A 576,716-nucleotide genomic window follows, 5' to 3' on the forward strand; every position below is an offset into this window, starting at 1 on the left:
CTGATTATTTATCTCTGAGGATGGTTAGCCATTTGACATTTTCATTACCATTGTGTTCTATGATATTAAGACCAAAACATGACCTTAGGGGGCTACAAATCAAGTCAGATTTATCTGTATAGCACATGTCAGCAACAAGGCAGTTCAAAGTGCTTTACGTGATACGGACATATCACAACAAACAACAGAGAAACATTACAATAAAGAGAAGTAATGAAAAGCTGCTATTCAGATGAAAATGGATGTATTTTCACTCAAAGGAAACTCTAATCAAATAGGGTTTTTTTTTAGCATAGATTAAAAGGAATTCAGGTGTTTCAACAGTTGCAGTTTTCTGGAAGTTTGTTCCAGATTAGAGGGGCATAAATATTTAATCCTGCTGCTCCATGCTTGGTTCTCACTTGGGGTGTAAAGTAGATTTGAACCAAAAGACCTGATTGGTCTGGAAGTTTGATGCAATGACAAAAGATATTTAATGTTTCTTGGTGCCAGTGAATAACTGAATATAGACTAACACAAGTATTTTAAAGTCTATCCTCTGCGATTAAGAACTGGGCTAAAGGTTTCCTAGTTTTAGAGCCTAGTAAGTAGACGTATTGCTGCCATCTAGTGGACAACTACTGCAAATGGAAAAGGGTTCAGCAGTGCAAAGGAGAACTGCATAAAATGCATACGTAAAACTGAGATTTTTTATTCTTCCAGGAGCAGAAGACAAATATATATTTACACAGTAAAAATATGAATTAAAATGCAAATATTAATAAAATATACAATATATAGATCATATTTAAGTTGATAAAAAAAGGGGGTTAATGAATAGAGCAAACATGAGAATTTTATTTAGTTTTAATAATCATTAAATTTGTCACTTTCTTCAAATGGGGACGTACGCTAGGTAATTTTATATATATTTTTTCTACCAATGAGTACAGTAAATTAAATGAATTGCATAATTAAAGTATGTTTTCACGACTAAACAAATTGCCGCTTTCTGCACGTCACTATTTACCAATCTGTCTGGACGGGAAATACTGCTGTCGCATTTTATTATTTTTTTTCCAGCAATGCTCAGCGACGCGTGGGAGACGTGTGACGTCGTTGTTATGGTTACGACAACACACCATTTGGGTAAAGAAGAATCAGTGCAGACGAACTTTTTTTTTTTTTTCCAACTCTGCTACGCTTAACAATAGAATAGCAACAATATTTTGCTCCCGGAAAATCAACCATGGAAGACGAACCTGATTCATGTTTCCGGGTTCTGGATGAGGTAAAAGTTCGGTGGTTACGTGTTCATAGACCTTCCATTCGGTGTCAAGAGTAGAACGGAACATAATTTCCATTTTATTTCTAGAAAAAGGGAATCAGGACGTAATCCTTCATCTTTACCACAGCAGATTTCATGTTATTAAGACATATTATAAAAGAAATAGACCAAATGGAGAAGCTACGTGTGAAAAATTAAGTATACCTTCCTATGCGTCTGTCAGACTGATGATAATCAGCCAATCAGGCGGCTGATTGGAAACCAGGTGTCGCTAATTAGCTGCACGGCCAATGTGCCCTCCCTAAACGCAGGATTCTTCACTTTACGCAACATCAAATGGGAAACAAAGCAAATGGTAAGAACAATTTCTAAGCTCTAACTTATTTCTACAGTGAAAATTCTAATTCATGGGTAGAAAGCATTTAGATTGATTGAGTGGATGCCTGCAAATTTGCTCAAAAATAAGACTGTCTAGTACTTGGAAACACACAAGAGCTCCATTTCAGACTGCAGGCTTCAGCTGACATGTTAAATGCTTGCAGGGGTTTCAAACTCCAGCCCGCAAGGGCCGGTGTCCTGCAGATTTTAGATGTGCCACAGCTACAAAACACTGGAATGAAATGGCTTAGTTACCTAATGACCATAACTATTCAGGAACTATTATTCTATTCAGGTTTGGTGCAGCAGAGGCACATCTAAAAGTTGCAGGACAGCGGCCCTGGAGGACTGGAGTTTGACACCTGTGGAATGTGTCTTGTTTTTGCTTTTATACAATTTCTGTTGTGTAAAAGTTATATGAAAGGAAGCACGACTTTATGCTTCAAAAAGTGCTTCTTAATGAACCACATCATTTCTAGAATATTGACATTTGAAAGATGAGCAATAAAACTGACCACAAATTCTGTATATGATAAGGTGCTGTAGAGTCGAGAGGGAGGTTATCTGCTTGAGTGACATTTGGTTTCCAACAGGACAATAATCCCAAATAAAGCAAGAAGTTTGCAACAGAAAGTATAACAAAAGAAATTCAGGTGTTGCAATTGTCTAGTCATTGTCCAGACCCTAGCATGACAGAAATGCTATGATGGGATGTTTTATTAGAGCTGTGCAAAAAGAAACTTCAATGACCTGAACCAATGTTGTAAATAAGACCAGACTAAAAGTCCTTTTATGGCAGGGGAAAAGACTGAGTCATACAGAAAATAACTACTTAAAGTTCTTGCTTGTAATAGTGTTTGCACAAGTCATTGAATTAGGGGCATACTTAGTTTTACACACAATTCCTTTATGTTCATGTTTGTCTAGTAATCGGTGTGGTGTGAATAATAACAGTTAAACATTAGACTTCAATGGAACCCCATACCGATGCATAATGAAATACTTTCAAAACTTGTTTTTTGCCGTGACTGCATTTGATTCCCAGGCATTCTATCAAAATGACAAATATGGCAATGTAGTACACGCAAACCTTTTTTTTTTAATTATTAAAAAATGTAGATTTATTTTTGGCATGACAGATTAATATGACTAAAAAATATCAATGTGGTAGATGCACAAAGGTCCAAATACATGGATTTGCTTAGAACGATCACAAATATGCACAGTCAACAGTGTATAGACTTTGTACTGTATGATCAACCATACATATAATATAAAAGCTCTGTTACATCACAGAGTAAAATAAATACTGTACACATCAAACATGAACACTTCTTTAGTCCATCTTTGCCTTTCAGTGTGTATAAAATTGACTATATGGTGCTATACAGTTTTCTAACACTAGATAGCAGTATTGTACACAAGGTTGATGAGGAGAATCTCCAAAAGTTTAAAATGTGTCAACAATAAGAGCTGTACAGCGCACCAAGAGATAATGACAGGAAAATAATTGAAACTGTTAAGTGTCAAGAGCAATTTGTCAGATAGTCAGTAATCTAAGTTCTACCGCATACAAGTAGAACTATAGGGATACCTCAAAGGCCGCACATCTTCCCTGGCGAATTTCATAATGTTTAGGATAATGATGCATTACCACACTGCCCCAGTGTAATTAAACAGTCCCAGCAGGATGTCTTTTATGAGTAATTTCAGACACAAAACTCTGTCATAAGCTCCCTCACTCGAGTGGTCGTTGTTAATTATGAAATCATTTACAGCAGAGAAAATGATAGCTCATTAGTTTTTACTACTGGTATGTGCTGTGCTGTGCTGTGTCTCAGCAGGGATTATAGCACGATGCAGCAGGATGAAAGTGGGAGAAATGTCAGGGACCGGTGAAAAATTATTCACGTTAACGTCCCGTGGAATATTACAGCACCCTGAAGGAGGCTGGCCTTTACGCTGCTTTTTTTTTTTTTTTAATAGTCTGTCATTTTTCACAGATGATTTTCTTTTATTATTATTATTATTGTCATATTAATCCAACATTTCAAAGGCCACGCTCGCATACAGTAAAATGGGATGGCACAATATGATATTTCACAATGATTTTTGTTGGTACTGCAGTCAAACTTTCTTTACCACTTGTCTTTGTGTGTGTGTGTGTTTATGTAAGCATGTGTGAATGGCTACACAAAAAGGTGTGGGGTTTTGTGTTCTTGAATTTTCTCCTCCTTGTGTGAAGATTTGCCTGTCCTCTTAAGGAACATAGTTTTTGGGCCGTATCATCATCTTGACGGTCTTGAAGGCCTGCCTGTAGTTGGTGGGGTAGTACTCTGTTGTCATGTTGTGCCACGTTCCCCAGAAGATCCCGTTCCTGACGCCCTTGTACCTCTTGTGGTAGTACTTCCCGTTGAGGTTGGCAGACATGCAGGCATCGAACCACCAGCCAGAGCTGTAGTACGCACCGCAGTTTCCAGAGGGGTACATGTCATTGTCACGGTCGGGGGTGGAGAAGAACTTCTGGTCGTGGTTGAAGTGCCTGTTGAAACTGATGGCATTCCCAGCTGTTCCACTGTAAGAGAGGATAGGTGAAGGTATTATTAACTTCCCTTGTTATGAGAATGCTCTATATACAGTATATCACGTATAAAAGAAAATTGACTCTCTAATTCAAAGCCTTGAAATTTGGTCTCTGTCTCTTTAAAAACTCCTGCTATTTCTGAAATTCGACCTTCAGTAAATCATCCTAAGATCACTCCTTTACTACCCCTTTAACAATATTTTTTACCAGCGTTGCACTGAGAAGTAGATCGTATAATGCGCTCAGCAGATGTGCAGTTCCGCCAGGTGTTTGCTAATTGCTGCTGGCTAGTTTGAAGGAGCCGAGTAGGAGAGTCACAGGGGTGAGCTGCTCTGGAAAGTAAAAGCTCAAACGTTTAGAAACTGAAGCTCTGATGGAGCTGGACCTCGAATGCTAGGTTTACCCAGGCATTTCACACAGTTGATTAGTTGCCATGGGAGATTCAAAGATGTCTCAAACATGCATGACAGAATCAACGCAACACTCCAAGTATCTTTTTATGAGGGAACGATAGAACATGTTGCGCTCAAAAACGTTGACTGGATATTTGACCACTCTGCAGCAGAATTGGTTAATAGTACATTTTTCTTTAAGTTAGAAACCTCACCCTTTCTACTTCAGACACACTTCTGAGTATCAAGCATGATGGTGGTTGTGCCACCATATGGGACTGATGCATTACATAAAATGAGTTTTGCAATGAGCTAGGGCTACCTCCAAGTTTTTCCACTTCCCTCAACACAAGAAATTGTTGAAACTTTAATAAAATTGGGTATTCTAACAGGACAAAGAAGCCAAATTTAGATAAAACTGGCCCCTGGAATGGATAAAGTAAGCTACCAGTAACTTCTAAAATAACCACAACCGCTCTCTGGTTTAAACTATTGGACTGTTTAAAATCCAGATCTTGACCAAGGAACCATCTAATTTAAATTACCTCTACCAAGTCTCCCAAGACCAGTGGTCAAATATCCAGCTGCCTTTATACCTGATGCTTATACCTGATAATGACAAGTACATGTTTAAGAGCCCCCAAATTTATTACAATTATGCTTCTGTCGAGTGTAAACAAGCCTTTTGCCTGAAATATGAATCAGCAGTGTGGAGTCAGATGCGGCAGCAAACATACAAACAACAATACTCTTACCTGTACCCGCTGATGGAGAGTCGGTAACGCAAGTACTCATTAGCCACGTAGAATTGGTCATACTTTGCATATTCCCGGACATTCTCAAAGTCCTCCAGCTCAATGCGCAGAATCATGTCTTTGGCCTTTGTCAGCAGGTGAATGTGGTCATTGCCGAGCCAGAACTCGCTTCTGCCAGACAGATTAGCGAGGAACAGGAGAAAGGAAGGAAACCAAGAGTCAGGCATACAATATAAATGAGCTCAAATACTGGCACAGTTAGAAATTGCGTATATTTATTCAAACGAAATTAACTTATCTCCACAAATGAGAGACTGTGGGGATGGGAAGCAAAAGCAGTGAGGGGTGTGACAGATAAATGGATGAAAGAGGTTATTATTTTTTTAGTAGGAGGGAGTGCTGGAGCTGCAGGCATGGTTATCAAGAAGTTACCATGGTTATTTCTTAGAAAAAACAACAGGGAAGATAAAAAAGAATAAAGATATTGATCTGAAAGTTGAATCCAGATAAAGCAGAAGCCTGGTGCGCTTCTCACTATTCTCACTCTTTTCTATCTTTTCTAAACACCAACAGCCTTGTGTGCTAAATAATTGATTTTACTCTGAAAAGTTTGCAGCCTGTGGGGGGAGGGAAAAAAAGAAGAAGCAGATTTTGCGTGGGCAGAATCTTATTTTACATGTGAAAATCAATCGGTGTTAGTGAAAACAGGTGGCAAACAGTCTGCGATATTGAGAACAGGTGGGCTGCGCTATTGTTATGGCTTCGCAGAGCAGGCCGGGCATTTTAAGTTGAGGCTTGAGGGGCAAACTTCTTAACGTACGCACTCCTTTCCTGCAGTGTTGTCTGTAAGTAACCTGCAGATTCTGTGAGTACATCGCTTGCATTTAAATAATAAAGCTAACTCACGATGAAGGTTGTTGGATGTGGCGATGATTGCAAATAGACGTTTAATACAAAATACCCAAGCATTTTGCTATCCTATAAAAAGTAATTTAAAAATTGATTTGATATAGATGGATTGTTTTGCAATATAATTGTATATATACACAGTATATATACATAAAAAAACTAAGCATCCCCTTTTTGCACTTAGTAACTTCATAAATGGTTTGCTTTTAAAATCATTAATGTAAATACACATATACCACATTAACCTGGGCATTGATTGCAGCTGGTAAGTTGTATAGTTATCTTGTTACTAGAACACAGTTTAACTTTCAGGTCATTTGAACACAGCAAGTAGCCACCAGCACTTGTAACTATTTTGCTTTCTGAGTGGGTCCTGACGTCTTTTTTTTAAATTTTCACTTCATCCTATTTCTAGTATGTCTTTTAAAGCAAAGATTAAACATTTTTGGTCAGTTAGCTCTAAGTTACTGCTTACTTCCAACCAAGTTCTGTTGTGCACAAGGCATGTCAAGTTCTACCAGTGGTGCTTTCACAATTGAAAAGCCACTGCTGTAGAATAATCCAGTTAAACTGATCATTGTAAATATGTTTTGATTTGCTGGAATGCAGTCAAGACTCCAGGCATCACACATAGCGCAAGATGTGTGATGCCTCAAATGAGACATCACACAATGCTGATCGACTTTACAGGGTGGACACTGATTCATATTGACAATACACTGACAGTTGAGGTTTTTCTTTTCTTTTTTTTTTTTTTTTGCACTGTCTCCGCCACCTAATGTCACGCACATCAAAATCCATCACTGGCAGTTTCTGATCTTTAGTGCCAGAAGAATAGAAGAGTCAGTTTGCATAGAAAACATTGACTTCCTTGTGTATAATACAGTAAAGTGTTCTACATTGCAAGAAACCCCCATAGAACCAACCTCTTAACTGAATTTTTTTTCTCAATAATGACGCTGTCAGGATGGGATTTTCTGCACTGCCTGCATTCCAATATTAAAAGCGTACTCTAGTTTAGTGCCACAGTCGCCATAAAAGTGGGGAGTCAAGCTTCATAAAGCGCTGCATCCTACAAATCGTATAATGCTTTGCAGTTGCAGATTTTATTATATCCTCCATGCTGTTAAATTCGGAGGTTTATAGTCCAGATCTCTGTCAGGTTAAATTAACCTTGATGTAAATAGGGTTATTTCTCATTCCATACCTACGAGGTGTTTACTACAACACCACAGTCAGCATGCTGAAGAGCTGCACTATAACCTCTTGTGACCCTATTTGAGCTCTATCTTTTCCTGCGTATGAATTTAACAATGTGCCTAGCTGTTCTGTTTTTATGCATCTAAAAAAAACAAAAAAAAACACAACATACCTCAGGTTCCCAAACCCTTTCTTGTACTCAGCCCATGTGCGGTTGAAGCTGACGGATCCGTCCAGGCGCTGCTGTATGACAGTCCAGCCACCACCGAAGGACTCCATTTCACAGAAAACCTCAAATGTTCCATTGCGAGGGTCAGGGGTCACTCTGTAAACACCGTTCTTCCTCACCTCCAGGGCGTTATAGTCCGAGCAGTCCCGAGGGGCTACGATGACTGGTTGAAAAATTGAGAGAAAGCAAGTTTTTTACTGAATAGTAATATTCTCTACTAAAGCAAGGGACTGTAATAATCAGTCAGTGTCAGTCTTGAGTGAGTTACTCTGGGAAACTTCTGAAGCCATTTTCTACACATCTCCCTCTTTAACCTATAAGAACTGTATCATGAAAAACTATCGCTTTTAAATCTTGTTATACCTTGATAGTGGTAATTAGCATGTCTACTACACCACATTAGAGAAAACATGCAGTTGTAATGTTAATGTTGCAATGATTGTATTGATCATGATTGACCTACAGTATTTATTTCTAACTCTTCTTCCTTTTCATTCATTAGAATTTCCCCATCCCTTTCACCAAGTCTTGGCATCTTAGTCCCAATAAATCTAACTCTGTGGGCATCAAGGACAGTGAATCCAGGCAATAAGCCAAAAAAAAAATTGGCTTGAGTAATGTGGCCGTAGGGAACCTAAATAAATAAAACCCTACTAAAAATTGCATCCAAGCCGTTATTTGCGATTGTAATATCGTGCAAACTGATGTAGCCAATAAAGAATGTGATTTGACATATTGTGCAGTTCCAATATTTAAGTAATCTTGTCAATATTTGGATTAAAATGTTGTACCAAAAATCTAATTCTTATCCCCTGTCTCTTTTTTTCCCCCTGCCATTTCTTTTTATTGCTGGGTTTCCTGCTTTTTTTATTCTGCGCTGCACAGCAAGTCAAGAGTCCAACCTAAAAATATGAACTGAAAGGCCTGTGTCAGGCAGCATTTATGGACTGACGGGGACGGACGTGTCAAAAGTCGGGAAAGTGTGAAACTGGATTAGAAAAGCATACTTCCCTCTGAATTCATTCTGACTCTGGGTGAGCAGCATGTGGACCCCACTTGAGTTTCCATTGTTGATGCTGTTGACTCACTGCTGGGGCTGTTCGGCAGGATGGTGAATTAAAACTGACATAAACCTCAGGTAATGGGAGGGGAAGTCTAGACTGAATAATGTGTGTGTTGAGTAGAAGAAACGTGCTGTTTCCAGATGCTCAGAGACACGTCTACTTTATTCTCCTACTGCAATTCAGGAGGCACTTAAGCCGCAAAAGGTCTGCTGCTGGCGAGTCTCACTATGGAGAATGGTTTAAAAGCCAAGTGTGAGGTTAAATTGTACCCTTGTCACAGTAATGGCTCTGTCAGCACTTGGCATTTAAAGTATTGACCTGTAAATTTTTCCTCTGTCCTGTACACTTTGTGTCTAAGTGCAGTTTTTGAACTTCACTACTTCCTCCGGGTTTGTCCCCATCCATTTGACGCGGCAGCCAGTGTCCCTGGATGGACCAGGTAGTCTGGCACTGAGCCTTTAAGTCATTTAATTTTAGTATCAGTCATTTACTGATGTCTGAAAGACTGTCAAGTGTCGCTGATTGTTAAGTTAAATTAGAGGACAGCTGCTCTGAGTCATAGCAATAGGAGATGGCACTAATAATGTCTGCAACAACCAAAAGAAAACCCCAGCGCTCTCTGGTTGCTATGCGGTTTTGCTTCAAATTTGCTATACTTTATAAAAAACGGACCTCAATCTCCAGCTGAAGTCGACCCCTCATGTTAGTTTAAAACGTCAGATGATACCGGCCTGAGATTTAAAAATATAGTTCTGTTGTAAATGGGTTGTTGGTGATTAATTTTTACTTTTAAGCCTAAAAGAAAAGGCAACTTTAAAAACTTTAAAAACTTTTTAAAAAAAAGAAAGAAAAAAACTGTCAGACTTGATCATATGCTTTTGAGCATTACCGACATTAACAAGCTGATTTGTTTGCAGTCTTTGTCTTTCACTGACTTGCTTGGTATGTGAATGTAAGCTGATTTGTCTGACTGACTGACAAACTTATTAAAGACATTTAAACTGCTTAAAAAGCACATTGCCTGTTCAGACAAACTAATTTCTCATCATGAAAAATAAATATAAAAGCAAGACAGTTGGCCTTCTAAAGATGGGGAGGGTGGAAGAGACGTGTTTGTATTATGAAGTGGTGGCTTTTCCCCCCTTGAGGTCATTGTAAGATCAAAAAAAGAGCAAGAGTGTGTTCAGTTTGGATGGACTAAAACTCATCAAAGAGAAAACATCCAGTCATCACATTTGAAGAAAAGCACATTGTTGATTACTGAGTAATTGTGGCTTGACGCTTGAACTGCTATCAGCTTGCCTTGAGCATTACTTCCTTGCAGAAATATGCTTATCGGAATTGGCAGCTGAGATGAAAAGGAATGTTTACAGCACTCTGTCAAAATGCCTTTATTGCTCTTTTAGTATTGTTGGTCTGTGAAAAATTTGCCTAGACTTAAATGGCACTGTTGGTTTATGCAGTGACCATAGTAACTCCTCCATCATGTGTGGTGGATTACACACTCATTCCTGACGTAAGTATTGTTGTCACGTACTGATGTCAAACTGGTCATCTTAGGATGAAAGTTCAATGATCCAAACATAAAGTTTTTGCTGAAATGATCTAATTTGTAATTTTTTTCAATTAATTTGAAATGTTTACTTGCTCAATACTAGACAATTGAAAAGAAAAGAGATCTATTCACACACATTTGCCTTTACGAATGAGCGTTGTACCAAAAAAATGTTAAAAAGAAAAGCAAAAACGTTGTGGTTCATAAAAAAAAAACGGGTCATGTGTGTGAACATGAAAACTGTTGCCAGTATTTTACATTTTAAGATTAGTTTTTACCCATGTGAAAGATATTAGTGTTGCATCTATGCAATATATTTGGTAGCTCTGATCTGCGGTGCTCATACAGAATTTGGCAGGTCCAAATACATCCTTGGCAGCCTGGCTTAGCAGGTGATCAAGCTTTGTGTGATAAAGTATCAAATGCAAGGAAATATATTCATGTGTCAAGTAAATTCAAAGCTAAAGCCCAGTAGAACTTTATAATTGATGTACATGCAACGTTGTTTACTTGATTTAAAATATCTACATAAAACCAGATTTAGAAGTTAAGGTAAACTTCTAAGGTCTGGATTGTTCTCCTAAAACAAGAAAGGATATAAATATCTTAAAAATCTGAGTTCAGACGCAATTAAATATTTACCTAAGGCCGCGTTATGAAACGGCTCTCTCGTCAAAAGATGTTTTCCGATTTCTCTTGTACCAGCTGTTTTATGTCCTCTCTTCTTTTTGGATTGACATGAAGCAACATTAGGCAAACATCCTTAACCTGAGGAAGACTAACTTTCAATTTTTTTCAGCTCGTCGTGATGGATGGGTGTACAAAGACGAGTGTCGCTGGCTTGGCGAGCCATCCATGACTTGTGCAATGTCAGGAGAGCCGCCTCAACGACTGCTTGTGTTATTAGCAAGTCTTTTCTCTTTCTATGCAGCAAAGTGTAAGAACATGACTGCCAAAAGAAGAGAAGCAAGGGCAGAGACATGGTGAGGTGAACTGGAATGAAAATTTAAGAAGGTAGAAGTTTAATAATAAGCAACAGAGACAAAATATGAATTTGGAGCAAAGTTAGGAGATAGAGGCGAGAGAAGGAGACGCGATTCCCTTCACACCACTGTCCCAGCTAATCTTCTTAGAAATAGGCTCACATCTGTTTTCCACATGAAAGCCCCAATACAGTGTCACATCCATTCATGCAGCATCAGGATATTATTCACTTTGTTGTTTGCATTTCTGCTGTGCTCTCATGCAAGGAGTCTTACATCAATGTTACATCAATGCAAAGTGGGATGCATGTGGGGTTTAGCTAGGTTGTAGCTGCTATCAATAGATTTAAGAGAGACTATAATAAGATTTTACATTAAAAGCTTTTTTGAACTCTTTGAAATGTGAAGTCAAGTATGTTTCTCTTTTTTTTTTGGAGTTGCTCCATATGAAGGATAATGGAGGGTCAAAGCACTTGAATTAGTTATGTAAGAGCCAATGAAAATGCAGCTTTTTGTGCCTGGCTGTCATATTGCTTCGCTCTTGTTCATCATGATCAACTTGAAAGAATTTTGCTCGTTTAAAATAAAACCAAGATGGAATGCAGTGATGGATATTTCCAAGTCTAATCCAAAAATATCTCCTGCTAATTGCTTCAGAGAGGGTTTGTATGTCCTGTGGGAAAAATTTGAGTGTTTTCTGAATCTAGATTAGAATGGAAAAAGGTGCCAAATTATAGAAAATATTTGCATTTCCAGACTTTGACCTCTGCCCGTTTGTCTGCAAATTAGCCTTTTGCTAGAGGGCCTGTGGACAATTGTTTCTTTTAAATGTAACATCAAATGCACACACACACACATCTCAGAAGGAGATGAATAGTGGTCAGTCCTTAAACTTATGTGTTATAGTGTTAAAGCCTGACTTGTGTTGAACGGCCTATGAATATTTGAGTCTGAAATAGCATAGCTTGACCACACAAAAATGTGTAGGATCATTATTACCGCCTATTAAAATAGGGATGTTGTATGGGAACTTGTAGTGTAGATGTTTTCACTTCCCATTTCAGTAAAACTGAAGTCCTTGTAAGGTGGCGGCGATAGAGCAGAGTTTGTTTTTTCAAGTGATTGCAGGGTCCACTTTGGAGTGATTGGACTGCCACTGTGCCAGAAAATTCACCTCAACACAACCCAAAACTGCATGAGGAATGTCAGTGCTGAAGTTTACATCTGTGTTGAATTCGTGTAGCAGAAACAAAAAGTGGGGAGAGCTCTTAATCTTTCTCGCATTCGTTGCTAAACATGCATGGGAGGAGAACACAACGATAAGAACCCGTTTAAATGACAAAGACTGCTGCAACTGTTGTGCTGTGAAAAATACATCCATAAGGGTCTTGTGAATGTTATGCTACAAGAATAGCACAAATATTAGAGGATTAAAGGATTTTAATTATTTACATAATCACCCCCCAAGAATCCTGAAAGAAGACTGCTTACACTGGGGGCTGTTCTGTGCTGCGCACTGGGTAGTACAGCTGGAGCTCAGCTTGTTGACCACTCCGGTGATGTTCTCCACCCGTCTGTCCACCATAGCCTGCACGTTGTCAATGTTGAGCAGGTTTAGTCCCTCCAGTCTGCCCTGTAGAGCTGATATCTGGCTCCTGGCGTTGCGCAGGCTGGCCGACATCCTGTTCAATTTCACCTGAGGAAAAAAGGCCGAAAGCGGGAGTAAAGAAAATTGTTCTTGGCACTGACTACAAAGCAGGTGGATTATTATAGGCGCCAGCCAATGTGAATTTCGGAATGGGAATGGTGTCTGCGCGACGATTGGCAGTCTGCCAATGAGGCTGTGAGAATCAACAAGCTTGCCGCTCGGCTCCCAATTTTTGTCGCCGTATTGGCTGTTGTCTAATGCTGATTTCCCATCCATGTTTACAGTAGCAGGAATTTTCCCTGGTGGAATGGTGCCAGTAAAGACATTGCAGGTCTTTAAGCATCTGGTCTGTTTATGTTCCACTTGGGTGCATTTGACTGGGCAGATCTAAGGTGTTCCCAATGTTTTTACAGCTCATCTTTTGTCCATGTAATTTGGTAATTCTGTCTGAGCGTTAAAAACAGGACCAATCTCCTAGGCTTACTGAATGTGATCATATTTATGATGGAAGTACATGAAATGGTGCATTGCTGTCATTGCAGTGCTTGCATTGCCCTTACAAACTACGGGGGTTAGGGTAAACCCAAGCTGTCATATGTTACAAGTCAAATTTGTCACAGTGACATTTTGTATACGTTAAAGTAAAAAGCATACATCAATACATTTTTCATTTTGAAGACGTTTGCCTCTTACCTGCATCTCCTGCATACTGCTTGGGCTTGGAGTGATTTTCCCAAAATTGGAACCTTGCCCCAGTCTGGCACCGTCCAAAATGGCTCCAGGAACCATTCCATCTCCCCTCTCCTCTTGGCTGGACCCCCTCTGAAGATCCAGACCTGCGTCTTCTCCGGCATCCCCTTGAATGGGGATCTGTGTCTGTCCCTGGTCTGCTTGCTGATATCCAAAGACCCTATTGCTCCGTTCCCCATGGCATTCCTGGCACCCGCTTTTCAGCTTGTTCACCACCTCTTTGAGGCTCTGCAACTCCTTCATTGTCTTCTCCAGCAGCCTGAACTGCTTGGGCAGCTGAATAGTGAGCGGAGGCAAGGTGAGTTGGTAGGGGCATTCCTCGCTGTCCTCGCCTCCAGCTCCAGAGCTCCCACAGTGGCCAGAGGGTCGAAGTTTCACGGGGCAAGAGGTGGAGTGACCAGATTCAGATCCAAGACTGTAAGCTCCTCTGGCGTCCCAACGCTGGTGAGAGTTGACGGAGTACTCTGCTGCCAGGGTGGCTTGTGGCACCAAGGTGGCCATGAGCAGGAGAGCGGCACAAATGCAGAGCAATGTTGTCCTCATTTTAACAAGATTTGTAAAAGCAAAACAAGCCTGGAGGTTGACAAGAGTGGATGCAAGTGCCTCAAAAATCAACTTGCAGTTTGACGGAGTTGATTTTAGGTGAGCATTTGCCTGAAGATTCTGAGTAAAAAGCCTACAAGACCGCGCGTCCAGTATCTCACTGGCTTTGGTGCGTTGCTCTGTTTGTATCTTTCCGCGCGTTTGTGTGTGTATGAGTGCAGCCTGCAGGAGGAGGAGAGCGCAGGGGAACTGCTGCTGCCTCAGATAGCTGTGTCATTAATATCAGGACATGGGAGGGAGGGAGAGTTAGAGAGAGGGATGGGAGAGAGCGAGTGCTGAGTTTAGGAGGATGGGAGGGGCAGTACTATTGCGTATTACAAAACACTTTCCACAGCATTGAGAGAAAGTATAGAGATGGGGAAAGATTAGATTGGGGTGTGACATTGGGAAGGAGGGGCAGTAAAGAGGGTACACTGAGGGCATATAGTGAGAAAAGCTGGGTTTTTCACCATCACCCAGGTAATGTTGCCCACTTTCTTCACTGTGAAGGCAGCAACTTTCTCAAAGGAGCAAAACATCTGTGCATATTAATTATCAACTCAGCAGACATTAGGTGATGCTGTCTTCATGCTTTGGGAATTTAACTGTCTCTAAAATTTCAAGACCCTTTCAGTGAGCCTGTTCAGACTCTTGAGCTTATTTGGATGTTTCCCTCATGTCTCAAATTTAGGCTCTGGAGTTCACAATCTTAATTTTCACTGTAAATGTTAGCTTTTAATTTAGCATAAATATGTTTTTTATGTATATTTCAGCTTTTCCTACCAATTCATTCTGAAGAAATGTATCTGAAATATTTTTTTTAAATTCAAATCTGGCTTGTGGTCGCCAAGACTTCATAACAACGATTGGATGTTATCCACTCTGGTTGGATGTAAATGTAAACATCCCTTTTAAAGTGCAAGATTTTCATTTTGTATAAATTGAGGCCATATAAAATCATTTCAAAGCTTTATTACAGCAGCAGAAAACTGTTACATTGCCTATAATGTAATACTTGTGTGCAATTTACCCGAAACCAATCACGGCAGTATAGCAAAATGTCAAGATGCTTAGCTATGACTTATGAATTTTGACTCCAGACGATCCATGTGGGTCTGATAGAAAAAAATTCAATATCTGGGAAAGCCCCTAGCTCACTTTTAAGAATGATACAGGATTTGTGGTGCTGAAGGCATGTTTGTCTTCTAAAGACTCTGGAAATCACTATATATTAACGGCATCTTGGACTATTTAGTACTAGAAAAGATATGATCCAAAACATATGGCAGTATAAACAAAGAAATTGATAAATTTATATAATTTCTGTCTTTGGTTTGTTCATCCTTGCATCAAATTTGAACTTCCTAGTCTTAAGGATATGTTCGGTAAACAAAATACAAAAGATAGTTTTTCAAATGACAATTTGGCAGAGCTTTAGGAGAGCTTACTAATTTGTAGTCTCTTCCTTGTTCTCCAAGGCGCCATTGGCTGATAAGATTGCATGTTTTAATTGCTGTGTTGTCACTAGAGATGGGTTTATGAATTGGTTTGTTTGCTGAAACATAAACAATAAGACAATAAAGCCTTGTTCAGCAATGGACAGCAGACTTGTTTTGTATCTCACAGTAAGATATATAGTAGTCTTCCTCTTTGGAGTGGGGGGTTGTTTGGAATTGCCATAAATGAAAGAACACTTTGATTGGCATGTTCATCAAGTAACCATCTTATAGAAATTAAAAGACAGTATGAACAAATTAATTGTGCAGAGTTGACCACATTTTCTTCATGAAGCAATTCTCTTCATGTTAATCTGCTTTGAGTTGATTTCAGCTTGCAATAAAATTCTCAGCTTGGCACAATTTGTTTTTTTATGTAGACAAAAACTGGGATGGCGTATTAGTTCAGTGGTTTAAAGTCACTGAAGATGCACTGGCGGGTTCTTTTTTTTAACTATTATGGATATTTTAGATGAGTTACAGCCAATTGTTGAACCTTAAATTCAGAAGAAGTGGCTAATGGTAATGGATAATGGAACCTCTTCCTTCTTACTTCAAACTTGTCACCACATGTGTTTTATAGATCAATAAATAAACTGACTATTATTGGGTCATTTTGTGATGGCATAATGTCTTCCAACACCATCTAAAGAAAACACAGACATGTAATTCCTTGACGGAGAAAAAAAAATGGAAGAGTCTGAAAACAATCTCATGAACTCTGAGTAAAGCCACTGATCCTCTGCATTGAAAGGACTGAATTCTCACCAATATTTGGACATTTTTCATCCAGGTTGCTGGAGATGGAAATTTCTGGGGTTTTGTTCTTGGATTTCTTACCTCTTCTTTCTTACTTCAAACCTGGATAAATTGAAGAAGATTGATGGAGGGATGGATGATTTCAGTGACCGAAGTGTCTCAAGACTTTTGTAGAAAAAAAGCAACCTCCAAAAGGATAACACAACAAGGAAACTTCTCATAACAAAAGGATTCTTTCTTGCTCCAGGCTCCCTTTCAATTCAAAAAGCATAAAGGACATGAAGGCATAAAGAGGTTTTGTCTCTCTCCATCACACAGTGGAATGCAGTGCTATGCCTCATGGCCGTCGTCATTTTTTTTCTTCCCCCCCCCTTCGGGTGTAGACTACTGAAGCCGCCAGCTTCTTTTTGATATACATGCCACAAACCTACTGAACTTAAACTCATATTCATTACTGTTTGCATCCCTGCTTTCTGGTGAAGGGAAATATAAACAATCCCTGCATAAATTCCTTTTTAGTGATTGTTTATCCCTCACTTCAAAGGTGTGCTGCCACATGTAAGCCTCGTGCAAGCATTTCAGGAAGCAGCCAATCCCCTTCACTGCAGCAGATCAGTTCTGGCAGCAGAATAAGAGAGGGTTGCAGAAAGCGCCTCGGGCTGCTTCTCACAGATAAATGCTCGGTGTACAGCCAGGATGTTTGTTCATTCACTGATGTCATCTGCGCTGCTAAAACATAAACACTGGCAGCTACCAGGACTCTAAAAATGGTCAGTTTTTCATATACATATATATATCTCTTGTTATTACCAAAGTTCCACTTCCGGAGTTCGTACATTTTGAGACGTAAAGTCATCTTTTGTAGTCTGTTGACCTTCGGTGATTGCACAAAAGCAAACAAATCTGAACAAATCATGTTAACGACCCGCATCAGCCGTCCAATTTATATCTCCGTCCTTTCAGACCTTGGAGCATTGCGAGTGCTTATGACAACAGAGAGGTGAACAATTTATATGGGCTGAATCTAAAGACACGGCCATCCATCCTCGATTCTTAAAGTTGGGGCGAGATACGAGCCCACGAGGGCGTATATACGGTCGGTGCGCCAGCGTGTACGCAACGTTTGGAAAAACTTACTACGCCGTTCCACCGGCGATATCCTCAGTGCTGCAGCTCTGCGATACAGGCGAGGCTATCCCTCATTACTCGCCTCCTCCACCAACCTGGCTCTAAAGATAAGAGAGGAACGCCACCTGTCCTTTGTTTCTATCTCTGTTTCGTACCCTCAAAGCTCCTGTTGCAAGGGAGAAAATTCACAACTCCTGGAGATAATTTCACCTATAATGTTTGCCAGTTGATATTTGTGCTACGCTTTGCTTTTTATCTTTTTTGTCCTAGTTCTTTTTCTTTGTTTTTGCTTTAATCCTTCAATCACTAAGCTATTGTGTTTGTGATCTTGAACAATGTGTCCTAATCATTAGCTATGGCCCATTTTCAATGAAAGCTCTTCAGTTAGATCTGCTCGATTTTCTTCTCTTCTAGTCATTGACTGCAAAATAAGTTTATTTGCCTCCACTTGCTCTAACTCCTTTTTAAAAAGGCCTCTTTTATCTTGTTGTTCGTCTTTTTTTATATATATATCAAACTCATTCTATTAGAGTCCAGACAATAAATGAAAGATTTTTTCTTAAAACAAAAATTCCTATGTGTTGGAGCAAAAACCAAACTTTCTCTTGTTTAAAAAGTTCAAACTTTTATTCAATCTGAAGCCACAAAAAACTAAAGTAGTTCAATTGTTCACTTCTAAAACTTGGTTCTCCCTCAAAATAACATTAGACTTTTGAGCTGTAAGCCGTTTACTTGCATGTGTGTGTGGGTGTGTGTGTGGGTTTAATATATATACAGTATATATATATTCCAAAGACAAGGAATTTCTGTAATGAAAGTTGACTCGACAAACACACTCAGGAGGATTCAAACACAATGACCATAACTTTTTTCTTTTTTTAGTTTGAACCTGTTCCTCAGATTTAATACTCTTCTTCCTTTTTGTGTTTCTCGTTTCTGTTTATGCATGTAGTGCAGATTTGCTATAAATGTTACTTCAGGGCACTTTAGATGTCTGTTCATAATGGGTTTTTTTTATATGTAACCCAATTTGGCCCATATTAAGTTCAGATCTTTGCATTTCATTCCAATCATACTTTTAAATCAGCGTCCATCACATCACAGAAAAGACTGGATTAGATGGTTAATTAGTATTTCTATTTACTAAGTGTAACTCAGACAGATTGATCACTCAGACTGGTGATTTCAACCCTTTTCTTCTGGTAATTGTGATCATTTTTTGCATACAGCTAATATTTAAGATTGAAATATGACATCAAACCATTAAAAAAACACATTTTTATCATGGAAATATGAGCTTAATGACCTTATGATTACACCTTATCGGAACACATTCTAACTTTCTGAATATTAAAGTATATTCTACATTAAAGAAAAACTGCTTTTCAAATTTATGATCACCATTTCTGTTTTTTCAGATGTTGTCCTCGGGCAAAATTAGCCAGGCTACATTCACAAAGGTGAAAGACGGCTTTGAGCTGCTTCAGGATACTTTAAAGAGGTGTGTTGCTATTTCATTTTTGTCTCGTATTGGGTTCAATATTTGTCTGTACAAGTCATTTAAATTGCTTCTAAAGCTTGACGACAGGTTTGTCTTTTGCTCATGTTTTGAGATTAAAATATGATAACATAACTGTAAATTCTAATTGAGACAGTTATGGATGAATTAATCTATTTTTAAAAAGTACATTGCAATATCCTGACTCATTCTGATCCTTTGTAAAAAAAATGTCAAGTTATCTAGTATATGAAAAAATGACACTTCATCCATCCATCCATCCATCTTCTTCCGCTTATCCGAGGTCGGGTCGCGGGGGTAGCAGCTTCAGAAGGGAGGCCCAGACTTCCCTCTCCCCAGCCACTTCTTCTAGCTCCTCCGGGGGAATCCCAAGGCGTTCCCAGGCCAGCCGAGAGACATAGTCCCTCCAGCGTGTCCTGGATCTTCCCCGGGGTCTCCTCCCGGTGGGACGTGCCCGGAACACCTCACCAGGGAGGCGTCCAGGAGGCATCCTGACCAGATGCCCGAGCCACCTCAACTGGCTCCTCTCGATGTGAAGGAGCAGCGGCTCTACTCTGAGTCCCTCCCGGATGACTGAGCTTCTCACCCTATCTCTAAGGGAGAGCCCAGCCACCCTACGGAGAAAACCCATTTCGGCCGCTTGTATCCGCGATCTCGTTCTTTCGGTCATGACCCAAAGCTCATGACCATAGATGAGGGTGGGAACGTAGATCGACCGGTAAATCGAGAGCTTCGCTTTTTGGCTCAGCTCTCTCTTCACCACGACGGACCGGTACAGCGCCCGCTTGACAGCAGACGCTGCGCCAATCCGCCTGTCGATCTCTCGCTCCCTTCCTCCCCCATTCGTGAACAAGATCCCGAGATACTTAAACTCCTCCACTTGGGGCAGGACACCCCCCCTGACCCGGAGAAGGCACTCTACCCTTTTCCGGCTCAAGACCATGGCCTCGGATTTGGAGGCACTGATCCTCATCCCGGCCGCTTCACACTCGGCTGCGAACCGCTCCAGCGAGAGCGGAGCGGCACTTCTTTTATGAATTAAAAACAAGATGTAACTTTGTATATTTAGTTTGCTGTGTTCTCAGCTGCTTTGTGCCAGTTAAGTTTGACTTGAAAACTGAACCGCAATAATTTGCTGTGAAAAGATTTTCCTGTGGCTGGAGGTTTATAGAATGTTGCGTTACATTAAGGTTTAGTTTTAATGAGAGAATTACCAAGTTATTTAATACTTCATTAGTATTTCAGTTGTAATTACTAGAGTATAACTAGGCATGGAAGGCCAATTAACATGCTTTCTTGAAGGAAATTAAAGCAACACTGGGGTAATCATTTTTTTAGAGCAAATGTCTGCAAGAAGTAGTCCATGCTTGTCCTCAGTTTTCTTCCTGTGGAAGAATTAGAACAGAATTATTCGGCTGTATGTGATGTAATGCATTTGTTTCCATTTTTTATTCTGTTCTTCTGCAGTGCGCAAAGTTCCGAGATGCAGCTTTTGGGAGAGGCAAAGAGGCGTCAGGCTGAGCTGGAGCGGCTCCAGGTAGAAGTACGGAGCCCAGAAGAGCAGCGGGGCCCCCCTGAGGAGCCCGACGGTGAGGTCAGCAAACTGAGGCGACAGCTCCTGCAGGCGCACAATGAACTGCGAGCTGCTGAGGACAGAGAGCACGCAGCACGGCACGGAGTGCAGCGGTAAGACGGATGCGTGCGTGCGTGCGTGCGTGCATTTACACACACTTGCAGCCACTGCGCATAAAATGCACACATCGGAAATGGAAACTTGAGTAAATGCAAACTCAAGACATCAGAGAGGAACACAAGGGACGGAACAGAAGACAGAAGTGAAATTAGAGTGCAGGAGGAGGACGTTATGTGTGGTAGGAAAGCTTACGTGCACATTAAGACACACACACACACACAAACTCACACAGCTGTAACTAGGGACCAAACACTGAGGTGAGCTTCATGAGGCAGCATCTTTTTATTGACTTATGATAGAGGTGAAGGTGAACGAGAATTGGACACGCACAAATATTCATAGAAGTGTCCCTTTTTTTTTTGTTTGTTTTTTTCAGATTTTTACACCCTTCCTATTCACTCAAGAAAAACAAGAGAATCAATATTTTCTGAAGATTGTTTTTATTAATCACCTCGTTGGAGATTTCCAGTGAACTTGCTCCAGTTCGTTCCAGTACTAGTCCGAATTCTCAGCCCTACTATTTCCTACTCCAACATTCTTTTACTTTTGTTCTCTAGAGCCCCTTTCCTCATCTCAACCAATTCTCCTCCTTATTGCTGCAGGTTTTTTTTATTTTCTTCCTCCCTCACCTCTTCCAAGAGTCCCTCTGAAAGGTCAAACACACCCAAAGTTATGGAGAAGAACCACTTGCTCCAGTATCTCTGTACACAAACTTCACTTTGTCAAGTGTGAAAGGGAGGTTAGCGGAAAATTACTAGGCAACATGATAACATACCTCGGTCTTTCCAGAATTTTTTCTGCCAAATATTTTGGCTTCTGACCCTTAAACAGTGCAACATGTGCTCGCAATCGCACATTAGGGGTTGTATATGGGAAAATGTTGGGTAATTGTTTGGTTCTGAAGTGGAACGAAAATACGTGGCGCTCCCAGATTTAGTCATAGTAGAAACATGAACGTCCATGTGATTTATTTGGAATTTATACAATGAATAATCTTGACGTGGAGGAGAAAGAATGTACAGCTCGGGACATTGTTTTACTAATAAAAAATGTTAAATATGGTTCGCAGTTATGTAAATCTGTCATAAGCTCTTTTTACAGCGTTTTACAAAAAAAAAATTGCGCTAAAAGTCATTAGTCGATTGTGTTTTATTAATTTTCTTGTCAGACATAAACTTGGGTAAGCATGTGTCGCTCAACCATACAAAATCCAATACATTGAAGTACATATAAATGCTTTTAAAAGTCGGGGCTACTACATTGATCATTGATTTAGGATTATTCTTAAGCTTACGTTTAGCTTTTTTCTGCTAAACTGTGGAGAGGAAGCGAAATTACAAACATAATCAAGAGAAGAAGACGGCAGATGACGTTTGGCTGACGAACACTTATTTAATTATCATTCTCGCTTTACAATTCCCTCTGTGTTGCATCTGCATCGTTAAACCATTCCCTGGGTAGAAGTGTTTGTTTGCTAAAGATGTGATCAGAGGGAGGCTGTGGTTTGTTAGAGCAGGCTCTGGCACAGAGAGTCAGTGGCTCGGCAGTAATTTAAATGTTAAATAAAAACCACTTGCTCTGCGTTCTCTGTAATATCTGCAACAGATATTCAGAGAGCATGTTATTCATGACTTCTTTTTCCACCAGTGAGCTCTCTTGTGTTCTCGCTATCTGCTTCTCCCCTGGTTCCAGCTGAAGCCCTTCTATCTTCCTGACTTCTCCTTGGCTTGTTTTCCTCTTTCGCCTCTTTTCCGCACAGCTATCAGTCGGCACATGACAAGCAGACGCTCGCCATGAAAATGCCCCCCCCCCCCTTTTTTTTTTTTTTTTTAAAGGAGGATCATCATATTTTTTTATCTCTACTCATGCAGACCCACAGGAATTCAGCACTTCTTCTCCTCCCCCCTCGACCGCCCCTCCATCCCCGAGTCCCACATTGCAGCATTCCTGCAGTTTTCTCTGTATCAGTTAATATCCAATATTTCAGCTTGTCAGGAAGATTAATATCATTTGCCTTGTGAAACGTGCAGCTGTACAGTATGTGCTGTTGTAAGGTTTTTCATAATGACAAAGCTGACTTGAAATTATTTCATACAAACTTTAATCGACTGCTCAAAAGGCATCTGCCTCGGGGAGATGAAAAATTCATAGAAATTATGTTCTCATAGGCCCATTCATAGTGTGTGCCCACGATTTATGTGCTTCTCTAAGATCTAGATTGTTGTGTGTACTCTGAGCCATTTGTATGCTACCTGTGTCTTCACCAGTAAAGCCTTAAACTACTTTTCTTCTTATTTGTCTCAGTGGAAGGCTAATTTACAAGAAAATCCATATTAGTCAGATTCTAAAAATTGCTCGCCAGTTCTTGTGCATTCCTCTTTCCGTTGAATCAGGAACTGAAACATGGTTTCTCTCTCTCTCTCTCTTAACTACGTCCCCGCCCTCCTTCCCCCATCGCCTTATCTGGCTTCTCCTCACCACCATGCAGTCTCTGGGAAGAGAAGCAGCATCTGGAGAGAGAAATTCAAACACAACCTGCTGTAAGTTCATCACTGCACCATCCTGGACTTAGTTTCAGAGGCAAGGATTACAGCTGTGATGGCAGTTTTAACAGAGGATAAATATAAGTTTTGCTTTAATCCTCCAGCTGAGACTAATCCTTTGTGAACTTTGTGGATTCTATTTTTTTTTTCTACAAAAAATACATATTCTTCATCCCAAAGTTTATAAAGGTTTATGCTGTGGAAATGTGTAAAAACATCCTGTTTAATTGCAGAACCGTAATTCCAAACCGGCGTCATGTACATGAAACACCACAAGAAGATGTTTTTCAGCAGGACATTAATCCAAAGCGTATCATGAAATTCATTCAGATATGGCGCGCTAGTCTTGCATGTTGAAACTAATGAATAAATGTACAAAAATAGGTTGACTTCTCTCTCCATTTTTTTTAAGTGTGTGATTAGACTGCCTTAATAAAAGATTTATCTGAAGGCTTTTGAAAAATCTTTACCAGGGGTGTCAATTATTGTGGAGGGTACAGTAAATATCTATTATGTATCATTATCTTTGTTTAATTAAGGGGGGAAAAGACATTAACTCATGGGCTCATTGTGCTGCTCTTCAGTATTAGGTGAAAGTTGTGCTTTGTGTAAAGAACTCTAATGGCACAGGGCACATTAAATCCCTATAATTTAGTCTTTTCACTCGTAATGTTGTGCGAATTTGTCAAATCTAGCAAAGCCACCCTACATTAGCAACAACAAAGACATCCATTTTGCTGAATAAAATATGATTGGATTTGCATGACTGGACCAAAGCCCCTTAAGTAACTCTCAAAATGTTGCATCAAAATATATATTTAGCAGATTTTGCTTTTTGAAGAGTAGCATTTGAGCTTTGAACAACTTGGACCGGCAACTGGCCCTGATGTCTTTCGAAGATGCACCGCTGATCCGTTTCTACTGATTTTGCAATTTCAGATTATTCCAAATGTGCTTCTCTGGGTTGTTGCTGTTTCGCTAATGGCAAAAAAATTTATTACAGATTTGGAGTCAAAAAATGGCCATGAAACACATTACCTCCTTGTAGATGAAAGCAATCTCATATCTACCTCGCTCATATGACCCATGATGCTTTATGTGAATTGTGTGCACAACTTTCCAAATAAAATGATGCAATATGAATCAGGCATTTCTCTATGCTTGTTGAGAACATATGGTGTATTTAGCTGTTTTTAAAAGGAAGTTTTTATTTTGTAGTTTGAGGATGGAAGAGGGATGACTTTAATTTTTTAATTATTCCGTGCACCAAAACCATCAGATGTGGGTAAATGAAAACGAATTTGCAAACAAGAGTGAAATATTTCAACAACATTGGGTGGAAAACGTGCCATTGCAAATGCTTGGGTGGCTCAACTAGTTTTTAGTTGAGGGGGGACAGTCATCATTTAAAACACAGATATACTGAGAGTGAATGTTCAACATGCTACAGCTGAAGCTACAAGCTAAACTCTGAATACTGGTGCAGCCATGTATTTCTGGACATTTTAAGGCTTAGCAGGAACATCCCTGTGATTACAGCAGTGGATATAAATGAATAAATCAAACATTAGTTGGTTCTTTATTCTTATTTTTTTACCAAAGGCTAGTGCAGAAGGTCCAAACAGCCTCTTATTGCTCCAGATCCGCAGGTTTCAGACTCATGATTTAGACTAATCCCTTCAGTCACAACCCGCAGTAATGCTAGGTGTGTGTCTGAGCTTATTAACTCAAACTCTACAGGGTGGGCCATAAGTTTCCATACATAGAAAAAATAAACATTTTATATTGGACAACTGTTTTTTATTTTTGTGGGACTCTGTGTAATTGCTGCACGTCTTGGACCACTGCGTGGTTGATCTGCAACATTTCCAGTTTTCTGAAACTTGCAAATAAGTTTCAGAAACGCTCGTTCCACGTTTTCTGTTAAAGTTTCGTGCAACCATGCGACTGCTTCCTGATCCAGCCATCAGTATAATTTCAGTTCTTTGCTCTTTTGTCAAACACATCTTCTTGGGTACCTGAAATATAAAATAAATATACATTTTACATTCTCCTACGTATGGAAACTTATGGCCACCCTGTACAAAGAGAAGCGGTAACAACCTGCTTCTAAAACCTGACTTCTGCTGGATCGTCTCCACTGATCTTGCGTTCATTTTGTCGGTGTTTCCTCCAGGAGCTGGAAAGCAACACAGACATGTTGAAGGACAAACACGATGCTCTGAAGAAAGAAGTGGCCCAGAGACAACTGGATGTCAGGTAATGAGTTCATTATGAAGTCAGAACTTGTGGAGGCTTAGCTTCATAATTCACTTTTATTCTGCTGGAAGAAGTTCAGAGTGTGAATTTGCCAGTGTGCAGACTGGCATTATCTTTTGTGGGTTTTCAGTTTTACTGTATATATATATTTTTTTGCCTGTGTATCCAGATGTGGCACTTTTAACTTGGTTGTAAAAAAAACCCCCAAAAAACCCCAGTGTTAGATTATTTATTTAGGGCCTTGCGGACTTTTTTACACTCTTTTGAACCACAAACTTCCATTTATATAGATTTTTTTTTTCTTTATGTAGTTGAGAATTGTACTATAGGAGTATTTTGGTAAAACAAATCTGAAAAGTTTGCCGTGCATTTATATTCAGCTCTCTAGAGTCGATACTTTCTAGACTCACCATCCTGACTTTAAGTATGCAAGTACTTTGCTGTAAGTAAAGTACATACAGTAAGTATTTTTGCATTATATTTCTACTGCATGTGTAAATCCAGAGATGGTGTTTTTCTCCTATAATTTGTTGCAAAAATAGTTTGTCTGGCTGCATGGAAAAGATCTGGGGATGTGTGTTTATAAGTCTTCCCAAAGTTTCTCAAGCAGATTTAGGTCTGAACTTGAGTTTTTCAACACACTACAAGCACAAATATTCGTCTTGTGAATCTTGTTCCATATCAATTTACCATTTTTGTAAAAATAATGGCTTTCTGTAACAAATGTATCCACCTGAGTTATGGATGTCTGCCACCACTATAGAGTTACTCTGGTTTTCTTAAGTTTGGATGTTTTTTTTTTTCTTTACTTACGTTTTGATTGTGGACAAGATTCTGTGACTTTTCAATTAAGCTTTTATTTTTGCATCTTTGCAAACCCGTCTGCCTATAATCGAGTCCTCTGATGTCAACATGGAGACGTTGATTTACATCAAACTATTGTTTTCAAAATTTTTCCTTGATATCTGCTGTGTTCCTTTGTCTTCATGATTCTTGTTCTTGTTCTCCAAATTTTCCAGCAAGTCTCTGCCGCATTCATTCAACAGATGTACTTACACAGATTAAAGTGGACCACATGTAGGACTTGAGTGACTTCTGAAAATACTGGATTATATTTGTGGTTCTACTCATTTGTGAAGCAATGTGTGATTTTTATTCTGTTTCATCGCTATTCCCCACTTTGGGCTAGTCTATTGCATAAAATCCCAATAGAATACATCAAAGTTTGTAATTGGTATGTAGAAAAAAAACCCCCAGCAAAAGCCGAAGGTGTGAATAGTTTGATAAAGGAAGTGAACATGTTAAGTGTCCTGAGATAAACCAGAGACGGGTTTAACTTTTGCTGCCTTGGGCTTCAAACCTCCAATGAAACAAATGTGTTGAATATGTTATATAACCCGGTTGAAGATGTCCGCTTTTTTTTTTTAAAAAGAAATGCATGTTTTTGTATCCTATCTTCTTAAAGACTCATTATTCTATCTAATAAATTCTGTTAAAGGACAAATATTTCTGATGAGAAATGCATTTGTATATCCCCTTGCTTCTGTTGCATGTGCAGAACTCTGACGGAGGATTTGGAAACCCTTGAAACGCTGCTATTAAAAGAACAAAAAGAGCTGGAAGAAAAGATGGAGATGATCGAAATCAAAGAGGTTTGTGCGTGTGCGTGCGCGTGTATGACTGAGCTCAGCCGGTGGCCTTAAAACCATAAATAAAATACATACAGCTCATCAGATTTCTTCCATCTTTGGTTGCATTTATCTACATTGTTGTTTCAAGGCTGAGAAAGCCCAGCTTGGCTGCACACCTAGCCGGATAATACAGGGAACTGAAAGAAAGCGCTCTTTATGGGAGTAAGTGAATTTAATTCTTTTGCAATTTTTACATAAGTTACTGCCAGTACTCTAAACTAACTGCTCTACATTTTTTGTTCAATTGTCTTACACACTGTCAGACTTTCTTTAAAGTACGGGAAAAAAATTTCCAAATCATGTCACGTCCCAAAGCTCCTCATATCAGCTGTTGTGTTGGCTGTATTTGAAAATATCCTTCGTTGACAACATTGATGTGTGACTTTTTTTTAGGCTAATATAGTTGACAAGCTGCTCCAAAGATTTTAAAATATCAACTATTTTAAAATCTTATTTCATTTAAGTTTTAAAATATCTATTATGCTTCACTAAATCGTGTGAAATGTGTCCGAAAAATGATCCCAAATTAAGATGAATTGGAGTTGACCACAGGGGTGTCAAACAGGGACAGACCTGAGTGCGAGGAAAAAGAAAATGTAAATTCCTCCGTCGAAGAGAACAGAAGATTGCTGGCAAAGAAAGTGGACGGAGTTGGAGCACACAGAATCAGCAGGTCGTTGTGACGCGTTTCATAAAGATACAGAATCAACAAGATTTTACAGCTCACAGTTCCTGCTCCAGAGAAGTTGAGTGAAAAAAAATAAATGTGAACAGACCGATCATACAAGACGATCATACAATTTTAAATCTGTAGAGTCCCATTTGGACCACACTGCCAAACAGAACTACAGAGTAAATACGCGCATGCATGTTTAGTTTGAAACAAGTAATGGACAGCATCCCGTGTCCACAGTTTTACTCTGATGGAGAATTTATAATGCTGAATAAAATCAAGCTCCTATTATGGTCATCTAAGTCCAAACCTTAAGGTCAGATTTACAAAATTTCAACATGAGAGGGACTTAAATGTCTACTAGTTTACAAAAAGAAAGATGAAAATATTTCTAATCAAAAATATCTTTTTTTTTCTTCAGATTTATGTCAAAAATATTCTCGCCAACCACATTTTTAGGTTCACCTTGCTTGTTTTTCTTTAATTAATCCCTGCTTGGATCCAACAAGGTGTTTGTATATTCATCAGATTTGGCTCCATCTTGACATAACAGCATCACTGCCTGAATGTAAGAATCTCTGGTTCCCAGAGGATTCAAATCTGGTGATGCTTTTCCTATTTATTTCCTGTTGGTTGTCCAGAGTTGCACTCTGCTGCAGTAGCCCATCTGCTTCAGGGTTAAACATGGTGGGTGGTCAGTTATTTTATTCAGCTTAACCTGGTTGTAATGAGCTATTATCGACTGGATGTTTTTATTTTTGTAATTTTTATTTATTTCTTTTTAGACAAGTCTGTGTGAAGCCTATCGATGCTTTTGTGAAGCACTTTGAATGTTGCATGGCAGTTTGTGTCTCAGTATTAGAGGGTTTGCTGACGTTATGTTTGTGAGTTTTTGAAACTTTGTAAGAAAATTCTGTTAAAACTGCTGATATTTTTATTATGAAACCGTTTACAACTTGCACAAAATAACCAGGAAAAGCTTCTTTTTTTTCACTCAACAAATAAAATTCAGCAGATTTTTTATTACTTGCAGGTGGCAGCAATAAGCCCACTCTGCATCTGTCTGGGATTCTTTTGTGTTCCAACGGGTCTGTTGATTCTTTTCCAGTCCCTAACTGGATCATTTCCTCTTTCTTTGCTTGACGTCTTCTGACAGCCTGCTAGGGTCGCCTCTTAGTGAGTTTATTGCTTCGAATGCGCCTTATTTTGATTTCGCCTCCGACATGTTTGGTTTTCGGCGGTTGCCATAATCTGAAAGCATCACCTGAGTCATGCGAGATGTCACCAGGCTGAAACTATTTCAACCATGTGTCTCTGGCATTAATTATTTATTTTTCCCCGATTCTAAATTTATATTTGGCTTTCAAGTAAGGCTGGGGACCTGTCTTCGTGAGCATCATAAGCTATGACTTGGAAATTTAAAAGCCGGAGGATTCCCGTGGTTGCGTTTGCACGATGACTTTTACAATACACGCTCTCACAAGTACCTGCCTGAAATTTGTTGTATACGCATTTTCTCATCTCACTAATTAAAACACCAGAGTGGCAATGAAGAAGATGGACTCCCTGAACACAGAGCTTTCAGAAACGAAGCATCAGATGAGGAGTGCGAATGAGGGTAATCAGTCCCTGGAGGTGGTGAAGGAGGAGGTGATGCAGGAGCTGGAGCGGCTCAGGGCTCGGATAGCGGCGCGGCAGAGGGAAAACAGACAGCTACTGAAGAAGCAGGAGATCTGCCAGGAGGAGTCGTCTGAATTAATGGGCAGCAGGTGGAAACTTTTTTCTGTTTCTCTTAAGTTAAAAAAAAAAAGATGAAATATTAACTGTGTTTACCAGAGTGCACTGCTTTATTTTCCATCTTTTTAAATGTTGCAGGATAGTATTGTTCATGTCGGTGTGTGTGTGTGTGTGTGTGTGTGTTTTGTTTTTATTTTTCTATCCAGGGGTATTTTGGAAATGAAGATGCACAACCTCATGACTGATAGGAAGCAGCTCTACGAGAGCCGATCTTTGCAGCTCCGAAAGAAAAATAAGTAGGTATACAGAATCCATCTTTCTTTTTACAACAAAACAAAAAGGAGGAAGAAACTCCTTCTTGTTTCCTTCTGGGTATTTTGCCTTACAGAAGTACACAAGTTCAAGTCAACATGAAAGGAAGTCATTGTCTTCCACAGATCACACAGACTAAAGGTTTTATTTTTTTTTGTGAATCTTGTATTTCTTAAGTTAACGGCATTATCATAGAGCAAAACTGAAAAGTTGCCTTCAATAGTTGCTCTAATCTGAAATAACAAACCTTGTAGCTGTTAGTGTCATGACAGATGGTTCTGGTCCAGACCTAAATATGTCTGACACATTTTAAACTTGTATTTGTTACTATTAAAAAAAAGAGAAGTATTTTCCTTCCACTTTGAATTAATAGACTAGCTTGCAGAAGTTTTACGTGAAATCCTGAAACAATACAATAAAATACGTTCTTGTAATGTGTGAAAATGTTATGAACAGTTTGGTAAGAAACTATTCGCAGCAAACCAGCTTTAAACAGATGGCGGCTAGAACTGAGTTTTAGTGTTTTTTTTTAACTAAATCTAATCTGTTTCCATTTCTCTGTATTGCCTGTGTTGTGACGTTTATATCTGGAAGGAATCCATGAACAATATCAACCAGCGATTTTTATCAACTTAGAATTCTTGTGGAAAGATGTAGAAAGTAGAGCCTGGTGATGGATGGAATAAATATTTCATATGTTGTGTTTTTTCTTCCTTAGGCAGGTGGAGGCCCTCAGACGGATGGAGCATGCCGTATCCATGGCCACTGAGCAGCTAGCGTGCACGCAATCCGCCTACGAGAACATACAATTGCAAGTGGTATGTGAAATATTTTTATGTATAGCAAAAAGAAATAAAAAATCTTGATGTAATTGCTGTGGGTTTGTTTTTCACAAATATAGCGTTTATGGAAGACTGGGAAGAAGAAAATATTTTGTGCTTGCCTTGTAGAGGACACGAAAAATGCATCAAGGGTGTTTTGATCAGAAAAACCATGAAATAAAAATATAATAAATATATATATATTCTTACTAACATGGTAAAGGCAGCATTATTCTGTGGGGAAATATTTTTTTTCAATTGGAACCATGAAGTTTGTCACAGCTAATGAGAAGATGTGTGACAATCAGGACAATCCTGAAATAACCCCCTTTTTTTTTTTTTTTTTTTACACCTAATACATTTTCTATAATGGGATATAATAATTTTTTAACAGAAAATGACAAAAGAGCACGTACAGTACTGAACCGTTCAGTAAATCAGATTATTAATGAAAAGCCCATTTATTCCATCAACACATTATATAGATTAATTACACACAGATGTATGTTTGAAAGCCTCTATTTCCATTTTATATGATAGTTTGCCTCTTACAGGTAATAAAAATGACATTTAAAATTAGAAATGATATCAGACCAATAAAAACTTTTTAAAGAGAAATTTGGGTTTATTGAAACATATGTTTTATACCTGCTATAAGGTTATTAGTTTCAGAATGTCATTTTTATCGTGTCTCACCTGAACACAATTTATTGAATATGTCTGTAGTTTGCAGCCTATGGACAAAAAAGATGTCTATAGGCTGCATTAAAAAGGTACTGTATATTCCTACACAGTTAATGTCATTCTTCATGGAAATGTCATAAATATATTGAAAATGTTTAGAAAAATTGCTACGGCTAGCATTTTTTTTTATTACTTGTACATTTTAAAACATTTAAACATTAATCAGTTCTTTCACATTTTTGGCCAAAGGTTAAGAAGTGAAGAGTTTAAAGAGACACATGCGCATTTGGAGCTGATTGAGACCAAAACATTTTCAATATGCTAAAGTGTCCCAGTCAAAGTTCAATTGAGAATCTGTCACTTTGAAAGTACCTGCTGAACCTCTAACCTTAAAACAAATACCGGTAGCTAAAATTAAAAAAAGAATAGTCTTTTTTTTTTAATAAATGGTTCAGGAAAGATTCCCAGGCTTTGGAACCAAAAAATGCTTACAGTCTTGATTAACGTCGCCATAAGCTGTGAGTAGGCCTGCCAGTATTTCCAATCTACACGTCATTTTACTGTTAAACACAGATTTTTTTAGGATCGGCCTCATTTGGAAATGCATCAGCACATCTCTCATGCTCAAACTAAAAGCAGAGGAAATCGCAGTGACCCACCGGGGAATTCACAGTTCTGCAAAACAGAAAACAACTGCGCTGTAGGGAATGATTCAGTCAGTTTTCCCGTCACTGGCCTTCACGTTTCTGCTAGTATATTGGTTCTTTATGTCTGCTCAGCCGAATCTGTTGGTTTACCACAGAAACGCATCTCGTTCTGAGCTAACCGTTGACAACTAACGGGCTTAATATTTTCAGCGTGCTGTTTTGTTTTAGCATTTACGCAACATCTTTTTCGGACTGTTTCTGTGGCTGAAACAAAATCATATTGTCGGGAAAGAAAACATGCATTTGGCATTAGTATCCCCTTATTTGTGAACGGACTCATCCGTTTGAAGTGTGCTGCTCTACAGCTCATCACTTTAGGATCAAGGTGACGGTACAAATGAAAACACTTCCACCGTATCTCATCATGTAACCAACTGAAGGCAAATTCCGTCTCCCGCTGCTGAGATCCAGGACCAACTTTAGGCAGATGAAAGATCTTGCATCCAGATGAAATTTTAACCAGGCTCTTGATTTCCACTGCGCTCTGCTCTAAATATTCAGCTGGATGCTGTTCCCGAACGAGAGGCCAGCGCTCGGCAAAGGATGGAGCTGGAGAAGGAGATTGATGCACTCGCAGCCGGCTTTGAAAAGCGGGTGGGGATGTGTTCCTGTGACAGCAACAGCCTGAAGCGGTCTCAGCTCTGCCCAGGCTTCCTACACGGCTTGGAAGAGTTTGGAATTTCATTTCTGTGTTTTAGTGGATAAGTATAGAAAAGAAAAAAAAAAAAAAACTACGAGTGCAGAGAAATATTTGTATTTCCAGACATTAGTCTCTATCCTACTGGTTAAAAGTTGTTCTTCATTACGTCTGTTCCTTCCTTGTCTCCTTGCTTACTTTCTAGTAGCAATCCTTAGGGTTCGATTCTTTCTAGTGTCCCTCTCCCTTTTCTCCTTTTCTCCTTTGTCTTTTCTTCTTTTTGTTCTGTCTTTTTTCATTCCTTCCATCCTTTTATCCTTTTGTGTCCTTCCTTTCATTCTGCCATATTCCTCCCATTTCTTGTCCTTTTTCCCTTCTGTCCCTACATCCCTTTTTTCCTCCCTTCTGTCATTTCATTTCTATCTTTTCATTTTGTGTCCTTCATTTTTGCCCTTTCCAGCTTCCTTCCCTGATTGTAATTTTTCCTTCTTCTTATTGTTGTCCCAACATATCTTATGTTTGTTTATTTGTTGGTTCCTTCGTTTCTGCTATCCTCATTCATTCCTTCATTCTTTCATGTGTTCCTTCCTTCCTTTGTTTTTTTTTTTTGCTATAGTTTTATTGGCTGCTTCTATGAGTAAATTCCATTGTGTGCATATTTTAGGTATTCTATGTTCTTAAAAGATGTCATAAAGAAAGCCTTTAGCGATTTATTTGTAAAGAAGATATCTCTTCTCCTTCATTTAATGGGCTTTTCAGACATCTTGTCGTATTAATCTTGCAATTTCACCCAACTGTTCACATGGCTTTTAACTGGAGAAACGCGTTTCCATCCAGGTTTCTATGGCTGAAGAAGAAAAGCAGAAGAAGCGTCAGAACGGGGTGATTCAAGAGCTGCTTAGGGAGTCGAATCACCTCAGAGAAGAACTCCATAACCTGAGATGTCTCAGACAGATCAAAGCGGAGGAGCGGAGCAAGAAGCACCGGGAACGTCTCAAGGCAGAGGTGCTAACTCACACAGGCAAATTTAAATAAATTGAACATCCTTTGCAGTGTTTTTGTGTGTGTTTATATATATATACTGTATATATATATGTATATTAATCTATTCAAAATGTCAGAAAGGGTACTTTTTTTATTTATATTGAAGAATGTGCAGCCAGAAGGAGAAGTGGGGTTTCAGAAAACCATAAATAAAACCCACACAGAAGTGATGATGCTGGAGTTTTACCTTCTTAAATTTACCCACAGCAACTGAGCGAGCGCATCCAGGAGGAGCTTAGAGAGAGAGAGCTGATCATCATGGACCACAACAAGCTCAACGCCGTGCTTCAGCGCAGGTGTTGTTTTCATTTCTATATTCAATATGCAAGTGTGTGTGTGTGTGTCTGCAAGGATGATGCTGCAGAGAAAAGCATGTCCTACTAATTGGTCATACTTCGGCGTATCCAACGCCTACAACGCCCCGCAGCGCAACAACAGGCTTCTCCAATGCATTCATTAAGGTCACGGCACGCAGAATACATACTGATGCCGGTTCGCCCAACGTGGAATAAATTCCTCCCAAAAGCAAAAAGACAGCAGGAGGATAATTTTATTTTATTTTTTGTTTATCCTCTCTTGGTTCTCTCATTTAGCGATCGCACATTCACACGCCGCCGCGTCATACATGAGTTTTAAATTGTAACTGAGTAAAGTGTCATCCTGCGTGAAGATTCTTTATTTATTTTTGTAGAAACAATTTCATGATCCACTGAACATTTGTAATGAATTGGAAATCAACATTACCTCAATGGTACATTGCCTTATTGACAGAGTCCTCAAAAATAGCCACCACTTCTTTATATATGTATATATATATACTGTATATATATATATATATATATATATATATATATATATATATATATATATATATATACACAGGATGCTATAAATACTTTAAAGGGTAAATATAATCATATTTTAGAGCTGGATGACACCGAAATCTTAAGTGTGAAACCTGAGTGATTTAATTAAAAAAGAAACTTTTCTGACACAAAAATCCCAGATGTTTAAATAAGAAGCTCACTGCATTGTGACCAGAAAAAAAGAAGTTTGTTAGGAATGTGCTAGATGGACGGATGTTTGCTTGTTGGCAATGCAGAAAATTCGGGACAAGAAGTTAAAATCATATTGCGTGCTGGTCCTCCATCTATGAAAAGTAGGTGGGATTTGTGTTGCTACAGCAACTGTATTGTCTTTGGTTTTGGCTTTTTCTCTCTCTGGGCCAAATTAATGACAGATTGTAAAACCTAATTTTAATTTCCCTTCCCTCCACCAAATGTGTTCCATTAGTTTTGGAAAACCTTTTTAAGGTTTAAAAAAACCCATCATAAGATTCTTGAGACATTCAGCTGCTTCTATTCACTGCTCCATTGTTGTTGTTTTAAAATGTTTGTTAACGTAGATGCCTTAGTCGTTGAGAAAATATGTATCATTGAGGCTAATCGTCAGATTATCACTGCCTTGTAACTGAATGCAAGCGGACTTTTTGCATTTTTTATCACAATTTTTTCTATAATTTGTCATTCCGCACAGTGGTGGCTTACACACTGAGCTTACAGATGCTTTTCATGTCCTCTGATGGAGTGCTGGTTTGTTGAGTCTTTTAAGCTGCTGCTCTCAGCCGGCACTTTCCCTGAATGATTCCATACAAGTTTCAGCCTTATGGACTTACATTTGTGGCTTCTGAATCACTACCGACTTCTTAGGCAGCCACTCTATAATTCTCTGTCTGACTTTTCGCGTTCTGTGTGCAACAACAAAGATTTTCCTCAGTTTCAGACGAATTCATGGACGTCTTGTTGTTTTAAAAAAACAGATGAAGAGAGCCATAGTTCTAAGCTCAGCTATAAAAGTAATAAAAATGATATATGAATGGTTTTTAGAACCATTTTTAGTTACCACCACTGGCTAAAGAGATGCATCTACAGACATATATAAAATGCACCCTGGAGTTGTTTTTGATGGGAACAGAAGCAATGCGCTAAACCTTATTTTATTTCTTCTGCGTTTCTTTTTTTTTTTTTTTTAATTGCTTCTCAGAATATCACAGTATTCAAAACTGTGTGACAAGTTCCTGGAAGAGAAGAATAACTATGCGAGGCTGAAGCAGATCGCCTCACAGACGATCTCCGAATTGACGGAGCAACTTAACATCCTTGAAAACGAGATGGAAATCCTGCGCTCCGTTGCTGACAGCAAGGACAGGTGTGTTCGTGCGTTTGAGCAGGTGGCTTGCATTGACATCGCTGCAGCACAAACCTCCATAGTAATTTTCATCCAGAGGAATTGGCTCTACATATTGTATATAGGCGACATGCAAAAGATGTCATATCTCTCAAATGTTTTCACATTCAGTTATAAAATTTATTGTTTTTAATGGGGTTTGGTGTGAAATGTTAAAGCATAATTAGTGGATAAATGAACGGTGGAAAGTAATATATATATATATATATATATATATATATATATATATATATATATATATATATATATATATATATATATACCGGTATATACTGTATATATTCATTTTCACATATATAAATCTAAAAAGTATGTGCCTACCTGAGTGAATACTTTTTAACAATTATTTTTGCTGCACTTATAACTGTAAATCTTTACTAGTTTTAGAAATCTTGAACATTTTTACCAATTCTTTCCCTGCTAGCAGATAGTATCCCCATAGCATAATGCTATGGGGATACTATCTGCAGGGTGTGCTTAGAGATGTGCAAAGTGTTTTTGTGCGCACACAACATTTTGCATGTTGGTGCCTTGTTGAGGCAGTTGGTTACATTTAGGATTTTATTTGTTAGAGTTCAAGAACGAAGACCACACCTTCAGGATATTAAATCACAAATAAGTTTATTGGTTTTATTTTGTTTGTCGATCACCAACAGCCTTAATAAAATGTATCAAGGTTTAGCTGTGACTTGACGAAATAAATTACACTGAGCGCACCTGCTGAACTGTTCCATATCTGTCGGTTTCAGATTACTGATAGAGGCTCGCATGAAGGTCTCCAGCAGCTCCAAAATGAGGGAGAAACTGCGTAATGAGATCTCTAAGGTCTGCACTCGAACACTCGAACACAGGAAGAAAAACCCGTCAGAACATCACCTGTCTAAAACTGAAACAGTCAATACCCAACAACGAATATTGAGATTCACAGCAATGAGAGCAGTACTAAACTTCTCCGGGTTTCTCCTGATGTATCAAAGCATTGTTTTTGTGACAACCAACTTTCCAACCCTTATTTTTTTCCTTTTCACTTTGGACAGCTTTATAGAAATCTGTAAACAACTGTAGATCCTGTATTTATTTGTACCTTTTTACGAGGCTTTCGAACGTTTATCACACACAAGGCACTTTATAAAAGTTTATCGACTTCTCTGCGGTCTGCTTAACAATCCCGACCCCTATGGTTTTAAAGTACATTTCTACATCAAGCTGAAACTGCTTTAACAATTTGTTGTCCAGTGTTTGTGAAGTATATAGCAAGGACAAAATGATTACAGGATACGGCTGCTTTCTAACCAGACTGGAACCTTTTTGCTCCTTGCCTCATATAAATGTATATTTAAGGGCGAAAAATGTCATTCTGATTTTAACTCTATTCCAGTTCACATGGAAACGACACCAAATCCATCAGCAGCATGAGGACAACAAACTGGAGTTAGTGAATCTCACCCAAATGATTAAGTTCCACGAGGGGCTTCTTCTGGAAGTAAAGAGAAGTCATGAGAAAGCCATCCAAAGACGCAGTTTTCTGTAAGTTTCTAACTTGCATGTGCAGGTAGAAGCTTTCCCTTCTACAGACTATCGTACTTAATGATCTTATTTCTTTTGCGCACAGGGGGATGCGGCTCTTGGAGCAGGACAAAGTTTTGTCTAACTTTTATGAGCAGGTGAAGGACCTGGAGGCGGCCGTCGCCAAAAGCAACAGAGCGACCGAGACGGTGGAGAAGGACGTGAGAGAACTGCAGATTGAGATCAACGACGAGAAGAGGCAAATAGACCTGAAGAAGAGGAAGGTGTTACTCAAGAGGAAACTGGAGGAGGAGATCATCATGCTGCAAATCGAGGTAGAAAAACTGCAGTGTATAAAACCATCATGTCTGCTGAAGCGATCGAATCAACAAAAACACTTTCAGGATAACAAACCGTCAAAGGACAGTGAAGGGGAACTGTCTCTGATTTTTTTTTTTTTTTTTTGGCTCATGCCTGGATGTCTGGGCCTCCATCTGGTATTTTATTGTAATAAATGAGCATTTTCAATGGGTTGGTACTGTTAAGGCTGTCTGTGCATATAAAGCCTCTAATCAGGGAGGAGTGTGCCAGCAGGATACTGGCATGAGGATGACCATCAGTGTTCCTGGATGCTGTTCAGCTTCATATTTTAGGAACCCTATCAGGGTGCAGTCAGACCTGTCAATTAGTGCTTCCCGTGGTTGTTCAGAAGATGAAGGTTGCTCCGAACCGGATGATTATATATGCAGCGTTTTTCCAGGGGAGCTTCTGGTGATTGACGTCTCTGCGAATGCGTTTTAAGCTCTTCCCGTTGTTTTTTGTTGAATCTTTTCCTGAATTGTTTTTAGAGGTGAGGGGGGGAAAAAACGGTGGGGAGTCAAAATGTAAGATGGGACCTCCTGCAACTGAAAATAGTGTAGAGGAAGAGAGTAAGGGGCGTCTCACAGGAGAGCACCAGGTCCTTCCTTCAACTGCGACATCTCTTCCTCCAGGGAGGAAATCCTTTTGGGGCGCCCGTCTCTAAATCAATGAGGTTTGTATCTTTTTGTCAATTGGACACAAATTGCAAAGTGGAGGGAAATGATTCATCCCACTGCATGACTCACTCAAAGACAGATGTCGTCTGTACAAAATGTTACTGCCCTGATTTGAGATTTACTATCTGAGAGGGAAGGACTTTGTGTCCTGTGTCCAATTAAAATCCTGTTATTTTCACTATGTGACATAAAGAAGCATCCGTCTGTTGGTCCCAGACAGACTGGTGCTTGCAGGACTCCTCTTTTCCCTTAATAAGACCTGACCTTATGTAGAAGACACTGAGCCAAGTCGACCTGAGCCAGCTGTTGCATTATTTTAACTGTATTCATTAATCCTTGCAGGTATTTGCTGGTATATTTAATAGTTGTAAGGTTCTTCAATATGAAACGGCGGAGAACAACGACTTTCTACAGTGTTTCAACTCTTTATTACCTCAAATTTTAACTGCGCCTGGCAGCGACTGCTGTAAAACGAGATGAATCCTGCATCTTTATGACAATCCGTCGGGTTTTGTAAAGCCGGAAAAAAGTTTTCAACTTTCCTTCCAGCATTGCAATCAGAAGATGGTAAATAGTTAATGCCAACAGCCATTGCTTATCTTGTAGAATTGACATTTATCACCTTTGTGCAATTCACATAAACATATTATAATATGTTTTATAATTCATGTCTTTAAATGCAGGCAAACTGTACATGGGCAGAAAAACACTATTTAAATACAAATCTGGGCAACCGAGGGGTTTTTCAGTAAAACTACAAGAACAATTGTTTTGTAACTTTATTTATTTATTTATTTTTTTGCTTTTAGGTTGAAGAATATGTGCAAATATATTCCAATCAACATTAACTGCTCTTTTGAATAGCTTTAGCGTTCAGTCCTCGGCTGCCGATGTTTTGCTTTTTACTCCTGTAGCTTCGAAAAGAAGCGGAAACTTGCTAGCAAAGCTCAGAACGGAGGTGGATGTAAAGCACAAGATTAGAATCTAAGCCAGGAGGGATAAACCCAAACAGTCACAGACTAGGCCACAAGATTCCCACGGGCAAGGCCGAGACACACGTGAATAAATAGATGAGACAGATACACACATACTGATCCACAACTGGCTGTCTTGCTGATGTTCCCATCGAGGGTTTGGTTGTGCTGCAGCGTCACATCGGAGTTTCAAATTTCTCAAATGCAGGTGTTCTCCATCTGCTTTTGGCTTTTGCTGGTGGTTTCATCTATTTTTGTTGCTGAAATATACGTCTACTTTCTTATCCATAGCAATCTCCCTGCTTTTATCGCTTTGCACAATGCTCCTTTCGTCTCTTTGAGGCGTGTATTCAAGTGGAAGTGGCTTCATCTGTGCAAACTTCTTTCACTTTTCATGGCCTGACCTTGTTTATATAACAGAGTTCTCCCATTTTTTTTTCCTTTTTCTTTTCCCCTCTCTCTCTCTCTCTGTGTTCAGATAAACTGGCCCTCAGGCTTTCAATGCCACTTTGTTAATTAATCCACTTCTATGACTCTACCTTAAAGTAAATCTCAGCTCTGTTTTGGCTTTGTTGTCTCAGAAAGAGGAACGCCCTAACTTCAAACTTGAATGCATTTCACTGGGATGTATGGAATGAATCAAATTCAAAGTAGCACATGTGGTTTTAACTTAAAAATAAACACACATTTATTTTATCTGCATATTTTAGTCCAGCCAGTTGCCTTCAGTCATAAACTGTTGGGTGAATTCAATTATGCACTACTTTTTGTTTTGTCCAACAAACGATAAAATCCGTTGACGTTTGTGGCTGTAACCTCGCAGTTCAAGGGGTGTGAATACTTTTCCAGGACTGTGTGATTCACGCGGCGGTTGTTTATCCCTCATCCGTTCGTCCACCCATTCATCAGCAGTTGGCTCCATCCATCAAGCCGTCCAGTCATTTATTTTTCTCTTCTTCTCTTCTGTGTGTAAACAGCAAATCATTTTCTCAATCACACCCTTTCCCTTGTACAGCCTCCCCTGGGTACAAAAAGTGAATCATGGATTTCTTTTTTTTGCCAACCCTATTCAGTCGTCATGTGAATTCAATCTCCATGCGACTGCATTGCCGTCGATTTATCATATATATTGTCTATTTGTATTCATCTGTGACCAGTTTATCTGTTCATTGCAGATGGACCCCCCTCCCTTTGATGGGGAATTTTGACAAAGATAAATTGGGCCATCTGTTATACTATTGAAGTTCAATACACTCTGAGGCTTTCATCACTCCGAGGAATTTTAATTGCTGCAAAATAAACAGAGGTTGTTGTCTGCCTCTGAATTTACTGCCCCGTTTACGAGACGCTGGCAGGTTGACATCCCGTACAGGTATTCGCTCGGAGAGCTTCGCAGCGGCTAAATTTTGCTAAAAAAAAAACGTTGTCTAATGACTAGTTACGCTCCGCTTCTGCTTCGCGGTGCTGCGAGAGTATCAGACGTACACACACGCCTACACACACACAGTCATTAATGGAGTGAGATTTATTCGAAGGTGGGGCTACTGACAAGACTGCAGTGTCCCCATGGTGGTGAGTCATATTGTTTGTTTGTTCCTCTCTTAAATCTTTTTTTTTTTTCTCCAGCCTGTCTGGAAGTTATCGTCATGGGGAATCCCAGTGTGAATTGTGGCTCTGCTGGATGTGAGGGCACTTTTATGTGACAGGTTAAGGGAAGCTAGCAAAAACCAAATGCACAGAAACTGAAGGCCCAAGCAAAACATGTTGTGTAGAACTCGTCTCTACACCCAAGAGCTTCATTGGGCAGCTCACCTTTTTATCTCTGAACTTCCTCTGCCTGCTAACTGTTTTTGCGACGTCGGATTAAAGGACTATCTGGATTTGTCACAAATTAAACTTTTGGATTCCAAGTCAGAATCTATGCTATAATTAATCCCTGCAATTTATCCCGTCTGGATTTTACATTGTACACCTACAAAAGGAAGTGTATACATAAAAAGGGAAAATGATCTGTGTTTTTTGTTTGTTTTTGTTTTGTTTTTCATTTCTATAAAAAATTCTGACAACTGTTGTCTGCCATTCGTTTTATATCCAGTCCCTCCTGAATCAATACTTTGTGGAACAATCTTTTGCTGCAATTTCAGCTCCACGTCTTTTGGGATATGCCCAAAACCGGCTTTTGTGCACAAACCTTCAGAACTCTTTACCTTTTCTTCCTTGCAAAAACATACAATCAGATTGGATCTGTGTATATTGCCAAAGATACTCAAACAAATGGGCTAAGCCATTTGAACATATAAATATTCTTGAATGCAAGTGTACCATTTTAACTCTGGCTGTATGTTTAGGGTAAAGGGTTGGTGTTTTCCTTTAAGAATTTCTAAATCATGCTTTATATTGCTTTGGTCTGTCCCACAAAATCCCAATAAAAAGCATGCAAGTTTGGAGTTTTAACGTGATAAAATGTGAAAAAGCTCGAGGCGTGTCAAAATCACACTTTAATTCCCCACTAGTAGCTGAACAATATAGCAATTTAGACCCTGCTCGGTGTCTCTATTGCTCAAAATCCAAACTGATCAAGGAATTCGGTGAAAAACACAACTTGTGATGTAGCAAATAAATCAAAGCTGAAAGATTCCATCTATTTATTTTTCACTTTTTAAATTTTTTTTTTATGTTTTTCCTTTCCGGTAATTGAATAAGAAAAATAAATAAAAGCTTAAAAAGTGATTAAACCAAATTCATTTCTTTAGACTGAATAGCCTTGATTTGAATTGAACGAACTCTTGGACAAAAAGGAGAGATTAATTGAAACTGCGTTTATGCTGTTCATGGTTGCGTGCCGTCGGAGGGCGCCATCATGAGTCTAACTCAAACCGCTCTCCCTCACACCCAGTCACTCTGACACCTCAGCAGGGATTGCCAGATTAATTAAATATGCGAGCCTTTGGACTGTGGGAGGGAAGAAGTAGCCACCGCAGAAAACAAATGGAAGTACAAGAAGAACATGCAAACTTTCCACAGAGACGCCCCATCTGACCAGGAGCTAGAAAAGCTTAGAAAGTGCTACAAAGTTGGCTGGTATTGCAATGCTGACCTAACTGGATCAGAAAAACATCAACACAAATACAATGCAAGATGTATGGGTCAGTTGGCTCTTTTAGTTTTATTTTTTAGTCTCCTTTCCCCAAGATCCTCAGCTACTTACGTTGATTTCTAGCCCATTTCATTTTTAGAAAGTCAGACTTTCTGTTAAAAACCTTCCGCACATTCATGAATATTGCAGCAACAGTTAAAAGGAGAGGTCCTACTTTCAGTTTTATTAGTGCGCTGACTGCAGGTTTACTGGTGGATCCCAGAGTTTCTAAAAGTAGAACGGGAGGCAAATCTCTTAGCTGTCAGGTTGTGGAAGTAGCTCCCAGTTTTAGTTCGTCGTTCGGACTTCCTGTCAACTTTTAAGACCAAGTTTAAAACTTTCCTATTTTATTAAGCTTTTAGTTGGAGGAGTTTAGGGTGACGGAGGACATACTGACCACATGTCCTCTCACATTTTTTGCCCTACTGCTCTCCAGTTATTTATGATCTGCAGTCATTTCTGCCATTAACCGTTGATGTTCTCTCTCTGTTTTTATCCTGACTTTCTTCATACAAGTTGCATCTTGCCCAGCCTTTCTGCTTAGCCGTGACACCTTCCCAGAGGTGGCCATCAGCTGAGCTATTGCTGTTATAAACTTTGTTCTCTCCACATATGATGCAGCTTAAAGTGTCTCTCTGTGTGTTTCAACCTCCCTCTTGTAGAAATTTGCAATCGACTGTCCACTGGTGATAAATTCTTGTCCAGAGTTTCATTAGATGGAAGGATTTTTACCAGTTGGCATAAAAAAGATGTTTCTGTGTTTGACAGCATTTGTTCTAAATTGGTGCCATATAAATAAACCAAACAGAATTTTTTTTATATGTAGCCGTCAATGGTACAATGGCGCAATATGTGATTTTTATCCCAGCTAAATGCTGTTCAGAGTTCCTGGAACAGATCTGGCTTTTAATTATAATCCACAAAATTTGAGTTGGGTTAAGGTTGGAGTGCTAACCAGGCAAATTTTCCAGAAGATTCCAAACTCGGTTTCTGTAGATTAATTCTCCTAATGAAACAACAAAAGCTAAAAAAAAAAAAAGTAGTTATCTTTTATTTTCCCATCTACTTTGTGCAAGTGCTGTAAAAGCTACTAGCAGCAAATCGGCCACTTATGTTTCAAAATGTTAACTAAATTCAGCCAGACATTGTAACTTGTCTTTTGCACTGTTTACCCTTGTGAGGTAAAGAACGAGTTATCCTTGTATGAAACATGTTGCTGGTGCGATCCTTTCTTCTGTGCCGCCCTGGGCAAGTGCCACTAAGGCTCACATTAAATTGGCACTGCTTCCTAAACGTTTAACTTTGTCTCGTCAGCACTTTGGACAAATCAAATGGTGTTTGAGTTTGTTAGTGTTTGAGCGTATCCACGTCGTAGCGAGGACTTCTTTCTTTTGACTGGACTCTGCCGGTGGCATGTTGCTCCTGAACAGCCTCTCCATTCGAATTTAGGTGACTGCTTTGGGTCAAATGACTGAGACTCGGGCTCAATTTGGTGTTGCAGAAGGATAATGACACGAAGCACTTCTGAAAAGCATAAACTAGGTTACATTAAGCTTCTGGATTGATTTTGTTACATCCCTAAACCGAGTGAACATTTGATGCATAGCATTAAAAGCCCATTTTAAAGCAGGAAACCCATCCGTCCATCCATTATCTTCCACTTATTCCAGGGTTGGGTTGCTGCCACTTGGGCCAGCTCCTCTGAGGGAAACTAGTTTTATTCATCACATCAACCCTGCAAACAATTTCTAGACAGAACAACTGCCCTCTTTGTTGTGGAATAGAAAGTGAGAGTTTTTATTTATCTTGTCTTCTAATTGCATTATCTGGCACATCCATAGCTGAAATTGCACTGTTAAAGCAGAGTTATTATGATAATAACTTCGCGCTGAGATTCAGTGATTGTAAACACAGAGCTTGGGAAGCTGTGAATTGTCTGACCACAAAATGTAATTCTGCTGCGGTTCGAGTGCTGACCAAGCCCACTATTGACAATAATTCCTCCATAGAGACTTTGCATCTATTTATTGTTGGCGGTCTCACTGTACATGTCCATATTTATTAGAATTTATACTTTATTTTGTACATATGTGACCTTTCTGCTTTATTAATCCGTCCCTTTGTCTTGTATTTATTATGAGGGTCTTAATTGCTCGAGCTTGGGACGCGGTTAATAAATAAGGTAATTATTCACGTTTATGGTAACACGTGCGGTGTACCGTCCCATTGTGTGGCTTTCTAAGCCGCCGTGTTAACTACTCGCTGAGCTGAAATTATGCAGATGAAATGCAAATTAGAAAGCGGCGCGGAGGCTGTCATCTCCACAATGTTTTACAGCACTCACAAGCCAAAAGCCCAGCAATGATTTGTAACTGTCGGATGAAGAAAACAAGGAGGCAGGCAACAGACACCGACACAGAGACGGATGGATGGATACAAGGAGACAGACATCAAAAGGACGGATATATATATAAAAAAAAAGGCTACAAGTGATGGAACTGCGGAGAAAAGAAGATTGATGCGTGAGCAAAGAAAAGAGAACGAGGTTGATGGAGACGCTCTGCATTCCATCCATCATGACGCGTTTAAGTGACTGCGGGTGGATTTGGGTGCAGATGGGACACGCATCAATCAGATCTAACCACACGCTTGTCTTATTCTGGCTGCCGACGAACTGAAGACGTTGAGCAGCATTAAAAGCTTCAGAGCAGAGTTAAAGTGGTTGATTAACACGTTCCGCGGTTGTCACAAGCAGTTGAGTTTATTAAAAAAAAAAAATTGCACATTTGAAAAGTTGAAAATCCTTTTTAGCAACTTTTATTTCGATTCATGCAGGTGAGCTGGGAACGCGACACATTAGACGAGATAAAAATTTTATTTCTTAATCTATAGGAGTGAGGTAAAATACATATTGGCCTCTAGAATAAACTGATGATATGTTCAATGACCGTTTCTCAGGTAGCCAGCCCAGGATGATTTCACTAAACATCACAGGGTTTCCCTCAGTGAATCATAAGCCTGGCGGGCCACCAGGCTTCACGTGTGCCCCCACTAGGCTAAGCATTGTTAATTTATTTTTAATGATTTCTTTTTTAAAAAAGACTTTATAGTTGGTGTTTAGGTATTAATCTTCCAGTCTCCCAATAACACACAACTATCGAGTAATATTTTCAAATTTTCTGTCGACTATAAACTTGTTTTACCTCATAAACATGGCGAACAGCTGGATGACCGCCCTGCTGCCCCGAGCACCGGGCTTGGCAAGCTTTCTGGGGGAAAACCCTGCATCGTACATCTGTGACCCGCATGTGCTGCATGAAGAACATGACGCCACAGCGTACCGTAACTTTGCAGTCTCTAGTTTTTCTGAACCGTTTCTTATGATTTCCCCTTCCCAAGTAACGTTTTGATCAAAGTTCACTGTTCTCCTGGAATTTCATTTGAGTGTCGGGGGGGGGGGGGGGAAGAATCATAAGAAGCTTTTACCACCTTTGCTGTATTTTGTCTTTATCAAGTCTGACCAAACGTTCCGATAAATTACAAATTTATTAAAACGCTGTTTAATATCTATGATGTCTTTATTTTGTTTGTAAAGAAAAGGGGGGAAAAAAAACATTAAAAAGGAAAGTTTCAGAAGGGATTTTTTCCGGCGTTGGAAATGAGAAAACCGCGACATAGTCAAACCTCAACAAGCTCAGTATCATATAAAGTATTTTGTCAAAGATTTTCACTACACTTTACACTCTTTTGACAACTTTTTTTTTTTTTTCCTCAGTTTTGAGAAGGGCCTCTTCTTCTGCAAACACACAATCCCACAGCAAGTTCTGCTTACACTTCCTCACGCGTTGTTTGTTTGACGCGAAGCTGCCGCCTCAGTGTGCACTCGGTGGTTCCGGGAGGTGACGGTAATGCTGAACTGAAAGGTTTGGCACAGAGGAGAGAAAATGTAAAAGAGTCATTATTTATTTACGCTGCGGCTCAGAACAAATCCCCGCAGGCTTGTCTCCATCTATTTACGGTCAAACGGCAAAAGTTAGGGGAACAGTGTAAACTAGTAGCTGGAGGTATGTTTTAAATGAGCCGTCATCTTCCTACTTACTGCCCACCCTAATGTATAAGAATGCATTGTGTGGTTAAAGTGCTTCTGATAATGAAAAGTTAGGATTTTTTTTTGAAGGTTTCCACATTTGCACATGTCTTATTGTAGAACTTTAAACATAACTAGTGAGCTGTCAGCTTCAACTAAAACATGCGAGCGAGGCAGATGCTGTAATACAAACAAATGCCTTTTACGTCTGTAATGTCTGGCTGAGCTCTGTGCAACGACTCTGCAGGGAAGTCCTTTTTTTATATCTCCCCCGGAAATGGGAAAAATATGCAAAATATTCAGTTATTTGAATAATAACTATGCATTTCTACAATCTGCATTTGCATGTTCTTTGGAAATGTTTTTTTTTTGTTTTGTTTTTTTGCCTTATTTGTTGCAGAATTTGGACATCACAATGATGAAGGCCAGACAGACTCGGTCCCACTAACAAGCTTTAGTTTAGTTGTCCCAAACTGCATACATGGGCTAGTTTTTCTTCAATTTCGCTCCCTCTCTCTTTTCTTATTTTTTCTTATAAATGTATCTTCATACCATCTTTTCCATTTTTTTTAAAGTCCACCTGCCTCTGTCTGCCTACTCTTTGAGCATATCTTGCTTTTCGGTCTCTCTGCTGTCAGCCTCCTCTGTTCCAGAACTAACGGGCAGCAGAATATTGTGTCCAATATTTTCTCTCTGATCGTTTTTTTTTTTTTCTTGGGTTCTGTTTTCTACCGATGTCCTCTTCATTGTCACCGTCATGGCTCCTTGATCATCTCAAGGCTCATATTCTTTTATATATGGAACACCTTTATTTTGATGGAATGCAGCCTTGTTAATCTGAAATAGCAGTTTGGATGAGATATAAAGCTGCAGGTTAAATTATTCCTTTCCTGCACTTAGGTTACAGGTGGAAACTGAATCGTTTTCCTACTTGTTCTGCAAGAAAATGGACTCATTAGTTGATTTTTTTTTTTTCTTCGCTGGTATGAGGCAACATAGATTTAATGGTCGGGAGAATGGTATTTCAGACTAACACAGATGCGGTATTCTGCAAAATCTATACTTTTTCCAAGTGTGCATTCTTACTTCCAAAACTTTGGGATTGCCTTTAGTTATTCTTGTTTAAACAAAACCGGAGAGGGAAAAAAAAACAAGCTTGTACAAATTTTTATCTCTTAGTTATTTTTTCCTTTTTTGCACATTTTCTTTGTCTGTCATCCCTGTGAGTGGGCGCAACTCTGTAAAGTCTCTAAATCCTCATAACCGGAGTAAAATGTGCTTTGATGACAAACTTCCATTTGAATGTTAATGCTATTCAAGATTTCCCTTCCATCAGTACAGAAAGACTGCAGGCTGTTTGGTATAATGAATCTGTTGCAGATAACATAGCAATGTAAACACTTCGTTGTGATGTCCTTGCATCTATTATGGGTATTTTTTCTTCTTCTTCTACTTTTACACCTCAATTTCCTTCCATTGATGTGAACAGTTAACCTTTCAGTCATGTCAGCACTTTTCACCTCCTCCAACTTCGGTTCTCACTCTCTGACTGACTGCAGCACTTTTGGGATGAGTGTCAGCTGAGGGCCTGAATCTAAAACCTTAACCCTGCCTCTCTCTCTCTCTCCATCTAGCTCCTTTGACTCATCTCACTTCTACTTGCTTCCCTCTTTCATTTCTGCTGTCTTAAGGGATGACACGAAACAAAAAAAAAAAAAAAAAAGCTTAATCCCTTTCAGGGATCTCGAGGCTCTTTTTAAACTTTATTTTCTCTTATCGCTCATTCCCAGAGACTTGTCACCTTGTGGGGAGAAGCTCCCATCCACGCGCTACATTTAGCAAAGAAAGGTGTCGAGTTTTGTTATCTGTTTTTAATCCCAGGGTAGTATATCTTCAGTCTCTGCGAAGGGAAAGCACTCAACAAAGGGAGTAGCTAGAACTTTGCTCACTTTGAGAAAAATACAAGCATACGCATATCAACACCTTGTGTCTTTTTTGCCAATTTTCTGCATCCCTCAGCTCTCGGAAGCAAGAGACGCGACCCTGAAAAGTGTGACTCGTACCCTTGAATATCGGGAGTTAAAGGGCGACGACCCACCGGCTCCAGAACTCGTCAAGAAAATGGAGCAGGTAGCTGCATGCCAACGTTTCCACCCACAACTTATCTCGTGAACTTTAAAAGCCGAGTTGCAAAATGCGCAGCTCATTTTTCTCCCGGTGTCTGCGTGCGCTCGAAGCTGGAGGTGAATTTGGCCGAGTGCGAGCGTCGGCTGCTGGGAAAAGAACTCTTGGTGGAGCGGGTGACCCGGATGTCGAAGCCGCTGGGGGAGCAGGCGGAGAGCTGCAGGGTCCACAGTCTCTCCGTGGCAAAGAAGGTAGCCCGGACGCTCTGGAAGACGCCAAAGGCAGATTTTAATTTTGCACATTTATTCTGCTATAACATTTTGAATTTATAGCATGGTAGAGAGTAGACTGTAGTCACGATTGTGAGACAATTTCTGGGAGAATTTCAGCCTATCTTTTATATCTTTTTGCTGTGTCAGTATTTCTCATCCCTGCCACCGACTCATCAGAAGCAGAGACATAAAAGATGGATGTGGTTCACATGACATCCATTTTTCCCCCCCTACAGTCAAATTTAAGCTCTAGGTTTAAAAATGAAGCTAACATCACTGCAGCCCAGTTATTTGTGTGTGTGTTTTTGTAAGTGGACAGTGAAGTGAGCCAGTTCAACTGACTCACTTCATCAGTAAGCTAATTAGGGAGTTTAATTCAGATGCTAAGGTCACATTCATACTTGTAAAACGTTTTAAGCTATCCTCTCCCTTTTCACAATTATTCACTAATTTGTGCAGATGTATTGCATAAAAGCAACGTTTTAAAAAATGTCAAGGAATATAAATTGTTTACCTTACCTTTTCCCTGCTTGTTTCCAGCTGAATGAGGCACGGGCCAAAATCTTCAACATCAACCTCTGCTTGATGGCCGTTTCTGCAGAACTGTCCATGAAGCGGGCAGTCGCTTTGTCTGAACACCGACAGTTGAAAGAGAGAGAGCAGCAGGTCAGGCTAGGTCCTTGTTTCACTCATTCAGGCCACACTGTGCTTAAAGCTTGCAAATTCACGCTGCACTTTTCCTTCCAGTCTTCGCCGCAGACTCGTTTATGCTGCTCATTTTTAAAAGTAAAACTAATTTAAGAGGTAAAAAAAAAAAAAAATCTTCAGTTGGGTTTTAAAATTTCAACACTGACAGTGGAAAAACAACAGGGCTGGCACAGAGAAACGAGAGGTGGTTGCGTGGAAAGTGAACTCGCTGGGGAATAAACATTAATATTTAGCAACTGCACTGCAGCAAGATGTCAGTTGCATGGCTAAATCTGTGTTTTCATGTGTGAACTGGTCGCGTGGTAACCAGAGCCGGTATAATTTGTTTCATTATCCGTATGTCAGTGCAAGGAATAAAAAAAGGCAGAGGTTAAGAACCGAGGCAGGAGTTCTGTTTTTAGTGACCCCCGTAACCATGACAACTGTAAGAATTCCTTCAACATCTGAAAACCAAGCTAAGCGTTCGCTTGCTTCGTTTCTTCCTGTCCTGGGTCTGCGCAGACTTCAAGCTTTGAGTGATGTGGTGAGGTAAGTTGTATCCTCAGCTTTCTGATTATTTTAGTTGTGTGTTTTTTTCCTCGCCATTTTCTGTAAACCAGAAATATGTTTGTACGTGGAACTCCCAGTGGTTCTGCTGATTCTCAGATACTCAAACACTGCGTTTTTGACTTCCTGGTATCCACTGCTGATTTTTCGTCCCTTCGCTTCCCGTTGTTGATGTAAGCAGTTAACCTTTCGGGCTCTGGTGGGTTCATGTCGCCGCTCTAAACCTCTTCCAATTTCTCGCTCCCCGGCTGCAGCGCTTTTGGGTTAAGTGTGTTGGTTTAGGGTTTGGATTGAAAACGTCCACCTTGCGCCTTTCAAATCTCTCTCTCCGGCTCTCTTGACTCGTCTTCCTAGAGCTTCCTCCAGGGTTCCCACACAGTCTTGAAAGATTTACAGACCGAATGCGCGCTCATTCACAAATTAAAGACTTTACATAATGTTCTCTACATTATTTGATTTCAGTAGATGTTTGAGTCATGGCTTAACACCTCTTATTTTTAGAAAAGTGCTGATCTTCTTCATATGCTAGAAAACAATGAGATGACTTGATGCCAGTTTCAGCATTGTGTTGATTCCTAATTCTTTTCTTCCTCTTTTGTCTTACCAAGTTACAGATGATGTTGCACGACTTAACACTTAAAAGTTATTATTTTGTATGGACCTTCTAAAAAAAACTTTAAAAAAGCAAAATAAAACCGTATTTCAGCCTGGAAAAGTATGGATGTGTAGAAATCATCTTTTCTTTTTTACTCGCTTCACTTCCATATCTGCTGTCTTAAGTGTTTGTGTCTCGACTTCACCTTATATCCCAGAAACTTTTCACCCAGTGGGAAGAAGCTCCCATCAACACACTACATTTACCAAAAGAAAAGTGCAGAGTTTTTATCTATTTATTCCCTGGATAAAGGGCGTCTTTAATTTCTGCAGGGGAAATCACCCGACAGAGGAAGTGGCATTAGATTCGTACTGCATAAAATGTCAATATGTTGCCTTTAACTCCAATTTTCTGCATCCTTCAGCTGTCAGAAGCCAGAGACAAAATGCTGGAAAGCGTCGTTGAGTCCGAGTCGAAGGACGAGGCCTCGCCGCCTTCAGAACTCGACAATAAAGCGGAGCAGGTGCCTGCTAACGTTTTCATTTCTGATTTCACCTCATGAACTTTAAAAGGCGTGTTGTAAATGTGCAGTTAACTCCTTCCTGATTTTTGTGTGCACTTGGGGAAATTGCAGCTAGTCTTTAATGTCATATGTCGACGCAAGAAAAAAAGGGCAGAGGTTAGGAACCAAAGCTAGTGCTTTAGTGACCCCTCTAAGCTGCTGAGTTTTGTTATCTATTTAATCCCTGGATCTTTAATTTCTCCACCTGACAGAGGAAGTAGCATTAGATTTGTTCTGCATAGTTGCCTTTTTGCTACTAACTCCATTTTTCTGCATCCTTCAGCTGTCGGAAGCCAGAGACAAGGTGCTGGAAAGCGCCGTTGAGGCCAACAAGTCAGAGGACGAGGCCTCGCCGCCTTCAGAACTTCACAGAAAAATGGAGGAGGTGCATGCTAATGTTTGATTTAGAATTTTACCTCGTAAACTTTAAAAGGTGTGCCGCAAATGCACAATTAATTTCTCCCTGTTCTTTGTGTGCACTCGAAGCTGCCTGAGCGTGAGAGTCAGCAGCAGCCGGAGGAAGAAGGAGCGGAGCAGGAGGCCGGTCCGTCGAAGCCGCCGGAGGAGCAGGCAGAGACCTCCAGACTCGACGGGTTCAACAACCTCTCCCCATCAGAGAAGGTAGCCTGGACTGAGTGTTATTAAAATCAAATTCTGAATCTTTTAATAACCCAGCAAATGTTTGAAGCTCAAACTGTTATTTGGTCCCAACTCAAAAGTTCTTTCATTTTAATTTGAGTGTCCAAATTAACATTATTCTTACATTTTCAAAAGCAGCTTACGTGCTGCCTCTACTAAAAGGTGGGGAGTGAGTAAGAAAATAAAATGTAGACAAATATCCAAACTTTTAGTACTCACCAAAATAATTGAAAGCCATATTAATTCTCCTGAATCCAAAGACGTTCAAATGCAAGAGCATCCCGGAAGTTCATTCTCAAAACTTGGAGCATAAAAGCAATTGGACGTCAGCAGGGAAAAAAAAACCAAACTGTCCGTGTACAAATATTTGGCCATATGGATTTATGACCGCCTTCCTCTCCCCTGTATAGAACATCTGTTACAAAAGCGCAAATCTGTTCCTCGCTTCTTACATCGGCACAAACCTTGTCTCAAGCTGTTTGGGAGGAAAAATCTCGTACAAACAAACGACTTCCCTGACTGTGTTGAACTATAGAGACATTATCTATGTGAATGAAGCTCCCTCTGGTCCTCCATTGTCTGGATGCAATATTTCAAAGTGCTTTCACTACAAATGCTGCCTTCAGGACGCATCACGCGCTTTATGCTTTGCTCTCATGGCCTTCACTAAAGCAAAGGGGACAACAGCACTGGCTTGTATTTATTTATAAGGCTGCCCTGCTGACGCGCTACCTACCGTCATATTTGTTTTTTGTCTCATATCTCCAGTCAAAAACCTTCATCTCATCAGCTTCTGCTCTGATCCGAACTTGATAGGAAAAAAGAAACGCTTTCTCTTGGTTCTGGAATAATTTGCAAAAGTCACACTAAAACGCTCACAGTTTATTCCCATGGACCGCTTTCAAATAATTTTTTGAAATCTTAATCTTATCCTCTAGTCTTACCGGATTTTTTCCCATTTGACCTTGGGGAAATGTCATGACATTTTAATTGTACATTTTAAATATTTTTGTACACCAGTGTGCCTCTTGGCCAAGTCTCCCTCATTAGAGAATTATCTCAATGAACTTCCTGGTTAAATAATGGTTGAATGAAATAAATAAATAACATTACACTGTTAACATTTTTCAATTTCTAATGTAGGATTCAGTACTTTGCGATTCTGTGTGTGGAGTATTACCAGCCCAGTTTTTTGGAGAATTGCCGCCAGTGTTTTATCTGTCTTTTGCTCTGTCAGTATTTCTCACCCCTGTCACCAACTCATCAAAAGCACAACATAAAAGATGGATGTGGTCCTTTTTTTTTTTTTTTTTTACTTTTTTGACAGCCACTTTGAAGCTCAACATTAAGCTGTCATCATCTGAGAGAACATGAGCAAAGCGACTGCAGCATTGTTCTCCTTTTCTTTTTACATTTATACTAACTTACAAGAATTGGTGGTGGATAAGCTAGTTTTTCTACTCTTTTACTCTAAAAAACATAAAACTCTATGGAGATTTTCAAAAATGTTCAAACCATTTTTGGCACATTAAAGCCAAAAACCCTGCGGTATTTTAGGGGATTTTACATGATTAACTATTCAAACTACTGAGATTTTTGTTTGTAGTTTGACACAAAATGAAATATTTGAAGGCCATGTATCGTTTTGATACTTTCTTTCCAGTAAGATCGGAATAATACAAACTATTTTAACAGAACATGTGGCATCTAGCACTTGCCTAAACCCTGAAAGTATTTTTTCGCTTCATTTCCAGCAGATTTGTCTTCCGGAGGAACATCAGTAACATTAACAATTTTTAAAAAAAATTAAAAAAAATGTTATGGCTGATCTTGTAGAGCTTATCGTAAAGCAGGCGGCCAGTTTGTCCAAACATGAAAAGACTCGAAGAGAGAGGCGGTCGGGTCAGACGAGGTTCCAGTCAGCCACGGCGCTACTATTTGTAAATGTGTAAACTAAGCTTTAATAGAATGAAACCGTCCATGTTAACATCCTGTGCATGTGTTCTCCCGGAGATACTTTCACATAACAGGCACATAGACTAATGTTTTGGCTGGCATTCAATCCGGAGCCCACATTTCTGGTTCTGATGTTCCAAATATCACTAAAAAGTATTCAAACTAACTTTAAACTGCAGAAACTCTGTTATATGTTTGTATGTAAAGAACTATGTTCTGTTTACTTCAAGTAAAAGGGCATCCAAATCACTGCTTTATAAAGAAATTGTGAATTTCAAGCCGTGTTTACTTTTTTTTTTTTTTGCCTCTATAAATATTTCAGCAAGTATTTTTTATTTTATTATTTTTTTTGTGGATTCCCTACATGCGCTGTAAATATTTCAAGAGGTTTGTGTTAATACCCCGTTGAATCGCTGGGGCTGATGCACGCCTGCAGCACGCCACTTGATCCCTGAGGTAAAAGATGGAGAGGTGCAATGTTAGCCGGATCCTGGTACCAAAGCAACCATCTGAATTGAGCCATGTCACTGCAAGCTCAGTGAAATGGATGTTTATTGCCCTGCTCTTGTTTTTATTTATTTATTTATTTTTTTTTTCAGATGACCGAGTGTCAGCTGGAGCCGGTGCCAAAAGCGCCATGGTATTTTGGCGTGGAGGAGGTCTGGAGGAGGGTCGTCCGAGACAGGAGGCTGAGGCAGAGGGAAAAAGAAGAGAAAAAGAGGGTAAGCAATCAACTGCTAGAAATTCACACCACACACTTTAGAGCAAATAGAGTGTCGAAGAAACGGTAGGCAAATTTTATATGTGAAAAGCTGTATCTTTTCAAGGAAACGTGCAGAAAAAAACAAAATATTCAAGCAAGAAGGCTGAAATGTGTATCAAAGCTGTCTCCTGGTCAAAAATAAAACAAAGCTCCTAAAATAACATCAAATAATCTGCAAGCACAAGGCCAAAAAAAATCCAATTAAACAACTCCTACAGAAAAAAGAAGCTACATTGGCTCATTTTTAATTGTTTTAGACCTAAAGCCTTTCTTAGCTGCTTTGTGTGCAAACAGCAATTAAAGCACTTATGTTTTGTGAGATTTAACAGCAGTTTATCTGCCTGCTGTTGTGGGCTGGAAATCGAGAAAAATGACAAAAAGAAATGGACACGGTTGAACTGGACTCTTTTTTTTTTTTTTTTTTCCCCTCCTTCCTTCTTTCCACTCAGCGGGGTCCACCATGGTTAGACATTGATCCATCACCCACATCGGGTTCAAATCAATTGAGCCCACCACTGTCTTTGTTCTGTGGACCAATATCGACTTCATTAGACCCAGAAACAACTTCTCCTGTCTCAGTTAAAATAAACTCAAGCCTATATATATATATATATATATATATATATATATATGCTAGAATGTCAAAGTAAAAATGTCTCTTTAGTAAGATTTTGGATAAATATAAATTAACCTCTGCTAGTCAATATGGATTAAAATCAAACATCGAAACATAATTAGCAAAATGCTATGTTTCAATTGTTTACTGTGTGTGTTCTATGACTTTATGTTTTTATGATGAAAAGCACTTTGAACTGCTTTGTTGCTGAACAAATTTAGTCTTAATTGACTGAATTAAGAAATTACAAATAATTTCATTAAAGCATTTCAGTGACAAAAAAAATTGGATTGGCGATTCTGAATGAGCCAATACGAAGATTTGTTTCGTTGGCCTTTTTAGTGTTTCGTGTCTCTATTTAAACCTCGCCGAACTCCATTATTTTGCTGCATCACTCCAACTTCCGCATTGCTTGGTTGTCTTTCTCTGGTTGGTTTACTGTCCTTTCTCTAGCTTCTTCTCTTGATTTGTAAAAGCAGAACCTAATAATCCCTTGAAATAAAGCTCGTATAATTGCTCAGTTCTGACAATCACGCAGCCACGTTTATCTCGGCGCAGTCCAGAGCTGGCCCTGGTCCAGAGCTACAGACGGTTTTAGGTGCAATGCCAATAAATGGTCACAGCTGCTTCGAATGCCTCCACACCAGTTGTTGACTTGACCAAGGGGGCGACCGGCACAGATTATCTGTTTCTGCTCGTTTGAATTACCAGACAGTTTAGATGGCTTGCACATCCAGTAGAAGCCATTAGTGTTAGTGTTGGCTTGGGGAAGATTGTTGGCCAGCAATCCGCCTGACTTCTTTGGCTCCTTTCCCAATAAACAAAAGACCTTCACTCAACAGAACCGTCACCGTTGCCTCCAACTTTGTCCAGCCTCATTATTTTCAGCTCAAGCACTCAACTGTTTGCTCTTTTCTTCTGGAGTTCCATAAAAAATGTATTGCTTGTTGCGTTTTTTTTTGTTTGTTTTTTTTTTTTTCCATTTCCATGATTAAGATTCAGGAAGGTCTGGATTTAAGTATTTAATTCAAGGTCATGCAGTCTCGCATGAAATATTAAAAGTGCTTCTGGTGTGTGGTTCTCTCTCTGTGCGTGTGTGTGTGTGTGTGTGTGCAGCTTGCTGAGGAAAATAAGTGGAGGCAGCTGCCAAACGGAGTGTACACCACAGCCGAAGCCCGCCCCAACGCGTACATCCCCCTGGACGACCGACTCGGTCTGCCCGTACCCTTCGGACGCTTCCCGCCCGTCAAACCCCGCCCACAGGGGGCCTACATGAGGCATTATCGCAATCAAACAGTGAAACCCTGGAACTTTTAGAAAAAAAAAAAAAAAAGGATCCTGATAGCATTTAAATTTCTCTGTCTTCTTTCAGTTTCATCAGTATTCCTTCGTTCCCATATATTTTCTGGAAGTGCTTGATTTGAAAGCGAAAGTATGACATCGAGTTTAAAGGATCGGGGGGGAGGAGGGGGGATGCATAATGTCCCCCTGTATGATTTCACAATCGCCACACTGCCTAGCAACACATCAGCACCGCTCCCACCTCCTCTCCCTTGAAGATGAGATTAATTTTTTAAACTATTCCCACACATTCTTCGGCTTTGTTGTTGTTGTTTCACCCTTCACGGTCGTAATCTTTAAATAAATTGCAACGGGTCCGTCTGAGCTTCACGAGACGACCAGGCGAGCCTGCGCCGCGCTCGAAAATGATAAATCTGGAGAGGAAGCGGAAGCAATGAAAGAGCATGAAGAATGACAGAGAGAGAGGAGAATTTAAATGAAGGGGACGGGGATGTCGGAGGAGGCGGTAGAGGAGATTCAAAGTTAAAACGGGATGAATCGGAGGGCTGCAAATTGGGTGGAAAGTTCACAGCTTGGGGGGGCGCGTCACACCAAAATATGAAGTTGAGCCTTAAAACAGCTAAAGGTCTGCCATAAATAAATCAAATAAATGTGATATACCCGGAAATTTACCCAAATTAACGAGCGGACGCCTCGGATGGCTGGTGAGAGTTGATGAATGAGGGTGTGAAAAGAAAAGATGTGCAGGAGGGAAAGTCCTGAAACAGCTGGTGTGCACCATGTCAAACCTGAGTGGTGCTGCTCGCAGCTTGAGTCAACTTCCTAAGAAGAAACCAAGGGACAAATGTGTGTGGGTGTGTGTGTGTGTGTGATCATCCATTGCAGATTCACCCTGGAAGCTGTCAGATTAACTTGGCCCCAAACTGTTAGGCTGCTACATAACACAGGCAGCATAACAGAGTGTGAGGGAGACCATTAGATGGAGAAGGACTCATGTGTTTACACCTAGAGAAAGATTCACATGTTGGATTTTAATATGAAATGTCATAGGAGAGTGTCTTTCTGTAAATATGACTTATCTTGTGAAGTCCCTGCTCCTACTTTCTGACTTCAGTGAAAGTCTGCCCAGCCTTTTAAACTATACCAGCTTCAGGTGTGTGTTTATGGAAACTTTTAGCTATTTTTTCTAAAGAGAGCACTTGTGAGGTCAGACACTAATGTTGGACGAGAAGGTCTGGCTCACAGTGTATGCACTAATTCATGCCAATGATGTCCTGTTAGGTAAAACTCACATTTTTTTAGTCCAAAGTTTCTGTGCTAGAATGAGTTGGTTTTTTTGGCTTTATTGAAATTAGTGTATTTCACAAAACTGCAATGGAAGCTTTTTTTTGCATCACACAAGTCGATTACCGAATGGATGATAATACTGGCAGAAAAGACAATAGTCTGTGTTGGTTAGTCTGTGTTAACCTTGTTCGTCCATGTCCTTTTGGACCTTGCTTAAAAAAGATCATAAAAATGAATATTTACATTCCAGTTTTATGAGCATGCATGGTCTTAAAATATGAATCTGATTAAAAGGAGTTAAGGAGCTGGTACGTACTCAAAGCAAAAACACTTTGAAAACTGGGAACATTCAACCAAACATTTACAGCTACTGCTTCCTTCGTGACTTTGCAGGGGTTGATTATTCAAGCCACATGCTACACCTCTCCATTAACTCAGCTCCATCCAATTCAGGCTCAGCCTTGTACAAAAAGTTTGAATCTGTCTCCCCATGTTTACACGCTCTGCTGATAGGCTGCCATACAAATCTGTGTTGAAATCAGACTTAATGCGTGGCAGACCACATCGAGCCTCTCTGTCTCCGAAGCCTTTTGTCGGCGGGTAATCAAGCTGATGGGACGCAGCAGCATTACAGGAAACACACAGGAGGAGGGGTACAGAGCATGTGTGATTTATAAATACTGTTAACGTTCGATGGTCGTAATTGGATGACAAACAAAAAATCTTAGCAGCTCCAAGGTCTTAATTTAGATAAAACATCTTCCTAAAGGTTTTGACCTTTTTGTTTTGTTGATTTGAATATTGTTGAATTTATTTGAATATTAAACTTAGAGCGTCATTCTAATTTATTCTAGTGAATCAAAACAAAAACACTTGCACTCTATATAGTTTCATTGCACACAATGATCAGTTTCAAGCCTTTATTTTGATAACTTTTGATGTCATCAGTTGGAGCACCAGCTGATAACGTGGCTGCATTTACTCCAAAGCCCCTCTGAGACAAGCGGGCATTACTGTGGCTTGTTCAGCGTTTTCTCTTATTCTTTTTTTCTTCCACTCAACTTTCCATTCATGTGCTCAGACACAACCAGCTTCTTTATTGACAACAATGGATATAGAGTGCGTCAGTGGACAACTGTCAAGACGGCAGTCTTCCCAGTGTGTTTGTCGGATTATCCCGCATCATAATCAGAAATCAGACATGCAGAAAGTGCTGCTGCTTTGAAAAAAAGTATTTTATTGTGAAATTTCTTGCGTTTTACATAAACACCCTGTACTCCGGCAGTGTACTGTTAGGATAAACAGTAAGATTTGGGTTTAGACATTTCAGCTGATCCTGAAAAAAAGTTTTTAAGAGTTTTTTAATAAGATTTGGATTTAAAAAATATATTCTCAATAATAAATTTTTTTTTGGATTGCCCTCACTGTAAGTCATAATAAAGTGATTAGAAATAAATAGTTGAATTTTGTGTGTGTGTGTGTGTGTGTGTAATCAGTCTATGTATGATGTTCGCTTTTTAAATGCAACTGAAATAATTTAACTTTACAATTATATTCTGAAGTATTAAGATGCATCTTTGTTGCAGCCCTTTTTTTTGTGAATTGCACTAAGAGTTTCCCTATAATCCCTCTGTTCCCGCAATAACTTTTCATTTAACAGTCCGATCCTGTTCATGACTTCTCCACTCGGCTCTCATTTTCCGACATCAATCCATTTCATGCCTTCAAGGCCCAGTTAGACATTTACTCTTCCTTTAACCGATTTTCCTCCTCATCTATTTTTCTTTCTCTCTGTCTCTCTCTCCATCCGCCTCGCGTCCTTCGTCGCCCTTCCAGCCGCCTCATTTTTCCTCGAAGCCCAGCTGGATCAGCGTCTGCATCAGAGCCGACTCCTCCACAAACCTGGCGTCCACGTTTTCCTTCTCCTCGAAAGGGTTCAGAGCTGTTCGGGAGTTAAGACGCCAGGGGGAAGAAAAAAAAGAAAAAAAAACATCTTTACTTCCTGCTCCTAAAGCTTCTTTAAAGGCCTTTCCTGCAGGATGTAGAGGTATTACTCTACCTTGTGACTCGATATCAGAGAGCATTTTCGCCAGATAGGTTAGAGGAAGAAACTCGGGTCTGGAGCCAGGTTTGTCTCGCCCAGTAAATACAAATCCCTGAGGAGAAAGATTAAAAAATAATAACATAAAGACATTTTTTTTTGTAAGATTCAAATTCAGACTTATCAGCAACAGCAGCACCTGAGAGAAGTCCCCTAAACTCGTCCTGCAGATAAAATTGGCTCCTGATATGTCGCTGGCGTATATTTCGCTATGAGACATTTTACAGAAAATGCATGCAGCATGCATCACTTATTTTTTTCCATGTTACCTTATTCTTGTTGTGTTTCTCCAGCAGCGTCTTGACATAATCTCTGGAGATTGAGGCTGAGCTGACAGGATGATCCCACATATGGTAGATCCTTTGCTCCATAGGCTACATACACACACGCACACAGAAAGCATTTTACGTTTTAGGCATGTAGCTCACGCTTTCTACCAAAACGGAGGGAGAAAGAGAGATTCCCCAAAGGCTCTGAACAGCTGTCCCTTTCTATCCCACCAAATGGAAAGCGGCGGCATTATCGAAGGGTGGACTGCTAATGAGGGGTCTTGGGGAATTTGTACTATTTTTAGGGTTCCAAAAAAAAAAAAAAGGCACAACAGTCATAAATCACACACAAAAAAGGGGAACCACAGTAGGATAATTATTTATTCTTCTTCAGTACACCAGCAAAAACTTTAACAAAAAGTTATTCAATCAACTCAAATGTATTCATTTTCAGCTTTTCCACTTTCAACATTTGATTTTCTCTTCAGGTTATAGAACATTAGTTTGTTACCAGTTTTAATATTAACTATTAGTTAAATATTGCACAACTGCCAAATTTATGTAACCAGCTGCATTGTTTATATTAATAATGTTTGTTGTGTTTTTTTTCTATTAGTTACACAATAGATTTTTCCTCTTTTGGTTAAAACTGTACTGTTCACGATACACGCAAACAAGTGGGCAACATCACAAGAAGGCTACATAAATTTATTTACGTCATTTAGATTTTTAAAGTAACCATTCACCTGTATGTTTGAAGTTAGAACAGGTCTGTTTCTACAGTGCATTGTTTATTATTTTGTGTTTTGTTGTTCTGGTTTACATTAGCCATTCACTCCATTCAGTTTGCCCGAGTGCCTTTCCTGGTCCCCTAACAGCTGCTTCTACTGTTAATCAGTACACCTGCTACTGATTCAATAATCACAGTTCTCTAACGGCATAAAGCTTTTTGAATTTAGGTCTAATTTGGCATCAGTTTGGTTGCCTTTGATCTACTTTGGCTCTTCTTTACCACCATTATATTGACCTTTGTCAGAGCTAGAACCTACCTTGTTGTAAATATCCAAACCCTGTTTCAAAACGAATTCGTTACAGGTTTCTTGATTTCCAGTGATTTTGTTCATTAATTTCTATCATTCAGTTGTGTTTTTTTTTTCTTAGATTTAAAAAAAAATAATGCAACAACATCAATAATTGAACATCAGGTTTCCAGAACAGTCCTTCCCATGTTTTATAAAAGTTCCTCCAAACTAAAGTTTTCTGTTGCGAAGCCCTTTTAGTCTGAGGTAGCAGATAGCTGTCTAACATTTGCTAACCTCTTCTTCTTCACTTCTTACAGTAGCAGAACTTAATGGCTCAGTTAGTTTGACCTTTTTAAAAAAAAAACAACAAAAAAAGAAAAGTTTAACCGTGGTTAAACACATTTGCATTCAACATTGTATTAGCTGGCTGAGTTTCTCACGTGGAAGAAATAAATGCCTCCTACTTTGCCTCAGATGTGTGAGGCTGTGTCTTGAGTTTCTGCTGCCTACCAAACTCACTCCACAAAAGTCTGACGGACAGGAAATGCACCAGAGATGCAAAACCCTCAACATTCCTCTAATCACGATGCGGATGAAAGAAACACACAGGAACACAAGAGCCTGAACACCCAGAGTCACCTCAGTCTCCATAAAGCCTTTCTCAGTCTTAACACCCAGTGGTTACACAAATATTATGAGACATGCTTGAGGAAAATGAGATCTAAAATAACTCCAGACTATTAGTTAATTGGAGTTAGTTTGGGAGAAGGAAACTCTCTCAACTCCCTCCATGTTAAACTGTCACCCATACACTGTTTAGACTCTTTATTCTGAACATAAAGTTATAAGGACTGATGATGAGTTGCTTTCTAAACTAATCAAAAACCTTAATGATTAATTTGGTCACACATCAGTACCTCAGGAAGTCTCTTAAGTACGCCGAACTTCAGTCGCTCATTGGCTTCGCTGTTGTCCAAATCTAAACAAAAAGGAAGAAATTATTAACAAATCTGTTTGGAATCCATGGCCCCGTCGACATGCAACATCACAAACATTGACAAGAAAAAAGCAATTATATAATTACTATAAAGCTGTTTTATAATACCAGCTTCATCAGCTGGTACGCGTCAAAGTTTGGCAAAAGAAAATGGATGAAGACTGACACAGGCCAGTTGGATGGACTCGCAAATCTAATTGAACTCAAGTTAAAGTTCTGGATCAGGTTGGTGAATGATATGCTAAACAAGTGTGCACAAAAAGGATTTAATTTAATGGTAGTTTTTAGTTTTCTTAAATGAAATGTATATCGTACAGTGTGCCTTTTAACAAGACCTGCTTTTGTGGTCGTCTGCTTAGTCGGGTCTCTTGGTTTTCAGGGGAAACTCAGAAAGTAGGATAAGCCAGGTGGCTGTGGTTGACCAAAGCACGCTGACAGGTGTTTAGTGTCAACAAGAGAAAAACCTGTTGATGTGACATTCGTGTCAAATAGAACTCATGAAACGGGCTCAGATTTAAAACGTCAAACCTGGTCTCCTGGACAACAATTCACATCTTTTTGCTAAAATCAAAAAATACCTGCTTGTATTGTCTCATTATATTTGAACAACTAAACACGTGGTCTTCATTCACATAGAGACGGGAAACAATTTTAGTACAAGTTTTCGTAAACTGATAAATTGAGTGAAGCAGAAATATCTCAGCAACACCTGTGAGTTTTCTTGATACGGAGATTAAATGACAATACGACGACCTCTGAAGTCGTGCATCAAAAATGAAGAGACCAGACCGTAGACATTTAAAAACCTGTGAAAATCTGCACGCTGTTAAGCATCCCACCATCATTCTGAAAGAAGAGCTCTTGACTGGACAATGACAATAACATACTCGTCCAAAATGGCTACTGTTGGCTTCTGACGTCAAAGGCAACAACTTGGGGACAATGAAACGATGATTTCAACATGACTATTTGTGCCTAAGGTACCAGTATCGTCACCTGAAGCTCGTTCTAGTTGTTCTGAAGAAAACCTTCGGTGTTGTGACTGTAAAGTAATGCTGTGTCTTCTGCAAGCTGTAGTTGCGAAACCAAAGTCAAGCCCCTGCAATCAATAAACGCTGTCCTGAATTACATACCAAGGCCACAAACCACTAAGTGTGACACCTTCTGCAGAATGAGTTAATGCCCTTCTTAGACGACACGATGCATTCACTCAACCGTAGCCTGACAACAGATACAGCTCTGTAGCTTCTTTCCTTCTTTCTATCTCTTCCACAATGGCCTCTGTCACTGAATCGCCGATTTCCTTCCCAAACGCCAACTGCTCCACCTTTGTAACATCGCTGTTGTCCTGCAGCCATCCGTCGTACGTCGCTGCTGGCGTGATTGCTGTGCTCAGCTGCCTCCTGGGGATCCCGACTAACGTCCTCATGATCGTAAAACTCAGCAGCCATCTGCGAGGCTCCTCCATGACGAAGCGCCTCATCTTCAACCTGGCTCTGTCGGACCTCCTCTCGCTGTTCTGCTTGGTGATCGCCGGGGCCATTTTTGCCACCGGACCCCGTTTGACGCATGGGTTGTGTCAACTTTTCTTTTTCGTCGTCTTATTCTGCATAACCTCCAGCTCCAACATCCTGCTGCTGATAAGCGTTCAACGTTACTACCAGGTACGCAACTCAAAACTTTACCGCTGTAGGAAAACGGGCAACAGGTTGAACATATTTAGCAATACTGATGCGCTGCTACTGCAGAACTGTAAGAAATAATTATTTTCAGTCTGTCATACTTGGAAAAATATAGGTAACCACACTTCTTGTACTTCTGCTTCAGAAATGTTCATTTTTGACAAATATGGGGTATTTTTTGCCAATACTACTTCTGTCTGCTTTAAAATCAGAAACGCGTGGTTTTATTTCATGTTGATCAATCAGGACTAGTCACTAGCAAAACTATGTAAAGTAACTAAGTACTGAAATATAGAGTTATATAAACGGGTAGTAAGGAAGCAATAAGTTCTTGCAATATCTAATGGATAAGTTGGAAAGAAATAAGTAATAACAGAGTAGCTAGAAAGTAAGGAGGATTAAGTAAAATAAATGCACCCTGAATATTGTGTGTAAGTAGATATCTAAAGCTATTTTTCCACTTCCCAGATTCTTCACCGTGCCAAGTGGGAAAAAGTGACCCGAGCATGGCAGCGGGTTTTACTCTCCGGTGTGTGGGTACTCGGGGCCCTGCTGCCTCTCCCGCTTGTGCTTTCTCTGACGGATAAGACGAGCGGAGACGCCGCGTCCGGCAAGACGTCCTGTAGGACCAAAATGATCAAACCGCAAGCCGAGGCGGTCCACGTCGCCATTGTGATGTCGGCTCAGCTTGTGGTGTTGGTGTTTTACGTAAAGCTTGTGAGAGGCGTCAGGAAGGTTCAGATGTCTGACAAGAAAAAGCAAAAGATCAATAGACTGTTCACTCGGATCCTCGCGGTCTCTCTTATAGACTTTCTGCCTTTGTTTGCTCGCGTTGTGGCCGTTGCCGCCCATTTTACGCACTCAAAAACGTTGTACGACGTCAGCAGGAATTTGACGTCCATCGAGTATTTGTACTTTTTAAACCACTGCCTGAACCCCCTGCTGTATTTCTTTGCTTCTCGGCATCAGCTAAGAGACAGAGAGAAGAAAAGAAAGCTCTTTCTCATGGCTCTTAATGACAGTTCTTAACGAGGTCCTTGGATGTCTGTGCTGTGCTATTTGACCTTTACACATTTTTCATTTATAATGAGGTATTAACACGGTTACAAAAACATCCCATGCGAACAACGACTTTGGTGTGGATTTATCGACCACTTCTCTTTCTGTAAAGACACGTTTTGCTATTAAAATGTTTGAAGGCTGGACATGCATTCTGTATTTTCTTTATTTGCTTATTCCGTGTGTTTTCCAAAACCATCAAACCCCAGAAATAGTTAAACATTTGCTTTAAAGTCCCCTTGCCAGCACCCTAATTGAGTTAGCTTCGTTTATAATCCGTTAGGATCAAATTCTGGCTGGGTCATTCTGAAATGTGACTTTCAGTGGAAAAAAAAGAAGTTGGTAAAAATTAAATCTTTAAACCTAAATCTGCTGAATATCCCTTTTAGCCTATTAACCTAAAGGGAAGAGCTGGAATCAAGAGAGTCCCATGTCGCATTGCTTAATATTAGCATTAGCATAAAATGAAAATAAAATAAAGCTAATGTTAAAATGTTAGCATACTTTATCAATTCAGAATGCCTTTATTTGCCAATTGCATAATTTGACCTCATGCTAGTTTCTGCTCTAAAATTTCTACAAAGTTTAAGAATGTTTGTTTGAAATTGGCTCATACTTTACACTGTGCACGTTCTACAATTTTAAAAGTTTTTCTAATATGCCAGAGAAAATCTTGCTGTGAAGACAACAGATTATGCCACTTGCACAGCAGGATGCTACAGGCTTCACTTTAAAGAAAGGAAAGAAAAAAAACTGTTTGGAGATATTCGTTCCCTCAAAACAGGGAAAGTCGTGTTGTAGAAATCGCCTGTCGCTCATATTTAGGAGACGTCTTAAAATCAAAGCTGGCCAAGCACAAAAAGAACTATTTATAATTATTAGCATGTTATACATTCCTCTATAAAACTACAAAACATTTTTAATTAAGCCGGTCTCTCACACAGTCAGAATTTGCTGGAGATTTTTTTCTTGTGCAAAGGGGATCTTTCCACCGTTGCCACATACTTGAACAGCGTAAAAGATTGCTACAAAGTCAGTGACTCAATCAGTTTGGCTTCCATAAAATGGATCATTTTACTAAGCCGTGAACTTGATTGCGTTATGTCATAACTTTGATGGAATTCGGTTGATTTGCTCCTTGTACATTCTGAAGAATCAAATGAGTTGTAAAGAGATGACTAACCGCCTTGGAAGAATTAAATTAAGGTAAATGAAAAGTGTAACTGAACAGTCTGTGTGTCACAAAGATGCAATTTGTTATGCAGCTTAGTCTGACATTGAGTGAATGTATTCGACATTAAAAGAAACACCTTTTGGATAGTATGGAGGACGTTTGCAAACAGAAACCCTTGAAAGAAGCCAACTTCAAAACTGTTCTGAGTACCGTAGGCGATCTACTCCCCATCCCCTTAAAAATGCGTATTTATACACAAACCTGTCATGAGACGAGACACAAAGGTTTCAGTGAGCTGCAGGAAACCGTGGTCAATGTACTGTAGAAAGGTTTGATGAGGTAGGCAACGAACAGCAAACACAGCAAACAGGGTGTGATAGCCTGGAGAAACAAACCGATGAAATGAGAAAACAATGAAGGGTGGGGGGAGACTGAAATATTCACGGAGTAAAGCTGACGTCGCGGAACGCGTTTCATGCAATATGTTGCAGGCCAACATTTGTGAAACGGCTCCTTCGAGACCTCACTTTTAAAATTGAAGTTTTACTCCTGCGTGACAAAAAGCAAGCAAACAAACAAAAAAAAAATGACAGAATTACGTAGCAAACAACTGCAAACCCTGTGAAATTAATTCGAATGAGTGGAAATGCACTCCTGTCCTCCCGGAGCTTCGTCAGCGTTCTGCTGATGCACAATTCTGTCGCGCCTCACTGGGAGACGCGTGTTTTTCTTTGTGACTCGCGCAAGAAATGGGGATTAGAAGAACAAGTAAAACTGTGATCTGGATTGTACCAGGTGGGAGAGGCAGGCAGAGACTCCGGGTGGACTCCAGGATCCGAAGCATGAAGTGAAATACGGCCCACTCGGCCGGGCCGCCTTTCGTCGCCCTGGACACCAAATAGCAAATTTAAAAAAAAAAAAAAGAAGAATTTGAGAGGATTATGCAACTTTCACACATGGAAAGAAGAGACCGTCAACAACTTCCACATGTAAACACAGCAATGCTCCTGGAGTATGTTAAGTTTTCAAAAGAGGAAGTTGGACTACTTACAAGCACAATGCACGAGGGCCAAGTTTGTACTTCAGCCAGGCTGATTCCAGCATGTGTCTGATGAGCTCCAGCTAAATACAAACACACACACACACACACACACATTTTAGTGGTTTGAGAAAGACATGCTCCATTAGATTCCAATAAAATGTTGCCCTCAGACGAAATCAGTCGCCTGGAAACTTTACAGAACGCAATCATTTTGAACGGACGCCTGAAGACACACGACTCTCACGTTTACCTGCTACAACGATTATTGGTTCCTGTAAATTCACAGCGCTGTCAAAACGCACACACAGCCCTTCTTTCCAAAGACTACTTGTTTTTTGGCGGTCTTCTCACAATTACATGTTTCACATAATCCACTGTAACAAAACCGTTACAGTGTGGACGAGGAAAACTTGACTAAACTTAACTGGTTGTCGCACCTTTGGTAGCAACAACTTTGTTTTCAGACGGGCATTATTTGTATAATTTCTTAGTTATTCTGGTCTTGGAAGTGTCAAACTTATGGGTGGCGTTGAACTCAACAGTCCAGAAAATATGGTTGGCCACAGTTAATTTGTTGTTGAATGATGGGTTTAACTCCTTTGCCCATCTGTGTTGGTTTTAACAGCCTTTAGGGTATTTGTATTTACTCGGGTTACTTTTGAAACCGTTGCGCTGAGTAACGCTCACCACGTGAGCTCGTTTCCCCACGCACCAGCGAATGCTCTGCTGTCTCCCGAACAATAACAGGAAGACAGTCTGCCTCATCCGCATCCTGAACACCAGTGGGAAACCTGTTCCTTTTGCCAGCGGCAACATCCTCCTGTGACCTTAGGGTGGAAGTTTCAATTAGCTGCTCTTATGCAACAGATAAGCTCCAAAAAAAAAAAAAAAAAAAGCAAAAAATAAAATACACACACACACGATACGTTTCTCTGGGCCCCTTTTCTCCTTTTCACACCTTTCTCTCCAAGTTTTTCTAAAATAATCACGAGATGTGAACTCGCATGTAGATATTAAGTACTTGAGCAAATTACAAAAGAAAATCGCTATGTATGTTTTAAACTGCAATACTTATTTCTTATTTGGAACGAACAACTTCTTCAATTATTCAGAGTAAAGGTTTGTTTTCCAGCTTTTTTGTGTCTTTGCAGCAGCATTATGCACATGTATTTGACAACCTTGATAAAAGTTAAAGTACTCTGGTAGAAGCTAACCTTTTATCAGAGAGGTTAGCTTTTCCACTGCTTTACTTCATCTTTCCGTCCTGCTGAGTGTACATGGAGGAAAGGTGCAGTTGTGTATACGTCTGTCACAGTTCCACTTGCTGTAAACTTTGATTAGGTGTGATTAGATTTCCACACTATAACGTTGAGTAGCAATACCAGTTTTGTGGCATCAATTAAAACACATGAATTTTATTGCTTTTATTTTTTTATTTCTTTTTTTAAAAGCTATTTTTTCAAACTTTTACTTTGAAACTTTTTGAATATTTTAATACAAGCCGCCAGCCCACACCTAGCTCTGACTTCGATGTTAACTGGCTTAGCACAGATTTTCTTGGCGCTCCTACTTACACAAAAGAAAAAAAAAATTTTCTTGTTTCTTGGCTTTTGCTATATTCCACATTTATAGTTATTTATACTACGTAGATAGAAGAAAAAAATAAGCTAAATGATCACAAATATGTTTTTTTTTTCTTAGAATGACTTTCAGTTCAGTTTATTTTATAATTGTTTTGGCACAAATGGTGATGGATTTCGATTGTTTCCACACAAAAAAAGTGCTGAATTCAAATGTTGTTGTTTTTTTTTTTTTTACATTCAGTTTGAGATTATGCTTCTTCTATAGGAGTTTAATATTATTTGCACATCTTTACCCGAGGCACCAAATAAGTGTGGATGATGCATGCTGGCATTGATCACAGACAAAGTCTCAAACAATAAGGAAAAAACATCCCAAGCAGTCAATGAATAAATCTGATTTGACTCTCGGTAATGAATTGAAATCTATACTAAGCAGTTTGTCTGAAACAGTAAACAGTGGCGACCTCCTGCATCAAAATGCACTAACCTTCGCTACAGAACAAATTCTCATTTGCTGAAGCCGGGACATCGCAGCCAGTTTCTTCTTAATTGTGTTGCTGTGAAATGTGTGTGCAATTTATACTCTGCAATTAGCAGGTTATTCTCTTTCTGAGCTGTTTGTTGCATCTGGGGTGGGGAAATACTAAATATCAGTGACTATAATGCAGAGTGGAGCCGTAATCTATCAGAGCTGAAACTTCTCTGGGTCTTAAAAGCTGTAATCTATTTCCCCCCTGTGTCGATGCAGCCATTAGTCTAAATAAGCACCAGCGAGAAAGGGGGACATGCTCTTTATTTGTAGACGAGTACCTCTGTTTTTTGGAGGATTTTTTTTTTTTTAAAGCGTGACTCAGGCTGACTTGCAGAACAAGGCCCGAAGTTTGTCAACTGTGCTTAAAATAAAGTGACCCCAAAAGGCTGTTTCTCTTTGAATAAGTCTCTCTCCATCTCTCTTCCACTCCACTGGATAAGCCCAGTAATCACCTCGTGTGTCTGAGCCTGAGCGAGGCCAAAAGCGATTACACAGGTACCTATTTTTGTTCCGTTCAGCAGGATGTTAAAGGCGCGGGGTTAAAAATCCATGAGCCCTGTCGCAGCAAAGGGAGGATTTCTTCTTCCTCCTCTCTGTTCCTATTTTGCCTCTGCAAGACTCAAAACCTGGCACATTCTGCTTTCTATTCAATCCGAGCCTTACCCTTGGCCTGATTTATAACGCCGCATTGATATATGCTGTATGTCTACTTTCAGCACCTCAAAACCATGGAGGGATTTACCTCGGTGGAATATTAAAACCTGACTTTACAGAACCAACAGTCCCGGTGAGATGCAGGACAAAGGTTTGGTGTCTCCTTTTCCTTGGTTATGCAAATGAAAACATCTCCCGTGTTCAATCCATAAGAAAACATTTTACAAAAAAACAACCTTAAAGTGAAGTGCATTTTGTGCGGTGTCAAAACCCTTTCATTTATTCATTTGTTTTAAATGTAAACCATTTAAGAGTCTTGAGATAAATCCTCTTAATAGCTGTTTGCGCGGTTACAAATTGCCTTCCATTGAATGTGTGTTGACTCTAAGCTCTCTGATGTTGACTTTAGCAGCTTTGAAGAAACCGCCGCCTCAGAAAATATGCAAATTAAAGCCAAATGTAGAAACCCTGACAGGAAGGTGCCTTGAAAACTCGCAGGTTCTTCCTCCTGCCTTTTTTGAGGCTTCATTTATCAGCTGCAGTTTAGCTAACACCGTGGCATCAAAAGACTGGCAATGTCTGAGATATACTAAGGGACTGACTGGAGGACTATCCCGCAGTTTCCGCATCACTCTGCAAACTAACTGGGTTCACATGGCGGCTCACGAAATCACAACTTAGTCCCGTTTCCTGTGACTATTTCTATTATGTACGATCTGTGTTTCATTTCCATTTTTCTTCTGTCATATTTTAAATTGGCTTCTCTTATTTCGGACATATGCAGTCAGTCAGTGAACGCTCTTGCGTGAACACATTGATCTATCACATGCTCAATAAAACTCGTCTACTTCCTCATCAATTAAGCAAAACAAAATTAATGCTAGCAAAGCATTAAATTTTCTAATACGTCTCAAAATTTTTTTGTAAAAACACTCTGGTGTGTTTTCATAAACTGCACCATTGATACAAATTTTTTGAGATATCCAATGTAGACATTAGAAGCCCACTCCCCATTGCTGAACATACAAATGACAGTACATCATAGGAGACACATAGAACAAGCAACCAGGCACACACACACACACCCACACACCACTAAAAGTTATTTAGAAAGATTATTTTCAAACTGCAGGAAAACATATAAACGCTGTGCAAAAAGTTTGGGATTTGAACCTGGAACTTTAAAAGCTACAATTTAAAAATGCTAACAACTGTTCCACCATGCAGCCCACCTAAATATACCCCTAAAGATAATCTACACATAATGAACATTTATTTAGTTCAACACATCTAAAAAGACTAGCGGTATTTTTGAACCAACGAAAAATGATACTTGAAGAGCTGTAAGCTTAAAAACTAAAGTGTTGTAGTGTAGTAGATGAACGGTGGATGGCTTAACATTCCAGTTATACAACTTTTGTTATTAACTTTAAAGCTTAACTCATTTTTAAGCACACTCTGCATAACTCTGTTTCATGGTCGGGTGAAAGAACTGAGAGGAAAAAGGGGATACAGCAGGCATTTTCCTCAAAAACTTCAAAAACAAAATAACTTTTCAAGATTGCAGGGAAGTCTGTCTTACAGCATGCTGAATGTAAACAAAATTACATTTATGTAAAAAATGCAATGTATTCTATTTGTCAAATGCCATTGTCTGGTAAAGTCTGAGTCCACAGATGCTAGTAGCACTTTGTATTTCATGTCCTAGGAAGCTTATCCTAAAAATAGAACTTAAAGTCCACCTCTATGGTTCTATATACTTAAAAAATCGCCCAGGCTAAGTATGAATCATACAAAATTCATATAGAGTTGCCTAATGTTGCTCTTAAGCTCATGGTTTTCCCATCTCAGTCCCTACCCATTGACCTCTGCCCATGTTTAGACCTTTCTGGCTGTAGGGTATTTGTCAGGCTAAAAGCCCTGGCCACTGGCCACAGGGGAGCCCTGACAAACCAACGTAAGCCCTGAAAAGTGATTCTGGAAGTGCTTTTGCCTCTGTGACACAATTACTTTTGGTCTACTAGAAGTGTGAGCTTGTCATACCTTTCACTGTGACGTATTTCAATACATTTTCACGCAATGAATTGTGGTTAGGCTTAGAAAATGACGGACAAAACATAAGGTAGTTTACAGGGCCTTGTAAAAGTCTTTCCCAACTCGGTCGCGTTAAATCCACGAACTTCAACTACTTTTACATTTCATTATAGTGATTGGAAGGGAAATCGTACGTAGTCCTTTTCTCTTTTCTTTTCATTTTTAAGCAAAATCGCTGAAGCTCAGTGTCTTTGAATGAAGAGCAACTGTGAGCTGTAATTTGCACCGGATTGTCGTCCAGGATCATCCTGCATTTTGCTCCGTTAACCCATTAACTCTGACCAGCTTCCTTGACGCTTCTCTATAAAAGCATCTGTACTGTAAAAAATCTAGCTCAGCAGTTTTTCAAAGTGTTGTTTTTATTATTATTATTATTAGTTTTGCACAACATTTCTGCAAGACGATTAGAATTAAAGTAGCTGCAAACTACCTTTTTGACATTTTCTATAAATATGGATCACTCCATTGAAGAAAGAAAATGTAGATTTTCCCTCATGGTAGTTCTTAAAATAAATGAATTTCCTACAACGAATAGGAAATGAAAATGGAAAACAATGTCATTTTTGAAAGGGTTAGATAACATTTGTGGTTGCAACGAGACAAAACGTAAAGATTCAAGCGTTTAAAGTCCTCAAAAGTACCTTTTTGCTTGCAACGCATTATTTTTGAACATAAACACATCGTCACTCACCAGGTACCAAAAAGAAAAAGGAAAAAAACACACACACTTGTTTTGGAAATCTCAAAGAATCCTCTTATGGCTTCCAGCAAAGAGTCAAACCATTCAGTTTTAAGTGCAAGCCTGCAGATTCTTCTCCACTGAGCGATTTCTGCTTTCACTTAACCTTCCAAGAGTAAGGGGGGAGAAATTTGAAATAAATATAACTTCTAGTTCAAAACCACTTTAGCTTTAGCCATCTCACACTCGCACGCGTACACTAAAAACATGCACAGTGCATCTACCAGCTTGGCTACATAGTTGACCACCAGCGCGTCGATCTTCTTCTTCCCCAGTTGAGGCAGATATCTGTTGAGATGTTCTCGAAGTTTGTCGACTGTCTGCAAATGCAAGACACACACACACACACACACACGCACGCTCTCGTTATTTTCCCAGGACTTGCGGCTTGAACTCAGACATATTTGCATGCTTCATGCAGATATTTGACAGCACTCGGCTGGGGTCAAATAGAGCTCACAATGGAGTTTTCCTTCAATTTCCAAAAGTAAATTCAGTGGGCGAGAGGGGGCAGAACCTGTGGACGTGAAAGGATGAAGAGGCTGAGAGAGTCTAAGATGAGCAAGGGGGCCAAATAAGTTTCAGGGAACAGATTGAAAGGCTGAAGATGATGTAAGTAGGACAAGTAATGGAGGGAATAAATGGAGTGAGATCAGAGGACTGGGTCATCCCAAGAATAGCTTAACTGAACTCTATTAAACTGAAGCTATCTGCTCTTTAAAAAACTATGCTGAGCAGAGGGAAAAGTCAAAGATATGAAATTGTCCATCAAACACAGCACGGTTTAAAAAAAGAAGGGGAAAAAAAAGGCAGGACAAGGACCTTAAGCTGCCTCTTTTGTTAAAGAGTCGACTCATTTGAAGCGTAACAGGAACTTCACTATTACAGATGACTGTAGCGAGGGAAATAACTGGTTGTCAGCATTACACTGTGGATTTCTCAGTGATCTATATATCAACCTGTAAAGGGGGGGATCCACTGGCAGCGGCTGCCACACATTTCTCGTGCCGTCTCCGACACCGGGGAGAAAATTGACACGTTGGGATTCGAATTAACATAAAGAACGTGTGTGTTTAAGAAAAAAGAAAACTGCTGATAAGCGTTCAGGCACTGCTCTTCAATTTTCAGTGACCAAATGGTCGGATTTAATTTTGTAGACTGAAATATCTTAGTACTAGCTAAAGCAAACCAATACCTAATTGAGATATAATCTAAATATTTTTTTAAAAATTCAGAATATTGAAGAATATAGATCTTTTAGCTAAAATGTCGAGTGAAAGAGTTACTTTAAACAATAACATATCCTACAAAGCATTCACAGTGTTTTATCTACATCGCTAGCAACATTGCTTTAGCAGTTCGCACCCTTGTCGTCATATTAAAATTGGTAGTAAATCACTCCCCGCAGTGGCATTATCATGGCGCAATCGCTAACGTTAAACCTTTTGTAAGGTTTAAACTACTGTGCAGCACATTGTCCCTCGTCTTCACATTATATATTTACTCTAATATTTTAAAAGGCAGCTGTTTGCTTCGCCACCTCGTCAATTTTCAGTTGATATCGGAGACAAAAAGAGGAACGGCATTTCTAGAAACACGTCCCTGGTCGCCTGGTTCTGTCTTCAAAACAGGACAAGAACTTCCTGAGATCTGTATCCTGAAATGTGGAAGCATACATTTGCCTAAAATAGCATGGTGGCACAATATTTTACTTTAGCGAGGACTCTTGACGTGTTCTTTGAACATTGCGAGTGCAATCTTGTAGCCCTTGATGGGTTTTCTCACCAGGCCGATGAACGCCCTCTGTTGATGGTCCTCTTCTTGAAAAAGTGGCACCAGCTTTTTATCTGCAGAAGAAGAAGAAAAATACGCAAATATAAAAATGTGTTTTTGAATTAACTTCTGATGACGAAGCTTATTTGATATTATTCTAAGTAATAAGCTGTCAGTAAAAATGGGGAGATGGAAGCAACGCGTTTTGGCCAATTAATGAGACAAAAGAGATGATGACTTATTAATCAGAAGATTCGTTTGGTGTATTTTTAATTATTTACATTTTTTTTTGCTTTAAAGATACATCTCTTAACCTCAGGGATTAGAAGGCAGAAGTCCAACTGTGCAAGTCCTTTCATGTCAGTCTCATGAAAGCAGTTCATGCTTCATCTGCGATACTTTGGACGCTCTTGCATACACAAATACACACCATCTTTGATCATCCACACAGAAAGCAGCCTCTTTGATGTTATACCCTGACATGCTACGGCTATATTTCGCTCCATCATAACCAGGCCAACATGCAGAAGATCCTGTTTAATTTGCAAAATGCATGTCTGCAACAGGTACATCTAAATAAATTGGAATGACATAAAATTCTATATTTTTGTCACTCATTTCAGAAACTGATGCACTACATAGAGTGAAATATTCTGAGCCTTTATTTCCTGTGATTTGCAGTCCTTTAGTGGGATTTATCTGTGTAAGCCAGAAACGTTACGAGAAAGTAATGAATCTACAGAATGAGTTTCACTTCCTGAAAATGTTCAACGTTGAGTCTCACCAACAATATTTATATGATGTTACTCACACTTTGTACACTAGTAAATGTAGATTAACCCCCTCTTTCTATCAGCTCTTAGAAGTTCCCCTTTTCGTGTCAAAGAAAGACATCATGAGAGCATGATTCTGCCACTGCCGTGCTTAACAAATGAGTGGTACATTTATATCTCAAGCTATAAATATCTCAAGTTTATTTATAGCTTGAGATATTATTTTATGGCACTAATTTGGTTTAAACATCTCAGAAACTTTCCCCCTAACCCATCCGGTCTGTCCGTTGGTCTTCATGACGACGTTTGGGACATTCACATTTTATTAACGCTGTTTTCTCCAAGGCGCCCACTCGGTGTTTACAGACATCGAGTGGGCGCAGTGTCGTCACTTAGACAGCTACCCATTAATCTCGTAGATTTGGAGATCAAGACTGGTTTGGCAGGATTAGGAATATCTGTGTGACAGCTCGGCTTAAACGGACGTGGCAAAGAGAGACGCTGGGTGTATTAGGTGGACTACTGCATGATATGGCAGAGAGAAAACCTGGGGAAGAGAGAAGGATGTGCAGATGTCTGGTGCGTCGAAGAAAGATGCAGAGGACAGCCGGAATAGAAGTCTTCATAAACCAATCTCTTGTATTCAATTTATTATCGACCGTTTTGATTGAATTACTCACGATTTAAGAAAGCAATCTGAGGGGAAATGAGCACAGGGCTCCAGTAAGTTAACAGTGGGGACTGAGTGGTTTTTCATGCTAAATATAAATTGGTGTTTGTTAAGCAGCACACCTCTAAAGTCTCAGGCATAAATTCTCAAAATGTGGCGTTCCGCGTAGTTTTTATGTTCTGTTCATTTCAAATATCGGGCATTTCATGTTGCTTGGACTGCAGAGACGGAGACTCGAGTCAAACATCAGTCGCAAAAAAAAAAAAAAATAAGGCTTCAGACTTGACATGGACTCGAGGTCTGGCACTCTGGTTTCATATCCCACATAATCAAGATTGACTTTTACTTTTTGTTTCTGTCGAGTATCTTTCTGACCAAGATTCGTATATCCTGTAAAACGGAGCGTCTATCAACCGGAGAGGTTTGTGGACCATCAGCAATTTTACTTTGTAAAAGCCTTACATTTTGCTGTGGCATTTTCATAATGACCACTGTCACAAGTGACTTCACAGCCATTTCAGAGTGAAATAAATGTAACTTCACTCAAACATTTTAACTGTTGCTCTTAAGCTATTAAGAGAGATCCATCTTGTTCTTTAAAAATAAAAGCAAATCCTTCTTGATTCAATACAAAATTCAACTATGACAAGGTTTCTTTCAATATAATTTTACATTTTAGAAGTGGGATAAATACAACCTTACTTAATTTTCAAAAGTAATTTACTTTTTTTTTTTATGTTGAACTGAATGCTCTGAACTCTCCGCCTCCCCCCCAAAAAATATTAAATGTTCAACCTTTTCTGCTAGATACAGTCTCGTAATATACAAAAAAGGTGAAGATGCTCATGATGCTGTATCATAACTGTAAGGAGAAATCAAAACATAGTAACTTATTTTAAAAATGCAACAAAGAATATTAACAGCCTGTCAATTTATATATTTTTTTTACATTTATTTATGTTTTGTGCTTTTCTGTACACTTTCCAGAGAATCTCCCTGCTTTTGGAAAGGTGCAGTCATGTCTTTCCAAGTGAATCCGGGGTGTCGGACCTTCTGTGGCCTTAACCAAAATTTTTTTTTAAGTTCCACATTAAGGCTTGACGTATCGCAGCTGCATTCGAGCTACGAGAGAGACAGAAAGCTGGAAGAGAGACAGGAGAGGAAAGTACCTTATTCCCCGCTGTTATGTAAGTTTCACATTCTTCCTCATTGTTTCCTGGCTTGTTTCACTTTATTTGTTTCTCTTCTAAGTTCCCTCCTTTTCGACTCTCCCCTCCAAAATAAACCGACTTCAGTGTGAGCTCTCCTCTTGGAACGACGCACAAACGCACTCGTGTAGCGTTTGGCGTTGCATTATGTACGAAAGGGGTTTGTTGCGTCACGCGCCGTGCAAACGTTGCGTTGCCCTTCAGGGGATTTTGTTTGTAAGTGAACGTGAGTGCTCTCTTTGGTTTGACTTACCAAGGCACCAGGTGTCAACCACTGAAAGAACCCTGGAAATAAGAAGAGAGATGCTTGATGAAAAAAACAAGACCTCAAGTTGGAATTTCTTTTATTTTCTTAGAACAGTGAAATATGAAGCTGCACTGCCTCAAAAAAAAGAGCTAAAACTATGGAGGTGTAATCCAGTTCAGACATGAGGGGGGGGAAAAACTAATTATTAATTTTTTTTTATGCTGATTTGCTTAATTTTCAGCAAATCTGACATCAGTTAGTGCAGCACTGAGGTGTTTGTCCACCAAGCTGCTTCATCAACAGGCGAGAGTCTTAAAGTCACCACGGCATATTTGTTGTTTCTAGAATAATATTAGATTGAAGGAGCAAAATACGTGGAAATATTGAAAGATGATCTGTGATTGCCTGCAACAATTAAATTAACATTTAACAGAGTACATTTCAGTTTGGGGTTTTACGTGAAGAATTTTAATAAAAAAGGTCGGGTAGGGATGAACTTCTACAAGGCACAGTATCTTCGTATTACTATCCACAGCCGAGTGCAGCTTGTTTATGAGCCAGCAGACAAGAAGAACAGACTGAGGAGCACTTGAACTACATCAGGGATGCATCATTATCCTCTTGTGCTTTGCTTTTAGTCAGCACTGCATGCATCATGCTGCCTCTTCAAAGACTGTGTGAAGTGCCAAATTGTAAAGGAGTGAGGGAAATGTTCAAGGTTTAAATAATTGGGAGGAAGCAGCAGAGAGTTAGGGGCTGAACTAGGGCTGTGCTCTTAATCTTATTGTACTGCAATGATGATAAATCGAAAAGTCAAAAACACTGCACCCTTAAAAGAAATCCAGCAAAACCACATATACAAAAAATAATAATAATTGTGGTGATAGGAAATAAAAGTGGTGGCTGTATTAAGGTAAAGCCAAGAATTTAGAAGCGTCATTTAGCGGTTTCGAAAACCACGAGACGTTTCTCTCCCTCAATGCCAGACCAGAAAAACAAAAACCCTGCAAAAGATCTTGTGGAAACTAAAGCGACAACACCCATCACTCTAAAAAAAAACCTCCAGCAATTTAAAGCTGCAGCAGCTAGAAACAATCTGGCTAGAGAACTTGACTAATTATACGAAATAACAGCAAATAATGCCATTGTTATACAGTTTTACCATTGCCATTGTTGCTGCCTGCTATTCCAGGAGTTTTACTTTATTGGCTCATAACTACTATGTGATATAATACTGTAATATAAGATAAAATTTGTATGAGTTATTTTTGTCAATAAGTCAATATTTTTTGAATGCCATTTTGTGAAAAAACGCTCTTTTTTTTTAGCTACCATTAAATGTTTTATTCTTTTAATGAGTTTTAAATGCCATTGTCAACTGGAGGTGAAACCTAAAGCTTTTAATTTTTTCATCTATTCTGGCAATTTGTTATCAGACCTATCAGATTTCATCAAAACTAGGACAGGGTTAAAAATTACCACGAGCTTCTAAACATCAACCTGCTGAGGTTTACATTTACTGCCTTTTATTAGTAATATTTCATACAGATAATGTAGAAAAGCAGCGATGCAGTTCCTCCCCCCTGCTTCAGGTCTGCAAGTTCGGAACATATTTCTTAACAGAGCTCCGGTGGGAGGCGGACCTACTTCTTTGTGTTCTCCTCCAAGTGATTCACATGGCTGGAGGCTTTGCTCTCGGACCTCTGAAAGAACACCACCACCACCATCATCATCATCATGGGAGGGATGAAAGTACACTGACAATGCTGGACTATACCCACAGGTATGCTGACAAGGACATCCAGAATAAGACACCTCCACATTAGCTGGCCATTTTTAGAATGGAAATGATGAGTCAAAAGTGATTTACAGTAATTTATATGCATGAAAGGTTTTTGCTTTATACACACACACACACGCGCGCGCACCCACGCACACACACACAAAAGCACAGCCACTCACCAATTTATCCCAGTCGACCCGGATGTGTGAGGTTCTGTATCTTGGGTTGGAAACGGCGTTCAAACATTTCGTCCTCTCTGTGCTCCACTGCAGCTCTGCCCAGAAACCATGGAGCCGCGCGGCCTGCCCAGTGATACGCGGAAACACACAAGGTCCAAGCAAGCAAGGACAAACCGGAGTGAGGATAATTTGCAAATTGGCTGCATGTAAACAGAAACGCAAGCAGATGTCAAATAGGTTTTTTTTATGTCCACCATTGAAAATGCAGCGAATCGGTGTGTTTTTAAGGTTAGCGAAGGACATGGACCGCATGCAGCTCTTGAGTAAAACACCAAGGTTTTTGTCTGCAACGCAAATATGCGACACGACAATGAGTAAACGACAAAATATTCTGCTACTGAGACAATAATATATTGATTTTTAACAGGAATAATTACCTGCAGTATGTATCGTTTGATTATTCTCTGAAGAATTTAAAACAGTGCTTCAGAAGAAACACTCAAATGCTTATTGTTGTCACTACGCTGATGTTAGCTTGCTAAGTAGTAAGGCTATCTGCTCATAGCTAGCCTACAGTCAGTTAGGCAGAGCTGGGCATGCTAACTGCCCAGTTAGCATGCAGTTAGCAAAACAGGCTAACTGCCCAGTGAGGTTTTGAAACATTTTTAGCTTAAGAAATAGCGCTAATTTAAATTTATTTTTAAAAAGTGTGTGTTTTTTTTTTTTATACCTTTCCCTTAAAATCAGGCACAACACGCAGCTCTGTGGTACACAAAACACCAGGGAGCTCCAACAGGCAGGCTGGGACTTCCTGAAACAAAATCCCAAACCACATTAAAAGTAAAGACCATAAATTTCTATGACACAAATTGTCTTTCTATGTAGAGTGGGATAATCTAGTTCATGCTTGACCATTTCAGGTTTTTGATGTAAAGAATTTGAAAGAAAAAAAAAATAGCGACGTCCCTTTAGTTTAACCCTGAGCTTTAGCATATCTACAGCCTCATGTTGCACTGGCACCCTGGGCAGAGAGCCATAACACCTACATCAAACAAAGCAGCCAGTGTTTGCATGTCTATCTGCTAGTGTGCATTTAAGCAATAGTGTGTGTGATACCTTCTTTTCAAACAAACAGGAATAAGGTAGGACTTTATCCAGGCCAAGAGACTTCTTATAGCAGATTCTAAACAAAGATGCTGCATGACAGAAACATACATTAATGTGTAAATATAGAGCACAAACACAAGCTGTCGACAAAAAGCTTTGAGGCACCAGTATGTCTATATTTAGACTTGAATGCAATTAATAAATCTTATTGCCAAATCTTTATCTTAAAGAGCACAAATTTCTAAAATCATATTTAATAGACATCACCGTTCAGTAGGAGTAGTAACATCTTTGTTAATTAAACACAAATGTATTAAAATGTTCTATTTCATTTCCAAAACTTATTTGCTTTCTACAAGAACCTAATCATCTACAGTCTGTTTTGAGCCAGCTGCAAGTCTCCAAGGTCTCAAGAGAGAGAGAAAAAAAATCTATTTTCTAAATGCCCCGATTTGTGTGGGCGGCTTGGCACAGGGTTGCGAGGAGAAATTTAAGAGCCAAACAGAGTTGATGAAAGAATTCAGCTTTGTGTAGACTAGATGTAAGCATTCGAGTTGTCATGGACTGAAAGAGGAGGAGGAAAAGAAACTGGAGGGAGTGCAGCAATAAGACTCTAAAAGGAAGAATTAGCCACACTCAGGAGGCTCACGCTGACTGACCTAAAATGAACTCTTGGGTCTGATCGAAGGATTCAAAGGCGTTCATGTTGTCACACAGCCATTCGACAACCTGGAATGAAAATGAACACAAGATGGTTAACTGCACAGGAAGTAAGTCCATAAAATAGTTCTTAGCTTCTACAACTTTGTAGAAATGGCTGCAGAGGTTATTGTTGTGCATATATTTTATAGCTTGCATTAAAAAAAAAATAGATAACTCATGCATTTGGATTAAAGGGAAGCTGGTGGTAGCAGCTGGCTGAGTTAGTTTATGATAAAAATATGAGCAAAAGTCAGTTTTATGCTGCAGGAAATCATCATTTATAAGTTACATATTTGACATCCTTTATGGCCTTTTTACATTATAAAAACACTACTGCTGTTATTACTTCAATTAGTGTATATGATTTAATATTCTGTACAGTGTCCTGACATAAAGCAACACTTTGTTTCCCTGGTGTTTTGATTCTGGACCGTGCAGCTTGGCAAAGTGGACAAATCTGTCCCAAAATTATTCTTCCATAAATTTGACAGAATGCTAGACGATGACAACAATGTGTTCCCACATTAAATATGACAAGGCTGGTTGTGTTCTTAGATTTTCAGGAAACTCCCCCCATAATTCTTATTTGTAACAACAAAAAAAAAAGGTCTTTATCTTGTCAGATCAACTGTTTTCTGGTAGGGTTTTATTATTTCTTTAGTTTTATAATCTACACCACAAAAACTTGAAATTCTAACAACCTTCAGCGTAGCCTTCCCAATAGTTGAATCTCAGTTATGTGCTTTGAACAAACCGATTGTCAATTTGTCGAATCGCGCAGCGTTTCCTTGAAGCTGCAAACTCATCTGAACAGAGCCAAAAACATGAACATGCAATCACATTTGCTAAAGGTGCTATTGTGCTGAAAGCTGGCCCCCACACAAACAAACAAAGATCCCAAACGTGGTGCGGGGTGTCCCAATTTCTATTGTTAGGTGCCCTAATCAAGCTGGTGAGTCATTTAACCTTTAAAGAAATTATTTATTTCATCTATAAGGGCAGCTGGAACATCCCGTTTTAGATCTAATACCGTACTAATAAAGTCTTAGTCGTACTCAGCACAGTGTCCAAACCAAATATCGAGCCATTAATTTCTGCCGTTGACTCTGCCCACTTGTCTTCTTCTCTCACTGGTTTAATCGCAACTTCAGTTTAATGTTTATGTGCCTCCTACCTTTCTTTCCCCAACTCAAGGTTGACACCTACAGCATTTCCACAGAATTGCACAAACAGAGCAATGAATTGCCCTATGAATTATTCTTATGAAACCAATTTTCCTACAGGTAGATATCCATGAAAGTAACCTAAGTGTATGCATTCTCTATCCTTCTTTCTCCTCTTCTTTGCTTCAAGGAGAGCAGATTGATCTTGTGTTTTTTTCTTTTTCCAAACCCGGCAACAATCAATGGCTTCGCCTTTCTTGATTTTCTTTTTTTTTTTTTTGCGCTCAACAGATAATATCGAAATGCACAGCCAAATGTGAGCGTGAGCTCCGTGCCTTTGGACGCTAAAGGTCAATATCTTTGTCCACACACTTCATTATACTGTCTGCATGTGCACCTTCAGCTCCAGCTTCGGGTCATCTCCCATGAAAACCAGCAGGCAGTGGAGGGCAGCCAGGCGACGGGAGTCGGTCCTACTGCTTGGACACCTTGGGCATAGGTGGAAAAACATGACATGTGCCTTTAATGTGAGCCGATGCAGATGAAGAGACCGACAGTTGACGTTACGGCGGTGTTAGTAGTTAGAGGGCCCTTCGATATGCAAACTCGTAGCAGTAGAAAATCGGTCGTTTTCTTTTTTTTTATCTAAATAGTGTGTGGTGTGAAAATATTTCCTGACATATCCCTAAAAAAGCCATGTGAAAATAATAACCTTTAGAAATCAGGCTTATAGTTGTAAATAGAGACCATACCACTCAATATGGGACCCTGACATACGGTTGCTACAGAAACACTGAAGGAGGTAAGAGGTGATTCTGAGCATGGATGGAGCTAATTACAGGTCAGTCTGTAAAGAAATCCAGTTAAAGGCTTCAAAAGTTGTCTTTTTTTTTTAAAAAAAACTGGAGGATAGTGACTGGCCTAGTCAAAGTCTAGACCCAACTCTAATTGAGAATGTGTGGAAAGACAAAAAAATTCAATGTTTGTCAACACTCTCCAGCCAACTTGAGTTGTAACTTGACAGAATGTGTGAAAGTGTGAATCCCTTTGCTGTATTTCTAAACGGCATTATATTTTTAGTAAGGCAGAAAGCCTAATGAAATCAGAGGACAGAGCAACTTTGAGTCTGACGGCTCTTCCTGGGCTGTCTGCTTCCAAACTTTGTGGTTGAAGTCAAATTTATTTAAAATTCAGGAAGTGTGTACACACGAAAAACAACTCCGACAAATAGAAAATAACCCTCCATTTCCACCCGACTGCTTCTTTTCTAGCAATGTTCCACCGTCCCTATGCTCTCATATCTCTTGTCTATTTATATTTAAATCACCAAAGTCACCATCACTGCACTTCCAGGTGGGGAAAAAGAAAAAAAAAAAAAAAAGTTTTGCATTGCACTCACCGGGGACGCGCATCTGATCTGAGGATCTGCAGCAGATAAGCCGGGCTAAGCTCAGCAGTGTGAATCGACCCACTTGCCAGCTCCAAAAGGCGAACACTGGTTTCATCATCCTTGTGCATCACGGTGAGAGCGTCTGACTGAAGCCGCGCGCCCAAGTTGACATCCTGACCTTTAAAAATTGACAAAGCGGACAAATGCGTTGAAGCGAAAGCAACCTTGAAAGTCTAGTGCGGCCACTGCTGGGCTTTGAATTGTGAGTTACCGGTTAGAAAAAGGGAGTGACACAGCAACTCCTGCTGCCTGGTGTTGATGCAGTGCAGGAAACAACCCCGCAGATAAACCAGCATGTAGTAACCTGCGTGGAAAAGTAGCACAGCATCCCAGTTAGAGAGCATGTTCTGCAAAAGAGACGTTTCTTAGACACCAGAGCAGAGGGGTCAAACTCATTTCCGTTCTGGGCCAAATCAAGAGCATGAATGCTCTTAAAGGGCCGATTGTGCCAGATTAAACCTGTTCACAAACTGTCAAAATATCAATAAATCCTTCAAATGAAATATCATCGAACATCTTTTCAGTTCTTTCTGTGTTTTTTTTTTTCTTTTGCAATAAAAATCAAAATGTTTGTGGTACAAACTTGGAAATATTTGCGATATTTGCACTTATTGATGACTATGAATCAGACGTTTTATTACTCGCTGTATAGATCATGGACTATAATCTGACATTAATTAAGGCTGAAGCAACTGTTCGGTACAATTAAGAAAGTGTTTGATAATTTTAGAGAAAAATCTGCAATAAATCCCCAATTATTAGCACAACTTGTTGTTACCCTTTATAATTTTCAAGTAGCTGATAAAATTTGGCAGTAAACAGATAAAAAATGCATTGATTTGATTGATTACATAATATTTAGGCACTAAATGTTTAGTCTGGAATTTAGGGGGCCACATAAATAGTTATTGCGGGCCAGATTTGGCCCACGGGCCTTGAGTTTGACACACGTGCGCTGGATAGTAGCTCATACGATGAAGTTGAAAATGACACATTCCTCCCATTCCTTCACAGTCAAAGTTACAAATTTAAACATTCTGGTGTTTGCTTATGATACATTTCTGTGTGTGCAGCGACCTATGGGGATGAAGAGCGGATGAAGCTGGTCTGAATTCAGCGCGTCGTTTCCGAGGGACACTCTGAACCTCTTGCTGCAGTCTGCAGGGAGTGAGCGGAACCAAAGGTTCCCACATGATCGGGATGAGATGAGTCCAGAAAGCAGGAATGTGCGGTGAGCCGAGCAGAGAGGTAAAGGGCGTGCTCACCTTTGTGAACTAAAACCATAACGTAGGTCAGTTCCTGTTTGTCCGTTAGCGGCTGGCTGTAGCAAACACACATGCTTCCTGAAAAGACGAGCCGAGAAACGAAGAGGTTTAGGAGTCATGGATTATAAATAGTCTACTTTAATTGTAATTAAATCCCTCTGTATGTGCGCGCGATTAATCAGACGAACTTAAAAGGCCAAGAAGAAGAATGTAAAGTTTCTGATTAGGATTCCAAAAGCAAACACCCGACAGCCCAATGCATAAATCGGATACCCAGGTAATTCTCTTTCATTTTCTTAAAACAATATCACTTTTATGGCAACAACAACGAGGCCTGGACTTTTTTTGTTTTGTTTTTGTAGGTTCGATACTACTCGCTCCTCGTGAACAAATTTGCACAAACGGTGCATGATGATGCCCACCTCTAACATCTGACCAATATAAAAATGTTCTCACTATTTTAAGTGTTTTCCAAGTGCATATACAATAAGCATTGGGAAAATAGGAGTGGCCTAAGGGGATTTTTTTGTTGTTGTTGTTTCATTCATTATCATGTTGTCCATGCATCCATGAAAAATATTTAAGGAATTATCACTTTAGAATCTTCTGCCAAAATTTCATTATGAATGTTTGTATTTTTAGCATAAATGAAGTAAACTAAATATTATAAACTCTGAAATTGCAGTGTAATTCAATAACAATAGTGTTTCCGACTTCTACACTCTGATAGAACGTAATTTTTGTTCCACCTTCTGCCCTTTTTTTGCATTTCAACAGACATCTAAAAATGTCTTCATTTTTGGTGAGTCTATAGCTGTGTTTGTCTTGTAAAATACATGGAGAATATTCCAACATTTTTCGGTGCTATCTTCCTTTAAATTTTTTTAAAACTTTTTTTTTTTTACACATAAGTCTCGGTATTAGATAAACATTGCCTACATTAGACAAATAAGAAAAGACTTTTAATGGAGGCTTATTATGAATATGTCCAAACAAATCAAGGTCATCATATTCTTGTCCTATTGATCTGACATGGTGTTTTTTTATCGCGTTTCACTGGAGCGAAGGCCTCGTCTATTTATCAGAACATTATACGTCTGACGATTTTCTGATCCTCTGTGGTCAAATTTGCCATCTTGTCTAACTTCACACACACACAGCGCCCTGCGAATTGACCCAAACCCGTTGAACTTATTCACGTTTTGTCATAAAAAGCGATCTTCAACTTACGCGATTCTGAAGTCGAAGGAAAAATATATTTTGTGCTTTTAAGAGAAACTATAAACAACAGTGTATTATTGTACTTCATAGAATCACTTCTGACAATCATTAAAGCTGGAAGTCTTTTGGTGTAAATCTCTACCATATTTGCACGTATAGAGACTAAAATCTTTCCCAATGCATCAGATGGGATGGACAGCATCTACACTTCCATGTTGTACTTTAACAGGAACACCTTTAGGAATATGGAAAAACATTTTTTTCTTCCTTCCACTTCACAATCCTGTAGTAATTTATTTAACCTCTCAATTTTTTTTTTTTTTTTTAACAGAGGTTTGTGGTTCCATCATGACAAAACTAGGCAAAGTTCAAGGAGTTTGGTCGGGTGTTGTAATAAAACCCTTCACCATGTGCTCTTATTGAACTACATTAGGGACTTACTTTCTTATTTTCATCGAGAAACATAAAACACAAAAAAACACAAAATGTTATATATGTATATTTTTTTTCTGTCTTTTTTTTTTTTTTTCAAAGAAAGAATATGTATGAACAGACAGGTGTGAAGTGTGAATATGTTACCGTTTTGGTTTGTGAACACCTGCATCCTGACAAGCTCCTGCTCAGGCTTTTCCACATGATAGTGGTCAAAACCTAAACTTACAAATCTGTTGGACACACACACACACACACACACGCACGCACAAACACACGCACGCACACGCATGCAAAGTCAACATTCAAGGTCAAGCTCAATACTGAATACAGATTGGTTTTCCGCAGTGTAAACAACGGTTTACCCACCTGACTGTGTGGAACGCATTAGCAGGCAACTTTAAAACGAGCTCAAACTGTTAAAACAAGTGACTGTTATTGCATGGTGATCAATAATGCAAAATTGTAATCGTTTCTAACACCAAACGATGGCCTACCACAGTGTCGCAGCTTTGGTTTGGGTAAAACTGGATGCATCTCAGCACGAACCTGTCCTACAAATCAAATGTTTATGCACCTCGTGTTATTTACAACCACATTAACGAGAGGGAAGACGGATGTATTTTTGTATGTGCCACCTTGCGCGTGAGACAGTAGAGCCTTTGTGTGTGTCCGTCCCACTGGGCCCAGCAGAAGTCCTCTATGAGCCTCTCCGCCGTCCTGGACAAGCGCTCGGGATTTGAGATCACCTGGTTCACGCAAAACATTCGCGTTCAGCCTCGCAGAATTCTTAATGCGAAATCTCCTCTGGAGGATAACGCACTCGGCACACGCTGGCTCAGGTTTTTTGAAACGGTGCGTTCTTTTGCTCTCAGCCTCTCTAAACGCTTTCCGATGAGCTTCCCTATTAATCACTGAGCGTGTGCCGTCTTGGCTGCACCGAAATCCACGTCATTGATCAGCAGGAACATCCCGAGTGTAAATCTGAACAAACCCTAACCACAAAGTCCTTATATAGAAAAGCAGTAGTGAGGAGGAATCTGTAACTTACCACTCTGTAGCCTTCCTGTTTGCTCAGAAGCACGTGGTACAAATCCACATCTGAAACATCAATCATGCAACGATAACTCAATTAGTTTGTTTCCTCCCCCACCATAACTTTCTATTTGGTTTCATCGTGTGACTTGGAGCTGAGCATTAAATATACACCGCAAACAGAAAACGATGCAAGAACACTGACATCCATCTTCAGCGAACAGCAGCAGATGGCTCTCCAGCGCTGATTTCGCCTCGGTTTCTTGATGGAGGAACTGAAAACAAACACGATGCGGATTAAACGGAGCCAGCGTAGAGCCCACGTTAACACTGATTGAAGACGCACCATTTATATCCAACGACGGAGACTTTAAAAAACAGCTACAATATTCTGACTTAAAATGCCGAATGCTTTTGGTTTTTTGGTGTTTTGTGTAGTAGCTTCATTGAAATGAAAAATGCTTGTTTGACATAGCTAATACCAATTAAATGATACATATCTTTACAGATTTAATGTGCCTAAAATGGCTCCGTTCTGCCTTGTCCAGCAAAAGTACACAGCCTTTAAACAGATTTTAATCATTGCCTTAACTACAGATACAGGTATCTGAAGTTGCAGCCATTTTGTTTTACGCACCTGCTGATTTATGAAGACCAACACATGTATACATGTCTTTCCTCTTTTGAAGACAAACTGATATGTGGGCAATATCATGTTGACTCTATTTTCCAGGGAAACTATCAGTAATTAATTATTAGTTCAATTTTAAATAATTTAAATGTTTATTAAATTGTAATAATATCATTGTTTTAATTTATTAATTTTAAAATATTAAAATAAATATATAATAGGGATATTTTCCCTGAAAAATACATTTTGAAAATGCAAAATTATGAATTAAAAATATATTCGTTAAAATATTTGACCTATTTCTAAAATTAGGTCAAGCATTGATTACAAAAAAGGCAAAGAAGTAATTGATTTTGTTTTCCAAGAACTTTATCCTTACATAGTATTTCTTATTTCTGGGATTACATGCCTTACTTTATCCAAGTATCCCTATGTTGCATAAATTACCTGCAGGCATCAGGTATTTGAGATGGTTTTTTTGTTAAAACAATGAATATTCAAGTTCATTGAATTCATGTTAATTTAAAGACGACTTGATAATTAAGGCTGTAATCCACCTCAAGAACGCATGAAGATTTCTCCTGGATAATCTGCATCCTAAATTAGTTTAGCTTCAAATGATAAGACCTCTCCATGCGAGATCAGTTAAAGGCGTACAGTAGCATGTAAAAGGAAGATGTGATAATTAGATTTAACAAATTCAAATTAAAAAAAAAAAAAAACATGAGATAAATCTGACTTCAGGCTAAGATGCCGTTGAGATAATTGGACAGAATAATACCCTGTGTACCTTTTCCAAACACGATTACCATATTTAAACGAGCAATATCAAAGAATATGTTTTTTTTTTACCATACAACACAGCTAAAATACGGGCACATTGTGATGAAAACGATCCAAAACCAACATTTAAATGCTGGATAAAAACTGAGAAGGCGAAAGACTGCCAACTAGGGGTCGGATGCAGCAATAACGCTTAATTTTGAACAGTTTGGCGTGAGTTTGTAGTCAATCAGTCAGCACTCATCTGGACCAGTTAAAATGTCTCAATTCAAAATATTCTATAAAAGATCTGATGGTATCTGAAGGGTTAATTTCCTGCTGAAGGTGAAACTTTACCTCAGTCTTTTTGGAGCCATTTATATGTTCTTCCCTAAAGTTAGCACCTCCATCTTTAAGTCAGTTCTGATGTGCTTCCATTTCCCTGCTAATAAAAAGTCTCCCCACAGCGCGATACTGCCACGACAACGTTTGACGGTGGGGACTTTGTGCTTTGTGCTTCTTTGATTAAACTAGAATGGCTAGAGTTAGTCCACTTTGACGTATACCTATATCGGCTTCGATAGTCCAACTGGCCTGAAGGATTTTCTCTAGCAGGTGCTTTTGTTCTGTAAATAGGGCCATTACCTTATCAGTACCCTGGTAATGGCCTCAACGCATCTCACAGTTGCACAATAGACTTCGACTTCGACTTCGACTTAGACTGACTTTGTTGTCATTTTCAATGCACAGGGTGTATAAAGAACGAAATTTCGTTGCATACGGCTCAGGACAATGTTTGAGGTTCCAATGTATTAGCTGTTTTCAACAGGCGCTTTTGTTCCGTAAATAAGGCCATTACTGGCGCACCCAAGCACAATGAATTCATTATAACCTCCTGAGACCAAGATCTCTTTTGCTTACACTTTTTCCATGTTTTTTTGAGGTGGATCAACACAATTAATTTGGTAAGTTTATTTCTAAACTGTCATTTTATACCCTCTTAGCTTTATTTCAAAGAGAAACATTACTAATTTCTTTTAGAAAAACCTTTGAACATTTCTTGAAACAGATTGTATGTTTTGCAAACTCTATGTACATTTGGCAAAATGACCTGGATAATGCAGCACAACATCATGGATCAGCTGCAAAAGGTCACATCTCTCCAAAAACACTTCATGTATGCTTCAAAACTAAACTGAAGAGCACTACCTACAGGAGACCTGATCTCCTGCAGGTATCATAGATACCCACCCCCAACATGGACTATTCACATTCCCACCTTCTGGCCCGACGGTCAACGACCACATTTACAATTGAAGAAGGGATGCTAATTTGAGCCATCAGAGTCGTCAGGGTGGACTCCGGCCTTTTGGCCCTGTTGAGCCGATATGGGAAGGACTCGAAAACTGTATCATCCTAGTACCAGAGCAACAATAATTGCTCAAGAAATCGTTTTGTGGTTGTTGCCGTTTGGCCATTTTCTTTGTCCTTTGGCTGCAAACTACTTTTTTTTTTTTTATCATGATATGAAACGCTGCATTTAAAGAAGTATAAATATTTTTGTATGGTTGTAAAGCCTTAATGTTTTTCTCTGTTCTAAAATCTGAAATGGGAAAAAAAAAAACGTGACCTGATTTCAGGTCGTTGCTGTTAAATTTTAGGAGGTAGAAACTGGCTTCTTTAACACTACCTGCACTTTGACTCTGCAGTCCACCGCCTTGAGGACCTTGGTGTTGTTTATGGGGTGAATCTCGATCAGCAGAGTCAGACACTTTGATACTAGACAGGCAGGGGACGATGGAGAAACGTTTCCATCAAACACAAACTCGTTCAGGGTTTAAATTATTTAACGGGCTGAAATAGAAGACAGCATTTCTGGTGGGTTACTTGGTTTGAGGCGCTCCTGTCCACTGGTGTTCTGTGCCAAGCTGACCGCTGAAAGCATATAAAAAAAAAATAAACAAAACGGCCAAAGTCATGCTGCAGAAACAGTCACGCTAAATCTGTATTCATTAACTATCCTTTGGCATGGCTGCAGAGAATATGCAAGAGTTTCTCCCTTGGTTTTAAGCAACACAGTCCCTGCATTATAATAACATAAAGTTATACATCCCTCCAGACGCACACTCTTAAACTATATTTGAGGTCAACAACCGAGTTCAATTGTTCGACTTTTATTTGTACATGACCGAAGCTTACCTAGTAGAGTCTCCTCCTTGTTCAGAGAGCAGCTGCTGACACAAACCTGTTTGTCAAATGTGTAGAGGAGCTGACGGGGCAGAAGGCATAGAGTTGAGTGTGCAGATGTGCAGTCGTGGAATAAAAGTGAAAATAAAGGAGTCGTGTGTGTGTATAGCAACTTAGTACCTTGTTCTGTTTAGTGTTGGGGTCATATTTCCCAATCCTTGTGGTGACTGTTGCTCCCTTTTAGGAACAGAACAGAATTATATTAAAAAGTTGTAATTGTCAAGCACTTGTGGTTAAGAGGAAGTTGTACCCGGTTTAAATTCTAGAAATGACTAATTCCAGCCTTTCTAAAGAATTTTGGGGCTAATAAGTAGCCAGGTGCTGCTGATCAGGAAGTGTAGCTTCCTCTATAAAAGCAGCGAGGGTTGGCAGTTTGCCTTTCTGGAGCACGCAGGTGTTTAGTGCAATGCCAAATGAGGGGGGAAAAAAACAAAACATTAGCAATGATCTGAAATAATTGCTTCCATCAACCTGGGACGAGTGATCGGGTTCTCTCTAAACTAAAAATATGAAAATCAGACATTCTAGGTTACTAATGAGCGGAAAACATTTCTGAGAAATTGTCTCTAAACTAAAAATATGAAAATCAGACATTCTAGGTTACTAATGAAAGGAAAACATTTCTGAGAAATTTCGCTTGCCTCTTTCGGAGAGGACATTTCAGCAAAATTCCCCCTAAAATTGTGATTGTACAACTCGCAGATTGCAAAACAAACAAACAAAAACCAGCTGTAACACTATACTGTCCTCAGTTAGCCTTTTTTCAATTAAAATTCATCAGGATATTCTCAAACTTCCTTCAGCTAAAGCCATTTTTGAATTCGTTAATGCTGCTTTTGTGAAATTTATTTTCAGTTAAATTGCTTTATTTTACGCTCAACCCAAGTAGCCCACCCACCCCCAGCCCCCATTTCCTGTGCTAATATGTGGTTAATACTCTTAATCTGCCTGAAGCAAGTAGCTGTACTTGCCATATAGGACATGAACTGAATGGGATTGAAAGACATTGCTAAAATAACTTCGAATCAGTTTTTTTTTTATATATATATAATAAAAAGCCTGATATAAATACTAAAGTGCAATCACACTAGATGGGGGAGGGGGGTGAAACAATCCCTTTCAACTCGGACCCTTAAAAGACCTGACAGCCATTCACACTCTTCAACCTCCAAGAGCAACACATTCTTCAGGGGGTCCATCATTAAACATTCATACCTTGCAGCAAAAGAGCAGACGTTAGTTTCCAATTCTAGAAACGATTCCAAAAATACCCAAAAGTGTCAAGCTGATTCATAGCAGAATGAAGAGAGAGGGTTTTTCCCGATAGCTCCAACTTGAGGATGGATTGCAGACACATAGGAAAACCTTGAATTTTAATGTTTCACTCATGATGGATTCAACACAGTGTGAAGCAGCCTTAAAGCCATGATCATATAAGAATACTTTTTATGAGAGAGCCTTATTAATAATGCATCAATGTAGAATGATTTCTGATGTGTAATAATAATTATAATTATACACTATTACACTCTTCAAATGACAAATATCTTCAATATTACATGCGTTATGAGAGTTATTACTTTAATGTAATTGGGCACGCGTGTTGCTAAAATACCAGCAATGGAAAGAAAAAGCATTTTAAATGACACCAACATAAAGTTAATCTTATATGACGCTTACCTTCCAAGAGTAAAGTACACTCCCATCTCTTTCGATGTTTAGGATACGAGTGTCCACATCTTCAGAGTATTCTGCAAGTGCAACGTTATCATCAATGCCTTTCAAAAACATTCCTACCACTTTATATATATATATACAGTACAGGCCAAAAGTTTGGACACACCTTTTAATTCAATGAGTTTCCTTTGTTTTCATGACTATTGACATTGTAGATTCACACTGAAGGCATCAAAACTATGAATAACACATGTGGAAATATGCACTAAACAAAAAAGTGTAAAACAACTGAAAATAGCCCTTATATTCTAGTTTCTTCAAAGTAGCAACCTTTTGCTGTGATTACTGCTTTGCACACACTCTGCATTTTCTTGATGAGCTTCAAGAGGTCGTCACCTGAAATGGTTTTCACTTCATACGTGTGTCCTGTCAGGTTAACAAATGGGATTTCTTGCCTTTATAAATAGTCATGAAAATAAAGAAAACCCATTGAATTAGAAAGGTGTGTCCAAACTTTTGGTCTGTACTGTATATACTGTATATATATATATATATATATATATATATATATATATATATATATATATATATATATATATATTTGGAAATTTGGTCAAATTTCCAAGACTTGCTACAGATTCTGAATAGAATTTAGGTCTCAACTTTGACTGGACCATCCTTTGATTTAAAATGTGAAATTTCAATTTTCTTATTTGAAAATATTTCAGAATAAATTTAGAATTTGATTTTTGCGTTTCGCTTCGCAATTATACAATTGCATCTTTATAGATACAAATTTAATGTACCACGTTTCAGTTATTTGATTTTTATTTGTGAGAATAAACTACACACTTATTGTTTTACGGGGCATAAAGCATTTAAATTATTCAACACATTGTAAAATGCTGCATGACAGAGCTCCAAATATCCCCAAGTATTTTCTATCTCATTTTTTTTAATAGCTGTTTACACATGCTTTATTACTATTATGTGCATTTATGTGCATTGTTTTGCAACGTTTCCTTCTTATAACAAGGCAAATAGCGCCACCTGCTGTTCATTACATGCAGTGTTCGTAAACGCAACAAATCACAGCCATTCAGATTTCCTTCCAGCTGACTAAAGTTGGCTTTTAATACATTTGCTGAGCACGCACGTTAAATCTTAAGCATTTTAGCTCATTCGTGAATTTTTAACAAACTTACTCCGCTAACACCTGAACGCCTCACCTTTCACCCTGCACACCGACGCCTCTTTCCTGAGGAGATCAAACACCACGTCTCTCTCCAGATCAAACTGTTCCTTCAGCTTTAGCATGTCTTATAGAGTCCTTTTGTTTTACGGTACCATCCGTCCACAGAAAATAGTGTCCTTGCTCATCATGTGACCGCATGGAGGGCCGGGGGGGGGGGGGGGGAGGGTTTATGCCTACTTTGCGAACAGGCAAAACTAGAAACAGCACTCGTAGGCTTTGTCTAGATCATACTTCCTCTCTACATGTCAGACTTCTTCTTATTGACATGCGGAAACGGCACGCTGCTCCAGAGTTAACCACGCCCTCCGCCGGGATGACAGGAGAGCGGAGTGGATCGCCACCATTGGCCGAGAAAAGCGTCCGTCCAGCGGGATGGAACGTCTCACTGCGCCGGTGCCACTCTGGCCTCCCACCGTGGCAGCACTTCGCGGTTGTGTGTCATAACTTCAACCCAGAAAGAAAAGCTGAAAAATAAAGCAGTTGTCACCCTAGCATTTATGATGACTACTTGGATGATCGACCTTGTATGATCTACCGAAAATATGAGAAGAAAAAACATAAGGTGTGCAGTGCAGCCAACATTCAGTTTTACCAATTATGCACAATAAATTACATGCATACTCTCGTAATTATGTAATATATTGTATGTAAATGTTTATGGGAAGGATTTCCTTTTGAACAGAAAGTGTTTCCGTCCGCAGTATACCGATGTGTTTGCATTTAATTATTGATGAATCCATCCAATCCATGTATCAACTATTTTCTTACAATCATGTATTTATTTATTTACTTCTTATTTTTTTTTATTGTAGCATTTGAACCTTTATGCTCCTTTTTTTTTTTTTTTTTTTTTTTGCCAAAGCTAGTTGTTTCAAAATTACATACTTAAAAATACACCTTTATTATATCCCTGTACCTATTTAAAATATTTAAAAAGTTGGGTAGGAAGGGTAATTCCTTTTCTAAATCTAAAACGCAACATTGTCTCAGAGGCTTGTAGAAGAATTTTTTTTTTTTTTGAGATTTCTTTGTAAATATACACGATCTTTGTTTAAGCCGAGTGACTCCCGAACATAAAACGAGAGTTGCCGGAGATTTTGTGACGTCACAGCGTCCGCCCCTTCCCCCGTCCGCTTGTCCTTCCTCCCCTCGCTTTCTGGTGCCTCTGGCAGTAGGGCGCGCAACACAACACACTGACAGCCGCGACGTACAACCTCGCAGGGGGAAGATGGAGCCGAGAGAAACCGACTTCAACATACTGCTAGCGACCGACTCCTACAAGGTACGGTGTCCAGGGTGGGCTCGGAGGGGGGAGGCCGGGCGGGAGCGAGGTGAGCACGGAATGGAAATTGATCAAGTCAAGGTGGTTTCATCACCAGACCCAAGGCCATCACGCTGCCCTGCGTGGCCGGTGTCTTTTCGGGATAGCGCAGGCATAACGAGCTGGAGGAGGGGAGCGCTGGTACCGCCGGGAGAGAAATCCACACAGGCGGCATTTCTCTGTGAGCTAGCAGACTCCCACCCTGGATGGCTGCTGCTTTTATGGAATCGGTTGGTCATGGTTGTATTGAGCTAGCTGAATTAGCCAGCTAGCTTACAGAGACCGCAAGAGGTTGAAAAAGGGGATTGAGATATATATATTTAAATATATTTTTTTTTTTAAAAAGCTAATGTTGGCCAACAGCTACCAAGTGCTTTGCGAGTCGTCCGGGTGGGCCACACTTGGGCAAAGTCTCACTGTCCAGCGGTGGGTGAAACATTAACATGGAGGGACTTTCGAGAAAGCAAAACTGAAAGTTAAAAGAGAAACGCTCTCGTTTCTCTTTCGTGCCCGCATGGGTTGCCTTGGGTCCAGAGTCGTGCTATTTATTTATTTATCCGCTCGGAAAATTGCTACCCCAGTAATGGAGGCTGTAATGGCAAAATAAAAAAAAAACCGACTCTTAATTACAATGTCCACACAAACATTGTAAATGTGCGTGTGATGACTTTATAGCACGTAGGCAGTGGTTTCCATGGACAAATCATGTGACAACAGGATGCTGATGATGAGTGCAGAATGCCGAGCAAAACTAACTAGCTAACGCCCACAGTTAGGTAAAATTAAGCTGTCATATATATATATTTAATGAGAAATAATTATATTTGTTTAAAAATCCAGTTTAAACTAAAGAGTACAGTCACTGAATAGTGTTGAGCAGGTGTTGTTGCTGTTATTAGAGAGTCAGATTGTGTGAAAGTAGGCAGAAATATCCAAACTATTAATGTCTAAAATGCCAAAGGTGCACCTTTTATAATGAGTTTAGTAAGAACATTGTTGAATGTTGAAGCTCGGCCGAGGAGTAGGTTGTGTGATGGCGCCAGCTTTGGGAAGGAGTAAGAAGCATTTGCTCACAAATTTAATGAAATTGAAATGATAACCTTGTAAAATCTGTGAAACATCTTAAAAAGCAGAAGTATGCGGTAAAGTGTCAGATGCTTTCTGCAGCAAAATCCGGCCCAGTAATCAAATCAGCTTAGCTTGGAAGCGTGAACCTAGATGGCAGAGATTTCATTATTTAATTTCTATGTTGGGATATTCTTCAGAATAAAATGACGTATTAAAAAAAATAAAAAATCTAAGTTAGCAATGACAGGAACCAAAACTATCACAGATTCTGATCATGTTCTTAAGATTGCATGAAGTGTGTGATAAAGTAATTATTTTAAATATATTTTCAAGAAATTAATTACACTGAGGATAGCAAACAGAGAATTAAAACCGCTGAGTCAGTTGTAGCTAAAACGGACAGATATTGTTATAATTTTTAAAAACAAAATATGCTTCAGGCTGGGCAGGTTAGATGTGGACTGGTTTTGCTTTCTGCTTTCTTTAGTTTCAGTTTAGTTTTAAGTATGCTTGTTGGCGTAGCTCAAATTCAAACTATTTTACACGTTACAATGTATTTGACCTTTAATTAGCCTTGGTATCTTGCTTTCATAAATCATAATGAACAGCAGCTAGATAAGATAGTATTTTATTGTACTGAGTGAACCAATAAAGTGTTTGGACAAATAGGTTTTTTTTTAATTAAGAAAAGAATGAATTACATTAATTCAAACATAGTGCGTCTCAGACGAGCCATAAAAATCGACATGATCCAAATTAGTTTCAGGTTCACCTTCATACTGCAAATGCTAGAAGATAAATGGGTCGGCACTTGTGCACACACCCGTAGTTTCATTTATGTGAAAAGGAAACCAAGATGAGTCTAGATGGGCAAACGTGTCGCTGGAAAATTCATGTACGTAGTAAGTAATGACTCATTTTATGATATTAGCACAGCGTAGCATCATAAATGAGCCTGAGCCTACAACGGTTTCTTACTGAATGATGAGTTTAAGGAAAAATATGATGCAATTTACCCAAAAGAGCATCGATATGTAGCATGATAGCATTCAAGTGGCTGATAAAGTGACATCAATGGGTTTTTCAATCACTAAATGTGTATTTAACATAAAAATACTCTTTCCAGGAACTAAAAAGTAGGAAAAATAAACCAAATTATGTTTAGTTTTGGTTAAATTTTTACTTTGAGTTGTCTTTGCGTCTCTGGTTATTACGCTTTTGTGTGTTTTATAATTTCGTCTGGTTGAGAAATACAGGTTTTATTAGATTCTGACAGAACTACAAACCCCATTAAGCAGAGAAGCAATAAACCCTGGTGAGATTTGATCATCCTTAGACATTTGTGCTTTCCTGCAAACCCAAGTAAGTATTTTGCTCCTGAAACAAACATGTTGTGTCTTTTGTTAGTTAAAATCCAAATATTAAAGTTACTCACGGCCAGCTCCTTTTTCAAGAAGAACTGCTGGTGTAAAAGGGATTTCAAGCTTATGATCTACTATAATCTATAGTCATATTTAATAAATTTGACTATTCCAGCGAGGCTTATGTGTCTGTATTATCCTAATCGTAAAATGTTGTGTTATAATTAACAGAAATGAAGGTTTTAAAACACCGATGTGTACATCAATTTATATAAGTCACTGAAATAAATTAACTGTATTCAATACGACTGGGAAATTTCAGATCAAAGCTATAAAATGCATGTTTAAATTGAACAAACTCAAATTATTTCATGTATCAAGTTTGGTACAAGTTATATGTCATAATATAGCGTTTAAATAATGTTACCCGTCGCATTTTTATCCATATGCTTGAGCAAAAGTGTACAGTAAATGTCTAATTTAGTGGGAGGATAATACACTTCTCTGCAGTTTTGTTTAGAGAAAACAAATTCCATTACCCAATAAGACCAGTGGGTGGCGCTTTCTTTTTACTTTCCACGCCATGACCCTCTTTGATTTATGCAATTAAAACTATTTCTAAAGAAATCAAATCATTTTTCTTGTGAGCAAGGCATTAGTGTAAGAGCCTTCTTTCAGCCTGATGACTGACGGTGTGAAGAAACAGGTCGGGGAGGGGCAGTACTGCACTACTTTACAAGCAGCAGGAGAGAACATTATGTCATTAAAAGGACATTTAGCAGCTATTAGAACTTGGTCACATTTCAAGTTATAACAAGAAAGAACATTTTATACCTTCAAGTCAGGGGGAAAAAAATGCTTAAACGGCATAAATAATGCATAATCATAAATGATGTCAGCTGAATTATACTGAAATAAACTCTTAATACTTTGTCCAAGTTTAGTCTTAATAGACAAAAGTGGATGCAAAGGTGCAGGTTTCTCTTTCTTTCTTTTAAAGTTATGTCCCATAAAATAATTGAGCCATGCCAAAGGTAAATAAGGTTAAGCCAAACACTAATTCTCTAAGGCTTATTTGGAATCAGTTTGAGCCTCTTGCACAAAAGAATAAGTGCTGTGCATGTGCTGTTTTGTCAGTAAAAGCAGCTTGTGCTTTTATTGATAAGCCATTAAAGTGTGCCTTTTGTCTGGATACACAAGTCCGGTGTCACGCCGCAGGTGCAGGCGTGCGGTGTTTGTGCAACACCTACGAATGTTGGGGGGAAAATAGTTAGAAGTCACGGAAAAATCTGCTTCACAGCTTGAAAGTTGTCACCATGAGGGTGGTAAATGTCGCATAAAAAAAAAAAAAAAGAAAAACGGGAGGCGTGACAGGTACGCGTGCGCTGGGGTTGACCTGCCAAATGCGCCGTGTTTTGGTGTAATTAAACCAAATCATCTGATTTGTTCTGTTTTCGCCCGCAGCTGTTTTCTTGTTCAACGTTGGCATCGAACAGAAAGGGAATCTTCATACGTGTAGCTTCAGATATGCAAAGCAACACTATCCTCCTGCCATTCTTAGTGTTGTAACAAAACAGAAATATATATATATATTGCAACCTTTAACAGGTTTTCTTCCAGTATTTTCCAGTATTTAGCTCCATCCATCTTACCATCAACTCTGGCGAGCTTCCTTGTTACTCCTGATCAAAATAATCCCCACAGCATGATGCTGCCACCACCGTGAGTCAAACGCAGAACAGTTAAGGGAGAAAAGAAACACCACACATCGTCATTATTCTTATCTTTACGATTACAGGCACACCATGACAACTCCGACCCGTCTTATTCCGATCATGCTGATGTTGCTTCCTTAAATAAATCTGTCGTATGAACTAAATGGAGTCTGATCTGTAATCTAGTTGTCCTCCCCTTTGTCATCTAATTGCTTTTCGTTCTTGTCCTGTTACAGCAGCCAATAAACGGTTAGTACCCTTGGACGATAAACCGGTTTCTAGGTTTTTGAATTTGAAAACGCTGCGTGCCGGTCAACATCAGGGCGCGGGGAGCAGAACATGAGCTCACGCGGTCCCGGCCCAGTGTCGTGTTCAGCGTCTCGGCTCTATTTTGAGTCCTCGAAAGCTCCAAGGAAAGGACACGGTAAGGTCAAAGAAACTCAGTAGTTCGTTGACATTTATCTGCTGCCGGCGTGTCAGCTGGGGCCTGGGAGCCGCTCCTTTACTCCCCTCTGCCTCCCGGTCTTTAAATCTACCTGTCATGTGCAAAATTACGTTCTTTTATTTTATCCCAGGGAGATTGTTGCCAACTGAAGGACAAACGTGCGACTTTGAGTCGAGGGAAATGCCGTCTTCTGCTCTTAATTACTCTTTGACTCATTCCTTCATTCGTAAAACTCTGCCTACCGTTTCTTCTCTGCGGCTACAAATGCAGGGAGTGGATTCTGTGCTGCGGCGCCAAAAGGGTTAAATCATTGAATCCTCCAGTAGGACCCCGAGGACATTTCTGTACTCATTCGAGATTTAATTGATGCCCGTGTGGCACCAGCCATCTGGGAGAGCATGATCCTTTATTTTCAGTTTTTGTTCCAGTTTGTGTCCGAAACACGCCCGGACACGTCTCAGACTGTTTACTTAAGTTACAAGCCGCTGAGTTTGGCCGCTGCTTGTTTGCAGTAGATTAGAGGATCCCGCATGAGGCACGCAAAACTCTCCCCGCCAACAATGGGACGGAGGAGAAGGTTGAAAATCTGACACGTTTTTGTTCCGATTGTGATCGTTTTTTGTAAGAGTTTTTTTTTTTTTGATTTGACACAAGAGCGCGACAGACGAGGGTCCGCTTTTTAAGAATATTTCAATCTGAGGTAATTAGTGCATTTATCATTCCAGAAGAGACATGTTGGTTTTTTTTAGACATTCTGTCATTTTCAAGCAGGTGTACTGCTTGAACATCTGAGTTATTTTTGCTGTTCGTGTTGTGACTCAATATGCCCAACTCAACTAAAAACCACGCAAAATAACACTTTCCTCCTTTCGCATGTCAGTGGTAGAGCTTGTTGCGTAAGTATTTACGCTCTCTGAACTTCTGTACGGGTTACTACATTGCAGTCATAAATTTCAACAGTTTTCATTGGGATTTATAGTATGTGACACTATCTACGCTACATTGCACATAAGCCAGGCTCAAGGGACCAATTCATGGTTATAATGTAATAATATGTCCCAGTTTGTGTTCGTGAGTTGTAGCAGCTTTGAAATCCTGCATTGTGAAGCTTTTCAATGAGCTAACAACTAAGGGAAGGAAGTGTGTGATTAGAGTTCACGAGATGTCTTCCTGTTTTTTCTTTTCTTTGTCTTTTGTTTTCCTCCTGACGGTGTTTAGCGGGCCAGTCTTCAGTAAATCTTAATAAATTGTATTTATGTGTCGACAGGTGACTCATTACAAACAGTACCCCCCCAACACGAGTAAAGTGTACTCCTACTTCGAGTGCCGCGAGAAGAGGACGGATCCCAGCAAAAGCAGAAAAGTCAAATATGACAAAACCGTCTTTTACGGCCTGCAGTACATCCTTCACAAATACTTAAAAGGTACGTTTCTTCTTCTTTTTTTGTGCACTACAAGGTACATTTTCTAATAAACACAATCAAAAACTTCAAGCAACCAAAAAATAAAAAATAATAATGAAAAGCAACCTTGAACTCGGCATAAAAAAGATTATTTGCTCTAATTAACTAAAGTAGGTGAAGTCTGATGCTCCAAAGAGTTCCTGAGAGACATTGAGCGGTGATCAACAGAAAGCTGAAAGAAAGCCTCTGCCTCCTGCTTCTTAAGAGGATTTCACGGTGTGGCGGCAGAGGTGAGGGGGAGAGAGAGAACACAGAGAGGGGGAGACAAAAGCGCAGCTGCCGCCTCCCTGTTTGAGGGAGAAAGACGTGTCGTCTACGCCGAGCGTCTCGCCTCGCTCAGCGACGAGGCCGTGCATCAAAGAACCGTCGGCGAACCCCAGAAAGCCAAGAGTGGGGCGTGAAATTTTTTCTATCATTACCGAGTAAAATCTGAAAAGTGTGGTGGTAAAATGTAAGTTCTACGAACTTTAAAAGTTTGAGTTCTGGGGTTTTTTTTTTTGTTTTTTTTTGGCATGCTCAGTTCTCTCCACGTACCCCAAAAGTGAAACTTTCCTTTTCGCGTTTCACTTTTCTCCTCCCTCTTCTATATTTTAAAAAGCGGTTTAGACTCGGAGTCATACATGTAGGTTTTTGGCGGGTTTGCGTGTGTTGTTGGATAAGAACGCCCTGTCAGGATGCACAGGAAGCCTCTAAACTATTTACAGCAATAAACGACAGATTAGCGTCCTAATGACTTGTTGCCTGTATTCTGTCCTCTTTTATTTTATTTCTCTCTTTCCTCATCCTTTTTTCCCCTTCTTTTCCCTTCTTCCCCCCCCCCCTCCTCTTCAGGAAAGGTAGTGACTCCAGAGAAGATTCAGGAAGCAAAGGAGGTGTACAGGGAACATTTCCAGGATGATGTTTTTAATGAGAAGGGCTGGACTTACATTTTGGAGGTAAGGAACTGCTGTTTATTTGCTCATTTTTGCCTTCCTTGCTTTCTTTTCCTCAATCTTAATTTACCTATTTCCTTCCTTCTCACTCAAATTATAATTATTAAAGTTGTCTGTTTTTTTGTTTAGTAAGGATCGAATATGATCATTCTATTTTTTTTTTCTGCAGTTGTTAACCTAAAAGCGTTCTTGTATTGCAGAATGTTGTGTTTAAGGTGGTCTTCATGACTTCTAAAACGTTTGTAGTTTTTTTGTAAAACCCTCTCTGCAAAGCTGAAGTAATACAGCATAAAAGCTTCCCCAGCATTCTGACAGCGATATTTGCTTTTTGCAGAAATACAACGGCCATCTTCCCATCGAAATCAAGGCAGTGCCGGAAGGAAGCGTCATTCCCAGAGGCAATGTTTTGTTCACAGTGGAGAGCACAGATCCCGAATGCTACTGGCTCACTAACTGGGTGGAGGTAGGTTTGCTTAGTTTCTCTGAAGTTCCATATTCATGTTTATGCCGTCTGATTTTATGTGATGTGATCTATTTCACACGGTCATTCTCTATGAATTTGTCTTTAGTTTTTCCGTACTCGACTGTCGCAGCAGGAGTGTTTCCAATAGTTCCTGCTCTCTTTTGAAAATAATTGTAAATTTCTCCACTCGTTACGTTGCACAACTCAGTGGCAACCTAATTAGAGTTTTGTTTAATAAAGACAAACCCTTGAACAAATTGTTCTTAAGCATCTTTTTTAACTTGGAATGAATTTTTAAGTCAATTTGCTTCCTTCCAAGGATTTTGACGTCTTCATGAAATGGCATCATGTAAAAGCCGCAGGGATCCTGCTTTCTCATAATGAGCAGCGCGGAATCACATCCTCGTAGTTCGGATTTCTAGAAACGTGACCGATGTGTCATTCTCAGCGAACAGGCGCCGCAACAGCGACTTGGCTGAACTGACTTTGAGCAGCATGAGTAATATTTAATCCGTCCCCTCCTCTAACGTCTGTTTCTCTTTTCCTTTTGCAAATAAGTTTTCGCTCGTCGCTCTCAGACGTTTCTCTAACAGATTTCAACATTCAGGAAGGAAAAGCGTACCTTGAAAGCCACACCCACTTTTGGATGCGCACACCGTGACTGTTGTAGTAGGAATTTACATTGTGGCAACACTCAAACACACCCACATACTTATACACATGTACACCTTGTGAGTGTTGTTCCTTGTATAAACACACACTCGAAACAACCCCCCCTCCCACAGCCCTCCTGCCCCTCCTTGGTCGCACACATGGAGACATTATTCATGCCTGGTGTAAAATTAGCCTCGGCGGTCATCTTGATGTCCTTGGGTTGCGTCACTGGGTCAATGCTTCTGGCTCTTTCTGTCCTCTCTTCTTGTTTTCTATTCTCTTTGTAATATCTTTCTGTACCTTCTGGATGTTTCAAAAACTTCCTTATTCCCAACATTTTCTACATTTGTCTCTTTATTCTTTTCCTGGAAATGGCTAAGTTAAGCTGGAATGCCCGAGGGCCATTTTTTTGTCCTTTTTTTTTTTTTTTCTTGAGACTGCGATTGCACGTGAGACTAAAATCAGGTTAAGGATACTAAACGAGGAGACGTGTAATTGATTTTTTTTTTTTTCCGCACAACACAAATTCCACTGCAACTCCGACCGTCACGAGTCCATACGATGTTTTATATTTGAGGAGGCATGTGACCTGCTGAGAGTCAGACGGCGGAAAGGAGCTGCACAATGTGTGCAGGGAAAGTTACATGAAAGATTTGGGAACTTTTTTTTTGTTGTTGTTGTTTGCTATACTTCCTACACGGATTAGTTTTCTTATGCTTTTTCGCTTTGCCTCAGATTAAACGTCTGATCAAAATCTTACATTTTTCCAAGTAGCGTTCAGAACCCGCACTGACGTAAAAATGCAGGCACAACTAGATCATCCAGCTAATTCCTAAAGCTGTCTAGACCGGCATGTGAAATCTCTGCTGTGAAAATCACAAGCCGATGGTTTAGCGACGGCTCCCGTTTCTTTTTACAACATGAAGCATGTGAGAAGGAACCCATTCAGCTAAACTCTGTAGCTCTGACGACTTTTTTCATCTGCTGTGATGTTAAAGGATAAACTCCTCCCCGAGTCCTACATAACCTAAATAACTGTCTTATCAATATTACCATAGGCTCACTTAACAACTCATTAAAGTTATTTGTGGACGGTTTATCTTGCTACCATTTACAGTAACGAGGATGGTAATAATGAAAAAAAAAGACCCACAACTCACTGCTAGAGAACTGCAGATAAGAGTCTTTACACTAAATCATAAGAACAATGAATTTGAACAGCGTTCTTTGGTCCGATCAGATCATGATTGAACAAACGTTTAAGGTAACGGACCCGTGAACCGTCCATGTTCTTCAAACACCCCAGAACTAAATCCTATATAACGCCAGTAAGTTGAGGTAAGAGAAGAAGGTATGTTAAAAAAAAAAAAAAAAAAAAAAAAAAGTCGGTTTCTTTGTCTAACAGCTCGGAAAAATTTGCAACAGGTACTTCAAATAAAATTTTCAGTTGCTAACTGGATCAATTCCAAAAAATGAACACAGAGCTGCCAGGTAGTTTCACACAGCAGGTTCTTTACAGTTTTCAACGTCTCTGATTATTTCTTTGGAAGCTCAATAAATTGCCTTCCAAGAAGCCGCTCTGCTATGTGTGCGTTCTCTCTCCACCCACTTTAAGCAGGTTAACACCTGCAGGTGCGGCGCACTTAAAAACAAAGTGTCGACTATTTTGGTAAATGTCAGAGAGGAATCAACCAGTCACAGAGATTGCAATCGGCAGTGTTCCCACTGAGTCAGGCATGGAAAAATTGTGATTCCTTTTTTGTTAAATGCATCAAATTTCACTTTCGTGCATTTTGATTTGAGCATATTGAAACCAAAACAACAAAGCATGGGATATATTTGTAATTTAAAAATGTGTTTAATCTTCCGCAAAACTTTTTTACGGTGCTTTATGTGATATAGTCCTCAGGATTAGAGACTTGGATTTTTTTTTTTTTTTTTTCCCAAAAGAGACGTCCGCCTGTCAAACTTCTTTAAAAAAAAAAAAAAGAAAAGAAAAGAAAAATCAGTAATTGATAATAAATCTGATCTGTACTATAAATCTGGCAAACAATTTGCATTTATTCTAAAGTACGTGGGCGAAGACCTATACAAAACACGCATGCATTATGGTTATATAACTGTTCATGAAATTTCCCATCCAGGGAATAAGCGACTTGCTTTTACATCCAATCATTGACTCTGCTATCGAAGCATGAAGCATCCAGGAATGTATTTTCCCCACAGTTGGCCTTGTGTGAACAAGCTCTCAGCTTTCATCCCTCTAGTGCCTGTTAGTTTTAGGCTTTAGTTCCAGTGAGTACAGTAAAACCAGGCTGCTGCGTAGTAAGAATTTTTCAGTCCTTGTTAACATAAGTCTGTAAAAACTAATTATTTATTTTCTGCATTCTATCAGACTATTCTTGTTCAGATCTGGTACCCAGTTACAGTGGCAACCAACTCCAGAGAGCAAAAGAAGATCCTTGCCAAGTACCTGATGGAGACCTCTGGGAACCTGGAGGGACTGGAGTATAAACTACATGACTTTGGCTACAGGGGTGTGTCCTCACAAGAGGTATGAAGCCGAGTAAATGATAAGACAGATTTTAATACTTTTAGTTTGAGTAGCCGATTTAAAATCACTTTTTTTGACAGCTTTTGTCTTCAATCTCCAATCAGACACTGTGATTTCAATATAAGAAGATGGAAGAACACTATTCAAAATATTTCTTCCAGCCTTTATGCCATAATTGACATGACGGCGGCTCCACCCCCACGCTGACGTAGAGCAGTCCTCCCCCAATCATTCCAGGGCACTTGTCAGCAACTGGCCAATCAGCGTTCAGTATTTATCATAGAAAACATGCTGCAGTCAGAGAGATTTGGAGGAAAATAGTAGATAATCACGGTCCAAGTTGTCAACGAAGGTAACTGGTAGTAAACATCCCAGTTTTTGTCATAACGATATTGATAGCTCCGTGCTAACGACTCACAACACAGATAAATTAAAGTAACAATCCTAAACATCAAATCATTTCCAGATCAATAAGTGAAGGCAGTTATGCTGAATTTTATGCGTGTAGATTCCTACTGTAGCTCTATGGCAGCATGAAAACAGACTGCTCTACCTGCTATATTGGCATTTAAACACCGTTTCATACTACTGTTTATTTCTAAGCATTGTCCTGAAGGCCGATTTTCACAAGCCGGTATTATTTAATTAATTACTCACCCACTTTGTCCTGCAGCGTTCACACTTGCATCCAATCAGACTTTTTTGTCCCTCGTTTGTCCTCTTGGGCTTTATTGTTGATTTCTTATTTCCCGCTAATAACCTTACAGACCTGACGTAGGACTAGTTACAGAATTTTCTTGCCCGCCGTCTTTGCCTCAGTGTTGGTATATAAGGCAAAAATGACTCAAAAAATGTCTAGGGTAACGCATTGAGGTCCGTTAGTCTGCCTTGATAACAGTGTGGTTGTCAGAGGACTGCTCTACTTCCGCATGGGGCGGAGCCGGCCTCATGTCAATTGCATTAGTTATATTAAGTCCAGGAACAACATTATGCTGTGCTATTTCAAAACAAAGACAAAATGATTAAAGGTGTATTGGAAGCTTTCTTAAGCATTTTACATTTGTGTGGTTAGCTTTACTTGATGCATTTATAGCAATCTCACTGTGTATGCTGTAAATAATACAGATTTTATAAGATTTCCAGAACAGATACTGAAAGTCTTTCTCTCTGTCTCATGCATCCTGAAGGAACTGCTGACATTTCAGAATATATCTAAGGAAATCTAGTTACTTTTACACATAGCTGTACAATGTCTGTGCTTGTTTGGACTTAATTTTTAGCCTCCTTCTCCATAATGATAGATGCCAACTTTCAATTTTCTTCCTTTTGTAATAGCTTCACACCCAAGATAGTTGATGTAAGCATAACTTAAATTGAAGAAAGATGGGATTTATGAATGCATACACTGCATTTAAGACGTGGAGAGAATTTATTTACTGTTCCTACTCTTTATAGTTCATAATGACTTTTTTGCTAAGTAATACATACACCTTAAATAGCCATTGTAATGTGTGCTTAAATGTTGCCCTGATTCATCACAGTTGAATCAAATGAATGGTTCATTAGCAGACTTCTGGAGAACTGGGTGAGATTTTTATTAAGTGTTTCATCCATTTGATTTCAAGCTTAGTCAACCCTTAAGGACTGGAGTTAGTCACCTTTGCCGTAACTGAAAGAGGAAAAATATGATAAATTCACAACTTGGTGTACAGATTCAATACGGGAAAAAATATTCTATCTTCAAATCTCTTCAGAACGTTATTTCACACTCAAATATTCTAAGTCAGACTCCAAAAGCGTAGCCAACTTTGCTGTGTTTTATACCTTTACGTCAAAGCTAAGCTTAAAACCATTATTTCTCTTTTTTTTTATGTACATGAATTAATACTGTGTTACAGAAAATGCTTAAATATTGCTCATCATTCACAGACTGCGGGCATTGGAGCCTCTGCTCATTTGGTGAACTTCAAGGGCACAGACACGGTGGCTGGCATTGGAGTCATTAAGAAGTACTACGGCACCAAGGACCCAGTACCAGGCTTTTCAGTACCTGCAGCTGAGCACAGGTAAACAAACACTCCTCTCAAGGTTTTATAGATTTTAAAGTGAAATATTCCTGAAGAAATTTTGATTGTGACTCCCACTTCATAATAAAGTAGTTTGTCGATACGTTGGGCTCAAAATGCATTAGCTTTGACCTTTATTTGGCTAATGCTAGCATGAAAATTATGCTAGCATCTATTAGACTTAAATGTCTTTGAGTTACGTGTGTCATTTCATAAAGTTGGCTGCTCTGCTCACATTAGCTAAAATGCTAGTATTACCTAACAAGGTACAAATAGCGTGTTGACCAACAGTAACCAACACTGCTTTGCAAACAGTAGCTTGTAAGCTAAAATACCAGCAGTGTTACTAGCATGTTAGTTAACAGCAGTGGAGACTGACTGCCATGCTAACAGTGCTTTTATGCTATCCTTAGCTTAAATTCTACAGTTAGCCAATATGCTTACGTAGCATGTTCTCTTGTATCTATGTTTGCTAAGGATATCCGTGGCTGTAACAAACTGAATTTTCCCCTATTATTTGTAGTGACAGGCACCAATAAGATGATTAGTTACATAGAGCATTTCCTTTCAATAATGACAGGTCTCTTCCCAAGTGCTAAATTCTGCTTTAAATCATTAAATTTTTACTTCTCGAGAATTAGTAAAGGCCACATTTTAGCTTTATATGTTCACACAAGTATAGAGTTGACGCACATCGTCAGTGTCCTATGGAGATACAGTAATTCACATTATTGCCAAAAGCTGTGACTCTTTCAAATTAGTTTTCAAAAGAGAAAAGGTATCCTATTAAATCCTTTTCTGTCAACATTTGTGTCGTAGGAATCTCTCTTGCCAGAAAGAAAATGAACTCGGCATGACTTAAGTTGGTGCTAATTTACTCAGTGTCCCTCACACACTTATTATGCTGTTCTTCAGATTAATTTACGGAGCGTGGCTTTGATTGGCTGGAAGTCAGCTGGAAGCCTTTAGTTTTGCTCCTATGCAAACGTTCCACCAGGACAGTCACTGCTCTCCCAAAGAACCCCCTTTTTTCTGTTGGGCTGTTGTGTTCTGGGACGTTGGCTTGGGTCGTCGTAGCAGTTCCTGTGTAACGGCCATGTTTCATTTCTTCCTCTATGGGAGGAGTCGCTGGAAAATTCCACTTTGATTTGTATGTAAAACTGAAAGTAAGAAAAAAGGACTTTGATTCTATAAAAAAAATACATTACTGATTTAAATAAGTTTCAAATCAGTCAGTTTTATAGCTCTAGAAAACTTGAGCCACACATAAAATAACAATATGTTAGACTTGCACTTCAAATTTCATCGCTTATTGCTTGAACTTGATTATTTTCTTATGCAATCCTCTGACCCCTGGGAGTGTCTAAGGTTTTTTTCTAACCTTTAGCTACAGTGTTTATGCCTGTAATGACCTGAATAAAATCTCAAAGGTTAATTCATGTGTATAACAGATGGTGTACACCTCCCTCTTCTGGAAAGTCTGTAGAAGTGCAATTTTATTAATGTCATGTGATTTTAGCTTGATTTTTTTATTTTTTTAGGGAGTATTTCAATGCACGGTGCCCTGCTTTTAATGTTTGTTGCAGCAGATTGTTTTCGTCTTCTGTGTGTTAAATGAAGGGTTCTGGATAGTAAATGGTCTTTTCTTCTTTTAGTTTTTTCAATTCATTCTAGTGCATCTTAATCCTTCTGGCTTTTTGAGCTGTAGAGTATTAAGCTTTTTGTATTTTGTTGTGATTTTCGCGGGAAATAGCTGTGTTATTTGGGAGTGGAAGGAAAATAATTTGTGGTTTTCAAGTATTTGTACAGATAAAAATCTAAAAAGTGTGACATGCATTTGTAACCAATTTGAATTGAGGCCTGGACTTTGATTAGGCAATTCTTGAATATGCTTTAATCTAAACTATGTCATTTTCCACTGAAACTGTTCCGTATGTAACCTGATCAATCAACTGATCAACTTCTACAATCCTTGTTGGGGTAAAATCTGTCTACATCTTAATGTTTTACTAGATTAGTATGTAGTTGTAATTTTTACAGTAATAATAATTTGCAGGTATTACGATACAACAACTAGGCACTCTTTTCAGTCGGGTTATCTCTTAAAATCCAAGTATAATCCTTCGTAGTTGGAGCTTTAGCTATTTTGCCAGCCACTTTATAAAACTGATTCCTGAATTGGAACAACATCAAAAGCTAAAAACAATCCTCTCTGCAGTACTATAACAGCATGGGGGAAGGACCATGAAAAAGACGCCTTTGAGCACATCATCAAGCAGTTCCCCAACGTGCCTGTGTCCATCGTCAGTGACAGCTACGACATCTACAACGCCTGTGAGAAGATCTGGGGAGAGGACCTGCGGCCGCTGATAGAGACCCGCAGCGCGGATGCCCCGCTGGTCGTCCGACCGGACTCAGGAAACCCGCTGGATACGGTTTTGAAGGTCCACATAACGGAAATCTTAACAAGCCGATAAACATCCCCTCAAACGTGTCGCTAACAGTCTCTTTAACGCCGTCAGGTTCTGGAGATACTGGGTAAGAAGTTTCCGGTGCACGAGAACGGTAAAGGTTTCAAAGTGCTGCCTCCTTACATCAGAGTCATTCAAGGAGATGGAGTCGATATCAACACACTGCAGGAGGTAAGAATTCTTGGTTATATTACGATAGACGTTCAAGGTTTCAGCACTAAGTTTACACGGTGGATGTGTTTCATCAGATAGTAGAAGGCATGAAACAACACATGTGGTCCATCGAGAACATTGCCTTTGGATCCGGAGGGGCTTTGTTGCAAAAACTGACCAGAGATCTGCTCAACTGCTCGTTCAAATGCAGCTATGTGGTGACTAACGGACTCGGGGTGAGTGTTTGCAAACTACTGTGTAAAACATGCGATAACACTCGAAACTCAAAAGACTGTTTTGTTTTGTGTGTGTGTGTGTGTGTGTGCGTGGTTTCTCAGGTGAATGTGTTCAAGGATCCAGTGGCAGACCCCAACAAGAGGTCAAAGAAAGGTCGCCTGTCTTTGCACCGGACGCCGAGCGGAGATTTTGTCACTTTGGAGGAGGGCAAGGGGGATCTGGAGGAGTATGGAGTGGTGAGTTTGGAAGTTTAGCTTTCCTTTCAAAAATAATCATACCCCTTGAGATTTTCTCCATTTTGTCACTTTAAAACCATAAATGGTCGTCCGTTTTATAGGCACAGACCGTAATGAAGTAGAAGTATTTACCTGTTTTGTTTTTTTTCCAGGACCTGTTGCACACAGTGTTTCAGAACGGGAAGGTTGTGAAGAACTACACATTTGATGAAGTCAGAGACAATGCCAAGCTGAAAGACAGCGAGCTTGAGGAGCTGCTGCACTGAATGCGGCCATCCCAGAGCCCCCGACACGTTCTAAAGCCTAAAAGAAGTCGTACTCCCAGATCTTCACCTTTTCACCCTTCAACATCAAAAATGGAGGCATTTGCACCTCAAATTACAAAACAAAAACGTTCCTGAAAACATAAAACCCCCCTGAAAATTATTATTTTTTAAAATCCTAATCCAAATTCCGAAATTCTGAGGAAGTTTTAGGAGGTAAAAATTTGGAAACTAGTTTATAAAGATAAACACAACTCCTCCTAAAGGAAAGCGAGGTAGTACAAGAAGAACACAAACAGTAAAATACTATCCAAGCCAGCCGCATAATTGTGCTGCTGCCTCAAATTGAATTTCAGCTTGTTTCACTGTTAGGCCAGACTATTTCGCAGCTTCCCTGAATGTGTTTAGCCGACTGCTGACGGGGCGGTGTGCCCCAACCCAGGCAGATTGTGACAAAAGAGGGAAAGCGGTAACACTTCTGCGTGTCGTTCTGTACAGAAAAAGAAAGGCACAAATTTGAACCGGCTTCGCTTTGCCCTCTATGTGAAGGAAGAATTGATGACCCTTGTGAACTGCTGTGCACTGAAAACACTGAAATACGTTAAATGTTCATGTTTCGCGTCACCTCGGTAGCAGTTAATCCTAAACCCTTTAACTGTAACTATAGATGGTAATGTCACATTATTTTCCAAAATGTCCTGCTTTTAATTGATCGTCGCAGCCTGAACTGTAGTTGCGTGTGCGCTGCCAACACAGACGCGTCGCCGCAGGTAGAGAAACGGTCGTCTCTCTGTGTCTCATTATGTTTGCCCGTAGTGCATTCTCATCACGAAGATCCGATTTCAAAGCCACAATCTCGGAATGAAAATAAAGTATCCATTCAGAATGTTTGCAGTTTTTGTGTGTATGAATGCTGAATTTCAAAATTTGCTTAGATCTTCATGATGGTTAATGCACAGCCTTTTTGTGTAAGATGATGTAAAAAGATATATATCCATCTCAAAAGCTATCTTCACTGGCATGAAGACGATGATGATGATGATGATGACATTGTGTCCAATGAATGATTCTAATTTCCTGGTTCCTGGCTGAAATCTATGTTAAGTGTCTGTCCTGATACGTGTGTTTGCGAGTATGCGTACAGGTATTTTTCTTCCTTTAAACAACTGTGTCGTATTCCTTTATGCAAATGCAATTGTTGATGGAAGGATTGGAGGACACACAGAGTTTGTCGGCCTTTGAATCTGCGTAGGGGTGGGACGTGGTCTTTTTATAGTTAGTCGAGCAGATCAGCAAACCTCCAGTATCACTGCCTTAAGTCAGTCAACAAAGCTGTCCGTTGAATTGAATGCCCATTTACCCATCGGCTCGGTTCACCATCTGCTCCGAGTCGCCCGATGCTTTCAGGCCTCGATGGGTTTCTATGCTTTGTTGACCTGCTTTCCAGTGTTGGACTTTCACTTTGTGAAGAGCTTGCACTGGGATTTCAGAGGAACTCGGAGTTGGTGACATCACAGGAAGCATGATATTTGAGGGGGGGAGCTTTCCGGACAGAGCAGCTGGTTGTGACGATTAGGTTTATTCCCGTGACGTTTCAAACCTCCTCATTTTACACCAGCTGTATATTAGCAGCTGCAAAAGTCCCTTGATTCTTTTAGTTCCACCAACTCATATTCGTGACTCAGTGTGGTATCGCCTTGTCGGCCACAGTTAGTGGAGATGCACCTATCTCTGGTTTTGTGAAGCTTTGACCTGCCAATATATGATTTTTGCCTATTCAGTACAATGTGTATTAGAAGAGGTGACGTCACACTGTGTGTATGTGTTAGATGAGCCACTGTTAAACAAGGTGTAACTCGTTTTTTAAAATGACACTAAATTTCAAATTGACAGTTTCTTCTGTTACACCTACCTTGGTTAGCATAATCATAATTACTAAAACTGTAATTTTCTTGTGTATTTGCTTGACATTTTTCCCCCAAAAAACAAAAACTGTCATGATTTCCAAATCCAGCATCTTCCTTGACAGGCCAAAATGTAACAGGGTAAAACAAACCAACTTTGTTGTTCTCTGTTTAGCCTTCCTGTTATCTTCTGAGAGCCTTTCTCTCTCTCTGCCAAAAGTGAACCCTAGATGTGTTAGAGAAGGCTATTTCTTTTTAATAACTTCTGACATCGCTCTGCTTCCACTGATTTTGTTCAGTAACAGCATCTACACCAAAGAGTGTTTTAACCTCAGCCTTGTAGCAGTTTGGTATGGTGGATTCACTCGTCAGAAATCGATTGCTTTTACCCGTCAGTTTTGGGTCAGTGGCAGTCAAGCTGAAAATCAGCCATTTTTAGGTGCATCGGTCGTACTTGGTTGAATGCTAATTAGCTAAGTTAGCATTAAACTGAAACTGTGATGTCTCCCGACTCCCATTTCTTGAGTTTGGCTCAGATCAAACTGTTGAAACACATTGAAGATCACAGCTTCTGACCTGCTATTTTTATAATTTTTTTTTTTAAATTTTATTACCCATCTGTTGTTGCTGCTCTTTTATTGCCATAATTTAGTTTTAATGACCATAGTTGTTTTCTTTTCCAAATATGAGGTGCATTTAGTAAAATATTATTTTACTATTTTGATACTATCTCAGTTCTTACCTCAGAAAAATATTATTTTGTATGACTAGGGAGGGGGGGGGGGAAAGAAAAGAGATATCACAGTAAATATCCTCATTTACAAACAGTGCGGCCATACTGCCTTCTCACTTGTACATAAAACAAGGGGGTGCAACTGAAAGGTGAGAGAGGGACGATTAGGTGGAAGACTAGATGTGATTTATTATTTTTGTCAGAACGACCATTTTTGTACCAACAGAAGAATATCCAAAACGGCTCGACGGAACCGGCCGGCGTGACAGTTCCTGGGACCGTCGGGCCTTTTAGTTTCTGCGTGAGCGTAGTCCTGTGTGAATGCCGTGTTGTGTAATGGATGGAACAGGAAAAAAAAAAAAGAGAAAAAAAGAAAAACGGAAAAAAATAAAAGAATAAGTGGTTGTGAATAATTTAGATTTTTCTTTAACGTTGTTTTAATCGTATGTATATGTTGTTCCAAATTATTTTATTTTTTTTTCCCCCCCCAACACAACTGAGATTTTAACTAACATAACTTGCTATATTGTCAACAGTACACTGATTAAAAATGCCACCCTCTTGGTTTGAAATGCTTCCTTCTCTGTCTGCTTCACTGTTCGAGATTAAATCCCAAATTGTCCTCGGGCGGAAGGCGTCGGGATTTTCTCCCAAGTGTCCACTAGCATCTAAAAACAAGCCAGGCGTTGAGCTGAGTCTAGTTTAGTTAAGGATCACTCAAGCATTACAGTAATATCACAATATTCGAGTCCTCACAAAAGGAAACATCACATAAAAACCCAATCAGAAGTACAAGTCAACAGTCGCAACCATTTCAAAGGATGCTAAAAGCAAATAACAGTCTACATTACGCGCATCCATATATATATGTTTTTAAGATCCTTTTATGTTAATTCAAAAGGCAACATGTTTTAATTTAAAATGGTTCAATATGTTTTTTTCCTGAGGGCTTTAGTTCTGGACAGAGGTAGCATAAAAGCAACAGGCTCGTCTTGTATAAAATCCTGTCTGTTACAGCTGGGTAATTACTGTGAGACGAGGCCAGAGAGTTTATGGAAAATCCAGACATTATGTAAAGAGAGAGAAATAAAAAAAAGAGACTACATGCTAGTTAGTCATGAACCTTCATCTGTGACGGGCATCGATGCATAAAGTTATGAGTTCTAAAGTAACAGCTAATCTTGAAGCTTTATTTTGAACTATTCCAGTCTGAATATTTCTTCTTGTATCGGCTTATTCACTTAGTCCAAGCGATCGAGACACACCTACGTACAGTTATGCATGCCTTCTTTAATTAATGGTCAATACTTATTGAAATTGGTTCAGCATTTCAATTCACACCAGTTCAGGTCGGTAGATGTGTCACTTCAGAAAAGTCTCATACAGAGGCCGTATCGCTCGATGTTTTCTTCAAATAGCAATCATAGAACAGCCAATTTATGTTCACATATGTGTGAATAAACACTGGCTCTTTCGACTATTGTGCATATATTATTAAAGCATTCCATATTTGAATTTAGTGACGTATGGCAACTGCATATTAATATTGGTTTACAAGATGTGGGAGATGTCCCTGAAGCCGTAGCGCTTCTACGCCAGACGTACTGCGATCCCTTCTTATTGTAATTGGAAAGTGACTGAATATAAAATGCAACATCACCTCCATATTCATTTGCCAACTCTAAATATTATTACATCCTTGCATAGCTACTGCAGCGTCCTCTGCAGTTTCATCTGAGTGAGTCTCGGTAACGTTCTAAATGTTCTATGTACATTTGACTGGAACGTAATTCACTGACTTTGTTGTCAGCTGCAGATGTTCAAGTGAGCACGTTTGACTCCTTTTATGGGTTTCTTGAACAGCATTCTAAAAGAAGAATGAACAAATAGCGCATAATAACGCGTACACTAATATAAACTGTAATTCAATGAAATAACATCTAGTCTAAACAGAAGCTGCAACTCAACTTGTCCAGCTGCTCAGTGCTTCTTAGACAAAGTTCTGGACCCTGGTTTTACTAAAAAACCTTTGTCTGGATTTTCCTTTGTTTCTTTGTCGGCTTTTCTGGCCAAATCTTTCACCCTTTATTTCCCAGACACTCAAATGGTTCATTTTCAGCCTTTCTCCTCCGCTGACAATTTCCACCGCTCATTACAAACCCGTAGCTGCTGAAGCTACAATGTGTTCAACTGAGTCACCGCCTGATGAAGCTGAAAATTGTTTGATTCTCCTCACCGGCTGATTACGTGGTTTTGTTTTGAATACTTGGTTTAGAGATAATTAGCAAATATTGATGTTCTATCTGAGATGGTTAGCATTGTAAATGTGTTGGGGGGTCTTGACAGTTCCTAGTCATGGAGCACACAAACAGCTAAAATAACTTTACGAAGGAGAAGTCAGATGACGTTGACTGATTCTAGTCATCTGTAGGAATTCTAGTGCAAAACGTTCCTGGATGAGAAGTACGCAGACACCAGACCCCTTGGTGATGCCAGGTGAGGTCTTCACTGCAGAAGCACCCTGCTGTCCGTGTTGCTCCAGTAGCACAATGACCTTCGTCCAGTAATTTCGTTCAATGCTTGTGTTTGCAAAAACACAACGTGGATCACACATCGTTTCCATGAAAAACGCTGAAGTTTTAAATTAAAGGCTCTTATTTAGCATGCTAACCAATGCTATGGTTTTGTATCTTTTTCAACTAATCAAAAAAAACAACAACATGCATTTCCGTCATTACAAATTGAGTCATTACAAAAAAATTTTTTAGCACTAGTAATACACTGAATCATATCCCCTAATCTGAGAGTTATTGACGTAAACATGCAGCCTTTGAGATTTTCACAAGAAATGTAATTTTCCTTAATGAACCTTAACCCAACCCTCAGTCAGCAGAGCTGTTACATTTTGACTCTGCCAGTCGAATTTCTGAGTTACTATGTCGCAATCCTGTATGACTGACAATCCAATGACAGTTGAATGTATAACTGTTTATTAGCACTTCTTACCAGTTTGCATAACTCAATGACATGCACAAGCACTGCACAATCTCTATTTCACAACATGTGGAAACCAATTCAGGAACCTGAATTGGTTTTGGGACAATGGCAAGAGAAATTCACCGTCACTGACTTCTGTCCTAGTTGAAACTCACGAAGCATGTTACTGACCCTACCCAACGGCAGCATGTTTCTCTCACTCTGTCTTCAGTCGTTAAAGAAACATGACCAGAAAAGGTGTGCGACCTTTTAAGTACAATTAGTGTAAAAAAAAAAAAGAGGCAACCAAAAGAGGTGCTAGGGAAAGTCGTGTGGCAGCCATATTGGACACAGAATTCGGGCTGCTCTGATTTGACCTCCAAGTCAGAACTCCGAATTCAGTTGCATTTCCGAAGGAAAGATTTTGAAAATCAAACTTCGGGTTGACCTATAGGTTCGAACATTGCTTCTCTAGAAAAGCATTCCCACAGCATGATGCTGCCACCACAGAGGATTCAAGGAAATATATCCACTGCTGGATTTTTATTTTTTTTTTTTGCCTCACGTGTGGGCCAAGAATCTCACTTAAGGTTTCATCTTACCTCAAACTTTATGGGGGACATTTTATAGCTTCCTTCACACCACTCCACATTTGTAGCGTGCAGCAGATGATTGTTGCGGAGACAGATTTTCAGTGGATCTCAGACGGTGTATGGTGTGGGTCAGATATGGCCCTTTTGATACTTTGTTGGGTTTTTTTTCAATGTCAAGGAACTGTTGCGTGTCCATTTGGATCATATGACCAAAGACTGCAACCTCAGCGAGGAGGAGGTTAAGGGGGGCAGGCTCCATGTATTTCTTACCATCTCCTGAACGGGAACTGGGTGGCTGGTCTTCTCCTACCTCTGCGAACGGAACTGAATCTTCAGTTCGTAGTTTGCATGGGCTTTCTGCGGTAAATGCCCAGCCGCGCTCGAAAGCTGCAGCTGCGGTATATTTTCAGTCACCGATGCGTTTTCTCGTTTTTTTTTTTTTTTTTTTTTTTTACTATTTTGGAGAAGAAAACGAGAAAAAAACAAAAAAAAAAACTTTCACTTTTTTTTTTTTTTTTTGGTTTGTTGTTGTTTTGCATGTGGCGGCGTCGATTTCCTGTAACCAAATCCCACGCACGCAGCGCGTCGAGGGTGAAGTTTGGCACACTTTTACGCGCCGCATCCGCCACATCTTGAGCGCATCGCCCAGCAAGCAGAGCTCGCCCGCTGAAAGAAGTTCGCGCATGAACAAAGGATCGGCTCCAGCAACACGTGTCATTAAAAAAAAAAAAAAAAAAACTCCCAACACGCATCAAGCTGCATTTTAGGTAAGTGGATCCTCGTGTTTCGCATTTTCCTCCCCACTTTTGGGGCAGAAGCTTGATTGAGGGGGGAGGGGGAAAAAAAAAAGTTGCGTTAAATAAACCGAAGCGGTCATTTCTTGCAGCGTCAGGAACACAACCACGTCACTCTGTTCAAGGAACTCCCACTTTTTCCCCTTTCAGCTGGATCATCATCCACCCTACAGTTTAGAGGCAAAAACTAGGTGAAGATTTGGGCGGAAAACGGCTTAATCATGATGACCGGATTTCGACTCAACTTGTCGCCCCTCAAAGAGCCTCTCGGCTTCGTTAAGCTGGTTGAATGGGTAAGTCAGATTGCGCGTTGGTTTCATCTTTTTTTTTTTTTTTTTTTTTTTTTTCCTCATAGAACAGGGAGGTCCAGAGACCCTCCTTGGTGCTCATATGTTCCTTTGAAAACACCTAAATATGCACAGAGATCCAACAGTTTGGCTCATTCCGATCAACTTTGCGAATTTAAATACAAAAAAAAAAAAAAAAAAAAAGAACAACACGCATACTGAAGCCTAATTTGCACCTGAAGGTTGAAGCCAGTTTTTGTCTAGTTAAGCTGTATTTGCTCCTTGCATAAAAGTGCAGGCCTTACAAGAACCCAGTTAGAGATTAATACTCATTTAAGCAATAATTTACCCCCTGAAAAACAGCTCTGAAGTACAAGAAACCTGTCGGCTTTTGTCCAAAGGAGCAGAAGGTCCAGTAATCAGACGAGCATTAAGTGAATCCAGGTATATTTTCTGTTTTCTCATGATATCCACATTTACACACACACACACACACACCGAGGACCACAAAGCAGCAGTCATCTGACTCAGGACAAGGCGGTGTGTGTGTGTGTGTGTGTGTGTGGAAGTGTGTGTTTGCTTTACATAAGCTTCATTTAACACAATGGATTTGCTTATTCATGCTAAGTGTGGAGCAAAAATGATTAATTCAGTCAGTAAATACCCACAAAATGTTTTTCTTTGTTGGTTTTTCCGGGAACTTTCGGAGGCCGGATCAGTGCAACACCTGGTCAGGTTTGAAAAAAAAAAACTAAACATGTCTAAATCTTAATTTAACACTAAATCTTACTGTCCTGTTTCCAGGAAGCAAACTTTGACTGTTTTTCTTTATGTGTTGGTTCGAGAGAAGAAACACCATCGCAAGCAAATCGAAAAGGAATGAGTAGGAACGAGGCTTAATAACATTTGTAAGTGAAGTTTTTGAGTGGCTCTAAAATAATCTGATTAGTGTGTGACTGATGTGGCCTCAACACAGAAACCTCCTCAGATGTTATCATTTGCGAGCTGCAAACAGGAAGCAGTATTTATTTGAAGAAATGTTAGAAGTCTCCACTCTTCATTCCATTTGACAGATGAAAAAACTCTCTATTGATTTTCTGATGTGAGTTGGTCATGTTTTAAAAGGTTTCTAAACAACAACAACAAAATCATACTTTTGTTTGTATTTTATTACATTTACTACAGTTTGTTTACATCTTGTACATATTTGAAATTCTCACCCAGATTAGATGCCAAATTTCTTTGACTTTTTCTTATTGGGGATGTTGACAACAGAACTCATTTGATTTTTCCTGGTTGTTGTAAATTGTGACGGAGTTTCCCCAAGTAAGCAAAGTAGCATGAGTAGACCAAAAAATAATGATAAAAAAAAAACGAAACAGGAAGTGACGGAAAGGGAAAACATCTGGAGTGAAGCATAGCAAGGTGAGAGCATGTAAGCACTTTTAGTGCGCGTGTGTGTGAGCGTGTGTGTGTCGGTTGTGCTGATGAGACAAAAATGAAGAGGTTTTTTTTTTTTTTTTGAAAGAGCTTTCTCGAGGTTACCGTTTCCACATTCTTTTGGTCCTTTTAATGAAAGCCACTTCCTGCCTGATGCAGTGAATGCCTTCCAACAATTTTCTGTAACTTTTAGTTAAACAACAACCTAAACTTTAGGGATAAGTCAGACCTGTGGCCCACGTTGGCTTTCCTCCATTCATTTAATGAGTCCTATGATGTTAAGGAGATGAACATCTATTTTGCAAAAAAAAAAAAGAAAAAGATCTGGCTTACAGGGCAAGCTAAAAGTTAGAACCTGAACCCTGTTTTTCATAACAAAATGCCGGTCGCGCCTTCTGATTTTACTGGATGCTTAACATGAACCCTGGGAGACAAAAGCACGTAGCATGTTGTTGCCTTAATAAGGTCTTCCTCTAGGGTAGAAATCCCAATGTCATCTGTTTCAGCTACGGCCGCTTAAAGGCGGCTTATCTCAATGTAGGTCCAAGTGAACAAAGTATAACATCATCTGCATAGAGGTGAACTTCACCTGTGAACGTGGGTTTTTGGGGGACTCCTTACAAGATTTGGACCTGCCTTAGCGCACTCGCTCAAACCTAAATGTTGTCGTCTATTAAACAGCATCTCCTGATGAGCAGAATCAAATGCTTTACTGAGACGTACACGGTGTTCTACTCGCTGTTCAAATCATTAAAATATGACTTTTAGTTGAGTGTTTATTTCAGTTGTCTTTTTCTCCCCCTCCCCCCAAACCACATCCTACTGGTTTTATTGTAGGAATATCATGGCATTTCCAGGCAACCCTAAAACAAATTCTGGGTTCAGCCCCAGGCATTCCAGTTTTTCCTATATATCTCCCCTGAGATGAGTTGGAAGGGACTCGGATGCCTGGACTCCCTCCAAAGATTTCGATGCAGAGGAGACCGAGTCTGCACTCCCTCATCCTAAACTGCTCGCTGTGTCCCGAAATAACTCCATTTATGACCTCAGTCTTCCAATTTGCTATCTGCGGCTTATGAGCACAGGTTAGGAGTTGGAAAGTAGATCGGCTGATGGATGGACATCTTTACTCGTCCTTTGTCTTTTGGTACAGTTCCACCTTCATCAGCGTCAAACAACAGTTTATTGCTTCTGTCACAGAAGACACAGAGTCCGGCACAAAACACCAAACACCTCTGACTTCAGTGGAAACGGCTCAGTTTTGAGCTTGAAGGCAAAGGTTGTGGATACTTACATATGTGTGATTTCTCAAGGTTACGTTTTGAATAACTTTGCAAAATCTCAAACTTTTTTCCCCACATTGTCACGGAGGTGCATTTGTGTGTAGAATTTTGAAGACGGAGATCAATTTAATGCAACTAGGAGCTAAGGCTGTGACATAAGGAAATGAGGGAAAATTAAATTGCTGTGAACACTTTCCAGATGCACTTGAGATTTAAATACATTTAATGGATGAGTATATGTTGTAGAAGTTCATGTATTAAAATGAAACAATATATTCATGTTGTGGATTATGTTTTGATAGCCATAATAAGAACTCTTTTGCTGACTTTCTTTGTAGCAGTAACTTAGGCAAATTAGATATTGTTGTAATTTTTTTTTTTTCATTATTATTTTACTGCAAAAATATTTTAACATGATTTTCTTCAGGGCCACTAACATTTCCTCTTTTAGCAATTTATATATATAAAAAAACATTAAAACATTTTTTAACTTATACTTTAGTTTTTAAAAATGATCAGAATGTAAAGATGAATAACACTTGGTTTTATTTGTACGGTAACATGCAAAGAAAATTCTGACTTTAATCTCAAGAGTTATTTTCCTTTTCTCACAGTCATAATTGTCTAAACCATCAGGTAAATGGTCTTAAAACTCATATCTGCCAAACTCATTTGGGGCAGACTTATAAATCCTATAATGAGGAAAAAAGACATCATGTCATTATTTTCACATACCAACAACATAACTGACAACTGAACATGTTTAAAGTCAAGATTTTAAGATTAGTCAGAATTTTGAAAATAAAAATCAGATTTTTTATTTTTTCCCTCTCAGCAGCTCTAATCCTCATCCGTAACAAAAAAAAACATATACCTCGCCCTCATGACACATTTTTCCTCACAGTGCGTATAAGATGTCAGTGCGTATAAGATGTCTGACTACCTCCGACATAAAAAGCTACACCAGGCGTAAAAGCTGAGCAACGTTTGTGAAGGAGCATCAGCGAAACGTAGCGACTCGATCGCGTCCCGTTCTGCTCGTTCTGGGCTTGCCTCCACCAACAACGAGCCGCGCTGTTTCAGGCTGACAGACTACGCCAGTCCAGCAGTGCGCTGGCTGGGGACTGACTTTGGCACATTTTCGCCCTGCGTCGTCATCATCACTGGTAGTGGGGTAACATAATACCAGCAGGGCTTCGAATGAGCTTGACTTCTGATGGTGATCGTTTGTGCACTCCGGGAAGGCCTTGGCAGAGTCGCAGTCGCCCTGAAGACAAAAGGATTTAGTCTCTGTTGGTTTTAAGGGGGGAGAATTAGTGTCACATGGTCGGCAAACTGAATCAGATGCTTTTCTGCGCAAAGGAATTTGACGGCTGAAGGGGAGCTCAAGTGAAAACACATTGGCAGAAAATGTTTCAAATATTTGGATTTTCAAATATGTTGTGTTTTTTCTCGGTTTTTTTTAAAACAAAAGCTCTGCGGAACTGTCCAGTGTTATTGGCACCCCTTTTAATATTGTGTAAAAAGCGTAGGGTGAATGTAGCTTTGATTGCAGCAACATAACCAGACATTGTTTTTTTTTTTTTTTTTAAAAACATAAATAATATTCAAAAGATTGATAAGTGGCTCACTGTTAAATAAGATGAAGGATCAGTGATGCTGTGGGCCTGTTTCTCTTCCAGAGGTTCTGAGAAACTTGCCAGAGTGAATTACATCATGAACATATTGGGACATTTTAAATAAAAAAGCCAAGAAAAATATCTGTATATGAAATGAAATTTACAGAAAAAGGTATCAGACAAAAATAGGAACTAACCCAAATAAAAGTTGGAGTAATCGACATTTTTCTGAGTGAAATTGTACGACTGGGGAATAACAAAATAATCAGATTTTATGTTAATGATATTTATGCATCTTCAGCAGGGATGTACATATGGTTTTACTCTTGCAATATGTTAATTTATTCCAGTAGTATCAACAATTTTTTTTGTTTGTTTTTGTTTTTTTTTTTGGTTTAGTCATTATTTAACTGTATTTTCTGATGCTGGCATGAGCAGCGTCCCTAATGTGCGTGTCTGTTTTTCGTCCACACAGCTCACGGCCATATTCGCTTTCGGAAGCTGTGGTGGATTCTCGGGTACGAACGTCGTGTCTCTCTTCTGCGGTGGTGGCATGAATGAAACCCTCAATGCCAGCTTTCACTACCCGTTTAGGTATAAATCTTCGTTACATTGATGCTTCTGCTTTTGAAATCTGCCATAGATGTATTGATTAGAGATTTGTGGCCAAATTCCAATTTCTGTATTTTTTTTTTTGTAACCCTGCTAATATTAATTTGATTCTGATGTCTTTTAATATCTATAAATAACAGAATTCACCTTCTGGTTATCAGTGCTCATTCATTATTTATATTAGGAGCAGAGGTGATGTCACACTGTGTGTGTGTGTGTGTGTGTGTGTGTGAGAAACAGCAGTCAATGGGAAAGCAATGTTTTGCCATTTAAAAACAGACAAAATTAATTAATTCTGACATTAAAAAAAAGCCTCCCTCTATCCCCAGTGTTAAAGTTTTAATTGCTTGAGCAACCAGTCTGTCTATTTTTGAGTTTCTGACCGGTCACTCTCATCACGGATGGTCCCAATCAGACAGTTTTGGTCACTTAGCAGTGCATATGTAAAAAAAAAAAAAAAAAATTCAATCCAAAAGATATTGAATAAACATGTTTTTGTTTCTTTGGCTGTCCTCTATGTCATGGACAGGCTGAGCCAGGTCCTGCTCATCGATGGAAACATCACTATATGTAATCACAATGTCACTACCACGCACCTGATGGGAGACTCGTCGTCCGCCGCGGAGTTCTTCGTCGGCATCGGAGTTGTATGCTTCTTGTACAGCATGGTAGCTCTGCTGGTTTACTTAGGCTACATGCATGTCTACAAAGACTCTGACTTCGGGCCTATTTTTGTGAGTAAATAAACTGAACAAAATTTAAATGGCTGACCACATCTTGCATTGTATTGTGAAAATCTTGTGTCTCTAGGGTTGACTTTTTTGCTTTTTTTTTTTGCTAGGACTTTATCATGACAGCAATCCTGGCCTTCCTGTGGTTGGTCTGTTCATCTGCCTGGGCAAAGGGTCTGCAGAACGTAAAGGACGCCACGGATACTGACGGAGTTAGTGGCACGCTAGCTATTTGTAAGGGAAGGAACATCACGTGTGAAGTCACGGACTTCGCCAACATGCGGACGCTCAACATCTCTGTGGTAAGAAGAAATGCATACCAGCAGCTAGTTTGTACTACTTTCAGTCATCAATAACTGAAGCTGTCGATTAGTTGTAGAGCAAATGATTAGTCAAGTCTGATCATTTCAATCTCTTACCTAGCTTAATATTCTAGATTTATCTACGCATTTTCTTGTTCTGCTTGTGCATTTGCAGGTGTTCGGCTATCTCAACATGTTCATTTGGGCCGGCAATGCCTGGTTTGTTTACAAGGAGACTCGCTGGCACTCCCAGAAATTCTCCTCCCAACCTGGATCTGGAAGACAGCAGGTTCCTGCGCCAATCTAACACCAGTGCCCACTTGTTGTTATGCAAAAGAAGGAAAGGAAAGTCAAATATATATGAAGTATTGAGCTTTTATACATATCTAGAAAATGTTCTTGATAGAGGTGAGATTGTTTGAACCTGTTATAGGTAGGCTTTTTGCGTGTGCTAACGTTGCACAAAGCCGTACTGGCATTTTGCAACCTAAATGACTTGACATCGGTTTACTTCTTGCACAATGACGGTCCTGAAATAATAAAATCCCCATTCTCCATATATTTCTTTGGAAAGTCTTGCAACTTAGAATAAAAGGTCTTTCTTGTATTTAACTTGCATCAAACATTTTTACCTTTTAAGTGGGCTTCACACCATCATGCAAGCTAAATGTACAGTAGAGGAATTAAAGCGACACCCAAATGATTTCCTTTGAATAAATGTATTCAAATCAATGGTTGAATTACAAAATATCTGTAAATAAAACAGTTTTATCTTAAGGCCTTTTTTTCCCACATTTTCTCTAGGGCTCCCAATAAATGGGATGCCCTATTGTTTAGTTATAAATAAATGAATAGAAAAATATAAATTACATTTAGTCATAAAATCTGTGTGAAATATTTACAATTCTGTTGCTGTTTTTACTTGAAGCTCGTTCGCATTTAGCTCAAAACGTGTTTTCTTTCATGTTCTTTGAAATGCTTTACCATTTACCACCACCTAGTGGCAGGCGGTGGTAAGTGCAACTCCTGGTGAAACTAACCAGATCCCTACATTTAGCCACATTCATGGTTTGCTTTCAAGCTTCAGAAATGACTGTGTCAAGTTCTTTGACGCAGTCACTCAAATATCAGGAATCTGGTTACTTCTATGGTGCTTAATATGATTGTGAGTTTTTTAAGTACAAGCCCAAAAACACCAGAGAGGCTGATAAAGATGCTCTGTTGAGTTGGAACCAAGGTACCAATTAAAGAACTAAGAAATCATTTAGAATGTAGTAATAACATCTTTTTCATTATATTCCAATTTTCATCATTTATATTTTGCAAAATACATGACATTCTGCCAAAGTACTATTTGTTAAAGTTAATTTTATTGTTATCTGTTGTCCATTTGCTTAATTCTTGATGTGACACCAAACATGTTTTTGTACTTTACTTTGTCTTGAGTAAAATATGTTTTTGTTTCCCTCATGTATCCGAATGAATAGTTGAAAAGATATCTGCTTTCTTGGATGTGGCCTGCGTCATTTCATTGTATTTGTCAATAAAAGTGAATGGATTTTTTTTTTTAATTGAATTGAATTTGTATCTGATGGCGTGTTTGCTTTTATACATGCACTCTTTCTCCTTCCGTTTTGTTGCACAAGTGTTAAGAACATTTTTAACTTTCGTGACGATGCCAGGTTTTACGTCGACATCTTTTTGACATAAAGACCTCTTCTCAAAAGTAAACAGTAAAACAACCAATTCAATGACATGACACAAAATGAAGTCTTTTGCAGCCTCTAATTGAAACCCCACCATGGCCAGCTTCCCTGATCCTGAAAAACATCGCAGCACGATGCTGCCACTACCATAATGCGTCAATGGAGTGTTCAGTGGTTTAGTTTCCCTCCTATACTCGAAAGCTAACTTATGGTCTCACCTTCTTCAGCTTGTTTCCTCTATGTGACTTATTGCAAGCTGCAAACAACTGTTACTATGACTTTGTGCTGTGCAAACCAGAATGTGTTGCTCTCTTCACAGAATAGGAGCCTTGGAGTCTTGGGTTTTGATACGCCTACAGCCAAAGTGGCTGTGCACAATGGCTGCTTTCTCTAATACAGAAACCTAGATGGTATGAATAACTTTATGATTAGTTGCACCTCCTAGTACAACTAACCACATTACTTAATAATGTGAATCTTATCCTTGAATGACTCATGACCGATCTCTTGACTGGGATCGTTTTCATGTTGAAAAGTATTTTTGGCGTGCTATTTTTGATGGAAAAGACCTTGAAGCCTTTCCAGGAGCTTTGTGTGTGAAATGGCGTCTTCTCATGAAAGCTTAGTGAGAGTTGATGTGAGTTATAACAACACATCATTTCCAGTATTGCGTCCACCACCACTGATCAGTGGATGAAGACGGATTGATTAATTATACAGCCATATCTTTCATCTGCTTCCATTAAAGTTATGCATTAGTTTGCATTCACATGAAACCTAGATGAAGTAAATTAAAATTTGTGTTTGTGGTGTAACAAAAGGTAATAGGGATATGAATACTCTTCTAAGGAACTGTATGACCACTCCAGGTGTTTTTTTCATATTTATTTTATTTACTTTTTGTTTTTATTGTGGTCATCGATAGAAATAGATGGCTGTGTCTGAAGCCCTCGTTGTGCTTCACCACAGCTGGATGTTGCAGAAAATGTGTTTTTAAGTGCAGAAGATAACGTAGCCATCTATAGATATTGCGTCTAATGTGTGGAACTGGCTTTCATAAACTAATTATTGTCATTTCCTGACCCCCGATTAGAACTGTAATTTCCAAGCAATCGTCAGCCTGTCTGTATCGAAATTGATGCTGATAGAAAACAAGGCTTGTATTAATATGTTAAACGTTAAGTAAAAGTTTTTTTGTTTTTTTTGCAACTATTTTACTCGGACTAAAGCAGCCTTTGCACTTGAAGAACAGTTTCTACCCATTGCCACAAGAGGGCAGTGTAGGGTCATCAGCTCCACTTGCTGAACAGTGCTGAAGTTATATATTGCTCTATTTTTTATCCACAGATGTAATGATTTAGCTCCTACTGTTAGATTTTATTGTGTTATGTAATAAACTTAAAGAATTAAACAGAGTTTGGTTTTATTAGCTTTCCTCTATCTTTGCTTCTCCAAATAGATAGGAGTGTTTTATTCATGTATATACTTATATATTTTTTTAGGGTTTGTGTTATTGCTTTCATTGTTCATTTCACCAGTCAGACTGTGCTTTGATGCTATTCCTAACCTTCAGCTTTTATTCATATGTAAGATATAAGTTCTTGTTCTACTATTTAAGAATTGTTCATATTTTTTTTTAGCAATTTTATTAATCCTACACACAAGCTATCATGAACAGTGCTACCCCAAATCATAAGGCTTATGCCATCATACTTTACATTAAATATTGCTTTACTTCTACTTTTCTTTATAGGATATTATTGTATTGTGTTAGAAAGTCACGATGGCCTTATAATTCTTGGTGTTTTCTTTAAACATTAATGGTTTACATTTGTTCTCTATTATTCTGGAGTCGTTTTTAGGGCAGCTATATAGAATTTAAATAAAATTAAATGAAATCTTGTTTGGTTTTTATTGCATATTTTTCTTAATTGTCGAAAATGCCGCAGTTATCTAATAATGCCAAGTATTGTGGATTTAGAGATTCAACTATTCTAAACATTTCAAATCTTTTTTGATATCATGTATAGCCTAAGCAATTCAACAGTAAAGCAAACTAATATCTTAATATCTAACAGATGATTTGTGCAATATTAATTTATTAAATCAAGTCCTTTTCCATACCTTCATTTTTAAAAATGTTTTGTTTTTACTTGATAACTGTTTTTCCCATGTAGTTCCAGCGAACACAGTGAACTTTTGAACTCCCATGTACTGTAGCTCCCCATTTGTCACTCGACCGCTTGATCCGCCGGAAATGACCGACGTTAGCCGAAACCTTCCGACGGCGACGTCACCATATCTCGTTCTTTCGTTTTTCGCCTGCTGCGTGCGAAGAGAGAGAGAGAGAGAGAGAGAGAGAGAGAGGGGGGGGAAAAACGGCTCTCAGCAAAGCAACAAGAAGGAAGAGCAATGGCGACACTGGATCGCCAAATACCAAGTCCGGATACTTTTTTGTGCGAACCTTGGTCTTCCTTCGTCAGTGCGACTAAATTACGTTTTGTTGATAGTAAGTTGGCGCCTCGGTGGTGGTGGTGGTGTTTAGCTGACAAACTCTTCGAGGAGTGCGTGGTCCAGCTGTCTGTGATTGAGTTGAGTGAGCTCCTCCACCATTCAGGGTCTGTCAGAGCCCCAGCAAAGTAACTGTCAGAAATATTACTACAAAATGCAGTATTAATAGCTTGCCTTGACAGCAGTGCACATGCGCGTACGCAAAGCTAAGCGTTTCGGTGCAGAGTTTGTGCCTCTGACGCGCTCAGTCATGACGTGCTGAACTGTCCAGCTGTAAGTTTGTTAGCTTTTGACAGATCTACTCGGTGTGAGGAGGCTCAGCTCCGCTCAGGCTGGCGCTAGCAGGCTAATGCTAACCCGATAGCCGAGCCTCGGGAGCTGCAGGGCTCCCACGCGTGGCTCCTAAAGTTTGTTGCGAACGCTGCCAATGTGTTTGTAAGCGGATGTTTGTGTCCACGCAGACGCAGTCTCGTCTTCGGATAAGGACGACGCCGACTCTCGCTGCCCCGCCGAAGCCGCGAAACTCGGCAGGAACGGTAAGGAACTTGCGCGAGCAGCGCCGTCACGTACCACACGGTGATGGTTTGTTATTGTTTTTACAGCACATGCATGGCGGCGTTTACGGCTCCATTTTTTTTTTTTTAACCACTAATGTGAGAAATTACGCTTATTTGGTTTCTCTGTATATGTGTAAACTGCGTAGATATATATAAAAATGTTCATTGTAGTTTCAACGTTGGCTCCCGTTTTTGCGGAATGCACACCTTTAATTTTGCGTGCCGTGTTTGGTCGTCATTTCTGATTGTTGTGGTATATATTTAATTTAATTGACACAAAACTGGACTTATTAAGTGGTCGTTTTAACGGAGTTTAGTTCAAACATTCCCTAGAGACAGGATTTGTAATTCTTTATTTAATTTTCATACATCATATTATTTTTTTTTCAGATCTTATTTTTTTATTGTATTTTTGCCAAAGCATGACTTTTTTTCCTGGTTGCTTTTTTTTTTTTTTTTTATTAATTATGATCAGTCTATAACAACTTTAACAGTATAGTACCAATAAACATAAAAGAAAATAAATACGTGAGTGCAATAGTGGTTGATGCTGATCATTTTAGGAGGAGGGAGGAATTTCAGCCATATTGTTATTTTTGTGGCGATTTATACATAACCTAAAGGTATTATTAAATTTTGGAGATAAAAAACATATTTAAATGGAAATACCGATGTGAGTGAGACTGCAACCAGGAAGGCCAGCTTGGAACATATTCAGCTGTAATACTTCAAGGTCTGTCCTTCAAGGTTCTACTTTTTAATAACACATTTGGCCCATTAAATTACCTTCACTGTCTGTTATGGCCACAGCAAATATAGATTTTTGTGATCAAGATCATAAAGTTCACGGGGAATGGTGAGGATATTGTGATGATAGAAATCAGGGTAATGGCAAAACTGTGGTTCAATCGATATTATCCCAGTGTTAAACAACAATATTGCCTTGTCATGTTTTCCTAATGTCATGCAGCCCCACGGAGTATGTATCCAAAATAAAATTTAAAAAAACATTTTGAAAAATGGTTTTAAGAAACAGCTTGAAATGTTACGAATTAAGAAAATTCAATTATTATTATTATTATTACTATTATTATTATTCCTGTGATACGTATGAATCAGTTTGATATGTAATGATCCTTTCATGCAGTTAAAAGATGACATAAATTACTTGCAAATAAGCGATGGAACTAAATTAAAATAGTCCGTAGTTAATTAACTGCAATTAATCTCATTTTAATTTTTTTTTTATTTAAACAAAATAAGCAACCTTTCCACTTCAAACACTGAAGTGGAAAGGTCAGCCAATATTTGGCTGACTTAATTGAAATGTATTCATCCCAAAGTAAATCAAACCTGGCTATGTTAGACTAGACAGTTAACGGGAATAAACAAACAAAACGAATTATATTCATTTTAGGAGGAAACGTATAATAATGTCAATAATGTTTACATTAGTTTGCCAATGTGGAATCTCCAAAATTGAACCAGCAAGACCTAACAGACCAAACAAGAACATGTCCTTTGTTTTTTAGGCATAATTTACCGGTCAAGAGATTGATTGAGGTCATTTTGAAGTTTGCAAAAATGTTTAAAAAACTTCATTTGGGGAAAAGTGGCAGATAGCCTGACTACCTCAGCAGAAAGGTCTACTGTTCTGCACAAACAGCACCTAAAAACTACTACAAATTTTAGCTCGTTTGTCCCATAACTTTATAGCAAAGATAACATAATGCTATTGTAATTATAAATAGTTTAACTTAGCACATGTAGGAATATTTGCTTTCTTTCCTGATTTGAATTAAAGCAGTGGGAGGCAATTGCGGACCCATCACATGCATCGTCAGTATTGTTTTCAGTGTGATGGCTCAAACCACTCGTTTTAAGTGTTGGAGGGATGTAGGCTATTTGCACAGACGGTATGGCTCGGGGGAGAAGACAGGGGGGTCGACTTTATACCGTCTCACTCCAACCTCCTGGGGGGACAGACCCAGAGGAGATCCTCCACACCTCACTACACATAAATACCCTGCAGGAACATCATAGGCTTCAGTGTGACACACTTGAGTCGTCCCCCTAAAAGTTTGAGTGTGCCACAGCACATACTCCCCCCCCCTCTGTAGGAGGACGGTGACGCACGCTTGGAGCCGGGGAAACTCTTCTCACTCTTGCTGGTCAGATACCAGCCTCCCCTCTCCTCCTACGCACACTCAACATGTCTCGTCTCTGTCTTCCCTTCTGTCAGAGCAAGACTGGAGCGCTGCTTACAGAATTGCTGATCTGCTGGCAACATGACACCACGGCCTGCTGGGACCGATATGCAGACACAAACAATCGGGGGGGGGGGTGTTTCAAAGGCTTTATGGATAAATCAGTATCCAGCAGAACTGCGACTGATCTGTGATTGAGACGTGGCTTCGACTTTTAGCGCCATTGCCCTGGCAGAATTTAGAGAGATGGCACGAGGGCCAGTTTGGCTGTAATTGATGTGCAGCGCAGGTCATTATCACTATCTACCTCCTTCTCGTATTCACGCATACACACGGCGGAAATGATGGCAACCTACAGAAACTTGGCCTGATTAGACATACAGCCACTGGCATGATCTCATTACAACTAGACGGCGCTCTAATGTGGCCATTTATGGGTTAACGTACCTCTTTAGTTCATGTCATTGAGACCATTACGCTATTATTGTAGTGCTGCAGATGGCACCTCGGTTTACAATGCAGGGAAATGGCCCACGTTTTTGTAGGTCGCGGCTCTGCGCCATTTCCAGTACGAGTGATACTTTGTTGGTCGAAGCAGATGAGAGTGTTTGGAAAGTGGCAGTCTGGGAATTAGTCATGATGTGAATGCTACATGTTCAGTGCTGAAATTCGTCATGCCATCCATGTCAGCCTTAAAGTCCAAAAATAGAGCGACGACATTTGGGGAATTTTGTAAAAATCTCTTATAGTGCCAAACATTTCAGATATGACTTTTAAGTAATTGATATTTGAAGTGGGGGAAAAAAAACCTCAAAAATCATATATTCAGACATATTTATCTAGAATCGGTTTCGATTGTAGTTTCAGTTTTGTTTTTAAAACAATTATTGCTAGTCTCATCAAACTTGGAAATACTCTTACTCTTGCAAACATGCCTTTGTGTGTAAACAAATATGGATTGATTTTTTACAACACATTTGAATGTTTTGATGGCAAACATTTAGTACATGTACAATGTTTCCATGAAAAAGAAAGGATTAAAAAAGCTTTTGTAGATACTAATTAAATTGTCAGATTATAAACCTTGTTTAGTGAAACCTAAAATACAGTTTGTCAAAAAATAAAATAAAATCCAGACTTTTATTTAGCTGTATTAACAGTTTAGGGGGGGGGAAATAAGACTCCCTAAGAGTATCCAGTCCTTGCAAATTAAAAATTCATTTCTGATCATTTTATTTAGGTGTCTCTTTCTTGTGTATCTCTCAATGCGATTCAAATCAGGACTTCATTACTATGGAAAACATATGCTGATCATCAAAGTGCAAAATACTGGGAGGAGGATGTGCAAATGCATTGACTTACCACACCCAATGTGATTTGTTAAACCTAACCCAGGTTGCGGGGCCTGTTTTTGCGTCTATATTCAGCATGTTTGAAAGGCAGCTGCTACAGTATTTGACACAAAGATGTCTGCGGTCACTGTGGCGAGCAGGAGGCATGGACGCAGTGACAGAAAACATTACTTGTAAAATATTTGGAACAATGAAATAATTCAATATGAAAGCAATAAAATGTAGAATAAAAATATCTTCCTGATTCAAGGGCGCAACACTCCTCTACCCCCCTTTATTTCTGTCCAATTGGAGCACTGATCACCACCCGTATGACTTTGTTTATAAATTATATTCTACTTTTTGAAAAAATACACGGAATGGGGTAAAAAAAAAAAAACCAACAGTCTGCTTTTGGTCTGGACCAAGCAAGACTTTCCTGATGTGAATTCACCCATTCCTCTGTTCTTTGAAAAAGTAGCATAAACGTGGCTTCTTGTGATTGTGAGCGTGTCTGTGGAGCATTAGCCAACTGCTACTTCTCTTGTTTACTCTGTCGGACCAATAATTATCTGGTTTGCTTGTTCAAAATACAGCTCTAGTCAGAACTGTAACCTCAGCCTGAGCATTACCCTAACATCTTCAAATAACTATAATATAAAGACTCCCGTAGGTTCGCCATTTTTATGTTCATATACTCAGTAAAACGTTCTTCCATGTTCCTATTACTCAAACCTGAACTGAGAAAAACACATAATTCAGGGGACAGGAAGAAGCACATCGTTTGCATTTGATTTGGCAGATGCAAAGGAAATTGGTCTCTTTTTTTTTTTCCCTCCTCTCCCTGCCCAGGTTCTTTTATACCAGCTCTTCGGAACTAGTATTTTGCAACAAATCTTATGAGAGTTTCTCTCTTTTTTTTTTTCCCTCAAGGCCTCGGTGCTGTCCTTTTGAATATTATTTACTCCGAAAAGGATCACAGAAAAGGCCCAAATCGAAACAACAGTTGGCACTTTTTCTGTTTTTGCCTATTCATAGCAAAGACATAATTAATTCTTGACGCCCAGGTTGCTGCTTTCAGCACCGAGGGATTTTTCAGAGTCACTGTGCGCACTCGACTCCCATGTTTCTATCAATGCCAGCATTAACCAGACCACCTCTGTCGCACACATGAACACTTTGTGCATTAGACGCGGTTCATTGCTGAATTCAGAGTTTGAACTGTAGCTAAATTAGAATTGAGTTGAAATTTGTGGTGATATGGCAAGGTTAAATCGGGATATGGATTGTGGGTTGGCTCTGTGCTTTTAGTTGCGCAAAGGGCACATTACCGTGAGTGTAAACACAAACTAGGAAGCCTGACTGTAAGTTAGGAAGCAATCTCAGACAGAGCTGCAAACGAAAACTTTATTTTATAGTGAGACTGTTGATTGCATTGATGGTATACAGAAAAAAATAAACAATAATTGATGCAAGTCTGGATCTGTATATTCTTGTCAGTGATGAGGTATAAAGTGAGAGATTAAATATTGTATATTTTTTCTTTACTAGCTAATTTGACCAAGAAATGATTTAATTATTGCAATTTATTTTTGCTATAATGCGATCTTAGCGAGTGCTTGTCATTTCTCCTGTTTGCCATTTCATACTTCTATAGTTTTGGTCGTTTCAACTATTTTAGCTGCAAAAGGAAGCTCCTTCTGCCTTTCAGGCTTCCATTTTGTACCAGTAAACAAAACAAAAAAAGAAAACAAAAACACAGTCATGAACAGTTAAAAAAAAAAAAAAAAAAAGCTCAAATATCACACATTCAATTCTATATATATATTTTTAGAATTTGCATTACGTAGGCCAAACTTCATGGGACCTCTTGCTGGTCCCATGCTTATTAAAATCACTCAACCACATTTGACCTGGAACCGAATACAGAATATAAATATAGAAAATTACTTAAGTCCACTGTGTCAAAGCTGGCTTGAAGTGAATTGACGCATCGTCAGAACAAAATGTCCCACGACGGATGGCTCCATTAGCGACCAAAACTAGAAAGGTTCAAAATGGCTAAGGGGTGAAATTTCTCTTCAGAATATGATCATTTGATGTTGGCTATTTTTTCCACAATGCGGCTCCATTAGTAGAAAGCGTCGTCTTGCGGCAGTTGTGTAAAGCTGTATACAAACAGGGCTTTCACATACATATGTTGCCAGCTCGGTAAATGAGTTGGTAATTTTGCTAACAGACGTGTTTCGGTTAGTCATATGACCCCTTCTTCACCAAAATAATTACTCAAGCACAATGTGAGACAATATTGTGGCATTTTCATTAACATTTAATGAGGAAACCTTTTTTTCTGATTATTTTTTTATTATTAAATATACTTATTTAAATTTAGAAATCCTTATAATATGTTGGAAATACATTTGTATGGAAACTGATATGCTTTTGGGAGAAAATGTCCATAGCTGATGCATTTTTCATGGGTTCAGAACCATTTCCTTTTCATACGTTGTCCATACCTTTCTGTTACTTTCCATTAGCAGTCAGCTGGCTGAAAGAAGACTCCCACAGCTTTCACTCCATGATTTAAAAAAAGCACATATTTAACTATTAAAAAGTATTTTTAGTCATAAAAATGTACAATGAATATACAGCTGAGAACGTAGAAAATACAGTCGCTTTCTGGCCAAGCAACAAATTAGCCAATGTTACAATATTTTGGAAAGTATTTATTATCAAAATAGTAATAAATGGATGCTAAACTTATTATCCCTGTAATATTATTTGCTGACAATTAACTTGTTTTTCTATAATCTTGCATAAGTAATAATGTTCAATGAAATTAGACGATGAGCTGGATTTAAGGGATTATCATCACAATTTTCTACAATCCTTAACTAGTATAAAAACGATGGTATTTAGTGAGAGAGTTGAAGGGTACAAATAAAACTAGAGAGCCTAATTTACATTTTTAAGTTGAGTTTATTAACCTAATTGTTTCATATCTTTATGGAACCATCCTCTTTCTAAATCTCGTGTCACAGTTCTAGAGTGTGTTCTTTTTTTCTTCACATTTTCTTGTACTTGTCGCTCAGTTTTCTCGAGTACATTATTCTGTGTCAGCGTATCTTTTTACCAGAGAAAAGACATTGTGTGTGGAGGTGTTCAGATGTGCGAAGGTGTCCAATTGTGAATATCTTGACAGGACTTGCACAGTCTCTGCTATTATACCTGAAGAAACAATGCCCCCCACACACGCACTCACAAGAAGGTGAGGGGAATTTAAGTTTCAGAGGCTTTTATTTTTGCATAATGAGTAAAAAAATTTACATTCACCAACCACGTTGCTTGGTGCACATTGGTACAATTGCTTGTTGACATAAATATCAAATCAGACTATAATATCGTTGCAGGTCAATGCATTTAGGCATCTAGTTGTAGTAAAGATGATTTCCTAAAGTTAAAACCGAGCATCAGATTTATCAGATGATAAATAATTTACGTGTTATTGTTTGCAAGTACCAGATGGACCTGGTCTTAGTTCTTCAGATGTACTTGCAATATTTTGACAAAAATCTCTGAGTGATGTTTAAGCACCTTGTTCAGTCTACGCAATGAATAATTATGGTAGTTCTAAAAGTAAAATTGGATCCAACCCGATACTATCAAGGTATACCTAATAACGTGGTCAATGACTGTATACAGCTTTAAAAAATCAGTTAGGTGAACCATGCTGACAAAGCACATCAGTGTCATAACTCTGCTTCAAATGACATCATAGTTCTCTAAATGATTTATTCGCACCAGCCCTTGAAGTTGCATTAAGATTGCTGCGGTCATGAAATGCGTCCAGCTGACCGGGCCCAGTCGGTTTGTGACCGTCCTGTTGGTGTGAACGTAATGCAGTCCCTTCTGACCTGGTAAACGCGCATTAGCGCTTTCATTCGCACGCTCTTGAAGATTGGCATCACATGCACATTCCATACATACAAGTCAGTAGCATGGTACAGTCCAGCTGTGAGACTCTTTGCCAACAGACACTTAGTATGACTGTGTCTTAGTCCCACAAGTTGACAGCAAACTCGCCAGTAATGCAGGGTCATCACAACACGAACAGTCAGGCACCCACACACACACACACACACACACGTCTCACATACAGTTTTTTTCCCCCCCTCTTCCTTCTCCTCCTTCTTGCATGCTTACTCAAACACGCGCACCACCTCCCTGTGAGTGTGGCTTAAAGCCCGTGCTAGTAAGTACTGTGATTTCTGTCAGCAGCGCTTGTTTAGGTTCAGAAAGATTAGCTTCTGGAAGCTTAGCCAGAAGAGAAAATAGCTGCTTTTAAATGGACATATTTGTGGTTTTTTTTCTTCTGTATTTATTATAAGCTTGTGTTTTTCTTGAGTGGGTGGGAGTGTCTCTTGTAGCTTGAGGGATAATGATGCTGTACTCCATCCAGAACAGTGTACACTTCTAGCCTTCCTTTCGGAGGACAATTTGTCACCCGGCTGTTTCTTCTTGAGATAAGAAGACTGTAATCAATCACTTATCTCTTGTTGACTCTTCTAGGCAGCCAGGAAAAGTAAAAGAATACAAGTTATCAAAACACCATGATGGCCTAGCTGTGTAGTCTTTGGAAAAGAGAGCACGCATGGTCAACGCTAGCAGTAGCAAGGAACACTAATCCAGCTGTACTATCTATAGCAAAGTAAAACAAAGAGTATGCAAAGTTAGTGGCAGCAATGGCTCTTTAAGGAAAGTGACAAAAACACAAGCATTGAGGAGTTTGTTGTACTTTCTATGAGAACACAGGACAAAAAGAGAAACTCACCTAATGCTTCAATTAGCAAGTAGTCAATTGAAAAATGAGTTTAGAGTACTTTCTACGAGGAGAAAAAAGTCCCTAGAGTAAATGTAGATAATGGGAATAATCGCAAGACAGAGTTAAACGCAGAAGCCGTGCACTAGGAGTATGAATAAGGAATTAAAAGCAGTAATGGTTCTGTCAATGTCTTCATCCAGAAAATAAATTAAGGTTAACACTGGATCATTGCGTCAGGCCTAGTTTCTCTGGACAGCAAAAGACAAAGTGTGCAAAGTTAATAACAGCAATAGATCCATGCAGAAAAAGAGAAACTTGTTAAACAGAGAATGAGTCTGAATTACTTTCTTTGTAAAAGAAAAGCTAGTTAATTGGAAAGCAAAACAAAGAGTAAACAGCTAATTATTCAGCTGGTTATCCAAGAGAAAAGAAAAACTGGGAGACAACCAAAATGACTAAATTTGTGTCACTCTTGTTATATTTTTATCAAAGCAGCTGAGGAAATTCAGTAGAAATGTATTTTCATCATTATTGTTGACTGAGTGATCCTTTCTATTCTTATGATCGCACGCAGCTTGTATTTTGGCGATTGGAAATTACAGAAGTGTAAGAAATCAAACTAAATAATACGTTTGTTTTCCAAAGGAGATGGTTTTTGGTTTACAACTAATCGGAACAATAAAGTACGAGGAAGATGAAATCAGGCCAGGTGGGTGGTGCGTTTTACTTTGAAGCGGTGCTCGAAATCTGCTCATGTGCTGCGACGTCAAAACAAAGCAAGGTGGGCGCTTGCTTGTGCTGCTTTCTCCTTTAAACGCGCTGCTCCAGGGGTTCCAGAGTAGCCATCAGCACAGTTTGTTTTATCAGTTTGTTCCCTTGAGTCAGGCTCTGTGATGCTGCTGCCTTGGCAGGTGGCTTCAGAGCAAACTGCGCTGTCATCCGCTGGCTTATTGAACAAATAGAACCTGTTGCTGCTGCTGCTGCTCTTCATGTAATTCCCTCTTGGTTTTGCAGCTCTCGTGTAAAACGGAACGCACAGACACTTCTTTGCCTCCGCCACCTCCTTAAAACCATAGGTATAATATGTTTATGGTGACATTAAATTAGAACATTAAGTTACTTAACAAGGACAAAAGCAAGCAGTAGGAAACAATTCACCTCTAATTTGGAAAGATTTATCATTTAAAGGATCTGGAGCGTACAAAACGTATTTGTTGCAGCATAAACAATACATTTGCAATCCATGCAAATGTATTCAGCTGTCAACTTGTACAATTTCTGTCTTTCTCGTCATTTTGCACAATTTCTTCTTCAGTGATTAACTATAGCAGCAAAGTAGGTTGCTATGGGCTCCTGCTTTCTGCTCTAATTGTGAGCTTCAGTGCAGCTCCTAGTTTTGCACAGATTTGTTTTGTTTCTTTGCTATTTAGTAACAGACAGAGCCGACAGCTGATTACAACTTTCCTTTGTTAATTCTTACCACATTAGAACGGAATGCTGTGTTGTTCGGAACGTCGAATATAAAAACATTGGGGCTGTCCATGTCAAGGAAGTTAATCTTTAAATGGCGTTAGCTTCTGTCATCAAGAAGGTTTTACTACTTGACTTTTAGAGACAAAGTAGCTGATCTTTTTAGGTTGTTCTGAAACTGCTTGTAGCATTTGCTTGTAGCGCTAGCGCAGCCAGCCTGTGTCTTCATTAGGCATTTAGTTTTTCCTGTCCATGTGCCTGAAACAGAAAGTACCTTCAAACAACGGATTTGTTTTCCTTGTCGGCTATTATTGTGACACCTCCAGTTGGTACGCCATGTTTCTTCTTCCTCCCATATCAATATCGCATCTTATTTGTCTGTCTGTTTCAGAGATGCTTGTCTGCACCCATTTCCCTGCTTTGGAGGATTTTTGTCTTGTTGTCTGCCATGTCTGCAGTAAGGTGGTGACTCCTCAGGGCATCCTCACACATTACGGTAAGGCAAAGACCCAGAAGGCCAAACTCATACACTTGTGCTATTTTTATACTTACTCTGCTAGCTTATGTTGTGACTACAGCTCACAGAGAGGTCAAAATACACACACATCCTCACACTTTTGAATAGACTAGAAATAACATTTATTGTCCCTGTGACAGGCAACTGGGAGATTGTACAGTAAGGGAAAATGTTCAGCATAATAAAAAATGTAAAAAAACACTGTGCAGTTATTAAAAATAGCTCCAATTCAAAGAAATGTGCTTTATGGGAAGACAGACATTTAAGGCCATATTCGTACACTACTGAAATATGCTCTACACACTCACACACAGTGTGACAACCAGATCGATACAATAACTGGTGATTATCACTCCAACCTGTCATTTATGTAAGCGCCCAGGCGCCACACGTTTATGCCCTCTAATAATCAGCAGCAGGCAGACGAAAGCTGAGAAGCACTAAATAATTTACAGGTGGAGTTTTGTAAACAAGTGTTTTTGTCTAACAAATAGGTACACCCACTAATGTGTGCCTTCTTTTATGATAGGTCTTTAATAATCACTGTGGTACTTTCTGCTGATTTGCTTAGAACAGTATTCCAGTGCATCAATATGTAAAAACAAATATTATGTGGATGGGAAATGTCTAAACAGGATGTTAGCGGACAGGATCCGCAAACTTCAATGTATTGTCTACCTTAAATAAAAATTCTAGTTATAGAGTATGTCTTTGCAAATTAATCCTGAAATATAGGTGTTGATTGTATTGAGCTCTGGACTTTGACTAGCCCATTCCCTTGTAGCTCTGGCAGTTTCATGGCATTATTTGCCCCAATGGTGTGACTAAGTAAATTTTTCAAAGTTTTATATGTAAAGAATTTGTGAAAACCCTGTTCTTCACTACCATTAAGGATGGTATCCTTAATGGTAGTGAAGGATTATCCTCGACTTTGTTTTGATTCGTCATATATGATTCTGAGCGGGGAAGAGGAGGGGATGGGCACAGGGTCACGCTCGGTGAACCTCAGCATGGACAGCAAGGCGGGCAGAGTTGCACACACATCCTCACTTTCTGTTTCTCAACAGAAGGAGGTCAGCACTATTGTGGGATACACACTCACAAATAAACTCCTGGCAACCGCTGTTGTTCTGTCCATACTCCTGTCCCCTACAGCGACCCCGGACCCACTCCACCCACTTTACTGTTTTTGGCAGAGTTTCTGCTTGGTTGGGTGACAACATGTGTGAAGCACATTCATGCACATCAACGCTCGCCAGTTGAGCAAGGGAAACATCCAACTTTTCCTGTTAAAGTGCAGTGATTCTGGAAATTCTGCAGCAAAAAGACAATCTATCATAATTTCAAACCAAATTCAAACAATTTTATTGCTTTAGCCAGATACTTCTTGGTTTCTTTTAAAAGAATATTATGGCATGTAAAAATGCTCCAGCTGACCTTCCCTTTAAGATCCCTTTAAGAGCTCACCCAGTTTATATAGTTTCATGATACGCGATGTACTTCCTTCTATTGTGGCGTATCCTCACACGCGCCGTCGTTCCCCGCTGGGATTTGACTCTAAACGTTGTGACGTACGTAAGCGTCATATTTTGTCTTTGTGTTTATTCATCGAGGGCTTCGCTGTTGTGCTCGACCTGCACATCAGAGCAGCGCCGAGGTTTTACAGCTACACACTGAAGGGAGGGCCAGGCTGTCTGCCTCAGGGCATCCCTGCCTCCTGGCTCTGCATGCACCATTTGCTGCTCATATCCGCTGCTTTGGAACATGGGAGGGATCTGAGGCCAGTAGATGTGTGCAGATGATGAGGTTGAAGGGAGAAAATGGAGCACGGTGGAATGTTTGTTTTTAGACTTTATTCCCTGTCCCATTGTCTAGAGAACATCCATCTGTCTTCCAGTCACCCATCAATTATTCATCTGTTGGTCATATATCCATATATTGATTGTAGGCCTGTGACGATAACAAATTTTGCTGAGCGATTAATTGTCTCAAAAAATATTGCGATAAACAATAATATTCTTTGAAGACCATTTTAAACTGATGTAATGGTAATGACATAGTAATCCAAGCGATATCCTGCCAAAAATACATACACTTTCTTTTAAAAAAAGAACACTTAACGCTGGAACTGATAAACAAAATAAACAAAACAACCAAAAACAAAACTAAAATTGACTCTCAGTCTCCATTAACAAAGAATGCACTTGTATAAAAACTAAAATCAAAGTGGAAATAAATACTGCGTTCAACCAAAAGAGTGCAGATTATGAAGTCTGTATACTATATTGCCCTTTAACAAACATTAGATTTAGATAGAGAAGATGGGCATATAAAACTATCTGATGCAATAGTTCACTCCTACCTTAAGCCCAGTTCACACTACACGACCAACTAAGATTGTCGCTTACGATAATCGTGACTGATCATCCTGTAGTGTTACGACTGATCGGGTCCGGTCAGTAGAACGTCGTGGGCGCTCCGATCTAAATCAGGCATACGCTTATTCAACATGTTATATTGTCTTGGCCAGTTTATCACTGCAGCCTGTGGGGTTTTCCCCGACTGGGAGTGAGAACGCAGCCTGTTGAATGTGACAGGTAGCCAATCAGAAAGCACGAACAGATTCCCCTTGTGCTTTCTGAGGGGAAAAGTGACATCGGAGAGGATATGTGGAAACATTAATGTTTATTCAACATTTCGTGCAAAGAATGTCCACAGAAATGACAAGGAGAGGAGTTGGAGCGAAATTGCTACGCAGTATACCTGGTAACTTTTCAGCTGTTCATCGTTAACGTTGCTCGTTAATAAGTAGGTTATGATGATATTCATTCAGTCAGGACTTTATGCTGACACTAGCCACATGCATTGCAGGTATATTCTACTAAAATATTGATTAATGCCTGGTTTTAAAATTAGTTAAGTGGACTTGTAGCCATTATTTTTGTGCCCATTGTTCTCAATGTAATTTTAAACATTAAAACGGTAAATACTAATTAACCAATGAAGCTTAAACACACAAATGGTAAAGACGAAAAAACAGAATAACTCACCTCCACATCATAGTGCAGCAAATAAAGCCCCGTCCTCCACTCTTTTATCCAACGCCTTTCCTTTTTGTTACATCTCGTATCGCTTAAAATAATCTGTCGAATATAATCCATCAATCCGTAAATCATCCATCCATCCAATGTTAATCTTCCATTCAGTCATAAATTTTTTGGTCCCTCATCCATCCATCCGTCCGTCCGTCTGTAAATCATCTGTTCATTTATCTGTTTTTCATTCATTCATTCATTCATCTATTGGTCATTCATCCATCCACTATAAAGTTTTGGATTTCAGCTTAAAAAAACTTGGCTAAAAAGCACAGAAAGCAACAGTTGTGTTCACCAGACTGGTTCATTGTTTTGTGGATGTGTTTATTTAGTTTTCCTTAAAGTGAAGCAGGCGTGCATATTCTTAGCATAAATTTCTAAATCTAAATCTGCGGCAGTGTCAGTACCACATTCTGTCTAGAGAGCATTCAGAGAAGAAATGTGGGGGGAAAAAAGCTCAAAAATACTAAAACCTTAAAGCTTATTATTGCCTAATCAGGGTGTAAAAGTCAAATTTTTGCTGTAAGGAAAGAGTAGAATTTATGTTCCCTGTGTAGGAAGCTAGTAAACTATCCGGAACACGAGTTCTATATGGGCATCCCTTATGGTGTGTTTGAAACCGGACTCCTTGTGGGCCCCGATCCCCACCAGAGATGAGAGAATTCACGGGTCAGTGCAGATTTCTGCTTTTGAAGCCATGTGTTTGAATAAATCAAACCTCCGTTTTATCTTTTTGATAATTCAACGCACTTCTTCTCCTCTGCTCCTCTTCCTCTCCTCACTACCTCTTCCTCCTCCTGGTGTGTGTGAGTAAGTTGAACACGCGATGAAAGGGTCATGTTGCTGCTGTTAGTTGGAGCAGTTTTCCACCCCCCCCCCCTCTGTGGCTGTGGGTTTATTGAGCTTCCAGGCACATCAAATCAATTCTAGATATCTTTTCAGCTTCAGCGTACCCCGAACTTGACGAACGTGATGCTTCCGAGTTTGAGTGTGTCGTCATAGAAGTTTGTTGTTCACATCGCTCGCCGTCTGAATGTTGGCGGTGAAATTTGCCTTTAACCACAGAAGCGCTGATGGGTTTCACTTGCCAATGCACAACTTAACGGTTGCTGTTGTGGTTTGGAGGCATATTAGCTCTCAGTTGGGCCTGTAAAAACCGATTCCTTTTATCTCACCGAAAATGTAGGGTGACTTTATTTTTTTTTGTTTGTTCGTCCTCAGGATTATTTTTGCCCTCGTCACCTTTTCATTTGGAGGAAGTAACAGGAAGTATTTTTAGTTCTTCATGCTCATAACTGGTGCAGTTGTTTTTGGTTTACTTTTATTTTCAGTTAACTCAAGTCATGTTTGGGAGAGCAGGTCTGTTCACAGTGACACATCCTGCCTTCGTTTGCTCTTAAAGTAATTTATTTTTTCCCATCAGCAGTACTATGGCAACCAAAGTTTGTTTATTCTTCGGTGTTTTCTGTCTTTAACATGCAAAGTACTCTGGAATGACAAAATGGTTTAGTAGTAAATAAATCAGTAAAACCTTTGGTATGATTTTCAGACAATTGACATAAATCTATTACATATTATAAGTGCGGATATTTAAATGTCAATGATTAGGCATTTAATAAATTTTTTAGACGGGGAAATAAATTAACTATTTAAAATTGTATATTAAAAGTAATAGAAATAATTTTAGACCAATCTACTTTAACTAATCCAGGAATAGCACCATCCATTGACAAGTATAATAACATTCATGATGTGTTGCAGCACAAGATTGTGAAATATCAAACTAAATAAAAAAAATTTCTTTTGTTACAAAAAAATTATTGGCTAAATCAAAAATGTTATTACTAAATTCTAAAAATAATAAACAGTAGGAAGGGTTTGAGGAAGTTTAATTTTCATTACACAGCAAAACAAGAAGCATGAAATTGCGAAGTGAATTATTTTCTCATATTGCTATTTTAGGATATTTTCCATTTCAATTATTTAATTGTATTCTACTTTACCGATGACTTCGGCATGCATAAATATTTTTGTTTTATTTGGATTGTGGCCCTGATGGCCCTTCCTGTTCTGACCTTTTGTCATTGCATATTGGTTTGGTTGAGCTAAAGTTTGTCACTGTAAAAAAGTTTCTAGTACCAGACTCTTTTTAATGTGATTTTTTTTATATATATGTAGTTTAACAAAGCTGTAAAAAAAAAAAAAATAGTTCAAACATTCCATATAACTTTTAAAAAAGCTTAATAAACAGTGATTTAAGCATGTATCAACATCTGCATTCCACTGAGAGAGAAGGACTGGAACGCTGATACTGTTTCTCAAATGATAAATTGTATTCTTTGTAACATTTTGATGACATGTTTTTTTTTTTTTCTAATTTGATCTGAAAGGGTCTGTGCCAATCACTAAAGCTGCAGTTTTTTTAAAGTTACAAATTTTGGTCAAAATAATTATTTCAAAGAACTTGGCTGAATTTCTTAAGTAAAGGTTCTCTGGTTTCTTCTATGTTCTAAAACCAAAGATTAGAATGACACAGTGCTAATGTTAAAGCTCCATGTGAAACCGACAAAAAATGTGTTGTGCATCTACAATTATTATTAGGCCGCTCAGAAGATTGGGTAATTTATGACACAATTGTCCTTGAGATTCTTGCAGAAATTTAAAAAGAAATAGTCTTACTCAATGTTTGGATTTTGGTTCTGTGTGCAATTGAATTCTTATCCTGAAGCAGATTAAAACACAACACTTCCTAAAAACTTGGCAGATTTCTTTATCTTTATCCAAATCGCCAAATGTTACTCAGCTGAATGTGAGCTATACATTTGTTTACAACATTAAGTGAAACGGTAATTTATCTGCAGCTTCTTAAAAATAATTTTCTAGTAACTGTTTTCACAAGGATTTCTCCTGTGTAAACCAGCACCGCCATTGTGTTGCTGGTTTATCCAGAACTTTGTGTTGTTTATAAGAGAGCAGCTGCAGTTGACAAAACACTTAATAGCTGATATTACTGGGGTTCGTCACAGATGTTAGTTCTTATATTCTCATCTTCCTGTCCTTATTGCTTCTTTCTCAACATACTCAACATAACTCAGCTGAGCTCTGAGAGCCTACTTCCTTATCATCTTCTGGCTTTGCCTGTAGGTTGAATCAGAGACCAATCAGCAGCCAGCTGGGCTGTCAGCATGGCCAATGACAGCAGGCAGGCAGGAGAGAGTAGCAGGGATAGCGACCTTGGGGTTGAGTGGCTCGGTGGCCTTGCCAGAGGATTGTTCATTTAAGTGAATCATGGTGTCTAGCTTCCAGGTTGTCCTTAACTTTGAGTGTTTTGGCAAAAATAGGTTCATTAGCTTATATCTTGTTAATGACAAGTACTTTTTGTCATTACATTACCTAGTATTACTTAATTGAAAAGCTACTATACTATATTTATGACTTTTACTTAGCTAATTTTACCTAAGTTGTATCTTTTTGTCCTTTAAACCAAGAGAAAGTTTTTTAAAAATGTGTGTTTTATTAGCTAAAAGTTTAGAAAGTTTTGGGGGTTTTTTTCTACAAAGCTCTGTAGCGTTTGGAATAAAAATGCAAGCATGAATCTTTAGAAGCCAACCACCAAGAGTCATTGCAACAAATGTGTCATCGTTCGCCATCTAATTTTGGAGCGCTGAGACCGTAAAATAACACCCTTCTACAAAATCAACATATAGCATGTGACGTGTAGAGCTGTCCAAATGGTTTCTGCAGACATGCTTCATGATCACACGATCACAGGGTTTCCTTTTTATTTAACAAGCTCACAGTACATGTGACCTGTCAGACTGCATGAAAGAGATGCGATTGCTTTAGTTTATGGCACCCTTTGAAAATAAATGCCATTTCATTTGTTTCAATTTGTCTTTTTGTTTGTCTTAAAACAGATGAAACGTATATATATATATATATATATATATATATATATATATATATAGTTGAAAATTAGCCGAATAATGATACTTCTTCATTACGTCTGTGGGGGTAAGACAGTAGGCAGATGCTTAAATCAGAGCGTCAACTGCTTTGTTGAGTTGTAAAGCTGAGTTGACTAAAACTGTGCAAGTCCAACGTGTGAAACAGCCGAAGAACATGTGAATAAATGTTTGAAATTTGTACTGCATGCCAGTGAATGCGACTCTGGACTTTAGCCCTGCTATTCTGAATACAGCTGCCTCCGCTGGTTGTCTGCCTCCGGCGCTTTATTTACACACCCGTCACACAGAAAAATCACAAGCACAAGAAACTCTTTGGACAAATGAGAAGTCAAAGTGCGTTTGTAGAACTGTAATGCTTAGATGTGGTGCGACTTAAATGTGTTTTCACCAGAATCCACTCGGAGTATATACATTTTAATATAAAATCGTGATATGATGCTGTCCCTGTCGCCCACAGCCCACTTCCACACATTCACTCTGAACAAACACACAGTTCAGGTTAGTCTGAGTTCTGTTATGCTGCCCTGCCACTAAATGATTGTTCAGCTATGCTATGTGCTGCTTGCTGGGTGAATCAATAGATATTATTGTAAAGATGTGGGAAGAGATGCTTTTATAAGCGTGAAAGGAGACAGAACCAGACCTTATTGCCGGATATATTAGTAGAAAAACTTACAATACCACATTTAATCAGTTTTAGTAATATTGAAAAATGAAGTCATCTAGATAATTCAACTTTATTTATATACAACAAATGTTGTTTCAAAGCATTTACCTAAAAATCATTTCAATTCAACCATACATACATTCCAATTGGAGGTGGTTTCAATTTTAAAGTAGTTTGAAATGTTTCTATCTAATGAATTAATAAAAATTAAAGCGAAAACCAAAAAAAATACATTTATCTGGAAAATATAGTGGAAGGAAAACGTGCTATTTTTGAGGATTTCACCTGAGCTGCACATGATTACAACTTTGTTCCTCAGCCTTTGGATTTTTACCCTGCTTAAACTCCAGCCACGTAGTTTGACGTGATCTTGATTGTGAAAGTGAGTCAACACCATGATGAGCTGGTCTGACTCTGATTCAACTTTGGTTGAATAAGAGAAAAGGCAATTTTGTGCCTTTTATGCATCTTTAACAGCGATACCATGTGCGGCTAGTGTCGTATCCATTATGTGTCTCAGAAAACGGTGGTTCTTCTTCCTCTTGTTTCTCTTTATGTGGATGTACTGTGTGTCAGCTCGTGACGGTTTACCTTTACGCCTCAGTAAAGCTTGCTTTGTTCCTGAAACCAGGGAGCACTTTGAGTCTTGCTTGAGGAGATGAAACACTGCTTGTGGGATGTTGTTGATATTCTGGGGGGGGGAAATAAGAATGTGGCTTTTGCAAACAGTTCGATTTGCATGAATGTCCAGGTGTTTGTTTTTGATTACTCATGATTGAGAACACGGCTTTCTGACTGAAGTGTCAGTTCAAAATAACTTGTTTTTTTTAACTGAACACATTTAGTAACTTTTAACCCTTTCTTGTCTGTTAAAGTTACTTTCCTCTCTGTCAGTACGTTTCACAGTTTTGCCGCTTCCTGCACACTTTGATTCTTATCACCAAGCAGGAAATTCAGACTCGCAACATTTTTGTGCACACCGATTTTCTTTTTGTTTATTATTATTTTTTATTTTAACCTAACTTCTCTGTCTTGATCTTCGCTGCCTAAAAGACAATCAGTGTGTGCGTGCGTTGTCTTTTTCCCCTTGCGCTTATTTTCTGAGCGTTTACGACATCTTCACCCCTCTGTTTTCATTCAGGTAGCTGGGATATAGTTTCCCTGTGAGACAGACTCAGAGAGAGACAGTCCTGGACCACACGCCCCCAACCCCCTACCCACCCTGCTCCCACAAAGAACATGCATAGCAAAAACCGTAAGTTAAGCTCCTCTCCTCAGCCACCCCCCACCACCACCACCACCCCGAATCCTTCACCCACACACCAAACAGACTTGTGTGTTTGTTTTTCCCCTACTGTGTCTCTTCGGTCTTTCGCTCAAGCACTCTGATCTGGTCCGGGTCAAAACGGGTTCATTATTGTGGGCTCTAGTCTGATTTACATTAGTAATATGGCGCTCATCAGATGAGTGTACTTCAGGTAGCGCTGGGCATGTTGCTAATTGGAGCAAAGAGCTGGAAGTTGATTTGGGAACATTTGTTCTTGAGGAGAAGTTGAGGCACAGTTTTGCTATGTGCTTTGTTACAAAACAGCCATCTGGTTAGGGAGCAGGAAAGAAGTCAGTAAAAGACTTTCAGTGTTGTATTCTACTTCTGATTGTCAACAAGCAGAAGAAGAAAAAAGAAGCACTCTGAATGTTCCTACTGACAAAATAGTGCACGCTTTTAAAACTGTTTGTTTATAGCTCCCTTTGCGAACATGGAGACTTAGATTGTTGCCCATTCGTCTTAGCAAAACAGCTTAGGCTTAGGCTTAGTCGGCTTGAATACAGAGCATCAATGAACATCAAACCACAGTTTCTCAATTGGACTTTGACTGGGCCATTCTAGTGCACGACCATTCCTGTACCTTAACAAACTTGAACGCAGCCCTGGCTGTATGTTTAGTGTTGTTTTTGTGCTGGAAGGTGAAGCTCCACCATGGTGTAAACCCTTGTAGCCTCAAATAGGTTTTCTTCCAAGATTTTCAAGCACTTAGCTCCACCATCAGCCGCCTTCTCGTCAACTTTGAAGTGTTTCTCTGTCGGTGGTGAAGAATAGTTTTTACTTCCCCTGCATTGATTGTGAATTACATCTGTCATGAATTTTCTTTTTCCTCTTGGCGCTGAAAGAGGTAGAAAGGGGGAAGCGGCTGAACACAAATTCATGCCAAACTTCGAAGAATTTTAATCATAAAAACTATAATTTTTTCTCCAATTTACCAGCAAAGTTTACTCTGCGCTGGACTACTGCATACATGTCAATATAACAGATTGAATTTATAGTTCCAGTGTGAGAAAATTTGGGAAAGTTCTTTTGCATGGCTCTGTATGATGAGTGTTGTTTCTATTTACATTCCTGTTTTCTGTGTGTGTGGGTTAGCTAATCTTTTACCCTTCCTCGTGGTTAAGGTAACCATTACTTTTTCTTCTTCTTCTTCTTCTTCTTGGGGTGTTTTAGAGAAGCGACACAGCTCCCCAAACCCCTCCAGGAGCCCTCTGCTTCCCATGAAGCCCAAAGCGCCTGCGGTGACCTCCGCTGTGGCCCCCAGCCCGGGGGACTCCCTGGCTTTCAGGGTCCCCAAAGACTACCCTCACTCCCGCTTCAGCAAGGCGCCGCTTGCCGTCTACCCACCGAAAGGAGCAAGGAACAAGACATGGTTTGTGCATCTTTCCACTTTTCAAAGATTCCGCTCAGCTTTTGCAGCTTCCAATCCACAAATTTTCGCAACATTTTAACGCTGCGTTACCTTCTCCCTTCCCCTCCCACCAGTGTATCGTTACCGGTCGTGAGCTTGGAGAAGATGTCTTGTCTGAACCGAGCAGACTCGCACGTTCGCCTCAACCCCTCGTCCTCCTCTTCTTCGTCCTCATCCACGCTCTCACCGCTCAAATCTTCCTCCTTCGCCCCGCCGGCCTCCCAGCGCTCTGGCGAAAAACTCACCAATGGCCGTGGCAGCAGCAGCGGCCCCCCCACGCCGCGCTCCATCACGCCTCCCTCTTCCCTGGACAGGCGGCCGAGCCCGGCCCGATCGCCCCTGGACAGACGGGCGCCGTCGACGGCGTCTCCCTCCCCGATGGACAAGAAGCCCACTCTCTCGCCCTCCCACAGGTCCGTCGCTCTCCCGTCGTTGCCGTCGCTTTCGCCTTTGGAGAAGAAGCAACAGAACGGAACCAAGACCCCCGCTAGGCCGCACAAGAGAGCCTCAGGTCAGTATGAGTCCAGAGGAATGGACTTTAAGCTGTTTTAATTACGAGTGGTGAAAGTTTTCTTCTGAGTTCTAAAGCAAGATTTCTTTTAATTCATCATTACTGTGTAAAAATAGGACAGAAATGCAGCTAATGGTGGTATTGTTTATTGTCTTTGATTTACTGCCATAAAAGCTGCTTATCTAAAGTATCCCCCCCTCATCCCCCACCCCCCACCCACCCACGGTATCTCAGCATATTTATCATCTACATATTCTGCACCACCTCCTCCTTGTTTTTCTCTGACATATTAACACTTGGTTGAGTTTTTCCTTCTTCCTCTCTGCTCCTCTCTGCTTGTTTTGCTCTTTATCAGGCTGCTCTGTCTAGCCAGTGTAAATTGAGTGTGTTACTCTGTGTGTGTAAGAGCACGTGAGTTTGTTTATATCTGTGGTGCCTGTTTGCCGCTGCGTAGATTTGACCTGTTGTCCGGTGCAGCAAACGCAGAAAGATTACGAGGATTATAAAGCAGGCCAGGACAAGATTACAGCCTTCTCCCAGCAACAGTTTAAGATAACCTGCCGACTGGAGGTTGCAGTTTGCCTTGCTGTTTTGTGCGGAGAAACTCCCTGTGTTGGGTAGGCAGTCAGAAACATCATTCAGTTAAATTTGGTTTGCTTCCAAGTACGGCAAAACCTGTCCAGAATCGAATCCACATTTTTCCACCGTAGTTCTCCTTTTATATTTGCAACTACAAACTTGTTCCAGTACTCTCTGTTCAGCTGCTTCACAAATTGGCATTACGTTTTAATCAAGTCTAGAGAAAACAAAGCGCAAAGATTAGAAGTAATCTGCATTTTTGTTAGCGGTCCCTGGATTTTATAAACACTGAAAGCTAAGCCAAGAATGATTCTTCTACCCTTTATGTTTAGGTTTTAAGTAAAGTTTTTTATCTTTTCAGCGTCTTACTTGTGGCCGCTTTCTAATGTTAACATTGGGGGATGGATTGGCTGGAGTCCCATCTTGTAACTGTGGAGGGAGCTAAAGTTTAGGGAGATGGTAAAGAGCTCATTCAACATCAACTTGCAGAATGGAAAATGGAAACTTGCAAAAAGCAGGTCAGCAATTATGAAAAGTATCAGAAAGGTTCCACGAATTACTGACCAGGGTGTAAATAATTTTTGGCGTGCATTTTTTTAATTAGAAGGTTATAGTTAAACATTGTTTTGTTATCAAAAGAGGCAGACTTTTTGGTTGAATAAAAAGTATTTTAAATCTAAATCGTCCAGTGTTATGAACAACTTTGCATTTGAGTGCATCTGCCTCAGACTTGTAGTAAATTTTTGTTTATTTTTAAAAGTAGTCCAAAGATGAAATAAGTTTGCAACCCTGCTAATTGCTCTGGAGCCTTAAGAGATATATTTTCTATTTTAGAGTCAGAAAAGAATGAAAAATATGAATAGCATTTCCACTATTTTCAGAGCAAACAAATTAAACACTGAAATATCATGCATTTTTTTGTATTTCAGATCTGGAAATGTTTGTCATTCTGTATATTCATGTTCTTTGTAGCACTCGTCCAATACTTATTGCTAAGTGAACTGTGCTTTTATAAACAAACAGGAGTAATCTTGTAATTCTGCCATTTGTTGGATTCAAAATCTCCACATATTTTATTTCTCCTGTGATCAATGTTTCTTATATTTAAGTTCTGGATTAAAACAGTTTACACAGATGAGTTTGGGTGTGTTATAGTCAGTAGATCAAATCTATCAGGGCATGTTGAGTCTTTTTCTTCTTCTTTTGTCATAAAAAGAAATCACATCTGAACACTTTTGTTGTTTTCTGTCATTCCATCATGATGTCTTTTGTTTTCCACCATAAATGTCAAAGACTGATATTTCTTAGGCATAGGACGGCTGTGTTGTTGTTTTTTTGTCAATTTTTGACCAGATTGTATCTTTGAAGTACCTACATTTCTAATAAGCTGGACTTTTTTCTATCGGCATACCATTTTGGTTTTAGTTAGTTTGTGTTGTGTGTTGGTTTTGAAAATCTTCCGATACAGCTAAGCTGGCTAAGCTAACAGTTAACAGCTAAGCTAAGCTAACAGTTAACAGCTAAGCTAACAGTTAGATCAAATATACTGAAATGTTTGATGCAACTGTTGTCTGAGCTTTGTTACTTACCTGCCAAGATTAAATAGATTTTAGCTAAACAAACAAAGTGAAAACACTTCCCGTGCATTTGCTAAAAGCTAAAGTTTACATTTCCTCTTAAACTCAGTGTTGCCTCCAGACAACATTCATAAACAACAGAGCTAGCAGGGCTGTCAGTCATTGGGGACTCCTGTCAGCCTGCCAATATTTCTTTTCCAGAAGAATTTGTCACAGCATGGATCACTTGTTCATTTGATGTGTTTGATACAGAAAACACAGGCAGCGATCTAACACAGAATCACAGTATCTGACTTCTTTAATTACATCTGAATGATTAAAACTCTCAAGGTTGACGTCAGGAAGAACAAGCTGCTTTCTTAAAGTGTTGAACTAGCTCAGGCAGCACACCGTAGAGCTTCCTCTTCCATCTAATGAATTTGATATATTTTAGTGTAATGTGTGTGTGTGTGTTTGTTTTACAGGGAGAGTCTTTGATCCCGACAAGCATTGCGGCGTGCCCGACCCCGAGACTAAACGCTCCTGCACGCGCTCGCTCACCTGCAAGGTAACGCAATTCGACGTCCCAACTTTGTCCTGCTTACACATCCCCTTCTGAGAAAAAGAACCCTCTAAGATCACCAGTCATCATATCTATAGCTGGGATCTCTCTGCGCTTCCAGTTTCTCCATTAGTACAGGGTAGATCTGCCGAAGCGTTCCAGGGTCCTCGCTCCTCTTGATGAGTTAATTATAGATGTGAGATGAGGCTGCATCATCGTTTAGCTGTAATTACTGCCCTTTAATTACCTCCACCAAGCTTTACTAATCTTTTCAAACACACTGGTTATTAAGTAATTAAAGATCCATCAAGTGACTGCTTGTGTGTACTTTAAGGAAAAGGAGGGAGCATAGAAGATGATGGTCAGAATATTTTGTATTTTTTTTTTGTTTTTTTTCTGGACATGTGGCATGATGTGAAACTTGTACATGGAAAGCGTTCTCTTCTTTACCAGAGGTTGAAATAAATGTCATGGAAAAAAATTCTGGAAGTTTGCATTAGCTTGGCGCTAACGTCCTGCTCGTAATATTATTTAACATTTCAGTTAACTTTTTATTTAACGTGCTCGTAAAGACGGATTTGGTCTGTTCCGAACAGTACTGAGTTTAAAAACGGAGCACCTGCAGAGTAGCGATGGAGTCGGAACACACACTCAGGCAGTTCCCGTCACGAGTTCTACCATTAGGCAGATGCAATTTGCAATTACGTGCAGCATTAAATCTACACCAGCAGCATTAGTCCTGTGCTATAGACAGACAGAGGTAGGTAGGATCAATGGTGCTGTTCCAGTTACACCACACGCTCGTAGCTGCTAAATTCCTTCCGCTGTCAGGACCAATTATGCAGTGATGAAGAGTTGAGAGAAGCAGCATTGCTTCTTCTTTTTTTTTTTTGCATCAGCTGTGTTCTTAACTGCAGCCTGTGAGATGCTGAACATGATGAACAACCTTTGGCTAACAAGACCAGGAAGCCTGGAACCTTTGCCTCTTGTCTAAACATTCGGCGGCCCAATTAGTCATCCTGGATGTCTGGATGCATTTCTCAGCAGCAGCAGCAGCCTGCTTGTGCTCTTCTGCATCTCGTTTTGATTTTTTTTTACGTATGTAAATTAATAGTTCGGCAGCTTCACTTCATTTTGGAAAGCTGGAGGAATTTTAGTACAGGTGACCTCTGTTTTACAGCAGAGGATGAATCCTGCCAGCTAACAGATCTGTTTTGCGTCATCTCAGTAATTGCGATTAAAAAAAAATTTAATCTGCAAACAGCCTTATTTTTAAACATAATCTCTGTGCGCTGTGCAGTTGAGACCACTCTAAATATAGGGCCGGTGTTGGTGTGTTTATATTAATGAAGCTAACTGTGAGTTTTAAGTTTTTCTTATTCATTTAATTGTAGTAAATCTCTTCAGTTAGCAGCACTGTTTGTGCATATTATTGTAATTATAAAATCCCACCCTGCTGCCGTCTCACCTGGTATCGTCAGAGCAACACGTCCTTCTGTCCTGGGTGTCGTCCTTGACCTTGCATCAGACGAACACTAAGACGAAGTGCTCCCTGAAGCTCTCCGTCTATCCTCACTCAAATTGGTCAAGCTGTCACATTCTTATTAGTCTGCAGTCGGGATAGTGGGGAGTGTGATTTACGCACAATTTGAAGATCCTCCCTAACTTTTAGTGTTCTTTTTTTTATATATATATGTATATATAAAAAAATTAAAAATCTTTCTTTTCTTAAATTAAAACAACACTTTACTCGAGATATTTGGAAATCCCTCTTACAGGTCACATTAGCTATAAATTTCTGTTCATTTTGGGTAGAAACGTTTTGTTTTTATTATGGGACAATTATTCCTTCTGCTTTTAGAACCTTTTTTGGCTCCTACTGTTTTACTCTGATTGTGGCAACCATGGCAACAGGGTGGTTTTTGTGTGTGTGTGTGTGTGTGTGTGTGCGTGTGTGTGTGTGCGTGTGTGTGTGTGTGTGTGTGTGTGTGTGTGTGTGGGTGTGTGTGTGTGTTTTCCTTTGCAATCCAGTAGCATCTGATTGGCGTCCCAACAGCTCAATAGTACCATGACGTTCAAAACAAAGGTCATCTGACTGTGGGATGCTGTCGGCTTCTAAAGCCAACGTATGAACATATTTGAACAAGTTTTGCATTTTTCCTTGAAGTGCCGGTTAATGCGACTGGCACGGTAAACTGCCTTGTAAACACACTTCAGAAAATTCTGTTTGTTTGTTAAAACATCTAAAAGGATATACAGCCTGACTGTCCAAAATTTACAAGTATTAAAATCCACCGTGAACAACAGAAAATACATCTACGGTTAACCCTCGTCCTCGTTCCTCGTTCTGCCACAGACTCACTCCCTAACCCAGCGCCGCGCGGTCCCCGGCCGAAGCCGGCTGTTTGACGTGCTGCTGGCCGAGCACAAGGGGCTGGCGAAGGAGAGGGAGGCTCTGAAGGAGAAGGAGAAGGAAGCGGCGCAGAGAGGGAAGGAAGCGTGCGGCCAGAGCGTCGCGCCTCAAGACACGGCGAGTCCCAGCAAGCCCCACTGCCCCGGTGAACGACCGCTGTCCTCGCTGAAGCTGCGGCTTGCAAACGCACACATACCGAGGTAAAGCCGTCACAGGGAAGACCGCCTGGTGCCCACCAGACGATAATTGATCACTGCCACAAGGAGGTTAAGCTACAAAACGCAGCTTCTTCACAGTCGGTATGGATTTATAGATTGATATTTCTTCCTCCGCTGTCTGGAGTTGAAATCTTTAGGGCTCTCTCAAAACATGTTGAATTCATTCACTTTTGATATCCTCCTCTTTGGGTTGAGTACAGCGCTCCTAATGTAATAAACACACCCACACTGGAAGGTTTATTGGCTCTGTCTCTGCTGCTCGTTGCGATGAGCAGATCCCACCCATGTTGCGCGGATTCTCTCTGCGTTCTCTCAGTTCTGAACTGCAATTGAGGAAAAAGACTCTGCGTTTCCATGCTTAACCACCAGGGGGTGCTGCAAAACACCAACTTCTGAATAAGGGAGACACAAATGTGAGAGTACTCACTCGTTTTCTGTGTATCCGATGGATTTTCTCCAGAGTTCCAGGCGGCTCATCCTCCTCATCCTCCTCCTTCTCCGCCTCCAGTCCTCTGCCTCCAGCGGCACCTCCTGCCGTGGCGCCCGTCCCGGAGCCGTCTCCCAGCGGCTGGGCGAATGCAGCGGGGGACAGCGGCCGGCTTTCCAGCGACGAGGGAGACGCGGAGACCCCGGATGACGCCGACAGGCCTCCCCTGCTCTACTCCAGTCATCATCCACGGCCTTCAGGGGTAAATGTCAAGAGATTTAATGGTGCAGAAATCAAGACTTGAGCTTCTGTTTGTGTCCTATTTTTATATGGGTATTTATTTTTAATTATAAAGAAGCAAAATATTTCGAATTGCTTGCAGTGACGATATGTAACGTCTTTGTAAATTCAGCTTTTTGTCCAACATTTGCTTCTTGCGTTTCTCCCGTTTGATCCCTGGCGTCGTTCTCGTATTTCTTTGCCCTTTTTTTTTCCGCCTCTTATTCATCCCTGTCGTAAGCCCTTCGCTCTCAACCAGCTTCTCTTGTGTCTCCCTCCAGTTTTGCGTCTTCAGCAGCCGGCTCGTGGGTCCGGGCTACTACGTGTTCGACAGGCGGTGGGACAGGATGAGGCTGGCGCTGCAGAGCATGGTGGAGAAACACCTCAACGCGCAGATGTGGAGGCGAGTGTACACCAACTTTTACGACCCATCATTAGAACTGGAGTTGGATATTTAAATTGAGGTAATCGGGGGTGTGAAGTGAATCGGAAAAATCTGATGTCCGTTGTCTTCAGGAAAAATGTGGCAGAAAAGTTTTATGCTAGTTGCTCACAAGGAGGCTATAAATTTCAAATGTCATGTTTAATTAGTTCATGGCAACTCTTCTGTACAGCTAAGGTTTTCTTCAAGACCCCCTTTTTATTTTATTTTTATTTATATATAAGAGTTTTGTTTTGCGTTTTCCAGGAAGGTGCCTCTGGCTGCCGAGGGCCTCCCCTCCAACTCCACGTCCGTTGCCGCCTCAGTTACCGCGCACCAGGCTCCTCCCTCTACCATCCTGTCCTCCCCCTCTAACAGCCTCACCTACACCGCCACGTTGCCACAGTCGCCGTCGGCAGCCGGACTGTGCGGCGTCAGAGACTCGCCGGGAAAAGCCCGGAACGGCTCGCACAAAGCTGGCCGCTCGCCCAAAGACCTGGACGTTCCGGCGGCGGGGTCGAAAAAGAGAAAGAACTCTTCGCACCCTTCGTCATCGTTCTCGCCGTCGCCACTTCAGACCGTGGACGTCCACAGACGGAACGGCAGCAGCTTTCATCAGACATTTCAAGGCTTTGGGGTGGCCAGAGCTTCCCCGGCCAAAAACAAGGGACCTCGAGCGGGAAGCGGGGTTCTGAGCAGCTCAGACGACTGGCTGTCCAGAGCAGAGCGAAGCCACAACACACAGAACTGGTAAGAAAAGACACCGTTTGCATTTTCCTGTATTCACCTCCTCTTCCTTGTAGGAGAAAAGATTCAGGCCCAACTAACATCTCCCGAAACCTTGCGAGAGAAAAGTTTGACAGTTGCAAAAGTTGTTTGACAAAAAACAAACAAACAAAACAAAAAAACATGACTGAACGTCACCAATAAAAAACAGTTACAACAATGATGGAAACATCCTGCACACATGCTTGTCTCTCTTCTAAAGATGAATCAGGGTTTAATATTTCAGCATCACAATAAATCCAGGCACGCATCCAAATATGAAAAAAGTTTCAGAAGAAGAAAAATAACATTTCGGTATTCAGAATCCAGTCTGGAAGATTTATGGAGCTGTGTTTTCCAGTGCATAATGAATTTTTGTTTTGTTTTGTCTCCTGTTTTTAGTCGTGAACTTGGCACCAGCAGTCTAACCTACCCGGCCAGGGAACCGTCCTCAGGCCCCCACCAGCCCATGCCTCCGCCTTCAGGACCCTTAGCTTACGGCGGAGGAGCAGAGGGAAGGAAGAGGAGAAGTCCCAGCTCCTACAAAGGGAAATCCAGCAAAGCGAGCCGACCGGGCGGACTGGAGAGCCTCTTTGGGAAGGGAAATGACAGCGCGGGGATCTTGGCGTCGGGGCCTGAGTCGCCCAGACAGGTTCGTGGTCTTCAGACTGCGACGCATCGCAATTGACGTCAGCGCTAAGGCGACGGTCTGAATGATAATTCTGTCCGTCTCTGCAGACCAAGTTGAATCACTGACAGAAAGCCGTTGTGCGGACAGAACGTCGGGCAGCTCTTCAGGCCACCACCATTTGTGACCTTTGACTTCACCACTCTTCCAGCGACGGCTTCAGTGTGACGACACGGTGGGGGGGGGTCCTGTCAGGAGTCTCCCATGCCTCTCTCTTTGATTGTGGTTTTTACAGAACAAGTTGACAAAACAACAACTATTGTTTGTAAAGGGAATTCGCCGACGACTCCGGCGCTGCAGAAGATTCTGGAGAATGATGAGTTTTGTTTCCAGTCTGCTGGGCAAAGAAAGACAACTGTGATTGTTTTTCCAGGACCGCCCGACACAACTACTGTGGGACTTTATCTATGCCACTTTGTTGCTCCCACTGGCCTTTTCTCTCATTCTGGCTCTTTCCGTCTTTTAGTCTGAGAAGGGGAGCGACGACAGCGAGTTTGGCTGGGTTTTAGCCAGTTCTCTCCCCTTTTCTTTGTCTCCCTGCGTACCCAGCAGCTTTGTCCGTTTCCCTCCGTTTCTGTCCCAGCATGCCTGTGTTCCAAGTGCACTTACTGTCCTGAGTTCCTCGGCTGACTTCCCCCGACCCCCGCCTTCTGCGTCGGTACAAGCAGAAGTCCTGCTCGCGCAAAACGGAGGGAAGGAAGTGTTCGTGTTACCAATGATGCCACGTCGGTGCGTTGTATTTCAATACCGGATAAAGTTTGACTTTATTCACTTTGGTTTTTCTTCTTCTTCTTTCTGATTTTGATGGACTAGCATCCAAAATGGAATTATTACAATGGTGTTGGATTGCTTTGGGGGGGTTTTTGTATAATAATTTATCATTCTTAAATAATGTTTGGTATCGAAGTGACCATTAAGGTTTGAGCTACAGAGACTTCTTTTTTTTTTTTTAGTATAATAAAAAATATATATAGAATTTATATGGCATTTTTCAAGAAATGTTGAAAGTATTATAGTTCATATTTGTACATATGTTATTATTTTTGTATTTATTAATAATTCTTCCCTTTTACTAAATGAGGCCAAGAGATATGTTTCCCTTCCTATTTTGGTCTATGTCTAACAGTAATGAAGAGCTTGGCCTGGTGTCTCAAAATTATATATATATATATATATATATATATATATATATATATATATATATGTGCTACTTGCTACTGAAACTCTTTGTTTCAGTAGCAAGTTGATGCCAATAAATGATGCGCACAAAGCCAGGTGTAAACGTTTGGCAACTGCTGCTTTTTATGTTTTATTTTCATCTAGTTGCTTTGCAAGCTGACAACGATAAGTGTTCGGTTTAAGGGAAAGTTAAGTGTTCACTTCTGTTCCATCTATAAGCATGCTCCTCACCCGCCATACTTATTAGCACCCTCGTTACGGCCTTAAAGCAAATTGATAGTCGACTGATTTCTGCATAAATCTCACACTGGAAAATGGAGATGAGAATTCAGTCAGAAGGGGGGAAAAAGCCTTTTGATCATTTTGAAGTTTAGCCCGGAAGTTTAATTTAGTGATTCGCGATTCCGTTTCTTTGGCTAGAAATACGACGCTACTTGTTACCAAGTTTCCGTGGCTGCCGATAATATACAAGCTAGCTGTTCAGGAGGCAGAGCAGGGCAAAACATTTTCTGTCCTACCACTACAAACATAAATAAGTGAAATCTGGCATTAAACAAAGGTTGGCTGTAAAAAAAAAAGCCTCTTCTGGCCACCAGTCAGTACAGTAGAGGGTTTAACATGCTTTGGGCCTGTTCCCATTCCAGGTGCAGAGGATTTTGGAAACCTCTCCAACCTTGTGAAGTGTTGTAAAAAATATATATATATACTAAAAGACTGTCCTGCTTTTTTATTTTTTGTCAATAATGTAGGATTTCATCCCCACTGAATAGTCTTAAATCAAAAAGTGAATTTTTCCAAAATTATTCACTGTGAGAATCTGCTGTTCCACAATAATCTCCATTTATTTTAATAATGTTTCCACGTTATTACCAGGATTATTATTATTATTTTTATTTCCTTTATTTAACCAGGTAAACCCCATTGAGATCTAGATCTCATTTTCAAGAGGGTTCTGGGCAGAAGTCTGCAATACACAGCAACCTGGTTACAAAATAAAATAAATTCTTATGAGTGTGATGGGTGTTTGTTAATGATGCTAAGTTTCAGGTATTGTTTATCATCATGCAAACTAAGCAGTACTACTTACTGTAGATTTCTAAGCATAGTCCGGTCCAACATTCACTCAAACGCCACTTGTACACTTTAGAGCATTCACTAAGTTCTTACTTGGGAGCTTTTCACATGTAAACTTTCCCAAAGTCCAATCCTTTACAAAGGTAATGCACCATTTCATCTATTGAGCTAAAAGGTACTCAGTATATTTAATATTTTTGTTGTGAAGCCTTATTTATTTTCATACCAACAAGCCCACCTACTACTTATTCCCCCTCCCAAAGTTGTAAAGTTTTTTGGGGTTTTTTTAATCTTTCTTTATCTTCTGAGGCCCGTCGGTCTCGTCTCAGTGCGATTATGTGGGTTGTGATACGTCAAGTCAAAACTGGGTCAAAAATGCTCTCGCTTACTTCCGGCGAGGTACAGTTTTCTTTCTGCGGCAGCTGAGCGGGCCACTGCTCTGGAACTGCAGCGGTAGCCATTCCTGTGAGTCGCTTTCCTCTTTAAATATGCATCACATCCCCGTCATCTGGTGGCAAATCTCAACAGCCAAAGAAAATACTGAAGCAGTGAGTTTTAAATGAGTTCTGTCGGATCTTTAGCGGCATCTTTTGTAAATGTGGAGAGAAAACTTATTTGGTAAAAGTTAGAATACTGAAATTGAGCAATATGTCTTTTTTTTTTTTTTTTCAGTACACCGCCCACGGATGTGGACTCCCTGATAATAGAAAAGTAACTGAAAACCTTTGGTTGAACCCCACAGCAGCTTAGCAATCCTCTTAACCTGTGGTACAGCAGCTTCTGTGACGACTCAACTTTGTGTTTAAGCACTAAAAACGAACAAATTGTACATAATCGGTTGTGTCTGATTCATGTTTCTGTTCCCAAGTACTATAAAGTGCTTCCTACCATGACACTTTTATCGATCGGTGTGTGAAAATTTGTTGTTGGCAGTTGTTGGCACCTCTCGTAAAAATGTGTGAAAATCCATAAAATCTTTCTTGCAGTAGCGTAACCTGGCACTGAGAACACAGAGAGTCCCTTTGGAGAAGATATATGGGCCCCACAGCATGACAGATTCTCCATCATGCTTAACAATTAGTGTGAGGTACTTTTTTTTTTTTTTTTTTTTTTAATAAACACATATCCATCACTTTGTATTATGGAGATTTTGTTTCTGAAACGTTTTGCAGTTCCAGATTACCTCTTTCATTAGGACGTATGTACACTGGGCCCATTTCCTTTGGATGCTCTGTAAAATGGAGAAAAAAACAAGAGAACTTGCCAGATTAAGTCAGGTAGATAACCACTTCTCGTCACAATTTGAAATATTTCTGCAAACTTCCTCTCCTAAAATACAGTAGGGGTTGTGTGGGCCTGTTTTTTTTTTTTTTTTGTTGTTGTTGTTTTGTTTTTTAATATCATAAAGGTGTAAATCAAATTCTGTTGGCTTCAACCAGTAACCTGAAACTGACCTTTTTTTTTTTTTTTTTTTTAGAAGGATAGCAATTTAAAACTTATTGCCAAATCAACACAAATAGTTGTCATCAGAAAAGGGTTTTGCATTCACCTTAACTTGTGGTGCCAATAATTTTAGAGTGTGCTGAAACTGCTTGGGCCAGTTGAGTAAACCCATTCAGTCTTGTGCTTGTTTCTGTTTAGAAACTCATGGTTTCTTTAGGTGCTGTTCCACTCTCCCATGCTTGCGAGAACAATGGCTAATTTGCAGGTTAAGAGCTTATTTGTCGTAGCTAAATAGCCTTTTTTTTTCCTTTTTGAAATTACAGAAATGGGAAGCTACCGTTTTCTCGCAGCTAAAATTGAGTAAAAAGCCTATACCCAGGGTAAAATTTTGTCAAATTCTCTTTTGCACTTTCTCAAAGATCTGAAAGTGTTTCTAGGTTTTACAGCAAAAAAAATTATGTTTATCTTTTATCCGTCGCCCAAAATACCCCAAAAACCAGCACACTGTTGTATTCCGATCCACCTGTGGTGAATGTTGAATGTCCAGGGGGAAAAAATGCCTTCTAAGATTTTGTTGGTTTATGAAATCTTGGTGCAGGTTGTTGTTTTTTTTTGACAAACCAATGTAATAAATACTGTAAAAATGTCTTATATTCAAGCTTTTATTAAAAGATTGAAAGAGGGGGTGGTGGTATTTGTAAATTGAATATGCAGCATTGAAATTCTATTGAGCTGCTGCTGAATGTTTTTTATTATTACTATTATTGCATAGCATGCTTGTCAATGCAATGATCTGTTGAATGTTTGAAAGTTTACAGTGAAAATATAAAACTGAAACTCTTCCTACTTCCTTTCAGGACTATTTCTGATGATGTGCTGATGTTTTCTTTTTAATATGAAATCTGAATTAAATTTCTAATATTCTTCTTGTACACATTCTATTAAGCTGCTAGTGATCAAATTTGATAAATATATATAATACACTGTTGCTTGCTAAAAGGTATATTGGCAGCTACATTAGCAAGAACATTGGTTACAGAGGGGTAAAAATAGCGAGCTAGCTCTCTTTTTTTGCATCTGCCATGGTTTAATTAGTTAGCTAGCTAGAAGAACTAACTAACTAGTTCTTCTACCTAAGAACTAGCTAGCTCACTAGCTAGCTAGAAAAGGGTTTTGCATTCACCTTAACTTGTGTTGCCAATAATTTTAGTGTGCTGAAAGTGCTTGGACCACTTTCAGCCACTTTCTTCTAGCTAGCTAGAAGAACTAGCTAGCTAACTACTTAAACTTGCGAGTTTAAGTAGTTAGCTAGCTAGCGCGCTTTTTTTTGTTTGTTTCTGCCATGGTTTAAGTAGCTACCCAGCTAGAGGAACCACCTAGCTAGCTCTTTTTTTTGTTTCTGCCATGGTTTAAGTAGCTACCTAGCTAGAGGAACCACCTAGCTAGCTCTCTTTTTTTGTTTCTGCCATTGTTTAAGTAGCTACCTAGCTAGAGGAACCACCTAGCTAGCTCTCCTTTTTGCATCTGCCATGGTTTAAGTAGTTAGCTAGCTGGAAGAACTAACTAACTAGTTCTTCTAGCTAAGAACTAGCTAGCTAAGTAGCTAGCTAGAGAAGGATTTTGCATTCACCTTAACTTGTGTTGCCAATAATTTTACAGTGTGCTGAAAGTGCTTGGACCACTTTCAGCCACTTTGTTCTAGCTAGCTAGAAGAACTAGCTAGCTAACTACTTAAACTTGCGAGTTTAAGTAGTTAGCTAGCTCTCTCTCTTTTTTTTTTGTTTCTGCCATGGTTTAAGTAGCTACCTAGCTAAGAGAACTATCTAGCTTGCGCTTTTTTTTTCTTTTTTTTTTTACATTTCTGACATGATACAATTTTATTTGCGACAGTTTTAAAAAGTCTTAAAATTGAATTGGTAAAACTTGCAGAAAACCTCATTTAGGGGTGGGTCTGATTAAACGTGGCTAAAAACCTTTACATCACGCACAAAATAAAATCCCAATAAATTACACGCACATTTTGGGTTTTAAAGTGAAACACTGCGGTAAAGGCTCACCAGGAGGTGAGCCTATCCATACTTAGGCTGTTAATCTTTGTTAGCTAATGCAATTGTTTAGTATGAAATGCAGCGCCTAGGGCTTCACCGTTGGTTCTGACCACATCCTCCTCCATTAACAGAGAAGCCGTCTTCTGAAGTTGGAAATAAGATCTCAGGGCCTCGACTCAGAAGCTTCCCCTACTCAGCAGGATGGCTTGCCAGGTCAAGGCCTACTTTAAAGGCAGATAGCACAAAATCACTGCTGTTGTTTCTACCTGAATTCTTTTTTTTTTTTGCTCTTTTGTCTCACTTGACTCTAATGGATCCAGTCAAATCACTAATGGCCATAAGCAAAGTAAACCACAGCAAATGTTGTGCATGTACATAATTACTCCATCCTTTAAGCAAAGTTGCGAAGGCGCACGCTGCGATTTAGTCCACTCTTTACCTAAATTTTTAAAGTACATCTCATGCTTTATTTCCCGCCCTTAAAATAATTAGCTTTTGTCCAAATAAACAACCAACTTGAATTTGTCATTTTGCACTACTTTCCCAACGCATTAAAACAGGAACTCCCTGTTCTCACACTACTCTACACTACTCAGCCAAATTGTTAATGAGCCTTCCAAAAGACATTACTAGAAAATAGCATGTTGTACTTCCTTGGCAAAACTTTAAAAAAAAAAAAAGCACACAAAAAAAAACTTTCAGTACAGTTTGTGTTTATCATTTCTTTATTACAGCAATTCAGGATACAACTTCTGTATATCTCACATATCTCATCACTCCAGTCAGGGTTTCTGCAGTCTAATCACATCTTTATATGCTTGAAGATATTTCAAATTTCATTTAAACATTTCATTTACAGTACATAGTACGTTTGTTAAAAAAAAAAAAAACTATTTCAAACCATATCAGGTTGAATTAGATTCTGTTTTAAATAGCAATAAATTCAAATGTTATGTTTAAACTGAAATATCCTTGTAAAGGTTTTTTTTTTTTAGATATTGTGCTGCCTCTTGTTGGTTTTCAGACAACATTATCGGCTTATTAAGATCCACGGTGTTTTGCTTATACCAGCAGAAATAATGTTTTAACACGTTTTCCCACTTCACTAGAGGTTTTCCTCTGGTGAGTTGGCTGATTTCTGCTGCAGTTTATTTGCCGTCTGATAAGAAAATTGGGCAACATCGTAACCGCTGACTAATAATGGAGCGTTTCTTCTGCTTTCTGTGCCCAAACAGTCGTTGTCCGTCAAGCAATGGATCCCAGTAAACGGTGTGCTGTTGTGTCTGAAAGCAAAACATTAGAAATAGCTCCGTTTTAGTCACGAACATTGTAAAGAAGGGACGCCTCATGGATCAGACTTGTTTTTCCAGAACAACCAACAGCTACTTGATTACATGTAGATTGTGGAATTTAGAGGTAAAGTCGACACTCAAGGTTTTTACGCTCTTAAAGATTTTTCCCAAACTTTTTTTTTTTGTTTGTTTGTTCTTGTATGGCAGGGCACAAAAACAAAACGTGGGATCCAAAGCATCCACCGGCTCCCATAGTGCATCCTGGCACTATGTGCTCCCCCAGGTAAGTAGCATCTGACTACCATAGCCCACGCTACCTTCGTGCATTGCTCTTGTGTTCTTGTGTCCTTACCTGAACCTTGTACTTAAAATAAAATAGACAATTTTTACTCTGTTGACATTTAACTGTTTCAATCTCTTAGAATTAACCAACAAAATGTTGTACACAGCTTCAAGGTACACAGGTACATACAATCTGTTTCCTTGTGCTGTTCTGTATTCTCTTCTAGACAAAAATCAAAAGGTCTAACCGTAAACGGCTTAAACCAATCATTTTTGTATTTAAAAGCTGGACAAAGCCTCCATGACTTGTTGATTCATCCATCTAATCAAGATTTGAGTTTAAGGTTTTTAGCCACTAGGTTTATGGATAAAATCTTAAACCGATGTACAGGTGCTGTGGGTCGCCATGTCTCGGGTGACAGAAGTTGGAACTGAGTCTAAAATGTCCATGCGACTTACAGGATGACAGCAGACCGCCGGTGGCAGCTCTTTATACAGTCGTTTACGCTTGAAGTTTGAAACGGCTGTGTAATTTGATTGTTTTGCGCTCTTCGCGCGCACCGTTTTGTACAAATCAGCCTGACTCGAAACCAAACGCAGCATTTTCTATTCAAATTCAAAACGATTGTTTTATACTGAAGACAACTTGAACGCTGAGAGGGTTGAGACGGTTCGTACAACCGTTCCCCCACAATCCAGCTCTGGTTAAGAGTCTGTGCTTGAAGAAAACAGGCGATAGGCAGACTACCACGCACTCTGTTGGAGGTATATAATATGTAATCATAGTGGTGTGGATGTTTCTCCAATTGCTTGGCCAATCAGCTGAGACAGTCAAACCTCGTCATGGCAGATTTGGCATTGTGCAACAGTTGTTCCATTTTTGGTTTGTGGATTTATGAGCCAAAGGCCTTGAAGGTTCTCATACAACTTCACAAAACGTGAAAATGTGTAGAGCTATAAATCCCTTTATCAAGGCATTAAGCAAACTAATCTGAGAGGATTGCTCCAAGCCATTTTTTTTGTGTTGCTGGGTGTGGCCTTCAGTAAAACACAGGATCACTTGGATGATCATCGATGCACAAAAACTAGAGTTGTTCAAGTCAAGTTCTGATGTATGATTTTTGATTTTCAATCTTTTCTTAACAGCTATAATACATTTTTTTCTACTTTCTAGTTTACATTAATATTCTGTTTCCACATACACGCAGTAAAAAAAACAAGAAGAAGAAGAAGAAGAAAAGAACTAATAAATAAAAGTGGCTCATATTTCTTGAAACAGCCTAGAAAATCATAAATACTGCAAAAAGTTTCCGGATTATTGGGATCAGACAAGCATATCTACAAGATGGATTACAGCTCCTCATTGTTTTTTATTTGATACCTAAAATATGAAAGTGTACAATCAAAAGACTTTCTTTTAAATCTGAAATAAATGTGTCCTACTTATTTTAGCATTGTGAAAAAGAAAGTTTTTTACTGTTAGAAGTGTTGGGTTCATTGATACATCTGTTTACTGCAGCTACACAAGGGTCTTTTTTATTTGATTTATTATTCATTTAGTTCAAGCAGGTTTGAAAACAAACAAACAAACAAAAAGCAATCAATATGACAGAGAAAAACGTGTGCATACACAACCAAGAACAAAAATAATTTCTTTACTACTACTTTTCTGTTTGAAAGGAGTAAGAAGAAGTGAGCACTTTCTATGAAGAACCTCAGTTATTTATATAAGGAGCAGCGGAGACGTCACACTGTGTGTTGGAAATGCGTATTCTGTCTGAGTTTTTTTAAAATTTTTTTAATGATTTTAGCACAAACAACATGGTCGCCTCTGGTGACATTTTAAGCTGTTTAAGATGTCACTTAGCACATTATGTTAGCAATTAGCACATTAGTAATGTAAGCATTGGGAACTGTAAACGGGAGAGCCTGTCACTTTGGCACACACGTGTGTGTTAGTGTTATAATCAGATTTCACAAAAGAAAAACTGTTAGAGGTTGAAAATGATTTGAGACTGAGGCTTAACTTTACTTTTTCGTGAGTGTTTTAGAGAAAAGTGTAGTCAATTTTTATTCTTCTTCTTCTTCTTATTATTATTATTATTATTATTATTATTATCTGGTCGGGTGTGGCAGTAGTACGGCCCGCTGTTGCTGACCGGCGCTCGGGCATTGGTGGCCGGAGAGAGCAAATAAATGCCTCTCGGCTGCCGTGTATTTCCTGGAAGTCACTGGATCCAATTAGATTTGTTTCGAGAGCGACATCCAGCAGCAAGGCTCTCCCACCTGCAGCTCTCCTCTCTATACCCGTCCTCGCATTAATGGGGCCGAGATGTCACAAAGCAAAACGCACCATCTGACAACATTGACACCTTGTGGCCATTTGTTTCCAGCACGACCCCCGGCAGAAAAAAAAAAAAAACCAAAACAAAAAAAAAAACTTCATCATCAGCCACATATCAGATCAGACACGGTCGGGGGTTTTGTCGGTGGGGGAGAACTGTGATGCATAACAAACGAGCCCAAAAGTAAGGAAGTGCTCTTATTAAGTCGTCATTTATTCAGATACTCCTACTGGGACGAATAATTATAGCGCAGGCTGTCCTCTGCATGGTTAACTACAGCAGCCTTCATATAGTTTTCCAAAAACCTCTGAAAGAGGTTCAGATAAAACAAACAACAAAACGTTTTAACAATATAAGAATAAAATTTCACCTGGTTTTCTCTTATTTGATATGGTGATTATATATATAAAAAAGTGTTTTCCCCTTTTTTCTTGTGATTTTTATTTTTTTTATTTTTTATCCCCGTTTAATGCTTCAGGTCATCTGGCAAATTTTTAAATCAAAGATAAACGGATTGAAGGGGTTTGTTTTCAAATGAAAATTGTATTTATTAAGAGAACAAAAGTTATCAAAACCCAAAAATAAAAAAGAAGAAAAGTAATGGCCCCCTCAACCTAAAAACTGCTTGTGCCACCTTTGGCGGCAAAAGCTGAGTTTGAGTTTGAAAAATTCAAACTCAGTCTTTTACAGCTCTGTGGAGGAATTTTGACCCACTTATGTTTGCAGGATTGGTGAATATACGACGTGTGGCCTGTTTAAGGCTAAATCACAGCACTTTAGTGTATGCTTTGATTAGGCCACTCTAAAGCCTATTCCTTTTTTTTTTTTTTATCTTCATCTGGACTTGATCATCCATGTCCTGAAGCATCAAATGAGCTCTGAGTAATCACACCATTTTGTTTTGCTCTTTTACTATTCCAGACACAACGGGACCCACATCTTCCCAAAAAAAAAGAAAAAAAGTTTCAATTTTGTTTTGTGGTTACTCAGAATACATGTAAAGGTCTTGGACATCATCAAGAAGTTTTTCTATCCTTTTATTTTTTCCCTGAAGCACTATTTTTTAATTTTTTTTTTACATTTGGAACTCTTCCAGTCTCTTTGTCGTAGTTTAACAGTGAACTCTGACATTAACAGAAACGAGTGAGCCTTACAGGGAGTTGCATGTTGTTCCGAGTTACTTCCTGACTCTTTTGATGAGTCATTGTTGCGCTCTTAGAGTAATCTTGGTTGGCCGTTGATTCCTGGCTCCATGTTTTCCTTAGTTGTTGATAATTTGTACACACTGTGTCTCACTTGAGTCCCAAAGCCTTTGCAAAGTCGCACATGTAAATTTTTTTGAGTCCAAGCGTGTTGTGTACTGTAGAGAGATCTTTCAGCCAACGTTCACGTTTTCAGAGTTCGGCTATCAAGTGGCAATCTGATAGTAATCATGATTGGGTGCAGCCAGTAAAACTTATTTTCCAACCCTCGAAAATCTAAGTACAACCTGCATTGAAAGAATTTACTACAATCGTACCCGCTTTCTTTGTGTGTGTAGCATCTTGACATGACATGTGTGACATTAAATTGGCAACATGTACCATATGTTTTACTTGAGTTAACAAGTCAGTACCTACTACCTTTTCTCTCATGGAGGCATATTTGGGTTTGCATGGTATGATGTCGGTTGCCATGGAAAACCTTAAAACCATTTTTGTCTTTAGATGTTTTTTTTTTCCCTGTTGCATCTCACTGAGCGTTGTTGCACTTGCGTTTCTTACTGTTACTTACTGCCGCTCGGCTGCTTACATGAATAACGTCGGAGGTTGTTGAGAAAGCAGCTTATTAAGCTGGATGTTGATCATTTCTTTACCAATAAGCAAATTACTATCAGAAACTCCTCCATCAGAGGGCAGACGACAAGTTTAGCATTCCAGAAAACAGCCTTCTGGGTAGCACACAAGTTTGTTAAAGATATTGATTTTTGATACAGTAAATGTATCAAAAACAATTATACAGCTGATATCATAGAGTTAAGGAATAATAATTTATCCATCCTTACCAGTCACTCTCAGCCCATAACTGTAATCAAACTATTTGAATGACAACAATAAATGCACTAAATATATTGCTAAGAGGTGTAAACTCTGCATGTGATCTTGAAGATAAAATGTCTCGGTTCCATCGGCACTTCAGTGAATGCCGAGAAGTTTCTGAGCTTCCCCCCCCCCTCTATTGCAAACAGCATTCTTATGATAATGGAATAATGCTGCTCCTTAGTTAATTGTGTATAGGCGATAGTGGTGGGCACCTATTGTTGCGGGCTCACATGGAGCTAAAGGAAAAAGCTGGAGGGGATTATCTCCTTTATGGAACTTCTCAAATTCCTCCCCGACTCATAACTTATTCAGTGTGTTAAATGTTTGTTTTTATGTGATTTGCAGAACATGTTGACGGGTCTATTGGTTGGATCTATCCGTTTATTAAGAGATTAAGAGATTTTTATGTAAAAGTTGCCTCTCTTGCAGGCAAAACCAAACACGTTTATAAGTGGCTTAAGCGCTTCCAGAACAAAGCCAGAAAATGTACAGCCGGTTTATGACATAATGTCTGTTTAACGTGTCCAAAACAAAAATTTAAATAAGCTGCTAAAGAAAACAGGACACCAACTGGGCATTTGTTGGACGCTTGTTGATTGGAATCAATCTTTAACATGCAGTTAAATTAATTCATGTTTGCTACAGCAGAATGTTTTTTTTCCCCCCACTTACATATGCACAGACACCTTCAGCTTGTAGTCCCTTTTAAAAGATGACAGATAAAATTATAAAATTGAATAACTTTTGTCGTGTTCCCATTTTTTTAAATTTTTTTTTTTAGAAGGACCCTTCACTACACGTAGGCATGTTCAAAAGTGTCAAATCACTTCATTTGGATTGTAGAGAGGGGCAAAAACCTCACTGATTGAATTCAAAAGTTTGACTCATTTTTGGTTAAATAAACAGTTTTGTCAACCAAAAGTTCAATATTGTGCTCCAGGTGAGATATTAATGATATTCTGAGTATGTTTCCTCACCATTGGAAGGAGTTACTTGGACCTGGGAGAAAGGCCACACCAATCCTTACCTCGTTCCAGTTGCAAATTGGAAACCAGCTGAATTTGAGTATTTTTCTAGTAAACAATAAGAATATCTCACCAACTGTTGCATGATGCAAGTGATTAAAATGAACAAAAAGCAACTAACAGCTCACTCTACACTCAGCTTCTTAAATTATTTGATGATGGTTTTTTTATCAGCTCTGAAACATATTATGTGACCCTTTTTTTTTTTTTCCCATGACTAAAAGTGCCCAGACTTTATCACTGGGAATAAAATGAAAAAATAGTGAATTATGTTGTGGGTTTCTTTTTCCTTTACAGTATAACTTGTACCTCCAGTAAGCTGTTCTTGAAGGTGTGGCACACTCACTTGTACATTCTTAAACTTTGTGAATGGAGCTAAAATGGAAGCTGAAAGCAATGTGCATGCTAACGTTGCTTTCTTTTTTTGAACTGGTACGTTTCTGTAGCAGTATTTTTTACTTTCCTTTTCATTGTTTGCAGATGATATACAGAAGTTGGAACTTGGATTTGTGAAAATGATCCTTAACCGATGTGAGTCAGTAAACTGAGTAAGTAGATTTGCGCACTCCACGACCAGGCAAATTTTAAATTGTGAAATTGATTTATTTCTGTTGTTAGCATTTAAGCAACAGAAACGTATGTATTTATTAAGTAGGATAAATAATTAAATGCAAAACTGTAATTTGCAAAACGACCATTTGCAGGGAATGGATAAGCAGAAAATAAACTCAAAAAACAAGATGTGACGCAGAGGTCGATTTCTCTTAGCCTCTTTAAAAAGAAATGGCAAAATAGAGAAAATATTGTTCAAATATTTTTGTTTTGATTGAGGCAGATTTGTTTTGATCTCCAAAAGCGGGCAAATGACTCCATTCAGAGTAACAACTGAAAAGTTTTAAAGAACTGAAACTTTGCTTATCAAGCCTGAACGAGGAACCAAGATTTCAAGCTTCTTTGTTAAATCCAGAATTAATAATGGTTAGTCATAATTTTTGGAGAGCTGACTTAGACTTTACTAGTCACACCCATCCTTCGTTATAACCAGAATCAGAAATGACTCAAACTGAGCCTGTCTGACAATATGAAGTAGGCCAAAAATATCTCAAAAAGTAATATATCATACACAAATCGAACTAAATTCAAGAACAGATGAAATACAAAATCAGAGTTATTCTGGAAAAAGGCTTACAAATCCATCTTTAAGGCTAGGAAACCATAGTCTGATTAATTAGCAAAGAAAACATGAAACAAGGTGAACCTTTCCAGGAATTGCCGGCCTACAAAATCCTTTCAAGATTTTGTAGGCAGCAACTTATAAAACTTCTGAACAAAAGGAATACAAAGCCTGTCTCATATTTGGCAAAAAGAAAAAAAAGAAAAGAGATCCTCACAATCCACTTTAACTACATCAACTTCTCAGGATTTCTACTGAAATTTTTTCATAAAAGAAAAACTCCTGTTACCCATTAGCTACAGCATAACATCCAATATTGGTGGTTAGCCGTTCAGTAATAATAAAGTTATTGCATAAGTCTTTGGGTTAATTCCAATTCAATTGAAATTCAAAAAACGAAATCAAATTCGTTGACGCACTTTTCTTTAAACTGTACGCTGGAGGCTCAACTTCAATCAAAACATGTACTGTCGCTTTAAATTCCAGTTTTTCTATATCGGCTGCTACAGCTGCAGCTAATTATCTCAGCTACGATATTTCTCGTTCTCGTTAGCTGTGAGCTAGCTATGATTGACAATGGCTCCTTTATAGTTCACAGACTAAATAACTTGTTAATAAATTATCTGCTTTTATTTGGCATAATGTAAATTTCAGAGTTCCCTGTTGAAAAGCCTATGTTCTCATCACCATAGCAACGAGTGAAATCCTTATTGCGGTCCACAAATAAGGTAGGAATGTGTTGTGTTTACATAGTCGATTTTTTCACAGTCGTGCTGCCTGTATTTGTAAAATCCAGGCAAGTACGGTAATATAATTTTATTTAAATAAAATGTACATTGGAGTATTAAGACAAAAAAACAACAACAACAACCGAAACGAGCAAAAAAAAAAAAAAAAAGGTCATGCTAACCTAACTGGATTAACTGTAAATAGATCGTAGGAGCTAAGCTAACTAGCTTGGAGACATCAAATTATATTCAGGTTTAAAATATCATATTTAATTAGGCAAAATTTCAAAAATACAAAAAGCTGTATGATTTTTATATATATATGAAAAGCAATGTTATTGTAAGAAGGGGGGCGGGATATATTTAGGTAGCACAACTTTGTTTATCAGTAGACTGACTTAGCTATAAATTATAGCAGAGCTAATAGTAATGGGTTTGTTTGAGTTTTGATCATTTTTGCAAGCTCCAGAGCCAGTTTATTTTGACCATGATGTTTAGTTTTGCTTATAGAACCATCATTTTGTGTTGGTATAGTAATTCATTGATATTTACTGTGCCTGCATCACAATATTACTGATACAATTATTTTTGAACTATTTAGCAGTGCCATTTCAGTAGTGGGGCATCACAGTGGGGCACTTGGTAGCACTGTTGCCTTTCAGCAAGAAGGTCCTGGATTTGAATCCCTGCCTGGGGATTTCTTTTTCTGCCTTGAATGTTCTCTCTGGGTACTCCGGCTTGCTGCCACAGTCCAAAAACATGACTCTTAGCTCAGCTGAATACTCTCAAATGACTCCTACATATGAGTGAGGCATGCATGCATGGTTGTTTGTCCTTGTGTTTCCCTGTGATGGACCGGCGACCAATCCAGGGTGTACCCTGCCTCACACCCAATGGCCACTTGAGAGAGGCTGTGTCCCCAACCCCCGTGTCCCTGCAAGGACAAGCAGGTAAAGACAATGGGTGCATTTCAGTACTTTTTGAGAGAAGTGAAGCACCCTTTTTGTTGCTGGGAAAGTTTTCCTACTCAGTATTTGCGTTTTTGAGAGCAAATGTGTGCAGTTATAGAACTGGCAGCAGAATTACTGTGACTATTCTTTATAAACACTTTAATTCAAAACTTTTTTTCATAAAGTATTCCATTCCTACCTTTTGGGGATCTTATTAAGATATTATACAACAGTCAACAAGTGACTGAGCAGACACATGGGTGACTTACAAAAGACCAAAATCCATATAAGTGTGTTTTTTGTTTTATTTTATTTCGCGTGTGTCGTTTTCTATCCTTTTGTTGCTTTTGTATTTTGTGCAGTCTTTATTTTATTGGGTTGGCTCTTGGTCTTCATAGTTAATTTTCTTATTCATTGCACCTTTTATCTTTCTGTTATGTTTGTGGTTTTAGTTGAACCTTTGTGCTCCGAAGCCGACTATGACGGCACAAAAAACAGTTTTGTGACCACACATGCAGCGATTTACTTCTGTCTGAATGAATCCAGAAACCATCAATACCACATGAACTTCTTTCCCCATTTGAAAAAGAAACTTTAAAGTGTTTTGTTGTGATTTTTTTTTTTTTTTTTTGTAGAACTACACAAGGTAGCACAACAAATTCTATAAAGTGCAAGGAAAGTTATGCCAGGTTTTTCATGGCATTTGTGTTGAATTTTAAATGACGGGTCCATTGAACGCATCTGTCCGTCACCCAAAAAATGTAAAGAATATGAGCTAAACCGTCAGGCCGGGCGGGGAGAACATTAGTGAAGCCGGAGAAGCTGGCATTATCTAGAGCTCAGTTCTGTTGACAAGAAAACTATTACTTTTTCATGCAACAGAGCTTTGTGGAAAGAAGTTATCAGTGCAAAACAAGACAAAACAAAAAGCAAAATAGACATGCTTCCAGTTTGCAAAAAATGCTGCTTGTTTTTTATTTTTTGGCATTATGCTGTGGGAAAGAGGGCTAAATACATTTACATACTAACCGCACTTTTCAGATTTTTGGCCACCATTAATCCTCTTCTTTCTACTTTACCAGCAAACTACTTTTTGGAATTAAATGCATGAAAATTTGAAGTTTTAAAGTGGAAAAATGTGCTTGTTTTTGTTGGGTTTGTTTGTGATTTAATCTTTTTGTGTTTGTTCAATATTTACATGCTGTTCTTTTGTCTGTTTCTGATATTTTTTGTAGTTTGTAGACAATTCTTTTTGTCATAATTTCCCCCCCCCTTGTCATAATTTCCCCCCCCCAGAAATATGATTATATCTTGTTTTGTTTTTAAATTATAAATACACATCAGATAAAACTTCGTGATTTACTGATTTTTTTGTATTAAGCATTTTTATTTGATCGATTAACTTATCTAAGGGTGCAAAACCTCCTGTTTTACTTTGCTTTTGCGTCGTGGACTTTCGTGGAGAGGCGTGGGTCCTCAAAAGGTTGCGCGTTTTGGGCGACAAATCAGCCCCACCAATGTGGAGCGGTTTAAAAACGGGCGATTTCTTCAACTTTTTCCGAATCTAAACAGTTAAAATACTTCCTGTTTTCGAAGCGTCCGTCCGAAATAGCGGACATTTCCTGCTGAAATCGGATGCAGAGAGTGCACCTTTGCGCAGAGGCTGGTTTTATACCGAGTGGCTCCTCTGGGTGCACAAAGACAGCGGCTCGCAGAGGAACTTGTTCAGAGCGAACCGGGGACGCTGGGAGGCGAAATCCTCAACCTCCGGAGTCCGAATCGCAACAACCGCGCTGTTTACCTCCTGAAATCCTCTATTCTGCTTCCCACCTCAACGATACAAGGTAAGGAGTTGTTTTAGAAGCATTTCAGTGGCAACGGAGCGTTGCGGAGCGGGTTAAATCCTCTTCGCTCTGGCTTCCCGAGCGTGGTTGTTTTTGCAGAAAATGGCGTCATCGCCCTCTTGTTTCTGCTTGGCCGCGGCGGGGAGAGGAGTAGTTTCAGCGACTTGTAGCGGCGCACACACGTAGCGCATACTTCCTTAAAGGCAAAAATCGCGTACTGCGACGTCTTTTGTTCAATAATAAGGCGTTGAATTGCGGAATACTTCGCGTTTTGGCTCAGCAGAAGGACGCGCAAAGATGGAAGGGTCACCGGTCCTGTGCGCCAGGCTGCTTCTTGGAAAAGGTGGCACGGAGCCGCTAAACGCAGCGTTTTACGATGGCTCGAGACCCATCCAAATGACCTCGAATGATTTAGCGTTTCCCCCACGACGTTGATAGAGATATTTATGGCAGCTCTGTGCCGTATCTTTGTATATAATTTACTCGGGTTAGCTCGTTTTTACGCCGCACTCCCCTGCCACGCTGCAATCGTTCCGAGGGGCCTCTCTCTCACACGGCTTGAAAAGGTGCATTATACCCTTGGCTTTTCCCTCTGATCAAATGAAGCTGCTCCTTTGTTGCTGGAAATAGCGGCTACAATATAAGCGTGTAAAAGGAGATTTTCGAGAGGGGGGGGAGGGAGGCGTTGGAGGGGGGGCGATGCAAATCGTGCCATGAGAGACGGCGACTTGCCCCTGCGCTCTGGTTTTGCAGCTGAACCAGACGAGGACGTGCTGAATGAGATGGGAATAAAAAAAGTCCCCTGGATGAATCGCAGACTTTTTCTCTAAACTGCACGGGGAAGTCCAGGCGCTGCGCAATGATTGTGTTGCCGCTTTGCGCAGAGAAACGGTGGCAGCTGCTGTAACCGCCGCCGAGCGTTTCACCGCGATATTTTTTTTTTGTCCTTGTTGGCCAGCCTTTTGTAAATAGTTGAGGACTCTAGGATAAAAGAGCACAATAGTATTCAAGCGGGCCCTTTATGGCCTGTGAATGTGGTCCTAAGTCCCCATTCCGACAGCTACGTGTATGCGTCCTCGCTCTGGCCACTACACATCCAGCACAGCGAGGCCACTGGCTCTCGCCTGTATCCGCTCTGCTTGGTTCCTCCTGTGCCACAGAAGTCGATGCCTGGTCGTGCGCTCAGAGCTGCAACGCAGGTCAGCACAAAAATCGAAGCCATCCACGGAACATCCTCGTCATAATCGCTCCGTGCCCGTATTTTTTATTAAGTTTTCAGAGTTATGCAACAGAATTGCCGCTTCACTAACCTGAAATCCATCACCGAGGGTGGATGTGTTCGTGTGAAATATCAGGGAGATCGGAAAGGACCTCGCCGCGATCGCGTTGAATTAAAAAAGATCTGTCATTTGCAAATCACCCAGTGCCATTTGCGTCACAGCCCGCGGCCTCGCACGCCCATGGGGGGCGATGGAGTTGCAAATGGAGACTGTGTGTGTGCTGACGCTGCCCCAGCTGAAAAGGGAACCAATAGACACAGACTCGGGCGGCAACGATCGCCAGCGCGCCGCCACTCTCGGGCAGTGCACCGACTTGGGATTCCGTATCAACGCGGAAGATCGCGCAGTTTTATTCTGGGTTTCGTCGGGCTTTCCATGGCTTTGGCCGCGATGCGTAAGTGGATCTTACACACACGGCTTAAACCTGCTACGGAGGCCAGCCGTTGAGGAGTAGCCTATACGTGTGTCCTGTTCTCTTCCCTCATGGTGATCGCTGCATGTGGCCTCTGAGAACTCGCTCTTTGCCGGATAACTGTCTTTCCACTGGATCGTGATGATATGGCCGTAAAACCTTTATTACCAGCGCAAAGATCGCTCGGATATTTTATGACTCGAGCGCTGGCTCGGTCACTTTTTCTCTGTTTTTGTTAGATTCGCGACGCGCCACAAGTTTTTGCTTTGGAAATGAACGGGGCGTATTTTATCCAGGAAGGTTGCATTTGTTGTCGATGCGCTCTTGGGCACTGCGCATGGTTTCATCCACCGGATCTTAAAAGGAGGCGGAAAATCACGAAATTCTCTAATGCAAGTTAATTAAATGTGAATAAACTTAAGTTACAATTTTCAGTAAGAATGTTTATAAATAGCTATAATACCTCCGAGCGTATTATGTGTGTGTATATGTGTGTGTGTTTTAAATTAGGTTTAACTTATGATTTGAAGAAAAACATTGCATCATGTTCTAAATTTAACTTTTCTTTCCCATTTTGTCACGTTACTGCCCTAATGTATTTTTATTAAATTTTCAACTGAAAGACCCACAAAGTAGCACTAATTATGCATGATTTTAAAAAATAAAATATGAAAAGTGTAAAATGCATCTGTAACCATACCCCGTTACCCTGATTCACTTAAGCAAGGTGCAGTGGAACCATCATCTCTATAGTCTCAGCATTAAGTAGAGTCCACCTGGCTGCAATTTAAATAATCTGTTTAAATACAGGTGTTCTGGTGATACTGGAGAACAAAAGGGATTGTGAATACCAAAACATCAAATAGCACAGTGATAAAGTTGGGGGTAGTTTAAAGCAGGGTACGGGTCTAAAACAAAATCACAAGCTTATGGGAAAAGACTGCCACATCTGCAAACCTACCAAAATATTTAATCTGAAATGCCAGATAATTACAGCATTGATCATGGAATAATAAAAAGACACAGCAAGTGAGTGGAGTGACTTAGTCTGGTCAAAGAAGTGTGAAGTTGAACTTTTTGACCTAGACTTTATTTAGCAGAAATCAAAGACTGGATGTTACCCCTATGGTGAAACATGGTGATGGTAATATCATGCTGTGGGGATATTTTTCTTCAGCAAGGCCAGGGAAGCTGTTATAAGCTGATCAGATGGATGGAGCACAATCCTAGAAGAAAAACTGTTGGGAGGGGGCAGAAAACTGGGTCTGAGGTGGAGGAACACCTGTTAGCATTACAGCAGCCGTAAACATGCAGAGCTACACTGAAATGTTTCATATCCATGTTTTGGAATGGTCCAGACCTAAATCAGTGGGAGAACTTTAGGATCACTGTTCACAAACGCACACATCTGAGTAAACTTGTGCTATTTTGCAAAGAGGAACGCCCAACAACTTTTGCCTTTGGATGTGCAAAACTGCTAGTCAGACGCTTACAGACTTGACACTGCTATTGCAGAAAAACAGGGTTTTCCAAACTATTTACTCAGATAGGCTGAGAAAAGAGAGGCCACATTTTTCCAATTTTTAGTCATAAAAAATGTGAAAACCTTGTATATCCTTTCCTTCACAATTATGTGCCACTTTGTGCTGGTCTACCATATCAAACCCCCCAAATGAACATTGAAGATGTAATGTGATAAAAGTAAGATAAGTTCAAGGTCTGTTGATCAGATTTATGTAAAGACTGTTTCCTAGAACAAATACACAGAAGAGTCATAATTTTAATCACTGTGGAGAGAATCTATGGTGAAATTTAAGAAGGATTCGGATACGTGTTGATGGGACTTAAGGGTCTAATACTTTATATACAGTGTTTTATATTTCCAGTAGGATTAGGACTTTTAATTTCTTTGTCATAAGATTAACTTGACGCAACAGCAGCAGCAAGCACTTCCTGCATTGTCTGAGTTCAAATCTTGCAGCTGTCAGTTTTTGTTTTGCAGCAGTCCACTTATGTCATTGTGTGATTCAGTCAGTTTAATGATGTATTACTGTGTTCAGTCAATGAGTCAGCCTGTCAGACCCATGAGCAAGTGTAGTCATTCAACAAATCTATTAACCTGTCAGCCCCATTACTAGTCTGCGAAGCAAACAGAAGCACATGTGGTGAGGGATCCACTCAGCCAGGCAACTAGAAAATTAGCATCTGGCTCTCAGTTAGTAGGTCAGCTAGTTGTTAAGCATACACATTCACTAAACAGCCCGGTCGAACTGATATGTTGCTGTTTCAATGGTGAAGGGGAACTTTGTTTTGGGCACAACTTAACCTCTCAACAAAGACCTGCCTCTTTTCCTTCCTAGCGATAGAAGGGCCTCTAACTTCTTTGAACTTCTTCTCAAGTCTGCTGTCACAACAGCGTTAGCTCGAGATGGAGTTGCTTTAGGTAATATGAATTATTACTTTCCTCCTTAGGTTTCACAAAATACAGCGCCCATGTTTAAAATTTAGGTGTGATTTTCAGAGCTGTGAATCCACACCTGGCCTGAAAATGCCCATTATGCACATCCCATGGCTATATTTATTTAAATCTGTGTCTGTGCTCCCTTTACACACACTCTGCTGCTGCATCTCTATATGCTGCTCTAATATGCTGGGTCTGTGCATAATTTAAAGTAATACTGGACAATGAACTCCATTTGAAAAGTCTCACTATACATTTAAGTATAGATGTGTTGCTGTGTTTGGTTCCCACTGTTCTGTCTGTGTTCCTTGTCTTAATGTTTAAAAAAAGAGCTGACTTTGGATTTTCTTTTGAGACTATCTCTTTCAGTGCGGTGACCTTTGAACAGACACAAATGGAAAGGTAAAGAAATTTAATGATAAAATAATACTCTTAGTTTGAGTTGTTGTACACCTTTCAGGATGGACTTCAGACATTGATAATAAGGTTCTAGGTGCCTCCTGCTCCCGTGCAATTAGTACATTTTAGTTCATGGCATGGGGCTATAACCAACACGTTTAGTCAGTGTTATGTTAATTTTTTTTAGCACCGATTAAATTTATTCTTCATTTCAACTGGTTGGTTTTGTCTAAAGTTTTTAGGTATATTCCAGATCCAGGCTTTGCATTACCTTAATGTTGGCCAACTTTATCCATTTACAAACAGTTTTGGTTCATATTCGGTCTCCTATTGTGAGTCAATGTGAGAGTTTCGAACTTAAAACATTGTACCAATTTTTAAGCATGGTGGTGGCTGCATTATGGTGAGGACCTGTTTTGGGTGCAGGTAATACCAATAACAGGCAGGGCAACTTAAGATTCCCAAGTTTCTGAAATCACAAGTTAAACAGCTGAAACTTTCTTACAATTTTGTTTTCCAGATTGTGACAATGATCCCAGACACATAAAATCTGCTTCTGGAAATGATCAAGACAAACATTAAGATTTTGGAATGGTCTCAATGCAATCTATGGACTATACTCTAAATTTATCCAAAGAAGACTCAACTGCTTAGTTGAGCAGTTCATGATCCATTTAAAGCTAAATGTTTACCACAAAACAAGAAGTACTTTGGTTCAGAAAGTACTGGATCAGGGTACAATTTGCTTACGGACATTTAATTAAACCCTTTTTGGGTTTATTTACTGTATGAATAGCAGCCTGTATGTATAACTTTGCCCATGAGTAGATTAAAACAAATCCACAATAAATTCAAACAATTCAGTAAAGATGTTAAAAGCATATGTGTCAAAAATAAAAATTATGGCCATGATTCATACATGTAGCATCTGACCGGAACTGTGTTATTTACATTTTGCATCAACACTTTAACATCAGTGTGTTTCAGTTCAGGAAGTCACCTTTCACTTCAAACCAGCATGCAGAGGATGTGATCATGTGTGACGTGTTGCAACTTGGTGAGCACTTTGGGGACTGCTTGTTGATTGGACATGAGAATATATAGAATTTATTCAACGCACACACTGTAAAATCGACAGTGTAGAATGAGTTGTTTACATAACCTTGCTCAAAGTGTCTATATTTATATAAGCCATATTTGCACTTGTAGTGTACATTGGCACTGGTGATGTAAACCCACCATCACATCACACGAACAATGCCCAAACTGCCGGATTCAGTGACTGAGTGCCGAGCGTTTGTGATATCAAGCAATGTGGATGTGTACCAGTTGGCTATGGCGCTGTCTGTACTGTCCTGTGGCCAGCTGGTATCAGTGGCATGTCTGCCAGCTGTCAGCATCATGTCACAGCGTATCTTCCTGTCAGACTGCCTCTGCTCAGCCGCAGGAATTACATATCAGAGGACACTGATTGCTGCCACACATCTCTTGGCTGTAGAACCAAACAAACAGTTCATCTGTTATTGATAAACTGATATGCTGAGGTAAACATAAGCACATAGGTCAAATAAAATATGTTTTTTTTTGGGGGGGGGGACTTATATTCCACAGAGCAAAGAACTAGAGGTTTTCTTTTCACATTGGATAATTTCTTTTGTTGGCTCTCAACATACAACAGATGATTTGCCTTTTAGAATAACAGGTGCTTAAAACTGGTCAACACACCAATACATTATTTTCTGGCTGACACAAACAAAACCCCAGGAGATGGAAGCTGATATTAGGTGTATTTGTGAAATATTGGGTGCTGGTGGAGTAGATTGTTTTGTGGTATACATTTAGCTTTAAATGGATCATAACCGTGGGGTAATGCATACAATGAGATGACTGTAGGCACAGAGTCTTAATGTTGTTCTGCCTGGAGCTGGATACATTGTTGGTTGGTGTATGGGAAAGGTGAAGATAGTCATTTAACTTGCAGTACCTTGCAGAAAGTATTAACTCATTTTGTTGACCAGCTCGATATACAGTAGAGCAGTGGTTCTCAAATTGGGGTACGCGTACCCCTGGGGGTACGTGGAGGTACTGCAGGGGGTACGTGAAGCTTTTCAAAATATCTTTAAAAAATCAGTAGGCTCCTCATAATAAGTCTTGGGAAAAATTATTTTGTAAAAAGTTCAATAAAATATAAATGTGTGTTCATGCACTGAATTTTATATTCAGTATTTACAGGGTATTTACAGCACTGTACCTCTTTTTTATTCCAAAAATGTTTTGCCCGTGTCAGGGGGTACTTGACTAAAAATATATTTTTAAGGGGGTACATCACTGAAAAAAGTTTGAGAACCACTGCAGTAGAGCATCATTGTAAACTGGAAGGAAAGTGATACATGTTTTTCAAAACTTTTTAAAACAATGTACAACAGACGTTTGTGTGTACTCAGTAGAAATACATTTTGCTTCTCCTGCAACTTCAAGTCATTTATAGAATAGGGCATTTTTGCCTTTTTTTTAAAAAATGCATCAAGATCAATCATTGGATGGATAGTATCCATTAACATCAGATATCAAAACCTGCCACAGATTCACACTTGGATTCAGGAGGCTACATAAATATGCTTTTTAATAACGTAAAAGTATTTTCAGAGAGACAGTTAAGCGGTTATGTTATCGTTGACACTGAATTTTAAGTCATTTTCTCTCTGAGCAATTAGCATTAGCCGCCGTGTTACTTCTGTGTTTTTTCTCAGATTATCCAGTATTTTGCTCCATCCGTCTTCCTATCAACTGTTGCTGCGGCTCAGCGGACTTAGTAACTGTCTTGCAATTGCAGATTTGTGGGTTCTTTTCCAGATTCCTCTCCCTGGTCACATGGGCAATTCACTAACACATGAATGGATGTTAGCGTTTTGGGAGACACTCATAAGTACATAATGCTTTTATTCTGACTAGAATAGCACAGTGTCCCGTCAATTAATTTATCATAATGTTGGAGTCAGTGTAACTGCCTAAGGAAAGCATTCTCACAGAATGATGATGCCACCATGACTCACAGTGGTGTCTTCAGGGTACAATATTAATTTTCCTCAAAACTACTTTAGCATACAGGCGAAAAGTGAAATTTTGGTGTAATTTAACCAGAGTAACTCTTTACTGCATGTGTCCCCTACGGGTCATAGCAAAGACTACAAAGATGTTTTAGATTTTCTCTAGCTTTTATTCCATGAAGTTTAGATTAGTGGTTTCCTGATGAACAATTCTCCCACCAGTCCTAAGACTTACTTATTTTGACTTTTATAAAGCTCTTTTAAAACATTATATCTTTTCCTTCCACTTCACAGTAGTGCTAATTTGTGATAGGTTGTAACATGACCAAAGACGAAAAAAGAAAGGGGTGTGAATACCTTTGTGTGGCACTGTAGTAAAGAGGCTTGTGAGTCTAAGAAGTTCAATGATCTCAAGATTTCTTAGGTGTGATTTATCTGGCATTCCAGCCACATCTCACTTAAAGTTTCATCTTTTTCTGCCACATTAGCCATTGTTCCAGTGCTTTACTGATCAGCAGTTGTTCATCAGTCTCTTCAGAGAAATCAGTGATGAAATGTCTCATTCAAACCTCCTGTTTCATTCACCTAATCGTCTACACTTTGATTTGTGTGCAAAAGAATTTTTTTTCCTTCAGTGATTGTGTGAACAGGTCCATTAAAGTTCATTGTAATCGAGATACCCTCCTCTGTTCCACTGGGAGGTCAATCTTATTGATATGAGATTTTTAAGTATTTCTAATTACATTTAAGAAAGCATCAAGGTAAAAACAAAGTGTGGATGCAGAGTTTGGGTCAAAGAGCAAACTCTCGGCATTCCCAGTTCATAAGTTTTAGCCCAGGACACCTTCTCTTTTATTGCCTGAGTTATAACCAGACTCTCTACTTCATAACCATTTCTGTCTGTTGCCATGGAAATGGGAGAGTCCCTTGCGTTATGTGTGTGAGTGTATTATTGGTGAGGGTCTGGCTAAATCCAATTGCTTCCAATCTTTGTAGTACATCTAAGCCCTTAAATAAGTCATTTCTGGCTGTGTTGTACGCTTTGAGATGGTTGACTCTGGAGGGTTTCATTTCCAGCAGCTTGTCAGATTTTTTAATGAAATACCTCTCAGCAAAGTAATTAGCTCCTGGTGGTCTTTGTTTGGCATTTGCAACCTTCTGGATAGCGCTGTACATTTAAATCAGACTCAGGATCCCAAGATAAATCAGTTTGTTTATTACTGGTTGCCTATGCTGTGAATGCGGGTAGTACGGCAAGTTCTGAGTCACTTAAAAAACTCAGCTTTACTAAGATGTTCCCCAATGCACAGAGATTTTCATTGGGCTAAACTCACTCATCTGTAGGCATTTCCTAAAGCAACTTATTCTTGATGAAGAGTGAAGCAGTGTATCACAGGATCCGTCAGGTGAATGCTAAAACCTTCAGCCTGTCATCAGGAGGCACAGAGCTATATTGACCCCAAAGTATTAACATGTATTAATACTTACTAAGCAACAATCAAGCTCGATAAATACATTAAAATCTATCTTTTGTTAAAATGTCCTCCCAATTTATTTAGTTTTTTTCTTCAAGCTTTTATTAAGTGGCAAAACTATTAACTGACAATGGTAGCCTGGTTTTCTGTTTTTTCCTGAATATCTGCCTGACATAAACACTCTTGGACCTGTCATAAGGGCCACATGGCCACATTCCCAAGGGACAGTCAGTAGACATGACCCAGCATAAGATTTTCATATTCTGACTTTTTTTCCTTTAGGGAAGAAAAAGGCCAGTATTTTGAAATAGTGGCTCTTCAATAAGAGTGAGCTGGGAATTTCCGAAACGCGATTGTCCATGTTCCATTGTGACTGGAGATCTTTTCAAAGAGCCAAAATTGTCTTTCTTCAACTGATCAACATGTGAAGCAAGATCAACTTTTAAACTGAGTGAGAATCAGTTTTATTGTACCAATAAAAAGTTGTTAGAAAGGTTGAAAGAGGAGAATATGAGGGACAGATCGCTTCTTTCTGAGATGATAGTGATGAACTTGGTGTATAAAAGGTGACTATTGTGGTGTGACTCTATAGGTTTTGGGTAGCATAGTTGTCTCGGATGAATGTGGCTCCAATGTAAAGTGCTTTGAGTGGTCATTATGACTCGAAAACTGGCATAGAAATTGGCAGAGAAAGTGGCATCTTTTTCTGGCTAATGTGGCAGAAAAAGAAGGTGAGCTCGTTCGCAGCAGTCACATCCCAAAGGTTTTTAGTAACAACCGGAGGACTCAAATAAAAAGGGTTGTCAGGCTCAAGGATCCAGAAGTTGAGGCAGAATAACTTCTGAAGAAAGGAATTATAAAGCTGTCTGCTCACTGAACTTTATTTACTTTATTTAGGTTATTAGCCTATCTACTGTTTGATTTATCGATGTCAGTACATTACAAATGTTCTTTTTCCTCTTCAGAGTCAAGCTTGTTATTATTTTCACCCTTTATCGCCACCTAAACAGCATAGATATGTCTTATCTGTCACACTATTCATGCAGCCATGAGAGGTTTGTTTTCAATTAGTCCACTCAGTAAAAAGAAAGTACACCCTATGTGAAATCAAGCATTTCAAAGTATAAATGACGTTGCCTCTACTAGGTTTAAAAGTTATGTAAATTTCACCTCAAGTGTACAAAAGCATAGAGATACACTGATTAGGACCTACCGATTCTGATTTTGACTGAATAATAGGAATTCATTTGAACAAATTATCCTTGTTTTGATGCATCAAAGCACATTATGCCTTTATCTTGTTCTCATTAAATTAAAGTATATGGAAGTACATGTTGTTTGGTATTTATTGACCATAGGCAAAGAAGTTGAGTTTTTTTTTTTAAATTTTTATATTTGAGCTATTAAATGACAATAAAAGAAAATGGCCCAATAAGTCGGCTAATTTCTAAAGTTGCTCTTAATGTTTTGCCAGATTTCTTCTTTGTCCTTTAGAAAAAGTAATACCAACTAGGTAAATTCTTGTTTTGAACAGAGTTCAGTCGAACTAACGACTTGCTTCATCTGTAGCATCTTTAACATTTTCAAATAGGATTTGTTGTTTATATGCTTCTCTGCTGCCACGGCGTGGTTTTATACACTTCAAAATTTATGATATATGACACCCACAAGCAGCAACCATCATTTGCTGTGTTTTTCTAACTGATACTCCATTTTACCTCCGACAGTCTGACATTTTCTCGTCTGTTCTCCAGTTGTGGCTCCACTCCAGCTATTAAGTCAGAGCTCCATCATTTCAAGTAGCCTCTGCTGTTGAGTTATTGCCTCGTAGTAATCTTGTGTATCAACAGCACTGAATGCAAGGATTCAGAAGTTGCCTGCAGCCTGAGCTCGGAAGAAAACAAATGTCCTCATTTTACCAAAGTCCTGAAAATCTAGTTTAAAAAAAAATCCACTTAAGCTACCAATTATGCAACTAAAGTACCCCTGCTCTGCATTATAGGTAGATTTAATTATTTGTAAACAAAAAAGCTGTTAAATTACAGTGGATCATAGCGCTGTGACAATACCATAATTCACACAGCTGTTACTGTGTAAAATATTAGATTTAATTTCCTGTTGCATACTTCACTGCGGGAAGAGCTTGACCTTTGCTTTTAAATGAGCAGGCAGGTCTTGTTTGCTGTTGTATATTTTGCAGATCATCCACAGTTTTCTGTGTTTTGTTCTCTAGAAACCTCTGGACATTTGGTGTGCATGCTTGATTTAATGTTTACTCATAAGCTGTTGCGGACCATCACTCTGGGTCTGTTACTCTCTATATGATGAGACAAAAGAAAGTTTTGAACCGCTGAAACATTTTACGGGCATGTTTGTCTCCCTCTGCTGGATTTTGTGGGAGACTACAAATACCACGAGGGTCCTGAACTAGGTAGTCAAAGATGTGAAGCTGTTATTTAGTAATTTTCTTACTTTACACTCTGCCGTCAAGTTTCTTTAACTTTACCTAATAGGTTGAATGAATGTTTCTTTCACTTTTGTCATTTTTTAGCACAAATTTGTGTTTTGTTAAAGACATCTAAGTCAGTTTCAAAAATATATTTGTGCATTCGCCCACTGGGGGGGAAACAAACGTAATACAGTATACGACTTCCAGGCCACACTAATCTGCTGTTTTGTGAAGCTCTTTTTGGTTGGTTTTTATTTCTGTTTTTAGACTCAGCTTCACTTACAACATTATTAAATTGCGTACAGTTGTAGAAAAGGATTGTACTTTTTGATTGTACTTTCTACTCCATCTGGAATTCAAATGATTTAATTGTTTGGAGTCATACTTCTCACAGAACAGGTAGTGTGTCACCAGCTCAGTTTATCAGATTTTATCAATAGTTCCCACTAGAGGGCAGCAAGGTAAATTTTTTTTCTTATGCTTTGGTAAAAATAATAATTCTTGTTTTAAATTGGTGATTTGCTCTTACAAATACTTTGCCTTGTCTATTTATTTGTGATATGCTCTTAAAAGTTTGCACTGCTGATTTGGAGTTTAGCTGGTTGAGATTTCTCTTTATAAAGTATTCATCTCTTTGGATGTTTTACCCTTTTATTGCTTTCAAAAAGGATAAAATGGAGTAATTTTGCTGTAATATATTCTGCTTCCTGTTAAATACCGAGAACTATCTCCCTGTGGTGAGCTCATGCTTGATGTCTCTCCATAGTGAATAGTTTTCTTTCAAAATGGTCTTTGCAGCGTTTCTACTTCCTCTAACAAAATTTTTAAGCACCTCATTTTTAGTTTCCTGCTCACCGATCAGGGGCAGTCAAGTGCAAAAATCCTTTGATTGCTGACATCACATCTATAATTTTAAACTCCTCTGTATTCACATTTCTTACATTCTTGTCAGTCTGACAGAGAAATTAAATATGTGGAAGATGATTTACAGAGGCAGCTCATCTTTTGGTTAAGATTTTGTTCCACAGTAACAGTTAAATTAGCTTGTTTTTAAAGAATTGATATGTATGCATTTATGTTAGTAGTGTTCCTGTGTCATGAATTTGCTAAAGATTCCAAATTTGATTAAAAACAAAGATTACAAACCTAGGTTCTCACGTTTTGTTATCCATTTTGCCTCAGCTTAAGTCACCAACAGCCATTTTTAACTTTAGTCACACGCCCAGCTGGAGTGGTGTCTAATTCATTAGCTTTCTGTTGTTGCATGGTTACAGGTAAGCTGGTAGTGAACCTGTGGTACACCAGGCCAGTCTTGGGAGCATGGCGAAGGCCCAGAAATCACCTGGGAGGAAGACTGCTCATTGTCTCCGCAGACAGGTACTGCAAAAAAAACCCAACAAAAAACAATAACACTCACTCCTCTTTTCCCACTTAGATTTTCTTGAATAGTTGTGATAAATGTTTTTTGACGGGTGTTCATAGCTGACTTGGCTGAAATGATGTGTCCTGCCACCTCATGCAAGCACGTGTGTTTGAATGTACGGAGTGACCCAGTGGCCAAGCGGTACACCGTCTTGTGCTGATGTATTGTAATGTGCCTAATGTGAACTCATTTATCCATTTCCAAGGGCAGCAGGGACACACGGTTAGCTAGACAGACACAGACAGAGAAAATGAGAATAAATTGGTTTGTGGGAAAGAAAAAAAAAGATTAAGGAGTGGAAGAGGAGGAAGGTCTGGTTTACAGACACAACAGCACATTAAATCTAAAATCCGGAGTGGAGTCACTTATCAGCTCAAGGGTGGCTGTGTATTCTGAAGATAATGGTCCTTCACAAATAGTCCATCTGTTCAGCTGACTCGATGGCCATACACATGGATGCCATCCACATCCAAGTGTTCTGAGCCCATATTTGTTACCGACAATGTACATTTGTGTACCTGGTGAAGATCCTAGGAGTTTGAAAAAAATTACAAGGCTGGCTTTTAGCATTTTCCAAGCTCGGAAAGACAAGTTGTATATTTAATAATGATACATTCGCTATTGCTTATTCTGTTTTCTAATGGAATAAAAAGTGAAAAGTGTAAGCTTTCTAGAATTTGTGGTAGAACTGATCTTAATGAACCCGGACACCAAAAGAGCAGTCAGCCTTTTATCACACAGCCAAGTCAGAAGCCAATTTCAGACCTGGCTGTACAAGCATCAAAATATTCATTTTTTAAATGGAAAATGTTTAAATGCCTTTATAAGCCTTTGTTCAAATCAAAAGTACTCTTACTGTGCCTTGTTGAAAGTATTCTTACCCGTTGTTTTTGTCTAACTTCTCCCAACATGTTTATGACAGCATAATACTGCTGAGGTACTTTTGAAAGCTGAAAAACTGCTTTCCACCATCGATCTCCATTTAATCTGACTTTGTTTTTGCTATTTTGTGTACCAAAAAGGCCTTCTTTAGATGCGCAAGTCCCTGTTATATTAGATTTCAAGCAATCCCTCACATCCTTTGAATGATAACTTTGATTATAGCGATTTCAGTTGATTTCTTTTTTTGTACATATATATTTTTTTCTTAATTTCTGGTCTGGTTTTTCTCAGGGTGGTGGTCAGACAGAGATGGAGGAACTTAACGTGGACACTCAGCATCCACCACAAGGGCAGTCCAAGGGAGGAGATCAAATCCTTATTCAAAATTCTTCTCCCGCTGGAAGCTTGTCGGAAAACTGCGAGCACAAGGAAGCTCCGTTGGAGTCCCAGGAAAAGAGCGACACCTCTGCCCAGACGCAGGCCAAGTCTCTGTGGAAGCCCATTCCCCCTCTGCTGCCCGAACCCCACAGGAGCACCAGCACAGAGACCAGGGACCAGAGCTGCCAGACCGAGGAGCAGGGTCAGCCTACCACGGCCAATAACGACGGCCATAACACAGGTTCTTCTTTTGATTCTACACGTCTCGCCGCTTTGATTCATTCACCTCCAGGCTAAGACTGTCCGTCAACCCCCTGTGTAGCTTCACTGCCAGGGCACCGAATGTAGCTGCTCAAAATAAAGCTGAATGATTTGTTCTCACTGAGAAATTGACTGCTTTGTAGAGGAGCTGTTTTTGGCTCCGAGTGCCACGACGTGCATGAGAAGTTGGCCCGGGTTATCCAAACATTTAAGACAGTTTTGTTTGCAGTGGAATTCGTCCTGCCAGGGTTTGCACCCTGTTGAATCAAACTCCAGTCATATTTAGAGTTTGAACGGATGCTAGTCGTTTTTTGGTGTAATTCTTTGAGCACTCACTGTAAACAGGACTGATCTTTGACCCCCACCAGGGGGTTATGCGGGTTCAGTGACCAGTGCTGCTGGGATTAAAGCAGTTTAGAAGTAGAGATGAGGGGGGATGGTGGGGAAGACAATGCTCTCTGTCACCCATTTTGTTAAGCTAATCCTTTTCCCACCGTTCTCATTCATGTTTCCAACCTTTCTAGTCGATGCCTTAGGGGACTTGTCACTGCGTCCACAGCTTTTCCTCACCGTCTTTCACTTGTACCTCATCAAATCAGCTGACCCGACTGTGAAATGGATCGAGTCCATGCTGCTTTTCCACTCAGGGCTCATGAATGAACTGCATCCAACTCTGATCAAGTTGATGGCCATGAGGGAGGGGCCGACTGACCCAGGCTGACACAGTTTTAACCTGCGTCACACACCTATTGTTGCATACGTTTGTCTGCAGTCATTCACATGTAAAAGCCGGTGTGACAAGCTTTTAAATATTAACTGCATTACCATTTATCTGCTAACGAGGAGCATCTCCTGGTCAAATCCGTCTGATTTGATCTGCTGATATTGAACTATACTATGAGCAGATATAAAACCAACTTAAAAATGGTATTTTCTAGCCTAACGTTAATTGTCATCAGTTATTTCTGTTGGGTGCATTGGCGACATCATGACACATGTATGAGAGAACAGATACTATAATACACCTTTTTAATGTTATTTGGAAACAAAGGCTTTTTAAGATGTTTTAATATTCCTGATTATTGATTAGGGAGGGTTGAACCACAAACACGAGTCTCACAGACAGGTTGAATGCTCAGAGGGACAAACTGAGCACTATTGCTGAGCTCTTCAACCTCCCTGTTGTCTGCCTTAAGTCTCACTTCCTTTCATTATCATTCAGCATAGATAAAATGCTAGCACTGTCTTGATTCAGTAACAACTTTGACAAGAGTGTTGTTGCAACTGACAACACTAACTTTCCAACTAAGTGCTTGGAAACGGTGCTTTTACTATTCAGAAAAAGATCAGACATTAGAGTTGCCAACCAGCCAGTTGCTAGTCAGGACCGATCAACCTGAACATCCACTGATACTAGTAACCAATTGGTTTCTCAGTGCAACTTTAGCAGGTTGTCGTATGATGTTGGAGTTGCTCTCCTTTATTTTGTATTATATGTTTCAAAACCTCGACAGTGAAAATTAGACTTTTATGTAAAAATAGCATCACAACAATTACCTTTGGTTTCCTTTCAGATTTCAACATTTGAAACAAAGCATGTCAGTAAATAAAAAAAAAAAAAAAAGATTCTTCTTCAGGATTTCTGCGTCCTACTTGACCCTTAACTCTGTTGTGATTCAGGTCACCAGTGAATGAGGACATGTCCTGTGGGATGCGTCTCTGATTTCGTCAGATTAGGTGACAATAAGATGCTCTGGTCTGTGTTGAACCAAAAGGACAGATCAAGTCCTCGCTGTGTTCTTCATTAGCCCAACTCAAAGCCGTTAACTTCATTTTTCTCGTGCATTGCATTTGTTCTTCTGTAAGAATGCAGATTTTACTTTGAAGAAAGATGTCCTCCTTTAACTTTGCCTTTGCCTCTCTTTCCTTTAAGAGCATGTGTGGTGTTAGTGTGATAGAAGGTAATAAGGTCAGAATGAGTCACTGTCCTGTACAGATCTCATTGTGTGGGCTCTTTTCAGCACACAGTAATTTACCTCGTTCATAGCCGCTGCGCAGACCTCTTCTCTTGCGATGCTATAGTTCTCTAAGACGGCCATACTCTTATACAATTAGGAGCTGACTTTGATATAATGCTGTGTCTTTCTCTCTGTCTAGGTTTGTGTGTTGAGCCTGGCGATCCCCCTCTGCTCCAACAGCCTCTGCAGACCTCCAAGTCTGGGATTCAGCAGATAATTGAATGCTTCCGATCCGGTATGCATCTCTGTTTTCTTGTTGTTTCCTCCTCCTTTTCTCTACCTCTCTGCTCTAGCTCCTTATCATTATTTTTAATGTGTGTGTCCTGTTTTTTTCATTGGGTTGTTCAGTGATGCGTTGTGATTAAAACCCTCATTATGAAGAGCTGGATTTAAACAAAAGGAGGACACAGTTAGTGTTCTTTCTGGATTATTTTGTATTCATTCTTTTTAAGCATTTGATTAAATATTAATTCTTAAAAGATTAGAAGTGTATCTAAAATCTATTATTAACTGTATATTTTTTAGAGTTGCACTGTTCTGAAGTTTTAGCCCAATTTAATATATTTGACTTTTGTAATTCTTTGAACAGCATTATTATTTTAGCAGATTCAGACTTTTAATTTTAACTTTTTTCCAGGATTAAACGACCAATATTTCTTTAACCTTCTACTTTATTAGTCTCATCATTTATATTCAAAGCATATAATTTGCCATGTTTATCGTAGCAGTAATACAAAAACAAATATAAAAAATATATTGCGTGTGGTTAGCACAGCGAGCTCTTTAAACAGTGCAGTTTTTTTATGTGTTCTCTATAGAGAATGAACTGAAATGCCAACAGGCTGCCATTAGTTTCACTCCATAACAAACACAGGGTGAAAGTTCCCACTTTAGAAAAGAACACAAGTTTGGGTTTTGGTAACAGCATCAACTCTGAAGACTTCTGTTTAAGCTAAAAATCGTCCGACTCCAGTCACTTGCCAATCTCAGGGTGCAGTTCTTGTTTCTACCGATTACCTGGCTGCACATCTTCAATAGTTGCAATCGTTATTTAACCTCGTCTGTGTTGCCTCTAAACCTGCGTTGTGCAGATGTCACCTAGGCCATTTTACCTCTGTCCCAAATCACATTTAACCTTAACATTTGTGATTGAAAATGGAACCTGAGGAGGTTTACACATGTGTGAACGCCAGCTAGCAGCAGAAAAATCATTTTTTATCAAAATTACAGAACCATGGCTTTAAAAGGACAATAGAAACCAGATAGCCAGTGTTTTATCCTGTGCTGCTGAATTATCCAGACAGGCTGCTACTCGGCAACCTCTGAAGAAGTGAAGTTCAGTTGCTGGTTAAAAGAAACACTGTTTGTCCTTTGGTGTTGCTGTTTTTGATTCGACTATAATTCCTGGATTTGTCTGTGTCTGTGTTTAAACATGTAATTGCACAGCCTGATGGAAATATTCTGCAGAATACAGAATTTGCACTCCTTCTACTGTAAAATGTGCTCTCTAAAACTGCTACGAGAACTCAAGTTCAATCTGAATTGATTACAAACCACTTTAATCAGAAAGCCGATGGCAATGACATAAAAAGTGGAAAGGGGCTCTTTTTATGGAAATTAAACACTTTAAAACAAAAGAAACCAGGGAAAAGAGAAGAAAGATTGATTAGAATCCGGATGGTTTGATTTCTTTTTTTCCTTTGAAAAAAATTCCACAGATGGGACAAAAATACCCCTAATATTTATTACTTGACCAATTAGGTTTAGCAAAGCAAACCAGTCAACAGAAGTTATGAAATCTTTTTTTCATGAAGTAAAAGAAGGGAAAAAAATTAAACCACAATCCAAACAATCACAACCGCTATTTTGTTGCACCCCAATTCTCTTTTGTTAAAGTTCAAATCATCAGTTTGAAAAAAAAAAAAAAAGACTTAATCACTACCAATCTCCTTTCAAAATATGTGAAATGCCAAAAAACGTTATTGCAGACCTTTTTGAACAAAGTTCCAGGCGGACTTGCCATTTTCTCCTGGAACATCGCATTAAAATGGATAATGAGGTACAGAAAGATCCATCTGCTCACTGTTTTTTTTTTTTTTAACTTGCAGGCACCAACCAGCTCAGAAGTATGCTACTGAGGGAGGTAGACACCATCTTTGAGTGTAAACTGTGTCGCAGTCTGTTCAGAGGCCTCCCGAACCTCATCACGCACAAAGAGTACTACTGCTTGTCACGGCTGCCTGAATCTGATGGTGAGTAATGCAACACATACAATACCAAAACCCTGTGAAGTTTTGCGAATTTACAAGAAATCTCGACTGACAAACCAACTCAAAGTAGTGCATAACTGTAACCGCGGATGTCTGTCATTTCATGCCATTATAAATCCATGTTTGTTAGAGAACGCTAGCAAACAGAATCATGGAGACCAAGAGACTCTGCTTACAAATTCCCCACAACTTGATCCCTGATCTTTCTGCAGAGTTAAATCATATTAAAAGTTGGAGATGGAGCTACAAAGGTTTTAATCAAAGCATATTTATGTATTAATTATCGACTACATTTATTATCGATAAATGTGGTCAAGTTGATGGCATATGTAATTTGTAAGGGACTGTAAACATGCAGATATCCACTGAAGCAAAGGGCTCATGCAAATCATTCTTGATCCACTTTCAAAACCCTAAAGTAAAAGCATAAGACGTCAAAAAGCCTAAATGGCCTCTCTTGTTGTGAAAATCAACAGAGAGAACAAGTGATGGTTACATAGATTAATTTGTGCTTGCTAAAGATGAAGTAAACATCTGAACGCATCCCACAGATCAGCTAGATTTGTCTTGATTTCATCTAAGTCATTGTGAACTCTGAAGTTTGTACAAACACTCTCTGCCTTCACAGTCTCCTTGGACTTCTTCACATTTTACTTCAGTATTCTGTCACTCCAAGGATCCCTCACTCGCTTTCATGCCATCTGTCTCCTAATTATGATTCCTGTCCTTGCACTTTCATATAGAAGCATAGGCGCACAGTAGAATCTTCTCTCCTTTGAATGTTTATTACACAAAGGCCAGCCTTCCCTCCATCAGAGAGACTATAATTTGTCAGTGTTTGAGCTTTTTCAAATTCTAATTAGCTGCAGTGTGTTTCTGTGTTTCCACTCTTAACTCCAGGGGATGAAGAAGTCTGTAAAACTCTTGATATCATTTCTGTAGCTCTCCCCTCCTAGAAGGGATAGCAATCCTAACAAAGGAAGTCGATATATTTTGCTCAGTTTTCTCCACCTTACCAATTACAGCTGTATGAACCTTTTCCATCCTAATGCTATCATCATCTGCCTGGGGTTGTAATGATGTTTCCTCTGCACAAGTAGCTTGGTTTTCCTCAATAAAGAGGTTATAGCTTTGGGTTGGATGTGTACTGTATTATTAAATGAACTAATTGCTAATCTTTGATATTCTGAGCATTGATCGTTTCTGGTTGCGGCAAAGTTTTGTTTTCCCGAAACACTCGATTTGTCTTACCTGTCGCATTGCACCCCAACAGTCTGAACAGAGGAGTCTTCTGCCTCTTCGTTTCTAGTTGAGAATTTTTCACACTAATGTTGCTTAATGGCAAAATGATTATATGTGCTATAGAGAAGGAAATCGCTCCATGATTAAAAATATTTACCAAACGGATTGAGCAACAAGGGAACCTGTTTTTTTTTGTTGCTTCTGACAGTCACATTAACAGTATCAATATTTAATGCTTGTTTCTCCCTTTTTACCATAATTTAGTCATTAAACAGAAAGTTGAAGGCAGGACTTACTATGTTGTCTATTTTGAGTTTAAAGCTTTCATCTGATTCCGATGTATGAGCTCAGAGATTTGAAATGAATGGCTGCTGTTTCAGTTTCTTTATTTTTGTCTGTTAAATGGATTCAGTGGTATGCCAAATTATTCATACCCCTTGAATTTTTCAAACGTCACACAGAATTTTATATATTGAAACACAGTGTTATATATGGGAGAAACATGAATATGCATTTATCTTAACCATTCCATAGTAGCTTTGACTGGAGGGTTTCTTTTTAATTATCCTGACTGCGTGTTGCTGTAGGGATGCACAAAAAAAACAACAAAAAAATCCGGTTCAAATCATCATCCTTCTTCCTGTTAACTTTGTGGAGCTTTGCTGCTTCCCTACACCAGGGAAGCCGTAGGGAAGCGGGTGGCATGGTGGCAAAAGCTTGGTTCTTTCACCACTGTATGTCACAGTGGTCATGTGCAGTGTTGGTTTGTTGCCATGCAGCGTTTTGTATGGCATCTAAAAGGTTCAGCATTTGTTTTATCTAACCTGAGGGCATTTTGTCGCTTGTTTACCGTGTTCCCTGCATGGTTATGGATTTCTTTTTGACATTAGCTTTGTTCTTGCCGCTCTTAAGCACGTGTAAAGTTTGTGGAGAGCATGGCCGTCAGTTGTCCTGTTGTAAGATTCACTCACCTCAGAATTCTGATTATTGAAGTTTGCAATCATTGTTGACAAAAGAAATAAAACAAGACAACGGCTGTTGCCCTGTTTTATATGTTGACTTGCGTTTCTAATGTATTGTAAAAAGTTACAGTGAAATTCTAACGCTGTTCTCGTTCAGAGAATTCTCTCAACACCTTACTTCATCTTTTACTGTTCACAGTGGAGTTCTGACCCCAGCTTTCACAATCATACATTAAATAACCACAACTGAAAAACAAATGCCTATTTTAATACACTAGGTTTGTGTGTGTATTTAATGGCATTATGTTGTAACAAACCTACCCCTGAACTCTGTTTGAAGTAATGGATGATGATCTTCTCTGACAGGCTCTTCTGGTGATGACCGACAGAGTGTAGCCATGAAGGATTTACTGGATGCTATATATCCTAGAGCTGACCGGCCCGACTACGTGGTCCGATTAGAGCCCATTCAGACCACCAACAAGGCGGTGTTCCAGTACCTCACCACAGACGAGGAGCTGGCGAGATTTCCATCACACACAACCAGGTACGTTTTATTAAAACAAGGGACAAACACGTATTTATGGTACAAACCCGTTGCATTTAAATTCACAAACAGAATGTATTTTATTGACTTAGGTCACTCATTTGTTTTTGTTGTTCACCACAGTGCCAGAGAGAGTCCTGTTGCTTGGGAAGGAGAGACCATGGAGGGTGTGGAAAACAATCCAGTCAGTCAGCCAAATGCACCTGAGAGCCACGGCAGTCCAGGACCGAAGACATGGGAGGCTGACGATGAGGCGAAAGAGGAACATCCAAAGCCTGAAGACGAGGGCTCCACCAGTGGGGTAGGTTGTAAATTAGTTGTTCAATGACTCTCTTTGTAAGTCTTTTTTTTAAAAAACTTTTTTACAAGGTCTGTCTTGCTTTTGGTACAAAATATGTTTTTACTTTTTCTGACCATCCAGGTTGAAGATGTGACCATTTCCTGTTGTCTCTGTGGCCAAGACTTTAACTCCCGTCGGAGTATCAGGCGTCACTGCCGCAAAATGCACCAAACTAAACTCGAGGAGCTCCGAAAGTTCACGGAGACGCGCACAGTTCCTACAAGCCTGCTCTCCATGGTGAAAGGTAGGGAATTATACAGTGAATAGAAATGAGTTCTGAAACATATCAGTTCAAAGAACTAGCTCATGATATTAGAAAAAAACATATTTTCGTGTCCAGTTTCAGGTCTTTAGCTGAAGAGATACAGTTTCTAGATAAACTGTGGTTTTTGTTTGAAAAAAATAAATGATCAGTCTGAATAGATATGTATCTCTGTGTTGTTGAAGGCCGACCAAGGACTCTCAGTACACCAACTGGAAAGTCCTGCCCAGTGTGCCTGAAAACCTTCGCCACCAAAGCCAACGTGCGGCGGCACTTTGACGAGGTGCACCGGGGTCTACGGAGGGACACCATCACACCAAACATCGCGTCAAGGCCAGGCCAGCCCTTCTCACTGGAAGTCACACCACCCAAGAAGAGCAGCAATTCCTCCCCAACACGTGCCCACAGCTCCAAGACCACTCCTGTGAACTCTAAAACATCCACCTCAAACCAAGCCCAAGGGAAGCCTCAGAGTAAGCAGACGAACTCGGCCTCATGTCGATGCACCCTGTGCAAGAGGAACTACAGCTCCCAGGTTGGTGGATTGGCTCTATCACTGGTTTTCACTGATTATCAAATGTGCTTTGGTTATGAAAGCATTTCCAGTGCCTTCTAATAATATTCACATTCCTTGAACCTTTTTTGTGACATTACAACCACAAATCATGCATGTTATATGAATATTGTGTGGTGTCCCAGTGCAAAGTAGGATATTGAAAGGTGGAATGAAAATGGTCAATGGTTTTCAAAATATATATCAAACTAAAAACATGTGCCATGTAATTGCTTTGAACACACTGTGTCAAAGCGATTGACATGTAGAACCAGAGGTGTCCTAATGCAACTTTTTCACTTCTGATGAGGTACCGATATTGCAGCTTTCACTATTGGCCAACACCAATATTGACCCAATAAGATATCAGCAACAATAGATATGAGATTTATTTATAATTTATTATTAACCAGTAGATCTGTGTGAGATACAAGTACTGCTTAATAGAAATGATAGGGATGGACTAAATTCTGGGTCGGACTAAATACGGGAGTGGAGTGTTTTCATCCGTATGCCTATATCAGAAATTTTAGACCAGCGGTGGGAAATCCTGGTCCTCGAGGGCCGGTGTCCTGCAACTCTTAGACGTCTCCCTGGTCCAACACACTTGAGTCCAACAGCTGAATCACCTCCTAAGTGAAGTCAGGTTCTCCAGAGTCCTGCTAATGGCCTCATTATTTGACTCAGGTGTGTTGAAGTAGAGATGCATCTAAAAGTTGCAGGAGACTGGCCCTCGAAGCCTGGAGTTGCGCACCCCTGTTTTAGATGCAGGCCGGTATAATCCGATACAAATTTTTTGGCTGATTTTGGACCGATATCTGTATCTGCATATCTATAGACTAAGACTTTGAAGATTCTGCTTTTTGAAATACCCCAAGCTCAGTCAGATTGCACGAAAAGCATCATTTTTAAAAGGATTTGACTCTATCGCATGAAAAGGGAAACACGTAACCAGGTTTGTGGTTGTAATGTAAAATGTGTTGGGTGAGATTTTCTGTTGGCGTGTTCTAAAAAACACTTTGTTCTTTTTTTAGCTTATGTTAAAGAGACACATGCGCATCGTGCACAAGATCTACAGTGTTAAAAGTAACAAGTCTGGTGGCACACCATCACCTGCTCCTGCTGTAAACACCCCTAGCACGGGCAGCACTAATGTTAGCCTTAGCAACAATGTAAGAGTGAAGCAGGAAGCAGTGGAGCCATCAGACGAAGATGATGACATTGACAGCAGCCCTGCTCCATCTCTCTCTAACAACAACGGGACATCTAAAGGTGTTCCACAAGCTGTTCTGAAGGTGAAAGAGGAGGAAGCCCCATCCAGTCCGAAGGTACCTTCATCCACATCTTCATCCTCGTCCCGTGGAGGGAACACATGCACAAACATGGCAGCCAAATTAAGCAAGTTGTCAGTCGGCTTTGACTTCAAGCAGCTCTTCTGCAAGCTGTGCAAACGACAGTTCAGCTCACGTCAGAACTTAACGAAGCACATTGAACTGCACACAGACGGCAACGACATCTTCATCAAGTTCTACCGCTGCCCTCTGTGTCGCTACGAGTCACGCCGCAAACGTGACGTCCTGCGCCACGTGACGGTCGTCCACAAGAAGTCGTCGCAATACCTGGCAAAGATCATGCCCAAACTGGAGAGCAGGGCGGTGAAGAGGCTGGCAGAGGTGGTCCTGAACAGTACCAAGAGGACAGGCAGCAGCGTCAAGGAGGAGATGAACGGGCGTCACATTTCGTCATCGTCTTCCTCCTCCTCTTCTTCTCCATCACCCCCAATCACCCGCAAACAAGAAGCCTCCACGTCTGCCTCGACCGCCACTTCAGCCTCCGCCCCGCCTCCCGCCCCCATCACCAGGAAGCAGCAGGAGCTTTCATCTCCGGTCTCGACTCCCTCCCCGCCCGTCACCCGCAAGCAGGAGAGACAGCAGACGGCTCACCAGTCCCGCCCCATCAGCCCCCCTCTGACCCGGCGCAGTGAGAAACACTCGCTCTCTCGCAATGCCCCCTCCTCAACCTCATCCAGTAACCAAGCCCCGCACACCCGGCGACACGACGTCCAATCAGAGAGCAGCCCCGTGACGTCATCCACTGAGGTCAAAGTGACGAAGAATTTCTCTCTTCATGCTTGTGACCAGTGTGGGCGGGCGTTTGCTAAGAAGGTACGGATTTTAATTAGCCAAACGAATTGGTTCTAAAGAGGAAATCTTCTGTTTTCACAAACTTGACTACAGTTTTATTTTTGATTTTTTTCTGCTGAATCTAATTCTAATAAAAATATTAGAGCACAATAGTTTAACAATTTTTTTCATCAAAAAGTGACAAAAGTGACACATTTTTATGTCTTTTGCGATTGCACCTAAATAAAACATTTATCAGTCCCTCCAGGATGTTAATGTTTTTTTGTGACTGTTGCGGCATAAAACTACTAACTTTGTGACACTTCTTTTCAAAATGTTGCCATCAGAGTTGCACTTTTTTTTTTACCGTAGCATGGTCTTACAAAAAGTTGTGATAATTCGTGAAAATGTACATTCGTGCAAAATTTTCAAGCGGTGAGTGAATTTGCATCAATAGTTGCGATCGCAACATTTGCAGCATCCTAGAGGGACTGATTTATTGACTCATTAAATATTTTAAAGAAGAAATTCAAAAGCTAAAAAGAAACTTGTGGAGTACCCAAGAAATTCAAGCAAGTGCCAGGGCTCCCTTCGCACTAAGTGCAACTCTTACTCAGGAATGGCAGCAGGTACAGGCAAGTGTTTCTACGCACAATCGCTGCATCTGGTGTCAGCAAGGGCAGCAAAAAGCCTCAACTCCAATGAAAACCAACTCCTGTCATGCTGGAAGTACCAGCATTTGACTGATAGTATGGAGATAGTATCTCCAAGGACTTTTGCAAAAAGAATTGTGTTGAAGAGAAAAGGCGGACGCTTCGCATGCAGAGGTCCCTCATGTGCTGGAATGACATGAGTTGCTTTGCCTCAATTTGCCTAAAACACTCCCCCAAATAAAGAATGGAGCCAGAAATCCTACCGGGGCCAATTTGCCCAACAAACCAGAAGCAACACTGTGATGAGCAATGTTTTTTTTTTTCAGCATGATGGAACATTATGCCATAAGACATAAGACAGCAGTGATAAACTGCTTTAAGGATCAAAATGTAAAAGTTTTAGCTTTGTGCTTTTTAACCCCATTTAACCGCAACATGTCCTCAGCTCTCAAAAATGTTAGTGGACTGAAAAGGTCCTCCTAAAAAAAAGCAAGAAGGGCTCCTCACCAGTCAGGATTTGGCTCGTATACTGCAAGTCTTAGGAAAAGAAAAGCCAAGATTCAAACTTTGGAAAAAAATGCAACTTATCCATCAGATGTGCCCTAGTCTGCTTTTCTATTGCTTTTATGAATGTGCATTCAATGGGGCTTTTCATCCCTGTGTGTTGAGTAGGTGTCCCCTATCTGCTGCTGAGAATAGAGAGACCAGCTTATTTATTTTGGAGGACAGAACTGCATTGTACCCCATTTTATATAAATTTAATTGGCTGTTTGGCCAGCAGAAGGCGCCATTCATGTAAAAACCGCCACTGGTCTGATTAAAAAAAAAAAAAAAAGAAGAAATGTTAAAACACTGAGGCAGGAAACTTGGTGGAAAAACAAGGTTGCCACCAGTCTTAAAACTTTTGTGCTGACTACAAAATCCCCCAAATTATGTAAACATGGCATTTATTGGTTCCAACAATCTGCCAATGATGGGATAAAAACTGATCTTAACGGTTACATCTCTGTAATGGTGAGCATCAGGCTCGGCTGGTTTACATTCAAAGCCTATGTGGTGGCGCATCGAGGGCCCGTCGTGACGCGCTTCACGCATCTAACGTGGCGCGATTTCGAGCGCTTGACGCTCCAAGAGTGTCCAACGCACCCAACACGTCCGAAAAGTAGGCCAGCGGAAAACAACGGCTAGAGCAACGTAGACGTGTGTGGCGCGCCCTCAACGTGCTTCCACATAGACTTTGAATGAGAGTCGCCTGACGTGCAAAACGCTGTGTAGAGCAAAGTGTCAAGCGTCTGCATTCAAAGTGCACACGTGTCGAACTCGGAAGCGTCGGACGCGTTTGGTGTGAACGCACCATAAGTATAAACTTTATTCTATTTTTGCTTCCTCTTCAATTCTTTTTTTCTCTACCTTTTAAATCTAGCTGTACCTGGAGTCTCACAAGCGGAGCCATCGAAACGCTACGGTGGGAGCAGTGAGCAGGAGGAAAGGAGTCAGCACCCGCTCCAAATCTCTGCTCTGGTGAAACGCGCAGTGTAAGAATACAGCACTCACCTTTATCACACCGACTCTTCTTCATTCCCGTCCCGTCCTCCGGTTTCCTCCTTGTCTTTGTTTTTCCCTCCTCCCCTCACAGTGTGTGTGCAACCAGAAACCACTAAGTAAGGCTGAAATGCTGCGTACCTCAGCACATTCTTAAAAGTCTGCCCTTTTAAGATGTTGCTTACCACGAGTCTTGTGTGTGGCAAAAGTAAGCTTTGGTTCTGTCTGTGCAGAAGACGACTCCTTCTGGTAGAGAGACGAAGCCATTAATCAGCACACTGACCAGCTGTTTCCTCCATTCTTTATTTACCTATTTGTGTATCACACTGCCTCTCTCTGCTCACTAAAAACGGCGACACGTTTCTGTTCAGGCTTTTAAATCTATAGTTTTATAAATAAATAAATTAGAAGTTACTATTTTTATGACATTCAAACTACAATCTTCCTTTTTTTATTGGGATTTTATTAAATAGATCCACACAAAGTAGTGCATGAAAGTGAAGGACTCATTTGGATTCTACTTAATACTGATAAAAGATTAAAGAAAAACAGGTCTTTAAAATAAATACGAGCAACATTGGCTGTGGATGCTGATTATGTCAAAATCCTGGGAAATTAGGGAATTTCTTGTTTAGATCTATGAGTATTCATGTCTTAGACTGACCTAGTCAAAACCCAGAGCTAAATCCAATTAGAAAACCTCAGATTTTCATTTGAACATTTAAGAATCACGATTTACTAAATTACATTGACATTTTTGGTTATATTGCAAAGAAGCATAAAAAGGTTTAAGGGGTGAAGTGCTCTAACTTCGGTTCAACTTTAACTTGTGCTGATGATTTCACTGTTTGTTGTTTTTGTCCTTCTCTCATTTCGACTTGCAGATCGCCACAAACGAAGAGCAGAAAGCCACAAACAATTACACAGCAAATCAAAACATTTAACTGGAGACTACTAGAGGAAGTACAAGGAAGACCTGGAAACATGAAGGAAGAAACTAAGCAGGGCCTTACAGAAGAGAATAGCTGAATATGAACCAAAAAAAAAAAAAAAAAACTGTTGTAAACTGACAATATGTAGTTTCATAACGAAGCCAGACAGCCTGCTGCTATCTACACAAAGACTCCAATCTGCTGTACATATACATATCTGTATTTACTCATGTAAATATGGAGCTATATGCAGACTACAGATATTTACTGCTTTGCTTATATTATCCTGCATTTAGCAAGTTGTGAATGAGTGAGAACGAGGAAATCAGAAACTGGATTTCTGGGCTCAGCCCGGTTACATATGAAAGATATTTTTTGAATTCTTTAAAAATGAAGAATATTATAACTTAATCTTCCTCAGCTGAACTATGCCTCGTTGAAGGGTATTCCACTGGCATCTCAAATCAGTTCCTCGTTTAAAGTCTGAGTTTTTTGGGAAGTGTGAAAGATGTAAATTTCCAACCCTCATTTATCTTCCAAATGAGTTAATCTGCTGTTGTTCTCTGCTGCTTGGCAGCACTAAAACTAGCCAAGGTGAACTTACCTTGAATATGAATTTGTTTTAATTCAGAAATGAGAAAAAAAAAATCAGTCAAATTGTCCCCATTATAAAACAAAACCCAGTCTTTCTTGTTTATGCTAAAACCTAATTGTCTGATCGAGCTTTGGTGCGACTCTGAAGGTTAAATCTATTTCTTCAGATGGTTTGAAACTTTAAATAATGTATGAAAGACAGAGCTACAGTGAGACTGAGGGTAAAAATTTGCAACAGGTTACAGTCTTACTGCTGTAGTTTTTTAAGACATTAACTGGAAGAATTTACTTTCTAACTGCCTTTATATTGACCTTATGTCCTTCCACAGCCCTATTAGACACGCTGTTATGTTACCTTACATCCTCAGTGCCTAAGAGCTGGTCTACAGAAAGCAAAACCATCCCTGACTGAAAGCCCTCCACAAATCTCTACACTGGAGCATTTTTACATGATCTGTCTGATCTTCGTTTTTAATCTTTACCAACGTAATATGTTTATTTTTACTAGTTTGTGCATTGTTTGCTTGTAAAAATGTGTTTCTGTGAGTCCAACCGTTGCGATTGTTAGATGGCGACTGCTGAAGGTCGCAGAGGTAGTCTTTGAGACACTGGGAAGAGTTTGGAGGGAATGAAGAAGACCGAGATCAGAGGAAAGTGAGGAAGACCAAATGTAGATATGTCTTAATGTTCAAACTGTAAGCCATGAAATAGAACAAAAAGCAGAAACAAAGAAAGACCAACCTTTATTTTTGTAACAACAAAGGCTTCTGCAGCAGACATACTGTGTATTAACTCATCCATTTCGGATGGTATAAATAATAGCTATAATAGATAATGTACTTATTTACTAGTTGTTGTTTTTTTGCCCCCCCCAGATGTTTCTAACATGTTTGAGCCGTGGGCGTGTCATTCTACAGCAGGTTTAAGTTGCTCACTTGTCACTTGTTTTGTTTTTATTTCATTTTTTACTGCTTGTTAAAACATGAGAGCACAAAGACATGACTCAGAGGGGTTTGGTTCATGTATGTTTTTATTTTGTGTTTGTTTTTTGTCCTGAAGTTTTGTTCATCATATGTTGTGATATGTTGAGCTTTTTCCTCTAGAGACCACCAGAAGTAGAAAAGCCTTTTCAGATGTGACCAGAATGTTAAAAGCCACTATTTAATAAATAAAAACGTACTACTCAAAAGCCCGCGAGTGGATTTCTATATCGATTTGTGTTTGTTTTGTGTTAGTCGGTTTAATTTTTTTTTAATCATGAATTGTTGAATTTCTTCCACTCATTAGGGCCCCCTACCGGCCTGGGGGAGGAGGGGCACAAAAGAAATGTAAAAGAATTGGCAAATGCACTTCAATGAATTATAACATTAAAACGTTAATTAAAGCTAATAATTCAATTTGAAATATAAATACAATTTAGTGAATGCAGTGAATGACATAGATAATGATATTCCTCAGAAAGGAATATCTTAATGAGGAATATCAAGATATTCCAAAAAAGGAATATCTTTTTTACACTTTGATAAAATCAATAAAGTGCAAAAAGGATTTATTTCTTTAGTTGAATTGAAACTAACATTTACATATTCACAAGACTCATCTGTATGGAAAAAAAGTTATGCAGCCATAAAGATTTTTTTTTTCTCCCTATAATAGCTCAGACTTTCCCATCTTCAAATCTATAGTTTTAGCCAATGTTTAATTTAAAAAAAAAAAAAAAAAAAACCTCCTGAATGTTGAGAATATAATCTGAATTTATTGGATTTCGTCAAATCTGATAAACTCGAATGTATCTGACACTGCGTGTCATTTTTTTGTCGTCATGGTCAAATTAAACCCAACATCACCTTGCAGGCTCTCGGCCTACTTAAAGTAGCTCCACTACCTGGAGACTGAAGCTTCCGGCTGCTGTGACACAATTTCCCCTTGAATTGAAATATACAAGTTCAGAAGGAATATTTAATGTGGCCGGCATCACTTTTTAAATCCGAACAATCAAAAATAAATACACCTTTTGATGATTATTTTATTCATGCAGGTGCACTGGATCTTTGCACTTTGGTCATTTTTGGGCAAGAAAATCACCATCTGGTTTTATCTGACGTTGTAATTACCCCCTCTTGCCACAAGATGGTGCCATTGACCCGCCCCTCTGTGTTTTTCTAACGCGGTAAGATCGACAAATTGAACGTGTTGTTCACATCCCCCCCCCCCCCACCCCCCACCCCAACGCTGTCAGTCAGAGGGAACACCCCAGTCTTGTTCCTATTGCCTCCACACACACAGCTTATCAAATTGTTATTACACAGCAGATGGGACGCGGTTCATTTGTTTAATTCCATTCACCACAAAGAGCCGCGGCGCGCTGGTTTTTACAAGGGAAGCTGCTTTGAAGGAGGGGATAATCAATGGGCTCAGTGGAAAATAAATTGGGGAAGTTCGTTCAATTAACCGTGCTTTTTTTTTTTTTTTTTTTTTTTGGATGACTTATTAATGTGTTCAAATAAGCAAAAGGGGACAGAAATGCATCCAATTGATCAGTAATAAACTTAATTGATTGTGGAGGAGGGAGTCTGCAAGAGGATAGTGGCGCAATTAGGCGTTGATTTGGTGCGTCGTGCACGAGCACTAAGGACTCTGAGCGGGTTGTGTGTGTGGTTGCGCGCGCGCACGCACGAGCAGACACAAGCAGACTTTAACGGAGAAGTGACCACGCGCAAAGTGTGCGTGGGAGCTTACGGATCACCCTAATCAGGTGGGTTTTACCTACAATATTGATCCGTGCCGCGTGTCATAAATTCCTCTGCTCTGTCTCCCCCTCCTCCACCTTTCTCTCTCTCTCTCTCTCTCTCTCTCTCTCTCTCTCTCTCTCTCTCTCTCTCTCTCTCTCCCCATCCTCTCTCTCTCTCTTTCTGTCTCTCTCTGTATCTCAGATTCATTCTTGGTCATCGGCTTCTGCAGACAGCCTCTATCTCCATTGTCTCCTTAAACAAGTGCGGAGTTAATAGTTACAGTTTGCGTCACGACTGCGGCTCCATGCCCTTTTGCGGATCTTTTTTTCATTATTATTATTATTATTATTGTCTTGCGATCAATCTTTTGATTTTTGGAGACATCTTTCTCTCTCTCTCTCTCTCTTCACCAGGACTGAAATATATATGTATATTATTTGAGCTGTGAAACTGCTGAGCTCCGCAAGGAAGTTGCCTAAGGCGGACAGGGACCCCGCGGGATGCTTCCCCTCTTCCACATCGTGGGTGGAACCTGAATTTCTGATTTTCTTACCTTTAATACTCCCTCCGTGGGTGTCTTCACATTCCTTCGGTGATGGGTGTTTAATGCCAGATTGTCTCATGCGCTGCGCAGCAGTTGTTGGGTGAGTATGGATGTCTGAACTTGATGCATACTGTCGTACTGGAGGTATATATGAAATAATGCAAAGTACATTTGTCTCTCTCTGCACTGGTACTAATTAGGCTGCAATCAGAACCCCCGGAATCGAGCCTATTGGGGATGCATAATCAGCGCACACGCCTAGACTTTGATCTCCAACTCTCTCAATATGCATTTTATCTCCGAGACGCGCGACTCTCTCTGTGCGAAATGTTGGCGAAAAAATGCAATTGGACATGAACGTGTGTTTCTAAATGATTGTATATATATTTTTTCATTCATACATCTGTTTGACGCCCTTAAGAGTCCAAAACGCAGGACCTGCTCAGGTAGAGGAATGGAGGTAAAGATCAGCAAGTGGCTCCAGGGAGTAAGAGAAAAGTGCTCCAAAGGGACTCACTGACCAACAACTCTCTGACCATGAGTGAGGAAGAAACGATGGGGGGAAGAGGACAGAAGAGCTATCTCTTTCGGAGAAGAGCAAACCCATTCTCTCTCCAAAACCAGTGATGAAAGGGGGGGGGGGGGGGGGGGGGGGAGAGGGGGCTGCATGCAGCAAGGGATAAGACTGGGAGGAGGGAGAGGAGGAGGCAAACTGTGGCTCGCACAGGATTGCAGATATAAGAATGAAGTCGCCGGAGGTGGAGGGATGAACTCCCAACAACCAGCCGAGGGTGTAAATTAAAAAGAGTGATGAGCTCACTGAAGGCTTTTTAGGGTTCAACCCTCTTCATCTTTGAGCCACTAAACATCACAGCAGGGGAACCCTCATCATCCTCCTACTCCTCCTCTTCCTCCTCCTCCTCCTCCTCTTCCTCAAGGCAGCCACAAGAGAGATTAAATCATCCCCCCCACCCCCTCCGCTCTCCCCCAGCATTTGAGAAGAATCATAAGAGCTATCTTGAGGTTGAAGGAGTAAGAGCCCAAGATGATTAGCATAAGATCAGGTGGGTTGTATGTGAGCGCGAACACACAAATGTCACCTCTTTCACCCTTCAAGGCACTGATAATCTTCAGAGACTGAGTGTAAATGAGGCTGGAGGCCGGTTCCTTCACCCCGATCAGATCTGTTTCTTTTCAGCGTCCCTCTGGAGACATTTGCGTGCAGTTGCAGCTTGAATAAACAGAACAGATTTGAACTTGTTACCTAATGCCTGCAGCTGACGAATGCCTTAAACTTTGTCATATATTGTCGTGTTACAGCTAAAAGCTTGAGTATTTTTGGGGGGGAGAGAGCAGGGGAGGTGGTTGAATTCCATGCGCAAGTTCAACACAAGATGGCGTGTCGTCGTTTAGGTGTTGCCAGAAACTCTTGACTGGACCGTTTGCACAAATGAATATGCTTTGATCAAAACCATTCCACTGCAGCACTGGGCTGTATGTTTATGGTCATTGTTCTGCCTTTGGGCGTCGCGTCATAAAACTTCCCATTAACCCTGATCACTTTGGAATCATCATCACCATGTCATCATAGCGGTTCTCTTCAGCAGAGGACCGGGGGGAGGCAGTGTAGAGTTTTGGGCGAAACGTTCGAACTTGGTCTCATCTGACCAAAGCGCCTTCTCCTGCACGTTTGCTGCGTCCCCCTTATGGCTTCCTCTTTTCCTTCCATTCTTCCTTGAAGGCGAGATTTCTGGAGTGCATTCTAATTCCGATTCTTCCACATGAGCTGTGGATCTTGACGGATCTCTGCGGCTACCCTGGGCCACTTGGCTGCTTCTCTGATTAACGCTCTCCTCGTCTGACCTGTCAGTTAGCGGCGATGCTCTTTCCGCTTGAGGCCTTCAGAAAAAGAGTGGTATTCATACTGTTTAAAAAAAAAAAAATGATGCGGGACATTTGGAGACCGGTTTTATTTAGGGTCGTCGCAGTAAAGGTGGCCGAATTCAAATCGGTCCCACCAATCCCGAACGGCATTTCGTTGACGTTTGTGACAAGGTACGGGAAGCCACGGTGGCTATGAGTAATTGTGCAAAGCGCTGTGAAATAAGACGTTGCGACAGGAACCTCTGCTTCTGAGATGTGCCGGACTTTGATTAGACAGATTCGGAAACAGATGTGAGTTACATATACTGCACATCAGAATTACTGGGGCCACTAAACCTCATTAAGAAACCCTCTGTGACTTCGCCAAGGAGAAAGTGTTTAATAAACAATGATGCAGTAAGTAGACTATAGTGTTTGCAGATGAATCAGAGCTGGCTAGCCTATATAATGCTGGGGGCTTTAACTGTAGCGGGGGCTTGCTTGCTTGGCTTGCTTGGCTTGTAGAAGTGGCTTTGACCTATTTCCATTTTGAGTGGGGAGGAACTGATGAATTAATTGGGACAGGAATGAATTATATTCATCAAGTGTCAAGCCGTGATGCCAACCGAGACTCCCAAGCCTGTTCGTGGGGCTTTGTGTGGACAAAATCAAGGTTGGGGGGCACAGGGGGCGCTAAAGTTTGTTTCTAAAAGCTGAGTACAGGAGAGCCCTTGTGTTACCACAGGGGAGGTTTTTTGGGAGCAAAAGGGCGGGATCTGATCCAGCAGGAACAGATGCAGTGAAAGATTAGGAGCAGGATCTCCTGCAGGGTGGTACAAGCTCGCCTGTCTTAAATAGCAAGAGGTGTGGGGGGGGGGGGGGGAGAAATCCAAGCCAGAAAATGATTTATGGCAGCCCAGTTCTGCAAGATGGAAACTCAAGATGAGGTGCTTACTTAAAAACTCATGATTTTATTTTATTTTATGTTTTGAAAGAGAACAGCATTACAAAAGCCTCTCAAAAAAAAAAAAAAAAAACTTCTCAGGTTTGCCTGGCTGGCTTTATTGTCAAAGAATCAAAAGGGAGGCTTTTATCTTAGTTTTCGTGTCCCTCTGGATCAGCTCTGCCCTCTCGCTCTCTGTCTCCTGTGTATTTTCCCTGTCACTGATCAATCACTAGCTGAGTGATCACAGCTGTGTACATCACTCTCTCAGCAGCACACCCCTACTGTTTTGCTCTGGATTTTGCAGGATGGTTTTCTACCTTCAGCGTGAAACTTTTTCACCCCTTTTCCAAGCTGGACTGCCTGTTGTTTCGTTGGCCATGGGAACGGGATCTCCGTGTACAGTTAGGGAATAGCTGGCACTTGAAATTTGGTTATTTGGAATAATGAACTTGACCCGCAAGGATTGGGCTTCTTCAAGGAAATCAGACATCTGCTTGGCTCAGCAATAATCTCCAGTTTGAAGGGACAATGCCATGGTTGTTTATATTCTGCTTGTCAGATAAAAGGTCACTGTTCCTTCATATTTAGGTGGGTAGTTGTCAAAGGGGGAGTTTAACTCAAGCTGCCTGACTACTAAAGACTGAAAAGCATGAGGATGAACCAAGCCGTGCTCTTCCATGAGGTAATGACCTTTACTTTAACACCAGCACACCTGTGTTTAATGCTATCCGACTTGGTAACCGTGGTTATGTCAACTGGTGTTTGTTTCTCATCTTGCCAAACATTTAAAAATGTGTGTTACCTGGGCCAATATCTGAATTTTGTGAATCAAGACTTGTTGCCTAAATGGATTTGCAATAACATCTGTGTCAGTTCAGACAGAACATCTGCAGAGCTTCCAATGTGACATTATCTGGTGATTATTGCTTGGGTACTCCTTGCGCTGCTATCTGTACATGGTGAATGTTTCGTCTCTCTAATTTATTTTAATCGCTTAATCTGCAGTATTTTTGACTTCCAAAGAAAGCCTGCAGCAGTCTGATTTAAAGATAAAATTGCATATTCTACAGTTTCAGATGAACGTGTAGACCGTGCTGTAAGATTATTTTTCTTAAAATAACCCATTAGAACGCAAAAACGGATAAGTAATAGTGCAACTTATGCACTTAAAGCTTCCTGGTATTGCAGTTGATTGCTTGTTCCACTGATGCCGGGTCTAGTTTGAAGTAAGATGAGACTAACTTTACTTTAGGAGTTTGTCGAGGGGTGTCTTTTGGTTTAATACCTTTCTGCTACAAAAACTCCTTAAGTTTTGGACTTAAAAAAACCATTTGTGGCTTATATCAGCGGTGTCCAGTTTCAGCCCTGCATGGTTTTAGAGGTATCTCTAGTTTTAGTTTTATTAAATGTCTTTTCCAGGACCTTAGTGAATCTAAATCTGTTTCGCTAGATCAAGAGCTGGGACTGGTTGGAGTACTGGCATTTATGCTCTTATTATTATTGAAGTGTAGAGGAAAAGGTGCTGCATATTTAGGGAGCTAATGTAGCAGACGATGTATGGCTGTTTGTGTGAACAAAACACTCCACACTAGGCTGAAGTTATGCGGCTATATTCACACGAACTGGATACTCGTACTTGCCAAAAATGAAAGTGTTAGTGTTAGATTTGTTGCCATGGAGCTCACCGAAAGAAATGAAAGGGAATTTTTTTTTTTTTCCTTTCTCCTTGAATCTGGCTGTCAAGCTAACGATTAATTATCTTTAAATATTTATTTAGGCCCCAGAAATTTGCACAAATTGCCTCTTCACCCTGTCTGCACTCACAAAAGAAGAAGAAGGAGGAAAAAAAAAAAAGAAAATCAAGGGTTTGAGATCAGGGGAGGCAAATGAGAAAATAAATTCCCAGGGGCCTCGGCTAATGAAAGCACATTAGCAGTCACGCCGTGTAGAAATCCGCCAGTTCGTCATAAGCAATTTTCAGTCCCCGACCAACTTATTGCAACAATATGGCTGCTTGCTGCGCAGCTCAGTGGAGGAAGCATGACATTATTACAACCGGGGGTGAAGGTGGAACCTTCCTGCAGTGGGTGAAAGCCGATAAAGCGTTTCAACACTTAATGATGTTGATGTCAAATTAAAAAAAAAAACCCCTTTAACATTCACTTTACCTGTTGAGTTTGAAGCTTACTAGGAGGAGGACACACACTGAATATATGTTTATTTAACTGCAGCAGATGCACAGTCGCTCCGCGGCTCTGTTGTGTCTTTGCGATGCCGTCGCTTGCCTCATGTTTCTGTTGTCTCTCTATTTATTTTTGAACTCCATCTCTCTTTCCTTTCTTCTCCCTCCTTCCTCTCTTCACCCCACCTCCTCCTTCTTCTGCTTCGTCACAACTGCAGCAGGTAGTCATGCGAGTAGCCCGAGGAGCTCCTCAATGAGGTCCTCCGTAAGCCGCTTCTCTCCTTGACCTGCCAGCAGTGAATAAGGGTGTAGAGGCGACAACAAACTGAAACTGCTTGGGATGTTTGTTTTTTTTTTGCTGTCCAATAAGCACAGTCCCAATGGGTTTTTGTAGTAATCTAGTTGCACACCTTTAACAAATATTTTGCACCGAAACCCCTTCTGGTCCATTTACGTATTCAGTTTTCTGGAGTTTACACCTGCCACCACATGAATTAAACCTGAACTGCAGTTTTAATTGGATTTCCTCGACTTCCCTTCGCTTAGTTAAAGCCATCGTTTGGTCACAAAGGATCCAAATGACAGGAATGACAAATGACACTGTAATCGGCAATCGCAGAAAACGTGGGACAAAAGTTCCAGGACAAACTGGACGTTTGTAATGGTGTCTGACATTGACAGGCCGGTTGGGGATTCTGCCAAGAGAGACACTGCAACAAACACGACCAGGTTTCAGTTTAATGGCGGGCAGCAGCCTGATCCACTGCTTTTCTTTCTTTTCTTTTTTTTCCCATTGAACTTTTTGCCTTTCAGCGCAATCATTTTTCATTAGAGAATAAATGTCACATGTGAAATAAGTCTTGAAATTATTCATTGTGGTCTAATTGTTTTATTACATTGGGCATTTTTTTACAGGAGGTTTATGCACTTTTGAGAGCCTCTGTATATCCTTTTATTTTTGTAGCTTCATTCATCTTGGTCAGGGTTTTCCACATGCCATGTGAGATTTGCTACCCTGCAGCAGTTTGACCCTTGCACAGTTAATGGCACCAACATGTCTTGTCTCTCTCTCTTCAACAGGCTCTGCAAAAGATGTGACTTGTGGTTTACACGCTCTGCCCCCGAACCAGATACTCGCAGCTGAAGTGCCACATTTCCTGCTATACCTCCTGCCCGTGCTCCGTCTTCCCTGGATTATGATTTGCTCATGGGTCTCGGCTAACTCCGCACCTGGGGTCCTTTACCCCCACCTCATTAATCAGTAGAAAAGGGCCGACTTTAATAATCTTTAAAGACTCTCGGATCGCGTTCTGTTACCAGCCTCTTTGATCATGGAATCTCAGTGGGGCCCGACTTTTCCCCTCCACTCTCCCTCTGTCATCTTCCTGCTTCTGGCTGCTTCTTACACCTGGCTCTTTCCCGTCACGTCCCCTCAGCGAGTCCCGATAGACCCTCAGGCTGCTCCGGAATACGCTCACTCCATCCGACTGGACGGCGACATCATACTCGGCGGGCTTTTCCCGGTGCATTCGCGGGGAGATCGCGGTACGCCCTGCGGGGAGCTGAAAAAGGAGAAGGGCATCCACCGCCTGGAGGCCATGATGTTTGCCATTGACCTGATCAATAAGGATCCCGAACTGCTGCCCAACATCACGCTGGGGGCCCGGATCTTGGATACCTGCTCCAGGGACACGTACGCTCTGGAGCAGTCCCTGACGTTTGTGCAGGCCCTAATAGAAAGGGACGGCTCCGACGTCCGCTGCGCCAACGGAGACCCTCCAATCTTCACCAAGCCCGACAAAATTGTGGGCGTGATCGGGGCCGCGTCCAGCTCCGTGTCCATCATGGTGGCCAACATCCTGCGTCTGTTCAAGGTAGGATTCGGTTTAATTTTCCCCCTCTGTGACTGTTTCTGTTTCATCTCAACTTTACAGCCACAAACCTAAATGTAGGATGCTTGATTGATCAACTAAAAGAAGTGAATACTTGTGAAGTCAAGGGAAAATTAGAAGTGTGGTGGCGTTTGTATTCATGTTCCAAAGTTTTATATCTGTTGCTGAACTTTCTCTTTCATTCCCTGGACACTTTGAATGTCTTGCTGCAGATTCTTAATTGGATTTAAGCGTAATATAACTATGAGCTACATCGCCTCACTGGCTCTTTGGGGTCATTGTCATGCTGAAGAGTGAACGTTCACTCCAGTTTAAAGATTTTTTTTCAGCCCTTTAACATGTTATTTTCCAGGATAGTCCTGTATTTGCCTCCAACTTTCTCTTTGTTGCCCTGACCAGCCTGTTTGTCCCTTGACGGGGACAAAAAGAAATCCCTGCATCTGCTTCATACTGTCCCTACCATGTCTCAAAGTGGAAAGGTTTGTTGATGATGAATGCAGTGTTGGTTTTCCTAATTCAATTCTAAGTTGTTTTCACATTCCCTTACGTGGCTTTTGACAAACTGCAAGTGGAACCTATTATCGGTTTTCTCGAACAATAACTTTCTCCCTGTCACTCTTCCATAAAGGCTGGATTTAAGCCAACAGACTCTCCCACCTGAGGTGTGGACCTCTGCAAGTCCGTCAGTTAACGTGTGTGTTATGGGCTGCTTCTCTAAACGATGCTTCCCTTGCCCGACCTGTCAGTTTAATAGGGCAGCGATGTCTCGGTAAGTTTGAGTAACTACTTTAAACTTCGTGACAACTTTTCTTCCTGACCCTCCTACTGTCTTCCTTGCTCTTCGTGATCCGGTTTGTTCACTAATGTGCTCTTATGCGCCTCGCAGACCAGCTGGATTTACACCGAGATTAAATCACACAGAGTTGCACTGGATGTTTTGGGGAATTGGAGTATAGGGTGAAAAAACGCCAGCAAATAGACTACCTAATGTAATGCTAGTAATGTTCTACTTTGGGTGATTAAATGGGTGCTAAACATAAATGCACATCACGCTTTTCAGATGTTTGAAAAGTCTTAAACCACGTTTCCTGTGTGCTGATCTGTCACGAAATCCCAGTAAATTACGTTCATAAGGATTAAGGTTGTAAAGTGTGAAAGTTCAAGGGGGTATGAACACTTTTTCCAAGCACTGCACTTGCTGAATCGCCGCCATCCCACGCAGCATCCAGCCCCTTCACCCATATAGGCCAGATAAAGTTCAATGGCGGCAGCCATTTGAAGCCTTATCGGTCTCTGCAGCGGTGACACCTCTTCCTTCACCAGTTGCAGGAGACAGATAGCCTTTGCGTTTCACTCTCGGAGCCCAAAGTGCGATTTCAATCAGACATTCAGATGCGTCTGTGAAGGAGAAACCGATGTGTCGAGCGATGCTTGCAAGTAAGTTTAAGGTTGAGCGAAATAATACAAATAATAATAAAATAAAATAAAAATTGCAGCCAAGTGTGGGTATCTATTACGAGCTCGAAATCTGTCAACAGCCACTTCATTTCCTGCGCCCTACGGTTGTTTATGCACACGTGTGTTGCCTGCGAGGACGCCGCTTTGTGATGCCGTGTTTTCAAGTAGGTGTGTGGGCCTAATTGAGTGTCCTCATCAGGGTGCAACTCTTTTGTGTGTGTTTTTTTAAAAACATCCTTTCCTGAAGCCTTTATGCATTTCAGGTGTGTGTTGGTGTCTTTGAGTGTGCGCCCCATTGTCATCATTAGCTGCGCCGGGCCGACTGATGGCGGTGCGATCGTGAAATAGGAGTCCGGTAATGACGCCCATGGCATTTTTCGCATCCACGTTTATCCCACGCTCTTCCACAGCAGTGTGACCACACATTTCTTTGGCACCGAGGAATCCATATGCTTGTGTTTGGGTGGGGTGGGGGGGTGTGTGGATTTTTTTCCCTGTGTTTCAGGACGCACATGTTAACAACCGGCTTGCGCTTTGAATGGAAGATTTGCATATTAAACAACAACAACAACAACTAAACATGATTTATTCCAGGATCTGTCACAGCAACAGCCCTCGAACAGAGAGCGCCTTTCCTTTCCCTGCCTCTGCGGTGCCTCGCTCTCATTTGCCTAATACGATTTGGAGCCTCGCGCGTGTCTCCGTGTTCGCGCGCGCCGCGTGCCGCCATTGTACGTCCGCTGATAATTTGTGTGTGGGAGTCTTCTGCGGTTTTTTCCCTCCTTTTTCTTTTCTTTTTCGTGTGTGTGTGTGTGTGTGTGTGTGCAGGATCTCTGCGTTATGTCAACCTCATGCCTGTGGCTGTGCTAACAGTTTGTCTCCATGCTTCTTCATAAATAATACCCCCCCTCCTGTTTCTGGAAGTCGTGGGACGCAAACACATGTTTCGCACGAATGTATTTCAAGCAAACATATGTTGTTTTTTTGTTTGTTTGTTGTTGTTTTTTTTTTAAACAGGCTAATCTGGCAGTGTCAGTCACAGCCAGTCGCCCACTCAAGACATGATGGAGATGCTGGGGGGGCCCCCACAGAAGCAGAGCAAGAGAGAAAGTCTGCCTATGTGTCTTTTTAATTCTAGCAGTTGACAAGTGCGATTAAAACAACAGATTGTGTGAAAAAGATATATATAAAAAAACCAACAATTCTCCATGTTTTTATTATTTTTATTTATTTTTTTCCCTGTGCTTTAGCAGCAGAGGGAGCCCCTTGCTGAGAGCCACAGCTGAGAGAAATCAAATCAAACAAGAGCCGCTGATGTTTCTTTTGTTCGCCGGTTCCTCGTTTGAAGATTATCGCTCTGCACTGAGGGATGATTCAGATTGGTGCGAGGCGGGGCTGGAGATAACGGGGACTTTTTGTAAATTAGGGCGACGCGCGCCATCGCCGCAGCTGCATGTTTTGCAGGAGAAAATCTGTCCAAACAAAGTGAGTGGGAAATTTGGGGGATTTATGACAACAACTTGGTTCTGTTTAAATCTGGCTTCTTTCTTTTTTGTTTCCTTTCAGACCCTTACAAAAGTTTAGAACAAGGCATCAACCTGAATATTATATCTTGAAATTCTAACACGGAGCATAATTTTGAATGGGAACGTTAAAGAAAATGCAGGTGCTTTGTCTCCAAAGCATTAAGGTTATTGGAAATCAGCTGCTGCCTGACTGAGATTGTTTGTGGATGACCTTTAGCTTGGCCAGGGTTCCCACATGTGTTGCACTGCAAATTTTGTGTGGCATATAAATAACTCACTATGAATTATTCATATATTTATATTGACGTAGTCTTGAGGTACATCGAAAACGGCGTCGCTCTCAAACTGCATTAAGCTAACTTGTAAAACGTTTTCTGTGCTGTATGAAAAAGTCAAGCTAATCGCATGGATTAAAAAAACAACAACTTTGCAGCCATCTCTTTATGTGTCATAACCAGATGGACATCATTTGTTGTTTACCTCAAAGTCATTTTTTCCCTCTTCTAAATTAATGCAGTTGGATCGTATTACAAATTTTTTGCTTTAAATGTATAAATACTGGAAAGATAGTATTTTCCGGTATTTGAGGTTATGTCATGAGGATATAAAACCAGCCAATGCCAATCTGGGTTATTAGAAATGAGAAGTTGTCTCTCACTGTTTGATTGGCCAGTGTTCTTGTGACTCGTGTGGTGGGAATAGATAAAATGGGGGAAAGTACACCATAAAATCTCGTTTGTCTCATGGAAACCTACACGGTCATGTAGGTTTTCCCTCTTTCCATGCTGCAGGACGTGAATCGAAAGCTCCAGGGCGGCGATGTTTATTAAAGCCACAAATGAATTTGATTTAATTTCCCAGCTTGAACGACTGTAAACCATGAACACGGTCTATTATCAACCTCAATTTCCTAAATTATGTCGCTGCTCTAATTCAAATGTGGCCCAACCTTAAACTAATTACAGCTATTATTTTAGTTGTGATTCAGAGTAGCGCTACAGACAGAGCATAGCTTGTATTTTTTGTAAATTGTATTTCTATATTCTTCATTTTAGCTTCTATTTTATCTTTCAAACCAAACCCTTATATTTTTGGCAGTAAAGTAAGAATGTAATCGAACAGGGAATCTTGTCATAAATACCAAGCCTTCAGTTTGTGCCAAACTCTCATAAAAGGAGGTAATAAAGGTTTATTAGCATTTTTACCTTAAAATAACAAATTTTTAATCCCATCTGGTGAACTTTCTCATTGCAGTACGCAGGGTCTCTTAAGATTTCCTTGGATTTTACTTTCAGGTGCTTCAGTGAATCGGAGATTGATTATTGTGTGTTGCAAAGTTTCTCTCAACTTAATTCATTATTTCACTTCTGTTTGTTGTCGCTGTGCGTGTTCAAAGAAAGAGTATCGGAAGTGGGCACTAAATTTTATTTGTGTAACACATTGCACAGATAAAAATCACAAAGACGCCACATGGTGGAGAAGTATTTTGAAATTAAAGGCACAGCGCACTGAAGAAGAATGCCTTAAGATGCGCTTTGAATGAGCGCAGTCTCTCGCATGTCAAAAATAAAAATAAAATCTTGCAGTTGATGCAACATGCTGTAAATAACGATCCCCTTGAGTTTATCACGTAGTTCTTGGGACTACAAATAGATCTTAAGGGCTTCTGATGGAGTGGCTTTCATAGTTCTGTAATAGAAGAAGAAGTTTAACCATATATAAGCCCTGTTCACTTTGACACGTTGCCTGTCAAAATGAACAGGCAACGAGATAAAAACACAAGCAATGTGAATTCTTACAGTCAAAAACTGTGGACTAACAGAAATAGTTTCAAAAGCCAATTAAAAATTAATGCATCAATCAAAATGTACAGTTAAGTTTTAGAGAGAGAAAATAATTTGGAACAACGGGGGGCCTATCTACAATTGATGCATCTTGACATTGTGCCATTTCAGAGACGGCACAATGTCAAGTTGATCCTCCAGTTGATCAACTGTCATTATTCTAAAACTATTCTATAAGTACTACTGGTGGGACTTTGACTACCTTTAATAGAAACCGGTTACATATTTGGAAGGGACTTTGGAACAGACTGACAACTGCTTGTGGCAGCTCGCTTTGTTCCAGTCATTGCTGAAGTTGGAGCTTGGATCTGGCAGCGGCATCAAATGCATCTAAACAGTGTTTGGCTCCAAGCTGCAGCAGCAGAAGCAGCGCCGTGTTTGAATCAGAGGCCGAGCTGGTGAGATTCTCTGAAGTTCAAATTCTAGGGACCTTTTCTTTTAGTTTCTTTTTTCTTTTTCCAAATTCAAACTGAATGTTAAAATTCTGAGTCAAAACGGCACGCACGATTACCGTGTCCTCCGATCAGTCGTGCAGTAGTAGTGAACTTTTTTTTCTCTTTGTGGAACTAAAAAGGGGGGGGGGGGGGGGGGGAGAAACTATCGGGATCCTCAGTTTTGAAATGTATGTGAAGGTGAGAAGTTCTACTGGTGTTTTATATGCAATCCTCCTCAAAAGTCAGAAAACTGTCTTCTAAAAATTCAAATCAAAGTTGGATCATTGTTACATTGTGATGTCGATGCAACACTGATTCACAGCTTCAGTTTAGGGGCTTGCTTAAATGACTCGGTTGACTTCATTTTAGTCTAAAGTAAAACATTTTAGGACTCTTAGAAAGCCTAAAAACTATCCTGCAGTCAGAGAGTGAGGCTCAGACTCAGCTCTCTTGTGGGATCTAAGCCCATCATGTATTAAAAGAGGCGCTCTTCACTGCACTTTCACTATTGGTGGCTTCCATGTTGTCTCAATAAATGTGTTTTAAATATTTTTCGCATTTCCTCCCCTCTCTCCCTCCCCCACCAAAAGAAAATATTCATGCAAGATTATTGGATGGAGTCACGGCTCCCCAGACGGGTCGCAGATGGCCTGGAAAAAGGTGCGAGATGATTAAAGTGAAAGTTTCTCTTTTCTGCTTTCCAACTTTGAAACCTTACCTCTGTAGAACTCTGTGATATAAAGTTTAAAACCCCCCGAAATCTTTCATCTTTATTTTATCATTAGCTAAATTAAAGTCACAAATTCCCTAAGAGTATGAAGTAATTGGTCTCTTTCATAGGAAGCATGTACTGTACGTATGGCATGAATCTTAAAGCCAGTAGTGAGCCGTATCGGTTCGGGCACTGGCATAAACTTAGTTAAACTTCGCTGCTTTTGACCTTTGCCCTCAAGTCGTCTGGGCAGGTTTAGCCAGATTTTCCTTGAGTCATTTCTGCAGCATGATGTGTATAAGAGGAAAAATATTTAAAATCAGATTTTTTTTTTTTTTCAGACGACATTGATCGCCAGGTGTGGTGGACGGAATAAATGAGGCACTATTGATTTTTAGGATATGGGATTGGTGTTTTAAAGGCGCAGAGGGTGGAGCGTTCCCTCCGCCGCAAAGCTGCACATTTAATGTTTTCTGCACCACCTCTGGGTCTCCAATCAGCACTAAAGGAGTTTTTATTGTGTTTTGCCCAATATATACAAGTATACTCTACACTTTCAAAGTTAGTTTAAAATTCTATATACTGCATAGAGTAATCCCCCTCCATTTGTTGCAGACTGCCAGTCAGCTGGCTGATAGACTACACGTCAGTCAAGATGTAGAACTTCAAATGAGCTAACCCTTGAAGAAAATTGCATTAAAAAAAGGATATTATTCTCCATAATATCCATTATGTTCAGTTTACAATGCGATTAAAGTTCATACATCGAGATCAAAATAATGGATACAAGTTAAAAGTGTTGAATCATATACCAACGTTTGCTCCGGATAATTTAGATGAAAGGGAAAACGAAACAAAAAAACACACAGAAAATGTGTCCGACAAATACTTTTCATGTTGATAAAAGAAAGAATCCTTTGCATCAAAGCGGGGACTGATGCACCGCCCGCGTTCGGCTCTGTCTGCCGTTACCAGGAAATCCCACAATGAAGCGATAGACGCATTTCAGTCGGTGACACTCGCACGCTGCGTGTCAGAAGCTGAAAATGAAATTCAATTCTCAAATTGATAAGTGGTGGCTCTCCCCCGGTGAGAGTAAATGGAATGGCGGAGCCTCGGGGGAGCTTTGGAAACACTGCACCCGCACACAGTCTCGAACCCTGCATTCATTCAAAATCAACTGCAATTGATTCTGCTGGAGGCTTTCAAACTCACACACACACATACACGCCCACACACACACACACACACACTTGGGGCAGTCTTCATTTGAGGAGATGGCTTATTGTCTTTGTCTCCGGCGGAGGTTTTTTTTATGAAGTTGTGTGTTCCAAGGCCAACGCCGAAGTCTTTCCCACGCTCTGCTATCCCGCTTCACAAACGTCCAGCTGAGTTTGTTCTGGTTGGCGTGAGCCAAGGTTTGGCAAACGATGCCTTTTCTTTTGCGTCCAATGATTATTTCTGTTCCTCCATTTTGAGCAGAATTAGCATTTGTTTTGTTCAGCCACCATTAGTTTTGTAACTTTTGCCAAAAGGAGCAGTGCAAGTGGACACCTGCCAAAGCGTCAACCAGGGGGATTCAAAAATCATCTCTGGGAGATGCATCAAATAGGACGTTGCTGCCAGAAGTGGGTTTGTAGTTTTCGTTAAAATCAGATCTACTAAAACTTCACCTTGTGAACAATCTTTTTTTAGGGGTGATGGATCTGTGTTGCTGTGGGTCTGTTTCTCTCGACAACGATAGCAAAGTTTTCTCCCCCAGGATGCTCCCGCTCTGTGTAATGTGATCGAAGTTTTCTCGAATCGATAAGTTTGTTGCTCAGTGTATAATAAGGGGCCTGTGATTTTGCAAAACAGTTTTTAGGGCATGCTTCTTTTCCCCTCCACTGAATAAAAATAGTCTAAGGTGAGAATTCATAATAAAAGTCAAGACTGTGCAATCAAAGAGAGATTCATTTTAAAACGTTGTACACCTGCAAGCGTGATTTAAGCTCTAGCTTGTTAGGCAATTTAATTTTCAAATTTATAGTAACCATTTTCAACTTAAACACTCTTGAAAATCAAAGTTCATATTATTATTATTTTTTAAATGTAATTTGCTTCACTTTCACTTTCGGAAAATACAATTTGACTTTAATTTTTGTTAACGGTTAAACATCTTTAATGTCCTTAACGGCTTGGGTGAAACATCTAGTTCACGACAGCTAGTTATTTACATGGGGTGTGTTGACTCAGTTGCTGGGATTCAATTTACTCCAATAATTTAGAATACCTTTTATAACCACTTTTTATTTATTTTTTTTTAGATTAACTGTTTTCTACGATGAGCTAACGTGCTAAAAGTTTATGAACTTGTACAAAGTTGTAGTGAAGTTCTGACGCTGTTCCTGTTGGAGGAAAGTTAAGTTGCTACATGTTGTGTCTACAAGCGTCGACATGGTTCAAATGCTAATGTGTTAGCTTTACCTCTGCCCTCTGTGCCTAGAAAACTTGCTGGTGCTTTGTTAAATTTCTTTATTCATTTCCTCTTGTGTGGTTGCTTTCTGTGCTGGTACACATTTTCAATCCATATTGTTCATACTGGGCATTTTCAGTCTTTCGTGGGAACCGCAGTACACATACATGAGTGAGCGGTTCTTTTGTCCCTGCATAAGTTATTAAATAATCGCACACGCTTCACAATATGCGAATCAGTGAGAAGAAGAAGAAGGGTTTGCCTTGGCTGTCGGAGCATAAGGCGAGCTCGGGGCCCTTCGCACATTTAAAAAGACATACCGGACCAATTTTCTTTTAGGCAAATCGGCACCTCCTGAATTGCAAATCAATTTGGCATCCTCTCTTCGCGAGGATGATGACGACTGCATCAAAATGCAATTAACGAGGAGCGCTGCGATTCTCATTCAGATGCCAATTTGGACATAATTCCCTACAAAGGTGGCCGTTATTCACGAGGTTATGCCTGCTTTGATCTACAGTGTTGTTCTAATCCCGCTGGCTGCTTTTTAATGAAGTCATGGAGGGACAGGGGGGAACTGAGGGTAGTGGGTGTGAAGGAGACTTGAGAGTGAGGGAGCAGCAGCAGAAGAAGAAGAAGAAGAAGAGAGGACTGAATGAAAAGCAAACAAGTGGAAGTGAATCTTGGACAAAGATGCGCTGGAACGACATCCAGCGCATCTTCCATCTGCCCTGCGGGGGGGGAAGGATGGCGATAAGAGGAGAGCACCGCGTCCTCCAGGGCGTAATGATGTGGTGTTGATGTCCTTCATGAAAGCGTTACGCATTAAGAGGGTGACGATAATGAAGCCACGGAGCACGCCGAGCGGCGAGCGGGAAGACTCATTAGGGCGCGAGCGGGGTCGCCGTTTTGTGGCGGCTCTCGCGCGCGCCAAACGCTTCACCGCGACTCATCTGCGGTGGGTGAAAAGTCACGGGTTGCTGCAACGGGGCAGGACACAATCATCCAACCTTCGCTAACGAAGGCAGACTTAACGAGCAAATGGTTAATGAAGACAGACTTAATTGTCCTTCTGAAATTATTTATTGCCTTCATCTATTGTTGCCTGGAGATGATCCATTAAGAGCCGCCCGATGTTGTAGCGTCTGAACGCGGGCTAAATTGGATTCGTTTTCAGCTGGATGGTGCCAATCCTTTAACCCGGGTTTGAAGCTGGTGAGTGGGGGAACTTCAAATATGCAATTCATTAAGCTGCTCCCTGGACGAGGAAAGGCTAAATGCAAACTGACAAATGATTTGCTTAGCCATCACTGTAAAGGGCAACATATGCAGTCCATTAAGCTGGGTTTTCACATCAGGAAAGGTGGCAATGTGTTTAAAAAAACTCTCATTTGGAAAAACCTACAGGGCAGTAGAAACGTTTATGTCCCTTTGTAGATGTCAGATCATCAACGATATTTTAATGGCAAGCAAAGGTGAACTGAATAAAAAAAGGAATTTATTTTAAGAGGCTCAAAAACCGTTCAAACTAACTTGGTCCTGTGTGAGCAAGTAATGGCCCTGAAGGGCTAGGGACTCCAAAATTCAAAAAATTGCTGTGGAGAACATTTCATTTTAGTCAGGTGGACTTGGTTGTGTGAAGTGGAGCATCGTACTGCTACCCAATGCTTAAGAGTCACAAACTGATGACCGGACATCCTCCAAGATTTTCTTAGACCCTAAGTTGACTTGTTGTAACAAACGGGACCAGAAATTTTGGTCTCTAAGCAGAAACGAAGCCCCTCACCATTACACTGCCACCACTTGTTACTTGAGGTTACACTGGCAAGGCCTTTAACCTTAAGTGACTTTCTGATCTGCATGCTTGAGAGTGCAGCTGGGTGAAAATGGACTTTAAACAAACTTCCTGCAGTTCAGTGCATTTAAAAAAGTACTTCACACAAGTTGAGTTCATTTACCGCTTCTTAGCAAAGACTGACCTTTGTGTTCTTTTGTTCACAAATGGTTTTTTGAAGCTCTCTCATGCTGCAGATGCCAGTTTTGCTTGCCCCGTCTTGCGTTTGTATCATCAATACTGACCTCAGCTGGGTGAACTGTGCCCTGCGGGGCTTTAGTTGTTGCTCTGGGTTCTTATGTGAACTTTTATCTCGATCCCAACGAGAACAAAGCCCAAAAGTTCAACATGTTGGGGCTGATGAGCCGAACAGCGCTTTACATAAATGTGATCCGTTTGTTTTTCAGTGGCGATGTGTATCTCTGAGTTCCAATGTACCATTAGAAAAGTAAACTGAAGCACCAATGTTTCCGTGGGTCTCAGAATCCTTGGCTAGATGACACCAGATGTACAACTGGGATTCAAAAGACTGCAAGGAAAATAAGTGGCACATTTTTTGTTTGAAGAGAATGTTTCATGACATTTCAGTGGCGCAGTCCAAAGACCGGTAGCGCCTAAGTGCATGCGTCCCCGCGATGCCCCAACTACCTCAAGCTTGTCTTATGTGCCGCTTCAGAAGAAACGTGGCCTCGTGTGGCAAACACAACAAGTTAACAGCGCCTGTGTTTTTAGACGAGATAGGAAAGTAATTTAAAGTTTAATTAAGACCCCTGATGAAAAACGAGAGGTCATTAAAAATGTGCTTGATGTTTATGCTTAGGGTTTCTTCCCGCCTGGACCGTGAATGCGTTTCTCTGTGTCGTTCCCACTGAACTGTGTGTACTTTTGACAAAGAGCGGGTCGGAAAAAGGCTCCATCTGTCCCAGTATTGTCACTGAGAGGACCAGTGCGTAGAGCGCATTAAAGTGGAATGAGATTCTATCTCTCGCCCTCCTTTCATCAGCTGAATGGAAGCTTAGATAAGGGATAAGTGAAGCTATTACACACAGCCCCAGATTTCACACATCACAGGTGGACAATACACACACACACTGTTTGATACACTTGAGAGACCTCACTCACGTTTTTGACTCTTCGACTCTTGCGCTCGGCTAAGGCTGTGACCAATGGAGGCTGAGCATGAGTCACTTGAAAATTATGGGAGTGTAATTAATGCTATTAGTTTCACCTGGCAGCTCCGGTGTCTCAAAAAAAAAAGAAGCGAAAAAAGCTCCATCGTGTATTACGTCACCGGTCTTATACATCGTCTAACAGAAAATGAGAAAGCTGGCAATTTGTAGTCGATTGGGGGGCGGGGGGGGAAGTAAAAAAACAAAGTCATGTACATTCTTTGAGGGTGAATGAAGATTCATGTGCCCTGGTGGGATCTGGGTTCAATGTGTTGCTGGTGATAACTGAGTCAACATCCACAGAAACCCCCTCTGCGACCTCTCTGCCGAGGCCCTGCCAGCGTACACAATCTGAGCACCCTGGTGAGCTTTTACGGAACAAAGACATTAGTGCCATTTTTCACACCTCTCTTCAAGAAAACAAAATGTCTTCTGCAGGAAAGAGATATTGATTCCACGAGAAACTGCACAAAAGTGCCGACGGTCACAGAGCAAATGTTTTTGCCTTTTTGTCCGAACATCTATAGCAGCGGGAGCGGTCTCGTTTGTTGCATGTTCCGTTGTTGCCGTTGCGCTAATTAAGCGTCATAAAAGCCCTCGAAAGTTGGACTGGAACTTAACTTTTCAGACCAGCATAAAACTTCTGTTGCTTTGGTTCTTCGGAAATGTTTTCTGCATGCATGGTTGCCCAACTTGCTTCGGAAGACTGTGTTATCTGCAGTGAAATGTTGCCGCAGTAATGAATTCTCTCATTTGGAGTAAATGAACCTACCAGGGAGGGAAAATGAGTTTGAGGGGAAACTAGTTTAATTTCTTTGTTTACTCAGGAAAGGGACGGGCACTATTTCATCCTGTAAACTAGGCACCTGCAGTTTAAAATGCTGAAATGTTGATGCTTTTCAGTTGTTTTTTTTTTAACTGAAAAAAGCAATGGGTGCATTTGTGTTCAGGCCCATTTAAATATCTTTTTGTTGGTCTCTCTCCTCTCTCATACAAACCCACCGACAGAAAATGTAGAAACACTCTGCGCTCCCTCGCATCCTAGTGGTCAGACTTGGCATTGCAGCTTACCATCTCCAGGCAGATCAAGCCTGAAAAGCACAGACCTCTAATGCTGCTGGACTCCTTGGCAACACTTTGAGGCTGATTTACAAAGAATGGTTGTAAATGTGACAGAACATTGCTTTATATTCCAAAGCCAAAGAATGGCTTTTAAAAATGGAGTCGCATACTGTAAATCTTGTAAGTTAATGTGGCCTCCAGATATCACCGCCGTCTGCATACAGATATCCAGGTTGTCTTTCGCACTCGGCTCCATCTGTGTAGACCGAGTTTGTCGTTTAGTTATTGGCACTCTTAAATTATTCAAGGCTTTGGCCACATTTAAAGTGTCTGGGCTGAGAACGAGCACATGCGGAGGCTCTGCTGGTTGTGAGACTTTCAACATCCGCATTTTCCGGATGTGTGTGTGTGCGTCTTTTCATCTCTGTTCAGTTGGGAAATCATTTGGTGGGCAGGAAGTAGCCACTGAAAGTGGGGGCGGGGGGGAAAAACGTAACGATCCTTTCAGTCGGTTCCCCACATACCGACTTTGACTGTTGACCAAATAACTTTGACCGTTGTTAGAGGCTCGTAGAGCAAAGTTTTGCTGAACTTGAATGCACCGAAAGTTTCTTCTCGTTTTGAATTATCTAAACGGTTGCTAGCTGGTCCAACGATAATCAATTTGCGTGGGTTTTGATGGATTCTTATTGCTGTTACGACTGCTACTCTAAGTGGCAAAAAAGCGCACGAGGTGAAAAGTTCAGGGCTGCACCGTCGGCCAGTGTGGGTGGAGACGTTCGTCCTCCCCACAGCACTGGAAACGAGGCAAAGAGAAGATTTTTATGTTTTCCCGTTATCCTCCTTCCCAGTTGGTATTGTTACACAAAAATTGAACAGCTGGATATTTTCAAACGAAGCAAAGGGGTAGAGCCTTAAATTGGGATAATCATGTTAGTGTTTGGATCTGGATCACCCTATATAAAAAAAAAAAAAAAAAAAAGTCTTAAATTCAGTCTTGAGGCAAGATGTGAAATATATTTAAAAAATCAAATCTGAACACGCACCGATCCGTTTGCTGGTGTTTAAATGTGAGCGCTGAAGCACAGCTGGCATCAACAGGATTCAAATCTGAGATTTAACTTCAATCATTGTTAATTATTATGACTTGTCGCTTTCCTTGATCTTGCACTCCAAGTGTTCAAAACTTGGCTTGGACTCTCGGTTCATGACGCGAGTTTCATCATGTCCTTCATGTGTAATTGGGGCTAAAAATGGAGGCTGGCAGCTCCGACACTCGGGCGCATGTTTCCAAGTGAGAGGCTGTGTTTTGATGGGCGAGGAGAAATCCAACCAAATTTCCTGTTTACAGGATCTTTGCAGAGGAAGTGCTCACCATATTCTTTTTCTGAAATGCCAATAAGCAGTTATGAATACATGCAGATGTATTGAAAGAGATGCAGTTAAGGCCGATTGTGATTCATTTTTTGTTTTGAGTTACGAGATTCTTCGGCTTGCTTGCAGTGGTTTTGACCTTTGGCCCTAACATTATGTGCAAAACACGCATCCGAGAAAATCCATTTCAGTTGAATGCGATTTGAAACTTGAGTTTGACTTAGAAGAAGAACAAGGAACCGCCTCTGAGCGGGACGGGAACTGTCCTTAGCATTAGCAAAAATAATCTACCGCGGTTCTGAGATTACCGAGGCGATTTAGAAGTGTAATCCAGCATAAGGAGCTGACAGGAAATGAATGCAACGTTGAAGTAGATTTTTAATTTATAACAACGCTGGTGGTGAAACATCAAATCTGAAGCACGATCTCTAACTGGAGCATCAAAAATAGTTCAAGGATTTCTAAAAAGGCATCAGAAAGTGCAGTATTTTTCAAATGCATATGAGTGAAAGTAGGACAGTTAGAAAAATGAGACTTTGGGGAAGTCACAGGGGGCATTATGACACTTAAATAAGGAAATTGATTCTTCATGCACCAAGTTTTAATAAGTGGCTTCTGGAGAAAAGCTCGAATCAACAGAGAATACTGTACGTTTGATACGCAGCGTTAAATATCCCCGTTTGAAACGTTGGGTGTTCGTTTCCTCTGATTTTCTTTATGTTTTGCTTATTTTTATTCACATTCATTCTTTACCCTTCTTGGTGGCATCACCATTGGCTTTTATGCTCAAATTTCTTTTCCCCCTCCCTCTTTCAAACCGTTCTTTAAAGAGAAGAAACACAGGAAGAAGCTTCACAGTTCAAACAACAGATGCGGAGAAGAAAGTCTGCGAAACGGTAAATGTCAGAGGGAGGGAGCGCAGTTTAAAGAGCATCGAGGGAAACTCTGGGGATAAAGGTGTGCTACAAGAAGTGTTTTTACATCTTGCAGCAGTGTTACATGAGATCACAGCAAACAGGTGGGTGGAAAGATGGGGGGGGGGAAGGATGGGAGGAAAAGAAAGAGGTTAAGTGTTTGTTTCCACTTCCCTGCTTCCTTAGCTCGTGGCGTGCCTCGGTCTGTCTTTGTCTCTGTGGTCTTGTTCTCTTGCATGGCTCCTGACCGTGTTAACACTTTTGTTTTATTTATGTGAGAAAGGCGATAAGACATGGAGGCGAAAGGAAATACATGGAAACGGCATTAGCCAGAATGTTTATGAGCGAGAGAAAAAGAGAGAGAGAGGAAACCTCTCTTAGTGGGCATTATCAAGACGTGTGAATGCGTGTGTGTGTGTTTTAAAATAGATGTCCTCCTTTGGAGATTTATATAGAACATGACAGTCTAGCTATGACACTCTCTTTGCTACAGTTTCTCATGCATTCCACTTGAATTGCTTTTATGTTCAGGCAAATGTAAGGAAATCAATACCAACTCCTGTATGAAGTACAAAAAAAACAACAAAAAAATCTAATTTAAAAACATATTTATTTAAAATGAAGCGATTTATTCATCACCTTTCCTGTCCGTATCCGTAAATATGGAAATGAGCTCTACCTTTTCTCTTTGCTGTTTTCATCTGTCATCGCCCTGCATGCGAGTCAGAAGTCTGAAATTGCACAATTTCAGCAACGTGATTGCTAAAGTTACAGTAAAGTCTTTGACGCAGATGCTTCTGTTTATAACAAATCAAGATATATATAAAAAAAAAGCTACAGAGAGCATCATAACAGAATATTTTATGGTTGAAAGTCAAGAAGGTGGCACACTTGTTGGAAAACTTCTGCTGCATTCAGGAGTAACGGCAAGTTTGCTACGCTAAATTTCAGTTCCTTTCATATTCGAACAAGTAAAAAGCCTTTTCCTATGTGGGTCAAAATGCGCATTTTTGAAAAGCTCTAGCTCTTTAAGATTCTGTGATCTTAAAGAATCTGTGACTCCACTTTTCCTTGAAATTGACCTTTTACTGTCACGTCCAGTCCTTCAGCTCGTTAGCCCAGGTAAGACACGTCTGACTCTCGTTTTGGGGAGCGGCTTCCCAACAGTCACAAATTTTGACTCAGCCTCAGTCCATTCCTCGGGAAACTCTCCCAAATTTTTCAATGGATTCTGCTTGACGATCCTTCCAAAGGTTGTTATCCCCGTTGCTGGTACACTCCCCCCCCCCCTCCCCCCCACCACACAATTTCCTTTCACTCAACTTTTCATTAAAATGCCGGAACCTGTTAGGTTCTGAGACACTGAATTTTGGATTATTGTCATGCGAAGGCAATAGAACTTGAAATTACAAAAACAAAAAAAACATTTTCATATATATTGAAATATTAGACCAATGCGCTGTAGCAGGACTTGGGAATTAAGAGGTAACTGAAGTTCCTTTTGCCAAACCGTAATGGAGCAGAAATGTAGATTGCAACCAGAAAACTTCCAATTTATGAAATTGATAATTTAGGAATCAATGAAAGTTCCTTTTTTTAAAAAAAATAAAAAAGGAAAAAAGGAAGTGATGTGCATAAGACTGACATGACATACTGTAAGTCTTCATGAATATTTACGACTGTTGTCATGAACCAGTGGTTCTCAAACTTTTTTCAGTGATGCACCCCCTTAAAAATATATTTTTAGTCAAGTACCCCCTGACACGGGCAAAACATTTTTGGAATAAAAAAGAGGTACAGTGCTGTAAAATCACTGTCTGATTTATTAAAGCCAAACAACTTATATCAGTGAACCTGACAAATACATCCATATTGCAAACGTTGCATGGTTAAACAAAAAAGAAAAACAGAAGACGGTGACCACCAGGAAGGTATAAAACCAGTCAAAACTGAAATATGCAAAACGCTGCTAATTTATATTGGTCTCTGTAATGGTACAAAATTAAATGTATACATAAATAACTAAAATGTGTTCACAGAAATAAATCTGTAATTTAATTATAAATAAATTATATTTTGTTTACAAAATAAATTAACTTAATAAATAAAGATTTGCTCACAAAAAAAATAAATGTTACCTCTTTTAGGATAAAAAAAAGAATATTGCACTTTAATCACTTTGCATTGAACATTTGATTTGATTTGAACCCAAGACTTATTATGAGGAGCCTGCTGATTTTTTAAAGATATTTTGAAAAGCTTCACGTACCCCCTGCAGTACCTCCACGTACCCCCAGGGGTACGCGTACCCCCATTTGAGAACCACTGTCATGAACCATCATTTGGTAAATAATGACAGTTTTAACACAAAGTTGGCTCTTTTAATTGACTTTTAATCTACATTTTACTGCAACTTTGCATAAAAATGTAATTATTTACCAAATAATGCTAAGTTGACACCTTTAATGCAACTTTTAATGCACATTTACTTTAAAAGTGTCGCTATTTAATGTAAATGGCGACACTTAAATATAGATAAGGTGGAGTCTGACTGCGTCACTTCACGACAACAGTCACAAAGATTCACAAAAACAACTCCATGTTCATAACAGGTGTTATATCATGTTTATGACAGTGTCATCTTATGCACACCGCTTCAAATGGAGTATTACCACAAAAAAAAATGATGACATGATGAAACAATTCCTCAAAAGAATGTGTTTGTTGTGTAGAACCTCAGAAATACAATTCAATTGCATCTCAATTTTCAGAGTCTCCTTTATCGTTATGCCTCAGTCGGAGTTTAACAAATGCGATGTTTGACTTGCTAGAGCCGGTGCAAGGTCGCCACTCCGCCTTATTCCTCATTCTCCTCTTGCTCCTTCTCCACCACCCGACCCCCGCCTGCCTCCTTTCCTTTCTCCAACTAGCCTCTCTGCCCCGACCTGTGGCGGTCCTCCGCCAGGGTAAGGCACCGCTAAACGGGCTCGGAGCAGCATCCCCATGTATTTTTAATGGCCACACCCGTCACGCTGAAAACCCCGCTTGAATTATGCATGGCGGATGAACAGGAGAAAAGAGGGTTCGGAAAGTAGCATAGGGAGGACCCCCGAGTGTAAAACAGAACGAAGGACGAGAATGAAAGACATCAAAGGGTGACCGAGGGATCGTGGCGGACAAAGATGCCAAAAGAGTAAAATGGAGAAGAGCGAAAGGGAAGCACAGAGATGGAAAAAGAGAGGGAGGGAGAGATGTGTATTTGGGAATAATCACGGCTCGGAGAAGAGGAGACTGCGACCTCTTGCCTCCTTTCATCAGGCCTTAATTTTACCTCTCCACCTTGATCTGACTTCACCCTCAAACCTTTTCTGCCTCTCTCGGGTTCCCTTTCGCCTTTGTCCCACTATTTCATCACCTCTATCCCTCTGTCAAAATCTGTTTTGTTTTTTTTCTTCCGCCACCTCCCTCCATCTCCTGCTCCCTATTTTCATCCTTCCGCCTGTCTCTTCCTTCCTTCATCTCCCCGTTGTCCCCGTATCGTCTGTGGGCTTATTTTTAAAATCGACTGATGTGATTTTTTAACGAGACACAGAAATGAGACGTTGCTGCCAGCAGCCGCCGCGATGCGTTCGGATGCCACTCGTCCTCTCCGGAAAGGCTCGTCGGTCTGCAGGTTTGGCCTCACGCTGCCTTCCCGTCTGTGATCTATGAGCGGAGCCCGCAAGTTCGATTTAGTGACATTTTATGAAATTACCTTATGACAAATGGAGCAAATGTTTGAAGAAAATGTATATTTTTTAAAAATGTCTCCGCAGTGCAGTCATCCGTGCTGGCCCCCTACCGTTGAGGTCTTCCTTTCCTGCCATTTCTTTTGACCGTATTTTCTCTTGACCATCAGTCACCCATGCAGATGACTGCAAAGCAATGAACTGTGTCTCTAAGTGAATACAAAATAAGAGGCACAGATTGATTCGGTGATGTCATTCGCTTGTCTCTCATTATTTTAATGGCTTTACTGTATGGAAGGCCTTTTCAGGCACGTGCAGGGGGACAAAGGGGACTTGAGCCCCTGCCCCTTCTATCCTTGATGCCCCTAGTGCCCTCTTTGAGTTTTTTTTTCTTCAAAAAAATATTTTTTCAAAAGAATTCTTTTTAAAATCTGTGCATCAGGAGGCCTGCTTGTGCCCCTCGGCAATAATATTTAGCTAAATGTATTAATTTAGCAAAACAAACTAGTCTGGCTGCCCTCAGTCTAATAATGACTCTCAGTTTCTCTTCCTCCATGTTGTCCATGGTGAGGAGGAGGAGGAGGCGGATCTGTGCCTCCAACTATCAAATTATGGGCAAGAATATTTTTTCATACACTGGTTTGTGAATAAAAACGTAGGTCTGATGTTGACGTTAGAAAAACTGTTTCTATTTCTATTTTCATAATTGTCCTCGCAATAGTGGGGAAAAAGCCCGCCTCGCCCCAAAACACAGAAATGCTTCGGCTGCAGAGAAAACTTCTGACTTTAACTTCATCATTCTGCTAAAGGCCCGGTTCGCTACAGGCAGCTTGAGTCGGTTCCACCGACAAATATAAAGAATATCTATCTTTATATCAGACATCCTGATATAAGACTCGGTACTGCGACTGTCGCCGTGAATCGCAATGCAGCTCAAAGCCCCGGTACCACCTGGTACCACCTGCTCGCTGTTCGCTCTGCTTCTCAACGTTTCTACCAGGCGGGTTAAAGTCGCTGCTGACGGGATCTGGGCTGGAGGTTCGCGGCTGTAAATAGAAGTTATTGCAGAACCTCAGGTGTTAAAGGAAGATTCGGCCCATTTAGAGTTCACAAAATAGACATCAGAGAAAATATTGTAGCAATAATTAGAACCGCAGCAAAAAGCCAAACATGCCACAATGAAATGAATCAAAATGTCCCCAAAGCATCGGGGGACTGACAGGGGCCTCCGGAGGATTCCAGGTAGATTCCAGGTAGATTCCAGGTAGATTCCAGAGATGCGCATCGCAGCGGCTGTTCAAGGTAATATGGGGCCTTAGACAGAACCTCCCCGAAACCCGTCCTACTAAGAACCTCAGCATCACTAACATGTTTAAATATAGATAAGGTGGAGTCTGTGAGAGGGAGACCAGGTTTATTGGCAGAGTTTAAAATCAATCACTGATTATTGGTTATTTGCTGTGATGTATGGTAACACAACAATCAATCTATCAAGATGATTCTTTAAACTTTTAAAAAGTAAACTTCCTAATTAAATCCTAAATGTACTATTTATTTTTCTCAGCTGAATGCATTAAATAAAATGTAATAACATTGTTATTCTCTATAAATGATGCTACAGGTTTAGATCTACGGTCTGTGTTACAATTAAACCATTTCTAGGGACCCTTGAATGTCTGGAGGCCCCTGAATGGCCCCTACCAGCAGCTACTGAGTTTTCTTTGCCTTGATATCTCAGTCTTATAATTCTTGATCTAGAGGCTTAACATCAAACTATTATATAGAGTTAACCCCTTTGAGTTTTTTGATCTATAAATCAGTCTGCAGCCAAGTTGTTCTAGAGGTTAAATAGATATTATTAGGGCTTCATTAGTAAAATGGCAGCAAATTAGCTTATTTCATAACTTCATAACCTTTGACCTTCTCTCCTCTGGTCTGTTTAACAGCTACAGTCTCGGATCAGCTCAGCCCTCCAGGACTGTCAGCAGCAGAAACAGCAACATTATGCCTGTTGGGGAAAATATAGACTACATTTGCTTCGCATTGTCCTCACACGATGGCAATGATATAGTATCCAATTAAAGTCTTGATTAATATGGGTTGTTGCTATGTTGTTGTACAGTGTTTTAAGATTGTGTTCAATGTGCCCCTTTCTAACTTTGAGCCCCCGCCCCTCCAAAGGTCTCTGCACGGCCCTGGGCCTTTTCATTTGTATGTTACGTAACAACACAAAGTGGTGTTGCTGTATTCAGAGAACTCTGTTGTTGTTTTTTTTTGACACAACAAGCATGTGGAAGAATTTGATTTGGTTAGATTATACGAAAAATGACCCCCAAACGCATCATTGTCACAGGAAAACATGGTGACGGAGGCATCATACTGTGGGGACGTGGGATGCTTTCAGCTCCGAGTCGATGGGGCAGAACAAAAGTCTTGAGACCGGACAGATCAAACATGTAGCCAGAGCTGTAATCGGATGAAGGCGTATTCATGCGTTTAGAATTTGGGATGTTAATTTAAATGGTACAAGACTTTAAAAGTTGTAGTTCATCCAGTCGGAGCTTAGCAATAAGAAAAAAAAAAAAAAAATATGTGACTGACGTGCTGCAGCTTTATGTCTCGGAGGCGCCATGTCACACAGAATACACTGCTATTGACGCAGGCGGAAAGGCATAAATATCAACATGAAACGGCTTAGAGACCAGGGGTCTCAAACTCCAGTCCTCAAGGGCCGCAGTCCTGCAACTTGTAGATGTGCCTCTGCTGCACCACACCTGAATAGAATAATTAGGTCATTAGCAAGACTCGGAGAACTGATCTACACAAGGAGGAGGTAATTAAGCCATTTCAATCCAGTGTTTTGTACCTGTGGCACATCTAAAAACTGTAGGACAGCGGCCCTTGAGGCCTGGAGTTTGAGACCCCTGGCTTAGACAGATGGTTCATGGTTTCACGTCGTTGTGTAGCTCGATGTTAGCTGGTCACGTGCGTTTAAAAACAGACCTCGTCTGTGCGGCGTCGCCACGTAACGTTTCCGTGTGAAGGGAGACGGGGTCACGAGTGAAGGAAGCCGAACCCAGTCATTCGATGTTCATGTTTAAAACGCGTGCTGCAAATTAACCTATTTTTGCACGTTTATCCCGAGTTTACTTTTGGTTCTCGTCGTTGTCGGTCTCCAGCGGTTGTTCACGATGAGTCACATCCCCGCAATTTGACTCGCTGTTGACTTCGCTCCAATTCTGACGTCACTCTGAGAGCCCGAGACGAGTTTGAGAGGTTATGAGGAAGCAGGAACCCCGAGGCTTTGGTATTTTGGCTTATTTTTTTGATATTTCATTACAATGCTTGCAATAATTAGGATGACATTTAGAAAAGCTTTGATGTTTTCTTCCTGTGGTCTGTCGAGGCTTATTTATTTTTCAGATTTCTTTTGGTTCTTTGGTGTTTTTGTTGAATTCAAAAGGCCTCTAAGACTCTGCGGTTATGTATTTTCTTTTCTTTTTCTCTTTTAGAGACAAATGAATAAATAAGCAGAACCAAATGTCCTGCTTTTTGATTTTTTTTTTGCTTTAAATGTCTAATGAAAGAAGCAATTTCTGAAATGTGGAAACAATTGCTGCATAAAATCAGGAAGCATAATCCCCAAATATCCTCGCTTTGCATGATAAATGAACCCTGACCCTAATATTTAAAGTTGAGACTTATTCCTAAAGTAGTGGTTCAGATGTGTGGTCGTGTGTTGACGGTGAGAGCAGTCGGTATTTTCGGTTGATTTTATGACGAGCTCCAGTACCCAATTTAAGGCACTCTGATATCTTTTTAGGAACTACACCTGGCTTAATTACATTAAGTGAAGTTGGTATTTTTGCTGAACGGGTTTAGGCAGCTTTATGTTTTACGGCGCCTTCTGCCTCCCAAACAATGCAGTTAAATTTCATCACTCTCTAAGCTGAACATAAATTGTGTCTTTTTGAAAGTGGAGCATTCCACATCACCTACGGAAACACCTCAGCTTTTGTCTTCTCTTGTACAATGATTTAAAAAAAAATTATTTTTTTTAAACAATGCCTCGATTGGGGGCGTGCAGGGGGTTAGCACGCCCAACTTTTGGAGGCCTTAGTCCTCGACGCGGACGTCGCGGGTTCGACTCCCGGTCCCGACGACCTTTGCCGCATGTCTTCCCCCCTCTCATCACCCTCCTTCCTGTCTGCCTACTGTGGAGAAGGTACGAGCCACTAGCGCTGCAAAAACTCTTCGGAGAAAAAAATGAAGAAAACCCCCCCCTCAAAAAACAATGCCTCGATTAAATGTAAAGCAACATTGTTTGTACTATTTATTAATTTTTTTAGCAACGTTTTGCTCAGGGGTCATGTTTGCTTTGCAGTTTTTCTCTTTGTTTCACATGAACCTGAAATGATCACCGAAAGTTGAAACAATTATGCAGTTAAAAAACAATACATTCAGCTGACAGAGCAAATGTATTTCATTATTCTCATTTGCATAGAATGACTCAAAGGAGTGTTTTGTTTTGTCTTTTGCAAAGATTAACTCATAAGGTCCTGAAAGTGATTAAAAATAGCAGATAAAGTGATGCAGCTGCACATTCCTTTTCTTACAAGGACTTGTTGGCTCTTTTCATTGACCTTATTAGTGCTAATTGATGAAATTATTGGAAACCAATGTTGAGTAATAATGACCAATGTCCAGTGACCTCATAGCTCACTACACCTTATGCCATTAGTCCCTTTGGGATGCATGTAAAGTTGGAAAATCCTTGTGGTAACCAAATGTACATAGCTGTAAAAAAGGAAATGAAGACAAATTCACATCCTGTTTAATTCTTATTTAGAGAAAAGGAAATGCGAGTGGCAGAAACAGCAGCAGCATCAACAGGCTGCCAATAACCTTGCAACAAACAGACAACGGTTCCAACAGCGGCACACAATAACTTTGCCCAGAAGCGGAGGAGCGATAATATTGAAAACAGATACGAGTTAAGTTCCCTCTCTGATCCGGCGATTATGTTTTCGTCTTGCTTTCACCTGCGTGCGTTCTCCCATTATACAATCTGTTCCTCTGCACTTAAGGAAGAAAAAAAAACAAATTCCCGCCAGCGAACGCCTCCAGTCAATTTAACGACTTAAAGCGGCGAGATGTTGTGAAAACACGAGCCACGATTATCAGAGCGGATCTGCCTCTGCTGTTTCACTAAGGAAAATGCTTGTCAGACAAGAGGCTGCGATTCAAGGACCAATGCAGCAAATGTTGTGCATTTCACTAAACACATTGTTCAGTAGAACACACCCTGTTTAAGAAGTTTACGTACTAAAGGGGGTAAAACGTGAAAAGTGCGGAACATGATCTCGGATTATTTAAGATGGATTCTCGAACCAAAAAGACTTGAAAGGAGGGAGAAAACCCTTTTTAAGTGGATTGACTGGGATACATTCTGTGTGGCACAAGTTGGTTAACTACATGTAATAAACAGTGTTAATACATTTTTGTTCAACACTTCACAGGGAGGCAAGATTTATGAGCAGCTTTTGTTTGTGTATCTTTTTTTTTTTTTTTAGCTAGCAGACATTAAATAGTTTTTTTTGTTTCATTTGTTGAGGCTCTTTCCTTTTCTTTCTCTTTTTGTTGACTGAAAACAAATTTGATCAATGTTTCTTCTTCTTTCATCTGGAATGGAATCTGCAAAGTTCTCACAACGTCAAGAGCTATACTCATTTTAAGGTTTATTTGGTTTGAAATGCATTACTTTGAATACAGTTGCACATCCAAGTGATGGTTCTCTTCTTCACTTCCGCTTTTCTGTTGCTGTGATTTTTGTGATACCCCTCAGAGTGAACGTAGATCTGTTCTTCTTGGCCTTTTGTTTTTGCCTGTTGTACATCAGACTTCTAATTGCGAGCTTCGAGGTTCCGACTCGGCAAGACATTTTTGACATTTTGGGAGAAGCCGGCCTGACGCCGTCGCTTCCAGCTTTTACTCACGTGACATTTTGATCATAGGCACCCCTCTGTAATCCATGTGTGAGATGTGTTTTCTAGGGGGTGGTTGCAAAAAAAACAAAAACAAAAAACTCCTTTGGTGCTGCAGTTTCTCTTTTTAGACAGCCTTGACCTTCAAAGAGCATCATTCCTATTGACAACTGCCTGCTAGACACTCACTTTTACAGTCAGACCCAAAACACTGGCGCCTCAAACCCAACGAAAAGAGGTTGTTGCACCAAATCAGGCGACGTATCGTATCTATTTTATTTTATTTTATTTTGAAAAAAGCTGCATTTATTTCTCTATTAATTGGAGCAGAGCAGATGGAATAATTAGTTCATGATGAGCGTAAGTGAATGATGCTGATGCAATTTAACTTGGATTAGCATAATTGAGATAAAAAAAAAAAAAAATCTGCATACAGCTTGCTGGGAGAGAAATCGATCTTTTGTCTAATTGACTGTGCGCGGTGTCCAACAAGAGCTATGGTTGTACAATTTTCAATTAGGGCGGCTAATCTTCTGCAAACAGCCAGCGCCGCTTCTGCGCTGACGGGGCCCGTCAATGAATTGAGCCCCGTGCGTCATAATACCTGTCGGGTAGGTGTTTTGGAAAGCCTCCGGGAGCACTTGGCCGCAGCTCGGCTCTATAAAGACCAAAAAAAAACCAAAAAACTGCTTTGCAACAATACATAAAACTCATGGAGCGTGTTTCACTCGGCGTCTCAGAGGGGGATTTAACCACCAAGACAAGACAAGTCTCTCCTTTCTCTCGCTCAGCTCTGTCCAAGTGGAGCTGGACACCTGCCAGAGTCTGAACATGGTGAAGGGAGAAATATTCACACACACACACACGCCCACCAAGCTGTGCATGTGTTTGCAGAGTGGTGCACAATAGGGCATGCTTAATCACACTGTTAAATCGAGATCATCCGGATGGCAGATGGAGAAATGTGAAACATTTCCACCTGCTTCATTCAACTGTAATCCTCTTATTATTATTATTATTTTGTTTGGCTTCAATTTTACAGATTTATCTCCATCAAATGTAACTAATATTTGATTAGCTTTAGGAGTCTGCACGCCTGCTATCCGTCACATCAGATAAACACATCCTGAAGACCGAAGTGGAACTTTGTCCGTTTTGACGCTTTAGCAAAACTCTCAGAGCACACTCAGGTATATTTTCACATCTCCAATCCTTTTTAGAGTTCGTTAAAATGTTGTTGATCGTTTTAGGATCTACACGCTTATCTGTGTTGACAGAGCAAACCAAAGTGAAATTGTTAACACGCGGTCTGTGAAGCCTTTGAGATAACGAAGCTCCAGAATCGAGATCTAACTTTGGTTCGAGGACGTCGAGGTATTGCTCTGTGTCGGCTTGAATCTCTTGTTTTAGGCTGCTTAGGGGAGTGAGGAAGAAATGAAAGCGTTGCTTCAAAAGATATACGCTCGTGCTCTGAACTTTTGTGTTTCCCAGTGGGGCAGCTCTACTGGCTACAGCTGAAGAGGAATCCTTGTTTTATTGCCGCCAAATTACTTAGTGTTTATTGTGTCGGTTCATTCCTGTCGTGTGTTGTGCTCATAAATCAGATGTTCTCATTCATTTAAAAAAAAAAAAGTCTTAGAAACAAAGCGTCAAGTGTAATAGTATGAATAGGTTTCACCAACAGTCTATGGTGGTGGCTACTAGCCAACAAGACTTGATTGAGTCCCAACTTTTCACGCAAAGTTCAACTGATTAAACGTAGCGTTCAGATGGGAAGTTTAGAGAAGAGCCTTTATCTAAATGCTTGTGTTCAAAATACATTGTGATAAACAGTAATATGATAATGGCGTAATGATGCGAGTTTGCTCGCTCAAAGACAAATAAACTCAAATTCAGGATGCTTTAAATGTCCAAAATAAAACGCAACAACCAAAAGCAACAAACACAACGTAAATAAAAACCACTTGCAACTGAAACCATAAAGAAAATGGACTATGAAGTCTTCAAACAGAATTGCCCTTCGAGAAATATTAATCATCAGAATGAAAACCATCGAGTTCATTTTCATTTCTGGCCATTAGGTTTCTTTTTAGCCGAGCATATTTTAAAAATCAAACATGGCATTTCAGTTTCAAATTGCTAATAGAGACTGTTTAGCTGTCTGTTTTGTTTTTTAGAAGAGATTCACCCAGCTGTGGAGGACTGATGCGAAATCTTAAAGAAACGTGGACTAAATGTAGTCGGTGTTAGGAAAACAATGCATATCGCACAGAATATTGTTGCGTTTCGTTTCCTCACAGAGAAACAAAGGTAGTCTGATAAGCTGGTATTAGCTGGTTGACTAATTAGTCGGGTTTTGCCTCCGGTGGAAAGCATTCAGCTGAAATGCCGCTTGTAGCTTGGAAACTGAACTTTAGAAACAGCATTACCTTAAAGAGCCCTCCTTTAGTTTCCATATTCAGACTTCTCCAGGCACGTGGGAGAGAGCCGGGCTTCTCTACGCTCATTAAAATCTTAATGCACCTTGATGCCATAAACCAGCCAGACATTACTCATTTTGGCTGAGATGACCATTACTGCTAGACGTCGCCATCTCTGTTTCCATTAAAATCATGTTTGTCAAATGCTCTTTAAAATCCCATAATGTTCAGGGAAAAAAAATTAAATTGAGGATTGTGGCCTTCATATCTTTCACCAGAATACCCCTCACTGGGCAACATGCATGGTTTCACCATCGAGCCCATAAACACCTTTAGATGTTAATATTTTGTCCGATTTGATCAAAAAGTTTAGCCATTATATCTTCGCTTATGTGTTCTGTACAATTAGCATATATCAGAATCGCCTTCAAAATGAAAATGTTATTAGAAATTAGAAACGAGATCAAATAAAATTATTATTTCATGCCAATTCTTCTTTCTTCTCTTTTTTTTTTTTGCAGAGACATATAATGAGACTGAGACTGTCTCAAACTTAATGGCAGAAGTGATCATACCAGGGGAGCAGTGGAACATTTAAATGAACTTGTTTTTGCGACAGAGCTACATTGCACACAGCGGTTTATAGCAAGTATTCAAACGCGGCTTTGACGTTGATTAAGCTTCAATTTTCAGAGTGAATTTTCCCCCAATTTTGTTTTAGATGTTTCTTGACAATTTAGTTGTCGTTCAGACTTTTTCGAGCAAAAAAAAAAAAAAAAATAGATAAAATAAAATGTTTTGTGTAACACCAAGTATTGTGCCAAGTGTGAAAATTTGAATGTCTTCCCTTCGAATATTGACTGCTTTCATTAACACAAAACTACAGTCAAAGTTCGATTTATTTTTCTTGGAATTGTAAATTGAGATTCCTAGCGGCTTGAATTACGTCTGTGTTTCAGCTGAAACAAGTGAGAAAGAGAAGGAGCCGGCGTTCACAGTAGGAGTTGTAATTCTGCAAATGGGAATTAGATTTATGCTTTTACACCAAGACGAAAATACTCCCTCTGCTTTTGCGCCCCTCATAGACACCTACACATGCAGACACACAGACATTGGCGCACACACACCCCTGGATTCCACTTTCATTTCCTCTCGTGGTGGCAGCGGTGATGCATTCATAACAAAACTCATGACGTATCCTCCCTCTCTGCACAGAGACCCACAAATTCAGTGATATATGCAGAATGATTAAATCTTCAACTTCTTTTTCTTGCCACACAATGAAACAACAAACAGTATTTATTTCTTTTATTTTTCTTTCTCTCCACAGCTCCTCTCCCGCTTCTTTTACTCGTGACCGAGTGTGCGCCGGTTGTTTTTTTGCCTGTCAGATTTTATTTCTCACCTGCTGCCGGTATTTCTCCACGGGGCGCCGTTAGACCTGTTTGACTCCGTGAGTGATGTCTCCGCAATATTGCGAAACACGTGACGTGTGCGTCTCTGGGGCCCGGTCAGGAGGCCGGAGGGGTGCTGATTAATTTAGCAGGCTATTGGTGATAACAGACTGCCTTGAGGTATGACTCTCTGGGACTAATGCAAACACACAAGCTCACACACATGCGCCGGCTGCAAACGGTGCAGCGAAGCTGATTAAATGAGCTCGAGCATGAACATCTATTGCAGGCCGTGGCGACATGCGAGGCCTTACATGGAAATCAGCATGCTGCATACAGGTGCACCAAGTTGTGCTAAGCGACATGTTTCGTTGTGCTCTTACATGCTCTGTCGGTCTTCTCTCTTCCTCAAAAGACCAAATATTTCAAACAAAGTTGGATGTAAAGTAGGGAGCTTTTCCAACTTGTCTCTGGAGGAAAGTAAAGTCTCCAGACCAGATTTTCGGTGGTTTTCCGTTCACATTGGGGAAATGAGGACATCCTCTTTGGTGTTTGTGCTAAACATGGAGGTGCTTTCGGTGTTTCGATTGGTTGCTGTATGTGTCCTGAGCATCTATGGGGTGTGAACTGAATAAAACTCGGTGTGACTTTTTATAGCCTCGCCCTCTGTTCAGGTGTTTCTACATACACATTATCGTGTCTGACGGGGTGCCGTGTTTGATCACTGTGTGGAAGAGCTGAGGTAAATGACTATGTGTAACTGCGACAGAGTGATTCAGTCTGAATACAGATTGTGCTCTTTCTCAACTGGAAAAGGAAAAAAAAGAAAAGGGGGGGAAAAAAACCCCCAGATGTTATTGGATTTGAGCTCCTGCAACATATATAGTCAAGAGCTCTCAGAACTTGTCCTTTCATTCCGAGATGAAAAGAACACACCGGTGTGTTTGGCAAAAACGAAAAACGCCCTGGCAGTCTTAAGAAAACAACTGTGGTGGATGATCACTGGATCCTTTTCATTGTAAAGAGCTTCAGAACACCTCACCAATTCAGAAATGCCCCTCAGGGAACGGATGTGTTGTTATTTAAGAGGAGTCAACAGACTACATAGGGAGAATTTACCAGTTTAAAAAGCAAGAGCAACGTTGGAACGGTTCACAATGCGTGGATAGTGACCAGAAATCGTACAGGAATTTCTGACATTGATCGGTTTTTTTTTTCTCTTTTGGTCGTTTGTGTTTATTCACTTTTATGGTTCTTAACGGGACGAGGTTTTAATCTACTCTAGTGTAAAAAAAACAACAACAAAAAAACTAAATTTTGAAGTCAGGAAGTGGAATACACGTCTTTTTTTAACTAATCATGACATAAATCAAATTTCTGCTGACATCCTCGGATTTTAGACTTTCCCCAGCCCTCGAACACACTTTTAATTATCGTCACTTCCTTTTCTTTCGTCTCCTTTGCTCTTTCTCGATTCGTCTTCTCTTTCCCCTTTCCTCCCGTCTCCTCTCTTCTGCTCTCATTGCTGTCATGTTTAGGGCTCTTAATGAAATGAAATACCTTGGCTGGGTTTAAAAAAAAAAGAAGGATCCTGCTTTCTATTCCGTCCTCTCATTCCTGTCTGGCAGTAATTATGGCTGTCTAATTGGGTCTATGGAGGCTCAGACAGTGTTGGAGAAAGAGAGAGAGGCTCTGCTTGTGTATGTTGAGGAAGTCCTGTACGCCTTCCGCTGAATACAAAGTGAGTCTGCCTCCTGACCACAAAGAGGGGTTGTTGTCTTTTATCAGCATGCATGCTGAGATGAGATCCAGTGTGGATAAGCAGTGGAGTTTACTCGAGCTTTTTGTTCAAATTATCTACTGAAAATTTGCTCAGTGGTTGTTTACGGCAGACCGTCATGTTTGAACAAATGTCAGCTCCGCACTTTTTAAAGAATGTTTCTATTTTTAAGCTTTTCGTCTGTGCTCAGCCCTTCAGCTCACGGTATTTGCGTTCGGTTCCACATTCGAGGTTGAGAAATGTCTGAAAAACCAGCCACGGATGAGAAATACGTGGTTAAAACGTTGCCTGACATGCGACTCTGAAGAACTCTGGCATAAACGCATGACCGATCGAGGCAAAGAGACGTTAAGACCAAATCTGCAGCTGGAATTCAAACATTAATGCCCATGGATGTGAGCGCTTCCATTTATCTGAGCAAATGTTTATATTACGATGATTGTGTAAGTCTCATATTACCATGCACACTCAGCTTAACATAGTTTAACTCATGAATGTGTTAAAATACGTTTGCTGTCATCCCACTAAAAGTCCTTTCAGGAAAAAGACTTTATGCTCACAAACACCTGCATTTCCCCCAGTCATACAGTTGTCTGTATTAGGCATGCCATAAACTGTGTTGTCCTCTTAAGTTGGCTTTAGGTCAGTGGTCCCCAAACTACGGCCCGCGGGCCAGATGCGGCCCGCCTCCACATTTGGTCCGGCCCCCTGAACAATACCAGAGTATTTTCATATATGTGCATTTTTATTTGATAAGTTGGACTTTTGCAATACAATAAATGTTCCTTAGTAATGAACTTTATTTATTATTAACTACTAGTTAGTAACTGTTTTATACATGCATATAATTGACCCTAACCCTTTTTTTTATGTGGAGAACCCAGTGTTATTTGGTTATTATTTATTTCATAAATAGTGTTATTTCCTGACTTTTGTTCTCTGAAGAATCCAGAAAAGGTTATTTGATTGTGCTTTCTGAAAAACAATACATTTTTATGTTTAGCACTCTTACAATCGTCACACTTTTTCTGTTACAAACTGACCCCGGCCCCCCATCAGAGAAGGGACAAGTTATGTGGCCCTCACAGGAGAAAGTTTGGGGACCCCTGCTTTAGGTCCTCTAATTTTAAGTTTAAACTTTTTAGAATCCTGCATGTATTTACTTACATGGACTTCACCTATATCTCGTACCACTTATGTTTCTCAAAGATATTTAGTACATCGTTTTTTGGGTTTTTTTTTTTGTTTTTTGTCACCACACAGCCATTTGGCATATTGCATCAATAAGGCTTTTCTTTTATTTCTCTAAACCTAAAAATATTCAAACATATGTCCTCTATCCCAGATAATAGTATATTTTACCTGTAGGCCTCTATTAAGCCACAGGCCTGGCACTAAAATTACCAGTCCGGGACGAGTCTTGGGAGAAGGTCATTCTCTAAAGACACACTAACACACGCCCATACACTAGATTCATATGTGTGAAGGTCTCCCTGCGCCTTTGGGTTTTTAATTCTCTTCCCCTGTCATGCCTGACTGGCACCGCCAAGGCAAACGCGCAGGAAGAAATGCGCACAAACACCAGCACTTCCGTCTGCTGTGTTCACAAATCAAACACCCCAACTTCTGTTTGTCGGCAATAAATTGGCTGATGGTAATGTCATGTAAGGGACAAGCTCTACTGCAGATATGCAGCTGGCTGATTGTTAAACACATGCAGGGGTAAAACTTGACTTTGGCCTTATTGCTGCTGTCAGATGCAGATTTTCCCGCAAAGCGTCCGCAGTGTCTTTTCAATAATTGTGGCTTTAGTCTTTATTTTGTGTCCTATCCTCGGAAGTCTTAATTTGATGATCTTATTGTCACTGCAGTTAAGTTTTAAAGAGTTATGTAATGTTGATTGAGTGATGAACTTTAACTTCTGGCTTTGTTGTAAACCGTTTGTCGCCTAAGGACCGTTATAACAGAAGAACGAGGGGAAAATGGAGAATATGGTTTGGTATGCTCAGCCTTATGTCGGTCTTATACTCCCCACCTACTGGGTGTAAAAAACCTACTTGGTTACTGCCCACAAAATGGGTAGTAACATTCAATTTTATTTTAACCAGGCATATTTAGAGCCAGAAACCAGACTGACAATCCTATGTCAAGATGAGAGAGAAAAAAAATTGGTTTATAATTTCACATTTTTGATCTTTAACCAAGAAAGTGTTGAATTTCACTACAATATCTGACGTCTTATAAAGTGTGAACATGCGCACTTCAACATATATTCTTAGCAGCTAGTTTGCGCTCAGCTCTCAATCAACACTTCAAAACCCAAATATAGTATGAAACTAATAAAATCAGAGGTTGTCGCGTTGTAATTACGCCTTTGTTATACTGGTTTTCTGTTTGTAAATCATACAAATGTGTGCTGTTGGTGCGCCGAAAGGTCATGGCAGGGTTTACCAGCAACAGTCTCTATAGGGGACCGACAGTTAATTACCCTTTCAGATCAACAAATTAGAGCTGCTTGTTTTTGTCGCTGGGAAAATGTGGAAAATGTTCTAACAGGCAGATTTGTTTTGATGAAATGAGAAAAATTTTGAAGTGAACTCTTTCTAAAACGATGCCATAAAACTGCGGGGGGGGGATAAACATTTACCTTAGTTTTTATCCCTGAAATTTGCTGCCTATTTTTCATAACTTTTGTCACCACCTAGCAGTTGCAATGAAAAACAAGTTTAGGTATTAATCAAATGAGGAAAGTTTTGTTCTTGGACTTTAGCTCATAAGACTGATTAGATGTTACAGGATGTCAGAAGCAAACTCAAAGAGCCAAGACACACAAACTCTTTGGAAGCATAAAGACTCCAGAGACGTTTTTATTTTGGCCCATCATCACCCTACTCGCTAAAGCATTCCTCATTAGCAGTAGCTCGTGGCTTGCCATCAGCAACATCTTCTTATTTTAAGCTGTGAAAATGGCAGTAAGTGCTGTCTAAAAAGAGCAGCTTTTTCCAGGATGATTCGTCTGGAGAATTTATTTTAGTTTTTTTTGGTAATGAGAGCGGGAGAAGAGACTCCGGTCGTAGTTTGGCAAGCTTTCCTAATCCACGGGTAAAAACAGTCAGCTTTGTGATCCGAGCTGAATAAATTTTCACTCTTTTTGCTGCCACGTTTTATGCTTGTTACGGTAAACCTTAAAACGGCAACAAGCAATTCTTTTAATTTGACAGTACAAGGCATGTAATAGCAGATGAAAAACAAGGTTTGGCCTGTATCCCCGTTTTAACTCGCTGTTCAGTACAATAAAAATATCGCCTGATAATCTCAGCAGGTAGAGCATGGGTTCTCATTGACCAATGTTGCTGTTTTATTCAGGTAATCATTGGAATCAGTAGTAAGGCAGAAGTAGCAGCTTTGAGAAAAGTCTAGGGCAGCTTTACTCATTGACTCATAATGGGGAAATTCAGCCCGTAAAATCCTTGCATCATCAGGTTTAGTCTTTATTGAACAAACACCATGTGCAACCATACTGACGACTCATCCATCCATCCTTTATCTTCCACTTATCCGGGGTTGGGCAGCAGCCTAAGCAGAGAGGCCCAGTCTTCCTTCTCCCCAGCCACTTGATCCAGCTCCTGTGGGAAAATCCCAAGGCGATCCCAGGTCAGCAAAAAATCACCGTCCCTCCAGCGTGCCCCAGGTCTTTCTCAGTCCCAGCAGGACGTGTCCGGAGCTGTTGAAGCAGAAAAAGTTGCAGGACACTGGGCCTCAAGAACTGAATTTGAAAACGTCTGGAATAGCCAATGAAAAATCTAGCTTTCCCCCAAACTGAGCACGCCGCTCTTCATCTTGTTGTTTCATGCAGAGGCGTGCATCAACTCGGGTGTTCTGGTGGAGCTGGAAGCAACTGTGATCGTTAAAATGCTCATGTCTTCATTAGAAAATACAGCGATAATTATGTTATTTTGAAGATTTTGACTTACTCCTGCCAACCGTTGCGCAGTTTGGCTTGAATCACTAATGGTCGTATATTGTAAACACCATAAAAACTACTGCAGTGAGTGCAGTCGAGGCAACCTGTGGTGCGGACATGAACAAAATCAAGATGAACACGCTTGATTTAAAACTAATTCACTTTTGTTGTGGCTCGGGAGATTCAACAAGAACTCTTTTTCAGCTTTCTCTGCTTTCCTGCCTTTTTAAAGTGTCATCAACTTAAACATGACCTTTAAAAAATGTCACATTGATGGATTTGATGGATATCCATAAGCTAGGAGTAATAACACCATTCAATATCACTGCAGCGGATCATGATGTATTATCATAACAGCAGGCTTTTTTCTAACCCTCGGTTTGAAATATCAAACCATAATGGGTGCGATGGGCTTCGTGGAAAGACTTGCGTGTTGCGAACACATGAATGGAAACTTGATGTTGTGTGGTAAAGCTTTAGAAACGTTGACTGTCAGGTCGACGGTGTAAAGTGAAAGAAAGCGGACAATTAAAGGGTCTTTTCTCCCGCCTTGTGGAAGTGTGCGAGTGCGTACACGCGGCACCAGCCACGAGGTAAAGCTGTTCGTTTCGCGGGTTTTAGACCTTTTCTTCTTGTAATCACCTGTGGATAACGCGAGAAAGGGAGATCTAAAGAGAGGACCGAAGCCAAAAGGATTAAAAGTTGGACTCGCGAGTGGACGGCAGGTAATGAAACCTGAAGAGGTTGCTGCTGATAAAAGCATGTGTGCAGCTGACTGTTTGTGTGAGCAGGATAGACAGATGGAGGTCAGACGGGATGAAGCACTGCAAGCTGATGAACAGGAGATAGAGTAAGCAATTAAAGACAAGGGAAAGGCGAAGCGGTGAGGAATATTGAATTAAAAAGGTTGCAAAAGAGGGAAAACTGACAGAGATTCGGAGGAATAAACCTTATCTGTCAAGATGTCATCAGAGGAAAGTACAGCCTCCGGGCATCACCACCTCCGACTAGTAAAACGGGATAAATCACAAATTTACACACACACCCTCCTACACACACTGTAAAGTGCGAACCCATAGGAAGTGAAAAGGTTTGTCTTCCAACACATTAAATAGGATTTGCTGGCTTATTGGATTGCTAAAGCTGATTTCTGCTAGCGTGTTCTTTTGTAAATTTGGATGTGTGCTTTATTAGAAGAATAACAGACAAAAAACTGAAGCTTGTTGGAGGCTCTGACTTGAGCAGAGGTTTAAATATCAGTATTTGTATGGAAGCAAATAACTCTCAAAATGGGTTGCTTCCATGCCTGTTTCTTGACCCTACTAGGGAATAAAAATATAAAGGTTAAAGGTATGAATATTTCTTACAATGTACTCCGGTTTGTCAAGAAATGGCCTTATCTGCGTGATGGACAACAATTTTAAATAATTGCCTAAAGCATAGTTTAGTGTTGACCAGAAGAAGAGTGGGGTCACTTTTTAGCAACTTTTAGATGCATCCCCACCACACCTAAATCAAATTAATGGCCAAAGACCAAGCCTTTACAAAAAGTGCTGATATTCCAAGCAAACTGAGCAGCGAGCCTGTTGATTCAGGCTCATTGGAGCAGGGATGCGTCCAAATGTTGCAGGACCGAGGCTTATGCTCAAGTAAAATTCTCAATTTTCTTCCCACCAACTTTTGTGAAGGCCTCCTCATGTGGGCACTGGAATAAATGAACGAATGCTTTACTCTGTTAACTCTGTAGGTTGTGCTTTTCAGACTTAAAGACTTCGTATTTTTCAAAATGTGTATGGGTGCATATTACAACACTTTTATCGTTGTAAGTGGCAGTTCTTTCAGGAATGGCCTCCTGGGCAAGTGTCTCTTTCAGACCTTCACATAATCTGTTAAAATTTCTGTCGGGCACAACAATGGGTTGTCCTCAAACACTCCAGCTTTGCTAAGTGTGACTGACAAAACTCTGATCTCTCTAGTCTCAGCACCTGCCTTATGTCGTCCTTGGCAACAGCCCAGAACAAAAAAACACCACTAACTATAGTTGTTTAAATTGGGGGGGAAAAGCTTTTTGAATTTGACTAAGCACATGAGAACAAATTATACAACTGGTTTAAAGACATTAACTCATTTTTTTTTTTATCAGTTTTTGACTCCAACTTGTATATCTCAAGATGACTCTTGGCTATTAAGTCAGAGTAACGTAAGGTAGTGACTGTGTGGAAAGAAAGTAATCCCTTTCAGAAGCTAATGGTCCAATCAGTCACAATCAGTATCTTTCTGCTAATAGATGGATAGATTTTATGGCTTTTACTTACCAATTAAGGCTGATCTCATGTCCTAATTATACCGATGCAACTCCTTTTACTGCTGTGCCTATCGGCACTCCATGACTGAGAAATGGACAAGCCCTTTATGATTTATGATAATTAAAAATGGTAAAAATGTAGCCATTAATATAGTGGTTGTTACTGTCAATGATAAAATAACATAACACTATGCCAACCTGGATTTTTTTTCTTTCTTTTTTTGACTATTCCGTTATCCTGTATTGATTGCATGCAGATATGTTTAGAAACTTCTTTTCGTCGGTGTAAAGTCTAATCTTCTGGTTTTTGTCGTTCAGCGGTATTACTTTCTCAAGTGTGTGAACGAGCGCATACTGCAGGGAGGGACCAACTGTCCACCATGAGGAAATTACAACTGCTTTCTGCCATTAACACCCCTGATTTAGTTGGATAAAACTGCTTTAGTGTCTTTAAAGACATATTTTTACTTTTTTTTGGTAAATGACAATTTTATCACCCTTGGAAACAAGTTGTCAGATAAAAATAAAATATGCATGCACCCCTAAAAATCTTGTAAATGCACAAACCATGTGGCCAGAGCTAAGGGTGAAACAAATCCACCTTCAGTCTCCCTTTTGCCCAGGATGCCCTTTTGGCTGCCCCTGAAAGCAGCAAGTTACCTGCAGAGAAGAGCAACTTGTCACACACTCAGTCGCCGCTCTAAAGTCCGTGTGTTTGTGTCCCTGCGGCTTGCTTCCTGACACCACTCTGTGCCTAACAAGATTTATCTAACATGGCACCGCCTCAGAGACAGGTGGTCAGCCAGAAAAGGAAATCTTTTCCACTTGGTAACAAACAAAATTGTGATGCATCTGCCCGATCACGCACAGAAGACCAGCATGTGGAGATCAAGGTTTTTTGTTTTCCCCGCAGTCATGTCCTTTGGTTGCTGGAAATGAATGTCTGCTGTTGGTATACTGGCAGCTTTATTCTTTCTGATGTCCCCTTTAATCCTTCTTCTTCTTCCCCCTCCATTTATTGCTCACTTCCATCATTCATTTTGCTGCGAATCTGTCGCCGTGTTCGTTTAATATCTCTTTCATCTTCGCTCCCCTTCCTTTGTCTTTGTGGTGCTGCTCGTATTTATATTGCTGAGTGCCACTTCTGTTGAATTGTCCCAGAGTTTGTTGTATTAAAAGCAAAACAAACCCCCCCCCAAACATCGATATCGTAGAAAAGGTGACGCAGTGACACTTTTCTCTGGAATAAACCATACCGTCAGGGAAGGCTTTGAAGCTATAAATGTCTACTTTGATTCTCTTCACATCTGCTTGCTTTTAATTGGCTTGGCTGTGCCTGTTAGGATGTGTACATCTGTGTGCATAAGTAAAAAAATTTGGAAAAGTTATTTTTGTTCCAATCTATAAATAAAGCGAGGAGATTTAAGCAAGCCTGTCTAAGTGAATTTGGCCCTCAGACGAGATTTAGGTGTGGGTATTTGTGTGCGTGTTAATTTTGCCCCGTTTTGAAGGATTGTTTCTCAGCAAAGACGGTTCCCGTGTTTAAAATCTGCGTGCGCTTTAAAGGGATGCATTCGTCAACTGTCGGGCCTTTGATTCCAGCCGGGGAATTAAAGCGACTTGAGTAATGTTTTCCCTTATAATACAAAATTCGTCATGTCCATCAGTGATGTACTGTCTCCTCTCCTCCTTAAATTATGCAAAGCCTTACCCCTTGCTCATTTTGTTTGCATTTCTCCCAGACACAATCTGCTCCCGGTCTGTGCAGTTGTCAAATTTTCCTCCCAAATTGATATGTATATCTGGCTTTTTCCGAGTGCCGTTCTCGCTCCGCTGGGTTTTAGTGCAATTCAATTTTTTTGCCATTTGTTTTGCTAAAGTTTGCTGCTAAGATTAAATGCATTTTAAGCTTCCTGTTTATACTTTTCATCAATAGAAACGTTGCTTTTGTATAAGCTTTTCTTCTGATGTTTGTTTTCATTGACTTTCCTGCTCACCAACATGTACGGATACTCTGAAACGTCGGCGTGTCTCTGGGAATAAAGCCCAGCGTCTCTCTGATACATGGAAAGTAAATAATCAAATCCACCAAACTCCATTCAGAACAACTGAATGTGACAAAAAGATAAATATAAATGTTTTTCTAATGCAGATTAGTGACTGAACAAGGTAATCAGGTTTCTCTTTGTTTGTGTGACAGATTATTGATTGGATATGACGGATGAATAAAGATTTGTAATGAAACTAGCCACCCAATTTGGCAAATCGTCAAACTGTTGCTCATCCATATTCAACTCCACAGAGCAGGAGTGTGTCATGTTTGGAGAAGTCTGGTGCAGAGTTCCTGCAAGGTCCAAAAGTCGTAAATGATCCGACTTTTGGGCCATCATAAATCCATATTTTGAAACTGCAAACTTCATGGTTGATTTCTCCAACATTTTCTTTGCTCCAAGATAGCTAGTGGCTTTTGTTTGTTCTACGATTTGTAACTCAGCAGCGTTATGCTCAAAACTACCAGACCTCATGATTAGAAATTAGATGAAATTAGAGCTCTGAATTGTTTTGCGATTGGAATTGGTATTGATTATTGCCGTTAAGTAGTGATAGTTTTTCATTAAATGCCTGAAAACTAAGAACTTCCACCGTTTTTGTTCTATAAATGCATCACTCAAGTGCACATATTTTGGTGTACTTTTTTTTATTTAATTCAAATTATAACATATTATAATTTTATAATAATATGCAAATGTCCCTAATCGTATTAGGAATATATGCTTTGATGCATATACGTGTATGATTTTGTAACTGCTTTATTTTCTGTTTCATTCAAGTCTTCCCTCTTTTAAAGAACCTGCAGTACATTGTTTTGCTTTTCTTTTTTATGTGTGTGTTAAAGAAATAAAGGTAGATAAATGCCGGTTTAGCCAAAAAAAAAAAAAGATAAAATAAATAAATAAAAATTACTGAAAGCTCTGCCTCATTTAGTTAGAGAGGCTCAATGGAACCACAAGTGAATCTGTAGTTTCAGACAGCAAATAGAATACAAACTTAATAGAATTTAATTGTGTTCAATTAAGGCTTTAATGAGTTGCACTACAGTTGGGAACTGCAATAGTTGGATTAATGTAATGAATTCACTTGTATTTAATTTAACCTTGACTTAGAGTTGCTTACTTTTCCTGCAAAATGCCCCTAGGTCACTTATTAATTGGTACAATATAAATAAAATTGATACATTTTCATTATGAAAACAGGAGCTGAAAACCTAAATGAAAAACTTTAATCAGTGTCTGATTATGCAACCCAAACCCTGACTAAATTATCTCATGTTTACTTCTGTATTTATGGCAGCATGATCTGTTCGAATTTAGGCACTGTTGGTTATTTATTAATAACTATCACATTTTCTTTAGGTTATTCTGCTTTAATAATTAATAATGTATCATTATTATCATCATTATTATTATTATTATTATTATCTGTAAGGCAACAAATATGATTCTTATTCTTAAACTCATTTCCAAAATGGCTCGCAAGGCAGCGTCACTTCAAAACTACTTTGCATCAAGATATGTTTTAGAGAGGAAATGATGTTCAATTTCTTGGCCAGTGTTTCTTGAAAGTCTTCACGGACTTGGAAATTGACTTCTCAAAATTATGCAAATTTCAAACATACCTGGCAGCAAACGCTGCTGTAGTTTAGAAATATTTTTACTGAGGGTGTGGGAAGTCGGAAAGTTTCCGACTGAGTGCATGGAAACGACTGCGTGTGTGTGTTCCCATCGCTGCATGAATATGGAAAAATGATTTCCATACTAAACATGTCTAAGACGGGCAACTAGTAATCGTGCTTTCAAATCAATAATCATGCTCTTGACAAAAACGACTGGCAACGAGCTTTTGAACCTTGTGAATATTGTTGCCAGTGGACACGAATATTTGTGTCATTGCCTCAATCTTTTAAATTTCTTTAATCTTGGGTTTATTTTGTAGTTGCTATATCTCATCTAAATAGATTATATGGAAACACAGATAAGCTAGTTTTCTTCACTGTCTGACATTAATCGGACTGTGACGAGGTTCTATTATGACTTGGACAAACAAAAATGATGTAGTCTAACCACAGACCTGCCTCCCTGTGGCGCAGAGCCCGGCTTTTATAGCCACATTCTCCGCCCACAAAAAGAAGAAACACGCAAAAACAACTAAACAATTACTTCTAACTCAAGTAAACTCTTAAGGTATACAAAGTAATAATAAATAATACCTAGGGGCCTAAAAAAGAAAAAAAAATAAATAAACTTGTAATCAACAATACAAAACACAATTTAATAGAAAACTTCAAAATCAGAAGTGGTCAAATCTGAAATGTAACAATATGCTTTACTTATTTTACAATTTTTCCGCTGTTTAAACTATTAATAGATTTAAATATATAATCAAATGCAATGTGTTGTGGTCTTCAGTGATAAAACTGCAGTATTCTTGCAGCAGCATTTGCAGTAATTTGTAAGTTTTTCCCTGTTGCTTCTTGTTTTGTAGTCTGCTTGTGTTTTCATAAGGCCAGTATTTGTGTCTGTGGCCCCAAACAATTGTCGATGGGTTTTTAAATACTTACCACTTATGCCTCTAATCTCCTTTTATTTGTAGGAGCTGGTTTGTGTCATCTAGTGAATCTAAATGCAACGTAGAGTATGGAGTGAGCAAACTTAATAGAGTTTGATGACTAAGGAAACCATGAGGTGGAGTCGCAACTTGCCAATAAACATTTATCCAAATATTGGAAGCATTTATGCATGTATAAATCTGAGGCATTTGGTTACATAAATGCAATTATCTAATTTTTTAAGTCCAATATAGTCCATATGTATAATTTTCCTTCGTCTTCATTCTTTCATCCTTCTGCCTGGGGATCAGATTTCATTGTACAGCCGCTGCTAAAGGCTTGTTTTCTGTGAGGAGACGACTTCTCCGACATGGTGCAGCACTAATTGAGAAAATGACCTGAAATCTGTTAAATTAAGTTTCTCACAGCTTGCCCCCTTGACGGTTTAAATAGCCTTTTAACTCTTTATCCACATAGACTTTTTACATTCAATTCATTTCTATAAGATTTTTTTTTTTTTTTTTTCCAGAGTGCAAAACTCCACGCAAACATCTGTAAGACGAGACTTCATTTCTTAATCTCTCCAGGCTCACACTAATTGAATCATGATGGTCGATAGATGTTGCAAACTTGTCCACTAATTGACACACACACACTGCACACACATCCTACACCCTCTACTTTGTAGTAAACAGTAACGCTGCACATATTCTTTCTTTTTACGCATTTATTCAAGCTTTCATGATGCCTTATGTTGGTGCAAATGTAATGATTAATCTGTGTAAACATCATTTTAATAATGAACAGGACCTGCATTTGCAATGTTTTTTGGGGTTTTTTTGTAATATAATTTGGATTAGGACCATAAAACTCCACTGGACGCATTTAAAGTTTAATTAAAAATTTGTTCAAAATACATAAAGAGTCTCTTTGGCATTCAAAGCCCCAATAGCTGCAAATCACTGCTGTAGAAAGCAGAAGAAGTCAGTGATGTATTTTTTTATTTTTATCCCACAGTAGGTCAAACAGGCTGCAGTAAATTCATTTTTAGTTGGCCTTTACATAGAAAAAAAATCCAGTGGTCTGCAGTACTTCAGTTTGAGATTTTTTATTTATTTTTTATTTTAGTGGGCCCTTGAGCTTGGAGTATTTTCAGGCGTTATGTAACAGTCAGTGCCTAATTATGTAAAAGTTACAAAAAATTTTATTTGCCTGTCTTTCCGGGATCTCTTCGAAATCAGCAAGTCTAATCTGTTGAATTGTAATGTTACACTGTTCTTTTATTTTTGCAGAGGAAGATTCCTAATTGGGAGCCAAAGAGTCACAATCTCATGACATCACATTGACTTGTCTACACTTTCCTTCACTCACTGCAAAAGGAAGTATGCTGTGTCAAACTCCAGTCCTCGAGGGTCGCTGTCCTGCAGATTTTAGATGTGCCACAGGTATAAAACGCTGGAATGAAATGGCTTAATTACCTCCTCCTTGTGTAGATCAGTTCTCCAGAACCTTGCTAATGACCTAATTATTCTATTCAGGTGTGGTGCAGCAGAGGCACATCTAAAAGTTGCAGGACACCGGACCTGGAGGACTGGAGTTTGACAACCCTGTTCTAGGGACTTTAAAATAATTTGCTGCAGCTTCGTATTCTCTCCCTGTGCTTTTAGCACTTTCTGATGTGTGTGACATGATGTAATTAAATGCAAGTTTGTATGCATTTCACTTGCAAGACAAAAATGGGGGGGGAAAGCAAAGGGTTGTAATTTTGGTGCGAGTCCAGAGGGATTTGATAAATGAACTCAAAAGCTTTGCCTCTATTTCCTGTAATTTTCCTCTGTGTGGTGCTGACTGTTGGCAATATTCTGATCTACGTATGTTCAGTAACCTGGTTCGCCCTGAGGACACACAGTCATGTGAATCCAGTCAAAAACACGAGCTTCTCTCTGTGTGTGTGGCCGTGGGTGTGTGTGTGTGTGTGTGTGTGTGCGTGTGTGTGTGTGTGTCTCTGTGGTTTTAGAGGTCATTCAGCATTTATCAGACCTGGGACCAGGAGTTCAGGCCTTGAAAGCAGATATCTAGGAACACACCCGTGCACAGACACGCATTGCTTTACTCCCTCAGACGCCCACAGACATCTTCCAGGACCCGCCAGGTGCCGGGCCTCGGCTAATTGAAGTGAGCTCATTGATTGGCTGGTCATCTGAGACAGAAAGTGCTTAGAAATCTAAGCCAGTGGCCACAGGGATATGATAAAGTCTGAGTGTCTGGTACAGAGTCACGTTTGGGACTTTGTGGCCACTGACAGCAGGCTGGGCATGCGTGTTTTTAATTAGTTTACGTTGTCTTGTGGAAATATTTATTACCCTTTGACTTTTTCCACATTTTGGCACTCGACAGCCACGAACCTGATTGCATTTTATTTTCGGGTTTATGTGGTGCGCCAGCACAAAGGGGATGCATGCTTTTGGGTGGGAAGGAAAATGATGCATGTTTCTCAGACTCATTAAAATAAATAAATAAATAAAAATAATGTAACCACCCCTTTTAGTCTGACACCCATGATTAGCATCCATTATAAGCAGCTGCCCTGGAAAGTCAGCAAGTAAGATCTGTATGTAATGGAGAAGTTTCTTATATTAAAGGGCACAACAACAAAAACCATCGTCCCCATGGGGGGACATGGGTAGCGGCTGCATATTAATGGGAAGGTAAATTATGTAGAGTTGATTACAGGATAGAACTAAAAAAAAAAAAAAGGAAATTATGATAGAAAACCTGTTTAACGGTAAAGGATATTACAATGGCTTAATTTTGGTTAAAAGAAATTCATCTGCTTTGAAAGGCCCAGTCAAAGTCCACATCTAAATCCAATTCACTTGTGGCAAGATTGAAAAACCAGATGCCATCCATTCAGACAATTTTTTGCAATTTTGATAAACTTCTATCATTCTTCCTCTGCTTCACAAATATTTTCCCCTTTGTGTTCGTCTGGCACATAAAATGCTTAGAAAATACATCAATGTTTGTGGTTCTAATTGGTATTAAAATGAGGAAAGTCGTATGAACACTTTTTGTGAGGAACTGTACATCAGCTAGTTGGAAGTACCGTCGCAAAACCTGCTTCAGATCTGATGAGCACCTCCGCCGCCCCGAGAAATGATGTGAACGTAAGTGGAAGAACGATGTCACGTTCACATCGTGCGATCTTAATTCCCGACTGTATCCGATGAGGCATATTCCCAATTACATTCCGCCTTAGAACAAGGTGTTAAAGTACTTTTCAGGCCCAATTCATTGGCAAACTTTTCAAATTGAGGCTATTTTATGGTAATGAGGTGGGAGCAGCGTGAATTGTAAGTCCATCTGGTGGAAATGTGAGCGGGAAAATGGATCAGAGGCACACGCTGCCCTCTTAACTGCCTCAAAGCATGCACACATCCAGTCTGAACCCCGCGTTGTCCGACGGGGGGTAATGACTGCGTGCAAGACTCGCCTGTGAATATTCCGAGAGAGCTGCTGAATTTCTTTGAAACGGTGAAGTTGAAGCCACTCGAAACTTGAGGGGTGAAGTTGATTGTGTGACTTGCTCAAGGGTTGGAATCTAAGGTAATCATAATGTCCTCTTTCCAATGTATTAAAACTTTTAGAGTATTTTTAGAGTTTCTTTTTTTTTTTTTATTCCAGTGGGGAGCGAAATTTAGCCTGCTGCCCAAGGGATTTAATCACAATGGAATGCATGTCAAGTCTTGTGGGAAACCATCAGAAGTAGGTCCACGCTCCATTTTGAAATCTTTTTTTTTTGTGCAACTTGTAGCCTTGTCACATTTGCTTTTAACAAACTCCATTGCGTTGCTAATGGAGTCTTGTAGCATTTCTGTTGTTCTGTAGCGGAACAAACAAGCTCAGATTTTTCCACGCAGTCTTCCTCCGTTTTCTCTTGGAGTGAATCGGTGCATGTTGCTGTGGGTTTGTGTGTGTGTGTGTGTGTGTGTGTGTGTTTGAGGAAGGCTTGATTTAAAAGCTGCTGCGGGGGACTTCCTCCTTTCCTGATTGGCGATGCCACAAAAACATTCATGGTAGTGCACACAAACACGGCTGCGCTCTCTTTCGACGCACGAGCTCCGCGACAGATAAAAGAGCATCTCTGTCCAAGTGTGTGGAAATGTGTGTGTCTCTTTTCTGTGTGGGTGGCTAGCTGCGCGAGTGGGGGGAAAAAAAGGGAAGAAAGAAAAAGGGATAGGAAGTGAATGAATTGTGGTGCTGGGGGTGTGATTGAGAGTCATCTCTCTGCAGATTAGAACAGATTGTTTTTCCAATAAAAAGGAACATTCTCTGCTTTCACTCGTTCTCACCGAGTCGGGAACAGACTTTTAGGGGTCAGGTGCTGCAGAGCAGCTACATTGGGTGAATGTTTGAGGCTGTGACATGTAATATGACTGTTTGCTGATATTTAAATTTTGTTTTGAACAACAACCCGTCAGTTCTCAAATCTGGTCGCAGGCATTCATGGTGGGCAGTGTCTATATTCTGATGCCATTTTGCTGCCCTGGAATGATATGGTGGTGTATACTGGAGTACCATCCACATGAAAAAGCTTGTAAAGATTGAGGTTGTATTTCAAGGAAAATATTTTTGACCTACCCAGGGCCACAGAGTCATCTACCAAACTTGTTTCTGGGAAAAACTTGAAATGCATGACAGAGACTGCATTTTAACTTCTAAACAGTAGGCCTTCTTACAAATGGTGCGATGAGAGATTCACTTCAGCAGCATGATCACAAAAATGAGGTGAAACGTCCACAATATTTTTTGTCAAAACTGAGCGTCTCAGCTTTTTGTTTTTCCAGAAATGGATTTCTAAAGAATTTATAAATCAAAAGGATCCGCTATCAGTGTTGAATAATTCAGTCCAATTTTACTTGTTCACATATTAATATTAATGATGGTTTAATTGTTTGGTGGTGTGAATTTCAAAAGGCTTTGCAAAATGTTGGTTTTGTTTCTTTTTAAAACTCTTACATGTTCACGAAAACATGGTATTAAATATAATTTGTTCACAATAGAATTGTCTACTCAGTTTTTTGATGTGTTGTAGTTTGAACTTAAGATGGTCAAATGCAGTTCAGATAAAGTTTAAAAATGTGAAACAGTCCTTTAGATTACCACAAGTTAAGTCTAGCTTTGCTAGCTAGCTAATTGTTAGCAGCCAGCTAACAATTAGCTAGCTAGTAAGGGGCAGTTTTCCAGTCGTGCTTACAATCATTTGTAAAAAATGTTGTGGCTCAATAGTTTTTTAAGCAATATCTAAAATTCTGATAAACGATAATGGAAAAAGTTTTAAAGTGGGTGGGAGTTTCTTCACTTATGACGTTGAATGTTACCAGTCACCAAGGGCGGACATCTTTATCACCTATTAGAGCAATTCAAGAGCTACTTGCTGTTTCACATTATAGAAAGAGTCTCAGACACAGGCTGTCAGCTTTAAAACTTAAACTACAAAGTAACTTATCATATGCAGACAACAAATACGGCAGTGTTTCTTAAGAAAGATGCCACTTTGATGAGAAGTATTGCATGTTTTAACATCTAGAGATCTCATTTCACCCGTAGTCTTTTACAGAAACTTTACGAAATCATGAAATTCAAAGCAACGTTTTAATTGAAACCTCAATGCACTACTAAACTACTTAGAAGATATGTTCCTTTGCTTGCCAACAAAATAACAGAGAACGAATGAATGCACGCGTCGAGCTTCTCCACATGTAGTGACCTGTGTTTTCTCTCCGTGGGTTTGGATTTATCCTTCCCATGCACCACTGTGTGCTACGGGCTCTGAGATACATGACCACAGCTGCCTCCGCCTCATATGGCTCCGATCAATACGGCAATCGATGGGTGTGAGGCAGAAAGTGATCCAAGACACCAACGAACAAATAAATGTTAATGGAACCTCACGATCCACTCGCAAAGACAAAACTCATGCACACAGCGTTACGGTGGTACAGCTGACGGATTACGATCTTTTTGGAGGTTGGGAAGATGTAGCCGTGCATGTGATTGTCGGCGCACAGGACTCTCAGGAAGAGGAAACTCTAAGGGATTATAAAGAATCCATTATCTGCTTTATCACAGTCTCCCCTCATCACCTTTAAAAGCAGCACTTTCCCCTCTGACTTGCTACTACTTTGGCAATGATGCTTCTCCTCAAAGAAAACAAATGTCTTCAAACAGGAAGAACTACAGTTTCCATTATGCTGCCACTGATAAGAGTAGGTAACAAGCACATATCCGGCCCGGGGCATAGGGGAAATTTGTTAAGTAAAACTAGAAAGAAAGACGATTTGAGAGGGTGCAAGTGTAATTTAATCCAAAATCATGAGCTACATAGAAATTAATTGAGACATTATTTGAGAAACTTAGAGGCACATAGTGAGAAGTATATTTTTCTTCTTTTTTAAACAAATTATTTTTGCTTCTTATCTTCAAAGTTGTGAACTCCCATTTTGGTCAGTTTGATCATGCAAACTGGAACTGAGAGCGCAGTAAACAGGCGGACAGTTTTAAGGTTGGAAATGTGTCCGGGTTCCAAATACGCTGAGAAATCCTTTGAACATATTCTTTGTACAGAAGGCCAGGTTGACCTTGTTTTCTCCATCAAGGACAGACTGAGTTTCAACCTTTGCGGAAACAATATCAGTGACATTTAATGGACACAAAGACAGATTTTAGGACATTTTGGTTTGCTATTGTATGTCTTTTGTTGGTGATTCTAAAGTATTTTTGGGAATTGAATAAATGCCAATGGGTTAATGCTCAAAAGGGCAGTTACACCATTTGTTGTGTAAAAGATGCTGCGGCCAGTTCAATACAATTTGTGCGTTGGAACACTTCTGATGGATACTGACCAGTAAAGTAAATAGAAAGTCCAGGCGTTTAACCGTCACAATTGGTCAGACTCTCAAATTCTTGTAGTCATCCTTTTTTTTCCTTTTTGCCACTAATAGAGAACTGCTAACAGCAGTCCCGGTGTCTCCACTTGCTGCCTACTGTATCTCAGCCTCCCAACAGCTGCCTTGATAAATAGATGATCAGTATTATTGATTTTCCAGGCACTGGTCATTATGGTATGTCTGTTTGGGGTAAATAAATACTTTTATGAACTTTACCGGCTGCTGGATGGAAACCCTTGAACTTGTCTCGCATCAAAATTTTTCGTCAGGTTATGTATTTGGGATATAATCCATCTTCCATGTCGGCACCGGATCCGACTGTAATGAGCAGCATTACCCGCTCGTAGTTTTATTGATACTTTTGCTAAATATAAGAAAAGCTGTAGTTGTTGCAAGATAAATGCAAAAGTTTGAAAGGAAATTTGACTCCACAAAATTCGACCACACGCTGCTCGAAGTGCCAGACTTGTTTCTTGTTTCAGACAATTTCTTTGCTTTTTATAAAGCTTTAGCTTACAGATTTTGCACAGGCGATGGTAGTATTCGTACACAAAGGTCTTGGGGAGGGGAAAAAACAGAAAGAAAGAAAAAAATCCGCTGTCCAATCTTTCTTTGGAGTGTTCTCATATCAAGGGCAGCTGTAGTTTGTGGTCCAAAGTAAAGAAAAACCCTCCAGCTTCGGTGTGCATTGGGCAAAGTGCTCAAATATTCATTTGACTTGGCTTGCCAGCCCGCTGAACAAGACCTCCGTTTTTCTGTCAGGTCAAAATGAGGTGATGATGTTTTTCATGTTCCTGCTTCCATCTTTTGAGGACGCTTGCTCACACGTTCTCTCGTTCATATTTTATGGCCGTTCGGTAAACACAAAAGTGCTTCTTTTACACTTTGTAACGTTGGTGTCAAACGTGTTAACCATTCAGCATGTCGTTGACACCAACTTCTCCCTTCGGGGGTTGCAAGAATTTAAACTTTAAAATTCTGCTTTAAGGCAAATACACAATGGGTTGAGTGATGCCCTGACTTCTTGATCCATTGAGAGCAGAGAGATGTTTATAAAGTCAGTAACGTTCCAACAAATTTAATGGGAGTATTAGATTTAGAAAAGTTACATGCACCCATTTAAACCCCAGGGCAGGTTTTCAAGCCATTTCCCCCGCAACAAAAGCTCCCTCTAACTCTGTTTTCTCCATTTATTCAGTTATGTTAGATCTAATAAAGCACATTCACTGTGGACTGGCTCCTGATGCAATGCCTGCTCCATTCGAGCCGTAGCCATTTATTGCAATGTCTTACCACCGTGCCGGTTTTCTGTCTCCTTGCAAATAAAACTTGTCCTTATTTTTGCTTTTGGCCTTAATGAAAAATTCACATTATTCTGTCAGATGATCTAGTAATATTTTCCCCCCTTTCACTCTTTCTTGCATGTTCTGTAGATATATTTTATACGTTTGATACTTCAAGGCTTTTGTGCACATTGCTTGGTTATTGCAGTTCCTTCTGCTTTCAACTCCTTAATCATATCTGTGCTTTTTTTTGTTTGTTTGTTCAAAATCAGTTTTGTATTCATTTTATGCTTTACACCCGGTGTGAAATTGCATGTGTTGAGAATGGGAGTAAGATAAGATCAGGTTATTGGTGTCGAGGTGTGCTAAGGTTTTCAAAAGTTAGCTTCAAAACTAACATTTTCTGTGACGCTACTTCTTGCAGTTTGTTAAAGTCCTTTCAGTGGAGAATATTGGTGATCGCTTTTCTCCAGCGGTTTGGAGTTGCTCACTGTCAGACAGCTGGCTAAAACGCAGCTACACTTTTCCTTTGCTTACAAGAAAGACAAATTCTCCTCAGATGCTTGAATATACCTGTGTATCTTGATGGAAAACCGTGAATATTTAAACCTTTTTTATTATGCGTACTATGACCCAAAAACCTGAGGCACATTAACTAGAAAAAAAATATTTTTTTTTTAAAAAAAAACCTAAGATATACTTGAAACTAAGTGATCAAGTGGCAAGCATTATTTTTTTAAAATCAGATTATTTTTGTAGATTTTTGTACTGAATTGTATCATAAATATGGTACCTTGAAATTATGTTGGTTTTACTCGGTGTGGTGAGAATTTCAGATGTGCTCATGCGAATAGATAGACCAGTTTTCCAAAAACGTATTTTTATTTTTTGCTCCTCATTGGAAATATGACTGACATTTGCAACACTCTTCCCCTCTTTGCGTCTTACCATCCTTGTAAACAGCTTTGGGTTTTTTTTCCCCCTTTATCCGACTTTTTTTCTACCAAAAATATAATTAGAGAGGCTTTTAAACATGCTTTGAGACTCTGCACTGGCAAGAACATAGCCACAATGTGCCAGGCTAATGATGCCAGCCATTTGTCTATGATCTCTCTTTGGGCTCAAGAAAGAATTTGTTGGGCTTACTTTCTTCGCATTTTCCTTGCCAGCAGATTATGTTCAGCTTGCATGTGCCAAAAAAGTGCTTTTGAGTCTTTTAGTTTTCCCTTTGCAATTTCAAAGCTTTAAGAGTTTTTAATTGCCTAATTATTTACACGTGAGATATGTGATGTAGGAAAGGGAGTGTAGCCTACTTGGGAATAAGGCGCACAAATTAAAAAAATAGCAAAGTTGCTGCACTTAGGGGACAAGAGAAGAAGAAGAAATCGCTTCTAAGGTAAAATAAGATCCAAAACGGGTAGTACTTTTTCTTCCCCCAGTGGAGCTTTGAAGTACAGTGAATTGGATGACAAGGTAGAAGTGTCCAAAAGCAAAATGTCAAGCTGAAGAACTTTCGGTTCACTGAATTTAAGAAGTTAAACTGTCCACAAGGCAGAGCCTAACATCCGCATGGCACGGGTGACTGGAGACGGATGTAGCATTTACTGAGACCCTAAAGTGAGCTTTCGTTTTTTTCCCATGTTCCTCTGGGAAACTCAAAAACATTTAAAATCTCTATATTTTGAACTAAATGAGAAAACTAAACAACTGCTCTACTTATTCTCCGGTACCTCCAGCTCTTCCCGTTCGCCACGTGAATCTTCAGTCTGAACTCAAGCGTAGACTTCCTTCTCTCCCCACCCTTCGTATTCATAATCACGTTGTTAATATTCCTCACCTTTTTGACCATCATCCAGACTTCCTATTTTCGCCTCGTAATTGAAGCTCTGCTGCTGAAGCGCAAGTGCTTCACTGTAGACTTGAAACATCCTTTAATCTCAGAACTGGTTGAATTGAAGATCAGCCACATTCCCCGTCCTGATGGCACACTGAAATATTAAACTCAGAATTGAACCAATGGAGATGGTCTAACATGTGGCATACAGTTGAAATAATAATAATGATGATGATAAAATTTATTTTTTAATAGAAATCACCATTAAAGGGTACTCATACTGTAAAATTGACTTTTTTGAGCTTTACATGTTATAATGTTTGATTAAAAACATAAATAATAGAAATGGAAATGTGCTGGAGGCAGTTTGTGGAAAGAGCAGGAGCTTCTTAAAGAGACAGAGCCTTTTATCTCAAGGTTGCAAAGTCAAATGTCATTTAGGTGATGTTTGATATTTACAGCATTCTTACAACAACTGAATCCAACGCAGTCACTTGTGTTATGAAATGGCACTATGTGCCTGGAAAATGCACAACACTGCCCCTTTAAATCATTGAATTTACCACGCAGGCGTGAGGATGTTTCCTTCAGTTGCTTAACCAGCCTTACTGATTTAGGCTTCCTGTATGTCTGTGCATCGCTGAGTGCCAACTGCTCACTCCCTGCGTGGTGTTCCCTTGTGCTTCCTGTGTCGCACACGTGAAGCCGTGAGCCAAGGGAAAATCCAACCTTTGCCAGTTCAGTGACCAGTACATTATATCATCCACTCTGGGGTTCCCCCACTATGTAGGATCCATACCTACACTGACAGATTCTTTGGCTAAATCTACACAAACACCTAGAGTGAAGCTGGTTAAATCTAGTGCTCTCAACTTGACTGAAATAATTCAGTCTGTGTGGGTGTTTATATGGAAGAACCTTTTTTTGTCATATCGCTGTACAGCTGTCGTCATCACAATGTGTTTTGATGCGTGTTCATCCAATATTTGCACTAAAAAATGATTGGCTCTTGGTAAAATATCCATATTTGCTTGTATGTGGACGTATTAAATATGAAAAAAAAAGACCAATATGCATATCTACTTGGATGCCCATCGTCTCAGCTGTCGGAGAAAAGCAAATAAAAATGAAGGCAAAACAAGAGCCAGCACATCCTAATGTCTACCCAGCGTTGGCCAACACACACCCAGACAGACAGGCTCACAAACACACTCGTTCCCTCTTGTCTGTCAGGCTGCCGGCAGAAGTGTTTGTCTGCAGAGGAAATGGAATTTGATGATGAAAGTACCCTTGAAGCGAAGACACGCGCACATAAACACAAACACATGGCTCCTAAATTTCACTGACATGGCAATATGACAGAAAATGTGCTTTTTTCTCTCTCTCTCTGGCGGCATGCATCAGTGGTTGTGCTAGCAGAGATGAGTGATGGAGGGATAGACCGGCTGGCGGAAGAGAGAGATGCTTGCACTGTAGGCCAGATGAAGGAAACGGAGAGCAGAAAGAGGAGTGACGTGTTGAGAGTGGTCTGACAGCTGAAAAGATGGAAATTAAGGAGGTCAAGAGGTTGTCCAAGCAAATGTTTAAACACAGGTGGAATGCTGATCGAAGAGGATATAGCCAAAGGAAAGGTGTAGATTGAAGGATGACTATTCTGAGATAACAAATGTACCTGCACTGCAGGAATTAAAAGATACAAATGAATGGTTTTAGTGCAGTACATGTAGTGCAACACAGAAGATAAATAGCACAACATTGGGCATAAAAGGGACAGTATGTCCATCCAATATTTTTGGCAAGCAAAGTTTGAATGCTTGGTACATCTGACCACATATTGCATTTGAGCCTTTCTTTGTCATTGTGATATTGCAAGTTGCATTTGTGATTTTATTTATTGCATAGCCCTACGTGTAATGAAGCCGGGGCCAGTATGAGATTGTCACGCAATGGCAACCGTGCATTAAAACAAGGTTGGATTCACAACATCAACAAGAATATTTCAGACAAAATTGTTAGAAAATAACACGGTCATTTAAAAATAGAGTTCTGAGAGTTATTCCTGAAGGGTGCTAAGGTGCTGGCTTTCTAAAACTGGTGGGACGATCTGTTTGTGCAACTGGACATTTTTCCTGTTTTTCTTATTAGAAAAATGGGAAACTTCCTATGCAACAACATGTGGGGGGCGATGGCCAGCTGGTGGCTTTATTTTTGGCATCTCATTAAAAGACTCCAAACTAAAGGAATGGTATGACAGTGAGTTTTAGTGGTTTAGAAACCAAAAAGAATGTATAATATTTTTATACATATAGGTTTTTAGGTCTTTAAAGTATTTGGTAAGAGTGTAATGTTACACTTGCATCACTGTTTGCCTTAGTTAACGTAGTGTGTGTGTTAGAAAAGCTAAAACAAATTAGACACCAATGAACTTTTTAATTCTTACAAATACACACATTCTACATTTGTAGTTTTTCAACAAAATTTATTTTCACAAATTCAAGCAGGTAAGAATTCTGCATTTTTAAAATCTAATTTTTGCAAAATAGAATCTTTTGTTTTTCTTTTCCCTCAAGATTATTTCACTGACTTTAGACATCATTAGAGTGATGAGATCAAACTCTAAGGTAGGGCAGAGATCGCAAGTTAAACACAACCGGAAACAGGATTCCTGATGTGTAGCTCAACTTGAAAAGCATCTTCTTACTCATTTAGTGGATCTTCATCCAATTTTAGCTCCCATGCAAATATCCGAAGATGGGACTCACCATTTTTGATCAATAATGCACCGCCGGCTTTTTAGTGTTCATCTGATAAGGTCGAAGCTCTGAAACGGCCTCTTGCAACGCTTATTAAAATTTTACCGAAGGGAGAGAAGATGGGGGCCGGGAGGGAAAGGGTAAGCTAAACTGCTTTGGGCAAGAAAGGACAGAAAGCAAAAGAGAGGAGAAAAGCAGAGGAGCGAGCGAGGAAAGACATTAAGAAAAAGACGGATAATGAATCAAAGCATTGTGCACACAAGCATGGAGGGGACAGGAGGTGTTATTCTGCTCTCCATCATAACTCGTATTGGCCACTGGCTTTGCCCAACTTTTCAGACACATCTGTTTATCTTCTGACTTGGTCTCTCTTATTCCAACATCTTCAAGCATCAAAAAGTTAGGGCACCTTACAAATTTTTTTTTTTTTTTAAAGATATTTTGTCAAATGGATATTTATACCAATTTTTACCATAATGATGAGAAATGTAAACAAAGACCTTTTCTGTAGAGAAAATGGTCTAAAAGTGGAGACTATTCAAAACAATTGTTTTGATCACCCGATGACTGCAAGATGTTAGAAGACGATAAAAAAGTAATTCAAAGTCTTTATGGTACCTACATCGAGCTACTTCTTCTGTTGATATGAAGGTGCATTACTCCTCAATCAGGTTGTATAGTTGAAATTTCAAAGGAAAACTGGAGAAACCTTTCTTTTCTTACAAAAACATGAAGATGAGACAAAAGTTTGCCATAGAGAAAATGGACCAAGATTTCTTAACGTTCATTCGACAGAGGAACGGCAGCTGTATTCCCCCCAAAAAATAACCTCATGTAAGTAGGCATGTGTTAGTCAGCATAAAGATAAAAGAGTGGAAGTTTAGGAATGCTTTACAGTGGCAGGACTTGGCTGGCTTGTCCGCTTCTCTGATTTTATCAGAGGTCGCTGGTGGAGACCAGAAAATCATCTGTAAAAACAAAACGATTAAAAAAAAAAAGCTTCAGTTTTAAAATATGAAAATCCCTCAAAACCCAGACGAAACTTGAAGCATAACCTTTTGAGATTGTCATGGCTTACTTATGAATAACTTTCTTATGCAGAGATGAACCAAAAATGAAAGATTGATCTGTGAACATTTATTTTGAAAGAATCCTATATTTAAATGGGTGTCCTAATTTTTTTCCCCCCCCCATGGCTCTGTTTTTTTTTTCTTTTTACTCCAAGCTCATAAGAATGGAAGAAATAAATGTATCTGCGAGTCCTCTTGAATCATTATCAGCATATGTTCACGGCTACCGGTGAAAATCAATAGCGTTTCCAACACTTGGATTGTGCCAAGTTAGGTGAAATGACCTCTGCATTTAAGCAATGTCTTTTTATAGTAAACATATGATGCCGCTATTGGCATTTTCGTCATTTGATATCAGAAAGCGTGTAGCTCTTGGTCCCCCCAATTAGAGGTGTCGGTTTCAATTTTGAGGGACGACACTCTTATTGATTAGAGTCTGCTGCCCATTTGCATCCCCTTGGGCTCGGCTTAATATTTTTGCCTTGAAACATGATGCATTTTGCACCACTGCATATGTGGCCGCTGTGACGGCAGCGACTAAAACTTCTTTCGTAATAAAAGATAAAATGCTAAAATGGTGACAATAGTTTGTGGTCTATTTTCTTACTCTGTCAAATAAAAAGAAGAAAAATCAATATAATTACTATTCTCCTTCTTTTAAAAGACCCCAGTTGGAGAGGAGACTCCTGTATGGCTGCAAGATTTTGCCCTGTAGTTGCTCATATTGTGCTGACTAACGCATGCCTACTGACAAACTCTCAGATTAAAGGCTGAATCTGAGGGCGTGGACTCAAATATTTAAAATTCACATTTGATTACTAGCAGTGCCTTGTTAAAAAACTGAAATAAACATCATACATTTCATCAATAGTACATCACACCTGTCTAAACCATCACTAATGGGCAATATGTTTTTCTGCAGAGCAACAGATGGTTTACTGACTCCTACAGCTTCTGCCTTCAGTAAACTCACATCTTCATCCTAAGGATTGTTTTTTTTTTTTGCGTAGCAGTTTTCTGAAACACTAAAAATCTGGCTTATTACTACTTAGCTATATTAATGGATTGATTATTTGACTCATATTGTATTTAAAGCGAGTTGATTTCATATTTTAATATTTGAGGCAATACTAAACGACTAAATCAGTCATTTAGTTTGGGACTGAAGTTCCTCGATCACAAGAGAAATTTTATTTTCATTATTTTAGGAGTTTTGGTGCCTGATAGCTGTCAAAACTGAACTTCGGTGCTTTTTAGTATGTAATCTGATTTATTTCTTGAAGCTAAGAAGTTGCTAACTTTGTCATGTCTTATGTGTCTGACTCTAGTCGTATGTTCTGAGTTTGCAACATTCATTTTTCCAGAGCGAGACTCGCTGACACCAACTCTGCTCTCTGATGGATAAGATGTGGTGGGCGTGTCTACTACTGATTCGTCCTCCTGTCTAACATCATCTCTTTGGTTTTATTAGTGAGTTCAAAAAGCCACTTAAGTTGGATTTAAATATTACATGCTGAGGTTGCGGCAGGACAGATCCATGTTGGAGGTTCAGATTTAAACTCTATGGCATCCTAGGAGGACGTCTAGCGCAAATCGGAACATGCACTGAAATGACATTGGTCTCCTGAACTAAACCATGAAGCACTGGCTACAGAGATTAGCTGTTTTTAATGGTGAAATATTTAGAAAATTAAAAAGTTTTGATACCAGAACTGTGCCCAAATATTTTTGCTTAAATGTTTTGATTTTTAAACATGCCTAAGCATTTTGTATTTAAGGACAGATTTTCTCCCCAGCTATGTGAATTGAAGTATGAGACATAAGGTAAGCCTCGGTGACACTTTATTTGAAGGGGTGTGCAAAAGACTGACATGAGACAGCCATAAACATGACATAACACCTGTCATGAACACGAACGACTCTACATAAATGTTTGCAACTGTTGTCATGAAGTGTTTTTTGGTAAATAATGACACTTTCAATGCAAAGTTGCATTAAAAGTTCTTGAAAAGTGTCAACTTTGCCTTATAAGGACACTTTTAATTCAAAGTTCCATGAAAGCTTGCATTGAAGGTAAACTAAAAGTGTCAACTTTGCATTAAAAGTGTCATTATTTACCGAATGACACTTCATGACAACAGTCATAAGCATCCATGAAGACTCCTTTGTATTCAAGACAGGTGTTATGCCATGTTTATGACGGTCAAATAAAGTGTTGGCGTAAGTCTGATTTAGCAAGAAATCTCTAAAATGTGGTTAAATGCTTCAGTATAATGTTTATCTTACCAGTGTTGTAAGTGTCTTGTAGACCAATAACACTTAAATGCACACGCATGCTGCAGATGGTCGCCCCCTCACTCCCCTGCTCCCGCAGAGGTCAGTAGCTCTACAGTCCTTTTTGAGATCAATAGGTCATGCCATTATGCCGCCGTGGAAGTTTGAACTTTGACCCAGTACAACCTCTCAGGACTTTTGCTGCATGCTTAGCACATGCACACAGAAATGAAGCTTCCATCTCGTATCGATTGGAGATGGAGTCTGTTTCTACAGCCAGCTCGGTGTTTGTTTTCACGCACACTTCCACGAAAGCCGTCATTTTTGTCTGTTCCGCTTAATTTTCACCTCATGGGTATTATTATACCTTCTGAGGACTTAAATCAGGAGGCTTCTGGTGATTATTGAGAGGTTGAGGAATGCGTCAGACAGAGATTGCACATTTTTCTAAATGAGAAATGCATGTTCAAACTTGGCAAATTACTGTCAGCTTGAAGCTTCGTTGATTTAACGTGCTTTTCAAGTGGTGAAAGATGAGGAAATGGGAAGAGAGCAGTTAGGCTTGACTGTGGCGCTAAGTGCTAAGGACGGGGGATTTAAATCCCAACATATTCAAAATCACTGACGATATTAGGCCATTTGTCAAAGCCATTTGTACTAAGCCGACACTTTGTGAAGTACCAACCAGTTCGTCACTGTCAACATTTTAAGACAATTTTACCGTCGTAAAATAATCTAAAAGTGGAGACATTAATATATTTGAAAGCAGGCAATAGTGATATGAACACAAGCACATTTTCTGTCTTGAGGGGTAACAGTTTTATGATTTAGGGTAGTTTACTTTGGGAAAACATGACTCTAGTTTACAAGTACTGCTGAGTTTTCCGTGCAGTACTTTAAAGTTGGTCGGATTTATTTTAGAAATGTAGTAGAACAGTTCCATACTGGCTCATCCCCAAGCATTTCAGGTTAATATGCAATACCATTTATGTGTTTTGTTTTATCTGGTGTAGTCAAAGCAACACGATTGACTCTGGTTCTTGTACTCAGAACAAAAGGAGAGGTTTGCGTGTCCCGCAGGACAATAGTCTGATTCCTGAAAAAGTTTTCTGCAGTCTTCATCCTCATTAGTTATCTCCCACTTAAGCTGCACAATCAGAATCATGGTGCATGTTTAAAGCCTATGATATATAATTAAAGTCATCCAAGACCTCGCAAAGGTAATGTGCCACTAGAAATCTTCAAAATCATAATTTATTTGCCGCTTCTACATTTAAAAAAAAGAAAGTTTCACATTTTTTAGTCTGCTTCATTTCCTTTGGGGGTACAGATACATGGACGGATAGCTGCGGCTGAACGAGATATTATTGTCTGCCAAACGTAGATGTGTGTTCAACTAGAACTGCAGAGAAACACAGATCAGATCCAAAAACAGCAGTTTTAATCTTGTGGATGAGTCAGAATAAAAAAAAAAAAAAAAAAAATCATACCCAGAAAAAGCCAATATGACCTGCTGTTTAGTTTTCACAGGCAGCCGGCTTAAAGTGCGAAGTGCACACGCGTTCGTTTTTTAATTATGTCTTGCAGTCACACGTCATAAAATTTCCTCTTAAACATTACCGGCATGCTTGCACTGCCGAGGCTTGAAACGTCAGAAAAATAACCAGGAAGAAATGTAAAAAACGTAATAATTAGCGTAATCATGGAATCTCCTTCAAATGAAGGTTCTATACATTTGATGTTTTGTAATAATTAATTATTGGGTAGACGGCACAGTTCAGGTAGAGGTGAATTTAGGTCTGTAAATAATTTGTACAAGTCAAATAAAATGTTCACATCTGCTGAAGGAGAAAGTTTAGTTAAGGTGCGATAACCTGGTTTTATAAATGTTCAAGCATTTTTATTCCGTTTTCTCTGGTTAATGTCATCTTGAGCTGACATTATTTGCCCACTACCTTAGGAAAATTCTCTAAATCACTCAAAATATGGAAGCATTTTTGAAGTGCTCTGATTTTCTGTCAGTTCATTTTGATTTCTCATTCCAAGCTCTTTCTTCTGATAATCTCATTGTGTTGTTGATTTCGACATAAGCGGACTCGTAAATATTTTTAGCTCTTTAGCTTTAGCATTTTTCTACTTGGTTTCCTTTGTTAGTCACATTTTGCCACCAGTTTGCATCCTGGTCTGGATGTTTGTTCCACAAAAGAAAATGTGGTCTATGAGAATAGATGTTAGAACTAAAGGAAGGAGGGGGAAGGTGTATTTAATAGAAAATATTTTTTAGATTATGCTTTTCCTTCCACTATTATTTGGTTTTTGTTCAATTTTGCCATCCATTCATGTACACAGTGTCACATTCTTATCTCTACCTTTAAGCGATTATGAAATTGACAAAGGGACAACTTTCGACTGCTGATATGGGCCAGTACTGTCATGTCGACACACTTTTTCCTTCCACTGAACTTTCCATCATTATGACTGGATACAGTATTTTGAACAGAATTGATTAGCATTAGTGGGTTTCCATCATTGTGGTTGCAGCCATTGATTGCCTGCTGAACAATGATTGAGTCAACAAACATTAAAATGATTGCGATTGGGCTTAACGTGCATGTAACAGAAAGAACAACATCATCTATAATAGTCAAATGGAAATGAATGTTGACATATATTAAGAGGAATTTCTTGCTTTAAATTGAATAATAAATATTAACCTTATATATTCTAAGGTGTAGACTAGCAGATTTCACAGCTGAAAATCATCTCGGTATGTTTTTATGTTTACCAACACTCCTGCCCTTGAACTAGTTTCTCTTTCTTTTCTTTGTTTTCATCAGAATGTGAATTAGAGGAGCGACTCTTAATGAATCTGTGCTTAACATTAACTATAAGGAAGAATGAGCTAAAACGACAGAGACAGGGAGCAGCAGAGCGCAAGATGGGGTCCCTGTGTGACGTGCCCCTGTGTATTGTGAGCCATCCAAGGATGTTTTGCTTCTTAAAAGGTGTTTCTGCCCCCTCCCTCGAGCAGAGTAAGGTTAGAGGGGGTCTCTGCTGGGGAAATCGCCAGCCAGGCTGAACTAATGGCCGCCGACAGAGAGGAAAGAGCAGTTGAGAGAGCTGGGGGGAGTCGGTGGGTAGGAGAGGGGAAGTGGTTCAGCAGAAAGGGGAAAAAATGTATTGTAAGTGCAAGATGAGTTGGAGGTAGTATAAGTGGAGAGAGGAGAGATGGATAGATGCCTGTTAGGAGTTTGTTTTTTTTTGTTTTTTTTTTTAGCGAGAGACTTTAGTGGTTAAAGTTTGGGCAGCAGAGATGGAGGTAAGAGGATTTATTGCCAGAGACTTTGACAGAAAGTTTCAGTAGTCGAAATGACAAAAAAGAAATAAAAGGATTTTGCATCCGGCGGTTTCAATTCTCATCTTACCCCCCCTCCACCCTCCACCCCGAGCCAGAAACCAGTCCTACCAAACTGTGCTGCTCACTTTATTTGACATCTCACTGTTCCTTTAGTCTGCTTTTAATCTGCCTTTCTCTCCTTGTGTTCGCTTTCAGCTGCAACACCAAAATAAGCACGTTATCAGGGGAGGGCGGCTGAGTCTGAGCAAGTCATCGCTCGCTTTTTCTTTCTTCTGCTTCATGTGGATTTTTCTACATTTGCATTCCTGTTCTCCTAAGCCCCCCCTCTCTGTGTTTTCACCTCACTATCCATGCTCAACGCAGATCTTCTTTCCCTGGTGTTTGACTGCCAGCTCTGATGACACTGCAACCTCTGATCTGTCCCCGGCCCCCTGAAGGGGCGTTGTGCTGGTTTTTTTTTTTTTTTTTTGGTGGTTGCAGATCCCGTCTGTCATCTTTAAACGTGTGCGATTGTGTACGTGGGGCAGTCAAAGACTCTGTTTGTCTTCACATCAATCACTGTATCTTAAGGTCAGCTGAAGCCACCTCACCTCCCCGTTGAGTCACCGCACCCTGGAGCTGCTGGCTGGAATATTTTCAGATTTTTATTTATTTTTTCTTTTTAAGTTGCTTAAAAATCTGCTGGTATTCTTTATCAGCTAATGGCTAAATGTATTACTGGTGCACATCTGAAATCATTATTAAATTGAGAGGTTCATCTATTTATGTGGTAGTGTAGGTCAAAAGATGTGGCTTTTAGTCATAAATACAGTTTTTTTTTCAAGTATATCAAGTCCCTGCTTGCTTTGTGAATTAAATTAATTAAATAAATACATTTGTTTGTGCTGGATTAGCTTCCAGTGCTCCATATACATATCAGTTTACCTCAAAATGTGGCCACTGATAAAATACATTAATCTCTAGAATAATTGCTGAAATATTCCTTCTTTTTTTTTTTTTTTCCTTGGATTCAAGCAACAGTATAATTGGCTTTACTGATGAGGTCATATGGTGGGTGTGTTAAACGGCATTAACTTTTCCCCATGAGCGACCCTCAAGATTTTACACACGTTTTTATGGTTTCAGGATCTGCAGAGAGTCGCCAGGATTGCAGGCAAAGATCTTTGTCATGTTGATGTCTGATCACGTCTGAGTCCATCTTTCCGTTTCTGACATGATTTCTATTTTGTTTTGTCTCGCTGACCTTGTTTTTGATATAAAGCTCAATGTCCCAAGTAGAGGTTTTGATATGAGCCATCCATTGTGTATTTTGAACACTCAGGTATTTTATGCATGTTTGCAGAGCCCAGAGTCACGAACCGAGACGCTCCCTTCGGGGGCAGCGTTGCTATCTGCAGAGCACACAAAGCCTGAAATCTTGGACCATGTTATTGAATAACAGAAGATTCCATCAAGCAATTTAAAAGGGGGAGAAACTAAACCTCTAGATGTATTAAAAAAAAAAAAAAAAAACAGGGTTCATATTCAGCGAAAAAAATAAATCAGATCTAAATATTTTAACCCCTCACAGATGAGGTACACGACTGCATTCTGACGATGATCTCGTTACATTTTTGTACAAGACCTGTCTAATGTGCTTAGCTCTCTGGTTAAAACATAAAAACTCAAAGATTGCACTAAATCAATGGTAACAGTCGTGGGCCTGACAGCTGCATGCAAGAGAGACGTCCTAAAATAAGTTTTTCAGGTTGCTTTTCCTGTTTTTGTTTTTTTTCCTCTGTGTGCTTGGAAGAAAAACCAGCGGTGCAGCAGTTAGTTATCGACACGGATATCTCCTGCCACACTAAATCCCTTTTCAAGCAGCTAATATTGACATATGCAAACGGACCTAAGAGGTGCCAACCCGCTCTCGTAAATCCCAGCAGCTCCAAAAAAAAAAAACACTATGTTTTCCCCTTCAGTGGTGCTAGATGCTCCTGACACTCTTTGATCAAACTATCACTTGTTTTTAGATCTGTAGCTGATCGCCAAGTCTTGGAAGGGCAGGTGTTGCTGAGGATAGAAGTGGTTCCCTTAACTCCTTATGCCCCGTCTGATGCCTCAGTTGAAGGTCAGCAAACAGAATCAAGACGTTTTTGACACAGCAGAGAAGTCATATCAGTTTCAATAAGAATAGTTTTTTTGAGGAAAAAAGTGTTACCCTTAGTGTGAACAGTGAGCATTTACATGGAATTGAGACAACACTGATACAACAAATACAATTCTCACTGCACTTTCTCCTCTTACTTCCAATAAATGTTTAACTTTTTGTGTTCTACTCGGACGTGATTGAGCAATGGTCCAGTCAAAGTCCCATATCCAGTTGAGAATCTGCCATGAAACCTGCCCGAGCTTGAGACGTCTTTCAAAAGAGTGGGCAAAGGTTTCGGCCTTTAGACGTGCAAAACTGGTCGAGACCTGGTTCTACAAAGAACTGACTCAGGGGATTTGGGTGTAAATGCATGCCGCACATTTCAGAATTTTTTATATAGAAAAAAAACCCATCATTTTTCTTTCGCTTTGTTGACCTATCGCATTAAACGCAGTGAGGTGCGTGTTGGTGAGAGAGATGAGGATTCTGGCAGAGTGCCGTTTTCAAGCCAGAAAGTGTAACGCTCTTAAATTAAACTTGGAGAAAAAGAAGCAAGTTGAAGGCTTTGATCCCGACACCTTTCTAAAGTTGTTCCCTTCGATATTCCCGTTTTCTTTTTGCTCACATGCAGGATTAGTAAACAACTTTGGGCCGGCAGTCTCACTTGATCCCGCTTCATCTTGTTTTCACATCGACACCATCTGCCTCTTAGATGTACTTCATACGGTATTCCCCACAGTCTCTGTTCCTTCTTTCCTTGCGAAGGACTCTTGCTTGTACGAAGTATTCGCCATTTGAGGGAAAAAAGCAAAAAAAAAAAAAAGCCCAGCAAGCATGGCTGTTTTTCTAAAAAGAATGAACTAGACATTCTCAGGCGAGTAACACACCTGACGGTGTCAGTGGTGTGTTTGTGTGGCGTCTGGATTCCCTCTGAATCTCGTGCGCTCTGTGGATGTTTATTTGCTTCGTCTACGGATGTGTGTCCAGATTGTTGATGACATTGCTACCAAGACATTTAAATGAGGGAGGACTTTGTTTTGGCCTTCCAGTAACCTTGTATATGGCTTCATTGTCTGCCTTTGGCATTCCTACCATCTGTTGTATATGGCACTGTGTTTCACCCCGCAGAAAGGACATGATGATCAGTAAATAAGGCTGGATCTATTTTTTTTTCTTCACTACATTACTCCAGCTTAATGTCATCAGTGTTTAAAATGCATCCAACTTTTCCTCAAAGACATCCCCACCTGTCATTAGCTATGCGAGACTTTCCACCAATATGCTAAAGTATGATGCTAATTATTTAGCTTTAGCGAGTAATTAGTTTTGTTGGTTCAAGTAAAGCTTTTCTGTGAAGTTAAAAATAAATGCTAAAACTGACAGCAGTGCAACAAATGGTTTGATCTTATTTGCAGTCTGTCATGACGTGAAGAAACTAAGCTAGCTCTTCTGGGCTGCATCCACAATTGGGGAAATCATCATTTGTAGTCAGAGCTGATCTCAAAACAGATCAAAGGCAGAAATGTGTTCAGCTGTAAAATAACTTGAATTAATTTTCCCAGCTGTATTTGCACGAGGAAGGAAAAAACGATAACGATTTGAGTTTTCAGCGCATCCTTCTTTCTCAAGGAAACGTACAAGATTATATAATTACCTTTAAACATAAAAGTATTTCCTGATGTAGACTTTGACACGCTCTCTTAGCTATTAGTTATTTAGCTATTTTTCAATGGTACAACTTTGCAAACTAGCAGCTCCCGCACAGAACAGAAAAAAAGAAATGTTATCTAACTGTGGCTGCCGGAGTATTTCATCTGCTGACTGGACTCTTTGTTAGGAGAAAATATGTCCCAGCATTTGAATGCCAGGTGTAAACACGAGCTATTATTTAGCTCTATATCTGTACAACAGTATACACAGCATTACTAAGAATAGGTTCTGCTGGGGTTCTTTTTGTTTTTTGATGCGGTCATAAATATTGATGGCAGGACTTGCATGCCTACTTCCTTATTTAAAAAAAAAAAAGAAAAGAATTTTAAGCTTGTGAAGCATAAGATTTCCGAGATAAGGATGGCAGGTGGGAGTGCAAACCGCATTTGCTGACTATGCACAATATTATAATTAGCACCTTTAGCTTGACAGTGTATTCTCATAAATATTTATATCCCAGGGCAGGTGTTTTTTTGTTTGTTGTATTTTTTTCTGAGAAGGCGTTGAGAGGTTTTTCAGTGGTAGGTGAGGAAAAGCTGCGTAGCATCCTAACAATAGAATAAAACCAATCTACTGGATGCCGGGGAGATTTACATCAATGTAAAGAGAAGGTCTGAGAGACTGCGTCTTCTGTTTGACTCTTTCTGTGCCGTCTCCGTACCTCTATGCACTCTATTGACCTTTGCAGCTATTAAATGTTTAGTTTTTAGCTTTGACTTTGCAGAAACATGACCCAGCAGTGTCTGTGTGTGTGCTACAATAATGCACCTCAAGCTGCGGTCAAATCAGATGCTTTCTTTTTGGTTCACCACCCAGGATGGTGCAAGGACTTTTAACTTTATTACATGTTCAGTAAACACGGACTGGATGTTGTCTCGGGTTATTTGTTGTTGACATTCATATGGTAGCCAGGTGTCCTGGCGGCCATTTTTGCAAGAAAGGAATAAGAAGTCAGTTTAGAATTTGCAACAGGTCACACAGGGGACAAAGGGAATGTATCGAAAGGCGGTGTTCTCGTTAGATGAGATGAAAACACTTTGAACCACATGCAATGCGTTGTGTGGCAGAAAAGTTCTACACATTACACATGAACACAATGCCTCCACCAAGAGGGATGGAACTTGGTTGTGCAATTGCTTTACTTCAATAGGCAAATGATCTAGAGCTGGTCAGATGCACATTTTTCTTCTCTCCTCAAGTATTACTGGTTGTGGTCTATCACATAGAGCCCCATTTAAATTCATTAAAGCGTGCGGTTTGTGACATGATGATGTGGAAAGTTTCAATATTTACTCAAGTACATGACGCCAAACAGGATGAAATGCACTTGCTCTGAATTGGGTAAAGACTTTTTTAGGGTTTGCGTTTAACTGAAACTCTAATAGAAAATCCTGAGATGTGTCATCAGGGGTCACTGTTGTGTAAACTCATTGCTCCTGCTCTGCTGAGGAAGCTTCTCATTACTAAACATATATATTTTTTAATCAGTTTTCTCCAAAGTTGTCTTAATGAGCACTAAACACTAAACATTCCCATAAAGACCGGGTTGAAGCATACAGTATGTGATCCTTATTGCTAATAAGTCATGTCTCATTTAGCAATAATGACCAGCTTGTTCTGCATTCTCGGTGGCTACATGCTACTAATCAATAGCATGCAATAGGTTCTTTTGAGATGAAACCATTTCTAATAGTCTGCTGGTATGTCCTCCATATGTAGCAAAGGGTTTTGGTGCAAGCTGTAAAATTAATTCCTACTGTTTAAGCTAACTGTGAAATAACAGGTGTGGGGGTGTTGCTGATGAACACTGCAACTACAAAGAATATAATTCATTCATGCATACCTTGCCTTTTGTGTAGTACGTGATAAATCCTTTTAATTAGTTCCCAGTATTTCAAGGACTTTCTTTGCCAGGATTTAGCCTTGGCTGCTCCCGCTGAGTAGCTTTCATTTCAGTAAAAATGTAGAGCAGTTGCAAGAGTTTGTCATCGCACTATACGGACAGATGAAGGCCGGTAATGCTTATAAAAATTCATCTGCTTTAAACAGATAAACCTAATAAATGTTGCATAACAGCTATCCAGAACTACTACTTTCAAGAGTGAACTTTTGCGAAGTTTGTCACTTTATAACCTCAGTGTGTTTCATTGGGAGTTTGTTATAGGGGAACAATTTTGAATCGGAAGGGAAATGATGCATGGTTTTCAGGCGAGGAATAAAGTGATGAAGTTGTGGAGAAGTTTAAAACAGGGTTAGGTTATATCAGAAAATGCCAAACTTTGTCTCGTGGCGTGCTGCTCCATTCATCATTCGCAATTGGAGAGGGAAAGGGCAAATGTGAACCTACAAGACACGGTCATCCACCTGAACTGACAGGTCAGGCAAATAGTGCATGTATCAGAGTAGCAGCTCTAGAGGAGGTACACAATGGAGAATTTGTCAATAGGACAATTATTGGTTGTGCACCTAAAAGATCCGGTCTTAGTTGAACAGTGGCAAGTGGCAGTTTTCCACAAGCTATGTACAGGATCTATCAAACATATGGGAAAATGTACTTTGGTCAGACCATTTCATTCTGTCTTGGCTTCTGCAATCCAAATGGTGGGTTGTTTGGAAATAACCTGAAAAATACCCTAGATCCTGAAAGGATCAAATACAATATGAAATCTGACTATTAAGATCTTAACATTGAGTGTATGAATCTTTGTACACAACGTTTCAGCGAATAGTAAACATTGTCATTGATACACTTTACTGAAACACATTTCCTTTGCTTTCAAGAGGTCATTTGAGTTCTTCTGCCAGAAGATGTTATCATCTGGGGGCGGGGGGTAGAAACGCGCACACCATCACAGATGCATTTGTCTATTTGACATGTGGAATGCAGTAGTCTGGCTGAAATCTTGCCCACCCAAGGGCATCTCTTAGCAGATGTCAAGTTTGTGTGACCTGGTGATGTACTGTGTGTGTACATTTGTTCCACTAAGTGTTTTGTTGTTGTTGTTTTCATATGAGCAACAATGCCTGTCATCTAGATGCTGCAAGAGACTTTTCCAACAATCTGTCCTGCCAAGTGACAAGAGAAGTGATCTAAAATTGCAGCGTGTGAGTTTCGGCTTATTGAGGAGGTCATCTGTATATTCAGATTGATCCGAAACTTTGAGCCCTACTTTAGGATGCGTGTAGTGAATTAATTTTAAGGTCATGCCTCATGTGTCCCGGCTCTACATTTAATGAATCGATTGATGTTGGCCAACATTAGAGATGCTCGAGTCCTCCAACACTTCCTGCACAGCTCTTTCATGATAAGTGTGTCTTGGATTGATTTTTTTTCTTCTTCTTTTTCTTTGTAATGCAATATTAAAAGCCAGACTGAATTAAATATGGCTAATTCAATATTAATTTCAAACAAGGTTTTGGTAGAACATTTGTACTGTTTGCCAGCAGACCCCATATGGGATTGGCTGCTATAAGACATGGAAGATCCTCTCTTTCAGCTATCATTCGCCATTAATTATTTGTGGGTTACTTAAATCTCTGTCTTATTTCATTCTGTAACAGTTACTACGGTTGCTTTGAGTCGATATAATCAAGGTGCCTTCTTTTTCTTTTTTTTTTTCTTCTTCTGGTTTTCTTCAGAATGCTAATTTAGTTTGGGCGAAAGTTTGAAAACTCGACTACAGGAGCTTTCTGAAGTGTGAAGTTTCAAATCAAGAGAAGTTGGATTACACAGCAGCGGATCACACCTGCTTAATGTATGCATGGCTGCCATCCACATCTTGGATCAATGAGACTGAGGTGCATTGATTTATCCTGGATGGCCTGGGGCTGTGGGGTTTCCGCAGTGATGACTGAGGCCTTACCTCCTTCCTGGCAGCTGCGTTTGTAAAAATGCAAGCGGTGTCTTGTATGTGAGAGTATCTTACATGCGTACAGCTAATGCTTGTGGTCATCTGCAATGACTCAAGCTAAAATAGGACAGGTACTGCGTGGCTCAGTTGGTAGAGTGCATGCACCATGTGCAGAGGCTGTAGTTCTCAACGTATTTGTTGTTGGTTCAGCTCCTGCTTTCAGGTTATTTGCTGCATGTCTTCCTCTTTCTCTCACTACCCTATAACTTGTCAATTTATTGTGCAATAAAGGCCAATATTGTAAAAACAAAACAAAAAAAAAGAAGGAAAACTGAGCTAAAGTAGTACAGTACATCTATTTGCTTCAGTCTTTTTTTTCTATTAAAGAATTGTAAAGGGAAATGCTGAGCCTGATGTGCTACATTAACAGTTGTTTTAAATGTCTAAATTCTGGCTCAGACTGTAGATATCATCACATATATTACCTCCCCATACAACACAGACTTGAGAGTAAATTACGAGATGAATAAATAATGAATAGCCTTAAATAATTAATCGCATAACATACACCATTTTCTTATGAAGGGGATAGAAGTCTTTTGGACTGTGAAGCAAATAATTTTCTTAGTACTTGGCTGCTTAAATGCTGATCATGAAGAAAATAGTGCTTGTTCAAAAATGTTTGCAGCTCAATTTTAAAGTCCAGTGTGAGAAATTGTAGGGACAATAAAATAATCTACATTAATACGGGATAATTTGTGTGCAAATGTATAATATCTAATTTGGCATTTGATTGCACATTGATGAAAGTTGATTAGGAAACCAAAATTTTAATCAACCATCTGTGGTAACTCAATACAATAAAATTCTGGAAAGTCGAGTGCAGAATTGGCAAAATTCAACTTATCAAACAAATAAAGGAAGTGGTTGATTTTTCTATTTTTCAATCTAAGAGATGACGTTACTGCGGTGAGACTATTTTCAGGTTTCTCACAGATATTTATCTGTGGTGCCTTTAATTATGCGGCTGTATGTCAGGTGTGTTTGGAAGCTATCGACAGTGTGAAGTTGATCCCCTTCTTCTTTCCTTCTTGGAAAATGCTAGTGGTCTATTTCAATCCCTGACTAAAAAGGACGGCCACAGATGCCACAAACAGACTGGCAATTTACTTTATTGTAGCTGCATCTTTCTAACAGCTGAAGCTCTAAATCACAACTTCCATAAATGCATGAGAACTTTTTTTTTTCTCGTTTTATTGCTTAGATGCACGCTTCCAGAGCAGCATAATGGAGGAGACAAACCATATCACACAATAACTTTGCAGGAATAGCAATTGTCAGGTCTGGCAAGCCAATGCTGAACTGTCAGTGTCACTTATAAATACTTGTACCAGTGCACGTTCTCCATGACCTACACTAATAACCATGTACATACGATCACAGGTCCACTGTAACGCACAATCACGTACCTGAAGAAGCCTGTGAGCATCCACACACACACACACGCACGCAGACACCACTCACACCGAAGCGGTGCCCTGCCACATGCTCCTCAATCGTATTACAGTGGCTCTCAGCCTGTTATGATCTCATTCCAAAAGCATTCAGCACTGCCACAAAGCAATTCCAAACACATTTCCAAAACACATTTTGCTGCGCCACAAAGTGTTACATCCATCACTGGGGGAATAAGGCGTAATAACCGACAGTCACTGTAATAGTTGATTCCCCTGCCAAGGAAATGTGAGTGCGAAGTGTGTGCGAGGCTCTTTGTTGATGCCTTTCGGTGCGACGGTATGCACACATATGGGTGTGTCCTTGTGTGTGAATGCTCAATGGGAACTTGACCGACTACGCTAAAGCCAGGAGCATCTCTCGTCTCTGCCACCCATATTTATGTAATGACGTGCTGAGAGAATAAATTATAAACCTCTATCTCCTTCTTTTTCCATCTTCTTTTAGTTGTTAGAGCTTACCCAGTCTTTTTCTCATGACGTGGGGTTTCGCCAACCCCACGTCTTCATTTGAAACGTCAGTTTGCGATTAAAATGTTCGCACGTGTCTGTCAGACCTCTTTTTCTTTTCTTTTTTCCCCCTTGTACTTACAGAAACGAAGTGAGGAATCACTAGAGATGTTGGCATTGCCGGTAATGGAGAGTTTCTATGTGAAGATGATGGATAACGAAAGGGGGAGAAACATAAAGGAAGAATCAAAGTGAGAATGGAACTAGACAAGATGAAACGGACAAAGCGATCAAAGAGTCCGAGGAGACAGCGATATATAATTAGAATAGAGAAAATAGCACTAAAGTTTGAGGCTTGGAAGAGAAGACAGTGGGAATGCAGTGGAGGTGTGAGGAATAAAAAAAATGTCATGCAAATATTTGTGTGCTATTGATATAAATTTGGCGAGGCAGAAGATGGGAAGGTGAAAACCTCTATTGAAGTACAGTGTGAGGCAGATTTATATTCTCAAAGGGATCAATTAGCTTCTCCAACTAGGGTTCTGTGAAAAGGTTATAAGTATTCACTGAAAATGCTAATTACATGAATGTAAATGTGAAATTAGGTTTATGTAATATTGCATTGTGCATGTGTGTTGTTGTAAAATTCACTTCTATACTTTGTCAGACCATTGTCCTTGCCTTTTGCTATGATACCAAGGCATGTCCCCGAACCCCACCCAATGCTTAATTATCTGAACAATAAAGTCCAGTCCCCTATAAAGTATAAGTGGTCAGAAATATGTTGGGTGGTCCTTCTGTTGAAGGGCATTTAGCATCTAGCATGCTGAAGTGAGTGAATCTTCATGCAGACAGAGCTAATGCATAGCTTAGGAGGAAATTTGGTTCACTGCTGCACCATTTTGAAAATGCTTGCATATATTCTGTTGCAGTTTCACCCGCACATTTGATATTTAGTGCTTTAAAGTTGCAACACTCATGACATGGCATTTTTTGACATGTATGAGAGATGTTAAGTGATTCTAAAGTAGTATTTACATACAGCAGTGTATGTATGTATGTATGTATGAGAATTTTAGCTGCTTTTATAACAAAGCCAGTTGACTTTATATGGAATGCTTTGTAAGATTAATCTTCTGGCACAATAGTCATGGTATGTATTTTTGCATGATGATTGGATTGGAACATAGCTACTGATTTAAATAGCTCTGACTAGTTGTTAGCTAGTCAGAGCATTGCTCCGTTTGGTTTTAGGACCATTTCTCAGCCAAAAAAGTGTTAAAACCAGTTCAGATTGGTAAGGAAGTCAAGCACATAAAGCTTATTGCCACAATAAGCTTTATGTGCTGACCAATATGAAGCACATAAAGCAAACCAATATGAATTTTCTGTAATCTCCAGTGAATCAAAGGCGCAACAACCATCTGATTGCAGATGTTACGTTCATTCACCCTTTAATTTAACCAATGAAAAACTACAAAGATAATCAGTTTCATCAATATGCTCATCAAGAATAGGCTTTAAATTATGCCACCCAAATACACAAAACCTTAAATATTTAAATGTAATCCCATCACACACACACGCACACACACAAAACCCAAATATGTAGACCTCTTGCCCACTTAAGACGAAGTAGGAAATCCCTCACTCTGAACTAAGATGGGAAATGCTGAAAGGGATTAATGTCAGAAAATTAAAAAAAAGTTCCATCAATACGGGGGATTTGGTGAAAGTGTATGTAAACCTTTAACAACCACTGAGCCTTGTGGGTGTATGTGGATTCAGCAGGCTGCAAAGAGAGATCTTCAAAGCCATCAGACTTGCACGCAGACACAAACATGCGGGTGGAAAAAAAAAAAAAGAAAATAAAAAAGCGATGCCTTTTCTTTGATCTATTGATGCATCCGGCAGGAAGAACAGAATACAAAAGAAAAGCCACGCGATTTTTGCAGTCAGGGCAATTTCATCAGCCTCTCTCTAACCACTGCTTGATCATGGAAAAGTGAAATAGAGCACATTAAAGCTTCGGTTATGTTCTATCAAATAACCAATTTTTCCCTTCCATACGTTCTTGCACGGCTTGAGTAACTGCTTCTTTTTTAGCTAAATAGACACTTTGAATAATTAACAAGGTTGGGAGTCAAATGAAACTATAATGAAAGCATCAGATGGGAGGAAAGTGGAGGATTTAAATGCCAATAGGGAACAGCCATTTTCTTCCAGCCTTGTCATTCTGAAAAGGTCACAGTCATGCATGTCTTCTCATCTATTTGGGTGTTTTTATTAACACACCACAGGGAAATTGCTGTGTCACAGGATAAAGTGGGATGTCTCTTTCAATGAGCTGATGGTTTGGACAGTTTTTAGGAGGAAGATATTGGCAGAGGCGGAGAGTTGTTGGTGGAGTGGCAGAATTGACGCGTGGAGATGGATGATATGTAAAATAAATAAATACCTTGTCTCAACATGCAATTGTTTGCTTGTTGGCGAATCAATTTTTTCTCATTTTGCAAATAATTTCACAAACTGGCAGGACGCTCAGACTTGCACTGACGGCATTTTCATTTACTGTGTTATGGCTTCAGAGACAATTCCTTTTGGAGATAAATTGAAAGAGAGCACTTGATAAAGTTTGATAGTACTCGTGTAATAAAGCTACTCATCCATTTAGATGATTGACTGCTTGCGGGGCTTTTGCGGCACATGACCTGCCGCCTTACAACACCTAATCATTGCCAACCTGACCAGTTTATTTCCTGAGGATGCCATTTGGTTGCCTGTGTGCTCAGTTAAGCAGCTGCTTTCTCTAAATTAATACTGCAGATTGGACTGCAGATGATTAAATTATGTGACAAACAATGTTCCAGGGCAGAATTTCTTTTATCTGTCACATGGACTGAAAGCATCTCGATTATCCCCAAATATGATAAGAGAGTTTTTTTTTGTGTCCTAGAATGATCTTGTGTTTCAGTCATACTCGCACCTACAGACAGAGTGGCAGACTAAACTGTCTGTCAGAAAGTACTTTGTTTTATGGCGGAAGTCATATTACCGTCCCCCTTCGAAAAAGTGATTGACAGATGGATTGAGACAGCAAGCCAGAAATAACAGAAAATACAAAGTCATCAGTCCTGTGGCAAGATGAGAACAGAGAAGGGAAAGACAATAGGCCCTTTAATGCATTTTAAGAGCTGAGTATTGTTCTTTCTTTGACTTTCTTGGTGTTGAATGAGATATTGTGGATGACTGAAGAAAAAAAAACATTACAGGCAGTAGTTTCTCCAAGTCACAGGTGTCAAACTCCAGTCCTGGTGGGTCACAGCCCTGCAACTTTTAGATGTGCCACTGCTGCACCACACCTGACTAGAATAATTAGGTCATTAGCAAGGCTCTGGAGAACTGATCTACACAAGGAGGAGGAAATTAAGCCATTTCATTCCAGTGTTTTGTACCTGTGGCTCATCTAAAATCTGCAGCTCAGTGGCCCTTGAGGACTGGAGTTTGACACCCCTGCTCTAAGTATTGGGACGTTATAGATTCTAGATGTGCAGTACATATTGAATATAATTCATTATTTCACTTTTAATCCAAAGTAGGTGTACAGGTAAAATTAGAAATTGTTCAGCCATCCAGTACCAGTTTAGTTTTGACTACAGTCTTGAAATCGTACAATCCCGAACAGACTACATCATGAGAGCATGTGTTCGGAAATCAAACTAAAACTACAGAAAAGAATATGAGAAGATGGCAGTAAATGTTTCTATGGGTGGTGTTGGAGCAATAGTCTACTTGTGCAAAGTTAAAAGAACGGTGGCTAATCTACTGTGCTTGAATATGGTCGACAGATAAAGCTATCAATGGCTGCCATCAGAGTCCTGAAGAGGCAGATATTACGGACGTGCAACAAAAGTTGGTGGCAGCAGCATTTAGGCACAAACTAAATGTGAAGGCTCCATGTCTGATTGCCAGATGAACACCACTTCTCACCCCAAAACACAAGAAGAATCGGCTCCACTTTGCTTGCAGGAAAATACATAAGCCGGAGGTTTAAGGATTCTGCTGTCATAAGTGATTAGTCAAAAGAGGATCTTTTCTGTCAGAGTTATGTCTGGAAGAGGAAAATGAAGCGGACATGGAAAAGAACACCACAGGATGGTTTGATTCCTCTCGTGCTGAAAGTCTGCAGTGTGTGAAGAGCTAGAAGAATTGAATCAAGTGTGGGCAAAAATATGAATATGCGAATATGTCATGCTGTCTGTGAGGAACCTGAAGTTTTGATATAATTTCCTCAAAAGTCCACCAAAGCTTTGTTTGAGAAGAAGTTTTAAAAGACATTTGCGTGGCGATCATAGTCATTTGACTTAAACTCTAATTTCAGAATGATTAAAAAAAAAATAAACATGAATGAACCAGAGTAATTTCCCCATGAGGCGTGATTCCTGCTGGATTCTACTGGAAGCTGTGGATCATGTTTGCAGCCGGTCAAAGCCGCTAAACAGGTATGATGTCAAGAACTAAAGATGCTCATCTGAAGGACTTGAGCCATGAGACTGCAGTAGATATTAGAAGTGGTATTTTGTGTTTAGCTTGGAGAATATTAGAAGCATTTAACTCTTAGATTGTTTTGTTTATGACATGCTTGCTTGTGCATTTTGGTAATGCAGCTAATTTTCACTGAAGGTTGAATGATTTTAGAAGTGGACTTTTACGAAATGGAACAACTAGTTTGGTGACGAACGTAACGTTCTCCAGAATTCTTTGTCTTCTGCGTCTTTGATAAGCCTGTTCATTTGGTCACAAAGACAAGCAGCCTGTGGCCATCCATTAATAACTAATAACTGTGCTGACCTCTCTCATTATGACTGTCAAATATCTGCCCCTCTTTAAGCCCTGTTAGACCTTTAAAGCGTCAGTCAAACTCACCAAGTCAGCAGCATAGCGGGACTCTGCGAGGTCGATACAAAGCATGATGCATATGATCACCGGCATCTTGCACTTCTGCAGTGAAACATATCCGTGATGTATAAAATCTCATCAGTTTTTTCAGTGTTCAAGTACTGAGAGAGCTACTAAAGTCTAGTGATTTGTTCCGTCATTGCACACTTCGAGGCAAGTGGAATGTAAACATCGAGGTCTCGTTCCACCTTGGATGTTTTTTTTTTCTTTTCTTTTTCAGAAAGCATACATGGTGAAAAAGAGGCTTGAAGTGCTTTGTGGAAGGTGTAATATATACAAGCAGTGTTGCAGAACCTTAGGTGGAGAGCGGGCTCGCTCTTTCATACATTGACACTTGCAGTAGAATATCAATAACTTAGCAAATCTGAGATACCTCAGCTGATGGTGGAATGCCTGATGAAGATGCTAAAAATGGTCAGAGGGCATCTCGGTCCCAGCTTGAATTTTTTGGGGTACCTAGTCTCGCAACAAAGCTCAATACCCTCATTAATGAATAAACTTCCGATATTGAACTATATGTAAAATACGCGGAAATGAGGCATTCGGTAGCTGAAATGGTTTGTCGGGAAACCAAGGCTACATATCTTGTGAAGCAAACATGTGAAAGTTATTAATAAACTCTGTTTGAAAATGCTTTGAAGCTTTTACAGTTGTAATCAATCAATGTCAAAAACATTATTCACACGCTGTTGTTTTTAAAATTCAATATGTATTGCCTCAAGAGGCACAACTATTAGTCTTCATCCGCTTAGCTTTTCTCTGCATTAACAACTTGAGGCTTGGACATTGTTTCATCGTTTTCGTCTACAAAAGCCAAAGAGAACTTGTCAATATGTTTGTATTTGGGCCTTCCGACTCATTAGTTTACAGTATTACTCTCTTTTCTAGTTAGGAGCTTATAATCCGCTGATTAGTACTCTGTTTTAATGGAAAGAACGCTTCTTCATTGTCCGAAAGGATTAGACTCATTTGTTGTATCCTTAATTCTCAAGTGATGAATAAAACAGGTGGATAACAACAATTCCTCAGTGTTTTCTCACAATACAAATATTTCTCTTTTTTTAATAGGACTTGTTAGATATCTGAATCTTCTAACATCAACAGTTAAACTCTTTACTCTAAATCCTACCACATAAGTGGAATAGAAGCCCGTTATCATTGGTTTTAAAAGCAATATGCTAAATGCATGTAGGTTGTGACAATCTGCTTCTCCACACAATTACTTCAGCATCAGATGATGTGTCACTTCACGGCAGACTGCTCATCAAGTCTGGTGAGATAAGTGTGAAAGCAGAAGTGTGGTTGACTGAGGAGAGGTACCACCACATTATGCTCTGCTCTCGAGTGAAAAAAAAAGCCCGTTTAACAAAACACAAGCCCACCTAACTTCCTTGGAAAGTCGGGAAATATATGAACGCAGCAGGCATGAAACACAACTTCCTCTGTGGGACCAGAATGTGTGAAGCAGCATGGGGAACGGGTGAGAATTGGTGAGAATAACGCAGAGAAAATGTCTGTTATGGAAATAGATCAGGAGTTTGATGGTGTTTGAGTATCATGCAAAATCCTGAACTTGACTTATTGACTAAGAAGGAATGCAAAAGCATGCCTGCTATTGAAAACGCCTGACGGCAGCTTTTGGGGCTATATGTGACATATATTGCAGATTTGTCAAACTTGAGGCCCAGGGGCCAAATGTGGCTCTCTAGACATCAATGAGTCCCTCCAGTTTTTCCAACAAGTCTGCAAAACTCAAAGTTCACACAAAATTCACACAAAATCTGCAGATTGCAACATTTTTCTCTGATTTTTACTTCAACTTTTTCTAAAGAGCTTTGAGTTTAAGTGTCTGCTTCCTCAGCCTTCCTTGATATCAAACTATAGCCTGTGATCAATACAGTGATTAATAAAAAGCCACGTTTAACATCATACATGAGCACAAATAGCATAAAAATTCCTTACAAATACTTCTAAATCTATGATTTTAATCTAAAAAATAAAATAAAATACAAAAAACAATCACAAAATTTTGGTTGGACTGATCAGTGGGAAAATCTGTCTAATGGGTTTTTCTCAACACATTCTACCGGCCCTTTAAGAACATTCAGATGTTTGATATGGCCCAAATTGAAAATGAGTTGGACATCCCTGATAAATTAGCTGTTTAAGAAGTAATTAGTTTTTCACAAATGGCCAACATGGTTAGGATGGTTTTCTTCTCCTTTAAGGAAAGTATATCAGCAACAATTTGGAATCACTCTGGTTATCATTGTTTTGATATAAAAATGTGTTGGGTGATGTAAAAACATCCAACGGTGACTGATAAGCTAAACATAATAAATATGTAAGGAGGCAAAACACTTTTTTCCCCACACTGCTGTGCGTTTTAGAATTAATAGCTTAGCTTCTAAATACTCTGTCAGTATTTTCCGATGTTTGCACAATTCAGCTGCTTTTTTTTGTTGTTGTTGTTGCTGCAGGACACAGTTTTGTTTGTCCAACTTTTAAAGTCAAGCGATCAAAGGCTGAGGAGCGCGCCCGGGTTTTTTGAGATTTCAGGAGAGACAGAACAGTAAATCAGCAGTGTTTGGCCAGAGGTGTAAATAACTGAAAGCAGGAGAGGAGTTCGGGAAAGACGGCGGGGAGCCAAGGAGATGAAAAGGAGCTCGGTGAGATGACACAGACACGGTGGTTGCTCAAAGCCAGACGGGAGACTTATGTAGAAATGCATATTTTTGAAAGTGCTTTTAATTTGACGCCGAGCCAGCCCGTACCGCTGCTGTCTTCGCTGAAGTTTTCTGAGCAAGGTCCAACTGGGTATTGGCTCGATCGTAGCTGCACGATACCGTATCCATTATTGGCAAAACTGGGATTCATGTAAAGCAAACGAAAATGCCAGTGATGATTAATTGAACACTTGTTGGTTGCAGCACAAACGAGCTGACCTTATGCAGCCTCATGACATTTAGAGGCTGATGAGACAAATGAGAAGGAAGTGTGGGAAGCCGAAAAAAAAACTGAACTGAGTGGAGGAGCAAAAATCTATAAGTGGAAAGAAAATGAGACCAAATTCAATGCAAACGTAAAAAAAAAAAGTAGTAAAAGTTAGGTTTTTTTTGTTTTTTTTTTGTTTGGGTCAATGAGAAACAAAAAACAAGTAAACCGAGGAAGACACTGAGGTGAAATAAAGTTGTAGAGGTAGAAACAACAACTGTGGAGTTGGACTGCTTGAAATATTTCCTAAATGTTTCAGAAGTGGATGTGAAAATGTGTACCGTGGCAAAAAGGCCATTTTTCTTCAAACCCTCGCTGTACTTCCAAATATCCTCAGTTGTCCCTGTTTTTCTGCCACACATATTCCCTCCATTTAATTTTCTATTATGAAGCTGCAGGCAGCCAGCAGTGACCTGCTGCCATCCTGGTAGAGTGTCTGTTTGATGGAGAAAAGAAAATTACCTCAAAAAGTCTTCCCAATGAAAGTGTAGAACTTTTTATTTCTATATTTAAAAATTATTTTTACTCATCTTGTTTGGTATTGAAAAGTTCAGAGAAACTGAATTTTGGGTTTTCATTAACTGTAACACAAGCAACGGATGGAAATGTTCAAAATATCACTTTGTGTAGCAAAGTCGATTTTTATCAGTTAAAGAAATTAACTTTTTGGGGTTTTTTTACCCTACATAGTTTTACCTGCTGGTGTAAGAGAGGCTTATATCTGTAAAATCTCAAAGTTAAGACACAGGGGAAAAAAACAAGTCCTCAAAAAGATGCATTTAAACATTCATTTGCTTACTTATTACTTTAAGTAGCTTTACTTGCTTATGTTATTAAAAATAAGTCTTTTTCGTAGTAACTTTTCCTCACTCGCATAGCTCCTAAGCATGGGATGTGCATACTGAAACTCTTTGGTTTTAATTGTGAAATTCAAGTATATTATGTTTTCTTCTGACATTGCTTTATGAGTGTTTGCTTGATAAATAAAGCGGAGTCGCTCCCCGCACAACTAGTTTTATTTTGGTCCCCAAACTTCTGTTCTTTCATCTGTTATACGATCACAGTCAAATAGTGAAGTTTGGGTTTAAGATTTTAGCATTTTGACAGTCTGTAGTCTCTCTATCTCTCTATCTCTCTGCATCTCCAGTCTTTGCTTTCTTTTTCTAACATAAACAATTCATATTGATCTTTTTGGGGCCTGCCATGCAAAGCAATGGCAGGAACCTATTACTATTGTCGGAGAGAAGCGTCTCTTTAATTGGGGCCTGCCATGCAAAGCAATGGCAGGAACCTATTACTGTTGTCGGAGAGAAGCGTCTCTTTAATATTATTATTATTGGGGCCTGCCATGCAAAGCAATGGCAGGAACCTATTACTCTACACCCAACAAGGTGTCTCTTTAATATTATTATAATTCTTTATTTTTCTTCCGTAACCGTTAATGCGGCTCGTACCGCTGGGTGCACACCTACAAATGAGGTATCAAAACGTGCAGAAAATTCACGCCATTGGAGCTATTACTTGTGGTGGGATTTGGGCTTAACGTGGCGACATAATTCGCAAAAAACTACGAAAAAAACCCCATTATAAGTCAATGGGAAAAATCCTGGAAATACCCTATTTTTGAGGATTTTCTGTGTCGTCACAAATTCACCTAGAAATGCCATTCAAATTTCATTTTGTAGATACGTCTGTGATCTCTTCGAAAGTGAAGACGGCTCGTCGATACCAGTTACGGTTTGTCCACAATTTGCCTCTAAGCGACCCAAAGTTTCTCATTTTTGCTCAAATTACAGTGACAGCCGATCTCGGTTCAGATCTGGGCACAACATTTCTTTCTCTCATCATTGTAAATGCTCTGAGTGAGGTACAGATATGAATCTCGGGACTATCGCAGAAGACACATTGAACTGTCATACGCTTAAAACGCTTTTCGAATATGTATTACGGTTCCCGAACAAGAAGGATTTGTTTCCAAAGCTTTTTGTCAGTAAAACGTGTTTGCTCAAACACACAATTGTGTGTTTGACAGCTCAGAGCTCAGAGCTCACACCTGCTGAGACCATTATTTGCCATAGCAACGGATCTCAAGAGGCTATTGGCTGCTGGTTTGGACTACAAATACGCATCATTGTAGTTCTATCTACAGTGGACCGCTCAGTTGAAACAGATCAGGACTGAACTGGGCTTTATAACTACTTGCTGCTATGGGCTGTATATAACTGATTTAACTCAGTAACTGTTACACATGGGATTAGTTTGGCCCTTTGAAATGAAGCTTAACAAAAATTTCAAAATAAAAGCCTTGAATATTTTTACATCATGTAATTGCTCTTTTTGGCTTTATTTGACTTTTTCATCCAAAGCACTGTTACACATGGGATTAGTTTGGCCCTTTGAAATGAAGCTTAACAAAAATTTCAAAATAAAAGCCTTGAATATTTTTACATGACGTAATTGCTCTTTTTGGCTTTATTTGACTTTTTCATCCAAAGCACTCTTACACGTGGTATTAGTTCAGAACTTTAAAATGAAGCATACTGAAAATTTCAAAATAAAAGCCTTGAATATTTTTACATGACGTAGTTGCTCTTTTTGGCTTTACATGACTTTTTCATCCAAAGCACTGTTACACATGGGATTACTTCGGAACTTTAAAATGGAGCATAATAATAATTTCAAAATAAAAGCCTTGAATATTTTTACATCAGGTAATTGCGCTTTTTGGCTTTATGTGACTTTTTTATCCAAAGCACTGTTACACAATGGAATAGTTTGGCCCTCTGAAATGAATCATACAGAAAATTTCAAAATAAAAGCCTTGAATATTTTTACATCATGTAATTGCTCTTTTTGGCCGTATATGACTTTTTCATCCAAAGCACTGTTACACATGGGATTACTTCGGAACTTTAAAATGGAGCATAATAATAATTTCAAAATAAAAGCCTTGAATATTTTTACATCAGGTAATTGCTCTTTTTGGCCGTATATGACTTTTTCATCCAAAGCACTGTTACACATGGGATTACTTCGGAACTTTAACATGGAGCATAATAATAATTTCAAAATAAAAGCCTTGAATATTTTTACATCAGGTAATTGCTCTTTTTGGCCGTATATGACTTTTTCATCCAAAGCACTGTTACACATGGGATTACTTCGGAACTTTAAAATGGAGCATAATAATAATTTCAAAATAAAAGCCTTGAATATTTTTACATCATGTAGTTGCTCTTTTTGGCTTTATTTGACTTTTTCATCCATAGCACTGTTACACATGATATTAGTTTGGCCCTTTGAAATGAAGCATACTGAAAATTTCAAAATAAAAGCCTTGAATATTTTTACATCAGATAATTGCTCTTTTTGGCTTTATGTGACTTTTTTTATCCAAAGCACTGTTACACATGGGATTAGTGTGGCAAGTTAAAATGAAGCTTCACAAAAATTTCAAAATAAAAGCCTTGAGAAATCTTACATTTGGTAATTGCTCTTTTGAGCAATAAATAACTGATTTAACCCAATGACTATTAGACATGGGATTAGTTTGGACCTTTGAAATTAAGCTTAACAAAAATTTCAAAATAGAAGCCTCAACATGCCCCTGAGGTTAGTGCACCGCCGCAGGCGGTGCAATAATATTATTCTGCATTATCTTTTTCTCTCAGGTTAGGGAACTGCCTTGCGCAGCAAGGCAGTTCATTAGCATTAGCATTTTAGCTTATATAAGCTATTAGCTATTTATTTGACTTATTAGCCATGTTTAGTATACTGAATGGAGTAAGTCCATTATAGAAAACATCCTAGTGATGTCCCACATGCTAGTGACAGCAATCACGCTAACATTAGCATTTTTGCTAATTTTAGCTGATACACTTACTTTATCCTACTGAATGGTGCAAGTCCATGTTAGTAAACATTCTTGTCAATCTCCACATGCTATTGATTACGTTGCAGCTTAACTTTACCTGTAAAAAGTTTGTAGAAATCTTTAACATAAGGTCAATATATATTTTTAAACTGTTATATGTTGTGTGTGTGCGTTGTAATTGCTCTTTTTGGCTTTATGTGACTTTTTTTATCCAAAGCACTGTTACACAATGGAATAGTTTGGCCCTCTGAAATGAAGCATACTGAAAATTTCAAAATAAAAGCCTTGAATATTTTTACATGACGTAATTGCTCTTTTTGGCTTTATTTGACTTTTTCATCCAAAGCACTGTTACACATGGTATTAGTTCGGAACTTTGAAATGAAGCATAATAATAATTTCAAAATAAAAGCCTTGAATATTTTTACATCATGTAATTGCTCTTTTTGGCTTTATTTGACTTTTTCATCCAAAGCACTGTTACACATGGTATTAGTTTGGCCCTTTGAAATGAAGCATACTGAAAATTTCAAAATAAAAGCCTTGAATATTTTTACATCACGTAATTGCTCTTTTTGCCTTTATTTGACTTTTTCATCCAAAGCACTGTTACACATGGGATTAGTTTGGCCCTTTGAAATGAAGCATACTGAAAATTTCAAATGCACTGTTACACATGGGATTAGTTTGGAACTTTAAAATGGAGCATAATAATAATTTCAAAATAAAAGCCCTGAATATTTTTACATGACGTAATTGCTCTTTTTTGGCTTTAGTTGACTTTTTCATCCAAAGCACTGTTACACGTGGTATTAGTTTGGCCCTCTGAAATGAAGCATACTGAAAATTTCAAAATAAAAGCCTTGAATATTTTTACATCATGTAATTGCTTTTTTTGGCCGTATATGACTTTTTCATCCACAGCACTGTTACACATGGGATTAGTTTGGAACTTTAAAATGGAGCATAATAATAATTTCAAAATAAAAGCCTTGAATATTTTTACATCATGCAATTGCTGTTTTTGGCTTTGTATGACTTTTTCATCCAAAGCACTGTTACACATGGTATTAGTTTGGCCCTTTGAAATGAAGCATACTGAAAATTTCAAAATAAAAGCCTTGAATATTTTTACATGACGTAATTGCTCTTTTTGGCCGTATATGACTTTTTCATCCAAAGCAATGTTACACATGGGATTAGTTCGGAACTTTAAAATGGAGCATAATAATAATTTCAAAATAAAAGCCTTGAATATTTTTACATCAGGTAATTGCTGTTTTTGGCTTTATGTGACTTTTTCATCCAAAGCACTGTTACACGTGGTATTAGTTTGGCCCTCTGAAATGAAGCATAATAATAATTTCAAAATAAAAGCCTTGAATATTTTTACATCAGGTAATTGCGCTTTTTGGCTTTATGTGACTTTTTTATCCAAAGCACTGTTACACAATGGAATAGTTTGGCACTCTGAAATGAAGCATACTGCAAATTTCAAAATAAAAGCCTTGAATATTTTTAAATCAGATAATTGCTCTGTTGAGCATTATATAACTGATTTAACCCAATGACTATTACGCATGGGATTAGTTTGGCCCTTTGAAATGAAGGTTAACAAAACTTCCAAAATAAAAGCCTTGACAAAAATTTTAAATCATACTGAATGGTGCACGTCCGCCTCACTTAACGTTCTTGCGGTTCTCCGCGTGCCACTGATTACGTTGCGGCGTTCTTTAGCGTCGACGCCAATTTGTAGCGTGACGACGCCGGGCCCAAAACCCCACGGGCGCGCCTTGGCAGGCCCCGGCTAAATTTCTTCAGAAATTTTGTTTTTCTAGTTATAGAACTTTATTTTTCTTCCGTAACCGTTAATGCGGCTCGTACCGCTGGGTGCACACCTACAAATGAGGTATCAAAACGTGCAGAAAATTCACGCCATTGGAGCTATTACTTCTGGTGGGATTTGGGCTTAACGTGGCGACATAATTCGCAAAAAACTATGAAAAAAACCCCATTATAACTCAATGGGAAAAATCCTAGAAATACCCTATTTTTGAGGATTTGCTGTGTCGTCACAAATTCACCTAGAAATGCCATTCAAATTTCATTTTGTAGATACGTCTGTGATCTCTTCGAAAGTGAAGACGGCTCGTCGATACCAGTTACGGTTTGTCCACAATTTGCCTCTAAGCGACCCAAACTTTCTCATTTTTGCTGAAATTACAGTGACAGCCGCTCTCGGATCAGATATGGGCACAACATTTCTTTCTCTCATCGCTGTAAATGCTCTGAGTGAGGTACAGATATGAATCTCGGGACTATCGCAGAAGACACATTGAACTGTCATACGCTTAAAACGCTTTTCGAATATGTATTACGGTTCCCGAACAAGAAGGATTTGTTTCCAATGCTTTTTTTCAGTAAAGTGTGTTTGCTCAAACACACTTGTGTGTTTGAGAGCTCAGAGCTCACAGCTCACACCTGCTGAGACCATTATTTGCCATAGCAACGGAACTCAAGAGGCTATTGGCTGCTGGTTAGGACTACGAATACGCATCACTGTAGTTCTATCTATCCTCAGTTGAAACAGATCAGGACTGAGAACTGGCCTTTAGAACTACCTGCTGCTATGGGCTGTATATAACTGATTTAACTCAGTAACTGTTACACATGGGATTAGTTTGGAACTTTAAAATTAAGCATATTGAAAATTTCAAAATAAAAGCCCTGAATATTTTTACATGACGTAATTGCTCTTTTTGGCTTTATTTGACTTTTCCATCCAAAGCACTGTTACACATGGGATTACTTTGGAACTTTAAAATGGAGCATAATAATAATTTCAAAATAAAAGCCTTGAATATTTTTACATCATGTAATTGCTCTTTTTGGCCGTATATGACTTTTTCATCCAAACCACTGTTACACATGGTATTAGTTCGGAACTTTAAAATGGAGCATAATAATAATTTCAAAATAAAAGCCTTGAATATTTTTACATCATGCAATTGCTGTTTTTGGCTTTGTATGACTTTTTCATCCAAAGCACTGTTACACATGGGATTAGTTCGGAACTTTAAAATTAAGCATAATAATAATTTCAAAATAAAAGCCCTCAATATTTTTACATGACGTAATTGCTCTTTTTGGCCGTATATGACTTTTTCATCCAAAGCACTGTTACACATGGGATTAGTTTGGAACTTTAAAATGGAGCATAATAATAATTTCAAAATAAAAGCCCTGAATATTTTTACATCATGTAATTGCTCTTTTTGGCTTTATCTGACTTTTCCATCCAAAGCACTGTTACACATGGGATTAGTTTGGAACTTTAAAATTAAGCATACTGAAAATTTCAAAATAAAAGCCTTGAATATTTTACATGACGTAATTGCTCTTTTTGGCCGTATATGACTTTTTCATCCAAAGCACTGTTACACGTGGTATTAGTTTGGCCCTCTGAAATGAAGCATACTGAAAATTTCAAAATAAAAGCCTTGAATATTTTTACATCATGTAATTGCTTTTTTTGGCCGTATATGACTTTTTCATCCAAAGCACTGTTACACATGGGATTAGTTTGGAACTTTAAAATGGAGCATAATAATAATTTCAAAATAAAAGCCTTGAATATTTTTACATGAGGTAATAGCTCTTTTTGGCTTTTTTTGACTTTTTCATCCAAAGCACTCTTACACGTGGTATTAGTTCGGAACTTAAAAATGAAGCATACTGAAAATTTCAAAATAAAAGCCTTGCATTTTTTTACATCAGCTACTTGTGTTTTGAGCATTATATAACTATTTTAACCCAAGGACTATTACGCATGGGATTAGTTTGGCCCTTTGAAATAAAGTTTAACAAAACTTCCAAAATAAAAGCCTTGACAACATTTTAAATCGTACCGAACGGTGCACGTCCGCCTCGCTTAACGTTCTTGCGGTTCACCGCGTGCCACTGATTACTTCGCGGCGTTCTTTGGCGTCGACGCCGATTTGTGGCGTGACGACGCCGGGCCCAAGCCCCACGGCCGCTCCTTGGCAGGCCCCGGCTAAATTTCTTCCGAAATTTTCTAGTCTTCTTCTTTATTTTTCTTCCGTCACCGTTAATGCGGCTCATACCGCTGGGTGCACACCTACAAATGAGGTATCAAAACGTGCAGAAAATTCACGCCATTGGAGCTATTATTTTTGGTGGGATTTGGGCTTAACGTGGCGACATAATTCGCAAAAAACTGCGAAAAAAACCCCATTATAAGTCAATGGGAAAAATCCTGGAAATACCCTATTTTTGAGGATTTGCTGTGTCGTCACAAATTCACCTAGAAATGCCATTCAAATTTCATTTTGTAGATACGTCTGTGATCTCTTCGAAAGTGAAGACGGCTCGTCGATACCAGTTACGGTTTGTCCACAATTTGCCTCTAAGCGACCCAAAGTTTCTCATTTTTGCTCAAGTTAGAGTGCGTCTCTGGCTGCTTAGAGTGAGAGATGAAGACAACTTTTTCAACCCAAATCATTTTTGAAATCGCCATCATGCCCACAAATATCGCACGATTAGTATCAAAATCGGTCCTGACATTGATACGCCTGTCTGCTCCGGTAAAATGTTTTCGAAATTTATCTAGACCGTACGGTTTTCTGTCACGGTGCTTCAGAGCAAAGTCATGCGACAGGATTTTCTGAGGCTGTCTGAGGCTCTCTCCCATGTATTTGAATAGAATTTCAGATCTGGGCACAACATTTCTTTCTCTCATCGCTGTAAATGTTCTGAGTGAGGTACAGATATGAATCTCGGGACTATCGCAGAAGACACATTGAACTGTCATACGCTGCAAACGCTTTTCGAATATGTATTACGGTTCCCGAACAAGAAGGATTTGTTTCCAATGCTTTTTTGTCAGTAAAATGTGTTTGCTCAAACACACAATTGTGTGTTTGAGAGCTCAGCGCTCAGAGCTCACACCTGCTGAGACCATTATTTGCCATAGCAACGGATCTCAAGAGGCTATTGGCTGCTGGTTTGGACTACAAATACGCATCGCTGTAGTTCTATCTATCCTCAGTTGAAACAGATCAGGACTGAGAACTGGCCTTTAGAACTAATTGCTGCTATGGGCTGTATATAACTGATTTAACTCAGTAACTGTTACACATGGGATTAGTTTGGAACTTTAAAATTAAGCATATTGAAAATTTCAAAATAAAAGCCCTGAATATTTTTACATGACGTAATTGCTCTTTTTGGCTTTATTTGACTTTTCCATCCAAAGCACTGTTACACATGGGATTACTTTGGAACTTTAAAATGGAGCATAATAATAATTTCAAAATAAAAGCCTTGAATATTTTTACATCATGTAATTGCTCTTTTTGGCCGTATATGACTTTTTCATCCAAAGCAATGTTACACATGGGATTAGTTCGGAACTTTAAAATGGAGCATAATAATAATTTCAAAATAAAAGCCTTGAATGTTGTTACATCAGGTAATTGCTGTTTTTGGCTTTATGTGACTTTTTCATCCAAAGCACTGTTACACATGGGATTCGTTCGGAACTTTAAAATGGAGCATAATAATAATTTCAAAATAAAAGCCTTGAATATTTTTACATCATGTAATTGCGGTTTTTGGCTTTATGTGACTTTTTTATCCAAAGCACTGTTACACAATGGAATAGTTTGGCCCTCTGAAATGAAGCATACTGAAAATTTCAAAATAAAAGCCTTGAATATTTTTACATCATGTAATTGCTCTTTTTGGCCGTATATGACTTTTTCATCCAAAGCACTGTTACACATGGGATTAGTTTGGAACTTTGAAATGGAGCATAATAATAATTTCAAAATAAAAGCCTTGAATATTTTTACATCATGTAATTGCTGTTTTCAGCATTATATAACTATTTTAACCCAAGGACTATTACGCATGGGATTAGTTTGGCCCTTTGAAATGAAGCATACTGAAACTTCCAAAATAAAAGCCTTGACAACATTTTAAATCGTACCGAATGGTGCACGTCCGCCTCGCTTAACGTTCTTGCGGTTCTTCGCGTGCCACTGGTCACGTTGCGGCGTTCTTTGGCGTCGACGCCGATTTGTGGCGTGACGACGCCGGGCCCGAACCCCACGGGCGCGCCTCGGCAGGCCCCGTCTAAATTTCTTCCGAAATTTTCTAGTTATTCTTCAACTTCTTACGTCAATTCGACGTCCCGCGTGTTGCTCGTCTTGGTTTCTCCTAAGTTGTTTCTCTCCCTCTCTCCCTTGGCCCAGTTTACTCCCACTGGTTGTATTATAATCATCCATCCACCCGTCCCATCGTATTAATATGCTGTCGAGAGCGTGATTTCAGCAGTAGCTCTTTCTATTAGCTGGCACTGCATTAGTGCATTACGTCCGTGTGCACAGTGCTGCCTGTTACTCAGACGGACACATTAACAACATAATGGCAAGCGACTAGCTGCATTCTAATGCTACCGAGCGCACGCATGCTCTCCTCCGAAGTTTGCTTAAATATTCATGCCGGCCCACATGAGTTAATTACATTGTCAGACTTCCATGCATGCTTGCACATACTTAAATACATCCTCCACATAAACACACCTGGTCAAAGGGGGGGGGAAAGAGGGAACCTATTAGAATTAATATTCACCCAGTCAGAGTCCAGGAAATAATGCAAATGCTAATGCAGTGAATGAGTCACATGAGTTTGCTCAGTTGGCAACACAATTCAAGAAGTGATTTAAAAAGTAGTGCCTGATATCAATGAAGTGGGTCTAAAGTATGGCAGAAAGGTCGGGGATAAGGTTGAGAAGAAGTTTAAAGTATGACTAGGTTATAAAACCATATCCCAGACCCTGAGACACGGAGCTTTGTTCAATGTCATCTCATAAAAGGGAAGTATAATACAACTGCAAGATAAAATTCCCCATCTAAAGTCGCAGGCCAGGGAAGGAGAGCATTAGTCAGACGCCTGACTAAAGGGTGATTCAGGTGAGATTATTCCAAAAATATTTTGGACTAAATTCTTTGAGGTAAAATGTGTTTCTTGATTCTCAGCACCAAGCAGGGTTCTCACGCTGTCCGTCGGCTGCGCAATCATAAAAACAAAATGCCGAGACAAAGAACGCAGCTAGCAGACGAGTCCTTTTTCATCTGGTGTTTGTGCGCCTCCCTTTCTAATGCTGCTGTGGGGGAAAATGCCCATGTCGAAAATCTCCACTGTTCCTTCTACTTTGCAATCATCTCGTGTTGGTCAGTCACATGAAATCCCAGTAAAATGCAATGACATTTGCGCTTGTAACATGACAAAATACTAAAAAAAAAAAAAAAAACTAATGGTGTATGAATATTTTTGTAGCTACTTTGTGAGAAAATGTCAGTTGCAGAAAATGGATGGAAAACACGAGGGGTGTTCAGAAATGGAAGCCGCTTCCTCTCAGCGGGTGAGTGTGTGCGTTCCTCCCTCAAAAACAGAACGATGGCGCCTCCCTTGAGACCATATGGAGCAGATAACGAGCCGGTCCTCCAGCTCTCTTGCCTGTACAGCTCCCCAGTGGGATGCAGGAATCATTTGTGTTGGTAGGCACCTTATGAAAGTGGAACACGAACAAAGGTCAAAAGTGTGTAAATGTCGTATTCCCCCCTCCTTAACCTCATCCTTGAACGATTCCAATGAGATTCAGCTGTTTTCAAGATGTGCATATGTCATTCTGTGACTCACTGGAGAGAGTGACTGATGTATTCCACTGCATTAAATCAGCATTACTAAATATTTCCTGAGTGCAAGCAACAGCTGCTGTGTATATTATTAAAATGTTTTGCCAAAAACATACCTACTAAGCATGAAGCCAAGAAGGGAGGAGGGTGGTAAAGATAAATGCAACTCACTAAAGTTTAGACGATGTAAGTTTATTTGGGTAACTCAAGTCAAAGCAATCAACACTCTGAACAGCTAGCTGTGCTAACAAGCTAACTGTCTGACATGTGATCAAAGGAGCGTCATTTGATTGGCTAAAAGCTGAAGGTCGCCACACTAGCAGGTGAATTTTTGAAGGCTCTTTTTTTTTTCATTTTATTTTATTTTTTCTATTTTTTTGCTAGTGAATTTGTAGCAAAGAAGCTCAAGTATGTAATTGCACAAGATGAAAATGCAGTGTTATAGATTCAACGTGTAAAAAGTCTGATTTGATTGAGACTATATTTAATCAAAAATAGCCCTTCAGTTTAGCTTCAACAACTAAGCTACAACTTAATTTCGTCTTTTCTTACATCAAAATAAGGTCTCAAACATACAGTTTCCAAAACTTAAGTCAGTTGCCTTCATATCAACAATATAAACTCTTTCTGCCACTGTAAAAAAGAAAAAAACCTTTTACTTTACTCACAATAAGTGGGCACTTAATCTGCTTCATAGTGTGCTCAATGACGGGTTAATTCGCCCTTCATCGTTTTGTACCCAGGCTTTACCAATTCTTCCATGCCAGCTTTGCTTTTGTACTTGTAAACAAACCTTTTCAATTCCATGTATTTAAAGCATTGCAAATCACATCGCTTTGGAATTTCAGTACTTTAATGTATTTGGGAGATAAATACAAAAACTATGTCATTGTGTAATTTAGTTGAACTGTCCTTTTTAAAATGTATTTATTACACTGTTTTCTATTCACTTTGGCTCTGTTTACCATTTGGAGAGCTCCACGCCAAAATGAGGTATTAAAACGACCCAAAGTTAGTTTAAAAAATGGGAACCGTTTAGCCCCATTTCTGCACAGCAGACTAGGTTACACAAAACCAGCTTACCACCAGTTGTCAAAATAGGCAAAAAATAAATCCCTTAAATTTAGGGTATGAACAAAAATTGCAAATGTATGAAATGAAAAAGGGACAAAGTCACCCACTCCTACTCCATATATGAACTGGGGAAAGCTCCATTTTCTCTTGCTTCTCACAAAATTGTTTTCAAACCACAGAATTTGTATAAAACCCCATGTACGCCTTCATATCTGCAGAGCTCATTCTTTTAACTTATACACATATTTAAAGGTTTTCTAGAGATAAACCATATTTACATGATTGAAATTTATTGAATTCATTAGGTACAGCTAGCTTGTACTGTAGAGGTTCTGTTTTCTGCTGCCCTTTTGTGGAAATAGCCACTGACCAAAGATTAAAAATTTCTTTCAGTATTTAAAGATCTGTTTCTCTTCTGCGGGCTGATAGTGTAAACCTTGAATGTAATGGGATTAGTGTTTAATAACAGTATAAAATCAGTTGGAGGATTTCAAATTGAAAAATTGAACAAAGTAATATGACCTTCTATATTAGTTGCACCGTTATTGGGGCTACCACTGTCTGTTTCACTGCTAACCTGTAGGTGGGTGCGCACAAATGGCCTTTTAGTTATGCTTGGGAGCACAAGAAATAGATGAGCAGAAAGTCTCACCATCTGCTGCGCCGCTGTTTGAATCTCGAAACAAATGTTAGAATGTCAGAGTGCATTTGTGCTTTTCTCCTACTCTGTGAAGATACCGGGACTGCTGTGGCAACAGGCTGTTAGGTTCTGCAAATTAGACTGGGTTTAATCAGCGTCACAACAAACACTTGGGGAGGTTTCATCTCATCTGCCTCTGCACAACACAAGATGTGAAGGAAACTCATCTTCTTACTGGGATTATAGCGGTGTGCCTCAGTTTTCAGAGCTGTTCAACGTATAGTTTCAACACAGCACATGAGTAAGGATTTCTAAGCTCAAACATTTTCTAAAGTCTTAGTGTGCTTGGCTGGAACACTAAAGCTTAATGAGTTTGAATGCGGAAATGGGTGCCGCTATTTTCAATTCTCCTCTGTGTTAACTCAACTGAATTAAAGCGGCAGTCTTTACTGAGCAGTCTTAAAATTTAAACCTTTACTCAAGCTGTGGTGCAGAGCGGACCAGGAGAATAGAGAATTATACCAACGGTGGTAGGAAGATACAAAGTGATTTTAGCAGCTAATGGTTGGTCTACATTATACTCGCATGGCAGTGATTGCAATTGTTCAGAACGGATTTTAAGAAGTTTCTTAAAGAGATATCTCGAAGTTTCAGTTGCAAAATTCATACAGTACAGTCAAAAGACATGAAAAACACAAATCCATCCTGCCTTTTAGCAACCGCTCAGGCTGGTGGTAGTTGAATAACCGTGTGGGAGAAATTTTTCTTTGCTCACCATACGCCCTTTTCTACCAATTCCTCATTATTTAATCTCCGAATGCTTGGCTGAGTGTCTTTGCCGATTATGTCCATCCCTTTATGACCACAGTGTGCCCATCTTGTCATGTCTAAGAGGATTACGCATCATTTCACAAATCTCAAATCATCACAAATGGCTTTTTGGTACACGACTATAACTTCACTGCAGTCACGTCTGTTTTTATCTCTAGGCATGGACTCGTGTTCAAAAAAATGTCACCTTTAAACTAACAGGTTTTATTGAAATTACGTCTGCCATCGATTCAGTTTTGTAAATTGTGAGAGCGTTTATTTCAGTCTTTCCAGTGCACAATACTATTCAATAAAAGAGTGGGGGTAATTGTTTTTAATGATTTTTTCTTTTATGTGCACAATAAACATAACAAAAACAACTGTTGCAGACGGGATGGGAAATAAGCTTGCAGGGAACTATATTAAAACACATTTTTTATCTTACACAGTCGTCTGGTTTATGATGAGCTGTAGTTTATCTACTTGTGCATTGCTCTGGTTTTAAAAATACATATAATGCAGCAGGCAAATTAGCAAACTTTTTAAGCTCTTCCAGTTCTAAGTTTCCAAAGTGATGTACATAACATGACTGAAGTAGCCACCTGCTGGGCCAATGGTTGAGCTCAGACGGGAGCCTACAAGCTGAGACGAATCAAAACAAATCACGCATGCATAACAAGGTAAGGAGTTCCACTGTCCCCACACTAACTCAAGAAAACACACACCCCTTTTAATCCAAACAATTGCTTAGTATGATTGAGTTTTTGCATGGGTGCACGTGAGAGTATATTTCATCCCGCTTTCTGTGAAGTTTGGCAGTTTTGATTTTTCTAACAACTTGCATCATGCTCCAGTGATATCCAAAGACTTCCTATTGTAGTCCCTCATTTGCTCCTAAGTTGTTTTTCATTAAGCAGATTGTAAGTGCTTTCCTCGCAGGTCTGCTTGCTGGCGTATTGCATGATATATGAGGCTCATTTTAGAGTTCAGCAATGGGAATACATGCCTAATGGGTTTGATACAAGGGAATACCTTTAGTAAAAATCAGACTTCCTTTGATTCAAAACTCTCCAACTGCAGCTGGTTTTGTTTGCTGGTGTTGTGTATGTACCAACCACTCCAATTAAAAAAATAAATAAAATAAAAAAATTCCCTAGCTGTTTTGACTTGACATTTGTGGCTCCAGGTGCATTGCGTCACCAAAAGAAGGAAAGTGCAATCGAGCACAGAACTTGCAGGGTCGTAATGCAATTTTGTGCAACTACAGGGAAATCTAAAACCTAAAGAAGCTGCTATGGAAAGTGTTCAAACATAAGAATGCAATCTATCTATATTTCTATCTCTCTAAGTCTCCAGCAAACAGGTGCAAATGCACAGCAAAGGACAAAACGTGCTGCAATGACGCAAACTCCAAAACATACAAACACGAAAAATGAAATGCGGCAAATAAACGCTACAAACAAAAAAATGCTGCGATTACAGAAAATGGAACCAAAAATCTACAATCCACAAAACAAATGCTAACACAAAATGCTACTAGAGACAAAATGCTGCAACCATCTGTTTGGAACATTCATGTGTTTGCAGAGCGTTTGTTTGTATGCTGCAGATTTGCACCTCTCAGCCCAGGTAGTAAACGGTAGCCTACAAAGTAAAAAATAGCAGTTCAAAGAAAATCCTGGCTGACTACTAATGTTATTTCGCCATAATTCTGGTTGAGTGGTTATCTGAAGAACTGTTGTCTTTCTGTAACTTTGAACTAGTCTGTCCCCTTCTCATCCAACATCAACTTGCAGTGAGCCAGTAGTTTCAGAAATGCCCAGACCAGCCAGAGTGACATTTCATTCCACTTTCAAAAGTCATTTTGATGCCCCGTCCTTTCTAGTTTGATGAGATCTCATGAGTGTTCTCTTAACCATGTTTGGATACCAAAATGTTGCCACCCTAATACTGGCGTAATCTCTATTTTTGATAACTGTGCAGTTGATGAAGTGGCTGGTGTCCATATCTGGTGAAATTCAGCAACCTCTGTTATAGACACAGGTTGGACAGGAAGAGGGAGTGGATTAGTACATTACTGGCAAAGTCAAATTTAAATTCCCCTAGAATTTATTTAGGTCATTGTGAAATACCAGCTTGGAGGACTGAATCCAGTACATGTCATATTCTTTCGGTGTATGTTTGGGAGCTAATTTGATGTGTCAGGCTGTCTTTGGCATTTCAGGCATGTCATAGAGAGAAGATGGTTGCCTACATGTGTCATGGCAGGTTTGCTGTACAAAAAGGACATCTGAAAATGGTATCCTATTTGTGTGGTGGCTCCACCTTGTGATCTAGCATGGAGATTAAGACGAATGGCCCATAAGCATCTCTAGTTTATGCCAAATTTGTTCAGGTGCTGGACAGGAGACAAGGAGAACCACAGAAAGCCTCCTGATCCTAGTTCTCAGTGTTTTCATGTATCTGTGGTAATCAGAGGTGCTGTCAGGAATCTTGGGCCCCATGACAAAAAATTTAATTGCCCCTTCCTCCCCTCCACGCAGCTGCTGTTACAATTTTTTGAGTCTATCTGACCCATCACAAGTCACAATTTTAAAGGCTTGCAACTGCCTTGCTTTCTTTGGTCCAATACTGATAACTAGCACAATATTTACTGCTCATGAATTTTACATGCAACAGTCCACATACAGTATGCAAGTAGGTTGCTTATTTTTTTCTATTAGTTTTAGATGACTGTCCCCATGAGCAACAGTCATAGGCAACATGCAAAATATACATGAAGCAATCCAGACTTCTCAAAAAATGCTATGTAGTTGCATTTTATTCAAGCTGTAGTACATAACTTTAATAAAATATGTTCTCTCCATATTTGTTAAAGCTGTCATTATGTCATTACAGTTTGTTATGAGACAGATAATCTGTGAAAACAATCAATCTCCTGAGAATGAAGTAGACTTTGAATTGATAATGATACTGGTTACTTTTATTTCAGCTTTAAGTAAAAATATTTTTATAAAAGTTACATACTGCAGTTTTAATTTCACTTAGGAGACGACGGGTCAGGAGGGACGTTGGTTAGAGCTGCTGCTGACTGACTCATCTGTTGTTAAGTGGTAAAAGGCACAAGGGACAAGTTAAATATATGAATATCTTGGTAATTTTTTTTTATTCATTAGATGCTAGTGAAATCGAGGCAAACAGTCTGTAGCTAAGCTAACTATGCTGAATGGTTGATAATCTCACACAGTTTACCCACCTCTCTTGGAGAAAAACTGGGTTATAAATTGAAACTCTTGCCTTTTTCTCCCTCTCCCTCTCTCTATTTTTTTCTTTTTGAAAACCTGACTTTAATATTTTTCTTAGCAGCACAGTAGTTGCCACAGTTGTTCTTGTCTTCCACTGACTGCTGCTGAACACCTTCAAGCAGGAACGAACTATTTCATGCAGATCCAGGGGGGTTCAGGGCAAATATGGATGTGTGTTTTTTGGTTTGGGAGGGGTAACATTTAATTATTACTGCTAAAAACAATCTTTGAAAATACAATATGATTAATTTTGTAATTGACAGGGCCACAATTTTTTTTACTTTTATTTCTATGAACAAAAAAATAAATAAATTGTGGAGGGCCCCCTGTTGGTCAGGGGCCCTTAGAATTGTCATAACTTCCCCCCCTATAAGGCGCCCCTGGTGGTAATATCCACACAGGCCCCTGCAGGCACACCCAGCCTCCAAAACACCACAGTTCATCAGGGCACAATCCAAAGCCCTGAGCTCCCAGACTCTATTTCATCCCCCCCAAGACCCTCACAACTTTACCCCAAGTATACAGCCAAATCCTGCCCCTCTGGTGGTAGACGCCACACCCTCAAACCAAAGTGACACCTCCATGCTGGACCCACCGCCACCCAAGGGCAGCACACAGATGTCCAGTATGCCTAGAGACAACACTGCCTCTCTGCCAGCATACTTTAGAGACTCTTAGTCATTTAGATTATTTGGGCTGCTTCATTTTCACAGTCATGTCAGAAAGGTTTAAATAACAGGAGGACACATTCCTAGTTTTAAGTACTGCTAAAAGGTGTTCAATGATTTGGAACAATGGGATAGGATGATTTTTTTTTTTCTGAGTAGGCAGCTGGTTTGTGTGTTTTTGAATTTCTTGTGCAGCCCTTGTGTATAATTACTAGATTTGTATTCAGGGCATTCAGAGTTGGGTGGTAACAGATGGGTATTTGTTCTGTGTGTGCCAGTCGGTGTTGATTTCAGTGAGTTAGATACAGTGCTGTGAAAGTGAGTGTGTACGATAGTGTGAGAAGGAAAATAATGATTTATCATTAGTTATATTAAAGGCTTTAGCCTCAGCTGCCTGCTTCCTGTCCTTTTTTGCATCATATTTCTCCACTGCGTGACAAACTCAGACCTAAACTGCCTGTAAAAGTTTGTAAGGCGTTGTATTTTCCAGCGAACCCTCTGACTTTGTCTCCTTCCCAGCAGCAGCAGGCAGAGATGCATTTCCAGATCTGTAAATCTTTCTGTTGCTAGTTTTATTGAGGTTCCTCTTGGAAATTTGTTGCATCTTACATCTTTTTCCTCCACATTAGATCCCCCCCCCCGCCTCTCTCCAGTCATTTGTGTCTCAACGCATCCATGAAACGGGCCAGTTTTAAATCGCATTTAAACAGCTTGATCACATTGCTATTCAAGAATGAGCACTCTACAAATAGTCAAATATTTGGATGGACGTCAAGGTTGGATTAAGCTGTCCTGAAGTGGATCTGTAATTAGTCAATACCTCCTTTCCAATAGCTTGTAATCCAAGCCTTTCATCTTGTCTCCAAGGTGATTGCAGCAAGTCATCTTCCTCCTCCTCAATTAGAGGTAACCCTCGTGCCGTCGAGTCGTCGAGTCCACTTGCAAGTTTCACACAAAAGCCACATTAGACTAATTATTGGTTTTGCAATTTACCTGTGATTACCTGCAAATGTGAGGGGAAAAAACAGTCTCAGGGCCTAACTGGCAGCTGACTACAATTTTACCACATTTTACAAATCAGATGCTACAAGCATGAATCAAAGGTTCTAAGGCAAAAAAAAACAAAACATTGAGAAATAATCTTTAAACCCTAATTGATCAATTTTGAGGATATACATTAAGACTATTTCATCTCAATTTGAAAGACTGTAAACATAGTCCAAGTTTATTGCGTAAATGTAGTATTGTGTTAATCAACCGCTTAAATTGTCAGGTAGTGGTGTGTTTTGTTTTTAATTAGAAATGTAAAGTTCTTCTTTAACCTATGCTAAGGAAAATAATAAATGATAATAGATTCATAAGTTATAGTTAAGTGTAACAAAACATCACCAGACAATCTCTCCATCACCGCCATGTTTCAATGTAGATCATATGATGGATTATTCTTTAAATATTTGTTTTATGTTGAACTTCTGCTTAAAAGTCTCTTGGTTGTACAGGACTAGCATTACTCAGCCCTGGTTGTATCTTGTGAAATTTATCTAATATTTCCACAAAATGTGGTCAAACGTACTGGTGGCATCAATTGTTTTCATGTATCTTTTCACATTTTCCCCATAATACATCAAATCTTTATTTTTTTTAAAAAGTTATTCGTCTTTACTTGGTCAGATTTGGGCTTTCACAAAAGTCTGAAAAAGAGAATTTCGGCAGCCATTGACTCAGTTTTTGAACTTTTAACACAGTTCATAAAATATATTCATACATTATAATAAGATAATAGTGAATAACGGTTTCCTTTACTTTTTTAAATTTAAAAAAAAGGGACCTGAAGTGAAACGAAAACATTAAATAGACCCTAAGCACAAAAGAACAGTGAAATAATTATTCGAAACAATTCACTCTTTCATGTTTAAACTTCATCTTCTAACGTAATTTTGATTTCAAAGACACAAACGGGTGCCTTCTTTACTTACTCCTACTCCTAGGTGTTATATAAGCCATTTTGATGCATCCTTTAAGGATTGAGCGCAGCTGATAATGGCTATTTAATGGGCTGCTAACATTTGAAGTCAGTTTTCAGAGGCAAAGTAGACGGGGTGTAAAGCGGTCTTGCTGGGCGAGTCCCATGGCTTCGGTGGTGAAGCATTATCACCATCAGACCTTCTCTGCTACAGTCTGCCACTGAAGAGCTCCTGGGAATTAATGGCTCGCTGGGCCATTAATTCACTTGCTCGCTTATACAGAAGTCTGCGAGATAAAAACTGGCTAAAAGACCTTAGACAACCATCGATTCAGTTCATTATCTGTGTCTTAAGCTCTCTGCACTTTAACACATCCGAATGTACGTGACGGCATTCATAAATTACACCATCAAGATGAAACATGGCAGCGCTGTTTTTCTTGCTTTGCTTTTGCTTTTTCCTGAAAACACGAAAAGACCAGGAAAATGTGACCAGGAACGCGTGGAGGTTATGGATGAATTTTAAAATGTACTCCATGTCTTATTCTTTTGTTCTGCCTTTTTTTTTTGTAGTTTCCCCCGTTGAAAACCTTTGGTTTTGCCTTTGCTGAAATCAGTCTCCCTTCTGTTCATTTGTGCCGCACAATGGTCGCTTTTCTGTTTCCTTTTTTCATCTTCCGTCGGCGGCGATTCTTTTCGTCTCAATCTTTTAGCAGACTTAAACAAGTCCCTTGTTTAATTTCATTTACTTTTTACTTCCATCTGTTTTCCCTGGAACTTGTGTCACTTTACCAAACCAAACCCTCTGTTTGTGTTGCACCAATTATCTCTCTTTCCTCTCCTTCAGTTTCTTCATCTTTCATCTCTATCTCCCTCTGCCTTTCTCTGTTAGATGTTTCCTCCCATAGACTTTTTTTTCTTTTTCTCATCAGTCCCCTTTTCTTCCCTTTTGTCCCATGCCTTCTTTTCTGTCTTTACGCTTTTGCTAAACATCCCCTCATTAGTTCTCCCGCATCTGTTCCGATGATTGCTTTTTTTTATCTTCCCTGTCGCTTTCTTTTACACTTTGCTTTGACAAGATGATTGCCGTTCACCTTTTGCTGTCTTTTCTCTTCTTTTTTTAATTTTCTCAAAAGTTTTTGTTTTTAAAACGTTGTCCCTCCTCACCTCTTCTTATTCTTTCTCTGCATGCAGATTTGTTGATACCTTCACGGCTCGTCGAGTCAATGCCTCGTTTCTCCTCTAAAGTGATTCAATTGAGTTATTTCCTATTGAAAAGTTTTACTCTGCCAAAATTCTGCTCTAAAGATGTTTTGGCATTTGATAGCCATGAGTAGAACAATTATCAAGTCTGTTTTGGATTAAGTAAATGATATTAAAACAAAAAAAAATAATGTTATTAGTTCCTACATTCAAAACGAGGATTTCTTTTAAAGCTCCTAAATATTAAATATTCTCCATATCAGAGGTGTACAGATCTTGGAGCATTTAACATTCAGCTGGAGCAAATTTGGGACATTTAACTATGATTATTTACTTTTATTTTATTCCACTTTCACCACTGATTTTTTTTATGCTCACTTTACTCTCATTTTTCTTTCTTTCTTTCTTTATTTCCTGTATTTGGTGCACCGGCTGAGGTAGTCTCCAGGTAAATTTGCCCCCTTCTCCCATTTGACAAAATGTACCCAAGGCAGGAACAAATTGACTCCCTGTGGCAGATTGCTACTTTTCATGCTTGAAAATAGTTGGGTGGGGAAAAACAACTGAAACTGCAAAAGTATGAAATTGAGAAGGAGCAAGATGACAAGCAGCCACTCGGGTATAGCAACAGTCTGTAACTTTGAGTCTATTGCCTCCTGTAATAAACACACAAAGCAATGCCTAAATGCTGCACATACTGGTAAAATAAGACATTTGTGTACTGGATTTAAAATCAGACGCCGTCGAGATGAAAATCAGCCTATTCTGGTCATCAACTTTGTATAAAACCAACTCTCTTCTATATCACTAAAAGCACTTTAGTGGACAAACCCTGCAAGACAATGTGCAAGGCATTTTTTTAACAGAAAGTTAAAGAAAAACTAAATGGGATATTGAAAAGTATTCACTGTAGTTGGGTAATATACAGTATGTTTGCCTTTGCAGCATAGTAGGTTTGCAACCCATTTATTTCACATTTTCTCAAAGCTATTGCAATAGAACATTAATAGGAAGAAGAAATGGTGATTGTCTGGGATCTTGAAAGACAGTTTTTCTCTGTCTGGTCTCAGGCAAGATGTGACTTTTTTTTTTTAGTATTTATTTACTTCTCTGTTTTCAGGTTATGTTGTTTTGCATTTCATGCCCACTGCACCAAGACCAGAACCTCGTGGTCTTGGCGCGGGGGGGGGGGGGGTATAATTTGTGCAGCACAAAGGCAAGGGGACAAATTATGAGCAAAAATAAATAAATAAAAAAAATAGAGACAGATGGACTTGGGCACAGACAGTGGGGGGAACCGACGGTAGAATCTCAGCCACAGCCATCTTCTGTTGGGTAAATTAGCTAGATAACATTCCTCAGTGCCAGTCCTCATCTCATTAAATGGGAACTAGCGCTGGCTATTAAAGGGCTGAGTCAAATTTTGAGCAAGCAAACAATTCCTCAAACCGACTCGGATCAATTTGCAGTGTGTGCGCCTGCAATAAATGCGGCCAAGTTTTCAGATTTATCATTCCTTGCGCAGCATGGCAGCAACGTTTTATGGTCATTGCAGGTTTTTAGTAAAACCTGCAAAGCCTGTGCATTTGCATGCGTTTTTAAATCCACATTTAAAACGCATTTAAAGCAAAGAAATCCCATGTGTTCACGTTCAGCAATCAGCACACCTGACTCAAAGCGAGTGTTTCAGTGTAACTGCTCGGAAACGACACGTGTTCCACCACCCGACTGTATGTCTGAGATACAGAGGCAATGTGTACGTGTAAAGCATCAGGGTTAATTAGCATCACTCCACTGCCATCTATCAACCTAATGCTCAGTCTCTGGCCCTTGACAGCTCCATTACCGCCAGACACACACGAGGGCCAGTTTAGGTCATTGTCGGGCCTCTCTGTTCGCCGTACGAGAACAGTCATACTTCAAAATATCTGTTTTATGAGAATATAAGGACTGAAAGCAGCAGCAGCAGCAGCACTAGCAGCAGAGATGCTCATGGAGTTTTCAGTTATTAACTATTCAGCAGGGTTCATGAGATAAATGTCTTTGAGATACGAACAAAAAAGCCACAGATCTAGATTTTTCTTTTTCCTTCTCTGAAGGTACAACTCCTGTTTTTAGTTATCAGCTCGGTTTGCATGTGCAGTCCAGACTGATCTATTCTGGGGGATGAACCTTTTCCCCACCACTGCCAAGACCATTAAGGAATAAACGGCATAGAAGTAAATGTCTGTTTTGGCAGGTTTTCTTGGATTAAAGGATATTGGTTTTGCTCCAAAAGTGTTTCTATTGATGTTTTAACAAAGCATGATTAGTTATGTGAGTTATTAGAAGCAACCTATACATATGTTTTTTGTTTTTCTTAACTGGACAAAATAACAAAATAAGATGGTGGTATGTGTGTGTATACATTTCTTTATTGACAGAAGACATAGTCTACTCCTTCTTTGCTTAAGGGGGAATAGATTTCCATTTTTATGGATGAGAAAAGTCTACTTCATGTTTTTACTGTGATTAATTTATACTTAGAAGACAGGATGTTGTTTTCGGTAAAAACCACACTACATGAAATCAGCGATTTGTCTTTTTACATGACTGTAATGCACAGAGTTATGGATCTTTATGAATAGTGAAATTTCAGCATAGTAGGTGTCGCAAAGATTCACCATGCATGTAAATAAATAGCAAAATGAAATTGGCTTGATTGATCTAACATTCATCACTGTATTGGGATATTACAAATAATTAAAGAATGTTTTTGGAAATCTTTCAAATCAACAGGAATGCTGTTGAATCATCTCAGAAAATATATTTTTAATTACTATAGCTATATATTTTTATTGTTTCTTTTTTTTTAGCTATTTTTAAATGCACAAGTGAAAAAAACATGAGTCAGTCAGATTTTGAAATCTGTGTCTTTTTTCAAATACAGAGAATCTCGGGGGATTGCTTTGTTTTTGCACCCTTTGGTGAAAAAAGCAGTTCACCTAACGTCAATTAATTAGAAATCAAGGTCTGCTTTCCTAACAAGGTTTTGATAATAAATATTCATTTGCATGATTCCACTTCAGCCCTACTTTACAGAGAGTTTACAAAGAACCAAAAACAATCTCACTGTGTGAAGGTATCGGTAAAAGGAGGGGATCAAAATCAATGGAAATTGAATATGGAGGTCATCAGTAACACAGACAAAGCTGCAGGAATTTCTGGTTTTCTACACTTAACCACAATCTGCTCTAGTCTTTGTCTGGACTAAAAAGCATTTTCCTTTCAAAGAACATACCTAGAGTATGGAGAATCTGTTGTGCGCTCATGAAACTAAACGTAGAGTTTTGGACTGTGTGATTTCAGAAGTTTGGCATAGCTCAGCAAAGCCTGACCAGAAAGCACAATAACATTTGATAGGAAATTTATGAGCTGGAGATTATTGAAGAATCATTAAATTATCATTATCACATAAAACACTGTGATATGATCTTTTGTCATTATTGATCTCCCATAGTTTCAAAGGGTTTTGCCTTTGCACCAGTGTCCCCTTCTTTGGACTTTATCTCGCAACCCATTTTGATATATTTTCAAATGGCAACATAGATCAGCAGTTTCTGCAATAATTGTTCCAGTTTTCAGTGTGCATCTAATTGACAGACTTGACCATCTGACACCGTTATCCCCCCCGGCTCCACCGAGACGAATCCGGAACGTCATTGAGCGCTGATTGAGAACCGCACAATGACACGATTACAGACAATTGTGTATCGAGACACAAAACAATACATCACCCCGCTGATAAGCATGAGAGAGTGAGAAAGTGTTAATTAAAACACATCAGCCTGCTCCATTTTCTTGGATACACTTGTGATTTCCTCTCTCCCCCTCTCACATGCTCTCACACATATTCATTAGAGCAAATGGAATTAAGGGGATTGAAGGAATAATCTTCTTCCACAGCCATGTGGGGGAACCAAGCCATTAATTTCCCACCTCCAGTTGCACTTGCTTTGAGAAACCTTGTTGGTGCAGGCATTATGTTAAATATGCTCACTCCGACTGAGTTTTTGTACTTATACACACCGTGTGTGTGTTTCTGATTGACCATTAGATGCAGAGCTATAGGAATGTCTGCCAAGATGTCATTTTCTTAGTGCGAATGTGGATAGTATTGGGTCTAAGTCTGCAGCAAACAACACTGGATGTTACTTCATTTGTGCTCTGCTCTCTTTCTTTTACAGCTCTAGATTTTCCTTCTCTATTCAGAGTAATGTTTTGGGAGAAATGACAATAAGATGACTGTGCTGCATATAGATGAATGTGACTCTGTCTGTGGTGGTCTGTTTTCAAATTGAGGCGAGAAATAACAAAAGATCAAAGTATCAGGTTTGCCCAGGTCACTTGGTTTCTTTCTTGTAGCTGTTGTAAACAGACACACAAAAAACATATTTTTCCAGGAGTGCATTCAGGCCTCTTTGAAATGGATATTCACATATTTAAATGTACACCGAGTGGGGAGACAAAGAAAATAGCAGAGACGAACAGACATTAAGTCACTCCTACGAAGGCGCATGCAGTGCTGAGCCAAATGCACACAATTTGTTTCCTCAGTTGTTTCTGTTTGCCTGCATGCCTTTTGATTTGTTTATCCCAATCCTCCATGAATTATACATGCCCATCCTGGACTTTATGAAAGTTTCCAATTTTGTTCCCCTGACAGAAGAAGCTAATAACAATGCTCATATGTCCTATACATGAACTCCTGAGTTCACTGAGAGGAGTGAGCAGTTGTTTAGGAACACAGTTACAGTCTCTGAAGAGTAAGGTGTTTTTGATTTAGACTTTTCTGTTGATTGAATAGCCATGTGGTTAAAGATGTGACTGTATGCACATTTTGTGTATATGTCTGTACTGTATATCTATATATACAGTACAGACCAAAAGTTTGGACACACCTTCTAATTCAATGGGTTTTCTTTATTTTCATGACTATTTATAAGGCAAGAAATCCCACTTATTAACCTGACAGGGCAGGTTGACCTATGAAGTGAAAACCATTTCAGGTGACGACCTCTTGAAGCTCATCAAGAAAATGCAGAGTGTGTGCAAAGCAGTAATCACAGCAAAAGGTTGCTACTTTGAAGAAACTAGAATATAAGGGCTATTTTCAGTTGTTTTACACTTTTTTGTTTAGTGCATATTTCCACATGTGTTATTCATAGTTTTGATGCCTTCAGTGTGAATCTACAATGTCAATAGTCATGAAAACAAAGGAAACTCATTGAATTAAAAGGTGTGTCCAAACTTTTGGTCTGTACTATATATATATATATATATATATATATATATATATATATATATATATATATATATATATATATATATATATATATATATGTCCAAACCAAAAGTTTGGACACACCTTTTAATTCAATGAGTTTCCTTTGTTTTCATGACTATTGACATTGTAGATTCACACTGAAGGCATCAAAACTATGTATATATATATATATATATATATATATATATATATATATATATATATATATATATATATATATATATATATATATATATATATATTGGTAGAAATTTACTAACCAAATAAAAACAATGTGGCACAAGATCTTACTGTCTCAAGCATGGGCGAAAATCCCCCCCCCCAAATAAAATAAAAAATCATAAAAGAAACCTATGTATTTAAACAATATTATTATGAAAAGGCGAAAGAAACAAAGAACCAAGTAAATCCACCATGCATCAAAGAAAGAAGAAAAAAAGAATTTGTAGGTCCACCCCTCCCATTGTTAGAACAATGGTTCAGTCCAAAGTGTAGGCGGAGCAACAGCAGCGCTGCGAATGGAACAGACTCCGATGAGGAAGTGAGGAGCTAGCTGTTAGCTGTTAGCTGTGGCTCTGCAGTACAAACAAAAAACCCTCCAGTAAGTTAAAAACATAAAGCAAAAGACACGTAAACATTTTATTTACTTTCACTGCTCAATAGGAAGAAACACATTAACAATAAAAAATCAGACAACTGTTCATTATTTTATTACTTTGGCTGAATCATGATGAACAGACCTGTTATGCCTTGGAAATCAAAAATGGCTACATGGCTTTGATACACTTAAACTTTTTTTTGTCGAATGTAGCAAATATCTAAATTATATTTAGCTCTTTAACTTTTATGTTAATGATAAGAGTTTGAAACGGGAGGGACTAAGCACTACAACTAGCCGACGTGTGGGGGCCGAGAGCAGACAGAGATAAACGGAAATGTATGATTTTATTTCTTTCGGTCTTCAACATAGAGCCTCTAAAACACAAAACACACACACACAAAAAAAATAAATAAAAAAAATCGGCATATTTTTCTACAAAAACATTAAGTTTAAGTTATACTTCCCAGGTCTTCATTATTTCTACCTACTTATGGATTCTCAGCCGTCCAGGACATGGCGAAACCAAAAAAGATTTAAGCATATAGCAACTTCGCATGTTATAATTTAAATAACAAATAACTTGTATTAAGAGCCACTACAATAAATCAATATTTATGAGGAATTTTGTCAAGTGGAATTAGTCATTAAAACTTTTTATTGATGGCCTAAAATTTTTGGAAAGGTGTACCAGAGATTATCTGTTCCACTGTTCCTCTAAAAATGTTGAGATATCTGTTCATATCTAAACATTTAATTTTAGATCCACTTTTATGGGTCTCAATAGTTTGTGTACTGAGAAAAACATATGTTTGAGCGTTTTTGGTCTTGCAGCTTAAACATTAAAAAACTTTTTAAACCACCATTTGTTGTTCTTTGGTGGTTCCTACTTTTAATTTCCTCTGCTTGTGGCTGCAATGAAGTGTCTATGCTGTGGTCAATTTATTACCAGAATAATAATAAAAAATAAAAAATAATTTTTTTTAGGGCTATTCACACTAAGATTTATTTCCTCTGATCCAGTGGTCCTTTAACTGTCATTCCAAGTGCCCTGTAAACTATTTTGGGCTCATTATTTATATATTTATACATAAAATGTTATCCTTCCCTCACTTTGATTTGAAGTGAATGATTAATGGTGAGTTAAAGTCTTAATTTGTTATTTATCAAACCCAGCGCGGGCCAATGCATTGATCGTGAAAGTCAGAGCCATTTAAATCTGCTTACAGCAAAGCTCCGGAGCCATCAAAAGTCTGGCAAAATAGATCCCTAACCTTTTAAAATGGCAAGGGACAAGTGTAGACGGTGGATGGCAGAGATTTGAGATGAAGCCCGAAGGGAATAGAGACAGTGAGTGATGATCTTCTGCAACATTCCAGTCACACACACACACACACACACACACACACACACACACACACACACACACACACACACACACACACACACCCACCATCTGTCTTAAACTCTTTACTCTGTAACCAACTGGATTTGCTACGTTCAGCAACTGTAATGTGTTGTGTCTGCGTGTGTGTATGCGAGTGTGTGGAAGACTGATAACCGACGGCCCTGGTGTTTGTGTTGAGATTGGCAGATTAGTGTAACCCGATTGAATGCCAATGAGATGCGACTGTCGTTGGTGTGTGCGTTTTTGTCAACGCTGACAGGTGCAGGCCCACCTCTACTGTCCCGCTCTGTCGGGGAAAAATCTATCTGCCTGTCAGCCAATGAACACCTTCGGCCTGTTTTGTCGCCCATCAGAAGCAACACGTGTGTTTGTGTGTCTTCTGTCATTCTGTCGACTTTGCCTTGGACGTCAGTTCCGCCGTTTTTCCCATATCTCTCCTGCTCCTTCAGATCTTCTGTCTGCTTTAAGCCGTCACTCATGAAACGAGTATTTAAAAAAGAAAGTATGCCACTTTTTGTTTTCGTGTCATCAGAGTCCTCTTTGTTCTCCAGATCCCCCAGATCAGCTACGCCTCCACCGCGCCGGAGCTGAGTGACAACAGCCGCTACGACTTCTTCTCCCGTGTGGTGCCGCCAGACTCCTACCAGGCTCAGGCCATGATGGACATCGTCACGGCGATGGAGTGGAACTACGTGTCCACGCTGGCCTCGGAGGGCAACTACGGGGAGAGTGGAGTGGAGGCCTTCGTCCAGATTTCCAGAGAAACTGGTAGGAAATTACATTTATTATAGCTTTTTATTTTTTTTCTTCCTCCTCCTGGGGAAAAACACCTTGACTTTTCCTTGTTATATTCTGTGCCCTGCAAATATATTCATCCTATGTTTAAACTATGATTTTTTTTTTTATTGGGTCTGAGACGATGGAGCAAGACAAAGTAGGGTAGAGCTGTGAACTGAAAACAAAAGGATTCCTAGTTTTAAATTAGGGATGCACAATACAGTATAACACAACTTTGTCATTAGTACATCACTGTAATCAGTATGGGGAGATGCTTAAACTGCAATATCACCTTAGTATGCATTAAGGTTTTCTATGCATGAAAAATATTTGATGTATGCTGTGTTTAGCATCAATGTGTTGAGTTGAGCATTGAATTAAACTCATTTTTAGTTTTTGGCGCTAAAAATGAAGAGTATGGCAGGAGCCAACAAAAAAGACTCATGACAGATGATGCTGTTAGGAAATGCTTCGTTCTCTATAGCAACTCTTCCTGCTTTCTACGTCTTTTTTGGGTGTCGTCCAGGTTGGAGGGCACAGGGTGCTTAGCGCAGATAATCTAGTATGTTTTGCTCATTTAATTCTTAAGACTGGTTGACATTTCGGAGGGCAATGTCATCCTAAGACCGTGTTTTGGAAACGAAACTCCAAAAAGCAAGCTATGTATTTTTGTTGAGCCTCCCTGATTCAGTATTTTTGCAGTTTCTGCTACGAGTCCTTTCCACTGATTTCTGCCATTTTTGCAGCTCTAGAAAATGAAAAGTTTGCTCATTGTTTTGTAAAGTGGTTGTCGGACTGGATTGGGAATGTTTTTGGACATGCATTTTAATTTTGACTAGCTTCCCTGTATCTGAAGCAAATCACCCCCACATCATGATGCTGCCGCTAGCAGATGTCATAATGGAGATTGTGTGTTCAAGGTGACATGCATTGTTTTGATGGTAGTAAATTCAATGAAAGTTGTGTATGCTTTTCACTCAACTTAACAGTTGTACACTTATGTGTGAAAATGGTATGAATACTTTGAAAGGGACTTTTTTTTGGTGTTGTTTGTGAGTTCATTAACGTGACGAGACAACAGCTTTTCCCCCCGATTGCTCATTGTGTTGCACTTATATAAAATGCAGGATCATGAAGAAGGTTTCATACTTTCAAAATTATGAACTTTGTTGTGCTTATAGATGGATGGTAGGGCTGAAGTTTACGATTTTTGAAAAGTCAAGTAGTGACAGAGCTTTCAAAAACGTGATTCATTTTTCAAGGAGTCTTCGTATCAAACAGGCGAATTCTAGTAAATTTAAATATGCAGTCCGACGACGCGTGTTTGTTTGAAAATAAGCCATATTTTATTAGTCTGATGTAATATTCTAATCTTCTAAGAAATCATGTTGTGTTTTCATTGTATGTGTAAAATCATAACTAACATGATGAAAACATCAGACTTTGTGAAATTAGAGAATTAAGTTATTGAAATAAAAAGAAAATTTCAACGACATTCACATTTTTTGAGATGTGTCTGTAAACAGTGTTTGGGTGCATTTCAGAATTTACTTGTTTTTGTGCCATTAAGCTCCAACTCCATCTCTGTTTTTTATATTTTTCTTTTATGGTCTGCATTCTTATTTTAAGGGTGCACAATTTTGTTCAAGCAATAACCTCATGTTGGCAAAGTTCACCGCCATGCATTCAGTGTTTGAGAATCGAGTCTTGACCTCCTGTTCTCAGCTGGATTACATTCTCTATTCTTTCTCCCATCGTTCCCGCCCTTTTTATGGTTTCCACTTGTAGTAAATACCACTGGATGGAAGTAAAATATTATAAAAGAGCTCTAAACGTCTCCTCTCACTGCTATAGTGATATGGTGATGCTTTAATTATATCCACAAACGCAAACTAACTGAATGAGATGCACGACAGTAGAGAATAAAGCATCTTCTAATTAGTATAAGTGATTCTTACAGTACACAGCTGCTTTATAGTGTGTGAAAAGCTCTTCTTTCTCAGTTGATTGAATCCCCGCAGCAATCTCAAGGCGGCAGGACTCATAATTAATGTGGCTTACAGTCATGGGGGCCTTGACTCCGTTCCAAGCACTATTTCATGTTTCTTTTTTGACATTAATTACAGTGCAGATGTTGTTGTCACACGGTATGACATGTTGTGACCACTTGTGACATGAGATGGAGTAAAAAGTAAAATCAGCCCAGAGTGATGCTGTCATTGTCGAGTTGATCCCACTGTTCCTTTTCCTCTCATTATTGCTGTCTCCGAGGCTGGCTGCAGATTCAGGCTGCTCAGTTTTTTGCCACGGCGCTCTGTGCTGACAGCAGCTTTACCTCTTTCAATCTGTTGTGCTCTTGCCGTGCATTTTGTATTGCAGCGTGGCAGCTCTGATGTGATCATATGAAAGTAAAATTATAGCCTTGTCAACTCCAAAATGGACTTCAGACGTATTGTTTTGTGGACTTAAGTGGGGTACTGTGTATCAACGATTAAAGCTAGGTGAAACTTCATGTGTTGTGATGTGTTGCAATCATGAAATATTTTGACTTTCAGTCAAATCAAAACTGGTCTGAAAGAAAATTTGTTGTTGCACAGTTGAAATGAATAATAGTGAGTCTAGAGTATTTACATTTACATATTCAAGTTAGAATCGTAACATAGAAACTTCCATTGAAAATAAAAGACTATATTAAAACTAGCCAATAAAATAATCACAGCCACTTAGTAATCTCATTCATCTGCTTTGTAATGATTGACAAAAAAAATCATTACAAGTTCTGCATGTCCAAAACAGACTGGAATGTTAATTTGGACTTTGTGTAGCTGTTTAATTGATCCAAAGTCTCAATAATTAAAAGCGGGCCTCTGTCTGTGAATGGAAAACTCTAATTAATATATGGTTAATAATTTGGGTCAATGTTAAAACTTACCGTTCGACTTCTCATTACTCCTTTTTAAAAGTCTTTAAGTCTCTAGATATTTTTATTTGAATGAAATTACATCATTTGGCATGATGCACGAATCTGAATCGATACCCACCTTGTTGAATTTAATTATGAAACAAAAAAAAACAGGGAAAAAAAAGCTAAATATCATAATATGCTAGAGTTAAGTTAAAATACTAGAGCTTTGAAATGGAAAAAAAATATCTTTCAGATCATTTCCATAGGCTCAGACTATCTGCAGGGAGCCTTTAGTTTGGATAAAAGTACATTTCTCTCGGTTTCCACTCATCATAAAGGCCTTTTGCGAATCCTGGATAAGTGTTAATCAATGTGTTGAAAGTCTGTGAAAAGTCAGATTGATGAATGGATGCAATAAGGAATAAAGCACCAAAATTGGTTGAGAAGGATTAAAAATACACATCAGTGAATATAAAGTGTACACATCACATTTTGAAGCGTTTGACTTTTACAGTATAATCACTAAGCATGGACACTTCTAATGTATTATGTATTTGTACAATTCAACGGAAAAATAAATATTTGCTAAAAGTATACCTTAATACTAATGCTTTCCTGGAGGTACATTTGATTCAGTTGCAGTATTCTTGAGTTCAAACCCGCTATTAATTGTAATGAATCTGGTTGGCATCAAGTTTGGTTTCTATTGTTATGTTTTCCAGTTACCTTGGAGTTAACAGTTGGATTTTCCCGTGAGCCACGATCCCTGAAAAGCTTAACAATGTGTTTGCCTAACCTGGTCTAAAGTAAAGAACTACCTAACTAAAATTGCACAAGCAATAGACTAAATTTTCAATTAATTCGGAGGACTGCATTCATAAAGCTGAGTGGCAGAGCAGCGGAAAAGATAGAATCACAAAGAGATGGATCACTTGTCTGTTTTGATTAAAATTTCAAAAGCCCGCTTGATCTCTGCACTCTCGAGAGCATCAAGCTGCACGAATGCAGCCTCAGATCAGTTTATGAAATTATCTAAGCGGTGTTGACAGATCAAAATGCTGTCTGTTTATGTCTCAAATGTTTATCGCCGGGCGCTGACAAATATTTACAGACTGACGGAGCTAAAGATGTTTAAAGAATCCATTTGAGGGGATGTCAGTCGAGATCCCTCTCTTTTGATATATTTTGATCACTTTTTCCTTCCCTTCAGCCTTCCCCAGTATCACTATTTTTTCTTCTTCTCTGCACTGTTTCTGTGCTGCACTCAAGATGACAGCACTGTGCGTCTCTTCTGTGCTCTATGTGTCCATCTTTGTTTGCCTGCGTCTCTGGAGCCGCCGCACCCGAGGCCGCACGCTGCGACAGTCAGCACATAGATATTTTTTGTGGTGTCAGATCTCTGGATATGTGCAAAGCAGTGTTGGGCATTAGTGTGTCTTTGTGGAGTGGAGGACATTGTAGCCTATTTTCTTTTCCTCTTTTTTTTTTTTTTTTTAACACTGGAGGGGGTAGGTGCTATGACAGCAGTCAGTCGGTTGTTTACTCTGCAGCTCTGTAGATGTGAAGCCAACCGAGAGGATGAAGGTACAGCGGCGCTGGCAAAACATTGAAGAACATGACGGCGTGAGAAAGATTGAAAAGTAACGAAGAGAAGACTTTAAAGTGTGCTTTTGTAACAAAGATGCAACGCGAGCTGCATGCGAAATGAGACTGAAGAGGGAGGACAAAAATAAGATAAGAAAGAGGAAACACCCAAGCACAGCAAAAACAGATCAAATCTTTTTTTTTTCTTCTAAAGCACATATCATCCATGCAGGGTTAACCTTCACCGTATATTACGCCACATGTAATTAGAAGAGTTTTCGTTTTTCTCAATCTGAGCTAGAAAATTCTCTATAATAATAACTTTCAATCCGCCTTTGAAACCTTTCTTTTCCACTAAATAGTTTCTTTGTAATGAGGCAGCTTAACGGTGAGAACATGTTGGAGGTTATGTTTATTTTGTTCTGAAATCATCCAAAGTCGTTAAGTATATTTTTCACTTGGAGAGACATCCGTGTGCTCGTTATGAAGCTGTAGCTAACCTGAACAGATTGTTATGATCCATTAATGGCCCATAATCCATGAATGTTGCTGGCTAATAATCACCTTAATTTTCACAGAAAACATGAGGAACAGCTGCATTCTATTGCTACTAGCTTAGTTTCACTCTTCATTATTTGAGGCTAAATTTATTTTACTATAATTAAAGTCTGGTTTTTTTTGTAATGTCACTTTAGACACATTTTCTGTCACTTCCTGAAATATATTCTGCTAAGCATGTAATATACGTAGGTGATTATATTTCCTTTTGTTTTAAAGTACTTCTACAGTACATAGTACCTTAAGAGTCAGTTTAAGTTTTCAGTCGTCTTTGACAGTCTTTCAGCAGGACAGTTTGATTTGATTTTTTTTTTCTCACTCTGCCTTCCTCAAGCCATCAAATTGTGAGAACATCTTTGGCCCTATGCCCTCTTCAGGAGAGCTTGGAGATGTTCTTTGAAATTCAATCATACATCCTGGCGTGGCTTTTCCAAAGCCTTAATTTTGTGGTGAAGAAATGGATTTTTATTTAAATTTTTTTTGTACATATGCTTTGACTCACTGTGTGTGTTCAGTTTTGACAAATCACAATTTCACAAAAACCTAATTTGCATCCAAAAAAACAAAAAAAGAATGTTTCCTTTTCCACCAAGGGTATGGTGTTTGCTTGATAAAACTCAGCATTGTTGTTGTACCCAGCAAACTTAAGAATTGTGACCTACTTTTATTTCATCAAACGCATTCCCTTTAACAGTTCGGAGGGTTATTTTTCTAGGTCTGGGTGTTTTCTTTGGAGAAAGAAAGGCTTCTCTCCTCCCATCCCACTGCCTTGTTCAGACATATGAAGAATTCAGGATTTTGTTGTTGCACAACCAGCACTTGGTCAATGCTCTTGCAACACCCTTCAATGTCCCTAGACAGCCTCCCTGATCAGTTTGTCTCGTCAACTTACACATTTCAGTGAAACATAATTCTCCAACTAAGTTATTGCAGCTTTGATTCCTATGAATTAACCAAAGGCTTTCTGAGAGAAGACATCCTGATCTGGCCATTCCCAAATGATTAGGAGTATGTAAACTTCTCAATAAATGACATCTGTGGAAAATAAATATATGTATAAAACGCTCTCCACCAATTCCAAGGTTATGAACCTCCTGCTCTTCAGGAGCAGATGTGGTCACTTTTCTTTGTGTTTAGACTCTCGGGTGGATTCTGTAATTCCCGCACAAACAGCCACGGGAATTTCAAGGCGATTATGTTGTGATTAAAGTGTAATAATTGCGAGGCAATCTGATTACTATCACCAGTCAGCCATAGAAATTGGTGTGTAATTTTTCACTTATTTCTTGACAGTGTGGATGTAAAAGAGAGCATTTTCATGATTATATATGTGCATTCTAATCAGCTGAAGGGTTCCAGAGGTGCTCGGTGCTTATTAGCCTGAGTCAAACTTCCCCCTAGTGTGACGTCTTAGGTGCTTGTTCAAGTTTAGTGATTGTTGCTTGATTCCTGACCCATGCTTCCTCTTTACTAAGAAAATAAAAATATTTGCCATTTAAACATATTCTTTGAAACTGGCCATGTCCTACTTGCATTTGCTCCTGCACAGCTGCAGTGCTGTGCCACTCCCATGAGAAGTTTGTAAGGATCTGTGCACGACTAATTTTTCAGCCGAGCTCCCGCAGTAGTCAGCAGTATCTTTATTTTGCAAGAGCTGCTTTAGGGGAAAGCTGGAAATAGACTTGGACTTTAAGTTGCAGGGACGAATGAATCAATTCAAAGCCTGGATGCTCTCGTTGATCCCATCAACTTCCACTCAGTTGATATGCTACAAGATCAGAGATTTAGCCTCTACATTGGTACTGAATGTTAAAAATGAATATATATTGCCTTTGCATTGCAAAATTCTACAACAGAAAGCACATTCCTAGAGTTGCCTTATCTCATCGCCTTGTGTTGGCAATTGCTTGTGCTTCAGTGACCTCCCGTCTTGGGTGACAAGTACTCCTTGCCCCCTTTTATGAGTTCAATTGGACTATTTGTAGTTGCAATAAGATGGCAAATGATGGGAAAATCTGGACTGAAGTGTTCATAAATTCTAGCTCAAAGCATAGGAAAGTGCAACAAATGGAAACCGACAACTTAGGTAGGGGACATATTGTAAAATTCAGTGACCTAGCTATCACAGTGAAGAAAAATAACAGTTCAACCATGGGACTTGCATTCAAATTATTGGTCAAGAAGTGTGAACTATTATGGGAACTAAATTAGCATAATTTCATCACCTGAAGTAGAACGATTCCTTAACGCTTCTGGTTTTTAGAAACAAAATAATCAGAGCTGTGAAAGGCACCAGCTATTCAGGCTGTGACTTTGCTTTAGCTAAATTTAGCAATCTGAAATTACTCTGTAAAAATCTTTAGATTTTCTATGTTAATTGATAACTGTCGATAGTTTCACATGAGACCATTGTTTGTTGTCAAACATGTAAACAGGGGGGAAATGTGTGCCAAAAAATGTCCTCTACATCATGACACAGACCATCAGCTGAAACCATAGATTAGAAATCCAAAATCTAATTGCAATTATCTGTTTCAGAAATGTTTGGAGGCAATATTTACTATAATGTCGTATTTTTAATGTCAGCCATTCAGTCTTTGCATCAGTAATATATTTGGCCAGTTGAATGAACTAAGTGCTCTTCAAGTCTTTCTTCAGCAGTTGAGATGTTAAACTCAGAGAGTGGCAAGAACTTAATTATACAAAAAGGAAATAAACTGGAAAATGTGAATTGCTCATGATTGATACAATCATTGCAATTTTCAGCTCTAACATCAACATTAAATGTTTTTGTGACACCCAGCAGTTGATTTCAAGTGAATATAAATTAATTTAATATATTTTTTTACATTAAATTCTGATCTTACCATCTTAATTTTGCAGCAGAAATCGAGTCTTATCAAATTAGCAAAAGTGTCTCTGTTTGTATGTGCCTGTATGTCATTTTGTGTGAATTCTAGCCACAGTCTCCTGTTTTTTGTGGTTGTTTTTCAGACCGTCATTTGTAAATCTGAGTGATGATTGTGTCTGAAAATCCCTAGCAGGTTATGAAATATTCAGGCCAGCCTGTCTGGCGTCAACAACCATGCCATGTTCAAAGTAACTTCAAACCCCGCTCTCCCTCATTTAAACTTCAGGAAGTTGCCTTCATCACAATTGGTCGAGTCGCTATTTGCAAAGCAGCAACAAAACGGGCGTGCCTAATAAAGTGGCCAGTGAGAGTAAGTTTCCAAAGGTCAAACAAAGTAGATGAAAAGTGAAATCCCAACATGCGACTTAAGTAGGACTTTGTGGTTATGAAAAGAGACAGCTTCTGACAGAAATCTTAGCTTGTTAAACTCAAGTGTTGCTCAGACGTAATGTTGTTGCGCTAATGACTCATTTCTTTTCCATGGCTTCTCTTCAAGTGTTCAATCATCCCGAGCTTAATCCAGTAATACCTTTTGCTTGACCGTGCCCACATCCTGAAACATATTCACCGTGACTTCTACAGCATATTCAGCATGTATGCTTACACCCGCAGCTATGGGTTTGCAGTCATGCAGAACTAGTAGCAGCCACAGCTCAGTGAGCATGTTCCAAACATGTTTATTCATCGTTAATAACCGTTCATGGACTTTGTGCAAAATAAAATGAATCGTGTGCATCTGTACACAATAATAATAAAAAAAAAAAGATTATGAAAGGTTAATGAGCAAATAACGCAAAGGTCAAGTGTGGAGCGTGTGTTCAAGGGAAGAGCTGTGGGAGGAACTGCTGTAAAACATGCATAATGTCACAGCTTACATTAGACAATATGGCTTAGAGAAGCAGTGTCTTCATTTTATTACCAGAGCAGTTCATAAAAGTAAGTTTAAAAAATCAGCTGAGTAGTCCAGTTAATCACGATGCCACTCCACCGTTGACCCTCTGTGTGGCAAACACAGCAGATGAGACTGATCCTAAACCAAAGTGTGTGGATTTGTCCACTGTAAAACAAGAGGTGGCAGCCAAACACACCAAAAACATCTTCTAAATCAAGCCCCTGCCTCTTTGTCTCTCCCTCCTCCCCCTTTTTTTCTACTTCCTGCCCTCCTGGTGGAATCCAGTTGGGATTTAAACCACCAGATCTACTTTCAGGCTCGCTGCAGGACGACTATAACGGGATGTGGGAGTGCATAAGAGGAGAGAAGAACAGAAGCATCAAGTAAAATCCTCGTATTAGTGACCGTGGTTGGAAATCTTTAGGTGAAGGAATTAAGAGGGGGTGAACTCACTGGTTCAGGAGTCACCTCTCTGTGACTCCACCAGCTTTGCAGAAGCTTAGAAGGCAGGGCTTGGAAATGGGAAGGAAATGATCGGGAGAGGGGGAAAATAATTAAATGTTTATCTCCCAATTCATTTAATTAGTTCTCTGGCTCTTCAGTAATCTTCAGCCTTTTTGCTTAGCTTTGCCACTTTTAGTGTGTGCTGTCAGGGCACCCGTGCTCCTCTGCAAGGGAGGCAATCCTCGTCATTATCAAAGTCTTGCTGCTGGTTTATCTTGTTTTATTCAGGGGTAGCAAACAGGGAATACACCATTATCTACCATACATTTGAAACCGAACATTTACATACACTACGATATATTTTTTTCACCTTGCAGTCAGCCATCTTTACACTTCCTAAATGCCAGAATAAGATTCTTTTACTTCATTTTTTTGTTGTTGTTTTTTTCACTTTAGAAGTTGTCGTCCAGTTCCTTAGCATTAGTTGGAATTGCCTTTTCAGTTTATTGAATTGGGTAAACATTTTTGCGATCCTTCGATAGTTTTCTGGCAACATCTCCTTCTGAGGGACATGGCATCGCTGAGCCAGTTATGTTGGCCACGGTGTAGCTATGCTCACGTTTCTTTTTGATCCATAAAACTCAAACGAAAGATTTATGACGACCATTTCAAAACGTCGACTGTGTTGTCCTAAAGCCACTTTGACACTTTTGTGTCAAAGTTTTAACTCGTCTTGAGATGTTGCTTTAATTTTTCAACATAACGTTCTTTGCTCATGCTGCCATCGGCTTTGATGGCACACACACGATATAATGCTGTCACCTCCATACTTTGCAGTCTGTCATAGGCTTGCAAGCTTCACCATATTTCCTCCAAATATGACAATGCAACTGGTCGTTGTAGCCAAACGCTTGAACTTTACCTTCACATTACAGTATTGGTCCCTAGGTGTACCTGAAAACTGTAATATTGTATTATATCTTGTGTTTGTAATGAGGGTTTTTCATCTCCGAGTTACTTTTCACACAATGTGAGAGGAAGACTCATTCCACCCTCCCACACCAGATTCAGCTAGCATCTTCACTTTAGCTTTAGCTTTTGTTCTGCAGTTGCTGGGCGCATTTCTTACCAACACATGAACTATTTCTGGTTCAATTTTGTCGTCTCATTTCACTTATGTTTATACTTGGTTTAATTATTTGAACAGATGAATATGGCACTGTTGAGCATCTGAAAAATTGTACTCGATGGTGACCCAAACTGGATGGAGGAGGTTCACGATTTTCACTCTGATATATTTGCTGATTTCTTGAGGGGTTTTTTTTTTCATGATGTCTCAAGTGGAGAGTTTGTGTTTGAGTTGTTGCATCAGATACATTTTAATATTTGCCTTTTAATGAACTCAAATGGTGTGATTTAGCCATACGTTATCCGGCTGTTTCCGTAAAATATGCAAACTTTTAAATGTGGAAGAAAAAAAGAAAAAGAACTGATTTTGGTGAACTTGTATCCTGTAAAAATCAACTATTTTTACTGGATACATAAATGTGATTCAACTGTGTCTGTCACTAATCTAAAAATAATACTAATGATATTGGTTTGTATCAATTGACTGGAAAAAGATATTTTTCATGTCCTGTTATCCACAAATACCTTGACAATGGAGCAAAATTCTAACAGTAAAGCACACACACAAGCTTTGACTCGCTCAACTGACAGTGAACGTCTCCTGGGTTGAATTTGCTCTCAGTTTCTTGTCCTTGATTACACTTTCCTCACAACTTAAGACTTATTTATCACCACACTCACAGACACACACAAACTTCGACGGCACACATGAGCCCATCCATTTGTTACTAATTACAGCAGCCATGGTTTTCATCTCAAGGTGAAGCTGCCTTTGTTTTGTGAAGGGCCCAAAACACTCTATGCTTTTAGATGTTTATTTTTTTCTTTTAAATATTGTTTATTTTTACCCTATTTGCTATGCTTCTGAATGTTTCAGCCAAAAGGTTGCAAGTGTGACTTTAAGTTAAGCTGCTGTTACATTCATTGCTGTTGGTGTATTTAAAAACGAGTTTTATTATGAACTAGAAGAATGAAACGATATAAAACTATGTCTAGAGTTGCATATCTATGGAAATAAAACCTTTATCAAATTGTGAAGTTATTACACTTAGTTTCTAAACATGTACTGAACTAATTTGACATATCAGAACGCTTTCTTGACCTTGATTACATTGTTTTGTTTTGCTTCATGAGGAAAATAAGGGTGCTAGCTTTGTGTTCACCAAATACATAAATAAGAGCACATGTAAATCTGATACACCAGTAAAGCACTTCAATGCAGGTTTTTAAATGACACTATTATTTTAAAAATTAGCTACATTTTTAGGTGTTTACAGCTGTTGTGTGGAGAAAAAAAAATTAAATCATTAAACTTTAAAATAATCTCTGTCTTTTGTTTCAATTCCAGGGTAAAAAGCTGAAAATTTTAAAAGTAAAATCCCAGTTTTCTTAAATAAAAATGCAAAACATATTCAATTTATCAGTCAAATATTAATATTTATTATTCCCAACAGTGTTAAATGATATTTTGTTGATGTTGTCTGAAATGAAAAAAAAAATGTCCAGATTCTGTAATGGAGTTTCTGCCTTACACTGCCCGTCTTTCACGGTGGGACCCGGCCGTATCTATTAGACGTTAACAGCCCTCTGTGGATGGCATTAGTTTTGCCAGAGGTCATCAAGGTAATTATTTCCCGAACAGCGCAGTGAATTTCACCCCATCCAGTCAAAAAAGCCATTTTTAGCAATCTTCCCTGTAGCCTCCCCAATAAAACATCCAATAGAAAAAAAAAGGTGCTCTTTCCCATTAAACTCTGCAGCTTGCTATGCTGTTTTTGACCTGCAAACCTACTTTAGCACTTTCGAGCCGGTCGCAGTGATTTGTTGGACTTTAAAGGAACAGAAAGCAGCTACTATAGCTGGCATGTCAGTATGGTTGCCAAGCAAATTTCAGCATGCGGTGGAAGAAAATGGGAATCTCTTTTTCACATCTGAGACTTCCTGATGAGTTGACGTTTGAGAGTAGCCCAGCGTTTACCAGAGGCTAAATGCTCCAGCTGTATGGCTGGCCAGAGGGAAAAGTGCTTTGGAGCCTGTGCTGTATTTTGAACTGTGCCTCAGTTACATGTACAGAGTCCATTTCAGCTCCAGTGGTTTTCTTGACAGAGGTGAGAACTCCTCATATTCCCTTATGACGGAGCAAGAGAAGGTGCCGGGCAGACGGAGGAACAGGCAAAGAGAAGAAGAGAGAGAGAAATTGAGTATTAGTGCGCGCTAGTCTATGTATATGTGTGCTCGCCCTCCATTCTCTGTCCCTATTTGGCCTCTTCAAGCCAACCAGCAGATAAACCTGAGAGGGAAAAAAAGAAGAAAAAAAGACGTCTGTACCTGCAAAGCCCCAAAAGTAATTTCAGCTATATCACTGCTCCAGTTGGTACACATGTGCATCTGGGCTTGCACAGCCTCTGTCAGGTGGCGACATTTGTGTGTTTCACGTGTGCATGTTTGTCAGTGAATCTCTATATATGTGTGTAACCAAAGATGGTGGGAATGGCATGTAAGTGTGGTTTTAACAGCGAATGCATTTGTGCACCTTAAAAGCACTTTGAGGCATCTTCCCCCGGTGTTCCACTTACTGTCCTTTATGTTTCAAGTATTTTTCCTCTTTTTTTTTGTTTTTGTCCTCTATTGTATCTACAGTGATACTCTGGGGTCATGGATACAATAAATGTTAAGAACCAGTGCAGACTAGCACCACTCTGAGCAGCGCTGGCCACCTTTAGAGTAAATAATTGTTTAAATCTAAAACCTGAGGTGCTTTAAGAGTTCAATAGAGCTTCACCTGAAAACTGCATGAATCCAGAAGACTAGAACGGTGTTGGAGGCTTTTAGAACAAATTTTTTCTGCCTCAGAGAAGACTTGAGAATGTTGCAACAAATATTAATAGAGTAGGGCAGAAAAAAAAACAACTGTTTGCAAGAGACTGTAAACAGCTTAGTCACAGGTTCATCTTCCCCAGCCCCAGCAGGACAACAAGCCTTAACATAGAACCTAATGTATAGTAAATTGTTGGATAAAACATGTTCATGCGTTGGAATAAAACTTCAGACATAAATCTAGTTGAGAGTAGGTCTCTAGATGTCAAAAGCTTGTACACTAAAAGGCTTGTGATGGTAATTGCAGTGAAAGATGGTTCTGCAAAGTGTTGACTTGGAGGGAGGGTGTTGGGGGGCTGAGTGCATTGTGCAACACTTCTCAGACTTTTATTTGTAAAATGTGTGAAACCCATTTATCATTTTCCTTCCACTTCACAATTATGCACTATTTTGTGCAACAGCAGGTGCTATGGAGAAGCTTGCAGTTTGCCTGTGCTGTGAAACGATCACAGGTCACTCCGTTTCTCTGCAACAGCTACGACGTACCCGACAATTACCAACAGAGTGGTTAATAAATATATGGGTAGTCGCTGGCTTTTCATTGACACAATACAAAAACAAGACGACTGCAAGCTGTTTGTGGAGAAACAAACCTAGTCTGCAGCAAAAACAAAAAAATCAATGATGGGCAACAGAAGGGAAGTTTTCTCACCAAGTATCATTTGTTTTATCAAACGGAAATGCATACGGAAAGGGTAAAGGTGCTAATAATTCTGGTGCTGTCCAGACTACTCGTTCTTAGAGGTTTAATGCAAGAAGTCCATGGTTACTGTTTCCGTTGTCCAGGCTTCTTGCCAGGACAAATATTTTCCTTTCCAACAAAACAACAATATGCTCACAGCTCACATGCCACATGAGTGGACGAAGATATAGAAATCAATTATTGGAAGTCTAAAAATGTCTTTTATAAAGCTGTATGAAATATATAATCTAAGTTTTATTTTTCCAATTAGCCTTACAGCTCATTTGTTTCCAGGATGTCAACACTTCCCATTGTCTTAGTTTTTTTTTTTTTATTAATTTATAATTCATATTAATTTACATAGTTTCTGCATGTGTAAAAATAAGTGGTTGCATAGTATAGATATAAATGTTGAACTCCAGATTGTTGCTTGACCACAGCATCTCCATTGGACTAGTTGGCTAGAAACTTAATTCTTTGCAAATAAAGCTTGTATAAGAAGAAAATTGTAGTACATACCAAAGTTTGGACCGTCTGATTTTTGTCAATGTGCGAAAGTAATGCATTTGATTAGTCATTTCTGCATTTGTTCTTTTCTTCGGTCCATCCCTCCATTGTTTTATCACATCCTTTCATCATTTGGTTGTGCCTTCCCTCTTATCCATCCTTGGGGTTTCCATCCCTTTTATTTGTTTTTGGGTTGTTGCCTTCTTTCATTCGTCCTTCCTTGAGTTATTCCCGCGTTACACCCCGCCCTTAGGTTGTTCCACCTTTCCAAGCCATCCTCAGATTCTTTTTTCTTCTTTCCTTTAATCCTAAGGTTGTTCCTCCATTTTTGTTCTTGGTTGTTCTTGTCGTCTTTCTGTTCTTTGATTCTTCCCGTCTATTCTCTGGTTTTTCTTCCTTCATGCCAAGCTCTTCTGACTTGAAGTTCCTTTTTGTCTTTTACTCCTTTCTTTAAGTACTTATCATTGCTCCTTATGATTACTGTGGAAAATAACTTTTGTATTTACATTAAAATGGGGCAGTGTAACAGAGTTTTGGAAATTATGAGCCTGGATACATCTGGAACTTTGGCGTGAAAATGTTCAGGATCTCCATGATTGTGTTCAGCTTTATTGCCTTTTGGCAAATTGTCATAAGCACTGCATACTGGGCAACTTAAGTTTATTACAATCCCCTTAACTGCTTTAGAAACAAACATTCGTACACTTTGATTCATAGTTTCATACCAGACCAGTTACTTGCCCAGTAATCACCCTGATGCTGTTTTCATAGAACAGTAAGTACATATACAAATTGGCAAGTGGTAAACTCTCGTCATTTGTGAAATTCTCTATAATTTAAGGTGAATTTTTCTGCAGCTTTACTACTCTATCAAATCAGGTGTGCAGCACCCAAGGAATTTCCACCTGGAAGAGCAGATTACTGGAGGTACTTTGGGCATTTTCTGCTATGTTTTCCCACAAGACTAATAAATCAAACTTGGATTACTGCAAACACGGGCCTGGACCTCTGCTTTTATCGTCCATGTGTCCTCTTATTTTGTATTTGTGAAAAAGTCTATTATAAGTACACACACGCACACACCCCTGCAGACACACAAGGGCCAACGGGCTGATGGATGGGGAGCTGGCAGAGGCTGATTAGCAGGGACTGAAGGGGGCAGAATTACAACTCTGTTGGCTTTGCAATTGCATTGTTGCTTAGACAACGATCCATGTCGGGATGCTGGGATGAGGGAAAAAGTAATCAATGATCTCAATCTTTCTCAGTGTCTGTTTATTTCTCTGAAACCAGCCCTAGTCTCTCTGACTCATTTCACTGTTCTTCCTACTTTACCCCCCGAAACACACTTTGCTTTTTCACTCGTTGGCCTACCACCCTCTGGCACCTCCACACTCTTAATTGAAGGGATTAAAGCATTAGCTTGTTCATCAGTAAGTTCCTCTTTGTCTTGCTATATCCATATTTTCTCTTGTACCCTTGTAATTGGCCCTAAAAATTCTTACCCGTTTAGTAGAACAGAAGCACTTTTTTAAAAAGTTGATCAGATCTATGAACTTTGCACCAGCGTTCTACTACATTGTGTTTTACGGAGGTATAAATATACCTTAACAGAATTAAATTCCACTTAGCTACAGTCAGAAGAAGACTAGAAAACATAACTTAAGTATGGCAGAGCTGTTAATTTTAATATGGCAGCAAAAGACATAATTCAGTACCTACTACTGAGTTTAGAAATGTCTGTGACAAACCAGGTTGATTGAAGGTTAATGTTTAGCTGGTTACCATACACAGTTAGTATTGTATGGGAAGTAAACCCAATCAATCTCACTCAACTGCAGCACAGAACATTGTCTTGGGATCATCAAGTCTTCCTAACTATTTGATGGTTTCAACATAAAAAACTGATTGTTGGGTATAAACCATGGATGAAACAAACAACAGAGATGGGTAAAAACTCTGAATCACAGAATACACAATGAGGACTAACTTATGTGACAACATAAGCTGGAATCCCCGAGCTTCTGTAGAAAATACTCTGAGCCAAAGAGTCGCACCTCAGCTGTCTAACCTCAGATGTGCAATTCCAGAAGAATTTTGTAAAATGCTTATAAACCCTCGCCAAAAGCTTGCGGAAAAAGCCTTCAGTGCTATTTTTTTTCCAAAATTGGAGTCAGCATCATATGAGATGGATTAAAAAATGGACATATAACATTTTCATATTTTTGGCAAGATTGTTTGAATGGCATTGGGGACAGTAAGAAAAATATGAGGTGTAATTCCCCTGCTCAAAATAAAGGCGGGGTTCTGTTTGATTATGCTGCATTAAGTGTATCGGTCTATCCCTTGTGTACCTCATGTTTAGAGCCAGTCTTGGAAAGGCAAACAATAGTATTAAATCTCTGCCTTTTGTGACACCACAGTCAGCTTGAACAGTTTTTTTTTCCCTCATCCTTCAGAGTGCAACATTATAGAAAACGGTGATAAAAAAAAAAAACCCAACTACCTAGAGATCATAAACACCAGAATATAATAACTTCCGTGCAGCTTTTGTGAAGAAAAATCTGATTATATATCTCCAAACCATTTCTGTACACAACTAAAGGAAATGGGAGATAAGTGAAGGATGATAAATATGGAACTTGATTTAGAAGTGAGCCACTGCTGAACACTTCCCTTGTCGACTTCCAGTCTTTGTTTGCAGTTTTTCAAAGTTTCCTTTTGCTCCTTCTGCTTCAACTTATTTCCAGAATACATTGTTGGGGCATTCTTGACAGGTCAGGATGAAATAATTAGCTGAAAATCGAGATTAAAAAATGGCAAAGCTAAAGAAAAGACAGCCATTTAAAATTTAAATTCAAACGAAAAGACATAATTATAACATTCGAATAAAGATTGACTAATCCAAAACTTCATTATGTACTTCATATTCCCTACAAAAGCAGTTTCAAACTGTTCAGACCTAAAATGAGTTTCAGTTGTGAAAAGAAAAAGTCATTGGAGTCTGACCCATCAAAGTGCTGTGCTTTTCTCACATTGCCTGCCCTTGTATTTACATCTAAATGGTGGGTTGATGGTGACAGGTGGTGCCGACCCAATTACATGACACAAATGGCGGCAGAACCTGACAAATGAAGGCTATGACTGGGTCTTGGAGGCCTTTCCAACGCTATCTGCTTTAACAAACATAGCTGTGTTTCCACAGGTTCGACCCTTGACAAAGTAATTTATTCCCACATGCGAGCACGGAGCCACGGATTCAAAAAGTTTCAGCACTTATTCCAGCCTTCCCCATTTTTCACTCCAAAATGAAACCGTTATTATTCAAAAGAGAAATAGGAATTTATGCAGACTTAGACACAGCCTTACATCTTCACTTCCTCTCCCCCTTGTATTATTCTTCCCCTCGTGTTTACTGCCTTTGTGTTTTTCATTACAGAGGCATCCTTCCAAGCTCGGTAGCACATGTTTAATTTATTTTAGGTGAAAACCCTTTATAGCTGCTTGAGCATTCCAGTTTTTGTGAATGTTTGTGTTCACATGAAGGTTACAGCTTTTATGCCTCCATATTTAGTTTGTTTTGCTTGTAATTAAAAAAGGAAACTGGTATATGTTGTATTCAGATGTTCACAATGTTCTCAGAAGAATGTTGAATATATATATATCTGAAATCAGATATTTATATGCAGTGGTGTGTACAATCTTTGCCTCCTCCTTGACTTCCTGTTTTTTGCATGTTTGTCACTCTTCAGTGTTTCAGATAATCAAACCAATTTAAATGCTGTTATCATATTGGATTTGTTTTCTCTTAATAAAGACCTTCATTTAAAAGTTGCACTTTGTTTACGTTTGTTGCCTTTAACTTAAACTTAAATTTAAGTTAAAGGCATTTGATGTTCTGAAACACAACATCGTTAAATAATTTTATTACTATTTGCTAAAAGCCACAATATTCTTTCTTACAGAACATTTTATTATTTCGTGGTCAAACAATACAATTACTTTGCGTTTAAAGAATTTGGATAATAATTTAGAAAGGATGGTTACTTTAGAATGACTGCTGCTTTACATGTTTTTACGGAAGCCTCCAAAAGCACAAAAAACGAATAAATAATCCGCTATATTTGTCACTAGTAGCATTTTTTTGAAAACATATTGAGGTGTGTGAAAAGTTAATATAGGGCAAAGTCGGCAACGGTGCTTTCTCTTGTCCTGACCACTGCCCATCTTAACCACCTCCACTCATTCACACACCTGGCCGTGCCTCCGTCTCTTTGCTCAGCCCACTTTTGTGGAATTTTTCTAAATTGTCTGGGGCGGGGTTATGCTTTCACAGAGATTTTGCTCCGCTTTAAGTATCCAGAAGAACCTGCTATACTCTTGTCTTGGTCTTTTTGGCATCCTTTCTTTCGCCATAAAGTATTTCCACTTGAATATTTAAAAAAATTCTTAAATTTGAAGAGGTGGTGGAATTTAAAATGGCTCAAATTATGTTTAAGGCATCTAATAAACTGCTACCTGACCACATATAGACAGGGATGTGCGGTGAGGTTCATAGCTGGTGAGGCACTGACTTAATCATCTTCAGATTTACAAATATAGACCCCCTGCATGTTATTGTTTATGTAAGGAAATTACGTGCATGTGGACAACGCTGGAGGGCAAAAAGACTATTTCCGTTCACTCAATCAAACTTGGACATGTAGATATTATTCATTTCGTGCTGTGCTCCGCAGCGAAGGGAAAAACCGTTAAAGTACAACTCAAAACCACGTCTTTGTCGCTCTCTGTATCAGCGCAGCTACGCGCAGACTCGTTGCCATAGCAACTGACAACAACGCCACAATAAAAAACACTCAAATATTTCCCACGCAAAAAGCAGAACATTCAGTCTGTTGCAGTAGTATTGTTTTAGTATTATTTTGCGATTATTATTTAATTGCTGTGGTAAGAGGAGAAAACTATAAATATATCGCTGCACTTGACTTTACTGTATGCTAGCTCCATGGCTAGCTCGCTTACAGTATCTTACTCTGCAGTTGTGGAGTCACAATGTCTGAGATCATGAGCGCCCCCTGCCATGAGGCAAGAGAACTGCCTGCCTCACCTCGTTTCTGATCGCTCTTCAGCACATGAAACACCTTACGCACACAGTTGGTGACAAAAAAAAACACTGTACATTATATACATAAGCTAAATTATGGAAAATCAGTTCATACATTAAATGTTTTTTAACCATTTTATTGGCGACGTACAGACAGGAGGAACATGCTCTCAGAATGGCAGCCAGTGCAGTTAGCGAGAAGTTGCGCAATCCCAGGTGAGGCTCAGCTCGCTGCTGCCTCACCAGCTTCGCTTCCGAGCATTTGAATGGGAAAATGCAGAAATTCAGCGATTTTGAAGAAAAAATAATCTGAACTTTTTTTAAAATTAAATGAAAAATAGGTATAGTACAAACCACAAACCAGGGTAAAAATAGCAATATAAATGATTTTATCATTATTATTTTTCCATGATTACAGGTGAGGCAGAGCCTCACCTGCCTCCCCTGACCGCACGTCACTGCATATAGAGCATGTTTTTTGAAAGAGAAGGTTGGATATAACTTAAGGGGTTACTCAAATTTAAGGATTCGCAGTTTACAAACAACAAGAAAGAGCTTTTGTATTTCAATTCATGGGGTAAAGTTATGGAACAAGTTAAATGAGGAGTTAGAACAAAGTCAAAATTTAATACAATTTAAAAGGAAATAAAAGGTGGTCATTTTCACAAGCTATAGCAATAGGGATGAGAGATAGGACAAATGTGTTTATGTAAATTGAGGCTAATGCATATGAGTGTTTGGGTATGGATGTACATACTTAGACATAAGTAAGCCCAGATAAAATTGAAAATTAATTAACCTGTTTATTTTTCTTTTTGATTTGATTTATGAATGAGGGTCTATCTGAAAATATTGCATAAGTTTGTGGGGTCGGAGTTCATAAGTTTCTTCTTCCTACTCCTTTACGAGTATGTTAAGATTACTGTGGTACAAAAAAGTGTGTCTTTTGCATTCCTTCTTGTTGTGCATGATTTTATACTACTGTCACGTTTGAAATAAATAAAATATAAAAAGGAATTAATATTTTAAAATAAATTTCTGTATTCTATGCAATCAATTATTAAACATTTTGGCAATACATTTCTCATTTAAGATTTTTGTGTGTTTGTGTTGGAAAGTAACAATGGAGAAAAAAAAACGAACTTTTTTTTTTCTTAGTTTTTCCATTTATTATTTCTTATTAACGGCAGATTATTTTCCAAGGTTTAAGTAAAATGAAAAAGAGCTTTCCCTGTGAATTGACTTCCCAATGTATTTATGTAGCCCTTAGGTTAAATTGATTAGTTATGTTTCTCCCATTTGGCTGTGTTTCTATGGCAGCAGAGACTAAGGTGGATAGGTGAGTTGTTTTTTTGTTAAACTATTTCTTTGTTTAAAAAAAAAGCTTATCATCTATTTTATAACTGTACACAAAGTTGTACTCATTTGCCTCTGGAGGATTAGTCCAGTTTCAATTAACTACGAGATAATTACATATACTGCACTTAAACAAATGATTTGTTTAGGGTTGGGTGGCAGGTAACTATTCAGGATTAAAATTTGTAGTGATGAGCTTCTTGCGGCATAAAAATGAAAAATCTGAAGGGGAAGAAAAAGCTAACCATGTGCACCTGTTTCTCTAAAAGGGGTTGACCCTATTTTAAATTCATGAGGAAGAAAATACAGCAGAATATGGTGCTCAACACAGCGTTGTGCTTCCTGTGTGTTTGCCGTGGTTGTTGTTGATTTCTGCATATACTCACGGCTGTTCCTACAGCACACCTAAAACAACAAAAAAAAGCTTTTAATGGAAGAGGAAGATGCAGTTTCCGTTTGCAGTCCAACTTTTGCTAACTTTTGTCTTATTTATTTGTTCATTTCTCAGTCTCCTTCAGGCAGTCAGCAGTTGGTCCATGACTGTCTCTTGATCTCTCTGTCCTTCCGTGAACACACATCAATTATTCATCCTAATCTAATGAGGTGTTAGTTGCCTATTATGAATAAGCTCTTATACCAGCAGGTCGCTTTGTCAAATCTCATCTGTGGAGCCCCTCAGGCAATTTAAACGTTTGTTTTCAGCTGTGCCTGAATGAGCGCCACACTACAGGGGAAGTCCATTTATATGCGTATTAGTATAGGCTATGAGAGGGCAGTAGTTAGCATTATCATCACATGACAACAGGCTTCTTGGGTTTGGACTACAAGGTCTGCAGGGGCCTTGTGATGGAGAAAGCTTATGACTTTGCCCTGCAGGTATTTTGTGGGTGAAGTGGAAGTAGGGTTTATCTTGGTCGCTTTTAAGGTCCTCCAGTTCTTGTAGAACCAACATGAGTGTCCTTGTTTTCACCAAACCTATTTGTGGTGTTTATTGACAGGATCTGAAGACATGGTAGTGTAGCGCAGAGTGTCTTGTTTGGTTGGGTTTGGGTTTCATTTTTGCTTTTTGTGGACAATATAGTTCTGCTTGCATCTGCAGTCCATGACGTCAGAGTGAACTGCAGCGGATTGTAGTCAAGTTGAAGTGGATGATGGATATATAGTTTGGGACCAAATCCGTTGTAATGTTGACACTTCACTAGACAGTGGAGAACATACTTAGGCTGAAAGCAAAGCTCTCTGTTTACTGGTCCATCTAGGTTCAGACTCTTACCTATAGTTATAAGATATGATGACTGAAAGAACATGATCGTCCTCATTTCAGCCAGTAAGTTGAGGTAGTTCATTGAGGTAGTTCAGGCGTCTGATAACAAACGTCTTGCTTATAATGTTCTACAGGCATTTCCCACTGAGAGAAGAACCCAAGATATACCTAGAACCCTAAGGATACATCTTCTTTCTGGGCTGGGAATACCTTGGGAGCTACAGTGAGACCACTTGCTCCAAACCACTTGCCTGTGGCCATTCAGGACAGATGTTAGGTCCATGTCAGCCATGAGGGAAATGAAAATGGAAAATGGTTGGGTGTTTAATATGTTGTGCAAATGACCTTTTCACAAGTGTATTTAAGATAAATCCCATGTTCAAAGCCTCTTACCAATTAGCCTTTGAGCTTTAAGCTACTGCTGAAACTAGTTTGGTGGGACCGAACATTACTCTTTGAAGTTGGTTACTAAATTTGTGATTCAAAATGGATTTTGTTATGAATCTTTCATACATAAGACAGCTATCCATGCTCACACTTTCTCAAAATGTGAATTAAATTTTTTCTAGGTGAACTTAAATGCATTTGGGCATAAACTTGCAGACAGCCAGTAAAGGTTCAGGACAAGAATATGACAAATTGACTTAATGTATGCAGGAGGTGCAGTTGCTGCATAAAAATGAACTTTGTTTTTTTATTTGGTCTATGCTATATTCTTATTTTCTGAAATACAAAATTTAGAGTTTTTTATTATCTATGAGTCATAAATAATAAATTATTTCACTCGGTGTAATGATTCTATATAATGAGTGTCATTTTTGAAAAAAGTAACAAGATGGAAACATATACAGGTTAGATCTTGTTTATTTTGGGTGAAGGGTCATAATCTTGCATTTTTCAAGCCTTAGCAGACTCCAATAAGAACCAAACTAAAAGGAAACAGTGTAATATGAAGTATTGAAATGTTGATTAAAAACATATAAATTTAATATGCAAGAGTTAAATAGTTCACTTTTTTCATGAAAATACTTAACTTCAATAAAAAAACAACACAACAGGCTTTAGGTACGTGGCTAGTAGAGGATAAAAGCTTGCCAATAGTGTTTTCAAACTCCAAATAATTTCACCCCTGTCTGAAATAAGAACTGATATACAAGCTTCACTTTCCACCTTAAATTTATTCTTTTTGCCATTTTTAGCATTCTTATTAAATAGAATGGCTAATCATAAAGATCCATGGTAATGTTGTCAAATAATGCTCCTTGGCAGGAAAACATTAGCTTTTCTTTTTTTTCATACAGTTCGCATTTCTTTCGGTCTGCATTTTTGTATCATACTGTTCCACGCGCAGGCACTTTTCTGTGAACGTTGACATGTTTATGCAGGAAGTATGCATAACTGAGTGTGCACAGTGCATTTGTGTATCAAATCCCTGTAGTGTGATAGCCTTAAGCTCCTTGTTCCATCGGAATCGCTCTGAGGAGACAAATCCAGAAGCTTAGGCATATTACACAGACTTACACCTGCACCCACACATACACACACACACACTTACATTTCTCGTCTGATGTATACTCTATCACTTTCCCCTGCTGCATCAAGCACACACCTGGGTGTCTTCTCCTTCCCCTCCCTCCTCTGCTTTTAGTTCAAAGTTTGTTATTTCTCTTTGTTATATATGTTTTTCCTGCTCATACCCCTTCCAGCTGGTGCACATCTCCTTCAGTCTTTCCTTCGTTCGTCTCTCTGTCTGGTTCGCAGTTATGAGTTCACTGAAGTGCAAAGGCGAAGTGGCCTCCTCGTGGATTGGAAGGGCCGATGATTTCGGAAACGGCACACTGAGCAGTAGCAAGCATACACTCTCAAGCTGATATTATGAAGGCTGTGCCAAAGCTTTTCTGGCTTTTTTCCCCTTCCCTGTGGCGGGAATGACCATATGTCGTCTTTTGGCTACACTCGTGGGCGTTTGCGTCCACGCGCATTCGCGAAGCCGCATGTCGCATATGTGCGTCACCTGCCGCCGAGCGATGTGTTAGTTCCCAGTGTGTGCACACAGTCTTTCAAGCATGGTGAAGGGCTGCCAGCAGGTTTTGATGGAAAGACGTTTGGCAATTTTTCACCTACCAACAGTCAGTTTCATTTTTTCTTTAATTTAAAAAACCCCCCAAAAAACAGTACATCACCTATGCTGTTCAGATAAACCTGTTTAGGCACAATAGTCTCACAAGATAAAGTAACACAGTATCAAGATGGTTTTAAAAATGTCCCTAATAAATGTATTTTGTGTGAAATGTGTATTTTAGGGTACATATTCAGTGGCATAGCTAGAAGGGACAGGGCTACAGCAGAGGGAATTAAATCACAAATAAGTTAGAACTGTTTCAGATCATGAAACTTTTTAAATCACAAGATAACCTGAGTAAATTAACAAAAACAAAAACAGCAGTTTTCAAATATCTGATTTATGAAGGACAAATGGTCATCCAAACCAATCAGCTGTTGATTTTAAAGTAATATTTTATGATCCTTTCACAAATTTCTGCTGTCATTAATTGTTTTGAACTCTTAAAATTATGTTTACCAGCAGAAGGACTCTTAATTCTTTTGGTTTCATCCAGAATCCGGTGAAATTTTAAGATGTCAGAATTTCTGTGACTATTTATCCTCGTAATGCACGCGGATACAAAAAGTACGCTTCTAGGCCGTAGTTTAGGCATGTGGGTGCAAAATGTTTTCTTTTTCTGATGCAAAGTGGAGGTAGAAAGGCAAGAAATCACTATAGATGTGAAATCAGAATTATTCAAAGGGCAAATTGATCCAGACAGAGAAAATGCAACGATGAAAGATATTCACATTTTCTTCAAGCATTCTACTTTATTGTCATGGTATGATAGATTTGTTGTACTGAAACTGACTTCTTAAAGCCCAACAATATCTCTGATGAATCATTAGCTGTAATGTAAAGTATTTTACATGAGTAATTGTTTTTGATGGCAATTTTTTCCTCCCTGATTTTTCATCAGCCGCTTTATGGCTGAGCTTTATTTTTAGTGCAGCCCAGCTACCAGGCGACGACAATGCTCAGATTGAAACCCATAGGGATCTAAACTATGACGTTTTACTACGTTGCTGTCCAGCAGTTTCACACATACGCTTGTTAATATTAGGTTTTCTCACTCTATTAACAAAATCTAAAATAATCCTATTAGATCTGAGAGAAAAGCTGTTTTTATTAGAAAGGATAATGGGTCCATGGAGGGGAAGAAAAGGGGCTATGGAAGAGCTGAACCATATCATATTAGCTCTGAATAGTATCATACCAAAGGAACAAATATTGCTTAATTTCAAACATTTGGATGAAAAATATTAGTGTTCCATGAGATTTAATGAAACTTAGTGAGCCTAATCTTAGGGAAATTTTTCAAAATGTTAAGGTGAGATTATCATATTTGCCATATTCTTTGCTGTTGTATTTTTCCTACTCTTCTGTGTAGGAGTAGGAGTCGTCAGACCAAATGGCATGACAAGTCCACAATGCGGTCAACGCCATCGGCTGCATCATCTCCGTTGCACAGAGTTGGCCCCACTTTAATGAAAAAACTAGAAAAGTTCAGCATCTGTCCCCTGTCTGCTGGGAGGTTGCTGAAACACTAAATGTACACGTGAAATAAAATTGAACAAGCGAAGCGCAATAAGAAACGGACATCTACTGCTGGACGGAAGAGCAACATTAGGAACAAATAAAACCTCACCCGTCTATAAATTTTTCACTCCTTTTTGTTTCAGCTGCTTTTTTTGAGGCCTGCAGGTCGGACTTTTAATGTAGCGAGAATGCTGTCCAATAATTTGAACATGCCATAAACATTAACGCTTGTATCCAAACCCTTGAATTTGTGTGATGTAAGCATTAAGGTTAGCCTGTCTGGTCTCGTCCCATGTTTATTCCACCTCATTGTATCTACTGTGACAGTGGTGAAGCAGCAGTTTGCTGACTGGAAGAAATATACTCTTGGTGAATTTGTGTGCACCTAGCTTTTCCTTGTTCTTGTCTGATTCGTCTTAAGTCAAATTAAGAATTTAGTGTTTCCTCATAGTGGAGTTACAGTAGCTCTGTCTTTTGTCATAAGCGGAAGGAGACGTAGATTGGTGGCGACTGACCAAATGTCATAAAATGGTAGACCACATCAGCGCCCTGGTGTTTCTTTCCTGTGAACAAAAAGAAAAATGGCCCAAACTCACTAATAATAAAACCTAAAAACAGAATCTGAGAAGATGTGGCTTTAGTGTAAGTACACCGCACTTCTATCACTTTCTTGTATCTCATCATCTAATGTCATGATTCTAAAATTCACATTTTATTTAGCTTTTTTTGTGTCCCTTATCTTTAGTAGAATTTCGATGAAAGAAAGCAATGCTTCAGAGTGCATGCTGTTACTAAATGTTAATTGAGACTTGTTGGGAGTGGATGTGTTTTGAACTGACCGGTCCAAAAAAATATTTAAAAAAAATTCTTCAGTTATTACCATCAAACTTGTGTTGGATGAGTACAGTGGCAATTGCATCTAATTTCAATATTTATTTATCTATTTATTTATTTATTTATTCCAGAGAAGTATTTTCTTCTTCTTGAGTAATTGCAGCTATCTTTAGTCTGCACCACCACCACCGCCTGACAGCATTATGCACACTACTCTATTTACCCTGAAGCAAACAGTGGAATGAAGCCTGATGGTATTTTTTAAGGGTGCACTTTAAAAGAAAGCTTCATATTTGCTGTAAAACATGCAATGAGGACATTGTTGAATCAGCTGGTACAACTCTGGATTCTCTCTGAGTCTCGGCCCCCCTGGAGTTTTCACAGCTTTCTTTGATGCTCGCTCCCCCACCACGATGACCTGTTTTTTCCCCCTTTACTTGTGTTAGTAATTTCTTTCTTCTTCCTTTTTTTTTTTTTTTTATTCCCAGTCTTTCCAACCTTGCGCTCTCTTTGCCATGTTGATACTGGCAACCCTGATGAAACTCTGCGCTCTAACTCACGGCGAGTGTAAATGCTGAACACGAGGCGGTGCAACAAACCTCCGGGGCAGCAGAGAATCAAGTGGCAGAACCTTTGCTTTATTGAAATGTCAGTATGTCTTGATGGGTCAACGGGTGTGCCAAGTCGTGTGAATTCATAACTTCTTCATAACTGAAGAAGAAGTTGAATACAAGGTTGAATATTTTATTATTGTTGTTGTTTTTTTGTTTGTTTTTTGTATTCCATGCTGCTTTAACAATTGCAAGGTTTTAAGTGATATTTTGATTCCCCAAAAAGTTGATGTGACCAAACAGGATGTTAGACTTTGACGCAGGTGTAACCTGTGCAGCTAATAGCCATAATTCCTCATGTTGTTTTGAATTAGACGTTGATGTACTGTTTTCAAACAGGCTCCTGTTCCTCTTGGCACTATCAGGTTTTACGACCGTGGGGAGTCGCGCCTTACAACAAACATGGCTAATGTTGATGTCAAATATCATATAAGCAGACATTTTTGCCTGCAGCAGATTTTCTAAACAACAAAGATTGTCTCTGGATGCTAACGCGGTGCAGAAAAATACATGAGTGAAAAAGAGAGAATATTCAACAATCACTCAACACTCCCCCTGGCCAACAATTTGTCTTTAGCTAGGCACCTCATTTTGCAAGGTAATTGCTCCGCTATGTGTACCTATAAACCATTAACATGCCATTGAAATGCAAGGTGTTATGCAATGCAAATAGGAATATTTGTAAGACGTATAGTTTTGCATTTATTTAGCAGCCGGTTAAACGAATCCACTTTTTATGTTCACTGGAAATGTATGTTTTGCGTCGGCATGTGTTTAACAGATATGTAGGTGAGAAGGCAGTAGTAGGCAAGAGTGAGATTTTCTCAGCATAACCTTGAGTAAAAAGTATGTATTTTTATGGCATTATAATACTGGTACAAATATTACAAACAACTTGATCTAACTAAATTGATCTATTTAAAACAAACAAGCAAAATTAACTTCTACTGCTGCTAATATAATCACATTTATAAACTGTTCTAGATTAATCAGTGTTCAGTCTGGCATAAAGCTCCTCCTCCTACCAAGCTCTCGTTTTTAAATTGGATGGTTTGGATGTTTTATTTTTGAACACTTGGCATGGTCGAAGCTATGGTAGTGCTTAATGATGGATATTGTTGGTTTCTTTAAATTTGGAGAACGTCAACTTTGTGGCAGATTTGTAATCAAAGCAACATTTAAATCCATCAGGAAGTTACAGTACGTTGCTTTCTGTCTCCAGAGAGGCTTAGCGCAGTTTGAAGATTTAGCCATTTTATTGTAGCAATAAAATTGCTAAATTTTAGGACACTTTAAGAGGCGCCATGTGTGGACAGATGTGGCAAACATTTTCTCAGAGCATCAGTCCCCAGCAGATGTAGCTGAGATGTACCTGTTGCTGAGCAGCACAAGAGGAGCATGCAGCAGCAGACTGTTTAGCTTAGTTTATGATTTTAAAAAAGGTTGCAACACACTTAGTTATAAATCAGCCACAGAACTAGGCTTCAGTGTTAAACAAAAGCAGAACTGCAATGTGTGCAACGTCCAAAAAGCACCAATAACTTGGCGAACAGGGCGAAGCTGCTGCAAAACATTTACAGCCGCTCCGTTCTTCACCACCGAGTACGCCACATAAATTAATCTGCCAACTATTTTCAGAAAATATTTCAACAGAAGCAAAAAAAAAAAATAGTGGTCTTTACCATTTCATTTATATTCCCTTAACACTGAGAAGGTTTCAAAAGTATTATTTTGCTAAATATATTTTGGATAAAAGATGTGAGAAAAAGTCTGAAAGCTTCATCTTGAACATCTTGCCCTTTCCAATCATTAAAACAGAAACGTTTCCACTGGCAGACCTATTTCTATGTAAAAGAGCAAAAAAAGGATAATAACACCGACCAAATAACTAAGCAAAGACTCAGATTCTGCTCACCTAACAAATTCACATGAATTGCGGCTTAAGAAATTCCCCTGAAAAACGTTTGGTTCTGGATCAATGGGATGCAAATTACAAATAAGGAGTCTGAAAAACATATTCTTATCAGTAAAACAAACATTTAAACAGTTCTGTCAGAAGCCACCTGGTCAGGCCTGTCAGAAAAAGAAAATTGTTGGAGTCTTCTTTCATCCAGCTGACCAGCATTGTGTTAGCAACAGGTCGGGAAGTGGCAGCACTGCTTTAATTTATTCTCTCCAGTGCCTTAAAAAAAAAAAAAACTCCCATCAACTCCTATCAATATTCATATACCCTCCCTGATTTACTCCTCTGTGATTTTCAGAAGACAGTTCAGCCTGTTGTTTTATATTTTAATAAGAACCTTTTGAAATTATTCTACAAACCGCTACTTTTACAGTAGCTGAATTTATAAACTCCTTATGTTAAGAAAAAAAAAACCTGTTTAGCATAATAATTGAAATGGGTGGTAGAAATAATAGGATGACAGATATAACAAAAATGAACATTAAAGTGGCCACAGCTCATGAATAATAAGCAGCACATAGCCCGCATCTTAAATACATTAACATTCTTGTGATGGCTAATTTTAATGTATGACCCTGCATTTCTTGGTATACAGTAGCTGTCAAAGTAAAAGTATTATATAGTCTGAACATAAAATCCTTTCACAGTTAAGAATGCATGAAGCGGTAAACAATTTGGCTTTGCAGATTCATGACAAGGAGATAACTGTTTACTATGTTTACTATGTACTAATGTTTTTTTTCATATATTTAATCTTTTTTTAAACCATTCTGACTGGCCTTGGCAGCAGAATCATTTGTTCCAGTTAATCTCATGTTTTCTTGCTAATGTTTTAGCTCTTAAGGTTAAACATGTTTTCATTTCAATGCTGTGTGTGAATGCTTTAATTGCCCTGTGTCACAACAGTCATATCGTCTTTGTGTCGTATTTTCGCAAGGTGTAAAATCCTAATTGTACCTTTTAGGCTTTTATGTATTTTACACACCATGGTTTCCTTCTTATGCTGCTTCATTTTTCAAGTAAATCAATAAAATGCCATTTCCTCACAAATAGACTGTGCCATTTCGGTCTGCAAGTGATTTGTTACAATCTCGGTGAATGTGCAGTGCTTAGTAAATGATTGTAACAGTGTAATCAACAATGTTTCTTTAAGCCTGTTATTCCAGTTGATACATTTTGAATTTAGATGTAATGGGACCGGTGGTATGAGGTGACATAATCCACACAATTAGATTTATTTCAGGTTTCAGATCTAAAATTTCAGTTTGGCATTTTCAATTGAACCATTTCATATTAAAACATTTTCTATTATGAATACATATTTGAAAACTTTTTTTTTCAAAATGTAAATTTAAATTGATTAAAAAACACGTAATGTTTGCATTACTCTTTTTAAAGGTGAAATTGTCCGTTTTTAAGGAGAAATCTGATGAGTCACCAATATCACAATATTTCCCCAAACCTTAACCTTAATGAAACATTACAATCAATTGAAATAAACATGTTTTTTTTAAAAACTTTTTATCATATTTATTTATTTATTTATTTCATTTTGAGAAATTGACAATGCTATTTGTTTGGTTTAAATAAGATTTTGGATTCAACTAAAAGGAAATGTCTAACTAAAGCCGCCACGAGACTTTATGTGGTTACATTTGTCACTCTATCTAAAAATGTTTTTTAAATGGGTCCAAATGTGAGGAACCCAATTATGATTTGTGAAACAATTATCACTCATATGAAGTATGTATCAATTTTAATGAGCCTTTATTAGAATATTTTATGAGTAGTGGAACAAAAAGTATCAAATGGGCTATGTAGTATTTTTCACTTAGGAGGTAGTAAGTTACTCTGTATTTTTTATCTTATCCTAAAGCTCAGCTGATCATCATTGGTTTAAGTTTTAATGCTCTATATGTGGTTTTGGTGCTGGCTTTAATAAGTGTTTAGGTGAGTTAATTAGAAAAACAGGCCATGTCCCTTACTTTTTCTACCAGTTCAAGCATTTAGCATTCTGAGGTGAGTGAATCATCAGTGCAAACAAAACTTCTGCATAGCATTACATGAAAAAATATTACAAAAATTGATGGTGATAAAATCTCCCTTAGTTGTGACTGTTGATATACATGACTAGCATTAGCATCAATTCAAAGATTCTTTGCTTTAAGTGTAAAGCAAAGACTTGTGCATTTTTTCAATCATCTTTTGTGAGAGTATAATGTATTGGCTATTAATCACTCTTTTTGTTTTTGGGTCCCACTATGATTATTATTAAACACAATTTTTTCATGCACATTTACAATATTTGCCCAGAAAATATTTTAAGAAATGAAAACTGATATTATGAGGGGAAAAATGGGCAACATATATCAGATAGTTAATCATTTTATGGCAAACTTGCCCCTGTGAATGTGTGTCTGTCTTCATAATTTAAATCTCTATAACCTCAGGGTAGCATGTTCTCTCAAACCAAGGTCTCAGTCTGCATTCTGGGGTGAATGTCATTCGACGGTTCTCTGTGTTTGACAGGCTACATGATGGTTGTTTCACAGCAGGATTGATTTGACAGGGTGCACAAGCAGCTGTTACTGCAGTTGTGTGTGGACTTCATGCCTGTGGTTTGCTGAGCTAACCTGTGCGGTTCACATTTTTCCTGCTTTGCAGTTAATATAAAGCCCAGTACTTAAAGTCGCTAAAAACACCCAGTTATTACCAAAATGTTTGACTTTTTTGTCAACAATTTTTGATGTTCATTTATTTTAACTTGAGGTCTCTAACAAAGTGTGTGTAATGAACTGAGTTTATTATATATAAATGTTTAAATGTGTATTTTTTTTTAGTATTTTTAGGTATTTCACCACCAAATGTGTTAGCATCTTTTTAAGGTCTTTTATATCATTTCTGGGTTTTATTCACACTAAAACTTTGTCATCTTTGGGACACAGAACTTGTATTTCTTCTGAACCGAGCAATAACTGGACATTCATATTGTCTAATACTTGCATAATATTCCTTAATCAGTTAAATCTGACACCCTCAGGGATCTTGTAGCCAAGGATGACCCAGAATTGTAGAGGTTCTCTTTCTGATTTTATGCCTGATTTAGTTTTGTGTGAGAATTTATTTTTGGACAGTGTATGTAAACATTTAGTTTCAAGAATGTAGGCTACTTGCTAAATGGCACTACGGAGAAACTGGATAGTTAAAACCTTATGGATAATATTGAGCAGGGAAACAAGGATTTCAAACCTTCAACATGACTGCGACCAAAAGTAGAGGATTTGTTCTTGGGCATCACATCTTAGTATAAAACTAAATATTTATACTTTATATTGAACTGGAGAGTGCTACATCTGTCTATGATATTCATGAAAAGAGGTAAAATCTTACTTTTACCATCTCAATGTAAAGAACATAAGAGAGATGAATGCTCTCTGGGTGCACTGCACATTTGCGTTTGTGTACGTTTCATCTTTTGAGACTTTATGGTCTTCTTGTTAATAAACATCTAATTGCCTGAAGAGTTTACCGGCCCTACTGTTTCGGCCTTTGTAATTGGCTCGCAAGGCTAAGTTGTGGCTGTGTGTTTACATACGGATATGCGAAGAAGCAGCTAATGAAGGCCCACAGGAACGTCGCTGATGTAATAAGTTCATAAAGTGTTTCGAAGCATTTTTTTTTCGAAGATGTGATGTGAACAGAGAAGGGCCCATTTACAGCCCTCCGTCTGTGTGTATGCGTGTGCTTGGTTTACCTGCTGCTGTGGTGTTTTGTGTTTCGTATACATTTCTGTGCATGTGTGTGAGAGCACCTCATGAATAACCCATCTGCTCATCCTGTCAGTTAAACCCCACTGTGAATACAGCCAGGCTGGCTTTGTTCACCAGCCAGTCATAAGCTGTCCTGTCAAAACATTAATTAACTACCAAGAAACATTTTGGTGCCGTTTGTGTCCATTGTTCCTTTTTTTATGTGTGTGTATGAGTTGTAGATGAATATAAATGCACTAATGAGATCAACTAATCCAGCTTATATTCCTTAGTGGAACCTTGTATTTATACCAGCTTTATGTCCTTGTTGGTTGGCTTTTTTTAATGATAATAAATATGTAGACACCTGTGATTCTGGTATGCTTTTATTGGAATAAAAAACAACAAAAAAAACAATGTTTTGACTCATTCCCGATGCTACTGTAATCTACAATTCTTTTAGTTTTCCCATCTCTTGCATAATTTTCAATGTCCTTGCCTCTTTGGGTTGACTAAAAAATAACACTTTTAAATCTATCACATCTATGAAGTAGTTGGCATAATACATTCTTTGTAATAACATTTGGAAACGTAAAAGATTTTCATTTCAAAATCAAATCACTAACAAATATAAAATTACCTTCTGAAATTAATTTTTCTTGCTTTAAAAAAATTGCTACTTTAGAAGATAGAAAATATTCAGTAAAGAATGCCTTTAGCAACAACAAAAAACAAGACAAGAACAAACAAACAAAAAAAATGACTTGTTTTGTTTAACTACGCCTGCAGGTAAAAGCCTCAAATTCAAACAGTGCAGATGGAATAAGTGGGCAAGTGCAATGAAATAAGAGCACTTATGAGGGGCAATAATATTTTACGAGAATTTAAGCTGTGACTGTGTGGAAATGAGTTGCTTTTGTAAACTGAATGTAAAAACGTTAAGTACTTAATTGAAGCAGCGATACCCCTCCTCCACCTCGCAGGGACACTTTCTGGTGTTTGTTGTGTAGTCAAAATTATAGGCACTCACTGTGATTCATTGATGGTCATAGAACAAATACATGTAACCAAAAGTAGGTTTATTTTTAAGTCAGTCTTATTTAAATGTGCATTTGAGCATTTAGACATATCGTAGAAGAAGTCATTTAAAAAGAAAATATATGAAGATGCCGTCTCAGGTTGGAATTTTGAACTAATTCAAAGTAAACTGGATTTAGAGCTTGTTTTTGTGAAGGCAAAAAAACACTGCAAACAACGAAAGTGAGCTGCAGATCCTAACATGTTGAAGTCAGCGGGAATAATTGTAAAAAAAAAAAAATCTCCATTTTAAGGGAAGATGTAGTTGGAAGACAGCCTTCAATGGCTTTCGCTGACTTTGTTGAATTTGAATCATATTGTATTTAACAGAACAACTCTCGACGTGCAAAAAGTAAGAGCGTTTTTATTTCCACAAGCCGAGAAGGAGTGGAGGTTCTGGTGCTAAAGAGCTCCGCAGCCCTTTTTATTGAAGCTAATTTAGAGAGAAATGCTTCAACTTGCAAGACAGCATGACCATTATATTCTGAACCAAGAGCAAAAGGTCACATGGCCTGAGTCCTTTTTATTCAGTTAGAGTGTGATGGGTGCATGAAAGTAGAAAAAATTTATACCACTGTAATGCTTTTTGCTAAACATTAAAACCTCGGGGTGTAGCGTTGTGATTATGCTATGGAGTCTTCCTGCTGGTCGGCATGCGACATGATAAATTAACTCTGCTTGATAAGTAAATCATCAGTTTTTAAAGTGCATCAGTAAAGGAGCAAGCAGAGTCTAAGATCAAAATCATCATGTTGATATTATGGAGTAGTTGTAGCTGCAGGGTATAATTTATAGATATTCCACCACATCCAGTAAGCAACTGACTTGATTAAAGCTAAACATGCAGTAGCCACCGTTCAGACGTTAGACAACTATACATTTATTCGTAAATGGCCGACATATTTCATCTAGCCTTGGCATTGTGATGATAAAATCAACATGTGGAAAATACTTATTCGTCATAAACGTGATGAGATATTTACATATTGTGATAACAGATGGAAACATATTTAAACTTGAAGTGATGTTAGATATGTGAACTTGATGTGCACCGACAGACACTTTCTGGACATAACTGGAGTCTTTCCAGTTTTCTACTGGAAAACCGCCAGTTGTGCATTAAGTGGCAGACTTGGCAATAGAGGCTGATGGATGTGCAGCACACACCAGAATATCCTAAATCACAAGATGTGGTGGAAACATTCTGCCGAAATCCAAATATGTAAGCTCCTGTTGCTGCAAGAACCCCAATAACAGCTGTGTTTGTCCAACGAAGTACGATGGTTTGGCGGTTGGAGACGTAGTGCACACAGAGGCAGAGCGGCAGAAGTCGTCGGCATTTTCTCTGCACTGAAGATGAAAATTTACCAAGCACCGAGTAGAAAATTGGCACACTTAGAAATTGGAGCTACTCTGACAGCTATGACAAAAAGCACCGTTCAACATCACATCTTGTATTTCCCTGGAGAGCGCTTAACCAGAATACCTGATCATGGAATGACCATAAAAGGAGGAATAATGTCCTGTGGACCCTCCTGAGTGAGTTCAGGTGGCTACGTTTCCTATTGGGCACCCCACTGGGTCGATGCTGTTTTATCACTTGTTTTTCAATTGGTGTGACATTTTATGTTTAATTAAGGGGGTCTTTGCAAGATTATATTTTGGCTGTGGTGGTTTTCAATGAAAATTCTTTGGTGATTAATTCTTAGCGAGACGTACAAAACATTAGAAACATCTTGGATTAGGGTGGTGATTTCTTGGCGGCCAGCGAACCCGTAGAATAAAATGTGGTTTAATTAAAACCAGACATGTCTGTATTTGTAAAATTAAGTATTAGGGAATTTGCGATTTTGCTTGAAAAATGACAGTCATGCATTAGAGTACTTTGCAAAAGCATGCATACCCTGTGACAAATGCAGTGTTTTTGTAAAAAAATATATTTTCACATCTGCTTTTGTTGAGATTTGCTTTAAACCAAACCAAAACAGTCACAGATAATGAAGTGGGAGAAAAAAAACCCCTTGGTTTTCAAACTATTGCCATCAGAACTCACCTGATTCGTATATAGACTCTGAGTAATTTATTCTCTTGTCCATGTGAAGGAGAGCTTTAATCAGAGAGGCAATTAAGAGGCTGCAGACCCACAGCTCAGGAGAAAACCTTTAGTAGTTCAGAACACATTTTCTCCCCCCCCAAAGTGGCAAAAAAAAAGCCCAAGACAACTATTTAAGGTATCAAATGTGATCCCCTTGCTGATTAGTGGAATTAAGACTGTTACAATTGAAATGAGTTCATTCATGAATTGCCTCTAGGTCTACACCTGCTTTTTATTAACAACATGTTTTACAGCAAACTGCAACTCCCCCCACCCCATTCTGAAAGCTTTCTATCTCTGCTCCCACGGGCCCGATGTCTTTCGTCTTGATTTTGGAATGGGTCATTGCGCAAGGATTGTGTCTCCTGTCTAATATGAAATGATCACACCTTATTGTTTTCAGAGCATTTTTATTGCCACCGGGGGCATTCTGGAAAAAAGGACAAACATAAATGCAAGGACGCGGCTCGGCTCTGCTTTCTCTGATTCAGTGAAATGTAAAACTGGGTAAGCAAAGGTTTGGAAGAGGAAAAGACCGAGTTTGATGGTCTGTGAAAAGTGACTGTTTCATCAGCCCAGGGTGACGCTCCTTTCAGGAGGGTGGCGAGGGTGCAAGAGAGGAACTGCTAAGTTGACGGCTGAGGAAAGCTCAATATGTACAAAGGACAAGATGAAAGTGAATAATTTTTAATGACGAAGGCCATGACAAGTAATTCGCAAAGAGATAGAAAACACACAAAGCTGAGGGAGAACCCATTCATGCTGCTGCTGCAGAGGTTAGTTTGAAGCACAAGGAGACAAGAACTGATGGCTTAACAGAAATAGAGATTGAAAAGTGATTTATTTGAAGCACATATATTGTTAACAAGACCTTAAAGGATAGAGAGAGAGCCAGAAAAATGGAAGTGATGTGAAGCCCAGGTACGGCCGCTTTAGCTAATTTAGACACTTGACAGCCTGAGAGCCGTTTGATGTCCTCAGCTACTGTTTAACAGAGAGGCTGTGTGATTCTTTCACTCACACACATGTAGTGGTGGAATTACAAGCTTTTTTCTCTTTTTTTTTTTTAGATTTGCAATTGCTTTAACCCTCAAAGAAAATACTGTGTGTTCTGAAGATGCATTTCAAAGGTAGACATTGATAAGATGATAACTTTTGATTTGTTTCTGATTATCCTTGCTGCTGCAGGGATGTCGCTCATCTCCAGTGGGTCAATGGGCAAGAGGCAGGGTACACATTGGAGCGGTCATCAATTTATTGCAGGGCAACATAATGGATAATGTTTTACCAACTGACTTTGCGTAATTAATCCAATTTGATGTTATCTTACAGTTAGCATAGAATCGTACCTTTAAATGCAGTCCTTTTTTACTTGGTGCATATTTTATAAACCATAAGTCTTTCAACAATGGTTGATGAGTTTAGGCACATTGACCGAAGCTCTGAAAATCCCAGTACTGTCATTTAGTTATTGCTATTTAAAATCTGTTAAATATTTCACTCAACCTTACGTCACACGCCTCGCACCTTATTGCTAACTCATAAAGCAGAATTATGAAAACATAGCATTAAAGAGAATAATTTTTATTGCCATTTCTCTTTCAATGCAGCCTTTGTGAGCTGACTTATTTAAATGAAAAATGAAATGTCAGCTTGTTCTGCACAGTTGATGCATATTTTATAAGCCAGAGAAATTAAGAGAAGTTCTGTTTTTCAAAGTTTATTGAAAAATGTACAGCTCTTGTTCCCATTAATCTCCTCAGAATCTCTTATCAAAGAAAAGCAATATGTCATCTTATTTTTGCTTTTAAATAACACGTTCTTTGTTGATATTTGGACTGTTTTGTTTAGCATGTTGAGCCAATCTAGCGATCTTACAAAAATGTTTTTTTGTATAATTTCAGAATACGTTAGTTTTATACAGACCTGCGTCAGACATGACAAGTAAAATAGTGGCCAGACTCCAAACAAAGTCAAACTGAAGTAAAGGTTTGTAGAAGTGTGTTGTCAGCAATGTAAGATTCAGAGCCACAACCGCAAGCAGTGAGACATGACAGGTTGTCAGTGCAACTGGCTTAAAAGCACAGAGGAGATCAATATACCCTACAAAACATGGGATCCAATTGCGCATGCAGTAAATGATAAAAAGTTCTGAAAATGTCCTTCTTTGCAACTCTTGAACATAAAAGTCCATCTAAACAAAAAGCCTCATCTTTTGAACAAATCTTGAAAGGATTTTGGGTTTTATCACAAAATCATTAGCTCAAGTGTCTACATTCACATCTGCTATTTGGTTACATTTTTCTTAGTAAATTGCTCCTCTTTGTTCCCATCACCAAAGTCTCTAATATATTTCTGGTTAGATGATTGGCAAAATTGTCAGTTTTCACTGCATATGTGTGGATTTACTCCCATTGTCATTCAAGAAGTTTAACAATTCAGTTTGATTCAAAAATTTGTTAGTAATCCTAAAAAAATATGTTTCAGAGAAGGGTAAAAAGTAGCAGACACGTCAATCAAAGGTGTAATTGAAAACTTAACACAAGGGAGTGTGCATGAAAGGGAACCAGCAGAGTTTCCGTTCAGTGTTTTTTTAAGGTGTCAGCCACATATGTCAGTTAAACTTATAGAAATTTTTTTGAAACCAAAAAGTGACAGAGAATGATTTAGGAAAGTGGTTGAAAGACCCCACAAAAGCAAAGGGAGAGAGATTTTTTTTGTGTGCTTTGTGCCAATGAAGGACACTGAATTTAAAACTGAAAGTCAGAATCCCAGGGGAGAAAAAATCCCCAGCAGGTGAAAGCTGGGACTTCTCTTCATTCCTGTCTCGACAGAGAAGTCATTGAAGAAACTGCAGAGAGACTTCACAAAGAGGGATAAAGGAAACACACTGAAAATATTGTGTTTGAAGTTATAGCGCACTGTGTTTTCCATTCACAAAAAAAATCCCCCGTCATACAGCTGTGTAATTGACATTCACGTGATTGCCTTCCTTTCTTACACCTTCCTCTCTGTATTGATTGCAGGCCTTTACATTTTCGTCTGTCCTTTCTGTCTTCCTGTGACTTTGGCTGGTTGAAACACTGCTTTGTATTCTTTTAGTTGCATGGAAACCAGAGAGGACGATATAATTCAGTAGAAAAACAAAGGTACTTGGAGGTCAGAGTGGAGATGACTGAGAAGGAAAGGGAAAGAGAGAAATAGACATGTTATCTTTTTTGACTCTGCCTTATCAAAAAAAGAGAAAACACTGACATAGCTATGCAGCCAGTTTTTTCCCCTGGCCATATCTCTGTCTGTCTCCAACAAGGAGACTGCTGTGATGCTATGAGGAGATGATTTGCCTCTTTTAGCGGTGGAGTTTGAGTAGAGTACAGAAAATAATTTTTTTGTAAAAATAGACGAGCAAAAAAAAGGTGTCAGAAGTCTATCCAATTGCTTATTATGCAAAACTATTGTTTGTTTCCAAACATGCAACTTATACCGCTCATTTAGTAATTAAACTCTCAATCTTTTTACTAGCTGCCAGAAGTTCTATACAAACACCATTCCTAAGATTCATTGATTTAAACTAGAAGGTTAACAATTTACAAAACCACAATTTTGAAAAACGTAGGACGTACTTCTTACATGCACCGCAATCGCTGTTAATGCCAAAGTTTCCGTTAAATACGGGATTATTAATTTAAATGGAGGAAAGAGACAACATTGTTTTTAATATGATAAAACAAAAACCCACAAACAAAATTAGATGCAGTAAGTGCGGAAGTAAAATGCAAGCTACTCTAATTGCTATACAATTGATATTGCTATGATGATCGAAGCAAAACATAGTTCAAGTCAACTTAAGCTAGCTTTAGTGCGACTTGAACCCAATTGAAGCAACTGATACATAAACTTTGTTTTGAATTTTAAAACATTGCTAGATAGTTTACATTTGCATATACCAGTAAGCATGTGCTTGGTGTATCAAGGTACAATTAAGTTTTTGAAAAAGTTAGGGTGTAAAACTAAAATTTTGTATTATTCTGATACATTTGAAATTTCTTTTGATGATATGCCAGAGAAAGTGCTGGAGAGACAGGTTTTCTTGATGTTTGGAGTAGGGCTGAAATGATTCCTCGAGTGATTCGAGTACCTCGATTATTAAAATTCTTCGAGGAAAATGTATCTGCCTCGAAGCTTCGTTAAATAATATTTTATTTAGCGCACCGTGTTCCGGCCGGGTTATTACCTGTGTTGCCCAGCGCTCTCACTTCCGCCCGAGTTGTTGACGAAAGCAAAGTGTTAGCAGCATAACGTCCAGTTTTCAAGTTCAGCCTGGGAGGATTTTATTGATTGATGATAATGTCTGGGTCTTTGTCGTTTTTCGGGGGACCAATAAGCATCCTTAAAATGACTGGCGCGATGTCTGGAGCTGCTTCCTGGTGGCAGGAAAGAGCGAACAGCGGGGAAGAGCGCTGCAGGTGAATTTATACAGGTGAGCGGATAGACTGAACACTGCGGGCGGCTGCACGTTAGATAATTAACGTAAGTGTAGCTTTACGGACGAACTGGAACTTTTTTTTCATATCATCTGGGTCGCAACAAAGGGGTGGCGGAGCGCATTGTGAAGGCACGTAGCTGACAGATGTTATTGTCTGTGACGAACAAAGGTGTCAAATCCCGTCGCTAACATAAACACAAACGCTATAAATGTCTGGGCAAGGTGAAAATTCATCTATTAAACTGACTCAAGATGACTACATAAACAAAAAGCTGGAGTAAAGACATTTTTTATAAGCGTATTTGTGAGCCTGCCTCTTTATTATTGAATTGAATATTGTTGAGTTGCAGAAAAATCAGGAGACCAAGTGTAATATTTAGGAGAGAACAAAGCAGCTTTATTTTAACATCTGCAGATGGGAAAACAACTACAGTGAGTTCTGTTCTTCGACTTGGGGCTGAACGCCCTCTTATTATATAGGATACATTGCACATTACGTGGTTACACCCCTTGACTCAGTGTCAGACAAAAAATCTATAAATTACTTATCTGTGAGTTTCAGTTGAGCAGGTTTGCATGCACTTTCACACCTCAACTACAGAAATATGCTGTGTGTTTTCTGTGGACAACAATCTACTATGTTAGCAAAACATAGTAGATTGACTGCTTTCTTTCTGTACCATGACATATGTTTTCCCAAAAAGGCCTCTCTGTGGGTGGCTGAACAGATACTGCATAGCTGATCTTCAACTAAAGTTCTATAAAATAGAAACATTGCCTTAGCAATGTCTGACGTCTCTGACCACTGAACATCCGATTCTAACTTATTTGCAATGGGTCAGAAGAGCATATTTCCTGTTGAGCTGCAACTGAGTGTAAACCTTTAATAAAAACATCATAAAGTGTACGTTTTAAAATGATTAAACATTAACAAATTTTTACTTCACAATATAATTTCAGATTCTTGTATAACTTCAGGTTAACTTGGAAAGTGAGCTCTTATTGTTACAGGTTAATTTTCTAAACTACAAAAAAGTTATTGTTAGGGAAGCTAACAATAACTTCCCTAAGTTATAACAATAACTTTCCTAAGTTATTGTGAAAAATTGGACTGATGTTGATATGCGGTAGTAATACTGCTGTTATGTTAGATTTACCAATGTTTTACTTTATCTTTTTTTTTTTTATCAGATTACTCGATTACTAAAATATTCATCTACAACAGCCCTAGTCTGGAGTATAGCTTAATGTGGCCTCCCACACACAAACTCTGTTGCTGTGCACTGACAGTCAGCTGCCTGAAAGGATACATTACAAGATTGACTGTTAAATTTGTCAATCTTTGAGCAGATGACCCAGAGAAATAACCTGAAAAGATCAGATTGTGAAAATATTCATAAGGACCATATTAAGAAAAAAACTACTACAAAATGTGAAATTTGTTTTAGATTTCTAGTTTATGTATCAAAACAACCATAAATACAGTACATGTCCTGATGGTATTGCTAAATCAGTAGTAATCTGCTTCTAACATCTTCTTGGCTTGTTTTTGGTAATTTTGGACATTTTTAACAAACTGTAGCATAGTTAATATACTCGGCCAGGAATAATGCTCACTAGAGTAACCGTATAACTTAGACTTAGACTTAGACTGACTTTATTGTCATTTTGCATGCACAGGGTGTATACAGAACGAAATTTCGTTGCATACGGCTCAGAACAATGTTTTGAGGTTCCAATGTTATGAGGTTACTCCAGAATAAAATAAAATACAATATAAAATATGAATATAAATATGAATATAAAATATAAAGTGCAGGACTGACAGTAAAATTGAAGTTATTTAGCTCTGTACATGTGCAAGGTATAAAGTGGAGACCAGATTTTGAGTGCAGTCCAGTTAAGAGTTCAGCAGTCTGATGGCAAGTGGGAAAAAGCTGTTTCAGAACCTGGTGGACCTGCACCGGATGCTGCGGAACCTCTTTTCAGAGGGCAGCAGGGAGAACAGTCCATGGTAGGGGTGTGAGGGGTCACTGACGATGTTTAATAAGGTGTCATTAAAAAAACATGGGATGTTTGACAATTTCACATGTCTTCCTTCCCCAGTTTGTCATAGTTCTTGGAACCTCTTTTTAACTCGCAAGACAAACTATTACATTTGTTTTAGTGTTTTTACCGTGTGTGTGCATGTAAGCATAGTAAATTGCTTCAATAATAATGCCGCAAATAACTAGAGCAATGATGAATTAAATGTCTTTAAAAGCCTCTAGATGACACCAAAAGTCATCATCTCACTCTTGCCTCACTTTATGATGCTTACCTGTGCTGGGCTAAGTGGGGTGGGGGGGGGGAAATAAGAACAATATTTTTCTGCAAATGCCAAGCTCAGAAAGGTCACTAAATAAAGATTTTCCCTCTTTTTTTAAAACCTGGTAAAAGAGCAACATTGAATCAAATTTTGGCTCTGTGGGTTAGTGCCAGTTTCAGTTTATTATCCTTAATAGCCAATATAGATCTGACTCGGTCTTTTAGCAAAGCAGTTTTCAACTCTAGAGCTCCTCTGAAGTGACTTGGAACAAAACGATATCAATTCACTTCTCCTAGTCACTGTTGGTGACACGGATTGGGAAGGAGGTAAAAAAAAAAAACAGTGTGGTAAATAAGATAAATGCAATAGGGAGAGAGATGGGCAGAAATAAAGTGGCAACGATAAAGATCTGAAGGGTGGAGGAAGTGGTGAATGGGAGTGATAGATGGAGACAAAGATACCTATGAGAGGGTGTTGCAGAAAAACAAAGAAAATGGTGGTAAGATACTAAACGGACCGCAAAAGTAAAAAAAAAGCTCTGCAGTGTTATTTTATCAGAGAGACCCAAAGAGTTCAGTCAAAACACCCCTGAGACTAGTGAAGAGAAGCACATTTTTTCTCATAATGTACCTCACTTAATAAAATTACTGCTCAGGGAACCTATCCACCTGTGGTGTTCAGTACAATCATTCTGGCAGCCATCTCACAGAGCTCTCTGATTAACATATTTCCTGAATTTGCCAGCGGGTCACCAGTTTTTAAACAGACAGCCAACCTTGAATACAATTTGTAACATCCTCTTCTGACATCTGGTGAACGCCGGTAGTCCACAGAGATGTGTTCTCACTCCTGCGCTCTTTTCCCACTGCCCCAGTGACTGAGCCTCTGCCATCCCAACGTTAAGAGTGGAAGCGAAGCCCCTTAAATTCAAGGAACTTTACCAAAATAGCATTGAGAAGTTAAAGGGCTTATATGTCAATGTCATAGGAATAGCCTGGTATTGAACACGTCCAAGGCTCCAGGGAGGAGATTGGCCCCTCAGGAGACCAATCCGTGTTTCCTGGAAGGCCGTTCTCAAAAAGGCCCAGCAAAGTATGATCTCCTCACACCCTGCTAAGGTAGCACACCCTGCCTCGGGACCTATTATTACAGTTCTCCACCACAATCATTAGATTTTCCCTGTCCACATCCATCATGGTCTAGTTTCATGCTGCCACAAAAGGGGACAGAAAAGGTCTGCAGCCAACAGGAGGAACAGCCAAGAACAATTTGGCTTTCCCTGCCTCCTTTCCAGCATTCGTTCCCCTTTATAAGCTGAGCAGGAACTCTTAGCGACTTTTCTTCAGACTTGTGCTCCAGCCCCGGCCATGGGAAGCAGATGTGTTAACATGCTGTCCTTAGTGCTACAGCTGATGGTGATTCGTGAGAACTTCCTCAGAGTTTGCAGTTTACTCCTTTAACCAATTGGTAAACAATCATTTTAAACAGCTTCCCTCAGTTGCTGTAAGTTTGTTTGTCCTAAATCCCACAGAACATGACATGCTCAGGCACAAACATTTGACTCATTTGGAACAAGAGGATTTTACACAAGTTAACTTTGAGAAAAGACCTCCACTGAATGTTTCATAAAAATAATTGGACTCCGCTTTTGTCCGGGGGCCAAAAGTATGTTTACTATGTATCAACAATACAAGCTTTTATTATTTCTTTCCCTTCATTTGATTTGAATAACTTTTACTTTTGAAGTCATTCTGTTTTGCTTGTAATTTTATTATTACTTTACTCTCAAACAATCTGTGATCTAATGTTTTTGTGGTGTCGGTGGCAAAGTAGGGAGGAATACTGATTATTAGAAATCGCAAGTGAAAGACTCTCGAGCACCATTTGGAGAAGATTGTCTTATTTTGAATTTATGAAAGTTTGTTGTTAATATTTTTGACAGTTTCATAAGATGTAGTATTTCCACTTAAGTTTTTTTTGTAGACACAGAAGAAATTGCATAGAATAAAGCAAGAGCTTTGACTAAGGCGTGCACCTAGAAGACTTGAGTGTAGTTGGACTTGTCTCTCAAAGACAAAAAAATTAGGATTGTTTTTTTTTTCCATTCATTTCATTTCATTTTCACATGGGGGGAATGTTATAATTTGTCAAAGAAAAAAAATGAAGCAGCTTGTAATAGATTTCACATCTTGAATTAAACAGTGAATGATTAGCTGTAAAATTTGAAATATTAGTGAAATTAGATAGAAAGACGAGATGGATCTACAGCAAAGAAATGCTGCAGGAAGACTAAATGAGATCTTTCCATCACTTGAGAATTGATCTGGACTTGTGATGAGAGACTTAAAACTTAGACTTGTTAACACCTCTGTTGTGCTACCAATCATCTTCTTCTCTAAAATATGTGCTGAGAATAGGAGATTATAAGCTTTTCTTGTAAGAGTAACTATCTGACAAAAAAAAAATTAAAGCAGTGTATACAATAGCTGTTTCATAGCACTACTTTGAGACTGTAGAAGTTCCACTTTGGTTTCGCCCTATTCCTGTCTAGCTTCAACCTCTAAATCCACTCTCTTTTTAAAGATATGACACAAGTGTGGATGGGGTTCACTGAGAGAGAGAGAGAGAGAGAGAGAAAAGGCAGGACAGAAACCTTGCTGTAGAGAAACAAAAATCTTCATTGTGAACATAAAATAGCTTTTGTGGGTTTAAGTGTATGACCTAACTAGAACAGGTGGTGTCACCGTGAATCTAATACTAGAGAGGGGCAGTTCTTTCTTATCTTAATAAGAAGATAAGAAAGAATGAGACGGACCTAAAACCTCCAGGGAGCAGTGATAAGACCAAACATTGTCAGCCATTGAAAGCGCATTTCCTTGTGGATATGTGCACTAGTAAGGCATGCACACAGATATAACTCAACACTGTTTCTTTTTTGACGACGAAGAAAACCAGTGATTAGTGACCAAGCTAAAGCTGCTTCTTGTGAGGTTTCTCATTGGTCGATGGAGGGTAAAACACAGTATATGTATATGCATGACTTGGAAAATGAAGGGAGGGAGGTTTTCTTCTATTAATTACACTCAAAGGTACAGTCTAGTAGAAAATGAAGCTCTAAATTATAGCTCATATCGCAACTCTGGTGCGAAAGAGAATAGCGAAGAATACCAACATGAAATGAGTTTTGTGTAAACCGGTGATCTGGAAAAACACTTAAAGTGCCACAGTGGTGGCTTTGTGTGACTAATGCTTTTAAGTTGACAGCCATTTTAAAAACTGTCCTCGATGCCGCAGACGAGATGCTCGCACACCAGAGGATTGATAACAGCCTGCCAAACACGCTGCCAAGTAAGCAATTTTTCTTGAGCGTTTTGGAGAGAACGGTGTGAAAGCGGCCGCGTCACGCACGAGAAAACACCGCTTTCCACCACCTGATGCCGAGATCCGAAATGTCATATTGTCCCGCAAGCAAGCCTCCACTTTGAAATGTCTCCCTGCTGAACTTCGCTGTTGTGCGGCGACAGTGCAAGTTTGGAACCAAAATAAAGATGGCAACTGCTCAGTTTGATGGATTACTTATTTCAAGCTAGATTTAAGTTTGTGAAAATGGATTTCTTTATACGTTGAGCTGAAATAAATTAAAACAGCTGCTGCCTAGTAGACAGATATTCAATCTAAAATGTTCGGGAATAATGATCTGCTGTAATTTCAGATGTACATATTTTATGTTTTATGCAAAGCTAATGATCTTTTTGCATTAATTCTTAAAGATTTGGCTTCAATTATGCACTACAGTAAAGCTTCCATTTCTCACAATGCAGCCAGCTTGTTCATTTAATCAATACAGCTATAGTGCCTTTAAAAAGTAATCAAACCTCTTGATCTACCACATTTTCTCCTATTACAATGTGCAATGTAATGGACAGCATAGACTTTTTGTCTGTAAAAACCAAAAATGTAAAGGAAAAAGGCTGCATACAAAAAAAAAAATGTCATCAAATTATGTGGTAGAAAAGTGACAAAATTTGGAGAAAGTCTAAACATTTATTTGCACGGTGTCCAGATAGAAATTGAGATTTCATATGAACAGTTTTGGCCTACAGGAAAGAACTAAACAACAAATATCTATTTTTTATGCCGAGGTAAACAGACTATCTCCAAAAACTGGCATTCCACAGTTTTGTGAAAACACAGATGATGTTGTCACGCCCACAAGTGGGCAGTACATGTTGCTGTCGCTTTCAGTCTCTCAGCTCATAAAAAGCTGCTGAGGAAATCCGAGTAATCATTGAACCCACCGTAAATATGCGTGTATCTGTGTGTGCGTGGGTGTGGGCTGATTGTGTATATACGGCCAGCGTAGCGATGTCTCGCATAGCACAGTGATGGGAGGGGAGAGACTGCAGTGGCATACAGCTGGCATTTTATGGCACCGCAAAACTCCTCCTGGCAGCTTGTTTCCCTGTTTTTGCTGCCTCAGTCTGTCACTGTGTCATCCCGTCTTCTCTCCCCTTCCCCTGCATTACAGCTTCCAGCGCTTCTTTCTCTCCTGTCCGTCTCACTTCTGCACACACCAGCTCATCCTTTCGCTCCAAAGCACTAACTGATGTCACGTACCTCGGCCCATCTCTTTCACTTTCAGCGTTCTCTCCTTTCTCTGCCAACCGACTTTCCTAATTCGCTGCCCCTTTTTGCCTCCGCCCCCAATCTGCCCCGTACATAATCTCCTTTCTACTGCAAGACGTCAATGGTTTTCAGCGACCCGGTGTGAATGCTTAATGACGACTCCTATGTCTTTTTACAAGCCTCCCCTCCTCTCCGCATCTCCAAGAATCTTTTTCCTTTTTTCTTTCTTATACTTCTTCCTCCCACTTTTTTTCCAGCCTACCACTTTTACCTCGTCCCTTTTGCTTTACTTACTAGCCAGGAGCAACCCAGCTGTTTAACATGCTTAACAGCTGCCATTGGGACTCTAAAAGGATAGAGGGTTTTCTTTACTTTTAGAAAATCCCCCCCGTCCCAAAAATAGACTAAACATTTGTAAGAAGTTCTTGGTAATGCAATCACATTAAAATGAGAGTTACTATTTTTGTCAGTTTTTCAAATATTGAGGTGACTGTGTGCAACCTATCATCTTTTGTGTCTGACAGACTGTTTGTGTCTCCTGGCTATTGCCAAGATAGATTGGCCATTCAATTGTTTTGTGCTGAGGGAGAGTATTGCTCATCGTGCTCTCATGTTGCCAATATCTTTCACTGATCATCCCGTTATTGATCTAGGTTGTTGCAGAAATGGCTGGGTCATGTGTTTTCCTGGACCTCTGGTTTCTGATGACCAACCCTTTTTACCCAGACCACCAATAAAGCCTCAAAATGACTTTCTGATCAAGTTATTGATTCATTTTTGTGGCGAAACGTCCCAACGAGCATCATATCATGACTCTGGAGGGGTCCCTAGCCATCACTGTGCTTGTCTAATTCAAAACTAGCATCGTAGTTACAAACTGCATCTAGTTTTAGCTTAATCTTGTTAAAAACTCAATTTGTCAAGCAGTTCCTCCCTGCACCCAACATCTGGAAAGACTTTATTTTTATTTTTTTGTTGTTTTTCTTTCTTTGTTTTTTCAGCAACTTCTTTAACCTCCTGAGACCCGGGCTTTTGTGTGATGTGCATTTTTTATGTCTCCTTACTATTTGGGATTAGTATGACCTAACTTTAGTTGAAATTAAATTTTAGCTTTCTATGTGCTCTTGAACTATGTCAAAACCAATGCCCTCATATGAGGACAATGGGTCTGTTTTTGCATATACATTTTCTCCTTGTCAGGACCCAATTAGCCTAAAAATTAAATTTTAGCTTTCTACAATAAGTGGTTATCTCAAAACCCAATGTCCTCAGATGAGGACATTGGGTCTATCTGTGTGACGATAAGACCATTCAATCAATGTTATTATTTACATCTGTGTTTACAAAAATGTAATGTCCTCATATGAGGATGCAGGGTCTCAGGAGGTTAAGTAACCTCAGTAACATTTTTTTTCAATAATCATCATCATCATCATTATTATCATTGTCATATTAATAACAAATTAAACATTTTCTTTTACACTCTATTAACTTTAAAAAAGTAAAATATACATTATAACTGACCCACTTGCATTCATTTAACAAGAACAGTTCCTACTTTCAATTCTGGGACTGCTGACTTTGTCAAAATGATTTGAAATGTTGCATTTCTACCCCCATTTTATATCAACACAGCTTAAAGTCTTTACATTGCAAGGTGTAAAACTCTTCTGTAGCAGTGCACAATGGGAGAACTTGTATCACAAATAATATTTTACAAGCTTCAATAAGAACACTGCGGTAGGCTTAAAATATATTGGCTTGGCTGATCTGTGCTGTCTGTCAAATCCATCCGGAACATTTTTAAGCCTTTGGTTGAAACCTTTTCAAAGAGGGAAGATAGAAAAAAAAAACAAAAAAAACATTTGGACTCATTTTTATTCTTAACTGTGAGCTGCCATTCCCCTGGCCGCTGAGGTCTCCTCACAGAGCCCTTGTGGATGCCTGGCCAGATTGCATGTGGGATTTTTTTTCTAGTTTTCTTCATAATTGAAAGAGATATTGTTGATATACAACCTTGTCAAACTGTCACATACCTGCCCGTCTGTGAATATGTTGTGTGAAACTATTAGAGGGTTGACCTCTGAAGGAAATACCCATTGGTACTGGTGGGTAATAAAAACGCTTCCTCTTTATCCAACTGGGATGTTTGCTGAGTCATATATTCCTAATGACTGAGGATACTTATGAGTTTGTATGCGTGCAGGGGTGTGTGTGTGTTTAAATGTATGTCTGTATTGAGTTTGTGTCCTCCTGCTTGTATGCCATTTGTGTTAAGTCAATACTATTTGTCTTTTTATGTAAAAAATTATTTTTAGACTACATGGTCATAATGCAAAGCCACAATACAGTGCTTGGGGAATTTATTCGTAAACGTTGGAGAATTGTAACAGACCAGCACAAATTTGTACCCGTTTGTGAAGTGGAAGGGAGATGATGCATAGGTTTCAAGTGTTTTATACATACAAATGTGAAGTGAAACTGTCCACTGAGTCAATGTTTAGTATATCCTTTAAAAACACTGCTTTAAACTTAGCCCTATTTCTGTCCTGTCTCATGTGATTCCTGTGTGTTTTTACACTATAGTTTTCTAACCAGCACATTTGCGATCTCTGCTTCCCAGTTTGGTGAACTCTGAAGGCAGTTTGCTGCACTTGATTTTATTTTGGGATGTCGGAGCAAATGGGGTAAGCATAAATGCATTCCACACTTTTAAGGATGTTATTTCTGGATCATTTGTCGTATGTACATGCTGCAGCTTGAATGTTATCTCTGAATTATGCACACATTAAAATGAATTATGCACACATTAAAAAAATAAAAATATATATATATATATATACAGTACAGACCAAACGTTTGGACACACTTTCTCATTGAATTCAATGTATATATATATATATTTTACAACCGACACATCTTTTTGGTACTACAGATATGAGTAAAAAAACAGGTGGCTGATAATCCTCTTTAAATAGACCCTTCTTCTTCCTCTTAATATAATTTTATTTTATCATAATTTTAAAATGACTTTCTGTTCTTCGTGCTCCTTAGACGCTTTTCCTTTGCATCTTTCTGTTTTTTTTTATTTTTTCCTAACACCCACGCTCTAGTCGTAATATTTTCACAGTAATGATTCACTATTACCTGGACTTTCAGCTCATTGCTTTCTCTAGAAGTGATTTCAAATATATTTCAGGAAGTCCCCGCAGGAAATTGGTTAGTTAAAGGCTTTTTCCTCCCTCTCAGACATAAGCACTTGATTGTAGTTGTTACTCATCTTCACGTCAAGATTTTCTGTCTTTTGCAGCCTTCGATAGCCAGTTTTATATAACTCGAGCAAATTGTATGCAGTGTGACTAATTCTGACTCAGTGCAGATGCTTATGTTGTTTTCAGTTTTGGCATCAGATGAGAAGCCAAACTCGTTACTTTTGCTCCTCTGCAGCTATATTGCACTTGCATACACAGTCCAAAGGAGCAACTTCACAGTTTTTGGCTAAAGGGCAAATTCACAAACTTTGCTTGGCTTTGGCCTTTTACTGATTTCAAGGTTTCCACTTTAGGATTTCCTTGCTTCGATTATTGCAGCAAACTCTCAATTGCTTGTCTTGGCTGATGGAGGGGAAGCTCCCAAAAATATTTTAAAACTTGCATGGATGAATGCGTGTCATAAATCAACCACATTTCATTCTCAAAAATGTACTACATCTGCCCAAAAAAAGAAAAAAAAGGCACCACCCGAACATGATATGGGAAGCAAAACTAAGACACATACTGTTGCCCCCCATTTAATCAAATATTGTTTTACATTTTTATTTACGCAAGACAAATAGTAGTAGTGTTTCATACTGTTAAAATCTAATAACAAACTAATCCTGTATTTAGCATGTTCAGACTTAGGATGTGAGGGAAAATGGCTCTGGAGAAATGGTTTGAGAAAAAGATGTTGACATAATTACTTTAACTTATGGTAGATGGAGAGCATATTTCAAGGGGGGTTTACCTACTTCTTAATGGATGGAGAGAGTCTGACACAAAGTGGGTGTTAAGAGTTTGAGTTTAATGTGTATGAGTAAACTGTAAGGAAGCAGCAAAGTAGTCTAAATAATGGCTAAAAAAAAACGGGCGCTGGTACTGCACAGCTGAACCCTTGTTTTCCCCAGTTGCCAGCCGTATTTTTCCACTCTTAGTTCCCTTCTGACAGCTTTAATCAACACAATAAGACTTGCTGAGATTTCATTATGGCGCTTTCGCCACAAGGGGCTCCAAGGAAGGGATAGATGGATGGGTACTTTCAGAAGAGGGAAGAGATGGCGAGATCGGCCAGGGGGACGGACGAGCGTTGGAAGATGGAGGTAAGGAACACAACAGGCGAACTCTATAGCAGGAAGGGAGCTTTTAAGAGCAAGCGAGGGCAGGGGGTTGACAGTAACAGAGAAAAGATGAATATATCCAGCGAGTTGTATTAAAGAAGGGAGCGCTCAATGTTTGGATTCTGACACCTCGGCAGAGAAAGATGAAATAATGGTGTTCTGTGGCCTGTTGATTGGCCCAGGCAGCATGGGGGGTCTGCATGAGAGAAAATCAGTCTTGCACTCGGTGGATGAGAGGGTCAAAGGTAGCCCAGCAAAGAGCTGATGCTTTTTAATGAAGAAGGAAGGGAAAATAAAACACCTTAACCCACAACAATGCCACCCAAACTCCTTCACTTGTATTGAGAGAAAGGAAATTTTCTAAATTTAACTTTCATCAATTAGTATTAAAATCATTGAATGGTTATGTATTTTTATCTGACTGGATTAAAATATTGTGTTGGCGTAGGGTAACTGATGCGTAACCCTCTTAAGATGGTTAATCAGGCCTGATGGAGTCCGCCTTGATCAGCCCAATTCAGTTTGGTTGCACAGTAGGGGGACCGCAGAAATGTGAGATAGTTCGAAGGAAATAAGCAACTTCTTTTAAATCAGGAAGGCACGTATCGGTTTCATCCGTCGCATTTTTGGTGCTGCAAACAAACAGACCTGAGGTTCCTCCTTTGAACGCCCTCCGTCTTATTTAAAAAACAAATTTACCTTAACCTTTCTTTATACTTGAGAGAGATTAAACGTTCTGAGCAGTGGTATCCAGACTTTTTGTTTTGAAGGGTAGCTACTTGACTACCATAATAATTTTATTTATTTTAGAATTAAAACAAAAGTTAAGAAACTAGGGGTAATAAAAGGCAAATACTCATCCTTTGGGTCTAAAAGGAGATTTGAATTTCTCAGTTAAAACTTTCAGGGGTTTTTTATAATCTCCAATAACCACCCGTCTTGTTGGAACATTTTTAATACTCACAAACCACAGTCATGTTTGTAAATTCTTAATTGTTGATTAGTCTGTAAATTATTGATGTGATTAATAATAAATAGTCCTCAATTGCATGTAATAGGCCTGATTGCTTTGAAACAATATACAAATTCTGTGCTTCCTTTTTAATATAAAAAAACACAATGATTAAGAAAATTATGTCCCTATCACAGTGATTTTTCAAAGGATAATGAGACTAATCAATTTAAGCTTAAGGCCTGTTAAAATAACTTAAATTAGCTTTATGTTCAGTCACAAAAGGCTCTCTTAGAATATAAGATACACTTTTACTGCAACTCTGTGCCCTTTATAGATGGTAGCTAGTTCAACATTAATGATTGGCAACAGATGTTGGCCTTCAAGCAATATTTGTACAAGCACTGTTTTTCTCAATTTAAAAGGATGTATGTTAATGTCATTGCCTTAATGCTTCCCTTTATAGCATTTTGTGATGTTGTTTTAATTAGCTGGACATTATGCTTAAAAGCATTTCATGCTTAATGATCAGAGCATATGGCTTTGTCTGTCTACCTTTTCAATATACTCAGCCAAATAGATGTTCACTTTAAAGCATTTAAAAAAGTATAAAAGACACCATAAGTGGTTAATAATCATTTACTGGTCTGCTGATGACGTCTCTAACCTAGACCTGAAATGACCGACTAACGCAGACTGTAACTTTGTTCTGTCTGTGGTCAGAACAAGTGTGTCATTAGATGTAAATATGCTGCAAAGACAAAAAGAGAAATCTGATTATTTTTGGAGATTTATTTCCCACTAAAAACAGCAGAGATAATATTTTTATTGTTCAAATGAGATCTTATTGCATGTGAGGTTACAAATTGGCAACATGTCTTAAACATTTTTTGTGATGAGGAGTTACTGTGACTTTTTTTCTTGACTTTCATATATTTATCTATTTATTTTGTTTCCCTGTTATTTCTGGCATTCATTGGGGTCCAACTAGGAAGACGCTTTATTGTATAAAATAATTATTGTGAAATACCAAAAAATAAGTAAATACATTCTTAGTATTTTTTCAAAATACAAAGATTTACTGTAATTTACTTAGCATTAGAATTTTAAACTTTTAAAATTTAACCTTTTAAACATTTTTGGTATCCTTCCACAAGCTTCTCACTATAGATTATATTTATAATTTATTTGCCAATGTGCTTCAGTTTATCATTTGTTCCTAAACAAGGAGTTTGACTGTTTTTTAGATTTGACTTTGTTTCCACATGACATCCTTTTTGTCATGATGTTTTATATTTTATGAATTGCACCAGTCCTTCCTGCAGCTAAATCCACATTCGACATATTGTCACCACACCCACACTTCAGAGTTGGAATGATCTCGGACTTTCAAGCTTTGCTCTTTTTGCTCTTTTCTCTCTGAAATTGGGATGATTTTTCTCATTTCTTCATTGACAAACACCATTTTACATGTACGCATGGTAAATGATACTTAATGGGAACCTGTAACACAAAGTAAAACTACAAATCAAGTAATTTTTCAAACTCAAACCCAGCCATATAATATTAGTCCCATTCACAGAAAATAAAGCAACACAGGACATAAAATATTAGGTTAGCCTTGGCAGACCTCTCTTCTCCGTGAACTGCCAGCACTATCTTGTCAGGGTTCAGTCAGTTCATTTTAATTTCTCTCCTTACTGAACCGTAAGGCCATCACTGACCATTTTATTCTTCAGCTAATACACCCAACTGGCAGATGCTGAAAGTGAAAAGTGTTTGTGTCAGTGTGATTCTGGCGGCTGTGTGTTTCCTGTCGTGTAAGGACCTGGGTGTTTATAGGATCCATAGGACAGAGGATGCACTTGTGTGTGTTTGATTATTCAGCCGGGGTGTATTTATGTCCTCTATTCCTGTTTGTCTGTGACACATTCACCTTATTAAGTACTTAGTAAATGCCAATGGACTCTGTCTTTCTAACCTTTTCCTGCATTTTGTTTCTGTCCTTTTCTATTTTGCCACAGCTTTGCTCTGCCATGCAAGCACTTTAATCAAATGACATTTTATTAAGCACTCGGAGCAAAATTAAACAAATGCTAAGATATGTTGCAGTAATATCCTTTTCTTTGCTTTGTTTATCTCTCACACATAGTATTGCATGTAGGCCAATGTATTCAATTTTGGTCTCATCTGGCCAAAGCATCTTCTGCCATGTTTGGTAAATCTCAAAATGACTTGTGGCAAACGCTGAACAGGAATTCAACAGTGTGCTTCATTATCAATTCAGAGCTTGAAATTAAAATAAACAGTGACCATGAGAATTATACCAGTGCTCAATAGTTAAATACATGGGTTCAGAATGAGTTTTATGGGTATGACATACAATTAGGTCTGGGTTGAAATTGCAGTGTGTGAATATGACTTGGCAAAGAGGCAACTGGGAGGCAAAATCCTAAGAAAAATTAAGCTCACAACAATGCCCTAGGCACAAATTAAGGAGTTCTCAAAAATAATAAAACAAATATAAAAACAACTCAAGAGAAAACAAAGAATTTTATATAAAAGCTGACATTACTAGAGAAAACTAAGAGAAGATTCAAGTGGAGAAAGAGCTGAGAGAGGTAGAAGATTCTCTGTGAGAAACTGATTGCTCTGGGGGTGAAATAATTAGGCATGAGGATGTGCACCACGCTGCTTAAAGGAAAAAACTCATAAGGGAGCAATGGAACGCAAACCAGCATGTGGGAAGAAGCGATGACAGCAAAACTGAAAAATACTGAGAATATCTGGACAGATTCTCTCGTACCGAGTCTGCTTATCTGTTTTTTGGTTAGTTAGTGTTGCTATTCCAGTATCACAATGTTTGTTTTTTTCTGACCATGTTATTTAAAATAACTACATTTGTAGATAATTTTGTTTAGCCCAATTAGCCATTGCTAATTGCATCCGATACTCTTCACACCTTTGTGGCCTGTTACTTCCATAGAGAAGAGTTGAAATGGACAACAGCATGGTTCTCTACCTGTTGTCAGTAGGAAGGGGAATTGTCGTACAGGGCAATCCATTCTCTACTGTTCTTTAATATAAACATTTTGAACATCCTTTAATTGTAGTGTTTTCAAATTCGTTCCAGTGGCGTTGACATAAAGTGTAACGGTCATAATTTGAATTTAGAGAAAACACTGTACGTTATCTTCCCTCTGACTTTTCTTGCTCTTTGCAAAATGGTCTGAAGAGGTTAACAGTACAACCACAAATAACTCTAATCCTCAGCACTAAAATCACTCTGCTGCAAGTTCCCTGCGATTCCTCCCCCCTCCAACTCTCCCCTGCTGAACCTCTCAGTCTGCTAAAGTGAAGTCAAGTTCAGGTCAAGTCACCGAAATATCAAACACTTGTTGTCGAGAGAAAAACCTCAGCAGGTTTCTGTAAAATGTCACTTTGACACCAAAATACCCCTTTATCCACACAATGAAAATAAAAGCTCTTGCCTCCAAAATGCTTTTCACTCTTATTATAACAGAGTGTGCATTAATTAATAAAGAATATTATATTTTTAAGATGCGGTACTGAAGTACAATCTATGGCCTAAGATTGTGCGCTAAATGTTAGTCAATTTGAACAGCACTAGCTTGTGTTTTCAATATTCCAATTGCATTACTTAAAGTTTATTGTTTAATTTTCAGCTTAAGGAAGCTTAATGCAGATATGCCTTAATTTAATTAAAGAGGAATAGAAAACTTGTCCAAGTTGCTGAGATTTGATATTTAAGGGAGCCAGCTGTTAAAAGTTTCTATTGTGTATATTGGAGGCAGAGAGCAAGTTAACTTGCAAAACAATTGTATTGTCTTTTGCCTAATCAATCTTACTCAACTCTCCAATGAGACTTAATATTGACCTAATAGTGATGTTAAGGCCGCTGTCTGCTGCACATCAGGCAGCAACTGATGAAATTAAGGAAGTAGGTATCCCATTTACCATAAGTTGTCTAAATAAAATCAGCCTTAAATTTACAGGGACTAAATGTTTTGGAGCACTTGAAGTAAAAACTCAAAGGTCTGGTCCAATGAAAGGTCTATGCTGCCACGGAGTTGCGGATCAGTCAATCCATAGTCTGCTGCTTATCCAAGATTGGCTTTAACAGGTCTAGGAGTCAAACCCAGACATGCTTCATCTCAGCGATAATCCCCAGCTTACTTTTGAGGATCCCAAGGCATCCCCTGGTCTGAAGATATAAATAGAATCTCCTACTAGTTCTGACTTTGCTTCAGTCTGTTTCCCTAGAAATCCTCCAAAGAGAGGCACCAAGGAGACGTGCTCAAATGATGGAGTTCCTTACTTCAACTCTCTGGCAAAGTTCAGCCATCTAGAGAGGATGCTCATTTTCACAGCTTTTACTGATAATCTTTGTATTCTGGTTCAGGATCCATAAGAGAGAATTGTAATGTTGAGGGATTGGTATGAGCTATGACATTACTCTTAGTCTAACTCCTTCTTCCACCTTGACAGAATTGGAAAATGCCTGTATCATTGTAAACAAAGTCTTGAAAATGAAAGATGGCTTCATCTAATTCCAATTGAGGACCAACAAAATCATGTTAAAAAGACTTTTATTTGACAAAAATCCCTCCTTTATCATGGTAACTAGATTTTTTTCTTTAAAATTAGCTTTGATTAAAAAAAAAATAAAAAAAAAATAACTTTTTAAGTTTAATACTATTTGGTTAACATTATGACTTAATGTTAACTAAACATTAACTGTAAAATCATTTCCCATTTTGTACACTGGTCCTTTATGATCATGAGTGAATAACTGAATAACCACATAAAAAAATAAAATAATTTCTTTAAAGTTGGTTTTCTGTGCAGGTTCTTTTCAATTCAAAAACCAGCCAACAGTTAAATTAGATTCATAATAAAATATATTGCCTACATAATGCCTAACTGCAGGCAAATTTGTAAGCATCACACAATGGCCTTTCCCAGCATTAGATGGAAAAAAGTCGCTGTTGAATGAAAGAAACACACTTAGAGGCATGCGCATAGATAATCCCAGGCATATGCACCGCCAATAATGTATTCGAATAGAGCAAAGCTCATTCTTCTTCTTGCCTTTCAGGCGTCTAGTTTCCCACGCAGATGCCATCAGTGGCAATAAGCCCGTGTGGCCACCGCTATTCAAAAAGCCATAATGCCATCTATATATTGTGTGCCATGGCGGATTCTAAAGGAAACAAATTAGCGGCTGAAGTTTTTATGGCTTGGCTTGTTTGGGTGGCTGCACTTTTTTGTGCCATGTTGACTTACAGATGAACAGCCGCCACAAGTGAGAGTTTTGTATTTTGTTAAAACCATAATTGTCACTTATAAATAGATTGATTTAAATTCTACTGCACAACTTTAGGGGGGAAAAAACAACATTTTCCTCTTATTGAACATCTTGATGATTTGGCAGAGATAAAAATATATAAACTGCATTTTTCTGCGTGCTAAAGCCGAATTGTTGTGAGCTCGGTTTCTTTTAGGGTTTGTATCCTGAATAACTAATTGGAGGGATTCCTGCTGCTGGGTTTGATTGAAAAAAATCTGTCACTGCCTGGTGTCTTTGTAGGAACTATTAGAATCAATTTTGCCCATAAAATGATTTACCTAATAGAAATGTTTTACCTAATGAGGTGCTCATGCTTCATTAGGAGCTGCATAAAGTATGTGCGAAACAAAAGCAGCAGCTTGTGTTTCTTCTAAGCAGACTGCTTATTATTATTCTACATCTAAAGCTGTACAGAAAACATTGATACTTAAGTTAGATTTCATGCCTAACGTGGGATTAAGACACTGCTAAATTTTATATGAAACAGAAAACTATTTTTTGAACCCTAAGTACGTTTTCCTTCTAATTGCCCTAAATCTTCTAGTGATTTCAAGATGCGCAAGTTGTCTTTGGGGGGGAAAACGCCCCCCTGCTTTCTAAATTAATCATCAAAAACACAATTTTTGCTGCTAATTTGCCCCATCTTCTAAACACGTAGGAGTGCAACAGGAAATCGCTGTAAAATGTGCAGAGCATCGTCCTGTATTTACTGATTTGGAAGTACAAGTTAATTTGTGAGCAAGCGTTTATTTTAATGCACAGCTACGCCTGACAAATCTTTGTCAACACACTATCACTTTGCCTATTGCGATGGACAAAACAAATGTAACCTTGCATATCAGTTCAATTTCTAGCAAACCAACTCCACATGTATCAAAGTTTTGGTTCTGCATAGCTTAAGCTAATATTCTTAAATCAACATGTCTCAATATCTTCTGAGATGTCTGACAAGTGAATACTTTTCTGTTAAGCTATATTTATCACACTGAATGCATGTTGTTATTTTGGTACAATCCAGGGATCTGCAGCTCTCGACTGCCAGTTTCCTACAACTTTTGGATGCGTCCTTTCTCCAACACACCTGAATCAATGAATGGTCAATGACCAGACCTTTGCAAACTTTTCTGACATATATTTCATGATTTAGCCATAAAAAGCAAAAAATTGTCTTAAATTGAGATGATATGTTCCTCCCAACTTGAATACCCATCCCTCAGTTTCTAAGTGTAGAGGGCAGCAAATGGGGAAAAAACACAGAAATTAGGCCATTTCTAAATGTTATATCTTTAAGTACTTTACATGTAAGTGTTGCAAACTGAAATAGCAAATGAGATGTTTTCTTTAATTTATAAATAGAGATGGTAAGGTGATGAGCAAAAAAGAAAATTGTGGTTTAAAGAGTTAAAAAAAAGTTTGTCTTACTACACTCATTTTCTCAGTTTTATATTTGTTTGTAATGTAAAAAAAAGGACAGATAATTATGTAAATGAAGCAGCTGTTTTGCAAATTTAAGACTAGCATTAGCATAAGGAATTATAGAGAAGCAAACTGCATTAACCAATAATCAGCCACCTATTCTGGATTTTATCTGAAGAGTAAATGATGGAAAGTGGACCAAGAAATTCACACAAATTAACTCAATTAATACTTTTACAGTGTAAGGAACCCACAACCTCACAGTAAGTATTTCTTTTAAGAATTTGGATTTTAAACTTTCGTACATTTGCATTCGTTTACAGACAAGATTTAGAAGCAGAAACGTGTTTTTTTTGGGGGGGGGGTTGCCCACTTCATTTTACAAAAAATGCTGATTATGTAAGCGTATGTGACTTAATTACAAGAAATTTAACTTTAGCCTATTAGCGGCAGAAGCACTTTGGAAATAAAAACATTAAATTCATGGCATCTTAATGTAACTGAATCTTTTTTCATCTTAAGTTGCTTTGTTTTAGCTGGAAATGTTGGGCATTTGCTTGTAACTACCTAATTTATTATGGCTATTGCCACTATTTAAGGAGAAAATCTAGAGTTTTGTATTCTCCCTTCGTCATGTTTATACAGCCTGTCACCACTGAAGCTTTATTTGGGAAATTTCTTGTGGCATTTATATGTCATTTAACATTTAGCTTTCAAACAAATGAAGAAATTATCTAACTTACAATTTCAATTTGTTAAGATATTTAAATGACTTATAGTACATGAAACTTTGACACTTTAATCAAGGATATAAATTGTACATTTGTACTAAATCCGTAATCATGACACGACTACAATAGTCTCTTAACAGCCAATGTCAAAGCAGAGCACATGTGGCATTGGGCAATGCAACATTGGATCTGATTGTTCTTCAGACATGTTATAAGTTTTATTGAATCATAGAGACTTGGTCACACTTGAGTGATCAAATACAATAATAAATGTGAACTGACTTCTGTGAATAAGAGAGATGTGTGAGGAGGCGCTCTGTATATGCTGGGTGAACAGATCTGAGAACCAAAAGCCTGGGTTTCAAATCACAAACGTTCTGTATTGTTGAAGGCGATGCAGATGAGGATATTAACTGCAACTTACTGAATGTTGAAATCAACTTGCAGTAAGGATGAAGTGTGGCCATGTTTTCATGGCTGCAGTCAGTCCAAACTCTTTGTTTTTCTTGCTTCACTCAAGTAAGAGTGATTTAGTGAGTTCCAGGCCTGCTAAACGCATTCAATTGTAGAGAGAAGTTTAAGCTTTTCACATAACTATTCGGCTAACAGTGTTGAAATGATAAAAGCAGTTAAGTCAAAGTTGCTTCCTATGTCAAAGTCTGTCACAGTAATGACATGTTTTTCTCTCAGGTTTCTGTTCATGCGACAGACAAATGTTGGCGCTGAGCCTTTTCAGCCATCATTTATTGATTTGAAAGGTTTAGGTGCCGGCCATGAAGTGAAGAAAAATGGCAAAAATATTAAGAGGGGGAAAAAAGGCACTTGATCTAGCTTCATTAACATTTTCCGCTACTTAAATCGCAAAACTTATTGGCACTTAAACTGTCATCAGAAGGAAAACTGGAAGCAGGAGACCGAAAGGCCTGATATGGGTGAGAAAAACAGCTCGGATCACAGCAACAAGCGTCAACAAAGGAGGCCAAACAGTTCCTCAGTGATAGAGCCAGAACCACCCCCAAAGACTGGGCAAAGCACCACGTTTGGGATTTATTTTTTATTTTTCCTAGTTAAGTACCTAATAGAAGTGATTGAGATTGGTGATGTGTACATTATATACGCCCTGGCTGCTATTTTCTCTGTACTTAAAATATTCTTAACTCTTGAACTTTTTCATTTGATTTGTTTAATTAAAACGAGCATCTTTAATATGTTTTTTTAAATGATTTTATGGTAAATTATTGAAACAAAACAGTGAATAACAGTGAAGTAGAAGGAAAACTAGGAAATTTCTGAAGAAACTTAACCGGGGCCTGCCAAAGTGTGCCCAGTGTTCTGATGCTAACAATTAGCAGCAATGCTAAAGAAAGCTACACTCAATAGCATGTGGAGACTCACAAGCATGTTAAGCAACATGGACCTACTCCATTCAGTATGTTAAAAATAGTGTGTAAACTAAAATTAGTCAAAATGCTTATGTAAGCCTAATTGCTGCCAGTGGCATGTGGGATATCATTAGAACGTTGTCTTACATTTACTTCCTCCATTCAGTGTGCTAAACTTTTTTGAAATACTGCTTATCTTGTACTACTTAACTTGTGCAGTTGGTGAATTTTGCAGAAAAGTCAAAGTTTTATTTATTTATTTTTTTTTTTTTTTGTCATTTGTTGTAAATATATTATAAAACGGACATTCAACACAAAAGTAAAAATCTGATTTATACTTCGTGGCAGTTCCTTACCAGAAAAAAAAACCCCACTCATCTCTTAATACCAAATTAATAACAAGTAATATTATTGTCTTAATTTTTCACAGAACAAATCTCTGAAGAAATATACCGTCAAAAGATTAGCATTATGTTTAATCCGCTGTCTGATGACGAAAAAAAATCACAACCTTGTGACGGAGAACTTTTTATTATTTTTTTTATTATTTTATTTATTTATTTTTAAGACAACCTCAGAAAAAGTAGTTAAACCATTTCTAAAAATATTCAAGAACCTGAAATCAACACTTCATTTTTGTATTAATGAGACAAACCGTGAAAACTTTCGAAAGCTACTGTGCTTACAAGGACTATCCAAAAGAAATTCACATGGTTCTACAAATCACCGACGTCTCACCCACAACAAATGGAGTTACAATACGTGAGGCATTTGTTTCAGAAATACAAACTGCTTGTGTTGTATTTTTCTTCAGTAACAACCACATTAGTTGACCAAACCAACACATTAACTGGTCACACTTTCCTATAAATTTTGTGCTTTTCTTTGATCGGTCTTTCATCGTAAAATTAGCCCATGATGGAGAAGAAAAGACTTGTGTTTTTGCTCTTTATTTGAATCTGTGTGAGTTTGTGCCTCTTTGTTGAAATGCTTGATCCCCAGATAAGGCCTGGGCTTGTAAACAGCAGGGCATTCTATTTGGGGAGGAGCAGACATCAGCAGGAATCTGATTCTGTTTTGTTGTGAGCTTTTCTTTTTCTTCTGCTGCAGAGAAGCCAACACATATTTACTCACACTGAACGGCATGCACACTGACACACAACCCCAGTATGAGGGCACTGCTGTAATTGGAAGTCTGATTACTCTAGAATAGTCCGTGTAGGAGGGAAAGAGGTGGTTTGCCATGGGAAAAAAAAAGAAGTTATTTTTTGAGCCAAAGGATGGAAAATGTTGCGTCAGTGAAGTTGAAGGAAGGGACTGATACTCGGAAATGGAGTGTACCCAACGCAGGAGTAGGCATGTTCCCACATTGTGATCTCTGAGCTCAACGATGACCTTGTGCTTTTTATCTGTGGTCTGACATCCAATCATCCTTTGCTTATCTGTCTCCTACCTCCCCTTATACATCTTTTCATCTTTCCATCCCTTTCCATTTCCTCCTCCCCATCTTCTGATTCATCTCCGTTTTCCCTTATCGGTCCATCTGTCCTGGTTCTCATCTCCCAGCTCTGCGTTCTTGTCCCTTGCCATATTTTAAATCACGCGTGTCTCGCTCATTCCTCCCCGCGCCCAGCAGGAAGCCAGTTGGGATTGATCTGATTGATTGGACGTACTGGCAATATGTGACAGGTGCCAGGAGGTCAGATGAGTCAGTGCAGACAGACTTGTTTCCTGCTGGACGAAACGCAGTCCCTAGTTTGTTCGTCAAGTGTCAGAGCAGCACCGATAGTAAGCAGTTTGCAAAAGTAACCAAAAAAAACCCCCGTCTGTTTAGAAGTTTCTGTGCCCACATAGATTACATTTGGGTTTGAGATGTGTCTCTGTTCATATACAGCAAAGGGGCAAAAAACTCTTGAAACAAAATATTAGTATTAGCCTTAACCTCATCTGCAGTGTAGGACCAGCATTCCCCAATCATGTGCTTCTTTGTATTTTTCTTGCATTCAAAAAACGTTTTGTAATTTGTGGGATTTTGTGTGATAGACCAACACACAGTATTGGATAATTTTGAATTGGAAGCAAAAGGAACCATAATTTTTTTTAACTCCAAATAAAAAACTCAAAACATTTAAGCAGGCACCTCAATAGAATAGTCTGCTTGTAATTTCATCTTGCCATAAACACAGCTTTTCGGCTGGTGGGAGTATCATGCTGTGGGGATGTTTTTCTCTGTCAAAGACAGTAGCTGGTCAGAGTTGATGGGGAAATGAAAGGAGCTAAATTTAGGACAAACTGTGTAAAACACTGTTTGACTGGGGCTGCACAATGTTGAGAGAAACACACTTGCGGCTGTGCTAATACTTTTAAATATTGCTTTGATATCAGTTGTGATTAATCCATATTCAATTCCCCCCTCTGTTTCTTGTGTGACACTATAATGCACCCAACATGTCCACTAGAATATTATTTTTACACATAAAAATGTTTTTTTTGTTGTTGTTTTTTTAAGTATTTTGATAACATATTGTTAATCTCTGTGAGGCTTTAAGACTTTGGGGGAGGTATATGTTTCAATAGAAAAACAACCCTAAACAAAATTACAGTGAAATGGTTGAGCTCAAAGCTAATTTATACGTTAGACTGTCCTGTTCAGAGTAAGGATTTAAAATTCAGTGATAGTCTTGGATAAGAAAACTATTAAGACACACTATCGAATCTAAGCATGAGCTGTTTTGCTAAAAACAGTAAGCATAAATTTTGATTTGCAGACGTGCAAAGCAGGTATACTCCAGTTACAATAAGTGTTTCTACTCTGAGTGACAGATGTTTATTTATCTCAATTCCTCTTCTGTCCACTCCATGATTATGCACGACTTTGTCTTGGTATAAGATTTGTGGATGGGAGATAAATACCCTTTTTTATGTCAATGGATTTAATCCAAGATTATAAAAACTGAAACGCATGCCAAAGTTTTACAGATGCAAGTACTACAGAGGTCCTTTGTGATTTCACTTTCCTTCTCTATCCATATCGTTTGTTCACTTTGTAGCTAAGAAGATAAAAAAAAGGAAGAAAAAGAAATACTGCAGAGATGTTACTGTATTCTGGAGTTATAGCGGTAAACTCAACCATCCATGTGTGCACTTCCTATTTCTGGAGATATTTTTAAAATGTAGAGAAATGTCCCATTCAGAAAGGTTCTATTTCAGTCTGCACATCGGACACATGCACAGCACTTCTTGCAGTACCTGTCTTTGTCCAAAGTGCTGACTTCAGCTAGACTGCCAGACTCCTGTGGAGAGAACAGACCTGCCGCTCCCCCATGCACACACACACACACACGCACACGCACACACACACACACACACACACGCACACACGCACACACACACACACACACTATTTTATATTAGCTTACATGTCACAAAGCAATATAAATGTCAACATCTATACTCCCAGAGAGTTCATTATGACCCAGACCTGAGCAAACAAAGACCTTAAGATAACTTTTCAAGATTTAATACGGAGAGTAAATATGTTGGTAATTTGTCATTTAACAAAATAAATGTGTTTCTACTAGATTTATAATGGGTAGTCATAATTTAACCAAGAGAACATGCATGGCGGAGAAGGCACTTTTAATGCGAATAAACTAGTCTGAGAGGTTGCGATGAAGAAGTTGGTCTCATGTTTGGTCAATAATGCGACATTGTCTTTATTCTGTTCTTAAAGAAGTCCAGCTTTGTTGGGTTGTCTATTGAGTATTCTACTTTTAATATTTATAGGTAACAAAAAGCTATTTTTTGTATAAATACACGTTTGTAATGATTTGGATATATCAGTTACTACATTGTCATGTTACCAGTTTAAAAAACAAACAAAAAATTATTTAAAAAAAAAAGTAAATTCAAGTTTGACCAAAGAGCAGCCTGCCATTTTTCTGAAAATGGCATCTCAATAAAATAATTTCTAAGAGGAAAGTGGAGTGAGGCGAGTGACACACAGTCTCAGTGAATAAGGCTATTGCAGCATCAACCACTCACATTTTAAGTGATTGGGCTTGTAGCTCACACTATAATCTTCTTCATTTTTATGTCCTAAATCAAGAAATATGGAGACAAAAGTAAAAAAAAAAAAGTGAGCACCAGGGAAAACCTAGGAACATCACACCCTGCTATGAGTGCATAACAAAATCTTCACCCAAGAGAGAAATGGCGATAGAGAAATCTCCTGCTTGAATTTGAGTGAATAAACACAGATTTATGAATATTTAACAAGTGAAGAGTGGGAAGAAATGCTGTCTGAGAGTTGTTGCAAGGAAACCAGCATCCTACCAAGATATTTAAAAACACTATGTGGCATTCTAACCTGCCTATAGAAGTGGGACATTTCTGCATATGGCAAAAATTGCAATTCTGCCAGCATCCATTACTTTTTGCTCTTGTTCTGACCAGCATTGTTACTTTGATGCGCAAGGCTGTGTACCAACACTACTTTTTTTCCCCACTCCTAGAAGAAGCTACTTTAAATGAACAATCCATGCAATGACTGTTGACAGTATCACTTTAGAAAGAAAAAAACAAGCCCAAAGCCGCTTATAATAGACAAAATTGGCGACCGAAACTCAAAATAGTTCCTTTTCAACAAAATGCGCATCTCCCTCCATTTTTTTACATTTCTGCCGCTGCTGACACTGTCGCATAGAAACGGCGTTCCAGAGAACTGGACTGCCGTCCAATCGGGGACGCATAGAGGAAATGCGTCCCCGAGACACATAGAGGAAATATAGTTAAATTACAAAAGAAAATAGTGACGCACAGTAACGCAAAGTGGTTTCGATAAGTAACTGTAGTCTGACTACTGGATTTGAAATAGAAACGCGTTAGATTACTCGTTACTGAAAAAAGTGGTCTGAAGTCTGTAATGCGTTACTGACATCACTGGTTATCAGTCAATCAATCAAGTTTATTTGTTATTTATTTTCAGCAACAAGGTGCTTTACATCATAAAAACACAAAGCTACACAGTCAACAATTGAAATGTTTTGTCTGGAGGCCTTATTACACATCAGAATGTTCATCAATGTTTCAAAGCAATTCTAAAAAGGTGTGTTTTAAGTCTGGACTTAAAGGAACTCAGTGTTTCAGCTGCTTTGCAATTTTCAGGAAGTTTGTTCCAGATTTGTGGTGCATAGAAGTTGAATGCTGCTGTTATCAAACTTGTACATGTTTGAAACCACAGCTCCGCTTTGTGACCTCTTGTGTCTGCTACAGTTAAATTCAACTACGTATATGTTAAACCCAAATGTGCACATTAAAGAATAGAGGAAATTCTGTGGTAAATAAAGAGAAGACAATAATACAAAAACGTTGCAGAGTGAAGGAGAAATTTAATTGCTGTATCTTTTTAAAAATATTTTTGTCATATTGAGTTAGATGTATGATTTAATTGGAATAAGAACCAGGTTTCTACTGTATGTAGGTGTTTTAAACTAGTTGGACTGAGCGTCACCTGAAGCAATTAACTTCAACGTGTGAACCAATACAGAAATGCGATATCCGCCATCAGACGTAATCTAGTGCTTCTGTTTCTACTTGAAATCCACTTCTTGTGCACGTTTCCTGCACTGCTGCGTTCTCGTGGCTTTAGCTCGCGTTACCTTTCCTGCAAACCGACACCATTGCTGTTCTTTTTCTAATGCACCTCTGTGTGTCTTATTATCAGCAAATTATAAGCGGTTCCAGGCTGAACGCCATCATTCGCTGGAAAAGGCTTCTCTTCCCCAGGCTCGCTTCGGCACTGTGCAACAATTTTTTAAAGGGTGCAGGTTAGAGCTGTCCTAAATTTTCCAGCTAAATTTGACACTCCAAGATGTGCATCCTTTAAGGCATATTTTAATGGGAGGATGTAAATTTTCTTGGGACAGCTGTTCTGTGGGTGTTGTGAATGATTCATTAGCATGCCCACAGTGAAGCTTTACTTTGGAGTAGGTCAGGAAAAAAAAAAAAAAAAAGAACTGAACATTAATCACACCTTTTAATCTAAAATACAGGCTAAAAGCCAGTAGAGTTAGTGGAGTTCAATCAATTGCATACATAGTCCAATGCTTACTGGTGAGCACGAAGCTCACACAAGCATGTGTTAGAGGCCAACACATGAATACACACGAGCTTAAGTCGGCGACTTCAAAGGGCCCGTGCTGCTGTGCCGCGAGCCGTGAACAAAGCACGGAGAAGCAGAGGGCGACTTTAATTTTAAAGCATGCGCTAATGAGGTTTGGGGAGAAAGTGAGTGTCGCGATATTTGGGGTTCCATGAAAATTGTCTAAGTAACAAATCGCTGGCAGGTATTCATGAGAGGGTGAATGCAGTGGAAGGTTTTTATCTGAGCAACGCTCGCTAAGCCGGAGGGAGAAATTAATTTCCCACCGTGTGGATTTGTCGGGCACATAAACCCTCATGTATAGTCCAACGACACCGAATATTGTGCTAAGATTAATAATTGACATTGAGTGCAAGTCTCTTAGTAGCAGAGACACACTTGGCATAATCAGAGGGAGACAATGCTGCATTGTGAAAGGAGGAATCATCAAAGGCAGAGACTCTGAATTCAACCTGCTTCTGTACTTGGAGTTATAAGGTCTTATTTCACGCTGTAGCAAACATAAAAATGCACAAAAAAAAAAAAGAGAGAACTTGTTCCGTCGGCATAAAAACATGTAAATTTAACAATACCATTATTTCCCATCTCACTCGGCAGGGGGCCACATTAGCATCTCCGTGTGCTCAAACACTAATGCCAGCTTAAATGCATTATAAAATATGTGGATGTAACGGTGAGGGTGTGTGGTTATTCTGCAGCTTTTATTAGAGGTTCTTCACAGATGATGAAAAGTTTTATTGGTACAAGTGGCCAACAGGAGTGAGAAATCAACTTTAAAATGCAGCAGTTGCAGCTAAAAAACATGCACACAAAAATAGATGAGAAGCAGACAATAAAAGGTAATAAATCCACATACATGACAACAGAAGTCATCTGCACAACGCAAAGAGCAGCGGTGTACCCCATGAAAAAATCTGTAAGATGAAAATGAGTGCATGAAGCCAATGGAACGTCATCAACCCCCTCTCTTGCCATCAGAGGCGCATTAATGTGCTGTCAGAGTTGCAAAAACTCTGGCATATTTGAAAACTAATAAATGGTTATTAGTTGGTTATGTTGCTGTTGCAAATACATCCTTATTTTTTTCCAGTTCATAATGTCGTCGACACAAGCGGCTCTGGTAAAAATCAAACCCCCGAGAATGATGTTTAATAGGGTAGACAGAAATAGACAGAAAGCCTATCAGGTCAATATGATGTCTTGTTAAGAAATGAGACAATATGAATTTTGACTAACTGTGAAGCCTAATAATCAAATTGTTTTCATAAAAAGACAATCTATATCTGCTAACTCCATGTCTTTCTGAAACTCTAAGCAAGTCACAGCGTCTTGGACAATTCTGCTAATTATTATTATTGTTTCATTCCTTTGTCTGATCAAATGCGTTGCTCACTGTAACACTCTGTAGTCTAGAAGTACATCTATAAGCTATGAATCAGTATGCTTTGCTGAAAACAGCTTTCAAAGGCTCCAACTGAGCTTTTTGTTTTCACCTATCATAAAATGATTCTTGTTGGATGCCTTTATACTGAGAAACCGTTTTACAGGCCATTAGTTGGTATTAAATCTGCACTGTCCGGAGGGAGGACTGGCTTCTAAAACGTGAACAGATCATTTGTGGGGCACATTGTTTAGAGTTTTTTTTGGAGGTGTGGATTACTTTGGGTTTTTAGCAACCACTGATGTGGATGTGGTAACAACACCCACATGAGATATCCAAGAAACAATGTGTTCAATACCTACTTTCACCATTATATCTTGCCTGAAATGTTCAAGCATCTGCTGCTAACATCCAGATGTAAGACACCATTGGTCATCCTCTGATGTTCATTGCCATCCTGCGACTGATAGGAAATAGCGCATAGAAACTTGGTCATAATGTTCTAAATAGTCTGATCTTGATCTAGAATTGAGTCGTCACTTCTTTATTAGCATTCTTCAAAGACCACAGGGATTTCTAAGAAACTTGATAAACTGAAAGTGAGAATAAAAGAGCATGCTTGAGGAGGGAAAATAAACCCTTCCTGCACTGTTTTTTTCCCCCCATTGTGTTTGTCTCCGTTGGGTTAGAGATGAAATGTTGCCGAGAGAAGAGTGTGTGGGAGGAAGGCAGATTAATTAAACGCTGAGACAGCAGAGTTTCACGTCCTCCAAGAGAGAGAATTCAATCTGAAAGCAGAATGCCTTTAATTGCTAACTACAAGGCTTTCATTTGGAGAGGTGTTGAACACACTTAACGTGTTTATCTTTACAACTTGTAAAGATAAGTCTTATTTTGGAAAGAGAGGAATCATTGGAGCACTTGAATAATTATGACACTATACAGTGGGCAGTCATTAAATATGATTGTTGCTTTTATGATGCAGGCGCATCAGTTTTGGACCCACCTCCACTAGAGCACCACTTTCCTCCTATTTAGATTGTCTTTGATTGGGATTGTATTATTTAATTAAAGCATATTTTTAGAACTCTGTTGAAGGCACTGGATTAAATTGGGCTTTATCTATTGGAATGAAGAGGAATAAACACAAATCCACACCACATTTTTAACATTTTTTATTTGTGATTATTTTTTAAAAACTGTGATATTTCCCTTTTTCTTCACAATGATGCAACTTTGTAGCCCATCCTGCCTTTGGCTTATTTCATATTCTACATTCCACTTCATGGACCAATTTTTGATGTTGCAATTATAAGCAATGGTAGAAAAAAAAAGAAAAGTCTCGCTTTTGCTCTCTGATCTATTTAGAAACATTTAGCATGTGCTTTAAAATGTTTCTAGCTTAGAAACAAGCAGCAGGAATTATTAAATTGGCTTAAAGCGATGAGTCTGTTAACATAGCTTAGAAGCTGTGGAGGGTTTTTTTGTTTTTTCTTAGTATTTGTAGAACTGGTGCATTTTTCAAAAAGTAATTTGTGAAGTCAGGAAAACAAGGCGACCTCAACCAGTTACAGCTTTCTTTTACCTTAAGCCGACCCCGTCATGCAGGCTACAGGTGACCGCCTGGCAGCTCATTCCCTTCGTGCCAAGTGAATGTAGAATTTTTATTCAGCCCTTTAAACATAAGTGCATTGCGAATGGGGATTTTTCGGCAAAGCTGATTTATCCTGCAAACCAATAACAGTTTTATCTGAAGTAAATGAAGAGGAATTTTGAATAAGCTCATATTAGTTTGCCCAGCGTGTGATGTTATGCCATCGAATGATAATAAATGATTCAATTTGTGCACAATCAGCCACAGCATGAGCCTTCATTTATTGAGAAGACAACTACTGCTTTAGGTTAAAACTAAAAATCGATTCAGCCAGTGTCTCTAATTGATTGCTCTAAATATGACTGATTGAGATTTAATCCAATGACAGCATGCTGGCTGACAAATAGTGTGTTTACTGCTCGCGTTATTGGAATATCTCATGCCTTCGGCCAACGTTCTTCATATGGGAAAGAGTTAGACTTAGGGAAAAAAAATATTCCAATTAGGCTGTGTACATAAGCTTAACATTTAAAACCAATGCTGTGCTAAAATGTATCATGGCAAATTAAATGCATACATCTATTTTTGATTGGTAGCAGCTTTTCACCACCCACAAGCATCCTTAAAAAATTTACTGAGTATTGTTCTCCATATTTTTAATTTATCTTTTAATTTTGAACCAATCCTGTGATGCTTTAGCATCTTTTATGAGTAACTGATGTTCAATTTTAAGAAGCTGCTCTCTGGCAAAGTGAGCTTTAGAGCTTCCAGTGATGGTGGCAGCGACCTGAAAGTTATATCTGTCTGTATTAATGTATTTTGTGTGTAGGTTTGTTCGAACAAACTCACTTCAGATGGCTGCTGGGGTTGATGGCACAAAATAATTATTTGATCACTTATATTCAAATGTTTTTCATGCAAAGCTGCCATTAAAAACCTGCTGTTAAAAAAGGTTATAAATAAATGTTGCAATATGATTTTATAACAAACAAGTTTCATTTGTGGAGGAATATTTTTTAGAGACTCAAAGGTTCATAGTCAAACAACAACCAATATAATCTCAATAAATATAAAATATAATAGTATTTTTACGGTGCTCCTGCAGCGTAAGCAAAATATATGGCGGGTCTGGTTGCCGTGCATTGTGGTGGTAGCTTGGTTCTGTAAAATGCTGTCCAAACAAACTTGTTGACTGTCATATAACTGAGTTAAATGAATTAAAGGCATAAAGATATAAGCAGCAAACTGGATGGGGTGAAACAGTTGCAATAGATTGGGAAGGAAAGAAAAGGATAACAGGAACCAGGAAAACCCAAGTCATAGCTGTAACCTTTCTGTAGCTTCTAAATCTGTTAGTATAGCGTACCAAACTACATTGTCTTCTCATTAAAAACAAAACAACCCAATTTAACTCAGTTCACATACATTCAATTAAAAATTATATGTCCGAGCAAGCATCCTGCAGCTTTGTCATCTGTTGGCACCTCGGTTATTGGCTAGATAAATGTCACACCAATCTTACTTCTGTTAGCTAGTTGTAAATGTGCAAAGAAGAAAAAAGAGTCATAGAGTTGACAAAGTACCTATGAGGGAGAATTTCATCAAGCACAGGCCTGTGGAACAATAGAAGAAAAAAAAAAATAGGGGCTAACAAAATTATGGCCTCCATATTTCAAAAGGTAAAATGTTTTGACCAACCAATAGGACTTGAGGCAACTTCATGGAAATAGTTGTCAGCCTCACAGGTTTAGAATTGATGGTCTTGGTTTAAAAGTGAATTCTCAAATCATTGTTGGATTCAAAATTACTTTCAGTGCATTACTCTGCAAATGTTGCCTTAATGTATCATGTCACACTAACGCTCATTGCAAGAATTTGAAGAATAGACTTGAAGAACCATAAAGCGTAGGTAGTGGGTCAGAATCCTCATAATTTATGGGAAAAACACAATAATAACGGGAGAAGCAATTTTTTTAGTTAAAAGCATGGTAATGGCGGCTCCATCAAATGAGGATATTTGTTGACAGAGACTAAGTCATGCCAGGACACATTTTAAGGTTTAAGGTGTTTTTAAGGGAAAAATGTAAAGCTAAGTCAAAACCGTCTTTAGACATTCAAATCCCTGTTCTGCCTGAGTTAAACTTTTTATCAAGACAATCTACTTAGAAAATACAGAGATAACTTTTCATTCTGAGTTGAGCCTCATGTTGGGTTGGGCGTTTGGTGTTTATGGGAGGGGTTGGATGATGGGGCGTCTGTGTAGCTTTTGTCACTTTTGTAATTAGCCTTGAGAGGCTTTTAATTTGAGGCTAATGAGAATTTGTTTTAGCAGTCATGCACTCTAGTGTGTGTGCCTGCCTGGGTATCAATGTGACTGTATGTTGATTAAGGATTGCAATATAGTGAAAGCGACAGACTGTACAGATGTTCGATAAATGGGCTGGAACAGGCAGGGAGATATCAGTCACCCTCTCTTTCTACGCTCATTCACACAGGGAGGCAAGAAGACAAAAAAGGAACATGAAGACAAATGCATAAAGATGTGATTTTTTTGTCTTCTGTGGAAAACAATTCCTTCTCTTTTATTTGATTGGAGCTAACAGTATAATTCAGCAAAGCCAATTACCAGTTTGAAGCTTTAACATATAAAGTCTGGATTAGTGCTGGACTGATGTGTGTGTGTGTGTATGGAGGCGTGTGTCTGAAACCAAGGCAAAAAAGGACAGGAAAATTAGCAGGCTACCAAATTAATGCTGCGCATTGTGAATAAAATAATTACACTGAGCAAAATGTAAATGAGCTGATTACCAGTTTGGCCTTGGCAAAGATTTTTTCCAAATGCATTTGCTCCAAGGAGGACAGGAATCACGATGTGGTTTAATGTATGTTTCACCTTTGCTGACGATTGTTTCCTGTCCCCCATATGCGAACAGTGGCTTAAATTTGTTTGTTTTAAGCTGATTTTTGTGAGTCTCCGCTAATTTTCTCTTATACACTCAGCATTGAACTCCTTCTGTCAGTACTGTGACACCTTCCCACCTAGAATTCATTGCCTTTTCTGCTTTCCGCATCTCCTGCCATTCTAACCGTCCACTGTTGTGTGCCTCATCAGAGACGTCGACAGTGAGGGCATTCACTCCAGACAGGATTGACCGACGAGTATGGAACGAAGAGTAGAATCTGGTGATTGTAAAGTGAAAAGTGAATTTTGTGTTTTTCTGTCCTAGGTGGTGTGTGTATTGCCCAGTCTTTAAAGATCCCGAGGGAGCCAAGAGTGGGGGAGTTTGATAAGATCATCAGGCGACTAATGGAGACTTCCAATGCCAGGGCCATCATCATGTTTGCCAATGAAGATGACATACGGTTTGTACTTCACAATTTTATCCCTACACCTTTTACAAAGCCCTTAATTACAGGGTTTTTTAAAAGTATTCATTCCACATTGAATGAATTGAATGCACCTTCATACAGTGCATACTGTCTATGAAGGTGTCATAGGTTTGTTGGAGAACATTAGTGAACAAGCTGCATCATGAAGACCAAGGAGCACTCTAGGCAAATCAAGGATAAGGTTTCTGAGACATTATTTTCAAAATTCCCCAAGTTTTGAACTTTTGTGTTTCTTTTTGCAATTCTGGTTTTGTTTTTTGATTTTTTGGAAAAGTGGCCAAAATGAAATGTCACAAGCCACGCAAGACAAACACTTCTAATTCACAGACATTGGACAACTGTTGCATCAATCAAAATAGAAGGAACAAGGACTTTCACATGACTGCGATTGTGTTAGATTGACGTATTTAATCTTGCCATGTCACATTTATTAAGTAGGGAGACAATTGTCTTCTTTCAATTAAACCACATAACACTATCAGCAGTGTTAGACCTGAAGTACATGCCATAATTTTAATTGTCATCTTCTTTTAATAGGCGAGTTCTTGATGCTGCTAAAAGAAGCAACCAGACTGGTCACTTCTTGTGGGTTGGATCAGACAGCTGGGGGTCCAAGAGCTCTCCTGTGACTGGCCAAGAGATGGTTGCCGAGGGAGCCATCACTATCCTACCCAAACGAGTGTCTGTGGATGGTAAGAGTTTAATTTGAACTTGTCAAGTTCTGAAAAATCAGAAAAGGTGGATTGGTACAATGTCATACATTTGGCCTTAACTGGTTCTTGTTGAAAGTCCCTGGAGGGTCAAATTGTAACAAAAGCCTTAGAAGAGATTTGGTAACTTAAATAATCAAAGACTTTTCTTAAATATGTTGGCCTTTGATATATTAATGAATAGCTCAACTTAAAAAGTTAAGCTGGGTAATAAATAATAAAGGATGAACTGTTGTTGTTTTGGAGATGAGTGTAACAAAGGATGAAATAGTTAATCACAAACATTTAAAATATTTAATAAAAATGCAAATAAATAGCAATATAACCAAAAATCCAGCTATGGATGCTGTGCAAAGCTTTAAATATTTGCTTTTTGCAGCATGAAGTCAAAAAGTCAGCAAAGCAGCAGATTTAATCCCACTTTTTCTTCATGTGTTTGCTATTAATATTATCTAATGTTCTTTCCAACTTTTAAAAATGTGAATATGCAAGTTTTAAAAGATGAAGTAACTTATTTAAAGGTTACTTCATCTATCATCTGGCCTTGAAACATGGAAAATGGTTGGTGTGACTTTCTTCAAGTGTAAAACAAGAGTTTTTGCTTTGACCCAAGCACTTCATTAAGGAATCACAGCAGCCGATAAAATATTGGGTTGTAACTTGTATGAGAAGCCTATAGGAGAAAAGTGTGATTTTATTAATCATTGATGTTTTAACATTTATAAGTATGGTGCATTGGAGACTAGACTACAGAAATGTAATTTTTTTTTATATGCATCGTTTTTATTGAAATGGTTCACAAAAATGTTTTGGAGGAAAACACAATAAGAAATAAAAAACATAAAAAGCATTCATCAGCTTTCTTAAAGAATAATCCCCACACTTTGACACGAAAAGTTTGTTAGCGTGTGACGATTTTTTTTTTCCCCCTTCACGGTTTTTGACAGAAGGGACGCTTATGTTACCGTTTTTGAGCACATCTGCTATCACAGTAGGAGGTGGGTGATCCCACATGACATGTGCTTCCCGTCGAGTTGCACATGGAGTAAACCCACTGTTCCCAGCAGTCTGTCTATCTGTAAAGCTGAACAGGTACGCACAGAATCCACATCTGTGACAGCAGATGAGATCAATCGAGGCAGCGCTTGTCAGCTTATACACCGAGTCACACATGGCACAGGGTGTCTCAGTCAATTTGATAGTTTCTCACTGTGCATTGGATGTTGTGACATGTACCGTTGCAGTTTAACCTCGGTATGTGGTGTTGAATGATCGGCTTAAATTGCCTTATTCGTTTCAGCCTCCATGTGAACAATATTCTGTTTTTTAAAGTGATCTGGTCATCCTATCCTACCATAAGCCATCTGCTTTTTCCATTCATATGTGTTAGGAAAGCTTTTACTATTTTTCATCTTCTGTTTTATTAAACTGGGCAAGTAGGCAAACTTTTGTGAAAGTGCCAAGGAAGAAGGAGATGTTTGTTCTCCTTGCTCTCAGAGATACTCATCACCAAAATCGCATTATAAATCACATAGCGGCTACTAATTGTTTATATTTTTTCATGTCAAAATGTGTTTTTTTGCTGAGAATACTTTTAGCATTTCTGGTAAGCTCAGTACAAGTTCTGAGCCCCATCACATGCTCATTTAAAGACCTCTCATGCCCCCCTTTTTTCGTCAGTGATGATGATTCAGTCTCCGCTCCTCAAATCCTGTGTACTTCTTTAACTTTTGGCCTCTCTGTCTTCCGTGCAGCATTTGACCGGTATTTCCGCAGCCGATCTCTGTCCAACAACAGAAGAAATGTTTGGTTTGCTGAGTTCTGGGAGGAAAACTTCGACTGCAGGCTCGGGATGCACGGCAAACGGACCGGTGCGCTGAAGAAGTGCACAGGTAAGACACAGCACTTGTGTTTTTGCTATTGTGTGATTTTATTTTAGAGGAAATTTACCAAGAGAGTATTAGAAAAAAATTCAGGTACACAGCAATTCACATTTTGAGTGAAATGGATTATTATTATTTTTTTAAGGTTAATGAGTAATCATTTTAAATTATTTAGGTTTTAATATAACTAAATCATAAATCATAATAATTTTTCCATAACTGAGCAGACCTACTCTGACATAATTCATGGATGTCTTCAGTGTCATTGATACAAACAGGACCGATGATTCAAGCTTTTAAAATCAACAGGGCTGCTTCATCCTTTACACTTTATGAAAATAGGTTAATATCGTCCAATACCTAAAGGATTTTCCTGAATGAGTCCCTTTCTATTGTACATTGATGGTTTTGAGAGCCTGAACAAAATGCAACATCTACTGAATGTATCAAGAAAAGGAAATAACTTTTTATCTGTGTTGGAATCTCCTGCTGATATGAGTTTGCACTGTTTGTGTGAAACACGTTTGAGCCTTTAAGCTTTTTGCCGTTTCACCAAACCAAAGAACTGAGCCAGGAGCGGATGCAGCGACACACTGGGACATGACCAGTTGGTGTGATCTCTGCACTTTCGTTTCTGGTCGATTGGACCTGCATGTTCTTAAGTGTGACACACTGCATACTCCCTGACTGATGCCTGCCATTAATTCACATAATTAGGTTTGTAAGGTCTGCAACTCCCATTGACCGCCTACTGCTTCCTCCGTGGCATCTGTGCGCGTCGGCTTGTACTTGTCCAGGGTCCTTTAATCATGTGCTAGAGTTCATTAATTCCAAGTACTTTCAGCAGCCACCTCACTGGCGTTCTGACATAGATGATGGGAACATGCTGAAATGAAAACTAGGAATGAAAACTAGATGTTGCTTTTCTATAACAGACGGGCGATGTGAAAGATGTTTTCCTCAAAACAATGGAAAAGGCAGAAGGATTATACATTAACAAGAGATGTTATGACATAAAAAAGCATAGATGTCAAATGAGGATTAGAAAAGTGGAAAAACTAATGAATTTTGACAAAATTGTTAAGGGAAATCAGATCTTTCTTCACATTATGTTTTAATACCATATATCAAACTTTTTACACAAGAAGTGTGAGAGTCCTATAAAATAGAAATTGCAATGCTGTATCATATCTAGTGCATGTGGTGGTGCCCCTAAAACAATTACAACTTTGTCCCTCGCCTACATCTTAAAACAAGTTCAGCAGTCTATCTATGGAGTTTGGTTACACAGTGAAAGAGGATTCTACTTTAAAAAGAAATAAAAATGTGTTGGTGAATGAGTGAAGCTTAAAGCAAATTGTATTTAAAGTATCAAAAGTGAACATTTTAAACCTTTGAGGATGTTTAAAGAAAATTCGCCATCTTTAGTATTTCCATAATAATTTGTTAATAGTTTTGCACATTACAAATTATAAATGGTGGGTTCTGCAAGGAAGGTGTCTGAAAGTGGGACAACTCAACAAGAGTCACTATTAGATATGTCCCAATTAGATTACTATTAGGTCACTATTAGATATGTCCCAATTAGATTACTATTGGGTCACTATTCGATATGTCCCAATTAGATTACTATTGGGTCACTATTCGATATGTCCCAATTAGATTACTATTGGGTCACTATTCGATATGTCCAAACAGGGTTTTGTCCCAGATGCAGTCAGAGCCCTTTTTTGATGTGTCCTGTTCTGACATTTATAGCATATCACATGAAAAAGCTTAGTGTTACTAGTGTAAAGAAAGGGTCTTTTACTCCTAAAACAATGGATTTTGAGATACTGCCCCCGTTACATAATCAGTTTTATTATATGAACTAGACCGTGTGGTTGCACAGTGGAAAAGAGAAAGGAAATAGACACTGAACAACACTTTGTGAGGAAGAAAAGGGTAATGGTGTGTGTGCATGTATTGAATATGTTACCTGGTAATTCATAAGAGTCGGAAGAAGGGAAGAATGAGGGTCACAGCTACCATTGGCACATCTATTGAACAGCATATACCTGACAGAGGGGGAAACCCAAGGCAAAGGAGCAGCGGGCGTGCAGGAAAAGACACAAGGCATCTAGCAGCAAGACTGGCCTGCAGTGAGAACCAATCACCCAGTAGGCAGCCACAAAGCTCACTGCAGAAATCCGGGATCAGATGAAGTCAGGGCCCCGTGCAGTCCAAACCGGCAAGATAGCCCAGGGGAATTAGAAAATCCTCGGGACCCACAATCAGCTCAACACCACCCTTGAGGAAGATGGGCCATCATCCAGTAACCCACCAACAGCAAGGACAGAGGTCTCAGTCGAACAAACCCACACACAACCCCAACAGAGCCCCCAAGGTCATTCCCAAAACACCACCCCCTTGCCAAAATAGTACAGAGACAGAGCCAGGGGCCACCATGGGGGGTCCTGCCTGCTGACAGTGGAATCCCTCCTCTATCCCCCACCACAGGCCAGCCCCAGGTGGGGAGCCATCGTCTCAGCTGGGAACAGACCGCGGCAGCTCAACCAGTCATGTGTAGTGACAGTCCTTCAGAGGACTGTCACTGTACTGTCACACATGTGGCACTTGTGCTTATCAAGAAGCAGACCAGCGTAAGATGGGTCTTCAAACACTTCTCTACTAAAAGTCATAAACAGGAGGGCAGTGCCGCACAGATAGTCACCAGGTAGATCTTCTCTACAGTTTGGATACCAGTTGTTAGTGTGTACTGTACAATATAATATCACTACACAAACATAAAAGTAACATAAAACCTTTTCCAAAGATGCTTCTGACAGGACACATACAGCAACAATATTCTCAAAAGTCTCATCTTAATCCTGTTGAGAATGATTTTATGAGGAGAAGTTGGCTGAAGTGCTAAATTACCACCATCATGTTTACTCAATTTTTTTTTTTTAATCAACTTATTGATAATTCAGCTCAAAGCATATATCTAAATGTGATTCTATTCAATTGTGTGCAGGCAAAACTTTAAAAAAACAATGTTCCCTAAAATCTTTGTGCTTTACTTTGGACGTCATAAAATTCAATTAACATTGTTTCATTTAAGGAGAGAGCAAAGAGCAGGTCACAAGGCATTAAACACCAAGAATATGCAGAAGCCAATAGTTTTTCTTTTGAATTAAAAAAAGTGCATTTAATAAGGAAATTTTGAAAGCCATGCATAAAAAATATTATTTTTTTCTTTTATTTTTTTTAACCTTCAGTGCAAAATGAGCTCCTACAGCTTGCTGGAGCTGTGGCAGAGAAGCAAATTACCAGTGGACCAACAACAGATATCAGGGCTTGTGTTAAGTCAGTGTCTTAAATACCAATTCTTTAAAAATACTGAGATATGGAGCCCGAGTTGATGCTAAGAAGCAGGTCAGGGCATGTCTATTTAAAATCGTCTAGAAATGAAAGAAAACTGATCCCCCACTGAACTAGTTAAAAGAAGCTGAGTGGAAGCACAGGTTGTTTTGGCTTTTCATTTCTTTGGTAGCTTCTCCAAGCAACTCAGATCTGAGACATAAATTTGAATGATTCCTCAGAGTGTGTTACCAAGCCTTTCAGCTTACATCACTTCACTTTCTCCCAGTCAGCGAAAAACATGCACACGTGCAAAAATAATAATAATTTAAAAAAAATTAAAATTAAAAAGGAAATCCCAGGCTCTCAGACTTCGAGACACAGCTGATGAGCACATCAGCTCGGTCCACTCAGATGCTCAAGCAAAAATGCTGTGATACTGAAAGAATGAGGTCTGGAAAAAAAATAAAATAAAATAAAAATAAAAAAAAATAGATGCCAGGGTGAGAAGCTGACTATGGCAGACAGCAGATCACAGATAAGCCCACATACTCAGACACACTTGTATCCCCAGCGCCTGCAGATAAAAATCCTGAACGAGGGCACAAGCTACGGTATGTGTTGATTACCCCTACCACCATGCTTATTTTTTTTATTTTTTTGTAGACTCAGGTGTCTGTCTTCTCTTGGCAAGTTCATTCTTTTAAGCTTTTTTTTTTTATGTATGTATGTACAATGATTTCTGGTCAGAGAGCTGTTGGACCACACTTGTGTTTGTTAGTATACCTGCTCCTAATTGGAGCAAAGAGACAGAAGAGCAGAACATGTCTAAATATAACTGGAGTGTTTTTAGTCAAATCTCTGAGGGTTGTGTGCGTCCACTGAATCCATGTCCTTACACATTTCTACATGCCGATATTGTGCCCGCCCTTTTGCTTCTAAAGTTCAATGATCACGGTTTGCACAATGAACCCGCTCCTCTTTTTCCAGACCTTCCCAGTAGGCTGATTTAAACTGATCTTTTTAAAAATAACCACAGGTTCTTGCCTCAGCCTGCTCTCACCTGGACAGCAACACATGATGTTATGCATACTAACAGAGGGAGAGAAAACTAGCGTTAAAACACATTAACATGCTCGCTTAGTGCATGCCTTTTTTTTTTTTTTTTTTTCACCGGTGGATTCAGTGCAACAGAGAGCAACAACATCCAGTGTGACAGGAGATGCAAGCCTCCGGTAAACACAAAAACGAAACAAAGTGTTCTGTGAAGAGGAAACAAGGTTGGTACGATACTGCCAGTTGTCTCTTTGTCTGTGTGGGTTGCGACATGTTGCTCTCTGGGGAATGAATGATGTCTATATTTTGTCTCTCTTTTTTTCTTTTTTTTTACTACTTTGGTCTGTATCGCTTCTTCTCTGGCATCGAAATAAGTCGACCTTCAGAGTTCTTGGTTTTTAAAGGAAAATTTTAGTGAACTCTTGAGAACATAAAAAAAAAAAACTCATAACAAGTGATGTATTTGATTTCACAAGAATAATTTATCTTCTACTAAAAATTAGCTTTTTTTTTTTTACTAGAGATTCAATTGAGTGGTAGTCAACCAAAAAAAAAAAAAAATCTGGTTTCTTGGAGTTTAACTCAATGCATTATTTTGACAAAACAAGTAAATGAGATCTTGAGCTTAAGCTTACATCTTGCAGTGATGATGGTTAACTCTTCAAGTCTGCTGTTTATGGAGCTTTCTGAAAAGCCATTTGCAAAGCAATTTGTAATGATGTATATTTCATGAAGCTGTATATGGTAGTTTGCAGTAGCCGACCTCAGTTATTATGAATGAGGCAGGTTTTGCATGCTGGAGCTGATGGGTCCAGTAACAGCTAGAGATGTCATATGCAATTAAACAGAATGACAAGGAAAACAATTTAAAATGTGACCAAGTGTATTTTTTTTATGATTTGGAACAAGTCTTCCCATTCCCCTCCGACCCCAGATGTCAAGATATTTTTGCCCACCCAACTGGCTGTGTGTCTGGATATTTTCTCTTTCCAGCCATTCTCTGTAAACCAGACAGAGATGGAAATATGTAAGCCTCTTAGTAGTTCAGCAATTTCTAAAATAGTCAAACCAGCCTGTCTTGTGCATTTAAATCCTGTTTTTTTTGTTTTGTTTTGTCTTTTTTTTTCTATTTTGCGCTGTTTATCAACTCATTGGTAAAAAGTCCAGGTAAAATACTGCACTTTTTAACAGTTTTGTTAGTCCTTAAGTAATTTCTGCTCAATTTCCATTCTTTTCTTTACCTGACATGTAGTCTCCGGGTGTTCTGCATTTTTGTCAATCACCTTCCATGTGACATGCAGACATATTTTGTGAATGTCCACTGATTGGCCAGTAGGTGTCAGCATATGGAGTGATTAAGTAGCTTAGATGCATGAACACGACTGCCCACTGATTACTATGCATAAAAAAATTTTTTTAAGATAATTTCTGGTGTGAGACTAGGGACTCAGGGATTTTCAAGTTTTTGGATTCACTTTACTTTTTTAAAATTATTTATTATGAGATTTTTTTTTTTTTTTAGATACCAGCAGAAGTTAATGGTGTAGCTTTACTCTCTCTTTGGCAAACAGGGAGTCTTGGGAAATGCTTGTCTGCAGACACCCACACACACTCACTGGGAGCTTTATATTTCCCCCGTTTACCATCAATAATTAATACTTTGGAGAGAGTTATTAATGGTGAATTTATCTTCTAAAAGCTACTAAGCGATAGTTTGATGTTCTTGTCTTTTGAGCACATCCGCACATTTCTTACTCAGCGAAAAATGGCACTTCTAAGGTTCCTCTCTGCGATAGAAACTAGATGTTTTTGTAGACAACAAGAGGGCAGTTTGCAAAGAGACACACATTAGCACAGTTTCGTGCAGTGAAAAAGTAAAAGTTGAGGAGCTGAAGTGCCATTTACCTGCAGAGAAATGATCCTTTTTTCCATTTTGTTGTGGAGGACATGGTTATCTAACCGCTTCCTGTGATGCCGTCTGTGGTGGTTGATTTATGGGATGCAGTTGTGCAGTACAGAGCGTGACTGTGACATCCACCGATATTCCTCTTTAGATGTAGTAGGGATGTGAAACTACTTGTTGCCATTACAGGCAATTCTGTCGCGTTGGAGGCATCTGTCTGGAAACACAGACATAAACACATAGCAGAATATAGTTATTTTAGGATATTTGTTTTATCCATTCTTGGATTAAGTCAGAAACAGGAATCACACTCGTAAAAAATGTTGCAAATCCAGCCGTTTTAAATGTATTTTGCAACAAAGTCAGTGATGCACTATTAGATGCTTCTAAGAATTGTTTTAATATTAATGTATATAAGAAAGTAACTGATGTTTTTCTGTCCTTTTTTTATGTTTCTTAGTTGAATCATGGTGTCAACTGGAGAATATTTAATTGTGCTGTATATTGTGGTGCTTAGAAATGTAAAATGACTGAAACTGTGAGAAACCAGGCTGGACAAGTTAATAAGACATCAGACGAGAAACAGGCAATTATTTGTTTCCAAGGGGCCACATGAGCAACTGTGGCTATGTTAAAGGTCAGATTATTAACTCATCTAGTTTTTGTTGTGTTTTTTTTGTTTTGTTTTCCAAGTATATAGCTCTGGAAAAATTAAGCTATCACAGAAATATTACTTTAAACTCCAAAGTAATCACACCTCATTCTGCTGACATTCCCATTCCACAATAATCTGAACCCAACGGCAATGGGAAGGATTTGTGGCGAACTTCTCTACATAAAAGAAAGCTATTAATACCACTTAGTGTTTTTTTCTCCTTCCCATTTATTAATTTCTGAAGTTGGGGGAATAAATCCAGAAAGAATGTTTCTTTTTAGCTGGAAAAAAAGGTGGTGCAAGTTTGTGTCTCACAGAAGTCTAATAATGTAGATTTAGATAATGATGTAGATTGAGATTTTGACAGTTTAGTTGTTTTATTTCATGGTTCTTTACATCTGAGAAGATTTTGATTTTACGATCTTCAGGAATAACCCCTACCTCTCCAAGCAGAGACCTCTAAGCTCTGCTACAGGTTGTATATCAGTCCTTTGAAAGACAAATATGTTAAGCCTTTTGCAAAAGCTTTTAGATTTGATCTTGTTGATTTACACATTTCAAGGGAAACATATTACAAATGGCTTAACGTTTTTGGCTAGCAGTAGAGATTTCACTTCTGGGATCGCTCCACTGCATATTTGCAGTCATAGAAAAGAGCAGAGGATGCTCTGCAGATCCTGTTTAAGTCCTATTTAAATCTCCTCTCAGTAATCAGTACAGGCTCCCCTAAAGATTTGACAAGTTCTGTGGCAATTAAAGTAAATAATGCTAAAGAGTAAGATAAAACTTCAGGACGAAAGATGGCCACTCCACTCCTGAACACACCTTCCCTGCCATAAATCATGGAGATGAAAATGGATACGTTTATTCCCACTCTTTAAGAGGTAAAAAAGATTCATGTGTTGCGTGTAAAATATGTTTTAATAGGAAGTTTTTGTGCATATTTTCTGTTTCAGAACTCAGGTAGGAGAAGTGTTAGAATATATTAGCACATTCTCCATAAACATATGCAAATGCGTATATTTTATTGCATAAGGCAATATGGAACAATTCTGGTCCCTTGATGTGGCAAAAGATGACTCCCGCAGTCCAATCAGCTCCTGAGGTTTTCTACCAACCTTGCTTTCATGATTTATGTCTTCATTTCTTGTTCCTATTTTCATTTATATTCCCCCCATTCGTCCCTAGTTTTTGTTTTTTTTGTACCTGAATCCAATTTTCGTCCCGTCCTCTCCCACTTACCTTTGTCATCTGCTTTTTGTCTGTACCATCTCTCCTCATTCCATCTCCCTCCCCTGATTGGGTTTAAGCTGTACAGGAATGTGTTTGTTCAAGAGTGGTGGGATAAAAGACATGCTAACGTAAAGAAAAAAAGTCCACCAGTAGAAAGAGGAATGGACTGGTAAAACTAGATGAGAAAAGTTCAATACGCCGCCGTATAATTCGAGAGCAAATCTAAATTGTGTCAAGGCCGTGATTCTGCAGAATGTGAATAATGACTACTGAATTATTTATATTTGCTGAGTTTACTATCAGGATTAATATATATCAGTAATAATTTAGCAATGTAATATATTGTATGTTAGCCACATATGTCATTGCCATCATATTATTCATGAAAAGTGGTGTTATGCTGAAAATCGATCTTTATGAAGCAGGAAAGTTTCTGGCTGCTGTCTCTGAGCAAGCTGGATCGCTGCGGTAACCCCAAAATGGAAAACTCAATAAGATTTCAGAAAACATGACAACAATAGCAAACTTATGATATTTTAATCCTTTTCCTGGATTAGTAAACTCCAACGTTCAAATCAGAGTAAATGCACGTGCATCTCAACAATTTGGCATTTCATTTAAAAGTTCATTTTAATAATAAAGTTCAAGGGAGGAAAACCTCTATGCAATGTAGATTTGTTGCACTGGCACAATGTAGTGTATATTACTAAAAAAGTATCACTAGTCCATTTTTAATAAGCAAACTCTGAAATTTGAAATATCTCCATGGTCACAGGTGTATGAAATCCAACACCCCGTAAAACCAGTTTAAACCAGAGCAGGGTTGTCAAACTCCAGGCCTCGAGGGCCGCTGTCCTGCAGTTTTTAGATGTGCCACAGGTACAATGGCTTGAAATGGCTAAATTACCTCCTCCTTGTGTAGATCAGTTCTACAAAGCCTTGCTAATGACCTAATTATTATATTCAGGTGGTGCAGCAGAGGCTCATCTAAAAGTTGCAGGACTGAGGCCCTCGAGGACTGGAGTTTGAGACCCCTGAACCAGAGGGATTTGGTGGATCCTCCGTAATTAAAGGCTCATCTTAATGGGCCACCTAGTGGTGAAAATAAAAACTGTAACTGATTATTAATGTAACACTTTCAGTCAAAATTTAGGATTTGGCATTCTCATCTTTCTTTTTTTTAATGCATTGCCTCAAGGTGAATAATTCAGACACTATATTAATATTAAAAATAAATGCTACTCGGGCTAAATACTTACACCAATCACGGGGCAGAGATCCATTTAATTACAATTGTACAACCTCCAGCTCTCACAATTCACACAGACTTGAGTGGTGCAACATTGTATCGACATAGCCCCTGGTAACTTCAATGCTTTCTTGTCAAATTAACTTCAGCCTCTCTCTTATGCTCATTTCCCATTCTCCTTTATTGATTGTTTGTTTCTGTCTTGGCAGATTTGCCTTAGAACTAGCTCTGAGCCAAAGGAGGAATGGGAATAAAATAATGTGAGGGCTTGAATGAGGTAAAGGCAGAATTTAAAAGAATAAAAAACCAGCAAACGTCTCCTTAAGGAAACTTCAGCAAATGGAAGAAGACTGATAACATTTCAGCTAAATGTGAATAATAAAACCCAATTGAATTTGAGTGTTTCAAGATCGTACTCAAATATTTCAGATCGTCAAATAGATTTGATATTTCCGCGAGGTTTTCTTTACATCTGAGTGACATAGCAGGCAAAGAAAAAAAAATGAAAGAGGAGAAAAGTCTCCACTTATTTTTAGATGATGTGTAGAAGATGGCTGAATATACATCCCAAATTGAGGCTTAATTAAGGAGCTTGTTTAAATCATTAGTCTGTCATCTTTGGGACCATGAATCATTACGTGTGAAATATGTTTCAGGCGCTGGTCCATGAAGCCATCAATCAAAGCACTTAGCCATTGAGCAGCCTTACATTAGTCTTACCTCACTGCCTTAATGCATTGGTTTGTTTTTGTCTTAAATACAGCACCGTCTTTGCTTACAAGTTAGTAAGGCATGCTATTTGTTTCTTTTTCATTGGTTTTGCTGGCATCAAGCTGATAGTGGAACCTTCTGTTAAATGAGCCAGAAGGAATGAGCCAAGTTCTGCAGGTGTGCAAGTGTTGCTTATATGCATCAGTGGAGCCAGATTAAAGATGCAGGCTTTGGAAAGGAAAGAGATTGGGATTTTGATTAATTTTCTATAAAACAGCATGTTTAATCCTGATTGTTAAAATAAGTCATTCTTATTCATGTACAGGACTGCATTTGGAGACGACGCATTTAGGGTTGGCTAACATATTCTAAGAAGCTTTAGGACTAAAGCTTCCAAAACAGTGAATGCGAAATCAAGAATGAATAAATCGACGACATAAAACACCATCTCTGTAGTGTGAAAGGAAAAGAAAAGAAGGGTGGAAAAAAATTTGACACATTACAACCCAAGCATTCAGTTCTTAGAGTAAAATTATGCTGCAGGATTACATGAGAGGTGGATATTTTAAAAGGCAAAATGCTTAAAAGAAAAACAGGAGAATTGTGAAATAAAAGGTAACAAAGAAATAAAACTGAAACCAAGTATCTTCTTTTTATTATTCAAGGCAGAATAAGCAATGCAGATGTCTGATGAGTTTAGAAAAGAAGGATGTGAATGAGTGACAAATGTTATGATTAACTGATTTGATAGATGGTTTTTCCATGTGGTTTTTCCATGTGATTTGATAGATGGTGACAACCATTTTGTCAGTTCTTTACTGTAGAGAGTTTGTCAGGTAGTCTTAAAGGGGTTGTTTGCTGGTGAACATTGCCTTTAACATTAAGGAATAATAGTTACTGTTCGCTATGAACCATCGTAAGGTTGTCACCGTCACATAACCTTCAGTAAAAAAAAAAGTAAGCAAAAGAAAGTAAAATGTTCATCACATTACAGATTACAGGTTTAGCAGAAAAAAAAGAAATACTGCGGGATACTTTGTGTGTCTTTGTGTAGAGTCTCAAAACACAACATTTTTACTCATGCTTTTACAAATAGCTTGTGACTTTGTAATTAATACAGCATGTGAGTGTGTGCATGAATGGTTTGGGGTTCTGTGGACTTGATAAAGTACAAGCTATTTAGAGTAAAAGCTATTTTAACTTTTATGGTTAAATACGCTTCCCTTTTATTTACTTACTTGTCACATCTTTTTGTAGCTTGAAGATCAGTTTTTTTTCTTGGCAGTACAGAAGCCCATCTTCTTCTATGTACTTGGTACTCGTAGTGCTATGAGGAGAAACGCGCCGTATATTTCTACTTCTTCATCTGAAGGATTCTAACTTAATTATGAGTTGACAGAGTTGCAGAAAGTTCAGAGGCATTAGTTGATCTCATAAATGTCATACATTCAAATTTGCCCTTGAACAGCATTAAACAAAAACAACTTCACCAGCAGGTTCAACTTTACCGGGAACCGCCTCCATAACGTAGATTCAAAAAGGTGTCAACGACTTTGACCGCTGTTCATGCAACTACAGCAGATTTGCCAGCAGCATGTCCATGATGCTAATATTTCTGCTTACTGCGGCGCCTACTCCAGTAAAATGAACTCATTATCATGTTTGAGACATTTTGAGCTTTTAGACATGGTGCATTATGCTCCTGGAAGTACCTATTAGAAGATTGTAGTGCTGTGAATAAAGAAGGAATGAACGTGATCAGCAACAATAATACTCAGCCGGCGTGTGGGATTTAAATGACGCTCAATTTGGTAAGGGCCCTAAAAGATGCTAAGAAAACATCCTCCACATCTTAACACAATCACCTTCTTGGATAGTTGATAAAAAGCGCGACAAAATCATTTTTTCAATATTGCTTGCCAGAATGTGACCCAGATGTTTGAATGTTGCAGCGGATAGTAAGTCTTTGGGGACCAGGGAAAGTTACTGTCCAATTTTTTTGAGCCCATTTCCATTCATGAAGCTACTGCTCACTTGATTTTTTGTTTTTCAGCCTTGAGAGATGATTCTGCATGATTCTCCCGGTAGACTGACAGTTCTTGACAGTCTACAACTTGTGTGGACACCAGAACCAGTGTGATCTAAATCTGCTTTCCTTCCCATTCCGATCCTTTGTTTGAATTCCAGCAAGTCTTCAAGGTTACTTCTTTAACCTTAGATTTCTTGCATTTTTACATGGACAGTAGTTGTTGCTACTTCTATTTTAAAGAAAAAAGACCAGCAGTGTCAGTTTTATCCAAGTCAACATCAGGCTACTTCAGTCAAAATTTGCTTGTGCATTTCCCCCTTTTTTTCACTTTTACCTCCAGTCATTTTGATGCTATCAGAGAGTTGTGGACCTTGCACCTCTGCACCAGCGCTGAAGTGCTGATTTAAAAGATTCAAGTGAATTGTTGTGCGTTTTGAGAGCCCCTTTGAAGAGCTGCTTCAAAAGACGGTGTAAAAATCTTTTTGAAGATTTCGAAAATTATGCAAAAATATCCATTTGAAGTCCTCTGCTTTCACGCTACTATTGTATATATTTACTGAAATTGTCAAGACGGATGGAGAATTACCTCAATTTTAAAGAAAATTTTCTTCTAGAAATAATGTTTCATAGCAAAGTTTCTCCATGCCTGTGGCTGTTCTCCAGAATCCATAATGGGTTTGTACAAATCTCAAAATGAATCGCCGCGCCCAGCCTCCCTTCCGTTGCAACAAGAACAAATAATCCACCACGAAGTGTCTAAAATGTCTCCCAGGGAGATATGGAGATGATTGCCTCCTCACGCAGCGTCTGGTTCGCACAACTTTTATGAGACATGAAAGCTACTTTTCATCTCTACTTCTGCCTCTTGGAGTTCTCCAACGGATTGTTGTTTTTTTTTTCTTCTTCTTCTTTTTATTTAGAGAAAATCCTCTCTTACTCAGCAAGCAACCAGCCAAGCTGCCTGTGGTCTCTGATGTCATTAACAGAAAGCTGAAAGGCTGAATTTCATTTAGTAGCTGCTGGCTGGAAAAAAAAAAAACAGATTAGAGTGTAACACATACAACAGAGTGCGTATAAATATTTGGTACATCTGTGCTTTTATCTTTACATTTATTTAGGTCTACGTCTTGATAAGATTTCTTAAAGGTTTCTCTTTGTTGGTTTTTTTTTTGCTTTATTTTGCACCTGCACACACCGAGTGCGCTTTGGCAAAACGAATGTGTGTAATCGATGCTCCCGCTGGGTGCTGACAATGCGCTGACAGATTGAACAAAAGCCGGATTGTAGTGAACTCCTCACGCTCACCCCAACACGAGCAGCCTTTGCTCCAGTTTCAGCACCTGACGCAACCTGGAGAAACGCAGACAGTAGTGTTTCCCCCCAGCTAGCACAGCTCATAGGAGTAACAGTCGTTTAGCTGTCTGGAAGTGGGATTGCATTTTCTTGCGATACGCTGATTAATGATGCATCATGTCATTTCACATCTCATAAGAACTGCGGAGAGAGATTCTCATTATTGCATGGCAGTTTGATCTATGGCTCGAAGTACAATACTTTGTTCTGATACTCGTCTGAGTGGGAATATGCACATAATCCGAACAGAAACGACAGAAAGTATATGTCAGAAAGGAGGGAAAAAAAAGATGCCTCCAGCTTTCAAAAGAAGGCGGTGTATAAAATGAGGTCACAAATTTGATTAGAAACAAACAGTGGATTCATCAACCTGTTGCAGACATTCCTTCTACAGTTTACAGCTGATGAGTGGAAGTATCTTCTGCTGAACTGGTTCCAGCTGCTGACACTTAATTTTAACTACATCCCACAGTTTTTATTTAGTGATAATGTAACTGCAACGGGTTTGTCGTGTTCTGGTGTATTTTTTACGGATGATCTAAAAAAAAATATTAGCACTTGATGCTAATTTGGGTTTGAAATGGACTACTTGCCTATGCCAGGTCTCATACTTCGATTGACTTAAGTTTATTTTCAAGAAATTATTCCTTTCTATCAAAAATACTTTAAAACACATTCCATGGTAAGCATTTATTCTCCATCTTTCTGTACTGACCGCTGTACATACGCTGTACATTAGGAAGGGCTAATCTAGCTTGTATACTAGGTTTTCATACGGAATATGATTTGAATTCATCAGTGTTATAATGAGTTGTATAGAAAAATGTGTGCTAATCAATATCCTGCCTCTTTATTTGTGGTGTATTAGCTTAATTAGATGGGTAATTGTGGCAGAACAGTAGACAGAGAGAACCGTAGTCTTTGGTTTGACACGGAAAATTCATTTCATCCTGATCCAGACTGCATAATTGACTAATGAAACAAGCATCATAGGTGCTTTGCTTTCATTTTACGGTGGACCAGAGCGGCAGCATTGCACTGCATGACAATTGGGTAATTTTAGTCATCTCAACTCCTTAAATACATGAAACACCCGTCTGGTTTGCTGAGAGCTGTGCAGTAGATTCTACACGTACGAAAAATTGCTGATACGAGTGCTTGTGACCATACACCTGCAAATGTTTTTACGCGTATGCCGATTTGTGATAAAGAACGACGAGAAGAGGAAAAATAAATTGAACACACTCTTCTAGTAACCTAGAAGAATTTCCTGGATGTGGCCAGTTCTTTTTTTTTCTTTTTTAGCTGTCCAATAGGATGACATATATATATCTGTCAAGCTGTCAGAGAAGCCCTGTTATTACTTAAACTGATGAGAAGGTAGACATGAGTAGCAGCTTTGCTGGTTTCCTCAGGGCAGGAAAGGAGTCAAGAGAGTTTACTGCTTCCTATCTATTTCATGCTTAGTAGGGAAGAAATTTGACAGTCGTTTGGCCTGTTGGAAACATCAGAATATTTTACACTGAACAGAATAGTGCAAGGCACATTAAGGTTTAAAGTCAAGGCAACAAAATGTGTCATGATACGAAAAATTACAACATTTTTTAAAAAAAAGGTTCTGGATTAGTTCTCAGCCTAATTTTTGTAACTTACAAGAATTTCTGAAGCGCTTTCAGTATTACTCTGAAACAATTCATAGCCATCCTGAGCAGTTCTCATCTGTGTTCTTTAACAATTTTTGCGAGCTTTTATGTTACTGTTCCAGTTATTTTATGTATAAATTCCAGTTATTGTCTTCTTATTCTGCTATTTTCTTGACTAATACCTTAGTCCAGTCTGATTTTTTTGTTTCTTTGTAAAAAAGTTGTAGACTTGACCCTCAGGTAAAGTATGCAAATCAGAAAATCTACCCAGCAAAGAGCTAAACTTCACTTCAGGTTCATTAGAATATTCAATATTCTGTTGGATACGAGAACTCAAGAAGACTGAATGCTTACATTAAATAGACTTGCTTTGATTTGTTTCTCTATTTAATTTCTTGAATTGCAAAAATGTCACATTGATAATTGAAATGTTTAGAAATTGCTTTGCCTTCCTTTTTTACAGCACACAATCAGGCGTTTTGACATGGATGTTTACACTTTCAATTGCAATTTCAACTTCATTTTATTTTTAAGCATAAAGCCTAGTGGATCAACTTAGACAATGCCCATCATATACACTGTCTGAAAGCAACAGTTTCAATCGGTATTGTCCATTTGAAAGTGCTTGACAGGCTGAAAGAGTTTGGCGAGACTGGCTTCTAGAGTGCAAACAAGCATGTGGAACATAGTGCTACTGAGGAAAAATTGTTTTCTCTGCCCTGCTGTGCAGAATCAAATGCAGAACACAGAAGAAGAAGAAAAAAAACAAAAAGACAAAAGCTCTGTCAGAGATGTTACACCTGACAAAGAGCTGCAGTTTGTCCTGCATGCTCCTACGCACACATTACAATACATTTCATTCCTGACACATGCAGCCTTGCCTCCCAGGGACTCTTAGGACTAACTTCTTTTTGGTTCTCCCTCACATCGGCGCTGTCACGAACAAATACAAATATGGACATGAATACCAAACACCAGACGGCTGCCGTCTATAAAAATGGATTGGATTTCATCTCCAGGACCTCATTAATTCCTTATAGGCGCTCATATTGATTTCAAGGTGCCTCTGGTCCTGTTAATTCAGCTCAACCCACATGGGTCTGGGTTCAGTGTGTGTCGCCCAAAGGTGGCCGTGACTTGTAAGATGGGGGTGAACATGAGCAAGATAAACACAGTGGAAGAATGAATGGGCGAAAGATGACCATGAAAATTAAAACATTAGATCACAACAAAGAATCTGCAGTCTTCATTTTATAAAATATTTAATTCAGTTCCTTTATCTTTATTGATATGCCATCAATTCAAAGCACTTTACAAACAGATCTTGTTCATATCCAGATAAATATTATCAAATCAATCAAGAAAACAAAACAAACGGCAGTCACTGACGCACCGAAATCACAAGGTTCTTTACATCAGTGTTAATCAATCCAATGTGATTAACAAGTAGTTAGTTCTTCAAATGCTCTGCTCTAAAGATGACAACTTGTTTTGTTTTAGGGTAAAAGTAGAAAATGGAGTCACTTAGAGTTCTACTGCATGTCTCCAAGGCATGCTTGGAGTCTTAACTAATTGGTTTCATCAACTTTAGTAATAAACTTTTATTTATAAATGGATAGCTAAAACATAAATGTCAACATTTGATGTGCTGTACCAAGTCAGAGTATGAACTAAATTGTCTCTGCAGTACCTTGACAGGTTACAACGACAGAGATATAATAATGCAATTAAACAGAAAATATAACACTACAAGTTACTTTCTAATCGCAGTACACAGACAAACATGTGTACAGACTTAATACATAATAACGACACACATAAAAAGAGTTTTTTTGAGCAGTTTTTGACATCTTTTTTCAAGTTAGATGTGAAAGCTCAAAGAGCTGCAGCTCCTCACATCGTCAGGCAGCGTGTTCACAAATCCCTGATTGCAGTCTCTAATCATGTTTAATCTGGGTCATCATGTTTAGCAGGCAATTCTACCAAATACTGTGGAAATATATGTAAACTTGTGAACGGACTGATTTCATGTGAGATAGGAAGACAAAAAAGGTTGCAGATTTTTTCAGACAGTGCAGTGACACATGATAAAGATTCATCATTGACATGTAAACAGTAAAATCTCTCAGACAAATCCAATTCAAATCTGCCAGCTGCTGCTGGTCTCTTTGTAAAGGAAAATTGCAGTGACTTGTATCAAATGCAGCACTGAGATCTAATAGGATAGTAAAAAACATTGTCTGAAGGCTTCAGAAAGTAAAGTAAAGTAATCAGTAAAGTAATCAGTCACCAGTGCTGTTTCTGTGCTATGATGAGCTCTGAAATGTTACAAAAATAGTTTTTACAGTGCAAATGCTCACACAATTAAACGTTTTTTTTACACAAATTTTAGATGCGAAAAAAAGAGTCTTTATTATATAAAAGTATAATTATCTCAACCTTAAAAGTAGTAAATGAATGTACCCTGTTGCTGATTTTCATTTCAACGCACCAAAGAGGGTTTGATTTTCAATCTGCTCTTTCCTCGTTCACTTATTATGCTAATAGGCACATAAATCCTTCTCAATAAATCACAACTGGAAGGTTATTTTAAATTTGTTTGTGTGCGAGCGTGACTGAGCATATGTGAAATTCGAGTGTTCGCACTGGCATAAAGGCCAAATCCAAATATGCAAATGTTCATTAGAGGTGAATAAACTCAAAGATTACTCTTCGCTAATTAATTTGGCTGCTGCAAGAAGATAGGCTTATGCAATGTCATAGTGCTTGTGGCAAGCAGCTGTGCAACTCGAAGCCAGAGTAAAAAGCGTTTTAGTTCCCTCCAGACATCTCCTGACCATTCCCTCGTACACCGAAATGCCATTATCAGTCGTTCAGATGATGTTAAAAAAAAGAACATGTTGTTCTTTCTCCTGTAACTTTGCTACTAGGGTGCGAATGGACTGAGAGGAGTTATTTGTCATCATCAGTCTGAGTGCCCTGCTACCTCTCTCTTGGTCAAGCTATTTCAAACATTTTTATCTCCCTTTCCGTCTTTACTTTGTCGAAGTTTTTTTTTCCCCCTAACCTATCCTTTTTATTTTTGTTTTTATTTTCCAGTTTTATTTTTAATATCTTCTTGTGGCAGCTTCTACAAGGACGCTTGCCGTGAATATTGTGTCACTCATCAAAATGAAATCGTTTAATTTTAAACCAATTTCTCTTTTCCAGGCTTAGAAAAAGTGGGCAGGGACTCAAGCTACGAGCAAGAAGGAAAGGTTCAGTTTGTGATGGACGCCGTCTACGCGATGGCGCACGCTCTGCATCGTATGCACCGAGAGCTCTGCTACGGCTACCCGGGCCTCTGCCCACGCATGGCTAACATCGATGGCAAAGAGCTGCTCAGCCACATTCGTGCAGTCAAGTTCAATGGTGAGTTCAGCTTTTGGGTTTTTGATCCTAGACCACAGCTGTTCCCGACATAATCTGACAACCGCCTGTTGCATTCCAATCAAACACATTGTAACGACTATGCTGCATCAAAAGGTGGCAAGATGTTAACTTTCCACGACTCTGATTGTGATTCTCAAAACAATAAAAGGCAAGATGGACAAATAAGTTAGTAGTAGTAGGGTGTGAAATGAGCAAAAAAAGATGTTCTACCCACAGACAGTTTTTAAAAGTTTTTTTTTTTTTTTTGCCTAGAGAATGTTGATGAAATACATTCTTCCTTTTTGATGTGAGAGATCTATACCTGCCATGTCTCTTGATGCCAGAGCATCTGGGAGGCTTGGCTGATACTCCTTGGTCTGCAATGTCTGCCCATTAGTTGCATTCGATCTGTGCAGTAACCAAAGGCTAGTCTGAGGCAGCCTCCATTACTTTAGAAACTTCTTTAGGGTTTTTACTCAGATCGTCATGGTATACACATCAGATAAAAAAAAACAAAAGAAACAACAATCTTACTTTTGAGTGTATGCTGTACATGTATGGACAGCCAGCATTCATCCTGCTATCCAACATTAGCAGTTGTGCAGTTGTTCCTAGTGTGTCATCTCCAACTTTTCTTTCATATGGCTAATGGTTCTGTTTTCCCATCGTCCATCTACATCCACTCTGCACTCTAGGCATCTTCACTCTGTCAGCTGCCTGCCTTTAGGAAGCGTTGTATCTCACTAAATGGACGAAAAGAAAAAAACTAGTCCTTTTCTCAGAGAGAACTCTGATGTAATGGATTATAATTCCTCAGGCAAGTGAACTTGTGTTCATTCCACGCAAGCTCACATTTATCACAAATTTCTACTTATGTGACCAAATAAAGTATTTGGTTCCATTGACATACTGTGTGTAGATTGTGATGGGTATAATAGAAAATGATTCTCCAGAATGAACGTGGTTATCCTAAATTGTTAAGAACAAGTAAGAATTGTGCTGCAGTAGAAAGTTTAGTTTCGAGTGGGTGATCGGTAAAGACGGATCTCTGTGCTTAGTTTTTGTTTTAGCTGATGGTTCAGCCTTTAAATACAGCTTGTTTTGAATGTTTATTTTCAGTTTCATTTGTCATATATACATCTTACGTTCTTAATTCTTTAATTTTCCTAATCCACACAAAAACATGTAATCTTTTACCGTAAAATTTACATTCATTTACACTACCGCCCTACTTCGTCCCCCCTCCAAACCCATTCTGTCATCTTACAGTACCCACTTTTTTCTTTTCCTTTGTTTCTCTCTGGACTATTGACTGATTTTAAGTGGCTGAACAACATTTGCTCATTTCCAAGTGGTATCAGACTTCTCATTTGAATACACTCTTATTAATCTTTTTTCCCCCCCTGATGCACCTGTACCTCCTTTTCATTTCCTGTGTTCCTCTTCCCTCCGCGCAGCTCAGAATACATAAAACATGATGAGTTGGAGAGCAAGAAAGCATGCCGAAAAGGTTGCGGTATCGTGTGGATTACAGGAAGGCTCTTCTGATTTAGAGGCGAGATTAAGATTGGAGGAGTACGTCGGGGTGGGAATGTGCATGTTTGTTGCTGCCTTGGCTCTCTGCCTGTCAGAAACTGATTCACCAGCGGACGCTGATTGCTCTTTCGTACTCCAGCAGCAGGTTTATGCTCAGGTGTGTTTCTGTGTTATTGCCATATGACTTTGGTAAAAGTCGAAGTCACTGACTGAAATGTTACTTGAGTAAAAGTCTTAAAGTATCTGAAACTTCTTGTACTTAAGTACGGAAAGTACTGTAAAAATGGATGTACTCAAGTAATGTAATGAAAAGTACCAGTAAAAAGTAAAACAAAGCAAATGCAGTTTGAATGACATTTTTTATATTTTGGTAAACTTGTCAAATACACTTAAAATAATGTACACAACCAAGTGCAGGCAAAATTAAACCTGCTAATAGATATACCTGCAGGCATCATTTAGTTAAGAAAATTAGGTGCTTTACCTATAGCACAAGGTTAACTTAACCTGCTTTACAACTGAACCAGCTTCTTAGTAAACCCTCCAGGACAGAAAATACAAAGTTTTTGTAAGCCTTAAGTTTTCCCTTCAAGTAAGGTCAGTGCTGAAAATGAGAAAAATAAATAGTACAGAAAATGCGGCCAACATGAAGAAAAAGAGCTGTTACGATTACTCTACTTCACAAATCAGTGAATCAGTCAATAGGTGGTGCACACAACTGGTCATTATGCAAAAAAAAAAAAAACCCAGAAAACTTTGGAGCGGGGGGGGGGGGGGGGTGCTGCCCACTGACGCGGCTCAGGGATTACGTGACACGCAGCGCCGTGCGCAGTGCCCTACAATGCACTGTAAGCTATGTAATGTGTTTTGAGGCAATTGACCAAAATCCCGGACAATTTTTAAATCCCCCCCGGACATCTTTTTAGGTCTGAAAAGTAGGACATGTCCGGGAAAAAGAGGACGTCTGGTCACCCTATCACCAGCTGGTGGTTCCCCTGGAGCCGTGTCTGACGTAGTTGCAGTCGTTGTGGTCTCCGTCTCCAGCTCCATGTGGCCCTTGCTGATTGAGAGACTTGCTTTGTGTTTAATGGGAGAAGCGAAACAGGTGTATCCTATTGGTGGTGATGAACAAGCCCAGGCAAGTAGGCTACGGACTTTGTTCGGTAGCCTACTTGCTACTTGCTAATCAGTAGGTGGGGTCAAAACACTTTGTTTCTCTCTCTCGCTTTTTTGCAACGAGTAACTAAACCACACATTGAAAATGTATCGGAGTAAAAGTACGCAATTAAGTTCGGAAATATAGTGAAGTAAAAGTGAAAGTCATCAAAAATTTTCATACTCCAGGAAAGTATGAAGTACTCCAAAATATACTTAAGTAAAGTAGTGAAGTATTTTTACTTCGTTACTATACAACACTGGTTATTGCTGGCCCCGAGGCAAGAGAAATCCTCCCATAAAACACAAGGTCAGAAACTTAATACGCAGATGAATCGCTGTACTCTTCTCAATCACAGAAAGATTAGAGCTTACTGAGTTTTCTTCTCAAAAATCATCCAACTGGGCTCAAGTTTAGATTAGAATCAATTAAAAATACAAGCTTGATGGCACTTTCAGGTTTTTCAGATACCTGTGATGAATATACAATGTCAGCAATGATGTTAGAGATGAAACTGCTTTTTGTCATGAGTCTGAGCATCAGGCTTTTTCAAAACAATTTGAAATCAGTCCTTCTTCAGTGTGAAAGATTATTTACAAGTACCTTGTGATGTCAAATTTAGACAATAAGGAGCCTAAATCACTTCTGGAAGTTCATTGTACAGCCAGACTTGAACACAGCTGTTGAGACTATCAGCATGGGTATTACAAATCTAACAGATATTGAGTTGGATCTGCATGACTTGAGTATAAGTTTTAAAATTGGGATTCTCTGTGCATTTCCAGTAAGCAGTAGCTTAAGTGATGTCCTTCACAGCTCATGGACATCAATGTATCTTCTAATTTAGCTGTGACCCAAAGTTCAAAATCACTGTGTTCCTTGGAGGAAAAAAGGTAAACATTTAAACAATGTCTAATTTGTCTAATTTGTAGTGATTAATGGTTAAGGTCATGTCCCAATTGAATTGCTTAAAAGCAGCATCTCTGTGGTTTAGCATTGAGGTGTTCAAGTAAGGTTGACATAAATTTTGACAGTAGCTCTAGCAATTTTCATTTCATATGAAATGCCTTCACGGAACAAAAACAGAGTTAGTGAATTTGTCGGCTTATCTTTCAGGCATTTTCATGACAAAACAAAAGTGTAATAATAATTTGGAATTGTGGGGGTATAAAGATGGCTTTATTTTGACAACATTTCCTCTTAAATGTCTTTTTAGTAATGTGAAGTTTGGTGCTGACATGAAGTTCTGAGCTTTAACTTTTATATCTCGTTGTATTTACATTTGAGTCTCTAATTTCGACTTATGAAAGTAATCCTGGATTAAATACTTATGAACTGATTATATATTTTTACAAACAGGTTTTGACCTAAGAAATCTTTATTTTTGTAATATATACAAAATATTTTTTTTCAAACGTTTCTTAAAAGTATTTCAAAAACCTTATCTCATTATCATTTATTAATTATTGTGTATTGTCTTATCTTGTGAGCTAAACATATTCCTTCACCCTTCATGATTATAAAAAATGAGAAATAAAAGGGAAAATATGGAAAAAAGAAAACTGGTCTTACTACTTCTCGCTTGCATCAAAACCTTCTTATGAATAATTAGTGTATGAATATGTACATTTTAGATCATTTTTACCATGTAAGGTAAAAAAAAAGTTCAGTGACATTTTTCAGACAGATTGTGGTATTATGCAGACCCTAATTACACGAATGAATTCCAGCAGGTAAAATGTTGAGTGGAAGTACTTACTGAACTGAGAATATGTAATAATTACATTGCTCCAGCTTTAACAAAGATAAACTCAATAACACTGGGACAAATTCACCGTGCTTTTTTTCGGCTCTGGGCAGGATTACCCAGTGCAATTGTGTCATTTCCAACATATAGGTTACAAGTGAGAAGTTATTGCAAAAAGGATTTAAAAATTGCAATATGGATGTAAATGGGATGTTTTAGTAATCAGGTAAATGACTTCTAAAGTTTTGGCCAAAAATTCTTGAATTTTTCTAGTTTCATCACCATCCTTGCGCTTGTTTCCAAGCGATGCTTGCTCATTGCAATATGACTAAATGTGTGTGAACTTCACAGATATTAGTTCAATGCAAAGCAACTGAGCTGAAAAATGGGAAATCATACCCTGAATTACTAGCAAAAAGAAAAGCTAACATTTTTATGCGAGTTAAAAACCAGGCAAATGCAAAAAAACCCTCCCTTTTCATACACATAACGATGCACTCTTTAAATGTTAATAGTTGTTTCCTTTTAAACTTCTAGTTTTCTCACTGTGGCAGATCTTTTGTCACCGCATAGTTCTCTGGGAATTTATAAAAGAGTGAATTATTCCTCATTAAGGAAAACAGACCTAGGGTGAGCAGGGAGACAATCATGGTCCATTATACTGCTGAACATAGGAGAAAAATCAATTGCCGCTTCACTTGGATCAAGAAAAACAGCAACTAACATTTGAACCGAGCTGGGATCTGAATGTGAGGGTTGCTTTAATGTCATGATTTTACTGGTTCAGTCGGCCTGGCATGAGCATTGCTGCTGAATTTAAACCAAAGAGGTGTTATTTTCACTGTTAATTCTTTACTGACAGTGAAAAAACACTGTTTTCTCTTCAACAGTGAAAGGCTGGTCTGAAAGCATTTTACCTCGACTATCTTGAAGGCTAGTTTGTGTATTTATTTGTGTCATTGTTTGACCTGACACACTAAAGTAGGGCACAAAAACAAGCAAAACAGACAAAATATATAAAGATCCAAATTATTTTCTCACAACATTTTACTCACTGAGATGAAGTGACAACTTCCTATATCAGCGAGAGTCTGAAAGTAGATCTGCTGCTTCTTCACATTGTTGGGTGCCAAAAAAACCCCTTTTGAAGCCAACTGGCTGCAAGATGAATTGTGGCTTATGGCATAAACAAGCACAACCAGCATTTGTGGACTTGCTTTTGCAGCTAGGAGACAAAAAGTTCTCCTGCAGAATTGATGAAGAAAGCTTTAATTGTGGGGAAATGAATCAAAGACGTTTCATCTCACCAAAGCAATTTTTCTTGATTGTTTTTATACACATACTCGTCTTTTTATCTAGCATACAATAAATTGTTTTCAATTGATAATCAGTTTTTAATGAAACCCTGACCCTACATTTAAAGTCAGGTGAGAGGGGGAAAAAAAAGGTTTTAATCAGTTGTCTTTGATGCAGACGGATGTGTGTGTGTTTTGTCATTCAGAGAAAGTGATTGTGTTCGCGGCCTGATAATAACTCCTGGGGAGACACAAGATGGACATTCCCAGTGGAAGCAGCTTGCACTAATTAGAGGGGCTTGACTTTCAGATGACGATCTCTACATGCGGCTGAACAACCTTGGGGGATACACAAAAAATGAGGAGTGATTGTAATCATGAGAGGAAGGGACTAACCGGCTGGGGGTGACGAAGTTCATCTGTTCATAATGACCTCAGGGAGAAAGTTGGAGAACAACAGACGGAACTGGGAAAGACTTTATGAACTTCACCAGTTCTCTTTTCTTTTTTCTTTTTACTTGGAGAACGGACAGGAAGTAAATGTGATCGAAGGGGTTAGTGGAAGCAGAGAGTTTACCAGTTTACACTGACTTTGAAAGAGGATGAAGGCAAGAGAGGCAAGTGATGAGGGAGAGATACAGGTGATAAGAGTCTGACTGAGAAACTGGATTTGGGAAATTATGCAAATTTGTTGGAGGTGGGTGGGGGGAGTTAAATCGCAAAACCATGAAGGATGTGTTGGGAGGAAAGATAAGGGACGAATATGGTTAGTCTAGTCACAGCAAGCTGGAACTCTGGGAATAAATTGAGTGAAATTAGAAAAAAACAGGTAAAAAAAAAAAAAGTAACTTGGAGCTTATAGCAAATGTTAAATGATCTAAAGTAATGCTGGAGCTGAGCAACTTGAAAGCAATGATGGATACAGAGAGAATAATCTAATGGGGCACAAACCAAAATTGACCAACAAACTGCAAATTTACAATGGAAGAGATGATAGTAGAAATGAAATGGCACTTAAATTTGTTGTGGCGTGGCAAAAGTGTGATGAAAAAGAACAAAACCATCTTTATGGCATAAAATTTAAACTGGGGTGGATTCTAAACTCTAACTCACCTAAAACAATGAAAATCTCCAGATTGGTATTACTTTTGATAAAAAAATGTTTTTCCTTTTTTATTTATTTGTGCTAATATTCGTTAAAGATGCAACAATTTGTTTTTCAGTTGTTTTCCAGTATTTAAAAGTTTTGACCTCAGAATACCAAAATTAGCCAATTTAGATTTTTTTTCTTTTCTTTTTTTCTTTTTTTATTACATACTGCATTTAAATAAGTTATTGGGCTCCCAGCATTAAATTACATCTAGCTATGGTATCTGGCTAATTTCTGGGAGTGGATTACTGTAGGTGATTTAACTTTAGAGATGAAAACAATTGAAATTTGTAGATACAAGAGAAATGGGAACTGACAGATGCTGTATGAATGCAAGTTTACAAAATCTTATTATGAATGAGTCAGACAGACTTGGAACAACCTAGAATGGGAACATAATTGAGGTTAGAAAATGAGACATGGGGAAAAAAATATATTTATTGTCATTCATCCCAAGACGAAACTAGATTTTGACCTCTCTGCTTTCTTAGTTTTTGCTGACACCCTATCTGTTAATTATCAAAAATATGTTGTTGATGGTAATTAGATGTAACTGGGTGCAAACTAAAAAGATACTTTTTCTGGCAGCTCTCCTAACCAGCTGCCAAAACTCTGCTGACTTGTTTTATTTATCCATTATTATAAATCCATGTTTTATTTTACTACAGAGGGTCTTTGGTGTTTAATCTTAAGGATGGACAAATGTATGGATTAGAGAACTGCCTTTTACTTTGAAAATGACTTTAATTTATTCTCAGTCAGCCCTTGATGACTGATGTGTTTTGGATAATTGTTGTGTTACAGGGTCCACTTTTTTTGTTTTTTACTGATGGCCTCACATTTTCCTCAAGCACCCTCTAATACCAAACTGTACCACTCGTATTTTATAAACCACTTTGAAATAAACTAAGGTTCACAAAGTGCTGTACAAGTAAAACGATTGGTTTTAGGCACCTGAAGGAGCAGGCGGGGAATATATAGCTGTAGCTTCTCAGAGAGGTTGGGGGTGTGTGAGGGCGGGGCTCCGACCATTGAGAGAATTAAAAACAAAACGGCTTTTAAAAAGATCTTAAATTTGACAGATAGCCATTGGAGTAAAGTTAAAATTGGATGGTGCTCAGACGTTTTTGTGCTCAGATGCGCTGCCACATTTTGCATAAAACCCTGAAATAAAGTGTGTTACAGTAATCCAGCCTAGATGTAGCAAGGATATGAATAACAGTTTTAAAAAGCTGCCTTGATAGAATAGGCCGTATTTTGGCTAACTGCCTCAAATGATAAAAGTTAGATCTTACAAAAGCCCTACACTGGCTTTCAAACCGAATATCTGCATCCATTTTAACGAGCAGATCAATGTATGCTAACAGCATTTGACTTACCGTGCCAAAGAACGAAGCTTTATAAAGGAGGTCTCAGAAGTGCCACTGGAAACCATCACTTCTGATTTTTGCTCATTAAAATGCAAAAAGTTCAAAGCCATCCAGGCATTTGTCATGAAGACATTAAGGCCATTGAGAGCCTTAGTACAGAAATGTGACTTTAGCATCACATGCTTATGATGCTAAAGTCCTGCTGAGTGTCACTGTACCTTGGTACAGATTTATTTTCCTGGAATTTGGATTTGGATTTTGGCAAACATGTCTTCTGTTCCAATGTTTTAGTTTAGTCTCATCGATCCAAAGAAGATTTCTCCAGACGTCCTGGTCTTTGCTTACATTCTCTCTGGAAAACTTTAGCCTTCCCTTCGCCTTTTCCCTCAAGGGGATCAAAGGCTTTCTCCTTGATCACTTCTGAAAGTTAACCTTACAGTCTCTTTCCGATTGCACGTGGCCTTTGTATCAACGGTACCAAGGACGTGCTGAAATTGACATGATGGGGTTTTGATGCTTTCTTTTCGAATCTTACTGTCAGCTTTCAGAGTGATTTTCGTTTGATGGCCAGACCTGAGCATGTACATTGGAAAGGATGATTTCATATTCTTTTGAGACTTTTTGGGATCCCTTTCATGAATCGCAAGCTGCTGCAATCTTCCTTATTACAGATGATTCAATCTTACAATGGTATTCTCTCTTTCTTCAATGGTGAGGAGCAGATCAAGCTCCAAAGGTCTAAGGCTTAAAATAGGCAACATCCTTCAAAACAGAGCAAGAATATTCTATCATGAACAGCTGTGTTAAACCTGTGTGTATCTTATTCCTTGCCATTTTTTTTTTAGTTAAATAAAAAACAATATGTTTTTTCAAGTGTGTTTCTAGAATTTCTCAGTATAGTTAAAAGTGACTTTAAATGTCATTGGAGTCAACTATGTTACACGCTGTGAAAGCACACTGGGGTTTTGTCCTGATGGCATATTTTATAAAAATTTATAAAAATTTGTAAACGTTTTAATGAATATTGCAAAATGACCATGATAATCTTAATTACTGATATTTAGGAATCGAAATGTCATACCAAAATCTTTCCAAACTATTCCTATTGGACAGTCTTTAAAATAGATTTAAACAAACATTCAGTCTATAACTTGAATAATTTTGGTTATGAGCATTCCAGAAATGATGCATGACTCCATGTTTCCATTACTTTACATATCTACGCTATGTTATTCACCTTTGCTTTAATTTCTTCTTCAAAATAAGATCATCACATTTTTTTGTTTCATTTTCCATCTCTTTCATACTTCCCCATTTTCATCCCCATTTACATGGTTTGATATCTTTTGATGAACTTTGACATTCACCGAGGGTTTTATATCTTAAACAAAGAAATATACGACAATGAAATGAAAGGAGTAGGATACATGGTTTTCCAAATATTTAATAAATAAGAATCTGAAAATGTGGACTACATTTGTAATTCAGACCCTTTATTTTTTAAATACCCCTAAATATCAAATTCTGTGAAAATTTGTAAGTTGAGTGCAACTGTGTGTTTATTCATGTGTTGGCCCAAGTCTTGATCAAACTGAGAATTTTTGGCAAAACCTGAACCGATGTTAAGAAACGCTCTGCATCCAATCTGACTAAACTTTAGCCATTTTGCATTTGGGGGTTGCAGTGTGACAAAAATGGAAAAACGTTCAAAGGGTCGGGAAGGGTATGTAAGTCTCTCTCATTTTTTTACTGCCAAGGCAAGGCACAAACTAAGTCACGGTAGCACGGTAGAGGCGGATTTAAAGAGGGTAGAAATGGTTTCAACAAGCACACGGAAGAGAAAGTACTTTTAGTGATGTGAGCAGAGGGATAAGGCAAATCTAGAAGGTGAAAAGTTAGCAGAGAGAATGAGGAGGCTTTGAACAGGAGGAGAAAGGCAGGAGAGACAGCTGGTTTTGGAAGATGGGAGGCGTGTGGATACTTTTACGCCGATTGTTAAAATTGAAGTATAAATGAAAAAGAAAATTTTCCGATAGAAAAACAAAAACAAAGGGTTGGACAAAGGGGGAGTGAGGGAGAGCCAGCAGTAAAGCAGTGGTGACTGGATTGAAGCAGCTGCTCAGAATCAGTTTCCTCCTCGACTGCAGAAAGCTGTGAAAACGCCGGCGTATCTGTGACTTGAATTCAGGCTTCATTATCGCTTTTCATCTGTCATTTCATATTCTCTTTCTGTGTTCCTTTAACTGTCTTTGTCGCTCTCCCCTATTAGTGCCACGGATGCACAGCGCACAGATGGGAGCCTGTTGGCACAAAGTCAGAACACACGCGCAGACCCATGTTTTATTAATGCGCGCTGCAGAGGATCCTTCTCGTCATAAACATTTAGTCGCCGTGAAAACGTGTGGCTCTTTGCGTTTCTGAGCTAAATGTGGCTGAAGGCTTTTTCTTAGGCCCCTCAGATAGTTCTTCTCCTAAGCTTTCTGCATCACCTAATCCATCTTTTTTATTATTTTTACTTTGTCTAACTGTATCTTCTGCTCCTGTACCAAAAGGATGTGTAAAGCTTTATGAACTCTTTGGACCTCCCTCAACTCCCATCTGCCTGTTAGCTTTTAAAAGCCATGCAAAGTGATCCGACACATTCTCCTGTTCTTCTTTTACGTCCATCTTCCATGTCTTTGTCTTTCCTTTATTGCCTGTCTTCTGTTTCTCTCTGCCCTTTTATATTTTTTGCCTTACTTTTATTTTATTTGCTCTTTACTTTTTGATTTGCACTTTCCCGCTTCCTTCTCCTTCCTCTCTGCCATTGTGTCTTACCTCCTCTCCTTCATTTCTGTCCCTCCTTCTGTCTTTCCATCCTTTTACCCCTATTTGCTTCTTTCCTTCCTGGAACTTGGTTAAGTCTACCATGATGGACTCCTGCAAAAGCACCCTTTGGGCTTTGACCTTTGTAAACAGAATGGCGGGTAAGCTGAGAATGGCATCAAAAGAGGCTTTTACTTAAAAAAAAAACCCATCTAACTGATAGTTTTTTCAGAAGTCACTAGTGCAGACTAATTGTGCTTTATACTGAGATAGACAGTAGAACCGTATTGGGTGTAGTTTTATAAGCTTCAACCCTAGAGTACCCTTAATTTACTATGAATGACAACAATTGCCCATTTTCAGCTCTTGTTCCTAGTGGGTCTTTTACATAATTAAGACAGTATTTAAACCACCAGCTTGGTAAAACTACATTAACATACTTATACATTTCTAGTACAAATATTTAAAGTATTAAACACATTATAAAATCATTCAAAAAAAAGAAAAAGAAATGTAAGAAAGAGCATATCTTCCAAATTGAATGTGATTTGCATTTAAAAACAAGAAGCTGATAGATGCTACTTTTTCTTCTTTTTTTTCCAACTGATACTTCACTTAGCAAAATAACATGGCAGGATTTACCAATAATGACAATTCTTTACCCCATGTGGGGACTTTACATAACTGTGTAGTTGTAGTTGGAAAAACAATTTAAAATGGCAATGCATACAGATCATTAAAGTGATATTCAACAAATTAGAATGTGTTCTGCTGAGACTCATTTGTCAGAACTTTAAATGGGGTATTAAACATATTTTTTGTTAAGCCCACAAATAAAATATGCTTAACTGACAATATTGCAATCTAAGAAATGAAATGTGTTTTCATGAGCTGTTAATAGACCTGTTTGCGTGGATATATGTTTTACTCTGTAATATCAGTTCTGAAATATACGTTTCAACAATAGTTTTGATTTGTTGAATGTGACTGTATTAACAAAACAGATGTTAGGAGTTACAGTCTTGTTTTACCTTATTTTTGTTTCTTTGACATAAGCTTTTCAGAAGCTACCACTGCTTGTGTTGACTTTTTGCAGTAATCTTTTTTTTCATTCAGAATATCTTTAGAGTTCTCTTTCTCCTTAATTTATTCTTAATATGATTGTCACACTAAAGGAAAACTTTCATTTGTGATTAGTAATTCTGTTTCACCGTAGAAGAAAAGGGTCGGGACCTACGAGCCTTCTGCAATATCTTTAGAGAGTTACGGGATGATATTCTGTTGTGATTACCCAAAGGGGAAGGTTGATTCCTTGCAGCAGCTTCAGAGCGGTGCCTCTGGCAGGCAGGGATCGGTATCTTGCTTGAAACTACTGCGCCTCAGTAGAGCTTTTGTTGTAACTGTGCCTTGCTACTGCTCAGAGAAGACTTGAGGAATTAACATAAAGTAGGCCCGGGAAAATGCTACCTTGCACTTTCCAGCAAACTTTTTTTAGTCTTTCAACAGTGGGGATTTAAGTTCCATGAGTTAAATGAATTCCTAGAAAATTGATCATCTCCCCTGACCTCATGCTACTTTAAAATTAAAACCTGACGCGTTTACCTGCTTTTCTCTTCATCTTTTGAAATCTTATGCTTTCGACACGGCGCCCCTTCAGCTCGCTCTGGGTTGTGTGGAACGTTCATCTTTGAAAAATAAAGCGTCGCCACAACAAAGAATTTAGTTTACTCTAAGGACATATCGTGTGGACAAGGTCGTGACATATTTATTAGCAAATATATGCTGCGGGTGTCTTTAAAAAGGCGCGGCACATGTGGAGAATCTAGTGTGATGTTTAAGAGGATTGCGTTATCAAGCCTCGGTGCTTTGAAGTGGTGACAAAATGTTTTCTGCATTGCAGCATATTCCTTAGCATAATATGTATCACTCTAGGATGAGGTGGAGGTGTGTTGCCAGGGCGACAGGTGAATCATTATTTTTCCAAGGTTATGCCAACTTAAGCAGTTTGCTTGGGAAGAAAAGAAATGCACTAGTTGATTCAGAAGTCGCAACACAGAGGGCATGAGTTGATTCTTGTGGAACCATTTTCTTTTCTAATCATCCTGCAGATTATTTATTCACTGAATCAGTTTTGGTCTTCGGAGAGAAAAAAAAAAGTTAATTCTCATTTCGATACATAGCCTTGGAAAAACATCCACATCCATTGTAATTTTTTTAAATCTCGTCACTTTACGACCATATACTTCATTCTATTATGTGATAGACCAACACAAGTCACTGAATTGTTAGATTTTAAAAATTCATAGTTTACAAGTTTCTACAAAAAAATTAAATAAAAGGGAAAGTTTGATATCTATTGGTTATTCAGCCTACAAATATCAGATACCCTAAACAAATTTCAGTGCAGTCAGATGTCTTTGGAGATGTATGTGTCATTTATATACATCCAATTGTATTGTGTAGGGCTCAAATGTTTAAAAACCGGATCATGGAAAATACAGCAAGAAGACTGTGGAAAGCTGGGGAAAAGAGTAAAGGGGTATAAAACATTTCATTTTTCAATCATTGAAAATGGAACGAGTTGTACAGCTTACCTACCTAACCTAAATTAATACTGCAGATCACTTCAAAATAACACAGTGATGAGAATATTGTTCCTCAGACAGGCTTGTTCGGAATTATACCAAGGAATCCAGGAATAAAGTCTTTGTGGAAGTTCAGTTTCCAGCTAGACGTTGGCCCTAAATGTAATAAACAAAGCTACAACAGAATGACTTAGATTAGAGCACATTCATGTGTTTGAATGCCCCAGTGGAATTGCACCACTCAGGTTATTATTTGCCAACAAATGGGGAAACCAGTAATCATTTTTCCTCTGCATCATGCACTCTGTGTAGGTCTACCACTTAAAATCCCAATAGCAAACATTGACGTCTGTGATTGGAAACTGTGAAAAAAAAACCTTGGATGTATGAACAACTTTTTCTGACAAGTTTCTCAAAAATGTTTTTGACTTTTAATGAAAATCACTCGTCACATATTGCTTGTAAAAGAAAAAAAAAAGATTGCTCTTGGTTGCATTTACAACCAAATTGGCTCTGTTTATTTGGTGTGTGATGTGATGTGATTGCTACACAATCACATCACATTGCTACACAATGTGATGTGCTACTAATTGATTTATTTCTACAGCTATGCCAATGAAAACTGTGCATATACACAATGACTGGGATCTGTGGGTAATCTCATCAGATTTTTTTTATTCCTCATTCTATTTGCCCCTGAGGGAAACCTCAGTTCTATTTATCAGAACACTGGGAAGCGATTCTCCTTTCTACCAGTATATGGTTATAGACGTTTTGAAAGCCGGCTGACAGACGGGTCTTTCGGTCCCTTAGGGCAGAAACAGGAACTGTGCTCACTTGTAATGAACAATAAAGGAAAAACACATAACCTGGAAGCAGGTGTGGATGTATGCTGCTTTTGTATGTTGTTACAAGATGTTGTTAAATGTGAAAGAAACGGGTAACCTTTCATGTCATGTAATTTTTGTCAGCATAATCTGTATTTCTGATTTTAAACTTATCTCATTGTAACATGAGGTGGTAATAAAGCTCTGATTTGCTATTTTCCTACTGTGGACCAAATCGTCTTGTAAGATTTGTTTATTTATTTTGACATGCAGGGGTCATTGCTCTGTTAAAGTCACATAGGTTTGGGGTTTAAGTCAAGTGTACTTAATGAGGGAGGGATTCTGTAAAGTAGCTCTTTAAAATCCTGGGTACATAAAGGAAGGGTCTTGCATAAATATTGACAATTTTGAGCAGCTTTAGCCATCAGAAATTACTTTAACTTTTCAGGATGATTTTCTAAAATCCTCTTGAATTTTGTTTTCAATGTGAGTTTGCAGTTTTACCAGAAGGTAATGTATTTTAAAAGATTTAACAAGTTTCAAAGGCACTACCTAAAGTTGTTTGTTGGTATTAAGATAAATGAAAGGCACTTCGTGTCTTTTCTGATGGTAAAGAACAATGATTCTGTTTGTAAAGTGGAACTTTTTGAAATAACTAATTAACTGTAGGTCTTCCTTATTCTGCTTCTTGTCAGCTGAGGTTCTTGACATTTCTGCATTTTGTCAGAAGATGAGATGATTTCTTTTCTTTGTTTTTTGGGGGGTTTATTTTAAAAAAAAAAAAAAATCTTTAATGTCAAACTAAACAGATGAACTTGACAAAAAAATCCTTCAGGCCACCAAGCATGCCTTTGCAGCTCTCCAAATAAAATATTAACCAGAAACAGTGTTGTCGGTTATGGATTTCTATACCTTATTGTTCCCAAAATGTCACTTTCTGACGTGGCACATCTATATTTTGAGCTATTTTTGCTGATTTTAAGAAAAGTGTTGTCTTTGTCCTAGAAATTAACACCTCTACGGGATTTTTGTTTTGTTTTATTAAAGAAAACATTTCTTTGCTGGCGATAAATCCTAAATCTGTCTTAATTTGTTCTGCTCTACATTTGTTTTTACGGTAAAAGAGAAATCTCGTGATAGTTTGATACATAATGCTAGGTCTCGCGAGATTATTTGCCACACTGCTACAGCCAATCGCTGTGAGGCATATTAGTATAAGCGGAAGTATGTGGAATACAGAGATACACGCTGAAGTTTGTTTGCCGTTTTTCGCCTTAATTCTACGTGAGACTCACAGATATGTTGAAACTACAGGTGCCGCTTATCATGACCCAAAACTGGGGAGAAAATGGCGTTTGTGTGAGGTGTAAACTCTGAAATTGGTAAGTGTTTGTTGTTGCTAGCGTTAGCTTAGCTGCTAGCTCATTGATTCCAGCGTTTGTTTGTGTGAAAGTCTGCCTCTCCTGCCAGGCTGGTTGGAGGGTCCTTGTAACCAACAAACTATTTTTTCCGCCCCATGACCTGCATTATTCCAAGCACTTTAAACGTTTCTGCTTGGGAAAGCACCTTGGGGTTAATGAACAGTAGGGGGTGGATTTGGGGAACTAATGATGCACGCTTTATTTCTTGAATGGCCTTTCAGCCAAATTTCACTATTTAATGTAAATGTTGGCTGTATATGATTATTTTAACAATAGATACTAGCAAACTGCAAAACTTTCAGTCTCTGTCTGCTCCTACCATGAGTTGTAATCTGGTCTTCTGATAAACTAAATTCCAGTGTACAAATATGCTACTGTAGTATTTGCACTGTGGACTAATACTAGACAAAATAAAGGAACAAAAGTGGACATTGAGATTTGGCTGCCTTATATTTCTATTTTTCTTTATATATTTACTACAGTTTACAATAGTTCTGTTCACTACTATGCTTATGAAAAAAAATTGTTTTTTGCTGCTTATTGTGTAGATTTGCCTTGGATTCAGGGTGGCATTCAATGCATAGTTATCTAGACCAAGACATTCATGAACAGAAAGTTAACTATGATTTTTCTCTTTTCCATGCCATACTCTTCCTTAAAGATACAAGACCAAGAGAGCAAAACTGTTCTGAAATATGGCTCCAGTCCGACCTCCTCTGAGCACACTATAGACAGACACCTCTATTGTCTTTATTTACAACCTTCTTGTAGGTTTTCACAGAAGAGTTCAAAAATGAAAATGATCAGTGAGTGACAGTTACGTGGAGAAAATTGGCTTGCAAATAACAGAGAAAAATGGACTGACGGGTTCAAGATGAAAGTGAACAGATGTTCAAATAACCACTCATTACCATCCTGGTATTCAGGATCCAATATCTGAACACATGGCATTGTGTTGGACTACAGAAGACCACACCAGAGATTATTCCAATAGACTATTTCTATTAGGAACCTGCACTGTGTCACAAAGCTTAAATGATCTCTATCTGGTTTCTTAACATGACGATATGTACACTGTTCTCCAGCCTTTGAGATAACCAGTTCTTGATGCACTCTAATGCCTCTTGGGAATGTGGTGATACGGTGCAGCTGAAAAATCTGTAGCAACTACATGATTTTTTTATCAACCAAAATCTCTCAGGAATTTTTCTTTTCTGCCACCTTACAGAAAAATATCTCTCAAAAGTTTCTGAAGGCAAAACTGGGTACATCCTGGTAGCATCAGGGTGTATCTAATAAAGTGAAACCCTCTTCCAGCATTTATATCTACACACAGTTGGAGAAATTAATAATGTAGTTGATGGCTTTTTTCTTGGCCTAAGTTTTCAGAAGCACCATACTTTTTCCTACACGTTGTTGCAATTCATCTTTAGTGTCACGTATTGTTCATGCTAGGGAAGAGCCCGAGGAATAACAACATTGATCCTTAGTCAGAAGTTAAGAAATATGTTTAAGGCAGGAAATTAAAGGAGGAGGGATAAGAGACACTGCAGTTAGGCACTACTTCTTCCAGCGACGGCACTTATTTATAATGTATGGCATCCTCCAAAGCTCGAGACGTCTGCTTTTGTCTCACTATCGATTCGGTCTCTCTCCATTCATCTTCCTTACTCCCTTTCAATAAGTTTCATTATCATTCCAGCTCATTCTCTCATTCAACCAGTATTAGCATATCTCTCATAATTTCTTCTGAAATTGAAAGACCATACCTATGTTTATGTTCTTCAATTGCCTCTGCCTTTTGTTGTGGGTTTTTTTTCTCACATCTTTCTGCTCATATCTCATCTGTCTATTTAGGACATGGCCCTTTTATGTATGGATTTATTCACCTTCCTCTGGCGCTATTTCAGTCTTAGTTTTGTCACTTTCTAGTCTCTCACTTTTTTGCAATTAAACCGAACCCACCTTATAAATGACTTACTGTTGACAAGTAAAATTTCCATAATGGTGTACTTTCTTCTCACATACACCCAGGTCTTATTTCTTTTATTCTATCCCACATGCAGCAATATAATTTGATTGTACACTGCATAAAAAGAAAGAAAAGCGCCGAGCAAGACAGAACGCGGATGATAAAAGGTTTGTGTTAAGCCTTATTGGAGGTGAGAAAACCAAATCTGAAAGGAAATCTAAACTTACCCATGCGTGTACACATCCAATCTACAAAACACCGAGGCACATACAGGTACAACACATCTTCGAGTGAGAACTAGAGGTTATTATGCCTTTGCTGTCATAGCTCATAAATATGCCGCCTGAGGAAATATGACTTTAATAAATCTATATGGACAACTTGTGTGTTAGCTGTGCAGTTGTTTTTGTTCCGTGAATGTGCTGTAAGTTATTTTGTTCAATAAGATGTTATATTCAATAAATAAACAAGCTATTTAAGCAGAAAAAAAACATGTTTAGGTGATTCTGAACTCTTTCATGCAAAATTGGTCATTTTCAGGTAAATGTGTCTTAATAGCACAACCATTGGACTGTAGTGTGAAACTCCATGCGATTCAGCTGGCAGGTAGACTGATTTAAGTCTATGATATTCTGACAGTCAACAGTTGTGCACATGATGGACATCTTGCTGCTTCTTCTATATTATTAGGCCCTGTTGGTAAAACCTTTCAGTTAAATACTGGTGTCATTTTTACTTGGTTTTCTTCTGTTGGAATTAATATCCACATTCAGTATTGGATACGTGAAAGTGGGCATGCATCATTGGCTATCTTTAAACTGAAGACTTTGCCAGTAACGGTACCTACAGTTTTGTAACCAAATCGATATGTCTTGCTAATTAGTTGACCTGTGTGAGTCAGTGGTGGTGTTCAAACTTAATCTAAAAAAAAAAAAAAGATAAGAGGATGCATTAAAGTTTCATAACTTATGCATGCTTCCTGCTTGTCTACTTCTCTTCTTTTCATCATAGATATTCTGTACTACAACACTCTGACATGTTAAGAATTAATTACTCTGATGGTTTAGTTTCAGAAAATGCAACTATATGACGGATTATATTTCTTGATTTAGTTGTCCAAAGTTTTGTAGATTTTTTTTCTCTTGGAAAAATAGTTATCTAAATAACAAATATAAACCACTTGTTTAAAATGTTAAGCTATTGTTTTTCCTCCTGTTCCAGGAAGTGCCGGTACACCAGTAATGTTCAATGAGAATGGAGATGCTCCGGGAAGGTACGACATCTTCCAGTACCAGTCTATCAACAATTCCAAGCCGGAGTACAGACTTATCGGCTCATGGACCAACAAATTACATTTAAAGGTAAGATTTTATTTTATTTATTTTTTTTGTACAAACATTGGCAAGCATTCTTGAATTTTTAACCAGGGACACAGGATAGAATAAAGAACCAAATAAAGAAAATAAATAAGGTGAAAGTCTGGAAAATCCTGTAAAAAGGGAACAATTAAAGCCAAGCTTTATTTACATCACTTAAGGTTATTTTTATTTTATGTACTTTAGTGATACCATGATACCATAGTCAAATCATGTTTTTCAAATCATTTTCAAACATATCTGCAAGGAGTCAAAATGATTACCATACACTTTTGACTTAACATTTCTCAAAATAAAAAAAAATGATTACACAAAAAGATACAGTAGGCCATATATTGTTTCTAGCTTTGATCTTTTTTGTCATGGCTTGCAAAATGTATTGTTAATCAAACTTGCTTTTTTAATTTTCTCCTAAACTTTGATATGATGCTCCAAAACTTTGCCAACTATATAAAGAAAGCTGTAATGTCACCTTAATTATGCCTAGTTTTATCATTTGTTTCTAAAGAACCACACATGTAGATAAACTCAAGTGCTCCTATTAACAATGTTTTCATGAGTCATTTGCTGAAGCACTAGGCTAATGTTAGCATGTTTCTCCTATTTTTACATACCTTGTTGATAATTTAGTTTGTAAAATATTTGGAATTTTAATTTGTCTTATTCAGATTGCAATTCTGGGACACAGTATAGAATGTTAAGCCAGTACATTCTTGTTATTTTGAATGTCATTGTGAAAGATTTGCATGAACCAAACTTAGATTTTGGAATAGATTGAACAGAGGTTGTTTTTTTTTCTCGGATGTCCCAATTTATTTATTTTGATATTTATAGAAACATTTTCAAGAGTCCCCACACCTACAGTAAGAGTTGACATTGGAGCTATTAAACCTTTAAGAATATGCACCCATCATTCAATCCATCACAATGTATTGATGTGGCTGAAGCTCTGCCTAGAACTGATTTCTTTACACCCTGCATACCAATGCATAAGCACAGGGTGATAAATATATTTTTTAAAGAAATCAGTGAAATGAATATTGCTAAAACTTTAAAGTTTGTTGCACTGAATCTTCACACTGCATGCATTCACGCCCAAACTTCATCACATTTGGCATCTGTGGGGGAAAAAACATGCAGTGTTAAATCATCTTCATAAAAATCCTACAAACTGAGCATGGCACATTTTCCATGTAGATGTTTCTCTGGCTTGTCTTGGTGGAAACATTTAAAGTCTCCCCGGTTGCACAAGAGAGTCCTGGTGTGCATCCATTTTGAAATTTTTCTAGATTTGAGTTCCAGACTCTGGCTGAGTCACGCCAGCATTTTCACACAGTATTCTTACAGCGCCTCCATTAGCTGTGCCAGGAGGTCCATCTGTTTTGGTTTGTCATGTGGACAAAATTGTTATTTTTATGAAAAAATAATGCTTGTTTTGAGATGAGCGTAAAAGCTTCAATGTAGAAGACTTTTTACCCAAACTGGAAATGTTTTGGCAGTACTTTACATTGCAATTATGTGACAGTGATGCATGTATATCTGAATAAGCGCACAGTTTGAGCATGCGTTACTAATCCACCCAGGAGTTCATTAGGAAAGCCAGATGACAGATGAGAAGGCTAATAGACACAAAATTCTTCCTGGCTGATAGATGGCCGTGCAAACAAAGTAAACGAGACTGTTAAGACACTGTGTCTCTGCACAGGTTAGACGTGTAGTGTTCTAGCATACATTTAAGTACATTTATCATGCTTGGAAGTTTAAATTTTAAGATGGAATAATCTGTCCCCTAAAGTTGAATTCCAAGTTTTAACTACCCTCACCACACAATCTAGTTTCTGTAATTCTTCAGCTTTAGGTTCATAAATATATCAGGGTTAAAGCCCTGATAATCCAAATTTACCTGATCAGGTCTCAAACAATAATGTTTATGAAAACGTAATAAAAAAAATTGAACATAAATGTTTCATCTTCTGATTACAGCATCATGTTTACCATGAACCGTGACCAAATTCTAGATTAGGACTTCGCAGTCAGTCAAAATTTCTAGCATTCCAGTCTTGAAAATGAATCATGATTGAAATAACACGACCTTGGATACAGGCGGTCAAGATGAGTTTCCCTTGTGGGATGACTAAGATTGCCCTTAGAAATATCCAAGGAAATTTGACTCCACAAGATCCTTAGACTGATTTGCCATGGGAGACCTTACCTAAGTCTAAGAAGCCTTATGCAAATTAGCCCCCAAAGATCTTTGGGGTGATACAATCTCTTCACCACATTTGTCGGTATGTGGTAAATGGTAAATGGACTGAACTTATATATTCTACAAAGAGGTGTAAAAAGAAAGAAGGGTTAACTAAAACTACTACAGCTCCATATTGAAATAAGCTGATTACGTATGTGGTTTGTACATCTAATAGAGATCACTCTTCACATCCACATCTAGCATAACTGGAGGACAAATAAAGCTGTAGATGGATGTATGGTTATCTCAGAACACATGACAAAGTTGGAGCATTTTAAAAAGCTCTTGGTATTAGTTATACTAGAAGGTAGATAATTGGTTTCTGTCAGAAAATACAGTTGTTTCATTGTATATAAATGCAGGCCTCTGAATAATAAGCAGGAAAAATAAATCACATTTTGGTAAACACCTTTTTTCTCTCTTGAATTGCTGTAAGCTCTTGTCTACTTATACATTGGCGTCACCAACAAATCAAGGGTACTTTTTAATCCCCAGTAGAACAAAAGACCAAACCACTTAGTTTTTTGTTGAATGTTTACTTTTGTGCTAATCAACGGCCGTCTTATTCAGCACTCATGGCAATCAATGCGCCTTTGGGAGTCAGTGTACTAATAGACTTTTTCCTCCAAATCTTGCATGCATAACAAGAAATCAGAGAACAAGCACATGGAACCATAGACAGACGGAAAGCTCAGGGATTCATTGTAATGCCAGTGTGACACAAGCACAAACAAATACATTGCACACATGGATGAGCATACGCATACACACACACAATCACAAGGGGAGATCCAGATGGCTTACTTGTGCCAGTTCTGATTATGGTCTGATTGCTGGCTTCCAGAGAAGCTGGTGTTGGTTTGTGCCTGGAAGCTCTCTCGAAAGCGATCAGAGGGTCTGCTCATACTAATTCCTCTCCCAGATCGCCTCCAGATACAGTTGCCACGGGTACACACAAGGTTAAAGCACTGTTAACCCAATGTAAAGTGAGCAATGTCAAATTCTGTTCTTTATTTCTCCTGAGAAGATTGGAAAGCGGTTAAATTGTTAATTTGTTTGCAGAACTAATTTATTCTGCATATGTGCCCCTCTCAGATGGACGCAATGCACTGGAAGACAGGTGACCAATCCATGCCAGCTTCCGTGTGCAGTTTGCCGTGTCGTACAGGCCAAAGAAAGAAGGTGGTAAAAGGAGTGCCATGCTGCTGGCACTGCGAAAGCTGTGAAGGATACCACTATCAGGTAGGTTTCCAAAGAAAACCACCGGCTTTCCAAGATGTAGTAGTATAAATTTGATGCTGCACCATTCAACTTGCAGCATACAAAAAGACCAATAACCTTTTCTCCCCACTTTCTATCTGACATTAGGCTTAGATGATAATGCCACTCAAAAACACAGATTTTGTTGTTTTTGGTGTAATGGCACCTTTCTCACTAAAGCTCATTGTCAAGTCTCACTCTAACCAGTGTTTGTTTTGGTTCAAGCCAAGTTGGGTGTGTTTTCATAGGCAATGTGTTCCTCACTATGTCGGCGGGAATGTGGGCACAGGAGCTGTTGTCATCGCGCTGTCATTTTGTGTGTGTACCATTGGGCGAGCAGTTTCTCCAAAATCTCTCAGTACATTTGTTTGTTGAGGATTATCCTCAACATCTTCACAAAGTCTTTTGCTTTCTATGATATGCAAATTGCTCACCAAGACACATTCACCCTTGGGTGGGACCCTTCTCTGTCCTAAGCTGATGACGCTTGTGTTTATATTTGAGTATAATTGTCTGAACAGATGATTTTGGCAACCTCGGGTATCTGCGATTTGAAGCACACCCCTAGTTGTATCTCATATGATTTCTTTACATGTTCTCATGTCATACAGCAGGGGTGTCAAACTCCAGTCCTCAAGGGCCAGTGTCCTCCAACTTTTAGATGTGCCTCTGCTGCACCACACCTGAATAGAATAATTAGGTCATTAGCAAGGCTGGGAGAACTGATCTACACAAGGAGGAGGTAATTAAGCCATTTCATTCCAGTGTTTTGTACCTGTGGCACATCTAAAAGCTGTAGGACAGCGACCCTCGAGGACTGGAGTTTGACACCTGTGTCATACAGGAAAGTTGTTTGTTTATCTTTGGTCATCATATTGATTTGACTTCCCCAAATTGTTTGTAGCCATTGTTCTCTTAGTATTTTCTAAAGAAATAAAAACAGTTGAAAAAAATCTTTCATCACTGTGAGATTTTGAAATATAAAGATTTTGGTAATCCTGACCTATAAAGTTTAGCTTTTACTGTCAATTAAAAGAAAAAAAATATTTTTTCCCTAACTGTATTATGAGGCAAAAAGAGAGTCTTGCCTGTTTTTGACTATGTTTCTGAAATAAAAATAAATGTGCTTACCATATTTCAGATCATTTTTGACTTTAAAACTGATAGGTTTTCAAAGCTGAAATGCTCTGGATGTTCTTTCACAGCCTGTTCATAGCTTTTTTTCAATTGGATGAACTCAGTAGGAACCTACCTTGTCTGGTTACCAATTTAAAAGTATAATCTGGAAGTCTTAACTGAGCCTTTTTTTTTTCTTCTTTTTTTTTTGAAGAGCCCGTGTTTTTCCTCTACCCCGAAGCAGTTATGATCTCTGCTTTTTGTTTAAATATACTTAAGGTGTTTGAGGAAAAAATATATACTTTAGTGGCTCATTATAAATGTATATATGCAGAAAGAACCCCACGGATGCTCTTAACACAATATGATGAGATGAGGAAAAGGGTCTGATCACACATTATGAAGATACATCTCCGGTGATAATTATCTTAGAGACAATTTGGGATGCCATCATCCTTCCTATTATGTTTCAGAATTCCAGGAGCAGGCAAACATATGTGCAAAGTGATCCCCGCTTAGGAAGCAATAAAGGCAGCAAAAATATTAGTCAGAGCAGCAGCTTGCTAATATGAGACTGAACACTCAATCCATATTTTACACATTCATTCACGGGCTATAAAATCAATGATGTGTTGATGTGAAGAAGTGTTATAATAGAGCAAATGCTCTATGATGTGTGAATTGTTCCCTTCACAAGTGCATGGCTACACAGCTACACAATCAGCATTCTTCTCTATGTGGCAGATACCTAAATTGTTGGGATGATTTAAAACAAAACCAATTAATTTTTGTGGAAGTCTGTGGAAGGTACAGACTTTAGTTTAGCTGTGTTTGAATAAAATCAGAGCAGTTATGGCAAAGAGCAATTTTCCAAAGTGTTTTTACCACAGCTGGCCACCAGTAAGAATTCCACAGATTTTGTGTTCGAACCATTTCTACAGATTAGTCTCGATTGACAAAAAATGTTTGCTCAACCTTCAAGTGCAGACTTTGAATATTTGCTTCAAAAACTCTGAGGTTTTTTCTTTTTGAGGTGGACATGTTGGTGTTTTATTGTCCTGCTTCACCTTCATGTTGTTCATGCCTGAGAGAAGAATTTATAGTTTCAATAATTATGGCAAGTCAATCAGGTCTCAAAGCAGTTAAGCTTTCAAGACTATTGAACTGTCATCTCCATGTTGGCTTTATATTTTTTCTTAAATTGTGTTAATTTTATATAGAATATTACAATAGTTCCATTTTTGTTTTGTTAGTCCACAAAAGAGTCTTGGGGATCATCAAGATATTTCTAGCAATTGTGAAACATTTCATGGTAAATGTATTCCTTTTGGTTAGCAGTGATTTTCATCTTTAAACTGTTTTTTCGCTGTATATTTCTTATTGTAGAATCACAAATCCTGACTATAAATGAGTCCTGCTGTTATTTAACTTGTTCTAGGTCCTTTAGTGACCTGGATGAATAATTGATTTGCTTGGAACTTAAGTGCGTTGTATGGACTTTTCTACAGAGCAGTGGTTATTGGACAGGACCATACAAAAGAAGTAGACATAACAGCATTATAATTGTTGCTTAAAAGAATAACAAAGGTTTGTTTCATAGTTAAAATAACATGTTAAAGTATATTTGCTTGTACAGCTTTCACTCAACTATTTATATGTTTATAGATGTCAAGGCAAACAGAACCATACATTAGAAATAGAATTAGGACAGAAATAACAGAACAAAATGGTTTTAACACATCATTTCTACTCATTCCTTAGGCCTCAGAGTTCACATGCGAGCTGTGTCCCTACGAGATGCGACCAGATACAAACCGAACAGGGTGTATTCCGATTCCTATCATCAAACTCGAGTGGCACTCCCCCTGGGCCGTCGTACCCGTCTTCATCTCCATGTTGGGGATTATTGCCACCTCCTTCGTCATTGTCACTTTTGTGCGGTACAACGACACGCCCATCGTCCGTGCGTCCGGCCGGGAGATGAGTTACGTGCTCCTGACTGGAATCTTCCTGTGCTACGCCATCACCTTCCTAATGATCGCAACGCCGGATGTGGGTGTATGCTCACTGCGGAGGATTTTTCTCGGCTTGGGCATGTGTTTCAGCTACGCCGCATTGCTCACAAAGACCAACAGGATACACCGCATCTTTGAACAAGGGAAAAAGTCTGTTACAGCACCCAGGTAAAAACAAATACATTGATATTTTCTATCCATTATTTTGGATGTTTACATGTTCCACATGTAGATCTTGTAACTTTGAATTAAGCTTTTTTTATGCAGAAAGTGGCATGTAGTCTCATATACACTTAACCTTTACACTCTCTCATTATCAGGGTTCTTGTAATCATTTCTCATTTTATATTTCTCACAATATTTGAATGAGTAATGAGCTCAGCCTCATCAATTTGTAGATAGTCTGAAGGGGGCTTCATCTAAGTGAGTAAAATGTTAATGCAGGATTTGGTAATGCTCCAATTCTCATATTGCTAAGCAGATGAGCAGTTTCTCATTTTGTGCCACCCATCTTAGGGGTCTTAAAAATTTTATGATACATTGTGGGGCAGTCATGGAAGACATTCTGTTTATTTGCATCCGAGACTGAAACAACATCAAATGAGAGGGCATTCCACTAGAAGAGTGGACATTCTCTGTTTCTGGGCATGTTTACTCAAAAAAGGGTCCGATCGATCCTTGAACCTCTGATTCAGAAGGATCAATGTGGCTTTCTTCTTGGCTGTAGACCAGTGGACTAGATCTTTGTCTAGGAAGAGTTTCTAAGGGAGTAATATTTACGTATTTCAGCGTCTGCTCCTGTGCACCAAAGGAAGGGTTAGGGGTGGTTTGGGAATCTGATCAAGGTCCTCCTTGGCACACTTTGTTGAAGGTTTTCTGTACACATTCCACCCGGAGAAAAGCCTGGCTGGGACAGACTCAAAATTTACTGGATGTACTATATAGTTCTTCAAGCTTGGCACAAGAAAGGATGGCTTGGAAGACTTATACCAGCTTGTTTCTTTCTCTGCAGGTTCATCTCCCCTGCCTCGCAGCTTGTCATCACCTTCTCTCTGATCTCGGTTCAGCTTCTTGGGGTGTTCCTCTGGTTCGCTGTGGACCCTCCCCACATTGTAGTGGACTACGGAGAGCAACGGACCCAGGACCCCATGTCGGCCCGTGGAGTCCTCAAATGCGATATCTCTGACCTGTCTCTCATCTGCTCCTTGGGTTACTCCATTCTGCTCATGGTGACATGCACAGTTTACGCCATAAAGACACGAGGCGTGCCTGAAACCTTCAACGAGGCCAAGCCCATCGGATTTACCATGTATACCACGTGTATTATCTGGCTGGCATTCATCCCCATATTCTTTGGCACATCACAATCTGCAGAAAGGGTGAGTATGCTCTACTATGAGATGTCAGACTAGGGGATGTAGAGTTGGTAGTACTGCTGCCTTGCAGCAAGAAAGTCCTAGTTTTGAGTCCCAGTCTGGAATCTTTCTGCATTGAGTTGTCTGAAGGTGCTTTGACTTCTTCTCTTGAGTCCAAAAACATGATGGCTAGGTTAACTGGTCTCTCTAAATTATCCATAGAATTTAGAGAGAATTTCTGACCGCACGGTTGGTTGTGCGCAACAGTCCATCTCTGTTACCTTGAGATGGACTGACAACCTCTCAAGGTTGTACTCCGTCTTTTTCTTAACGACTGCAGGAAATAGTCACCACAATGACTCTGTGTGAATAGAATGGATCAACTCTAAAGATTTCTCTGTAGAACATAGTATTGTTGCAAATTGATCACTGTTATTACTTTGCCATATTGCTGGTCAGAAGACTTGTTTACTGAATTTAAATACCAATTTTACTGCAATTCTTTAGCTGCTTGGAATCCCTTTTTACATTAACATGTAGCAGGTGTAGTAGCACAATCCTTAAATCCCAGTTCTCAAACTTTAGAGATGAAAACCCCCAGCTCTTGATTTTTAACGGGCAGATGCATCAATTAGCTTCTGCAATATTACTGGCTTAGAACCAACATCTCTTACAGCCACTTGTTTGTATAAGAGGATTTTCTGACTCCTGATTAACTGGAGCTAAGCCCATACTTCAGTTTTCTGTAGGGCTGTAGAATTAATTAATTCTGTATTTTTTTGCAAATATGATGGCTGTGAAATGTAAATTGGCAAGGTCAATGACTGAGTAAGTTTGCATCTTCTGACTGACTTGTACAGTCAAAGGCACTTTGGTTGCCTTTAGTTTTTAAATATGATTTTACAAATGAATGAATGAATAAACATACATGTAAGGTTTACAAATTTTACCTAGTCTCTCTCGGAGTGTTTTGATTTATGTACAGATTCTGAAAGTGTGGATTCCAAGCTTTCCAACAGTACAAATAATATGAAACACAATAGTTTAAAAAATGAAGAGTGTTGGCACTATGCAAAGAAGATCAACAGCAAGAAAAACAGCCCTCAAAGTTTTAAAAGAATTTTCCCCAAAGCTGATGAGCTACTTGAGGGTTGTTAAGGTTGTTCACTGGGAAGGTGTGCAGAACAAAACGTAGCTTTGGTCTGGCATATCTGGTTAGAAATGTATATTTATAGAAGTTTTCAGCTTTTGTTCCATTTTCCATAAGTAATAATCTTGAGATTTTGTCTTGTGAGCCTTTGTCTGTCATGTCTGTGAGCCCTGAACTTTAGTGCTTAAATTAATTAACCACGTGTTCCTTTCAAACTTTCACCTTATTGGTCGAAACCAACAACAAGAGTGTGTGACTAGCCAATAAGCCCAGTATGTTGATTAGCTGTGAAACATTCCCCCACACCTAGAAACGGCTCAGATTTACTCTGTAAATTCAAACACAAACACAAAGTTTACCATTTTAAAACTTCTGAAACTCCTATTTGAAACATGGGATGGTTTCGCCATTCGCCATGAATTAAACTAGTATATTTTGAAAAGAAAACCTGAAAATATTTCTACAGAAATTCTTGATTTTTATCTTTTTTTTCTCCATTTCTGCCCTGGTGACTTGTTTCTATTTTTCTCTAAGCTTTCATGGAATCTGAATTTCTGTGTGCAGAGAAAGACTGATCTGAAAATTTATAGTTGCAATTTGAGAATTTCTACAACAGTCGTATAAACAATTTCCAGTTTATGCCTACAGATTTAAATCACTGAATTGTTTAGTAGGCTGCAGAGAGAAACTTGCTTAATCAAGTGATGTTTGTTTCTATATATACGCTGTTGTTCACAACCACGGGTTTAGAATTATCTGTGACCTCTCAACACTCTGTTTGCACCTTACTGTATTTTACTGAATTGGCTTACTTGGTTTTCGGTAATAACAAAAAGCATGAGATTCTGTAATAGGATTCCAGCTACAATTCAAAAGTCAAACTATATCATACACACATAGTAAAGAAAATTCATATACATAAATGTCAGGTTTAAACACCTATTGAGACAGATTTAACAAACACAAGAAAGACAAGAGAGTTAGATTCTTTTGTACTCGCGAGGAGAACAGCCAGAGATGTTTTCAGTCACACATCTCTTCCGTTCTGAATTGCTGTTAGGATCCCTGTTACAGAGGGCATCTCAAAGGGGCGGGGAAAACACTTCAATCACATAATTGCAACGCAAATGCTAGTCACTAACAAAACACGTGGTATCTACACACTAGATTATTCTGTTCCAGACACAGGATAACACAGAGCAAGTTGTACATCTTCACAGCGATGGTTTTATAGCTATCTAACAGGTGAAGGATGCAGAGGTTTCTGCTGAACGATAACCCTGTTGAAAACAGTTTCTACAGAGAGACCTTCTGAGAAAGGAATCAAAGTAATTCAACAACACAGAAACTTTCTAAGATGAAACAAATAAAGGCATATAAGACAAGAAACACATGAAACAACAAATATTTGATAATAATATATACAATTTACCTAACAGTATACCAACAGTCACATACATACACAGTACTTGGGCATCTCTTTACACACCTGAATACCTAAAATGAAAAGAAGACACAAACATTACATATTTGTTTCTCTGACTTACTTAACCAACTTAATTCCATAGTTTAAGAGGCAGCCACAGAAACTGACACACGCAGTAAATGTCGATACAGCTAAGTTGATTTATAACAGCTCACACATAGCAAGCTGTTATTTGTTTCTGAATCTGGAGCTGCAGTGTGTTATTGATTCTATTCCTTGATGGTGTGACTGTTCTGGCTTTAACAATGAAACACTTCATATGCTCATTGAGATTCATGGAAGAACATTGATTGCAGCTGTCATTTGTTTTGCTTCACAAAACTGAGCATATATGCATTTGTGAAGTAAATGGGTATTTATTTTAGACATAAAGAAACTGGGGTATAACTAGTTATAAATAGGTTTGCTGCATTGTGGGTGTTTCACAGACCTTGTGTGATATCAACAATTTCATAAAGCTATTTTTGAAACATGGGTTAAGCCTGCTCCTCAGGACCCGTTGACCCGTTTTAGGTATTTCCTTGCTGACACATACCTCGCTTATATAAATAGGTGATTGACAGGCAAAAGTGTTTATACCACTTAAACCTTTTCATTTTTGTGACAACCACAAACTTTATTGTAGTTTGTTGTAAATGTGTGTGAAAAACAACAATGAAGTTCTTCATTATCACTGAAGTGGACAAAGATGACGTACTGTGTGGCATGCATTTTCATTTGCAAGTTGTAAAGTTTACTTATTTCACAGAACAGCTATATTGTACTGAATTTAAATACCAATTTGACTCAATTTATTAGGTGACTTCTGAGAACCATTCATTACACATTGTATTGTTTTGATGTATCAAGGTTAAGCGGGTTGAATACAAATGCAAGCCATATTTCTTCCACTTTACATTCTTGCATTACTTTGTGCTGGTCTATCACATAAAATTACAATAAAATAGAAATTTGTGGTTGACTCATTCTATAACCTTCAAGCCATTCCTTTATTTTCAATTCTTTCTTTCCTCAAAAATTTGATGTTGACCCTTATCTCTCCTTGTTTTGCAGTGTCAGTCAGGCGATTTTTATTCCAGTTTTTTTTTTTTTTCTTTTTACAACTGAGCCTGTTTTCCTTTCAATCAACAAACCACTCTTAGTCATGTGGAAAACAGCTCACATCAAAGTGATCCAGTCTAATCACACATTGGGGAAATCAAACTTTCACAGTATTTTTCCCCTTTTGCTTGGTTTAGCTTTTTACCAAATAATCCGGTGTGTTTCGGGGAAGCTATTATTGCAGGAAGTTTGAAGTGAATCTCTGAGTTTTTCTTTCTCCTCTAGTGCGCCACAGTGCTTGTTCTCATGTTCCCACATCCTCACAATAAGTTCTGACGAGTATAACCAGACAATAAGGTCACTTGCTTGCTTTGCCGACATGGAAGCTTCACTAGGCTAATGGTTTCAAATGAGTCTTTTCATTGCTGCTCACAGCTTCTTTAACCTTCAAACCACTGATTGTGAATGACGGAGTGAGCTTCTGTCTTTCCATATCATTTCTTGGTTTTTGCCATTTATGGTTGCCACATCATTGCTACAGATGGTGTGTGTGTGCGCTTTGGTGACCTTATAAGGCCTCGTCTGAATCTGTGTGTGTGTGTGTTTGGGTGCACATTATTCACTGTGTCTCACTGGAGTGGCTGAATGGCGTCCAAGCCATGTTTGCTCCGTTAATTAGCATGTCCACCAGCAACTTCATGTGCATCTGCGGTAAAGTGTGTTTGCGTTGTGTGTTGGATTTAATTGGAATTTCCAGTGCCACACATTTGCACATCTCTGTGTGTTGTTTCTAATTGGAATATCCTCTGGAGTGTGTGGCAGCTGGCTGGCTAACAGAGAGAGCAGAAGAGAGGGAGGAGAAAGGAGTGAAAGGAGTAAACAGGTAATGATGTGACTTGCTGATGGGGCTTTAATGAGGAGAGCTCTACCAAGTGTATAAGTTTGTTTTCAGATAAAGGGGAGGAGAAATATGGCTAACCTGAAGTTGGGACATTAAAAGAACAGATAGGTTCACATATTGATCAACTTTATGATCTGAAATACTTAATAGTGTAGTTTTGGTACTTGGTCAGAGGTTCATCTGTGACAAGGATGCCGTTTAGGGTTAGTTATGCCCTCTGAATGCTTTCTTATACAGTCCTATAAAAAATAATTGGCTCCCTTGCGGTTTTCAGACCATCAAACAAGTTTTAATGCCAGGCGAAGATGACCTGTGTCAATGCAAAATGCAGTGTGATGATGTTTTAATTTATAAGGGAATGAAGCCTTCTAAATCAACCTGGCTCCATGTGAAAAAGTAATTGCTCCCTAAACCTCATTACTGGTTTTGCCACTCTTGGCAACAATAGCTGTCATCAAGGTCTGGCTATACCTGACAATTTTTCATATTTGTTTTATATTTTTTATATTCTTTTATACTGCTGCAGAGTGATTTTTGCCTGCTGCTATCTGCAGAATCGTTTGAATTCAGCCACACTTAACAGCCTGCTTAGAGTCACTACATATTAATTGGACTACATCTAAGACTTTGACTAGGCCACTGTAAAATATTCTTTTTTGTTATTTTACTTAAAGATGGACTTGTTTGCATTGAATAATTGTGTTCCTGCGTCACTTTCTGAAATTTCTGTCTTTTCTGTGCCCTTCATGTATATTTTCCTTTCGGCCATTCAAAGGTTGCTGCTGTGTGTTACCTTTTACTGTGATAAAAGAAAGTAGTTTCAAATAACAGTAGTGATTTTGTATCCGTGTAATATCTTTGAAAGACCTCAAACATTCATATTGTCTCAATTGTAGCAAGGCATTCAATGTAAAAGCCAAAGCATAACGATGTTGGTGTCTGAAAAATCTTTTTTTATTTGGAAAGTAGGTTTTTTTTTTTAGTTCTTACCATCCTTAGTTTAAGCATTCTCAGATATTGAGTCTCGTGAAGCTTCCAGGGATGGTGTAACATCCCTGGTTATGTGCAAACCCTCTCACTACTTTGTGTTTTGGATGGTTTTGGCTGCAATTTGTGAGGGGAAAGCATTCTTGGTCACCTTCTAGTGTGGCCTGTATAGTGATCCTGGTCACAGCACTCCTGAATACACACTTGGCTCTGAATCCCAGCAGGTAAAAAGAATAGAGAGAGAGAAGGCGGCAAAAAAGGCGGAAGGAAAAGGAGCTGAAGTAGAAAGTTTCAAACACAAAGAATTACATGAAGTGTCATGAAAGGCTAGCTGTGAAAGAATAAGAAAGTGGGAGATGAAACTAGAAAGAAACGGCAAGATGGATCCTTTACCATCACTGAGTGCTGAAGTATTGTTTTGAAAAAGGTCACGCTACCACGCAGAGGATTTTGGCTTCATATCGCTACTTCTGCACCCTGCAGACATGTGAAAGGTTGTGTGGTGTAAATGTTCAAGTGTGTGTTTCCTCTCCCTGCTTGCTAGAAACTCAAACCACAGGATGCATTCTCTCTCCAACCACCTCTCTGTATGGGCCTCATCATTACTTTGCAGGATGCAGTGGGTAGAAGCCCAATTTATTTCTCCCTTGTCTGTTTGCTCTGTCTTCCTCTTCATGTGAATTTCTCCTTTTGTCACCATGTGAGCTTCGTCTCCTGGTCTGCCCCAGGTGCCTTAAATAAGGGGGACTTGTTATCTCATGTCTCCCACAGAGCAGGAGGCAACCATTTTTCTTCACCTTTGCAAAACCACTCACTGTGAATGTTCTTTCTTAAATCTGGTGTCTTTGTGCCTAAATCACCTCATCGTATTTCAAGGTGATTCGTTAAGACGCTTTGCCTCAATAGGTTTATCTTGATCTCTTTAAATTCAGGTACACAACAATCACTCAGCTCTACCTGAAATAGAAAGAAAATCACCCCAATTGCTCCTTGATCAAAACGTTAAGCAAATTTTATAAAGCCAATCTTCTGTGTTTGTGTAACTTCTGCTTACAAATTATACTCAATTCGTAATTAAAGAAGTCCAATTATTTTTTTTATAGCCTTACCTGCATGAGCATCAATTAATTAGCCATATTAGGAGAAGTGGAGTCGCATGTGAACGAACAGCTCCAGTAAAATAAAATAAAAAATGCTTTACAGATCCATCATTTTAAAGTTCTTTATTGTCTTTTATTAGAGACTAGCATTCATTAGCATAAGTAACTGTAAACATCAGTGTATACCCTAGGAAATGTAGACCCGTACTTAACTCAGTGAGGCTACAAACGAGGGGCTAAGACCGAAACTTTAGTATAATAGGTGTAGGGGAAGGTGGACTGTGATGCAGTGTTTGTTCAAAATGACTATCAGTGGAATGAGGTCATCACCTGATTGGTACATGATTGGTATTAAATTTGCTCAGAATGAGGGGAGAGCGTAGGGCGTAGGGGAAAGCGCGACCCACGTTTGGAGGCCTTGAGTCCTCGACGCGGCAGTCGTGGGTTCGATTCCTGGACCCGGTGACATTTACCGCATGTCTTCCCTCCTCTCCTTCCCCCTTTTCTGTCAGCCTACTTTCATACAAACACTAGATCCCACAAAAGACCCCATGGAGGGGAGAAAAAAAACATTGTTTGGAATGAAAAGAAATCTTCAGAATACTTGTCATCTAAATGATTGTAGGAAAGGCTTATATAGACATCCACTGCAGCTAAATTGTAGATGTACAACTTCCACAATCATCTCCTGAGACTGACTGAAACTTTATTATTGATTTGGTTTTCCGTTATGTTTGCAGTAGAATATTGTGCTTTGATTTTCTTAAATGTTGAGTTTAAATGATAATTAAGACTATTAGCCAATTTTATTTTTAATATGAATGTGGTGTTTTTAGATTTGCAGTAACAGTTTTATAAAGAATGTGATATGCAATTAGTTATTGGCAGTGCATTTAATTTTTCAAGCAGATCAGGCCAACTGGTTGAAATATTTTCTTGTTGAAAGCACAGTTAAGAAAAAGCTTTTTAGAAAAGTTAAATCTGTTTTTGTATGTATTGTATATTCAGACAATAACCAGCCATTTGCAAAAAATATTTGGATTTTACATATAATTTTGTCAACTAAATTGACAGTAGATTCAGTCAACAAAGATTTTATCTACTGCTAGCCTAAGACTAAAACAATTCTGACTAAATTATGACTAAAGCTAAATGACATTTTAGTCATAAGACTGAAACACAATTCTTAAAAATTGCTGTTAAAATTAACACCAATACACGGGTTGTAAAACCAGCTAAATTTGAAACTTTTTCTTTTGTGTTTTAGTGGCATAAGTGACCAGCTATTATTCAGTAATAGCTGGTCAAGAGGAAGGGCAGAGAGAAAAAGGAGAGGAATTGAACCCAGGACAGTTGTGTCAAGGACTAAAGCCTCCTTATGTGTTGTGCTTGTTCCTTAGCCAAGCGGTGCCCCAGAACTTTACATTTATGAGTTGCTGCTCACCAGTCAGGCCCAGTCAAGCAGCAAATAGACCGATTCTGGTCACCTGCCAATTTCAGTGTGCATCTCGAGCATTCATCTGGTAATATTGACCTGTATTATTTTTGTTCATGTTCAAAGATTACACCTTATTTCCTGAAATATGTGAGGACCAAAAACAGTCAATATTTACCCTTCACAAAGTCATCTTTCCCTACCTCACAACTTGCATAGAAATCTTCGTCAGGTTGATTTTCTGTGCCCAAATGTCTATAATTGCAGTGGAGAAACTGGAAGAAAAACAATGTTCAAATGAAAATAAAGAAAGATAGTTTGTGTTAAACGTATTATATATGTATTTCAGAGTAGACATGCAAGGCAAAATGTTGCCTTGCAGGAATTGCAGAGAAGGAATTGGAAAGTGTGGGTGTGCCGACTTATTTTACCGCAGATGAAGAATCATAAGATTTACATAGTTGTTGAACATGAAAGATAAAAGCTGATAAATGTGCATAGATCAAAGATCAAAATGTCAAATTAAAATGCAATGCAAGCCATTCCAAATTAAGATGTTCTTTTATCATTTAGTATCTGGATGGATAACCTCCCTCTTATGAGTAACGCTCGATGGAGTCCTTTTGACTCCATAATGTCCTGTTTTTTTTTAACCAGATCTCCTCTTAATTTTATGCCATGTTAAATAAAATGTCTGAGATCTAAACTAAAGGTGACATCTAAATGAAAAGAAAAGTAATTTGACAATTTAGTTTCTCAGAAGATATTTGATTCACCATTTTGGGGGAACACTCAGCATGTTTTTTGCACAAAGAAGCCAACAGTGTACTGAAAAACCTGAATAGCCCAATTGAGAGCACAGCAGCTGTTAATGTTGGTTCTTTGAAATAAAATAGGAGATTGACAAAGCGGCTCTTACGGCATCGGTTTTCAATCAGGCTTTATAAAACTGACACCTAAAGTAAGAAAATCTCATATACTTTGTTATATCATTATTTATTCATATTGTTAAAATATTTATGAAAAGAAGAGAACTCAATTCAAAATATAAACTTCAGAAATATTCAATAAAGCTCTTATGTTCTTGCATATCAGCCTATAAATCATGCATTACAATGCAGATATCAGCAAAACACAGATATCTCCAGTATGTCTTTGTTTTCTCTCCCAAATTTGAACAAAAATCTTCATTCGGTCAGTGTAGCAAGTTATTTTTGCCCAGCAGTCTGTCTATAAAACACAGCAATTTGTCATTTCTTTTCAAGGAAATTGTTTTTTGATATTTTCACCAACAACCTGGGATATAGTAATTTGGTCGGGGGGATTCCAATTCCATCATACTGTGGGGATTCTACTCACAGTTGGTGGTGAGAGGTCAAGCTAGATCAAGAACCAGGTCGAGTTTAATATGAATGTTGATATTCCAGCTGACTGACAATTCTAAACATAGAGCAAAATCTATAATGGAATGTTGTGGAAAAAGCACAATGACCTAGCCAAAGTATTTTTTGCAAATAAGAATGGCCAAAACCTTTGGACTCTACTGTGGGAAGTTGGTAGAGACATTCCTCAAAAACACTTGTTATAACTGAAGTGGGATCAGTGGGCTGAATGCAAATGCTCTGCAAGCTACGAAGGCTTAAATGTGCAGAAAATGAAATCAAAACCATGTCATTTTGCTTCTACCTGTTATATACTACTTATGTTGGATTTGCATAAAATAAAAAAATTAAAAACAGACATTTGCGGTTTGACGGCGCGAAAAAAGCTAAAGCAATGTGAATATGTTTGCAGGTGGTCTATTGCCTATGCAACAGCTTTACTTGTGTGCCATCAGTGCAAAGTACAGAGTCTTTAAGTGTAATGTAACTTGTCATTATGACACAGCGGCAGAAATAAAGCCTGTCCTGTTTCACATAGGGCTCAGTTTGGTATTTTAATTAGATGGAGCTGTGCTCAGTGGGCCCTCTGTCATGCTAGTTTAAAGTGAAGAGTGGAAAAAAGAAATGATTGACAACTTGCCCAGTCTCACAGTACAGCAGACCTTTTAGATACAACTATAAAGGGGAGAGTGGGACGAGTGTATATTGTAAAATTTACTTAGTTTTAGCTTTTTCCTTCATCGCAAAATGTACCTAGAGTCCTGCTTTGATTCTTTGATCCATGTTTTAGGAATCCTTGAATCTCTTGTGGTATGCCTCTCACAAAAAGGTAACTTGATTGTGCTTCCATGTGCCTGGAAAATACGTCATATGAAATATGCGCAACATAATCAGTCACCCCCGCTTTAATTTGACTTTGGGCTGAAACCCATTCAGGTATAAAACAAAATAAGATCTTGAACTAACAAGCTGCAGTATTAGAAATACACATTTACCACATTATTATGATATGACCTATGCACTTTTTCAACCCAAACACAGATGTGAAAGCTGCATGGATTAGATGGAGGGGAAAAAAATCCAAGTGTTTTTTTTTGTAGAACGTAATGAGGCACTTGTGACCAGTTAGCCTGGGCCCAATTAGCTGCACTGACACAATGTGGTAGACGGTCTTGTGTCGGGTTTAAAAAGAAAAAAAATTTTATGTTGACCGTGTTCAACTTGTTTGAAATGTGTGTGTGAAAAAAGTGTTACTGGAGGTTTTAACAAGCTCTCGATAAAAAGAAACTAAAGAAAACCCACATTTTTCAAGTGCAAAGATTTAGAAAAATCATGCACCTTTCTTGCCTTCCTTTGTCACTTTTGTAGCAGAAATATGTTCCTAAAGAAGACACCTTTCTGAACTAAACCAAGTACAAGCTTAAAAAGCTGTAATTGCTGTAACTTCTGTCTCGGCACCTTTTGGTAGGGCCACAAACCGATGGTTTTGATATTGCCCTCCAACACAGACTCTGTCAATGTTTTTTACACCAAGTGGCAGAAGAATGCACTTATTTGAAATGGAGATGCTGTGTAGAAAAGTTTCAAAAGTTTCTTAAACTTTCCTTTTAGCTCTAGTCTTTCCTTTCTTCTAACAACATAACAAAATATAGGAGGTGATGCTTTTTTGTGTTGAATTACTGTAATAATAAATCGTACTATAATAATAATAATAATAATAAGACTTTTCTGTCATAAAAGAGCAACAAAAATTTTAAAAATGCTGAATTAGAAATTTTTCATTTAACAATGTTAGATTTTTCTAGAACACACTATGCTCGCACCATCATTCTTAGTTATTGCCAAAACTACAAACATGTCACCCTTTAAATGAATGGAAATAAGCTCCCCTCAAATTCTGAGTTTCTGTATATTTCTTGTCCCAGTTAGTGCAGCTTTGTACAAAATAATTTGTGTTTTGCTTTAATTAATGAAGAAAATAAGTCTGTGCTTTTTTTTTGTTTTGCTGGTGTTCTTTCCTGAGAGAAGCTAGCAATGGAACAATTACCGCCAATAACTCCATTTACAGTTTGTTGAGCTTTTATGTAGAAAGTGCTCCTAGTCTAATTCTTCTGTTACTTCCTGTCCTCTCACCCCCTATGTGGCTGAAGCAGATAGCTGCCCATATTGTGCCTGCGAGTGGTTCCTCTTCATAGTTACCACATGCTTGGTCAGGATAAAACATTCCTCTCTGACATTGTTGTCCAGTGGAAGCAGACGTTTGTTTCATGATATACTGTTGTCTAAGCTATTTTTGATGAACATATGACATATGGTTTTGTTCCCTCTACAATCAAATTGTCATCAAAAATGTTGCATTGGAAGGCAATATCAATTCATTTCAGAATATGTATGTCAAATTAATTCCCAGAAATTTGGAGATCTATCTGACAATGTAAACAACTAATTCACTCAAATTCAGTTTACACCTTCAGTTAGCAAAAGGTTAAGGACATCCAGCTTGGCATTCAGTTTGATGAAATCCCTCCTAATAATGGAAGTATTGTCCACAGTGAAGAAAAACTAGCTTTTATCAAGAAGTGACCTCTAGCAGAATGATTAGTGAAAATTTAGAAGACAGGGTAGAAACACAAAAATACAAAGGCTTATTAGTAATGTTTATGGGTAGAAAATACTCAGTGCAGTTAATGGCAATATTAACTCCTGTTAAAAGCCAGTTGTTTTTCTCAGAGTGAGGATTCCTGCCAGAGCAAGAAGTGTTAAACCTGACCTGGTGAAATTAGCTTAACAAAACAAAGTTTAAAATCCATTTTACACACAGTATCATTTCTTTATTATAATTAATCACTGGTAATATGCCAGTGTTCCCTTCTCACACCTACTCCCCATCCAGATCAGAAGACAAACAGCTTCTGACGTTGGGGTTTTATTACAGTTGGGTTACAGAAGCATTTCAAATTCCTTAGCTCTTGTCTCTGAAATTGGCTGAGATCCCCCAGGCAATTTGAAAAGTCAAACTTGCTTCCAAAATATTTGTTTTAACCAGGCCACTTGCCAAGGACACCCTTGCTTGTCTGCAATCAGCTTGCTAAATGATGCGATGCTTAAAAGGGCAAAACAGCAATAGCGAAAAGAGTGTGATCTGATGAAGCAAAAGCATGAAGGAGAACACGCATAAAAAAGAATGAAAAGGGAAAAGAGCTGAAGTAATTCTCCTAGTTTGCTTTAATTAAGGCTAGACTTTAGCATAGCTGTAAAATACTTAATAGGCAAAGCGATGCCAATATCAAGCAGCAGCATGCCATAATTGATTGTTAAAACCACATGCTGTGATAAAGGGAGTCTGAAGCCGTGTCGATCTTGAACTGTATTGCCCTCCACGTCAGTCGCTCAAGAGAAGATTTTCGAGTCACAAATGAGACCCCATGGCAACAAGCGACACAGGACTTTGTTCCTCAATTCAGTCGCTGAGCTTCTGTTCGCTCTTTCATCTGTCTCTCTTCCTGAAGGCCAATGTTTGTTCTGAGTAATGTGGAGTTTTTTCTCTCCAGTTTGTTCACTTAATAATGTTAAGTGAACAAACTATTTTCACTTCATGTTTTTTTTTTCTTTTTGCGTCACATCTTCATTATTTTCTTCCCCTGTGTCTCTCCCCTACATCACTTTGTCTCTATTGGCTAAATCAAGCTTGTTGTTTGCCAGATATCTTCGATTTCCACACCCTTTTTCTCGCTCCTGGGTACAAAAACAGTCGCTGTAATTGCAGATGCGGCATTACAACAAAGAGCTTTTCAATTCTTAGTTTATCAGACAGTATCAGCTAGTATTTCCCCATGCACACTTTTCAGTCATTTATAAACCTAGCCTAAAAGTATTGTATTTTTCACAAGTATTAATGGCCGGCCTAAGCATCAAAGGATTAACAATGCATCATTCAGGGAAACAGGAAATATCTCTTTTCTTTAGTTCATTGAAATATAGTTCATTGAGCATACAAAATAAGAAGTGAATTAGAAGTGAAGCCAAAATGTGTAATGTGAGAATATTACGTTTTTTTTTCTTTACTGTGACTTTTTGTTTGAGCATGTTTAGCTGCATCGCCTCACTTCTAACCTAAATTGACTTAAACAACAAACATTAACTACGGGCTGACATTAAATATGCTTCTGTGGGATTTTAAACACAAAGGACAATTATGAAAATGTAGAAAAGTGATGCATTGTTTTCTCAGGTTTTTCCCCCAATAAAAATCACTTGTATTTGGCCTAATGCAGTATATTATCCTCTAACCAGTTGTCTTCAGAAATCATATAACTATTTCTAAAGTGGGTGTGCAGTTTAATTTCAGTTTCATAGCTGTTCTCACAGGATCGATAAAAAACTTCAGTAAACACAAAATATGCTTGGGTTAGATAATTTAATGCCAATAAGCACTTTCTGTTTTATACTTCTGGTCTTGGCTTTAAGTCTTCTGTAATAAGTACGCATTTAGATTTTTGGTCTTTCTCATTGTAGACTATACATTTAGATTTATTACATCTGTTTTACTTTCTTGTCAGTTTTCTGTCTGTTGCTACCGTTCTTTGGATTTTCTTTTTGTTGAGTCATTCTTGAGGTGGGTTCTGTTCCGGTTCTTCCATTCAATCTATTAGGTTTTCCACAGTTGTATCAGTTTGTATCACTCACCTTGTCATTTCCCACTTCATCTTATTCATTTCTAACACCTCACGGATGTAAAAGAAGAATGCATACTCCACTCAAAATCATACAGGAGAGTTTTATGAGAAGTATGTGATTGTGTGTACTGCATGTAAAGCTGTGCAGTATTGCTGAGCAGATGTTCACAGAGGAATACTTTTGACACGTGTGAAAGTTGGTGTAGGTCATGTTGATTGCATCAGCCCACGGAATTTGAAGGGTCTGCATAAAATTTAAATTTGCTTTATCTGCATTCATCTCATTCTTTATTAGTGCAACGTGTTTCCAAGTGACATTTTGAGCACACACCACGTCAGACTAATTATTTACGAGAGGTAACGCCACAACGGTTACACAAGTCGGCTGAGAGAAGACGGCTCCCTTCGCACCCATTAACGTGCGGTCGAACTATTAAACCGCCTGTCACCATCAGCCGTGCGTCCCACGAATTACAGTCTTACACAGACACTGAGTAATGGGGACTTTTACTGTACATTGTTGGATGGCAGAGGGGACTGGAGCAGTGAATAATGCCTTAAACGGGAGCTTCTGGACCCGGCTGTGCTCGCTGAAGTGGCTACGTCCTCATTAAAGCCAAACTCGAGTTTGTTTTAGCCAGGCCAGCTACTTGTGGCCTGATAAGAGACGATGGTGTTTTGAAATTCTGTTGACCTTTTTAAAAATTTGAATAACAAAAATTTCTTCTGTTAATGTTTGTGGCTTCTTTTAGACGTTCTCCTTGCCCGATCTGGCAACTTAGTTGAACGACCATGTCTTTTTTTTAGTTTTCATATTTAGATTATGAATTTAATAGTCCTTTTGTGAAATTGCTTCCAGGTAGAAAAATAACATGTTAAAAGTTAAAGATGACCTTAAACATAAATCTTCCAGGCACAGCTGGAATACACAATATTGTACCTTTTATGATTCTTTAGGGAACATTATTTTTCTTTGCAGTGTTGTTCAGCTTTTTTCTGTTCCTTTCTTCTTTTATTTTGTGAGCTGTGAGCTGTGAGTCATCCACCTCACCGGGTGTGAAAATAAGTTGTTCTTTCTCCATCTGTTCCTTTCTAATGCAGCAATACACTTACATGCGCATCACCACCACTCGTTCCGGAGCAGACCGCTGACGAAGTTTGTCGTGCAAACAAAAAAACAATCCTGGAAAAATAGAAATGAATTGAGTTTACGCTTGCAAATTCCCACAAGTTCATTTTTACTTTATCTGTAAAAAAAAAAAAAGACAAGTCAGATTCAAATGTCTTGCATGTGTTCGGGGAGCCTTGTGAATGATCTTTTAACCTCTACCTTTTGAATTCCTGTTTGTTTGACTTTAAATTAGTCTTTTTAAATGCATAACCTCTTGGGTATGCTTGCACTCACTAGCCTCAGGATTTGGTGTGCTGTCCTCTTCCCCTTTGGCCACCATCAGTGTGATCACCTTGCCCCCTTGGGCAAGGTGTGCTGATACTGTTAGGTTGGATTGGACTGTGCCAAGGTGAGGGTTTGTTAAAGTGAAAAATTAATTCAATGAAAAAAGTTTTTGTTTGGACTGATTAAAGTTTTAATGAGCATTTCAATATAACTTGGTACCATTTTACTTGAAATGTATACCACAGCCCTAAACCCATCTAAGATGGTCATGATTAAAAGAAAGTAAACCTTCTTAATGTTGGGTTTTAATGTATTTTTGTACATTTTAAATAATTTGGCCTTTACCGTGTTGTATTTAAATCGTACATCAAACTACTAACAACACATAGCAGAAACCTTGCTGAGAATGTTGGGGTAGTTGGATCTGGATTGAGATTTGATACTGGCAACAAACCAATACTTAAACTCAATCTTGGAATTGTTTGATATATAAATAATTCATCTAAAAGTTAATTATCTGGCTTCATAATTCTTTTACAATTTCTGTGAAATTGATCTAAAGAAATTATGACTAAGTAAAAGTGCTGCAGTAGCTGGTGCAGCAGTACAATTTTTTTTTCTCCACTTCTTCTCTTACTGTGCTTATCAACTCTGAATTTTTCAGTGCAAGAGTGCCATTTGACAGCGTCATGCATTTTTGCCTGTCTTTCTCTCTCTTGATCAATGTCTCTACAAGTAACCTTCTACTTCTGTTCTTTGTACTTACATCCCGAAACAACAATTTTTCTGTCGCTTCCTCCCTCCCTGCCATCGCTCGATTTCTTTTCTCTTCTGACGATCTTCCATTTTTACCACACTTGTCCTTTACTCCTCCACCTCCATATTATATACACCGAGGGTAGCACTCGCCTGATAAGGCCCGTGTCTTGAGAGCTTGTCAGGCGTGTCAGGATTGTGGGTGAAGCCCGTCATTACATCTGTCCTCCTCCAAACTACTCTCTAAAACCTACCGAGGACCTGTGGGTAGTGTTCAGTCCACTGCAGTGTGTGTGTGTTGTCTGAGGATTTCTGTTTTGTTTTGTTTTTTTGCTATGCCTTTGTTCAATATTAGTTTGGAGAATTGATTCGAACTGACAAAGCCGTGCCCAAAATTATGATAAAACATAATTTTATCAACAATTTTATCAACTGTTGTTCTCGGCAACAGAACACGTCACGGTTTCAGTGTCTGCCATCTAGATTACTTTAGTGGACAGTAGCTGACAATGTGTCTGTCAACTCTCAGGTGAATAAATAAGAGTACATATTTTGGAGGGAGCTGCTGTTCAAGAAGAAGGCTCTGAAGGATGAAGTTTTTGTGTTGCCGTCTGGTCCCACGATAGTCAAACTTTATCCAAACTCTTATAATTTTGTTCCCCGACAAAATTCACTTGCAGAGTGCACAGATGCAATAGTGAAGACATCACCTTTGATTTTTGGTCTCTTGGCCATCCCATCCCATATCAACTTTTGCGAAAGCAGCTTAGTGGTCTTGGATCTCAATGTACATGTAGAGCAGTGGGATACATTGGAAGACATCGCTGTAGTTTTTGGTTTGGGTGGTCAGCATTAATACTTACCATATGGTATTGTATTTTGTCTCGTGTGATGAATATTATTCACATTGGACCAAGAAATCCGTTTCTTTTAGAAAATGTTTGGTTTAGTGATGTTAGGCAACTTAACAGTAATTGGTTCTAGTTAGAAGAAACATGTTAAAATCTTAAATATAAATGTCAGGCATAAAAATATTGAGTTTTACTGTAACTTATTGTACTTTGCATCACATTGAAACAGAAAGTGATTTATTTTGTGTCACTGGTATATTCACATCTTTGTATGTATCTCTTGTTCTAGATGTATATCCAAACTACCACCCTGACAATCTCTCTCAGCCTCTCTGCCTCCGTATCTCTGGGGATGCTCTACATGCCCAAGGTCTACATCATTCTCTTCCACCCAGAGCAGAACGTGCCCAAAAGGAAACGCAGCTTCAAGGTAAGCTGCTTTTAAAATTTACCAACCTGAACTTATGTTAACATAGAATCGGTGTATCTGTAAATGACATACACAGACAATCAAAGAGAAATTGAGAACTAATGGCCTGAAATGTGAATCTTGCCTGCATTCACTCATTTGGCTGAAGAAAACACACATCCGGTGTTGTAGGGAAAGAGAAGACAGAGCTGCTGAAACGATATGAGGCTGCCTGGGATGATGGATTAGCTTCACTTTTCAAGCAGGTGTCGGGATTACATTTGTTGGTGCACAGAAGCGCAGACTGGGGATTTAGTCCAGTCAGTCACAGAGACGGACACGAGGCAGAAGAAAGGGAAATTACCAAATTGGTGCATAAAATCCTGTGCATGTGGCCTTTTGCCACATGCATTGTATTTAATAAATCAGGGCAATGTAGCATTTGTATTCTGAAGCCCAAACACAGTCATCTATAGAAACAACTTCGGCAAGTCTGTGAACATTAATTTGTTTTTACCACAGATTTTCAATTGGATTAAACCATCATAGAGCCGATTGCATAGTCAAAGCACCAAAAGTTATTTGTAGGCAATTAATTGAAATGCTGGATAATTTAAGCAACTTTATTTATTTACAGGCAATCGTCACAGCAGCCACCATGTCGGGAAAGCTGGCCCAGAAGGGAGGAGACAGGCCAAACGGAGAAGTCAAGACCGAACTGTGTGAGAGCATGGAGACCAACAGTGAGTAAGAGAACACCAAACTTTTCTAATTACACATTTAAACAACTTTACAGATTAGAATACAAACATTCATCATTGTCACTTCACATTTAACATAGAGCAGTGTTTGTACCAACAGCAGAAACACATCCTTAGCTGAGTGAAGCTGACACCCCACCCACGTCAAAAAATTCAGCAAATAGTCTACAGATTTTCAGCTTGAAGTTCCATTTGAAGAATGGATTAAATTTATACCAGAAAGAGTTGAATACAATGACAAGTTTTCATCATCTGGCAAAAGGGAACACACAATTTTAAAACCTGGCACTTGGAGTCACATAATTAATGATCTGGTTTGGAAAAAGTTGAAAAGCACATGTACATTTGTATTGCAAAGAACAAAAGTTTATCCAACTGTCACTAGTAAGTACATTGATATCAAAGAGTGTCAAGGCCATGTTAAAATGACATGTGACAGAGAGCCAACGGTCGACAGCCCAATGGTGCTCCAGTGTTCTATCGAAGGCGCCGACATCTCCCTGCACACTGGCCAGTCCAAAAGATGTCAGGAACCCTTCGTGCACAGGTTTCCAAAGAGTTGTGTGAGGGTAGGATGGAACCAGCTGTATGGAGGTCAGCAAAGGCATCAGAGTTGATGGATATTGGAGATCCCGAGCCAAGTCACCTTCCAAACCTTACGAAAAGCCAAGCAGGAGAGAAAAGATTTGAAATTATGTATTGACAGGATTCAGTTATTGTGGAGAAAGTTATATTGGTGAGAAAACATTACTATCTAAAAACATTTCTTGAAATGAGACAAATTTCTTCTTGTTCTAAATCTTTATTGAAGTTCAAAACAAAAGAAGGTACACATTGTACAACAGCTGAAAATCTGCAGAATTTAACTTACACAATAACATACAATATTAATAACTGCTTGCTTTGTGGTTATGTCCAGAGCAGGCCACAGTCATCAGTTTAGGTGAAGTCAGTTGGCATATGAAAGGAAATTATGTAATATCTCATAATGAGCAGAAGCCCAGTTTGTTTTGTTTTGGTGCAACATGGGGGGATGGTGACGTCATCGGCCAAAATTCTAACTTTTAATATTTCAGAAACCAAAGCTGCACAAACGACCGTTTTAACGGCACAAACCTGCACTAACAAAGTAGCCGAGTTTGGTTTGTTTTGGAGCAACATGGGGGGATGGTGAACTCTGATGACCTAAAATATAATTTTTAATATCTCGAAAACCAAAGCTGCACAAACGAAAATTTTAACGGCACAAACCTGCACTAACCACTCAGACTATTTGCTGAATTTTTTGACGTGGGTGGGGTGTCATCTTCACTCAGCTCACATCCTTGCATAATATCAGTCGATGACCCTGATTTTTACAGGCAACCTGTGGTAGCAAATTTTATTTAGGATCTTAGACCAAAGGTTGTTGAATATAAGACTTTGTTTTAATTTGTAACAAGGCAAATTATGAATGTGTATGAATGTATATTGGTTGGTTGGGTACCTGTAGTGCTGCACAGACTTTGACATTTAACAGAGAATGCTTGAGGGGACATGAGACGCTGCACTCTTCGAAGCCTCCACAACTCGGGTGATGTGCGGACGTGATGACATTGCTAATGAACTTTAGTCTTAATACTTTAGTTTAATGTTTCTCCTTCTCTCACAGCTTCGTCAACTAAGACAACATATGTCAGCTACAGTAATCACGCCATCTGACGGGACTGCGGAGGGAGAGGACAGGTCTTCTAAGGAGCTGAGTAAAAGAGGAGAAACTGATTTTGCCGGGGGACAAAACGGTGAATGCACAGAGCGCCCGACGGAAATCAAGCATGAGACATTTTGTATTCGTTACCCATCAAAACCACAGAGGTGGGACCACTCAAACAGCCAGTCAGTGTGCCTGCTTTGCTGCTACTCTCAGCTCATTGGTCCTGCCATGAACTTACCTGTTTAAAGAAAAAAAAATCCATAAAGTGACATACCACAAGACAATGGACAGCAAAAAACACAAAAAGGCTAAAAAAAAAATTATAAAAATGAATATCTTGAAAAAAGGTCTGAAGATGTGTAGAAATTATATATAAAAGGGCAAAAGTGGAGCTGAAAAACAGATTTAACAAATTACATTTTAAAAGATATATAAAGAGAATTGTATGAGAAAATCTATGAGACTCAAAGTGTTTGTTGTTGTTCTCTACTTGTAAGTATTTTTGTGGTTGTGGCAACTTTTTCCATTCTCGTCTCACCGTTGTCTTTGGATCGCCCTTGCATAATGAGATGAGTGTGTTTCCTCCTTCTGTCTTGGCGATCCGGGTTGTAGCCTTGGGTTGCGAACCTGTAAAATGCCATGGTTGAAGCATGCCCGTTTTTATACAAAAAGGAGATTTATTTATAATAAAGGAATGTTTTGCAAATGTGTAGATTTGTTGTCATATTTTTGACAAGCACTGGATGATTAGTATAACAAACCTTTTCATTTACATCAACAATAACTTTGCCTTAATGATACTGAGCAATAGCAGATAAATAATTACTTCCTTTTAACTGGAAAAAACATTCAGCTAAGTATTATCTAAGAAATTTTTTTTAATTGTGGTGGTAGATTGTAAAATGTGGATCAATTGACTTAGTGCCTCCAAGTAACAAATAGATTGACAAGTTCTTCTGAATCACTCCAGAACAGGATGTTAAAATCAGAAGTCAACATAAGGAAACCTTTTACGCATAGTAAAAAGATACTGTGTCTTTTCACTGTGTAAAAAGACACATAGTATATATTATGATGTCAAAAACAAAACAAATGACATAGGAGCTATGCTGTCTGGGGATGCCTCCTGGACGCCTCCCTGGTGAGGTGTTCCGGGCACGTCCCACCGGGAGGAGACCCCGGGGAAGACCCAGAACACGCTGGAGGGACTATGTCTCTCGGCTGGCCTGGGAACGCCTAGGGATTCCCCCGGAATAGCTAGAAGAAGTGGCCGGGAAGAGGGAAGTCTGGGCCTCCCTTCTGAAGCTGCTACCCCGCAACCCGAACTCAGCTGAGCGGAAGATGGACGGACGGACGGACGGACGGACGGACTTCGAAAATGTCCAAAAAACGACATGCTTTAGCATGTCGTTTTTTGGACATTTTCGAGGTCATAGTAAAAAAACAACATAGTATACTATGTTGTTTTTTTGGACATTTTCGACATCAATCGGTTTTTTTGACATTTTCGACGTCATAGTATAGCATGTCGTTATATTGGACATTTTGGACGTCATAGTATAGCATGTCGTTTTTTTGGACATTTTCGACATCATAGTATAGCATGTCGTTTTTTTGGACATTTTGGACGTCATAGTATAGCATGTCGTTTTTTTGGACATTTTCGACGTCATAGTATAGCATGTCGTTATATTGGACATTTTGGACGTCATAGTATAGCATGTCGTTTTTTTGGACATTTTGGACGTCATAGTATAGCATGTCGTTTTTTTGGACATTTTCGACGTCATAGTATAGCATGTCGTTTCTTTGACATTTTCGACGTCATAGTATAGCATGTCGTTTTTTTGGACATTTTCGACGTCATAGTATAGCATGTCGTTTCTTTGACATTTTCGACGTCATAGTATAGCATGTCGTTTTTTTGACATTTTCAACGTCATAGTATAGCATGTCGTTTTTTTGGACATTTTCGACGTCATAGTATAGCATGTCGTTTCTTTGACATTTTCGACGTCATAGTATAGCATGTCGTTTTTTTGACATTTTGGACGTCATAGTATAGCATGTCGTTTTTTTGGACATTTTCGACGTCAATCGGTTTTTTTGACATTTTCGACGTCATAGTATAGCATGTCGTTTTTTTGACAATTGCGACGTCATAGTATAGCATGTCGTTATATTGGACATTTTGGACGTCATAGTATAGCATGTCGTTTTTTTGGACATTTTCGACGACATAGTATAGCATGTCGTTATATTGGACATTTTGGACGTCAATCGGTTTTTTTGACATTTTCGACGTCATAGTATAGCATGTCGTTTTTTTGACATTTTCGACGTCATAGTATAGCATGTCGTTTTTTTGACATTTTCGACGTCATAGTATAGCATGTCGTTTTTTGGACATTTTCTACGTCATAGTATAGCATGTCGTTATATTGGACATTTTGGACGTCATAGTATAGCATGTCGTTTTTTTGGACATTTTCTACGTCATAGTATAGTATGTCGTTTTTTGGACATTTTCGACGTCATAGAATAGCATGTCGTTTTTTTGACATTTTCAACGTCATAGTATAGCATGTCGTTTCTTTGACATTTTCGACGTCATAGTATAGCATGTCGTTTTTTTGACATTTTGGACGTCATAGTATAGCATGTCGTTTTTTTGACAATTGCGACGTCATAGTATAGCATGTCGTTATATTGGACATTTTGGACATAGTATAGCATGTCGTTATATTGGACATTTTCGACGTCATAGTATAGCATGTCGTTTTTTTGGACATTTTCGACGTCATAGTATAGCATGTCGTTATATTGGACATTTTCGACGTCAATCGGTTTTTTTGACATTTTCGACGTCATAGTATAGCATGTCGTTTTTTTGACATTTTCGACGTCATAGTATAGCATGTCGTTATATTGGACATTTTGGACGTCATAGTATAGCATGTCGTTATATTGGACATTTTGGACGTCAATCGGTTTTTTGGACATTTTGGACGTCATAGCATGTCGTTTTTTGGACATTTTCTACGTCATAGTATAGCATGTCGTTTTTTTGACATTTTCGACGTCATAGTATAGCATGTCGTTTTTTTGACATTTTCGACGTCATAGTATAGCATGTCGTTATATTGGACATTTTGGACGTCATAGTATAGCATGTCGTTATATTGGACATTTTGGACGTCAATCGGTTTTTTGGACATTTTGGACGTCATAGCATGTCGTTTTTTGGACATTTTCTACGTCATAGTATAGCATGTCGTTATATTGGACATTTTGGACGTCATAGTATAGCATGTCGTTTTTTTGGACATTTTCGACGTCATAGTATAGCATGTCGTTTTTTGGACATTTTCTACGTCATAGTATAGCATGTCGTTTTTTTAGACATTTTCGACGTCATAGTATAGTATGTCGTTTTTTGGACATTTTCGACGTCATAGAATAGCATGTCGTTTTTTGACATTTTCGATATCATAGTAAAAAGACAACATAGTATACTATGTTGTTTTTTTGGACATTTTCGACGTCATAGTATAGCATGTCGTTTTTTTGACATTTTGGACGTCATAGTATAGCATGTCGTTTTTTTGACATTTTCGACGTCATAGTATAGCATGTCGTTTTTTTGACATTTTCGACGTCATAGTATAGCATGTCGTTTTTTTGACAATTGCGACGTCATAGTATAGCATGTCGTTATATTGGACATTTTGGACGTCAATCGGTTTTTTGGACATTTTGGACGTCATAGCATGTCGTTTTTTGGACATTTTCTACGTCATAGTATAGCATGTCGTTATATTGGACATTTTGGACGTCATAGTATAGCATGTCGTTTTTTTGGACATTTTCGACGTCATAGTATAGCATGTCGTTTTTTGGACATTTTCGACGTCATAGTATAGCATGTCGTTTTTTTTGACATTTTCGACGTCATAGTATAGCATGTCGTTTTTTGGACATTTTCGACGTCATAGTATAGCATGTCGTTTTTTTAGACATTTTCGACGTCATAGTATAGTATGTCGTTTTTTGGACATTTTCGACGTCATAGAATAGCATGTCGTTTTTTGACATTTTCGATATCATAGTAAAAAGACAACATAGTATACTATGTTGTTTTTTTGGACATTTTCGACGTCATAGTATAGCATGTCGTTTTTTTGACATTTTGGACGTCAATCGGTTTTTTGGACATTTTGGACGTCATAGCATGTCGTTTTTTGGACATTTTCGACGTCCATGCTATACTATGACGTCGAAAATGTCCAAAAAAACGACATGCTATACTATGACGTCCAAAATGTCCAAAAAACCAATTAATGTCCAAAATGTCCAAAAAACCGACATGCTATACTATGATGTCCAAAAAGTCCAAAAAACAGATTGACGTCCAAAATGTCCAAAAAAACGACATGCTATACTATGACGTCCAAAAAAACAACATAGTATACTATGTTGTCTTTCTACTATGACCTCGAAAATGTCATAAAAAAGACATACTATACTATGACGTCGAAAATGTCCAAAAAAACGACATGCTATACTATGACGTCCAAAATGTCAAAAAAACGACATGCTATACTATGACGTCGAAAATGTCAAAAAAACCGACATGCTATACTATGACGTCGAAAATGTCAAAAAAACGACATGCTATACTATGACGTCGAAAATGTCCAAAGAAACGACATGCTATACTATGACGTCGAAAATGTCAAAGAAACGACATGCTATACTATGACGTCGAAAATGTCCAAAAAAACGACATGCTATACTATGACGTCGAAAATGTCAAAAAAAACGACATGCTATACTATGACGTCGAAAATGTCAAAAAAACGACATGCTATACTATGACGTCGAAAATGTCAAAAAAAACGACATGCTATACTATGACGTCCAAAAATGTCCCAAAAAACGACATGCTATACTATGACGTCCAAAATGTCCAAAAAAACGACATGCTATACTATGACGTCCAAAATGTCAAAAAAACCGACATGCTATACTATGACGTCGAAAATGTCCAAAAAAACGACATGCTATACTATGACGTCGAAAATGTCCAAAAAAACGACATGCTATACTATGACGTCGAAAATGTCAAAAAACGACATGACGTCGAAAATGTCAAAAAACCGACATGCTATACTATGACGTCGAAAATGTCAAAAAAACGACATGCTATACTATGACGTCGAAAATGTCAGAAAAACGACATGACGTCGAAAATGTCAAAAAACCATGCTATACTATGACGTCGAAAATGTCCAAAAAAACGACATGCTATACTATGACGTCGAAAAGTCAAAAAAACGACATGCTATACTATGACGTCGAAAATGTCCAAAAAAACGACATGCTATAGTATGACGTCGAAAATGTCAAAAAAACGACATGCTATAGTATGACGTCGAAAATGTCAAAAAAACGACATGCTATACTATGACGTCGAAAATGTCAAAAAAACGACATGCTATACTATGACGTCGAAAATGTCCAAAAAAACGACATGCTATATAGACGTCGAAAATGTCCAAAAAACGACATGCTATAATGACGTCGAAAATGTCCAAAAAAACGACATGCTATACTATGACGTCGAAAATGTCAAAAAAACGACATGCTATACTATGACGTCGAAAATGTCCAAAAAACGACATGCTATGACGTCGAAAATGTCAAAAAAACGACATGCTATACTATGACGTCGAAAATGTCAAAAAAACGACATGCTATACTATGACGTCGAAAATGTCAAAAAAACGACATGCTATACTATGACGTCGAAAATGTCCAAAAAACGACATGCTATACTATGACGTCGAAAATGTCCAAAAACGACATGCTATACTATGACGTCGAAAATGTCAAAAAAACGACATGCTATACTATGACGTCGAAAATGTCAAAAAAAACGACATGCTATACTATGACGTCGAAAATGTCAAAAAACGACATGACGTCGAAAATGTCAAAAAACGACATGCTATACTATGACGTCGAAAATGTCAAAAAAACGACATGCTATACTATGACGTCGAAAATGTCAAAAAACGACATGCTATACTATGACGTCGAAAATGTCAAAAAAAACGACATGCTATACTATGACGTCGAAAATGTCAAAAAAACGACATGCTATACTATGACGTCGAAAATGTCCAAAAAACGACATGCTATACTATGACGTCGAAAATGTCCAAAAAACGACATGCTATACTATGACGTCGAAAATGTCCAAAAAAACGACATGCTATAACGTCGAAAATGTCAAAAAACGACATGCTATACTATGACGTCGAAAATGTCCAAAAAAACGACATGCTACTATGACGTCGAAAATGTCAAAAAAACGACATGCTATACTATGACGTCGAAAATGTCCAAAAAACGACATGCTATACTATGACGTCGAAAATGTCAAAAAAACGACATGCTATACTATGATCGAAATGTCAAAAAAACGACATGCTATACTATGACGTCGAAAATGTCAAAAAAACGACATGCTATACTATGACGTCGAAAATGTCAAAAAAAACGACATGACGTCGAAAATGTCAAAAAAACCGACATGCTATACTATGACGTCGAAAATGTCCAAAAAACGACATGCTATACTATGACGTCGAAAATGTCAAAAAAACGACATGCTATACTATGACGTCCAAAAATGTCCCAAAAAACGACATGCTATACTATGACGTCGAAAATGTCAAAAAAACGACATGCTATACTATGACGTCGAAAATGTCAAAAAAACGACATGCTATACTATGACGTCGAAAATGTCAAAAAAACGACATGCTATACTATGACGTCGAAAATGTCAAAAAAATGACATGCTATACTATGACGTCGAAAATATCCAAAAAAACGACATGCTATACTATGACGTCCAAAATGTCCAATATAACGACATGCTATACTATGACGTCGAAAATGTCAAAAAAAACGACATGCTATACTATGACGTCGAAAATGTCAAAAAAAACGACATGCTATACTATGACGTCGAAAATGTCAAAAAAACGACATGACGTCGAAAATGTCAAAAAACCGACATGCTATACTATGACGTCGAAAATGTCAAAAAAAACGACATGCTATACTATGACGTCGAAAATGTCAAAAAAACGACATGCTATACTATGACGTCGAAAATGTCAAAAAAAAACGACATGCTATACTATGACGTCGAAAATGTCAAAAAAACGACATGCTATACTATGACGTCGAAAAGGTCCACAAAAACGACATGCTATACTATGACGTCGAAAATGTCCAAAGAAACGACATGCTATACTATGACGTCGAAAATGTCAAAGAAACGACATGCTATACTATGACGTCGAAAATGTCAAAGAAACGACATGCTATACTATGACGTCGAAAATGTCCAAAAAAACGACATGCTATACTATGACGTCGAAAATGTCAAAAAAAACGACATGCTATACTATGACGTCCAAAAATGTCCCAAAAAACGACATGCTATACTATGACGTCCAAAATGTCAAAAAAACGACATGCTATACTATGACGTCGAAAATGTCAAAAAAAACGACATGCTATACTATGACGTCGAAAATGTCAAAAAAAACGACATGCTATACTATGACGTCGAAAATGTCAAAAAAACGACATGACGTCCAAAATGTCAAAAAAAACGACATGCTATACTATGACGTCGAAAATGTCCAAAAAAAACGACATGCTATACTATGACGTCGAAAATGTCAAAAAAACGACATGCTATACTATGATGTCGAAAATGTAAAAAAAAAACGACATGCTATACTATGACGTCGAAAATGTCAAAAAAACGACATGCTATACTATGACGTCGAAAATGTCAAAAAAACGACATGCTATACTATGACGTCGAAAATGTCAAAAAAAACGACATGCTATACTATGACGTCGAAAATGTCCAAAAAAACGACATGCTATACAATGACGTCGAAATGTCAAAAAACGACATGCTATACTATGACGTCGAAAATGTCAAAAAAAACGACATGCTATACTATGACGTCGAAAATGTCAAAAAACGACATGCTATACTATGACGTCGAAAATGTCAAAAAAACGACATGCTATACTATGACGTCGAAAATGTCCAAAAAAACGACATGCTATACTATGACGTCGAAAATGTCAAAAAAACGACATGCTATACTATGACGTCCAAAAATGTCCCAAAAAACGACATGCTATACTATGACGTCAAAAATGTCAAAAAATGACATGCTATACTATGACGTCGAAAATGTCAAAAAACGACATGCTATACTATGACGTCCAAAATGTTAAAAAAACGACATGCTATACTATGACGTCGAAAATGTCAAAAAACGACATGCTATACTATGACGTCGAAAATGTCAAAAAAAACGACATGCTATACTATGACGTCGAAAATGTCCAAAAAAACGACATGCTATACTATGACGTCGAAAATGTCAAAAAAAACGACATGCTATATACTATGACGTCCAAAAATGTCCAAAAAAACGACATGCTATACTATGACGTCGAAAATGTCCAAAAAAACGACATGCTATACTATGACGTCGAAAATGTCAAAAAAACGATATGCTATACTATGACGTCGAAAATGTCCAAAAAAACGACATGCTATACTATGACGTCGAAAATGTCAAAAAAACGACATGCTATACTATGACGTCGAAAAGGTCCAACAGAATGACATATGACGTCGAAAATGTTGAAAAAAACGACATGCTATACTATGACGTCGAAAATGTCCAAAAAACGACATGCTAATCTATGACGTCCAAAATGTCAAAAAAAACGACATGCTATACTATGACGTCCAAAATGTTAAAAAAAACGACATGCTATACTATGACGTCGAAAATGTCAAAAAAAACGACATGCTATACTATGACGTCGAAAATGTCAAAAAAACGACATGCTATACTATGACGTCGAAAATGTCAAAAAAACGACATGCTATACTATGACGTCGAAAATATCAAAAAAACGACATGCTATACTATGACGTCCAAAATGTCCAATATAACGACATGCTATACTATGACGTCGAAAATGTCAAAAAAAACGACATGCTATACTATGACGTCGAAAATGTCAAAAAAAACGACATCTATACTATGACGTCGAAAATGTCAAAAAAAAACGACATGCTATGACGTCGAAAATGTCAAAAAACCGACATGCTATACTATGACGTCGAAAATGTCAAAAAAAACGACATGCTATACTATGACGTCGAAAATGTCAAAAAAACGACATGCTATACTATGACGTCGAAAATGTCAAAAAAAACGACATGCTATACTATGACGTCGAAAATGTCAAAAAAACGACATGCTATACTATGACGTCGAAAATGTCCACAAAAACGACATGCTATACTATGACGTCGAAAATGTCCAAAGAAACGACATGCTATACTATGACGTCGAAAATGTCAAAGAAACGACATGCTATACTAATGACTCGAAAATGTCAAAAAAACGACATGCTATACTATGACGTCGAAATGTCAAAAAAACGACATTACGTCAAAATGTCAAAACGCATGCTATACTATGACGTCGAAAATGTCAAAAAAACGACATGCTATACTATGACGTCGAAAATGTCCAAAAAACGACATGCTATACTATGACGTCGAAAATGTCAAAAAAACGACATGCTATACTATGACGTCGAAAATGTCAAAAAAACGACATGCTATACTATGACGTCGAAAATGTCAAAAAAACGACATGCTATACTATGACGTCGAAAATGTCAAAAAAACGACATGACGTCGAAAATGTCCAAAAAAACGACATGCTATACTATGACTATGACGTCGAAAATGTCAAAAAAACGACATGCTATACTATGACGTCGAAAATGTCAAAAAAAACGACATGCTATACTATGACGTCGAAAATGTCCAAAAAAACGACATGCTATACTATGACGTCGAAAATGTCAAAAAAACGACATGCTATACTATGACGTCGAAAATGTCCAAAAAACGACATGCTATACTATGACGTCGAAAATGTCAAAAAAACGACATGCTATACTATGACGTCGAAAATGTCAAAAAAACGACATGCTATACTATGACGTCGAAAATGTCAAAAAAACGACATGCTATACTATGACGTCGAAAATGTCAAAAAAATGACATGCTATACTATGACGTCGAAAATGTCCAAAAAAACGACATGCTATATACTACGACGTCGAAAATGTCAAAAAAACGACATGCTATACTATGACGTCGAAAATGTCCAAAGAAACGACATGCTATACTATGACGTCGAAAATGTCAAAAAAAACGACATGCTATACTATGACGTCGAATCAACGATGCTATACTATGACGTCGAAAATGTCAAAAAAACGACATGCTATACTATGACGTCGAAAATGTCAAAAAAACGACATGCTATACTATGACGTCGAAAATGTCCAAAAAACGACATGCTATACTATGACGTCGAAAATGTCAAAAAAACGACATGCTATACTATGACGTCGAAAATGTCAAAAAAACGACATGCTATACTATGACGTCGAAAATGTCAAAAAAAACGACATGCTATACTATGACGTCGAAAATGTCAAAAAACGACATGCTATACTATGACGTCGAAAATGTCAAAAAAACGACATGCTATACTATGACGTCGAAAATGTCAAAAAAACGACATGCTATACTATGACGTCGAAAATGTCAAAAAAACGACATGCTATACTATGACGTCGAAAATGTCAAAAAAAACGACATGCTATACTATGACGTCGAAAATGTCCAAAAAAACGACATGCTATACTATGACGTCGAAAATGTCCAAAAAAACGACATGCTATACTATGACGTCGAAAATGTCAAAAAAACGACATGCTATACTATGACGTCGAAAATGTCCAAAAAAACGACATGCTATACTATGACGTCGAAAATGTCAAAAAAACGACATGCTATACTATGACGTCGAAAATGTCCAAAAAACGACATGCTATACTATGACGTCGAAAATGTCAAAAAACGACATGCTATACTATGACGTCGAAAATGTCAAAAAAACGACATGCTATACTATGACGTCGAAAATGTCAAAAAAAACTACATGACGTCGAAAATGTCAAAAAACGACATGCTATACTATGACGTCGAAAATGTCAAAAAAACGACATGCTATACTATGACGTCGAAAATGTCAAAAAAACGACATGCTATACTATGACGTCGAAAATGTCAAAAAAACGACATGCTATACTATGACGTCGAAAATGTCAAAAAAACGACATGCTATACTATGACGTCGAAAATGTCCAAAAAAACGATGCTATACTATGACGTCGAAAATGTCAAAAAAACGACATGCTATACTATGACGAAAATGTCCAAAAAAACGACATGCTATACTATGACGTCGAAAATGTCCAAAAAACGACATGCTATACTATGACGTCGAAAATGTCAAAAAAACGACATGCTATACTATGACGTCGAAAATGTCAAAAAAACGACATGCTATACTATGACGTCGAAAATGTCCAAAAAACGACATGCTATACTATGACGTCGAAAATGTCCCAAAAAACGACATGCTATACTATGACGTCCAAAAATGTCAAAAAAAACGGACATGCTATACTATGACGTCGAAATGTCAAAAAAAAAACGACATGCTATACTATGACGTCGAAATGTCAAAAAAAACGACATGCTATACTATGACGTCGAAAATGTCAAAAAAAACGACATGCTATACTATGACGTGAATGTAAACGGACTGATATACTATGACGTCGAAATATCCAAAAAACGACAATGCTATACTATGACGTCCAAAATGTCCAATATAACGACATGCTATACCTATGACGTCGGAAATGTCAAAAAAAACGACATGCTATACTATGACGTCGAAAATGTAAAAAAAAAAACGGACATGCTATACTATGACGTCGAAAATGTCAAAAAAACGACATGACGTCGAAAATGTCAAAAAACCGACATGCTATACTATGACGTCGAAATGTCAAAAAAAAACGGAACATGCTATACTATGACGTCGAAAATGTCAAAAAACGACATGCTATTATACTATGACGTCGAAAATGTCAAAAAAAACGACATGCTATACTATGACGTCGAAAATGTCAAAAAAACGACATTGCTATACTATGACGTCGAAAATGTCCAAAAAAACGACATGCTATACTATGACGTCGAAAATGTCAAAAAAACGACATGCTATACTATGACGTCGAAAATGTCAAAAAAAACGACATGCTATACTATGACGTCCAAAAATGTCCCAAAAAAACGACATGCTATACTATGACGTCCAAAATGTCAAAAAAACGACATGCTATACTATGACGTCGAAAATGTCAAAAAAAACGACATGCTATACTATGACGTCAAAAATGTCAAAAAAAACGACATGCTATACTATGACGTCGAAAATGTCAAAAAAACGACATGCTATACTATGACGTCGAAAATGTCCAAAAAAACGACATGCTATACTATGACGTCCAAAATGTCCAATATAACGACATGCTATACTATGACGTCGAAAATGTCCAAAAAAACGACATGCTATACTATGACGTCCAAAATGTCCAATATAACGACATGCTATACTATGACGTCCAAAATGTCCAATATAACGACATGCTATACTATGACGTCGCAATTGTCAAAAAAACGACATGCTATACTATGACGTCGAAAATGTCAAAAAAACGACATGCTATACTATGACGTCGAAATGTCAAAAAAAAAAACTGACGTCGAAAATGTCCAAAAAAACGACATGCTATACTATGACGTCGAAAATGTCCAAAAAAACGACATGCTATACTATGACGTCGAAAATGTCAAAAAAACGACATGCTATACTATGACGTCGAAAATGTCCAAAAAACGACATGCTATACTATGACGTCGAAAATGTCAAAAAAACGACATGCTATATATGACGTCGAAAATGTCAAAAAAACGACATGCTATACTATGACGTCGAAAATGTCAAAAAAACGACATGCTATACTATGACGTCGAAAATGTCAAAAAAACGACATGCTATACTATGACGTCGAAAATGTCCAAAAAAACGACATGCTATACTATGACGTCGAAAATGTCCAAAAAAACGACATGCTATACTATGACGTCGAAAATGTCCAAAAAAACGACATGCTATACTATGACGTCGAAAATGTCACATATATTCATACGACATGCTATACTATGACGTCCAAAATGTCCAATATAACGACATGCTATACTATGACGTCGCAATTGTCAAAAAAACGACATGCTATACTACGACGTCGAAAATGTCAAAAAAACCGATTGACGTCCAAAATGTCCAAAAAAACGACATGCTATACTATGACGTCGAAAATGTCCAAAAAAACAACATGCTATACTATGACGTCGAAAATGTCAAAAACGACATGCTATACTATGACGTCGAAAATGTCAAAAAAACGACATGCTATACTATGACGTCGAAAATGTCAAAAAAAACGACATGCTATACTATGACGTCGAAAATGTCAAAAAAAACGACATGCTATACTATGACGTCGAAAATGTCCAAAAAAAACGACATGCTATACTATGACGTCCAAAAATGTCCCAAAAAACGACATGCTATACTATGACGTCCAAAATGTCAAAAAAAAACGACATGCTATACTATGACGTCGAAAATGTAAAAAAAAACGACATGCTATACTATGACGTCGAAAATGTCAAAAAAACGACATGCTATACTATGACGTCCAAAAATGTCCCAAAAAACGACATGCTATACTATGACGTCCAAAATGTCAAAAAACGACATGCTATACTATGACGTCCAAAATGTCCAATATAACGACATGCTATACTATGACGTCCAAAATGTCCAATATAACGACATGCTATACTATGACGTCCAAAATGTCCAATATAACGACATGCTATACTATGACGTCGCAATTGTCAAAAAAACGACATGCTATACTATGACGTCGAAAATGTCAAAAAAACCGATTGACGTCCAAAATGTCCAAAAAAACGACATGCTATACTATGACGTCGAAATGTCCAAAAAAACAACATGCTATAACTATGACGTCGAAAATGTCAAAAAAACGACATGCTATACTATGACGTCGAAAATGTCAAAAAAACGACATGCTATACTATGACGTCGAAAATGTCAAAAAAAACGACATGCTATACTATGACGTCGAAAATGTCAAAAAAACGACATGCTATACTATGACGTCGAAAATGTCCAAAAAAACGACATGCTATACTATGACGTCGAAAATGTCCAAAAAACGACATGCTATACTATGACGTCGAAAATGTCAAAAAAACGACATGCTATACTATGACGTCGAAAATGTCAAAAAAACGACATGCTATACTATGACGTCGAAAATGTCAAAAAAACGACATGCTATACTATGACGTCGAAAATGTCCAAAAAACGACATGCTATACTATGACGTCGAAAATGTCAAAAAAAACGACATGCTATACTATGACGTCGAAAATGTCAAAAAAACGACATGCTATACTATGACGTCGAAAATGTCCAAAAAACGACATGCTATACTATGACGTCGAAAATGTCAAAAAAACGACATGCTATACTATGACGTCGAAAATGTCCAAAAAAACGACATGCTATACTATGACGTCGAAAATGTCAAAAAAACGACATGCTATACTATGACGTCGAAAATGTCAAAAAAACGACATGCTATACTATGACGTCGAAAATGTCCAAAAAACGACATGCTATAATGACGTCGAAAATGTCAAAAAAACGACATGCTATACTATGACGTCGAAAATGTCAAAAAAACGACATGCTATACTATGACGTCGAAAATGTCCAAAAAAACGACATGCTATACAATGACGTCGAAAAGTCAAAAAAACGACATGCTATACTATGACGTCGAAAATGTCAAAAAAAAACGACATGCTATACTGACGTCGAAAATGTCAAAAAAACGACATGCTATACTATGACGTCGAAAAGTCAAAAAAACGACATGCTATACTATGACGTCGAAAATGTCAAAAAACGACATGCTATACTATGACGTCGAAAATGTCAAAAAAACGACATGCTATACTATGACGTCGAAAATGTCCAAAAAACGACATGCTATACTATGACGTCGAAAATGTCAAAAAACGACATGCTATACTATGACGTCCAAAATGTCAAAAAACGACATGCTATACTATGACGTCAAAATGTCAAAAAACGACATGCTATACTATGAAGTCAAAATGTTAAAAAACGACATGCTTTATACTATGACGTCGAAAATGTCTAAAAAACGACATGCTATACTATGACGTCGAAAATGTCAAAAAAACGACATGCTATACTATGACGTCGAAAATGTCCAAAAAACGACATGCTATACTATGACGTCGAAAATGTCAAAAAAACGACATGCTATATACTATGACGTCCAAAAATGTCCAAAAAAACGACATGCTATACTATGACGTCGAAAATGTCCAAAAAAACGACATGCTATACTATGACGTCGAAAATGTCAAAAAACGATATGCTATACTATGACGTCGAAAATGTCCAAAAAAACGACATGCTATACTATGACGTCGAAAATGTCAAAAAAACGACATGCTATACTATGACGTCGAAAAGGTCCAACAGAATGACATATGACGTCAAAATTGTTGAAAAAAACGACATGCTATACTATGACGTCGAAAATGTCCAAAAAAACGACATGCTAATCTATGACGTCCAAAATGTCCAAAAAAACGACATGCTATACTATGACGTCCAAAATGTCAAAAAAACGACATGCTATACTATGACGTCCAAAAATGTCCAAAAAAACGACATGCTATACTATGACGTCCAAAAATGTCCAAAAAAACGACATGCTTTTTTGGACGTTTTTTCGACGTTTTTTTGACGTCGAAAATGTCAAAAAAACGACATGCTATACTATGACGTCGAAAATGTAAAAAAAAACCGACATGCTATACTATGATGTCGAAAATGTCAAACAAACGACATGCTATACTATGACGTCGAAAATGTCAAAAAAACGACATGTCTTACCAAAAAATCTGGTAAGATGACAAATAGTATAGTATGATGTCATAAACAAGGTAAGATTGGACATAGTATAGTCTCCTCTCAAAAATGTGGTAAAATGACAGTATGGTATGTTTTCATAAACGAGGTAAAATGAGACATAGAATAGTCTTGCCTCAAAAATTTGGTAAAATGACATAGTATAGTATGACATTGATATTGAGGTAAAATGACACATAAGACTTTTTCTTACCTCAAAAATGTGGTAAAATGACACATAGTAAAGTATGATGTCATAAACGAGGTAAGATGGGAGATAGTACAATATTACCTCAAAAATATGGTAAAATGACACAGTGTGGTATAATATCATAAACAAAGTAAGATGACACATAGTGTAGTATTGTGTCAAAAAAGAGGCCTATTAAGACATAGTATATCGTATGACATTGATATAGAAGTAAAATGACTGAGTATAATACGTCATAAACAAGGTAAGATGGGACAGAGTATGGTCATACCTCAAAAATGTGGTAAAATGGGGGGTGCTGTGGTGGCACAGGGGCAAAGCATAAAATGGGGGGTGCAGGGGTGTCACAGCCAAAAAAGCCACAAAAAAAAACCTCCAATAAACTCCAATTTCAACTAAGTTACAAGACTTTTTTTGGTAATTATTTTATTTCTACTGTGAAAGTGCGTACAAATCCAAAACCACCTGTTACCACCCACAGCCTTTATTGGAGTTTTTTTTTTTTTTTTAATGAAAAATAATCTCAATTTAATGTTTGAAGGTGAAAACAAGTGTAAACAAGTGTAAATAAGTGTAAATAAGTGGTCAAAAAATCATTTTACCAAACCTCCCGTCCACACCAGACATTTGCCAAACAATCCACCCAGCACCAAGCACCCAGTGTGTTCTTAATTACTCAAATTGGTGGGAGGGTCTAACAATTAACAACGTAAACTAAACAATTCCAAATATAAAAATTAATTACAAATTTTGATTCTAAATTAACTTAAATATATTCCAACTACCCAAAAAACAAAACAAAATTGGTAGAAATTATAAACTACAAAACTTTTACATAAATGGCCACAACAAGGGGCAAAGCACAACCCACGTATTGAGGCCTTAGTCCTCGTGCCAGTGGTCGCAGGTTCGATTCCCGGCTTGGCGACATTTGCCGCATGTCTTTCCCCTCTCTCATAACCCTCTTTCCTGTCAAACTACTTTCAAATAAAGGCCACTAGAGCCAACAAAACCTTTGAAATTTTTTTTTGTAAAATAACATAGTATAGTATGATGTTGAAAAAGAGGCCAATTAAGACAAAGAATAGTATGACATTAATATAAAGGTAAAATTACACATAGTATGGTGTCATAAGCGAGGGAAGATAACATAGTATAGTCTTATCTCAAAAATGTGGACACATAATATATTTTCATCTCATAAATGAGGTGAAGTGACAGTATATTTAATGTGAAATACGAGGTAAAATGACAGTATGGTATTAGGTCAAAAATGAGAAAATTAGTATTGTATGTTGAAAAAGAGGTCAAATAAGGCACGATTAAGGTACAATTATACATAATACATTGTGACCTCAAAAATGAGGTAAAATGACATAATATAGTATCACCTCGAAAACTAGGCAAAATTACAGTTTATAATATGATGTCAAACAGAGGTATAATGACATAATATGATGTCAAATATCCCTATAAATCACACACAGTATGCCACCAAAAAAGAGGTAGTGACTCATAATATAACATCGGAAAATGAGGTAATATTTCACATAGTATTTAATGACATTGAAAGTGAGGTAGTGACTCATATAATAGTATCATGGAAAATGAGGCAAAAATACACAGTAATTTTGTGTCATTTTCGACATATGATGTCGAAAATGAGGTAAATTGACAGTATATTATGCTATCATAAATTAAGTAAAATGACATTGCATACTATGTTGTCGGAAATGATGGGAAATGACAGTGTAGTATGCCATCAAAAATGAGTTAGTGACTCATAATATAGAATGCCGTCAAAAATTAGGTAAAAACATGTATACCTCTTTTTTCCAAAAGAGGTAAAATGAGTAAAGAAGCAAATAAAGATTTAGAAAGTGAAACATAGTAGCTATAGAATGATGTCTAAAATAACACATAGTACAATATGAAATTGAAAATGAGGTCAAATAAATATCGGCGACAATTAGCTAAAAATTACCCAGCCATTGTGATGTTGAAAATGAGCCAAAATAACACATTATACTATGATTTCAAAGGAGACTATGATGCCAAAAATGAGGTAAAATGAGACATGGTTTAATGTGGCATCACAAATAAGTTCTCTTTCTGTGTCTATAACAATGCTGCACCTCACCTTGTGTCTTAAAGACGCGCACAATCTGCTTTTAATCTTATTAGAGTCCCTTCACGCAACATTCCCCGTTCCCTAAAAATGTTGTGGCTACATTAAGAATGCAGGCTTTGGTGCAGAGAAGAGATCCCAGGTGCGGTGTCTGTGACAGCCCATTAGGGGATTTTGTTTTCATTGTTACAAGGTGTGGATGTCTCTGACTGGAGTGAAGCACAGAAGCAAAAATATATTCAAAGTATGTGTTGATGAAGAAAAAGTGTCTCTTGAAAAAGCAAAATCTTTTTTGGGATTTGATCATGTAGAAATATTTCACACTGAAATATCTAGACGCTCATCTCGTCTAGATGATGCACATCTACATGGATGTGTGCATCCATTTCTTCATACAACACAAGAGCTGTGGGCTTAAAAACATGGAAATTTATAAATGCATAAAAGCAAAAAATATATTTTTGTTGGCGAGGTGCAATGTTCACACACATTTTTGTTGTTGTTTTTGGAAACAAAAAAAAAATAAACTATCGATTTAAAATGAGTGTCAAAGCTATTGATATCTACAGTATGGGTATGGTTGCAAATTGCTAAGACGCCAATAAATCACCAACCAATCTTTCAATGAGTGACCGGATAACTATAATTACTCAAAAGACCTTTATCAGAACTCAATTCCTCAAAAATGCTCCACCATTTTCTTACAGATAATCTGGATTACAGATAATCTAATTCCGCAAAGACTAAGAGGTGCATTCAGACCGGATAGTCCAGTAGACTCAGTTTGAATGGGGACTAAAATCGCAATATTTGTTACATTTTCAAAACTGTAGTTCACATTCACTGTGTGAATGTGACGGTCTCTGGTCAGGTTGCATTAAGACAGGTTTTCTAGTCCACATCAACCAGACCAAGACCTAGGTTTTTAGGCGGATTGGAGTTCGCTTATTAAGTCCGTTTTGGAATTCAAATTTGCATCTGATCTGCCCGAAAAAATCGGACTTTCTAGACAAACGGATTAGAGTCTGATTCAGGACTCTAATCCTGGGTTGGTCTGAATGCACCCTTAATCAAAATTCCTTAATGAAAAACGAATAAAACTAACTGAAAAACCTGTTCTCCCCGTCGCCTGTGGTGGCGCTGCACCAAGATCTGCTGAAGAAATTGACAGAAAACCTCTTAAGAAGACCAGCGCAATTTCCTTCTTCACAAAAAGTAAAAACGGAGCAGAGTCAGATTTTAGCGGTTGTAGGATTTCTTCATTCATATACATTACTGGTTTGGACATCGCCTGTTAGCCGCTAATGCTAGCGATGCTCCTACAGGCGCTATTACTACGCGGTAGCGGTGAGTCTGTCCACTAAATCCGGCTGTTCCAATGCGACATGAGCAGGAATCTGTCACAAAATGATCGCACCACCTTTATTTCTTACCCGATTTCCATAAATATGGCTTAAATTAAAACCCGGAAAATTGCTGATGTTTGTAAGTATTCTCCCTTGATATTAATCTATAAACAGTTTGGTTTCTATCAAGATGCAACAGAGGGCTAAGCAAATTGCTCTTTTGTATTTATGAATAATTAAATAATCGCTGCTGTTAATTTTATTAGTTTGTCAAAATGTAACAAACCACAAACTGTTACAAGTTTCTCATATACTTTATATATGGGACATATGAAATATGTCATCCTATTTCATGATTAAATCTTCAAACCAACAAGGCAATTAGTCCCGTTTTGGTCATTTATTAAAGGTTTAAAAATTACAGCAGCTGCAGAGCGCCACAGCAATGGGGATTTAAGCTGATAAACAGTAAAACAACTTTAAACCATTTATATTCTGCTTTTCCTCACTTTCTGTACGCAGACCCGTATCCATGACAACCGACACAACATCTTTGTTGAGCAGTGTATATTGACCAGAATGTCCTCCACTGCTGCTAACTTCCTGCTTTTGGAACGGTCTCTAGTCAGGTTGCAGTCAGACAGGTTTTCTACAGTTTTAGAGTCCATTTCAACCGGACCGAGTCGTAGGTTTTTAGGCGGATCGGAGTCCGGTTTTTAAGTTTTGGAATTCAAATTTGCATCTGACCTTCCCGAAAAAATATAACATTCTAGACAAACGGATTAGAGTCTGATTCAGGACTCTAATCCTGGGTTGGTCTGAATGCACCCTTAATTAAAATTCCTTAATGAAAAGCTCACTCAATCGTAAAATGTGCGACCAAAAGGCAAAACAGAAAAAGGTTCAACAACAGAAACACGTTCACAAGCACTCCCCGTCTTGCATCTGGCTCAAGAGTAATAAATCTCAAAGCAGGATTAGACCTTTCTGTTTGGCAAAAACAAAAAATAAATTAACCTTTCAGAGAAATCTTTAACTGCCTTTAAATGAAAAAAAAAATATATATAAACTTACTTACATTTACAGGGCGTAGTAAACAAAGACTAGTGTCACTGTCATAATTTTCAGAACTGCAGACTGTAAACGACTGACCTGATTTTTATTTCCCACATAATTAAATTTTTTTGGCTTGCTTCTAAAATGATTTCTACTGTTTTTATTTCTACATTAATTATCCACCGTTTCCTTCCTCTTTTTTTAACGGTAATAGTTGTAAAATTAAAATAGTTGTAATAGTAAAAAGCTGTTGCTTTTTGTTTTAGGGAAAAAAATTGATAGTGGACTAAACTAATTGGAGTAAAATGGTAGAGCAACTTGAAACAAACTATTGCCAAGTTTCCTTCCTACAAAACACTTCATTCACCTAAACAGAAAATGCACACCCTTACGCTCCTTTGTGGCACTGAATAATTTGACTGTACATATATATATATTGGTAATGTTTTCAGCATCTAAAGAGGCCAACCATTCTTACTAATATAACAATAAAAGGAATTCAGCTTTTACTTTTTTTTGACATACCTGGAGCTGTGAATTTCACAGGCCAACTTTAAATAACACCTTGTCACTGATTCAGCCTTTTATCCAAACTGATTTATCATTTTGATTTGGTGGAAGGTAAAACTGGATTTTTTTTTTTGCTGGACTTATTCACTTCTCACTTTGACCTTGTGTCAAGGATAATTTTCACATTTCAATGCGTCCTTACCCACAAAGGCCTGTTTGTTCAATTGAGCCTGACAGTTGTGGAACTGTTACAAGTTTCTAGCATATTTTTCAGGTTGCGATTTTGAAAGGGAAAAAAAAAAAAAAAAAAAGCAATTTGCAACAAATGATTAGGTTTGTGCTCGGCAATCAAGCAAAAGGCTCATAATCTGTGTGCATTCATCTTTTTTTCAGATCTGTGCCCGAGCCTTTGAATATTTTAATAACTGTCTCAGTTTTACCTCTATTTACAGAATACTGTCTAGTACACTCATTTACTTTGTGAATAATTATTATAACTTGATTTTCGATTAAGTTAAAGATTTGTTAAAAAAATCCCACTCATTTTTTCATCATACGTCATTACTGACCCTAACCCCAATACCGAAAAATAAAGTGAATTTCTTTATTAATAATCAAAGTATGCTTAATAAAGTGCAGCAGTGTAGTCAAACTACAGATAAACAGGAAATATTAACTTTATTTACAGACTGTTTCATTAGTATCATCCAGAATTGCTTTGTGATTGCGTTCTAACCAATTCTAGTCCCTATAGAGGGACTTCCATTTCACCAAATGCATTCCTCAGCAGACAGGATTTGTTTTGCTATGGTACAGCTCAGTTCTACATTACACACAAAGTGTGGATTTTAAGAAACACACCCTTCCTCCCATTTCAGAGTTTAATATTTAGAGAAAAGAAGTCGTGTGTTTCATTGCACAATTGCAAATGCTAATTTTGAGCTTTAACTCAAGTTTGGCTCCTCCAGAGTAGATACTGAAGCCAACCATTTCAGCCAGCATGTTTTGCCCTTTAAGCTATTATTTGGCTGGAGCTCACATTGTGCTTTGTTTGTTTTTTCGACAACACTTTCTAAAGTTTTACCATCAATCATTAAAAGCACTGTGTTATAGAACATACCCATCCGAAGCAGATGTCAGTAACACCTCCTAATGAAATCCATAATGTGTCAAGCAAATGAAAGGCTGCATCATTTAGTACTTGTCTGTCATCAACACTTGGAAGTCGGAGTCATCTGGTATTTTCAGAAGGAAACCAGATGGTGCCAGATTGTCAACAGGATGGATTTCGTGCTCGCAATTAACACCATCAGATGAACATCAGTGTCAAAGCACAGGTGATAGAGGTTCGCATGAGAGTAATCTTTAGAATGTGAGTTTATTATAGAGACGGTTCTGACAAGTGCAGCATCTTTGCATACATGAAATGATTAAATCTTATCTTTTTTTAAAAAAAAGCGAGTTACCCTCGCTTGTGCACATGCCGTTCCAGTCAGAAAATTACAGCAGGACAACGCTGGCATCAATTTGTGTCCGTGTGTTCCTGCTTTTGCTACAGTTTCACCAAATCCAACTTCATATTTACATTTACACACAGGTGGAAAGAAATTGGTTCTTCAAAACCAAACTTTTAGACTCAAATGTGCAACATTTCAGAGATCAACCCTTTGTCCACTTTTCCAGCAAACAATCTTAAGAGCATTAAGCAACTCATTAGTTGCAAACACTGATTTGGTTCACAAAGATGAACAAAATTAGTAAAATCTACTGTTCTGTGCTTTAAACAGCTGACAAGTACCTCAGTTTCACATAAAATGTAATTTGAACATGTTGGATCGTCTATGTGAATTTTCTAACCAACGCAGCATTTTTATTGAAGAAAAACCTAATAGAAAACATGCAGTCAGATTCACATACTGTACAGGCAGTTAGAGGATTGGCTGAAACTTTGCATAGCAACTATTGTCTGACGTTATATACTTCTAATCATCATTTCCCGAGACCTTGAAAATTCTGCAACTTGTTCAGATAAAAATAGGTCCACATAACTCTGAACTAAGGGGAAAAAATTTCTTCTGCACATCTCAGTCATTATTATTTTCAAATGAACGTAGGTCCTGGTGGTTTTAATGAGTTTTTGACGTCAAACACGCGAATTCTCACCAGCACAGAAAAAAAACAAACCCATAACGTTCAACAGAAATAGGAGGATATTACAAAAGGATACATTTATATACCAATTTTAATTGTATTCTATACAGAAAGGACTTGCATCACAGGCAGAAGTCCAAGTTGCTTTCTGCCCACTAACTCAGTTTCTAATCATAGATTCCACTTGTGAAGCCGGTGGAATAGAGAACAGCGGGAGGGTTAAGAAAGGTTTTCTGTTTGCAAAATTATACCAACGCCCACTTAAATCGATTGTGTTTATGTGAGTTGTTTTTCTGTGAATGGAGAGGTGATGTTACAGGAACACTCTGGATGCTGTTGCCATGGTATTCAGACATTTTCTCGCAGTCAACGAGTTCCGGACTATTTATAAATATTATTACTTTCCTTGAAATGGCCGTTGTCACGTTAAGAGCGCACACTTAAAATGAATTTATTTGGACTTAATTGGATAGATCTCTATAAACTAGCAGATAATTGTAAATGACAGGAATTTTTTTCTTTTTTTGTTCTTAAATTTTATTAGTTTTAACAGCTAAATATGCTACTTCTGGTTAACATATTTAGCACAAAATGAGTCAAACATACAAAAATAAAATACAAAATCATTCAGGCCTCATAGCCCAATGAAAGAGCACATTTTCCCTAATTAATCAGAGTACATATAGCCCATGTGCAATTCAATTATAAGGGTTAAATTAAACATAAACTCTGAAAACAAACCTTTTCCTAAAGAAGTACCGCATTTGGGGTAGAAGCGCTGCAACAAAAGAGTTAACAGCTAAACTAAGTCAAATATTGCTACAAAAGAAAAAAATATATACAAAGTTTACCGCTGAATCAAAGGTATGTTATATGTACTGATGCATCTTCTGTCCTGGGGCTTCGGAGCATGCGTCGAGTAATACAGGAGGATTTTTACGAAGCTGGTGTTGATGGAGCAGGCGGTGACGTTTGAAGCCGCCAAGCTACGTGATTGATTCAGGAAGTCGTTCGTCGGGTGTTTTGCGGATCGAATTAAATGGCAAAATGTTGCCATTTTCCTGTTTTAGGATTTTATTCCGCGTGGGTTTGCAATTCATTGCAGCATCTAAACAATGCTTCTTCTCTATTGCGGCGGATTGTAAGCAACTTTCAGAGGCATACTGCCACCTACTGTACATGAGTGTGTAGCAATACTACTTTACATCAATTGAATTCTATTTTTAAATTTTGTATTATGAAGATAAATAAATATTGCTCTCCTTAATCTATAAATATCTAAGTTTTCATCAGTTCCCGATATCCCTTTAAGACTCCATTCTTGTCATTTCCTTCTTACTATTTTTCTCAATCTGTCCCTTTCAGGCTCATATGTTTTACAATTCGTCAACAAATATTCTACTTTTTTTTTCTCTCCACATCTTTCACATTTATCATGATTTCTGTTCAGGCTTTTTGGTCAATGTCGGAAATTGCTATATTGTTAAATTAAGTGAATAATGTTGATTAACCAAAAAAGGAAATAATTACAGGATAAATCATAAGCATAAATAAAACAATTGGATCTGATATTGAGAACTAAAAAGACTCGAAGTACTGTAGCAAAAGACAAGCTATGCATCAAATGTAAAATTAGAAGATAGTGTGAAAACTTCCACTGATTTTTAGATCAGACCAGAAGTGATCAGTATAAGTCCTGAATGCACCAAAGAACTGAGCTGCAGCGCTGTGAAGGGGCATTTACCCCAAACAGATTTTTCTTTATGCACTTAAGCAAATGAGCTGAGACACTTTGTTTCAGCTCACTGAATTAAAGACAAAAAAGCTATCCAAACAAACCTGACCCTGTGTGAAACATGAAACAGTGGAAAACCTTCACAGGAGTGGTAGGACGATAGAAATTATTCCAAGAGTGCATCAATAACTCATCCAGGAGTTCATAAAAGAACCCAGAACATCATCTAAGGCCCTGCAGGCCTCACTTAATGAGTGTAAAATCAATGTTCACGAAACAACAAGAAGAAAGAGATCAGGAAAAGACAGCGTACATACAACCAGTGCTAACCAGAAAGAGCACAACGGCCCATTTCAAACCAACAGCGTTTCAGAAAACAGCCTCTCTAAAGTTGCATGTCAGTATAGTGGTAGTAGTGTTATGGTCGAAGGGTGTTTGCTACATTAAGGAGTAAGGAGTGGACTATTTGGTGTAACTGTTCAAATCAGGAAATCTGCTCTCTGCCAGAAAAGTTTATGCTAGAATACCAGAACAGTGATCCAAGTGAATACCTTGGTACAGCACTGTTACTCTTTAAATCCAATGACATGAAAAGTTCTGCTTCAAATTATTGGTAAAGAAATAAGCTCTTGTGGTTATTATGTATAAAGGTAACAGCAGAATTTATTAATTTTTTCTACACTTGTCTCTTTAACATAAAACTTTTCAACCTTTTTCTAAGCAAGCGAGTTGTCTTTTGACACAGGAAGACTTTCTAGAACTGTAAACTTGTTGAAACCAGGTGTGTGTATATCCACACTAATGTTAAATCAGTCTAAACTTTTCCTGTTTTAGTTCAATTAGGCTTTGAAAATGCTTTCAGCTCACTAAATGCCAGAATGCTGTGTTGAATATTTTTTTTGAGAGCGATTTTTATGGTTTACTTCATTCAAATCAGACTTTTACATAATATTGCATAAGTCATCACTAGTTATTGGTGAAGCTGACCTTTAAACTTCATGGCTTTGGTCAAATCTTTTGGGTATCCTTCCACAACCTTCTTCCACTAGTTTGCTGGAGTTTTGAACTATTCCTCAAGACAGGCCTGATGAAACAGAGTCTGGTTTGTAGGACACCTTGTTGGCACACAAGTGTTTGAACTCTTTTTCAATTTAGAGAAAAAAAGATCAGAGGTTTGTAATGGCCACTGATTTTATATTCCTAAAGTCACTTTGCAAATTTAGTGGTATGCTTAAGGCGAGTGTCCATTTGCAAGACACATTTCCATCCAACTTTCTGCCTGATGTCTTGAGATATTGCTTAAATATTTTCACACAAGGTTCTTTCTTGAAGACATACTTTTTATTGTGTGGAGTACACTAGATCCACCTGCAGGAAAACATACATTAACACGTTGCTCCCATGTTAAGATTGTTTTCCTCAGGCATAGAAATCTTAGTCTAAACCTCTAAACTTGAAGAAAAGAAAAGAACATTCTCTCATTCTGGCAAATGGTGACTATTTTGATAATCCTACCTAACATAGCAGGAAACATAATGTCTGAAGAGGTGTAAAAATCTTTTGTTAACGTTATGCAAATCCCTAGTTTCAACTGTGCTTTGGATTTAAGATAACATTTCCTTTTTTTCCTCCTGTTTGTCTTTGCTTTATTGTGAACAGAATTTGCATTAAGAAGAGAATTGCACATTTTTGTATTTTGAACTGTTTTGTTTACATGAATTAATTGCATGTGTATGTGCAAGTGGATGTAAGAAAAATATTTTAAAACTTTCAGCTTACTGCAGCAAATGAAACTTTTTCCTTGCTTCAGACTGAATTACAACAACAAATATATTTGCAGGTAGATATTTACTCTTGAACAATGACAAAAAAATAAAATAAAATAATATATTTATATATAAATAAATTCAGAAACATCAGCACAGATTCCAAGCTGAACACATTTTTGTGGTTTCTTTTTGATATCCTTATTTAGTGTCTCATAACATTCACATGTTCTGTTTTAGGATGCAGAAATTCACCTGTTGCTCTGCGGGGTTGGGGGTCAGAGCCACTTTGACTTCCATTTTCTCCCCTCCATTTGAATTAATCTGTGCACAGTTATTTTCTCTCAGTCCTTTTCCATGCATTTGTTTGTGTCTACAGTCGAACCCCGGTGAGTAAACGGGACGCCTGGGAGAAATGGCAAACGACAAGAAATGTCTCAGCCGTCAATCACGAGGCTCCCCATACTCTCACGCTGCTGAGGAAGAGGAGGAGTGAGAGAGAAATCTAAAATGCTTCCATCCTCTTAATGAGAAAAGGCCTCCACGTGGGAGTTGGGAGTGCTTAAGGAACGGAACAGTGATTTTGAGACGGAAAACAAAGAAACAAAAACATGGTGGAGGGGGAAAAAAAACAGCTCACATCTTGGTGTTTTAAGGATTCTCAGGCAGTGCGTGAAACCTCCCAGCCGAGACTTTATCGTAATTAGGTTTGTCAGATGGCCTGCGCCAGGGGAAGTTATTACCTTAAATAGACACACCAGTGATACGGATCCTGGTTCTTACAGATGTTTGGATGCCTGGTAAAGATACAGCTGGCTGACACCTGTGTCTGCGCTTTTCCCGCTCTGTGAGCCTGATTACTGATGCAGAGTTAAAATTGATTCATTGGGAGTTCAACAGGAAAACACACACACTCTCAAAGAAAAACTGAGCTAAACATAGGGTTTATTAAAGCTACATGCTGTTCTTATGTTTGATTAAATGTGAAAAAAAATTGACACAAAATAAGTACGGAATAATTTATAATGTTAAGCTAGACTTAAAAGTAATTTTTGAGTCAAATTTCTGGTTAGTTTGATTACATAGTTCAAACTACAACTAACTTTAAAACATAACCTGGGGCAAGTTTTGTTTGAGGGTAATCTGTGTGTTCAGGATAAAAAAACAAAACTCTCTTAAAACAAAAGGTTAATTAGTGCATAACGCGTGTAGTGGGATGCCCTTTAAATGGAGCAGGTAAAATAAGCGGCGCTGGTTCTGGTACAAGTTAAATTTCAAAATTAACGCACAGCATAAGATGTCATATATATTGATCTCAGAAATGCTAAAAATGTGGCAGAATAACATCGCAGAATAACCACGCAAGATTATGGACTGAAATTACCTATTTTTAAAGATAAATGTAGATTCAAATAAGCTTAACTGCAACAAACACCATTAGCTTTAAAGATGCATATAGTAGTCTAGGTTTTATAGAAATATTCTGGCATAGAAATGAGTCAACTGTATTAACAGATTTTGTTTATCATCTTACTTTACAGCCTCACCATTTCTGCTCTTTTCCTCCCATTTACAGATCTTTGTTTTGAGCTAAACTCCATCTGGCATGAACCATGGCTGCCATTTCATGCTGGAGCATGCAAATAAATAAAACAAAAAATGTTTTTGTGCCTGAAGTAGATTTAAATGAGCGTAAAAAGAATTATTTTGGCATAGAATATTTCAAACTTTTGAGGTTATCCCCAGTTTGTCACAAAAAAAATAGTAGAACTGTGCTTGTTTTGATCAAATAAAGATCCCAACAGTGTTTAGCATGTCATTTTTATATGGTCCTTTATGTTGAAGCAGGTACATGTGGAAATGAAACTCTGCAGCATGTACGCAAATGCACGCCCATGCAAATTAAGCTGGTTAAAGATTTGCCACTTATCTGATAGAGCTATGTCAGAAAATCCTAAATAGTTTATGTTTATCCAGCAGAAATGGATCAAGAACATGTGCCTGAATTGAAGCCTGTGCTGCTTTTTGTTTTCCAAATTGTTTTTGGCAGTACAGCAGAGTTGTGATTAACTGCACAGTTGCTCCAACACCTGTGCCAATCAAATCCATCTTGGCACATGACTGATATAAAGCGGCTCCCGTCGCTGAGGCGTGGTGATTGGCTTGTCATAATTGATCCAATAGGAACTCAGGTCTTGTTCATGTTCCTGAGCCATTGAATGGTCCAACGCTTTTGATAGCTTAATTCATTAGGATAGCAAAACACTTTTTTGGTAAGGCTATAAAATGATGACGAATAAGGTACAGTGTTCAGGTTGTTTCAACTGTGTGAGGCCCTGTTTTAATTTTAAACTTCTATTTTGTTCCACACCAATGGGTGTGATTTCTTTATAATACATTTGTGCAACAAGCAAGTCAAAACAGTGGCTGTAATAAGTGATTAATAATGCATTTTTAGTTCGAATGTTGTAAGAACATTTTTAATCTCCTGTGCATCTTCTACATATGCTCAAAGGACAAACGACTCAGTTGTTTTGCACTGCTATTAGCATTGCTATCAAAAGAAGATTAAAAACCCCTCTGTGCTTAAAATGTGACTATGCTAGAATTAAGATACTCATTTGATGCAGTGTAATGCAGAAAAAATGTGTTTTTTTGTCGCAAAGTACCGTTTATAAGTAAACAGAATATCAAATCAAGGTGATTTATTAGCAGAATAATAAAGTCTGCAAAGTTATGTCGCTGAAAAACGTTTAGCTCCCATTCTATAATTTGGTTTTAAAAAGATCAGCCTTCAATATGTTAAATATACACTAATATACACTACACTATATACCACTTAGCTGTAAAAGTCTGCCCACCAAGAGATAAAATCCCCCTATAAATTCTAGCAAGTGATTAATTTGACTAATAAAGCAGGAGATAACACTTACAAACCCTTGTCCTTCTCTTTTGGTATCATAACAGGACATCTGTCGCTGAAGGCCCAGATTATATATATGCAGCGTTAAGGTCACATGTTGACAAGATTTTAGGGTACAAGGGTGATAAGTCTGTGGCTAACACCTCTGAAAGCAGCTGCTGTGCTGACTTACGCTGTTAATAGCTGCTGCGTTACTCTGCCTGCATAGTGTTAGCATCTGGCATATGGCTCGCTAGAAGATAGCTGCCCTTAATCTTGTAAAGGGAAGCAGAGGAAAGGGGATTGCATTTGTTTTCAGAAAGAAAGAACTGTGGGGGCTGCTGCAGAGAAGAGGATAACTTGACAGAGGATAAATGGCGGAGTAAGGAAGGATGAGAGATTACAAACTGACGGTATCTCGGGCTTGAAAGATTCATACAAAGTCATGCATCTGTGATTTGGTTTCCTTATGTTTTTCACACTCTACATGTGGCTTCATGCTCCCTGAAAGGACTTGCAAATGGGGTGATGCCGGAGCAGAGAGGGATAAAAACACCCCTCCTGGGTTTCAGCTTGCTACATTGGTAGCCCACTTTGTCTCTGATTGCAGCTTGGTGCATGTGGTTAACATCTGTGGTAGCATGTGGCTATATAAATATTAACTAGCACACTAAGCTGTGCGGAGGGAGCAGAGGAGGAGGAGCAGGAGTCTGAACAGGCCCATTGTGTAGCTGTTTCTAGTTCCTACAACTTCTGCACAAATTTACTAAATTGTTCAGTTTATTTTTCAGTTTAATGCAATACTACCTACTCTAGACTAGTAGCAAAAAGCACTTTTTAACATTATCGTATGCTGCGCTTTAAAAATGTTTTATTGATTGATAGATTTTCCAACAAACAACAGAAACTTTTCTATATGTGGTTGTATTTTACAAAAAGACATATATTGTTTTATACTGCTGAATAATTATGGCTATGGAGAAATGTCTGACTACTCACAGGTTACTTTTGCACTGGTAATTATGACTAAATATATATACATAATTAAATTATTACATAAATTAAGAGGAAGATGTGTTGGCTGTTTTTCGGTCCTCCTATGCTACTTTCAATTCGTTGTACACCACTCGGGTTTTGAACTATTCCCTTTATTCTCTGAAGATGGAAATGATAAAATCCCCAAAAACAAAACAATCTTACAAAAACCTGGCCGTCCAGCTGAACTCACAAACTAAATAAGATGAGCATTGGATAGAGAAGCAGCAAAGAAATCCATGCTAACAGATCTGCAAGTCAGGTGGGAGAATCTGGTAACAGAATCTGGCAATAGTACAGTAACAGTGGTTAAGAAGTGAACAAATCTGGATTAGATAGAAAGGTGGTGACAACATGGCTTTATTATTATTTTGATCAGAAGGAATTGGGAAACTGGTCAGAGTTGATAGGAAAATAGGCAAAGTCAGATATTGGGCAATCCTGGAAGAAAAGGCGCTCTGAACCGGGAAAGACTTCAGACCTTTCAGCAGGAAGACAAACAACGAACAACCAGCTACAACAGAATCATTTAGATAAAACCATATTTAAGTTGAAATATGGCCCCCCAACAAAGTCTAGACTTAAATCCAACCGAGAATCTGTGACAACTTTAAAAGTGCTTCTCTCCATCTATTCTGACTGAGCCTTGATGTATGATGCAATAAACAATTGACAAATTTTCTTTCTCCAGATGGGGAAAGCTGGCACCGACATACTGCAGACGACTTGCAGCTGTAATTTCAGCAAAAGGTAGCTCTACAAGCTTTGCCCATCTGGTGAGAGAAAAATTACCAATTGACTCAAGGGAACTGAAAACAAACGCATTAAGTACTTTTATTTGTAAAAAAAAATAAATAAAAAAAATGCTTGAAAACAGCATATGCATCTTTATCCATATAATTATTCACCACATCTATAGCAGGGAATCCTGACGTTTACAGTTTACATAATAAGATATATAAAAGGTTCTAGTACCGTGATTACCACAAGGCATTTTTAATTACTGTGTTCTAATTGTACGTCTCCGCCTCACTGATTACATGCCACAGTAAGAGCAGATGTACATGTTGTGCACCTGACTACCACCACGGAGTTCAGGTGTGGCAAACACCCAAAGGTGTCTGCTACACCAACTGGAATGACTCACCTCTGCTGATACAGAGGTACGCACCATTTAAAAATAGTGTACTTTAGCAAAACGAACACCTCTATAAATTCATGTGACCTCGTTATGTGTCGAGGTGCAGGAGGAGGTGACTTAAAGTACAGAAAATATCCATATATCCAATATCCACTTTTTTAAAACTAGAACAAAGTTTCAGGAACAAAAAGCAAACTTTCAAAAAATACATGAGTGATTTCTTTCCAGCTCATTTGTTCGATCCAGCTGCGAGAAAAACATTTCTGCTTCCATGTGCTTGACAATAGAAAATAATTTTAAATCACCCGTATGTCTCCCCGATGATAAACGTAATTGCTTTTCAGACTCCACTTTTCCAGTGAGTTGCTTGACAGTGGAAATTGAGCCGATACACAATCTTGTCCTCCGTCGCACATGTGTGTTTCTGCCTTTGGTTTGTCACTTTCCCTTATCACGCGGTACATTAGTTGACTTTGTTGCAGTTACTGATGCTGACCTTTCAAAGAATGAGTCAGCAAAGATGAGGAGAAAGAGTGAGTGGCTAAGGAGGTTGTCAAATAACGTAAACTAGTTTTCTAATTATTTAATTTTTATCTTTTATACATTTGTATTTTTATCCCAAATTTCTGTGCATCCAAAATGAGGAAAACTTAACATTGAAATTAGTTAATGATACTACAAAAGTGACAACCTAATACTCAGAATTGGCAAAGCCAAAGCATTACAGATTCCTCACAGTCTCTCTGTAACCTTTTCGAACTGCTGCCATCACATAAACAATACCACAACAGTGGTAGCACCAAAATCCTATACATATTTCTGTCTAAAATACTGCACTACTGTGCAGTGATTTAACCAAATTTTTATTTAATATTTCCTTTCTGTTCATATAAAAGTGGAAGGAAGTCTGATTTCAGTAAGTCTACAGTCAGTGTAAAGTAGCACGAAAACTTAACTGGCAAGTTAAGTTTCCTGTCAATAAAAAACTTTGTGTGATTTAGAAATTGGGTTTTGTTTTCTCATCCATAATAAATGGGGTAAAGTCACACTCCCAAGACAAAATCTAAAAAGGGACAGATAGTTAATTTTCCCAGCGGCTCTCATGGGAAACAGGACAGAATGAAAAGCTTGAATTTAACTCGTTAGTTTATTATCACATTATTATCATATTTATTATAAAGTGATTTGAATAGGTTGCTTTCAGTAACAGTAGGTGTCACCTATCATGAAAATTAGAAGTAGAAAAACATCTAATTGAAACCACTTTAAATATTAAAGAATTTGGGTGGGGACGTGCATGTTTACAGCTTAATTTAAAAGGACAACATTCAAAACAAACACTACATTAAGTGTAACTAGTCTTACTTTTACTGTGTCAGGGTTGAATGAATGTGTCACATTGACATACACATCTGGATTTGCTCAATTTAATCACTGGCGACATGTTTCCGCAGTGTGTTTCTCCTCATGTGAGTGGTGGTTTTCCTCTGAGTGATGAAGGAAATTCTGCAGTGACCGCAGCTTAAAGTGCTTTACCCGTTGTGTATCACACCGCAGGTCAATAGGTTCAAGCCAGACATCAGCAGGTGCTTGATCCGCATTGCAGGTGAAAAGAGAACAAACATCATGCTTGGTGAACTGTTTCAGCCTTCAAGTAGCCTTGAAAACTAACCATGCTGTTTTTGGGCCAGGAAAAAGCTACTAAAGAGATTATTAGCTGTCAGCCAGCTCAAGAGGAAGTCAACCCGTCTCATGACAACCTGGCCTAGCTTGTAGATTTTACTGGTTTGAACTTTGGCTTTTTGTCTTTTTTTTTTTTTCACTTTCTGAATGACAGTAAATGCTAGATGCGAGTGATGAAGGTGTTAAAGGAACTAAAGATTTATTTCAAAAACCTTGCTGACTTATTTTTATTGCTGGTAGTTTTTTTTTCTTTAGTTCTCAGAATGGATCTGGAGACTTAACAAAAAAAAGTAGATCTGTATACATTTTTAATTCATAAGCTCCAGCTTCAAACCTCTAATAGAGATTTCTCATGGAATAGCTACAGATTACTACTAATATGTCAAAATCCAATGGGACAAGACAATGGGGAAAAAATAGATATACTTGCAAATTACTCACTGAGCTTTACTCTGGAGACAAAAAATAAAAAAGTATAATTTTGTATCAACACATTTTGGCACAGACTCTAAATAAAGAACAGATTAAACAACAAATACTGCAATGAAATGAAAACAAAAAAACAGGAAAACTAGACTTGCACTATAAGAAAATAATTTGGAAAGCAAATTTCCAAAATAAACAAAAATAAAGTAATATTTTTTTGTACGAAACAGGTAAAAGACACAATTTTACAAATCACCCATTTCTTTGCTTTCTCGGTTCTCCAAGATTGTAAAGAAATATTGTTTAGAGAGACTAGATGATTCAGCAGAGAAACAAGATGCTTTCAGACAACCAATAAAGGCTTTATCAATTTGAGAAAATAACTGATGTCATCGATTATAAAAATATAGCAGACTACAAATTCACAGAACCACGTCATTGTTTTTTATTACTGCGGAGCACTATCGGAAGTTGTGGAGGTCACAATTGTGTCCACTGTTGTGTGCTAGCAAGCTAAATCTAGACCACATCTCTGCATCAATGGCAATGCCTGAGCGTTGACGCAAGCACCATGGAGCCATGTGCCAGCTCTAGCTCAGCAGGTTTTGTGGTAAAACATTGGGCCCACTGCAGTGATGTAACTGCTTTGAGCGTCGGTTTTTGCCATTGACATGCTTGTTGCTCTGCAGGTAAATGACCTTCAATTTTGAACAGTTGTGTTCTTTTTCTCCCCCACAATCAATGATACTTTGAAACTGAAAAGAAACAGAACATAGATAACTGAGCAATCCCCACTCAGAGAAGTGGGGATTTCTATAGAACGAGTTTTGTTACAGTGCATCACACATGCTCGGCTTATCTTTCATTTAAGTCTAAATTGGGAAAGATACATCGATGACGAATTAAACAAAAAGCAATAAAATTTTGAAAAAAACCCCAAAACAATAAAATGCTCCAGTGCAAATCCAGGAGTAAATCACCAGCTGAAGCTGTGTGTCTGGACTGGGAGCCAACCATCATCGATCACATGATTTATGGGAGAAGAATAAAGGCCTATAATTCAGGGCTCATTTTTAATTGCTCTTTATGCTCTGCTCACCACTCCAAGCTTCAGTTCAAGTGTCTCATCATTACTTATGCCCAGCCTGCATTTGAGAACCATCAGCTGTCCTTCACCTTCACCTTCTGATTCACAAGAAACTAATTTAATCTCTCGGGTCCCCCACACTTAGCAACAACCATGATTCGCAGGGGAGTAGTCATTGGGACTTGCCATAGCAATGCATAGAGAGCATAAATGCAGTACACTGCACACATATTAAGCTGAAAAATAATTACAATTGGAAATTGGCTTAGGGCTGCATAGTGGCACAGTAGGTAGCACTGTTGCTGCAAAGCAACAGTGGGGTCTGGCCTGGGGTCTTTCTGCATGGAGTTTGCATGTTCTCCCTGTGCATACGTGGGTTCTCTCCAGGTTCTCCGGCTTCCTCCCACAGTCCAAAAACATGACTGTCAGGTTAATTGTCTCTCTAAATTCTCCCTAGGTGTGAGAGTGTGTGTGCATGGTTGTGTGTCCCGTCTGTCTCTGTGTTGCCCTGCGACAGACTGACGACCTGTCCAGGGTGAACCCGCCTCTCACCCAAAACGTTTGCTGGAGATAGGCACCAGCACCTCCCAACCCCACTAAGGACAAGGGTGTTAGAAAATGGATGGAAGGATGGAAATTGGTTTAGAACAGCAGGATGCTATCCCGTGCTTGTGATAGAAAACAAAATGCTAGTAGATCAACATGCTAGTGTTCACCTACACTAGTGTTTAAGCTAGCATAGGTCAATAAAAGTGGCATTTAAGCTAACATTAGCATTTAGCTACTTTTTATTTTATATAAAAGCTAAGCCTTACATAGTGATGAAGTACATTAGTCAACAGGCTGGTGAAAATCCACATCTGACAAGCTAGTTGCTCTACAAACATCTTCTTCCTAAAATAAGCATTTTAGTAATTTTTTTTATTTCTTAGCTAATGTTTGTCATACTGAATGGACTAAGTCAATGTAAGTCAACATGCTGGTGGTACTTCACATGCTACTGACAGCATTTAAGCTAACCTTATCATTTTGGCTCATTTTAGCTTAGACACTACTATTTGCATACTGGCTGGATTAAGTCAGTGTTAGGCAACGTATTAGTGATAACACACATCCTACTGGTAGTGTCAAAATGATAGTTGCTCCACCTGCCAGTGATAGGCTTCATGTTAACATTAGCTTTATAGCTAAACTAACTATTTTAGCTCAGTTTTGATGTCATAGCTATGTTGAATGAATGAATTATGTCCATGTTCGTCAACATGCTTGTGATAATACAGAGGCTAAGCACTACATTTTGTTTAACCTTAGCATTGTTGCTAACTTCTGGCATCAGTACCCATGACTCGGGTTAGATCAGTACGATGGGTTCCAACCGACATGCACACTTTGGCTCGCTTTTAAATTTCTTAAGAAATTTTCTAGTTTTTCATTTACAAGCAACAACAATAGTTTAAATGTCTCTACAGATCAGTCTATAGTACTGAACACTCACACTCATCATGCAGACCAATTGATGCTTTATTGTTAATAAATAAAATGTATTTACTATGTAGCGTCTCAGCTGCAACCATAGGTCTCTAATATCCCCATCGCTGCTTTAAAGCCAGCTTTGAAGTTATTGAAAGGTTATTGTTCTGTGCAATTCAACATTTTCTTTCCTGTTTGGACCTGAGATATTAACATGACATCTGTTAAAAAAATATTGTCCACCTAAGATGCTTCATGTTTTTGCCATATTCGCCCTAATGCCTTTTGCTATAACTTGGGACTTGTACATTTTCAAGTGCAGCTCATACATGCTGATGAGGCCCGCCATTTCATTTGCACCTCAAACCATTTAAATATCCTTTAAACGCACCCAGAAAGTCAGAGATTGGATTAAAAAAAGGTAAGAAAATACCCAAAGCAATCGAGCATCAGATAAGCTACACCTCAGAATGCCCTGAACCTATCAATGTAATGGTGTTTGATTCTGAAAAATGGATGCCCCCGAACAATTGTCCATTGTGGAGCCACACTTTTATACACATAAACCCGTTCCTCTGCCGTTACCCCGTCAAGGCATTTCATCTAATGGTTGAAATGGTGCTTCTCTGCTCCCCTTTTCAGGAAAGCCATTCAGAAAGTGCCAAAAGGAATCTTGCTGCAGTCCCGGTGATTGGTCATGTCATGCCATGCCTGCTGGGTGTGTCACAGACTTAGCTGTCGAGGGTGAGTGTGCACACAGCAGAATACAGAGCGATTGTTTATGCTATGGCGGTGAGAGGAGGGATTTCATCAGCTCCAGGAAAATTCTGCATGTTAGAATAATTAAATCTACGTTCTTCAGGGCAAACTCCAAAAGAATTGAGATTCAATGACAGTATGAAAGCAAAAAAACTGTCTGAATGTGTAGTTGGATATATAAAGACTTTATACAGTGAAATTTATGCAAACTATTCCCACTGTTGCACACATTATGTGCATAGTTAACTTAGCATACTGGGAGTCCTTATAATTTTCTCGGATCAGTCCAGTTGCTTGGTAACCAAAGGTCAAGAAATAATGTAGCACATAGCCCACTGTGAAACAACAAATTCATGCTTCAACATTTACATCTTCTATCAAAGGAATTTACTTTACTTCTACCATCCAACCCTTCTGTTTCAGAATGCTAAACAATAGCACCTTAGTAAGCCAACCTTAGTAAAGATCTGTAAAAAGCTTTCAGATGAATGCAGATAGTGTTGCTATTCCACAGTCTCTAACAAGAAAAATTGAGTCTCTCATTTCATCCAACTGCATTTATTCATGCAACCTTTTTGTCTCGACAGAACAGTACTCTACTGTAATTCAGGAAGATGGATCTAGGAACTCTCCTTTACTAACTCTTCAGAACAGTTTTCTCAGAGACCGATGTACTGCAAGATTAATCCTTTTCCCTCGTTCAGTACAGCTGAGTTAAATGTTTGGTTCATCGCTTAGTTTCCATAGAACTAGGAGAGGGCAATCGGACCACTTAAAATACGATGAGTTAGAACAAGGTCACATTAAAAGAAAATGAAGAATATTGAACTTGTAGTAGAGTTTCACAACCTTAATCTATGTTAAGGGTCTCCAATCCTACACTGAAAAGAAAAACCTTTTACGCTAAAGAGGTAATTCAATTATCTGATTCAGTTTCGGTGGAGAACAGATGCAACTAAAAGTTGCATGTAGTTGTGATCTCAAGCACATGGTTATGTTGGGAGAGGAGAATATGTCAACTCGTACTACATACTATCATCTGCCTGCAAATTGCACAGCGAGAACCTTTCTTGTGTTTGCCTCACAGCGGTAATATGCTTCAAAAATGTTTACTTTTCTGTTTTATGATGCATAGTTAATTGAAGTTCTGTTTTGCTTTAAACATCTAATTTTGTTGTATTAATGCATTACAGAAGTCTCTGTACACCTAATCAATGAAAAGATATTCATAAAAGACTTTATCATGTCTTCAAGCGTCCTCCCTTGATGCTGCTCAGACATGGGCTTCATTAGTCACAGTCACATGGTGTCAAAATGAAAGATGACATCAATAAATTACTACCTAATTATTTGGCGATATTAGCACGACTGCCATAAACAAACTTTATCTGAGGTGAATTACAGTGTGATGCCTTGTGAAATCTAATCTGTGCAAACGCTGGAAGCACTTTTCATTCTGGAGTAGTTTCCTCAGGCTATTTCTGTAGATTCAGCTTTTGCATGTTAATACATCTGTCATTAAAGCACATCTTTGCACTTGTTTTGCTTAGATGAACCCTTAATCAAGGCAACATCTCACTGTGCTCATATTAGGGAACTGTGGAACATTTGGGAAATACTCTTATTTGTCTTCTTCAAATGTTCCAAACAGAGAATCTCTCTCTGTTACCAACTGGCTCTGTTAAACAAAAAACTATCCCCCTAAAAATATTGATGTTTTCCTCTGACTAGCATAACCTAAATATCTATCTTCATACCAGATAGGCCTCAGTTAAATAGAGAGGATAGAGTTGATACATTTGAAAAATATTGGAGCAATTGACTATCTGCCAAACTTCTATAGTTTGACAGATAGGATTGTAGATCTTAAAAGTTAAGATCCATAACCCTGTCAGACCTTTAAAAAAAAAAAAAACTTTTCTTAAGGTGACATTCAAAGAATTATATGTGTTTCAATGAGTCTGATTTGTTACATTAAAAGCACATTGTGAAAGTGACATTTAAAAAGATTTAAAAATACTTCTCACGAAGCCCACATTTTTGCATTGGTCTAATGCAGGGGTGGGCACTCCTGGTCCTCGAGGGCCGGTGTCCTGCAACTCTTAGATGTCTCCCTGGTCCAACACACCTGAATCCAACAGCTGAATCTCCTCCTAAGTGCAGTCAAGTTCTCCAGAGTCCTGTTAACGACCTCATTATTTGACTCAGGTGTGTTGAAGTAGAGATGCATCTAAAAGTTGCAGGACACCGGCCCTCGAGGACCAGGAGTGCCCACCCCTGGTCTAATGTATTATTCTAATCAGAATTAAAAGACTCCAACCAGTTTCACTGAATAACTTTTTAAAATATTACTACATCAGTATACATCCCCATTTCTGTTTAATAAACTTGCTTCTGGCAAGAGCAAAGAAACTGAAAACCATTGACAAATTAAAGACTGTGTAGTACAGCATTTGAATTTAGTCTAGAATATTCTAGTGCATACTTGACCAGTCTAGATTTTTCAGTTTTAAGATTATTTTTAAATTCCTACAAATAAATAAAAAGCACAATTTTTTTGTTTTCAAAAAAATGCCAATCCCATTTATTAAAAAAACCAAAACACCTTTGTGCTTACAACTAACACACAAATGCAGTCCAGATTACATTAAAACACTGGAAAGACTTTCTGAAAATTAGATCCCAAAACAATTTGGAGTCATAAGTAACATATTTATTATTATTTAATGAACACCCAGTCATGTAATCCTGGGAAATAAGCTCCATCTAAACCTGGACTTGCTGCAGTTTTTCCCCACATTCCTCTGACGGTAAGGTAACGCATATAATATGAGATGCTTGAAATTTGGATCAGATGCTGCTAGATGTCACTATTGAACATCCTCCACAGTATGACTACATTTAAAATGCTAAGTAGTGACTTGTGGTTATTCTTACTTATTGTTGCTTCTCTGCGTCTCGTCTATTTGTATGTTCATAAACCGTCTCCGTGCCACTCTTTACATCCAGGTTCCACCAACACACACACACACACACACACACATACACACACACACACACACACACACACACACACACACACACACACACACACACACACACACACACGCCCACACACACACACACGCACACACACACACACACACACACACACACAGATACATGCTCCTGCTGCCCTCACTAATCAATAATGGATAGAGCCACACAGTGATAGGACTCCTTCTCTCGACCAACTCAGATGTGGTGTGAGAGGGCAACATCTATCAGGACTGTTAGACCGCTGACTCCTGCTGCTTCTGCAGCATGATTAGGAGGGCTGAGTGTGTGGCTGCGTTTGCGAATTTGTGAAAGGGCAGAAAGAGCGATTCGATAGCACAGTGTCAGACTGGGAGCTTTACATTTCTATTCATAACCCGCCTGGGAGACACCATTCACACAATATGCTGCTCCGCACCACCACAGTACTAACAGAAATCAGAGTAAATGCTACAGTGGTTATGAGAGAAATGATGAGAGAAATCATTATGCTTATCGCACAGCAGGTGGTGAGGCACAACTAAGACCTGAGCTAATCTGCCCAGCACTAACTCTGCACAGAGGGAGGAGCAGAATGGAGTCAGTTACTTAACCTTTTAATTACCGAGTCCACTTCACTTAGCATTCAGTTTAAGACCAATGGCCCAAATGGAAGTTGTTTTCACTATTCTTCAGGTCAAGATCAGCATAGAAAGAATGGGAAAGTATTTGTACAGCCAGACTTTATTCCTTATCCTATTATTTAAAGTTATTCATGCATCTATTTATTCAGTATCTATTCATTCGTTCACTATCAGTTTACTCAATACACATCTGTCCATTCTTTTTATCCACCCATCCAACTATCCATCTTTGCATCTATCGTTTTGTACAGAAATGCATTTTTCACTCCAAATAAGATTATAAGGAGGAAGTGAGAACTTGGAAAATCTAATAGTGGCACAACATGAAATTTGATATATATTAAAAAAATGTGTAGGAAGTTTGAAATTTACTCAGAGGGAAAAAAATGCACACACAAAAAAAAGACAAAACAAAAGTAAACCAAAACTACATTTGATCAAAGGAAACTTGAGACATTAAAGAACAAAAACAAGGTGAAAAGAGCAACATTCTAGAGAAGTAATAAAAGGCACTGCTAATTCAGGGACACACACACACTGGGCTAGAAGAAAAAGGGACTTAAGCACGCACTTCTGACTGAGCAAGAACAGAAACTGAACGCAGCCAGTGTGGTTAGTAACCTGTCAAGACATGTCAAAGAAACCTACTGCCACAGTCTCGTTTTTTATGATGTAACTGTCTCACTGTCCTGCCCTCTGTAAAGGAGTGGTCAAAGAAAGCAGATGAGCCAAGAACCCTTTGAAGAAAGATCTTTGATGCCAACTTCATTTTTTCCTCTATTATCTAAGGTCGTTCACCATCGCTTCTGCACCAGTGACTGAAAAAAATATACAGGGGTGTCACAGAGTATCACATATCTCTGCATTTACAGTACGTGTAAGCTTTAGCTCCTCAAACATCTCCATATTTAAAAGTCTTATTGACTTTACAAGATACGGCGAAATGTTACACCTAAGGCTGAATAAATAGATTGTGAATATGCAGGAGAGAAAGTTAAACCAACAGATTAGTCCTGATTCACTCCAATTGCTGTATGTATGGATAATTTCCCTTCCAAATCACAATATGCACTAGTTTGTGTTGGTTTATCGCATGCAGCCCCTATAAAATGTATTGCAGTATGTGCACTTGCAATGTGAGAAAATATGAAAAAGTGTCTTTTGTCGCAACTGTGGATAATGCAGACCAGTGTAAAAAAAATAATGGCAAAAACTCATCTATTTTTGCAATTTCACTGCCTCAAAAGTGAAGCCAATTCATTTTGTGGACTTATTTTACATTTTCCAATAAAACGACTTGAATCACAATCTACAGCTGCCCATATTGTTAAATCATTTATCTGATATGAAGACAGAGCCGTAATAAGGAGGAACCAAGATAAGGTACAGTTGTAAGGGAAAACAGTTTTCTTTTTTAAATTGAAAGTCAGAGCAGAATCTGATTGCATGTAAAATTCAAAGAAGCCAATAATATATAAAAGGAACTAAAGTTCGTTGGTGAAGGGCTACATGGTGGCGCTGCTGCCGCTAGGTTCAAATTTTGACCTGGGGTTTTTCTGCATGAGGCTTGAATGTTCTCCCTGGTGAATCCATGGGTTCTCAGAGTTCCTCAGAGTAAAAATGATTATTAGGTTAACTGGTTTTTCTAATCTGCCCTAACAGATGAATTGGTGCTTGATGGGGAGATCTGAACTGGTATTTGGATGGAAGAGGCCCTAGTTTGACAAGTTTATTGTCAGACTTTTTTTTTTCACCTAATTAGATGTAGAAAGTCAGGACAATGATTAGATTTTTAAATTAGCATTAGTTCCAGGGGTTCCACTGAGTTGGTACATTAAAGTGAGCATCTACCTATGTGCTATATACTCCCTACTGTTTTGATGGCTGATATGTATTGTGTGTTTTATCCACTTTATTTTAGTTTATTAAATATCCTCATAATCCAGTCTAGGTGGAAAGGACTGTTCAGCACAATTACCATACCCTCTAATGATGTTTTAGATTAGAGAAAATTCTTCTTAAAGTCTTCAATGTTGATCAAAGTGCCAGGATTTTGAGGCATCTGTGGACTCAGCCATTTGAAAGACAACCCAGTAGGGCCTTGCTAAGCCTCTCAAACAATTGCCTCGCAATATCCACAGCAATTTTATCTATTTTACCCAATTGTGTTAGCACTGAGGACAACCTGCTCCGGGTTGTTAGCTGCTGTTTGCCAAAACGTTTCAAATATTCATGCTCTGCTGGTGATGGAATTAACTTCTCGGAGGTGCTAAAAGGATCACTTTCACTGGTAAATCTGTTGGTCTGGAAAAAGTATGACAGAGAGTACGCAATCAGAGAGGGTACATTTTTATGCCTGCTCCTGTGGGGAGTATATCTGCAAGCAAACAAGTTACCACTGGAGGAAGCTAAAGGTTTTAACATATGGTTGAAGGATGGAAAAGAATAAAAATTGAAATGTTAAGGAATGATGTGTATTAGTGGATTAAAGACAGGCTAAACTGAACCAGATGGAAGTTTTCTTTTCAACCAAATGGCTCAATAAAGAACACCAAGTCCAATCAGTGTGGTGCTGAGAGAAACAATCTGCCATAGTAGACACTGGTCCATCACAGGGCAATGCTTGTACAGCAATTATAAAGTATGACATAAAAAAACTTTAAGAGAAATGTATGAAATATCCAATGGAGAATTCCTTTATGTACCCAATAAAGGTAACTTTGTACACTACCAATCCTAATTTTCAGGAACAAATTTTAATTGGTGAATTAAGTATGTACTGTAGATGATTATTAGGACTGAAGGTGTCGAAAGGCCAAAGAAACACAATCAGTATGTCTACAGTTCTTCTCCCAAAGGTCTCTGAGTTTGGCACCCGGGTCAGGTCAAAGAGGGAAGTGGAGTTTGTGAATGTTAATAGGATTTGCTGATGTGTGCAGTGTCTCGTTAAAGAAGAAATGTCTGTGGAAAAATTGTGAATGGAAAGATGGTAGAATGAGTTAGAAATCTAGAAAGAAAATGGATGAATCTGGTTTTAAATGTTAAAAATGCCGCATTAGGAATTCTGATTATTATGGACAAAGGCACTGGAGATGTGTAAGAAATCAATGCCACCACCAACGTTTTTTCAAGCCCACACAAAATTCCTCTGCCAGGAGAAAAGTCCCCGTACTGCCATTTATGCCTCAAGTGAAGAACAAAACTTTCATCTGCAGCAAGGTTGCAAAATATTAAAACAAGGAGATTCAACGTTTTTGTAAAATATTTTCAGAAACATCTGTTAGGTTTGATAAAGTTTTTCTTCTCATTGTGATGCCCCCATATCTGACATTTTAGCTTTTCAGTCAGTAAAGTCCACATCAAGTGTAAAGTAGGGAAAATTCATCCAACAGACCCGTTAAAGACAAAGGACAGATGCTTGGCTCTTCCAAAACAATACTGTACCTGTTTCCAAACATTTAATCACAACTACATAGTGATGTTATATATTTTTTGTATATTATCTGCTGCAGTTTGAAATCTTTTGTCTAAGACCTCCACCAAATCAAGAACTTAAAAAAACAACCATCCAGATGGAAATCTCTGACCCCTCAGAAGCCTAACTAAAGGAAACAACCAAGTTTGACAGAAGCTACTGTAGCAAAGCTACTGTAAGGCCAATCTACTGCTGATTTCTGAAGTCTCCAAGCAGATCATTATCATCATTACAATTCACTGCTCTGCTGCTTTGAAGGGTGTGCATTCAGGAAGCCAGTGAAAGGTAGAGGGAACAATATGGTGAACTACTTGAAGAATACTGGAGTAAGGATTGGGAAGCAAAACGTGAGGCCATTCAGGTGGCATGTAAAAAACTTGCAGTGCGCTCTGTATAGGATCAGCAACCAGGGGCATTGCAGGGGGTAGAACGTGAAGGGCTCTTAAGTCCACATAACAGATTTCTGTCTAACTGTGTGTACCATACATAATTTCCTCTGAACAACTGAGCCTCTTGTTGCTCAGTCTGAGTAGCTATCGTGCTTTTAAATTGTGTGTCCATAAATGTTGGCCCTCGGATGCTACAGAGGACCTTTGTGATGTGGTGCCATCAGTCAGATCACCTAAATCTTACCAACAGATTGAAAACCATGTTCAGAACTTTTAAACAAAATTCTTGAACGCATGCATTCATTTGATGCAACGTGAGGCATCTTTAATTACCAAAAAGAAAAGGTTTTTTTTTTCCAGTTTTTGAGATTACCTCAAACAAAGAGTATTCCCAAATTATTCTATAATTAAACATGTAATAATATGAATATTTCTTTGGGTTTTTTAAACGATTTGGGGAGTTTAAAGCTTGTAGTTCCTGTGTGGCATGTTTGAAATGAGAACCTGATTTGTGTTTTAACTTATTGTTCCCTTTGCAGTTTATGCTACTTTTTTTCAGTGTGTTCTTGTAAGAAAATGCTAAAAATGTACAAAAGCAATTGCCTTAGGCAGTGGCCCCTTTTGCCAGATCATAACAACTCAAGAACAGTGAAATCTTGAGTTTCACTGTGGGCCCACTGATGTGGGCTTTTTTTCTTTTTTTGCAATGACATGAATTGATTGTAGACTTTTTAATATACTGAAGAGTCAAATGTGAGGTTAAGTCTCATAGAATGCTGCCTCAATAAATACTTCCAAAACTTACTACACTGAAGAGACATTAAGGCATTGCTTTTGTCGCTAAAACTCAGCTAATATTACATCCGTTTTATTTTATATTTCTGAACTAAGTTGCATTTTTTTTGTGGTTCTCATATCAGCCAGAGAGTGTGTTGAAAAGGTTTCAGCAAAGTCTGAAGTTAATACATCTGATAAACACACATTTGTTGCTTGTAAAACATTCTCTTCAGGTGATTTGTGTTAATGTACATAGATTTGTTGGATAACTTTGGATAAATAAAGATTTTTGTAAGATAAAGTGGTGTGAGGAAAAAAAACAACAACTATTTCCTCAATTGAATAAAGGTACTCAACAAAAACACAAAAATGAAGACAGGAAACAAGGAATAACGACTGGGCCAAAGGATTGTGGAGGAAGCAGAGATTTTTTTAAGATCTACACACACACACACACACACACACACACACACACACGCACACGCACACACACACACACACACACACGCCCTACATATCAGCAAAGAAAGAGCCACAAGTATATCTAAGCACCAACTCAACTTCCGTGACCCTTAGGTGGGTCTGATGGGCCATTTCCACTCTAAATTAGTGATCTTTGCAGCGGACGTGTCTAAAATGATGCAGATATAGTGAAATCAGCCATTAGCAACAGGAACCTTATGAGAGGTTGTTAGGTTTCAGACTGGAATACTAATTACACAAGACTGCACCACCCAGGCAAGTATCCAGAACAGATGAGTCACTAAAAACTAATAAACTTTTAGAATCCACTAAATGCACTAATCCGTCATGCCATTATATCTACCGACAGGTGAAGTGAATACTTCCCTGTACTACCTTATAGAGCATTTTATTAATTATTCTCAAGGGGTGTTTTAGGATTTTTATTGTCACAGAAGTCTTTCTGTGTTTGCATGACTCTAAAAAATCACACTATCAAACTTAATTTTTTTAATGACATTTTATGAAAATTAGAATAAGATTAACTTGCTTTCACAAACTCCTCATTTTGATGTTAAGCCAGCATTGTTTAAGTTTTTGAAATACTTTCCCAAACTGTTAACTGTTGTGTGAATGTGAATGTTAACTGGTGTGTAACTACTTTAACAATTTTTCTTTACACATAAATGCATATCGATGTTTTTAGCTGGATAAACTAACAAAAATAGCATCTTTTCCATGCCGGGTTGAATGTTCTGAAAAAGATAAGTGATCAAGTGAGAAATAAGACTTATGGGTTATAGATCTGGATTCATTTTCATGCCTTTAACAAGACAAGATTGCATCCACATTAATTTTGTACAGAAATTAATAGACTTGCAATGAAAATAAAACATATATATATGAACATCCTCAAGTCTTTCAGTTTTAGAGTGGCCTGTATGTATCAAAAGCAGTCCGAAGAAGGAATGGTAGTAAACCAGAGATAGATTTATTGAAACATGTCGGAGGGCAGCCGGCCTGTGCTGCCTGATCTAACAGATGAGCTGCTGTTGCTCAGATTGTTGAAGAAGCTACTTGGTGCTTCTGGGAGAAGAGTTTTCAAATACATAATGCACCAAGGTTTGCCGAGTACTGGGCATGGAGCTTACAGAGGAGACAGATGGTACCAAAATGCAAACCAGTGAAGACAGTGTGAGATTGAAAAGTGTTCTTCTGGGAAATGGTGAGTCTTGTCATTCACTTGAAGATTACTTTTACACTATCCACAAAACAAAATTGGTTCAAAGAGGATCTTAGAAGTTGAGTGATGAGTTTATGGTATTAGTTTAGCCCCCAAATTTATTAGGTCTTAATCCAGCTGAGCACTTGTAGATTGTGCTGGATTAAAAAAACTAATCCTGAAGACCATAGTTTGGCAATATTTCAGCAAACTTTCATCACTTTAATGCAGTGTCAATGGGTAACCAAATATGGGACCAGCACTCTTATAAACAGGTTGGTTTTCTGAGTAATACTTTTACTGAACAAAACTTCAGTAAACACATGAAAGCTATTATTGTACACGGGCAACAATGTCAAAAGTCAAACTGACCGCCACCTTTGACACTGCAGAACAATATCTCTGGGAGCCACTGCAGATAATAAAGGCTTCACTGAATCTGTGAGTATTTAATAGGGAGAGTTCAGACCGGTGATTAGAGAATGCCACAAAATGGCTAGTGGCTGCAGAGTTCTCTGGCAGGTGTTTATGGCCGTGCACGCATGTGACGCGCTATGCTAAACACGTCCACTCATCTCCGGTGTCACCGGGAGCCTCGGGCTCACAACATGACATTAATAGTTTGACAGGCTTTGCTGCTCTTCTCACTTCCCTCCGCCCTCCATCTGCTGCTCTTATGCTCCCTTTCTGTGGATCTCCTAGTCGGATGTATTTCTTGGTTGTGCGCTCTGATTCGTCCCCGATTGGTAAAAATGTGTTCAAGAATTTGTCATGAATAAACTTCATAGCAACTAAGCTTTTAGAAAGTCTATGTCTGTTTTTCCTATTTTAATTTTGTAAGAGATTGGAAATAACAGCTGAGTTTGTCTCCATGTTGCAGACAGAGCATTAATCTCTTACCCTTTTTATTGCTTTTACAAATTATTTTTATTTGACAATGACCAAAAAATTAATGTCAAAGTGAGTTATTTGACTCCTAAACTTAATAAGACTCGAGTCCACACCTCTACTATCCGATGCTACTGCTGTTTACATGTCGCATATAGCATTCTTGTGACCTCCCCTGGAGCCCAGATGTGTTGGTGCCACAAAAAGCAAACCAAACCAAATAACCAAATGGTACTGCATAAAATATTGATAAATAATTGGATTTTATCCAATTATTGGCCTGAATTGTATTCCATATAGTTTGACATAAACTGGAAATGTTTTAATGAAGTTAATTTGTGCCATACAACATAAAATTACTCAATATAAAGAGGACTAATTATTGACAGCATAATTAAATGACGGTAAAGTGCTTCCAATAGATTGTTGGTGTGGAAAAAGCATCAACAATTGTTGGTGAGAAACATAAGTCACCATGGGTGCATCAAGACTGGAAGTGTATTGAGGCAAATTCACAAAAATCTGAAAATGATTCTTGTGAATTTGATTGATTCTGTCTTGAAAACTGAGTCAAAGCAGTAAAAAAAGGAAGCATTCTGGTGTTTATTAAGCAAATACAACATTTGTGAGCATGTGAAACATATAGTGCATAAGTTTTAAAAAAAATCGACAAACTGTCAGTTTAAAAAATAATGATCTAAATTTTAATCACTTGAAATATTTGATTTGGAAAACAAGCAAAAAGGCAACACAAAATCTCTTGCACAAATACTAGCAGACAGACCTGGAAGCTTCTCCTGTCAAAGATGGCAACAACAGAAAAAAAAGGCAAAACATTTCACATACTGAACTGATTCAGGTTAAATATTGCTTTTGGAAATACATTAGAGACTTAAATATATGGATTTCTAGATCAAAATTCAGACACTGATTACATGACATAATAAAAAACACCTAAGCACAGAACCAAACCCACCAATGACACAGAAAGAGAAATAGACAGATAGGTTAATATGACATCATTAGACTTTCTGCTGCTGATTGATGCCCAACGTATGAATGAAGCTGTAATTTTAGGTCTTCATGTATATTATATCCTCCTCACAAAGGAAAGGTAGATTATGCTTACAACTTTCATCACTCCATTTGTAGGTTTTAGCATCGATCACACCACAATGATTGGACAAAGGCATCTCAGGCTGTTTTCCATTCTCCCAGTTTTTATAGTTCACAATTCGGTCACTCCAAATCCAGAACCCAAAGACAGAACTCTGCCTCAGACCGATCCACAAACGCTTCGAAGCACCAGCGTAAGTGACATTCAGCCACTGTTCGACAGCTTCCTGGTCCTCCTCATCCTCAATCCATAGAAGGCGTGAATGTCTGGTTTTACAGTAATCCAGCGCGTCCTCCCAAGTTTTGGGCTCCTTGATTACTTTGATTCTCACACGGCCTGAAAATTAAGACAAAAAACACAACTAAGACTTACAGAAAGTGAAAGGCTCACCTAGAGCATCAACACAATTCTTTTAACCCTTCGCTGCATGCTAATCTTTAGCTCACCCATAAATTGTGCAGACAATGTCTGAAAAAAGGATGGTGCAATTTTAGCATTTGGGATTGGTTATTAGTGCATTTGATTAAAAGTCCAAATGATGACATGTTAAATTTTCATTTATTGGATCTGAATTGAGCCTAGAAGGTAAATTTATGTCACACTATTTCTCAATAACAGCACTGATATTCCCTTGAAACTTTACTGCTTAGCTTATTAACGTCTAAGATGATCTCATCAAAATGTGCATAATTTTTCTAATTATGCATGACAACATTTCTACATTCTCTCAATAAAGCCAAACAATATTTGCCAGTAAATGTATTAAATTTACAGCTAACCTTTATAACAAATGACTGGATTGCTATTATCACACTTTATTTGATTCCAAATAAGGTTTATTTCCTCGTTAATTAAACAGACACATTGTCCAGAACTCCTCTGATTCACTTTGAACTTTGAACCGTATGTTGAACAACTGTTGTCTGCCCTTTCATAGTAATCATGCTGAAGCCCAATCCAAACGTTTTTTCCTTGACTTTTTCGCCGCAGGTCGTCATTTTGCTGTTCATTCATGATACTCGCTAAATCAGTGAAATGTGTTCTGCAGTGTTGCATTGCCTGGCACCAGTTTTTCTCAACATCGTGCACAAGGGTAAAATTTCCACCTGGAAAAGAAAAAAAATAAGGAAGAAATCAGATTCAAGTGAGCAGGTGTGTAAATTTACACTTCAAAATGATAAACTTGATTGAATAAAACTGAGCTGTTCAATCTATAAGAAGATAAATATTAACTTAGTGTTATTGTGTTTCACCAAAATACAAATCTGCTTTGCAAACTAGTGCTTTTAAGTGCAGCATTGGTACTTTAAAATTTTACTAATTTGCATATCAGTACATCTTTTCCAGCTTTCAGTGTGTACTGGAGCTTATACTGGTGTTATGCAAGTCTTCATCATATGCAACATAAGGACAAGTTTTTTGAAGAGGACAAGTTTTTCCCTTGGAAGAAGCAACTCTGGTTATCCATCCTCACTACTTACAAATATTTTTATTTTGTTATATAATATTGCTTAAGTGACATTGGCTTGTTAAGTGATAGCCGTAATACTGGTAAATATATTTTATAACAGGAAATGAACAGTAATAGGTTTATTGAAATCATAAGTGTAAAATGAACGTATCACTTCTTTGGTTTTAAGGAGCTTTTTTTGTGTTACTTTTCATGTCCATGATAATGTCATGATGATTGATGTGGCTCAAGTGGATCTGACTTAGAACCAGCTTGTTTTTTAAATTTTTTATTAAAGGTATTTATTTTTATTTAAAGGTAATTATGTATTGATCAATATGATTAAAATATGACTCCTGTTTCTGTAATATCATTTTATCACATTAAGGGGAGTACCTGCATTTTTTTCCCACTTAAGCACTAATTATTACTATGCATTATCCCTCAACACTTATCTTCCTTTAACTTTAATATTATTACTTAATATTTAATATTAATTAAATTCTTTTTATTTTCAGAATAAAAGAAAATGTAGGCTTATACTTACCATTTTCACACATGAAAGCCTTTTTTTCAGAACAATTAAAACCCATCCATGAACCGTTTTCAAAAGCTTCACAGAGTTGATCTACATTTGTAATGTTTACTGTTGAGTTGTTAAACTGGACGGCTTCTCCATTTGACCAAAAGAGAGTATTATTATCCTTCTTCTTCAGGCCAAGCCAAAACAAAGCTTCTGAGCTAGTGAAATTAACCATCATCATCTCATCCTCTTCATCAAAAAGACTCAGTAATGATCCCCCGTTTTCAACACATTGTTGTTTTGCAGCAGTCCAGCTACCTTCATTTTCTGTATAATTAAAGTATCGCAGACGGTTTGCAGCGAATGAAAACTGCAAAATTCCTGCAAAAAGACAATAATATGCTATAATTAAGTTTGTTTACAGGAGCTTCTATAAGATGAAATGTAATGTATATTCTACATTTCTTATGCTGTAGTAGATTACAAAGTTGAAAATTCGCCTACTCGTTGGTTTGTGCACTGTTAGTAGGTTCTTAAAGGGAAAGCAATTAAATTTACTGCTGGCAAAATTTATAATTAATCCAGCAACAACAACAAAAAATACAAAAAACAATGCTAGCATTTTAAATACCCTAATCCTGTAAGTTAAAATGTTTGTGCAAATACGCCTACAGATGATTTAAAGCAAGACAAATAAAACAATGCTTACCTGAACACAGCACGAGGAACAAAACTTTCACCATTGTCTGCAGCTTAACAATTCTTCTGAAAAAAAAAAAAAACTAGAGAGGAAGGTGAAAAGAAAAACTTTTTAAAATAAATACAGTAAATGATGTTTAAATCATCTACATGCTGGATATAAGAGCATATAACAGCCTAGAATATCAGACACTGATATAAATTATTTAGCAGTAAGTAAGAATAAGTTCAGGTCTTACCTGCTGATGCATCCGGTGCAAAATGCGCTTTCCACTTCGTGTGGATTAGTTTAATATTCGAAGTGCTCGAAACAGAGTTTACACATTCAAAACAAAGATGTCATGAAATTAATGAATAACAAGATGGTAAAGTGCAGCCAAGTCATAGTCAAATCAGACCAAAATGGAGACCGTATCTTACTGAGGAAGTGACTCACTCATGACGTTTTTATTCTCTCTCTTCAGCTTATGAACCAATTGAAGTATTTCAGCAATTTATTAACAAATGATTAAATCTGTAAAGCAGGTTTTAGTCAAAAACTGGTTTGTTTTGGAAGATGATGGCATTGCAGTTTTTAGAGAATTGATTGTAAACTAACAGGTTGATCTTAGCTTTCCCACTTTAACTTTGTTCAATCTTAACAAAAGAGTTTTTTTTTGTCTACCCTAACTGCATTTCCTGGAACATGCGTTCGCTTTCATGACATAAACAAATACTGGATTAGATCTCATGAAAGGTTTTAAAAACAGAAATTGACTTTGTCAAGAGTCATCATCAATAAATTAACTTGCAAGTTAAATAAATATAATAGAAAATCGTAATAGAAACACAAATATTAGGCGGAAACAAAAACCGACTGTCAGTTTTAACACAATGTCAATTTTGGCTTTTGATAACATTTTAAACACCTTTCTTGTTTTTGTATTAGGCTTATGTAGAAAACCGATATTCAATTTATCACTCTGGTGCAATAATGTAGGTAATGTTTCACCAGAGCCAGCATGTAGTGAAAGCTGTTTGCTATTCAAACTTCAGGACCTGAATTGGTACCATCAGGCTCATATTCCAGATATGGATGAATAGCCCTGTTTATGAGAAGATTAAATGCAAAATGATCTAAACTTTTGTTTTGGTAAAGAAGTGGCTCTCACTGAGGGATTTTAAAGTCAAAATAGTCAACCATTTTCCTAATATGATTAACTATTTTGAATTTTCCAAAACAATATGTAGCTTTAAGAAAAAATGTTGTTTTAAAATAAATGTCAAATCTTGCAGCGAAGTCAGGCGTTTGATGTTGCTAGCCCCCTACATGCATCATCAATTTTGAATTTCAAATCAGATCTTTGTTAATGCAAATCCCTCTAACACTCAACATTTTATAGTTATCTTGAGGTTCCTCTACATAAAAGGTTCATTTGTTCATCACATGCCACAAAAAAAAGCAGAAGTATGCATGGAGCCGTGGGATGGGGTTGTATATGATTCTTTCTGAGAACAGCTTTGAAGGCCCCTGCTATAGACTATGAAACATGCAAAACTACTGTAACAAGGAAAGATCTTTATTGTTACAGTGACATATTGTCCTTAACAAGGAAAATATTTCTATATATCTTTAATGTCATGTTATTCAAAGAACAGAAAAAATAAATAAACCCCCAGTGAAATCAAACCTCTCAAAATTTCTGGGCACTTAACATTTTTTCTTCTGTTGCACTTGAAAAAAATGCAACAATTGTTCCTACTGCAGCTTTAATTTAGCTACAAAATGACTGCATTGCCTTAGTGAGAAGCTGATAACTAATAGGCAGTGTGATACTTAGGAAGATTTCAATTTGAAGCTGTGGGGAAGATAACAAAAAGCAGTACGTTGAACAACTTGTCTGACTTGATTTGTATTACGTGCAGTTGTTATAATTTCAGAAAGGATGAGGTTTTCTGAACTAATAATAAAACTATACAAAAAAAAAGTTAAAAGTTGAGTTGCAGTGACTCAGCACTTTACAGTCTTTGGCAGATATTTCAGTTCCACTGTTTTTCATGGGGTGAAATTGACTCCCATACAGTTTCACACTGATATAAAAAAGGTGCTTACAAGGATGATTTTCCTTCCAGGGCAGACACCTGATTATAGCTAATGATAGAGCATGAAAGCATTCCAGCATTATTCCTGCAAGGCACTATAGCTCAAAATTATACTCAAGTAATTGAATTTGTATGTGGCCACAGCAGATTGTTGTTGTTGTGTGTGATTTCCTGTTCTCTTCAAGTGTGCATTATGTTTAAGAAATGCTTCAGTCCAGATTCAGACGCCGTGGTCTGCTGCCAAACTGCGTTTGTGTAGGTGTGAGGCCACAGTGACCCTGGGTATTGATGGAATTGTGAGGAAAGGTGTTAGATAAAGGGGCATGTCAACTTGGTTCAACAGCAGGTGAAACCATTTTATCCACATAAGTGCTGTTAGATAGTTGACCAATCCTGTGGCTTGTTTTTTAAGAGTCTGACAGGGTGCATGCGTGTGTGTTTGTAGGAGGCAGCTGCAAGCTACTGATTGCTAGCAAAGATTTTCTGGCACTGGAACAGGAAGCAATTTAAGTGCATGTTGAGTACTTGACGACTAAACCCCACCGAGACTTCAAGAACACGTTTGAGTAACAATAAAAAAACAAGATTTGCACTTTAGCAAAGCTGCACAGGAAGCATGGCATTAGATACAATGACACGCACTAAAAGTCAATGTTTTGCAGCTACCTAATGATGAAGTCCTGTGTTGTTTACCCCACATACACATCTGAATTATTGAAGAACAAATGAGGAGGGACCCAAAGGTGAAACATTGACTGTCAGCTGAAAACAGCCCTCTGCTTGATCTCTGGAAAATTAAGTGTTGTGTTTACAAAATGGTTCATTTTGAGAATTTCTTCAGAGGATGCTTCAGGAATAAGTGAAGTTAAATATGTATATAATATTGCAAATATAAAGTTGAGAACCTACGGAGTACTGTATAAATATATCTATCAGACATAACTGAAAAAAAATAAATAAATAAAATAAATACTGGGCCAAAAAGTCTGTCACTTCATCCTGTCTTCTAAGGTTTCTTTTTGCATATCAGTAACCAGCAGATATTTGTGTGGTGTAATATTTGAACACTCAAAACTTACAAGATGTCTGTTTAATTCTTAACAGCTCTTATTGCACTGGAAAGTTGTTAAGTTCAACTCCCTGCAATTTAACCCCAGCACCTGCCTTCCCCTAAAGAGAGAACAGCCGTTTGAAGAAGAAACTGATGCAGACAGATTTTTTTTTCCTTTTTGTCTGACCCAACACATTTAGCTCCAATCTATAATAAAGTCTTGTTTTACTCTGGCTAAGTGCCGGGCCGATATCAGCATGTTCATCATATGACTTGCTGATAATGTGGTTTGTGAGATTTCATTGCGACTCCATTATTAGTTGTGTGCAGATAAAGATTACCAAAATAGTTGTTTACCTCCAACAGTAAAAATGCTGGTATATTGACTGGTATGTTGCCAGTCAATATACCAGTCTGCTCTGGTATATTGTGCAGGTTGTATGATATATTGAGATGCAGAAGAGAAAATTTCACAGAGAGCGTAAATTTTGAAAAACAATGGTTGTAGAAAAACTGGTGTTTGAGATCAAAATAACTGGCAAGGAATACTTGATTGACATGTGGCTGATAGTAACAACAAGAATAATATTTATTCAGGAAGGATGACTTTCTCTGTTTGGAATAGGATTGGAGTATCTGTTCATATTTTTATTTATTTTTTACTGTTTGTGGCAAACAAGCTTTAAAATTAACTATAATCTATAAAGAGTAAGTCTATCAATGCCAGACTCAAAAAGAACAAGAAAAGAAAGAAAACAAAGACCATTTAATTGTGAAATATTTACACAATCTAGCTTAGTTCATTTTTTAAAGTTTTACTGTAATGACAGTGTGGTATCTCTCATACAAGCACTGTCATGATATTTTTGTATATCTTTTCTCATTGGGTAATCAGAGATTTTAGAAGTTGAATTTATTATACTCTGGGTAATATGTTTTAAATATCAAAATGTTGTTGGAAACATCTAAACTTTTGACCTCTTTTCCAAGTCAAAAAGTGATCATCAATATTAAATGTGGCTGGATGGCTCTATATGCTGAATTTTGTTTTCAAATTACAACCTAAATCTTTTTGCATCCTTGAACACTATAGAGTTTATTTATGTGCTATAGCTTCTCTAGAAACCAAATATGAAAAATAGATTTGCAGTTGTGCATTACAGTAATTGTATGCATAAATAAGTCCAATATTAAATCATAAAAGCAAGCAAATCTGTATGATTAACTCTGTGACTACGCTTTATTTTCCAGTGGAATATTATTCGACTGTTTCGCTGTATTTTGCCAGCTAGATTAAGTAATTGCAGTGAATCCCAGGTCTGCGAATGCCTTCATGCAGATTTACTCCCGCCTCCTTAAAAGGCTTGATCTCACCCAATTTCTCCTGAGTTTTCTGCGTAATGGAAAGGCACTTACTGAAACAGTGACATTTCCCTAAGGAGACCTTTCAAATGGAAGTCAACAAGTGTCAGGGACAACAAGTGCAAAAGATGAAAAGCAGCCTGTGCCTTCACTAAGAGGAATCGGTGAGAAGGAATTTTGATGGTGGGGGAAGAAGTCAGGTGGCGGATTTAGATGAAAGACTCAAAAAGCAAGAGGTTAGGCAGAGAAAATCTAGCTGGCATCGAGAGCGTCAGCCGGCAACAATGAAGTCGATGGTGTGATAACTATGAGGGAAAACAAGAAAACACGGTTGGCAGCAAGAGGATGAAAGGAAAAAAAAAAATTACTCAATGCGAAATAGAAAGGGCTAGATAAGGGAGCCGAGTGGGCGTTCTCTCATTTTATGGATTAATAGATAACTATTGAGAACACAATAGGCATCAATCAACCAAACCTACATTCCACATTTTTATTGTCCATTTATGAACTATTGTTTCCATTCCACATTTTCCATTGTTCTCCAAAGGTTTTATTTGTGTCTTTTTTATATGATCTGCATCGCATTCGCTGTGCAAAGACTTTACTACAGTATAACAGGTAGATCAACCAGGTCATTATGCAGCCTTGAAAACATTAAAACTGTTTTACAAGTTTAATATTGTCCAAGTCTTCTGTCAGAGTTCCGATTTAAATTACTGTTCTTCTGCCTTATTTCAGGTTTTATCTAATTAAGCTTGTATTTAAAATCATTATGTTCGGTTATCTGTTGCTCTGCCCACCTGTTATCGCTGCATTTCTCTCCTCCAGACTTTTGCTGGCAGAGAACAGAATTCATGGCTGCATTAATTACAGAAAGTCGACCAGTTCCAGAAGAAGCAAACAAGGACAAGATATTTTCCTATAAGTGTGGGATCATTAAGATTGTTTTAACAAATTTGAGACAAACCTTTGTATTGTTTTATTTTTTGTCAGCAGTACTTTTTACTCTGAAACACTAGATGACATTTTTGTCTACTGACTTATTGTTGACCACAAACCTGCTTTAAATGTTGTTTTGGGTCCTACTGCGACCTCCTGGATGAGTCGATTTGCTCTCTGGGTAATACTGGTTAGTAGGAGGGTTCACCACTGTTCCATATCCGTTTTCCCATTTATGGAAAAAATTGCTCTTTTTCATTTTGACGCAGACAGAAAAGCTTCAGAAATGACTATAGAGACTAATAGATGTCAATTAACTCATCGCGTATTGAATTTATTCAAATAAGGATCAGATTATTGCTTTATGTGTTCTTTTACACGTATTCAATTGAAGTGATTTTGCCATTCTACAGGTCAGACTGTAATCAGGTCTCAGTGTAGCAGGCAGAAATAAATTCAGCTTACCCAAAAGATTATTTTCTGTCACAGTTAAAATGAATTGTGTTCAGGTTGGTTTGAAAAGGTTTTTTTCTCCGAATAAATGAAATCAACTGAAAACATTTTTGCATTTTGTACTCAATCAAGGGCAACTTTGAGATGTTGAACTCTGTTTAAATGTTTAATCCATTTATCATTTAACGTGCAACATTTATAAAAGAAGAAAAACTAATTCAGCAGTCTAATTGATTTCAGATTTTTCATCTCCTACACCTGAGCCACAAGCCAGACAGTTTGGCCAGCACTGATAATCATCACACACTCAACACAACTACTTTAATATAGTGAAATAAAGCTCAACTATGTCATGTCAGGCAGGGCATGAACCAAATAAATTCATCCCCAAGCCCACTATAATATCGTTTCAAACGTTTACTTTTATTACTCAAATGAAAACTGTGGCAAGACATCAAAAAAATCTATATCTGACTTTAGCGTGAATAAGCCTTATCCTTGGAGAAGCTGTAAGTTCAAATCTTTCAAACATACCACCATTTTAATATTTGACAAGCACAGCTTTTTATCTCCAACTTATTCATTCAGTCGAGGTAAAATTCACTCATTTTCCCAGTGTGAAATGGGCTCAATCAATTAAACAAAGGCAACAAGCCAAACATGCAGCCGAAAATTCAAGGCAGCGATGTTATAAAACAGTCCAAATCATTGCTGAAGCTTCCAATGAGGACGCTAAGATGACCGAAGGTAAACAAAGGACATCCCAAAAACACTGGTAGGACTGCAACAGTAATTTGAATTCATTTGTTTTCAATTTGAAAAAAAACCCCAATAATGCAAGGAAATTGATTACCACTATGGCTTCCGGTAAGACCAAAACCATGATGCAGTTTTGTTACAACTGTTCGCACCGTTTGCCTGCGATCTGTCACAAAGGATGGATTTAGTCCATAAGGAGTTGTTTTTGTATGTCTAAGCTGCTGCTAAAGCAGGTAGCCTTTCCTGCATCGCCATCCATCAGTTTCATCACCAGTTTTATCCCAACCCGTTCTTTTTCCCTTTGCTTTACCTGCCCTCAAACCAAATCCTTTGTTTTCCCTCCTCTTAATGTCTTTTCTTGATCATGTTCCGCCTCAAACCATTTCTCTGGTCTTTGGTAATTTCATCACCAACTTTGCGAAACTTCTTATTCATCTTCATTGTTTGAAAGGTTTCTTTTTAGCTCTCAATTTTTATTCAGTCTGGCTTGTTTAAGGCCTTCACTGACAGCTTTCTAAGTCATTTCTTTTCTGTTTTCCTTCTCTATATATTTTAGTCTGTTTTCCACAGTCGTTTCTGTGATTTACTCTACTACCACTAAGCTGAGTTATCTTTTAGTCTCTGGCTTCATTTCAAAATATGCAACTTTCTCTTGACTTTCATTAACATCTTTTACCTAATTTGAAACATTTTACATTTCTGAATGTAGACCTCGAACAACAAAAAAAAAAAAAAGGGGGGGGTTCTCAATATATATAATCAACCATTTGGATTTTAGTCGTACAACACTAAAATCCAACTCAGGACCCCTAAATACAACTTTATGGTTGTGTCACCAGTAAGTCAGTTCTAAATCAGTTCTGCAAATTGTCAGCAGTTATTACCTGTGACACTGTGGGCAACAAAACTAAGTCAGAGACAAAACAAGTCCAGAAAGGTTCAAAATCAAGAGACCATCATGAATCACAGGTCTTAGGTCAATATTAAAATGACTGATTAACAAACTAACAGACTAAGCGGAGTCTAGATTGGGGTGTCTGAGGAAGACTTGAAAAATTATTAATACTCTTTAACGAAACTTCAATCAAATAGTCAAACATGTTCAGAGCTCAGAGGCATGTCCAAGGTGAGGTAGGCTAAAACCTGATTACCACTGAAAAAGACATGCAAGCCGAAGCATAGAGACTAGGACAAGAAATATCTGTGAGGACAATTTTGTGAAGGTTTTTGGGCTGATAAAATGAGTGACTCTTTATGGAACTGAATCAGTAACAGGTGTCGATATCAAGTTAGAGACAGATGAAGATGGAGACTTGATGTGGGCTGGTATTATTAAAGAAAGATAAGCTGATTTAACCTGTTTTGGGTTGAAGATGACCTCAAAATCAAGCAGTGGTGCAGCAGGAAGCCTGCATCTTTCAAAATTATAATTTTTTAAGGAAAGAATCTCAGGCAAATAAAATTTGCCAAGTAACTGCAACCCTACTACCCTGCAAGGCTTAAGCAGATCAGAACAAAACCAGAACACTTACAGACATTGGATATTATTTAACTCCTCTTAACTGTTCATTTAGCCTTTCAGCAGATATTCGAAAATAGCCTCAGAAAGTAGAATGTTGCTTCTGCTCTATGAAAATTGCTCATGGCATTTGAATACAATTACCATTCCATATGAATACAGCAACTCTTCTAAAATTGCCGAATGTCACCACATGCGATTTTAAAAGAGCAGCTGGGACCAGAAAAGGCTAATACGTACCATTGCATAGCATGTCATCATTCTGCAAATCACCATGTAAAGGAGAAATTCCTTATTCACAAAGACATAATTTCAAAAGCAATCAGACCTGAGGTCAGATGGCATCACATGTGAAATATTTTTGCAAAATCGAAAGTAATAATCTGCACTGCAGACGTATCAAATGCTGTTTTTCTTTTTAAAACATACACTCGTTTACTTAATGTTTTAATGTAAAGCTAGTGAGCCCAATCTTGCTGCAATCATCATAGATTATTATTATTATTATTTAAAACTAGTCTACTTTACTCTCTTAGTAGGGAAATATATCAAAAATATTTCTCAAGTTAAATGCAATTTAGTATATTTTTATGTGGAAAAATTCTCCTACCCTACAAAGCAAGATTATTCCATGTAAGAGTTTTGGTCATGAGAGAAAAAGAGAAAAGTTTCATGTCAAAAGTTACAAACGAAGATGCAGGTAATATTTTTCCTTCTTCCAGTTCAGTTGTGTTAAGAGAAACATCATGACGTTTGCCTGATCAACACGCAATCAGTTTGTGCCCAAAAGATTGCACCAAATTCTACAATTGTAACTCAAGAGCCACATGCAGATGGCAGCTGAGTTTTGCACACAGATTTCTCATTTCCTTCTAAAATAAGATGTTATCAAACTGCACAAACATGAGCCACAAATACACATATTTTCCACAGATATCCAAACTTTCATTTCTCGGTTTATTTCGTAGTGCTACAGAGCTGGATTTACAAAAAAAAAAAAAAAAAACGGGGAAAAAAAACCTGCCACAATTTGTTGCTTATGCATATCTGCTGCAATTATTACTTTTGACAAACTGATTATGCGCCTTCCCAAATAAAACAGGACCACCTTCCTTGCATTGTTTAAGCAGTATGGTTAACTGAAGTACCTGTACGTACTACTACTGCATTACTTTATTCATTTTCCGGCCGTTTGGTTACTGAGTCTCTTCTGGTTGCCCTCTGATCAATCTGCTTCTTTAAACTTTTTGCAGCCAGACTTACAGTATCTTTGTAATAAATTCTTGCTAAAGTGAGACGGCCAGCTAAAATTAAATGAGATCTCATTTTTGACTTGAATTGATTCATCACAGCTGAGATTGTCACAGCGAACAGCTGAGCTGAATAACTTGGGGATCGAAGGATTATCAGGCTGTGATAATCGATGGCAGAGGACCTATTGGAGTAAGTATGTTCATCGGGACTAATTAGATTTTTTCTTTCTTCCTCTCATGTTTTATGCAACACTTTTAATAAACATTCAGTCTGCTTTCTGAGTTTCATCCCACCTGGCAGCGTTTTTACACACATTTATAAATCATTTTGCTTCCTTTGGAATTTGACATTTTTCATTTAATAACTTTTTTCTCTAGTAAAGTCATAAAGCTCATCATTCCTAGTGTTTAGTGGCATGTTATACCACTACAGTAAAAGCAATATTCTCTCCTGCAAAGCTTAGGGGTCCAGATCCTCGAGGCTGTTGGATAATCCCATCTAAATGAATTTTGCACCTTCGGTCTCCGTTGTCATTACTCTTGACAAGTGCAACTCTGTCTCTCTATGATTCATTTTTATCTCCATCTTGTGTCTGTCACGCTCTCGTTTACGCCTGCCTCGGTCACATCTTCCGTTCCTTCTTTTTTTCTTCTTCTTCTTCTTTTTAAAAGCATGTGATATTCACCAGTGATCCAGGAAGAGTGCGGCTGAAATATTGCTGCTCTGGATGAATAACCACATGGATGTGGCTCTTCTCTCAGACTGGAAGAAGAGCACAGCTCACTGCTTCCTTCTGGATCCAGATAATTTAATGTTTTGCAAGTTAAAAAAGGGAAATTGCTAAAACCTGCTCTGAGCAACCCAGCTGTTCCTACTAAAATATTTACCTTGGTATCTAGCATTACACTGTATTTAATGTGAATGTTGCTATTAGCATATGAAGCGCTGGATATTTCCCCAAGGAGTTTGAAACTGGATCCGTGTTCAAACCAGATGAATACTTATTCGTCTCTGCTTTATCCATAAATGGATGTTTGCTATGTCAATAAGAATGTGAAACAAACGTTTAGAGCTATGAAGCAAAAATGAAATCTGTCCAACGCTGAATGATAATTCAGCAGTAATGAAACATTTGTGCCGATGTCAGTGGGGAGAATTAATATCCCCACAGTACCATACATTCATCACAGTCCCCGGTTAGATCTGCCCGCTCATATTTCATGCATTGTGGGTGTTTATCTGGCGGCCAAGTTCTGCAAGTTTAAAAAGTTATCTGTCTGCCAATGTTTCATATGTATATTAAAAAAAAAACTAAGGCAGCAGTCAGAGGGTGATCAAATATTCGGTTATTTTATGGTGCATTTTCATTTCACAATTCAGAAAAGATTTAACCATAAAAAATATTTTCATTATTATCGATTAAATAATTTATTTCTAACAATGCAAGTAAAATTATCTTTTGTGCAAACGCTTCATCTAAGTTCCAAATAGACATTACAGATTGTTATGGTTGGAAGGAAAGATTTCCTGTTGCAGTCCATGTTGCAGCACATGAAGAAGTCTCTGACTAGAGAAATGGTTAGGTTATCATGCTGTATAAAAAGAAATTATAGGATAGGCATATGATCGTCTGTTATAATTTTCATTTTACAAGATATCCTTCTTTGCACAATACATTAATGTACGTTTCCATGGTGACTGGTCTATTGTTCCTCCGTTATTGGTTTGTCCGCGGGTAATGTAGGTGTAGAATATTGTTTTGTAAATACAAAACGCAAAGTCTATTGGCATGAGGAAGTGTCTTAAAACAGCAACAGCCTTCATATAAGTTGGTAGTTTGTCAATAAGTTTGAAATAAGATGTTACTTATGCTAATGCATAATTGCCTCGCTTTCATGATATATCATAATGTGAACCTTTTTAATTTTCCATAAATTCTCTAGCAGCATCTCACCTTTTCCTCCTGCTAACATGGCCAGTTCCGCATACATACACTCATTATTTTCAACACAGTGGCTCAGAGCAGAGCAGACGGTGCCAGCTTTGTTTGAGACTATCGTTAAAACCACTTCCATCTTTCTCAGCGGTCTAGCTGACCTTATAAATGGTTGGTTCTTAGTTGGTTCTGGTGACTTACAAGAAAAAAGAAGAAGAAAAAAGAAAAGACCTGGAGAACAAAGACAACTTGTGTCTGTTGTAAAACTTTCATGTGCTTGCTCTTTTGTTGAAACTGTAGTCTGTACATGAATGAGAGGCAATACAGAGGTTTTCTAACCCACATGCACTTTTCCTCGGTGTCTTTTACTTTTGTTAAGATATATCGATTAAAATTGCAAAAAATTCAGGGTGGAAAACAGGGCGTTTTGGATCGCAGCTTCTCTTTTTCCCCAAATGCTCTGTGTTATGTAATAGTCAATGCTGCCTCAAAAATGGCAAAATGCAGAGGCCAGAGTTTAAGTTTGGTTCAGACGGCTTTTCTGTTTCCCTCCCTGAGTTTCTTTGAAAGATTCAAACTCGAATCTAATCTAATCTCCTTTCACACTCTCAATTTAGCAATTAAAAATTGCAAACAATAATGTTACTGGTTTTGCTGTTCTCAGCGCCACCCGGGGGCAAACTGGTCTTACCTTTCCAAAGATTTTTAAATGTCACAGTCAAAGAAGTTGAAAAAGACCATTACCAGTGACATTTTATTCTGCTGTGTGTGTATGTATGTGGTATTAGAGCCAGCAAATCAGCTTGCATTATGAGTAAATAGCATTTTCTCCAGTGCAAACACTGGTCCTGAGGTTGTTTAAGATTCCTGCTTGTTTATCACTGGTTTTACAAGCTGGATCTACTCAAAGTCAAGTTCTGTTTTAACCCCACTTTCACCTTTTGTTTTTGAAATCTCATTCTCCTAAGGCAAAAACATTGCTCGTCTGTGTTGTTTTGTTCTTTTACTTTTGTTTGTTTTATTCGAAAAATGTATAATATAGACCACTGCATGCTGAGGGCTGTTTCTATTGCGCTTTACTGAACATATTTATCTAGAAATCTTAACCTCTTCTGTGCTTCCACTGTTTATGTAAACACCAACTCTGAGGTGACTCTTTCTATACCATCTGCAATAGTGTTGCCACTTCTAGCAGGTAAATAAATAAAATAATACAAAGGCATACTACAGTCAATAAGCTGACATTGGCATTCATTTCCTTTAAATTATAATGAAACACTACTGGTTTGTTTTCACAAACTTCTTCCTTTATAAATCAGCTCAGGCGACGCCCCTCGCCATTCTGAGAGCAGGCAGCTCTCAGATCGTCAATTTAATTTAAAAACCCAAACTGACCAAAACTTGTATAAAAAAATAATTCATAAATAAATAAATAAAATCATATTCAAAAACTGACATCAATTTAGACAACTTTAGAAGAGAGAGAATACAGAGCCAGTTAGATATTTTTTCTAAATATCTAACTACAGCTTTGGAGAAGTTACTGCTTGTTTTCCACTATTTTTCAATCTGAATCTGGGAAACCGCAAGATATAGTTCAGCGAACCTTCGTGATCAAGCTGGAGTATGTATAGCTAAAAGGTCATAGAGATAATACAGTGCTGGTCCGTTTTTAAAGATGTAAAAACTTTCCATAAAATTAAATTTCAACACCAACTCTTTGACGAACAGGTAGCCAGTACAAAGAAGCCCCTATGGATGAAAGAAAACCATAGATTGCCTTTTTAAAACTACCAAAAAACAGACAAGGCTTCACCTTTGCAATCATTGTTGGCAGAAAAAAGATTGATTTCGCACAGCATTTGTCTATAAAAGATAAAACCTTTATCCAGAATGAAGTATTAAGAAAGGGTGAAGATGCAGGAGGTTCAAACTAATAAACGGTAAGACATTTGTTTTGTCTTCATTTAGTTTTAGAAGACTTATTGCCTTCCAAAACCTTAACTTTGTCCAAAAACTGAAGCTTCTTCAACAAATAAATAAATAAATAAATAAATAAAATCATAGACAAATAAAAGGACTGTATGAGTCCTGGCATCATACAGGCAGCATTTGAAAGGGAAAAGGACAGGTCTAAGGATGGATCCCTGAGGGACACTACAAGACAGATGAACACTTTAAGATAATCAATCCTTCAGTGAAACTGAAAATTTTAATATCCCTTAATTCCAACTGTAAGCCCTAAGTGGAAAAATTGGTCTATGGTGACAAAAGCAGCACCGAGGTCTACAAACACTAAGATGACAGATGTCCCAGAGCTATCTGAAAACTAAATGTAATCTAAACTTCTCAAAGCTCCAGCTCAGTGCTGTGCTTTAAAACCAGATGGAAAACCCTCAGTGATACCACAATGCCTGGAGCTGAAGAGAGACAATTTTCCCCAATACTTTGGAAATATAAGTCTACTTTGAAATCTAAGGGAAACAAAAGAATAAACTTCACTATAGCATACTTAAAATCAGCTTTAGGCAAATATAAAGCATAAAAATAGTTAAAGTTAATGGAAAGTTGTAACTAAGATTGGTTAAAATAATTTAAACAAGTTATACAATACCTGCTTTCTATTTGTATCATTTAAAATTATAATTATGCCATACAGATATTACAAAAATAACACAATGCTAATTTAGAAAAAAAAAATGAATTCTATACAAACGCTTACAAAAAACGGATGCTGATATCCCCATTACTTGTGCATCTGTTTAGTACTGCACTTTTTCCTTCCACTCAACTTTCCACTAATATGTGTCTCCTGTTGGCACCAAAAATTATTCTGGTTTCTATAAAGAATACCTGCACTCAAACCACCTGTTTAGCTAGCAGTCTTACAGAAACTGATGACGCCGTTACCTGGTACAGTTTATTACCACTTAGCTGTCCTTTTCAAATGCCTGTTGGTAACTCAGAATAGTAAGAATATAATCTCCTTAACCTTGTCCTACATAAACCTGACCTTAGAATTGAGAAAGTGTTATTTTCCTTAAGGTGTGGGCAGAAATTACAAGGGCTTTTAACAAGATGAGACTCTGGACACATTAAAAAACTCCATCAGTCTAGACTTTATGGTCCCATCTGTCCCACCTCCAGTGCTCAGAGCAACATGACTCATTACCTCTACTAGACTCAGTCCTTTTTCTTTATGTGTTGCCTTCAACTGGCAGAACCCCACTGGGTAACATAAGGCATGGATTGCCTGAGGGGTACAGTAAACGAGTCCCTCACACATAAATTCTGATTTTTAACTTGGCTTAAATAACAATCTGCCCTGCCTGCCGGAATAATTTTGTCACAGGGCCCGACACTCTAGGTTTGGGTGGCGTTATCACATTTCCTGGCTATGGATAAATCCTAATAAATCCTGTAGAGATCCTGATTCATTCCCATTGCAGATTAGAAACAAAATCCCTTGAGAAAGTTGCTGTTGTGTCTCGCAGCCTCTTCGAAGTCACATCTGAACAGAACCCTCTACCGAGGGACAGATCCAGGAGACATCTTTATCTGATACTGCACCAGCACCTTTGGTGATGGACCTTTGAGCAACGCAAACCGCCCCCAATGGGTGAGCCGAAACCCCCTGGAGGAAAAAGGTTATCCCATATCCCAACATCTTCTTGTTTTGATCATTACCCAGCGCTCATGACTGATGGCGAGAGATTAAACCAGACTTGAAAATAATCTGAGAGCCTCACCCACAGGCTCTGCTTGCTCTTCATCAAAACAGTCTCATCAACTTCTGAATCAGTCCAGCAGTTTATTTCAGGCCTCATCTCAATTTAAAGCACAAGATCACAGAAGCTCAAACAAACTCAGACAAGTATCTCTCTTACTCAAAAGTTATTTTATCTGAATGGTTTTTTTTATTATTCTTAACCAGAATTCAGTTATTAGCAAACCGAGAATTTCACGAAGGAAGCTGTTACTTTTTTAAAAAAAAGGGAGGTAAAGGTGAATATATTTAATTTCATCATATTTTTTAGAATGTCATTATGTTGGCTCATCTCTACATATTTCTTCAAAGATGCTATTTTATAACAATCTGCCAACATAACTTTAACGCCATTATTGCACAGCCACGTAATCTTTAGTTTGAAGTTTAAGACTCTTCTGCATATTTAGAGGCTTAAAAATCAACATTACTGAAAAGAGGCTTGCAATCACATTGTGCTACTGTAAAAGAAATGTCGGTTTGGAAGTGGCCTAGCCATAGTGTGACATTTCAAATTGAGATACTGTACTGGCATCAAACACCACTCTTAGAAATCTTACCCCAATATGGCTGAATTAAAACATTTTTGCAAAAGGAGAATGGGGCATATTTTTTCTGTGGTGATATTCAAAGCTCACTGCAAACCATAAGCTCTTAAATTCTAACCCCAAAGCACAACTTACTAGGTTCAGTGGGGATTTAATTTTCACATATGGCCAGGTTGGTTTAGATAACTTTTCTCCACTTAATGAAAGAAATAATTTGAAAACCACTTGCTGTCTTTACAGAGGTCATTTTTATCCAATTTTATTTTTTTGATTATCTGAAACATGTGTCAAAAACTCATAGGAATTGCATAAGTAGGCAAGCCCTATATCACAGCACTGTAGATATACCTAGACATGAAGAGAAAATGATTCAAACTAAACTATACATTTTCATGGGCCATATACAAGAATCTTTGTCAAATACAAAATATCAATCAAACAAACCACTGAAAGATGTTGTCATCTCACTGGACTTCATGAGCTTTTTTTATACTTCTATGACCATGACTGCCTAGCACTTCTGTGATCCTCTGCCAATCATTGAAAGGATTTATGGTTCATCCAGTAATAAGCCATTTGACCCACAGAAAGATATGTCAACTCCTGGTTGTGAAAGTGTAAACCACCAATCATCTGGAAAGAGAAAAAAAAAAGCAGCAATTCTCTGTGGCATATATAGCATATCAGCTTATGGATTTAAAGGAGGAGGCCAAGAGCTACAGAGTGGGGTATAAATTTTATAAATGAAAATGGATAACATGGGGATGAACATGAATGGTTGGGTGGCTCCGTGCACGTGTGTGTGTTTAAAGCTGTGAATGAAGAAAAGGGGGATCCTTGAATGACATCTGGGCTGCTACGAATCATCAGTTCCCAACACAGGTCCTCATGAATCACCTTAACTAATGGGAAAGAGCCTGTGCAGGCCAATGTGTGCACATGTGTGAGGGCTGACAGCATGCTCTGAGTCATGAAATATTAAAAAAAAAAAAACCTTCATTGAAGTGTAAAGATTCTGGGAGGGCTTTTGTCAACTCTTAAGTTATGGATTGTTATTTTTATGCTTCATTTTGGCAGAATAGCTTTTTGGCTCTGGCAATGATGGCTAGTATTACTGTTTTATTAGACTTTCAGCCATTACCTTGATTTTGATTAGTTCTCTAACAGAAGAAGCCTATTTAGGAAGTGTAAGCACTTTGCTCAGATAAGAGCAGAAAAAACAAAAAGGAGGAGGATCCCACCAGCCTGGAAGATTACCAATTAAGGCCTAATTTGTAGTGAGCTTGCAATCAATGTTAACTTGTTCCTTTGCTAGAATAATTAGGAGGTTTTGTACGTTTGACCTCAGACCATGTCTGAGTTCCTTGAAAGTCACCAACAAGTTGACTTTTTGTAATTAGAGGTTCAACTATCTTGTTGATACTTTAAATGGACTTGTGAGTTGGCGTCATATTTTTAGTCACTAATACATGTTCTGTTCCCTGAAATGCCATCAAACTCTTTTGCTTTAATTCTTTTACAAGAACAATACTAATCTTGTGGAGGTTTTATTAGTCTTTGTTTAAAGTCTGATTTAAGTAAAGTCTGATTCAAGTCTGTCAAACATCAAGATTAGATTAATCACAACTTTCTCATATTTTGTCACAACCACAAACCTTCGTTGTATTTTGCTTTCATTCTATGTGACAGATTAACTGAAATTAGTTAATTATGAAGCGTCAATTAAAGTGTCCTTTTTATGTATCTGCATTTGCATTCCAGTGCAATCAATTGTCTTCAAAGGGCAAAGAATTTGTGAACAAAGTTCAAGTTTAAATAACTATTTAAAAATAGTTATCCTGTACAGATCTTGGATGTTTGAGAGATCCAGCTTTGCTTTTTTATTTTTATTTTTATCAAGATAAAAGAGAGATTTTAGACAACGGGACGAAGACTCAAAAATATACATCAGAGTTACAGTTTTAAAACCAATCACACTCATCTGTTTTCATGGCCAGTTATATTACAAGCCTATATATCAAAATTTGAATAATTTCGTGCAGAGATGTTTTCAGTTGAAGGGTCCAGCTACAAATATACGGCATGAAAATCATTACTTCTCTTCCACTACACAATTATGTGCTACTATCTAAAATCCTAACAAAACACACTGAAGCTTGAGGCTATAATGCTCCTATTTCCAAACTCATATCTTCTTAGTCTTAATTTTTGACAAGGCTTTACAAATGCCATCTTGAATCTCATATCTTTAGTACATTGGCTGTAGCAATACAGGAAGAAGTAACCAAAACGAGTGGCGACATGTACAGCTGAAAACAAATACGACAGGTCGGATCATGAGCAGGTGGAAAACGTCAAAGCCTGTGAAACTGAAAAATCAGCTGTTTTCCCACTGAAAGTAACTTATTTATGAGGGACAAGGATACAAAAACTGCATTGACGTTCTATTGAGAAATCTATTTTGTCAATTCTTTTCACTATTGCTCCCTAAGAGGCTTTAGTGAGAACTAACTAGAATGGTGTTCTTCAGCCAAGGTAAAAATTGTATGAGTAGAGAACTGGCACAAAGCGGTATGTCGAATCCTTTGGCGTAGACAACAATTAAGGCGTGTAAATACTTTTGCAGGGCTCAGTACAATCTCAAATTTAGTCTAAGCCAAATTCCAAATCCTAAATATGTCAAATAATCAGACACCATCATCTTATGTTGTATGAAGATCCTTGTGCTCTTGAATACACAGGTCTTGTAAAGAGGTTGGCCTAATTTAAACTCTGGGATTCTTGTCCTCAACATAAGGGATGAGCTCAAATGCAGAGGTGATGGTTGAGCAAAGTCTGCAGTTTTGAAATCAATGTCCTGAGACTGTGTACGGATCAGAAGGCAAGCATTTTTTGCTCAGAGGAAAGGAAGCTCTCTGTGGTCACCCTTTGTAAAATCCTTCAATGCTCTACCGCCGGTTGAGAGTTACAGCTCCCCATCCTTCTTGCAGGTCAGGCTGGAAGTGCTCCCTGTTGTTGACATTTTTGGTGCCGTCCACTAACACTCACACAGTCATGCTCCATGTCTTACAGAGACTCATAATTTCACCTTAAATGGCCCGATGGTAGCTCTCTTTAGTCTTTGGAGGGTAAAGAAGGCTGTTTAAAAGTGTGAGATTGAGAATGTGTCAAGAGGACTGGCAAAATTGAATTTAGATTTGAAGCATTTTTTAAACCTTAGCTGATTAGACTTTGAATAATAACCCTCAGCTAAATTGTTGAGAGTTAATCTGAGTACAGGAACAGAATAAGCTCAGTATGACTTTCAAGAAATAAAAGCGATTATGTTTTTCCAAATCCTTCAGGGTCAAAAATTATAGAGGGTGGCATACTTTGGGTAACGTTGGAAATAACTGTGTTGCATATAGACATTTGAGTGTGGCTAAGGGATTTTTACTTGATAAAAATAAAAAAGCAAAGCTGAGAAATTTAAAATCCTTGACGTGTGATGGACACCGTCATTTCTGTCAAAATGACAAAACACCTGGTAGTAAAGCAGAGTGAACAGCGACGTGTTGGGAACAGGAGAATAAATTATACGCTCATGAGTCATGTAAAAAAAAAAATAAATAAATAAATAAAAAACATAAATTTCTTCAAATATGTCCTGGCAGATTAAAGTAAAAAATGAACATGTAATCAAAACTTGCAAAAACAAATTACATTACATGGATTTTTCCAGATTTGTCACTTTCGTGACAGACAAATGTTTTCAAGATAAACAAGAAACACAAACTGAGACATTTTACTCTGACTGTAAGAGAACACAGCAGGTTCATCCAAATATCAGGGGTGTCAGCTTGTTTTGCCCTCCTTGAGGACATAATTATTACCCTCATGTCTGAAGTCATGTCCTCTGCACTTAGCTGCTGCAGTAAACAAGGCAAGGCACAAAAAAAAAAAATCCAACACATAATTTGAAAGACTTTACCACTCACTAAACATTGGCTCATCTGTTGCCAATATCATATAGACATTTCATATATTCTATTTTGTTGTGTTATTGTTGAACGGATTTAAAATATACAATAGAACATTATGGTATATCGCCATAGGTCAATACACCTATAACTTAGGAAAGATAATTTTAAAATTTTAATTATTAAGTGGATCATTAGTATTGCAATTATGCTCTATCTAATTCTGCTCAACAACAGAGAAAAAATCTCTAAACTAGCTAATCAAGAGTGGGAAAAGTGGAGTTTTTGACCCAAATTGAACATTCTCGTACAATTTGGCTAAAAACTAAGGATGTCAATGACAGGAACAACCTGCTTGGTCTCATAGGAACACAGTGAAATGTTGAATACACCCATAACTGCTAAATAAACATGTTTTTCGATCAAAGCATGATCTTAAACATCTTGCATGATGGTATGCTTTATAAAGTTTGCACAACATTGCTAGCTTTTCTAAAGTAATGTTCTAAAAGGTTCGCATCAACTCTCCTGCTTGGAGTCTATGAAAAATCTCATTGTTAACTTTTAGCACTGGTGCTGTGATAATATACTAAATATCATGTTGTTTTTTATTCTCACAGCATTCATTTCCTCTGCTCCAGTGACTGCTGGTACGTTTCTTAAACTGAGCAGCTCATGCATCTCCTACTGCTCTAACTTGTTTTTAAATGCATTTGGAAATATTGTAATCTATATAACTAGATATTAATTTGACTCACGTCTTGTAAAATAAAGCAAAAATATGCTCATTCAATGCAAACCACTTACTAATTTGAGGCAATAATGTGGAACAAACAAAAAGCGCAAGTAGAAAACCCAAAATCATCAGTTAATATTTGAAAACCAAAACTCAAACAGTCACAAAGAGTCACTCTGTTGGAACGACATCAACATGCAATTGCCACTGGCATACTTTTGTAGGATAGATATTTCTATCTCTTTTTTCAGTTTGGCTCCTCTGAGATTTTTTTTTCCTTTTGTCAAACTGGGATTCTGTTGCAGCAGCTTTTTTTTTTTTTTTACCAAGATCACTGAGAAAATCAGTTCCTTAGTTAGGCTTGACATCAGGGTGGTTTAACTTTAACAAGGTGTCTGCAGAATCGTGAGACCTACTTAAAAAAAAGAGAGAAAAAGCTGGAATAGAATTTCTCTCAAAAACCGGCCAACCTTGGCACTTTGGCGTTGATCAAAGGGAAGAGCTTGTTTGGATTTTGCTGAAATTTTAATTTGCTCTGTTGAAGGAATATTTTTGACAGTTTTTGTTTTTAAAGAGAACAAACTTTCAGGTTTTAATGAAAGTGGGCTTACCTGCTAAACCATAAAAGAGAGGAAAACATCAGGATGGTCTCTTGCTCAACAGACTTCTGAATGTTGAAATTAATTGGCAATTCTTAAAACAGTTTCTCAATCTTAATATAAATGACCACTAGATGATTATTTTTTTGAATTTAGGTGAATCAAATTAAGATATTAATTTGAAAGCTGCAGAGATTTTTTTTATGCAATCTAGTTCTGCATTCTGAATTATTACAATTGAGGAGATAAATTAGCTACTTTAATCAACTTGATAATTAAAGTGGATGGCATTAAGTTTTAGCTTTATGATTTAGTCTAATATATCTAAATCAATAATGCAGTATTTTCTTTAGTTAAGATAGAAAATGGAGAAAAAGTTGCTAAACCTCCAAACCTTGACAAATCATTCACTTATATTTGTAATCAAATTGGAAGCTTTTTAATTACTTAATCACAATTAGTATTCAATAAGTGATATCTAAGTTTTTAGTTGAAATATTTGTTGTGGAAGAGTGAATCAATGAAAAAACTTGTACTGTGTGTATGTGCATTTATGTGCTGAATATTAATTTCTATCTTTATTTGTGGATCATTCAGATCAACATGTATGCAAAATGTCTTACTGCAAACAAACAGGCAACTTTACTTTTCTAAATTAAGCAGATTTGTTAGGAAAACATTACATTTTTTTCTGAGTTTTAAAGAACAGGGTTTCTGCCACAAACTGATATATTTAGAAGTGTTGAAACTCTGTCACTCTCATATTGTCACGCCTTGCACTGCAGAAGTCTTTCTTGACAATGCTGCTACTCTAGTCTCCCCTTTCTGACAATAGTGTGCTCTGTTGCATTTTACTCTTCGTGTCAAGGAAGGAATCCTAAATATTTAAAGTTCTCTCCATTTTTGTATTTCTCCAAACATCACTCTAGTGGCTGATGCTGGCAAAAAAAGAATAGAATTGCAAAAATCATAAAAAATAAAAAAACAAATTGATGGTGGAAAAGATAGAAAGATTCAATGTCACTTCAACTTAAACTTTAATGGACAGACATAATTACATTTGAACAGTATTAAAGAAAACAAGCTGCAACTGCTGCTGGGCAGCCTTTAAACCAAGGACAGCTTCAGTGGTGCTCAGGATTTTCTTTTGAAGGGCAAGATAGTTAAAACTGGACATGATCGGCCCCACATTGTGTCATAACAGTGTTAGTGTTTTTACAAGAATCCCAGAGCAGAAATACAGAAAACTAAATTGTGTAGATAATTTGCCACAGTAGGTAATGTGTCTTAAAACTGCTCCGCTCCATTTGCTTATTTTATACTGAGAAAGATTTTTTTTTTTCTTTACAAAAGGCATTGGTGGATTCTGATAAGGGGGACATGGGCAACCACCCAGGTCACCATTTCATCAAGGGGGCAGGATGATCCTCCCTCAATCCTCCACTCCTAACAGTGTTATGAGGCTAGGAGCGCCTCTGACAAAAGGTCTACAGTCAAAGTCTGACAACAATACAGGATGCGCTTCCTGACGTCAGTGAATCCAGGTGGGAATTTCTTCACTCATCCATCAGTGCTTAGAAAAAGAAAATTGTTGCCTGAATACATCTACGGCTTTAATATAGGCTTTACAGAATTCAGCCTATACATTCTAAAGCATTCCCACCCACTCACCCACACTCCATCACACTCAAACCACAGCAGCTGAAGCTGTTTTGTGTCTTCCAACATAGTAGAAAATGTTTTTTCTCCTCTCAGGCAGCCTTAGTGGAGGCGTCCACTGGAGCCAACCCTCAGTAATTAACTGTCACAACGCTTCAAAACTAACAAATGGACTTTATGTCAAGGAAGGCCCATTAATTTACTGGCCTCCACTCGTCGATCCGGAGCCTATTATCTCCATTACGGCAAGCTTTTGTGTCTAGTCATCCTCACCCACTAACCTTCAATTTTCCTGTCTTACATTGCTGAAAATCCTGGGAATATACAGAGAGGACAGTTGGACAAGACATGAGTAGATGATTATAACACATTTAGGGAACAAAACAAAAAAAGGTAACTGTATATTACTGGACACAAATGATTTCGCAACCTTTTCTGACGGAATATATAAATCAGAGGCATGACTCATTTTAATGTAATAAGCAGTGATGCTTGATGCATAAATATGTACAAGCCAATGCACTTGAGCACACACTACATCAAATCCTCACACATATATTCCCTCGTTCACTCTGCTTATTCCAGTTTCCCTTCCAGTCAGGCATATTTTAAAACTCATACCCCACTTCCTTATTGGCTTGACAACCTTGGGGGAGAAATCTTCCATATGTGACACTAATAAGTGGAAGAAGTGGAGAGCCACTTCACCATGAGGCATAAATAACTAAATAACATGCAGACTATGGGATTTGTGTGATTTGTTGTAGAACTCAAATTTATTGCCATTCAGATCTTAAAATTTTTAAATTTTAAAACTTTTAAAATGGAAGTGCGGTTTTTACAGAAGTAGCTGTATGTGTTGACATAAATATTCTTTAAAAAACATGCATATTTTAAGTTATTTGCTGGAAAGAACAATCTAGGAGCTAATTTGACTGAATTAATCTTGTGTTGGAGCAGCCATACAGTCTATTCTTTAGAAATAATCTGCAGTATCTTGAACCTTAAGTTGGACGTAGCCACAATACTAAAGTATCATGTGATACTGATGACATGCATGTTATCTTACAACACCTTAAGGCTGCTGTGTTTTGATACATAAGCACAAATGCAGCTTTATTAATAATATTATAGGAGATTGAGACTAAATGTGTGACTTTTAAATGGGTGAATCTGTATCACAGAGCAAAAGACCTGATTAGCCATCGCAGAAAGGACGTGTAAGCTTATATACATTTAAGTTTGTGTTTTAATTTTTACAATATGATATTTGAAATATATTAGAAATGAATTTACATGAGTCAAACAGAGAAGAAAGAGGGCACTGTTAGCTCAGATTAATATTGTAAATAACCTCTTCAGAACCACAACTTACAAATCTAAACTATTCCTTTTAGGTTTTACTGGTAAAGATGTTTTATTTTGCTAGAGGCATAATACTACATACCACAATAAACTAAAGTCAAACTACAATAGTAAAGCCCCATGCATTTACCGTCAAGTGCATTTTGTAATGATGAGAGAGAGGGAGAGATATTCTAGAGGACAGAACAGATTAGCATCAGTGGCCAACCTGACACTGATAAAGTCAGAATCAGTTTAAAGAGGACCTGATGTGGTGGAGGGCTGCAAAGCAACCTGCAGCAGAGGCGGAGCAGCTACAGAGGCCAAGCACCATAAATACTGCTCCCCATATGAGATTTACTCAATGAATCGATAGAGGGGAAAATGCTATTCAATCAACTGATGCGGGCTGCTGGGGAAATCAACTGACACACACAAAAAAAATGACCGACCTTGGAGACATGATTTGCCAGAAGAGAAGCTGTTAACTGCATTGCACATCTCATTGTTCATCTGTTTTTTACTATTCTGATGTCAAATTGCATCCATGCATATGAATTTGGTTGATTTGCAGGAGCTTTTGCAAGGCAGGTGTGCAAATTCATCAGGTTTTTGTAATGCTAAATCTCTGGAGAAGTGATTTTGAGACCTGATTTGGCATATTTTCTCCTAAAATAGTCCAAGAAACAATTATTACCTGCCTGCCCTTTCACAATATACCCACATTTAAATTAAGTATTATACCTACACTTAAGGGAGAGTCTGTCTAAATTGATGTAAATTAGTTGTAGCAAATTGCTTTGCTTTCTCAGAGGCCAGTGATGTTGCATTATGAAAATTGTGGGGAAAAAAATATACTATGTGCTGAAAGCCAGTGTTCATTTTGATAAAGGTCAGGTACGACCCAGAGGGTAGAATTCATCCCCTCTTTCCGTTATATGTGCCTACTAGGTTTATAAATAACTTTTCTAATAAAAATAAATTGCCTAAATTGTGTTGAAATTCATCTTTTAAATTTCTCAAACACTGATGATTGTGAAATGTTCCCACAGATGCTTCTAATGCAAGCACAAATGAACAGAACCTAACCGGAGTAAACACGGTTGTTCTATTTCGCAAGGTGGTTGAGCTGCAGTGAAAGAAGAAGTGTCCTGCTGAGCTGTTAAACTTCAGTTACAACATGAGGCCAAGCGAGGGGTTTGGTTTGGTGGTGCAGATTCAAGACAGAAGACAATCGCCAAAAAATAAAAATATTCTTCCAAATGATGACCATTTTCAGATTCATTAAGTAAAAATTAACAGAACTTTTTAGTAGTCTTTTTTTCTCATGAAATTACCGATTCGTTCAGTATATTTGTAAAAAAGCAAACCTCTATGTGTCTTTGATCTTGTCTTCATCTGTTTCGTAAAAAGGATGCAAAAATGGGTGCAGGATTGCCCCTCATCTGTTAACCCGATGGCCATGTTTGCTTTGTATTTAAAAAATCAAATTCTGCAACAACTTGGCGGACAAATCTCAGACATTTTGCCATAAGCAACTTCAAAGTTGAACAAGAAAACTTTGGAGTCCCTGATGGCAACGTGGTCCGTCAGGTCATTCTTCATCACAAGGAGGAGACCTCCATAAATCAAAATAAGCTACTCCTCTTGTTTTCTTAGGAGAAGTAAACAAAATGTATTTTGCTTTTCCCAGTTAATACAAAACTGAAGTTGCTTTTCATAATGACAAAATTCAAATGTTGTCTTACTTTCCACAAATAATTTCAACATTAACCCCAAGGTAAGAGTGTAGTTTCTTCTGGTTAAAACCCTGGTATGGCAACTGTTCATACTGAGACCAATAGGTTTCATAAATTCAGAAGAAACTTATTAATGTCGAAATAAACTTGCTTAAAGAACATTGGAAAATCTGTGTTTCTTCAGGGGCAGCTACTGAGCAGTTAGTTATTTTCTGTTTTTGTGTTATGAAAGGGTTCCAAGTCTCACTAAAAATACCAGCTGATCATTAAAACATGCTTCTGCACATTTTCCTTCCAACTTTCAGCAAATATAAATACATCACCAACTGTATCCTTTGGGATTTGTAGAATGGTGTCTGTAATGGAGCTTACCTAAGGCTTAAATGCGACGCATAATTGCATGTCTGCACGTATGAGTAAATATGTTAATGGCTGTTCTTTCGAGCTAGAATAACAGTTACAGAAGTGGTTGTGGGTGGCTGGATAAGGGCGCTGCAGACATTACACTCACTAGGCTCAAGCATTTGCTGTACAACGCGAAGCATGGCCAACACCTACTGGGCTTCTTAGTACGACTAATTTCAAACACAACTCTCTCAAACTCTCCGTCAAGAGCACCGACTCTGAAAACTACACTAAAACCCTAAAATATCTCGATTTAGATTTTCTGTATAAACACCGCTAGAGTGTAAACAAAGCAGCTGACATTCTACATTATTTCTACTTCACTGAAGTGGATCAAATTGTCAAGGACGTGTAGCTAAAAGTTCTGCTCAGAGCTGTGAAAACGTACTTCATTTCCGAGAGTTCATATATGTTTTGATTTGTCACACGTGAATATTTCAAATCAAACTAATTTCACACAAAGAAAACCTGAGTGAAAACAAACTACAGTAATGAAAAGATGCTTTCCTTTTTCAAGGAACAAAAGCTATCCAAACCAACCTGGCATGATGTAAAAAAATAAAATAAATATTGTCCACAAGTTTTAACTGTGGACAATTTTGCCACAACAGCAAAAATTACCATGCAACATGAACATGAATTGACAATCTTTGCACAAGCATTGTCTGTGGTCTAATTGTAGCCACTACAAATTAGCTTTCCCTGGTATCTTTGTTCACAAAACTGCATGTGAATTCTCAGAATGGTCATCAAACAAAAGTGCTTTGGCTTACTGTATTTTTTCCCCTTTCTAAGAACACAGTGATCACTAAGAAATGGAGGCAGAGGGAGTGAGAATGATAGGAAATTAAAAAAAGAGGGTGAAGCAGGTTAGACAGAGCCGGATGAAGGGGAGAAAAAACCTTAGTGAGGATAAGCAAGAATAAGAAATGAGATCATGCTAATTATCTGTCACCTTTAGCCCTTTGGCAGTTCTTAGCTACTATTGCTTTCATACAGAACTTTTCAAAACTCCTAGCCCAATGTGTTAATATGGCTCAATGTACACTGTCTTCAAGGTGTTGAAGCTGTGGGCGTGTGCGTGGAGGTGTGGGTGTGATAAAGTCTACTGAGGATGCTAAACAAAACAAAAAAAAAGGAGACAATTACTTCCAATTGTTTCCAAATACTGAGGTACATGATGGTACATGATTGTTGTTATGTACCTTAGCATACAGATTTAAAATGTTGCTTTCATTAAGTACCTGTGCAACTTTTAAGTTTTAACGTGAGAACACGAATAACACAGTGCATCAGATATTACAGCCCCACTATTCCTACTTTTGCATTCTTTCTCAAAAAACATTTACAACTAGCGGGCATTTTCCATTCTGACCATGCCTTTCCTTCTGTCTGCTTTTATTCTTAATGTACAGGGTTTTTCTCTCCCACCCTCAACACTACCATCCTAAAATGGCTCCTTGTTCTCTTCAACCTCTCTCTCCCATGTTACACAATCAGATGTTCCCTCTGCCTGCCAGAGATCCAGAATATCAATAGACCAATAGACCACAGCGCCCTGTCTCCCCATTACCCAAATCTTGTCTGCAACACACATGCACAGAGTGTCTACACTCTCGTAAAGTATGAACCCAACCATAATATGATCTTATAAATTCATGCATTCATATATAATCTTCAGCTGAACATGCTGTAGAAGTCATAAAACACCCCACATCTGCCTTTAGACATTCAAATAAAGACCTATATAGAATACACATCCAGCTCTTCTGTAGTAACTTTCACACCCATAGCAGCAGGCCTCTTATCAATTTGCACTTAAAAAGCAGTTTTACCTTTCCCTTTGGTGGTTCCGTGTCCCCAGCTACTTTCATTGCTATTTTCATACCCCCACCTTTTTCTTAAACCACAATTTCTTACTCCGTACCACCTCCTGTCATGCTTCAACCACTCTACCCACTCTTTTACTTTTAAAGCTGCATTTCTCTTTCATTGCTGCCAAAAGCAGGCAACGGTGCGCTTCTCTGCGTTTTATCTTCACACAAGGCCACACCACCTGTGGATCAATACCATGTAGAGACCACACAAGCTTTCTTTGTCTTTTTTTATTCTTTGTTGACATGTGTAGTAAACCTATTTGCACTCCTAACCTTTTCTTACACTGAATAGATAAGCGTAATTTGATCAGTTAAAGGGTTAAAGGTGGAAAAAGACATAAGGGAAAATAAATGGTGTGTTCCATGATCTACAAATCATAAAAACATTCCTGGCAACACACTGACCAACAGTTTACAAACTGTAAAAGGTAATGCATTATATATGGCATATAATATGTATATTGTTTTTTATGTGAAGGAAAAGCTTTCCGCATATTGTTTAAAATATGCATAAATCAATACGTTACAGTGCATATTTTGTAGGTTTACCCATTACCTTTCAGTGAGAGAAGTGATAAGGTCAGTTTATTGATGCTTTCTCAGTTTGTGTTTATAGTTCAGGACAGTGTAGGCAAACACAAATATGGGGTCATGAGTAGCAATTCTACTCAAAATAGATAACAGAAGAGTATGCTAATCAAAATCAAATCTATTAAATTAAATACAAGGTTGAAAGAGTTTGAAAAACTTGTGTATGGTTCAGAAAGCGCACACAATATCATAAAGGTAGTCTTGTGTAGGAAGTAGAAACGGGATGGCTGGAGATATCTGAGGTGCAGTAACATTGCAGTTGGGATTTTTATTCATAACTTCCATTAAAGAGGCGCTACGATGCACTTTCCAGGGACATAGTGCCATTTTATAGCCCAATCAAGTAGCTGTGCTACTTTCAGTTGTTATACAAATGCGTCATATATACATTTTACACTTTGAAATTGACTCCAAAGAGGGGGAGCTATATGGAAAGCAGCACTTTGTATGAGAAGGCGTTTAGGCACCCCTAAAAGGCTGCCACAGGAAATTCAAGGGTTCCTCAAACATGCATGAATGAATCAAAGTAAAACTCCATGTATGTTTTAGATGGCTTTATGCTGGGTAATGTGCATATGCTCATTTTGTAATGTGAAGATGCTTGAATTTGTATCAACCTATTTTTTTTTTTTTTTTTTTGCGAAAATGATTCGTTCTCTCTTACATCAGAAATGATAGATTTTTAAAGCGGGTTACAGGCTTACAGTTAGCATGACCACACAAATAATTATGAAAACTGATCCGATCCTTTGTGCTAACTGATAATTCTTGAGTATGGTTTATCTAAAACGGCTGCTGTACACTGTATGGTGTCAGTGGTGGGATAAGAATATTTTAGCAACAAAATCAAAAACAAAAAGAAACAACCATGAAAGGATGGAATGAATGATAAAACTTTACAAAGTGCAACGGTGTTGGGTTTTGGAGGGAGCTTTATATTTGACCCATTCACCATTTTGTACATTTGTACTTTTTTTCTTTTCTTTTTTTTACCCCTCCAGGGGGTCTTTTGTGGGCTCTAGTGTTCCTTATATGATAGTAGGCTGACAGGAAACGGGGAAGGACGGGTCGCGCGAACCGCTACACCACCACGCCACGCCCCACATTTGTACTTTTTGGTAACAAAAAGGAACCCTACCCAATTCTACCCAATTGCAGATTTCTTCAGATTTAACTTTTGTTATTCCAAATGTTTCATAAAAGATGTTTTAATTTTGAAAGGTGATTTAATTTATCAAACAGACTAAACCAACCAGGCCCGATATGGGAAGTAATTGCCCTCTTAAGTTAATAACCGGTAGTAGCACCCTTGGTGGCAGCGACTGCCATCAAATGGTTCTAATAACTGGCAGCCAGTTTTTTACATCTTGGTGGTTCGTTACAAATGGCTTTCTGACATTTTCACAGTAATAGATGTCACTTACTGTTTTTCATCTGTTCAGTGCAGGATGTTTTACTTTTGAGATATTATACCACATCATAATACCTGAAAGGTTCTCTTTAGGTCCACATTTTGCATCTGCACACACCATCTTTGTCTGCAAATCACTGCCTACAAAAAATGTCAACAGCTTCATAATTATCCGTCTTCATTTTTCTTTAATCAATAATGCAATTCTATCAACTCATTGGCAATTATCCTGAACATGAGCACAGAATGCTTGTTTATGGTTACAAAATGGAAGAAGGTTGGAACTAAATGTCGTTGAGAGGGTAGAAAATAGAGGTAAGAATCTTCTCTATGAATTTACCCAAATCTGTTATACTGAATTACAATCCAGTCCTTTTAATTACTGTATTTTAATTCAGTAATTAAAATTCTACATGAAGAAAAAAGGGAAGAACTATTGTTTCTACAATAAAAAACCAGCTCTACAAATGTTTGAGAAATTTTACAATACATTGCTAATCTCCAAGGCAGGATGGTGGGGCATATTTTCTGTTATTGCAATTTACTAACTTGAAATAAGATTCTATTTTGCCCTAAATATATGCAATGATTCCTGCAAGACATTACAATTTGTATTGTGCATTCTTCCTATGTACTACAAACTGATCAATCTAAACAGTATGATTTTAATTATATAGATGATCTCACATTGCACTGCAAATAAATAAGGAATTCTATTGGTTTTAGATACAACTGCAAAACATTTGAGTGACTTTAAACTTTGTAATACTTACAATTCTTGCAGTTTAAATATGAATTTTTAGTAAATTAACCTGTTTCTCAGTGGTTACCTTAAATACTTCGCATTTGCACTAATTTAAGATCTGTGTATTTGCATAAAAGTAATTCCATCAGAATATTAAGCATTTATTCAGAGGTTTTGCTCATGGTACAGAAGTATTATATTGTCTCCTCTTTGCGTCCAAACTGTGGGTGGATGAAAAGGCTCGCAAATCCTCCTCAGCTGCTCCTGGAATATTTTTTTCCACAGACTTTTCCCTGATGAAGCCTTCACATGACACTCAGACTTTAATTCATCACATTAATTATTTCTCTTCCAAATTACAAACAAGTGCATCAGTTCACCATGGCTGCCATCCATGGTGCCGACAACAAGATCATTTACTTGAGAAATGGAGGTACATCAGAGTTTTTACACTTGCAATCTTTTGTCATTTATACAAGTACGACACAGTGCAGCATTGTGTCCTGCATGGCATGTTTAAGGTTAATTATGATGAGCTTAAATGTTATTAAACATAGTATTTCACCTTTCTGTGAGGTGACAGCTCCACAGATGAATATTAATAAGAGTTTAGTTTCCAATCACCTTCTAATAGTTGCTATGGTGAAATAGCAGGTAAAAATTCAGTTCGTCCTGAAATTGTGAATTTCAAGATGTCTATGCAGCAGCTAGATTTATTAAAAAGGGTGAACACAGAAAGAGTAAATGTAAGACAAGATAAATGTTTTGTCTTACATTTATCTTAATTTGTCTGCCAACCCTGAATAGGAGTATCTAGTCTACTTCAGATCAACATTAGATTCTTTTTCTTCTTTTGCTCTTTCCTTTGTTATTTTGTTTGTATTTCCTTTTAATTCCTGTAAAGCACTTTGTACTGCCTTGTTGCTGAAAATGTGCCATATAAATAAAATTACCTTTACCTTTTACCTTCAGGTTTATATGGGCTGTGAAAAGTCTGACTATTCTGCAGCAGGTAACACTGAGTGCTAACAGCAAATGCACTGTCAAAACTCCAGTCTAGGGTGACTCTTTAAATACATTTCCTCAAAAATCTGAATGTACTTTGCCGCAATTTTGCTCTGAAATAATTAAAGTGCAACTCAGAACATGACGCCATTCCAAACTGGATCAAAGTTTGTGTTCTAATCTCAATTTCCCATGGAAATCAGTCCTAAAAGATGTTCACTGATAAGAGTGTGAGATTGGATGGCCCAAATTACAAAATCAAAGATGTATTCAAAGCAAACGGCTTAAATCTTTCTTCCTGGTTAAGCTTTTTAATGGATTAAAACATCCTACAGACACTCCCTGGAAAGGAGACAAGGGAGCCATTTCGCAACATGATTCACATTCTAATTAAGAAGACAAGGCATTAACTACTCCAACAGCTGGCTGATAAACATTAGCTGAATCTGTCTTGACCACCCACAGCTGCAAAACTGAAATGAATTCACGTCCAAATTAGATTAAAAACTACCACTCACCTCTCCGTTCCTAACTAGAAGTCTTGAAGGCAACTTTGTAGTGTGTTAGTGTGAACTTTGTAAAATAAGTGTATGAAAGAAAATAAATGACCAAGTGTTTTATGCAGTCTTCAACAAATTAAATGTATTTATCTCATAATATATAATCATTTACTATTCATAAAGCTATTTTCAAATCAGTAATCAGTCATAAGAAATATGTGTGACAAATTCTATACCAATAGTAATCTAAGCAAATTATGTGCTCAGAATTAAAGTATTTGTTTCCATTTCCTTCTCTGTTCGACAGATGCTTTAATTATTGGTCTCAAGACTAATCATTGTTGGAATTACATGCATTACAATTGCTGCCACTTTTCAGACAGTTTCTTTTACTTGTACCGTTCGCTTGTCTCTACAGCAGTTTAACACTTTGTGTGTGAAGTGTTTCTGACTTTGACAGTGGGTGACGTGCAAAAATGAGAAACCGAGACTTTACAAGCTCCCGTCTTTCCCAATGGTGGAGCACGAGCATTTGCTCGCCCCGTGTTACCATGGCAACAGCACCCCATTAGGTGGCACGAGGGTGAGCGAATGAATGGGCAGGCATGCGGACAGAAAAGGGGAGAAGTGGAGAACAAAGGGAGGGGGGCACAGAGGTGATGGAAATGGAGAGATGGAAGATAAAACACAAAGGTGTGGAAAGGAAGGAAGGAGTTGTTGCCACTGCAGAGATGAAAGGATGGAGAAAATAAAAATGGTTGATAGACCTGAGATAAAGGTGGGATAAAAAAAACTTGTGAACACAGAGGACAATCAAAATGATAAAAGTGAGCTGAACCTTCAAAGAAATGCTACTTGCTATATGTTGGACACATTTTTAAACAATTTATATCAAACACATACTGTATGCACAAAACTAATCTCTTTACCTGAACAATTTACTGAAGGAACTTGAGAAACCAAACTTTTCATAATTCGAATTAATAGTCTGTAATCTTTAAAATATTCTAGACTCTTCACAAGGGGGGGGCAGAGATAATGCATGCACGCTGAATATAAAGGAATATAAAGAACTGTTATTGCTTTTTTTATTAAATTGAATGATTTTCCATTATTACAAAACTTCATTAATACATTAACAATGTTTCATAGACAGAATGAAATTGGAATTTGTGTTTGACTCTGAATTTGACTTGACTTATTTAAAGCTGCTTTTGAATCTGTGTTATATTAATAAAATTTGATTTTGCTTTCCTCCAGCACACTACTTCAGGTTTTTAATGTTACAAGTTGACAGGTAAAAACATGATCACACGTTGTGTCTTAATCTGGCATTTTGTCTTCTTTTTTCCCGCATTTTATTGCATCTGCGCCATCTTACCTTGTACATCTCGTTGTTCAAACGGCACAATTATTACAGATGGGTTGAATAGGTAATTCACAAGTTAAATGGCAGCCAGAGAGTGATTGTAGTTGAGAAGGTGGCGATAAAGGTGTCAAAGGATAAAGTGTATACATGAGATAAGTAGAGGGGGGAAAAAAGAGGGGGCAAGAGATGGGAAGAGAGGAGATAGTGGGGGTAATTGAAGTGAGGGACAGGCGAGACTAGAATGCTGATGGAAAGCAAATAGAAGGATAGAGCAGAAGAACAGATAAGATATGGTCTGGAGTCATTCAGGTTGGTTGTAGAGCAGAAATTGGCATTCGGATCGCTCTGCTGCACTCTGCACCAATTTGCATGCTTCTATGCCACCTATAGGCTGCGCAGAGGGGATGAGAAGATGAGCAGCGAAGGGAGGAAAGCAACAGAGGGGAGGAGAGAGGAGCAGCTGAGTAAAAAGGAAACATGCAAAGAGAGCTGAAGCTGGGAGGCACATGAAAGGAAGCAGAGGAGATTTGAACTAGAGGAGTGATGTGTGATTAAAAGAATGAGGAGCTGACTTTTGATAGACTCCTTTTCCCTTTATGGTTGGTTTATTTCTAACCCACCTTGCTTTGCTGATCTGAACAACTTCAGCTGAACAGACTTGACTTGCCTTATGCCATAAAAAAGAAGGCTGACCAAGAGACTTAACACATGTCTCTTGTGACAAAAGCAAGGGGATTTAGCCTTAAAGTTCAGATGTACGATCATTCTGAGAAAGACCGATGGTATTGTGTTTCATTTTAGCGCACAACAAAACTTCATAGGGACTAACTGGAACTTTATGTTTTGGTCAAATGAGAGTAAGATTTTAGTAATAAACATCCTGGGAGGAAATTGGTGTAAAACGACTGACTACGTGTAAGGCACCTGATGCCCAACGTTCAGTAAAAATCCAAGATCTATCAAGATCAAACCCTGGGAACTTTGCTAAGGTGCCTAGCATGTTGAACCTCTTGAAATACCAGGACTGTTAAGAAAAAACTCACAATAGGTCATCATTGGGTTTTTCAGAAGGATAATGATCCGAAATATTTTTTTACACTGACTAAATGTACTTGAATTAAAGATTGTATGTTTTCTAAATATTCCACTATGAGATAATGACAATGCAATAAAGTATGTATTTATTGTAAAGACTTGGGTGTTTTGTTTTTTTTTCACACGAGGCACCACCAATTAATTTGATCGCTCAAAAGACTAATGATGAATATGATGAATGAACTGTTTGTGCTTTGTGAACTTGGTGTAAAACTCGGCCTTGCCTCCAAGTCACTCTAATTATTATCAGGGTTACTACCACACACTGGGTTTTTCCTCCCATTAGAGGAACAGCCCCCAGCTTCAGTATCCCCCAGCAAAACAAAGTCAGTGGTTCAACTCATCCCACAAGGATGCAGAGAGCAGCACGTTTTATTTCAGACCTTCTTTGTGTCATTGTTAACGTATATGCGCAACGATGGGATTTTACACTTTGTCCCTTGAAGTGTGACATGTGGTGAAGCAATGATGGCAGAGGCTTGATAATTAGATGAAACACTGTCTCATTCTGTTTATCAGCTCTCTTTGCGATTGCTCCTTTTCACAGTCTCAATCCCATGACATGACTATCTCTGTATGGTTGCTGTCTGTGTCTCCACTGCTGTTACCCTCTGGCTCCTTCCTATTTTGACAAACTAGGGCATGAAAATAAGCTTCCACGTTGCCAGGAGAATGCTAAATACAAGGCTCCTTTTCTTTGGCTGTGATTCTTTAATCAACTTCCTCTTATCTCAGCCCTGCATCCCTTGTTTCTCTCTTTTCAGAATGTAATGGAGGAGAAATCTCCACTCTGCCAACATCCTTTTCTCTCAGCAGCCCTCCTCCGCTGTCCCTCGCTTGCTGGTTCATTTGTCCACCGTTGCGTTTCTCACACTCTCTCAATCTTCAAAATTCGTCTTGCCACCTTGCTTATCCTCCGCCGAGCTGTCGTTTTCATCCTCATTTCCTCGTTCTTTCTTTTATCTCCCTTTCGCCTGTTTCCTGCCTCTTTCTTCTGCACCTCATGTCATTTTTCTCGTCGGTTTTTGCTCTCGTCTCTTTTCACGTCTTTCGGTTTGCCCTCATTAAAGGTTTGAAATTGCGCAAGTATATGGTGGGCTTCACACCAGCAGCTCAGTGTGAGAGAGACGTGTATGGAAAAATTATTCACATATTTAATGATTAAAATTGGCTGTGTCAAGCCATGCTGCAGCTCTTGAGTTTTCATCTGTCTCTTTCAGTTTTTAGCAGAAGACATAGCCAAGGCCAACACGTTTGGTGATGATCGTATTTTTCGACTAACAGATGTGAAAGTGATATTTTTCCAACTTTTTGAAGCACAAGTCAATTTCGAGCCTCCAGTTTCCAATGAAGTTAACTAGTGGGTATGGCATGGAGGTTCATGCCATCTGCTTAAACGCAGCATTTTTTTTTTTTACAAACAAATCGATTTCTTTGAGCACAGAGATTTTTATGAGGTTTCAGTTACTATTTAAAACCCTTTCGTTTATGTGTCCAAAAGTATGGAGGACGAATCCTGCCATAATTGAGAAAAAATACAGAAATAAATTAATGCTCAATAAATTAGCATACAGTTATTAAAATAATAAATAAAAGTTGGAGGTAATTACATTATACCGTAAGCATAGTGTACATATCTTTGTTAGTGTCTTTATTTGATCACCTTTGTAATAATTACCTTATTTAACAGTTAATTTTAATCTTTATTGGTACTTTTTAAAATGCATTCTTGTGTATGTTATTTTTGTCTGTCTTATTTTTCTTTGTATTTTTTACCACATTTTTTCCAACGCCATGTATTTCTGCCTGTCCTTTCTACATCTCTGTGTGCACTTGTGTCTCTTTATGTAAATTAGTTGGGGTTGTGCTATAAGGCGCCAACTTCTGACTATTGGTTGGTTAACGTTAAGGGTCCTACATGGCTGGACTCAAGTCAAACTGTCAACGCGCGGTTACATGGATTCAGGACTGCATGACTCATTAGCAGAACTCTGGAGAACTTGACTGTAAACTCAAGAAGTGATTCAGCCATTTTATTCATGTGTGTTGGACCAGAGACACATCTAAAAGTTGCGGGACATCGGACTGTGAGGCCTGAATTTGAAAATTATTGGTCTAAAAACCATTAAAGTTCATGCAGAAAACATTAAGCGCTTTTGTTTTTAACACTAATAATCTCTATGATGCTAGCTTAACTTCTGAGTTGGTGTGTGGTTCTGTCATGAAAGAATGTATTCCAAAATCACTACAGTTTCGATTTTCAGCATGGATACGTTTCCTTTTCACGTAGTCTGTCAATCATTTTGCAGGTTACCTTAAAGCTCAGCTAAGCTGTTTTATGTTATCCTTAGAGAAGATAATTGATGTTTTCAGCTGCAGAGAAGTGGTTTAAAGTTGTCTGTCACTGAAAGAAAATGTCTCAAATATCCTATTAAAAATGTCAGGTCGGAGAAAAGCTTGATTTACATTTTCCACTTAAAAGTTTTTCTTTTTGAGAGCCAAACTTAAAATGGAAGATATGTCGAGTAGTTTTATTTGGATACCGCATAATGCAGGCATACATATTCTCAAAAGTATTCTGGCCATATGCCTATCATGTTTACTAGGGTTAGTATATTTTTTAGACCAAAATTATATTAACTAGGCCAGTTTGAGAGAAAACTAATTAGATTTTCCCTGAAATATTCTTTGGCAACTATGAAAGTTGAAATTTTACAACCAACAATAACCAAAATTTAAAATGGCCATCTTGCACATCCTAGTAAGTTGTAATAATCTAAGTCATAACCCATTCATTTCAATCAGTGCCTTATTTGATGTAATTTATGAAAATACAGAATAAAAAAAATGGGTATTAAAAGGTTTTCTTTATGCCATAGCACAAGTAGAAGGCAAAGCAATAATACCAAAGTCTGCAACACCATCTCCATAACACACTGCCTCAGCCACTAAGCTTCAAAGTACACTGTGCATGAAATTTAGTTTTCTTCTGACTAACTGTCTGGACCCTAAAAGAAAATTTTTGCTTTTATCAGAAATAGAAAGAAATGACAAAATGGGTCATTTCTATTTTGACCAACCAGTTCTTTGACAAATCATTTATCACGTGAAGTTGTCGCATAACTGTGCTGGTTTCTTGTTGACATCTTGCCATAAAATAGCAGTCTAACTGATCGAGTAGGTAACTGTAGAGCTTTGATCAGTCTGGAACTGATTATTGGCTAAGTCCATTTCAAATGGTAGTTTTGTTACGTTCACACTTTTTGGGTTGGTTTCCATGTCAAGGTATTGAAAATCATACTTTTCTATCCTCTTGTTTTCTTCTCTCTAATCAACATTTGACAATATTTTTATTTTTTTTCTGAGAATGTTGGACAACAAATTATACTCATTTTCAGATGTGAAAATAACCAAGTTTCTTGGTTTTCTATGACTCTACTATAGAGGAAGTAAGTTCATTGCAAATATATGATTTCAACTAGAAAACCTGACATGAATATTTCTATTAAACAGCATATTATGTCTAGACAGATAGAGAGCCTCATTTTTAGGGCTGCTCTTACTGGCAACTAGAATTACTTCGCAACACTTCTTACTGCCATGGTATATTTGCTGAATTAAGAGAGTCTCCCACAGTAAGACTGTTGCATTGTGGACTTGCAAATGAGTGAAAGGAAACTGATTAAAAGAAGATTAAGGCTTATCATGTCTTAATCAGCTGTATCTCTACTCCTCTCTGTCCTTTGAAAATGTCCCCCTTTTATTCCATTTAGTGCCTGGCTCTAGCTTGGTTTCAAATCTTTTATCTTTGCGTTAAAAAAAAAAAAGAAAAGAAAAGGCCTGTAGCAATCACTCCCCTGAAAGAGTTCAAACTGGTGTCAAGCACCAGCCCTCCCACTTTCCCCAATTTCTCTCTCCCAGTGTGGTCAAACAAGCTTTATCAGACATTCAAAGCAGGTTCTGCCTTCACTCTTTTTAATGTTTACTTTATTAATGTAGAAAATAAATATATTTTAGACATATTGTGAATTTCTTATGGTTGGGATACAGTAGTATGTATGAATGAATTTTGCTTGAAAGCTTTTATACTTCCAAAATACATTTAAAAAAATACTGGAGAAAGTACGAAACAGAAAAAGGCTGGGTTTAAGTTTTCAAGTACTTCAGATTAAAAAAAGAGAGATTTAGGCCCAAACTCAAATATTGGACATTATTTCACAAGCTGGATTAGTTGGCACTATTGTGATTAAAAGATATCTATGCTGCACAACCTACAACTTTATTTTTTTCACTAGACACACTATATTCTGTGGGAGGAATTCAGATATTATGAAAAAATGGAGCTGACCATAGCTGCAATGAAAACTGATAGTGACACATGGTTAAATTAATAATGTTACCAACACTTTTTTTCTATTTATATTTCTTTGCAAGTCACATAAATAAAAAAGAAAGCTTTTATTTTCTAGAAATGACACATTTCTAGTTCAACCTGTGTCCTCCATAAAAGTTTTGCTCAGATGATGTTTAACCTTTCCATATGGGAAGCTGGTAATTTAAGTTCAGCTTGTTGGGAAAACAAAGCAAATGAAGGGAACTTTGTAAAACATGACATCCAGTCATGTCTTTAAAGTATGATTGTTCCTATTCTGAATAGTGCATGTGTATTAGGATTAATGGTGTTGAATTCAATGCACAAGTTCCTCAGGAAATGGTACATTAACCATCATGTTACATCACTTTTTATTTTCATTTGCCATGTTTAACGATCAACTGACCATGTTGGAAATGTCAATGTCTCTAAAAGGTCACATGATCATTAGCTGAAGTAAGGAAAAAAGATCTTCAATTCAGACAACATAGCTTTATTCCTGCAACTCTCAGCTTCTTTTACATGGCGCGTGTGATCTATAGTACATATCCATCTGGATTTTAGAAAAATCTGCACTATCGTGGCTTATCTGTTGATCAAACTTTAAATGCTACATTGTTAAATATGTGACAAGGCATTAGTAGGACATTATTATTCCTGTGTCATTGAAATGAAATGAAGAAAAGCAACAGTGTGTCAGAGCTATTAACGCTGTTCACAAATGGTGACACCAAGTGAGATATCAGTGATATGAATCTTTGGCATAACAATAATAAAATGGAAATCTTTTCACCACTGACTAGGCTACTAGAATTTGTCATTGTAAACCTACAAAATAAAGTTAAATAAAGAAAGACTTGGCTCCTTTCAGGTTTCATTTATATTATTTACAAAGATGAATGTGCTTAAGAGCGTGAAGAATGGCCTTCTCAATACTTGCAATCCTGAGGGATTTTCTGAATTTTTTTATTATCGGGAACAAATCAGCTCAGCTTTGGATCAATAAGATGCTCAAATGCAAAAAGGCATCGGACCAAAGGTAAACAGGCAGAATTTCCCTCCAAGCATGAAAGGAATCGTTATCTATTTTGAATAATATGGTAACAGAAGGTCATCTTTTCCTTTATGTTTGCATGTCGGCTGATTATTTCTGGGGGAAACAAAAGACCTGGGGACAAAGAAAGTAATCCCTGTGGAGCCAGAAAAATCATAAAAAGAATGTGTTTCATTACTACCATCCCAGAACAGCTTGTTTTGAATTGTGTCTTGTTTAATTAGTGATGATATCAGAACATAAAAGAAGTCAAGAGATGTGACCTACACCACAAATCTGGAGAAAACACAAAAGTGATGGAAAGGTTTTATGATTCAGTTTGAAACTAGATTCTTGATCATCATGTCTAATTTAACCTACATATAAAAGACAGCACCAGATTCTACTGCAGGAAGTTTAATACAGTTTCAATATATTTTTTTATATCTAAAACAATTCAAGTTAATTATTAAATTTTTAAAAAGCAGGTTATTATTTTTCATAAATTTAGCTAGTTTAGGTATACCATCTGTTCCATCGGAGCACACCGCACACTGGTTCTGGGAGAAATTCACTCGAGTTTCAAATGTGGCGTTAAATTGCCCTTTTTAGTTCTAGTGTGGTATGAGTGTCTCATGAGAATTTATGTTAATATTTGATATGTTAATGTTTGTTTTGCTTTCAGCAAATAAATAATGCAAAGACATGAACTGAACATTTGTGGAGTGGTTTTTTCCCCTCGTTGCTGCACTTAGAATTGTTCTCTGAAGATTTTTCACCCTATATTAAGTGTTGTTTTCAGGGGAAAAAAAAAAAAAAAAAAAAAAAAAAAAATATATATATATATATATATATATATATATATATATATATATATATACATTAGTAATAATCCTATCATGTGAGTAAGCTTCCTAGTACAGAGTAGTATGTGTTAAAAACACTTATTTTACCCTAATTTGGTGAACCGTAGCCTGATCTTTATTTACTTACGGCAACAATACATTATATTATAGCTAGTATAAAAACTGCCACTACTGGCGGTCTCTAGATTTATCAGAAAATATAACAGTTAAAGAAAACTATAGGCTTTCAACTCTGAGCAGTCTTTGATAAGAGTAGAGGTGATGTCACACTGTGTGTATGCAAAAGCAGCGGCAGTAAAAAATAGAAAAACTGATAAATATAAATGGAAGAGTCTTAGTGTACCCTTAACTCAACATTACCGAAACCAGCATGCTCTATGATAACTCAATAGGATAAGATGCTTCAAAAATGTTTAGCCTTGTTATCAACCAAAATTGTTTTTTTCCCCTTATAGTAGCAGCTTGAGTCAATAAGTAAAATGTCTCTGTAGAAGTTGTTTCCCTTAAAAGAGCTTCTTTTACCTTTATATTTATTTTGATGTCAGTTTTTAACACCTCACTAATACAGAAAATAACTGCCTTCTGAGTGGCAACACTGTGCTTGGTTGTGGTGCATTCACCATACTTAGAAAGATTTTTGAATTTCTGATCAATCTTGCTTTATATGTCAATATTTCTTGCACAAGCCAGAGTTTGGACAGTTCTGTTGAGAAAAAAAAAATCGACTGAGATATGAGCACATTTGTTTCTGTCACTCTACTCCAGGCAAAGGTACTGTAATAAGCTACCTTGTCATACTTTTCACTTGTAGCAATATTATATTTAACATTCTTATCCAAAATGGTGGTAGAGTTTGGAGAGTTGAGATGATAAACCCAGAGTTTCCTTTCAGAAAATCTATGATATGTAGTTGGAAAGTTACTGGAGTTAGCACAGCATGAACCAGTAAGACTGCAACTATAGATGATTAACTGAGGAAGTTTATCAAAGAAACTTTTTTCCTCTTGTAGATCATGCCAGAATGATATGGCATTTTCTTTGGACAATTGTTTTCTTGAGTTTTATATACACTACAATCACTATTCCTTGAAACTTTTTGAGAAAATCTAGGGGCTGTCATGGTTTTATAAGCTTCTGACCAGTTAATTCACAACATTAGAGTTGTTTTTTTGTAATGGTCATCACAAAACCTCATCTTAGTCCACAGAAAATTTGTAGCCACAGCTAAACAGGTGTGAGAACGGCCCAAATATGACCTAAATAAGAAAAATATACATATGGTTCTGACTTTAAAGGTACAAAAAGAAAAAGAAATCTCTCATTCTTGCATTTAAGTACAAAGAATTTTGATAATCCTAAAATATCTAAAATATATATATATATATATATATATATATATTTTTTTTTTTTTTTCATTTTAATAAAAAAAATATCTCTGTGAACAGTATATGTAACTTACGGCTTTGAAACTAACATTCATGTGCTGCAGGTCAAAAGTAAGAAACCAAGAAATTATTTGTGGGAAGACTGAAGCATTACAGTTTGCTTCCATTCTACAACACATGAGCTTAAGCCATTTTAAAAAGGAGAAACAATAAATAACATCCTGGATTTACATTTACATCACAAGCTGTAGAAAGACAGGGTGGCCAACAAAAGGCACCAGTTCATTAGGACATAATTTAACATAATGGCTATCCCTAAGCAAGTGTTCATTATTTGCTTTATCTTTTAATGAAACAGAAGAAGAAATAGGCTTCACTCCACCTAATTTACAGTGATGAAGAAGCATTTGCTCTGTGAGTCACAGCCTGTGATGGACCAGCATGGCTAAAGTTTGATAGATCTTTGTCTAATGAGGGTGGAACAGTTTTGACCTGTGCGCATGTTGTTTAGTCTCAACTCGGGCGCTGTAAATAAACACTTATTAGCACACTTACTTTTAATCAACTGGCTTAAAACATTAATTAGCATAGGATTTTTATTAACATGGAAGTGGGGCACCAGCATCTCTCATTAAGTGAATGAAATGCTGACTTGTTTGCCGTTCGCAGTATGATTTGATGTGACATGACAGACTGAGAAGAAAGCAAGGAGGATGGAGGGTTTAATATGCAAATGATCTACACTTAATAAACAACAAATATGATCTCCTGAAGTAAAATGTCTACAGCTGTGTTTGATGTTAAGATTTTCTTTAAACTTTTAGATATTACTTTGAAGTTATCCATAAATTCACCTTAGGCATTTGTATAACATATTTCTTTTAAAAGTGCTAATATAAAGATGGTTAAAAATATAAGTAGTGTGTGTGAAACTGATAAAGCAACCAGAATATGAAACTTCAATGTGACTCCCCCAACCAAATAGCTGCATTTTGCTTTGCAACGATGGGAACTCAGTTTTTCCCCAAGCACAAACAAAAAAACAGACTGCAGTGATTTAAGAAGTCCGCTGCACCTTTCACAAGACTTAAGAAATTACAGAAGACTCTGCTTCATCAGCTGAATACAGGTGGCCTGGAAGAATGTTATCTGGACAGCCTGGGCTCCCAATCATACAATAGTACAGCTGTGTAATGGTGAAAGTAGACACGGCCGATAAAGAGTAAAGTGAGGACGGGTTGACAGAGAATGGTTCAGAGTGTTCAAAAAAGGGGTAAAAATTGAAAACGGTTTAAAAAGTCTAACCAAATAGATAATTCTGCTTTCCCATCTGTAATTTTTGGTTGTGGAATTATTGTTTCTCCGTGAGATTAGGAATAGAAAGTGAGAAAGTTTTAGGGATGTTTACAGAGAAGTGAAGCAGATGATAAATAGTTCTGAGGATTACTAGGAAATACTATCAGAATTCAAGGTTTCCCCCAGAAAACTGGCTAAGTCTGGTGGTTGGGTGCTAGGGCAGTCATCCATGCAGCGGCTCGTCCTACTTGTGAATAAAAAAATTTTGACAAGAAATTTGAAAATGTCACTTGATAATGTGTTATTGAAAAATTAACACCTGAACACCAAATATAAAGTCTTAAAAAATGCAAACATTTTAAAAAGACTTAAATAAATCAGCAATGCTCAGCCTGCTGGGGGCACAAATAAAGCCTGGAGGCCCGCCAGGCTTATAATACACTGGGGGAAACTCTGGAATTTACTTTTACCCAACACTGCATTTGTCTTTTATCGGGCCTTAAAGACTCTCTGTCCTTTCAGTCAACATGAGACAGGATGTTTTAAACAAATGTCTCCCTGGTTGCCTCAAAACTGTGGAAAAGTCTATATAAGACTTTTCCACAAGCCTATATAAGACTTCTGGAGTCATCTGGGCTTTAAAGAACCAACCTAACCCGTTGGTTGATGTAAAGAATAGAGATTTTAACTCGTGCATTATTTTACTGTTATGTCTTTTTTTCCTTCTTTTTTTTTTTTACTACCCTTGCATTACTATTATCCTTGCGGTGCAGCGTTTTGTTGCAAAATATTTGTTATAAAGTGTTATTTACAGTTTACCAAGGGCACAAGGAATTTCATAAAATACAGTACTAAAACATTCTGAATGTTTAATAGCTATGATTGAGGGATCATAAAAAAATGTATTACAGCGTACTCTTGTTTTGTAAAGTTTTAGTTATTAAACTGTTCAGACCTCTTCCATGAACTTTTTATAAATCATGTTTTTTTAGAAATGCTTGAAATGTTCTCTAAAAAGAATGGCAAAAAGGGTTTTTTATAATTGGATTTTTTAAATTCATTCTACTAAACCATCTCAGTGAGAAGTGGCTATGTCAATGTCAAAATCTGACCTTAGACATAATTATTGCAATTAGTTATAGTTCAGCCTGTCACAAAGTGGATCAAGATCTTTTATACAATTCAGAAAATAGCCCTACGCAAGAAACAAGTAGAGAGGTTTTATTTTAAACGGTGCACAATATTAGCATGCCACATGCTTTGTCAGTTTGCACAGGACAGAATGAATCTCTTTTGCAATCTACAGGCAGGAAACTGTGCCGTACCTAAGATCTTTCTACCTTTATTCATCTGGTGTCAAATAGTCATCTTTTACTTTTGTTCATGGATTTCTATTTTCATTTGATGCAAATCAGCCACATCCAGGCTGCTCTCTAAGGTGCAACAGCTGGGAGTCCATGCATATTTATTCATTGGTTGTACCTTTTCCTCTTTGTAAGGCAGCAGGTGGAAAACCCGTTTTCTCGCAAAGACTTTCCCCTGGTGTTTCATAAGGCTCAGTTAGTTCTTTGTTGTTCACTCCTTGTGGTTTAAATAGGGGATTGCAATATTCGTAAGCGCCTGGAATGCAATTACTTTTATGAGTAAAAAAAATTATCTATAAAAGAACAGTCACTTCACTTTCACATGAATTCTAGTTGAGATTAAGTATAATGTAAAATTAAGAAACAACTATATCACCATGTCGCCTAAACAAACCAGAAAAGAAGATTTGAGAGTCTTCGGATCTTATTGAACTGCTATTTTAGGTTTACATTTTTTTTGTGTGTTTACTTTGAATTTCAGTTGACAGGCTTCCTGACATAAAGGACATTGTTGTTTCTCTGTAATAATGTTTTGCGTTTTGACAGATATTTCTTTCACTTTCTTTACCAGACTTTTCTTCCAGCTTTCCCCTTTGAAAAAACTCCAAATGTGGCCTGCTAGATTCAAGTCAGGCATGAGGTCAGGAGAGGCTTTCACTGTCTTCCCCTTGCAAAGTCTTCTGAGAGTGCAGCTTTGTAAGCGTAATCTTGCTAGAATAAGGCCCTTCTGCCAAACCTTTAGGAAATAGACACCATGTCTTGGTTGTGGTATCTACAAATGTCATTGCTTCGACTCTGGTTAGTCCCTAAAGAAACCTGAAGGTGTATAGTCTTTATAAATAATATTTTTTGTTGAACTTTAAAATCTGATTTGACTGTGGAAAGAAAGGCCAATAATCATCAGATTTTATTTCATTCTACAAAAGAGCCAGGGAAGCTTTTCTTTAGGAGCTGCCAAGAGTTGACGTTTGCAAGGGTGCTTTGCTTTGTCCCAGCTTTCGCGGAAATAAAGTAGATTTTCGTAAATGCACATTTGTGAATCTGCAAGTGTTTAAAGGGCTGACATTTTCATTGGTAAACCTGAAATCCACCTCACTTCCACTTCAGGAATTAGGAACTTTCAGTAATTGGCGTAGCAATGCCTCAGCTGTTTGTGAAATCGACAAAGCCCGTTAGATCCCATTTTGTTTGGTCATGAAATGTTTCAATCAATTAAAAGTTTCAAGACAAATTTTGCTGACCATAAAGAACAGACAAGGGCCCATCTCACATTATCCACAAAATATTCTGATCATCCTTTGACTTTTGGGAGAACGGTAGACTGACGGGACAAAAGCGGAACATTTCAGAACGTGTCTACCCAGTTACATCTGAACATTGATAATAAATTAACTCTTAATAGTTTGCAAGCTGAAATGTCATACTGGCTTTTTTGCGAGCTTCTGCTTCAACATTTTTACATGATATCAAACTTTTTTTGCAGTCAGTTACTTCTGAGTATATGCACAATAGAAACAGCCACATATCTGCTGTTTCATAATCATCCCCTCGCAGGGTTTTTGCTGTTTAATTCGTTGGTTCCTATAGTAAATCTTGCTCTGCCATGTATGGAAATGTGTTTATTTTTCATGTATGAATTCATGTTGAACATCTATGTTGTGTTGGGAACATTGATTGACAGGTCTGCTTTGGTAGGGTTAGTCTGCCACTGAGCAGAGGCCAGCTGAGAAAAGGTTGACTCAGCAGGGAAAAATACAAACATTTCTAAAACAGTCAACCTACACTTTTGAAAACAACTTAGACATGCAGAACAGATTTCCAGATCTCTAATATTTCTGAACCTTTGCTCTTAAATTCAAATGACACACCATCACATTGTGTACACAAATATAGCAAGTTAGATTTTTAAAAAACAAAACAAACCCTGCAGCAATACAGAGTCTTCCTTTATAAGTTGCTCTTTTGTCTTATAGTCTCACAAGCTTAAGCTTGCATAATATTTTTTTCCTCTTTGTCAACTTTGAGGTCAAGTGCATGATAATGATATTCTAATGAAGTGCTTAGATTCCACTAGTTTGGCTCCACGCTTAAAAGCACTCGACCAATCCATTTTAATTAGTTGCTGTGTGTGAATACAAGAATCTTCACTCTAAAAAACCAAAACAGAAGTACATCTTTTGACCTTTGTGTTCCTTAACAGTCTTCACTCTGTTGAGGAAAAGGTAACAGCAACTAATGAGCTGAAAAATGACATGTTACTGTAATTTTAGAGTGGTGTTTGCTCTAAGCATTTATTATTATTTCTTTTTACTGTTGTGTCCTCTACAATTTTTGGTATGTGTAATAAAGATATGTAATGGTCTGAGATAAAGTTTCTTTCAGTAGCATAATTTTGCATTAAGTATTTTAGAAAAATCTAAGCTTTTCTTTGACCAAATTTTAGGGAGTAGGTGTCCGATGTTGTACTATCGCCACACTTTAGCATCCCAATAATTTTCCCTTGTACGACCACTAAATGCTAAAAGGACAGTGCTTGGCCTGTAAATAACATTTCACAAAGGTGTGGCATACATATTCATTTCATCTAATGTTTGCATCTTATATGTTATGTTCTCTTCATTTTGTAAAGGGATTGTGATAGTCACAGAAGACTGCTCATGATATCATACACTAGTTAGAATAGTTAGAGGTGCCAGTAACTGTACTTTTATTAATAATGTGTGCAAACATGAAGAAATTATTTCTCAGTGGCAATTTATGCTAAAAGAGGATTTTTTTACGCGTTTAAAACAACAGCACCAAAAGGCTTTGAGGGCCCGGTCACTGGTCAATGCGGTGCAGCCTAAACTTGCTTAATGTTTACTAGTATGGCCGTTTCAATCTAGTCTTCCACATATAACTGGGGAAAGGCCTTTTTGTGTGAAAACAATTTTTCCTACAGACACTTGCTATGGTTTTTGCACCTTTATAATTTACAACTAAAGTAATATAACTAGTTTTTAATGACAAATTCATCTATTTGAATAGTGATTCCATTCTCTAATATTCATTCAATAGAATTCAGTGGTACATATTCACTTCCTTTTCCTCCTTTTCAAGAAACATAAAACTCATTCTGGTATTTTATTACTATTGAAATAAACTAAGGTATCAAATAAAAAAAAAAAAATGCTTTTGATGGGCTAATAAAATTTTTTCCCCTAAAGTAAGATTTAAATTGTACAAGACCACTACAATTTCACATTATGGATCATTTTAAATTAATACTGTCGAAAATGACAAATATCAATAATGTCACAGTGTATGTGACATTACTGTCACATACACTGGGATAGGTCTTGTTTTTATTTTTGTATGCAATGTTTGGTAAATTAATGACTTTATAAAGCCATTTCTTAATTTCCATATTCCCTGCTATTTTTGCCAGGATCGATCCTCCATATAAAGCCGAACAGCTGAAGATAATGTAAAAAAGACGTATTTTATGGCGTTGACAGCAACAGCCAAATAGGAGAATGCAAATACTTTGCATTATTAACTGAACTTAAGTTCTACTTAAAATAGAACTTAAGTTAAATTGGATTAAGACCAACTTGAAATGAGAGACAAGTGTATTAAGATATAAATTCCTGTCAATGTGGGAGAATTTTCAATGAGGTTGTTTAAAGATAATTGCAAATTTGCTGGACCTTCACATTTAATTTGTACATATTTCTTTTTTTTTTTTTAGTTTACACCATCTCGTTTGAACCTACTTCTACACTAGATCCCTTGGCCATATTGCAAAACTGTTCTATTAAATCATTTTCATAATTTATTCTGTCATTCCTTCATTACACCCAGACACACGAACGTTATGGTATAATTCATCATGACAATTACTCCATAACCGAAGCTCTCTCGTGTCATTTTGCTGCAACAATGGGTATTCAACTAACCAATTAAAAGGCTTAATATCTTATCAGGCGGCAGCATATTAGTATAACAAAGGGGTTTTGACTGCATACACATGTATGTGCTTTTGTCCGGTTGCGCCCTTTGAGGTGTGGTGTGTTTTGTGTGCAGGTTACAGTTGGAAGGTGAACAAAATGAAGTCTGTTATGATGCTTTTGGCACCACTTGGCCCTGTGAAACAATGGTCAGCAGAGCTCCCAGACGCTGCTGCCAAACCATTTAATGTTAATTAAATACTGTGTCCATTACCTTGTTAATTTTTTTCTTATTGGCTTCTGTCATTCCCCATAATTTTTAATACCTCCCTCAAATCTATCATGCTTCTCACATTCTTCGGATTGAGCATGCTGGTGGAAAAGCTTGTTTGCTTTGGAAAAGCTAATTATACTGGCTTAAGGGACAGTAGAGGGAAAGCCTGGCAGGCAAAATTATCTGGGTAACTTTGCTGACTGCCTCAGTTGTTGACTGCAAGCCTGACCAACCACCAAATGACAAGAAGATTTGCAGCCAAATGATTGGTTTGCTTTGCAATGCAGGAGGGTGATTAGAAAATTGCCTTTATTACAGGCTAGGTAGCTCATCATCTAGTTTATTCTATATACTTGTCTGTTGAAATGGATGTTTGCATGGCTATATTTTATGTAATGTTTGCCACCTATATACACTACAATTAGTCATATCCAGACCAGCAGCTCAAAGGGAATGTCATGAACCATAAATTAATTTATGTAGCCAGACAAAATGCCAGAGAGATAGAGCTGCAAGATGCAACAAAAGCAGACGTACGCAGTCTACCGCATCCCATAGTTATCATCAACATGGCAAAGAGAAAAAGTGTCCAGGGATAATCCTCTTTAATTGCTTCTTCTGAGAACTATGCGTAAAGCAAGGAGCAGGATACGGAAGAGTGAGACAGAATTTCTGCACATTCTGAAAAAGTATGGAATTTAAATTTTGTAATTTTTTTCCCTGTAGATATATGAAGCAAGAAAATAAGATGAAGATTTGTATTGGCAGACTGCACTGCTTTTTGTATTTTTAGGATTCCTCATTTTGTTGAGTCCTGTCTTCCTTTATTTTGTCCTTCATTCTTTCCTTGTGTCCTTCCCTCATACCAAAGACCACATTAGAATTGCAGCTCACTTTGTTTACCCCTTTGCAACCATAACTTCATTGTACTCCAACAGTTTCCACAGTCATTTGACTTTAATCTAAAGACAGCAGCTTTGACTTTTGTTGGAACTGTAGATTCCCTTCATTAAGGTATAATTGACAACTCTGCTGCTGAAACTAGATGATGCCATCATGTCAACAAGGAGCAAATACCCTAAATATTTAATATCTTGCTGAGCAGATGCCATTAAGAATTAAGGCTGTTCCTGATCCAAAACTGGGTACAAGTAGGGTGTGCCTAATAAAGTGCCTAATAAATGTGTGTGGAAAAGCTCTTCACAGGATTTGATGTTTAACAAAATGTGTTTAATTTCTGCATGTGTGGACCCAAGTGAAAACCACTTAAATAAAGCAACATGCAGGAAGTTAACAATAAGCATATACACAGCTGAAAAAGATTCAGATTTTGCTTTTCACACATAAATGTTTCAGTTGTAGTCCTCCTTGGCAGCCACAGTTCCTATAAAACATTTACAGTGAGTCTCTAAATGTTGTGGAGGAATTTTGGCCAGCTCTTCCTTAGAGAAAGTTTTGGTTATGGTCACAGTGGACGGTTTCTGATAGTGAATAATATGTCTATTGTCCTCCCAGAGAATCTTTGTCAGATTCAAGTTGGTATTGTTTCTGCAAAATCCTTTTGTAATTTTTTAAGCTATTTAAAGGTGAACTTGCTGGCAATCTTGCAACAAAATGACACAGCTCTGCTATAACTCTGCTACTTATAACGTAAAACATTCTTGACAGAAAAACAAGGAAAAATGAGATGGTCTAATGTATGTGTCCACATACCATGCTTGTGTGTGGCTGTAGGTGGGAGTATTAGCAGATTTACCCCAAAGGTTAACAGTTTTCATTGAAAAGAGCCAAGCTCAGCTATCTGACGAGCCTGACAGTTGCAATTCCAAGAAATGTATCACTACTCTGACAACCAAGTTAATCAGGAAAAATTGAAAGGGATTAGCCTAATTTAATTCTTAGAAAAATAGGGCAGTTCCCTTCCTTAGACGTGGAAAGGTAAGGAACAGAATTGTTCTCAGTTTCACCATTGAAACTGAGGAAAATGCAAAATGGATGAAAGAGTGCAGTGAGGGGCGTGCCGTGGTGGCGTAGGGGTTAGCGCGACCCACGTTTGGAAGCCTTGAGTCCTCGACACGGCCATCGCGGGTTCGATTTCCGGACCCGGCGATATTTGCATTTTGTCTTCCCTCCTCTCCTTCCCCCTTTCCTGTCAGCCTACTTTCATTTAAGGGACACTAGAGCCCACAAAAGACCCCCTGGAGGGGTAAAAGAAAAAAAAGGAAAGAAAGAGTGCAGTGAAACAGTATTTTTCTTCTTTTGCATTTCTTCTTTTTGTGCTATTTGGCAAATTTGCTTCAGATTAAATATCCTTTCATATCCTACAAAAATACCCTAAGTAATGACAACATGACTTATTTATTTAAGGGGAAAACAACTCAAATGAAACTGCCTCTGTGTGAAAATATAATTGCACTCTTTGTTAAACAGACAATTAACTGTGATTGTCCACATTTTTAATTCAGTTTCACCATCACAATTCCAGAGCTAATTGCTACCAGACCCGCCGAATCAAGAAATCGTTTAAACAGGATCTGTCTGATGTGAATTAATAATAGGAATACATTATGACCTGAACTGTGGAATAGAAATTGGAAAAATAAAATGAGAAGTTTTTGACACCATCAACTGAAAAAGAGCTACAACGACATTTTCTAAGCTTTGTGAGTCCAGTTAACCACATATGCAAGTCGTCATTCACAATTGGAGAAAACGTGGAGCATTGGGGAAACCTTCCCAACCTAACCAGGAAGTCGAAAAAACACCAGGACGAGATCTAAAGCACTAAAGTCTCACCTGTCTCAGTTGAGTTTTCTCATTTAATTTCATCTGATGTAAAACCAACTGCATTTGGAAAAAAGGACATCATGCCAAAGTCAAACAAACCGTAGCGATGGTAGTTTAATGACCTAGAGCTGCTTCGGGATATAGACAATTTTTCATAATTTATGAAACCACGAATTCCGCCCTCTGGCAGAAAATCCTGAGAGAGCTTCTTGGTTATGCAGTAGAAAAATATTCCAAAACACCCAAGCACGACCACCACCGCTAAATGGATCAACAAAAGAAAAAACATTTTGGAGTGGCCAAAGGTCTGGACATGAATCAAATTGAGAAGCTACAACTTGACCTTCAACAGGCTGTCCGTGCATGGAAATCAATACATTTTACAAACAAGAGTCAGTGTTAAATTTCTCAGTGATTTGAAAAACTCAGTTATTATTGATGCTAATGGCGGTTTTTGGAGGCAACCTAACAGGCAGCTGTTGGGTTTTACGGCTTTTTGTTCTATTTACTTTCTTACTCTTAATTGAAATCATTTGAAAAATCCCACTTTCTTAACTCCACTTTCTCTGATATTTTATTAACTCCACTTTCTCTGATATTAAAATGTATTTTTATGTTCTGAAATATTTAAGTTCAACAAAGTGGAAAAACTAGAAGAACAAACATACTTTTTTTTTTTAAAGCACTGCATAAGATTCAACAATTACCATTAAAATCGATAAACTAAAATGTACAACAATGGTCAAAGGTAAAATGGTAGAGAGAATAATGATTTGAGGTTGTGATTTTAATACGTTGTGCATATCTGCCTGTAGCTGTGACAGCTTAGTGATGATCTACAGCACTGCACCTAGCAGTTGTCAGTAAACCTGCTAATACTTGTAATCATATAATGAGAAGTGTATTTTGATAACTCTTTGCTGTACACAACTGGGATTTGTCAGTTTTGGTATTTTCCTTTGGAAAATAACAGGCACTGACTAGAAGGGATAAGAAAGGATTGACCAATTGAATAAAGTGAAAGAAAACCAATATGTGTGGAAAATGAAGGACACAGGCAAAGGTTGATCAAGTAAGAGAAAAAGCAGGTGGAAAGGAAGTAGCTGACTGCAGGAAAGGAAAATATTTTCAGGAAGCTAGATTGATTTTTTTATAAGTTGGGAAATATATGTCAATATAGTCATCTGTATATCCTGAGGCAATGTTACAGAGGGCAAACAGTGGCGTTTATAGCTTTTAGTAAAAACTTAATCTCGCTTCTTTACTGAGGTTTCTACAACATATACGTTGGTTTCCTCACATTTTTCCAGGGGTTAAATGTTTTGAGGGCACTGATGGGAAATAATATTTTGTAAAAGAGTGACTGCATTCCAGAGTGAATCTTTTATTAATCTATCTAAACCACAACTATCTTTATCTTCTACCATATTTGAGGAAGATGGGCAAATGAGTTGTCCAGACTATTTCCCTTCTTCCTTTATTCCCACATCAAGACTTTTGGCAAGATTAAGGAAGTCACTGGACACAAATGGATATAATGAAGCTGGCTATTCAGAGTGCCAGCTACATTAGAAGCTGAGTGGAAAGAAAAAGTCTCGTGTAAAACCATGCACAAGCAACATCTGCCTTTGAGAAGATTGTGTTACAAAGCCGATAAGTCACATTTTGACTCCTTGTTCTTGAATAGTTTTCTACAGAACCAATACCTGTTTTTTTCTGTGAATTTACATATCAAGATGTGAAAAACCAGGCAATTTACAGAATTTATGTTCTACACTAATTACCTTGTTCCTGCAGGAGTGCTCTTATGTTCTAGGGACACAACCGCACCTATCGCGACATCGGACCAAATCAATCAGACCGTAGAAGCAGTAATCTCAGATTGTCTGTGCATCAGTGGTTTAAAACCCATAGACTGCCACTCCAAACTATGAGGGAATGCATAGGTAGACATGGATTTTAAATTAACCGCCCCAATACAAACTCGCAATAGTACATGGAAAAAAGGAAAAAGGAAACAAAAACTCTGATGACGATTACAATCAGCTCTAAAAAGACAATTTCTGGGTTTCACGGTTGTTATGCTCTGAAATAAAATTAGATTTAACAGCAGAATCCAAAATGTTTTTATAATATCAGCATATGAGTGGCAGCTCATAAGAACAGAAACCATACACATTGCAAATTGTGTATAACAAAGACTCAGAGGTTTAATAGCCGCCACACACAGATGTATTCACAACAACAAATGTTGCATTCTTTGAACCAGACTTAACAAAAGAGTCTTACCTGGACTGTTGCTCAGTGGTCCAAAGACCTCTTCTCAGGTAGAAGTAAATTTAGCATGTTGTTTGAAGACCAAGGTCCTATAGTCTGGAAAAAAGTGGAGAAGCACAGAATGCAAGTCAAACAGACTGAATTTAGGCTTTTCATCAGCTTTAAGTCAAAATCTTGAAAATGAACAGAGTCATTTTAAATACGTCGCTCTGTAATTAACACAGCAACATCTTGATTTTGAAGTAGAAAATAAGCTGTTATTTGGGGGTGGGGGTTTTGGGATGATTGTAGAGAGTGCAAATATTTTTATCTGGGACACTGTACGGGTCAAGACATGGTGACCAGGTCAGATTGTAATGCTGAGGAAGAGTGTTATCTCACAGTGCAGCTGACTATACTGTGAGATGGCAGGAAAGATAGAGAGGTTATTTAGCTGACACCATGCTGTAGCATAAGCAGCTCATGTGGTGCACGAGTATAATTCTCTGTGTATAATTCAGAACAGTGTCCGGACAATCTTAATCTATAACGCGTCAACAATTATCTAATTAGGGACAGGAAATGGGTCATGTCGTCATATTAACGATCCAGCTGTTGTGATCTTGTTGACAACAAGATAAAACAACCTTTGGCTGAATTGATTGTCTTTTCTCTGCTACACTAAGCCCTCATCTAACCATTTTTGACCAAGTCACCATTATTTTAATAAACTACTTGCAGAGAATAATCAGCTGGCTCGCGTCTTTCTTACTTAAATAAGTATGCAACATTTTTAAAACTTTACACTACCGCTTAAAACCGCAACACTTTTACCTAAACGATTCAGTCAAATAACAGCAGAAAAAAAAACATTGAATTTCTGAGCGCTCCTAGATCAAAATGAGCCACACAAACTTGCACAGACACACACACACACTTATAAGTGGCCCAATCAACTGTATATTGAGGAAGCCATCCTGAGTGGCATTATGTAGCTCTTGGCTCAGCATTTTCTTCACTAACAAAAAGGCAGGGAGACAATTGCTCACTACAAAAGTCCACTATTGACCAGACACTTGCTGAAATTCATATATTTTACAGGCTCAAAGCCAATTTGCAAAACAAACAAAGATTTTTCAGTTAGGCTGTCTGGAGAAGAAATACAATAACTGGTGTGGAAGGAACAAATAAATAGAACCGTACTTTTTCTTCTGATCAGTCTTAAAGCACAGTAGGTATCCAAAATGAACAAATGTTTCTGAAAAATGTACACTTACTTTATATTAAAGTAACTTAGGAATGTTCCAAAGGCATTTTTTTGGCCTGAACATAAGAAAGTGATGCAAAAACCAATTGTATGTGTGGTATTTACTATCCTTCTGTCAAATTAATTGGCTTTTTGGAGGCATATATACATGTGGTAACTCAGAGATTTTGCATGCGTCAGACAAGAGTGAAATTTACTAGGCAATAGCTTAACAGCGCCCTCTGGCGACTTTCAAAACCACACTTAGCTTACTTTATTTCAGAGCCATGAAATTTGGTACACTTGAGGAACATCCTATCAATAGTCTCTTGCATTCATGTTGCAAAAACAAATAGGTAATTAGCCATCTTGCAATTTTGGTGCCGTTTGGGACGTTTATAGGCTCTGCATCTGATTCAGCGTCTCAGAGGTTTTAAAAATTTCGGCTTGAAAATTAATGAGTCAAGTTTATTTGCATAGGAAGTTCAGCAACAAGGCAGTTCAAAGTGCTTAATATAATAAAAGACACAAGAGTAAGGTGTCATAAAAACAACATATAGTTAACAGAACTGTTGAGTTTGCTCATAAGGCATGGGGTTTAACAAAATCCTGATCTTTCATACGTGTTGAAAGGGCTTGCACAGGGGGCCAGGCTTTAAACTTCAACAGAACGTTAAAAAAAATCCTCTTTTGTTTCATGCAAGCAAATTAATTTTGACTTGTTGCATGGCAACAAACCATGAGTGTCTGCTTGTTTTTTCTATCCGACAGTGTTGATTCAATCTTCTGCTCCTTAAAGATAAACATAGCATGTAAACGACTGGTTTAAGTTCTCCATGATCTAACACCTTCCAATCAAAAGTAAACTTAGAAACTAGATCAATAGTTGAAGTTGTTGAAAAAAAATTAAATAATAAAAAAAATATGTTTTTTACTATTTAGATTTCTCTTCTGTGTGCATTATTTATCCCATAGGGTCATTAAAAAAGTGTACACTGGGATCAGAAGTGTTCTACTGCATAAATTACTTTTTGCCGTGATCTCACCATTTAATTTAGTATTTTCGCATTGAAATAAATCACCTGATCATCACTGAACATTCAAAGTTGAATATACAGTTAACCTAGTGCAGCAGAAGCTTCCAATATGTTTGCTGTAGCTTTTCAGATACATAGAAAGGCAAGTATTTACTTAACTGTGCATCATAAAGCATTAAAACATCTAACGAGTGATGAGAACTATAGTTGTGATGAGGCACTATAGTTTTATCTGTGCTGTGTCAGAGCTGAGGCTGTGTTTGACCATCATCAGAAAAACAGTGAAAAAACGTTGAAAAAGTATAAAATTTGTGTTTCTCCCAAAGGCAGTAAGAAACCCCCATTGGTCAGCAAAACCTGCTCGTACGTGTCAAACTGTCTTGTTAGCCAGTCTGCCATATGTATGAGGGTGGGCGTGTGTGTGTGTGTGTGTGTGTGTGTGTGTGTGTGTGTGTGTGTGTGTGTGTGTGTGTGTGAGTCAGTGAGAAAGTGTTGGCAAACTATATGTTTTTTACCATATGTGAGCAGGACTTCATGAAGGCGTGCTTGAAGGGTGGGTTTAATGATGTCTTATACCGGAGGAGAAAAAGTACATATGGCATATTTTTCTGGAAAGTCAGCCAAAAGGAAACTTAAAAGAGGTACACCATAAAATATTACAAGAGGATTTTCAGTTGCCTAACTCTGCATGATGAAAAGTGGTCTGTCAAGAATCACCTACTATCTCAGTCTTCTCATTAAGCTGATGTCGTTTACTCTTGGCACGATTAAAGCTGAGCTTTTCAGAACACAGTCAGAATAAGCAATTATCTCTGGTGAGCAGTGTTGTTTGATATAAAACATGTAGAGCTAAATTTGTTGTGTTTTCAACAGTAGACAAGACTAGGCAATATAAACACTATTAGTTAGAAAATGTGAGCAGCTCATGAGATCCTTTTACCTGAGAACTGACTCGGGTTCTAAGAAGTGTTTCTAATAATTTGTCGTTTCATCCTAGAAATTAAAATTAAAGAGAGAAGATATGCTGGATGCTTGTGACAGACTGGCGACCTGTCCAGGGTGAACCCCGCCTCTCGCCCGGAACATAGCTGGAGATAGACACCGGCAGCCCTCACGACCCCATTAGGGACAAGAGTGAACAGAAAATGGATGGATGGATGGATATGCTGGATGCTACATCAGACATCTAAGGTGGAGTAGAGAGAGAATATGTTTGCAGGTGGAGCAAGAAGTCCCTCCAGCAGGTCAAGTTTAAAGGCGCTATGCTAAGAATAAAACAAGATCTTTACAAATATTCTGTTGTGCCATATTTGTCCTATGAGAGGGATGTGGTCAGTTCAACATTTAAGCTCAAATTTATTTTAGAACCAAAAACATTTCTAGAAGTGCATACATTTGAACAATTTCGTACTCGCAAAATCCCCCCAAATGTAACAAACCTCTTAATCCTCCCTCAAATTCCCTTTGTACTTGTGAACTAGTCATTTTATGGATGTAAGCCAGTTTATTGTGGTTCTGTTTGTTGTTTTGGGTCAGTTGAACCAATTCTAAGAGAAATGTTGAGCCCTGATTAAACCAAAATAATTATAGAAACTTCTGAATATAGATATTTATTTGACTTGCATTGGGCTGTGAGTGAGAGTTGAATGAAATTGTCCATAGTCCCATGGCAGGCACCTGCTTTTCCTACCTGGAAAAAACCTAGGTCTGGAGAGACCCAAACTGCAAAGCAGCAAAATCCCAAGTTTCTGCAAAAAGTAGCATTGATGGGAAAAGACTATGGTTTGTAAGTAGAGTATCAGATCTGAGATGAGTAATACAGCCGTTCGAGCAATTCCAGACAGTTAAGAACCTTCTTTTGCAGGAAGAATGCAATCAACGTTCCAATGCAAACACTTAGAACCCCTTTTTTATCGTAAATACAATTTACGCATTTGCAAACATATTAAGTTATCCAAAGGACAACAAGCTTTGAGAAT

General features: G+C 38.5%; 10 protein-coding genes and 1 long non-coding RNA gene across 20 annotated transcripts; 7 read left to right on the forward strand and 4 right to left on the reverse strand.

Annotated features, from left to right (window-relative positions):
- Nucleotides 1-1,153: 1,153 nt before the first annotated feature.
- ccdc146 (coiled-coil domain containing 146) lies at nucleotides 1,154-59,413 on the forward strand. Its single transcript, XM_023350471.1, has 25 exons — nucleotides 1,154-1,270; nucleotides 19,098-19,180; nucleotides 20,666-20,884; nucleotides 23,380-23,431; nucleotides 25,611-25,693; nucleotides 27,252-27,345; nucleotides 27,473-27,546; nucleotides 29,599-29,826; nucleotides 30,001-30,090; nucleotides 30,825-30,924; nucleotides 32,820-32,912; nucleotides 33,793-33,960; nucleotides 34,207-34,295; nucleotides 36,043-36,207; nucleotides 36,996-37,071; nucleotides 37,625-37,773; nucleotides 37,859-38,087; nucleotides 49,006-49,116; nucleotides 49,224-49,361; nucleotides 49,923-50,048; nucleotides 51,656-51,754; nucleotides 52,077-52,178; nucleotides 52,280-52,414; nucleotides 54,988-55,110; nucleotides 56,884-59,413. Exons 1-25 carry the CDS (start codon nucleotides 1,229-1,231, stop codon nucleotides 57,082-57,084), a joined length of 3,069 nt encoding a protein of 1,022 aa, XP_023206239.1. The 5' UTR covers nucleotides 1,154-1,228; the 3' UTR covers nucleotides 57,085-59,413.
- Nucleotides 3,612-14,522, reverse strand: fgl2 (fibrinogen like 2). The gene is made up of 5 exons (XM_005799079.3): nucleotides 13,658-14,522; nucleotides 12,808-13,012; nucleotides 7,658-7,877; nucleotides 5,377-5,547; nucleotides 3,612-4,220 (listed from the first exon to the last, which is right to left on the reverse strand). The coding sequence occupies exons 1-5, from the start codon at nucleotides 14,255-14,257 to the stop codon at nucleotides 3,905-3,907; spliced, it is 1,512 nt and encodes a 503-aa protein (XP_005799136.1). The 5' UTR covers nucleotides 14,258-14,522; the 3' UTR covers nucleotides 3,612-3,904.
- A 160-nt stretch (nucleotides 59,414-59,573) lies between the features above and the next one.
- gsap (gamma-secretase activating protein) lies at nucleotides 59,574-95,025 on the reverse strand. 4 transcript variants are annotated; one of them, XM_014468780.2, is made up of 33 exons: nucleotides 94,859-95,025; nucleotides 93,633-93,703; nucleotides 92,073-92,129; nucleotides 91,905-91,974; nucleotides 91,593-91,640; nucleotides 91,396-91,484; nucleotides 88,518-88,587; nucleotides 88,329-88,378; nucleotides 87,916-88,026; nucleotides 87,775-87,831; nucleotides 87,647-87,693; nucleotides 87,425-87,510; nucleotides 87,287-87,289; nucleotides 85,625-85,702; nucleotides 85,437-85,517; nucleotides 84,571-84,663; nucleotides 84,309-84,477; nucleotides 83,307-83,397; nucleotides 81,704-81,773; nucleotides 81,054-81,133; nucleotides 80,668-80,748; nucleotides 79,938-80,060; nucleotides 79,623-79,678; nucleotides 77,982-78,013; nucleotides 75,090-75,151; nucleotides 73,529-73,624; nucleotides 67,712-67,782; nucleotides 67,453-67,547; nucleotides 66,922-67,041; nucleotides 62,666-62,727; nucleotides 60,727-60,831; nucleotides 60,416-60,512; nucleotides 59,574-60,298 (listed from the first exon to the last, which is right to left on the reverse strand). In XM_014468780.2, exons 1-33 carry the CDS (start codon nucleotides 94,944-94,946, stop codon nucleotides 60,198-60,200), a joined length of 2,610 nt encoding a protein of 869 aa, XP_014324266.1. In that variant the 5' UTR covers nucleotides 94,947-95,025; the 3' UTR covers nucleotides 59,574-60,197. The 4 variants fall into 4 exon arrangements, with proteins under 4 accessions (XP_014324266.1, XP_023206240.1, XP_023206241.1 ...); XM_023350472.1 differs by lacking the exon at nucleotides 87,287-87,289; XM_023350473.1 differs by lacking the exon at nucleotides 66,922-67,041.
- Nucleotides 62,720-65,630, forward strand: LOC106699621 (C-X-C chemokine receptor type 5-like). The gene is made up of 2 exons (XM_014468781.2): nucleotides 62,720-64,409; nucleotides 64,896-65,630. Exons 1-2 carry the CDS (start codon nucleotides 64,020-64,022, stop codon nucleotides 65,454-65,456), a joined length of 951 nt encoding a protein of 316 aa, XP_014324267.1. The 5' UTR covers nucleotides 62,720-64,019; the 3' UTR covers nucleotides 65,457-65,630.
- A 997-nt stretch (nucleotides 95,026-96,022) lies between the features above and the next one.
- On the forward strand, nucleotides 96,023-115,498 carry nampt (nicotinamide phosphoribosyltransferase). The gene is made up of 11 exons (XM_005799080.3): nucleotides 96,023-96,166; nucleotides 102,062-102,218; nucleotides 103,089-103,192; nucleotides 103,524-103,652; nucleotides 106,702-106,860; nucleotides 108,790-108,926; nucleotides 111,145-111,370; nucleotides 111,449-111,568; nucleotides 111,646-111,786; nucleotides 111,889-112,023; nucleotides 112,176-115,498. Exons 1-11 carry the CDS (start codon nucleotides 96,113-96,115, stop codon nucleotides 112,287-112,289), a joined length of 1,476 nt encoding a protein of 491 aa, XP_005799137.1. The 5' UTR covers nucleotides 96,023-96,112; the 3' UTR covers nucleotides 112,290-115,498.
- A 3,590-nt stretch (nucleotides 115,499-119,088) lies between these two features.
- Nucleotides 119,089-127,136, forward strand: LOC102232275 (synaptophysin-like protein 1). Of its 2 annotated transcripts, none has more exons than XM_023350373.1 (6): nucleotides 119,089-119,259; nucleotides 119,379-119,579; nucleotides 124,391-124,509; nucleotides 125,057-125,261; nucleotides 125,369-125,560; nucleotides 125,736-127,136. In XM_023350373.1, the coding sequence occupies exons 2-6, from the start codon at nucleotides 119,508-119,510 to the stop codon at nucleotides 125,865-125,867; spliced, it is 720 nt and encodes a 239-aa protein (XP_023206141.1). In that variant the 5' UTR covers nucleotides 119,089-119,259; nucleotides 119,379-119,507; the 3' UTR covers nucleotides 125,868-127,136. The 2 variants fall into 2 exon arrangements, with proteins under 2 accessions (XP_023206141.1, XP_005799138.1); XM_005799081.3 differs by having other exon boundaries at nucleotides 119,437-119,579.
- A 2,255-nt stretch (nucleotides 127,137-129,391) lies between these two features.
- On the reverse strand, nucleotides 129,392-129,786 carry LOC111611841. Its single transcript, XR_002754269.1, has 2 exons — nucleotides 129,731-129,786; nucleotides 129,392-129,591 (listed from the first exon to the last, which is right to left on the reverse strand). It is a non-coding gene; the product is annotated as an uncharacterized LOC111611841 (long non-coding RNA).
- LOC102216647 (ataxin-7-like protein 1) lies at nucleotides 129,630-160,711 on the forward strand. Of its 4 annotated transcripts, none has more exons than XM_023350369.1 (12): nucleotides 129,630-129,775; nucleotides 130,239-130,313; nucleotides 140,556-140,660; nucleotides 150,909-151,107; nucleotides 151,221-151,657; nucleotides 154,278-154,360; nucleotides 156,711-156,967; nucleotides 157,446-157,674; nucleotides 157,973-158,094; nucleotides 158,380-158,862; nucleotides 159,280-159,529; nucleotides 159,616-160,711. In XM_023350369.1, the coding sequence occupies exons 1-12, from the start codon at nucleotides 129,679-129,681 to the stop codon at nucleotides 159,631-159,633; spliced, it is 2,355 nt and encodes a 784-aa protein (XP_023206137.1). In that variant the 5' UTR covers nucleotides 129,630-129,678; the 3' UTR covers nucleotides 159,634-160,711. The 4 variants fall into 4 exon arrangements, with proteins under 4 accessions (XP_023206137.1, XP_023206138.1, XP_023206139.1 ...); XM_023350370.1 differs by having other exon boundaries at nucleotides 157,494-157,674; XM_023350371.1 differs by lacking the exons at nucleotides 129,630-129,775; nucleotides 130,239-130,313 and adding an exon at nucleotides 149,553-149,666 and having other exon boundaries at nucleotides 140,584-140,660.
- A 15,992-nt stretch (nucleotides 160,712-176,703) lies between these two features.
- znf800 (zinc finger protein 800) lies at nucleotides 176,704-205,077 on the forward strand. Of its 2 annotated transcripts, none has more exons than XM_014468779.2 (12): nucleotides 176,704-177,030; nucleotides 189,828-189,930; nucleotides 191,150-191,477; nucleotides 193,655-193,750; nucleotides 195,624-195,767; nucleotides 198,356-198,536; nucleotides 198,660-198,837; nucleotides 198,958-199,120; nucleotides 199,324-199,673; nucleotides 200,726-201,856; nucleotides 203,891-204,002; nucleotides 204,894-205,077. In XM_014468779.2, the coding sequence occupies exons 2-11, from the start codon at nucleotides 189,874-189,876 to the stop codon at nucleotides 203,990-203,992; spliced, it is 2,730 nt and encodes a 909-aa protein (XP_014324265.1). In that variant the 5' UTR covers nucleotides 176,704-177,030; nucleotides 189,828-189,873; the 3' UTR covers nucleotides 203,993-204,002; nucleotides 204,894-205,077. The 2 variants fall into 2 exon arrangements, with proteins under 2 accessions (XP_014324265.1, XP_023206203.1); XM_023350435.1 differs by lacking the exon at nucleotides 176,704-177,030 and adding an exon at nucleotides 178,577-178,704.
- A 3,404-nt stretch (nucleotides 205,078-208,481) lies between these two features.
- grm8 (glutamate metabotropic receptor 8) lies at nucleotides 208,482-466,662 on the forward strand. 2 transcript variants are annotated; one of them, XM_023350397.1, is made up of 14 exons: nucleotides 208,482-208,911; nucleotides 214,883-215,676; nucleotides 322,930-323,146; nucleotides 397,352-397,487; nucleotides 398,052-398,206; nucleotides 399,979-400,116; nucleotides 418,492-418,692; nucleotides 437,778-437,917; nucleotides 441,276-441,422; nucleotides 444,318-444,739; nucleotides 445,584-445,950; nucleotides 463,377-463,517; nucleotides 464,134-464,243; nucleotides 465,909-466,662. In XM_023350397.1, exons 2-14 carry the CDS (start codon nucleotides 215,134-215,136, stop codon nucleotides 465,919-465,921), a joined length of 2,730 nt encoding a protein of 909 aa, XP_023206165.1. In that variant the 5' UTR covers nucleotides 208,482-208,911; nucleotides 214,883-215,133; the 3' UTR covers nucleotides 465,922-466,662. The 2 variants fall into 2 exon arrangements, with proteins under 2 accessions (XP_023206165.1, XP_005799163.1); XM_005799106.3 differs by having other exon boundaries at nucleotides 464,134-464,239.
- A 48,326-nt stretch (nucleotides 466,663-514,988) lies between these two features.
- Nucleotides 514,989-518,447, reverse strand: LOC111611802 (macrophage mannose receptor 1-like). Its single transcript, XM_023349916.1, has 5 exons — nucleotides 518,429-518,447; nucleotides 518,200-518,255; nucleotides 517,515-517,871; nucleotides 516,297-516,623; nucleotides 514,989-515,853 (listed from the first exon to the last, which is right to left on the reverse strand). The coding sequence occupies exons 2-5, from the start codon at nucleotides 518,231-518,233 to the stop codon at nucleotides 515,474-515,476; spliced, it is 1,098 nt and encodes a 365-aa protein (XP_023205684.1). The 5' UTR covers nucleotides 518,234-518,255; nucleotides 518,429-518,447; the 3' UTR covers nucleotides 514,989-515,473.
- Nucleotides 518,448-576,716: the final 58,269 nt, after the last annotated feature.

Source organism: Xiphophorus maculatus, chromosome 17, assembly GCF_002775205.1.
Source record: "Xiphophorus maculatus strain JP 163 A chromosome 17, X_maculatus-5.0-male, whole genome shotgun sequence".
Lineage (NCBI taxonomy): Eukaryota > Metazoa > Chordata > Actinopteri > Cyprinodontiformes > Poeciliidae > Xiphophorus > Xiphophorus maculatus.

Excerpts from the sequence above, each read along its gene's own strand:
- LOC102232275 (XM_023350373.1), top strand. The coding sequence starts at position 119,508 with ATGATGACCGGATTTCGACTCAACTTGTCGCCCCTCAAAGAGCCTCTC. Across the intron at positions 119,580-124,390 it reads TCGTTAAGCTGGTTGAATGG|CTCACGGCCATATTCGCTTT; the intron begins GTAAGTCAGATT and ends TCGTCCACACAG. Across the intron at positions 125,262-125,368 it reads CTGACTTCGGGCCTATTTTT|GACTTTATCATGACAGCAAT; the intron begins GTGAGTAAATAA and ends TTTTTTTGCTAG.
- gsap (XM_014468780.2), bottom strand. The coding sequence starts at position 94,946 with ATGCTAAAGCTGAAGGAACAGTTTGATCTGGAGAGAGACGTGGTGTTT. Across the intron at positions 91,641-91,904 it reads CAAGGAGGAGACTCTACTAG|CGGTCAGCTTGGCACAGAAC; the intron begins GTAAGCTTCGGT and ends ATATGCTTTCAG. Across the intron at positions 87,511-87,646 it reads AATGCGTTCCACACAGTCAG|ATTTGTAAGTTTAGGTTTTG; the intron begins GTGGGTAAACCG and ends TGTGTCCAACAG.
- ccdc146 (XM_023350471.1), top strand. The coding sequence starts at position 1,229 with ATGGAAGACGAACCTGATTCATGTTTCCGGGTTCTGGATGAG. Across the intron at positions 34,296-36,042 it reads AACGCCGTGCTTCAGCGCAG|AATATCACAGTATTCAAAAC; the intron begins GTGTTGTTTTCA and ends ATTGCTTCTCAG. Across the intron at positions 49,117-49,223 it reads TCGTCAAGAAAATGGAGCAG|CTGGAGGTGAATTTGGCCGA; the intron begins GTAGCTGCATGC and ends GTGCGCTCGAAG.
- LOC102216647 (XM_023350369.1), top strand. The coding sequence starts at position 129,679 with ATGGCGACACTGGATCGCCAAATACCAAGTCCGGATACTTTTTTGTGC. Across the intron at positions 151,658-154,277 it reads GCCGCACAAGAGAGCCTCAG|GGAGAGTCTTTGATCCCGAC; the intron begins GTCAGTATGAGT and ends TTTGTTTTACAG. Across the intron at positions 158,863-159,279 it reads AGCCACAACACACAGAACTG|TCGTGAACTTGGCACCAGCA; the intron begins GTAAGAAAAGAC and ends TCCTGTTTTTAG.
- nampt (XM_005799080.3), top strand. The coding sequence starts at position 96,113 with ATGGAGCCGAGAGAAACCGACTTCAACATACTGCTAGCGACCGACTCC. Across the intron at positions 102,219-103,088 it reads CCTTCACAAATACTTAAAAG|GAAAGGTAGTGACTCCAGAG; the intron begins GTACGTTTCTTC and ends CCTCCTCTTCAG. Across the intron at positions 111,569-111,645 it reads ATATCAACACACTGCAGGAG|ATAGTAGAAGGCATGAAACA; the intron begins GTAAGAATTCTT and ends GTGTTTCATCAG.
- LOC111611802 (XM_023349916.1), bottom strand. The coding sequence starts at position 518,233 with ATGGTGAAAGTTTTGTTCCTCGTGCTGTGTTCAG. Across the intron at positions 517,872-518,199 it reads GTTCCTCGTGCTGTGTTCAG|GAATTTTGCAGTTTTCATTC; the intron begins GTAAGCATTGTT and ends GTCTTTTTGCAG. Across the intron at positions 515,854-516,296 it reads TCCAGTCATTTGTTATAAAG|GCCGTGTGAGAATCAAAGTA; the intron begins GTTAGCTGTAAA and ends CTTAATTTTCAG.
- grm8 (XM_005799106.3), top strand. The coding sequence starts at position 215,134 with ATGGAATCTCAGTGGGGCCCGACTTTTCCCCTCCACTCTCCCTCTGTC. Across the intron at positions 445,951-463,376 it reads CATCACAATCTGCAGAAAGG|ATGTATATCCAAACTACCAC; the intron begins GTGAGTATGCTC and ends CTCTTGTTCTAG. Across the intron at positions 463,518-464,133 it reads AAAGGAAACGCAGCTTCAAG|GCAATCGTCACAGCAGCCAC; the intron begins GTAAGCTGCTTT and ends ATTTATTTACAG.
- znf800 (XM_014468779.2), top strand. The coding sequence starts at position 189,874 with ATGGCGAAGGCCCAGAAATCACCTGGGAGGAAGACTGCTCATTGTCTC. Across the intron at positions 198,537-198,659 it reads TTTCCATCACACACAACCAG|TGCCAGAGAGAGTCCTGTTG; the intron begins GTACGTTTTATT and ends TGTTCACCACAG. Across the intron at positions 201,857-203,890 it reads GGCGGGCGTTTGCTAAGAAG|CTGTACCTGGAGTCTCACAA; the intron begins GTACGGATTTTA and ends TTTTAAATCTAG.
- fgl2 (XM_005799079.3), bottom strand. The coding sequence starts at position 14,257 with ATGAGGACAACATTGCTCTGCATTTGTGCCGCTCTCCTGCTCATGGCC. Across the intron at positions 7,878-12,807 it reads AGCACAGAACAGCCCCCAGT|TCATCGTAGCCCCTCGGGAC; the intron begins GTAAGCAGTCTT and ends TTTTTCAACCAG. Across the intron at positions 4,221-5,376 it reads CTCTCCATCAGCGGGTACAG|TGGAACAGCTGGGAATGCCA; the intron begins GTAAGAGTATTG and ends CCTCTCTTACAG.
- LOC106699621 (XM_014468781.2), top strand. The coding sequence starts at position 64,020 with ATGGCCTCTGTCACTGAATCGCCGATTTCCTTCCCAAACGCCAACTGC. Across the intron at positions 64,410-64,895 it reads GCGTTCAACGTTACTACCAG|ATTCTTCACCGTGCCAAGTG; the intron begins GTACGCAACTCA and ends TCCACTTCCCAG.